Source organism: Eubalaena glacialis, chromosome 11, assembly GCF_028564815.1.
Source record: "Eubalaena glacialis isolate mEubGla1 chromosome 11, mEubGla1.1.hap2.+ XY, whole genome shotgun sequence".
In the NCBI taxonomy this organism is placed as follows: Eukaryota; Metazoa; Chordata; class Mammalia; order Artiodactyla; family Balaenidae; genus Eubalaena; species Eubalaena glacialis.
The window spans coordinates 77176600-77740316 of record NC_083726.1 but is presented as its reverse complement, the minus strand read 5'-3'; positions in this window follow the sequence as shown (position 1 = coordinate 77740316).

Genomic DNA, 563717 nt, shown 5'->3' with positions numbered 1-563717 from the left:
ACCTAAAGTGAAAGTCAAGGTGAGCCCAAGCCTCGAAGTAAGGCCCTGATTATCCTTGCAAAACGAGAGGCGTGCAGCAGCTCCATGAGGCCTTCATCGTTGTTCTGCTTTAGTTTCAAGGTAGTAAGCTTTTCAACACTCCTAGGGGCCTTGCTTCAGCACCCGTTTCAGTACCAGAACACTGCGTAGAACCAGGAAGCTCTGCTCCTGCGTGTATGCTGCGTGTCAACCTAGAAATTAGAGAGTGATGGCACAAGGCTAGTTTTCCCATTATGAAAGCTCCGTTGATGCGGCCCCGAAGCTACCTGAAAAGCACTGTTGTTACCGTGCTTTTACTTACAGCCGGCATGGCACATAGAAGAAAATGAGTTTTCTCGAAAGAAACCTTGTGCTTCCAGTTCCTAGTTGGAAGCTCACCCTGCTCTGCTCTATACCAAACATGAAAGTCAATGTGAGCACTAGCCTCGAAGTAAGGCCCTGATTATCCTGGCAAAACGGGAAGCATGCAGCAGCTCCATGAGGCCTTTATCGCTGTTCTGCTTTAGTTTCACGGTAGTAAGCTTTCCAAGACTCCTAGGGATTTTGCTTAAGCAACCGTTTCGGTACCAGAACACTGCGTAGAGACAGTAAGCTCTGGTCCTGCGTGTATGCTGCGTGTCAACCTAGAAATTGGAGACTGATGGCATAAGGCTTCTTTTCCCATTATGAAAGCTCCGTTCATGCGGCCTCGAAGCTACCTGAAAAGCATTGTTGTTGCCGGGGTTTTCCTCACTGCCGGCATGGTTCTGAGAAGAAAATGAGTTTTCTCCTACGAAACCTTGGGTTTCCAGTTCCTTGTTGGAAGCTCACCCTGCTCTGCTCTATACCTAAAGTGATAGTCAACGTGAGCCCAAGCTTCGAAGTAAGGCCCTGATTATCCTTGCAAAACGAGAGGCGTGCAGCAGCTCCATGAGGCCTTCATCGTTGTTCTGCTTTAGTGTCAAGGTAGTAAGTTTTCAACACTCCTAGGGGCCTTGCTTCAGCACCCGTTTCAGTACCAGAACACTGCGTAGAACCAGGAAGCTCTGCTCCTGCGTGTATGCTGCGTGTCAACCTAGAAATTAGAGACTGATGGCACAAGGCTAGTTTTCCCATTATGAAAGCTCCGTTGATGCGGCCCCGAAGCTACCTGAAAAGCACTGTTACCGTGCTTTTACTTACAGCCGGCATGGCTCATAGAAGAAAATGAGTTTTCTCGAAAGAAACCTTGTGCTTCCAGTTCCTAGTTGGAAGCTCACCCTGCTCTGCTCTATACCAAACGTGAAAGTCAATGTGAGCACTAGCCTCGAAGTAAGGCCCTGATTATCCTGGCAAAACGGGAGGCGTGCAGCAGCTCCATGAGGCCTTCATCGCTGTTCTGCTTTAGTTTCACGGTAGTAAGCTTTCCAAGACTCCAAGGGACTTTGCTTAAGCAACCGTTTCGGTACCAGAACACTGCGTAGAGACAGTAAGCTCTGGTCCTGCGTGTATGCTGCGTGTCAACCTAGAAATTGGAGACTGATGGCATAAGGCTTCTTTTCCCATTATGAAAGCTCCGTTCATGCGGCCTCGAAGCTACCTGAAAAGCATTGTTGTTGCCGGGGTTTTCCTCACTGCCGGCATGGTTCTGAGAAGAAAATGAGTTTTCTCCTAAGAAACCTTGGGTTTCCAGTTCCTTGTTGGAAGCTCACCCTGCTCTGCTCTATACCTAAAGTGAAAGTCAACGTGAGCCCAAGCCTCGAAGTAAGGCCCTGATTATCCTTGCAAAACGAGAGGTGTGCAGCAGCTCCATGAGGCCTTTATCGTTGTTCTGCTTTAGTTTCAAGGTAGTAAGCTTTTCAACACTCCTAGGGGCCTTGCTTCAGCACCCGTTTCAGTACCAGAACACTGCGTAGAACCAGGAAGCTCTTCTCCTGCGTGTATGCTGCGTGTCAACCTAGAAATTAGAGACTGATGGCACAAGGCTAGTTTTCCCATTATGAAAGCTCCGTTGATGCGGCCCCGAAGCTACCTGAAAAGCACTGTTGTTACCGTGCTTTTACTTACAGCCGGCATGGCTCATAGAAGAAAATGAGTTTTCTCGAAAGAAACCTTGTGCTTCCAGTTCCTAGTTGGAAGCTCACCCTGCTCTGCTCTATACCAAACGTGAAAGTCAATGTGAGCACTAGCCTCGAAGTAAGGCCCTGATTATGCTGGCAAAACGGGAGGCGTGCAGCAGCTCCATGAGGCCTTCATCGCTGTTCTGCTTTAGTTTCACGGTAGTAAGCTTTCCAAGACTCCTAGGGACTTTGCTTAAGCAACCGTTTCGGTACCAGAACACTGCGTAGAGACAGTAAGCTCTGGTCCTGCGTGTATGCTGCGTGTCAACCTAGAAATTGGAGACTGATGGCATAAGGCTTCTTTTCCCATTATGAAAGCTCCGTTCATGCGGCCTCGAAGCTACCTGAAAAGCATTGTTGTTGCCGGGGTTTTCCTCACTGCCGGCATGGTTCTGAGAAGAAAATGAGTTTTCTCCTACGAAACCTTGGGTTTCCAGTTCCTTGTTGGAAGCTCACCCTGCTCTGCTCTATACCTAAAGTGAAAGTCAACGTGAGCCCAAGCTTCGAAGTAAGGCCCTGATTATCCTTGCAAAACGAGAGGCGTGCAGCAGCTCCATGAGGCCTTCATCGTTGTTCTGCTTTAGTGTCAAGGTAGTAAGCTTTTCAACACTCCTAGGGGCCTTGCTTCAGCACCCGTTTCAGTACCAGAACACTGCGTAGAACCAGGAAGCTCTGCTCCTGCGTGTATGCTGCGTGTCAACCTAGAAATTAGAGACTGATGGCACAAGGCTAGTTTTCCCATTATGAAAGCTCCGTTGATGCGGCCCCGAAGCTACCTGAAAAGCACTGTTGTTACCGTGCTTTTACTTACAGCCGGCATGACTCATAGAAGAAAATGAGTTTTCTCGAAAGAAACCTTGTGCTTCCAGTTCCTAGTTGGAAGCTCACCCTGCTCTGCTATATACCAAACGTGAAAGTCAATGTGAGCACTAGCCTCGAAGTAAGGCCCTGATTATCCTGGCAAAAGGGGAGGCGTGCAACAGCTCCATGAGGCCTTCATCGCTGTTCTGCTTTAGTTTCACGGTAGTAAGCTTTTCAACACTCCTAGGGACTTTGCTTAAGCAACCGTTTCGGTACCAGAACACTGCGTAGAGACAGTAAGCTCTGGTCCTGCGTGTATGCTGCGTGTCAACCTAGAAATTGGAGACTGATGGCATAAGGCTTCTTTTCCCATTATGAAAGCTCCGTTCATGCGGCCTCGAAGCTACCTGAAAAGCATTGTTGTTGCCGGGGTTTTCCTCACTGCCGGCATGGTTCTGAGAAGAAAATGAGTTTTCTCCTAAGAAACCTTGGGTTTCCAGTTCCTTGTTGGAAGCTCACCCTGCTCTGCTCTCTATCTAAAGTGAAAGTCAACGTGAGCCCAAGCTTCGAAGTAAGGCCCTGATTATCCTTGCAAAACGAGAGGCGTGCAGCAGCTCCATGAGGCCTTCATCGTTGTTCTGCTTTAGTGTCAAGGTAGTAAGCTTTTCAACACTCCTAGGGGCCTTGCTTCAGCACCCGTTTCAGTACCAGAAGACTGCGTAGAACCAGGAAGCTCTGCTCCTGCGTGTATGCTGCGTGTCAAACTAGAAATTAGAGACTGATGGCACAAGGCTAGTTTTCCCATTATGAAAGCTCCGTTGATGCGGCCCCGAAGCTACCTGAAAAGCACTGTTGTTACCGTGCTTTTACTTACAGCCGGCATGGCTCATAGAAGAAAATGAGTTTTCTCGAAAGAAACCTTGTGCTTCCAGTTCCTAGTTGGAAGCTCACCCTGCTCTGCTCTATACCAAACGTGAAAGTCAATGTGAGCACTAGCCTCGAAGTAAGGCCCAGATTATCCTGGCAAAACGGGAGGCGTGCAGCAGCTCCATGAGGCCTTCATCGCTGTTCTGCTTTAGTTTCACGGTAGTAAGCTTTCCAACACTCCTAGGGACTTTGCTTAAGCAACCATTTCGGTACCAGAACACTGCGTAGAGACAGTAAGCTCTGGTCCTGCGTGTATGCTGCGTGTCAACCTAGAAATTGGAGACTGATGGCATAAGGCTTCTTTTCCCATTATGAAAGCTCTGTTCATGCGGCCTCGAAGCTACCTGAAAAGCATTGTTGTTGCCGGGGTTTTCCTCACTGCCGGCATGGTTCTGAGAAGAAAATGAGTTTTCTCCTACGAAACCTTGGGTTTCCAGTTCCTTGTTGGAAGCTCACCCTGCTCTGCTCTCTATCTAAAGTGAAAGTCAACGTGAGCCCAAGCTTCGAAGTAAGGCCCTGATTATCCTTGCAAAACGAGAGGCGTGCAGCAGCTCCATGAGGCCTTCATCGTTGTTCTGCTTTAGTGTCAAGGTATTAAGCTTTTCAACACTCCTAGGGGCCTTGCTTCAGCACCCGTTTCAGTAGCAGAACACTGCGTAGAACCAGGAAGCTCTGCTCATGCGTGTATGCTGCGTGTCAACCTAGAAATTAGAGACTGATGGCACAAGGCTAGTTTTCCCATTATGAAAGCTCCGTTGATGCGGCCCCGAAGCTACCTGAAAAGCACTGTTACCGTGCTTTTACTTACAGCCGGCATGGCTCATAGAAGAAAATGAGTTTTCTCGAAAGAAACCTTGTGCTTCCAGTTCCTAGTTGGAAGCTCACCCTGCTCTGCTCTATACCAAACGTGAAAGTCAATGTGAGCACTAGCCTCGAATAAGGCCCAGATTATCCTGGCAAAACGGGAGGCGTGCAGCAGCTCCATGAGGCCTTCATCGCTGTTCTGCTTTAGTTTCACGGTAGTAAGCTTTCCAACACTCCTAGGGATTTTGCTTAAGCAACCGTTTCGGTACCAGAACACTGCGTAGATACAGTAAGCTCTAGTCCTGCGTGTATGCTGCGTGTCAACCTAGAAATTGGAGACTGATGGCATAAGGCTTCTTTTCCCATTATGAAAGCTCCGTTCATGCGGCCTCGAAGCTACCTGAAAAGCATTGTTGTTGCCGGGGTTTTCCTCACTGCCGGCATGGTTCTGAGAAGAAAATGAGTTTTCTGCTACGAAACCTTGGGTTTTCAGTTCCTTGTTGGAAGCTCACCCTGCTCTGCTCTATACCTAAAGTGAAAGTCAACGTGAGCCCAAGCTTCGAAGTAAGGCCCTGATTATCCTTGCAAAACGAGAGGCGTGCAGCAGCTCCATGAGGCCTTCATCGTTGTTCTGCTTTAGTGTCAAGGTAGTAAGCTTTTCAACACTCCTAGGGGCCTTGCTTCAGCACCCGTTTCAGTACCAGAAGACTGCGTAGAACCAGGAAGCTCTGCTCCTGCGTGTATGCTGCGGGTCAACCTAGAAATTAGAGACTGATGGCACAAGGCTAGTTTTCCCATTATGAAAGCTCCGTTGATGCGGCCCCGAAGCTACCTGAAAAACACTGTTGTTACCGTGCTTTTACTTACAGCCGGCATGGTTCATAGAAGAAAATGAGTTTTCTCGAAAGAAACCTTGGGTTTCCAGTTCCTAGTTGGAAGCTCACCCTGCTCTGCTCTATACAAAACGTGAAAGTCAATGTGAGCACTAGCCTCGAAGTAAGGCCCTGATTATCCTGGCAAAACGGGAGGCGGGCAGCAGCTCCATGAGGCCTTTATCGCTGTTCTGCTTTAGTTTCACGGTAGTAAGCTTTCCAACACTCCTAGGGACTTTGCTTAAGCAACCGTTTCGGTACCAGAACACTGCGTAGAGACAGTAAGCTCTGGTCCTGCGTGTATGCTGCGTGTCAACCTAGAAATTGGAGACTGATGGCATAAGGCTTCTTTTCCATTATGAAAGCTCCGTTCATGCGGCCTCGAAGCTACCTGAAAAGCATTGTTGTTGCCGGGGTTTTCTTCACTGCCGGCATGGTTCTGAGAAGAAAATGAGTTTTCTCCTAAGAAACCTTGGGTTTCCAGTTCCTTGTTGGAAGCTCACCCTGCTCTGCTCTATACCAAACGTGAAAGTCAATGTGAGCACTAGCCTGGAAGTAAGGCCCAGATTATCCTGGCAAAACGGGAGGCGTGCAGCAGCTCCATGAGGCCTTCATCACTGTTCTGCTTTAGTTTCACGGTAGTAAGCTTTTCAACACTCTTAGGGACTTTGCTTAAGCAACCGTTTCGGTACCAGAACACTGCGTAGAGACAGTAAGCTCTGGTCCTGCGTGTATGCTGCGTGTCAACCTAGAAATTGGAGACTGATGGCATAAGGCTTCTTTTCCCATTATGAAAGCTCCGTTCATGCGGCCTCGAAGCTACCTGAAAAGCATTGTTGTTGCCGGGATTTTCCTCACTGCCGGCATGGTTCTGAGAAGAAAATGAGTTTTCTCCTAAGAAACCTTGGGTTTCCAGTTCCTTGTTGGAAGCTCACCCTGCTCTGCTCTCTATCTAAAGTGAAAGTCAACGTGAGCCCAAGCTTCGAAGTAAGGCCCTGATTATCCTTGCAAAACGAGAGGCATGCAGCAGCTCCATGAGGCCTTCATCGTTGTTCTGCTTTAGTGTCAAGGTAGTAAGCTTTTCAACACTCCTAGGGGCCTTGCTTCAGCACCCGTTTCAGTACCAGAACACTGCGTAGAACCAGGAAGCTCTGCTCCTGCGTGTATGCTGCGTGTCAACCTAGAAATTAGAGAGTGATGGCACAAGGCTTGTTTTCCCGTTTTGAAAGCTCCATTCATGCATCCTCGAAGCTACCTGAAAAGCATTGTTGTTACCGCGCTTTTACTTACAGCCGGCATGGCACATAGAAGAAAATGAGTTTTCTCGAAAGAAACCTTGTGCTTCCAGTTCCTAGTTGGAAGCTCACCCTGCTCTGCTCTATACCAAACATGAAAGTCAATGTGAGCACTAGCCTCGAAGTAAGGCCCTGATTATCCTGGCAAAACGGGAAGCATGCAGCAGCTCCATGAGGCCTTTATCGCTGTTCTGCTTTAGTTTCACGGTAGTAAGCTTTCCAACACTCCTAGGGATTTTGCTTAAGCAACCGTTTCGGTACCAGAACACTGCGTAGAGACAGTAAGCTCTGGTCCTGCGTGTATGCTGCGTGTCAACCTAGAAATTGGAGACTGATGGCATAAGGCTTCTTTTCCCATTATGAAAGCTCCGTTCATGCGGCCTCGAAGCTACCTGAAAAGCATTGTTGTTGCCGGGGTTTTCCTCACTGCCGGCATGGTTCTGAGAAGAAAATGAGTTTTCTGCTACGAAACCTTGGGTTTCCAGTTCCTTGTTGGAAGCTCACCCTGCTCTGCTCTATACCTAAAGTGAAAGTCAACGTGAGCCCAAGCTTCGAAGTAAGGCCCTGATTATCCTTGCAAAACGAGAGGCGTGCAGCAGCTCCATGAGGCCTTCATCGTTGTTCTGCTTTAGTGTCAAGGTAGTAAGCTTTTCAACACTCCTTGGGGCCTTGCTTCAGCACCCGTTTCAGTACCAGAAGACTGCGTAGAACCAGGAAGCTCTGCTCCTGCGTGTATGCTGCGTGTCAACCTAGAAATTAGAGACTGATGGCACAAGGCTAGTTTTCCCATTATGAAAGCTCCGTTGATGCGGCCCCGAAGCTACCTGAAAAACACTGTTGTTACCGTGCTTTTACTTACAGCCGGCATGGTTCATAGAAGAAAATGAGTTTTCTCGAAAGAAACCTTGTGCTTCCAGTTCCTAGTTGGAAGCTCACCCTGCTCTGCTCTATACAAAACGTGAAAGTCAATGTGAGCACTAGCCTCGAAGTAAGGCCCTGATTATCCTGGCAAAACGGGAGGCGTGCAGCAGCTCCATGAGGCCTTCATCGCTGTTCTGCTTTAGTTTCACGGTAGTAAGCTTTCCAAGACTCCTAGGGACTTTGCTTAAGCAACCGTTTCGGTACCAGAACAGTGCGTAGAGACAGTAAGCTCTGGTCTTGCGTGTATGCTGCGTGTCAACCTAGAAATTGGAGACTGATGGCATAAGGCTTCTTTTCCCATTATGAAAGCTCCGTTCATGCGGCCTCGAAGCTACCTGAAAAGCATTGTTGTTGCCGGGGTTTTCCTCACTGCCGGCATGGTTCTGAGAAGAAAATGAGTTTTCTCCTAAGAAACCTTGGGTTTCCAGTTCCTTGTTGGAAGCTCACCCTGCTCTGCTCTATACCTAAAGTGAAAGTCAACGTGAGCCCAAGCTTCGAAGTAAGGCCCTGATTATCCTTGCAAAACGAGAGGCGTGCAGCAGCTCCATGAGGCCTTCATCGTTGTTCTGCTTTAGTTTCAAGGTAGTAAGCTTTTCAACACTCCTAGGGGCCTTGCTTCAGCACCCGTTTCAGTACCAGAAGACTGCGTAGAACCAGGAAGCTCTGCTCCTGCGTGTATGCTGCGTGTCAACCTAGAAATTAGAGACTGATGGCACAAGGCTAGTTTTCCCATTATGAAAGCTCCGTTGATGCGGCCCCGAAGCTACCTGAAAAGCACTGTTGTTACCGTGCTTTTACTTACAGCCGGCATGGCTCATAGAAGAAAATGAGTTTTCTCGAAAGAAACCTTGTGCTTCCAGTTCCTAGTTGGAAGCTCACCCTGCTCTGCTCTATACCAAACGTGAAAGTCAATGTGAGCACTAGCCTCGAAGTAAGGCCCTGATTGTCCTGGCAAAACGGGAGGCGTGCAGCAGCTCCATGAGGCCTTCATCGCTGTTCTGCTTTAGTTTCACGGTAGTAAGCTTTCCAAGACTCCTAGGGACTTTGCTTAAGCAACCGTTTCGGTACCAGAACACTGCGTAGAGACAGTAAGCTCTGGTCCTGCGTGTATGCTGCGTGTCAACCTAGAAATTGGAGACTGATGGCATAAGGCTTCTTTTCCCATTATGAAAGCTCCGTTCATGCGGCCTCGAAGCTACCTGAAAAGCATTGTTGTTGCCGGGGTTTTCCTCACTGCCGGCATGGTTCTGAGAAGAAAATGAGTTTTCTGCTATGAAACCTTGGGTTTTCAGTTCCTTGTTGGAAGCTCACCCTGCTCTGCTCTATACCTAAAGTGAAAGTCAACGTGAGCCCAAGCTTCGAAGTAAGGCCCTGATTATCCTTGCAAAACGAGAGGCGTGCAGCAGCTCCATGAGGCCTTCATCGTTGTTCTGCTTTAGTGTCAAGGTAGTAAGCTTTTCAACACTCCTAGGGGCCTTGCTTCAGCACCCGTTTCAGTACCAGAAGACTGCGTAGAACCAGGAAGCTCTGCTCCTGCGTGTATGCTGCGTGTCAAGCTAGAAATTAGAGACTGATGGCACAAGGCTAGTTTTCCCATTATGAAAGCTCCGTTGATGCGGCCCCGAAGCTACCTGAAAAACACTGTTGTTACCGTGCTTTTACTTACAGCCGGCATGGTTCATAGAAGAAAATGAGTTTTCTCGAAAGAAACCTTGGGTTTCCAGTTCCTAGTTGGAAGCTCACCCTGCTCTGCTCTATACAAAACGTGAAAGTCAATGTGAGCACTAGCCTCGAAGTAAGGCCCTGATTATCCTGGCAAAACGGGAGGCGTGCAGCAGCTCCATGAGGCCTTCATCGCTGTTCTGCTTTAGTTTCACGGTAGTAAGCTTTCCAACACTCCTAGGGACTTTGCTTAAGCAACCGTTTCGGTACCAGAACACTGCGTAGAGACAGTAAGCTCTGGTCCTGCGTGTATGCTGCGTGTCAACCTAGAAATTGGAGACTGATGGCATAAGGCTTCTTTTCCCATTATGAAAGCTCCGTTCATGCGGCCTCGAAGCTACCTGAAAAGCATTGTTGTTGCCGGGGTTTTCCTCACTGCCGGCATGGTTCCGAGAAGAAAATGAGTTTTCTCCTAAGAAACCTTGGGTTTCCAGTTCCTTGTTGGAACCTCACCCTGCTCTGCTCTCTATCTAAAGTGAAAGTCAACGTGAGCCCAAGCTTCGAAGTAAGGCCCTGATTATCCTTGCAAAACGAGAGGCATGCAGCAGCTCCATGAGGCCTTCATCGTTGTTCTGCTTTAGTGTCAAGGTAGTAAGCTTTTCAACACTCCTAGGGGCCTTGCTTCAGCACCCGTTTCAGTACCAGAACACTGCGTAGAACCAGGAAGCTCTGCTCCTGCGTGTATGCTGCGTGTCAACCTAGAAATTAGAGAGTGATGGCACAAGGCTTGTTTTCCTGTTTTGAAAGCTCCATTCATGCATCCTCGAAGCTACCTGAAAAGCATTGTTGTTACCTCGCTTTTACTTACAGCCGGCATGGCACATAGAAGAAAATGAGTTTTCTCGAAAGAAACCTTGTGCTTCCAGTTCCTAGTTGGAAGCTCACCCTGCTCTGCTCTATACCAAACATGAAAGTCAATGTGAGAACTAGCCTCGAAGTAAGGCCCTGATTATCCTGGCAAAACGGGAAGCATGCAGCAGCTCCATGAGGCCTTTATCGCTGTTCTGCTTTAGTTTCACGGTAGTAAGCTTTCCAACACTCCTAGGGATTTTGCTTAAGCAACCGTTTCGGTACCAGAACACTGCGTAGAGACAGTAAGCTCTGGTCCTGCGTGTATGCTGCGTGTCAACCTAGAAATTGGAGACTGATGGCATAAGGCTTCTTTTCCCATTATGAAAGCTCCGTTCATGCGGCCTCGAAGCTACCTGAAAAGCATTGTTGTTGCCGGGGTTTTCCTCACTGCCGGCATGGTTCTGAGAAGAAAATGAGTTTTCTGCTACGAAACCTTGGGTTTCCAGTTCCTTGTTGGAAGCTCACCCTGCTCTGCTCTATACCTAAAGTGAAAGTCAACGTGAGCCCAAGCTTCGAAGTAAGGCCCTGATTATCCTTGCAAAACGAGAGGCGTGCAGCAGCTCCATGAGGCCTTCATCGTTGTTCTGCTTTAGTGTCAAGGTAGTAAGCTTTTCAACACTCCTTGGGGCCTTGCTTCAGCACCCGTTTCAGTACCAGAAGACTGCGTAGAACCAGGAAGCTCTGCTCCTGCGTGTATGCTGCGTGTCAACCTAGAAATTAGAGAGTGATGGCACAAGGCTAGTTTTCCCATTATGAAAGCTCCGTTGATGCGGCCCCGAAGCTACCTGAAAAGCACTGTTACCGTGCTTTTACTTACAGCCGGCATGGCTCATAGAAGAAAATGAGTTTTCTCGAAAGAAACCTTGTGCTTCCAGTTCCTAGTTGGAAGCTCACCCTGCTCTGCTCTATACCAAACGTGAAAGTCAATGTGAGCACTAGCCTCGAAGTAAGGCCCTGATTATCCTGGCAAAACGGGAGGCGTGCAGCAGCTCCATGAGGCCTTCATCGCTGTTCTGCTTTAGTTTCATGGTAGTAAGCTTTCCAACACTCCTAGGGACTTTGCTTAAGCAACCGTTTCGGTACCAGAACACTGTGTAGAGACAGTAAGCTCTGGTCCTGCGTGTATGCTGCGTGTCAACCTAAAATTGGAGACTGATGGCATAAGGCTTCTTTTCCCATTATGAAAGCTCCGTTCATGCGGCCTCGAAGCTACCTGAAAAGCATTGTTGTTGCCGGGGTTTTCCTCACTGCCGGCATGGTTCTGAGAAGAAAATGAGTTTTCTCCTAAGAAACCTTGGGTTTCCAGTTCCTTGTTGGAAGCTCACCCTGCTCTGCTCTATACCTAAAGTGAAAGTCAACGTGAGCCGAAGCCTCGAAGTAAGGCCCTGATTATCCTTGCAAAACGAGAGGTGTGCAGCAGCTCCATGAGGCCTTTATCGTTGTTCTGCTTTAGTGTCAAGGTAGTAAGCTTTTCAACACTCCTAGGGGCCTTGCTTCAGCACCCGTTTCAGTACCAGAACACTGCGTAGAACCAGGAAGCTCTGCTCCTGCGTGTATGCTGCGTGTCAACCTAGAAATTAGAGACTGATGGCACAAGGCTAGTTTTCCCATTATGAAAGCTCCGTTGATGCGGCCCCGAAGCTACCTGAAAAGCACTGTTGTTACCGTGCTTTTACTTACAGCCGGCATGGTCATAGAAGAAAATGAGTTTTCTCGAAAGAAACCTTGTGCTTCCAGTTCCTAGTTGGAAGCTCACCCTGCTCTGCTCTATACCAAACGTGAAAGTCAATGTGAGCACTAGCCTCGAAGTAAGGCCCTGATTATCCTGGCAAAACGGGAAGCATGCAGCAGCTCCATGAGGCCTTTATCGCTGTTCTGCTTTAGTTTCACGGTAGTAAGCTTTCCAACACTTCTAGGGATTTTGCTTAAGCAACCGTTTCGGTACCAGAACACTGCGTAGAGACAGTAAGCTCTGCTCCTGCGTGTATGCTGCGTGTCAACGTAGAAATTGGAGATTGATGGCATAAGGCTTCTTTTCCATTATGAAAGCTCCGTTCATGCGGCCTCGAAGCTACCTGAAAAGCATTGTTGTTGCCGGGGTTTTCCTCACTGCCGGCATGGTTCTGAGAAGAAAATGAGTTTTCTCCTAAGGAACCTTGGGTTTCCAGTTCCTTGTTGGAAGCTCACCCTGCTCTGCTCTATACCTAAAGTGAAAGTCAACGTGAGCCCAAGCTTCGAAGTAAGGCCCTGATTATCCTTGCAAAACGAGAGGCGTGCAGCAGCTCCATGAGGCCTTCATCGTTGTTCTGCTTTAGTGTCAAGGTAGTAAGCTTTTCAACACTCCTAGGGGCCTTGCTTCAGCACCCGTTTCAGTACCAGAAGACTGCGTAGAACCAGGAAGCTCTGCTCCTGCGTGTATGCTGCGTGTCAACCTAGAAATTAGAGACTGATGGCACAAGCCTAGTTTTCCCATTATGAAAGCTCCGTTGATGCGGCCCCGAAGCTACCTGAAAAGCACTGTTGTTACCGTGCTTTTACTTACAGCCGGCATGGCTCATAGAAGAAAATGAGTTTTCTCGAAAGAAACCTTGTGCTTCCAGTTCCTAGTTGGAAGCTCACCCTGCTCTGCTCTATACCAAACGTGAAAGTCAATGTGAGCACTAGCCTCGAAGTAAAGCCCTGATTATCCTGGCAAAACGGGAGGCGTGCAGCAGGTCCATGAGGCCTTCATCGCTGTTCTGCTTTAGTTTCACGGTAGTAAGCTTTCCAAGACTCCTAGGGACTTTGCTTAAGCAACCGTTTTGGTACCAGAACACTGCGTAGAGACAGTAAGCTCTGGTCCTGCGTGTATGCTGCGTGTCAACGTAGAAATTGGAGACTGATGGCATAAGGCTTCTTTTCCATTATGAAAGCTCCGTTCATGCGGCCTCGAAGCTACCTGAAAAGCATTGTTGTTGCCGGGGTTTTCCTCACTGCCGGCATGGTTCTGAGAAGAAAATGAGTTTTCTCCTAAGAAACCTTGGGTTTCCAGTTCCTTGTTGGAAGCTCACCCTGCTCTGCTCTATACCTAAAGTGAAAGTCAACGTGAGCCCAAGCTTCGATGTAAGGCCCTGATTATCCTTGCAAAACGAGAGGCGTGCAGCAGCTCCATGAGGCCTTCATCGTTGTTCTGTTTTAGTTTCAAGGTAGTACGATTTTCAACACTCCTAGGGGCCTTGCTTCAGCACCCGTTTCAGTACCAGAACACTGCGTAGAACCAGGAAGCTCTGCTCCTGCGTGTATGCTGCGTGCCAACCTAGAAATTAGAGACTGATGGCACAAGGCTAGTTTTCCCATTATGAAAGCTCCGTTGATGCGGCCCCGAAGCTACCTGAAAAGCACTGTTGTTACCGTGCTTTTACTTACAGCCAGCATGACTCATAGAAGAAAATGAGTTTTCTCGAAAGAAACCTTGTGCTTCCAGTTCCTAGTTGGAAGCTCACCCTGCTCTGCTCTATACCAAACGTGAACGTCAATGTGAGCACTAGCCTCGAAGTAAGGCCCTGATTATCCTGGCAAAACGGGAGGCGTGCAGCAGCTCCATGACGCCTTCATCGCTGTTCTGCTTTAGTTTCACGGTAGTAAGCTTTCCAAGACTCCTAGGGACTTTGCTTAAGCAACCGTTTCGGTACCAGAACACTGCGTAGAGACAGTAAGCTCTGGTCCTGCGTGTATGCTGCGTGTCAACCTAGAAATAGGAGACTGATGGCATAAGGCTTCTTTTCCCATTATGAAAGCTCCGTTCATGCGGCCTCGAAGCTACCTGAAAAGCATTGTTGTTGCCGGGGTTTTCCTCACTGCCGGCATGGTTCTGAGAAGAAAATGAGTTTTCTCCTACGAAACCTTGGGTTTCCAGTTCCTTGTTGGAAGCTCACCCTGCTCTGCTCTATACCTAAAGTGAAAGTCAACGTGAGCCCAAGCTTCGAAGTAAGGCCCTGATTATCCTTGCAAAACGAGAGGCGTGCAGCAGCTCCATGAGGCCTTCATCGTTGTTCTGCATTAGTTTCAAGGTAGCAAGCTTTTCAACACTCCTAGGGGCCTTGCTTCAGCAACCGTTTCAGTACCAGAACACTGCGTAGAACCAGGAAGCTCTGCTCCTGCGTGTATGCTGCGTGTCAACCTAGAAATTAGAGACTGATGGCACAAGGCTAGTTTTCCCATTATGAAAGCTCCGTTGATGCGGCCCCGAAGCTACCTGAAAAGCACTGTTACCGTGCTTTTACTTACAGCCGGCATGGCTCATAGAAGAAAATGAGTTTTCTCGAAAGAAACCTTGTGCTTCCAGTTCCTAGTTGGAAGCTCACCCTGCTCTGCTCTATACCAAACGTGAAAGTCAATGTGAGCACTAGCCTCGAAGTAAGGCCCTGATTATCCTGGCAAAACGGGAGGCGTGCAGCAGCTCCATGAGGCCTTCATCGCTGTTCTGCTTTAGTTTCATGGTAGTAAGCTTTCCAACACTCCTAGGGACTTTGCTTAAGCAACCGTTTCGGTACCAGAACACTGCGTAGAGACAGTAAGCTCTGGTCCTGCGTGTATGCTGCGTGTCAACCTAAAATTGGAGACTGATGGCATAAGGCTTCTTTTCCATTATGAAAGCTCCGTTCATGCGGCCTCGAAGCTACCTGAAAAGCATTGTTGTTGCCGGGGTTTTCCTCACTGCCGGCATGGTTCTGAGAAGAAAATGAGTTTTCTCCTAAGAAACCTTGGGTTTCCAGTTCCTTCTTGGAAGCTCACCCTGCTCTGCTCTATACCTAAAGTGAAAGTCAACGTGAGCCCAAGCCTCGAAGTAAGGCCCTGATTATCCTTGCAAAACGAGAGGTGTGCAGCAGCTCCATGAGGCCTTTATCGTTGTTCTGCTTTAGTGTCAAGGTAGTAAGCTTTTCAACACTCCTAGGGGCCTTGCTTCAGCACCCGTTTCAGTACCAGAACACTGCGTAGAACCAGGAAGCTCTGCTCCTGCGTGTATGCTGCGTGTCAACCTAGAAATTAGAGACTGATGGCACAAGGCTAGTTTTCCCATTATGAAAGCTCCGTTGATGCGGCCCCGAAGCTACCTGAAAAGCACTGTTGTTACCGTGCTTTTACTTACAGCCGGCATGGTCATAGAAGAAAATGAGTTTTCTCGAAAGAAACCTTGTGCTTCCAGTTCCTAGTTGGAAGCTCACCCTGCTCTGCTCTATACCAAACGTGAAAGTCAATGTGAGCACTAGCCTCGAAGTAAGGCCCTGATTATCCTGGCAAAACGGGAAGCATGCAGCAGCTCCATGAGGCCTTTATCGCTGTTCTGCTTTAGTTTCACGGTAGTAAGCTTTCCAACACTTCTAGGGATTTTGCTTAAGCAGCCGTTTCGGTACCAGAACACTGCGTAGAGACAGTAAGCTCTGCTCCTGCGTGTATGCTGCGTGTCAACGTAGAAATTGGAGATTGATGGCATAAGGCTTCTTTTCCATTATGAAAGCTCCGTTCATGCGGCCTCGAAGCTACCTGAAAAGCATTGTTGTTGCCGGGGTTTTCCTCACTGCCGGCATGGTTCTGAGAAGAAAATGAGTTTTCTCCTAAGGAACCTTGGGTTTCCAGTTCCTTGTTGGAAGCTCACCCTGCTCTGCTCTATACCTAAAGTGAAAGTCAACGTGAGCCCAAGCTTTGAAGTAAGGCCCTGATTATCCTTGCAAAACGAGAGGCGTGCAGCAGCTCCATGAGGCCTTCATCGTTGTTCTGCTTTAGTGTCAAGGTAGTAAGCTTTTCAACACTCCTAGGGGCCTTGCTTCAGCACCCGTTTCAGTACCAGAAGACTGCGTAGAACCAGGAAGCTCTGCTCCTGCGTGTATGCTGCGTGTCAACCTAGAAATTAGAGACTGATGGCACAAGCCTAGTTTTCCCATTATGAAAGCTCCGTTGATGCGGCCCCGAAGCTACCTGAAAAGCACTGTTGTTACCGTGCTTTTACTTACAGCCGGCATGGCTCATAGAAGAAAATGAGTTTTCTCGAAAGAAACCTTGTGCTTCCAGTTCCTAGTTGGAAGCTCACCCTGCTCTGCTCTATACCAAACGTGAAAGTCAATGTGAGCACTAGCCTCGAAGTAAAGCCCTGATTATCCTGGCAAAACGGGAGGCGTGCAGCAGGTCCATGAGGCCTTCATCGCTGTTCTGCTTTAGTTTCACGGTAGTAAGCTTTCCAAGACTCCTAGGGACTTTGCTTAAGCAACCGTTTTGGTACCAGAACACTGCGTAGAGACAGTAAGCTCTGGTCCTGCGTGTATGCTGCGTGTCAACGTAGAAATTGGAGACTGATGGCATAAGGCTTCTTTTCCATTATGAAAGCTCCGTTCATGCGGCCTCGAAGCTACCTGAAAAGCATTGTTGTTGCCGGGGTTTTCCTCACTGCCGGCATGGTTCTGAGAAGAAAATGAGTTTTCTCCTAAGGAACCTTGGGTTTCCAGTTCCTTGTTGGAAGCTCACCCTGCTCTGCTCTATACCTAAAGTGAAAGTCAACGTGAGCCCAAGCTTTGAAGTAAGGCCCTGATTATCCTTGCAAAACGAGAGGCGTGCAGCAGCTCCATGAGGCCTTCATCGTTGTTCTGCTTTAGTGTCAAGGTAGTAAGCTTTTCAACACTCCTAGGGGCCTTGCTTCAGCACCCGTTTCAGTACCAGAAGACTGCGTAGAACCAGGAAGCTCTGCTCCTGCGTGTATGCTGCGTGTCAACCTAGAAATTAGAGACTGATGGCACAAGCCTAGTTTTCCCATTATGAAAGCTCCGTTGATGCGGCCCCGAAGCTACCTGAAAAGCACTGTTGTTACCGTGCTTTTACTTACAGCCGGCATGGCTCATAGAAGAAAATGAGTTTTCTCGAAAGAAACCTTGTGCTTCCAGTTCCTAGTTGGAAGCTCACCCTGCTCTGCTCTATACCAAACGTGAAAGTCAATGTGAGCACTAGCCTCGAAGTAAAGCCCTGATTATCCTGGCAAAACGGGAGGCGTGCAGCAGGTCCATGAGGCCTTCATCGCTGTTCTGCTTTAGTTTCACGGTAGTAAGCTTTCCAAGACTCCTAGGGACTTTGCTTAAGCAACCGTTTTGGTACCAGAACACTGCGTAGAGACAGTAAGCTCTGGTCCTGCGTGTATGCTGCGTGTCAACGTAGAAATTGGAGACTGATGGCATAAGGCTTCTTTTCCATTATGAAAGCTCCGTTCATGCGGCCTCGAAGCTACCTGAAAAGCATTGTTGTTGCCGGGGTTTTCCTCACTGCCGGCATGGTTCTGAGAAGAAAATGAGTTTTCTCCTAAGAAACCTTGGGTTTCCAGTTCCTTGTTGGAAGCTCACCCTGCTCTGCTCTATACCTAAAGTGAAAGTCAACGTGAGCCCAAGCTTCGATGTAAGGCCCTGATTATCCTTGCAAAACGAGAGGCGTGCAGCAGCTCCATGAGGCCTTCATCGTTGTTCTGTTTTAGTTTCAAGGTAGTACGATTTTCAACACTCCTAGGGGCCTTGCTTCAGCACCCGTTTCAGTACCAGAACACTGCGTAGAACCAGGAAGCTCTGCTCCTGCGTGTATGCTGCGTGCCAACCTAGAAATTAGAGACTGATGGCACAAGGCTAGTTTTCCCATTATGAAAGCTCCGTTGATGCGGCCCCGAAGCTACCTGAAAAGCACTGTTGTTACCGTGCTTTTACTTACAGCCAGCATGACTCATAGAAGAAAATGAGTTTTCTCGAAAGAAACCTTGTGCTTCCAGTTCCTAGTTGGAAGCTCACCCTGCTCTGCTCTATACCAAACGTGAACGTCAATGTGAGCACTAGCCTCGAAGTAAGGCCCTGATTATCCTGGCAAAACGGGAGGCGTGCAGCAGCTCCATGACGCCTTCATCGCTGTTCTGCTTTAGTTTCACGGTAGTAAGCTTTCCAAGACTCCTAGGGACTTTGCTTAAGCAACCGTTTCGGTACCAGAACACTGCGTAGAGACAGTAAGCTCTGGTCCTGCGTGTATGCTGCGTGTCAACCTAGAAATAGGAGACTGATGGCATAAGGCTTCTTTTCCCATTATGAAAGCTCCGTTCATGCGGCCTCGAAGCTACCTGAAAAGCATTGTTGTTGCCGGGGTTTTCCTCACTGCCGGCATGGTTCTGAGAAGAAAATGAGTTTTCTCCTACGAAACCTTGGGTTTCCAGTTCCTTGTTGGAAGCTCACCCTGCTCTGCTCTATACCTAAAGTGAAAGTCAACGTGAGCCCAAGCTTCGAAGTAAGGCCCTGATTATCCTTGCAAAACGAGAGGCGTGCAGCAGCTCCATGAGGCCTTCATCGTTGTTCTGCATTAGTTTCAAGGTAGCAAGCTTTTCAACACTCCTAGGGGCCTTGCTTCAGCAACCGTTTCAGTACCAGAACACTGCGTAGAACCAGGAAGCTCTGCTCCTGCGTGTATGCTGCGTGTCAACCTAGAAATTAGAGACTGATGGCACAAGGCTAGTTTTCCCATTATGAAAGCTCCGTTGATGCGGCCCCGAAGCTACCTGAAAAGCACTGTTACCGTGCTTTTACTTACAGCCGGCATGGCTCATAGAAGAAAATGAGTTTTCTCGAAAGAAACCTTGTGCTTCCAGTTCCTAGTTGGAAGCTCACCCTGCTCTGCTCTATACCAAACGTGAAAGTCAATGTGAGCACTAGCCTCGAAGTAAGGCCCTGATTATCCTGGCAAAACGGGAGGCGTGCAGCAGCTCCATGAGGCCTTCATCGCTGTTCTGCTTTAGTTTCATGGTAGTAAGCTTTCCAACACTCCTAGGGACTTTGCTTAAGCAACCGTTTCGGTACCAGAACACTGCGTAGAGACAGTAAGCTCTGGTCCTGCGTGTATGCTGCGTGTCAACCTAAAATTGGAGACTGATGGCATAAGGCTTCTTTTCCATTATGAAAGCTCCGTTCATGCGGCCTCGAAGCTACCTGAAAAGCATTGTTGTTGCCGGGGTTTTCCTCACTGCCGGCATGGTTCTGAGAAGAAAATGAGTTTTCTCCTAAGAAACCTTGGGTTTCCAGTTCCTTCTTGGAAGCTCACCCTGCTCTGCTCTATACCTAAAGTGAAAGTCAACGTGAGCCCAAGCCTCGAAGTAAGGCCCTGATTATCCTTGCAAAACGAGAGGTGTGCAGCAGCTCCATGAGGCCTTTATCGTTGTTCTGCTTTAGTGTCAAGGTAGTAAGCTTTTCAACACTCCTAGGGGCCTTGCTTCAGCACCCGTTTCAGTACCAGAACACTGCGTAGAACCAGGAAGCTCTGCTCCTGCGTGTATGCTGCGTGTCAACCTAGAAATTAGAGACTGATGGCACAAGGCTAGTTTTCCCATTATGAAAGCTCCGTTGATGCGGCCCCGAAGCTACCTGAAAAGCACTGTTGTTACCGTGCTTTTACTTACAGCCGGCATGGTCATAGAAGAAAATGAGTTTTCTCGAAAGAAACCTTGTGCTTCCAGTTCCTAGTTGGAAGCTCACCCTGCTCTGCTCTATACCAAACGTGAAAGTCAATGTGAGCACTAGCCTCGAAGTAAGGCCCTGATTATCCTGGCAAAACGGGAAGCATGCAGCAGCTCCATGAGGCCTTTATCGCTGTTCTGCTTTAGTTTCACGGTAGTAAGCTTTCCAACACTTCTAGGGATTTTGCTTAAGCAGCCGTTTCGGTACCAGAACACTGCGTAGAGACAGTAAGCTCTGCTCCTGCGTGTATGCTGCGTGTCAACGTAGAAATTGGAGATTGATGGCATAAGGCTTCTTTTCCATTATGAAAGCTCCGTTCATGCGGCCTCGAAGCTACCTGAAAAGCATTGTTGTTGCCGGGGTTTTCCTCACTGCCGGCATGGTTCTGAGAAGAAAATGAGTTTTCTCCTAAGGAACCTTGGGTTTCCAGTTCCTTGTTGGAAGCTCACCCTGCTCTGCTCTATACCTAAAGTGAAAGTCAACGTGAGCCCAAGCTTTGAAGTAAGGCCCTGATTATCCTTGCAAAACGAGAGGCGTGCAGCAGCTCCATGAGTCCTTCATCGTTGTTCTGCTTTAGTGTCAAGGTAGTAAGCTTTTCAACACTCCTAGGGGCCTTGCTTCAGCACCCGTTTCAGTACCAGAAGACTGCGTAGAACCAGGAAGCTCTGCTCCTGCGTGTATGCTGCGTGTCAACCTAGAAATTAGAGACTGATGGCACAAGCCTAGTTTTCCCATTATGAAAGCTCCGTTGATGCGGCCCCGAAGCTACCTGAAAAGCACTGTTGTTACCGTGCTTTTACTTACAGCCGGCATGGCTCATAGAAGAAAATGAGTTTTCTCGAAAGAAACCTTGTGCTTCCAGTTCCTAGTTGGAAGCTCACCCTGCTCTGCTCTATACCAAACGTGAAAGTCAATGTGAGCACTAGCCTCGAAGTAAAGCCCTGATTATCCTGGCAAAACGGGAGGCGTGCAGCAGGTCCATGAGGCCTTCATCGCTGTTCTGCTTTACTTTCACGGTAGTAAGCTTTCCGAGACTCCTAGGGACTTTGCTTAAGCAACCGTTTTGGTACCAGAACACTGCGTAGAGACAGTAAGCTCTGGTCCTGCGTGTATGCTGCGTGTCAACGTAGAAATTGGAGACTGATGGCATAAGGCTTCTTTTCCATTATGAAAGCTCCGTTCATGCGGCCTCGAAGCTACCTGAAAAGCATTGTTGTTGCCGGGGTTTTCCTCACTGCCGGCATGGTTCTGAGAAGAAAATGAGTTTTCTCCTAAGAAACCTTGGGTTTCCAGTTCCTTGTTGGAAGCTCACCCTGCTCTGCTCTATACCTAAAGTGAAAGTCAACGTGAGCCCAAGCTTCGATGTAAGGCCCTGATTATCCTTGCAAAACGAGAGGCGTGCAGCAGCTCCATGAGGCCTTCATCGTTGTTCTGCTTTAGTTTCAAGGTAGTACGATTTTCAACACTCCTAGGGGCCTTGCTTCAGCACCCGTTTCAGTACCAGAACACTGCGTAGAACCAGGAAGCTCTGCTCCTGCGTGTATGCTGCGTGCCAACCTAGAAATTAGAGACTGATGGCACAAGGCTAGTTTTCCCATTATGAAAGCTCCGTTGATGCGGCCCCGAAGCTACCTGAAAAGCACTGTTGTTACCGTGCTTTTACTTACAGCCAGCATGACTCATAGAAGAAAATGAGTTTTCACGAAAGAAACCTTGTGCTTCCAGTTCCTAGTTGGAAGCTCACCCTGCTCTGCTCTATACCAAACGTGAAAGTCAATGTGAGCACTAGCCTCGAAGTAAGGCCCTGATTATCCTGGCAAAACGGGAGGCGTGCAGCAGCTCCATGAGGCCTTCATCGCTGTTCTGCTTTAGTTTCACGGTAGTAAGCTTTCCAAGACTCCTAGGGACTTTGCTTAAGCAACCGTTTCGGTACCAGAACACTGCGTAGAGACAGTAAGCTCTGGTCCTCCGTGTATGCTGCGTGTCAACCTAGAAATAGGAGACTGATGGCATAAGGCTTCTTTTCCCATTATGAAAGCTCCGTTCATGCGGCCTCGAAGCTACCTGAAAAGCATTGTTGTTGCCGGGGTTTTCCTCACTGCCGGCATGGTTCTGAGAAGAAAATGAGTTTTCTCCTACGAAACCTTGGGTTTCCAGTTCCTTGTTGGAAGCTCACCCTGCTCTGCTCTATACCTAAAGTGAAAGTCAACGTGAGCCCAAGCTTCGAAGTAAGGCCCTGATTATCCTTGCAAAACGAGAGGCGTGCAGCAGCTCCATGAGGCCTTCATCGTTGTTCTGCATTAGTTTCAAGGTAGCAAGCTTTTCAACACTCCTAGGGGCCTTGCTTCAGCAACCGTTTCAGTACCAGAACACTGCGTAGAACCAGGAAGCTCTGCTCCTGCGTGTATGCTGCGTGTCAACCTAGAAATTAGAGACTGATGGCACAAGGCTAGTTTTCCCATTATGAAAGCTCCGTTGATGCGGCCCCGAAGCTACCTGAAAAGCACTGTTACCGTGCTTTTACTTACAGCCGGCATGGCTCATAGAAGAAAATGAGTTTTCTCGAAAGAAACCTTGTGCTTCCAGTTCCTAGTTGGAAGCTCACCCTGCTCTGCTCTATACCAAACGTGAAAGTCAATGTGAGCACTAGCCTCGAAGTAAGGCCCTGATTATCCTGGCAAAACGGGAGGCGTGCAGCAGCTCCATGAGGCCTTCATCGCTGTTCTGCTTTAGTTTCATGGTAGTAAGCTTTCCAACACTCCTAGGGACTTTGCTTAAGCAACCGTTTCGGTACCAGAACACTGCGTAGAGACAGTAAGCTCTGGTCCTGCGTGTATGCTGCGTGTCAACCTAAAATTGGAGACTGATGGCATAAGGCTTCTTTTCCATTATGAAAGCTCCGTTCATGCGGCCTCGAAGCTACCTGAAAAGCATTGTTGTTGCCGGGGTTTTCCTCACTGCCGGCATGGTTCTGAGAAGAAAATGAGTTTTCTCCTAAGAAACCTTGGGTTTCCAGTTCCTTCTTGGAAGCTCACCCTGCTCTGCTCTATACCTAAAGTGAAAGTCAACGTGAGCCCAAGCCTCGAAGTAAGGCCCTGATTATCCTTGCAAAACGAGAGGTGTGCAGCAGCTCCATGAGGCCTTTATCGTTGTTCTGCTTTAGTGTCAAGGTAGTAAGCTTTTCAACACTCCTAGGGGCCTTGCTTCAGCACCCGTTTCAGTACCAGAACACTGCGTAGAACCAGGAAGCTCTGCTCCTGCGTGTATGCTGCGTGTCAACCTAGAAATTAGAGACTGATGGCACAAGGCTAGTTTTCCCATTATGAAAGCTCCGTTGATGCGGCCCCGAAGCTACCTGAAAAGCACTGTTGTTACCGTGCTTTTACTTACAGCCGGCATGGTCATAGAAGAAAATGAGTTTTCTCGAAAGAAACCTTGTGCTTCCAGTTCCTAGTTGGAAGCTCACCCTGCTCTGCTCTATACCAAACGTGAAAGTCAATGTGAGCACTAGCCTCGAAGTAAGGCCCTGATTATCCTGGCAAAACGGGAAGCATGCAGCAGCTCCATGAGGCCTTTATCGCTGTTCTGCTTTAGTTTCACGGTAGTAACCTTCCAACACTTCTAGGGATTTTGCTTAAGCAACCGTTTCGGTACCAGAACACTGCGTAGAGACAGTAAGCTCTGCTCCTGCGTGTATGCTGCGTGTCAACGTAGAAATTGGAGATTGATGGCATAAGGCTTCTTTTCCATTATGAAAGCTCCGTTCATGCGGCCTCGAAGCTACCTGAAAAGCATTGTTGTTGCCGGGGTTTTCCTCACTGCCGGCATGGTTCTGAGAAGAAAATGAGTTTTCTCCTAAGGAACCTTGGGTTTCCAGTTCCTTGTTGGAAGCTCACCCTGCTCTGCTCTATACCTAAAGTGAAAGTCAACGTGAGCCCAAGCTTTGAAGTAAGGCCCTGATTATCCTTGCAAAACGAGAGGCGTGCAGCAGCTCCATGAGGCCTTCATCGTTGTTCTGCTTTAGTGTCAAGGTAGTAAGCTTTTCAACACTCCTAGGGGCCTTGCTTCAGCACCCGTTTCAGTACCAGAAGACTGCGTAGAACCACGAAGCTCTGCTCCTGCGTGTATGCTGCGTGTCAACCTAGAAATTAGAGACTGATGGCACAAGCCTAGTTTTCCCATTATGAAAGCTCCGTTGATGCGGCCCCGAAGCTACCTGAAAAGCACTGTTGTTACCGTGCTTTTACTTACAGCCGGCATGGCTCATAGAAGAAAATGAGTTTTCTCGAAAGAAACCTTGTGCTTCCAGTTCCTAGTTGGAAGCTCACCCTGCTCTGCTCTATACCAAACGTGAAAGTCAATGTGAGCACTAGCCTCGAAGTAAAGCCCTGATTATCCTGGCAAAACGGGAGGCGTGCAGCAGGTCCATGAGGCCTTCATCGCTGTTCTGCTTTAGTTTCACGGTAGTAAGCTTTCCAAGACTCCTAGGGACTTTGTTTAAGCAACCGTTTTGGTACCAGAACACTGCGTAGAGACAGTAAGCTCTGGTCCTGCGTGTATGCTGCGTGTCAACGTAGAAATTGGAGACTGATGGCATAAGGCTTCTTTTCCATTATGAAAGCTCCGTTCATGCGGCCTCGAAGCTACCTGAAAAGCATTGTTGTTGCCGGGGTTTTCCTCACTGCCGGCATGGTTCTGAGAAGAAAATGAGTTTTCTCCTAAGAAACCTTGGGTTTCCAGTTCCTTGTTGGAAGCTCACCCTGCTCTGCTCTATACCTAAAGTGAAAGTCAACGTGAGCCCAAGCTTCGATGTAAGGCCCTGATTATCCTTGCAAAACGAGAGGCGTGCAGCAGCTCCATGAGGCCTTCATCGTTGTTCTGCTTTAGTTTCAAGGTAGTACGATTTTCAACACTCCTAGCGGCCTTGCTTCAGCACCCGTTTCAGTACCAGAACACTGCGTAGAACCAGGAAGCTCTGCTCCTGCGTGTATGCTGCGTGCCAACCTAGAAATTAGAGACTGATGGCACAAGGCTAGTTTTCCCATTATGAAAGCTCCGTTGATGCGGCCCCGAAGCTACCTGAAAAGCACTGTTGTTACCGTGCTTTTACTTACAGCCAGCATGACTCATAGAAGAAAATGAGTTTTCACGAAAGAAACCTTGTGCTTCCAGTTCCTAGTTGGAAGCTCACCCTGCTCTGCTCTATACCAAACGTGAAAGTCAATGTGAGCACTAGCCTCGAAGTAAGGCCCTGATTATCCTGGCAAAACGGGAGGCGTGCAGCAGCTCCATGAGGCCTTCATCGTTGTTCTGCATTAGTTTCAAGGTAGCAAGCTTTTCAACACTCCTAGGGGCCTTGCTTCAGCAACCGTTTCAGTACCAGAACACTGCGTAGAACCAGGAAGCTCTGCTCCTGCGTGTATGCTGCGTGTCAACCTAGAAATTAGAGACTGATGGCACAAGGCTAGTTTTCCCATTATGAAAGCTCCGTTGATGCGGCCCCGAAGCTACCTGAAAAGCACTGTTACCGTGCTTTTACTTACAGCCGGCATGGCTCATAGAAGAAAATGAGTTTTCTCGAAAGAAACCTTGTGCTTCCAGTTCCTAGTTGGAAGCTCACCCTGCTCTGCTCTATACCAAACGTGAAAGTCAATGTGAGCACTAGCCTCGAAGTAAGGCCCTGATTATCCTGGCAAAACGGGAGGCGTGCAGCAGCTCCATGAGGCCTTCATCGCTGTTCTGCTTTAGTTTCATGGTAGTAAGCTTTCCAACACTCCTAGGGACTTTGCTTAAGCAACCGTTTCGGTACCAGAACACTGCGTAGAGACAGTAAGCTCTGGTCCTGCGTGTATGCTGCGTGTCAACCTAAAATTGGAGACTGATGGCATAAGGCTTCTTTTCCATTATGAAAGCTCCGTTCATGCGGCCTCGAAGCTACCTGAAAAGCATTGTTGTTGCCGGGGTTTTCCTCACTGCCGGCATGGTTCTGAGAAGAAAATGAGTTTTCTCCTAAGAAACCTTGGGTTTCCAGTTCCTTCTTGGAAGCTCACCCTGCTCTGCTCTATACCTAAAGTGAAAGTCAACGTGAGCCCAAGCCTCGAAGTAAGGCCCTGATTATCCTTGCAAAACGAGAGGTGTGCAGCAGCTCCATGAGGCCTTTATCGTTGTTCTGCTTTAGTGTCAAGGTAGTAAGCTTTTCAACACTCCTAGGGGCCTTGCTTCAGCACCCGTTTCAGTACCAGAACACTGCGTAGAACCAGGAAGCTCTGCTCCTGCGTGTATGCTGCGTGTCAACCTAGAAATTAGAGACTGATGGCACAAGGCTAGTTTTCCCATTATGAAAGCTCCGTTGATGCGGCCCCGAAGCTACCTGAAAAGCACTGTTGTTACCGTGCTTTTACTTACAGCCGGCATGGTCATAGAAGAAAATGAGTTTTCTCGAAAGAAACCTTGTGCTTCCAGTTCCTAGTTGGAAGCTCACCCTGCTCTGCTCTATACCAAACGTGAAAGTCAATGTGAGCACTAGCCTCGAAGTAAGGCCCTGATTATCCTGGCAAAACGGGAAGCATGCAGCAGCTCCATGAGGCCTTTATCGCTGTTCTGCTTTAGTTTCACGGTAGTAACCTTCCAACACTTCTAGGGATTTTGCTTAAGCAACCGTTTCGGTACCAGAACACTGCGTAGAGACAGTAAGCTCTGCTCCTGCGTGTATGCTGCGTGTCAACGTAGAAATTGGAGATTGATGGCATAAGGCTTCTTTTCCATTATGAAAGCTCCGTTCATGCGGCCTCGAAGCTACCTGAAAAGCATTGTTGTTGCCGGGGTTTTCCTCACTGCCGGCATGGTTCTGAGAAGAAAATGAGTTTTCTCCTAAGGAACCTTGGGTTTCCAGTTCCTTGTTGGAAGCTCACCCTGCTCTGCTCTATACCTAAAGTGAAAGTCAACGTGAGCCCAAGCTTTGAAGTAAGGCCCTGATTATCCTTGCAAAACGAGAGGCGTGCAGCAGCTCCATGAGGCCTTCATCGTTGTTCTGCTTTAGTGTCAAGGTAGTAAGCTTTTCAACACTCCTAGGGGCCTTGCTTCAGCACCCGTTTCAGTACCAGAAGACTGCGTAGAACCATGAAGCTCTGCTCCTGCGTGTATGCTGCGTGTCAACCTAGAAATTAGAGACTGATGGCACAAGCCTAGTTTTCCCATTATGAAAGCTCCGTTGATGCGGCCCCGAAGCTACCTGAAAAGCACTGTTGTTACCGTGCTTTTACTTACAGCCGGCATGGCTCATAGAAGAAAATGAGTTTTCTCGAAAGAAACCTTGTGCTTCCAGTTCCTAGTTGGAAGCTCACCCTGCTCTGCTCTATACCAAACGTGAAAGTCAATGTGAGCACTAGCCTCGAAGTAAAGCCCTGATTATCCTGGCAAAACGGGAGGCGTGCAGCAGGTCCATGAGGCCTTCATCGCTGTTCTGCTTTAGTTTCACGGTAGTAAGCTTTCCAAGACTCCTAGGGACTTTGCTTAAGCAACCGTTTTGGTACCAGAACACTGCGTAGAGACAGTAAGCTCTGGTCCTGCGTGTATGCTGCGTGTCAACGTAGAAATTGGAGACTGATGGCATAAGGCTTCTTTTCCATTATGAAAGCTCCGTTCATGCGGCCTCGAAGCTACCTGAAAAGCATTGTTGTTGCCGGGGTTTTCCTCACTGCCGGCATGGTTCTGAGAAGAAAATGAGTTTTCTCCTAAGAAACCTTGGGTTTCCAGTTCCTTGTTGGAAGCTCACCCTGCTCTGCTCTATACCTAAAGTGAAAGTCAACGTGAGCCCAAGCTTCGATGTAAGGCCCTGATTATCCTTGCAAAACGAGAGGCGTGCAGCAGCTCCATGAGGCCTTCATCGTTGTTCTGCTTTAGTTTCAAGGTAGTACGATTTTCAACACTCCTAGGGGCCTTGCTTCAGCACCCGTTTCAGTACCAGAACACTGCGTAGAACCAGGAAGCTCTGCTCCTGCGTGTATGCTGCGTGCCAACCTAGAAATTAGAGACTGATGGCACAAGGCTAGTTTTCCCATTATGAAAGCTCCGTTGATGCGGCCCCGAAGCTACCTGAAAAGCACTGTTGTTACCGTGCTTTTACTTACAGCCAGCATGACTCATAGAAGAAAATGAGTTTTCACGAAAGAAACCTTGTGCTTCCAGTTCCTAGTTGGAAGCTCACCCTGCTCTGCTCTATACCAAACGTGAAAGTCAATGTGAGCACTAGCCTCGAAGTAAGGCCCTGATTATCCTGGCAAAACGGGAGGCGTGCAGCAGCTCCATGAGGCCTTCATCGCTGTTCTGCTTTAGTTTCACGGTAGTAAGCTTTCCAACACTCCTAGGGACTTTGCTTAAGCAACCGTTTCGGTACCAGAACACTGCGTAGAGACAGTAAGCTCTGGTCCTGCGTGTATGCTGCGTGTCAACCTAAAATTGGAGACTGATGGCATAAGGCTTCTTTTCCCATTATGAAAGCTCCGTTCATGCGGCCTCGAAGCTACCTGAAAAGCATTGTTGTTGCCGGGGTTTTCCTCACTGCCGGCATGGTTCTGAGAAGAAAATGAGTTTTCTCCTAAGAAACCTTGGGTTTCCAGTTCCTTCTTGGAAGCTCACCCTGCTCTGCTCTATACCTAAAGTGAAAGTCAACGTGAGCCCAAGCCTCGAAGTAAGGCCCTGGTTATCCTTGCAAAACGAGAGGTGTGCAGCAGCTCCATGAGGCCTTTATCGTTGTTCTGCTTTAGTGTCAAGGTAGTAAGCTTTTCAACACTCCTAGGGGCCTTGCTTCAGCACCCGTTTCAGTACCAGAACACTGCGTAGAACCAGGAAGCTCTGCTCCTGCGTGTATGCTGCGTGTCAACCTAGAAATTAGAGACTGATGGCACAAGGCTAGTTTTCCCATTATGAAAGCTCCGTTGATGCGGCCCCGAAGCTACCTGAAAAGCACTGTTGTTACCGTGCTTTTACTTACAGCCGGCATGGTCATAGAAGAAAATGAGTTTTCTCGAAAGAAACCTTGTGCTTCCAGTTCCTAGTTGGAAGCTCACCCTGCTCTGCTCTATACCAAACGTGAAAGTCAATGTGAGCACTAGCCTCGAAGTAAAGCCCTGATTATCCTGGCAAAACGGGAGGCGTGCAGCAGCTCCATGAGGCCTTCATCGCTGTTCTGCTTTAGTTTCACGGTAGTAAGCTTTCCAAGACTCCTAGGGACTTTGCTTAAGCAACCGTTTCGGTACCAGAACACTGCGTAGAGACAGTAAGCTCTGGTCCTGCGTGTATGCTGCGTGTCAACCTAGAAATTGGAGACTGATGGCATAAGGCTTCTTTTCCATTATGAAAGCTCCGTTCATGCGGCCTCGAAGCTACCTGAAAAGCATTGTTGTTGCCGGGGTTTTCCTCACTGCCGGCATGGTTCTGAGAAGAAAATGAGTTTTCTCCTAAGGAACCTTGGGTTTCCAGTTCCTTCTTGGAAGCTCACCCTGCTCTGCTCTATACCTAAAGTGAAAGTCAACGTGAGCCCAAGCCTCGAAGTAAGGCCCTGATTATCCTTGCAAAACAAGAGGTGTGCAGCAGCTCCATGAGGCCTTTATCGTTGTTCTGCTTTAGTGTCAAGGTAGTAAGCTTTTCAACACTCCTAGGGGCCTTGCTTCAGCACCCGTTTCAGTACCAGAACACTGCGTACAACCAGGAAGCTCTGCTCCTGCGTGTATGCTGCGTGTCAACCTAGAAATTAGAGACTGATGGCACAAGGCTAGTTTTCCCATTATGAAAGCTCCGTTGATGCGGCCCCGAAGCTACCTGAAAAGCACTGTTGTTACCGTGCTTTTACTTACAGCCGGCATGGTCATAGAAGAAAATGAGTTTTCTCGAAAGAAACCTTGTGCTTCCAGTTCCTAGTTGGAAGCTCACCCTGCTCTGCTCTATACCAAACGTGAAAGTCAATGTGAGCACTAGCCTCGAAGTAAGGCCCTGATTATGCTGGCAAAACGGGAGGCGTGCAGCAGCTCCATGAGGCCTTCATCGCTGTTCTGCTTTAGTTTCACGGTAGTAAGCTTTCCAAGACTCCTAGGGACTTTGCTTAAGCAACCGTTTTGGTACCAGAACACTGCGTAGAGACAGTAAGCTCTGGTCCTGCGTGTATGCTGCGTGTCAACGTAGAAATTGGAGACTGATGGCATAAGGCTTCTTTTCCATTATGAAAGCTCCGTTCATGCGGCCTCGAAGCTACCTGAAAAGCATTGTTGTTGCCGGGGTTTTCCTCACTGCCGGCATGGTTCTGAGAAGAAAATGAGTTTTCTCCTACGAAACCTTGGGTTTCCAGTTCCTTGTTGGAAGCTCACCCTGCTCTGCTCTATACCTAAAGTGAAAGTCAACGTGAGCCCAAGCTTCGATGTAAGGCCCTGATTATCCTTGCAAAACGAGAGGCGTGCAGCAGCTCCATGAGGCCTTCATCGTTGTTCTGCTTTAGTTTCAAGGTAGTAAGATTTTCAACACTCCTAGGGGCCTTGCTTCAGCACCCGTTTCAGTACCAGAACACTGCGTAGAACCAGGAAGCTCTGCTCCTGCGTGTATGCTGCGTGCCAACCTAGAAATTAGAGACTGATGGCACAAGGCTAGTTTTCCCATTATGAAAGCTCCGTTGATGCGGCCCCGAAGCTACCTGAAAAGCACTGTTGTTACCGTGCTTTTACTTACAGCCGGCATGGCTCATAGAAGAAAATGAGTTTTCTCGAAAGAAACCTTGTGCTTCCAGTTCCTAGTTGGAAGCTCACCCTGCTCTGCTCTATACCAAACGTGAAAGTCAATGTGAGCACTAGCCTCGAAGTAAGGCCCTGATTATCCTGGCAAAACGGGAGGCGTGCAGCAGCTCCATGAGGCCTTCATCGCTGTTCTGCTTTAGTTTCACGGTAGTAAGCTTTCCAACACTCCTAGGGACTTTGCTTAAGCAACCGTTTCGGTACCAGAACACTGCGTAGAGACAGTAAGCTCTGGTCCTGCGTGTATGCTGCGTGTCAACCTAAAATTGGAGACTGATGGCATAAGGCTTCTTTTCCCATTATGAAAGCTCCGTTCATGCGGCCTCGAAGCTACCTGAAAAGCATTGTTGTTGCCGGGGTTTTCCTCACTGCCGGCATGGTTCTGAGAAGAAAATGAGTTTTCTCCTAAGAAACCTTGGGTTTCCAGTTCCTTCTTGGAAGCTCACCCTGCTCTGCTCTATACCTAAAGTGAAAGTCAACGTGAGCCCAAGCCTCGAAGTAAGGCCCTGGTTATCCTTGCAAAACGAGAGGTGTGCAGCAGCTCCATGAGGCCTTTATCGTTGTTCTGCTTTAGTGTCAAGGTAGTAAGCTTTTCAACACTCCTAGGGGCCTTGCTTCAGCACCCGTTTCAGTACCAGAACACTGCGTAGAACCAGGAAGCTCTGCTCCTGCGTGTATGCTGCGTGTCAACCTAGAAATTAGAGACTGATGGCACAAGGCTAGTTTTCCCATTATGAAAGCTCCGTTGATGCGGCCCCGAAGCTACCTGAAAAGCACTGTTGTTACCGTGCTTTTACTTACAGCCGGCATGGTCATAGAAGAAAATGAGTTTTCTCGAAAGAAACCTTGTGCTTCCAGTTCCTAGTTGGAAGCTCACCCTGCTCTGCTCTATACCAAACGTGAAAGTCAATGTGAGCACTAGCCTCGAAGTAAAGCCCTGATTATCCTGGCAAAACGGGAGGCGTGCAGCAGCTCCATGAGGCCTTCATCGCTGTTCTGCTTTAGTTTCACGGTAGTAAGCTTTCCAAGACTCCTAGGGACTTTGCTTAAGCAACCGTTTCGGTACCAGAACACTGCGTAGAGACAGTAAGCTCTGGTCCTGCGTGTATGCTGCGTGTCAACCTAGAAATTGGAGACTGATGGCATAAGGCTTCTTTTCCATTATGAAAGCTCCGTTCATGCGGCCTCGAAGCTACCTGAAAAGCATTGTTGTTGCCGGGGTTTTCCTCACTGCCGGCATGGTTCTGAGAAGAAAATGAGTTTTCTCCTAAGGAACCTTGGGTTTCCAGTTCCTTGTTGGAAGCTCACCCTGCTCTGCTCTATACCTAAAGTGAAAGTCAACGTGAGCCCAAGCCTCGAAGTAAGGCCCTGATTATCCTTGCAAAACGAGAGGTGTGCAGCAGCTCCATGAGGCCTTTATCGTTGTTCTGCTTTAGTGTCAAGGTAGTAAGCTTTTCAACACTCCTAGGGGCCTTGCTTCAGCACCCGTTTCAGTACCAGAACACTGCGTACAACCAGGAAGCTCTGCTCCTGCGTGTATGCTGCGTGTCAACCTAGAAATTAGAGACTGATGGCACAAGGCTAGTTTTCCCATTATGAAAGCTCCGTTGATGCGGCCCCGAAGCTACCTGAAAAGCACTGTTGTTACCGTGCTTTTACTTACAGCCGGCATGGTCATAGAAGAAAATGAGTTTTCTCGAAAGAAACCTTGTGCTTCCAGTTCCTAGTTGGAAGCTCACCCTGCTCTGCTCTATACCAAACGTGAAAGTCAATGTGAGCACTAGCCTCGAAGTAAGGCCCTGATTATGCTGGCAAAACGGGAGGCGTGCAGCAGCTCCATGAGGCCTTCATCGCTGTTCTGCTTTAGTTTCACGGTAGTAAGCTTTCCAAGACTCCTAGGGACTTTGCTTAAGCAACCGTTTCGGTACCAGAACACTGCGTAGAGACAGTAAGCTCTGGTCCTGCGTGTATGCTGCGTGTCAACCTAGAAATTGGAGACTGATGGCATAAGGCTTCTTTTCCATTATGAAAGCTCCGTTCATGCGGCCTCGAAGCTACCTGAAAAGCATTGTTGTTGCCGGGGTTTTCCTCACTGCCGGCATGGTTCTGAGAAGAAAATGAGTTTTCTCCTAAGGAACCTTGGGTTTCCAGTTCCTTCTTGGAAGCTCACCCTGCTCTGCTCTATACCTAAAGTGAAAGTCAACGTGAGCCCAAGCCTCGAAGTAAGGCCCTGATTATCCTTGCAAAACGAGAGGTGTGCAGCAGCTCCATGAGGCCTTTATCGTTGTTCTGCTTTAGTGTCAAGGTAGTAAGCTTTTCAACACTCCTAGGGGCCTTGCTTCAGCACCCGTTTCAGTACCAGAACACTGCGTACAACCAGGAAGCTCTGCTCCTGCGTGTATGCTGCGTGTCAACCTAGAAATTAGAGACTGATGGCACAAGGCTAGTTTTCCCATTATGAAAGCTCCGTTGATGCGGCCCCGAAGCTACCTGAAAAGCACTGTTGTTACCGTGCTTTTACTTACAGCCGGCATGGTCATAGAAGAAAATGAGTTTTCTCGAAAGAAACCTTGTGCTTCCAGTTCCTAGTTGGAAGCTCACCCTGCTCTGCTCTATACCAAACGTGAAAGTCAATGTGAGCACTAGCCTCGAAGTAAGGCCCTGATTATGCTGGCAAAACGGGAGGCGTGCAGCAGCTCCATGAGGCCTTCATCGCTGTTCTGCTTTAGTTTCACGGTAGTAAGCTTTCCAAGACTCCTAGGGACTTTGCTTAAGCAACCGTTTTGGTACCAGAACACTGCGTAGAGACAGTAAGCTCTGGTCCTGCGTGTATGCTGCGTGTCAACGTAGAAATTGGAGACTGATGGCATAAGGCTTCTTTTCCATTATGAAAGCTCCGTTCATGCGGCCTCGAAGCTACCTGAAAAGCATTGTTGTTGCCGGGGTTTTCCTCACTGCCGGCATGGTTCTGAGAAGAAAATGAGTTTTCTCCTACGAAACCTTGGGTTTCCAGTTCCTTGTTGGAAGCTCACCCTGCTCTGCTCTATACCTAAAGTGAAAGTCAACGTGAGCCCAAGCTTCGATGTAAGGCCCTGATTATCCTTGCAAAACGAGAGGCGTGCAGCAGCTCCATGAGGCCTTCATCGTTGTTCTGCTTTAGTTTCAAGGTAGTAAGATTTTCAACACTCCTAGGGGCCTTGCTTCAGCACCCGTTTCAGTACCAGAACACTGCGTAGAACCAGGAAGCTCTGCTCCTGCGTGTATGCTGCGTGCCAACCTAGAAATTAGAGACTGATGGCACAAGGCTAGTTTTCCCATTATGAAAGCTCCGTTGATGCGGCCCCGAAGCTACCTGAAAAGCACTGTTGTTACCGTGCTTTTACTTACAGCCGGCATGGCTCATAGAAGAAAATGAGTTTTCTCGAAAGAAACCTTGTGCTTCCAGTTCCTAGTTGGAAGCTCACCCTGCTCTGCTCTATACAAAACGTGAAAGTCAATGTGAGCACTAGCCTCGAAGTAAAGCCCTGATTATCCTGGCAAAACGGGAGGCGTGCAGCAGCTCCATGAGGCCTTCATCGCTGTTCTGCTTTAGTTTCACGGTAGTAAGCTTTCCAAGACTCCTAGGGACTATGCTTAAGCAACCGTTTTGGTACCAGAACACTGCGTAGAGACAGTAAGCTCTGGTCCTGCGTGTATGCTGCGTGTCAACGTAGAAATTGGAGACTGATGGCATAAGGCTTCTTTTCCATTATGAAAGCTCCGTTCATGCGGCCTCGAAGCTACCTGAAAAGCATTGTTGTTGCCGGGGTTTTCCTCACTGCCGGCATGGTTCTGAGAAGAAAATGAGTTTTCTCCTACGAAACCTTGGGTTTCCAGTTCCTTGTTGGAAGCTCACCCTGCTCTGCTCTATACCTAAAGTGAAAGTCAACGTGAGCCCAAGCTTCGATGTAAGGCCCTGATTATCCTTGCAAAACGAGAGGCGTGCAGCAGCTACATGAGGCCTTCATCGTTGTTCTGCTGTAGTTTCAAGGTAGTAAGATTTTCAACACTCCAAGGGGCCTTGCTTCAGCACCCGTTTCAGTACCAGAACACTGCGTAGAACCAGGAAGCTCTGCTCCTGCGTGTATGCTGCGTGCCAACCTAGAAATTAGAGACTGATGGCACAAGGCTAGTTTTCCCATTATGAAAGCTCCGTTGATGCGGCCCCGAAGCTACCTGAAAAGCACTGTTGTTACCGTGCTTTTACTTACAGCCAGCATGACTCATAGAAGAAAATGAGTTTTCTCGAAAGAAACCTTGTGCTTCCAGTTCCTAGTTGGAAGCTCACCCTGCTCTGCTCTATACCAAACGTGAAAGTCAATGTGAGCACTAGCCTCGAAGTAAGGCCCTGATTATCCTGGCAAAACGGGAGGCGTGCAGCAGCTCCATGAGGCCTTCATCGCTGTTCTGCTTTAGTTTCATGGTAGTAAGCTTTCCAACACTCCTAGGGACTTTGCTTAAGCAACCGTTTCGGTACCAGAACACTGCGTAGAGACAGTAAGCTCTGGTCCTGCGTGTATGCTGCGTGTCAACCTAAAATTGGAGACTGATGGCATAAGGCTTCTTTTCCCATTATGAAAGCTCCGTTCATGCGGCCTCGAAGCTACCTGAAAAGCATTGTTGTTGCCGGGGTTTTCCTCACTGCCGGCATGGTTCTGAGAAGAAAATGAGTTTTCTCCTAAGGAACCTTGGGTTTCCAGTTCCTTCTTGGAAGCTCACCCTGCTCTGCTCTATACCTAAAGTGAAAGTCAACGTGAGCCCAAGCCTCGAAGTAAGGCCCTGATTATCCTTGCAAAACGAGAGGTGTGCAGCAGCTCCATGAGGCCTTTATCGTTGTTCTGCTTTAGTGTCAAGGTAGTAAGCTTTTCAACACTCCTAGGGGCCTTGCTTCAGCACCCGTTTCAGTACCAGAACACTGCGTAGAACCAGGAAGCTCTGCTCCTGCGTGTATGCTGCGTGTCAACCTAGAAATTAGAGACTGATGGCACAAGGCTAGTTTTCCCATTATGAAAGCTCCGTTGCTGCGGCCCCGAAGCTACCTGAAAAGCACTGTTGTTACCGTGCTTTTACTTACAGCCGGCATGGTCATAGAAGAAAATGAGTTTTCTCGAAAGAAACCTTGTGCTTCCAGTTCCTAGTTGGAAGCTCACCCTGCTCTGCTCTATACCAAACGTGAAAGTCAATGTGAGCACTAGCCTCGAAGTAAAGCCCTGATTATCCTGGCAAAACGGGAGGCGTGCAGCAGCTCCATGAGGCCTTCATCGCTGTTCTGCTTTAGTTTCACGGTAGTAAGCTTTCCAACACTCCTAGGGACTTTGCTTAAGCAACCGTTTTGGTACCAGAACACTGCGTAGAGACAGTAAGCTCTGGTCCTGCGTGTATGCTGCGTGTCAACGTAGAAATTGGAGACTGATGGCATAAGGCTTCTTTTCCATTATGAAAGCTCCGTTCATGCGGCCTCGAAGCTACCTGAAAAGCATTGTTGTTGCCGGGGTTTTCCTCACTGCCGGCATGGTTCTGAGAAGAAAATGAGTTTTCTCCTACGAAACCTTGGGTTTCCAGTTCCTTCTTGGAAGCTCACCCTGCTCTGCTCTATACCTAAAGTGAAAGTCAACGTGAGCGCAAGCCTCGAAGTAAGGCCCTGATTATCCTTGCAAAACGAGAGGTGTGCAGCAGCTCCATGAGGCCTTTATCGTTGTTCTGCTTTAGTGTCAAGGTAGTAAGCTTTTCAACACTCCTAGGGGCCTTGCTTCAGCAACCGTTTCAGTACCAGAACACTGCGTAGAACCAGGAAGCTCTGCTCCTGCGTGTATGCTGCGTGTCAACCTAGAAATTAGAGACTGATGGCACAAGGCTAGTTTTCCCATTATGAAAGCTCCGTTGATGCGGCCCCGAAGCTACCTGAAAAGCACTGTTGTTACCGTGCTTTTACTTACAGCCGGCATGGTCATAGAAGAAAATGAGTTTTCTCGAAAGAAACCTTGTGCTTCCAGTTCCTAGTTGGAAGCTCACCCTGCTCTGCTCTATACCAAACGTGAAAGTCAATGTGAGCACTGGCCTCGAAGTAAGGCCCTGATTATCCTGGCAAAACGGGAAGCATGCAGCAGCTCCATGAGGCCTTTATCGCTGTTCTGCTTTATTTTCACGGTAGTAAGCTTTCCAACACTTCTAGGGATTTTGCTTAAGCAACCGTTTCGGTACCAGATCACTGCGTAGAGACAGTAAGCTCTGGTCCTGCGTGTATGCTGCGTGTCAACGTAGAAATTGGAGACTGATGGCATAAGGCTTCTTTTCCATTATGAAAGCTCCGTTCATGCGGCCTCGAAGCTACCTGAAAAGCATTGTTGTTGCCGGGGTTTTCCTCACTGCCGGCATGGTTCTGAGAAGAAAATGAGTTTTCTCCTAAGGAACCTTGGGTTTCCAGTTCCTTGTTGGAAGCTCACCCTGCTCTGCTCTATACCTAAAGTGAAAGTCAACGTGAGCCCAAGCTTCGAAGTAAGGCCCTGATTATCCTTGCAAAACGAGAGGCGTGCAGCAGCTCCATGAGGCCTTCATCGTTGTTCTGCTTTAGTGTCAAGGTAGTAAGCTTTTCAACACTCCTAGGGGCCTTGCTTCAGCACCCGTTTCAGTACCAGAAGACTGCGTAGAACCAGGAAGCTCTGCTCCTGCGTGTATGCTGCGTGTCAACCTAGAAATTAGAGACTGATGGCACAAGCCTAGTTTTCCCATTATGAAAGCTCCGTTGATGCGGCCCTGAAGCTACCTGAAAAGCACTGTTGTTACCGTGCTTTTACTTACAGCCGGCATGGCTCATAGAAGAAAATGAGTTTTCTCGAAAGAAACCTTGTGCTTCCAGTTCCTAGTTGGAAGCTCACCCTGCTCTGCTCTATACCAAACGTGAAAGTCAATGTGAGCACTAGCCTCGAAGTAAAGCCCTGATTATCCTGGCAAAACGGGAGGCGTGCAGCAGCTCCATGAGGCCTTCATCGCTGTTCTGCTTTAGTTTCACGGTAGTAAGCTTTCCAAGACTCCTAGGGACTTTGCTTAAGCAACCGTTTTGGTACCAGAACACTGCGTAGAGACAGTAAGCTCTGGTCCTGCGTGTATGCTGCGTGTCAACCTAGAAATTGGAGACTGATGGCATAAGGCTTCTTTTCCATTATGAAAGCTCCGTTCATGCAGCCTCGAAGCTACCTGAAAAGCATTGTTGTTGCCGGGGTTTTCCTCACTGCCGGCATGGTTCTGAGAAGAAAATGAGTTTTCTCCTAAGAAACCTTGGGTTTCCAGTTCCTTGTTGGAAGCTCACCCTGCTCTGCTCTATACCTAAAGTGAAAGTCAACGTGAGCCCAAGCTTCGAAGTAAGGCCCTGATTATCCTTGCAAAACGAGAGGCGTGCAGCAGCTCCATGAGGCCTTCATCGTTGTTCTGCTTTAGTTTCAAGGTAGTAAGATTTTCAACACTCCTAGGGGCCTTGCTTCAGCACCCGTTTCAGTACCAGAACACTGCGTAGAACCAGGAAGCTCTGCTCCTGCGTGTATGCTGCGTGCCAACCTAGAAATTAGAGACTGATGGCACAAGGCTAGTTTTCCCATTATGAAAGCTCCGTTGATGCGGCCCCGAAGCTACCTGAAAAGCACTGTTGTTACCGTGCTTTTACTTACAGCCAGCATGACTCATAGAAGAAAATGAGTTTTCTCGAAAGAAACCTTGTGCTTCCAGTTCCTAGTTGGAAGCTCACCCTGCTCTGCTCTATACCAAACGTGAAAGTCAATGTGAGCACTAGCCTCGAAGTAAGGCCCTGATTATCCTGGCAAAACGGGAGGCGTGCAGCAGCTCCATGAGGCCTTCATCGCTGTTCTGCTTTAGTTTCATGGTAGTAAGCTTTCCAACACTCCTAGGGACTTTGCTTAAGCAACCGTTTCGGTACCAGAACACTGCGTAGAGACAGTAAGCTCTGGTCCTGCGTGTATGCTGCGTGTCAACCTAAAATTGGAGACTGATGGCATAAGGCTTCTTTTCCCATTATGAAAGCTCCGTTCATGCGGCCTCGAAGCTACCTGAAAAGCATTGTTGTTGCCGGGGTTTTCCTCACTGCCGGCATGGTTCTGAGAAGAAAATGAGTTTTCTCCTAAGAAACCTTGGGTTTCCAGTTCCTTCTTGGAAGCTCACCCTGCTCTGCTCTATACCTAAAGTGAAAGTCAACGTGAGCCCAAGCCTCGAAGTAAGGCCCTGATTATCCTTGCAAAACGAGAGGTGTGCAGCAGCTCCATGAGGCCTTTATCGTTGTTCTGCTTTAGTGTCAAGGTAGTAAGCTTTTCAACACTCCTAGGGGCCTTGCTTCAGCACCCGTTTCAGTACCAGAACACTGCGTAGAACCAGGAAGCTCTGCTCCTGCGTGTATGCTGCGTGTCAACCTAGAAATTAGAGACTGATGGCACAAGGCTAGTTTTCCCATTATGAAAGCTCCGTTGATGCGGCCCCGAAGCTACCTGAAAAGCACTGTTGTTACCGTGCTTTTACTTACAGCCGGCATGGTCATAGAAGAAAATGAGTTTTCTCGAAAGAAACCTTGTGCTTCCCGTTCCTAGTTGGAAGCTCACCCTGCTCTGCTCTATACCAAACGTGAAAGTCAATGTGAGCACTAGCCTCGAAGTAAGGCCCTGATTATCCTGGCAAAACGGGAAGCATGCAGCAGCTCCATGAGTCCTTTATCGCTGTTCTGCTTTAGTTTCACGGTAGTAAGCTTTCCAACACTCCTAGGGATTTTGCTTAAGCAACCGTTTCGGTACCAGAACACTGCGTAGAGACAGTAAGCTCTGGTCCTGCGTGTATGCTGCGTGTCAACCTAAAATTGGAGACTGATGGCATAAGGCTTCTTTTCCCATTATGAAAGCTCCGTTCATGCGGCCTCGAAGCTACCTGAAAAGCATTGTTGTTGCCGGGGTTTTCCTCACTGCCGGCATGGTTCTGAGAAGAAAATGAGTTTTCTCCTAAGAAACCTTGGGTTTCCAGTTCCTTCTTGGAAGCTCACCCTGCTCTGCTCTATACCTAAAGTGAAAGTCAACGTGAGCCCAAGCCTCGAAGTAAGGCCCTGATTATCCTTGCAAAACGAGAGGTGTGCAGCAGCTCCATGAGGCCTTTATCGTTGTTCTGCTTTAGTGTCAAGGTAGTAAGCTTTTCAACACTCCTAGGGGCCTTGCTTCAGCACCCGTTTCAGTACCAGAACACTGCGTAGAACCAGGAAGCTCTGCTCCTGCGTGTATGCTGCGTGTCAACCTAGAAATTAGAGACTGATGGCACAAGGCTAGTTTTCCCTTTATGAAAGCTCCGTTGATGCGGCCCCGAAGCTACCTGAAAAGCACTGTTGTTACCGTGCTTTTACTTACAGCCGGCATGGTCATAGAAGAAAATGAGTTTTCTCGAAAGAAACCTTGTGCTTCCCGTTCCTAGTTGGAAGCTCACCCTGCTCTGCTCTATACCAAACGTGAAAGTCAATGTGAGCACTAGCCTCGAAGTAAGGCCCTGATTATCCTGGCAAAACGGGAAGCATGCAGCAGCTCCATGAGTCCTTTATCGCTGTTCTGCTTTAGTTTCACGGTAGTAAGCTTTCCAACACTCCTAGGGATTTTGCTTAAGCAACCGTTTCGGTACCAGAACACTGCGTAGAGACAGTAAGCTCTGGTCCTGCGTGTATGCTGCGTGTCAACGTAGAAATTGGAGATTGATGGCATAAGGCTTCTTTTCCATTATGAAAGCTCCGTTCATGCGGCCTCGAAGCTACCTGAAAAGCATTGTTGTTGCCGGGGTTTTCCTCACTGCCGGCATGGTTCTGAGAAGAAAATGAGTTTTCTCCTAAGGAACCTTGGGTTTCCAGTTCCTTGTTGGAAGCTCACCCTGCTCTGCTCTATACCTAAAGTGAAAGTCAACGTGAGCCCAAGCTTCGAAGTAAGGCCCTGATTATCCTTGCAAAACGAGAGACGTGCAGCAGCTCCATGAGGCCTTCATCGTTGTTCTGCTTTAGTGTCAAGGTAGTAAGCTTTTCAACACTCCTAGGGGCCTTGCTTCAGCACCCGTTTCAGTACCAGAACACTGCGTAGAACCAGGAAGCTCTGCTCCTGCGTGTATGCTGCGTGTCAACCTAGAAATTAGAGACTGATGGCACAAGCCTAGTTTTCCCATTATGAAAGCTCCGTTGATGCGGCCCCGAAGCTACCTGAAAAGCACTGTTGTTACCGTGCTTTTACTTACAGCCGGCATGGCTCATAGAAGAAAATGAGTTTTCTCGAAAGAAACCTTGTGCTTCCAGTTCCTAGTTGGACGCTCACCCTGCTCTGCTCTATACCAAACGTGAAAGTCAATGTGAGCACTAGCCTCGAAGTAAAGCCCTGATTATCCTGGCAAAACGGGAGGCGTGCAGCAGCTCCATGAGGCCTTCATCGCTGTTCTGCTTTAGTTTCACGGTAGTAAGCTTTCCAAGACTCCTAGGGACTTTGCTTAAGCAACCGTTTTGGTACCAGAACACTGCGTAGAGACAGTAAGCTCTGGTCCTGCGTGTATGCTGCGTGTCAACGTAGAAATTGGAGACTGATGGCATAAGGCTTCTTTTCCATTATGAAAGCTCCGTTCATGCGGCCTCGAAGCTACCTGAAAAGCATTGTTGTTGCCGGGGTTTTCCTCACTGCCGGCATGGTTCTGAGAAGAAAATGAGTTTTCTCCTAAGAAACCTTGGGTTTCCAGTTCCTTGTTGGAAGCTCACCCTGCTCTGCTCTATACCTAAAGTGAAAGTCAACGTGAGCCCAAGCTTCGAAGTAAGGCCCTGATTATCCTTGCAAAACGAGAGGCGTGCAGCAGCTCCATGAGGCCTTCATCGTTGTTCTGCTTTAGTTTCAAGGTAGTAAGATTTTCAACACTCCTAGGGGCCTTGCTTCAGCACCCGTTTCAGTACCAGAACACTGCGTAGAACCAGGAAGCTCTGCTCCTGCGTGTATGCTGCGTGCCAACCTAGAAATTAGAGACTGATGGCACAAGGCTAGTTTTCCCATTATGAAAGCTCCGTTGATGCGGCCCCGAAGCTACCTGAAAAGCACTGTTGTTACCGTGCTTTTACTTACAGCCAGCATGACTCATAGAAGAAAATGAGTTTTCTCGAAAGAAACCTTGTGCTTCCAGTTCCTAGTTGGAAGCTCACCCTGCTCTGCTCTATACCAAACGTGAAAGTCAATGTGAGCACTAGCCTCGAAGTAAGGCCCTGATTATCCTGGCAAAACGGGAGGCGTGCAGCAGCTCCATGAGGCCTTCATCGCTGTTCTGCTTTAGTTTCATGGTAGTAAGCTTTCCAACACTCCTAGGGACTTTGCTTAAGCAACCATTTCGGTACCAGAACACTGCGTAGAGACAGTAAGCTCTGGTCCTGCGTGTATGCTGCGTGTCAACCTAAAATTGGAGACTGATGGCATAAGGCTTCTTTTCCATTATGAAAGCTCCGTTCATGCGGCCTCGAATCTACCTGAAAAGCGTTGTTGTTGCCGGGGTTTTCCTCACTGCCGGCATGGTTCTGAGAAGAAAATGAGTTTTCTCCTAAGAAACCTTGGGTTTCCAGTTCCTTCTTGGAAGCTCACCCTGCTCTGCTCTATACCTAAAGTGAAAGTCAACGTGAGCCCAAGCCTCGAAGTAAGGCCCTGATTATCCTTGCAAAACGAGAGGCGTGCAGCAGCTCCATGAGGCCTTTATCGTTGTTCTGCTTTAGTGTCAAGGTAGTAAGCTTTTCAACACTCCTAGGGGCCTTGCTTCAGCACCCGTTTCAGTACCAGAAGACTGCGTAGAACCAGGAAGCTCTGCTCCTGCGTGTATGCTGCGTGTCAACCTAGAAATTAGAGACTGATGGCACAAGCCTAGTTTTCCCATTATGAAAGCTCCGTTGATGCGGCCCCGAAGCTACCTGAAAAGCACTGTTGTTACCGTGCTTTTACTTACAGCCGGCATGGCTCATAGAAGAAAATGAGTTTTCTCGAAAGAAACCTTGTGCTTCCAGTTCCTAGTTGGAAGCTCACCCTGCTCTGCTCTATACCAAACGTGAAAGTCAATGTGAGCACTAGCCTCGAAGTAAAGCCCTGATTATCCTGGCAAAACGGGAGGCGTGCAGCAGCTCCATGAGACCTTCATCGCTGTTCTGCTTTACTTTCACGGTAGTAAGCTTTCCAAGACTCCTAGGGACTTTGCTTAAGCAACCGTTTTGGTACCAGAACACTGCGTAGAGACAGTAAGCTCTGGTCCTGCGTGTATGCTGCGTGTCAACGTAGAAATTGGAGACTGATGGCATAAGGCTTCTTTTCCATTATGAAAGCTCCGTTCATGCGGCCTCGAAGCTACCTGAAAAGCATTGTTGTTGCCGGGGTTTTCCTCACTGCCGGCATGGTTCTGAGAAGAAAATGAGTTTTCTCCTAAGAAACCTTGGGTTTCCAGTTCCTTGTTGGAAGCTCACCCTGCTCTGCTCTATACCTAAAGTGAAAGTCAACGTGAGCCCAAGCTTCGAAGTAAGGCCCTGATTATCCTTGCAAAACGAGAGGCGTGCAGCAGCTCCATGAGGCCTTCATCGTTGTTCTGCTTTAGTGTCAAGGTAGTAAGCTTTTCAACACTCCTAGGGGCCTTGCTTCAGCACCCGTTTCAGTACCAGAACACTGCGTAGAACCAGGAAGCTCTGCTCCTGCGTGTATGTTGCGTGTCAACCTAGAAATTAGAGACTGATGGCACAAGGCTAGTTTTCCCATGATGAAAGCTCCGTTGATGCGGCCCCGAAGCTACCTGAAAAGCATTGTTACCGTGCTTTTACTTACAGCCGGCATGGCTCATAGAAGAAAATGAGTTTTCTCGAAAGAAACCTTGTGCTTCCAGTTCCTAGTTGAAAGCTCACCCTGCTCTGCTCTATACCAAACGTGAACGTCAATGTGAGCTCTAGCCTCGAAGTAAGGCCCTGATTATCCTGGCAAAACGGGAGGCGTGCAGCAGCTCCATGAGGCCTTCATCGCTGTTCTGCTTTAGTTTCACGGTAGTAAGCTTTCCAAGACTCCTAGGGACTTTGCTTAAGCAACCGTTTCGGTACCAGAACACTGCGTAGAGACAGTAAGCTCTGGTCCTGCGTGTATGCTGCGTGTCAACCTAGAAATTGGAGACTGATGGCATAAGGCTTCTTTTCCCATTATGAAAGCTCCGTTCATGCGGCCTCGAAGCTACCTGAAAAGCATTGTTGTTGCCGGGGTTTTCCTCACTGCCGGCATGGTTCTGAGAAGAAAATGAGTTTTCTCCTACGAAACCTTGGGTTTCCAGTTCCTTGTTGGAAGCTCACCCTGCTCTGCTCTATACCTAAAGTGAAAGTCAACGTGAGCCCAAGCTTCGAAGTAAGGCCCTGATTATCCTTGCAAAACGAGAGGCGTGCAGCAGCTCCATGAGGCCTTCATCGTTGTTCTGCATTAGTTTCAAGGTAGTAAGCTTTTCAACACTCCTAGGGGCCTTGCTTCAGCAACAGTTTCAGTACTAGAACACTGCGTAGAACCAGGAAGCTCTGCTCCTGCGTGTATGCTGCGTGTCAACCTAGAAATTAGAGACTGATGGCACAAGGCTAGTTTTCCCATTATGAAAGCTCCGTTGATGCGGCCCCGAAGCTACCTGAAAAACACTGTTGTTACCGTGCTTTTACTTACAGCCGGCATGGCTCATAGAAGAAAATGAGTTTTCTCGAAAGAAACCTTGTGCTTCCAGTTCGTAGTTGAAAGCTCACCCTGCTCTGCTCTATACCAAACGTGAAAGTCAATGTGAGCACTAGCCTCGAAGTAAGGCCCTGATTATCCTGGCAAAAGGGGAGGCGTGCAGCAGCTCCATGAGGCCTTCATCGCTGTTCTGCTTTAGTTTCACGGTAGTAAGCTTTCCAAGACTCCTAGGGACTTTGCTTAAGCAACCGTTTCGGTACCAGAACACTGCGTAGAGACAGTAAGCTCTGGTCCTGCGTGTATGCTGCGTGTCAACCTAGAAATTGGAGACTGATGGCATAAGGCTTCTTTTCCCATTATGAAAGCTCCGTTCATGCGGCCTCGAAGCTACCTGAAAAGCATTGTTGTTGCCGGGGTTTTCCTCACTGCCGGCATGGTTCTGAGAAGAAAATGAGTTTTCTCCTACGAAACCTTGGGTTTCCAGTTCCTTGTTGGAAGCTCACCCTGCTCTGCTCTATACCTAAAGTGAAAGTCAACGTGAGCCCAAGCTTCGAAGTAAGGCCCTGATTATCCTTGCAAAACGAGAGGCGTGCAGCAGCTCCATGAGGCCTTCATCGTTGTTCTGCTTTAGTGTCAAGGTAGTAAGCTTTTCAACACTCCTAGGGGCCTTGCTTCAGCACCCGTTTCAGTACCAGAACACTGCGTAGAACCAGGAAGCTCTGCTCCTGCGTGTATGCTGCGTGTCAACCTAGAAATTAGAGACTGATGGCACAAGCCTAATTTTCCCATTATGAAAGCTCCGTTCATGTGGCCCCGAAGCTACCTGAAAAGCACTGTTGTTATCGTGCTTTTACTTACAGCCCGCATGGCTCATAGAAGAAAATGAGTTTTCTCGAAAGAAACCTTGTGCTTCCAGTTCCTAGTTGGAAGCTCACCCTGCTCTGCTCTATACCAAACGTGAAAGTCAACGTGAGCACTAGCCTCGAAGTAAAGCCCTGATTATCCTGGCAAAACGGGAGGCGTGCAGCAGCTCCATGAGGCCTTCATCGCTGTTCTGCTTTAGTTTCACGGTAGTAAGCTTTCCAAGACTCCTAGGGACTTTGCTTAAGCAACCGTTTCGGTACCAGAACACTGCGTAGAGACAGTAAGCTCTGGTCCTGCGTGTATGCTGCGTGTCAACCTAGAAATTGGAGACTGATGGCATAAGGCTTCTTTTCCCATTATGAAAGCTCCGTTCATGCGGCCTCGAAGCTACCTGAAAAGCATTGTTGTTGCCGGGGTTTTCCTCACTGCCGGCATGGTTCTGAGAAGAAAATGAGTTTTCTCCTACGAAACCTTGGGTTTCCAGTTCCTTGTTGGAAGCTCACCCTGCTCTGCTCTATACCTAAAGTGAAAGTCAACGTGAGCCCAAGCTTCGAAGTAAGGCCCTGATTATCCTTGCAAAACGAGAGGCGTGCAGCAGCTCCATGAGGCCTTCATCGTTGTTCTGCTTTAGTGTCAAGGTAGTAAGCTTTTCAACACTCCTAGGGGCCTTGCTTCAGCACCCGTTTCAGTACCAGAACACTGCGTAGAATCAGGAAGCTCTGCTCCTGCGTGTATGCTGCGTGTCAACCTAGAAATTAGAGACTGATGGCACAAGGCTAGTTTTCCCATTATGAAAGCTCCGTTGATGCGGCCCCGAAGCTACCTGAAAAGCACTGTTGTTACCGTGCTTTTACTTACAGCCGGCATGGCTCATAGAAGAAAATGAGTTTTCTCGAAAGAAACCTTCTGCTTCCAGTTCCTAGTTGGAAGCTCACCCTGCTCTGCTCTATACCAAACGTGAAAGTCAATGTGAGCACTAACCTCGAAGTAAGTCCCTGATTATCCTGGCAAAAGGGGAGGCGTGCAGCAGCTCCATGAGGCCTTCATCGCTGTTCTGCTTTAGTTTCACGGTAGTAAGCTTTCCAAGACTCCTAGGGACTTTGCTTAATCAACCGTTTCGGTACCAGAACACTGCGTAGAGACAGTAAGCTCTGGTCCTGCGTGTATGCTGCGTGTCAACCTAGAAATTGGAGACTGATGGCATAAGGCTTCTTTTCCCATTATGAAAGCTCCGTTCATGCGGCCTCGAAGCTACCTGAAAAGCATTGTTGTTGCCGGGGTTTTCCTCACTGCCGGCATGGTTCTGAGAAGAAAATGAGTTTTCTCCTAAGAAACCTTGGGTTTCCAGTTCCTTGTTGGAAGCTCACCCTGCTCTGCTCTATACCTAAAGTGAAAGTCAACGTGAGCCCAAGCTTCGAAGTAAGGCCCTGATTATCCTTGCAAAACGAGAGGCGTGCAGCAGCTCCATGAGGCCTTTATCGTTGTTCTGCTTTAGTGTCAAGGTAGTAAGCTTTTCAACACTCCTAGGGGCCTTGCTTCAGCACCCGTTTCAGTACCAGAACACTGCATAGAACCAGGAAGCTCTGCTCCTGCGTGTATGCTGCGTGTCAACCTAGAAATTAGAGACTGATGGCACAAGGCTAGTTTTCCCATTATGAAAGCTCCGTTGATGCGGCCCCGAAGCTACCTGAAAAGCACTGTTGTTACCGTGCTTTTACTTACAGCCGGCATGGCTCATAGAAGAAAATGAGTTTTCTCGAAAGAAACCTTGTGCTTCCAGTTCCTAGTTGGAAGCTCACCCTGCTCTGCTCTATACCAAACGTGAAAGTCAATGTGAGCACTAGCCTCGAAGTAAGGCCCTGATTATGCTGGCAAAACGGGAGGCGTGCAACAGCTCCATGAGGCCTTCATCGCTGTTCTGCTTTAGTTTCACGGTAGTAAGCTTTCCAAGACTCCTAGGGACTTTGCTTAAGCAATCGTTTCGGTACCAGAACACTGCGTAGAGACAGTAAGCTCTGGTCCTGCGTGTATGCTGCGTGTCAACCTAGAAATTGGAGACTGATGGCATAAGGCTTCTTTTCCCATTATGAAAGCTCCGTTCATGCGGCCTCGAAGCTACCTGAAAAGCATTGTTGTTGCCGGGGTTTTCCTCACTGCCGGCATGGTTCTGAGAAGAAAATGAGTTTTCTCCTAAGAAACCTTGGGTTTCCAGTTCCTTGTTGGAAGCTCACCCTGCTCTGCTCTATACCTAAAGTGAAAGTCAACGTGAGCCCAAGCTTCGAAGTAAGGCCCTGATTATCCTTGCAAAACGAGAGGCGTGCAGCAGCTCCATGAGGCCTTCATCGTTGTTCTGTATTAGTTTCAAGGTAGTAAGCTTTTCAACACTCCTAGGGGCCTTGCTTCAGCACCCGTTTCAGTACCAGAACACTGCGTAGAACCAAGAAGCTCTGCTCCTGCGTGTATGCTGCGTGTCAACCTAGAAATTAGAGACTGATGGCACAAGGCTAGTTTTCCCATTATGAAAGCTCCGTTGATGCGGCCCCGAAGCTACCTGAAAAGCACTGTTATCGTGCTTTTACTTACAGCCGGCATGGCTCATAGAAGAAAATGAGTTTTCTCGAAAGAAACCTTGTGCTTCCAGTTCCTAGTTGAAAGCTCACCCTGCTCTGCTCTATACCAAACGTGAAAGTCAATGTGAGCACTAGCCTCGAAGTAAGGCCCTGATTATCCTGGCAAAAGGGGAGGCGTGCAGCAGCTCCATGAGGCCTTCATCGCTGTTCTGCTTTAGTTTCACGGTAGTAAGCTTTCCAAGACTCCTAGGGACTTTGCTTAAGCAACCGTTTCGGTACCAGAACACTGCGTAGAGACAGTAAGCTCTGGTCCTGCGTGTATGCTGCGTGTCAACGTAGAAATTGGAGACTGATGGCATAAGGCTTCTTTTCCATTATGAAAGCTCCGTTCATGCGGCCTCGAAGCTACCTGAAAAGCATTGTTGTTGCCGGGGTTTTCCTCACTGCCGGCATGGTTCTGAGAAGAAAATGAGTTTTCTCCTAAGAAACCTTGGGTTTCCAGTTCCTTGTTGGAAGCTCACCCTGCTCTGCTCTATACCTAAAGTGAAAGTCAACGTGAGCCCAAGCTTCGAAGTAAGGCCCTGATTATCCTTGCAAAACGAGAGGCGTGCAGCAGCTCCATGAGGCCTTCATCGTTGTTCTGCTTTAGTGTCAAGGTAGTAAGCTTTTCAACACTCCTAGGGGCCTTGCTTCAGCACCCGTTTCAGTACCAGAACACTGCGTAGAACCAGGAAGCTCTGCTCCTGCGTGTATGCTGCGTGTCAACCTAGAAATTAGAGACTGATGGCACAAGCCTAATTTTCCCATTATGAAAGCTCCGTTCATGTGGCCCCGAAGCTACCTGAAAAGCACTGTTGTTATCGTGCTTTTACTTACAGCCCGCATGGCTCATAGAAGAAAATGAGTTTTCTCGAAAGAAACCTTGTGCTTCCAGTTCCTAGTTGGAAGCTCACCCTGCTCTGCTCTATACCAAACGTGAAAGTCAACGTGAGCACTAGCCTCGAAGTAAAGCCCTGATTATCCTGGCAAAACGGGAGGCGTGCAGCAGCTCCATGAGGCCTTCATCGCTGTTCTGCTTTAGTTTCACGGTAGTAAGCTTTCCAAGACTCCTAGGGACTTTGCTTAAGCAACCGTTTCGGTACCAGAACACTGCGTAGAGACAGTAAGCTCTGGTCCTGCGTGTATGCTGCGTGTCAACCTAGAAATTGGAGACTGATGGCATAAGGCTTCTTTTCCCATTATGAAAGCTCCGTTCATGCGGCCTCGAAGCTACCTGAAAAGCATTGTTGTTGCCGGGGTTTTCCTCACTGCCGGCATGGTTCTGAGAAGAAAATGAGTTTTCTCCTACGAAACCTTGGGTTTCCAGTTCCTTGTTGGAAGCTCACCCTGCTCTGCTCTATACCTAAAGTGAAAGTCAACGTGAGCCCAAGCTTCGAAGTAAGGCCCTGATTATCCTTGCAAAACGAGAGGCGTGCAGCAGCTCCATGAGGCCTTCATCGTTGTTCTGCTTTAGTGTCAAGGTAGTAAGCTTTTCAACACTCCTAGGGGCCTTGCTTCAGCACCCGTTTCAGTACCAGAACACTGCGTAGAATCAGGAAGCTCTGCTCCTGCGTGTATGCTGCGTGTCAACCTAGAAATTAGAGACTGATGGCACAAGGCTAGTTTTCCCATTATGAAAGCTCCGTTGATGCGGCCCCGAAGCTACCTGAAAAGCACTGTTGTTACCGTGCTTTTACTTACAGCCGGCATGGCTCATAGAAGAAAATGAGTTTTCTCGAAAGAAACCTTGTGCTTCCAGTTCCTAGTTGGAAGCTCACCCTGCTCTGCTCTATACCAAACGTGAAAGTCAATGTGAGCACTAACCTCGAAGTAAGTCCCTGATTATCCTGGCAAAAGGGGAGGCGTGCAGCAGCTCCATGAGGCCTTCATCGCTGTTCTGCTTTAGTTTCACGGTAGTAAGCTTTCCAAGACTCCTAGGGACTTTGCTTAATCAACCGTTTCGGTACCAGAACACTGCGTAGAGACAGTAAGCTCTGGTCCTGCGTGTATGCTGCGTGTCAACCTAGAAATTGGAGACTGATGGCATAAGGCTTCTTTTCCCATTATGAAAGCTCCGTTCATGCGGCCTCGAAGCTACCTGAAAAGCATTGTTGTTGCCGGGGTTTTCCTCACTGCCGGCATGGTTCTGAGAAGAAAATGAGTTTTCTCCTAAGAAACCTTGGGTTTCCAGTTCCTTGTTGGAAGCTCACCCTGCTCTGCTCTATACCTAAAGTGAAAGTCAACGTGAGCCCAAGCTTCGAAGTAAGGCCCTGATTATCCTTGCAAAACGAGAGGCGTGCAGCAGCTCCATGAGGCCTTTATCGTTGTTCTGCTTTAGTGTCAAGGTAGTAAGCTTTTCAACACTCCTAGGGGCCTTGCTTCAGCACCCGTTTCAGTACCAGAACACTGCATAGAACCAGGAAGCTCTGCTCCTGCGTGTATGCTGCGTGTCAACCTAGAAATTAGAGACTGATGGCACAAGGCTAGTTTTCCCATTATGAAAGCTCCGTTGATGCGGCCCCGAAGCTACCTGAAAAGCACTGTTGTTACCGTGCTTTTACTTACAGCCGGCATGGCTCATAGAAGAAAATGAGTTTTCTCGAAAGAAACCTTGTGCTTCCAGTTCCTAGTTGGAAGCTCACCCTGCTCTGCTCTATACCAAACGTGAAAGTCAATGTGAGCACTAGCCTCGAAGTAAGGCCCTGATTATGCTGGCAAAACGGGAGGCGTGCAGCAGCTCCATGAGGCCTTCATCGCTGTTCTGCTTTAGTTTCACGGTAGTAAGCTTTCCAAGACTCCTAGGGACTTTGCTTAAGCAATCGTTTCGGTACCAGAACACTGCGTAGAGACAGTAAGCTCTGGTCCTGCGTGTATGCTGCGTGTCAACCTAGAAATTGGAGACTGATGGCATAAGGCTTCTTTTCCCATTATGATAGCTCCGTTCATGCGGCCTCGAAGCTACCTGAAAAGCATTGTTGTTGCCGGGGTTTTCCTCACTGCCGGCATGGTTCTGAGAAGAAAATGAGTTTTCTCCTAAGAAACCTTGGGTTTCCAGTTCCTTGTTGGAAGCTCACCCTGCTCTGCTCTATACCTAAAGTGAAAGTCAACGTGAGCCCAAGCTTCGAAGTAAGGCCCTGATTATCCTTGCAAAACGAGAGGCGTGCAGCAGCTCCATGAGGCCTTCATCGTTGTTCTGCTTTAGTTTCAAGGTAGTAAGTTTTTCAACACTCCTAGGGGCCTTGCTTCAGCACCCGTTTCAGTACCAGAACACTGCGTAGAACCAGGAAGCTCTGCTCCTGCGTGTATGCTGCGTGTCAACCTAGAAATTAGAGACTGATGGCACAAGCCTAGTTTTCCCATTATGAAAGCTCCGTTGATGCGGCCCCGAAGTTACCTGAAAAACACTGTTGTTACCGTGCTTTTACTTACAGCCGGCATGGCTCATAGAAGAAAATGAGTTTTCTCGAAAGAAACCTTGTGCTTCCAGTTCCTAGTTGGAAGCTCACCCTGCTCTGCTCTATACCAAACGTGAAAGTCAACGTGAGCACTAGCCTCGAAGTAAGGCCCTGATTATCCTGGCAAAACGGGAGGCGTGCAGCAGCTCCATGAGGCCTTCATCGCTGTTCTGCTTTAGTTTCACGGTAGTAAGCTTTCCAAGACTCCTAGGGACTTTGCTTAAGCAACCATTTCGGTACCAGAACACTGCGTAGAGACAGTAAGCTCTGGTCCTGCGTGTATGCTGCGTGTCAACCTAGAAATTGGAGACTGATGGCATAAGGCTTCTTTTCCATTATGAAAGCTCCGTTCATGCGGCCTCGAAGCTACCTGAAAAGCATTGTTGTTGCCGGGGTTTTCCTCACTGCCGGCATGATTCTGAGAAGAAAATGAGTTTTCTTCTAAGAAACCTTGGGTTTCCAGTTCCTTGTTGGAAGCTCACCCTGCTCTGCTCTATACCTAAAGTGAAAGTCAACGTGAGCCCAAGCTTCGAAGTAAGGCCCTGATTATCCTTGCAAAACGAGAGGCGTGCAGCAGCTCCATGAGGCCTTCATCGTTGTTCTGCTTTAGTGTCAAGGTAGTAAGCTTTTCAACACTCCTAGGGGCCTTGCTTCAGCACCCGTTTCAGTACCAGAAGACTGCGTAGAACCAGGAAGCTCTGCTCCTGCGTGTATGCTGTGTGTCAACCTAGAAATTAAAGACTGATGGCACAAGCCTAGTTTTCCCATTATGAAAGCTCCGTTGATGCGGCCCCGAAGCTACCTGAAAAACACTGTTGTTACCGTGCTTTTACTTACAGCCGGCATGGTTCACAGAAGAAAATGAGTTTTCTCGAAAGAAACCTTGTGCTTCCAGTTCCTAGTTGGAAGCTCACCCTGCTCTGCTCTATACCAAACGTGAAAGTCAACGTGAGCACTAGCCTCGAAGTAAGGCCCTGATTATCCTGGCAAAACGGGAGGCGTGCAGCAGCTCCATGAGGCCTTCATCGCTGTTCTGCTTTAGTTTCACGGTAGTAAGCTTTCCAAGACTCCTAGGGACTTTGCTTAAGCAACCATTTCGGTACCAGAACACTGCGTAGAGACAGTAAGCTCTGGTCCTGCGTGTATGCTGCGTGTCAACCTAGAAATTGGAGACTGATGGCATAAGGCTTCTTTTCCATTATGAAAGCTCCGTTCATGCGGCCTCGAAGCTACCTGAAAAGCATTGTTGTTGCCGGGGTTTTCCTCACTGCCGTCATGGTTCTGAGAAGAAAATGAGTTTTCTCCTAAGAAACCTTGGGTTTCCAGTTCCATGTTGGAAGCTCACCCTGCTCTGCTCTATACCTAAAGTGAAAGTCAACGTGAGCCCAAGCTTCGAAGTAAGGCCCTGATTATCCTTGCAAAACGAAAGGCGTGCAGCAGCTCCATGAGGCCTTCATCGTTGTTCTGCTTTAGTTTCAAGGTAGTAAGCTTTTCAACACTCCTAGGGGCCTTGCTTCAGCACCCGTTTCAGTACCAGAACACTGCGTAGAACCAGGAAGCTCTGCTCCTGCGTGTATGCTGCGTGTCAACCTAGAAATTAGAGACTGATGATGGCACAAGGCTAGTTTTCCCATTATGAAAGCTCCGTTGATGCGGCCCAGAAGCTACCTGAAAAGCACTGTTACCGTGCTTTTACTTACAGCCGGCATGGCTCATAGAAGAAAATGAGTTTTCTCGAAAGAAACCTTGTGCTTCCAGTTCCTAGTTAAAATCTCACCCTGCTCTGCTCTATACCAAACGTGAACGTCAACGTGAGCACTAGCCTCGAAGTAAGGCCCTGATTATCCTGGCAAAACGGGAGGCGTGCAGCAGCTCCATGAGGCCTTCATCGCTGTTCTGCTTTAGTTTCACGGTAGTATGCTTTCCAAGACTCCTAGGGACTTTGCTTAAGCAACCGTTTCGGTACCAGAACACTGCGTAGAGACAGTAAGCTCTGGTCCTGCGTGTATGCTGCGTGTCAACCTAGAAATTGGAGACTGATGGCATAAGGCTTCTTTTCCCATTATGAAAGCTCTGTTCATGCGGCCTCGAAGCTACCTGAAAAGCATTGTTGTTGCCGGGGTTTTCCTCACTGCCGGCATGGTTCTGAGAAGAAAATGAGTTTTCTCCTACGAAACCTTGGGTTTCCAGTTCCTTGTTGGAAGCTCACCCTGCTCTGCTCTATACCTAAAGTGAAAGTCAACGTGAGCCCAAGCTTCGAAGTAAGGCCCTGATTATCCTTGCAAAACGAGAGGCGTGCAGCAGCTCCATGAGGCCTTCATCGTTGTTCTGCTTTAGTGTCCAGGTAGTAAGCTTTTCAACACTCCTAGGGGCCTTGCTTCAGCACCCGTTTCAGTACCAGAACACTGCGTAGAACCAGGAAGCTCTGCTCCTGCGTGTATGCTGCGTGTCAACCTAGAAATTAGAGACTGATGGCACAAGGCTAGTTTTCCCATTATGAAAGCTCCGTTGATGCGGCCCCGAAGCTACCTGAAAAGCACTGTTGTTACCGTGCTTTTACTTACAGCCAGCATGACTCATAGAAGAAAATGTGTTTTCTCGAAAGAAACCTTGTGGTTCCAGTTCCTAGTTGGAAGCTCACCCTGCTCTGCTATATACCAAACGTGAAAGTCAATGTGAGCACTAGCCTCGAAGTAAGGCCCTGATTATCCTGGCAAAACGGGAGGCGTGCAGCAGCTCCATGAGGCCTTCATCGCTGTTCTGCTTTAGTTTCACGGTAGTAAGCTTTCCAACACTCCTAGGGACTTTGCTTAAGCAACCGTTTCGGTACCAGAACACTGCGTAGAGACAGTAAGCTCTGGTCCTGCGTGTATGCTGCGTGTCAACCTAGAAATTGGAGACTGATGGCATAAGGCTTCTTTTCCCATTATGAAAGCTCCGTTCATGCGGCCTCGAAGCTACCTGAAAAGCATTGTTGTTGCCGGGGTTTTCCTCACTGCCGGCATGGTTCTGAGAAGAAAATGAGTTTTCTCCTACGAAACCTTGGTTTTCCAGTTCCTTGTTGGAAGCTCACCCTGCTCTGCTCTATACCTAAAGTGAAAGTCAACGTGAGCCCAAGCTTCGAAGTAAGGCCCTGATTATCCTTGCAAAACGAGAGGCGTGCAGCAGCTCCATGAGGCCTTCATCGTTGTTCTGCTTTAGTGTCAAGGTAGTAAGCTTTTCAACACTCCTAGGGGCCTTGCTTCAGCACCCGTTTCAGTACCAGAACACTGCGTACAATCAGGAAGCTCTGCTCCTGCGTGTATGCTGCGTGTCACCCTAGAAATTAGAGACTGATGGCACAAGGCTAGTTTTCCCATTATGAAAGCTCCGTTGATGCGGCCCCGAAGCTACCTGAAAAGCACTGTTGTTACCGTGCTTTTACTTACAGCCGGCATGGCTCATAGAAGAAAATGAGTTTTCTCGAAAGAAACCTTGTGCTTCCAGTTCCTAGTTGGAAGCTCACCCTGCTCTGCTCTATACCAAACGTGAAAGTCAATGTGAGCACTAACCTCGAAGTAAGTCCCTGATTATCCTGGCAAAAGGGGAGGCGTGCAGCAGCTCCATGAGGCCTTCATCGCTGTTCTGCTTTAGTTTCACGGTAGTAAGCTTTCCAAGACTCCTAGGGACTTTGCTTAATCAACCGTTTCGGTACCAGAACACTGCGTAGAGACAGTAAGCTCTGGTCCTGCGTGTATGCTGCGTGTCAACCTAGAAATTGGAGACTGATGGCATAAGGCTTCTTTTCCCATTATGAAAGCTCCGTTCATGCGGCCTCGAAGCTACCTGAAAAGCATTGTTGTTGCCGGGGTTTTCCTCACTGCCGGCATGGTTCTGAGAAGAAAATGAGTTTTCTCCTAAGAAACCTTGGGTTTCCAGTTCCTTGTTGGAAGCTCACCCTGCTCTGCTCTATACCTAAAGTGAAAGTCAACGTGAGCCCAAGCTTCGAAGTAAGGCCCTGATTATCCTTGCAAAACGAGAGGCGTGCAGCAGCTCCATGAGGCCTTTATCGTTGTTCTGCTTTAGTGTCAAGGTAGTAAGCTTTTCAACACTCCTAGGGGCCTTGCTTCAGCACCCGTTTCAGTACCAGAACACTGCATAGAACCAGGAAGCTCTGCTCCTGCGTGTATGCTGCGTGTCAACCTAGAAATTAGAGACTGATGGCACAAGGCTAGTTTTCCCATTATGAAAGCTCCGTTGATGCGGCCCCGAAGCTACCTGAAAAGCACTGTTGTTACCGTGCTTTTACTTACAGCCGGCATGGCTCATAGAAGAAAATGAGTTTTCTCGAAAGAAACCTTGTGCTTCCAGTTCCTAGTTGGAAGCTCACCCTGCTCTGCTCTATACCAAACGTGAAAGTCAATGTGAGCACTAGCCTCGAAGTAAGGCCCTGATTATCCTGGCAAAACAGGAGGCGTGCAGCAGCTCCATGAGGCCTTCATCGCTGTTCTGCTTTAGTTTCACGGTAGTAAGCTTTCCAACACTCCTAGGGACTTTGCTTAAGCAACCGTTTCGGTACCAGAACACTGCGTAGAGACAGTAAGCTCTGGTCCTGCGTGTATGCTGCGTGTCAACCTAGAAATTGGAGACTGATGGCATAAGGCTTCTTTTCCCATTATGAAAGCTCCGTTCATGCGGCCTCGAAGCTACCTGAAAAGCATTGTTGTTGCCGGGGTTTTCCTCACTGCCGGCATGGTTCTGAGAATAAAATGAGTTTTCTCCTACGAAACCTTGGGTTTCCAGTTCCTTGTTGGAAGCTCACCCTGCTCTGCTCTATACCTAAAGTGAAAGTCAACGTGAGCCCAAGCTTCGAAGTAAGGCCCTGATTATCCTTGCAAAACGAGAGGCGTGCAGCAGCTCCATGAGGCCTTCATCGTTGTTCTGCTTTAGTGTCAAGGTAGTAAGCTTTTCAACACTCCTAGGGGCCTTGCTTCAGCACCCGTTTCAGTACCAGAACACTGCGTACAATCAGGAAGCTCTGCTCCTGCGTGTATGCTGCGTGTCAACCTAGAAATTAGAGACTGATGGCACAAGGCTAGTTTTCCCATTATGAAAGCTCCGTTGATGCGGCCCCGAAGCTACCTGAAAAGCACTGTTGTTACCGTGCTTTTACTTACAGCCGGCATGGCTCATAGAAGAAAATGAGTTTTCTCGAAAGAAACCTTCTGCTTCCAGTTCCTAGTTGGAAGCTCACCCTGCTCTGCTCTATACCAAACGTGAAAGTCAATGTGAGCACTAACCTCGAAGTAAGGCCCTGATTATCCTGGCAAAAGGGGAGGCGTGCAGCAGCTCCATGAGGCCTTCATCGCTGTTCTGCTTTAGTTTCACGGTAGTAAGCTTTCTAAGACTCCTAGGGACTTTGCTTAAGCAACCGTTTCGGTACCAGAACACTGCGTAGAGACAGTAAGCTCTGGTCCTGCGTGTATGCTGCGTGTCAACCTAGAAATTGGAGACTGATGGCATAAGGCTTCTTTTCCCATTATGAAAGCTCCGTTCATGCGGCCTCGAAGCTACCTGAAAAGCATTGTTGTTGCCGGGGTTTTCCTCACTGCCGGCATGGTTCTGAGAAGAAAATGAGTTTTCTCCTAAGAAACCTTGGGTTTCCAGTTCCTTGTTGGAAGCTCACCCTGCTCTGCTCTATACCTAAAGTGAAAGTCAACGTGAGCCCAAGCTTCGAAGTAAGGCCCTGATTATCCTTGCAAAACGAGAGGCGTGCAGCAGCTCCATGAGGCCTTCATCGCTGTTCTGCTTTAGTTTCACGGTAGTAAGCTTTCCAAGACTCCTAGGGACTTTGCTTAAGCAATCGTTTCGGTACCAGAACACTGCGTAGAGACAGTAAGCTCTGGTCCTGCGTGTATGCTGCGTGTCAACCTAGAAATTGGAGACTGATGGCATAAGGCTTCTTTTCCCATTATGATAGCTCCGTTCATGCGGCCTCGAAGCTACCTGAAAAGCATTGTTGTTGCCGGGGTTTTCCTCACTGCCGGCATGGTTCTGAGAAGAAAATGAGTTTTCTCCTAAGAAACCTTGGGTTTCCAGTTCCTTGTTGGAAGCTCACCCTGCTCTGCTCTATACCTAAAGTGAAAGTCAACGTGAGCCCAAGCCTCGAAGTAAGGCCCTGATTATCCTTGCAAAACGAGAGGCGTGCAGCAGCTCCATGAGGCCTTTATCGTTGTTCTGCTTTAGTTTCAAGGTAGTAAGCTTTTCAACACTCCTAGGGGCCTTGCTTCAGCACCCGTTTCAGTAACAGAACACTGCGTAGAACCAAGAAGCTCTGCTCCTGCGTGTATGCTGCGTGTCAACCTAGAAATTAGAGACTGATGGCACAAGGCTAGTTTTCCCATTATGAAAGCTCCGTTGATGCGGCCCCGAAGCTACCTGAAAAGCACTGTTGTTACCGTGCTTTTACTTACAGCCGGCATGGCTCATAGAAGAAAATGAGTTTTCTCGAAAGAAACCTTCTGCTTCCAGTTCCTAGTTGGAAGCTCACCCTGCTCTGCTCTATACCAAACGTGAAAGTCAATGTGAGCACTAACCTCGAAGTAAGGCCCTGATTATCCTGGCAAAAGGGGAGGCGTGCAGCAGCTCCATGAGGCCTTCATCGCTGTTCTGCTTTAGTTTCACGGTAGTAAGCTTTCTAAGACTCCTAGGGACTTTGCTTAAGCAACCGTTTCGGTACCAGAACACTGCGTAGAGACAGTAAGCTCTGGTCCTGCGTGTATGCTGCGTGTCAACCTAGAAATTGGAGACTGATGGCATAAGGCTTCTTTTCCCATTATGAAAGCTCCGTTCATGCGGCCTCGAAGCTACCTGAAAAGCATTGTTGTTGCCGGGGTTTTCCTCACTGCCGGCATGGTTCTGAGAAGAAAATGAGTTTTCTCCTAAGAAACCTTGGGTTTCCAGTTCCTTGTTGGAAGCTCACCCTGCTCTGCTCTATACCTAAAGTGAAAGTCAACGTGAGCCCAAGCTTCGAAGTAAGGCCCTGATTATCCTTGCAAAACGAGAGGCGTGCAGCAGCTCCATGAGGCCTTCATCGTTGTTCTGCTTTAGTGTCAAGGTAGTAAGCTTTTCAACACTCCTAGGGGCCTTGCTTCAGCACCCGTTTCAGTACCAGAACACTGCATAGAACCAGGAAGCTCTGCTCCTGCGTGTATGCTGCGTGTCAACCTAGAAATTAGAGACTGATGGCACAAGGCTAGTTTTCCCATTATGAAAGCTCCGTTGATGCGGCCCCGAAGCTACCTGAAAAGCACTGTTGTTACCGTGCTTTTACTTACAGCCGGCATGGCTCATAGAAGAAAATGAGTTTTCTCGAAAGAAACCTTGTGCTTCCAGTTCCTAGTTGGAAGCTCACCCTGCTCTGCTCTATACCAAACGTGAAAGTCAATGTGAGCACTAGCCTCGAAGTAAGGCCCTGATTATCCTGGCAAAACGGGAGGCGTGCAGCAGCTCCATGAGGCCTTCATCGCTGTTCTGCTTTAGTTTCACGGTAGTAAGCTTTCCAAGACTCCTAGGGACTTTGCTTAAGCAATCGTTTCGGTACCAGAACACTGCGTAGAGACAGTAAGCTCTGGTCCTGCGTGTATGCTGCGTGTCAACCTAGAAATTGGAGACTGATGGCATAAGGCTTCTTTTCCCATTATGATAGCTCCGTTCATGCGGCCTCGAAGCTACCTGAAAAGCATTGTTGTTGCCGGGGTTTTCCTCACTGCCGGCATGGTTCTGAGAAGAAAATGAGTTTTCTCCTAAGAAACCTTGGGTTTCCAGTTCCTTGTTGGAAGCTCACCCTGCTCTGCTCTATACCTAAAGTGAAAGTCAACGTGAGCCCAAGCCTCGAAGTAAGGCCCTGATTATCCTTGCAAAACGAGAGGCGTGCAGCAGCTCCATGAGGCCTTTATCGTTGTTCTGCTTTAGTTTCAAGGTAGTAAGCTTTTCAACACTCCTAGGGGCCTTGCTTCAGCACCCGTTTCAGTAACAGAACACTGCGTAGAACCAAGAAGCTCTGCTCCTGCGTGTATGCTGCGTGTCAACCTAGAAATTAGAGACTGATGGCACAAGGCTAGTTTTCCCATTATGAAAGCTCCGTTGATGCGGCCCCGAAGCTACCTGAAAAGCACTGTTGTTACCGTGCTTTTACTTACAGCCGGCATGGCTCATAGAAGAAAATGAGTTTTCTCGAAAGAAACCTTCTGCTTCCAGTTCCTAGTTGGAAGCTCACCCTGCTCTGCTCTATACCAAACGTGAAAGTCAATGTGAGCACTAACCTCGAAGTAAGGCCCTGATTATCCTGGCAAAAGGGGAGGCGTGCAGCAGCTCCATGAGGCCTTCATCGCTGTTCTGCTTTAGTTTCACGGTAGTAAGCTTTCTAAGACTCCTAGGGACTTTGCTTAAGCAACCGTTTCGGTACCAGAACACTGCGTAGAGACAGTAAGCTCTGGTCCTGCGTGTATGCTGCGTGTCAACCTAGAAATTGGAGACTGATGGCATAAGGCTTCTTTTCCCATTATGAAAGCTCCGTTCATGCGGCCTCGAAGCTACCTGAAAAGCATTGTTGTTGCCGGGGTTTTCCTCACTGCCGGCATGGTTCTGAGAAGAAAATGAGTTTTCTCCTAAGAAACCTTGGGTTTCCAGTTCCTTGTTGGAAGCTCACCCTGCTCTGCTCTATACCTAAAGTGAAAGTCAACGTGAGCCCAAGCTTCGAAGTAAGGCCCTGATTATCCTTGCAAAACGAGAGGCGTGCAGCAGCTCCATGAGGCCTTCATCGTTGTTCTGCTTTAGTGTCAAGGTAGTAAGCTTTTCAACACTCCTAGGGGCCTTGCTTCAGCACCCGTTTCAGTACCAGAACACTGCATAGAACCAGGAAGCTCTGCTCCTGCGTGTATGCTGCGTGTCAACCTAGAAATTAGAGACTGATGGCACAAGGCTAGTTTTCCCATTATGAAAGCTCCGTTGATGCGGCCCCGAAGCTACCTGAAAAGCACTGTTGTTACCGTGCTTTTACTTACAGCCGGCATGGCTCATAGAAGAAAATGAGTTTTCTCGAAAGAAACCTTGTGCTTCCAGTTCCTAGTTGGAAGCTCACCCTGCTCTGCTCTATACCAAACGTGAAAGTCAATGTGAGCACTAGCCTCGAAGTAAGGCCCTGATTATGCTGGCAAAACGGGAGGCGTGCAGCAGCTCCATGAGGCCTTCATCGCTGTTCTGCTTTAGTTTCACGGTAGTAAGCTTTCCAAGACTCCTAGGGACTTTGCTTAAGCAATCGTTTCGGTACCAGAACACTGCGTAGAGACAGTAAGCTCTGGTCCTGCGTGTATGCTGCGTGTCAACCTAGAAATTGGAGACTGATGGCATAAGGCTTCTTTTCCCATTATGATAGCTCCGTTCATGCGGCCTCGAAGCTACCTGAAAAGCATTGTTGTTGCCGGGGTTTTCCTCACTGCCGGCATGGTTCTGAGAAGAAAATGAGTTTTCTCCTAAGAAACCTTGGGTTTCCAGTTCCTTGTTGGAAGCTCACCCTGCTCTGCTCTATACCTAAAGTGAAAGTCAACGTGAGCCCAAGCCTCGAAGTAAGGCCCTGATTATCCTTGCAAAACGAGAGGCGTGCAGCAGCTCCATGAGGCCTTTATCGTTGTTCTGCTTTAGTTTCAAGGTAGTAAGCTTTTCAACACTCCTAGGGGCCTTGCTTCAGCACCCGTTTCAGTAACAGAACACTGCGTAGAACCAAGAAGCTCTGCTCCTGCGTGTATGCTGCGTGTCAACCTAGAAATTAGAGACTGATGGCACAAGGCTAGTTTTCCCATTATGAAAGCTCCGTTGATGCGGCCCCAAAGCTACCTGAAAAGCACTGTTGTTACCGTGCTTTTACTTACAGCCGGCATGGCTCATAGAAGAAAATGAGTTTTCTCGAAAGAAACCTTGTGCTTCCAGTTCCTAGTTGGAAGCTCACCCTGCTCTGCTCTATACCAAACATGAAAGTCAATGTGAGCACTAGCCTCGAAGTAAGGCCCTGATTATCCTGGCAAAACGGGAAGCATGCAGCAGCTCCATGAGGCCTTTATCGCTGTTCTGCTTTAGTTTCACGGTAGTAAGCTTTCCAACACTCCTAGGGATTTTGCTTAAGCAACCGTTTCGGTACCAGAACACTGCGTAGAGACAGTAAGCTCTGGTCCTGCGTGTATGCTGCGTGTCAACGTAGAAATTGGAGACTGATGGCATAAGGCTTCTTTTCCATTATGAAAGCTCCGTTCATGCGGCCTCGAAGCTACCTGAAAAGCATTGTTGTTGTCGGGGTTTTCCTCACTGCCGGCATGGTTCTGAGAAGAAAATGAGTTTTCTCCTAAGAAACCTTGGGTTTCCAGTTCCTTGTTGGAAGCTCACCCTGCTCTGCTCTATACCTAAAGTGAAAGTCAACGTGAGCCCAAGCTTCGAAGTAAGGCCCTGATTATCCTTGCAAAACGAGAGGCGTGCAGCAGCTCCATGAGGCCTTCATCGTTGTTCTGCTTTAGTGTCAAGGTAGTAAGCTTTTCAACACTCCTAGGGGCCTTGCTTCAGCACCCGTTTCAGTACCAGAACACTGCATAGAACCAGGAAGCTCTGCTCCTGCGTGTATGCTGCGTGTCAACCTAGAAATTAGAGACTGATGGCACAAGGCTAGTTTTCCCATTATGAAAGCTCCGTTGATGCGGCCCCGAAGCTACCTGAAAAGCACTGTTGTTACCGTGCTTTTACTTACAGCCGGCATGGCTCATAGAAGAAAATGAGTTTTCTCGAAAGAAACCTTGTGCTTCCAGTTCCTAGTTGGAAGCTCACCCTGCTCTGCTCTATACCAAACGTGAAAGTCAATGTGAGCACTAGCCTCGAAGTAAGGCCCTGATTATCCTGGCAAAACGGGAGGCGTGCAGCAGCTCCATGAGGCCTTCATCGCTGTTCTGCTTTAGTTTCACGGTAGTAAGCTTTCCAAGACTCCTAGGGACTTTGCTTAAGCAATCGTTTCGGTACCAGAACACTGCGTAGAGACAGTAAGCTCTGGTCCTGCGTGTATGCTGCGTGTCAACCTAGAAATTGGAGACTGATGGCATAAGGCTTCTTTTCCCATTATGATAGCTCCGTTCATGCGGCCTCGAAGCTACCTGAAAAGCATTGTTGTTGCCGGGGTTTTCCTCACTGCCGGCATGGTTCTGAGAAGAAAATGAGTTTTCTCCTAAGAAACCTTGGGTTTCCAGTTCCTTGTTGGAAGCTCACCCTGCTCTGCTCTATACCTAAAGTGAAAGTCAACGTGAGCCCAAGCCTCGAAGTAAGGCCCTGATTATCCTTGCAAAACGAGAGGCGTGCAGCAGCTCCATGAGGCCTTTATCGTTGTTCTGCTTTAGTTTCAAGGTAGTAAGCTTTTCAACACTCCTAGGGGCCTTGCTTCAGCACCCGTTTCAGTAACAGAACACTGCGTAGAACCAAGAAGCTCTGCTCCTGCGTGTATGCTGCGTGTCAACCTAGAAATTAGAGACTGATGGCAGAAGCCTAGTTTTCCCATTATGAAAGCTCCGTTGATGCGGCCCCAAAGCTACCTGAAAAGCACTGTTGTTACCGTGCTTTTACTTACAGCCGGCATGGCTCATAGAAGAAAATGAGTTTTCTCGAAAGAAACCTTGTGCTTCCAGTTCCTAGTTGGAAGCTCACCCTGCTCTGCTCTATACCAAACATGAAAGTCAATGTGAGCACTAGCCTCGAAGTAAGGCCCTGATTATCCTGGCAAAACGGGAAGCATGCAGCAGCTCCATGAGGCCTTTATCGCTGTTCTGCTTTAGTTTCACGGTAGTAAGCTTTCCAACACTCCTAGGGATTTTGCTTAAGCAACCGTTTCGGTACCAGAACACTGCGTAGAGACAGTAAGCTCTGGTCCTGCGTGTATGCTGCGTGTCAACGTAGAAATTGGAGACTGATGGCATAAGGCTTCTTTTCCATTATGAAAGCTCCGTTCATGCGGCCTCGAAGCTACCTGAAAAGCATTGTTGTTGTCGGGGTTTTCCTCACTGCCGGCATGGTTCTGAGAAGAAAATGAGTTTTCTCCTAAGAAACCTTGGGTTTCCAGTTCCTTGTTGGAAGCTCACCCTGCTCTGCTCTATACCTAAAGTGAAAGTCAACGTGAGCCCAAGCTTCGAAGTAAGGCCCTGATTATCCTTGCAAAACGAGAGGCGTGCAGCAGTTCCATGAGGCCTTCATCGTTGTTCTGCTTTAGTGTCAAGGTAGTAAGCTTTTCAACACTCCTAGGGGCCTTGCTTCAGCACCCGTTTCAGTACCAGAAGACTGCGTAGAACCAGGAAGCTCTGCTCCTGCGTGTATGCTGCGTGTCAACCTAGAAATTAGAGACTGATGGCACAAGGCTAGATTTCCCATTATGAAAGCTCCGTTGATGCGGCCCCGAAGCTACCTGAAAAGCACTGTTGTTACCGTGCTTTTACTTACAGCCGGCATGGCTCTTAGAAGAAAATGAGTTTTCTCGAAAGAAACCTTGTGCTTCCAATTCCTAGTTGGAAGCTCACCCTGCTCTGCTCTATACCAAACGTGAAAGTCAATGTGAGCACTAGCCTCGAAGTAAGGCCCTGATTATCCTGGCAAAACGGGAGGCGTGCAGCAGCTCCATGAGGCCTTCATCACTGTTCTGCTTTAGTTTCACGGTAGTAAGCTTTCCAAGACTCCTAGGGACTTTGCTTAAGCAACCGTTTCGGTACCAGAACACTGCGTAGAGACAGTAAGCTCTGGTCCTGCGTGTATGCTGCGTGTCAACCTAGAAATTGGAGACTGATGGCATAAGGCTTCTTTTCCCATTATGAAAGCTCCGTTCATGCGGCCTCGAAGCTACCTGAAAAGCATTGTTATTGCCGGGGCTTTCCTCACTGCCGGCATGGTTCTGAGAAGAAAATGAGTTTTCTCCTAAGAAACCTTGGGTTTCCAGTTCCTTGTTGGAAGCTCACCCTGCTCTGCTCTATACCTAAAGTGAAAGTCAACGTGAGCCCAAGCTTCGAAGTAAGGCCCTGATTATCCTTGCAAAACGAGAGGCGTGCAGCAGCTCCATGAGGCCTTCATCGTTGTTCTGCTTTAGTTTCAAGGTAGTAAGCTTTTCAACACTCCTAGGGGCCTTGCTTCAGCACCCGTTTCAGTACCAGAACACTGCGTAGAACCAGGAAGCTCTGCTCCTGCGTGTATGCTGCGTGTCAACCTAGAAATTAGAGACTGATGGCACAAGGCTAGTTTTCCCATTATGAAAGCTCCGTTGATGCGGCCCCGAAGTTACCTGAAAAACACTGTTGTTACCGTGCTTTTACTTACAGCCGGCATGGCTCATAGAAGAAAATGAGTTTTCTCGAAAGAAACCTTGTGCTTCCAGTTCCTAGTTGGAAGCTCACCCTGCTCTGCTCTATACCAAACGTGAAAGTCAACGTGAGCACTAGCCTCGAAGTAAGGCCCTGATTATCCTGGCAAAACGGGAGGCGTGCAGCAGCTCCATGAGGCCTTCATCGCTGTTCTGCTTTAGTTTCACGGTAGTAAGCTTTCCAAGACTCCTAGGGACTTTGCTTAAGCAACCATTTCGGTACCAGAACACTGCGTAGAGACAGTAAGCTCTGGTCCTGCGTGTATGCTGCGTGTCAACCTAGAAATTGGAGACTGATGGCATAAGGCTTCTTTTCCATTATGAAAGCTCCGTTCATGCGGCCTCGAAGCTACCTGAAAAGCATTGTTGTTGCCGGGGTTTTCCTCACTGCCGTCATGGTTCTGAGAAGAAAATGAGTTTTCTCCTAAGAAACCTTGGGTTTCCAGTTCCTTGTTGGAAGCTCACCCTGCTCTGCTCTATACCTAAAGTGAAAGTCAACGTGAGCCCAAGCTTCGAAGTAAGGCCCTGATTATCCTTGCAAAACGAAAGGCGTGCAGCAGCTCCATGAGGCCTTCATCGTTGTTCTGCTTTAGTTTCAAGGTAGTAAGCTTTTCAACACTCCTAGGGGCCTTGCTTCAGCACCCGTTTCAGTACCAGAACACTGCGTAGAACCAGGAAGCTCTGCTCCTGCGTGTATGCTGCGTGTCAACCTAGAAATTAGAGACTGATGATGGCACAAGGCTAGTTTTCCCATTATGAAAGCTCCGTTGATGCGGCCCCGAAGCTACCTGAAAAGCACTGTTACCGTGCTTTTACTTACAGCCGGCATGGCTCATAGAAGAAAATGAGTTTTCTCGAAAGAAACCTTGTGCTTCCAGTTCCTAGTTGAAATCTCACCCTGCTCTGCTCTATACCAAACGTGAACGTCAACGTGAGCACTAGCCTCGAAGTAAGGCCCTGATTATCCTGGCAAAACGGGAGGCGTGCAGCAGCTCCATGAGGCCTTCATCGCTGTTCTGCTTTAGTTTCACGGTAGTATGCTTTCCAAGACTCCTAGGGACTTTGCTTAAGCAACCGTTTCGGTACCAGAACACTGCGTAGAGACAGTAAGCTCTGGTCCTGCGTGTATGCTGCGTGTCAACCTAGAAATTGGAGACTGATGGCATAAGGCTTCTTTTCCCATTATGAAAGCTCTGTTCATGCGGCCTCGAAGCTACCTGAAAAGCATTGTTGTTGCCGGGGTTTTCCTCACTGCCGGCATGGTTCTGAGAAGAAAATGAGTTTTCTCCTACGAAACCTTGGGTTTCCAGTTCCTTGTTGGAAGCTCACCCTGCTCTGCTCTATACCTAAAGTGAAAGTCAACGTGAGCCCAAGCTTCGAAGTAAGGCCCTGATTATCCTTGCAAAACGAGAGGCGTGCAGCAGCTCCATGAGGCCTTCATCGTTGTTCTGCTTTAGTGTCCAGGTAGTAAGCTTTTCAACACTCCTAGGGGCCTTGCTTCAGCACCCGTTTCAGTACCAGAACACTGCGTAGAACCAGGAAGCTCTGCTCCTGCGTGTATGCTGCGTGTCAACCTAGAAATTAGAGACTGATGGCACAAGGCTAGTTTTCCCATTATGAAAGCTCCGTTGATGCGGCCCCGAAGCTACCTGAAAAGCACTGTTGTTACCGTGCTTTTACTTACAGCCAGCATGACTCATAGAAGAAAATGTGTTTTCTCGAAAGAAACCTTGTGGTTCCAGTTCCTAGTTGGAAGCTCACCCTGCTCTGCTATATACCAAACGTGAAAGTCAATGTGAGCACTAGCCTCGAAGTAAGGCCCTGATTATCCTGGCAAAACGGGAGGCGTGCAGCAGCTCCATGAGGCCTTCATCGCTGTTCTGCTTTAGTTTCACGGTAGTAAGCTTTCCAACACTCCTAGGGACTTTGCTTAAGCAACCGTTTCGGTACCAGAACACTGCGTAGAGACAGTAAGCTCTGGTCCTGCGTGTATGCTGCGTGTCAACCTAGAAATTGGAGACTGATGGCATAAGGCTTCTTTTCCCATTATGAAATCTCCGTTCATGCGGCCTCGAAGCTACCTGAAAAGCATTGTTGTTGCCGGGGTTTTCCTCACTGCCGGCATGGTTCTGAGAAGAAAATGAGTTTTCTCCTACGAAACCTTGGTTTTCCAGTTCCTTGTTGGAAGCTCACCCTGCTCTGCTCTATACCTAAAGTGAAAGTCAACGTGAGCCCAAGCTTCGAAGTAAGGCCCTGATTATCCTTGCAAAACGAGAGGCGTGCAGCAGCTCCATGAGGCCTTCATCGTTGTTCTGCTTTAGTGTCAAGGTAGTAAGCTTTTCAACACTCCTAGGGGCCTTGCTTCAGCACCCGTTTCAGTACCAGAACACTGCGTACAATCAGGAAGCTCTGCTCCTGCGTGTATGCTGCGTGTCAACCTAGAAATTAGAGACTGATGGCACAAGGCTAGTTTTCCCATTATGAAAGCTCCGTTGATGCGGCCCCGAAGCTACCTGAAAAGCACTGTTGTTACCGTGCTTTTACTTACAGCCGGCATGGCTCATAGAAGAAAATGAGTTTTCTCGAAAGAAACCTTCTGCTTCCAGTTCCTAGTTGGAAGCTCACCCTGCTCTGCTCTATACCAAACGTGAAAGTCAATGTGAGCACTAACCTCGAAGTAAGGCCCTGATTATCCTGGCAAAAGGGGAGGCGTGCAGCAGCTCCATGAGGCCTTCATCGCTGTTCTGCTTTAGTTTCACGGTAGTAAGCTTTCCAAGACTCCTAGGGACTTTGCTTAAGCAACCGTTTCGGTACCAGAACACTGCGTAGAGACAGTAAGCTCTGGTCCTGCGTGTATGCTGCGTGTCAACCTAGAAATTGGAGACTGATGGCATAAGGCTTCTTTTCCCATTATGAAAGCTCCGTTCATGCGGCCTCGAAGCTACCTGAAAAGCATTGTTGTTGCCGGGGTTTTCCTCACTGCCGGCATGGTTCTGAGAAGAAAATGAGTTTTCTCCTAAGAAACCTTGGGTTTCCAGTTCCTTGTTGGAAGCTCACCCTGCTCTGCTCTATACCTAAAGTGAAAGTCAACGTGAGCCCAAGCTTCGAAGTAAGGCCCTGATTATCCTTGCAAAACGAGAGGCGTGCAGCAGCTCCATGAGGCCTTTATCGTTGTTCTGCTTTAGTGTCAAGGTAGTAAGCTTTTCAACACTCCTAGGGGCCTTGCTTCAGCACCCGTTTCAGTACCAGAACACTGCATAGAACCAGGAAGCTCTGCTCCTGCGTGTATGCTGCGTGTCAACCTAGAAATTAGAGACTGATGGCACAAGGCTAGTTTTCCCATTATGAAAGCTCCGTTGATGCGGCCCCGAAGCTACCTGAAAAGCACTGTTGTTACCGTGCTTTTACTTACAGCCGGCATGGCTCATAGAAGAAAATGAGTTTTCTCGAAAGAAACCTTGTGCTTCCAGTTCCTAGTTGGAAGCTCACCCTGCTCTGCTCTATACCAAACGTGAAAGTCAATGTGAGCACTAGCCTCGAAGTAAGGCCCTGATTATCCTGGCAAAACGGGAGGCGTGCAGCAGCTCCATGAGGCCTTCATCGCTGTTCTGCTTTAGTTTCACGGTAGTAAGCTTTCCAACACTCCTAGGGACTTTGCTTAAGCAACCGTTTCGGTACCAGAACACTGCGTAGAGACAGTAAGCTCTGGTCCTGCGTGTATGCTGCGTGTCAACCTAGAAATTGGAGACTGATGGCATAAGGCTTCTTTTCCCATTATGAAAGCTCCGTTCATGCGGCCTCGAAGCTACCTGAAAAGCATTGTTGTTGCCGGGGTTTTCCTCACTGCCGGCATGGTTCTGAGAATAAAATGAGTTTTCTCCTACGAAACCTTGGGTTTCCAGTTCCTTGTTGGAAGCTCACCCTGCTCTGCTCTATACCTAAAGTGAAAGTCAACGTGAGCCCAAGCTTCGAAGTAAGGCCCTGATTATCCTTGCAAAACGAGAGGCGTGCAGCAGCTCCATGAGGCCTTCATCGTTGTTCTGCTTTAGTGTCAAGGTAGTAAGCTTTTCAACACTCCTAGGGGCCTTGCTTCAGCACCCGTTTCAGTACCAGAACACTGCGTACAATCAGGAAGCTCTGCTCCTGCGTGTATGCTGCGTGTCAACCTAGAAATTAGAGACTGATGGCACAAGGCTAGTTTTCCCATTATGAAAGCTCCGTTGATGCGGCCCCGAAGCTACCTGAAAAGCACTGTTGTTACCGTGCTTTTACTTACAGCCGGCATGGCTCATAGAAGAAAATGAGTTTTCTCGAAAGAAACCTTCTGCTTCCAGTTCCTAGTTGGAAGCTCACCCTGCTCTGCTCTATACCAAACGTGAAAGTCAATGTGAGCACTAACCTCGAAGTAAGGCCCTGATTATCCTGGCAAAAGGGGAGGCGTGCAGCAGCTCCATGAGGCCTTCATCGCTGTTCTGCTTTAGTTTCACGGTAGTAAGCTTTCTAAGACTCCTAGGGACTTTGCTTAAGCAACCGTTTCGGTACCAGAACACTGCGTAGAGACAGTAAGCTCTGGTCCTGCGTGTATGCTGCGTGTCAACCTAGAAATTGGAGACTGATGGCATAAGGCTTCTTTTCCCATTATGAAAGCTCCGTTCATGCGGCCTCGAAGCTACCTGAAAAGCATTGTTGTTGCCGGGGTTTTCCTCACTGCCGGCATGGTTCTGAGAAGAAAATGAGTTTTCTCCTAAGAAACCTTGGGTTTCCAGTTCCTTGTTGGAAGCTCACCCTGCTCTGCTCTATACCTAAAGTGAAAGTCAACGTGAGCCCAAGCTTCGAAGTAAGGCCCTGATTATCCTTGCAAAACGAGAGGCGTGCAGCAGCTCCATGAGGCCTTCATCGCTGTTCTGCTTTAGTTTCACGGTAGTAAGCTTTCCAAGACTCCTAGGGACTTTGCTTAAGCAATCGTTTCGGTACCAGAACACTGCGTAGAGACAGTAAGCTCTGGTCCTGCGTGTATGCTGCGTGTCAACCTAGAAATTGGAGACTGATGGCATAAGGCTTCTTTTCCCATTATGATAGCTCCGTTCATGCGGCCTCGAAGCTACCTGAAAAGCATTGTTGTTGCCGGGGTTTTCCTCACTGCCGGCATGGTTCTGAGAAGAAAATGAGTTTTCTCCTAAGAAACCTTGGGTTTCCAGTTCCTTCTTGGAAGCTCACCCTGCTCTGCTCTATACCTAAAGTGAAAGTCAACGTGAGCCCAAGCCTCGAAGTAAGGCCCTGATTATCCTTGCAAAACGAGAGGCGTGCAGCAGCTCCATGAGGCCTTTATCGTTGTTCTGCTTTAGTTTCAAGGTAGTAAGCTTTTCAACACTCCTAGGGGCCTTGCTTCAGCACCCGTTTCAGTAACAGAACACTGCGTAGAACCAAGAAGCTCTGCTCCTGCGTGTATGCTGCGTGTCAACCTAGAAATTAGAGACTGATGGCACAAGGCTAGTTTTCCCATTATGAAAGCTCCGTTGATGCGGCCCCGAAGCTACCTGAAAAGCACTGTTGTTACCGTGCTTTTACTTACAGCCGGCATGGCTCATAGAAGAAAATGAGTTTTCTCGAAAGAAACCTTCTGCTTCCAGTTCCTAGTTGGAAGCTCACCCTGCTCTGCTCTATACCAAACGTGAAAGTCAATGTGAGCACTAACCTCGAAGTAAGGCCCTGATTATCCTGGCAAAAGGGGAGGCGTGCAGCAGCTCCATGAGGCCTTCATCGCTGTTCTGCTTTAGTTTCACGGTAGTAAGCTTTCTAAGACTCCTAGGGACTTTGCTTAAGCAACCGTTTCGGTACCAGAACACTGCGTAGAGACAGTAAGCTCTGGTCCTGCGTGTATGCTGCGTGTCAACCTAGAAATTGGAGACTGATGGCATAAGGCTTCTTTTCCCATTATGAAAGCTCCGTTCATGCGGCCTCGAAGCTACCTGAAAAGCATTGTTGTTGCCGGGGTTTTCCTCACTGCCGGCATGGTTCTGAGAAGAAAATGAGTTTTCTCCTAAGAAACCTTGGGTTTCCAGTTCCTTGTTGGAAGCTCACCCTGCTCTGCTCTATACCTAAAGTGAAAGTCAACGTGAGCCCAAGCTTCGAAGTAAGGCCCTGATTATCCTTGCAAAACGAGAGGCGTGCAGCAGCTCCATGAGGCCTTCATCGTTGTTCTGCTTTAGTGTCAAGGTAGTAAGCTTTTCAACACTCCTAGGGGCCTTGCTTCAGCACCCGTTTCAGTACCAGAACACTGCATAGAACCAGGAAGCTCTGCTCCTGCGTGTATGCTGCGTGTCAACCTAGAAATTAGAGACTGATGGCACAAGGCTAGTTTTCCCATTATGAAAGCTCCGTTGATGCGGCCCCGAAGCTACCTGAAAAGCACTGTTGTTACCGTGCTTTTACTTACAGCCGGCATGGCTCATAGAAGAAAATGAGTTTTCTCGAAAGAAACCTTGTGCTTCCAGTTCCTAGTTGGAAGCTCACCCTGCTCTGCTCTATACCAAACGTGAAAGTCAATGTGAGCACTAGCCTCGAAGTAAGGCCCTGATTATCCTGGCAAAATGGGAGGCGTGCAGCAGCTCCATGAGGCCTTCATCGCTGTTCTGCTTTAGTTTCACGGTAGTAAGCTTTCCAAGACTCCTAGGGACTTTGCTTAAGCAATCGTTTCGGTACCAGAACACTGCGTAGAGACAGTAAGCTCTGGTCCTGCGTGTATGCTGCGTGTCAACCTAGAAATTGGAGACTGATGGCATAAGGCTTCTTTTCCCATTATGATAGCTCCGTTCATGCGGCCTCGAAGCTACCTGAAAAGCATTGTTGTTGCCGGGGTTTTCCTCACTGCCGGCATGGTTCTGAGAAGAAAATGAGTTTTCTCCTAAGAAACCTTGGGTTTCCAGTTCCTTGTTGGAAGCTCACCCTGCTCTGCTCTATACCTAAAGTGAAAGTCAACGTGAGCCCAAGCCTCGAAGTAAGGCCCTGATTATCCTTGCAAAACGAGAGGCGTGCAGCAGCTCCATGAGGCCTTTATCGTTGTTCTGCTTTAGTTTCAAGGTAGTAAGCTTTTCAACACTCCTAGGGGCCTTGCTTCAGCACCCGTTTCAGTAACAGAACACTGCGTAGAACCAAGAAGCTCTGCTCCTGCGTGTATGCTGCGTGTCAACCTAGAAATTAGAGACTGATGGCACAAGGCTAGTTTTCCCATTATGAAAGCTCCGTTGATGCGGCCCCAAAGCTACCTGAAAAGCACTGTTGTTACCGTGCTTTTACTTACAGCCGGCATGGCTCATAGAAGAAAATGAGTTTTCTCGAAAGAAACCTTGTGCTTCCAGTTCCTAGTTGGAAGCTCACCCTGCTCTGCTCTATACCAAACGTGAAAGTCAATGTGAGCACTAGCCTCGAAGTAAGGCCCTGATTATCCTGGCAAAACGGGAAGCATGCAGCAGCTCCATGAGGCCTTTATCGCTGTTCTGCTTTAGTTTCACGGTAGTAAGCTTTCCAACACTCCTAGGGATTTTGCTTAAGCAACCGTTTCGGTACCAGAACACTGCGTAGAGACAGTAAGCTCTGGTCCTGCGTGTATGCTGCGTGTCAACGTAGAAATTGGAGACTGATGGCATAAGGCTTCTTTTCCATTATGAAAGCTCCGTTCATGCGGCCTCGAAGCTACCTGAAAAGCATTGTTGTTGTCGGGGTTTTCCTCACTGCCGGCATGGTTCTGAGAAGAAAATGAGTTTTCTCCTAAGAAACCTTGGGTTTCCAGTTCCTTGTTGGAAGCTCACCCTGCTCTGCTCTATACCTAAAGTGAAAGTCAACGTGAGCCCAAGCTTCGAAGTAAGGCCCTGATTATCCTTGCAAAACGAGAGGCGTGCAGCAGTTCCATGAGGCCTTCATCGTTGTTCTGCTTTAGTGTCAAGGTAGTAAGCTTTTCAACACTCCTAGGGGCCTTGCTTCAGCACCCGTTTCAGTACCAGAAGACTGCGTAGAACCAGGAAGCTCTGCTCCTGCGTGTATGCTGCGTGTCAACCTAGAAATTAGAGACTGATGGCACAAGGCTAGATTTCCCATTATGAAAGCTCCGTTGATGCGGCCCCGAAGCTACCTGAAAAGCACTGTTGTTACCGTGCTTTTACTTACAGCCGGCATGGCTCTTAGAAGAAAATGAGTTTTCTCGAAAGAAACCTTGTGCTTCCAATTCCTAGTTGGAAGCTCACCCTGCTCTGCTCTATACCAAACGTGAAAGTCAATGTGAGCACTAGCCTCGAAGTAAGGCCCTGATTATCCTGGCAAAACGGGAGGCGTGCAGCAGCTCCATGAGGCCTTCATCACTGTTCTGCTTTAGTTTCACGGTAGTAAGCTTTCCAAGACTCCTAGGGACTTTGCTTAAGCAACCGTTTCGGTACCAGAACACTGCGTAGAGACAGTAAGCTCTGGTCCTGCGTGTATGCTGCGTGTCAACCTAGAAATTGGAGACTGATGGCATAAGGCTTCTTTTCCCATTATGAAAGCTCCGTTCATGCGGCCTCGAAGCTACCTGAAAAGCATTGTTATTGCCAGGGCTTTCCTCACTGCCGGCATGGTTCTGAGAAGAAAATGAGTTTTCTCCTAAGAAACCTTGGGTTTCCAGTTCCTTGTTGGAAGCTCACCCTGCTCTGCTCTATACCTAAAGTGAAAGTCAACGTGAGCCCAAGCTTCGAAGTAAGGCCCTGATTATCCTTGCAAAACGAGAGGCGTGCAGCAGCTCCATGAGGCCTTCATCGTTGTTCTGCTTTAGTTTCAAGGTAGTAAGCTTTTCAACACTCCTAGGGGCCTTGCTTCAGCACCCGTTTCAGTACCAGAACACTGCGTAGAACCAGGAAGCTCTGCTCCTGCGTGTATGCTGCGTGTCAACCTAGAAATTAGAGACTGATGGCACAAGGCTAGTTTTCCCATTATGAAAGCTCCGTTGATGCGGCCCCGAAGTTACCTGAAAAACACTGTTGTTACCGTGCTTTTACTTACAGCCGGCATGGCTCATAGAAGAAAATGAGTTTTCTCGAAAGAAACCTTGTGCTTCCAGTTCCTAGTTGGAAGCTCACCCTGCTCTGCTCTATACCAAACGTGAAAGTCAACGTGAGCACTAGCCTCGAAGTAAGGCCCTGATTATCCTGGCAAAACGGGAGGCGTGCAGCAGCTCCATGAGGCCTTCATCGCTGTTCTGCTTTAGTTTCACGGTAGTAAGCTTTCCAAGACTCCTAGGGACTTTGCTTAAGCAACCATTTCGGTACCAGAACACTGCGTAGAGACAGTAAGCTCTGGTCCTGCGTGTATGCTGCGTGTCAACCTAGAAATTGGAGACTGATGGCATAAGGCTTCTTTTCCATTATGAAAGCTCCGTTCATGCGGCCTCGAAGCTACCTGAAAAGCATTGTTGTTGCCGGGGTTTTCCTCACTGCCGTCATGGTTCTGAGAAGAAAATGAGTTTTCTCCTAAGAAACCTTGGGTTTCCAGTTCCTTGTTGGAAGCTCACCCTGCTCTGCTGAATACCTAAAGTGAAAGTCAACGTGAGCCCAAGCTTCGAAGTAAGGCCCTGATTATCCTTGCAAAACGAAAGGCGTGCAGCAGCTCCATGAGGCCTTCATCGTTGTTCTGCTTTAGTTTCAAGGTAGTAAGCTTTTCAACACTCCTAGGGGCCTTGCTTCAGCACCCGTTTCAGTACCAGAACACTGCGTAGAACCAGGAAGCTCTGCTCCTGCGTGTATGCTGCGTGTCAACCTAGAAATTAGAGACTGATGATGGCACAAGGCTAGTTTTCCCATTATGAAAGCTCCGTTGATGCGGCCCCGAAGCTACCTGAAAAGCACTGTTACCGTGCTTTTACTTACAGCCGGCATGGCTCATAGAAGAAAATGAGTTTTCTCGAAAGAAACCTTGTGCTTCCAGTTCCTAGTTGAAATCTCACCCTGCTCTGCTCTATACCAAACGTGAACGTCAACGTGAGCACTAGCCTCGAAGTAAGGCCCTGATTATCCTGGCAAAACGGGAGGCGTGCAGCAGCTCCATGAGGCCTTCATCGCTGTTCTGCTTTAGTTTCACGGTAGTATGCTTTCCAAGACTCCTAGGGACTTTGCTTAAGCAACCGTTTCGGTACCAGAACACTGCGTAGAGACAGTAAGCTCTGGTCCTGCGTGTATGCTGCGTGTCAACCTAGAAATTGGAGACTGATGGCATAAGGCTTCTTTTCCCATTATGAAAGCTCTGTTCATGCGGCCTCGAAGCTACCTGAAAAGCATTGTTGTTGCCGGGGTTTTCCTCACTGCCGGCATGGTTCTGAGAAGAAAATGAGTTTTCTCCTACGAAACCTTGGGTTTCCAGTTCCTTGTTGGAAGCTCACCCTGCTCTGCTCTATACCTAAAGTGAAAGTCAACGTGAGCCCAAGCTTCGAAGTAAGGCCCTGATTATCCTTGCAAAACGAGAGGCGTGCAGCAGCTCCATGAGGCCTTCATCGTTGTTCTGCTTTAGTGTCCAGGTAGTAAGCTTTTCAACACTCCTAGGGGCCTTGCTTCAGCACCCGTTTCAGTACCAGAACACTGCGTAGAACCAGGAAGCTCTGCTCCTGCGTGTATGCTGCGTGTCAACCTAGAAATTAGAGACTGATGGCACAAGGCTAGTTTTCCCATTATGAAAGCTCCGTTGATGCGGCCCCGAAGCTACCTGAAAAGCACTGTTGTTACCGTGCTTTTACTTACAGCCAGCATGACTCATAGAAGAAAATGTGTTTTCTCGAAAGAAACCTTGTGGTTCCAGTTCCTAGTTGGAAGCTCACCCTGCTCTGCTATATACCAAACGTGAAAGTCAATGTGAGCACTAGCCTCGAAGTAAGGCCCTGATTATCCTGGCAAAACGGGAGGCGTGCAGCAGCTCCATGAGGCCTTCATCGCTGTTCTGCTTTAGTTTCACGGTAGTAAGCTTTCCAACACTCCTAGGGACTTTGCTTAAGCAACCGTTTCGGTACCAGAACACTGCGTAGAGACAGTAAGCTCTGGTCCTGCGTGTATGCTGCGTGTCAACCTAGAAATTGGAGACTGATGGCATAAGGCTTCTTTTCCCATTATGAAATCTCCGTTCATGCGGCCTCGAAGCTACCTGAAAAGCATTGTTGTTGCCGGGGTTTTCCTCACTGCCGGCATGGTTCTGAGAAGAAAATGAGTTTTCTCCTACGAAACCTTGGTTTTCCAGTTCCTTGTTGGAAGCTCACCCTGCTCTGCTCTATACCTAAAGTGAAAGTCAACGTGAGCCCAAGCTTCGAAGTAAGGCCCTGATTATCCTTGCAAAACGAGAGGCGTGCAGCAGCTCCATGAGGCCTTCATCGTTGTTCTGCTTTAGTGTCAAGGTAGTAAGCTTTTCAACACTCCTAGGGGCCTTGCTTCAGCACCCGTTTCAGTACCAGAACACTGCGTACAATCAGGAAGCTCTGCTCCTGCGTGTATGCTGCGTGTCAACCTAGAAATTAGAGACTGATGGCACAAGGCTAGTTTTCCCATTATGAAAGCTCCGTTGATGCGGCCCCGAAGCTACCTGAAAAGCACTGTTGTTACCGTGCTTTTACTTACAGCCGGCATGGCTCATAGAAGAAAATGAGTTTTCTCGAAAGAAACCTTCTGCTTCCAGTTCCTAGTTGGAAGCTCACCCTGCTCTGCTCTATACCAAACGTGAAAGTCAATGTGAGCACTAACCTCGAAGTAAGGCCCTGATTATCCTGGCAAAAGGGGAGGCGTGCAGCAGCTCCATGAGGCCTTCATCGCTGTTCTGCTTTAGTTTCACGGTAGTAAGCTTTCCAAGACTCCTAGGGACTTTGCTTAAGCAACCGTTTCGGTACCAGAACACTGCGTAGAGACAGTAAGCTCTGGTCCTGCGTGTATGCTGCGTGTCAACCTAGAAATTGGAGACTGATGGCATAAGGCTTCTTTTCCCATTATGAAAGCTCCGTTCATGCGGCCTCGAAGCTACCTGAAAAGCATTGTTGTTGCCGGGGTTTTCCTCACTGCCGGCATGGTTCTGAGAAGAAAATGAGTTTTCTCCTAAGAAACCTTGGGTTTCCAGTTCCTTGTTGGAAGCTCACCCTGCTCTGCTCTATACCTAAAGTGAAAGTCAACGTGAGCCCAAGCTTCGAAGTAAGGCCCTGATTATCCTTGCAAAACGAGAGGCGTGCAGCAGCTCCATGAGGCCTTTATCGTTGTTCTGCTTTAGTGTCAAGGTAGTAAGCTTTTCAACACTCCTAGGGGCCTTGCTTCAGCACCCGTTTCAGTACCAGAACACTGCATAGAACCAGGAAGCTCTGCTCCTGCGTGTATGCTGCGTGTCAACCTAGAAATTAGAGACTGATGGCACAAGGCTAGTTTTCCCATTATGAAAGCTCCGTTGATGCGGCCCCGAAGCTACCTGAAAAGCACTGTTGTTACCGTGCTTTTACTTACAGCCGGCATGGCTCATAGAAGAAAATGAGTTTTCTCGAAAGAAACCTTGTGCTTCCAGTTCCTAGTTGGAAGCTCACCCTGCTCTGCTCTATACCAAACGTGAAAGTCAATGTGAGCACTAGCCTCGAAGTAAGGCCCTGATTATCCTGGCAAAACGGGAGGCGTGCAGCAGCTCCATGAGGCCTTCATCGCTGTTCTGCTTTAGTTTCACGGTAGTAAGCTTTCCAACACTCCTAGGGACTTTGCTTAAGCAACCGTTTCGGTACCAGAACACTGCGTAGAGACAGTAAGCTCTGGTCCTGCGTGTATGCTGCGTGTCAACCTAGAAATTGGAGACTGATGGCATAAGGCTTCTTTTCCCATTATGAAAGCTCCGTTCATGCGGCCTCGAAGCTACCTGAAAAGCATTGTTGTTGCCGGGGTTTTCCTCACTGCCGGCATGGTTCTGAGAATAAAATGAGTTTTCTCCTACGAAACCTTGGGTTTCCAGTTCCTTGTTGGAAGCTCACCCTGCTCTGCTCTATACCTAAAGTGAAAGTCAACGTGAGCCCAAGCTTCGAAGTAAGGCCCTGATTATCCTTGCAAAACGAGAGGCGTGCAGCAGCTCCATGAGGCCTTCATCGTTGTTCTGCTTTAGTGTCAAGGTAGTAAGCTTTTCAACACTCCTAGGGGCCTTGCTTCAGCACCCGTTTCAGTACCAGAACACTGCGTACAATCAGGAAGCTCTGCTCCTGCGTGTATGCTGCGTGTCAACCTAGAAATTAGAGACTGATGGCACAAGGCTAGTTTTCCCATTATGAAAGCTCCGTTGATGCGGCCCCGAAGCTACCTGAAAAGCACTGTTGTTACCGTGCTTTTACTTACAGCCGGCATGGCTCATAGAAGAAAATGAGTTTTCTCGAAAGAAACCTTCTGCTTCCAGTTCCTAGTTGGAAGCTCACCCTGCTCTGCTCTATACCAAACGTGAAAGTCAATGTGAGCACTAACCTCGAAGTAAGGCCCTGATTATCCTGGCAAAAGGGGAGGCGTGCAGCAGCTCCATGAGGCCTTCATCGCTGTTCTGCTTTAGTTTCACGGTAGTAAGCTTTCTAAGACTCCTAGGGACTTTGCTTAAGCAACCGTTTCGGTACCAGAACACTGCGTAGAGACAGTAAGCTCTGGTCCTGCGTGTATGCTGCGTGTCAACCTAGAAATTGGAGACTGATGGCATAAGGCTTCTTTTCCCATTATGAAAGCTCCGTTCATGCGGCCTCGAAGCTACCTGAAAAGCATTGTTGTTGCCGGGGTTTTCCTCACTGCCGGCATGGTTCTGAGAAGAAAATGAGTTTTCTCCTAAGAAACCTTGGGTTTCCAGTTCCTTGTTGGAAGCTCACCCTGCTCTGCTCTATACCTAAAGTGAAAGTCAACGTGAGCCCAAGCTTCGAAGTAAGGCCCTGATTATCCTTGCAAAACGAGAGGCGTGCAGCAGCTCCATGAGGCCTTCATCGCTGTTCTGCTTTAGTTTCACGGTAGTAAGCTTTCCAAGACTCCTAGGGACTTTGCTTAAGCAATCGTTTCGGTACCAGAACACTGCGTAGAGACAGTAAGCTCTGGTCCTGCGTGTATGCTGCGTGTCAACCTAGAAATTGGAGACTGATGGCATAAGGCTTCTTTTCCCATTATGATAGCTCCGTTCATGCGGCCTCGAAGCTACCTGAAAAGCATTGTTGTTGCCGGGGTTTTCCTCACTGCCGGCATGGTTCTGAGAAGAAAATGAGTTTTCTCCTAAGAAACCTTGGGTTTCCAGTTCCTTCTTGGAAGCTCACCCTGCTCTGCTCTATACCTAAAGTGAAAGTCAACGTGAGCCCAAGCCTCGAAGTAAGGCCCTGATTATCCTTGCAAAACGAGAGGCGTGCAGCAGCTCCATGAGGCCTTTATCATTGTTCTGCTTTAGTTTCAAGGTAGTAAGCTTTTCAACACTCCTAGGGGCCTTGCTTCAGCACCCGTTTCAGTAACAGAACACTGCGTAGAACCAAGAAGCTCTGCTCCTGCGTGTATGCTGCGTGTCAACCTAGAAATTAGAGACTGATGGCACAAGGCTAGTTTTCCCATTATGAAAGCTCCGTTGATGCGGCCCCGAAGCTACCTGAAAAGCACTGTTGTTACCGTGCTTTTACTTACAGCCGGCATGGCTCATAGAAGAAAATGAGTTTTCTCGAAAGAAACCTTGTGCTTCCAGTTCCTAGTTGGAAGCTCACCCTGCTCTGCTCTATACCAAACGTGAAAGTCAATGTGAGCACTAACCTCGAAGTAAGGCCCTGATTATCCTGGCAAAAGGGGAGGCGTGCAGCAGCTCCATGAGGCCTTCATCGCTGTTCTGCTTTAGTTTCACGGTAGTAAGCTTTCTAAGACTCCTAGGGACTTTGCTTAAGCAACCGTTTCGGTACCAGAACACTGCGTAGAGACAGTAAGCTCTGGTCCTGCGTGTATGCTGCGTGTCAACCTAGAAATTGGAGACTGATGGCATAAGGCTTCTTTTCCCATTATGAAAGCTCCGTTCATGCGGCCTCGAAGCTACCTGAAAAGCATTGTTGTTGCCGGGGTTTTCCTCACTGCCGGCATGGTTCTGAGAAGAAAATGAGTTTTCTCCTAAGAAACCTTGGGTTTCCAGTTCCTTGTTGGAAGCTCACCCTGCTCTGCTCTATACCTAAAGTGAAAGTCAACGTGAGCCCAAGCTTCGAAGTAAGGCCCTGATTATCCTTGCAAAACGAGAGGCGTGCAGCAGCTCCATGAGGCCTTTATCGTTGTTCTGCTTTAGTGTCAAGGTAGTAAGCTTTTCAACACTCCTAGGGGCCTTGCTTCAGCACCCGTTTCAGTACCATAACACTGCATAGAACCAGGAAGCTCTGCTCCTGCGTGTATGCTGCGTGTCAACCTAGAAATTAGAGACTGATGGCACAAGGCTAGTTTTCCCATTATGAAAGCTCCGTTGATGCGGCCCCGAAGCTACCTGAAAAGCACTGTTGTTACCGTGCTTTTACTTACAGCCGGCATGGCTCATAGAAGAAAATGAGTTTTCTCGAAAGAAACCTTGTGCTTCCAGTTCCTAGTTGGAAGCTCACCCTGCTCTGCTCTATACCAAACGTGAAAGTCAATGTGAGCACTAGCCTCGAAGTAAGGCCCTGATTATCCTGGCAAAACGGGAGGCGTGCAGCAGCTCCATGAGGCCTTCATCGCTGTTCTGCTTTAGTTTCACGGTAGTAAGCTTTCCAAGACTCCTAGGGACTTTGCTTAAGCAACCGTTTCGGTACCAGAACACTGCGTAGAGACAGTAAGCTCTGGTCCTGCGTGTATGCTGCGTGTCAACCTAGAAATTGGAGACTGATGGCATAAGGCTTCTTTTCCATTATGAAAGCTCCGTTCATGCGGCCTCGAAGCTACCTGAAAAGCATTGTTGTTGCCGGGGTTTTCCTCACTGCCGTCATGGTTCTGAGAAGAAAATGAGTTTTCTCCTAAGAAACCTTGGGTTTCCAGTTCCTTGTTGGAAGCTCACCCTGCTCTGCTCTATACCTAAAGTGAAAGTCAACGTGAGCCCAAGCTTCGAAGTAAGGCCCTGATTATCCTTGCAAAACGAAAGGCGTGCAGCAGCTCCATGAGGCCTTCATCGTTGTTCTGCTTTAGTTTCAAGGTAGTAAGCTTTTCAACACTCCTAGGGGCCTTGCTTCAGCACCCGTTTCAGTACCAGAACACTGCGTAGAACCAGGAAGCTCTGCTCCTGCGTGTATGCTGCGTGTCAACCTAGAAATTAGAGACTGATGATGGCACAAGGCTAGTTTTCCCATTATGAAAGCTCCGTTGATGCGGCCCCGAAGCTACCTGAAAAGCACTGTTACCGTGCTTTTACTTACAGCCGGCATGGCTCATAGAAGAAAATGAGTTTTCTCGAAAGAAACCTTGTGCTTCCAGTTCCTAGTTGAAATCTCACCCTGCTCTGCTCTATACCAAACGTGAACGTCAACGTGAGCACTAGCCTCGAAGTAAGGCCCTGATTATCCTGGCAAAACGGGAGGCGTGCAGCAGCTCCATGAGGCCTTCATCGCTGTTCTGCTTTAGTTTCACGGTAGTATGCTTTCCAAGACTCCTAGGGACTTTGCTTAAGCAACCGTTTCGGTACCAGAACACTGCGTAGAGACAGTAAGCTCTGGTCCTGCGTGTATGCTGCGTGTCAACCTAGAAATTGGAGACTGATGGCATAAGGCTTCTTTTCCCATTATGAAAGCTCTGTTCATGCGGCCTCGAAGCTACCTGAAAAGCATTGTTGTTGCCGGGGTTTTCCTCACTGCCGGCATGGTTCTGAGAAGAAAATGAGTTTTCTCCTACGAAACCTTGGGTTTCCAGTTCCTTGTTGGAAGCTCACCCTGCTCTGCTCTATACCTAAAGTGAAAGTCAACGTGAGCCCAAGCTTCGAAGTAAGGCCCTGATTATCCTTGCAAAACGAGAGGCGTGCAGCAGCTCCATGAGGCCTTCATCGTTGTTCTGCTTTAGTGTCCAGGTAGTAAGCTTTTCAACACTCCTAGGGGCCTTGCTTCAGCACCCGTTTCAGTACCAGAACACTGCGTAGAACCAGGAAGCTCTGCTCCTGCGTGTATGCTGCGTGTCAACCTAGAAATTAGAGACTGATGGCACAAGGCTAGTTTTCCCATTATGAAAGCTCCGTTGATGCGGCCCCGAAGCTACCTGAAAAGCACTGTTGTTACCGTGCTTTTACTTACAGCCAGCATGACTCATAGAAGAAAATGTGTTTTCTCGAAAGAAACCTTGTGGTTCCAGTTCCTAGTTGGAAGCTCACCCTGCTCTGCTCTATACCAAACGTGAAAGTCAATGTGAGCACTAGCCTCGAAGTAAGGCCCTGATTATCCTGGCAAAACGGGAGGCGTGCAGCAGCTCCATGAGGCCTTCATCGCTGTTCTGCTTTAGTTTCACGGTAGTAAGCTTTCTAAGACTCCTAGGGACTTTGCTTAAGCAACCGTTTCGGTACCAGAACACTGCGTAGAGACAGTAAGCTCTGGTCCTGCGTGTATGCTGCGTGTCAACCTAGAAATTGGAGACTGATGGCATAAGGCTTCTTTTCCCATTATGAAAGCTCCGTTCATGCGGCCTCGAAGCTACCTGAAAAGCATTGTTGTTGCCGGGGTTTTCCTCACTGCCGGCATGGTTCTGAGAAGAAAATGAGTTTTCTCCTAAGAAACCTTGGGTTTCCAGTTCCTTGTTGGAAGCTCACCCTGCTCTGCTCTATACCTAAAGTGAAAGTCAACGTGAGCCCAAGCTTCGAAGTAAGGCCCTGATTATCCTTGCAAAACGAGAGGCGTGCAGCAGCTCCATGAGGCCTTTATCGTTGTTCTGCTTTAGTGTCAAGGTAGTAAGCTTTTCAACACTCCTAGGGGCCTTGCTTCAGCACCCGTTTCAGTACCAGAACACTGCATAGAACCAGGAAGCTCTGCTCCTGCGTGTATGCTGCGTGTCAACCTAGAAATTAGAGACTGATGGCACAAGGCTAGTTTTCCCATTATGAAAGCTCCGTTGATGCGGCCCCGAAGCTACCTGAAAAGCACTGTTGTTACCGTGCTTTTACTTACAGCCGGCATGGCTCATAGAAGAAAATGAGTTTTCTCGAAAGAAACCTTGTGCTTCCAGTTCCTAGTTGGAAGCTCACCCTGCTCTGCTCTATACCAAACGTGAAAGTCAATGTGAGCACTAGCCTCGAAGTAAGGCCCTGATTATCCTGGCAAAACGGGAGGCGTGCAGCAGCTCCATGAGGCCTTCATCGCTGTTCTGCTTTAGTTTCACGGTAGTAAGCTTTCCAAGACTCCTAGGGACTTTGCTTAAGCAACCGTTTCGGTACCAGAACACTGCGTAGAGACAGTAAGCTCTGGTCCTGCGTGTATGCTGCGTGTCAACCTAGAAATTGGAGACTGATGGCATAAGGCTTCTTTTCCATTATGAAAGCTCCGTTCATGCGGCCTCGAAGCTACCTGAAAAGCATTGTTGTTGCCGGGGTTTTCCTCACTGCCGTCATGGTTCTGAGAAGAAAATGAGTTTTCTCCTAAGAAACCTTGGGTTTCCAGTTCCTTGTTGGAAGCTCACCCTGCTCTGCTCTATACCTAAAGTGAAAGTCAACGTGAGCCCAAGCTTCGAAGTAAGGCCCTGATTATCCTTGCAAAACGAAAGGCGTGCAGCAGCTCCATGAGGCCTTCATCGTTGTTCTGCTTTAGTTTCAAGGTAGTAAGCTTTTCAACACTCCTAGGGGCCTTGCTTCAGCACCCGTTTCAGTACCAGAACACTGCGTAGAACCAGGAAGCTCTGCTCCTGCGTGTATGCTGCGTGTCAACCTAGAAATTAGAGACTGATGATGGCACAAGGCTAGTTTTCCCATTATGAAAGCTCCGTTGATGCGGCCCCGAAGCTACCTGAAAAGCACTGTTACCGTGCTTTTACTTACAGCCGGCATGGCTCATAGAAGAAAATGAGTTTTCTCGAAAGAAACCTTGTGCTTCCAGTTCCTAGTTGAAATCTCACCCTGCTCTGCTCTATACCAAACGTGAACGTCAACGTGAGCACTAGCCTCGAAGTAAGGCCCTGATTATCCTGGCAAAACGGGAGGCGTGCAGCAGCTCCATGAGGCCTTCATCGCTGTTCTGCTTTAGTTTCACGGTAGTATGCTTTCCAAGACTCCTAGGGACTTTGCTTAAGCAACCGTTTCGGTACCAGAACACTGCGTAGAGACAGTAAGCTCTGGTCCTGCGTGTATGCTGCGTGTCAACCTAGAAATTGGAGACTGATGGCATAAGGCTTCTTTTCCCATTATGAAAGCTCTGTTCATGCGGCCTCGAAGCTACCTGAAAAGCATTGTTGTTGCCGGGGTTTTCCTCACTGCCGGCATGGTTCTGAGAAGAAAATGAGTTTTCTCCTACGAAACCTTGGGTTTCCAGTTCCTTGTTGGAAGCTCACCCTGCTCTGCTCTATACCTAAAGTGAAAGTCAACGTGAGCCCAAGCTTCGAAGTAAGGCCCTGATTATCCTTGCAAAACGAGAGGCGTGCAGCAGCTCCATGAGGCCTTCATCGTTGTTCTGCTTTAGTGTCCAGGTAGTAAGCTTTTCAACACTCCTAGGGGCCTTGCTTCAGCACCCGTTTCAGTACCAGAACACTGCGTAGAACCAGGAAGCTCTGCTCCTGCGTGTATGCTGCGTGTCAACCTAGAAATTAGAGACTGATGGCACAAGGCTAGTTTTCCCATTATGAAAGCTCCGTTGATGCGGCCCCGAAGCTACCTGAAAAGCACTGTTGTTACCGTGCTTTTACTTACAGCCAGCATGACTCATAGAAGAAAATGTGTTTTCTCGAAAGAAACCTTGTGGTTCCAGTTCCTAGTTGGAAGCTCACCCTGCTCTGCTATATACCAAACGTGAAAGTCAATGTGAGCACTAGCCTCGAAGTAAGGCCCTGATTATCCTGGCAAAACGGGAGGCGTGCAGCAGCTCCATGAGGCCTTCATCGCTGTTCTGCTTTAGTTTCACGGTAGTAAGCTTTCCAACACTCCTAGGGACTTTGCTTAAGCAACCGTTTCGGTACCAGAACACTGCGTAGAGACAGTAAGCTCTGGTCCTGCGTGTATGCTGCGTGTCAACCTAGAAATTGGAGACTGATGGCATAAGGCTTCTTTTCCCATTATGAAATCTCCGTTCATGCGGCCTCGAAGCTACCTGAAAAGCATTGTTGTTGCCGGGGTTTTCCTCACTGCCGGCATGGTTCTGAGAAGAAAATGAGTTTTCTCCTACGAAACCTTGGTTTTCCAGTTCCTTGTTGGAAGCTCACCCTGCTCTGCTCTATACCTAAAGTGAAAGTCAACGTGAGCCCAAGCTTCGAAGTAAGGCCCTGATTATCCTTGCAAAACGAGAGGCGTGCAGCAGCTCCATGAGGCCTTCATCGTTGTTCTGCTTTAGTGTCAAGGTAGTAAGCTTTTCAACACTCCTAGGGGCCTTGCTTCAGCACCCGTTTCAGTACCAGAACACTGCGTACAATCAGGAAGCTCTGCTCCTGCGTGTATGCTGCGTGTCAACCTAGAAATTAGAGACTGATGGCACAAGGCTAGTTTTCCCATTATGAAAGCTCCGTTGATGCGGCCCCGAAGCTACCTGAAAAGCACTGTTGTTACCGTGCTTTTACTTACAGCCGGCATGGCTCATAGAAGAAAATGAGTTTTCTCGAAAGAAACCTTCTGCTTCCAGTTCCTAGTTGGAAGCTCACCCTGCTCTGCTCTATACCAAACGTGAAAGTCAATGTGAGCACTAACCTCGAAGTAAGGCCCTGATTATCCTGGCAAAAGGGGAGGCGTGCAGCAGCTCCATGAGGCCTTCATCGCTGTTCTGCTTTAGTTTCACGGTAGTAAGCTTTCCAAGACTCCTAGGGACTTTGCTTAAGCAACCGTTTCGGTACCAGAACACTGCGTAGAGACAGTAAGCTCTGGTCCTGCGTGTATGCTGCGTGTCAACCTAGAAATTGGAGACTGATGGCATAAGGCTTCTTTTCCCATTATGAAAGCTCCGTTCATGCGGCCTCGAAGCTACCTGAAAAGCATTGTTGTTGCCGGGGTTTTCCTCACTGCCGGCATGGTTCTGAGAAGAAAATGAGTTTTCTCCTAAGAAACCTTGGGTTTCCAGTTCCTTGTTGGAAGCTCACCCTGCTCTGCTCTATACCTAAAGTGAAAGTCAACGTGAGCCCAAGCTTCGAAGTAAGGCCCTGATTATCCTTGCAAAACGAGAGGCGTGCAGCAGCTCCATGAGGCCTTTATCGTTGTTCTGCTTTAGTGTCAAGGTAGTAAGCTTTTCAACACTCCTAGGGGCCTTGCTTCAGCACCCGTTTCAGTACCAGAACACTGCATAGAACCAGGAAGCTCTGCTCCTGCGTGTATGCTGCGTGTCAACCTAGAAATTAGAGACTGATGGCACAAGGCTAGTTTTCCCATTATGAAAGCTCCGTTGATGCGGCCCCGAAGCTACCTGAAAAGCACTGTTGTTACCGTGCTTTTACTTACAGCCGGCATGGCTCATAGAAGAAAATGAGTTTTCTCGAAAGAAACCTTGTGCTTCCAGTTCCTAGTTGGAAGCTCACCCTGCTCTGCTCTATACCAAACGTGAAAGTCAATGTGAGCACTAGCCTCGAAGTAAGGCCCTGATTATCCTGGCAAAACGGGAGGCGTGCAGCAGCTCCATGAGGCCTTCATCGCTGTTCTGCTTTAGTTTCACGGTAGTAAGCTTTCCAAGACTCCTAGGGACTTTGCTTAAGCAACCGTTTCGGTACCAGAACACTGCGTAGAGACAGTAAGCTCTGGTCCTGCGTGTATGCTGCGTGTCAACCTAGAAATTGGAGACTGATGGCATAAGGCTTCTTTTCCCATTATGAAAGCTCCGTTCATGCGGCCTCGAAGCTACCTGAAAAGCATTGTTGTTGCCGGGGTTTTCCTCACTGCCGGCATGGTTCTGAGAATAAAATGAGTTTTCTCCTACGAAACCTTGGGTTTCCAGTTCCTTGTTGGAAGCTCACCCTGCTCTGCTCTATACCTAAAGTGAAAGTCAACGTGAGCCCAAGCTTCGAAGTAAGGCCCTGATTATCCTTGCAAAACGAGAGGCGTGCAGCAGCTCCATGAGGCCTTCATCGTTGTTCTGCTTTAGTGTCAAGGTAGTAAGCTTTTCAACACTCCTAGGGGCCTTGCTTCAGCACCCGTTTCAGTACCAGAACACTGCGTACAATCAGGAAGCTCTGCTCCTGCGTGTATGCTGCGTGTCAACCTAGAAATTAGAGACTGATGGCACAAGGCTAGTTTTCCCATTATGAAAGCTCCGTTGATGCGGCCCCGAAGCTACCTGAAAAGCACTGTTGTTACCGTGCTTTTACTTACAGCCGGCATGGCTCATAGAAGAAAATGAGTTTTCTCGAAAGAAACCTTCTGCTTCCAGTTCCTAGTTGGAAGCTCACCCTGCTCTGCTCTATACCAAACGTGAAAGTCAATGTGAGCACTAACCTCGAAGTAAGGCCCTGATTATCCTGGCAAAAGGGGAGGCGTGCAGCAGCTCCATGAGGCCTTCATCGCTGTTCTGCTTTAGTTTCACGGTAGTAAGCTTTCTAAGACTCCTAGGGACTTTGCTTAAGCAACCGTTTCGGTACCAGAACACTGCGTAGAGACAGTAAGCTCTGGTCCTGCGTGTATGCTGCGTGTCAACCTAGAAATTGGAGACTGATGGCATAAGGCTTCTTTTCCCATTATGAAAGCTCCGTTCATGCGGCCTCGAAGCTACCTGAAAAGCATTGTTGTTGCCGGGGTTTTCCTCACTGCCGGCATGGTTCTGAGAAGAAAATGAGTTTTCTCCTAAGAAACCTTGGGTTTCCAGTTCCTTGTTGGAAGCTCACCCTGCTCTGCTCTATACCTAAAGTGAAAGTCAACGTGAGCCCAAGCTTCGAAGTAAGGCCCTGATTATCCTTGCAAAACGAGAGGCGTGCAGCAGCTCCATGAGGCCTTCATCGCTGTTCTGCTTTAGTTTCACGGTAGTAAGCTTTCCAAGTCTCCTAGGGACTTTGCTTAAGCAATCGTTTCGGTACCAGAACACTGCGTAGAGACAGTAAGCTCTGGTCCTGCGTGTATGCTGCGTGTCAACCTAGAAATTGGAGACTGATGGCATAAGGCTTCTTTTCCCATTATGATAGCTCCGTTCATGCGGCCTCGAAGCTACCTGAAAAGCATTGTTGTTGCCGGGGTTTTCCTCACTGCCGGCATGGTTCTGAGAAGAAAATGAGTTTTCTCCTAAGAAACCTTGGGTTTCCAGTTCCTTCTTGGAAGCTCACCCTGCTCTGCTCTATACCTAAAGTGAAAGTCAACGTGAGCCCAAGCCTCGAAGTAAGGCCCTGATTATCCTTGCAAAACGAGAGGCGTGCAGCAGCTCCATGAGGCCTTTATCATTGTTCTGCTTTAGTTTCAAGGTAGTAAGCTTTTCAACACTCCTAGGGGCCTTGCTTCAGCACCCGTTTCAGTAACAGAACACTGCGTAGAACCAAGAAGCTCTGCTCCTGCGTGTATGCTGCGTGTCAACCTAGAAATTAGAGACTGATGGCACAAGGCTAGTTTTCCCATTATGAAAGCTCCGTTGATGCGGCCCCGAAGCTACCTGAAAAGCACTGTTGTTACCGTGCTTTTACTTACAGCCGGCATGGCTCATAGAAGAAAATGAGTTTTCTCGAAAGAAACCTTGTGCTTCCAGTTCCTAGTTGGAAGCTCACCCTGCTCTGCTCTATACCAAACGTGAAAGTCAATGTGAGCACTAACCTCGAAGTAAGGCCCTGATTATCCTGGCAAAAGGGGAGGCGTGCAGCAGCTCCATGAGGCCTTCATCGCTGTTCTGCTTTAGTTTCACGGTAGTAAGCTTTCTAAGACTCCTAGGGACTTTGCTTAAGCAACCGTTTCGGTACCAGAACACTGCGTAGAGACAGTAAGCTCTGGTCCTGCGTGTATGCTGCGTGTCAACCTAGAAATTGGAGACTGATGGCATAAGGCTTCTTTTCCCATTATGAAAGCTCCGTTCATGCGGCCTCGAAGCTACCTGAAAAGCATTGTTGTTGCCGGGGTTTTCCTCACTGCCGGCATGGTTCTGAGAAGAAAATGAGTTTTCTCCTAAGAAACCTTGGGTTTCCAGTTCCTTGTTGGAAGCTCACCCTGCTCTGCTCTATACCTAAAGTGAAAGTCAACGTGAGCCCAAGCTTCGAAGTAAGGCCCTGATTATCCTTGCAAAACGAGAGGCGTGCAGCAGCTCCATGAGGCCTTCATCGTTGTTCTGCTTTAGTGTCAAGGTAGTAAGCTTTTCAACACTCCTAGGGGCCTTGCTTCAGCACCCGTTTCAGTACCAGAACACTGCATAGAACCAGGAAGCTCTGCTCCTGCGTGTATGCTGCGTGTCAACCTAGAAATTAGAGACTGATGGCACAAGGCTAGTTTTCCCATTATGAAAGCTCCGTTGATGCGGCCCCGAAGCTACCTGAAAAGCACTGTTGTTACCGTGCTTTTACTTACAGCCGGCATGGCTCATAGAAGAAAATGAGTTTTCTCGAAAGAAACCTTGTGCTTCCAGTTCCTAGTTGGAAGCTCACCCTGCTCTGCTCTATACCAAACGTGAAAGTCAATGTGAGCACTAGCCTCGAAGTAAGGCCCTGATTATCCTGGCAAAACGGGAGGCGTGCAGCAGCTCCATGAGGCCTTCATCGCTGTTCTGCTTTAGTTTCACGGTAGTAAGCTTTCCAAGACTCCTAGGGACTTTGCTTAAGCAATCGTTTCAGTACCAGAACACTGCGTAGAGACAGTAAGCTCTGGTCCTGCGTGTATGCTGCGTGTCAACCTAGAAATTGGAGACTGATGGCATAAGGCTTCTTTTCCCATTATGATAGCTCCGTTCATGCGGCCTCGAAGCTACCTGAAAAGCATTGTTGTTGCCGGGGTTTTCCTCACTGCCGGCATGGTTCTGAGAAGAAAATGAGTTTTCTCCTAAGAAACCTTGGGTTTCCAGTTCCTTCTTGGAAGCTCACCCTGCTCTGCTCTATACCTAAAGTGAAAGTCAACGTGAGCCCAAGCCTCGAAGTAAGGCCCTGATTATCCTTGCAAAACGAGAGGCGTGCAGCAGCTCCATGAGGCCTTTATCGTTGTTCTGCTTTAGTTTCAAGGTAGCAAGCTTTTCAACACTCCTAGGGGCCTTGCTTCAGCACCCGTTTCAGTAACAGAACACTGCGTAGAACCAAGAAGCTCTGCTCCTGCGTGTATGCTGCGTGTCAACCTAGAAATTAGAGACTGATGGCACAAGGCTAGTTTTCCCATTATGAAAGCTCCGTTGATGCGGCCCCAAAGCTACCTGAAAAGCACTGTTGTTACCGTGCTTTTACTTACAGCCGGCATGGCTCATAGAAGAAAATGAGTTTTCTCGAAAGAAACCTTCTGCTTCCAGTTCCTAGTTGGAAGCTCACCCTGCTCTGCTCTATACCAAACGTGAAAGTCAATGTAAGCACTAACCTCGAAGTAAGGCCCTGATTATCCTGGCAAAAGGGGAGGCGTGCAGCAGCTCCATGAGGCCTTCATCGCTGTTCTGCTTTAGTTTTACGGTAGTAAGCTTTCTAAGACTCCTAGGGACTTTGCTTAAGCAACCGTTTCGGTACCAGAACACTGCGTAGAGACAGTAAGCTCTGGTCCTGCGTGTATGCTGCGTGTCAACCTAGAAATTGGAGACTGATGGCATAAGGCTTCTTTTCCCATTATGAAAGCTCCGTTCATGCGGCCTCGAAGCTACCTGAAAAGCATTGTTGTTGCCGGGGTTTTCCTCACTGCCGGCATGGTTCTGAGAAGAAAATGAGTTTTCTCCTAAGAAACCTTGGGTTTCCAGTTCCTTGTTGGAAGCTCACCCTGCTCTGCTCTATACCTAAAGTGAAAGTCAACGTGAGCCCAAGCTTCGAAGTAAGGCCCTGATTATCCTTGCAAAACGAGAGGCGTGCAGCAGCTCCATGAGGCCTTCATCGCTGTTCTGCTTTAGTTTCACGGTAGTAAGCTTTCCAAGACTCCTAGGGACTTTGCTTAAGCAATCGTTTCGGTACCAGAACACTGCGTAGAGACAGTAAGCTCTGGTCCTGCGTGTATGCTGCGTGTCAACCTAGAAATTGGAGACTGATGGCATAAGGCTTCTTTTCCCATTATGATAGCTCCGTTCATGCGGCCTCGAAGCTACCTGAAAAGCATTGTTGTTGCCGGGGTTTTCCTCACTGCCGGCATGGTTCTGAGAAGAAAATGAGTTTTCTCCTAAGAAACCTTGGGTTTCCAGTTCCTTCTTGGAAGCTCACCCTGCTCTGCTCTATACCTAAAGTGAAAGTCAACGTGAGCCCAAGCCTCGAAGTAAGGCCCTGATTATCCTTGCAAAACGAGAGGCGTGCAGCAGCTCCATGAGGCCTTTATCGTTGTTCTGCTTTAGTTTCAAGGTAGTAAGCTTTTCAACACTCCTAGGGGCCTTGCTTCAGCACCCGTTTCAGTAACAGAACACTGCGTAGAACCAAGAAGCTCTGCTCCTGCGTGTATGCTGCGTGTCAACCTAGAAATTAGAGACTGATGGCACAAGGCTAGTTTTCCCATTATGAAAGCTCCGTTGATGCGGCCCCGAAGCTACCTGAAAAGCACTGTTGTTACCGTGCTTTTACTTACAGCCGGCATGGCTCATAGAAGAAAATGAGTTTTCTCGAAAGAAACCTTCTGCTTCCAGTTCCTAGTTGGAAGCTCACCCTGCTCTGCTCTATACCAAACGTGAAAGTCAATGTGAGCACTAACCTCGAAGTAAGGCCCTGATTATCCTGGCAAAAGGGGAGGCGTGCAGCAGCTCCATGAGGCCTTCATCGCTGTTCTGCTTTAGTTTCACGGTAGTAAGCTTTCTAAGACTCCTAGGGACTTTGCTTAAGCAACCGTTTCGGTACCAGAACACTGCGTAGAGACAGTAAGCTCTGGTCCTGCGTGTATGCTGCGTGTCAACCTAGAAATTGGAGACTGATGGCATAAGGCTTCTTTTCCATTATGAAAGCTCCGTTCATGCGGCCTCGAAGCTACCTGAAAAGCATTGTTGTTGCCAGGGTTTTCCTCACTGCCGGCATGGTTCTGAGAAGAAAATGAGTTTTCTCCTAAGAAACCTTGGGTTTCCAGTTCCTTGTTGGAAGCTCACCCTGCTCTGCTCTATACCTAAAGTGAAAGTCAACGTGAGCCCAAGCTTCGAAGTAAGGCCCTGATTATCCTTGCAAAACGAGAGGCGTGCAGCAGCTCCATGAGGCCTTTATCGTTGTTCTGCTTTAGTGTCAAGGTAGTAAGCTTTTCAACACTCCTAGGGGCCTTGCTTCAGCACCCGTTTCAGTACCAGAACACTGCATAGAACCAGGAAGCTCTGCTCCTGCGTGTATGCTGCGTGTCAACCTAGAAATTAGAGACTGATGGCACAAGGCTAGTTTTCCCATTATGAAAGCTCCGTTGATGCGGCCCCGAAGCTACCTGAAAAGCACTGTTGTTACCGTGCTTTTACTTACAGCCGGCATGGCTCATAGAAGAAAATGAGTTTTCTCGAAAGAAACCTTGTGCTTCCAGTTCCTAGTTGGAAGCTCACCCTGCTCTGCTCTATACCAAACGTGAAAGTCAATGTGAGCACTAGCCTCGAAGTAAGGCCCTGATTATCCTGGCAAAACGGGAGGCGTGCAGCAGCTCCATGAGGCCTTCATCGCTGTTCTGCTTTAGTTTCACGGTAGTAAGCTTTCCAAGACTCCTAGGGACTTTGCTTAAGCAATCGTTTCGGTACCAGAACACTGCGTAGAGACAGTAAGCTCTGGTCCTGCGTGTATGCTGCGTGTCAACCTAGAAATTGGAGACTGATGGCATAAGGCTTCTTTTCCCATTATGATAGCTCCGTTCATGCGGCCTCGAAGCTACCTGAAAAGCATTGTTGTTGCCGGGGTTTTCCTCACTGCCGGCATGGTTCTGAGAAGAAAATGAGTTTTCTCCTAAGAAACCTTGGGTTTCCAGTTCCTTGTTGGAAGCTCACCCTGCTCTGCTCTATACCTAAAGTGAAAGTCAACGTGAGCCCAAGCCTCGAAGTAAGGCCCTGATTATCCTTGCAAAACGAGAGGCGTGCAGCAGCTCCATGAGGCCTTTATCGTTGTTCTGCTTTAGTTTCAAGGTAGTAAGCTTTTCAACACTCCTAGGGGCCTTGCTTCAGCACCCGTTTCAGTAACAGAACACTGCGTAGAACCAAGAAGCTCTGCTCCTGCGTGTATGCTGCGTGTCAACCTAGAAATTAGAGACTGATGGCACAAGGCTAGTTTTCCCATTATGAAAGCTCCGTTGATGCGGCCCCAAAGCTACCTGAAAAGCACTGTTGTTACCGTGCTTTTACTTACAGCCGGCATGGCTCATAGAAGAAAATGAGTTTTCTCGAAAGAAACCTTGTGCTTCCAGTTCCTAGTTGGAAGCTCACCCTGCTCTGCTCTATACCAAACATGAAAGTCAATGTGAGCACTAGCCTCGAAGTAAGGCCCTGATTATCCTGGCAAAACGGGAAGCATGCAGCAGCTCCATGAGGCCTTTATCGCTGTTCTGCTTTAGTTTCACGGTAGTAAGCTTTCCAACACTCCTAGGGATTTTGCTTAAGCAACCGTTTCGGTACCAGAACACTGCGTAGAGACAGTAAGCTCTGGTCCTGCGTGTATGCTGCGTGTCAACCTAGAAATTGGAGACTGATGGCATAAGGCTTCTTTTCCCATTATGAAAGCTCCGTTCATGCGGCCTCGAAGCTACCTGAAAAGCATTGTTATTGCCGGGGCTTTCCTCACTGCCGGCATGGTTCTGAGAAGAAAATGAGTTTTCTCCTAAGAAACCTTGGGTTTCCAGTTCCTTGTTGGAAGCTCACCCTGCTCTGCTCTATACCTAAAGTGAAAGTCAACGTGAGCCCAAGCTTCGAAGTAAGGCCCTGATTATCCTTGCAAAACGAGAGGCGTGCAGCAGCTCCATGAGGCCTTCATCGTTGTTCTGCTTTAGTTTCAAGGTAGTAAGCTTTTCAACACTCCTAGGGGCCTTGCTTCAGCACCCGTTTCAGTACCAGAACACTGCGTAGAACCAGGAAGCTCTGCTCCTGCGTGTATGCTGCGTGTCAACCTAGAAATTAGAGACTGATGGCACAAGGCTAGTTTTCCCATTATGAAAGCTCCGTTGATGCGGCCCCGAAGTTACCTGAAAAACACTGTTGTTACCGTGCTTTTACTTACAGCCGGCATGGCTCATAGAAGAAAATGAGTTTTCTCGAAAGAAACCTTGTGCTTCCAGTTCCTAGTTGGAAGCTCACCCTGCTCTGCTCTATACCAAACGTGAAAGTCAACGTGAGCACTAGCCTCGAAGTAAGGCCCTGATTATCCTGGCAAAACGGGAGGCGTGCAGCAGCTCCATGAGGCCTTCATCGCTGTTCTGCTTTAGTTTCACGGTAGTAAGCTTTCCAAGACTCCTAGGGACTTTGCTTAAGCAACCATTTCGGTACCAGAACACTGCGTAGAGACAGTAAGCTCTGGTCCTGCGTGTATGCTGCGTGTCAACCTAGAAATTGGAGACTGATGGCATAAGGCTTCTTTTCCATTATGAAAGCTCCGTTCATGCGGCCTCGAAGCTACCTGAAAAGCATTGTTGTTGCCGGGGTTTCCTCACTGCCGGCATGATTCTGAGAAGAAAATGAGTTTTCTTCTAAGAAACCTTGGGTTTCCAGTTCCTTGTTGGAAGCTCACCCTGCTCTGCTCTATACCTAAAGTGAAAGTCAACGTGAGCCCAAGCTTCGAAGTAAGGCCCTGATTATCCTTGCAAAACGAGAGGCGTGCAGCAGCTCCATGAGGCCTTCATCGTTGTTCTGCTTTAGTGTCAAGGTAGTAAGCTTTTCAACACTCCTAGGGGCCTTGCTTCAGCACCCGTTTCAGTACCAGAAGACTGCGTAGAACCAGGAAGCTCTGCTCCTGCGTGTATGCTGCGTGTCAACCTAGAAATTAGAGACTGATGGCACAAGGCTAGTTTTCCCATTATGAAAGCTCCGTTGATGCGGCCCCGAAGCTACCTGAAAAGCACTGTTACCGTGCTTTTACTTACAGCCGGCATGGCTCATAGAAGAAAATGAGTTTTCTCGAAAGAAACCTTGTGCTTCCAGTTCCTAGTTGAAATCTCACCCTGCTCTGCTCTATACCAAACGTGAACGTCAACGTGAGCACTAGCCTCGAAGTAAGGCCCTGATTATCCTGGCAAAAGGGGAGGCGTGCAGCAGCTCCATGAGGCCTTCATCGCTGTTCTGCTTTAGTTTCACGGTAGTAAGCTTTCCAAGACTCCTAGGGACTTTGCTTAAGCAACCGTTTCGGTACCAGAACACTGCGTAGAGACAGTAAGCTCTGGTCCTGCGTGTATGCTGCGTGTCAACCTAGAAATTGGAGACTGATGGCATAAGGCTTCTTTTCCCATTATGAAAGCTCCGTTCATGCGGCCTCGAAGCTACCTGAAAAGCATTGTTGTTGCCGGGGTTTTCCTCACTGCCGGCATGGTTCTGAGAAGAAAATGAGTTTTCTCCTAAGAAACCTTGGGTTTCCAGTTCCTTCTTGGAAGCTCACCCTGCTCTGCTCTATACCTAAAGTGAAAGTCAACGTGAGCCCAAGCCTCGAAGTAAGGCCCTGATTATCCTTGCAAAACGAGAGGCGTGCAGCAGCTCCATGAGGCCTTTATCGTTGTTCTGCTTTAGTTTCAAGGTAGTAAGCTTTTCAACACTCCTAGTGGCCTTGCTTCAGCACCCGTTTCAGTAACAGAACACTGCGTAGAACCAAGAAGCTCTGCTCCTGCGTGTATGCTGCGTGTCAACCTAGAAATTAGAGACTGATGGCACAAGGCTAGTTTTCCCATTATGAAAGCTCCGTTGATGCGGCCCCGAAGCTACCTGAAAAGCACTGTTGTTACCGTGCTTTTACTTACAGCCGGCATGGCTCATAGAAGAAAATGAGTTTTCTCGAAAGAAACCTTGTGCTTCCAGTTCCTAGTTGGAAGCTCACCCTGCTCTGCTCTATACCAAACATGAAAGTCAATGTGAGCACTAGCCTCGAAGTAAGGCCCTGATTATCCTGGCAAAACGGGAAGCATGCAGCAGCTCCATGAGGCCTTTATCGCTGTTCTGCTTTAGTTTCACGGTAGTAAGCTTTCCAACACTCCTAGGGATTTTGCTTAAGCAACCGTTTCGGTACCAGAACACTGCGTAGAGACAGTAAGCTCTGGTCCTGCGTGTATGCTGCGTGTCAACGTAGAAATTGGAGACTGATGGCATAAGGCTTCGTTTCCATTATGAAAGCTCCGTTCATGCGGCCTCGAAGCTACCTGAAAAGCATTGTTGTTGTCGGGGTTTTCCTCACTGCCGGCATGGTTCTGAGAAGAAAATGAGTTTTCTCCTAAGAAACCTTGGGTTTCCAGTTCCTTGTTGGAAGCTCACCCTGCTCTGCTCTATACCTAAAGTGAAAGTCAACGTGAGCCCAAGCTTCGAAGTAAGGCCCTGATTATCCTTGCAAAACGAGAGGCGTGCAGCAGTTCCATGAGGCCTTCATCGTTGTTCTGCTTTAGTGTCAAGGTAGTAAGCTTTTCAACACTCCTAGGGGCCTTGCTTCAGCACCCGTTTCAGTACCAGAAGACTGCGTAGAACCAGGAAGCTCTGCTCCTGCGTGTATGCTGCGTGTCAACCTAGAAATTAGAGACTGATGGCACAAGGCTAGTTTTCCCATTATGAAAGCTCCGTTGATGCGGCCCCGAAGCTACCTGAAAAGCACTGTTGTTACCGTGCTTTTACTTACAGCCGGCATGGCTCTTAGAAGAAAATGAGTTTTCTCGAAAGAAACCTTGTGCTTCCAATTCCTAGTTGGAAGCTCACCCTGCTCTGCTCTATACCAAACGTGAAAGTCAATGTGAGCACTAGCCTCGAAGTAAGGCCCTGATTATCCTGGCAAAACGGGAGGCGTGCAGCAGCTCCATGAGGCCTTCATCACTGTTCTGCTTTAGTTTCACGGTAGTAAGCTTTCCAAGACTCCTAGGGACTTTGCTTAAGCAACCGTTTCGGTACCAGAACACTGCGTAGAGACAGTAAGCTCTGGTCCTGCGTGTATGCTGCGTGTCAACCTAGAAATTGGAGACTGATGGCATAAGGCTTCTTTTCCCATTATGAAAGCTCCGTTCATGCGGCCTCGAAGCTACCTGAAAAGCATTGTTATTGCCGGGGCTTTCCTCACTGCCGGCATGGTTCTGAGAAGAAAATGAGTTTTCTCCTAAGAAACCTTGGGTTTCCAGTTCCTTGTTGGAAGCTCACCCTGCTCTGCTCTATACCTAAAGTGAAAGTCAACGTGAGCCCAAGCTTCGAAGTAAGGCCCTGATTATCCTTGCAAAACGAGAGGCGTGCAGCAGCTCCATGAGGCCTTCATCGTTGTTCTGCTTTAGTTTCAAGGTAGTAAGCTTTTCAACACTCCTAGGGGCCTTGCTTCAGCACCCGTTTCAGTACCAGAAGACTGCGTAGAACCAGGAAGCTCTGCTCCTGCGTGTATGCTGCGTGTCAACCTAGAAATTAGAGACTGATGGCACAAGGCTAGTTTTCCCATTATGAAAGCTCCGTTGATGCGGCCCCGAAGTTACCTGAAAAACACTGTTGTTACCGTGCTTTTACTTACAGCCGGCATGGCTCATAGAAGAAAATGAGTTTTCTCGAAAGAAACCTTGTGCTTCCAGTCCCTAGTTGGAAGCTCACCCTGCTCTGCTCTATACCAAACGTGAAAGTCAACGTGAGCACTAGCCTCGAAGTAAGGCCCTGATTATCCTGGCAAAACGGGAGGCGTGCAGCAGCTCCATGAGGCCTTCATCGCTGTTCTGCTTTAGTTTCACGGTAGTAAGCTTTCCAAGACTCCTAGGGACTTTGCTTAAGCAACCATTTCGGTACCAGAACACTGCGTAGAGACAGTAAGCTCTGGTCCTGCGTGTATGCTGCGTGTCAACCTAGAAATTGGAGACTGATGGCATAAGGCTTCTTTTCCATTATGAAAGCTCCGTTCATGCGGCCTCGAAGCTACCTGAAAAGCATTGTTGTTGCCGGGGTTTTCCTCACTGCCGGCATGATTCTGAGAAGAAAATGAGTTTTCTTCTAAGAAACCTTGGGTTTCCAGTTCCTTGTTGGAAGCTCACCCTGCTCTGCTCTATACCTAAAGTGAAAGTCAACGTGAGCCCAAGCTTCGAAGTAAGGCCCTGATTATCCTTGCAAAACGAGAGGCGTGCAGCAGCTCCATGAGGCCTTCATCGTTGTTCTGCTTTAGTGTCAAGGTAGTAAGCTTTTCAACACTCCTAGGGGCCTTGCTTCAGCACCCGTTTCAGTACCAGAAGACTGCGTAGAACCAGGAAGCTCTGCTCCTGCGTGTATGCTGCGTGTCAACCTAGAAATTAGAGACTGATGGCACAAGGCTAGTTTTCCCATTATGAAAGCTCCGTTGATGCGGCCCCGAAGCTACCTGAAAAACACTGTTGTTACCGTGCTTTTACTTACAGCCGGCATGGTTCACAGAAGAAAATGAGTTTTCTCGAAAGAAACCTTGTGCTTCCAGTTCCTAGTTGGAAGCTCACCCTGCTCTGCTCTATACCAAACGTGAAAGTCAATGTGAGCACTAGCCTGGAAGTAAGGCCCTGATTATCCTGGCAAAACGGGAGGCGTGCAGCAGCTCCATGAGGCCTTCATCGCTGTTCTGCTTTAGTTTCACGGTAGTAAGCTTTCCAACACTCCTAGGGACTTTGCTTAAGCAACCGTTTCGGTACCAGAACACTGCGTAGAGACAGTAAGCTCTGGTCCTGCGTGTATGCTGCGTGTCAACGTAGAAATTGGAGATTGATGGCATAAGGCTTCTTTTCCATTATGAAAGCTCCGTTCATGCGGCCTCGAAGCTACCTGAAAAGCATTGTTGTTGCCGGGGTTTTCCACACTGCCGTCATGGTTCTGAGAAGAAAATGAGTTTTCTCCTAAGAAACCTTGGGATTCCAGTTCCTTGTTGGAAGCTCACCCTGCTCTGCTCTATACCTAAAGTGAAAGTCAACGTGAGCCCAAGCTTCGAAGTAAGGCCCTGATTATCCTTGCAAAACGAGAGGCGTGCAGCAGCTCCATGAGGCCTTCATCGTTGTTCTGCTTTAGTTTCAAGGTAGTAAGCTTTTCAACACTCCTAGGGGCCTTGCTTCAGCACCCGTTTCAGTACCAGAACACTGCGTAGAACCAGGAAGCTCTGCTCCTGCGTGTATGCTGCGTGTCAACCTAGAAATTAGAGACTGATGGCACAAGGCTAGTTTTCCCATTATGAAAGCTCCGTTGATGCGGCCCCGAAGCTACCTGAAAAGCACTGTTACCGTGCTTTTACTTACAGCCGGCATGGCTCATAGAAGAAAATGAGTTTTCTCGAAAGAAACCTTGTGCTTCCAGTTCCTAGTTGAAATCTCACCCTGCTCTGCTCTATACCAAACGTGAACGTCAACGTGAGCACTAGCCTCGAAGTAAGGCCCTGATTATCCTGGCAAAACGGGAGGCGTGCAGCAGCTCCATGAGGCCTTCATCGCTGTTCTGCTTTAGTTTCACGGTAGTATGCTTTCCAAGACTCCTAGGGACTTTGCTTAAGCAACCGTTTCGGTACCAGAACACTGCGTAGAGACAGTAAGCTCTGGTCCTGCGTGTATGCTGCGTGTCAACCTAGAAATTGGAGACTGATGGCATAAGGCTTCTTTTCCCATTATGAAAGCTCTGTTCATGCGGCCTCGAAGCTACCTGAAAAGCATTGTTGTTGCCGGGGTTTTCCTCACTGCCGGCATGGTTCTGAGAAGAAAATGAGTTTTCTCCTACGAAACCTTGGGTTTCCAGTTCCTTGTTGGAAGCTCACCCTGCTCTGCTCTATACCTAAAGTGAAAGTCAACGTGAGCCCAAGCTTCGAAGTAAGGCCCTGATTATCCTTGCAAAACGAGAGGCGTGCAGCAGCTCCATGAGGCCTTCATCGTTGTTCTGCTTTAGTGTCAAGGTAGTAAGCTTTTCAACACTCCTAGGGGCCTTGCTTCAGCACCCGTTTCAGTACCAGAACACTGCGTAGAACCAGGAAGCTCTGCTCCTGCGTGTATGCTGCGTGTCAACCTAGAAATTAGAGACTGATGGCACAAGGCTAGTTTTCCCATTATGAAAGCTCCGTTGATGCGGCCCCGAAGCTACCTGAAAAGCACTGTTGTTACCGTGCTTTTACTTACAGCCAGCATGACTCATAGAAGAAAATGAGTTTTCTCGAAAGAAACCTTGTGGTTCCAGTTCCTAGTTGGAAGCTCACCCTGCTCTGCTATATACCAAACGTGAAAGTCAATGTGAGCACTAGCCTCGAAGTAAGGCCCTGATTATCCTGGCAAAACGGGAGGCGTGCAGCAGCTCCATGAGGCCTTCATCGCTGTTCTGCTTTAGTTTCACGGTAGTAAGCTTTCCAACACTCCTAGGGACTTTGCTTAAGCAACCGTTTCGGTACCAGAACACTGCGTAGAGACAGTAAGCTCTGGTCCTGCGTGTATGCTGCGTGTCAACCTAGAAATTGGAGACTGATGGCATAAGGCTTCTTTTCCCATTATGAAAGCTCCGTTCATGCGGCCTCGAAGCTACCTGAAAAGCATTGTTGTTGCCGGGGTTTTCCTCACTGCCGGCATGGTTCTGAGAATAAAATGAGTTTTCTCCTACGAAACCTTGGGTTTCCAGTTCCTTGTTGGAAGCTCACCCTGCTCTGCTCTATACCTAAAGTGAAAGTCAACGTGAGCCCAAGCTTCGAAGTAAGGCCCTGATTATCCTTGCAAAACGAGAGGCGTGCAGCACCTCCATGAGGCCTTCATCGTTGTTCTGCTGTAGTTTCAAGGTAGTAAGCTTTTCAACACTCCTAGGGGCCTTGCTTCAGCACCCGTTTCAGTACCAGAACACTGCGTAGAACCAGGAAGCTCTGCTCCTGCGTGTATGCTGCGTGTCAACCTAGAAATTAGAGACTGATGGCACAAGGCTAGTTTTCCCATTATGAAAGCTCCGTTGATGCGGCCTCGAAGCTACCTGAAAAGCACTGTTGTTACCGTGCTTTTACTTACAGCCGGCATGGCTCATAGAAGAAAATGAGTTTTCTCGAAAGAAACCTTGTGCTTCCAGTTCCTAGTTGGAAGCTCACCCTGCTCTGCTCTATACCAAACGTGAAAGTCAATGTGAGCACTAGCCTCGAAGTAAGGCCCAGATTATCCTGGCAAAACGGGAGGCGTGCAGCAGCTCCATGAGGCCTTCATCGCTGTTCTGCTTTAGTTTCACGGTAGTAAGCTTTCCAAGACTCCTAGGGACTTTGCTTAAGCAACCGTTTCGGTATCAGAACACTGCCTAGAGACAGTAAGCTCTGGTCCTGCGTGTATGCTGCGTGTCAACCTAGAAATTGGAGACTGATGGCATAAGGCTTCTTTTCCCATTATGATAGCTCCGTTCATGCGGCCTCGAAGCTACCTGAAAAGCATTGTTGTTGCCGGGGTTTTCCTCACTGCCGGCATGGTTCTGAGAAGAAAATGAGTTTTCTCCTAAGAAACCTTGTGTTTCCAGTTCCTTGTTGGAAGCTCACCCTGCTCTGCTCTATACCTAAAGTGAAAGTCAACGTGAGCCCAAGCTTCGAAGTAAGGCCCTGATTATCCTTGCAAAACGAGAGGCGTGCAGCAGCTCCATGAGGCCTTCATCGTTGTTCTGCTTTAGTGTCAAGGTAGTAAGCTTTTCAACACTCCTAGGGGCCTTGCTTCAGCACCCGTTTCAGTACCAGAAGACTGCGTAGAACCAGGAAGCTCTGCTCCTGCGTGTATGCTGCGTGTCAACCTAGAAATTAGAGACTGATGGCACAAGGCTAGTTTTCCCATTATGAAAGCTCCGTTGATGCGGCCCCGAAGCTACCTGAAAAGCACTGTTGTTACCGTGGTTTTACTTACAGCCAGCATGACTCATAGAAGAAAATGAGTTTTCTCGAAAGAAACCTTGTGGTTCCAGTTCCTAGTTGGAAGCTCACCCTGCTCTGCTATATACCAAACGTGAAAGTCAATGTGAGCACTAGCCTCGAAGTAAGGCCCTGATTATCCTGGCAAAACGGGAGGCGTGCAGCAGCTCCATGAGGCCTTCATCGCTGTTCTGCTTTAGTTTCACGGTAGTAAGCTTTCCAACACTCCTAGGGACTTTGCTTAAGCAACCGTTTCGGTACCAGAACACTGCGTAGAGACAGTAAGCTCTGGTCCTGCGTGTATGCTGCGTGTCAACCTAGAAATTGGAGACTGATGGCATAAGGCTTCTTTTCCCATTATGAAAGCTCCGTTCATGCGGCCTCGAAGCTACCTGAAAAGAATTGTTGTTGCCGGGGTTTTCCTCACTGCCGGCATGGTTCTGAGAATAAAATGAGTTTTCTCCTACGAAACCTTGGGTTTCCAGTTCCTTGTTGGAAGCTCACCCTGCTCTGCTCTATACCTAAAGTGAAAGTCAACGTGAGCCCAAGCTTCGAAGTAAGGCCCTGATTATCCTTGCAAAACGAGAGGCGTGCAGCAGCTCCATGAGGCCTTCATCGTTGTTCTGCTGTAGTTTCAAGGTAGTAAGCTTTTCAACACTCCTAGGGGCCTTGCTTCAGCACCCGTTTCAGTACCAGAACACTGCGTAGAACCAGGAAGCTCTGCTCCTGCGTGTATGCTGCGTGTCAACCTAGAAATTAGAGACTGATGGCACAAGGCTAGTTTTCCCATTATGAAAGCTCCGTTGATGCGGCCCCGAAGCTACCTGAAAAGCACTGTTGTTACCGTGCTTTTACTTACAGCCGGCATGGCTCATAGAAGAAAATGAGTTTTCTCGAAAGAAACCTTGTGCTTCCAGTTCCTAGTTGGAAGCTCACCCTGCTCTGCTCTATACCAAACGTGAAAGTCAATGTGAGCACTAGCCTCGAAGTAAGGCCCAGATTATCCTGGCAAAACGGGAGGCGTGCAGCAGCTCCATGAGGCCTTCATCGCTGTTCTGCTTTAGTTTCACGGTAGTATGCTTTCCAAGACTCCTAGGGACTTTGCTTAAGCAACCGTTTCGGTACCAGAACACTGCGTAGAGACAGTAAGCTCTGGTCCTGCGTGTATGCTGCGTGTCAACGTAGAAATTGGAGACTGATGGCATAAGGCTTCTTTTCCATTATGAAAGCTCCGTTCATGCGGCCTCGAAGCTACCTGAAAAGCATTGTTGTTGCCGGGGTTTTCCTCACTGCCGGCATGGTTCTGAGAAGAAAATGAGTTTTCTCCTACGAAACCTTGGGTTTCCAGTTCCTTGTTGGAAGCTCACCCTGCTCTGCTCTATACCTAAAGTGAAAGTCAACGTGAGCCCAAGCTTTGAAGTAAGGCCCTGATTATCCTTGCAAAACGAGAGGCATGCAGCAGCTCCATGAGGCCTTCATCGTTGTTCTGCTTTAGTGTCAAGGTAGTAAGCTTTTCAACACTCCTAGGGGCCTTGCTTCAGCACCCGTTTCAGTACCAGAACACTGCGTAGAACCAGGAAGCTCTGCTCCTGCGTGTATGCTGCGTGTCAACCTAGAAATTAGAGACTGATGGCACAAGGCTAGTTTTCCCATTATGAAAGCTCCGTTGATGCGGCCCCGAAGCTACCTGAAAAGAACTGTTGTTACCGTGCTTTTACTTACAGCCGGCATGGCTCATAGAAGAAAATGAGTTTTCTCGAAAGAAACCTTGTGCTTCCAGTTCCTAGTTGGAAGCTCACCCTGCTCTGCTATATACCAAACGTGAAAGTCAATGTGAGCACTAGCCTCGAATTAAGGCCCTGATTATCCTGGCAAAACGGGAGGCGTGCAGCAGCTCCATGAGGCCTTCATCGCTGTTCTGCTTTAGTTTCACGGTAGTAAGCTTTCCAAGACTCCTAGGGACTTTGCTTAAGCAACCGTTTCGGTACCAGAACACTGCGTAGAGACAGTAAGCTCTGGTCCTGCGTGTATGTTGCCTCTCAACCTAGAAATTGGAGACTGATGTCATAAGGCTTCTTCTCCCATTATGAAAGCTCCGTTCATGCGGCCTCGAAGCTACCTGAAAAGCATTGTTGTTGCCGGGGTTTTCCTCACTGCCGGCATGGTTCTGAGAAGAAAATGAGTTTTCTCCTAAGAAACCTTGGGTTTCCAGTTCCTTGTTGGAAGCTCACCCTGCTCTGCTCTATACCTAAAGTGAAAGTCAACGTGAGCCCAAGCCTCAAAGTAAGGCCCTGATTATCCTTGCAAAACGAGAGGTGTGCAGCAGCTCCATGAGTCCTTTATCGTTGTTCTGCTTTAGTTTCAAGGTAGTAAGCTTTTCAACACTCCTAGGGGCCTTGCTTCAGCACCCGTTTCAGTACCAGAACACTGCGTAGAACCAGGAAGCTCTGCTCCTGCGTGTATGCTGCGTGTCAACCTAGAAATTAGAGACTGATGGCACAAGGCTAGTTTTCCCATTATGAAAGCTCCGTTGATGCGGCCCCGAAGCTACCTGAAAAGCACTGTTGTTACCGTGCTTTTACTTACAGCCGGCATGGCTCATAGAAGAAAATGAGTTTTCTCGAAAGAAACCTTGTGCTTCCAGTTCCTAGTTGGAAGCTCACCCTGCTCTGCTCTATACCAAACGTGAAAGTCAATGTGAGCACTAGCCTCGAAGTAAGGCCCTGATTATCCTGGCAAAAGGGGAGGCGTGCAGCAGCTTCATGAGGCCTTCATCGCTGTTCTGCTTTAGTTTCACGGTAGTAAGCTTTCCAAGACTCCTAGGGACTTTGCTTAAGCAACCGTTTCGGTACCAGAACACTGCGTAGAGACAGTAAGCTCTGGTCCTGCGTGTATGCAGCGTGTCAACCTAGAAATTGGAGACTGATGGCATAAGGCTTCTTTTCCCATTATGAAAGCTCCGTTCATGCGGCCTCGAAGCTACCTGAAAAGCATTGTTGTTGCCGGGGTTTTCCTCACTGCCGGCATGGTTCTGAGAAGAAAATGAGTTTTCTCCTAAGAAACCTTGGGTTTCCAGTTCCTTGTTGGAAGCTCACCCTGCTCTGCTCTATACCTAAAGTGAAAATCAACGTGAGCCCAAGCTTCAAAGTAAGGCCCTGATTATCCTTGCAAAACGAGAGGCGTGCAGCAGCTCCATGAGGCCTTCATCGTTGTTCTGCTTTAGTGTCAAGGTAGTAAGCTTTTCAACACTCCTAGGGGCCTTGCTTCAGCACCCGTTTCAGTACCAGAACACTGCGTAGAACCAGGAAGCTCTGCTCCTGCGTGTATGCTGCGTGTCAACCTAGAAATTAGAGACTGATGGCACAAGGCTAGTTTTCCCATTATGAAAGCTCCGTTGATGCGGCCCCGAAGCTACCTGAAAAGCACTGTTGTTACCGTGCTTTTACTTACAGCCGGCATGGCTCATAGAAGAAAATGAGTTTTCTCGAAAGAAACCTTCTGCTTCCAGTTCCTAGTTGGAAGCTCACCCTGCTCTGCTCTATACCAAACGTGAAAGTCAATGTGAGCACTAGCCTCGAAGTAAGGCCCTGATTATCCTGGCAAAAGGGGAGGCGTGCAGCAGCTCCATGAGGCCTTCATCGCTGTTCTGCTTTAGTTTCACGGTAGTAAGCTTTCCAAGACTCCTAGGGACTTTGCTTAAGCAACCGTTTCGGTACCAGAACACTGCGTAGAGACAGTAAGCTCTGGTCCTGCGTGTATGCTGCCTGTCAACCTAGAAATTGGAGACTGATGGCATAAGGCTTCTTTTCCATTATGAAAGCTCCGTTCATGCGGCCTCGAAGCTACCTGAAAAGCATTGTTGTTGCCGGGGTTTTCCTCACTGCCGGCATGGTTCTGAGAAGAAAATGAGTTTTCTCCTAAGAAACCTTGGGTTTCCAGTTCCTTGTTGGAAGCTCACCCTGCTCTGCTCTATACCTAAAGTGAAAGTCAACGTGAGCCCAAGCTTCGAAGTAAGGCCCTGATTATCCTGGCAAAACGAGAGGCGTGCAGCAGCTCCATGAGGCCTTCATCGTTGTTCTGCTTTAGTGTCAAGGTAGTAAGCTTTTCAACACTCCTAGGGGCCTTGCTTCAGCACCCGTTTCAGTACCAGAAAACTGCGTAGAACCAGGAAGCTCTGCTCCTGCGTGTATGCTGCGTGTCAACCTAGAAATTAGAGACTGATGGCACAAGGCTAGTTTTCCCATTATGAAAGCTCCGTTGATGCGGCCCCGAAGCTACCTGAAAAGCACTGTTGTTACCGTGCTTTTACTTACAGCCAGCATGACTCATAGAAGAAACTGAGTTTTCTCGAAAGAAACCTTGTGCTTCCAGTTCCTAGTTGGAAGCTCACCCTGCTCTGCTATATACCAAACGTGAAAGTCAATGTGAGCACTAGCCTCGAAGTAAGGCCCTGATTATCCTGGCAAAACGGGAGGCGTGCAGCAGCTCCATGAGGCCTTCATCGCTGTTCTGCTTTAGTTTCACGGTAGTAAGCTTTCCAACACTCCTAGGGACTTTGCTTAAGCAACCGTTTCGGTACCAGAACACTGCGTAGAGACAGTAAGCTCTGGTCCTGCGTGTATGCTGCGTGTCAACCTAGAAATTGGAGACTGATGGCATAAGGCTTCTTTTCCCATTATGAAAGCTCCGTTCATGCGGCCTCGAAGCTACCTGAAAAGCATTGTTGTTGCCGGGGTTTTCCTCACTGCCGGCATGGTTCTGAGAAGAAAATGAGTTTTCTCCTACGAAACCTTGGTTTACCAGTTCCTTGTTGGAAGCTCACCCTGCTCTGCTCTATACCTAAAGTGAAAGTCAACGTGAGCCCAAGCTTCGAAGTAAGGCCCTGATTATCCTTGCAAAACGAGAGGCGTGCAGCAGCTCCATGAGGCCTTCATCGTTGTTCTGCTTTAGTGTCAAGGTAGTAAGCTTTTCAACACTCCTAGGGGCCTTGCTTCAGCACCCGTTTCAGTACCAGAACACTGCGTAGAACCAGGAAGCTCTGCTCCTGCGTGTATGCTGCGTGTCAACCTAGAAATTAGAGACTGATGGCACAAGGCTAGTTTTCCCATTATGAAAGCTCCGTTGATGCGGCCCCGAAGCTACCTGAAAAGCACTGTTGTTACCGTGCTTTTATTTTCAGCCGGCATGGCTCATAGAAGAAAATGAGTTTTCTCGAAAGAAACCTTCTGCTTCCAGTTCCTAGTTGGAAGCTCACCCTGCTCTGCTCTATACCAAACGTGAAAGTCAATGTGAGCACTAGCCTCGAAGTAAGGCCCTGATTATCCTGGCAAAAGGGGAGGCGTGCAGCAGCTCCATGAGGCCTTCATCGCTGTTCTGCTTTAGTTTCACGGTAGTAAGCTTTCCAAGACTCCTAGGGACTTTGCTTAAGCAACCGTTTCGGTACCAGAACACTGCGTAGAGACAGTAAGCTCTGGTCCTGCGTGTATGCTGCGTGTCAACCTAGAAATTGGAGACTGATGGCATAAGGCTTCTTTTCCATTATGAAAGCTCCGTTCATGCGGCCTCGAAGCTACCTGAAAAGCATTGTTGTTGCCGGGGTTTTCCTCACTGCCGGCATGGTTCTGAGAAGAAAATGAGTTTTCTCCTAAGAAACCTTGGGTTTCCAGTTCCTTGTTGGAAGCTCACCCTGCTCTGCTCTATACCTAAAGTGAAAGTCAACGTGAGCCCAAGCTTCGAAGTAAGGCCCTGATTATCCTTGCAAAACGAGAGGCGTGCAGCAGCTCCATGAGGCCTTCATCGTTGTTCTGCTTTAGTTTCAAGGTAGTAAGCTTTTCAACACTCCTAGGGGCCTTGCTTCAGCACCCGTTTCAGTACCAGAACACTGCGTAGAACCAGGAAGCTCTGCTCCTGCGTGTATGCTGCGTGTCAACCTAGAAATTAGAGACTGATGGCACAAGGCTAGTTTTCCCATTATGAAAGCTCCGTTGATGCGGCCCCGAAGCTACCTGAAAAGCACTGTTGTTACCGTGCTTTTACTTACAGCCAGCATGACTCATAGAAGAAAATGAGTTTTCTCGAAAGAAACCTTGTGCTTCCAGTTCCTAGTTGGAATCTCTCCCTGCTCTGCTATATACCAAACGTGAAAGTCAATGTGAGCACTAGCCTCGAAGTAAGGCCCTGATTATCCTGGCAAAACGGGAGGCGTGCAGCAGCTCCATGAGGCCTTCATCGCTGTTCTGCTTTAGTTTCACGGTCGTAAGCTTTCCAAGACTCCTAGGGACTTTGCTTAAGCAACCGTTTCGGTACCAGAACACTGCGTAGAGACAGTAAGCTCTGGTCCTGCGTGTATGCTGCGTGTCAACCTAGAAATTGGAGACTGATGGCATAAGGCTTCTTTTCCCATTATGAAAGCTCCGTTCATGCGGCCTCGAAGCTACCTGAAAAGCATTGTTGTTGCCGGGGTTTTCCTCACTGCCGGCATGGTTCTGAGAAGAAAATGAGTTTTCTCCTAAGAAACCTTGGGTTTCCAGTTCCTTGTTGGAAGCTCACCCTGCTCTGCTCTATACCTAAAGTGAAAGTCAACGTGAGCCCAAGCCTCAAAGTAAGGCCCTGATTATCCTTGCAAAACGAGAGGTGTGCAGCAGCTCCATGAGTCCTTTATCGTTGTTCTGCTTTAGTTTCAAGGTAGTAAGCTTTTCAACACTCCTAGGGGCCTTGCTTCAGCACCCGTTTCAGTACCAGAACACTGCGTAGAACCAGGAAGCTCTGCTCCTGCGTGTATGCTGCGTGTCAACCTAGAAATTAGAGACTGATGGCACAAGGCTAGTTTTCCCATTATGAAAGCTCCGTTGATGCGGCCCCGAAGCTACCTGAAAAGCACTGTTGTTACCGTGCTTTTACTTACAGCCGGCATGGCTCATAGAAGAAAATGAGTTTTCTCGAAAGAAACCTTGTGCTTCCAGTTCCTAGTTGGAAGCTCACCCTGCTCTGCTCTATACCAAACGTGAAAGTCAATGTGAGCACTAGCCTCGAAGTAAGGCCCTGATTATCCTGGCAAAAGGGTAGGCGTGCAGCAGCTTCATGAGGCCTTCATCGCTGTTCTGCTTTAGTTTCACGGTAGTAAGCTTTCCAAGACTCCTAGGGACTTTGCTTAAGCAACCGTTTCGGTACCAGAACACTGCGTAGAGACAGTAAGCTCTGGTCCTGCGTGTATGCTGCGTGTCAACCTAGAAATTGGAGACTGATGGCATAAGGCTTCTTTTCCCATTATGAAAGCTCCGTTCATGCGGCCTCGAAGCTACCTGAAAAGCATTGTTGTTGCCGGGGTTTTCCTCACTGCCGGCATGGTTCTGAGAAGAAAATGAGTTTTCTCCTAAGAAACCTTGGGTTTCCAGTTCCTTGTTGGAAGCTCACCCTGCTCTGCTCTATACCTAAAGTGAAAATCAACGTGAGCCCAAGCTTCGAAGTAAGGCCCTGATTATCCTTGCAAAACGAGAGGCGTGCAGCAGCTCCATGAGGCCTTCATCGTTGTTCTGCTTTAGTGTCAAGGTAGTAAGCTTTTCAACACTCCTAGGGGCCTTGCTTCAGCACCCGTTTCAGTACCAGAACACTGCGTACAACCAGGAAGCTCTGCTCCTGCGTGTATGCTGCGTGTCAACGTAGAAATTGGAGACTGATGGCATAAGGCTTCTTTTCCATTATGAAAGCTCCGTTCATGCGGCCTCGAAGCTACCTGAAAAGCATTGTTGTTGCCGGGGTTTTCCTCACTGCCGGCATGGTGCTGAGAAGAAAATGAGTTTTCTCCTAAGAAACCTTGGGTTTCCAGTTCCTTCTGGGAAGCTCACCCTGCTCTGCTCTATACCTAAAGTGAAAGTCAACGTGAGCCCAAGCCTCGAAGTAAGGCCCTGATTATCCTTGCAAAACGAGATGTGTGCAGCAGCTCCATGAGTCCTTTATCGTTGTTCTGCTTTAGTTTCAAGGTAGTAATCTTTTCAACACTCCTAGGGGCCTTGCTTCAGCCCCCGTTTCAGTACCAGAACACTGCGTAGAACCAGGAAGCTCTGCTCCTGCGTGTATGCTGCGTGTCAACCTAGAAATTAGAGACTGATGGCACAAGGCTAGTTTTCCCATTATGAAAGCTCCGTTGATGCGGCCCCGAAGCTACCTGAAAAGCACTGTTGTTACCGTGCTTTTACTTACAGCCGGCATGGCTCATAGAAGAAAATGAGTTTTCTCGAAAGAAACCTTGTGGTTCCAGTTCCTATTTGGAAGCTCACCCTGCTCTGCTCTATACCAAACGTGAAAGTCAATGTGAGCACTAGCCTCGAAGTAAGGCCCTGATTATCCTGGCAAAACGGGAGGCGTGCAGCAGCTCCATGAGGCCTTCATCGCTGTTCTGCTTTAGTTTCACGGTAGTAAGCTTTCCAAGACTCCTAGGGACTTTGCTTAAGCAACCGTTTCGGTACCAGAACACTGCGTAGAGACAGTAAGCTCTGGTCCTGCGTGTATGCTGCGTGTCAACCTAGAAATTGGAGACTGATGGCATAAGGCTTCTTTTCCCATTATGAAAGCTCCGTTCATGCGGCCTCGAAGCTACCTGAAAAGCATTGTTGTTGCCGGGGTTTTCCTCACTGCCGGCATGGTTCTGAGAAGAAAATGAGTTTTCTCCTAAGAAACCTTGGGTTTCCAGTTCCTTGTTGGAAGCTCACCCTGCTCTGCTCTATACCTAAAGTGAAAGTCAACGTGAGCCCAAGCTTCGAAGTAAGGCCCTGATTATCCTTGCAAAACGAGAGGCGTGCAGCAGCTCCATGAGGCCTTCATCGTTGTTCTGCTTTAGTGTCAAGGTAGTAAGCTTTTCAACACTCCTAGGGGCCTTGCTTCAGCACCCGTTTCAGTACCAGAACACTGCGTAGAACCAGGAAGCTCTGCTCCTGCGTGTATGCTGCGTGTCAACCTAGAAATTAGAGACTGATGGCACAAGGCTAGTTTTCCCATTATGAAAGCTCCGTTGATGCGGCCCCGAAGCTACCTGAAAAGCACTGTTGTTACCGTGCTTTTACTTACAGCCAGCATGACTCATAGAAGAAAATGAGTTTTCTCGAAAGAAACCTTGTGCTTCCAGTTCCTAGTTGGAAGCTCACCCTGCTCTGCTATATACCAAACGTGAAAGTCAATGTGAGCACGAGCCTCGAAGTAAGGCCCTGATTATCCTGGCAAAACGGGAGGCGTGCAGCAGCTCCATGAGGCCTTCATCGCTGTTCTGCTTTAGTTTCACGGTAGTAAGCTTTCCAAGACTCCTAGGGACTTTGCTTAAGCAACCGTTTCGGTACCAGAACACTGCGTAGAGACAGTAAGCTCTGGTCCTGCGTGTATGTTGCCTGTCAACCTAGAAATTGGAGACTGATGGCATAAGGCTTCTTCTCCCATTATGAAAGCTCCGTTCATGCGGCCTCGAAGCTACCTGAAAAGCATTGTTGTTGCCGGGGTTTTCCTCACTGCCGGCATGGTTCTGAGAAGAAAATGAGTTTTCTCCTAAGAAACCTTGGGTTTCCAGTTCCTTGTTGGAAGCTCACCCTGCTCTGCTCTATACCTAAAGTGAAAGTCAACGTGAGCCCAAGACTCAAAGTAAGGCCCTGATTATCCTTGCAAAACGAGAGGTGTGCAGCAGCTCCATGAGTCCTTTATCGTTGTTCTGCTTTAGTTTCAAGGTAGTAAGCTTTTCAACACTCCTAGGGGCCTTGCTTCAGCACCCGTTTCAGTACCAGAACACTGCGTAGAACCAGGAAGCTCTGCTCCTGCGTGTATGCTGCGTGTCAACCTAGAAATTAGAGACTGATGGCACAAGGCTAGTTTTCCCATTATGAAAGCTCCGTTGATGCGGCCCCGAAGCTACCTGAAAAGCACTGTTGTTACCGTGCTTTTACTTACAGCCGGCATGGCTCATAGAAGAAAATGAGTTTTCTCGAAAGAAACCTTGTGCTTCCAGTTCCTAGTTGGAAGCTCACCCTGCTCTGCTCTATACCAAACGTGAAAGTCAATGTGAGCACTAGCCTCGAAGTAAGGCCCTGATTATCCTGGCAAAACGGGAGGCGTGCAGCAGCTCCATGAGGCCTTCATCGCTGTTCTGCTTTAGTTTCACGGTAGTAAGCTTTCCAAGACTCCTAGGGACTTTGCTTAAGCAACCGTTTCGGTACCAGAACACTGCGTAGAGACAGTAAGCTCTGGTCCTGCGTGTATGCTGCGTGTCAACCTAGAAATTGGAGACTGATGGCATAAGGCTTCTTTTCCCATTATGAAAGCTCCGTTCATGCGGCCTCGAAGCTACCTGAAAAGCATTGTTGTTGCCGGGGTTTTCCTCACTGCCGGCATGGTTCTGAGAAGAAAATGAGTTTTCTCCTAAGAAACCTTGGGTTTCCAGTTCCTTGTTGGAAGCTCACCCTGCTCTGCTCTATACCTAAAGTGAAAGTCAACGTGAGCCCAAGCTTCGAAGTAAGGCCCTGATTATCCTTGCAAAACGAGAGGCGTGCAGCAGCTCCATGAGGCCTTCATCGTTGTTCTGCTTTAGTGTCAAGGTAGTAAGCTTTTCAACACTCCTAGGGGCCTTGCTTCAGCACCCGTTTCAGTACCAGAACACTGCGTAGAACCAGGAAGCTCTGCTCCTGCGTGTATGCTGCGTGTCAACCTAGAAATTAGAGACTGATGGCACAAGGCTAGTTTTCCCATTATGAAAGCTCCGTTGATGCGGCCCCGAAGCTACCTGAAAAGCACTGTTGTTACCGTGCTTTTACTTACAGCCAGCATGACTCATAGAAGAAAATGAGTTTTCTCGAAAGAAACCTTGTGCTTCCAGTTCCTAGTTGGAAGCTCACCCTGCTCTGCTATATACCAAACGTGAAAGTCAATGTGAGCACTAGCCTCGAAGTAAGGCCCTGATTATCCTGGCAAAACGGGAGGCGTGCAGCAGCTCCATGAGGCCTTCATCGCTGTTCTGCTTTAGTTTCACGGTAGTAAGCTTTCCAACACTCCTAGGGACTTTGCTTAAGCAACCGTTTCGGTACCAGAACACTGCGTAGAGACAGTAAGCTCTGGTCCTGCGTGTATGTTGCCTGTCAACCTAGAAATTGGAGACTGATGGCATAAGGCTTCTTCTCCCATTATGAAAGCTCCGTTCATGCGGCCTCGAAGCTACCTGAACAGCATTGTTGTTGCCGGGGTTTTCCTCACTGCCGGCATGGTTCTGAGAAGAAAATGAGTTTTCTCCTAAGAAACCTTGGGTTTCCAGTTCCTTGTTGGAAGCTCACCCTGCTCTGCTCTATACCTAATGTGAAAGTCAACGTGAGCCCAAGCCTCAAAGTAAGGCCCTGATTATCCTTGCAAAACGAGAGGTGTGCAGCAGCTCCATGAGTCCTTTATCGTTGTTCTGCTTTAGTTTCAAGGTAGTAAGCTTTTCAACACTCCTAGGGGCCTTGCTTCAGCACCCGTTTCAGTACCAGAACACTGCGTAGAACCAGGAAGCTCTGCTCCTGCGTGTATGCTGCGTGTCAACCTAGAAATTAGAGACTGATGGCACAAGGCTAGTTTTCCCATTATGAAAGCTCCGTTGATGCGGCCCCGAAGCTACCTGAAAAGCACTGTTGTTACCGTGCTTTTACTTACAGCCAGCATGACTCATAGAAGAAAAGGAGTTTTCTCGAAAGAAACCTTGTGCTTCCAGTTCCTAGTTGGAAGCTCACCCTGCTCTGCTATATACCAAACGTGAAAGTCAATGTGAGCACTAGCCTCGAAGTAAGGCCCTGATTATCCTGGCAAAACGGGAGGCGTGCAGCAGCTCCATGAGGCCTTCATCGCTGTTCTGCTTTAGTTTCACGGTAGTAAGCTTTCCAACACTCCTAGGGACTTTGCTTAAGCAACCGTTTCGGTACCAGAACACTGCGTAGAGACAGTAAGCTCTGGTCCTGCGTGTATGTTGCCTGTCAACCTAGAAATTGGAGACTGATGGCATAAGGCTTCTTCTCCCATTATGAAAGCTCCGTTCATGCGGCCTCGAAGCTACCTGAACAGCATTGTTGTTGCCGGGGTTTTCCTCACTGCCGGCATGGTTCTGAGAAGAAAATGAGTTTTCTCCTAAGAAACCTTGGGTTTCCAGTTCCTTGTTGGAAGCTCACCCTGCTCTGCTCTATACCTAAAGTGAAAGTCAACGTGAGCCCAAGCCTCAAAGTAAGGCCCTGATTATCCTTGCAAAACGAGAGGTGTGCAGCAGCTCCATGAGTCCTTTATCGTTGTTCTGCTTTAGTTTCAAGGTAGTAAGCTTTTCAACACTCCTAGGGGCCTTGCTTCAGCACCCGTTTCAGTACCAGAACACTGCGTAGAACCAGGAAGCTCTGCTCCTGCGTGTATGCTGCGTGTCAACCTAGAAATTAGAGACTGATGGCACAAGGCTAGTTTTCCCATTATGAAAGCTCCGTTGATGCGGCCCCGAAGCTACCTGAAAAGCACTGTTGTTACCGTGCTTTTACTTACAGCCGGCATGGCTCATAGAAGAAAATGAGTTTTCTCGAAAGAAACCTTGTGCTTCCAGTTCCTAGTTGGAAGCTCACCCTGCTCTGCTCTATACCAAACGTGAAAGTCAATGTGAGCACTAGCCTCGAAGTAAGGCCCTGATTATCCTGGCAAAAGGGGAGGCGTGCAGCAGCTTCATGAGGCCTTCATCGCTGTTCTGCTTTAGTTTCACGGGAGTAAGCTTTCCAAGACTCCTAGGGACTTTGCTTAAGCAACCGTTTCGGTACCAGAACACTGCGTAGAGACAGTAAGCTCTGGTCCTGCGTGTATGCTGCGTGTCAACCTAGAAATTGGAGACTGATGGCATAAGGCTTCTTTTCCCATTATGAAAGCTCCGTTCATGCGGCCTCGAAGCTACCTGAAAAGCATTGTTGTTGCCGGGGTTTTCCTCACTGCCGGCATGGTTCTGAGAAGAAAATGAGTTTTCTCCTAAGAAACCTTGGGTTTCCAGTTCCTTGTTGGAAGCTCACCCTGCTCTGCTCTATACCTAAAGTGAAAATCAACGTGAGCCCAAGCTTCGAAGTAAGGCCCTGATTATCCTTGCAAAACGAGAGGCGTGCAGCAGCTCCATGAGGCCTTCATCGTTGTTCTGCTTTAGTGTCAAGGTAGTAAGCTTTTCAACACTCCTAGGGGCCTTGCTTCAGCACCCGTTTCAGTACCAGAACACTGCGTAGAACCAGGAAGCTCTGCTCCTGCGTGTATGCTGCGTGTCAACCTAGAAATTAGAGACTGATGGCACAAGGCTAGTTTTCCCATTATGAAAGCTCCGTTGATGCGGCCCCGAAGCTACCTGAAAAGCACTGTTGTTACCGTGCTTTTACTTACAGCCAGCATGACTCATAGAAGAAAATGAGTTTTCTCGAAAGAAACCTTGTGCTTCCAGTTCCTAGTTGGAAGCTCACCCTGCTCTGCTATATACCAAACGTGAAAGTCAATGTGAGCACTAGCCTCGAAGTAAGGCCCTGATTATCCTGGCAAAACGGGAGGCGTGCAGCAGCTCCATGAGGCCTTCATCGCTGTTCTGCTTTAGTTTCACGGTAGTAAGCTTTCCAAGACTCCTAGGGACTTTGCTTAAGCAACCGTTTCGGTACCAGAACACTGCGTAGAGACAGTAAGCTCTGGTCCTGCGTGTATGCTGCGTGTCAACCTAGAAATTGGAGACTGATGGCATAAGGCTTCTTTTCCCATTATGAAAGCTCCGTTCATGCGGCCTCGAAGCTACCTGAAAAGCATTGTTGTTGCCGGGGTTTTCCTCACTGCCGGCATGGTTCTGAGAAGAAAATGAGTTTTCTCCTAAGAAACCTTGGGTTTCCAGTTCCTTGTTGGAAGCTCACCCTGCTATGCTCTGCTCTATACCTAAAGTGAAAGTCAACGTGAGCCCAAGCTTCGAAGTAAGGCCCTGATTATCCTTGCAAAACGAGAGGCGTGCAGCAGCTCCATGAGGCCTTCATCGTTGTTCTGCTTTAGTGTCAAGGTAGTAAGCTTTTCAACACTCCTAGGGGCCTTGCTTCAGCACCCGTTTCAGTACCAGAACACTGCGTAGAACCAGGAAGCTCTGCTCCTGCGTGTATGCTGCGTGTCAACCTAGAAATTAGAGACTGATGGCACAAGGCTAGTTTTCCCATTATGAAAGCTCCGTTGATGCGGCCCCGAAGCTACCTGAAAAGCACTGTTGTTACCGTGCTTTTATTTTCAGCCGGCATGGCTCATAGAAGAAAATGAGTTTTCTCGAAAGAAACCTTCTGCTTCCAGTTCCTAGTTGGAAGCTCACCCTGCTCTGCTCTATACCAAACGTGAAAGTCAATGTGAGCACTAGCCTCGAAGTAAGGCCCTGATTATCCTGGCAAAAGGGGAGGCGTGCAGCAGCTCCATGAGGCCTTCATAGCTGTTCTGCTTTAGTTTCACGGTAGTAAGCTTTCCAAGACTCCTAGGGACTTTGCTTAAGCAACCGTTTCGGTACCAGAACACTGCGTAGAGACAGTAAGCTCTGGTCCTGCGTGTATGCTGCGTGTCAACCTAGAAATTGGAGACTGATGGCATAAGGCTTCTTTTCCATTATGAAAGCTCCGTTCATGCGGCCTCGAAGCTACCTGAAAAGCATTGTTGTTGCCGGGGTTTTCCTCACTGCCGGCATGGTTCTGAGAAGAAAATGAGTTTTCTCCTAAGAAACCTTGGGTTTCCAGTTCCTTGTTGGAAGCTCACCCTGCTCTGCTCTATACCTAAAGTGAAAGTCAACGTGAGCCCAAGCTTCGAAGTAAGGCCCTGATTATCCTTGCAAAACGAGAGGCGTGCAGCAGCTCCATGAGGCCTTCATCGTTGTTCTGCTTTAGTTTCAAGGTAGTAAGCTTTTCAACACTCCTAGGGGCCTTGCTTCAGCACCCGTTTCAGTACCAGAACACTGCGTAGAACCAGGAAGCTCTGCTCCTGCGTGTATGCTGCGTGTCAACCTAGAAATTAGAGACTGATGGCACAAGGCTAGTTTTCCCATTATGAAAGCTCCGTTGATGCGGCCCCGAAGCTACCTGAAAAGCACTGTTGTTACCGTGCTTTTACTTACAGCCAGCATGACTCATAGAAGAAAATGAGTTTTCTCGAAAGAAACCTTGTGCTTCCAGTTCCTAGTTGGAAGCTCACCCTGCTCTGCTCTATACCAAACGTGAAAGTCAATGTGAGCACTAGCCTCGAAGTAAGGCCCTGATTATCCTGGCAAAACGGGAGGCGTGCAGCAGCTCCATGAGGCCTTCATCGCTGTTCTGCTTTAGTTTCACGGTAGTAAGCTTTCCAACACTCCTAGGGACTTTGCTTAAGCAACCGTTTCGGTACCAGAACACTGCGTAGAGACAGTAAGCTCTGGTCCTGCGTGTATGCTGCCTGTCAACCTAGAAATTGGAGACTGATGGCATAAGGCTTCTTTTCCCATTATGAAAGCTCCGTTCATGCGGCCTCGAAGCTACCTGAAAAGCATTGTTGTTGCCGGGGTTTTCCTCACTGCCGGCATGGTTCTGAGAAGAAAATGAGTTTTCTCCTAAGAAACCTTGGGTTTCCAGTTCCTTGTTGGAAGCTCACCCTGCTCTGCTCTATACCTAAAGTGAAAGTCAACGTGAGCCCAAGCCTCAAAGTAAGGCCCTGATTATCCTTGCAAAACGAGAGGTGTGCAGCAGCTCCATGAGTCCTTTATCGTTGTTCTGCTTTAGTTTCAAGGTAGTAAGCTTTTCAACACTCCTAGGGGCCTTGCTTCAGCACCCGTTTCAGTACCAGAACACTGCGTAGAACCAGGAAGCTCTGCTCCTGCGTGTATGCTGCGTGTCAACCTAGAAATTAGAGACTGATGGCACAAGGCTAGTTTTCCCATTATGAAAGCTCCGTTGATGCGGCCCCGAAGCTACCTGAAAAGCACTGTTGTTACCGTGCTTTTACTTACAGCCGGCATGGCTCATAGAAGAAAATGAGTTTTCTCGAAAGAAACCTTCTGCTTCCAGTTCCTAGTTGGAAGCTCACCCTGCTCTGCTCTATACCAAACGTGAAAGACAATGTGAGCACTAGCCTCGAAGTAAGGCCCTGATTATCCTGGCAAAAGGGGAGGCGTGCAGCAGCTTCATGAGGCCTTCATCGCTGTTCTGCTTTAGTTTCACGGTAGTAAGCTTTCCAAGACTCCTAGGGACTTTGCTTAAGCAACCGTTTCGGTACCAGAACACTGCGTAGAGACAGAAAGCTCTGCTCCTGCGTGTATGCTGCGTGTCAACGTAGAAATTGGAGACTGATGGCATAAGGCTTCTTTTCCATTATGAAAGCTCCGTTCATGCGGCTTCGAAGCTACCTGAAAAGCATTGTTGTTGCCGGGGTTTTCCTCACTGCCGGCATGGTTCTGAGAAGAAAATGAGTTTTCTCCTAAGAAACCTTGGGTTTCCAGTTCCTTCTTGGAAGCTCACCCTGCTCTGCTCTATACCTAAAGTGAAAGTCAACGTGAGCCCAAGCCTCGAAGTAAGGCCCTGATTATCCTTGCAAAACGAGAGGTGTGCAGCAGCTCCATGAGTCCTTTATCGTTGTTCTGCTTTAGTTTCAAGGTAGTAATCTTTTCAACACTCCTAGGGGCCTTGCTTCAGCACCCGTTTCAGTACCAGAACACTGCGTAGAACCAGGAAGCTCTGCTCCTGCGTGTATGCTGCGTGTCAACCTAGAAATTAGAGACTGATGGCACAAGGCTAGTTTTCCCATTATGAAAGCTCCGTTGATGCGGCCCCGAAGCTACCTGAAAAGCACTGTTGTTACCGTGCTTTTACTTACAGCCGGCATGGCTCATAGAAGAAAATGAGTTTTCTCGAAAGAAACCTTGTGCTTCCAGTTCCTAGTTGGAAGCTCACCCTGCTCTGCTCTATACCAAACGTGAAAGTCAATGTGAGCACTAGCCTCGAAGTAAGGCCCTGATTATCCTGGCAAAAGGGGAGGCGTGCAGCAGCTCCATGAGGCCTTCATCGCTGTTCTGCTTTAGTTTCACGGTAGTAAGCTTTCCAAGACTCCTAGGGACTTTGCTTAAGCAACCGTTTCGGTACCAGAACACTGCGTAGAGACAGTAAGCTCTGGTCCTGCGTGTATGCTGCGTGTCAACCTAGAAATTGGAGACTGATGGCATAAGGCTTCTTTTCCCATTATGAAAGCTCCGTTCATGCGGCCTCGAAGCTACCTGAAAAGCATTGTTGTTGCCGGGGTTTTCCTCACTGCCGGCATGGTTCTGAGAAGAAAATGAGTTTTCTCCTAAGAAACCTTGGGTTTCCAGTTCCTTGTTGGAAGCTCACCCTGCTCTGCTCTATACCTAAAGTGAAAGTCAACGTGAGCCCAAGCTTCGAAGTAAGGCCCTGATTATCCTTGCAAAACGAGAGACGTGCAGCAGCTCCATGAGGCCTTCATCGTTGTTCTGCTTTAGTGTCAAGGTAGTAAGCTTTTCAACACTCCTAGGGGCCTTGCTTCAGCACCCGTTTCAGTACCAGAACACTGCGTAGAACCAGGAAGCTCTGCTCCTGCGTGTATGCTGCGTGTCAACCTAGAAATTAGAGACTGATGGCACAAGGCTAGTTTTCCCATTATGAAAGCTCCGTTGATGCGGCCCCGAAGCTACCTGAAAAGCACTGTTGTTACCGTGCTTTTACTTACAGCCGGCATGGCTCATAGAAGAAAATGAGTTTTCTCGAAAGAAACCTTGTGCTTCCAGTTCCTAGTTGGAAGCTCACCCTGCTCTGCTCTATACCAAACGTGAAAGTCAATGTGAGCACTAGCCTCGAAGTAAGGCCCTGATTATCCTGGCAAAAGGGGAGGCGTGCAGCAGCTCCATGAGGCCTTCATCGCTGTTCTGCTTTAGTTTCACGGTAGTAAGCTTTCCAAGACTCCTAGGGACTTTGCTTAAGCAACCATTTCGGTACCAGAACACTGCGTAGAGACAGTAAGCTCTGGTCCTGCGTGTATGCTGCGTGTCAACCTAGAAATTGGAGACTGATGGCATAAGGCTTCTTTTCCCATTATGAAAGCTCCGTTCATGCGGCCTCGAAGCTACCTGAAAAGCATTGTTGTTGCCGGGGTTTTCCTCACTGCCGGCATGGTTCTGAGAAGAAAATGAGTTTTCTCCTAAGAAACCTTGGGTTTCCAGTTCCTTGTTGGAAGCTCACCCTGCTCTGCTCTATACCTAAAGTGAAAGTCAACGTGAGCCCAAGCTTCGAAGTAAGGCCCTGATTATCCTTGCAAAACGAGAGACGTGCAGCAGCTCCATGAGGCCTTCATCGTTGTTCTGCTTTAGTGTCAAGGTAGTAAGCTTTTCAACACTCCTAGGGGCCTTGCTTCAGCACCCGTTTCAGTACCAGAACACTGCGTAGAACCAGGAAGCTCTGCTCCTGCGTGTATGCTGCGTGTCAACCTAGAAATTAGAGACTGATGGCACAAGGCTAGTTTTCCCATTATGAAAGCTCCGTTGATGCGGCCCCGAAGCTACCTGAAAAGCACTGTTGTTACCGTGCTTTTACTTACAGCCGGCATGGCTCATAGAAGAAAATGAGTTTTCTCGAAAGAAACCTTGTGCTTCCAGTTCCTAGTTGGAAGCTCACCCTGCTCTGCTCTATACCAAACGTGAAAGTCAATGTGAGCACTAGCCTCGAAGTAAGGCCCTGATTATCCTGGCAAAAGGGGAGGCGTGCAGCAGCTCCATGAGGCCTTCATCGCTGTTCTGCTTTAGTTTCACGGTAGTAAGCTTTCCAAGACTCCTAGGGACTTTGCTTAAGCAACCGTTTCGGTACCAGAACACTGCGTAGAGACAGTAAGCTCTGGTCCTGCGTGTATGCTGCGTGTCAACCTAGAAATTGGAGACTGATGGCATAAGGCTTCTTTTCCCATTATGAAAGCTCCGTTCATGCGGCCTCGAAGCTACCTGAAAAGCATTGTTGTTGCCGGGGTTTTCCTCACTGCCGGCATGGTTCTGAGAAGAAAATGAGTTTTCTCCTAAGAAACCTTGGGTTTCCAGTTCCTTGTTGGAAGCTCACCCTGCTCTGCTCTATACCTAAAGTGAAAGTCAACGTGAGCCCAAGCTTCGAAGTAAGGCCCTGATTATCCTTGCAAAACGAGAGACGTGCAGCAGCTCCATGAGGCCTTCATCGTTGTTCTGCTTTAGTGTCAAGGTAGTAAGCTTTTCAACACTCCTAGGGGCCTTGCTTCAGCACCCGTTTCAGTACCAGAACACTGCGTAGAACCAGGAAGCTCTGCTCTTGCGTGTATGCTGCGTGTCAACCTAGAAATTAGAGACTGATGGCACAAGGCTAGTTTTCCCATTATGAAAGCTCCGTTGATGCGGCCCCGAAGCTACCTGAAAAGCACTGTTGTTACCGTGCTTTTACTTACAGCCAGCATGACTCATAGAAGAAAATGAGTTTTCTCGAAAGAAACCTTGTGCTTCCAGTTCCTAGTTGGAAGCTCACCCTGCTCTGCTATATACCAAACGTGAAAGTCAATGTGAGCACTAGCCTCGAAGTAAGGCCCTGATTATCCTGGCAAAACGGGAGGCGTGCAGCAGCTCCATGAGGCCTTCATCGCTGTTCTGCTTTAGTTTCACGGTAGTAAGCTTTCCAAGACTCCTAGGGACTTTGCTTAAGCAACCGTTTCGGTACCAGAACACTGCGTAGAGACAGTAAGCTCTGGTCCTGCGTGTATGCTGCGTGTCAACGTAGAAATTGGAGACTGATGGCATAAGGCTTCTTTTCCATTATGAAAGCTCCGTTCATGCGGCCTCGAAGCTACCTGAAAAGCATTGTTGTTGCCGGGGTTTTCCTCACTGCCGGCATGGTTCTGAGAAGAAAATGAGTTTTCTCCTAAGAAACCTTGGGTTTCCAGTTCCTTGTTGGAAGCTCACCCTGCTCTGCTCTATACCTAAAGTGAAAGTCAACGTGAGCCCAAGCTTCGAAGTAAGGCCCTGATTATCCTTGCAAAACGAGAGGCGTGCAGCAGCTCCATGAGGCCTTCATCGTTGTTCTGCTTTAGTTTCAAGGTAGTAAGATTTTCAACACTCCTAGGGGCCTTGCTTCAACACCCGTTTCAGTACCAGAACACTGCGTAGAACCAGGAAGCTCTGCTCCTGCGTGTATGCTGCGTGTCAACCTAGAAATTAGAGACTGATGGCACAAGGCTAGTTTTCCCATTATGAAAGCTCCGTTGATGCGGCCCCGAAGCTACCTGAAAAGCACTGTTGTTACCGTGCTTTTACTTACAGCCAGCATGACTCATAGAAGAAAATGAGTTTTCTCGAAAGAAACCTTGTGCTTCCAGTTCCTAGTTGGAAGCTCACCCTGCTCTGCTCTATACCAAACGTGAAAGTCAATGTGAGCACTAGCCTCGAAGTAAGGCCCTGATTATCCTGGCAAAAGGGGAGGCGTGCAGCAGCTCCATGAGGCCTTCATCGCTGTTCTGCTTTAGTTTCACGGTAGTAAGCTTTCCAAGACTCCTAGGGACTTTGCTTAAGCAACCGTTTCGGTACCAGAACACTGCGTAGAGACAGTAAGCTCTGGTCCTGCGTGTATGCTGCGTGTCAACGTAGAAATTGGAGACTGATGGCATAAGGCTTCTTTTCCATTATGAAAGCTCCGTTCATGCGGCCTCGAAGCTACCTGAAAAGCATTGTTGTTGCTGGGGTTTTCCTCACTGCCGGCATGGTTCTGAGAAGAAAATGAGTTTTCTCCTAAGAAACCTTGGGTTTCCAGTTCCTTGTTGGAAGCTCACCCTGCTCTGCTCTATACCTAAAGTGAAAGTCAACGTGAGCCCAAGCTTCGAAGTAAGGCCCTGATTATCCTTGCAAAACGAGAGACGTGCAGCAGCTCCATGAGGCCTTCATCGTTGTTCTGCTTTAGTGTCAAGGTAGTAAGCTTTTCAACACTCCTAGGGGCCTTGCTTCAGCACCCGTTTCAGTACCAGAACACTGCGTAGAACCAGGAAGCTCTGCTCCTGCGTGTATGCTGCGTGTCAACCTAGAAATTAGAGACTGATGGCACAAGGCTAGTTTTCCCATTATGAAAGCTCCGTTGATGCGGCCCCGAAGCTACCTGAAAAGCACTGTTGTTACCGTGCTTTTACTTACAGCAGGCATGGCTCATAGAAGAAAATGAGTTTTCTCGAAAGAAACCTTGTGCTTCCAGTTCCTAGTTGGAAGCTCACCCTGCTCTGCTCTATACCAAACGTGAAAGTCAATGTGAGCACTAGCCTCGAAGTAAGGCCCTGATTACCCTGGCAAAAGGGGAGGCGTGCAGCAGCTCCATGAGGCCTTCATCGCTGTTCTGCTTTAGTTTCACGGTAGTAAGCTTTCCAAGACTCCTAGGGACTTTGCTTAAGCAACCGTTTCGGTACCAGAACACTGCGTAGAGACAGTAAGCTCTGGTCCTGCGTGTATGCTGCGTGTCAACCTAGAAATTGGAGACTGATGGCATAAGGCTTCTTTTCCCATTATGAAAGCTCCGTTCATGCGGCCTCGAAGCTACCTGAAAAGCATTGTTGTTGCCGGGGTTTTCCTCACTGCCGGCATGGTTCTGAGAAGAAAATGAGTTTTCTCCTAAGAAACCTTGGGTTTCCAGTTCCTTGTTGGAAGCTCACCCTGCTCTGCTCTATACCTAAAGTGAAAGTCAACGTGAGCCCAAGCTTCGAAGTAAGGCCCTGATTATCCTTGCAAAACGAGAGACGTGCAGCAGCTCCATGAGGCCTTCATCGTTGTTCTGCTTTAGTGTCAAGGTAGTAAGCTTTTCAACACTCCTAGGGGCCTTGCTTCAGCACCCGTTTCAGTACCAGAACACTGCGTAGAACCAGGAAGCTCTGCTCTTGCGTGTATGCTGCGTGTCAACCTAGAAATTAGAGACTGATGGCACAAGGCTAGTTTTCCCATTATGAAAGCTCCGTTGATGCGGCCCCGAAGCTACCTGAAAAGCACTGTTGTTACCGTGCTTTTACTTACAGCCAGCATGACTCATAGAAGAAAATGAGTTTTCTCGAAAGAAACCTTGTGCTTCCAGTTCCTAGTTGGAAGCTCACCCTGCTCTGCTATATACCAAACGTGAAAGTCAATGTGAGCACTAGCCTCGAAGTAAGGCCCTGATTATCCTGGCAAAACGGGAGGCGTGCAGCAGCTCCATGAGGCCTTCATCGCTGTTCTGCTTTAGTTTCACGGTAGTAAGCTTTCCAAGACTCCTAGGGACTTTGCTTAAGCAACCGTTTCGGTACCAGAACACTGCGTAGAGACAGTAAGCTCTGGTCCTGCGTGTATGCTGCGTGTCAACGTAGAAATTGGAGACTGATGGCATAAGGCTTCTTTTCCATTATGAAAGCTCCGTTCATGCGGCCTCGAAGCTACCTGAAAAGCATTGTTGTTGCCGGGGTTTTCCTCACTGCCGGCATGGTTCTGAGAAGAAAATGAGTTTTCTCCTAAGAAACCTTGGGTTTCCAGTTCCTTGTTGGAAGCTCACCCTGCTCTGCTCTATACCTAAAGTGAAAGTCAACGTGAGCCCAAGCTTCGAAGTAAGGCCCTGATTATCCTTGCAAAACGAGAGGCGTGCAGCAGCTCCATGAGGCCTTCATCGTTGTTCTGCTTTAGTTTCAAGGTAGTAAGATTTTCAACACTCCTAGGGGCCTTGCTTCAACACCCGTTTCAGTACCAGAACACTGCGTAGAACCAGGAAGCTCTGCTCCTGCGTGTATGCTGCGTGTCAACCTAGAAATTAGAGACTGATGGCACAAGGCTAGTTTTCCCATTATGAAAGCTCCGTTGATGCGGCCCCGAAGCTACCTGAAAAGCACTGTTGTTACCGTGCTTTTACTTACAGCCAGCATGACTCATAGAAGAAAATGAGTTTTCTCGAAAGAAACCTTGTGCTTCCAGTTCCTAGTTGGAAGCTCACCCTGCTCTGCTCTATACCAAACGTGAAAGTCAATGTGAGCACTAGCCTCGAAGTAAGGCCCTGATTATCCTGGCAAAAGGGGAGGCGTGCAGCAGCTCCATGAGGCCTTCATCGCTGTTCTGCTTTAGTTTCACGGTAGTAAGCTTTCCAAGACTCCTAGGGACTTTGCTTAAGCAACCGTTTCGGTACCAGAACACTGCGTAGAGACAGTAAGCTCTGGTCCTGCGTGTATGCTGCGTGTCAACGTAGAAATTGGAGACTGATGGCATAAGGCTTCTTTTCCATTATGAAAGCTCCGTTCATGCGGCCTCGAAGCTACCTGAAAAGCATTGTTGTTGCTGGGGTTTTCCTCACTGCCGGCATGGTTCTGAGAAGAAAATGAGTTTTCTCCTAAGAAACCTTGGGTTTCCAGTTCCTTGTTGGAAGCTCACCCTGCTCTGCTCTATACCTAAAGTGAAAGTCAACGTGAGCCCAAGCTTCGAAGTAAGGCCCTGATTATCCTTGCAAAACGAGAGACGTGCAGCAGCTCCATGAGGCCTTCATCGTTGTTCTGCTTTAGTGTCAAGGTAGTAAGCTTTTCAACACTCCTAGGGGCCTTGCTTCAGCACCCGTTTCAGTACCAGAACACTGCGTAGAACCAGGAAGCTCTGCTCCTGCGTGTATGCTGCGTGTCAACCTAGAAATTAGAGACTGATGGCACAAGGCTAGTTTTCCCATTATGAAAGCTCCGTTGATGCGGCCCCGAAGCTACCTGAAAAGCACTGTTGTTACCGTGCTTTTACTTACAGCAGGCATGGCTCATAGAAGAAAATGAGTTTTCTCGAAAGAAACCTTGTGCTTCCAGTTCCTAGTTGGAAGCTCACCCTGCTCTGCTCTATACCAAACGTGAAAGTCAATGTGAGCACTAGCCTCGAAGTAAGGCCCTGATTACCCTGGCAAAAGGGGAGGCGTGCAGCAGCTCCATGAGGCCTTCATCGCTGTTCTGCTTTAGTTTCACGGTAGTAAGCTTTCCAAGACTCCTAGGGACTTTGCTTAAGCAACCGTTTCGGTACCAGAACACTGCGTAGAGACAGTAAGCTCTGGTCCTGCGTGTATGCTGCGTGTCAACCTAGAAATTGGAGACTGATGGCATAAGGCTTCTTTTCCCATTATGAAAGCTCCGTTCATGCGGCCTCGAAGCTACCTGAAAAGCATTGTTGTTGCCGGGGTTTTCCTCACTGCCGGCATGGTTCTGAGAAGAAAATGAGTTTTCTCCTAAGAAACCTTGGGTTTCCAGTTCCTTGTTGGAAGCTCACCCTGCTCTGCTCTATACCTAAAGTGAAAGTCAACGTGAGCCCAAGCTTCGAAGTAAGGCCCTGATTATCCTTGCAAAACGAGAGACGTGCAGCAGCTCCATGAGGCCTTCATCGTTGTTCTGCTTTAGTGTCAAGGTAGTAAGCTTTTCAACACTCCTAGGGGCCTTGCTTCAGCACCCGTTTCAGTACCAGAACACTGCGTAGAACCAGGAAGCTCTGCTCCTGCGTGTATGCTGCGTGTCAACCTAGAAATTAGAGACTGATGGCACAAGGCTAGTTTTCCCATTATGAAAGCTCCGTTGATGCGGCCCCGAAGCTACCTGAAAAGCACTGTTGTTACCGTGCTTTTATTTTCAGCCGGCATGGCTCATAGAAGAAAATGAGTTTTCTCGAAAGAAACCTTGTGCTTCCAGTTCCTAGTTGGAAGCTCACCCTGCTCTGCTCTATACCAAACGTGAAAGTCAATGTGAGCACTAGCCTCGAAGTAAGGCCCTGATTATCCTGGCAAAAGGGGAGGCGTGCAGCAGCTCCATGAGGCCTTCATCGCTGTTCTGCTTTAGTTTCACGGTAGTAAGCTTTCCAAGACTCCTAGGGACTTTGCTTAAGCAACCGTTTCGGTACCAGAACACTGCGTAGAGACAGTAAGCTCTGGTCCTGCGTGTATGCTGCGTGTCAACCTAGAAATTGGAGACTGATGGCATAAGGCTTCTTTTCCATTATGAAAGCTCCGTTCATGCGGCCTCGAAGCTACCTGAAAAGCATTGTTGTTGCCGGGGTTTTCCTCACTGCCGGCATGGTTCTGAGAAGAAAATGAGTTTTCTCCTAAGAAACCTTGGGTTTCCAGTTCCTTGTTGGAAGCTCACCATGCTCTGCTCTATACCTAAAGTGAAAGTCAACGTGAGCCCAAACTTCGAAGTAAGGCCCTGATTATCCTTGCAAAACGAGAGGCGTGCAGCAGCTCCATGAAGCCTTCATCGTTGTTCTGCTTTAGTTTCAAGGTAGTAAGCTTTTCAACACTCCTAGGGGCCTTGCTTCAGCACCCGTTTCAGTACCAGAACACTGCGTAGAACCAGGAAGCTCTGCTCCTGCGTGTATGCTGCGTGTCAACCTAGAAATTAGAGACTGATGGCACAAGGCTAGTTTTCCCATTATGAAAGCTCCGTTGATGCGGCCCCGAAGCTACCTGAAAAGCACTGTTGTTACCGTGCTTTTACTTACAGCCAGCATGACTCATAGAAGAAAATGAGTTTTCTCGAAAGAAACCTTGTGCTTCCAGTTCCTAGTTGGAAGCTCACCCTGCTCTGCTATATACCAAACGTGAAAGTCAATGTGAGCACTAGCCTCGAAGTAAGGCCCTGATTATCCTGGCAAAACGGGAGGCGTGCAGCAGCTCCATGAGGCCTTCATCGCTGTTCTGCTTTAGTTTCACGGTAGTAAGCTTTCCAAGACTCTTAGGGACTTTGCTTAAGCAACCGTTTCGGTACCAGAACACTGCGTAGAGACAGTAAGCTCTGGTCCTGCGTGTATGCTGCCTGTCAACCTAGAAATTGGAGACTGATGGCATAAGGCTTCTTTTCCCATTATGAAAGCTCCGTTCATGCGGCCTCGAAGCTACCTGAAAAGCATTGTTGTTGCCGGGGTTTTCCTCACTGCCGGCATGGTTCTGAGAAGAAAATGAGTTTTCTCCTAAGGAACCTTGGGTTTCCAGTTCCTTGTTGGAAGCTCACCCTGCTCTGCTCTATACCTAAAGTGAAAGTCAACGTGAGCCCAAGCTTCGAAGTAAGGCCCTGATTATCCTTGCAAAACGAGAGGCGTGCAGCAGCTCCATGAGGCCTTCATCGTTGTTCTGCTTTAGTGTCAAGGTAGTAAGCTTTTCAACACTCCTAGGGGCCTTGCTTCAGCACCCGTTTCAGTACCAGAAGACTGCGTAGAACCAGGAAGCTCTGCTCCTGCGTGTATGCTGCGTGTCAACCTAGAAATTAGAGACTGATGGCAGAAGCCTAGTTTTCCCATTATGAAAGCTCCGTTGATGCGGCCCCGAAGCTACCTGAAAAGCACTGTTGTTACCGTGCTTTTACTTACAGCCGGCATGGCTCATAGAAGAAAATGAGTTTTCTCGAAAGAAACCTTGTGCTTCCAGTTCCTAGTTGGAAGCTCACCCTGCTCTGCTCTATACCAAACGTGAAAGTCAATGTGAGCACTAGCCTCGAAGTAAGGCCCTGATTATCCTGGCAAAAGGGGAGGCGTGCAGCAGCTCCATGAGGCCTTCATCGCTGTTCTGCTTTAGTTTCACGGTAGTAAGCTTTCCAAGACTCCTAGGGACTTTGCTTAAGCAACCGTTTCGGTACCAGAACACTGCGTAGAGACAGTAAGCTCTGGTCCTGCGTGTATGCTGCCTGTCAACCTAGAAATTGGAGACTGATGGCATAAGGCTTCTTTTCCCATTATGAAAGCTCCGTTCATGCGGCCTCGAAGCTACCTGAAAAGCATTGTTGTTGCCGGGGTTTTCCTCACTGCCGGCATGGTTCTGAGAAGAAAATGAGTTTTCTCCTAAGGAACCTTGGGTTTCCAGTTCCTTGTTGGAAGCTCACCCTGCTCTGCTCTATACCTAAAGTGAAAGTCAACGTGAGCCCAAGCTTCGAAGTAAGGCCCTGATTATCCTTGCAAAACGAGAGGCGTGCAGCAGCTCCATGAGGCCTTCATCGTTGTTCTGCTTTAGTGTCAAGGTAGTAAGCTTTTCAACACTCCTAGGGGCCTTGCTTCAGCACCCGTTTCAGTACCAGAAGACTGCGTAGAACCAGGAAGCTCTGCTCCTGCGTGTATGCTGCGTGTCAACCTAGAAATTAGAGACTGATGGCAGAAGCCTAGTTTTCCCATTATGAAAGCTCCGTTGATGCGGCCCCGAAGCTACCTGAAAAGCACTGTTGTTACCGTGCTTTTACTTACAGCCGGCATGGCTCATAGAAGAAAATGAGTTTTCTCGAAAGAAACCTTGTGCTTCCAGTTCCTAGTTGGAAGCTCACCCTGCTCTGCTCTATACCAAACGTGAAAGTCAATGTGAGCACTAGCCTCGAAGTAAAGCCCTGATTATCCTGGCAAAACGGGAGGCGTGCAGCAGCTCCATGAGGCCTTCATCGCTGTTCTGCTTTAGTTTCACGGTAGTAAGCTTTCCAAGACTCCTAGGGACTTTGCTTAAGCAACCGTTTTGGTACCAGAACACTGCGTAGAGACAGTAAGCTCTGGTCCTGCGTGTATGCTGCGTGTCAACCTAGAAATTGGAGACTGATGGCATAAGGCTTCTTTTCCCATTATGAAAGCTCCGTTCATGCGGCCTCGAAGCTACCTGAAAAGCATTGTTGTTGCCGGGGTTTTCCTCACTGCCGGCATGGTTCTGAGAAGAAAATGAGTTTTCTCCTACGAAACCTTGGGTTTCCAGTTCCTTGTTGGAAGCTCACCCTGCTCTGCTCTATACCTAAAGTGAAAGTCAACGTGAGCCCAAGCTTCGAAGTAAGGCCCTGATTATCCTTGCAAAACGAGAGGCGTGCAGCAGCTCCATGAGGCCTTCATCGTTGTTCTGCTTTAGTTTCAAGGTAGTAAGTTTTTAAACACTCCTTGGGGCCTTGCTTCAGCACCCGTTTCAGTACCAGAACACTGCGTAGAACCAGGAAGCTCTGCTCCTGCGTGTATGCTGCGTGTCAACCTAGAAATTAGAGACTGATGGCACAAGGCTAGTTTTCCCATTATGAAAGCTCCGTTGATGCGGCCCAGAAGCTACCTGAAAAGCACTGTTACCGTGCTTTTACTTACAGCCTGCATGGCTTTTGGAAGAAAATGAGTTTTCTCGAAAGAAACCTTGTGCTTCCAGTTCCTAGTTGAAAGCTCACCCTGCTCTGCTCTATACCAAACGTGAACGTCAATGTGAGCACTAGCCTCGAAGTAAGGCCCTGATTATCCTGGCAAAACGGGAGGCGTGCAGCAGCTCCATGAGGCCTTCATCGCTGTTCTGCTTTAGTTTCACGGTAGCAAGCTTTCCAAGACTCCTAGGGACTTTGCTTAAGCAACCGTTTCGGTACCAGAACACTGCGTAGAGACAGTAAGCTCTGGTCCTTCGTGTATGCTGCGTGTCAACCTAGAAATTGGAGACTGATGGCATAAGGCTTCTTTTCCCATTATGAAAGCTCCGTTCATGCGGCCTCGAAGCTACCTGAAAAGCATTGTTGTTGCCGGGGTTTTCCTCACTGCCGGCATGGTTCTGAGAAGAAAATGAGTTTTCTCCTAAGAAACCTTGGGTTTCCAGTTCCTTGTTGGAAGCTCACCCTGCTCTGCTCTATACCTAAAGTGAAAGTCAACGTGAGCCCAAGCCTCGAAGTAAGGCCCTGATTATCCTTGCAAAACGAGAGGTGTGCAGCAGCTCCATGAGGCCTTTATCGTTGTTCTGCTTTAGTGTCAAGGTAGTAAGCTTTTCAACACTCCTAGGGGCCTTGCTTCAGCACCCGTTTCAGTACCAGAACACTGCGTAGAACCAGGAAGCTCTGCTCCTGCGTGTATGCTGCGTGTCAACCTAGAAATTAGAGACTGATGGCACAAGGCTAGTTTTCCCATTATGAAAGCTCCGTTGATGCGGCCCCGAAGCTACCTGAAAAGCACTGTTGTTACCGTGCTTTTACTTACAGCCGGCATGGTCATAGAAAAAAATGAGTTTTCTCGAAAGAAACCTTGTGCTTCCAGTTCCTAGTTGGAAGCTCACCCTGCTCTGCTCTATACCAAACGTGAAAGTCAATGTGAGCACTAGCCTCGAAGTAAGGCCCTGATTATCCTGGCAAAACGGGAAGCATGCAGCAGCTCCATGAGGCCTTTATCGCTGTTCTGCTTTAGTTTCACGGTAGTAAGCTTTCCAAGACTCCTAGGGACTTTGCTTAAGCAACCGTTTTGGTACCAGAACACTGCGTAGAGACAGTAAGCTCTGGTCCTGCGTGTATGCTGCGTGTCAACGTAGAAATTGGAGACTGATGGCATAAGGCTTCTTTTCCATTATGAAAGCTCCGTTCATGCGGCCTCGAAGCTACCTGAAAAGCATTGTTGTTGCCGGGGTTTTCCTCACTGCCGGCATGGTTCTGAGAAGAAAATGAGTTTTCTCCTAAGAAACCTTGGGTTTCCAGTTCCTTGTTGGAAGCTCACCCTGCTCTGCTCTATACCTAAAGTGAAAGTCAACGTGAGCCCAAGCTTCGAAGTAAGGCCCTGATTATCCTTGCAAAACAAGAGGCGTGCAGCAGCTCCATGAGGCCTTCATCGTTGTTCTGCTTTAGTGTCAAGGTAGTAAGCTTTTCAACACTCCTAGGGGCCTTGCTTCAGCACCCGTTTCAGTACCAGAACACTGCGTAGAACCAGGAAGCTCTGCTCCTGCGTGTATGCTGCGTGCCAACCTAGAAATTAGAGACTGATGGCACAAGGCTAGTTTTCCCATTATGAAAGCTCCGTTGATGCGGCCCCGAAGCTACCTGAAAAGCACTGTTGTTACCGTGCTTTTACTTACAGCCAGCATGACTCATAGAAGAAAAGGAGTTTTCTCGAAAGAAACCTTGTGCTTCCAGTTCCTAGTTGGAAGCTCACCCTGCTCTGCTCTATACCAAACGTGAAAGTCAATGTGAGCACTAGCCTCGAAGTAAGGCCCTGATTATCCTGGCAAAACGGGAGGCGTGCAGCAGCTCCATGAGGCCTTCATCGCTGTTCTGCTTTAGTTTCATGGTAGTAAGCTTTCCAACACTCCTAGGGACTTTGCTTAAGCAACCGTTTCGGTACCAGAACACTGCGTAGAGACAGTAAGCTCTGGTCCTGCGTTTATGCTGCGTGTCAACCTAAAATTGGAGACTGATGGCATAAGGCTTCTTTTCCCATTATGAAAGCTCCGTTCATGCGGCCTCGAAGCTACCTGAAAAGCATTGTTGTTGCCGGGGTTTTCCTCACTGCCGGCATGGTTCTGAGAAGAAAATGAGTTTTCTGCTACGAAACCTTGGGTTTCCAGTTCCTTGTTGGAAGCTCACCCTGCTCTGCTTTATACCTAAAGTGAAAGTCAACGTGAGCCCAAGCCTCGAAGTAAGGCCCTGATTATCCTTGCAAAACGAGAGGTGTGCAGCAGCTCCATGAGGCCTTTATCGTTGTTCTGCTTTAGTGTCAAGGTAGTAAGCTTTTCAACACTCCTAGGGGCCTTGCTTCAGCACCCGTTTCAGTACCAGAACACTGCGTAGAACCAGGAAGCTCTGCTCCTGCGTGTATGCTGCGTGTCAACCTAGAAATTAGAGACTGATGGCACAAGGCTAGTTTTCCCATTATGAAAGCTCCGTTGATGCGGCCCCGAAGCTACCTGAAAAGCACTGTTGTTACCGTGCTTTTACTTACAGCCGGCATGGTCATAGAAGAAAATGAGTTTTCTCGAAAGAAACCTTGTGCTTCCCGTTCCTAGTTGGAGGCTCACCCTGCTCTGCTCTATACCAAACGTGAAAGTCAATGTGAGCACTAGCCTCGAAGTAAGGCCCTGATTATCCTGGCAAAACGGGAAGCATGCAGCAGCTCCATGAGGCCTTTATCGCTGTTCTGCTTTAGTTTCACGGTAGTAAGCTTTCCAACACTCCTAGGGATTTTGCTTAAGCAACCGTTTCGGTACCAGAACACTGCGTAGAGACAGTAAGCTCTGGTCCTGCGTGTATGCTGCGTGTCAACGTAGAAATTGGAGATTGATGGCATAAGGCTTCTTTTCCATTATGAAAGCTCCGTTCATGCGGCCTCGAAGCTACCTGAAAAGCATTGTTGTTGCCGGGGTTTTCCTCACTGCCGGCATGGTTCTGAGAAGAAAATGAGTTTTCTCCTAAGGAACCTTGGGTTTCCAGTTCCTTGTTGGAAGCTCACCCTGCTCTGCTCTATACCTAAAGTGAAAGTCAACGTGAGCCCAAGCTTCGAAGTAAGGCCCTGATTATCCTTGCAAAACGAGAGGCGTGCAGCAGCTCCATGAGGCCTTCATCGTTGTTCTGCTTTAGTGTCAAGGTAGTAAGCTTTTCAACACTCCTAGGGGCCTTGCTTCAGCACCCGTTTCAGTACCAGAACACTGCGTAGAACCAGGAAGCTCTGCTCCTGCGTGTATGCTGCGTGTCAACCTAGAAATTAGAGACTGATGGCACAAGCCTAGTTTTCCCATTATGAAAGCTCCGTTGATGCGGCCCCGAAGCTACCTGAAAAGCACTGTTGTTACCGTGCTTTTACTTACAGCCGGCATGGCTCATAGAAGAAAATGAGTTTTCTCGAAAGAAACCTTGTGCTTCCAGTTCCTAGTTGGAAGCTCACCCTGCTCTGCTCTATACCAAACGTGAAAGTCAATGTGAGCACTAGCCTCGAAGTAAAGCCCTGATTATCCTGGCAAAACGGGAGGCGTGCAGCAGCTCCATGAGTCCTTCATCGCTGTTCTGCTTTAGTTTCATGGTAGTAAGCTTTCCAACACTCCTAGGGACTTTGCTTAAGCAACCGTTTCGGTACCAGAACACTGCGTAGAGACAGTAAGCTCTGGTCCTGCGTGTATGCTGCGTATCAACCTAAAATTGGAGACTGATGGCATAAGGCTTCTTTTCCATTATGAAAGCTCCGTTCATGCGGCCTCGAAGCTACCTGAAAAGCATTGTTGTTGCCGGGGTTTTCCTCACTGCCGGCATGGTTCTGAGAAGAAAATGAGTTTTCTCCTAAGAAACCTTGGGTTTCCAGTTCCTTCTTGGAAGCTCACCCTGCTCTGCTCTATACCTAAAGTGAAAGTCAACGTGAGCCCAAACCTCGAAGTAAGGCCCTGATTATCCTTGCAAAACGAGAGGTGTGCAGCAGCTCCATGAGGCCTTTATCGTTGTTCTGCTTTAGTGTCAAGGTAGTAAGCTTTTCAACACTCCTAGGGGCCTTGCTTCAGCACCCGTTTCAGTACCAGAACACTGCGTAGAACCAGGAAGCTCTGCTCCTGCGTGTATGCTGCGTGTCAACCTAGAAATTAGAGACTGATGGCACAAGGCTAGTTTTCCCATTATGAAAGCTCCGTTGATGCGGCCCCGAAGCTACCTGAAAAGCACTGTTGTTACCGTGCTTTTACTTACAGCCGGCATGGTCATAGAAGAAAATGAGTTTTCTCGAAAGAAACCTTGTGCTTCCAGTTCCTAGTTGGAAGCTCACCCTGCTCTGCTCTATACCAAACGTGAAAGTCAATGTGAGCACTAGCCTCGAAGTAAGGCCCTGATTATCCTGGCAAAAGGGGAGGCGTGCAGCAGCTCCATGAGGCCTTCATCGCTGTTCTGCTTTAGTTTCACGGTAGTAAGCTTTCCAAGACTCCTAGGGACTTTGCTTAAGCAACCGTTTCGGTACCAGAACACTGCGTAGAGACAGTAAGCTCTGGTCCTGCGTGTATGCTGCGTGTCAACCTAGAAATTGGAGACTGATGGCATAAGGCTTCTTTTCCCATTATGAAAGCTCCGTTCATGCGGCCTCGAAGCTACCTGAAAAGCATTGTTGTTGCCGGGGTTTTCCTCACTGCCGGCATGGTTCTGAGAAGAAAATGAGTTTTCTCCTACGAAACCTTGGGTTTCCAGTTCCTTGTTGGAAGCTCACCCTGCTCTGCTCTATACCTAAAGTGAAAGTCAACGTGAGCCCAAGCTTCGAAGTAAGGCCCTGATTATCCTTGCAAAACGAGAGGCGTGCAGCAGCTCCATGAGGCCTTCATCGTTGTTCTGCTTTAGTTTCAAGGTAGTAAGTTTTTAAACACTCCTTGGGGCCTTGCTTCAGCACCCGTTTCAGTACCAGAACACTGCGTAGAACCAGGAAGCTCTGCTCCTGCGTGTATGCTGCGTGTCAACCTAGAAATTAGAGACTGATGGCACAAGGCTAGTTTTCCCATTATGAAAGCTCCGTTGATGCGGCCCAGAAGCTACCTGAAAAGCACTGTTACCGTGCTTTTACTTACAGCCTGCATGGCTCATGGAAGAAAATGAGTTTTCTCGAAAGAAACCTTGTGCTTCCAGTTCCTAGTTGAAAGCTCACCCTGCTCTGCTCTATACCAAACGTGAACGTCAATGTGAGCACTAGCCTCGAAGTAAGGCCCTGATTATCCTGGCAAAACGGGAGGCGTGCAGCAGCTCCATGAGGCCTTCATCGCTGTTCTGCTTTAGTTTCACGGTAGCAAGCTTTCCAAGACTCCTAGGGACTTTGCTTAAGCAACCGTTTCGGTACCAGAACACTGCGTAGAGACAGTAAGCTCTGGTCCTTCGTGTATGCTGCGTGTCAACCTAGAAATTGGAGACTGATGGCATAAGGCTTCTTTTCCCATTATGAAAGCTCCGTTCATGCGGCCTCGAAGCTACCTGAAAAGCATTGTTGTTGCCGGGGTTTTCCTCACTGCCGGCATGGTTCTGAGAAGAAAATGAGTTTTCTCCTACGAAAACTTGGGTTTCCAGTTCCTTGTTGGAAGCTCACCCTGCTCTGCTCTATACCTAAAGTGAAAGTCAACGTGAGCCCAAGCTTCGAAGTAAGGCCCTGATTATCCTTGCAAAACGAGAGGCGTGCAGCAGCTCCATGAGGCCTTCATCGTTGTTCTGTATTAGTTTCAAGGTAGTAAGCTTTTCAACACTCCTAGGGGCCTTGCTTCAGCACCCGTTTCAGTACCAGAACACTGCGTAGAACCAAGAAGCTCTGCTCCTGCGTGTATGCTGCGTGTCAACCTAGAAATTAGAGACTGATGGCACAAGGCTAGTTTTCCCATTATGAAAGCTCCGTTGATGCGGCCCCGAAGCTACCTGAAAAGCACTGTTACCGTGCTTTTACTTACAGCCGGCATGGCTCATAGAAGAAAATGAGTTTTCTCGAAAGAAACCTTGTGCTTCCAGTTCCTAGTTGAAAGCTCACCCTGCTCTGCTCTATACCAAACGTGAAAGTCAATGTGAGCACTAGCCTCGAAGTAAGGCCCTGATTATCCTGGCAAAAGTGGAGGCGTGCAGCAGCTCCATGAGGCCTTCATCGCTGTTCTGCTTTAGTTTCACGGTAGTAAGCTTTCCAAGACTCCTAGGGACTTTGCTTAAGCAACCGTTTCGGTACCAGAACACTGCGTAGAGACAGTAAGCTCTGGTCCTGCGTGTATGCTGCGTGTCAACGTAGAAATTGGAGACTGATGGCATAAGGCTTCTTTTCCATTATGAAAGCTCCGTTCATGCGGCCTCGAAGCTACCTGAAAAGCATTGTTGTTGCCGGGGTTTTCCTCACTGCCGGCATGGTTCTGAGAAGAAAATGAGTTTTCTCCTACGAAACCTTGGGTTTCCAGTTCCTTGTTGGAAGCTCACCCTGCTCTGCTCTATACCTAAAGTGAAAGTCAACGTGAGCCCAAGCTTCGAAGTAAGGCCCTGATTATCCTTGCAAAACGAGAGGCGTGCAGCATCTCCATGAGGCCTTCATCGTTGTTCTGCTTTAGTGTCAAGGTAGTAAGCTTTTGAACACTCCTAGGGGCCTTGCTTCAGCACCCGTTTCAGTACCAGAACACTGCGTAGAACCAGGAAGCTCTGCTCCTGCGTGTATGCTGCGTGTCAACCTAGAAATTAGAGACTGATGGCACAAGCCTAATTTTCCCATTATGAAAGCTCCGTTCATGTGGCCCCGAAGCTACCTGAAAAGCACTGTTGTTATCGTGCTTTTACTTACAGCCCGCATGGCTCATAGAAGAAAATGAGTTTTCTCGACAGAAACCTTGTGCTTCCAGTTCCTAGTTGGAAGCTCACCCTGCTCTGCTCTATACCAAACGTGAAAGTCAACGTGAGCACTAGCCTCGAAGTAAAGCCCTGATTATCCTGGCAAAACGGGAGGCGTGCAGCAGCTCCATGAGGCCTTCATCGCTGTTCTGCTTTAGTTTCACGGTAGTAAGCTTTCCAAGACTCCTAGGGACTTTGCTTAAGCAACCGTTTCGGTACCAGAACACTGCGTAGAGACAGTAAGCTCTGGTCCTGCGTGTATGCTGCGTGTCAACCTAGAAATTGGAGACTGATGGCATAAGGCTTCTTTTCCCATTATGAAAGCTCCGTTCATGCGGCCTCGAAGCTACCTGAAAAGCATTGTTGTTGCCGGGGTTTTCCTCACTGCCGGCATGGTTCTGAGAAGAAAATGAGTTTTCTCCTACGAAACCTTGGGTTTCCAGTTCCTTGTTGGAAGCTCACCCTGCTCTGCTCTATACCTAAAGTGAAAGTCAACGTGAGCCCAAGCTTCGAAGTAAGGCCCTGATTATCCTTGCAAAACGAGAGGCGTGCAGCAGCTCCATGAGGCCTTCATCGTTGTTCTGCATTAGTTTCAAGGTAGTAAGCTTTTCAACACTCCTAGGGGCCTTGCTTCAGCAACAGTTTCAGTACCAGAACACTGCGTAGAACCAGGAAGCTCTGCTCCTGCGTGTATGCTGCGTGTCAACCTAGAAATTAGAGACTGATGGCACAAGGCTAGTTTTCCCATTATGAAAGCTCCGTTGATGCGGCCCCGAAGCTACCTGAAAAACACTGTTGTTACCGTGCTTTTACTTACAGCTGGCATGGCTCATAGAAGAAAATGAGTTTTCTCGAAAGAAACCTTGTGCTTCCAGTTCGTAGTTGAAAGCTCACCCTGCTCTGCTCTATACCAAACGTGAAAGTCAATGTGAGCACTAGCCTCGAAGTAAGGCCCTGATTATCCTGGCAAAAGGGGAGGCGTGCAGCAGCTCCATGAGGCCTTCATCGCTGTTCTGCTTTAGTTTCACGGTAGTAAGCTTTCCAAGACTCCTAGGGACTTTGCTTAAGCAACCGTTTCGGTACCAGAACACTGCGTAGAGACAGTAAGCTCTGGTCCTGCGTGTATGCTGCGTGTCAACCTAGAAATTGGAGACTGATGGCATAAGGCTTCTTTTCCCATTATGAAAGCTCCGTTCATGCGGCCTCGAAGCTACCTGAAAAGCATTGTTGTTGCCGGGGTTTTCCTCACTGCCGGCATGGTTCTGAGAAGAAAATGAGTTTTCTCCTACGAAACCTTGGGTTTCCAGTTCCTTGTTGGAAGCTCACCCTGCTCTGCTCTATACCTAAAGTGAAAGTCAACGTGAGCCCAAGCTTCGAAGTAAGGCCCTGATTATCCTTGCAAAACGAGAGGCGTGCAGCAGCTCCATGAGGCCTTCATCGTTGTTCTGCTTTAGTTTCAAGGTAGTAAGTTTTTCAACACTCCTAGGGGCCTTGCTTCAGCACCCGTTTCAGTACCAGAACACTGCGTAGAACCAGGAAGCTCTGCTCCTGCGTGTATGCTGCGTGTCAACCTAGAAATTAGAGACTGATGGCACAAGGCTAGTTTTCCCATTATGAAAGCTCCGTTGATGCGGCCCAGAAGCTACCTGAAAAGCACTGTTACCGTGCTTTTACTTACAGCCTGCATGGCTCATGGAAGAAAATGAGTTTTCTCGAAAGAAACCTTGTGCTTCCAGTTCCTAGTTGAAAGCTCACCCTGCTCTGCTCTATACCAAACGTGAACGTCAATGTGAGCACTAGCCTCGAAGTAAGGCCCTGATTATCCTGGCAAAAGTGGAGGCGTGCAGCAGCTCCATGAGGCCTTCATCGCTGTTCTGCTTTAGTTTCACGGTAGCAAGCTTTCCAAGACTCCTAGGGACTTTGCTTAAGCAACCGTTTCGGTACCAGAACACTGCGTAGAGACAGTAAGCTCTGGTCCTTCGTGTATGCTGCGTGTCAACCTAGAAATTGGAGACTGATGGCATAAGGCTTCTTTTCCCATTATGAAAGCTCCGTTCATGCGGCCTCGAAGCTACCTGAAAAGCATTGTTGTTGCCGGGGTTTTCCTCACTGCCGGCATGGTTCTGAGAAGAAAATGAGTTTTCTCCTAAGAAACCTTGGGTTTCCAGTTCCTTGTTGGAAGCTCACCCTGCTCTGCTCTATACCTAAAGTGAAAGTCAACGTGAGCCCAAGCTTCGAAGTAAGGCCCTGATTATCCTTGCAAAACGAGAGGCGTGCAGCAGCTCCATGAGGCCTTCATCGTTGTTCTGCTTTAGTTTCAAGGTAGTAAGCTTTTCAACACTCCTAGGGGCCTTGCTTCAGCACCCGTTTCAGTACCAGAACAATGCGTAGAACCAAGAAGCTCTGCTCCTGCGTGTATGCTGCGTGTCAACCTAGAAATTAGAGACTGATGGCACAAGGCTAGTTTTCCCATTATGAAAGCTCCGTTGATGCGGCCCCGAAGCTACCTGAAAAGCACTGTTACCGTGCTTTTACTTACAGCCGGCATGGCTCATAGAAGAAAATGAGTTTTCTCGAAAGAAACCTTGTGCTTCCAGTTCCTAGTTGAAAGCTCACCCTGCTCTGCTCTATACCAAACGTGAAAGTCAATGTGAGCACTAGCCTCGAAATAAGGCCCTGATTATCCTGGCAAAAGTGGAGGCGTGCAGCAGCTCCATGAGGCCTTCATCGCTGTTCTGCTTTAGTTTCACGGTAGTAAGCTTTCCAAGACTCCTAGGGACTTTGCTTAAGCAACCGTTTCGGTACCAGAACACTGCGTAGAGACAGTAAGCTCTGGTCCTGCGTGTATGCTGCGTGTCAACGTAGAAATTGGAGACTGATGGCATAAGGCTTCTTTTCCATTATGAAAGCTCCGTTCATGCGGCCTCGAAGCTACCTGAAAAGCATTGTTGTTGCCGGGGTTTTCCTCACTGCCGGCATGGTTCTGAGAAGAAAATGAGTTTTCTCCTACGAAACCTTGGGTTTCCAGTTCCTTGTTGGAAGCTCACCCTGCTCTGCTCTATACCTAAGGTGAAAGTCAACGTGAGCCCAAGCTTCGAAGTAAGGCCCTGATTATCCTTGCAAAACGAGAGGCGTGCAGCATCTCCATGAGGCCTTCATCGTTGTTCTGCTTTAGTGTCAAGGTAGTAAGCTTTTGAACACTCCTAGGGGCCTTGCTTCAGCACCCGTTTCAGTACCAGAAGACTGCGTAGAACCAGGAAGCTCTGCTCCTGCGTGTATGCTGCGTGTCAACCTAGAAATTAGAGACTGATGGCACAAGGCTAGTTTTCCCATTATGAAAGCTCCGTTGATGCGGCCCCGAAGCTACCTGAAAAGCACTGTTACCGTGCTTTTACTTACAGCCGGCATGGCTCATAGAAGAAAATGAGTTTTCTCGAAAGAAACCTTGTGCTTCCAGTTCCTAGTTGAAATCTCACCCTGCTCTGCTCTATACCAAACGTGAACGTCAACGTGAGCACTAGCCTCGAAGTAAGGCCCTGATTATCCTGGCAAAACGGGAGGCGTGCAGCAGCTCCATGAGGCCTTCATCGCTGTTCTGCTTTAGTTTCACGGTAGTATGCTTTCCAAGACTCCTAGGGACTTTGCTTAAGCAACCGTTTCGGTACCAGAACACTGCGTAGAGACAGTAAGCTCTGGTCCTGCGTGTATGCTGTGTGTCAACCTAGAAATTGGAGACTGATGGCATAAGGCTTCTTTTCCCATTATGAAAGCTCTGTTCATGCGGCCTCGAAGCTACCTGAAAAGCATTGTTGTTGCCGGGGTTTTCCTCACTGCCGGCATGGTTCTGAGAAGAAAATGAGTTTTCTCCTACGAAAACTTGGGTTTCCAGTTCCTTGTTGGAAGCTCACCCTGCTCTGCTCTATACCTAAAGTGAAAGTCAACGTGAGCCCAAGCTTCGAAGTAAGGCCCTGATTATCCTTGCAAAACGAGAGGCGTGCAGCAGCTCCATGAGGCCTTCATCGTTGTTCTGCTTTAGTGTCAAGGTAGTAAGCTTTTCAACACTCCTAGGGGCCTTGCTTCAGCACCCGTTTCAGTACCAGAACACTGCGTAGAACCAGGAAGCTCTGCTCCTGCGTGTATGCTGCGTGTCAACCTAGAAATTAGAGACTGATGGCACAAGGCTAGTTTTCCCATTATGAAAGCTCCGTTGATGCGGCCCCGAAGCTACCTGAAAAGCACTGTTGTTACCGTGCTTTTACTTACAGCCAGCATGACTCATAGAAGAAAATGAGTTTTCTCGAAAGAAACCTTGTGGTTCCAGTTCCTAGTTGGAAGCTCACCCTGCTCTGCTATATACCAAACGTGAAAGTCAATGTGAGCACTAGCCTCGAAGTAAGGCCCTGATTATCCTGGCAAAACGGGAGGCGTGCAGCAGCTCCATGAGGCCTTCATCGCTGTTCTGCTTTAGTTTCACGGTAGTAAGCTTTCCAACACTCCTAGGGACTTTGCTTAAGCAACCGTTTCGGTACCAGAACACTGCGTAGAGACAGTAAGCTCTGGTCCTGCGTGTATGCTGCGTGTCAACCTAGAAATTGGAGACTGATGGCATAAGGCTTCTTTTCCCATTATGAAAGCTCCGTTCATGCGGCCTCGAAGCTACCTGAAAAGCATTGTTGTTGCCGGGGTTTTCCTCACTGCCGGCATGGTTCTGAGAAGAAAATGAGTTTTCTCCTAAGAAACCTTGGGTTTCCAGTTCCTTGTTGGAAGCTCACCCTGCTCTGCTCTATACCTAAAGTGAAAGTCAACGTGAGCCCAAGCTTCGAAGTAAGGCCCTGATTATCCTTGCAAAACGAGAGGCGTGCAGCAGCTCCATGAGGCCTTCATCGTTGTTCTGCTTTAGTGTCAAGGTAGTAAGCTTTTCAACACTCCTAGGGGCCTTGCTTCAGCACCCGTTTCAGTACCAGAAGACTGCGTATAACCAGGAAGCTCTGCTCCTGCGTGTATGCTGCGTGTCAACCTAGAAATTAGAGACTGATGGCACAAGGCTAGTTTTCCCATTATGAAAGCTCCGTTGATGCGGCCCCGAAGCTACCTGAAAAGCACTGTTGTTACCGTGCTTTTACTTACAGCCGGCATGGCTTATAGAAGAAAATGAGTTTTCTCGAAAGAAACCTTGTGCTTCCAGTTCCTAGTTGGAAGCTCACCCTGCTCTGCTCTATACCAAACGTGAAACTCAATGTGAGCACTAGCCTCGAAGTAAGGCCCAGATTATCCTGGCAAAACGGGAGGCGTGCAGCAGCTCCATGAGGCCTTCATCGCTGTTCTGCTTTAGTTTCACGGTAGTAAGCTTTCCAAGACTCCTAGGGACTTTGCTTAAGCAACCGTTTCGGTATCAGAACACTGCCTAGAGACAGTAAGCTCTGGTCCTGCGTGTATGCTGCGTGTCAACCTAGAAATTGGAGACTGATGGCATAAGGCTTCTTTTCCCATTATGATAGCTCCGTTCATGCGGCCTCGAAGCTACCTGAAAAGCATTGTTGTTGCCGGGGTTTTCCTCACTGCCGGCATGGTTCTGAGAAGAAAATGAGTTTTCTCCTAAGAAACCTTGGGTTTCCAGTTCCTTGTTGGAAGCTCACCCTGCTCTGCTCTATACCTAAAGTGAAAGTCAACGTGAGCCCAAGCTTCGAAGTAAGGCCCTGATTATCCTTGCAAAACGAGAGGCGTGCAGCAGCTCCATGAGGCCTTCATCGTTGTTCTGCTTTAGTGTCAAGGTAGTAAGCATTTCAACACTCCTAGGGGCCTTGCTTCAGCACCCGTTTCAGTACCAGAACACTGCGTAGAACCAGGAAGCTCTGCTCCTGCGTGTATGCTGCGTGTCAACCTAGAAATTAGAGACTGATGGCACAAGGCTAGTTTTCCCATTATGAAAGCTCCGTTGATGCGGCCCCGAAGCTACCTGAAAAGCACTGTTGTTACCGTGCTTTTACTTACAGCCAGCATGACTCATAGAAGAAAATGAGTTTTCTCGAAAGAAACCTTGTGGTTCCAGTTCCTAGTTGGAAGCTCACCCTGCTCTGCTCTATACCAAACGTGAAAGTCAATGTGAGCACTAGCCTCGAAGTAAGGCCCTGATTATCCTGGCAAAACGGGAGGCGTGCAGCAGCTCCATGAGGCCTTCATCGCTGTTCTGCTTTAGTTTCACGGTAGTAAGCTTTCCAACACTCCTAGGGACTTTGCTTAAGCAACCGTTTCGGTACCAGAACACTGCGTAGAGACAGTAAGCTCTGGTCCTGCGTGTATGCTGCGTGTCAACGTAGAAATTGGAGACTGATGGCATAAGGCTTCTTTTCCATTATGAAAGCTCCGTTCATGCGGCCTCGAAGCTACCTGAAAAGCATTGTTGTTGCCGGGTTTTCCTCACTGCCGGCATGGTTCTGAGAATAAAATGAGTTTTCTCCTACGAAACCTTGGGTTTCCAGTTCCTTGTTGGAAGCTCACCCTGCTCTGCTCTATACCTAAAGTGAAAGTCAACGTGAGCCCAAGCTTCGAAGTAAGGCCCTGATTATCCTTGCAAAACGAGAGGCGTGCAGCAGCTCCATGAGGCCTTCATCGTTTTTCTGCTTTAGTGTCAAGGTAGTAAGCTTTTCAACACTCCTAGGGGCCTTGCTTCAGCACCCGTTTCAGTACCAGAAGACTGCGTAGAACCAGGAAGCTCTGCTCCTGCGTGTATGCTGCGTGTCAACCTAGAAATTAGAGACTGATGGCACAAGCCTAGTTTTCCCATTATGAAAGCTCCGTTGATGCGGCCCCGAAGCTACCTGAAAAGCACTGTTGTTACCGTGCTTTTACTTACAGCCGGCATGGCTCATAGAAGAAAATGAGTTTTCTCGAAAGAAACCTTGTGCTTCCAGTTCCTAGTTGGAAGCTCACCCTGCTCTGCTCTATACCAAACGTGAAAGTCAATGTGAGCACTAGCCTCGAAGTAAGGCCCTGATTATCCTGGCAAAACGGGAGGCGTGTAGCAGCTCCATGAGGCCTTCATCGCTGTTCTGCTTTAGTTTCACGGTAGTAAGCTTTCCAAGACTCCTAGGGACTTTGCTTAAGCAACCGTTTCGGTACCAGAACACTGCGTAGAGACAGTAAGCTCTGGTGCTGCGTGTATGCTGCGTGTCAACCTAGAAATTGGAGACTGATGGCATAAGGCTTCTTTTCCCATTTTGAAAGCTCCGTTCATGCGGCCTCGAAACTACCTGAAAAGCATTGTTATTGCCGGGTTTTCCTCACTGCCGGCATGGTTCTGAGAAGAAAATGAGTTTTCTCCTACGAAACCTTGGGTTTCCAGTTCCTTGTTGGAAGCTCACCCTGCTCTGCTCTATACCTAAAGTGAAAGTCAACGTGAGCCCAAGCTTCGAAGTAAGGCCCTGATTATCCTTGCAAAACGAGAGGCGTGCAGCAGATCCATGAGGCCTTCATCGTTGTTCTGCTTTAGTGTCAAGGTAGTAAGCTTTTCAACACTCCTAGGGGCCTTGCTTCAGCACCCGTTTCAGTACCAGAACACTGCGTAGAACCAGGAAGCTCTGCTCCTGCGTGTATGCTGCGTGTCAACCTAGAAATTAGAGACTGATGGCACAAGGCTAGTTTTCCCATTATGAAAGCTCCGTTGATGCGGCCCCGAAGCTACCTGAAAAGCACTGTTGTTACCGTGCTTTTACTTACAGCCAGCATGACTCATAGAAGAAAATGAGTTTTCTCGAAAGAAACCTTGTGCTTCCAGTTCCTAGTTGGAAGCTCACCCTGCTCTGCTATATACCAAACGTGAAAGTCAATGTGAGCACTAGCCTCGAAGTAAGGCCCTGATTATCCTGGCAAAAGGGGAGGCGTGCAGCAGCTCCATGAGGCCTTCATCGCTGTTCTGCTTTAGTTTCACGGTAGTAAGCTTTCCAAGACTCCTAGGGACTTTGCTTAAGCAACCGTTTCGGTACCAGAACACTGCGTAGAGACAGTAAGCTCTGGTCCTGCGTGTATGCTGCCTGTCAACCTAGAAATTGGAGACTGATGGCATAAGGCTTCTTTTCCCATTATGAAAGCTCCGTTCATGCGGCCTCGAAGCTACCTGAAAAGCATTGTTGTTGCCGGGGTTTTCCTCACTGCCGGCATGGTTCTGAGAAGAAAATGAGTTTTCTCCTAAGAAACCTTGGGTTTCCAGTTCCTTGTTGGAAGCTCACCCTGCTCTGCTCTATACCTAAAGTGAAAGTCAACGTGAGCCCAAGCTTCGAAGTAAGGCCCTGATTATCCTTGCAAAACGAGAGGCGTGCAGCAGCTCCATGAGGCCTTCATCGTTGTTCTGCTTTAGTTTCAAGGTAGTAAGCTTTTCAACACTCCTAGGGGCCTTGCTTCAGCACCCGTTTCAGTACCAGAACACTGCGTAGAACCAGGAAGCTCTGCTCCTGCGTGTATGCTGCGTGTCAACCTAGAAATTAGAGACTGATGGCACAAGGCTAGTTTTCCCATTATGAAAGCTCCGTTGATGCGGCCCCGAAGCTACCTGAAAAGCACTGTTGTTACCGTGCTTTTACTTACAGCCAGCATGACTCATAGAAGAAAATGAGTTTTCTCGAAAGAAACCTTGTGCTTCCAGTTCCTAGTTGGAAGCTCACCCTGCTCTGCTATATACCAAACGTGAAAGTCAATGTGAGCACTAGCCTCGAAGTAAGGCCCTGATTATCCTGGCAAAACGGGAGGCGTGCAGCAGCTCCATGAGGCCTTCATCGCTGTTCTGCTTTAGTTTCACGGTAGTAAGCTTTCCAACACTCCTAGGGACTTTGCTTAAGCAACCGTTTCGGTACCAGAACACTGCGTAGAGACAGTAAGCTCTGGTCCTGCGTGTATGCTGCGTGTCAACCTAGAAATTAGAGACTGATGGCATAAGGCTTCTTTTCCCATTATGAAAGCTCCGTTCATGCGGCCTCGAAGCTACCTGAAAAGCATTGTTGTTGCCGGGGTTTTCCTCACTGCCGGCATGGTTCTGAGAAGAAAATGAGTTTTCTCCTAAGAAACCTTGGGTTTCCAGTTCCTTGTTGGAAGCTCACTCTGCTCTGCTCTATACCTAAAGTGAAAGTCAACGTGAGCCCAAGCTTCGAAGTAAGGCCCTGATTATCCTTGCAAAACGAGAGACGTGCAGCAGCTCCATGAGGCCTTCATCGTTGTTCTGCTTTAGTGTCAAGGTAGTAAGCTTTTCAACACTCCTAGGGGCCTTGCTTCAGCACCCGTTTCAGTACCAGAACACTGCGTAGAACCAGGAAGCTCTGCTCCTGCGTGTATGCTGCGTGTCAACCTAGAAATTAGAGACTGATGGCACAAGGCTAGTTTTCCCATTATGAAAGCTCCGTTGATGCGGCCCCGAACCTACCTGAAAAGCACTGTTGTTACCGTGCTTTTACTTACAGCCGGCATGGCTCATAGAAGAAAATGAGTTTTCTAGAAAGAAACCTTCTGCTTCCAGTTCCTAGTTGGAAGCTCACCCTGCTCTGCTCTATACCAAACGTGAAAGTCAATGTGAGCACTAGCCTCGAAGTAAGGCCCTGATTATCCTGGCAAAAGGGGAGGCGTGCAGCAGCTCCATGAGGCCTTCATCGCTGTTCTGCTTTAGTTTCACGGTAGTAAGCTTTCCAAGACTCCTAGGGACTTTGCTTAAGCAACCGTTTCGGTACCAGAACACTGCGTAGAGACAGTAAGCTCTGGTCCTGCGTGTATGCTGCGTGTCAACCTAGAAATTGGAGACTGATGGCATAAGGCTTCTTTTCCCATTATGAAAGCTCCGTTCATGCGGCCTCGAAGCTACCTGAAAAGCATTGTTGTTGCCGGGGTTTTCCTCACTGCCGGCATGGTTCTGAGAAGAAAATGAGTTTTCTCCTACGAAACCTTGGGTTTCCAGTTCCTTGTTGGAAGCTCACCCTGCTCTGCTCTATACCTAAAGTGAAAGTCAACGTGAGCCCAAGCTTCGAAGTAAGGCCCTGATTATCCTTGCAAAACGAGAGGCGTGCAGCAGCTCCATGAGGCCTTCATCGTTGTTCTGCTTTAGTTTCAAGGTAGTAAGTTTTTCAACACTCCTAGGGGCCTTGCTTCAGCACCCGTTTCAGTACCAGAAGACTGCGTAGAACCAGGAAGCTCTGCTCCTGCGTGTATGCTGCGTGTCAACCTAGAAATTAGAGACTGATGGCACAAGGCTAGTTTTCCCATTATGAAAGCTCCGTTGATGCGGCCCCGAAGCTACCTGAAAAGCACTGTTACCGTGCTTTTACTTACAGCCGGCATGGCTCATAGAAGAAAATGAGTTTTCTCGAAAGAAACCTTGTGCTTCCAGTTCCTAGTTGAAATCTCACCCTGCTCTGCTCTATACCAAACGTGAACGTCAACGTGAGCACTAGCCTCGAAGTAAGGCCCTGATTATCCTGGCAAAACGGGAGGCGTGCAGCAGCTCCATGAGGCCTTCATCGCTGTTCTGCTTTAGTTTCACGGTAGTATGCTTTCCAAGACTCCTAGGGACTTTGCTTAAGCAACCGTTTCGGTACCAGAACACTGCGTAGAGACAGTAAGCTCTGGTCCTGCGTGTATGCTGTGTGTCAACCTAGAAATTGGAGACTGATGGCATAAGGCTTCTTTTCCCATTATGAAAGCTCTGTTCATGCGGCCTCGAAGCTACCTGAAAAGCATTGTTGTTGCCGGGGTTTTCCTCACTGCCGGCATGGTTCTGAGAAGAAAATGAGTTTTCTCCTACGAAACCTTGGGTTTCCAGTTCCTTGTTGGAAGCTCACCCTGCTCTGCTCTATACCTAAAGTGAAAGTCAACGTGAGCCCAAGCTTCGAAGTAAGGCCCTGATTATCCTTGCAAAACGAGAGGCGTGCAGCAGCTCCATGAGGCCTTCATCGTTGTTCTGCTTTAGTGTCAAGGTAGTAAGCTTTTCAACACTCCTAGGGGCCTTGCTTCAGCACCCGTTTCAGTACCAGAACACTGCGTAGAACCAGGAAGCTCTGCTCCTGCGTGTATGCTGCGTGGCAACCTAGAAATTAGAGACTGATGGCACAAGGCTAGTTTTCCCATTATGAAAGCTCCGTTGATGCGGCCCCGAAGCTACCTGAAAAGCACTGTTGTTACCGTGCTTTTACTTACAGCCAGCATGACTCATAGAAGAAAATGAGTTTTCTCGAAAGAAACCTTGTGGTTCCAGTTCCTAGTTGGAAGCTCACCCTGCTCTGCTATATACCAAACGTGAAAGTCAATGTGAGCACTAGCCTCGAAGTAAGGCCCTGATTATCCTGGCAAAACGGGAGGCGTGCAGCAGCTCCATGAGGCCTTCATCGCTGTTCTGCTTTAGTTTCACGGTAGTAAGCTTTCCAACACTCCTAGGGACTTTGCTTAAGCAACCGTTTCGGTACCAGAACACTGCGTAGAGACAGTAAGCTCTGGTCCTGCGTGTATGCTGCGTGTCAACCTAGAAATTGGAGACTGATGGCATAAGGCTTCTTTTCCCATTATGAAAGCTCCGTTCATGCGGCCTCGAAGCTACCTGAAAAGCATTGTTGTTGCCGGGGTTTTCCTCACTGCCGGCATGGTTCTGAGAAGAAAATGAGTTTTCTCCTAAGAAACCTTGGGTTTCCAGTTCCTTGTTGGAAGCTCACCCTGCTCTGCTCTATACCTAAAGTGAAAGTCAACGTGAGCCCAAGCTTCGAAGTAAGGCCCTGATTATCCTTGCAAAACGAGAGGCGTGCAGCAGCTCCATGAGGCCTTCATCGTTGTTCTGCTTTAGTGTCAAGGTAGTAAGCTTTTCAACACTCCTAGGGGCCTTGCTTCAGCACCCGTTTCAGTACCAGAAGACTGCGTATAACCAGGAAGCTCTGCTCCTGCGTGTATGCTGCGTGTCAACCTAGAAATTAGAGACTGATGGCACAAGGCTAGTTTTCCCATTATGAAAGCTCCGTTGATGCGGCCCCGAAGCTACCTGAAAAGCACTGTTGTTACCGTGCTTTTACTTACAGCCGGCATGGCTTATAGAAGAAAATGAGTTTTCTCGAAAGAAACCTTGTGCTTCCAGTTCCTAGTTGGAAGCTCACCCTGCTCTGCTCTATACCAAACGTGAAACTCAATGTGAGCACTAGCCTCGAAGTAAGGCCCAGATTATCCTGGCAAAACGGGAGGCGTGCAGCAGCTCCATGAGGCCTTCATCGCTGTTCTGCTTTAGTTTCACGGTAGTAAGCTTTCCAAGACTCCTAGGGACTTTGCTTAAGCAACCGTTTCGGTATCAGAACACTGCCTAGAGACAGTAAGCTCTGGTCCTGCGTGTATGCTGCGTGTCAACCTAGAAATTGGAGACTGATGGCATAAGGCTTCTTTTCCCATTATGATAGCTCCGTTCATGCGGCCTCGAAGCTACCTGAAAAGCATTGTTGTTGCCGGGGTTTTCCTCACTGCCGGCATGGTTCTGAGAAGAAAATGAGTTTTCTCCTAAGAAACCTTGGGTTTCCAGTTCCTTGTTGGAAGCTCACCCTGCTCTGCTCTATACCTAAAGTGAAAGTCAACGTGAGCCCAAGCTTCGAAGTAAGGCCCTGATTATCCTTGCAAAACGAGAGGCGTGCAGCAGCTCCATGAGGCCTTCATCGTTGTTCTGCTTTAGTGTCAAGGTAGTAAGCTTTTCAACACTCCTAGGGGCCTTGCTTCAGCACCCGTTTCAGTACCAGAACACTGCGTAGAACCAGGAAGCTCTGCTCCTGCGTGTATGCTGCGTGTCAACCTAGAAATTAGAGACTGATGGCACAAGGCTAGTTTTCCCATTATGAAAGCTCCGTTGATGCGGCCCCGAAGCTACCTGAAAAGCACTGTTGTTACCGTGCTTTTACTTACAGCCAGCATGACTCATAGAAGAAAATGAGTTTTCTCGAAAGAAACCTTGTGGTTCCAGTTCCTAGTTGGAAGCTCACCCTGCTCTGCTCTATACCAAACGTGAAAGTCAATGTGAGCACTAGCCTCGAAGTAAGGCCCTGATTATCCTGGCAAAACGGGAGGCGTGCAGCAGCTCCATGAGGCCTTCATCGCTGTTCTGCTTTAGTTTCACGGTAGTAAGCTTTCCAACACTCCTAGGGACTTTGCTTAAGCAACCGTTTCGGTACCAGAACACTGCGTAGAGACAGTAAGCTCTGGTCCTGCGTGTATGCTGCGTGTCAACGTAGAAATTGGAGACTGATGGCATAAGGCTTCTTTTCCATTATGAAAGCTCCGTTCATGCGGCCTCGAAGCTACCTGAAAAGCATTGTTGTTGCCGGGTTTTCCTCACTGCCGGCATGGTTCTGAGAATAAAATGAGTTTTCTCCTACGAAACCTTGGGTTTCCAGTTCCTTGTTGGAAGCTCACCCTGCTCTGCTCTATACCTAAAGTGAAAGTCAACGTGAGCCCAAGCTTCGAAGTAAGGCCCTGATTATCCTTGCAAAACGAGAGGCGTGCAGCAGCTCCATGAGGCCTTCATCGTTGTTCTGCTTTAGTGTCAAGGTAGTAAGCTTTTCAACACTCCTAGGGGCCTTGCTTCAGCACCCGTTTCAGTACCAGAAGACTGCGTAGAACCAGGAAGCTCTGCTCCTGCGTGTATGCTGCGTGTCAACCTAGAAATTAGAGACTGATGGCACAAGCCTAGTTTTCCCATTATGAAAGCTCCGTTGATGCGGCCCCGAAGCTACCTGAAAAGCACTGTTGTTACCGTGCTTTTACTTACAGCCGGCATGGCTCATAGAAGAAAATGAGTTTTCTCGAAAGAAACCTTGTGCTTCCAGTTCCTAGTTGGAAGCTCACCCTGCTCTGCTCTATACCAAACGTGAAAGTCAATGTGAGCACTAGCCTCGAAGTAAGGCCCTGATTATCCTGGCAAAACGGGAGGCGTGTAGCAGCTCCATGAGGCCTTCATCGCTGTTCTGCTTTAGTTTCACGGTAGTAAGCTTTCCAAGACTCCTAGGGACTTTGCTTAAGCAACCGTTTCGGTACCAGAACACTGCGTAGAGACAGTAAGCTCTGGTGCTGCGTGTATGCTGCGTGTCAACCTAGAAATTGGAGACTGATGGCATAAGGCTTCTTTTCCCATTTTGAAAGCTCCGTTCATGCGGCCTCGAAACTACCTGAAAAGCATTGTTATTGCCGGGTTTTCCTCACTGCCGGCATGGTTCTGAGAAGAAAATGAGTTTTCTCCTACGAAACCTTGGGTTTCCAGTTCCTTGTTGGAAGCTCACCCTGCTCTGCTCTATACCTAAAGTGAAAGTCAACGTGAGCCCAAGCTTCGAAGTAAGGCCCTGATTATCCTTGCAAAACGAGAGGCGTGCAGCAGATCCATGAGGCCTTCATCGTTGTTCTGCTTTAGTGTCAAGGTAGTAAGCTTTTCAACACTCCTAGGGGCCTTGCTTCAGCACCCGTTTCAGTACCAGAACACTGCGTAGAACCAGGAAGCTCTGCTCCTGCGTGTATGCTGCGTGTCAACCTAGAAATTAGAGACTGATGGCACAAGGCTAGTTTTCCCATTATGAAAGCTCCGTTGATGCGGCCCCGAAGCTACCTGAAAAGCACTGTTGTTACCGTGCTTTTACTTACAGCCAGCATGACTCATAGAAGAAAATGAGTTTTCTCGAAAGAAACCTTGTGCTTCCAGTTCCTAGTTGGAAGCTCACCCTGCTCTGCTATATACCAAACGTGAAAGTCAATGTGAGCACTAGCCTCGAAGTAAGGCCCTGATTATCCTGGCAAAAGGGGAGGCGTGCAGCAGCTCCATGAGGCCTTCATCGCTGTTCTGCTTTAGTTTCACGGTAGTAAGCTTTCCAAGACTCCTAGGGACTTTGCTTAAGCAACCGTTTCGGTACCAGAACACTGCGTAGAGACAGTAAGCTCTGGTCCTGCGTGTATGCTGCCTGTCAACCTAGAAATTGGAGACTGATGGCATAAGGCTTCTTTTCCCATTATGAAAGCTCCGTTCATGCGGCCTCGAAGCTACCTGAAAAGCATTGTTGTTGCCGGGGTTTTCCTCACTGCCGGCATGGTTCTGAGAAGAAAATGAGTTTTCTCCTAAGAAACCTTGGGTTTCCAGTTCCTTGTTGGAAGCTCACCCTGCTCTGCTCTATACCTAAAGTGAAAGTCAACGTGAGCCCAAGCTTCGAAGTAAGGCCCTGATTATCCTTGCAAAACGAGAGGCGTGCAGCAGCTCCATGAGGCCTTCATCGTTGTTCTGCTTTAGTTTCAAGGTAGTAAGCTTTTCAACACTCCTAGGGGCCTTGCTTCAGCACCCGTTTCAGTACCAGAACACTGCGTAGAACCAGTAAGCTCTGCTCCTGCGTGTATGCTGCGTGTCAACCTAGAAATTAGAGACTGATGGCACAAGGCTAGTTTTCCCATTATGAAAGCTCCGTTGATGCGGCCCCGAAGCTACCTGAAAAGCACTGTTGTTACCGTGCTTTTACTTACAGCCAGCATGACTCATAGAAGAAAATGAGTTTTCTCGAAAGAAACCTTGTGCTTCCAGTTCCTAGTTGGAAGCTCACCCTGCTCTGCTATATACCAAACGTGAAAGTCAATGTGAGCACTAGCCTCGAAGTAAGGCCCTGATTATCCTGGCAAAACGGGAGGCGTGCAGCAGCTCCATGAGGCCTTCATCGCTGTTCTGCTTTAGTTTCACGGTAGTAAGCTTTCCAACACTCCTAGGGACTTTGCTTAAGCAACCGTTTCGGTACCAGAACACTGCGTAGAGACAGTAAGCTCTGGTCCTGCGTGTATGCTGCGTGTCAACCTAGAAATTAGAGACTGATGGCATAAGGCTTCTTTTCCCATTATGAAAGCTCCGTTCATGCGGCCTCGAAGCTACCTGAAAAGCATTGTTGTTGCCGGGGTTTTCCTCACTGCCGGCATGGTTCTGAGAAGAAAATGAGTTTTCTCCTAAGAAACCTTGGGTTTCCAGTTCCTTGTTGGAAGCTCACTCTGCTCTGCTCTATACCTAAAGTGAAAGTCAACGTGAGCCCAAGCTTCGAAGTAAGGCCCTGATTATCCTTGCAAAACGAGAGACGTGCAGCAGCTCCATGAGGCCTTCATCGTTGTTCTGCTTTAGTGTCAAGGTAGTAAGCTTTTCAACACTCCTAGGGGCCTTGCTTCAGCACCCGTTTCAGTACCAGAACACTGCGTAGAACCAGGAAGCTCTGCTCCTGCGTGTATGCTGCGTGTCAACCTAGAAATTAGAGACTGATGGCACAAGGCTAGTTTTCCCATTATGAAAGCTCCGTTGATGCGGCCCCGAACCTACCTGAAAAGCACTGTTGTTACCGTGCTTTTACTTACAGCCGGCATGGCTCATAGAAGAAAATGAGTTTTCTAGAAAGAAACCTTCTGCTTCCAGTTCCTAGTTGGAAGCTCACCCTGCTCTGCTCTATACCAAACGTGAAAGTCAATGTGAGCACTAGCCTCGAAGTAAGGCCCTGATTATCCTGGCAAAAGGGGAGGCGTGCAGCAGCTCCATGAGGCCTTCATCGCTGTTCTGCTTTAGTTTCACGGTAGTAAGCTTTCCAAGACTCCTAGGGACTTTGCTTAAGCAACCGTTTCGGTACCAGAACACTGCGTAGAGACAGTAAGCTCTGGTCCTGCGTGTATGCTGCGTGTCAACGTAGAAATTGGAGACTGATGGCATAAGGCTTCTTTTCCATTATGAAAGCTCCGTTCATGCGGCCTCGAAGCTACCTGAAAAGCATTGTTGTTGCCGGGGTTTTCCTCACTGCCGGCATGGTTCTGAGAAGAAAATGAGTTTTCTCCTAAGAAACCTTGGGTTTCCAGTTCCTTCTTGGAAGCTCACCCTGCTCTGCTCTATACCTAAAGTGAAAGTCAACGTGAGCCCAAGCCTCGAAGTAAGGCCCTGATTATCCTTGCAAAACGAGAGGTGTGCAGCAGCTCCATGAGTCCTTTATCGTTGTTCTGCTTTAGTTTCAAGGTAGTAATCTTTTCAACACTCCTAGGGGCCTTGCTTCAGCACCCGTTTCAGTACCAGAACACTGCGTAGAACCAGGAAGCTCTGCTACTGCGTGTATGCTGCGTGTCAACCTAGAAATTAGAGACTGATGGCACAAGGCTAGTTTTCCCATTATGAAAGCTCCGTTGATGCGGCCCCGAAGCTACCTGAAAAGCACTGTTGTTACCGTGCTTTTATTTACAGCCGGCATGGCTCATAGAAGAAAATGAGTTTTCTCGAAAGAAACCTTGTGCTTCCAGTTCCTAGTTGGAAGCTCACCCTGCTCTGCTCTATACCAAACGTGAAAGTCAATGTGAGCACTAGCCTCGAAGTAAGGCCCTGATTATCCTGGCAAAAGGGGAGGCGTGCAGCAGCTCCATGAGGCCTTCATCGCTGTTCTGCTTTAGTTTCACGGTAGTAAGCTTTCCAAGACTCCTAGGGACTTTGCTTAAGCAACCGTTTCGGTACCAGAACACTGCGTAGAGACAGTAAGCTCTGGTCCTGCGTGTATGCTGCGTGTCAACCTAGAAATTGGAGACTGATGGCATAAGGCTTCTTTTCCCATTATGAAAGCTCCGTTCATGCGGCCTCGAAGCTACCTGAAAAGCATTGTTGTTGCCGGGGTTTTCCTCACTGCCGGCATGGTTCTGAGAAGAAAATGAGTTTTCTCCTAAGAAACCTTGGGTTTCCAGTTCCTTGTTGGAAGCTCACCCTGCTCTGCTCTATACCTAAAGTGAAAGTCAACGTGAGCCCAAGCTTCGAAGTAAGGCCCTGATTATCCTTGCAAAACGAGAGACGTGCAGCAGCTCCATGAGGCCTTCATCGTTGTTCTGCTTTAGTGTCAAGGTAGTAAGCTTTTCAACACTCCTAGGGGCCTTGCTTCAGCACCCGTTTCAGTACCAGAACACTGCGTAGAACCAGGAAGCTCTGCTCCTGCGTGTATGCTGCGTGTCAACCTAGAAATTAGAGACTGATGGCACAAGGCTAGTTTTCCCATTATGAAAGCTCCGTTGATGCGGCCCCGAACCTACCTGAAAAGCACTGTTGTTACCGTGCTTTTACTTACAGCCGGCATGGCTCATAGAAGAAAATGAGTTTTCTAGAAAGAAACCTTCTGCTTCCAGTTCCTAGTTGGAAGCTCACCCTGCTCTGCTCTATACCAAACGTGAAAGTCAATGTGAGCACTAGCCTCGAAGTAAGGCCCTGATTATCCTGGCAAAAGGGGAGGCGTGCAGCAGCTCCATGAGGCCTTCATCGCTGTTCTGCTTTAGTTTCACGGTAGTAAGCTTTCCAAGACTCCTAGGGACTTTGCTTAAGCAACCGTTTCGGTACCAGAACACTGCGTAGAGACAGTAAGCTCTGGTCCTGCGTGTATGCTGCGTGTCAACGTAGAAATTGGAGACTGATGGCATAAGGCTTCTTTTCCATTATGAAAGCTCCGTTCATGCGGCCTCGAAGCTACCTGAAAAGCATTGTTGTTGCCGGGGTTTTCCTCACTGCCGGCATGGTTCTGAGAAGAAAATGAGTTTTCTCCTAAGAAACCTTGGGTTTCCAGTTCCTTCTTGGAAGCTCACCCTGCTCTGCTCTATACCTAAAGTGAAAGTCAACGTGAGCCCAAGCCTCGAAGTAAGGCCCTGATTATCCTTGCAAAACGAGAGGTGTGCAGCAGCTCCATGAGTCCTTTATCGTTGTTCTGCTTTAGTTTCAAGGTAGTAATCTTTTCAACACTCCTAGGGGCCTTGCTTCAGCACCCGTTTCAGTACCAGAACACTGCGTAGAACCAGGAAGCTCTGCTACTGCGTGTATGCTGCGTGTCAACCTAGAAATTAGAGACTGATGGCACAAGGCTAGTTTTCCCATTATGAAAGCTCCGTTGATGCGGCCCCGAAGCTACCTGAAAAGCACTGTTGTTACCGTGCTTTTATTTACAGCCGGCATGGCTCATAGAAGAAAATGAGTTTTCTCGAAAGAAACCTTGTGCTTCCAGTTCCTAGTTGGAAGCTCACCCTGCTCTGCTCTATACCAAACGTGAAAGTCAATGTGAGCACTAGCCTCGAAGTAAGGCCCTGATTATCCTGGCAAAAGGGGAGGCGTGCAGCAGCTCCATGAGGCCTTCATCGCTGTTCTGCTTTAGTTTCACGGTAGTAAGCTTTCCAAGACTCCTAGGGACTTTGCTTAAGCAACCGTTTCGGTACCAGAACACTGCGTAGAGACAGTAAGCTCTGGTCCTGCGTGTATGCTGCGTGTCAACCTAGAAATTGGAGACTGATGGCATAAGGCTTCTTTTCCCATTATGAAAGCTCCGTTCATGCGGCCTCGAAGCTACCTGAAAAGCATTGTTGTTGCCGGGGTTTTCCTCACTGCCGGCATGGTTCTGAGAAGAAAATGAGTTTTCTCCTAAGAAACCTTGGGTTTCCAGTTCCTTGTTGGAAGCTCACCCTGCTCTGCTCTATACCTAAAGTGAAAGTCAACGTGAGCCCAAGCTTCGAAGTAAGGCCCTGATTATCCTTGCAAAACGAGAGACGTGCAGCAGCTCCATGAGGCCTTCATCGTTGTTCTGCTTTAGTGTCAAGGTAGTAAGCTTTTCAACACTCCTAGGGGCCTTGCTTCAGCACCCGTTTCAGTACCAGAACACTGCGTAGAACCAGGAAGCTCTGCTCCTGCGTGTATGCTGCGTGTCAACCTAGAAATTAGAGACTGATGGCACAAGGCTAGTTTTCCCATTATGAAAGCTCCGTTGATGCGGCCCCGAAGCTACCTGAAAAGCACTGTTGTTACCGTGCTTTTACTTACAGCCAGCATGGCTCATAGAAGAAAATGAGTTTTCTCGAAAGAAACCTTCTGCTTCCATTTCCTAGTTGGAAGCTCACCCTGCTCTGCTCTATACCAAACGTGAAAGTCAATGTGAGCACTAGCCTCGAAGTAAGGCCCTGATTATCCTGGCAAAAGGGGAGGCGTGCAGCAGCTTCATGAGGCCTTCATCGCTGTTCTGCTTTAGTTTCACGGTAGTAAGCTTTCCAAGACTCCTAGGGACTTTGCTTAAGCAACCGTTTCGGTACCAGAACACTGCGTAGAGACAGTAAGCTCTGGTCCTGCGTGTATGCTGCGTGTCAACCTAGAAATTGGAGACTGATGGCATAAGGCTTCTTTTCCCATTATGAAAGCTCCGTTCATGCGGCCTCGAAGCTACCTGAAAAGCATTGTTGTTGCCGGGGTTTTCCTCACTGCCGGCATGGTTCTGAGAAGAAAATGAGTTTTCTCCTAAGAAACCTTGGGTTTCCAGTTCCTTGTTGGAAGCTCACCCTGCTCTGCTCTATACCTAAAGTGAAAGTCAACGTGAGCCCAAGCTTCGAAGTAAGGCCCTGATTATCCTTGCAAAACGAGAGGCGTGCAGCAGCTCCATGAGGCCTTCATCGTTGTTCTGCTTTAGTGTCAAGGTAGTAAGCTTTTCAACACTCCTAGGGGCCTTGCTTCAGCACCCGTTTCAGTACCAGAACACTGCGTAGAACCAGGAAGCTCTGCTCCTGCGTGTATGCTGCGTGTCAACCTAGAAATTAGAGACTGATGGCACAAGGCTAGTTTTCCCATTATGAAAGCTCCGTTGATGCGGCCCCGAAGCTACCTGAAAAGCACTGTTGTTACCGTGCTTTTACTTACAGCCAGCATGACTCATAGAAGAAAATGAGTTTTCTCGAAAGAAACCTTGTGCTTCCAGTTCCTAGTTGGAAGCTCACCCTGCTCTGCTCTATACCAAACGTGAAAGTCAATGTGAGCACTAGCCTCGAAGTAAGGCCCTGATTATGCTGGCAAAACGGGAGGCGTGCAGCAGCTCCATGAGGCCTTCATCGCTGTTCTGCTTTAGTTTCACGGTAGTAAGCTTTCCAAGACTCCTAGGGACTTTGCTTAAGCAACCGTTTCGGTACCAGAACACTGCGTAGAGACAGTAAGCTCTGGTCCTGCGTGTATGCTGCGTGTCAACCTAGAAATTGGAGACTGATGGCATAAGGCTTCTTTTCCCATTATGAAAGCTCCGTTCATGCGGCCTCGAAGCTACCTGAAAAGCATTGTTGTTGCCGGGGTTTTCCTCACTGCCGGCATGGTTCTGAGAAGAAAATGAGTTTTCTCCTAAGAAACCTTGGGTTTCCAGTTCCTTGTTGGAAGCTCACCCTGCTCTGCTCTATACCTAAAGTGAAAGTCAACGTGAGCCCAAGCTTCGAAGTAAGGCCCTGATTATCCTTGCAAAACGAGAGACGTGCAGCAGCTCCATGAGGCCTTCATCGTTGTTCTGCTTTAGTGTCAAGGTAGTAAGCTTTTCAACACTCCTAGGGGCGTTGCTTCAGCACCCGTTTCAGTACCAGAACACTGCGTAGAACCAGGAAGCTCTGCTCCTGCGTGTATGCTGCGTGTCAACCTAGAAATTAGAGACTGATGGCACAAGGCTAGTTTTCCCATTATGAAAGCTCCGTTGATGCGGCCCCGAAGCTACCTGAAAAGCACTGTTGTTACCGTGCTTTTACTTACAGCCGGCATGGCTCATAGAAGAAAATGAGTTTTCTCGAAAGAAACCTTCTGCTTCCATTTCCTAGTTGGAAGCTCACCCTGCTCTGCTCTATACCAAACGTGAAAGTCAATGTGAGCACTAGCCTCGAAGTAAGGCCCTGATTATCCTGGCAAAAGGGGAGGCGTGCAGCAGCTTCATGAGGCCTTCATCGCTGTTCTGCTTTAGTTTCACGGTAGTAAGCTTTCCAAGACTCCTAGGGACTTTGCTTAAGCAACCGTTTCGGTACCAGAACACTGCGTAGAGACAGTAAGCTCTGGTCCTGCGTGTATGCTGCGTGTCAACCTAGAAATTGGAGACTGATGGCATAAGGCTTCTTTTCCCATTATGAAAGCTCCGTTCATGCGGCCTCGAAGCTACCTGAAAAGCATTGTTGTTGCCGGGGTTTTCCTCACTGCCGGCATGGTTCTGAGAAGAAAATGAGTTTTCTCCTAAGAAACCTTGGGTTTCCAGTTCCTTGTTGGAAGCTCACCCTGCTCTGCTCTATACCTAAAGTGAAAGTCAACGTGAGCCCAAGCCTCAAAGTAAGGCCCTGATTATCCTTGCAAAACGAGAGGTGTGCAGCAGCTCCATGAGTCCTTTATCGTTGTTCTGCTTTAGTTTCAAGGTAGTAAGCTTTTCAACACTCCTAGGGGCCTTGCTTCAGCACCCGTTTCAGTACCAGAACACTGCGTAGAACCAGGAAGCTCTGCTCCTGCGTGTATGCTGCGTGTCAACCTAGAAATTAGAGACTGATGGCACAAGGCTAGTTTTCCCATTATGAAAGCTCCGTTGATGCGGCCCCGAAGCTACCTGAAAAGCACTGTTGTTACCGTGCTTTTACTTACAGCCGGCATGGCTCATAGAAGAAAATGAGTTTTCTCGAAAGAAACCTTCTGCTTTCAGTTCCTAGTTGGAAGCTCACCCTGCTCTGCTCTATACCAAACGTGAAAGTCAATGTGAGCACTAGCCTCGAAGTAAGGCCCTGATTATGCTGGCAAAACGGGAGGCGTGCAGCAGCTCCATGAGGCCTTCATCGCTGTTCTGCTTTAGTTTCACGGTAGTAAGCTTTCCAAGACTCCTAGGGACTTTGCTTAAGCAACCGTTTCGGTACCAGAACACTGCGTAGAGACAGTAAGCTCTGGTCCTGCGTGTATGCTGCGTGTCAACGTAGAAATTGGAGACTGATGGCATAAGGCTTCTTTTCCATTATGAAAGCTCCGTTCATGCGGCCTCGAAGCTACCTGAAAAGCATTGTTGTTGCCGGGGTTTTCCTCACTGCCGGCATGGTGCTGAGAAGAAAATGAGTTTTCTCCTAAGAAACCTTGGGTTTCCAGTTCCTTCTTGGAAGCTCACCCTGCTCTGCTCTATACCTAAAGTGAAAGTCAACGTGAGCCCAAGCCTCGAAGTAAGGCCCTGATTATCCTTGCAAAACGAGAGGTGTGCAGCAGCTCCATGAGTCCTTTATCGTTGTTCTGCTTTAGTTTCAAGGTAGTAATCTTTTCAACACTCCTAGGGGCCTTGCTTCAGCACCCGTTTCAGTACCAGAACACTGCGTAGAACCAGGAAGCTCTGCTCCTGCGTGTATGCTGCGTGTCAACCTAGAAATTAGAGACTGATGGCACAAGGCTAGTTTTCCCATTATGAAAGCTCCGTTGATGCGGCCCCGAAGCTACCTGAAAAGCACTGTTGTTACCGTGCTTTTATTTACAGCCGGCATGGCTCATAGAAGAAAATGAGTTTTCTCGAAAGAAACCTTGTGCTTCCAGTTCCTAGTTGGAAGCTCACCCTGCTCTGCTCTATACCAAACGTGAAAGTCAATGTGAGCACTAGCCTCGAAGTAAGGCCCTGATTATCCTGGCAAAACGGGAGGCGTGCAGCAGCTCCATGAGGCCTTCATCGCTGTTCTGCTTTAGTTTCACGGTAGTAAGCTTTCCAAGACTCCTAGGGACTTTGCTTAAGCAACCGTTTCGGTACCAGAACACTGCGTAGAGACAGTAAGCTCTGGTCCTGCGTGTATGCTGCGTGTCAACCTAGAAATTGGAGACTGATGGCATAAGGCTTCTTTTCCCATTATGAAAGCTCCGTTCATGCGGCCTCGAAGCTACCTGAAAAGCATTGTTGTTGCCGGGGTTTTCCTCACTGCCGGCATGGTTCTGAGAAGAAAATGAGTTTTCTCCTAAGAAACCTTGGGTTTCCAGTTCCTTGTTGGAAGCTCACCCTGCTCTGCTCTATACCTAAAGTGAAAGTCAACGTGAGCCCAAGCTTCGAAGTAAGGCCCTGATTATCCTTGCAAAACGAGAGACGTGCAGCAGCTCCATGAGGCCTTCATCGTTGTTCTGCTTTAGTGTCAAGGTAGTAAGCTTTTCAACACTCCTAGGGGCCTTGCTTCAGCACCCGTTTCAGTACCAGAACACTGCGTAGAACCAGGAAGCTCTGCTCCTGCGTGTATGCTGCGTGTCAACCTAGAAATTAGAGACTGATGGCACAAGGCTAGTTTTCCCATTATGAAAGCTCCGTTGATGCGGCCCCGAAGCTACCTGAAAAGCACTGTTGTTACCGTGCTTTTACTTACAGCCGGCATGGCTCATAGAAGAAAATGAGTTTTCTCGAAAGAAACCTTGTGCTTCCAGTTCCTAGTTGGAAGCTCACCCTGCTCTGCTCTATACCAAACGTGAAAGTCAATGTGAGCACTAGCCTCGAAGTAAGGCCCTGATTATGCTGGCAAAACGGGAGGCGTGCAGCAGCTCCATGAGGCCTTCATCGCTGTTCTGCTTTAGTTTCACGGTAGTAAGCTTTCCAAGACTCCTAGGGACTTTGCTTAAGCAACCGTTTCGGTACCAGAACACTGCGTAGAGACAGTAAGCTCTGGTCCTGCGTGTATGCTGCGTGTCAACGTAGAAATTGGAGACTGATGGCATAAGGCTTCTTTTCCATTATGAAAGCTCCGTTCATGCGGCCTCGAAGCTACCTGAAAAGCATTGTTGTTGCCGGGGTTTTCCTCACTGCCGGCATGGTTCTGAGAAGAAAATGAGTTTTCTCCTAAGAAACCTTGGGTTTCCAGTTCCTTGTTGGAAGCTCACCCTGCTCTGCTCTATACCTAAAGTGAAAGTCAACGTGAGCCCAAGCCTCAAAGTAAGGCCCTGATTATCCTTGCAAAACGAGAGGTGTGCAGCAGCTCCATGAGTCCTTTATCGTTGTTCTGCTTTAGTTTCAAGGTAGTAAGCTTTTCAACACTCCTAGGGGCCTTGCTTCAGCACCCGTTTCAGTACCAGAACACTGCGTAGAACCAGGAAGCTCTGCTCCTGCGTGTATGCTGCGTGTCAACCTAGAAATTAGAGACTGATGGCACAAGGCTAGTTTTCCCATTATGAAAGCTCCGTTGATGCGGCCCCGAAGCTACCTGAAAAGCACTGTTGTTACCGTGCTTTTACTTACAGCCGGCATGGCTCATAGAAGAAAATGAGTTTTCTCGAAAGAAACCTTCTGCTTTCAGTTCCTAGTTGGAAGCTCACCCTGCTCTGCTCTATACCAAACGTGAAAGTCAATGTGAGCACTAGCCTCGAAGTAAGGCCCTGATTATGCTGGCAAAACGGGAGGCGTGCAGCAGCTCCATGAGGCCTTCATCGCTGTTCTGCTTTAGTTTCACGGTAGTAAGCTTTCCAAGACTCCTAGGGACTTTGCTTAAGCAACCGTTTCGGTACCAGAACACTGCGTAGAGACAGTAAGCTCTGGTCCTGCGTGTATGCTGCGTGTCAACGTAGAAATTGGAGACTGATGGCATAAGGCTTCTTTTCCATTATGAAAGCTCCGTTCATGCGGCCTCGAAGCTACCTGAAAAGCATTGTTGTTGCCGGGGTTTTCCTCACTGCCGGCATGGTGCTGAGAAGAAAATGAGTTTTCTCCTAAGAAACCTTGGGTTTCCAGTTCCTTCTTGGAAGCTCACCCTGCTCTGCTCTATACCTAAAGTGAAAGTCAACGTGAGCCCAAGCCTCGAAGTAAGGCCCTGATTATCCTTGCAAAACGAGAGGTGTGCAGCAGCTCCATGAGTCCTTTATCGTTGTTCTGCTTTAGTTTCAAGGTAGTAATCTTTTCAACACTCCTAGGGGCCTTGCTTCAGCACCCGTTTCAGTACCAGAACACTGCGTAGAACCAGGAAGCTCTGCTCCTGCGTGTATGCTGCGTGTCAACCTAGAAATTAGAGACTGATGGCACAAGGCTAGTTTTCCCATTATGAAAGCTCCGTTGATGCGGCCCCGAAGCTACCTGAAAAGCACTGTTGTTACCGTGCTTTTATTTACAGCCGGCATGGCTCATAGAAGAAAATGAGTTTTCTCGAAAGAAACCTTGTGCTTCCAGTTCCTAGTTGGAAGCTCACCCTGCTCTGCTCTATACCAAACGTGAAAGTCAATGTGAGCACTAGCCTCGAAGTAAGGCCCTGATTATCCTGGCAAAACGGGAGGCGTGCAGCAGCTCCATGAGGCCTTCATCGCTGTTCTGCTTTAGTTTCACGGTAGTAAGCTTTCCAAGACTCCTAGGGACTTTGCTTAAGCAACCGTTTCGGTACCAGAACACTGCGTAGAGACAGTAAGCTCTGGTCCTGCGTGTATGCTGCGTGTCAACCTAGAAATTGGAGACTGATGGCATAAGGCTTCTTTTCCCATTATGAAAGCTCCGTTCATGCGGCCTCGAAGCTACCTGAAAAGCATTGTTGTTGCCGGGGTTTTCCTCACTGCCGGCATGGTTCTGAGAAGAAAATGAGTTTTCTCCTAAGAAACCTTGGGTTTCCAGTTCCTTGTTGGAAGCTCACCCTGCTCTGCTCTATACCTAAAGTGAAAGTCAACGTGAGCCCAAGCTTCGAAGTAAGGCCCTGATTATCCTTGCAAAACGAGAGACGTGCAGCAGCTCCATGAGGCCTTCATCGTTGTTCTGCTTTAGTGTCAAGGTAGTAAGCTTTTCAACACTCCTAGGGGCCTTGCTTCAGCACCCGTTTCAGTACCAGAACACTGCGTAGAACCAGGAAGCTCTGCTCCTGCGTGTATGCTGCGTGTCAACCTAGAAATTAGAGACTGATGGCACAAGGCTAGTTTTCCCATTATGAAAGCTCCGTTGATGCGGCCCCGAAGCTACCTGAAAAGCACTGTTGTTACCGTGCTTTTACTTACAGCAAGCATGACTCATAGAAGAAAATGAGTTTTCTCGAAAGAAACCTTGTGCTTCCAGTTCCTAGTTGGAAGCTCACCCTGCTCTGCTATATACCAAACGTGAAAGTCAATGTGAGCACTAGCCTCGAAGTAAGGCCCTGATTATCCTGGCAAAACGGGAGGCGTGCAGCAGCTCCATGAGGCCTTCATCGCTGTTCTGCTTTAGTTTCACGGTAGTAAGCTTTCCAAGACTCCTAGGGACTTTGCTTAAGCAACCGTTTCGGTACCAGAACACTGCGTAGAGACAGTAAGCTCTGGTCCTGCGTGTATGCTGCGTGTCAACCTAGAAATTGGAGACTGATGGCATAAGGCTTCTTTTCCCATTATGAAAGCTCCGTTCATGCGGCCTCGAAGCTACCTGAAAAGCATTGTTGTTGCCGGGGTTTTCCTCACTGCCGGCATGGTTCTGAGAAGAAAATGAGTTTTCTCCTAAGAAACCTTGGGTTTCCAGTTCCTTGTTGGAAGCTCACCCTGCTCTGCTCTATACCTAAAGTGAAAGTCAACGTGAGCCCAAGCTTCGAAGTAAGGCCCTGATTATCCTTGCAAAACGAGAGACGTGCAGCAGCTCCATGAGGCCTTCATCGTTGTTCTGCTTTAGTGTCAAGGTAGTAAGCTTTTCAACACTCCTAGGGGCCTTGCTTCAGCACCCGTTTCAGTACCAGAACACTGCGTAGAACCAGGAAGCTCTGCTCCTGCGTGTATGCTGCGTGTCAACCTAGAAATTAGAGACTGATGGCACAAGGCTAGTTTTCCCATTATGAAAGCTCCGTTGATGCGGCCCCGAAGCTACCTGAAAAGCACTGTTGTTACCGTGCTTTTATTTTCAGCCGGCATGGCTCATAGAAGAAAATGAGTTTTCTCGAAAGAAACCTTGTGCTTCCAGTTCCTAGTTGGAAGCTCACCCTGCTCTGCTCTATACCAAACGTGAAAGTCAATGTGAGCACTAGCCTCGAAGTAAGGCCCTGATTATCCTGGCAAAAGGGGAGGCGTGCAGCAGCTCCATGAGGCCTTCATCGCTGTTCTGCTTTAGTTTCACGGTAGTAAGCTTTCCAAGACTCCTAGGGACTTTGCTTAAGCAACCGTTTCGGTACCAGAACACTGCGTAGAGACAGTAAGCTCTGGTCCTGCGTGTATGCTGCGTGTCAACGTAGAAATTGGAGACTGATGGCATAAGGCTTCTTTTCCATTATGAAAGCTGCGTTCATGCGGCCTCGAAGCTACCTGAAAAACATTGTTGTTGCCGGGGTTTTCCTCACTGCCGGCATGGTTCTGAGAAGAAAATGAGTTTTCTCCTAAGAAACCTTGGGTTTCCAGTTCCTTGTTGGAAGCTCACCCTGCTCTGCTCTATACCTAAAGTGAAAGTCAACGTGAGCCCAAGCTTCGAAGTAAGGCCCTGATTATCCTTGCAAAACGAGAGGCGTGCAGCAGCTCCATGAGGCCTTCATCGTTGTTCTGCTTTAGTGTCAAGGTAGTAAGCTTTTCAACACTCCTAGGGGCCTTGCTTCAGCACCCGTTTCAGTACCAGAACACTGCGTAGAACCAGGAAGCTCTGCTCCTGCGTGTATGCTGCGTGTCAACCTAGAAATTAGAGACTGATGGCACAAGGCTAGTTTTCCCATTATGAAAGCTCCGTTGATCCGGCCCCGAAGCTACCTGAAAAGCACTGTTGTTACCGTGCTTTTACTTACAGCAGGCATGGCTCATAGAAGAAAATGAGTTTTCTCGAAAGAAACCTTGTGCTTCCAGTTCCTAGTTGGAAGCTCACCCTGCTCTGCTGTATACCAAACGTGAAAGTCAATGTGAGCACTAGCCTCGAAGTAAGGCCCTGATTATCCTGGCAAAAGGGGAGGCGTGCAGCAGCTCCATGAGGCCTTCATCGCTGTTCTGCTTTAGTTTCACGGTAGTAAGCTTTCCAAGACTCCTAGGGACTTTGCTTAAGCAACCGTTTCGGTACCAGAACACTGCGTAGAGACAGTAAGCTCTGGTCCTGCGTGTATGCTGCGTGTCAACCTAGAAATTGGAGACTGATGGCATAAGGCTTCTTTTCCCATTATGAAAGCTCCGTTCATGCGGCCTCGAAGCTACCTGAAAAGCATTGTTGTTGCCGGGGTTTTCCTCACTGCCGGCATGGTTCTGAGAAGAAAATGAGTTTTCTCCTAAGAAACCTTGGGTTTCCAGTTCCTTGTTGGAAGCTCACCCTGCTCTGCTCTATACCTAAAGTGAAAGTCAACGTGAGCCCAAGCTTCGAAGTAAGGCCCTGATTATCCTTGCAAAACGAGAGACGTGCAGCAGCTCCATGAGGCCTTCATCGTTGTTCTGCTTTAGTGTCAAGGTAGTAAGCTTTTCAACACTCCTAGGGGCCTTGCTTCAGCACCCGTTTCAGTACCAGAACACTGCGTAGAACCAGGAAGCTCTGCTCCTGCGTGTATGCTGCGTGTCAACCTAGAAATTAGAGACTGATGGCACAAGGCTAGTTTTCCCATTATGAAAGCTCCGTTGATGCGGCCCCGAAGCTACCTGAAAAGCACTGTTGTTACCGTGCTTTTACTTACAGCCAGCATGACTCATAGAAGAAAATGAGTTTTCTCGAAAGAAACCTTGTGCTTCCAGTTCCTAGTTGGAAGCTCACCCTGCTCTGCTATATACCAAACGTGAAAGTCAATGTGAGCACTAGCCTCGAAGTAAGGCCCTGATTATCCTGGCAAAACGGGAGGCGTGCAGCAGCTCCATGAGGCCTTCATCGCTGTTCTGCTTTAGTTTCACGGTAGTAAGCTTTCCAAGACTCCTAGGGACTTTGCTTAAGCAACCGTTTCGGTACCAGAACACTGCGTAGAGACAGTAAGCTCTGGTCCTGCGTGTATGCTGCGTGTCAACCTAGAAATTGGAGACTGATGGCATAAGGCTTCTTTTCCATTATGAAAGCTCCGTTCATGCGGCCTCGAAGCTACCTGAAAAGCATTGTTGTTGCCGGGGTTTTCCTCACTGCCGGCATGGTTCTGAGAAGAAAATGAGTTTTCTCCTAAGAAACCTTGGGTTTCCAGTTCCTTCTTGGAAGCTCACCCTGCTCTGCTCTATACCTAAAGTGAAAGTCAACGTGAGCCCAAGCCTCGAAGTAAGGCCCTGATTATCCTTGCAAAACGAGAGGTGTGCAGCAGCTCCATGAGTCCTTTATCGTTGTTCTGCTTTAGTTTCAAGGTAGTAAGCTTTTCAACACTCCTAGGGGCCTTGCTTCAGCACCCGTTTCAGTACCAGAACACTGCGTAGAACCAGGAAGCTCTGCTCCTGCGTGTATGCTGCTTGTCAACCTAGAAATTAGAGACTGATGGCACAAGGCTAGTTTTCCCATTATGAAAGCTCCGTTGATGCGGCCCCGAAGCTACCTGAAAAGCACTGTTGTTACCGTGCTTTTACTTACAGCCGGCATGGCTCATAGAAGAAAATGAGTTTTCTCGAAAGAAACCTTGTGCTTCCAGGTCCTAGTTGGAAGCTCACCCTGCTCTGCTCTATACCAAACGTGAAAGTCAATGTGAGCACTAGCCTCGAAGTAAGGCCCTGATTATCCTGGCAAAAGGGGAGGCGTGCAGCAGCTCCATGAGGCCTTCATCGCTGTTCTGCTTTAGTTTCACGGTAGTAAGCTTTCCAAGACTCCTAGGGACTTTGCTTAAGCAACCGTTTCGGTACCAGAACACTGCATAGAGACAGTAAGCTCTGGTCCTGCGTGTATGCTGCGTGTCAACCTAGAAATTGGAGACTGATGGCATAAGGCTTCTTTTCCCATTATGAAAGCTCCGTTCATGCGGCCTCGAAGCTACCTGAAAAGCATTGTTGTTGCCGGGGTTTTCCTCACTGCCGGCATGGTTCTGAGAAGAAAATGAGTTTTCTCCTAAGAAACCTTGGGTTTCCAGTTCCTTCTTGGAAGCTCACCCTGCTCTGCTCTATACCTAAAGTGAAAGTCAACGTGAGCTCAAGCTTCGAAGTAAGGCCCTGATTATCCTTGCAAAACGAGAGACGTACAGCAGCTCCATGAGGCCTTCATCGTTGTTCTGCTTTAGTGTCAAGGTAGTAAGCTTTTCAACACTCCTAGGGGCCTTGCTTCAGCACCCGTTTCAGTACCAGAACACTGCGTAGAACCAGGAAGCTCTGCTCCTGCGTGTATGCTGCGTGTCAACCTAGAAATTAGAGACTGATGGCACAAGGCTAGTTTTCCCATTATGAAAGCTCCGTTGATGCGGCCCCGAAGCTACCTGAAAAGCACTGTTGTTACCGTGCTTTTACTTACAGCCGGCATGGCTCATAGAAGAAAATGAGTTTTCTCGAAAGAAACCTTCTGCTTCCAGTTCCTAGTTGGAAGCTCACCCTGCTCTGCTCTATACCAAACGTGAAAGTCAATGTGAGCACTAGCCTCGAAGTAAGGCCCTGATTATCCTGGCAAAAGGGGAGGCGTGCAGCAGCTCCATGAGGCCTTCATCGCTGTTCTGCTTTAGTTTCACGGTAGTAAGCTTTCCAAGACTCCTAGGGACTTTGCTTAAGCAACCGTTTCGGTACCAGAACACTGCGTAGAGACAGTAAGCTCTGGTCCTGCGTGTATGCTGCGTGTCAACGTAGAAATTGGAGACTGATGGCATAAGGCTTCTTTTCCATTATGAAAGCTCCGTTCATGCGGCCTCGAAGCTACCTGAAAAGCATTGTTGTTGCCGGGGTTTTCCTCACTGCCGGCATGGTTCTGAGAAGAAAATGAGTTTTCTCCTAAGAAACCTTGGGTTTCCAGTTCCTTCTTGGAAGCTCACCCTGCTCTGCTCTATACCTAAAGTGAAAGTCAACGTGAGCCCAAGCCTCGAAGTAAGGCCCTGATTATCCTTGCAAAACGAGAGGTGTGCAGCAGCTCCATGAGTCCTTTATCGTTGTTCTGCTTTAGTTTCAAGGTAGTAAGCTTTTCAACACTCCTAGGGGCCTTGCTTCAGCACCCGTTTCAGTACCAGAACACTGCGTAGAACCAGGAAGCTCTGCTCCTGCGTGTATGCTGCTTGTCAACCTAGAAATTAGAGACTGATGGCACAAGGCTAGTTTTCCCATTATGAAAGCTCCGTTGATGCGGCCCCGAAGCTACCTGAAAAGCACTGTTGTTACCGTGCTTTTACTTACAGCCGGCATGGCTCATAGAAGAAAATGAGTTTTCTCGAAAGAAACCTTCTGCTTCCAGTTCCTAGTTGGAAGCTCACCCTGCTCTGCTCTATACCAAACGTGAAAGTCAATGTGAGCACTAGCCTCGAAGTAAGGCCCTGATTATCCTGGCAAAAGGGGAGGCGTGCAGCAGCTCCATGAGGCCTTCATCGCTGTTCTGCTTTAGTTTCACGGTAGTAAGCTTTCCAAGACTCCTAGGGACTTTGCTTAAGCAACCGTTTCGGTACCAGAACACTGCGTAGAGACAGTAAGCTCTGGTCCTGCGTGTATGCTGCGTGTCAACCTAGAAATTGGAGACTGATGGCATAAGGCTTCTTTTCCCATTATGAAAGCTCCGTTCATGCGGCCTCGAAGCTACCTGAAAAGCATTGTTGTTGCCGGGGTTTTCCTCACTGCCGGCATGGTTCTGAGAAGAAAATGAGTTTTCTCCTAAGAAACCTTGGGTTTCCAGTTCCTTCTTGGAAGCTCACCCTGCTCTGCTCTATACCTAAAGTGAAAGTCAACGTGAGCCCAAGCTTCGAAGTAAGGCCCTAATTATCCTTGCAAAACGAGAGACGTGCAGCAGCTCCATGAGGCCTTCATCGTTGTTCTGCTTTAGTGTCAAGGTAGTAAGCTTTTCAACACTCCTAGGGGCCTTGCTTCAGCACCCGTTTCAGTACCAGAACACTGCGTAGAACCAGGAAGCTCTGCTCCTGCGTGTATGCTGCGTGTCAACCTAGAAATTAGAGACTGATGGCACAAGGCTATTTTTCCCATTATGAAAGCTCCGTTGATGCGGCCCCGAAGCTACCTGAAAAGCACTGTTGTTACCGTGCTTTTACTTACAGCCGGCATGGCTCATAGAAGAAAATGAGTTTTCTCGAAAGAAACCTTGTGCTTCCAGTTCCTAGTTGGAAGCTCACCCTGCTCTGCTATATACCAAACGTGAAAGTCAATGTGAGCACTAGCCTCGAAGTAAGGCCCTGATTATCCTGGCAAAACGGGAGGCGTGCAGCAGCTCCATGAGGCCTTCATCGCTGTTCTGCTTTAGTTTCACGGTAGTAAGCTTTCCAAGACTCCTAGGGACTTTGCTTAAGCAACCGTTTCGGTACCAGAACACTGCGTAGAGACAGTAAGCTCTGGTCCTGCGTGTATGCTGCGTGTCAACCTAGAAATTGGAGACTGATGGCATAAGGCTTCTTTTCCCATTATGAAAGCTCCGTTCATGCGGCCTCGAAGCTACCTGAAAAGCATTGTTGTTGCCGGGGTTTTCCTCACTGCCGGCATGGTTCTGAGAAGAAAATGAGTTTTCTCCTAAGAAACCTTGGGTTTCCAGTTCCTTCTTGGAAGCTCACCCTGCTCTGCTCTATACCTAAAGTGAAAGTCAACGTGAGCCCAAGCCTCGAAGTAAGGCCCTGATTATCCTTGCAAAACGAGAGGTGTGCAGCAGCTCCATGAGTCCTTTATCGTTGTTCTGCTTTAGTTTCAAGGTAGTAAGCTTTTCAACACTCCTAGGGGCCTTGCTTCAGCACCCGTTTCAGTACCAGAACACTGCGTAGAACCAGGAAGCTCTGCTCCTGCGTGTATGCTGCGTGTCAACCTAGAAATTAGAGACTGATGGCACAAGGCTAGTTTTCCCATTATGAAAGCTCCGTTGATGCGGCCCCGAAGCTACCTGAAAAGCACTGTTGTTACCGTGCTTTTACTTACAGCCGGCATGGCTCATAGAAGAAAATGAGTTTTCTCGAAAGAAACCTTCTGCTTCCAGTTCCTAGTTGGAAGCTCACCCTGCTCTGCTCTATACCAAACGTGAAAGTCAATGTGAGCACTAGCCTCGAAGTAAGGCCCTGATTATCCTGGCAAAAGGGGAGGCGTGCAGCAGCTCCATGAGGCCTTCATCGCTGTTCTGCTTTAGTTTCACGGTAGTAAGCTTTCCAAGACTCCTAGGGACTTTGCTTAAGCAACCGTTTCGGTACCAGAACACTGCGTAGAGACAGTAAGCTCTGGTCCTGCGTGTATGCTGCGTGTCAACCTAGAAATTGGAGACTGATGGCATAAGGCTTCTTTTCCCATTATGAAAGCTCCGTTCATGCGGCCTCGAAGCTACCTGAAAAGCATTGTTGTTGCCGGGGTTTTCCTCACTGCCGGCATGGTTCTGAGAAGAAAATGAGTTTTCTCCTAAGAAACCTTGGGTTTCCAGTTCCTTCTTGGAAGCTCACCCTGCTCTGCTCTATACCTAAAGTGAAAGTCAACGTGAGCCCAAGCTTCGAAGTAAGGCCCTGATTATCCTTGCAAAACGAGAGACGTGCAGCAGCTCCATGAGGCCTTCATCGTTGTTCTGCTTTAGTGTCAAGGTAGTAAGCTTTTCAACACTCCTAGGGGCCTTGCTTCAGCACCCGTTTCAGTACCAGAACACTGCGTAGAACCAGGAAGCTCTGCTCCTGCGTGTATGCTGCGTGTCAACCTAGAAATTAGAGACTGATGGCACAAGGCTATTTTTCCCATTATGAAAGCTCCGTTGATGCGGCCCCGAAGCTACCTGAAAAGCACTGTTGTTACCGTGCTTTTACTTACAGCCGGCATGGCTCATAGAAGAAAATGAGTTTTCTCGAAAGAAACCTTGTGCTTCCAGTTCCTAGTTGGAAGCTCACCCTGCTCTGCTATATACCAAACGTGAAAGTCAATGTGAGCACTAGCCTCGAAGTAAGGCCCTGATTATCCTGGCAAAAGGGGAGGCGTGCAGCAGCTCCATGAGGCCTTCATCGCTGTTCTGCTTTAGTTTCACGGTAGTAAGCTTTCCAAGAATCCTAGGGACTTTGCTTAAGCAACCGTTTCGGTACCAGAACACTGCGTAGAGACAGTAAGCTCTGGTCCTGCGTGTATGCTGCGTGTCAACCTAGAAATTGGAGACTGATGGCATAAGGCTTCTTTTCCCATTATGAAAGCTCCGTTCATGCGGCCTCGAAGCTACCTGAAAAGCATTGTTGTTGCCGGGGTTTTCCTCACTGCCGGCATGGTTCTGAGAAGAAAATGAGTTTTCTCCTAAGAAACCTTGGGTTTCCAGTTCCTTCTTGGAAGCTCACCCTGCTCTGCTCTATACCTAAAGTGAAAGTCAACGTGAGCCCAAGCCTCGAAGTAAGGCCCTGATTATCCTTGCAAAACGAGAGGTGTGCAGCAGCTCCATGAGTCCTTTATAGTTGTTCTGCTTTAGTTTCAAGGTAGTAAGCTTTTCAACACTCCTAGGGGCCTTGCTTCAGCACCCGTTTCAGTACCAGAACACTGCGTAGAACCAGGAAGCTCTGCTCCTGCGTGTATGCTGCGTGTCAACCTAGAAATTAGAGACTGATGGCACAAGGCTAGTTTTCCCATTATGAAAGCTCCGTTGATGCGGCCCCGAAGCTACCTGAAAAGCACTGTTGTTACCGTGCTTTTACTTACAGCCGGCATGGCTCATAGAAGAAAATGAGTTTTCTCGAAAGAAACCTTGTGCTTCCAGTTCCTAGTTGGAAGCTCACCCTGCTCTGCTCTATACCAAACGTGAAAGTCAATGTGAGCACTAGCCTCGAAGTAAGGCCCTGATTATCCTGGCAAAAGGGGAGGCGTGCAGCAGCTCCATGAGGCCTTCATCGCTGTTCTGCTTTAGTTTCACGGTAGTAAGCTTTCCAAGACTCCTAGGGACTTTGCTTAAGCAACCGTTTCGATACCAGAACACTGCGTAGAGACAGTAAGCTCTGGTCCTGCGTGTATGCTGCGTGTCAACCTAGAAATTGGAGACTGATGGCATAAGGCTTCTTTTCCCATTATGAAAGCTCCGTTCATGCGGCCTCGAAGCTACCTGAAAAGCATTGTTGTTGCCGGGGTTTTCCTCACTGCCGGCATGGTTCTGAGAAGAAAATGAGTTTTCTCCTAAGAAACCTTGGGTTTCCAGTTCCTTCTTGGAAGCTCACCCTGCTCTGCTCTATACCTAAAGTGAAAGTCAACGTGAGCCCAAGCTTCGAAGTAAGGCCCTGATTATCCTTGCAAAACGAGAGGCGTGCAGCAGCTCCATGAGGCCTTCATCGTTGTTCTGCTTTAGTTTCAAGGTAGTAAGCTTTTCAACACTCCTAGGGGCCTTGCTTCAGCACCCGTTTCAGTACCAGAACACTGCGTAGAACCAGGAAGCTCTGCTCCTGCGTGTATGCTGCTTGTCAACCTAGAAATTAGAGACTGATGGCACAAGGCTAGTTTTCCCATTATGAAAGCTCCGTTGATGCGGCCCCGAAGCTACCTGAAAAGCACTGTTGTTACCGTGCTTTTACTTACAGCCGGCATGGCTCATAGAAGAAAATGAGTTTTCTCGAAAGAAACCTTGTGCTTCCAGTTCCTAGTTGGAAGCTCACCCTGCTCTGCTATATACCAAACGTGAAAGTCAATGTGAGCACTAGCCTCGAAGTAAGGCCCTGATTATCCTGGCAAAACGGGAGGCGTGCAGCAGCTCCATGAGGCCTTCATCGCTGTTCTGCTTTAGTTTCACGGTAGTAAGCTTTCCAAGACTCCTAGGGACTTTGCTTAAGCAACCGTTTCGGTACCAGAACACTGCGTAGAGACAGTAAGCTCTGGTCCTGCGTGTATGCTGCGTGTCAACCTAGAAATTGGAGACTGATGGCATAAGGCTTCTTTTCCCATTATGAAAGCTCCGTTCATGCGGCCTCGAAGCTACCTGAAAAGCATTGTTGTTGCCGGGGTTTTCCTCACTGCCGGCATGGTTCTGAGAAGAAAATGAGTTTTCTCCTAAGAAACCTTGGGTTTCCAGTTCCTTCTTGGAAGCTCACCCTGCTCTGCTCTATACCTAAAGTGAAAGTCAACGTGAGCCCAAGCCTCGAAGTAAGGCCCTGATTATCCTTGCAAAACGAGAGGTGTGCAGCAGCTCCATGAGTCCTTTATCGTTGTTCTGCTTTAGTTTCAAGGTAGTAAGCTTTTCAACACTCCTAGGGGCCTTGCTTCAGCACCCGTTTCAGTACCAGAACACTGCGTAGAACCAGGAAGCTCTGCTCCTGCGTGTATGCTGCGTGTCAACCTAGAAATTAGAGACTGATGGCACAAGGCTAGTTTTCCCATTATGAAAGCTCCGTTGATGCGGCCCCGAAGCTACCTGAAAAGCACTGTTGTTACCGTGCTTTTACTTACAGCCGGCATGGCTCATAGAAGAAAATGAGTTTTCTCGAAAGAAACCTTGTGCTTCCAGTTCCTAGTTGGAAGCTCACCCTGCTCTGCTCTATACCAAACGTGAAAGTCAATGTGAGCACTAGCCTCGAAGTAAGGCCCTGATTATCCTGGCAAAAGGGGAGGCGTGCAGCAGCTCCATGAGGCCTTCATCGCTGTTCTGCTTTAGTTTCACGGTAGTAAGCTTTCCAAGACTCCTAGGGACTTTGCTTAAGCAACCGTTTCGATACCAGAACACTGCGTAGAGACAGTAAGCTCTGGTCCTGCGTGTATGCTGCGTGTCAACCTAGAAATTGGAGACTGATGGCATAAGGCTTCTTTTCCCATTATGAAAGCTCCGTTCATGCGGCCTCGAAGCTACCTGAAAAGCATTGTTGTTGCCGGGGTTTTCCTCACTGCCGGCATGGTTCTGAGAAGAAAATGAGTTTTCTCCTAAGAAACCTTGGGTTTCCAGTTCCTTCTTGGAAGCTCACCCTGCTCTGCTCTATACCTAAAGTGAAAGTCAACGTGAGCCCAAGCCTCGAAGTAAGGCCCTGATTATCCTTGCAAAACGAGAGGTGTGCAGCAGCTCCATGAGTCCTTTATAGTTGTTCTGCTTTAGTTTCAAGGTAGTAAGCTTTTCAACACTCCTAGGGGCCTTGCTTCAGCACCCGTTTCAGTACCAGAACACTGCGTAGAACCAGGAAGCTCTGCTCCTGCGTGTATGCTGCGTGTCAACCTAGAAATTAGAGACTGATGGCACAAGGCTAGTTTTCCCATTATGAAAGCTCCGTTGATGCGGCCCCGAAGCTACCTGAAAAGCACTGTTGTTACCGTGCTTTTACTTACAGCCGGCATGGCTCATAGAAGAAAATGAGTTTTCTCGAAAGAAACCTTGTGCTTCCAGTTCCTAGTTGGAAGCTCACCCTGCTCTGCTCTATACCAAACGTGAAAGTCAATGTGAGCACTAGCCTCGAAGTAAGGCCCTGATTATCCTGGCAAAAGGGGAGGCGTGCAGCAGCTCCATGAGGCCTTCATCGCTGTTCTGCTTTAGTTTCACGGTAGTAAGCTTTCCAAGACTCCTAGGGACTTTGCTTAAGCAACCGTTTCGATACCAGAACACTGCGTAGAGACAGTAAGCTCTGGTCCTGCGTGTATGCTGCGTGTCAACCTAGAAATTGGAGACTGATGGCATAAGGCTTCTTTTCCCATTATGAAAGCTCCGTTCATGCGGCCTCGAAGCTACCTGAAAAGCATTGTTGTTGCCGGGGTTTTCCTCACTGCCGGCATGGTTCTGAGAAGAAAATGAGTTTTCTCCTAAGAAACCTTGGGTTTCCAGTTCCTTCTTGGAAGCTCACCCTGCTCTGCTCTATACCTAAAGTGAAAGTCAACGTGAGCCCAAGCTTCGAAGTAAGGCCCTGATTATCCTTGCAAAACGAGAGGCGTGCAGCAGCTCCATGAGGCCTTCATCGTTGTTCTGCTTTAGTTTCAAGGTAGTAAGCTTTTCAACACTCCTAGGGGCCTTGCTTCAGCACCCGTTTCAGTACCAGAACACTGCGTAGAACCAGGAAGCTCTGCTCCTGCGTGTATGCTGCTTGTCAACCTAGAAATTAGAGACTGATGGCACAAGGCTAGTTTTCCCATTATGAAAGCTCCGTTGATGCGGCCCCGAAGCTACCTGAAAAGCACTGTTGTTACCGTGCTTTTACTTACAGCCGGCATGGCTCATAGAAGAAAATGAGTTTTCTCGAAAGAAACCTTGTGCTTCCAGTTCCTAGTTGGAAGCTCACCCTGCTCTGCTATATACCAAACGTGAAAGTCAATGTGAGCACTAGCCTCGAAGTAAGGCCCTGATTATCCTGGCAAAACGGGAGGCGTGCAGCAGCTCCATGAGGCCTTCATCGCTGTTCTGCTTTAGTTTCACGGTAGTAAGCTTTCCAAGACTCCTAGGGACTTTGCTTAAGCAACCGTTTCGGTACCAGAACACTGCGTAGAGACAGTAAGCTCTGGTCCTGCGTGTATGCTGCGTGTCAACCTAGAAATTGGAGACTGATGGCATAAGGCTTCTTTTCCCATTATGAAAGCTCCGTTCATGCGGCCTCGAAGCTACCTGAAAAGCATTGTTGTTGCCGGGGTTTTCCTCACTGCCGGCATGGTTCTGAGAAGAAAATGAGTTTTCTCCTAAGAAACCTTGGGTTTCCAGTTCCTTCTTGGAAGCTCACCCTGCTCTGCTCTATACCTAAAGTGAAAGTCAACGTGAGCCCAAGCCTCGAAGTAAGGCCCTGATTATCCTTGCAAAACGAGAGGTGTGCAGCAGCTCCATGAGTCCTTTATCGTTGTTCTGCTTTAGTTTCAAGGTAGTAAGCTTTTCAACACTCCTAGGGGCCTTGCTTCAGCACCCGTTTCAGTACCAGAACACTGCGTAGAACCAGGAAGCTCTGCTCCTGCGTGTATGCTGCGTGTCAACCTAGAAATTAGAGACTGATGGCACAAGGCTAGTTTTCCCATTATGAAAGCTCCGTTGATGCGGCCCCGAAGCTACCTGAAAAGCACTGTTGTTACCGTGCTTTTACTTACAGCCGGCATGGCTCATAGAAGAAAATGAGTTTTCTCGAAAGAAACCTTGTGCTTCCAGTTCCTAGTTGGAAGCTCACCCTGCTCTGCTCTATACCAAACGTGAAAGTCAATGTGAGCACTAGCCTCGAAGTAAGGCCCTGATTATCCTGGCAAAAGGGGAGGCGTGCAGCAGCTCCATGAGGCCTTCATCGCTGTTCTGCTTTAGTTTCACGGTAGTAAGCTTTCCAAGACTCCTAGGGACTTTGCTTAAGCAACCGTTTCGATACCAGAACACTGCGTAGAGACAGTAAGCTCTGGTCCTGCGTGTATGCTGCGTGTCAACCTAGAAATTGGAGACTGATGGCATAAGGCTTCTTTTCCCATTATGAAAGCTCCGTTCATGCGGCCTCGAAGCTACCTGAAAAGCATTGTTGTTGCCGGGGTTTTCCTCACTGCCGGCATGGTTCTGAGAAGAAAATGAGTTTTCTCCTAAGAAACCTTGGGTTTCCAGTTCCTTGTTGGAAGCTCACCCTGCTCTGCTCTATACCTAAAGTGAAAGTCAACGTGAGCCCAAGCTTCGAAGTAAGGCCCTGATTATCCTTGCAAAACGAGAGGCGTGCAGCAGCTCCATGAGGCCTTCATCGTTGTTCTGCTTTAGTTTCAAGGTAGTAAGCTTTTCAACACTCCTAGGGGCCTTGCTTCAGCACCCGTTTCAGTACCAGAACACTGCGTAGAACCAGGAAGCTCTGCTCCTGCGTGTATGCTGCTTGTCAACCTAGAAATTAGAGACTGATGGCACAAGGCTAGTTTTCCCATTATGAAAGCTCCGTTGATGCGGCCCCGAAGCTACCTGAAAAGCACTGTTGTTACCGTGCTTTTACTTACAGCCGGCATGGCTCATAGAAGAAAATGAGTTTTCTCGAAAGAAACCTTGTGCTTCCAGTTCCTAGTTGGAAGCTCACCCTGCTCTGCTCTATACCAAACGTGAAAGTCAATGTGAGCACTAGCCTCGAAGTAAGGCCCTGATTATCCTGGCAAAACGGGAGGCGTGCAGCAGCTCCATGAGGCCTTCATCGCTGTTCTGCTTTAGTTTCACGGTAGTAAGCTTTCCAAGACTCCTAGGGACTTTGCTTAAGCAACCGTTTCGGTACCAGAACACTGCGTAGAGACAGTAAGCTCTGGTCCTGCGTGTATGCTGCGTGTCAACCTAGAAATTGGAGACTGATGGCATAAGGCTTCTTTTCCCATTATGAAAGCTCCGTTCATGCGGCCTCGAAGCTACCTGAAAAGCATTGTTGTTGCCGGGGTTTTCCTCACTGCCGGCATGGTTCTGAGAAGAAAATGAGTTTTCTCCTAAGAAACCTTGGGTTTCCAGTTCCTTCTTGGAAGCTCACCCTGCTCTGCTCTATACCTAAAGTGAAAGTCAACGTGAGCCCAAGCTTCGAAGTAAGGCCCTGATTATCCTTGCAAAACGAGAGGTGTGCAGCAGCTCCATGAGTCCTTTATCGTTGTTCTGCTTTAGTTTCAAGGTAGTAAGCTTTTCAACACTCCTAGGGGCCTTGCTTCAGCACCCGTTTCAGTACCAGAACACTGCGTAGAACCAGGAAGCTCTGCTCCTGCGTGTATGCTGCGTGTCAACCTAGAAATTAGAGACTGATGGCACAAGGCTAGTTTTCCCATTATGAAAGCTCCGTTGATGCGGCCCCGAAGCTACCTGAAAAGCACTGTTGTTACCGTGCTTTTACTTACAGCCGGCATGGCTCATAGAAGAAAATGAGTTTTCTCGAAAGAAACCTTGTGCTTCCAGTTCCTAGTTGGAAGCTCACCCTGCTCTGCTCTATACCAAACGTGAAAGTCAATGTGAGCACTAGCCTCGAAGTAAGGCCCTGATTATCCTGGCAAAAGGGGAGGCGTGCAGCAGCTCCATGAGGCCTTCATCGCTGTTCTGCTTTAGTTTCACGGTAGTAAGCTTTCCAAGACTCCTAGGGACTTTGCTTAAGCAACCGTTTCGATACCAGAACACTGCGTAGAGAGAGTAAGCTCTGGTCCTGCGTGTATGCTGCGTGTCAACCTAGAAATTGGAGACTGATGGCATAAGGCTTCTTTTCCCATTATGAAAGCTCCGTTCATGCGGCCTCGAAGCTACCTGAAAAGCATTGTTGTTGCCGGGGTTTTCCTCACTGCCGGCATGGTTCTGAGAAGAAAATGAGTTTTCTCCTAAGAAACCTTGGGTTTCCAGTTCCTTGTTGGAAGCTCACCCTGCTCTGCTCTATACCTAAAGTGAAAGTCAACGTGAGCCCAAGCTTCGAAGTAAGGCCCTGATTATCCTTGCAAAACGAGAGGCGTGCAGCAGCTCCATGAGGCCTTCATCGTTGTTCTGCTTTAGTTTCAAGGTAGTAAGCTTTTCAACACTCCTAGGGGCCTTGCTTCAGCACCCGTTTCAGTACCAGAACACTGCGTAGAACCAGGAAGCTCTGCTCCTGCGTGTATGCTGCGTGTCAACCTAGAAATTAGAGACTGATGGCACAAGGCTAGTTTTCCCATTATGAAAGCTCCGTTGATGCGGCCCCGAAGCTACCTGAAAAGCACTGTTGTTACCGTGCTTTTACTTACAGCCAGCATGACTCATAGAAGAAAATGAGTTTTCTCGAAAGAAACCTTGTGCTTCCAGTTCCTAGTTGGAAGCTCACCCTGCTCTGCTATATACCAAACGTGAAAGTCAATGTGAGCACTAGCCTCGAAGTAAGGCCCTGATTATCCTGGCAAAAGGGGAGGCGTGCAGCAGCTCCATGAGGCCTTCATCGCTGTTCTGCTTTAGTTTCACGGTAGTAAGCTTTCCAACACTCCTAGGGACTTTGCTTAAGCAACCGTTTCGGTACCAGAACACTGCGTAGAGACAGTAAGCTCTGGTCCTGCGTGTATGCTGCGTGTCAACCTAGAAATTGGAGACTGATGGCATAAGGCTTCTTTTCCCATTATGAAAGCTCCGTTCATGCGGCCTCGAAGCTCCCTGAAAAGCATTGTTGTTGCCGGGGTTTTCCTCACTGCCGGCATGGTTCTGAGAAGAAAATGAGTTTTCTCCTAAGAAACCTTGGGTTTCCAGTTCCTTGTTGGAAGCTCACCCTGCTCTGCTCTATACCTAAAGTGAAAGTCAACGTGAGCCCAAGCCTCGAAGTAAGGCCCTGATTATCCTTGCAAAACGAGAGGTGTGCAGCAGCTCCATGAGTCCTTTATCGTTGTTCTGCTTTAGTGTCAAGGTAGTAAGCTTTTCAACACTCCTAGGGGCCTTGCTTCAGCACCCGTTTCAGTACCAGAACACTGCGTAGAACCAGGAAGCTCTGCTCCTGCGTGTATGCTGCGTGTCAACCTAGAAATTAGAGACTGATGGCACAAGGCTAGTTTTCCCATTATGAAAGCTCCGTTGATGCGGCCCCGAAGCTACCTGAAAAGCACTGTTGTTACCGTGCTTTTACTTACAGCCGGCATGGCTCATAGAAGAAAATGAGTTTTCTCGAAAGAAACCTTCTGCTTCCAGTTCCTAGTTGGAAGCTCACCCTGCTCTGCTCTATACCAAACGTGAAAGTCAATGTGAGCACTAGCCTCGAAGTAAGGCCCTGATTATCCTGGCAAAAGGGGAGGCGTGCAGCAGCTCCATGAGGCCTTCATCGCTGTTCTGCTTTAGTTTCACGGTAGTAAGCTTTCCAAGACTCCTAGGGACTTTGCTTAAGCAACCGTTTCGGTACCAGAACACTGCGTAGAGACAGTAAGCTCTGGTCCTGCGTGTATGCTGCGTGTCAACCTAGAAATTGGAGACTGATGGCATAAGGCTTCTTTTCCCATTATGAAAGCTCCGTTCATGCGGCCTCGAAGCTACCTGAAAAGCATTGTTGTTGCCGGGGTTTTCCTCACTGCCGGCATGGTTCTGAGAAGAAAATGAGTTTTCTCCTAAGAAACCTTGGGTTTCCAGTTCCTTGTTGGAAGCTCACCCTGCTCTGCTCTATACCTAAAGTGAAAGTCAACGTGAGCCCAAGCTTCGAAGTAAGGCCCTGATTATCCTTGCAAAACGAGAGGCGTGCAGCAGCTCCATGAGGCCTTCATAGTTGTTCTGCTTTAGTTTCAAGGTAGTAAGCTTTTCAACACTCCTAGGGGCCTTGCTTCAGCACCCGTTTCAGTACCAGAACACTGCGTAGAACCAGGAAGCTCTGCTCCTGCGTGTATGCTGCTTGTCAACCTAGAAATTAGAGACTGATGGCACAAGGCTAGTTTTCCCATTATGAAAGCTCCGTTGATGCGGCCCCGAAGCTACCTGAAAAGCACTGTTGTTACCGTGCTTTTACTTACAGCCGGCATGGCTCATAGAAGAAAATGAGTTTTCTCGAAAGAAACCTTCTGCTTCCAGTTCCTAGTTGGAAGCTCACCCTGCTCTGCTCTATACCAAACGTGAAAGTCAATGTGAGCACTAGCCTCGAAGTAAGGCCCTGATTATCCTGGCAAAAGGGGAGGCGTGCAGCAGCTCCATGAGGCCTTCATCGCTGTTCTGCTTTAGTTTCACGGTAGTAAGCTTTCCAAGACTCCTAGGGACTTTGCTTAAGCAACCGTTTCGGTACCAGAACACTGCGTAGAGACAGTAAGCTCTGGTCCTGCGTGTATGCTGCGTGTCAACCTAGAAATTGGAGACTGATGGCATAAGGCTTCTTTTCCCATTATGAAAGCTCCGTTCATGCGGCCTCGAAGCTACCTGAAAAGCATTGTTGTTGCCGGGGTTTTCCTCACTGCCGGCATGGTTCTGAGAAGAAAATGAGTTTTCTCCTAAGAAACCTTGGGTTTCCAGTTCCTTCTTGGAAGCTCACCCTGCTCTGCTCTATACCTAAAGTGAAAGTCAACGTGAGCCCAAGCTTCGAAGTAAGGCCCTGATTATCCTTGCAAAACGAGAGACGTGCAGCAGCTCCATGAGGCCTTCATCGTTGTTCTGCTTTAGTGTCAAGGTAGTAAGCTTTTCAACACTCCTAGGGGCCTTGCTTCAGCACCCGTTTCAGTACCAGAACACTGCGTAGAACCAGGAAGCTCTGCTCCTGCGTGTATGCTGCGTGTCAACCTAGAAATTAGAGACTGATGGCACAAGGCTATTTTTCCCATTATGAAAGCTCCGTTGATGCGGCCCCGAAGCTACCTGAAAAGCACTGTTGTTACCGTGCTTTTACTTACAGCCGGCATGGCTCATAGAAGAAAATGAGTTTTCTCGAAAGAAACCTTGTGCTTCCAGTTCCTAGTTGGAAGCTCACCCTGCTCTGCTATATACCAAACGTGAAAGTCAATGTGAGCACTAGCCTCGAAGTAAGGCCCTGATTATCCTGGCAAAACGGGAGGCGTGCAGCAGCTCCATGAGGCCTTCATCGCTGTTCTGCTTTAGTTTCACGGTAGTAAGCTTTCCAAGACTCCTAGGGACTTTGCTTAAGCAACCGTTTCGGTACCAGAACACTGCGTAGAGACAGTAAGCTCTGGTCCTGCGTGTATGCTGCGTGTCAACCTAGAAATTGGAGACTGATGGCATAAGGCTTCTTTTCCCATTATGAAAGCTCCGTTCATGCGGCCTCGAAGCTACCTGAAAAGCATTGTTGTTGCCGGGGTTTTCCTCACTGCCGGCATGGTTCTGAGAAGAAAATGAGTTTTCTCCTAAGAAACCTTGGGTTTCCAGTTCCTTCTTGGAAGCTCACCCTGCTCTGCTCTATACCTAAAGTGAAAGTCAACGTGAGCCCAAGCCTCGAAGTAAGGCCCTGATTATCCTTGCAAAACGAGAGGTGTGCAGCAGCTCCATGAGTCCTTTATCGTTGTTCTGCTTTAGTTTCAAGGTAGTAAGCTTTTCAACACTCCTAGGGGCCTTGCTTCAGCACCCGTTTCAGTACCAGAACACTGCGTAGAACCAGGAAGCTCTGCTCCTGCGTGTATGCTGCGTGTCAACCTAGAAATTAGAGACTGATGGCACAAGGCTAGTTTTCCCATTATGAAAGCTCCGTTGATGCGGCCCCGAAGCTACCTGAAAAGCACTGTTGTTACCGTGCTTTTACTTACAGCCGGCATGGCTCATAGAAGAAAATGAGTTTTCTCGAAAGAAACCTTGTGCTTCCAGTTCCTAGTTGGAAGCTCACCCTGCTCTGCTCTATACCAAACGTGAAAGTCAATGTGAGCACTAGCCTCGAAGTAAGGCCCTGATTATCCTGGCAAAAGGGGAGGCGTGCAGCAGCTCCATGAGGCCTTCATCGCTGTTCTGCTTTAGTTTCACGGTAGTAAGCTTTCCAAGACTCCTAGGGACTTTGCTTAAGCAACCGTTTCGATACCAGAACACTGCGTAGAGACAGTAAGCTCTGGTCCTGCGTGTATGCTGCGTGTCAACCTAGAAATTGGAGACTGATGGCATAAGGCTTCTTTTCCCATTATGAAAGCTCCGTTCATGCGGCCTCGAAGCTACCTGAAAAGCATTGTTGTTGCCGGGGTTTTCCTCACTGCCGGCATGGTTCTGAGAAGAAAATGAGTTTTCTCCTAAGAAACCTTGGGTTTCCAGTTCCTTGTTGGAAGCTCACCCTGCTCTGCTCTATACCTAAAGTGAAAGTCAATGTGAGCCCAAGCTTCGAAGTAAGGCCCTGATTATCCTTGCAAAACGAGAGGCGTGCAGCAGCTCCATGAGGCCTTCATCGTTGTTCTGCTTTAGTTTCAAGGTAGTAAGCTTTTCAACACTCCTAGGGGCCTTGCTTCAGCACCCGTTTCAGTACCAGAACACTGCGTAGAACCAGGAAGCTCTGCTCCTGCGTGTATGCTGCGTGTCAACCTAGAAATTAGAGACTGATGGCACAAGGCTAGTTTTCCCATTATGAAAGCTCCGTTGATGCGGCCCCGAAGCTACCTGAAAAGCACTGTTGTTACCGTGCTTTTACTTACAGCCAGCATGACTCATAGAAGAAAATGAGTTTTCTCGAAAGAAACCTTCTGCTTCCAGTTCCTAGTTGGAAGCTCACCCTGCTCTGCTATATACCAAACGTGAAAGTCAATGTGAGCACTAGCCTCGAAGTAAGGCCCTGATTATCCTGGCAAAAGGGGAGGCGTGCAGCAGCTCCATGAGGCCTTCATCGCTGTTCTGCTTTAGTTTCACGGTAGTAAGCTTTCCAACACTCCTAGGGACTTTGCTTAAGCAACCGTTTCGGTACCAGAACACTGCGTAGAGACAGTAAGCTCTGGTCCTGCGTGTATGCTGCGTGTCAACCTAGAAATTGGAGACTGATGGCATAAGGCTTCTTTTCCCATTATGAAAGCTCCGTTCATGCGGCCTCGAAGCTCCCTGAAAAGCATTGTTGTTGCCGGGGTTTTCCTCACTGCCGGCATGGTTCTGAGAAGAAAATGAGTTTTCTCCTAAGAAACCTTGGGTTTCCAGTTCCTTGTTGGAAGCTCACCCTGCTCTGCTCTATACCTAAAGTGAAAGTCAACGTGAGCCCAAGCTTCGAAGTAAGGCCCTGATTATCCTTGCAAAACGAGAGACGTGCAGCAGCTCCATGAGGCCTTCATCGTTGTTCTGCTTTAGTGTCAAGGTAGTAAGCTTTTCAACACTCCTAGGGGCCTTGCTTCAGCACCCGTTTCAGTACCAGAACACTGCGTAGAACCAGGAAGCTCTGCTCCTGCGTGTATGCTGCGTGTCAACCTAGAAATTAGAGACTGATGGCACAAGGCTAGTTTTCCCATTATGAAAGCTCCGTTGATGCGGCCCCGAAGCTACCTGAAAAGCACTGTTGTTACCGTGCTTTTACTTACAGCCGGCATGGCTCATAGAAGAAAATGAGTTTTCTCGAAAGAAACCTTCTGCTTCCAGTTCCTAGTTGGAAGCTCACCCTGCTCTGCTCTATACCAAACGTGAAAGTCAATGTGAGCACTAGCCTCGAAGTAAGGCCCTGATTATCCTGGCAAAAGGGGAGGCGTGCAGCAGCTCCATGAGGCCTTCATCGCTGTTCTGCTTTAGTTTCACGGTAGTAAGCTTTCCAAGACTCCTAGGGACTTTGCTTAAGCAACCGTTTCGGTACCAGAACACTGCGTAGAGACAGTAAGCTCTGGTCCTGCGTGTATGCTGCGTGTCAACGTAGAAATTGGAGACTGATGGCATAAGGCTTCTTTTCCATTATGAAAGCTCCGTTCATGCGGCCTCGAAGCTACCTGAAAAGTATTGTTGTTGCCGGGGTTTTCCTCACTGCCGGCATGGTTCTGAGAAGAAAATGAGTTTTCTCCTAAGAAACCTTGGGTTTCCAGTTCCTTCTTGGAAGCTCACCCTGCTCTGCTCTATACCTAAAGTGAAAGTCAACGTGAGCCCAAGCCTCGAAGTAAGGCCCTGATTATCCTTGCAAAACGAGAGGTGTGCAGCAGCTCCATGAGTCCTTTATCGTTGTTCTGCTTTAGTTTCAAGGTAGTAATCTTTTCAACACTCCTAGGGGCCTTGCTTCAGCACCCGTTTCAGTACCAGAACACTGCGTAGAACCAGGAAGCTCTGCTACTGCGTGTATGCTGCGTGTCAACCTAGAAATTAGAGACTGATGGCACAAGGCTAGTTTTCCCATTATGAAAGCTCCGTTGATGCGGCCCCGAAGCTACCTGAAAAGCACTGTTGTTACCGTGCTTTTACTTACAGCCGGCATGGCTCATAGAAGAAAATGAGTTTTCTCGAAAGAAACCTTGTGCTTCCAGTTCCTAGTTGGAAGCTCACCCTGCTCTGCTCTATACCAAACGTGAAAGTCAATGTGAGCACTAGCCTCGAAGTAAGGCCCTGATTATCCTGGCAAAAGGGGAGGCGTGCAGCAGCTCCATGAGGCCTTCATCGCTGTTCTGCTTTAGTTTCACGGTAGTAAGCTTTCCAAGACTCCTAGGGACTTTGCTTAAGCAACCGTTTCGGTACCAGAACACTGCGTAGAGACAGTAAGCTCTGGTCCTGCGTGTATGCTGCGTGTCAACCTAGAAATTGGAGACTGATGGCATAAGGCTTCTTTTCCCATTATGAAAGCTCCGTTCATGCGGCCTCGAAGCTACCTGAAAAGCATTGTTGTTGCCGGGGTTTTCCTCACTGCCGGCATGGTTCTGAGAAGAAAATGAGTTTTCTCCTAAGAAACCTTGGGTTTCCAGTTCCTTGTTGGAAGCTCACCCTGCTCTGCTCTATACCTAAAGTGAAAGTCAACGTGAGCCCAAGCTTCGAAGTAAGGCCCTGATTATCCTTGCAAAACGAGAGACGTGCAGCAGCTCCATGAGGCCTTCATCGTTGTTCTGCTTTAGTGTCAAGGTAGTAAGCTTTTCAACACTCCTAGGGTCGTTGCTTCAGCACCCGTTTCAGTACCAGAACACTGCGTAGAACCAGGAAGCTCTGCTCCTGCGTGTATGCTGCGTGTCAACCTAGAAATTAGAGACTGATGGCACAAGGCTAGTTTTCCCATTATGAAAGCTCCGTTGATGCGGCCCCGAAGCTACCTGAAAAGCACAGTTGTTACCGTGCTTTTACTTACAGCCGGCATGGCTCATAGAAGAAAATGAGTTTTCTCGAAAGAAACCTTGTGCTTCCAGTTCCTAGTTGGAAGCTCACCCTGCTCTGCTCTATACCAAACGTGAAAGTCAATGTGAGCACTAGCCTCGAAGTAAGGCCCTGATTATCCTGGCAAAAGGGGAGGCGTGCAGCAGCTCCATGAGGCCTTCATCGCTGTTCTGCTTTAGTTTCACGGTAGTAAGCTTTCCAAGACTCCTAGGGACTTTGCTTAAGCAACCGTTTCGGTACCAGAACACTGCGTAGAGACAGTAAGCTCTGGTCCTGCGTGTATGCTGCGTGTCAACCTAGAAATTGGAGACTGATGGCATAAGGCTTCTTTTCCCATTATGAAAGCTCCGTTCATGCGGCCTCGAAGCTACCTGAAAAGCATTGTTGTTGCCGGGGTTTTCCTCACTGCCGGCATGGTTCTGAGAAGAAAATGAGTTTTCTCCTAAGAAACCTTGGGTTTCCAGTTCCTTGTTGGAAGCTCACCCTGCTCTGCTCTATACCTAAAGTGAAAGTCAACGTGAGCCCAAGCTTCGAAGTAAGGCCCTGATTATCCTTGCAAAACGAGAGGCGTGCAGCAGCTCCATGAGGCCTTCATCATTGTTCTGCTTTAGTGTCAAGGTAGTAAGCTTTTCAACACTCCTAGGGGCCTTGCTTCAGCACCCGTTTCAGTACCAGAACACTGCGTAGAACCAGGAAGCTCTGCTCCTGCGTGTATGCTGCGTGTCAACCTAGAAATTAGAGACTGATGGCACAAGCCTAGTTTTCCCATTATGAAAGCTCCGTTGATGCGGCCACGAAGCTACCTGAAAAGCACTGTTGTTACCGTGCTTTTACTTACAGCCGGCATGGCTCATAGAAGAAAATGAGTTTTCTCGAAAGAAACCTTGTGCTTCCAGTTCCTAGTTGGAAGCTCACCCTGCTCTGCTCTATACCAAACGTGAAAGTCAATGTGAGCACTAGCCTCGAAGTAAGGCCCTGATTATGCTGGCAAAACGGGAGGCGTGCAGCAGCTCCATGAGGCCTTCATCGCTGTTCTGCTTTAGTTTCACGGTAGTAAGCTTTCCAAGACTCCTAGGGACTTTGCTTAAGCAACCCTTTCGGTACCAGAACACTGCGTAGAGACAGTAAGCTCTGGTCCTGCGTGTATGCTGCGTGTCAACCTAGAAATTGGAGACTGATGGCATAAGGCTTCTTTTCCCATTATGAAAGCTCCGTTCATGCGGCCTCGAAGCTACCTGAAAAGCATTGTTGTTGCCGGGGTTTTCCTCACTGCCGGCATGGTTCTGAGAAGAAAATGAGTTTTCTCCTAAGAAACCTTGGGTTTCCAGTTCCTTGTTGGAAGCTCACCCTGCTCTGCTCTATACCTAAAGTGAAAGTCAACGTGAGCCCAAGCTTCGAAGTAAGGCCCTGATTATCCTTGCAAAACGAGAGGCGTGCAGCAGCTCCATGAGGCCTTCATCATTGTTCTGCTTTAGTGTCAAGGTAGTAAGCTTTTCAACACTCCTAGGGGCCTTGCTTCAGCACCCGTTTCAGTACCAGAACACTGCGTAGAACCAGGAAGCTCTGCTCCTGCGTGTATGCTGCGTGTCAACCTAGAAATTAGAGACTGATGGCACAAGCCTAGTTTTCCCATTATGAAAGCTCCGTTGATGCGGCCCCGAAGCTACCTGAAAAGCACTGTTGTTACCGTGCTTTTACTTACAGCCGGCATGGCTCATAGAAGAAAATGAGTTTTCTCGAAAGAAACCTTGTGCTTCCAGTTCCTAGTTGGAAGCTCACCCTGCTCTGCTCTATACCAAACGTGAAAGTCAATGTGAGCACTAGCCTCGAAGTAAGGCCCTGATTATGCTGGCAAAACGGGAGGCGTGCAGCAGCTCCATGAGGCCTTCATCGCTGTTCTGCTTTAGTTTCACGGTAGTAAGCTTTCCAAGACTCCTAGGGACTTTGCTTAAGCAACCCTTTCGGTACCAGAACACTGCGTAGAGACAGTAAGCTCTAGTCCTGCGTGTATGCTGCGTGTCAACCTAGAAATTGGAGACTGATGGCATAAGGCTTCTTTTCCCATTATGAAAGCTCCGTTCATGCGGCCTCGAAGCTACCTGAAAAGCATTGTTGTTGCCGGGGTTTTCCTCACTGCCGGCATGGTTCTGAGAAGAAAATGAGTTTTCTCCTAAGAAACCTTGGGTTTCCAGTTCCTTGTTGGAAGCTCACCCTGCTCTGCTCTATACCTAAAGTGAAAGTCAACGTGAGCCCAAGCTTCGAAGTAAGGCCCTGATTATCCTTGCAAAACGAGAGACGTGCAGCAGCTCCATGAGGCCTTCATCGTTGTTCTGCTTTAGTGTCAAGGTAGTAAGCTTTTCAACACTCCTAGGGGCCTTGCTTCAGCACCCGTTTCAGTACCAGAACACTGCGTAGAACCAGGAAGCTCTGCTCTTGCGTGTATGCTGCGTGTCAACCTAGAAATTAGAGACTGATGGCACAAGGCTAGTTTTCCCATTATGAAAGCTCCGTTGATGCGGCCCCGAAGCTACCTGAAAAGCACTGTTGTTACCGTGCTTTTACTTACAGCCAGCATGACTCATAGAAGAAAATGAGTTTTCTCGAAAGAAACCTTGTGCTTCCAGTTCCTAGTTGGAAGCTCACCCTGCTCTGCTCTATACCAAACGTGAAAGTCAATGTGAGCACTAGCCTCGAAGTAAGGCCCTGATTATCCTGGCAAAACGGGAGGCGTGCAGCAGCTCCATGAGGCCTTCATCGCTGTTCTGCTTTAGTTTCACGGTAGTAAGCTTTCCAAGACTCCTAGGGACTTTGCTTAAGCAACCGTTTCGGTACCAGAACACTGCGTAGAGACAGTAAGCTCTGGTCCTGCGTGTATGCTGCGTGTCAACGTAGAAATTGGAGACTGATGGCATAAGGCTTCTTTTCCATTATGAAAGCTCCGTTCATGCGGCCTCGAAGCTACCTGAAAAGCATTGTTGTTGCCGGGGTTTTCCTCACTGCCGGCATGGTTCTGAGAAGAAAATGAGTTTTCTCCTAAGAAACCTTGGGTTTCCAGTTCCTTGTTGGAAGCTCACCCTGCTCTGCTCTATACCTAAAGTGAAAGTCAACGTGAGCCCAAGCTTCGAAGTAAGGCCCTGATTATCCTTGCAAAACGAGAGACGTGCAGCAGCTCCATGAGGCCTTCATCGTTGTTCTGCTTTAGTGTCAAGGTAGTAAGCTTTTCAACACTCCTAGGGGCCTTGCTTCAGCACCCGTTTCAGTACCAGAACACTGCGTAGAACCAGGAAGCTCTGCTCCTGCGTGTATGCTGCGTGTCAACCTAGAAATTAGAGACTGATGGCACAAGGCTAGTTTTCCCATTATGAAAGCTCCGTTGATGCGGCCCCGAAGCTACCTGAAAAGCACTGTTGTTACCGTGCTTTTACTTACAGCCAGCATGACTCATAGAAGAAAATGAGTTTTCTCGAAAGAAACCTTGTGCTTCCAGTTCCTAGTTGGAAGCTCACCCTTCTCTGCTATATACCAAACGTGAAAGTCAATGTGAGCACTAGCCTCGAAGTAAGGCCCTGATTATCCTGGCAAAACGGGAGGCGTGCAGCAGCTCCATGAGGCCTTCATCGCTGTTCTGCTTTAGTTTCACGGTAGTAAGCTTTCCAAGACTCCTAGGGACTTTGCTTAAGCAACCGTTTCGGTACCAGAACACTGCGTAGAGACAGTAAGCTCTGGTCCTGCGTGTATGCTGCGTGTCAACCTAGAAATTGGAGACTGATGGCATAAGGCTTCTTTTCCATTATGAAAGCTCCGTTCATGCGGCCTCGAAGCTACCTGAAAAGCATTGTTGTTGCCGGGGCTTTCCTCACTGCCGGCATGGTTCTGAGAAGAAAATGAGTTTTCTCCTAAGAAACCTTGGGTTTCCAGTTCCTTGTTGGAAGCTCACCCTGCTCTGCTCTATACCTAAAGTGAAAGTCAACGTGAGCCCAAGCTTCGAAGTAAGGCCCTGATTATCCTTGCAAAACGAGAGGCGTGCAGCAGCTCCATGAGGCCTTCATCGTTGTTCTGCTTTAGTGTCAAGGTAGTAAGCTTTTCAACACTCCTAGGGGCCTTGCTTCAGCACCCGTTTCAGTACCAGAACACTGCGTAGAACCAGGAAGCTCTGCTCCTGCGTGTATGCTGCGTGTCAACCTAGAAATTAGAGACTGATGGCACAAGGCTAGTTTTCCCATTATGAAAGCTCCGTTGATGCGGCCCCGAAGCTACCTGAAAAGCACTGTTGTTACCGTGCTTTTATTTTCAGCCGGCATGGCTCATAGAAGAAAATGAGTTTTCTCGAAAGAAACCTTCTGCTTCCAGTTCCTAGTTGGAAGCTCACCCTGCTCTGCTCTATACCAAACGTGAAAGTCAATGTGAGCACTAGCCTCGAAGTAAGGCCCTGATTATCCTGGCAAAAGGGGAGGCGTGCAGCAGCTCCATGAGGCCTTCATCGCTGTTCTGCTTTAGTTTCACGGTAGTAAGCTTTCCAAGACTCCTAGGGACTTTGCTTAAGCAACCGTTTCGGTACCAGAACACTGCGTAGAGACAGTAAGCTCTGGTCCTGCGTGTATGCTGCGTGTCAACCTAGAAATTGGAGACTGATGGCATAAGGCTTCTTTTCCATTATGAAAGCTCCGTTCATGCGGCCTCGAAGCTACCTGAAAAGCATTGTTGTTGCCGGGGTTTTCCTCACTGCCGGCATGGTTCTGAGAAGAAAATGAGTTTTCTCCTAAGAAACCTTGGGTTTCCAGTTCCTTGTTGGAAGCTCACCCTGCTCTGCTCTATACCTAAAGTGAAAGTCAACGTGAGCCCAAGCTTCGAAGTAAGGCCCTGATTATCCTTGCAAAACGAGAGGCGTGCAGCAGCTCCATGAGGCCTTCATCATTGTTCTGCTTTAGTGTCAAGGTAGTAAGCTTTTCAACACTCCTAGGGGCCTTGCTTCAGCACCCGTTTCAGTACCAGAACACTGCGTAGAACCAGGAAGCTCTGCTCCTGCGTGTATGCTGCGTGTCAACCTAGAAATTAGAGACTGATGGCACAAGCCTAGTTTTCCCATTATGAAAGCTCCGTTGATGCGGCCCCGAAGCTACCTGAAAAGCACTGTTGTTACCGTGCTTTTACTTACAGCCGGCATGGCTCATAGAAGAAAATGAGTTTTCTCGAAAGAAACCTTGTGCTTCCAGTTCCTAGTTGGAAGCTCACCCTGCTCTGCTCTATACCAAACGTGAAAGTCAATGTGAGCACTAGCCTCGAAGTAAGGCCCTGATTATGCTGGCAAAACGGGAGGCGTGCAGCAGCTCCATGAGGCCTTCATCGCTGTTCTGCTTTAGTTTCACGGTAGTAAGCTTTCCAAGACTCCTAGGGACTTTGCTTAAGCAACCCTTTCGGTACCAGAACACTGCGTAGAGACAGTAAGCTCTGGTCCTGCGTGTATGCTGCGTGTCAACCTAGAAATTGGAGACTGATGGCATAAGGCTTCTTTTCCCATTATGAAAGCTCCGTTCATGCGGCCTCGAAGCTACCTGAAAAGCATTGTTGTTGCCGGGGTTTTCCTCACTGCCGGCATGGTTCTGAGAAGAAAATGAGTTTTCTCCTAAGAAACCTTGGGTTTCCAGTTCCTTGTTGGAAGCTCACCCTGCTCTGCTCTATACCTAAAGTGAAAGTCAACGTGAGCCCAAGCTTCGAAGTAAGGCCCTGATTATCCTTGCAAAACGAGAGGCGTGCAGCAGCTCCATGAGGCCTTCATCATTGTTCTGCTTTAGTGTCAAGGTAGTAAGCTTTTCAACACTCCTAGGGGCCTTGCTTCAGCACCCGTTTCAGTACCAGAACACTGCGTAGAACCAGGAAGCTCTGCTCCTGCGTGTATGCTGCGTGTCAACCTAGAAATTAGAGACTGATGGCACAAGCCTAGTTTTCCCATTATGAAAGCTCCGTTGATGCGGCCCCGAAGCTACCTGAAAAGCACTGTTGTTACCGTGCTTTTACTTACAGCCGGCATGGCTCATAGAAGAAAATGAGTTTTCTCGAAAGAAACCTTGTGCTTCCAGTTCCTAGTTGGAAGCTCACCCTGCTCTGCTCTATACCAAACGTGAAAGTCAATGTGAGCACTAGCCTCGAAGTAAGGCCCTGATTATGCTGGCAAAACGGGAGGCGTGCAGCAGCTCCATGAGGCCTTCATCGCTGTTCTGCTTTAGTTTCACGGTAGTAAGCTTTCCAAGACTCCTAGGGACTTTGCTTAAGCAACCCTTTCGGTACCAGAACACTGCGTAGAGACAGTAAGCTCTAGTCCTGCGTGTATGCTGCGTGTCAACCTAGAAATTGGAGACTGATGGCATAAGGCTTCTTTTCCCATTATGAAAGCTCCGTTCATGCGGCCTCGAAGCTACCTGAAAAGCATTGTTGTTGCCGGGGTTTTCCTCACTGCCGGCATGGTTCTGAGAAGAAAATGAGTTTTCTCCTAAGAAACCTTGGGTTTCCAGTTCCTTGTTGGAAGCTCACCCTGCTCTGCTCTATACCTAAAGTGAAAGTCAACGTGAGCCCAAGCTTCGAAGTAAGGCCCTGATTATCCTTGCAAAACGAGAGACGTGCAGCAGCTCCATGAGGCCTTCATCGTTGTTCTGCTTTAGTGTCAAGGTAGTAAGCTTTTCAACACTCCTAGGGGCCTTGCTTCAGCACCCGTTTCAGTACCAGAACACTGCGTAGAACCAGGAAGCTCTGCTCTTGCGTGTATGCTGCGTGTCAACCTAGAAATTAGAGACTGATGGCACAAGGCTAGTTTTCCCATTATGAAAGCTCCGTTGATGCGGCCCCGAAGCTACCTGAAAAGCACTGTTGTTACCGTGCTTTTACTTACAGCCAGCATGACTCATAGAAGAAAATGAGTTTTCTCGAAAGAAACCTTGTGCTTCCAGTTCCTAGTTGGAAGCTCACCCTGCTCTGCTCTATACCAAACGTGAAAGTCAATGTGAGCACTAGCCTCGAAGTAAGGCCCTGATTATCCTGGCAAAACGGGAGGCGTGCAGCAGCTCCATGAGGCCTTCATCGCTGTTCTGCTTTAGTTTCACGGTAGTAAGCTTTCCAAGACTCCTAGGGACTTTGCTTAAGCAACCGTTTCGGTACCAGAACACTGCGTAGAGACAGTAAGCTCTGGTCCTGCGTGTATGCTGCGTGTCAACGTAGAAATTGGAGACTGATGGCATAAGGCTTCTTTTCCATTATGAAAGCTCCGTTCATGCGGCCTCGAAGCTACCTGAAAAGCATTGTTGTTGCCGGGGTTTTCCTCACTGCCGGCATGGTTCTGAGAAGAAAATGAGTTTTCTCCTAAGAAACCTTGGGTTTCCAGTTCCTTGTTGGAAGCTCACCCTGCTCTGCTCTATACCTAAAGTGAAAGTCAACGTGAGCCCAAGCTTCGAAGTAAGGCCCTGATTATCCTTGCAAAACGAGAGACGTGCAGCAGCTCCATGAGGCCTTCATCGTTGTTCTGCTTTAGTGTCAAGGTAGTAAGCTTTTCAACACTCCTAGGGGCCTTGCTTCAGCACCCGTTTCAGTACCAGAACACTGCGTAGAACCAGGAAGCTCTGCTCCTGCGTGTATGCTGCGTGTCAACCTAGAAATTAGAGACTGATGGCACAAGGCTAGTTTTCCCATTATGAAAGCTCCGTTGATGCGGCCCCGAAGCTACCTGAAAAGCACTGTTGTTACCGTGCTTTTACTTACAGCCAGCATGACTCATAGAAGAAAATGAGTTTTCTCGAAAGAAACCTTGTGCTTCCAGTTCCTAGTTGGAAGCTCACCCTTCTCTGCTATATACCAAACGTGAAAGTCAATGTGAGCACTAGCCTCGAAGTAAGGCCCTGATTATCCTGGCAAAACGGGAGGCGTGCAGCAGCTCCATGAGGCCTTCATCGCTGTTCTGCTTTAGTTTCACGGTAGTAAGCTTTCCAAGACTCCTAGGGACTTTGCTTAAGCAACCGTTTCGGTACCAGAACACTGCGTAGAGACAGTAAGCTCTGGTCCTGCGTGTATGCTGCGTGTCAACCTAGAAATTGGAGACTGATGGCATAAGGCTTCTTTTCCATTATGAAAGCTCCGTTCATGCGGCCTCGAAGCTACCTGAAAAGCATTGTTGTTGCCGGGGCTTTCCTCACTGCCGGCATGGTTCTGAGAAGAAAATGAGTTTTCTCCTAAGAAACCTTGGGTTTCCAGTTCCTTGTTGGAAGCTCACCCTGCTCTGCTCTATACCTAAAGTGAAAGTCAACGTGAGCCCAAGCTTCGAAGTAAGGCCCTGATTATCCTTGCAAAACGAGAGGCGTGCAGCAGCTCCATGAGGCCTTCATCGTTGTTCTGCTTTAGTGTCAAGGTAGTAAGCTTTTCAACACTCCTAGGGGCCTTGCTTCAGCACCCGTTTCAGTACCAGAACACTGCGTAGAACCAGGAAGCTCTGCTCCTGCGTGTATGCTGCGTGTCAACCTAGAAATTAGAGACTGATGGCACAAGGCTAGTTTTCCCATTATGAAAGCTCCGTTGATGCGGCCCCGAAGCTACCTGAAAAGCACTGTTGTTACCGTGCTTTTATTTTCAGCCGGCATGGCTCATAGAAGAAAATGAGTTTTCTCGAAAGAAACCTTCTGCTTCCAGTTCCTAGTTGGAAGCTCACCCTGCTCTGCTCTATACCAAACGTGAAAGTCAATGTGAGCACTAGCCTCGAAGTAAGGCCCTGATTATCCTGGCAAAAGGGGAGGCGTGCAGCAGCTCCATGAGGCCTTCATCGCTGTTCTGCTTTAGTTTCACGGTAGTAAGCTTTCCAAGACTCCTAGGGACTTTGCTTAAGCAACCGTTTCGGTACCAGAACACTGCGTAGAGACAGTAAGCTCTGGTCCTGCGTGTATGCTGCGTGTCAACCTAGAAATTGGAGACTGATGGCATAAGGCTTCTTTTCCATTATGAAAGCTCCGTTCATGCGGCCTCGAAGCTACCTGAAAAGCATTGTTGTTGCCGGGGTTTTCCTCACTGCCGGCATGGTTCTGAGAAGAAAATGAGTTTTCTCCTAAGAAACCTTGGGTTTCCAGTTCCTTGTTGGAAGCTCACCCTGCTCTGCTCTATACCTAAAGTGAAAGTCAACGTGAGCCCAAGCTTCGAAGTAAGGCCCTGATTATCCTTGCAAAACGAGAGGCGTGCAGCAGCTCCATGAAGCCTTCATCGTTGTTCTGCTTTAGTTTCAAGGTAGTAAGCTTTTCAACACTCCTAGGGGCCTTGCTTCAGCACCCGTTTCAGTACCAGAACACTGCGTAGAACCAGGAAGCTCTGCTCCTGCGTGTATGCTGCGTGTCAACCTAGAAATTAGAGACTGATGGCACAAGGCTAGTTTTCCCATTATGAAAGCTCCGTTGATGCGGCCCCGAAGCTACCTGAAAAGCACTGTTGTTACCGTGCTTTTACTTACAGCCAGCATGACTCATAGAAGAAAATGAGTTTTCTCGAAAGAAACCTTGTGCTTCCAGTTCCTAGTTGGAAGCTCACCCTGCTCTGCTATATACCAAACGTGAAAGTCAATGTGAGCACTAGCCTCGAAGTAAGGCCCTGATTATCCTGGCAAAACGGGAGGCGTGCAGCAGCTCCATGAGGCCTTCATCGCTGTTCTGCTTTAGTTTCACGGTAGTAAGCTTTCCAAGACTCCTAGGGACTTTGCTTAAGCAACCGTTTCGGTACCAGAACACTGCGTAGAGACAGTAAGCTCTGGTCCTGCGTGTATGCTGCGTGTCAACCTAGAAATTGGAGACTGATGGCATAAGGCTTCTTTTCCCATTATGAAAGCTCCGTTCATGCGGCCTCGAAGCTACCTGAAAAGCATTGTTGTTGCCGGGGTTTTCCTCACTGCCGGCATGGTTCTGAGAAGAAAATGAGTTTTCTCCTAAGAAACCTTGGGTTTCCAGTTCCTTGTTGGAAGCTCACCCTGCTCTGCTCTATACCTAAAGTGAAAGTCAACGTGAGCCCAAGCTTCGAAGTAAGGCCCTGATTATCCTTGCAAAACGAGAGGCGTGCAGCAGCTCCATAAGGCCTTCATCGTTGTTCTGCTTTAGTGTCAAGGTAGTAAGCTTTCAACACTCCTAGGGGCCTTGCTTCAGCACCCGTTTCAGTACCAGAACACTGCGTAGAACCAGGAAGCTCTGCTCCTGCGTGTATGCTGCGTGTCAACCTAGAAATTAGAGACTGATGGCACAAGGCTAGTTTTCCCATTATGAAAGCTCCGTTGATGCGGCCCCGAAGCTACCTGAAAAGCACTGTTGTTACCGTGCTTTTACTTACAGCCGGCATGGCTCATAGAAGAAAATGAGTTTTCTCGAAAGAAACCTTCTGCTTCCAGTTCCTAGTTGGAAGCTCACCCTGCTCTGCTCTATACCAAACGTGAAAGTCAATGTGAGCACTAGCCTCGAAGTAAGGCCCTGATTATCCTGGCAAAAGGGGAGGCGTGCAGCAGCTTCATGAGGCCTTCATCGCTGTTCTGCTTTAGTTTCACGGTAGTAAGCTTTCCAAGACTCCTAGGGACTTTGCTTAAGCAACCGTTTCGGTACCAGAACACTGCGTAGAGACAGTAAGCTCTGGTCCTGCGTGTATGCTGCGTGTCAACCTAGAAATTGGAGACTGATGGCATAAGGCTTCTTTTCCCATTATGAAAGCTCCGTTCATGCGGCCTCGAAGCTACCTGAAAAGCATTGTTGTTGCCGGGGTTTTCCTCACTGCCGGCATGGTTCTGAGAAGAAAATGAGTTTTCTCCTAAGAAACCTTGGGTTTCCAGTTCCTTGTTGGAAGCTCACCCTGCTCTGCTCTATACCTAAAGTGAAAGTCAACGTGAGCCCAAGCCTCGAAGTAAGGCCCTGATTATCCTTGCAAAACGAGAGGTGTGCAGCAGCTCCATGAGTCCTTTATCGTTGTGCTGCTTTAGTTTCAAGGTAGTAATCTTTTCAACACTCCTAGGGGCCTTGCTTCAGCACCCGTTTCAGTACCAGAACACTGCGTAGAACCAGGAAGCTCTGCTCCTGCGTGTATGCTGCGTGTCAACCTAGAAATTAGAGACTGATGGCACAAGGCTAGTTTTCCCATTATGAAAGCTCCGTTGATGCGGCCCCGAAGCTACCTGAAAAGCACTGTTGTTACCGTGCTTTTACTTACAGCCGGCATGGCTCATAGAAGAAAATGAGTTTTCTCGAAAGAAACCTTGTGCTTCCAGTTCCTAGTTGGAAGCTCACCCTGCTCTGCTCTATACCAAACGTGAAAGTCAATGTGAGCACTAGCCTCGAAGTAAGGCCCTGATTATCCTGGCAAAAGGGGAGGCGTGCAGCAGCTCCATGAGGCCTTCATCACTGTTCTGCTTTAGTTTCACGGTAGTAAGCTTTCCAAGACTCCTAGGGACTTTGCTTAAGCAACCGTTTCGGTACCAGAACACTGCGTAGAGACAGTAAGCTCTGGTCCTGTGTGTATGCTGCGTGTGAACCTAGAAATTGGAGACTGATGGCATAAGGCTTCTTTTCCCATTATGAAAGCTCCGTTCATGCGGCCTCGAAGCTACCTGAAAAGCATTGTTGTTGCCGGGGTTTTCCTCACTGCCGGCATGGTTCTGAGAAGAAAATGAGTTTTCTCCTAAGAAACCTTGGGTTTCCAGTTCCTTCTTGGAAGCTCACCCTGCTCTGCTCTATACCTAAAGTGAAAGTCAACGTGAGCCCAAGCCTCGAAGTAAGGCCCTGATTATCCTTGCAAAACGAGAGGTGTGCAGCAGCTCCATGAGTCCTTTATCGTTGTTCTGCTTTAGTGTCAAGGTAGTAATCTTTTCAACACTCCTAGGGGCCTTGCTTCAGCACCCGTTTCAGTACCAGAACACTGCGTAGAACCAGGAAGCTCTGCTCCTGCGTGTATGCTGCGTGTCAACCTAGAAATTAGAGACTGATGGCACAAGGCTAGTTTTCCCATTATGAAAGCTCCGTTGATGCGGCCCCGAAGCTACCTGAAAAGCACTGTTGTTACCGTGCTTTTACTTACAGCCGGCATGGCTCATAGAAGAAAATGAGTTTTCTCGAAAGAAACCTTGTGCTTCCAGTTCCTAGTTGGAAGCTCACCCTGCTCTGCTCTATACCAAACGTGAAAGTCAATGTGAGCACTAGCCTCGAAGTAAGGCGCTGATTATCCTGGCAAAAGGGGAGGCGTGCAGCAGCTCCATGAGGCCTTCATCGCTGTTCTGCTTTAGTTTCACGGTAGTAAGCTTTCCAAGACTCCTAGGGACTTTGCTTAAGCAACCGTTTCGGTACCAGAACACTGCGTAGAGACAGTAAGCTCTGGTCCTGCGTGTATGCTGCGTGTCAACCTAGAAATTGGAGACTGATGGCATAAGGCTTCTTTTCCCATTATGAAAGCTCCGTTCATGCGGCCTCGATGCTACCTGAAAAGCATTGTTGTTGCCGGGGTTTTCCTCACTGCCGGCATGGTTCTGAGAAGAAAATGAGTTTTCTCCTAAGAAACCTTGGGTTTCCAGTTCCTTCTTGGAAGCTCACCCTGCTCTGCTCTATACCTAAAGTGAAAGTCAACGTGAGCCCAAGCCTCGAAGTAAGGCCCTGATTATCCTTGCAAAACGAGAGGTGTGCAGCAGCTCCATGAGTCCTTTATCGTTGTTCTGCTTTAGTTTCAAGGTAGTAATCTTTTCAACACTCCTAGGGGCCTTGCTCCAGCACCCGTTTCAGTACCAGAACACTGCGTAGAACCAGGAAGCTCTGCTCCTGCGTGTATGCTGCTTGTCAACCTAGAAATTAGAGACTGATGGCACAAGGCTAGTTTTCCCATTATGAAAGCTCCGTTGATGCGGCCCCGAAGCTACCTGAAAAGCACTGTTGTTACCGTGCTTTTACTTACAGCCGGCATGGCTCATAGAAGAAAATGAGTTTTCTCGAAAGAAACCTTCTGCTTCCAGTTCCTAGTTGGAAGCTCACCCTGCTCTGCTCTATACCAAACGTGAAAGTCAATGTGAGCACTAGCCTCGAAGTAAGGCCCTGATTATCCTGGCAAAAGGGGAGGCGTGCAGCAGCTCCATGAGGCCTTCATCGCTGTTCTGCTTTAGTGTCAAGGTAGTAAGCTTTTCAACACTCCTAGGGGCCTTGCTTCAGCACCCGTTTCAGTACCAGAACACTGCGTAGAACCAGGAAGCTCTGCTCCTGCGTGTATGCTGCGTGTCAACCTAGAAATTAGAGACTGATGGCACAAGGCTAGTTTTCCCATTATGAAAGCTCCGTTGATGCGGCCCCGAAGCTACCTGAAAAGCACTGTTGTTACCGTGCTTTTACTTACAGCCGGCATGGCTCATAGAAGAAAATGAGTTTTCTCGAAAGAAACCTTGTGCTTCCAGTTCCTAGTTGGAAGCTCACCCTGCTCTGCTATATACCAAACGTGAAAGTCAATGTGAGCACTAGCCTCGAAGTAAGGCCCTGATTATCCTGGCAAAACGGGAGGCGTGCAGCAGCTCCATGAGGCCTTCATCGCTGTTCTGCTTTAGTTTCACGGTAGTAAGCTTTCCAAGACTCCTAGGGACTTTGCTTAAGCAACCGTTTCGGTACCAGAACACTGCGTAGAGACAGTAAGCTCTGGTCCTGCGTGTATGCTGCGTGTCAACCTAGAAATTGGAGACTGATGGCATAAGGCTTCTTTTCCCATTATGAAAGCTCCGTTCATGCGGCCTCGAAGCTACCTGAAAAGCATTGTTGTTGCCGGGGTTTCCTCACTGCCGGCATGGTTCTGAGAAGAAAATGAGTTTTCTCCTAAGAAACCTTGGGTTTCCAGTTCCTTCTTGGAAGCTCACCCTGCTCTGCTCTATACCTAAAGTGAAAGTCAACGTGAGCCCAAGCCTCGAAGTAAGGCCCTGATTATCCTTGCAAAACGAGAGGTGTGCAGCAGCTCCATGAGTCCTTTATCGTTGTTCTGCTTTAGTTTCAAGGTAGTAAGCTTTTCAACACTCCTAGGGGCGTTGCTTCAGCACCCGTTTCAGTACCAGAACACTGCGTAGAACCAGGAAGCTCTGCTCCTGCGTGGATGCTGCGTGTCAACCTAGAAATTAGAGACTGATGGCACAAGGCTAGTTTTCCCATTATGAAAGCTCCGTTGATGCGGCCCCGAAGCTACCTGAAAAGCACTGTTGTTACCGTGCTTTTACTTACAGCCGGCATGGCTCATAGAAGAAAATGAGTTTTCTCGAAAGAAACCTTGTGCTTCCAGTTCCTAGTTGGAAGCTCACCCTGCTCTGCTCTATACCAAACGTGAAAGTCAATGTGAGCACTAGCCTCGAAGTAAGGCCCTGATTATCCTGGCAAAAGGGGAGGCGTGCAGCAGCTCCATGAGGCCTTCATCGCTGTTCTGCTTTAGTTTCACGGTAGTAAGCTTTCCAAGACTCCTAGGGACTTTGCTTAAGCAACCGTTTCGATACCAGAACACTGCGTAGAGACAGTAAGCTCTGGTCCTGCGTGTATGCTGCGTGTCAACCTAGAAATTGGAGACTGATGGCATAAGGCTTCTTTTCCCATTATGAAAGCTCCGTTCATGCGGCCTCGAAGCTACCTGAAAAGCATTGTTGTTGCCGGGGTTTTCCTCACTGCCGGCATGGTTCTGAGAAGAAAATGAGTTTTCTCCTAAGAAACCTTGGGTTTCCAGTTCCTTGTTGGAAGCTCACCCTGCTCTGCTCTATACCTAAAGTGAAAGTCAACGTGAGCCCAAGCTTCGAAGTAAGGCCCTGATTATCCTTGCAAAACGAGAGACGTGCAGCAGCTCCATGAGGCCTTCATCGTTGTTCTGCTTTAGTGTCAAGGTAGTAAGCTTTTCAACACTCCTAGGGGCCTTGCTTCAGCACCCGTTTCAGTACCAGAACACTGCGTAGAACCAGGAAGCTCTGCTCCTGCGTGTATGCTGCGTGTCAACCTAGAAATTAGAGACTGATGGCACAAGGCTAGTTTTCCCATTATGAAAGCTCCGTTGATGCGGCCCCGAAGCTACCTGAAAAGCACTGTTGTTACCGTGCTTTTACTTACATCCAGCAAGACTCATAGAAGAAAATAAGTTTTCTCGAAAGAAACCTTGTGCTTCCAGTTCCTAGTTGGAAGCTCACCCTGCTCTGCTATATACCAAACGTGAAAGTCAATGTGAGCACTAGCCTCGAAGTAAGGCCCTGATTATCCTGGCAAAAGGGGAGGCGTGCAGCAGCTCCATGAGGCCTTCATCGCTGTTCTGCTTTAGTTTCACGGTAGTAAGCTTTCCAACACTCCTAGGGACTTTGCTTAAGCAACCGTTTCGGTAGCAGAACACTGCGTAGAGACAGTAAGCTCTGGTCCTGCGTGTATGCTGCGTGTCAACCTAGAAATTGGAGACTGATGGCATAAGGCTTCTTTTCCCATTATGAAAGCTCCGTTCATGCGGCCTCGAAGCTACCTGAAAAGCATTGTTGTTGCCGGGGTTTTCCTCACTGCTGGCATGGTTCTGAGAAGAAAATGAGTTTTCTCCTAAGAAACCTTGGGTTTCCAGTTCCTTCTTGGAAGCTCACCCTGCTCTGCTCTATACCTAAAGTGAAAGTCAACGTGAGCCCAAGCTTCGAAGTAAGGCCCTGATTATCCTTGCAAAACGAGAGGTGTGCAGCAGCTCCATGAGTCCTTTATCGTTGTTCTGCTTTAGTGTCAAGGTAGTAAGCTTTTCAACACTCCTAGGGGCCTTGCTTCAGCACCCGTTTCAGTACCAGAACACTGCGTAGAACCAGGAAGCTCTGCTCCTGCGTGTATGCTGCGTGTCAACCTAGAAATTAGAGACTGATGGCACAAGGCTAGTTTTCCCATTATGAAAGCTCCGTTGATGCGGCCCCGAAGCTACCTGAAAAGCACTGTTGTTACCGTGCTTTTACTTACAGCCAGCATGGCTCATAGAAGAAAATGAGTTTTCTCGAAAGAAACCTTGTGCTTCCAGTTCCTAGTTGGAAGCTCACCCTGCTCTGCTCTATACCAAACGTGAAAGTCAATGTGAGCACTAGCCTCGAAGTAAGGCCCTGATTATCCTGGCAAAAGGGGAGGCGTGCAGCAGCTCCATGAGGCCTTCATCGCTGTTCTGCTTTAGTTTCACGGTAGTAAGCTTTCCAAGACTCCTAGGGACTTTGCTTAAGCAACCGTTTCGGTACCAGAACACTGCGTAGAGACAGTAAGCTCTGGTCCTGCGTGTATGCTGCGTGTCAACCTAGAAATTGGAGACTGATGGCATAAGGCTTCTTTTCCCATTATGAAAGCTCCGTTCATGCGGCCTCGAAGCTACCTGAAAAGCATTGTTGTTGCCGGGGTTTTCCTCACTGCCGGCATGGTTCTGAGAAGAAAATGAGTTTTCTCCTAAGAAACCTTGGGTTTCCAGTTCCTTGTTGGAAGCTCACCCTGCTCTGCTCTATACCTAAAGTGAAAGTCAACGTGAGCCCAAGCTTCGAAGTAAGGCCCTGATTATCCTTGCAAAACGAGAGGCGTGCAGCAGCTCCATGAGGCCTTCATCGTTGTTCTGCTTTAGTTTCAAGGTAGTAAGCTTTTCAACACTCCTAGGGGCCTTGCTTCAGCACCCGTTTCAGTACCAGAACACTGCGTAGAACCAGGAAGCTCTGCTCCTGCGTGTATGCTGCGTGTCAACCTAGAAATTAGAGACTGATGGCACAAGGCTAGTTTTCCCATTATGAAAGCTCCGTTGATGCGGCCCCGAAGCTACCTGAAAAGCACTGTTGTTACCGTGCTTTTACTTACAGCCGGCATGGCTCATAGAAGAAAATGAGTTTTCTCGAAAGAAACCTTGTGCTTCCAGTTCCTAGTTGGAAGCTCACCCTGCTCTGCTCTATACCAAACGTGAAAGTCAATGTGAGCACTAGCCTCGAAGTAAGGCCCTGATTATCCTGGCAAAAGGGGAGGCGTGCAGCAGCTCCATGAGGCCTTCATCGCTGTTCTGCTTTAGTTTCACGGTAGTAAGCTTTCCAACACTCCTAGGGACTTTGCTTAAGCAACCATTTCGGTACCAGAACACTGCGTAGAGACAGTAAGCTCTGGTCCTGCGTGTATGCTGCGTGTCAACGTAGAAATTGGAGACTGATGGCATAAGGCTTCTTTTCCATTATGAAAGCTCCGTTCATGCGGCCTCGAAGCTACCTGAAAAGCATTGTTGTTGCCGGGGTTTTCCTCACTGCCGGCATGGTTCTGAGAAGAAAATGAGTTTTCTCCTAAGAAACCTTGGGTTTCCAGTTCCTTGTTGGAAGCTCACCCTGCTCTGCTCTATACCTAAAGTGAAAGTCAACGTGAGCCCAAGCTTCGAAGTAAGGCCCTGATTATCCTTGCAAAACGAGAGGCGTGCAACAGCTCCATGAGGCCTTCATCGTTGTTCTGCTTTAGTGTCAAGGTAGTAAGCTTTTCAACACTCCTAGGGGCCTTGCTTCAGCACCCGTTTCAGTACCAGAACACTGCGTAGAACCAGGAAGCTCTGCTCCTGCGTGTATGCTGCGTGTCAACCTAGAAATTAGAGACTGATGGCACAAGGCTAGTTTTCCCATTATGAAAGCTCCGTTGATGCGGCCCCGAAGCTACCTGAAAAGCACTGTTGTTACCGTGCTTTTACTTACAGCCGGCATGGCTCATAGAAGAAAATGAGTTTTCTCGAAAGAAACCTTGTGCTTCCAGTTCCTAGTTGGAAGCTCACCCTGCTCTGCTCTATACCAAACGTGAAAGTCAATGTGAGCACTAGCCTCGAAGTAAGGCCCTGATTATCCTGGCAAAAGGGGAGGCGTGCAGCAGCTCCATGAGGCCTTCATCGCTGTTCTGCTTTAGTTTCACGGTAGTAAGCTTTCCAAGACTCCTAGGGACTTTGCTTAAGCAACCGTTTCGGTACCAGAACACTGCGTAGAGACAGTAAGCTCTGGTCCTGCGTGTATGCTGCGTGTCAACCTAGAAATTGGAGACTGATGGCATAAGGCTTCTTTTCCCATTATGAAAGCTCCGTTCATGCCGCCTCGAAGCTACCTGAAAAGCATTGTTGTTGCCGGGGTTTTCCTCACTGCCGGCATGGTTCTGAGAAGAAAATGAGTTTTCTCCTAAGAAACCTTGGGTTTCCAGTTCCTTGTTGGAAGCTCACCCTGCTCTGTTCTATACCTAAAGTGAAAGTCAACGTGAGCCCAAGCTTCGAAGTAAGGCCCTGATTATCCTTGCAAAACGAGAGGCGTGCAGCAGCTCCATGAGGCCTTCATCGTTGTTCTGCTTTAGTGTCAAGGTAGTAAGCTTTTCAACACTCCTAGGGGCCTTGCTTCAGCACCCGTTTCAGTACCAGAACACTGCGTAGAACCAGGAAGCTCTGTTCCTGCGTGTATGCTGCGTGTCAACCTAGAAATTAGAGACTGATGGCACAAGGCTAGTTTTCCCATTATGAAAGCTCCGTTGATGCGGCCCCGAAGCTACCTGAAAAGCACTGTTGTTACCGTGCTTTTACTTACAGCCAGCATGACTCATAGAAGAAAATGAGTTTTCTCGAAAGAAACCTTGTGCTTCCAGTTCCTAGTTGGAAGCTCACCCTGCTCTGCTCTATACCAAACGTGAAAGTCAATGTGAGCACTAGCCTAGAAGTAAGGCCCTGATTATCCTGGCAAAAGGGGAGGCGTGCAGCAGCTCCATGAGGCCTTCATCGCTGTTCTGCTTTAGTTTCACGGTAGTAAGCTTTCCAAGACTCCTAGGGACTTTGCTTAAGCAACCGTTTCGGTACCAGAACACTGCGTAGAGACAGTAAGCTCTGGTCCTGCGTGTATGCTGCGTGTCAACCTAGAAATTGGAGACTGATGGCATAAGGCTTCTTTTCCCATTATGAAAGCTCCGTTCATGCGGCCTCGAAGCTACCTGAAAAGCATTGTTGTTGCCGGGGTTTTCCTCACTGCCGGCATGGTTCTGAGAAGAAAATGAGTTTTCTCCTAAGAAACCTTGGGTTTCCAGTTCCTTGTTGGAAGCTCACCCTGCTCTGCTCTATACCTAAAGTGAAAGTCAACGTGAGCCCAAGCTTCGAAGTAAGGCCCTGATTATCCTTGCAAAACGAGAGGCGTGCAGCAGCTCCATGAGGCCTTCATCGTTGTTCTGCTTTAGTTTCAAGGTAGTAAGCTTTTCAACACTCCTAGGGGCCTTGCTTCAGCACCCGTTTCAGTACCAGAACACTGCGTAGAACCAGGAAGCTCTGCTCCTGCGTGTATGCTGCGTGTCAACCTAGAAATTAGAGACTGATGGCACAAGGCTAGTTTTCCCATTATGAAAGCTCCGTTGATGCGGCCCCGAAGCTACCTGAAAAGCACTGTTGTTACCGTGCTTTTACTTACAGCCGGCATGGCTCATAGAAGAAAATGAGTTTTCTCGAAAGAAACCTTGTGCTTCCAGTTCCTAGTTGGAAGCTCACCCTGCTCTGCTCTATACCAAACGTGAAAGTCAATGTGAGCACTAGCCTCGAAGTAAGGCCCTGATTATCCTGGCAAAAGGGGAGGCGTGCAGCAGCTCCATGAGGCCTTCATCGCTGTTCTGCTTTAGTTTCACGGTAGTAAGCTTTCCAACACTCCTAGGGACTTTGCTTAAGCAACCATTTCGGTACCAGAACACTGCGTAGAGACAGTAAGCTCTGGTCCTGCGTGTATGCTGCGTGTCAACGTAGAAATTGGAGACTGATGGCATAAGGCTTCTTTTCCATTATGAAAGCTCCGTTCATGCGGCCTCGAAGCTACCTGAAAAGCATTGTTGTTGCCGGGGTTTTCCTCACTGCCGGCATGGTTCTGAGAAGAAAATGAGTTTTCTCCTAAGAAACCTTGGGTTTCCAGTTCCTTGTTGGAAGCTCACCCTGCTCTGCTCTATACCTAAAGTGAAAGTCAACGTGAGCCCAAGCTTCGAAGTAAGGCCCTGATTATCCTTGCAAAACGAGAGGCGTGCAACAGCTCCATGAGGCCTTCATCGTTGTTCTGCTTTAGTGTCAAGGTAGTAAGCTTTTCAACACTCCTAGGGGCCTTGCTTCAGCACCCGTTTCAGTACCAGAACACTGCGTAGAACCAGGAAGCTCTGCTCCTGCGTGTATGCTGCGTGTCAACCTAGAAATTAGAGACTGATGGCACAAGGCTAGTTTTCCCATTATGAAAGCTCCGTTGATGCGGCCCCGAAGCTACCTGAAAAGCACTGTTGTTACCGTGCTTTTACTTACAGCTGGCATGGCTCATAGAAGAAAATGAGTTTTCTCGAAAGAAACCTTGTGCTTCCAGTTCCTAGTTGGAAGCTCACCCTGCTCTGCTCTATACCAAACGTGAAAGTCAATGTGAGCACTAGCCTCGAAGTAAGGCCCTGATTATCCTGGCAAAAGGGGAGGCGTGCAGCAGCTCCATGAGGCCTTCATCGCGGTTCTGCTTTAGTTTCACGGTAGTAAGCTTTCCAAGACTCCTAGGGACTTTGCTTAAGCAACCGTTTCGGTACCAGAACACTGCGTAGAGACAGTAAGCTCTGGTCCTGCGTGTATGCTGCGTGTCAACCTAGAAATTGGAGACTGATGGCATAAGGCTTCTTTTCCCATTATGAAAGCTCCGTTCATGCCGCCTCGAAGCTACCTGAAAAGCATTGTTGTTGCCGGGGTTTTCCTCACTGCCGGCATGGTTCTGAGAAGAAAATGAGTTTTCTCCTAAGAAACCTTGGGTTTCCAGTTCCTTGTTGGAAGCTCACCCTGCTCTGTTCTATACCTAAAGTGAAAGTCAACGTGAGCCCAAGCTTCGAAGTAAGGCCCTGATTATCCTTGCAAAACGAGAGGCGTGCAGCAGCTCCATGAGGCCTTCATCGTTGTTCTGCTTTAGTGTCAAGGTAGTAAGCTTTTCAACACTCCTAGGGGCCTTGCTTCAGCACCCGTTTCAGTACCAGAAGACTGCGTAGAACCAGGAAGCTCTGCTCCTGCGTGTATGCTGCGTGTCAACCTAGAAATTAGAGACTGATGGCACAAGGCTAGTTTTCCCATTATGAAAGCTCCGTTGATGCGGCCCCGAAGCTACCTGAAAAGCACTGTTGTTACCGTGCTTTTACTTACAGCCAGCATGACTCATAGAAGAAAATGAGTTTTCTCGAAAGAAACCTTGTGCTTCCAGTTCCTAGTTGGAAGCTCACCCTGCTCTGCTCTATACCAAACGTGAAAGTCAATGTGAGCACTAGCCTCGAAGTAAGGCCCTGATTATCCTGGCAAAAGGGGAGGCGTGCAGCAGCTCCATGAGGCCTTCATCGCTGTTCTGCTTTAGTTTCACGGTAGTAAGCTTTCCAAGACTCCTAGGGACTTTGCTTAAGCAACCGTTTCGGTACCAGAACACTGCGTAGAGACAGTAAGCTCTGGTCCTGCGTGTATGCTGCGTGTCAACCTAGAAATTGGAGACTGATGGCATAAGGCTTCTTTTCCCATTATGAAAGCTCCGTTCATGCGGCCTCGAAGCTACCTGAAAAGCATTGTTGTTGCCGGGGTTTTCCTCACTGCCGGCATGGTTCTGAGAAGAAAATGAGTTTTCTCCTAAGAAACCTTGGGTTTCCAGTTCCTTGTTGGAAGCTCACCCTGCTCTGCTCTATACCTAAAGTGAAAGTCAACGTGAGCCCAAGCTTCGAAGTAAGGCCCTGATTATCCTTGCAAAACGAGAGGCGTGCAGCAGCTCCATGAGGCCTTCATCGTTGTTCTGCTTTAGTTTCAAGGTAGTAAGCTTTTCAACACTCCTAGGGGCCTTGCTTCAGCACCCGTTTCAGTACCAGAACACTGCGTAAAACCAGGAAGCTCTGCTCCTGCGTGTATGCTGCGTGTCAACCTAGAAATTAGAGACTGATGGCACAAGGCTAGTTTTCCCATTATGAAAGCTCCGTTGATGCGGCCCCGAAGCTACCTGAAAAGCACTGTTGTTACCGTGCTTTTACTTACAGCCGGCATGGCTCATAGAAGAAAATGAGTTTTCTCGAAAGAAACCTTGTGCTTCCAGTTCCTAGTTGGAAGCTCACCCTGCTCTGCTCTATACCAAACGTGAAAGTCAATGTGAGCACTAGCCTCGAAGTAAGGCCCTGATTATCCTGGCAAAAGCGGAGGCGTGCAGCAGCTCCATGAGGCCTTCATCGCTGTTCTGCTTTAGTTTCACGGTAGTAAGCTTTCCAAGACTCCTAGGGACTTTGCTTAAGCAACCGTTTCGGTACCAGAACACTGCGTAGAGACAGTAAGCTCTGGTCCTGCGTGTATGCTGCGTGTCAACCTAGAAATTGGAGACTGATGGCATAAGGCTTCTTTTCCCATTATGAAAGCTCCGTTCATGCGGCCTCGAAGTTACCTGAAAAGCATTGTTGTTGCCGGGGTTTTCCTCACTGCCGGCATGGTTCTGAAAAGAAAATGAGTTTTCTCCTACAAAACCTTGGGTTTCCAGTTCCTTGTTGGAAGCTCACCCTGCTCTGCTCTATACCTAAAGTGAAAGTCAAGGTGAGCCCAAGCTTCGAAGTAAGGCCCTGATTATCCTTGCAAAACGAGAGGCGTGCAGCAGCTCTATGAGGCCTTCATCGTTGTTCTGCTTTAGTTTCAAGGTAGTAAGCTTTTCAACACTCCTAGGGGCCTTGCTTCAGCACCCGTTTCAGTACCAGAACACTGCGTAGAACCAGGAAGCTCTGCTCCTGCGTGTATGCTGCGTGTCAACCTAGAAATTAGAGACTGATGGCACAAGGCTAGTTTTCCCATTATGAAAGCTCCGTTGATGCGGCCCCGAAGCTACCTGAAAAGCACTGTTGTTACCGTGCTTTTACTTACAGCCGGCATGGCTCATAGAAGAAAATGAGTTTTCTCGAAAGAAACCTTGTGCTTCCAGTTCCTAGTTGGAAGCTCACCCTGCTCTGCTCTATACCAAACGTGAAAGTCAATGTGAGCACTAGCCTCGAAGTAAGGCCCTGATTATCCTGGCAAAAGGGGAGGCGTGCAGCAGCTCCATGAGGCCTTCATCGCTGTTCTGCTTTAGTTTCACGGTAGTAAGCTTTCCAACACTCCTAGGGACTTTGCTTAAGCAACCATTTCGGTACCAGAACACTGCGTAGAGACAGTAAGCTCTGGTCCTGCGTGTATGCTGCGTGTCAACGTAGAAATTGGAGACTGATGGCATAAGGCTTCTTTTCCATTATGAAAGCTCCGTTCATGCGGCCTCGAAGCTACCTGAAAAGCATTGTTGTTGCCGGGGTTTTCCTCACTGCCGGCATGGTTCTGAGAAGAAAATGAGTTTTCTCCTAAGAAACCTTGGGTTTCCAGTTCCTTGTTGGAAGCTCACCCTGCTCTGCTCTATACCTAAAGTGAAAGTCAACGTGAGCCCAAGCTTCGAAGTAAGGCCCTGATTATCCTTGCAAAACGAGAGGCGTGCAACAGCTTCATGAGGCCTTCATCGTTGTTCTGCTTTAGTGTCAAGGTAGTAAGCTTTTCAACACTCCTAGGGGCCTTGCTTCAGCACCCGTTTCAGTACCAGAACACTGCGTAGAACCAGGAAGCTCTGCTCCTGCGTGTATGCTGCGTGTCAACCTAGAAATTAGAGACTGATGGCACAAGGCTAGTTTTCCCATTATGAAAGCTCCGTTGATGCGGCCCCGAAGCTACCTGAAAAGCACTGTTGTTACCGTGCTTTTACTTACAGCCGGCATGGCTCATAGAAGAAAATGAGTTTTCTCGAAAGAAACCTTGTGCTTCCAGTTCCTAGTTGGAAGCTCACCCTGCTCTGCTCTATACCAAACGTGAAAGTCAATGTGAGCTCTAGCCTCGAAGTAAGGCCCTGATTATCCTGGCAAAAGGGGAGGCGTGCAGCAGCTCCATGAGGCCTTCATCGCTGTTCTGCTTTAGTTTCACGGTAGTAAGCTTTCCAAGACTCCTAGGGACTTTGCTTAAGCAACCGTTTCGGTACCAGAATACTGCGTAGAGACAGTAAGCTCTGGTCCTGCGTGTATGCTGCGTGTCAACCTAGAAATTGGAGACTGATGGCATAAGGCTTCTTTTCCCATTATGAAAGCTCCGTTCATGCCGCCTCGAAGCTACCTGAAAAGCATTGTTGTTGCCGGGGCTTTCCTCACTGCCGGCATGGTTCTGAGAAGAAAATGAGTTTTCTCCTAAGAAACCTTGGGTTTCCAGTTCCTTGTTGGAAGCTCACCCTGCTCTGTTCTATACCTAAAGTGAAAGTCAACGTGAGCCCAAGCTTCGAAGTAAGGCCCTGATTATCCTTGCAAAACGAGAGGCGTGCAGCAGCTCCATGAGGCCTTCATCGTTGTTCTGCTTTAGTGTCAAGGTAGTAAGCTTTTCAACACTCCTAGGGGCCTTGCTTCAGCACCCGTTTCAGTACCAGAACACTGCGTAGAACCAGGAAGCTCTGCTCCTGCGTGTATGCTGCGTGTCAACCTAGAAATTAGAGACTGATGGCACAAGGCTAGTTTTCCCATTATGAAAGCTCCGTTGATGCGGCCCCGAAGCTACCTGAAAAGCACTGTTGTTACCGTGCTTTTACTTACAGCCGGCATGGCTCATAGAAGAAAATGAGTTTTCTCGAAAGAAACCTTGTGCTTCCAGTTCCTAGTTGGAAGCTCACCCTGCTCTGCTCTATACCAAACGTGAAAGTCAATGTGAGCACTAGCCTCGAAGTAAGGCCCTGATTATCCTGGCAAAAGGGGAGGCGTGCAGCAGCTCCATGAGGCCTTCATCGCTGTTCTGCTTTAGTTTCACGGTAGTAAGCTTTCCAAGACTCCTAGGGACTTTGCTTAAGCAACCGTTTCGGTACCAGAACACTGCGTAGAGACAGTAAGCTCTGGTCCTGCGTGTATGCTGCGTGTCAACCTAGAAATTGGAGACTGATGGCATAAGGCTTCTTTTCCCATTATGAAAGCTCCGTTCATGCGGCCTCGAAGCTACCTGAAAAGCATTGTTGTTGCCGGGGTTTTCCTCACTGCCGGCATGGTTCTGAGAAGAAAATGAGTTTTCTCCTAAGAAAACTTGGGTTTCCAGTTCCTTGTTGGAAGCTCACCCTGCTCTGCTCTATACCTAAAGTGAAAGTCAACGTGAGCCCAAGCTTCGAAGTAAGGCCCTGATTATCCTTGCAAAACGAGAGGCGTGCAGCAGCTCCATGAGGCCTTCATCGTTGTTCTGCTTTAGTTTCAAGGTAGTAAGCTTTTCAACACTCCTAGGGGCCTTGCTTCAGCACCCGTTTCAGTACCAGAAGACTGCGTAGAACCAGGAAGCTCTGCTCCTGCGTGTATGCTGCGTGTCAACCTAGAAATTAGAGACTGATGGCACAAGGCTAGTTTTCCCATTATGAAAGCTCCGTTGATGCGGCCCCGAAGCTACCTGAAAAACACTGTTGTTACCGTGCTTTTACTTACAGCCGGCATGGTTCACAGAAGAAAATGAGTTTTCTCGAAAGAAACCTTGTGCTTCCAGTTCCTAGTTGGAAGCTCACCCTGCTCTGCTCTATACCAAACGTGAAAGTCAACGTGAGCACTAGCCTCGAAGTAAGGCCCTGATTATCCTGGCAAAAGGGGAGGCGTGCAGCAGCTCCATGAGGCCTTCATCGCTGTTCTGCTTTAGTTTCACGGTAGTAAGCTTTCCAAGACTCCTAGGGACTTTGCTTAAGCAACCGTTTCGGTACCAGAACACTGCGTAGAGACAGTAAGCTCTGGTCCTGCGTGTATGCTGCGTGTCAACCTAGAAATTGGAGACTGATGGCATAAGGCTTCTTTTCCATTATGAAAGCTCCGTTCATGCGGCATCGAAGCTACCTGAAAAGCATTGTTGTTGCCGGGGTTTTCCTCACTGCCGGCATGGTTCTGAGAAGAAAATGAGTTTTCTCCTAAGAAACCTTGGGTTTCCAGTTCCTTGTTGGAAGCTCACCCTGCTCTGCTCTATACCTAAAGTGAAAGTCAACGTGAGCCCAAGCTTCGAAGTAAGGCCCTGATTATCCTTGCAAAACGAGAGGCGTGCAGCAGCTCCATGAGGCCTTCATCGTTGTTCTGCTTTAGTGTCAAGGTAGTAAGCTTTTCAACACTCCTAGGGGCCTTGCTTCAGCACCCGTTTCAGTACCAGAACACTGCGTAGAACCAGGAAGCTCTGCTCCTGCGTGTATGCTGCGTGTCAACCTAGAAATTAGAGACTGATGGCACAAGGCTAGTTTTCCCATTATGAAAGCTCCGTTGATGCGGCCCCGAAGCTACCTGAAAAGCACTGTTGTTACCGTGCTTTTACTTACAGCCGGCATGGTTCATAGAAGAAAATGAGTTTTCTCGAAAGAAACCTTGTGCTTCCAGTTCCTAGTTGGAAGCTCACCCTGCTCTGCTCTATACCAAACGTGAAAGTCAATATGAGCACTAGCCTCGAAGTAAGGCCCTGATTTTCCTGGCAAAAGGGGAGGCGTGCAGCAGCTCCATGAGGCCTTCATCGCTGTTCTGCTTCAGTTTCACGGTAGTAAGCTTTCCAAGACTCCTAGGGACTTTGCTTAAGCAACCGTTTCGGTACCAGAACACTGCGTAGAGACAGTAAGCTCTGGTCCTGCGTGTATGCTGCGTGTCAACCTAGAAATTGGAGACTGATGGCATAAGGCTTCTTTTCCATTATGAAAGCTCCGTTCATGCGGCCTCGAAGCTACCTGAAAAGCATTGTTGTTGCCGTGGCTTTCCTCACTGCCGGCATGGTTCTGAAAAGAAAATGAGTTTTCTCCTAAGAAACCTTGGGTTTCCAGTTCCTTGTTGGAAGCTCACCCTGCTCTGCTCTATACCTAAAGTGAAAGTCAACGTGAGCCCAAGCTTCGAAGTAAGGCCCTGATTATCCTTGCAAAACGAAAGGCGTGCAGCAGCTCCATGAGGCCTTCATCGTTGTTCTGCTTTAGTTTCAAGGTAGTAAGCTTTTCAACACTCCTAGGGGCCTTGCTTCAGCACCCGTTTCAGTACCAGAACACTGCGTAGAACCAGGAAGCTCTGCTCCTGCGTGTATGCTGCGTGTCAACCTAGAAATTAGAGACTGATGGCACAAGGCTAGTTTTCCCATTATGAAAGCTCCGTTGATGCGGCCCCGAAGCTACCTGAAAAGCACTGTTGTTACCGTGCTTTTACTTACAGCCGGCATGGCTCATAGAAGAAAATGAGTTTTCTCGAAAGAAACCTTGTGCTTCCAGTTCCTAGTTGGAAGCTCACCCTGCACTGCTCTATACCAAACGTGAAAGTCAATGTGAGCACTAGCCTCGAAGTAAGGACCAGATTATCCTGACAAAACGGGAGGCGTGCAGCAGCTCCATGAGGCCTTCATCGCTGTTCTGCTTTAGTTTCACGGTAGTAAGCTTTTCAACACTCCTAGGGACTTTGCTTAAGCAACCGTTTCGGAACCAGAACACTGCGTAGAGACAGTAAGCTCTGGTCCTGCGTGTATGCTGCGTGTCAACCTAGAAATTGGAGACTGATGGCATAAGGCTTCTTTTCCCATTATGAAAGCTCCGTTCATGCGGCCTCGAAGCTACCTGAAAAGCATTGTTGTTGCCGGGGTTTTCCTCACTGCCGGCATGGTTCTGAGAAGAAAATGAGTTTTCTCCTAAGAAACCTTGGGTTTCCAGTTCCTTGTTGGAAGCTCACCCTGCTCTGTTCTATACCTAAAGTAAAAGTCAACGTAAGCCCAAGCTTCGAAGTAAGGCCCTGATTATCCTTGCAAAACGAGAGGCGTGCAGCAGCTCCATGAGGCCTTCATCGTTGTTTTGCTTTAGTGTCAAGGTTGTAAGCTTTTCAACACTCCTAGGGGCCTTGCTTCAGCACCCGTTTCAGTACCAGAACACTGCGTAGAACCAGGAAGCTCTGCTCCTGCGTGTATGCTGCGTGTCAACCTAGAAATTAGAGACTGATGGCACAAGGCTAGTTTTCCCATTATGAAAGCTCCGTTGATGCGGCCCCGAAGCTACCTGAAAAGCACTGTTGTTACCGTGCTTTTACTTACAGCCGGCATGACTCATAGAAGAAAATGAGTTTTCTCGAAAGAAACCTTGTGCTTCCAGTTCCTAGTTGGAAGCTCACCCTGCTCTGCTCTATACCAAACGTGAAAGTCAATGTGAGCACTAGCCTCGAAGTAAGGCCCTGATTATCCTGGCAAAAGGGGAGGCGTGCAGCAGCTCCATGAGGCCTTCATCGCTGTTCTGCTTTAGTTTCACGGTAGTAAGCTTTCCAAGACTCCTAGGGACTTTGCTTAAGCAACCGTTTCGGTACCAGAACACTGCGTAGAGACAGTAAGCTCTGGTCCTGCGTGTATGCTGCGTGTCAACCTAGAAATTGGAGACTGATGGCATAAGGCTTCTTTTCCCATTATGAAAGCTCCGTTCATGCGGCCTCGAAGCTACCTGAAAAGCATTGTTGTTGCCGGGGTTTTCCTCACTGCCGGCATGGTTCTGAGAAGAAAATGAGTTTTCTCCTAAGAAAACTTGGGTTTCCAGTTCCTTGTTGGAAGCTCACCCTGCTCTGCTCTATACCTAAAGTGAAAGTCAACGTGAGCCCAAGCTTCGAAGTAAGGCCCTGATTATCCTTGCAAAACGAGAGGCGTGCAGCAGCTCCATGAGGCCTTCATCGTTGTTCTGCTTTAGTTTCAAGGTAGTAAGCTTTTCAACACTCCTAGGGGCCTTGCTTCAGCACCCGTTTCAGTACCAGAACACTGCGTAGAACCAGGAAGCTCTGCTCCTGCGTGTATGCTGCGTGTCAACCTAGAAATTAGAGACTGATGGCACAAGGCTAGTTTTCCCATTATGAAAGCTCCGTTGATGCGGCCCCGAAGCTACCTGAAAAGCACTGTTGTTACCGTGCTTTTACTTACAGCCGGCATGGCTCATAGAAGAAAATGAGTTTTCTCGAAAGAAACCTTGTGCTTCCAGTTCCTAGTTGGAAGCTCACCCTGCTCTGCTCTATACCAAACGTGAAAGTCAATGTGAGCACTAGCCTCGAAGTAAGGCCCTGATTATCCTGGCAAAAGGGGAGGCGTGCAGCAGCTCCATGAGGCCTTCATCGCTGTTCTGCTTTAGTTTCACGGTAGTAAGCTTTCCAAGACTCCTAGGGACTTTGCTTAAGCAACCGTTTCGGTACCAGAACACTGCGTAGAGACAGTAAGCTCTGGTCCTGCGTGTATGCTGCGTGTCAACCTAGAAATTGGAGACTGATGGCATAAGGCTTCTTTTCCCATTATGAAAGCTCCGTTCATGCGGCCTCGAAGCTACCTGAAAAGCATTGTTGTTGCCGGGGTTTTCCTCACTGCCGGCATGGTTCTGAGAAGAAAATGAGTTTTCTCCTAAGAAACCTTGGGTTTCCAGTTCCTTGTTGGAAGCTCACCCTGCTCTGTTCTATACCTAAAGTGAAAGTCAACGTGAGCCCAAGCTTCGAAGTAAGGCCCTGATTATCCTTGCAAAACGAGAGGCGTGCAGCAGCTCCATGAGGCCTTCATCGTTGTTCTGCTTTAGTGTCAAGGTAGTAAGCTTTTCAACACTCCTAGGGGCCTTGCTTCAGCACCCGTTTCAGTACCAGAAGACTGCGTAGAACCAGGAAGCTCTGCTCCTGCGTGTATGCTGCGTGTCAACCTAGAAATTAGAGACTGATGGCACAAGGCTAGTTTTCCCATTATGAAAGCTCCGTTGATGCGGCCCCGAAGCTACCTGAAAAGCACTGTTGTTACCGTGCTTTTACTTACAGCCAGCATGACTCATAGAAGAAAATGAGTTTTCTCAAAAGAAACCTTGTGCTTCCAGTTCCTAGTTGGAAGCTCACCCTGCTCTGCTCTATACCAAACGTGAAAGTCAATGTGAGCACTAGCCTCGAAGTAAGGCCCTGATTATCCTGGCAAAAGGGGAGGCGTGCAGCAGCTCCATGAGGCCTTCATCGCTGTTCTGCTTTAGTTTCACGGTAGTAAGCTTTCCAACACTCCTAGGGACTTTGCTTAAGCAACCGTTTCGGTACCAGAACACTGCGTAGAGACAGTAAGCTCTGGTCCTGCGTGTATGCTGCGTGTCAACCTAGAAATTGGAGACTGATGGCATAAGGCTTCTTTTCCCATTATGAAAGCTCCGTTCATGCGGCCTCGAAGCTACCTGAAAAGCATTGTTATTGCCAGGGTTTTCCTCACTGCCGGCATGGTTCTGAAAAGAAAATGAGTTTTCTCCTACAAAACCTTGGGTTTCCAGTTCCTTGTTGGAAGCTCACCCTGCTATGCTCTATACCTAAAGTGAAAGTCAACGTGAGCCCAAGCTTCGAAGTAAGGCCCTGATTATCCTTGCAAAACGAGAGGCGTGCAGCAGTTCCATGAGGCCTTCATCGTTGTTCTGCTTTAGTTTCAAGGTAGTAAGCTTTTCAACACTCCTAGGGGCCTTGCTTCAGCACCCGTTTCAGTACCAGAACACTGCGTAGAACCAGGAAGCTCTGCTCCTGCGTGTATGCTGCGTGTCAACCTAGAAATTAGAGACTGATGGCACAAGGCTAGTTTTCCCATTATGAAAGCTCCGTTGATGCGGCCCCGAAGCTACCTGAAAAACACTGTTGTTACCGTGCTTTTACTTACAGCCGGCATGGTTCACAGAAGAAAATGAGTTTTCTCGAAAGAAACCTTGTGCTTCCAGTTCCTAGTTGGAAGCTCACCCTGCTCTGCTCTATACCAAACGTGAAAGTCAACGTGAGCACTAGCCTCGAAGTAAGGCCCTGATTATCCTGGCAAAAGGGGAGGCGTGCAGCAGCTCCATGAGGCCTTCATCGCTGTTCTGCTTTAGTTTCACGGTAGTAAGCTTTCCAAGACTCCTAGGGACTTTGCTTAAGCAACCGTTTCGGTACCAGAACACTGCGTAGAGACAGTAAGCTCTGGTCCTGCGTGTATGCTGCGTGTCAACCTAGAAATTGGAGACTGATGGCATAAGGCTTCTTTTCCATTATGAAAGCTCCGATCATGCGGCATCGAAGCTACCTGAAAAGCATTGTTGTTGCCGGGGTTTTCCTCACTGCCGGCATGGTTCTGAGAAGAAAATGAGTTTTCTCCTAAGAAACCTTGGGTTTCCAGTTCCTTGTTGGAAGCTCACCCTGCTCTGCTCTATACCTAAAGTGAAAGTCAACGTGAGCCCAAGCTTCGAAGTAAGGCCCTGATTATCCTTGCAAAACGAGAGGTGTGCAGCAGCTCCATGAGGCCTTCATCGTTGTTCTGCTTTAGTGTCAAGGTAGTAAGCTTTTCAACACTCCTAGGGGCCTTGCTTCAGCACCCGTTTCAGTACCAGAACACTGCGTAGAACCAGGAAGCTCTGCTCCTGCGTGTATGCTGCGTGTCAACCTAGAAATTAGAGACTGATGGCACAAGGCTAGTTTTCCCATTATGAAAGCTCCGTTGATGCTGCCCCGAAGCTACCTGAAAAGCACTGTTGTTACCGTGCTTTTACTTACAGCCGGCATGGTTCATAGAAGAAAATGAGTTTTCTCGAAAGAAACCTTGTGCTTCCAGTTCCTAGTTGGAAGCTCACCCTGCTCTGCTCTATACCAAACGTGAAAGTCAATATGAGCACTAGCCTCGAAGTAAGGCCCTGATTATCCTGGCAAAAGGGGAGGCGTGCAGCAGCTCCATGAGGCCTTCATCGCTGTTCTGCTTCAGTTTCACGGTAGTAAGCTTTCCAACACTCCTAGGGACTTTGCTTAAGCAACCGTTTCGGTACCAGAACACTGCGTAGAGACAGTAAGCTCTGGTCCTGCGTGTATGCTGCGTGTCAACCTAGAAATTGGAGACTGATGGCATAAGGCTTCTTTTCCATTATGAAAGCTCCGTTCATGCGGCCTCGAAGCTACCTGAAAAGCATTGTTGTTGCCGTGGCTTTCCTCACTCCCGGCATGGTTCTGAAAAGAAAATGAGTTTTCTCCTAAGAAACCTTGGGTTTCCAGTTCCTTGTTGGAAGCTCACCCTGCTCTGCTCTATACCTAAAGTGAAAGTCAACGTGAGCCCAAGCTTCGAAGTAAGGCCCTGATTATCCTTGCAAAACGAAAGGCGTGCAGCAGCTCCATGAGGCCTTCATCGTTGTTCTGCTTTAGTTTCAAGGTAGTAAGCTTTTCAACACTCCTAGGGGCCTTGCTTCAGCACCCGTTTCAGTACCAGAACACTGCGTAGAACCAGGAAGCTCTGCTCCTGCGTGTATGCTGCGTGTCAACCTAGAAATTAGAGACTGATGGCACAAGGCTAGTTTTCCCATTATGAAAGCTCCGTTGATGCGGCCCCGAAGCTACCTGAAAAGCACTGTTGTTACCGTGCTTTTACTTACAGCCGGCATGGCTCATAGAAGAAAATGAGTTTTCTCGAAAGAAACCTTGTGCTTCCAGTTCCTAGTTGGAAGCTCACCCTGCACTGCTCTATACCAAACGTGAAAGTCAATGTGAGCACTAGCCTCGAAGTAAGGCCCAGATTATCCTGACAAAACGGGAGGCGTGCAGCAGCTCCATGAGGCCTTCATCGCTGTTCTGCTTTAGTTTCACGGTAGTAAGCTTTTCAACACTCCTAGGGACTTTGCTTAAGCAACCGTTTCGGTACCAGAACACTGCGTAGAGACAGTAAGCTCTGGTCCTGCGTGTATGCTGCGTGTCAACCTAGAAATTGGAGACTGATGGCATAAGGCTTCTTTTCCCATTATGAAAGCTCCGTTCATGCGGCCTCGAAGCTACCTGAAAAGCATTGTTGTTGCCGGGGTTTTCCTCACTGCCGGCATGGTTCTGAGAAGAAAATGAGTTTTCTCCTAAGAAACCTTGGGTTTCCAGTTCCTTGTTGGAAGCTCACCCTGCTCTGTTCTATACCTAAAGTGAAAGTCAACGTGAGCCCAAGCTTCGAAGTAAGGCCCTGATTATCCTTGCAAAACGAGAGGCGTGCAGCAGCTCCATGAGGCCTTCATCGTTGTTCTGCTTTAGTGTCAAGGTAGTAAGCTTTTCAACACTCCTAGGGGCCTTGCTTCAGCACCCGTTTCAGTACCAGAACACTGCGTAGAACCAGGAAGCTCTGCTCCTGCGTGTATGCTGCGTGTCAACCTAGAAATTAGAGACTGATGGCACAAGGCTAGTTTTCCCATTATGAAAGCTCCGTTGATGCGGCCCCGAAGCTACCTGAAAAGCACTGTTGTTACCGTGCTTTTACTTACAGCCGGCATGGTTCATAGAAGAAAATGAGTTTTCTCGAAAGAAACCTTGTGCTTCCAGTTCCTAGTTGGAAGCTCACCCTGCTCTGCTCTATACCAAACGTGAAAGTCAATATGAGCACTAGCCTCGAAGTAAGGCCCTGATTATCCTGGCAAAAGGGGAGGCGTGCAGCAGCTCCATGAGGCCTTCATCGCTGTTCTGCTTCAGTTTCACGGTAGTAAGCTTTCCAACACTCCTAGGGACTTTGCTTAAGCAACCGTTTCGGTACCAGAACACTGCGTAGAGATAGTAAGCTCTGGTCCTGCGTGTATGCTGCGTGTCAACCTAGAAATTGGAGACTGATGGCATAAGGCTTCTTTTACATTATGAAAGCTCCGTTCATGCGGCCTCGAAGCTACCTGAAAAGCATTGTTGTTGCCGTGGCTTTCCTCACTCCCGGCATGGTTCTGAAAAGAAAATGAGTTTTCTCCTAAGAAACCTTGGGTTTCCAGTTCCTTGTTGGAAGCTCACCCTGCTCTGCTCTATACCTAAAGTGAAAGTCAACGTGAGCCCAAGCTTCGAAGTAAGGCTCTGATTATCCTTGCAAAACGAAAGGCGTGCAGCAGCTCCATGAGGCCTTGATCTTTGTTCTGCTTTAGTTTCAAGGTAGTAAGCTTTTCAACACTCCTAGGGGCCTTGCTTCAGCACCCGTTTCAGTACCAGAACACTGCGTAGAACCAGGAAGCTCTGCTCCTGCGTGTATGCTGCGTGTCAACCTAGAAATTAGAGACTGATGGCACAAGGCTAGTTTTCCCATTATGAAAGCTCCGTTGATGCGGCCCCGAAGCTACCTGAAAAGCACTGTTGTTACCGTGCTTTTACTTACAGCCGGCATGGCTCATAGAAGAAAATGAGTTTTCTCGAAAGAAACCTTGTGCTTCCAGTTCCTAGTTGGAAGCTCACCCTGCACTGCTCTATACCAAACGTGAAAGTCAGTGTGAGCACTAGCCTCGAAGTAAGGCCCAGATTATCCTGACAAAACGGGAGGCGTGCAGCAGCTCCATGAGGCCTTCATCGCTGTTCTGCTTTAGTTTCACGGTAGTAAGCTTTTCAACACTCCTAGGGACTTTGCTTAAGCAACCGTTTCGGAACCAGAACACTGCGTAGAGACAGTAAGCTCTGGTCCTGCGTGTATGCTGCGTGTCAACCTAGAAATTGGAGACTGATGGCATAAGGCTTCTTTTCCCATTATGAAAGCTCCGTTCATGCGGCCTCGAAGCTACCTGAAAAGCATTGTTGTTGCCGGGGTTTTCCTCACTGCCGGCATGGTTCTGAGAAGAAAATGAGTTTTCTCCTAAGAAACCTTGGGTTTCCAGTTCCTTGTTGGAAGCTCACCCTGCTCTGTTCTATACCTAAAGTGAAAGTCAACGTGAGCCCAAGCTTCGAAGTAAGGCCCTGATTATCCTTGCAAAACGAGAGGCGTGCAGCAGCTCCATGAGGCCTTCATCGTTGTTCTGCTTTAGTGTCAAGGTTGTAAGCTTTTCAACACTCCTAGGGGCCTTGCTTCAGCACCCGTTTCAGTACCAGAACACTGCGTAGAACCAGGAAGCTCTGCTCCTGCGTGTATGCTGCGTGTCAACCTAGAAATTAGAGACTGATGGCACAAGGCTAGTTTTCCCATTATGAAAGCTCCGTTGATGCGGCCCCGAAGCTACCTGAAAAGCACTGTTGTTACCGTGCTTTTACTTACAGCCGGCATGACTCATAGAAGAAAATGAGTTTTCTCGAAAGAAACCTTGTGCTTCCAGTTCCTAGTTGGAAGCTCACCCTGCTCTGCTCTATACCAAACGTGAAAGTCAATGTGAGCACTAGCCTCGAAGTAAGGCCCTGATTATCCTGGCAAAAGGGGAGGCGTGCAGCAGCTCCATGAGGCCTTCATCGCTGTTCTGCTTTAGTTTCACGGTAGTAAGCTTTCCAAGACTCCTAGGGACTTTGCTTAAGCAACCGTTTCGGTACCAGAACACTGCGTAGAGACAGTAAGCTCTGGTCCTGCGTGTATGCTGCGTGTCAACCTAGAAATTGGAGACTGATGGCATAAGGCTTCTTTTCCCATTATGAAAGCTCCGTTCATGCGGCCTCGAAGCTACCTGAAAAGCATTGTTGTTGCCGGGGTTTTCCTCACTGCCGGCATGGTTCTGAGAAGAAAATGAGTTTTCTCCTAAGAAAACTTGGGTTTCCAGTTCCTTGTTGGAAGCTCACCCTGCTCTGCTCTATACCTAAAGTGAAAGTCAACGTGAGCCCAAGCTTCGAAGTAAGGCCCTGATTATCCTTGCAAAACGAGAGGCGTGCAGCAGCTCCATGAGGCCTTCATCGTTGTTCTGCTTTAGTTTCAAGGTAGTAAGCTTTTCAACACTCCTAGGGGCCTTGCTTCAGCACCCGTTTCAGTACCAGAACACTGCGTAGAACCAGGAAGCTCTGCTCCTGCGTGTATGCTGCGTGTCAACCTAGAAATTAGAGACTGATAGCACAAGGCTAGTTTTCCCATTATGAAAGCTCCGTTGATGCGGCCCCGAAGCTACCTGAAAAGCACTGTTGTTACCGTGCTTTTACTTACAGCCGGCATGGCTCATAGAAGAAAATGAGTTTTCTCGAAAGAAACCTTGTGCTTCCAGTTCCTAGTTGGAAGCTCACCCTGCTCTGCTCTATACCAAACGTGAAAGTCAATGTGAGCACTAGCCTCGAAGTAAGGCCCTGATTATCCTGGCAAAAGGGGAGGCGTGCAGCAGCTCCATGAGGCCTTCATCGCTGTTCTGCTTTAGTTTCACGGTAGTAAGCTTTCCAAGACTCCTAGGGACTTTGCTTAAGCAACCGTTTCGGTACCAGAACACTGCGTAGAGACAGTAAGCTCTGGTCCTGCGTGTATGCTGCGTGTCAACCTAGAAATTGGAGACTGATGGCATAAGGCTTCTTTTCCCATTATGAAAGCTCCGTTCATGCGGCCTCGAAGCTACCTGAAAAGCATTGTTGTTGCCGGGGTTTTCCTCACTGCCGGCATGGTTCTGAGAAGAAAATGAGTTTTCTCCTAAGAAACCTTGGGTTTCCAGTTCCTTGTTGGAAGCTCACCCTGCTCTGTTCTATACCTAAAGTGAAAGTCAACGTGAGCCCAAGCTTCGAAGTAAGGCCCTGATTATCCTTGCAAAACGAGAGGCGTGCAGCAGCTCCATGAGGCCTTCATCGTTGTTCTGCTTTAGTGTCAAGGTAGTAAGCTTTTCAACACTCCTAGGGGCCTTGCTTCAGCACCCGTTTCAGTACCAGAAGACTGCGTAGAACCAGGAAGCTCTGCTCCTGCGTGTATGCTGCGTGTCAACCTAGAAATTAGAGACTGATGGCACAAGGCTAGTTTTCCCATTATGAAAGCTCCGTTGATGCGGCCCCGAAGCTACCTGAAAAGCACTGTTGTTACCGTGCTTTTACTTACAGCCAGCATGACTCATAGAAGAAAATGAGTTTTCTCGAAAGAAACCTTGTGCTTCCAGTTCCTAGTTGGAAGCTCACCCTGCTCTGCTCTATACCAAACGTGAAAGTCAATGTGAGCACTAGCCTCGAAGTAAGGCCCTGATTATCCTGGCAAAAGGGGAGGCGTGCAGCAGCTCCATGAGGCCTTCATCGCTGTTCTGCTTTAGTTTCACGGTAGTAAGCTTTCCAAGACTCCTAGGGACTTTGCTTAAGCAACCGTTTCGGTACCAGAACACTGCGTAGAGACAGTAAGCTCTGGTCCTGCGTGTATGCTGCGTGTCAACCTAGAAATTGGAGACTGATGGCATAAGGCTTCTTTTCCCATTATGAAAGCTCCGTTCATGCGGCCTCGAAGCTACCTGAAAAGCATTGTTATTGCCAGGGTTTTCCTCACTGCCGGCATGGTTCTGAGAAGAAAATGAGTTTTCTCCTAAGAAACCTTGGGTTTCCAGTTCCTTGTTGGAAGCTCACCCTGCTCTGCTCTATACCTAAAGTGAAAGTCAACGTGAGCCCAAGCTTCGAAGTAAGGCCCTGATTATCCTTGCAAAACGAAAGGCGTGCAGCAGCTCCATGAGGCCTTCATCGTTGTTCTGCTTTAGTTTCAAGGTACTAAGCTTTTCAACACTCCTAGGGGCCTTGCTTCAGCACCCGTTTCTGTACCAGAACACTGCGTAGAACCAGGAAGCTCTGCTCCTGCGTGTATGCTGCGTGTCAACCTAGAAATTAGAGACTGATGGCACAAGGCTAGTTTTCCCATTATGAAAGCTCCGTTGATGCGGCCCCGAAGCTACCTGAAAAGCACTGTTGTTACCGTGCTTTTACTTACAGCCGGCATGGCTCATAGAAGAAAATGAGTTTTCTCGAAAGAAACCTTGTGCTTCCAGTTCCTAGTTGGAAGCTCACCCTGCACTGCTCTATACCAAACGTGAAAGTCAATGTGAGCACTAGCCTCGAGGTAAGGCCCAGATTATCCTGACAAAACTGGAGGCGTGCAGCAGCTCCATGAGGCCTTCATCTCTGTTCTGTTTTAGTTTCACGGTAGTAAGCTTTTCAACACTCCTAGGGACTTTGCTTAAGCAACCGTTTCGGAACCAGAACACTGCGTAGAGACAGTAAGCTCTGGTCCTGCGTGTATGCTGCGTGTCAACCTAGAAATTGGAGACTGATGGCATAAGGCTTCTTTTCCCATTATGAAAGCTCCGTTCATGCGGCCTCGAAGCTACCTGAAAAGCATTGTTGTTGCCGGGGTTTTCCTCACTGCCGGCATGGTTCTGAGAAGAAAATGAGTTTTCTCCTAAGAAACCTTGGGTTTCCAGTTCCTTGTTGGAAGCTCACCCTGCTCTGCTCTATACCTAAAGTGAAAGTCAACGTGAGCCGAAGCTTCGAAGTAAGGCCCTGATTATCCTTGCAAAACGAGAGGTGTGCAGCAGCTCCATGAGGCCTTTATCGTTGTTCTGCTTTAGTGTCAAGGTAGTAAGCTTTTCAACACTCCTAGGGGCCTTGCTTCAGCACCCGTTTCAGTACCAGAACACTGCGTAGAACCAGGAAGCTCTGCTCCTGCGTGTATGCTGCGTGTCAACCTAGAAATTAGAGACTGATGGCACAAGGCTAGTTTTCCCATTATGAAAGCTCCGTTGATGCGGCCCCGAAGCTACCTGAAAAGCACTGTTGTTACCGTGCTTTTACTTACAGCCGGCATGGCTCATAGAAGAAAATGAGTTTTCTCGAAAGAAACCTTGTGCTTCCAGTTCCTAGTTGGAAGCTCACCCTGCTCTGCTCTATACCAAACGTGAAAGTCAATGTGAGCACTAGCCTCGAAGTAAGGCCCTGATTATCCTGGCAAAAGGGGAGGCGTGCAGCAGCTCCATGAGGCCTTCATCGCTGTTCTGCTTTAGTTTCACGGTAGTAAGCTTTCCAAGACTCCTAGGGACTTTGCTTAAGCAACCGTTTCGGTACCAGAACACTGCGTAGAGACAGTAAGCTCTGGTCCTGCGTGTATGCTGCGTGTCAACCTAGAAATTTGAGACTGATCGCATAAGGCTTCTTTTCCCACTATGAAAGCTCCGTTCATGCGGCCTCGAAGCTACCTGAAAAGCATTGTTGTTGCCGGGGTTTTCCTCACTGCCGGCATGGTTCTGAGAAGAAAATGAGTTTTCTCCTAAGAAACCTTTGGTTTCCAGTTCCTTGTTGGAAGCTCACCCTGCTCTGCTCTATACCTAAAGTGAAAGTCAACGTGAGCCCAAGCTTCGAAGTAAGGCCCTGATTATCCTTGCAAAACGAGAGGCGTGCAGCAGCTCCATGAGGCCTTCATCGTTGTTCTGCTTTAGTGTCAAGGTAGTAAGCTTTTCAACACTCCTAGGGGCCTTGCTTCAGCACCCGTTTCAGTACCAGAAGACTGCGTAGAACCAGGAAGCTCTGCTCCTGCGTGTATGCTGCGTGTCAACCTAGAAATTAGAGACTGATGGCACAAGCCTAGTTTTCCCATTATGAAAGGTCCGTTGATGCGGCCCCGAAGCTACCTGAAAAACACTGTTGTTACCGTGCTTTTACTTAGAGCCGGCATGGTTCATAGAAGAAAATGAGTTTTCTCGAAAGAAACCTTGTGCTTCCAGTTCCTAGTTGGAAGCTCACCCTGCTCTGCTCTATACCAAACGTGAAAGTCAATGTGAGCACTAGCCTCGAAGTAAGGCCCTGATTATGCTGGCAAAACGGGAGGCGTGCAGCAGCTCCATGAGGCCTTCATCGCTGTTCTGCTTTAGTTTCACGGTAGTAAGCTTTCCAAGACTCCTAGGGACTTTGCTTAAGCAACCGTTTCGGTACCAGAACACTGCGTAGAGACAGTAAGCTCTGGTCCTGCGTGTATGCTGCGTGTCAACCTAGAAATTGGAGACTGATGGCATAAGGCTTCTTTTCCCATTATGAAAGCTCCGTTCATGCGGCCTCGAAGCTACCTGAAAAGCATTGTTGTTGCCGGGGTTTTCCTCACTGCCGGCATGGTTCTGAGAAGAAAATGAGTTTTCTCCTAAGAAACCTTGGGTTTCCAGTTCCTTGTTGGAAGCTCACCCTGCTCTGCTCTATACCTAAAGTGAAAGTCAACGTGAGCCCAAGCTTCGAAGTAAGGCCCTGATTATCCTTGCAAAACGAGAGGCGTGCAGCAGCTCCATGAGGCCTTCATCGTTGTTCTGCTTTAGTGTCAAGGTAGTAAGCTTTTCAACACTCCTAGGGGCCTTGCTTCAGCACCCGTTTCAGTACCAGAACACTGCGTAGAACCAGGAAGCTCTGCTCCTGCGTGTATGCTGCGTGTCAACCTAGAAATTAGAGACTGATGGCACAAGGCTAGTTTTCCCATTATGAAAGCTCCGTTGATGCGGCCCCGAAGCTACCTGAAAAGCACTGTTGTTACCGTGCTTTTACTTACAGCCGGCATGGCTCATAGAAGAAAATGAGTTTTCTCGAAAGAAACCTTGTGCTTCCAGTTCCTAGTTGGAAGCTCACCCTGCTCTGCTCTATACCAAACGTGAAAGTCAATGTGAGCACTAGCCTCGAAGTAAGGCCCTGATTATCCTGGCAAAAGGGGAGGCGTGCAGCAGCTCCATGAGGCCTTCATCGCTGTTCTGCTTTAGTTTCACGGTAGTAAGCTTTCCAAGACTCCTAGGGACTTTGCTTAAGCAACCGTTTCGGTACCAGAACACTGCGTAGAGACAGTAAGCTCTGGTCCTGCGTGTATGCTGCGTGTCAACCTAGAAATTGGAGACGGATGGCATAAGGCTTCTTTTCCATTATGAAAGCTCCGTTCATGCGGCATCGAAGCTACCTGAAAAGCATTGTTGTTGCCGGGGTTTTCCTCACTGCCAGCATGGTTCTGAGAAGAAAATGAGTTTTCTCCTAAGAAACCTTGGGTTTCCAGTTCCTTGTTGGAAGCTCACCCTGCTCTGCTCTATACCTAAAGTGAAAGTCAACGTGAGCCCAAGCTTCGAAGTAAGGCCCTGATTATCCTTGCAAAACGAGAGGCGTGCAGCAGCTCCATGAGGCCTTCATCGTTGTTCTGCTTTAGTGTCAAGGTAGTAAGCTTTTCAACACTCCTAGGGGCCTTGCTTCAGCACCCGTTTCAGTACCAGAACACTGCGTAGAACCAGGAAGCTCTGCTCCTGCGTGTATGCTGCGTGTCAACCTAGAAATTAGAGACTGATGGCACAAGGCTAGTTTTCCCATTATGAAAGCTCCGTTGATGCGGCCCCGAAGCTACCTGAAAAGCACTGTTGTTACCGTGCTTTTACTTACAGCCGGCATGGTTCATAGAAGAAAATGAGTTTTCTCGAAAGAAACCTTGTGCTTCCAGTTCCTAGTTGGAAGCTCACCCTGCTCTGCTCTATACCAAACGTGAAAGTCAATATGAGCACTAGCCTCGAAGTAAGGCCCTGATTATCCTGGCAAAACGGGAGGCGTGCAGCAGCTCCATGAGGCCTTCATCGCTGTTCTGCTTCAGTTTCACGGTAGTAAGCTTTCCAACACTCCTAGGGACTTTGCTTAAGCAACCGTTTCGGTACCAGAACACTGCGTAGAGACAGTAAGCTCTGGTCCTGCGTGTATGCTGCGTGTCAACCTAGAAATTGGAGACTGATGGCATAAGGCTTCTTTTCCATTATGAAAGCTCCGTTCATGCGGCATCGAAGCTACCTGAAAAGCATTGTTGTTGCCGGGGTTTTCCTCACTGCCGGCATGGTTCTGAGAAGAAAATGAGTTTTCTCCTAAGAAACCTTGGGTTTCCAGTTCCTTGTTGGAAGCTCACCCTGCTCTGCTCTATACCTAAAGTGAAAGTCAACGTGAGCCCAAGCTTCGAAGTAAGGCCCTGATTATCCTTGCAAAACGAGAGGCGTGCAGCAGCTCCATGAGGCCTTCATCGTTGTTCTGCTTTAGTGTCAAGGTAGTAAGCTTTTCAACACTCCTAGGGGCCTTGCTTCAGCACCCGTTTCAGTACCAGAACACTGCGTAGAACCAGGAAGCTCTGCTCCTGCGTGTATGCTGCGTGTCAACCTAGAAATTAGAGACTGATGGCACAAGGCTAGTTTTCCCATTATGAAAGCTCCGTTGATGCGGCCCCGAAGCTACCTGAAAAGCACTGTTGTTACCGTGCTGTTACTTACAGCCGGCATGGCTCATAGAAGAAAATGAGTTTTCTCGAAAGAAACCTTGTGCTTCCAGTTCCTAGTAGGAAGCTCACCCTGCACTGCTCTATACCAAACGTGAAAGTCAATGTGAGCACTAGCCTCGAAGTAAGGCCCAGATTATCCTGGCAAAACGGGAGGCGTGCAGCAGCTCCATGAGGCCTTCATCACTGTTCTACTTTAGTTTCACGGTAGTAAGTTTTCCAAGACTCCTAGGGACTTTGCTTAAGCAACCGTTTCAGTACCAGAACACTGCGTAGAGACAGTAAGCTCTGGTCCTGCGTGTATGCTGCGTGTCAACCTAGAAATTGGAGACTGATGGCATAAGGCTTCTTTTCCATTATGAAAGCTCCGTTCATGCGGCCTCGAAGCTACCTGAAAAGCATTGTTGTTGCCAGGGCTTTCCTCACTGCCGGCATGGTTCTGAGAAGAAAATGAGTTTTCTCCTAAGAAACCTTGGGTTTCGAGTTCCTTGTTGGAAGCTCACCCTGCTCTGCTCTATACCTAAAGTGAAAGTCAACGTGAGCCCAATCTTCGAAGTAAGGCCCTGATTATCCTTGCAAAACGAGAGGCGTGCAGCCGTTCCATGAGGCCTTCATCGTTGTTCTGCTTTAGTGTCAAGGTAGTAAGCTTTTCAACACTCCTAGGGGCCTTGCTTCAGCACCCGTTTCAGTACCAGAAGACTGCGTAGAACCAGGAAGCTCTGCTCCTGCGTGTATGCTGCGTGTCAACCTAGAAATTAGAGACTGATGGCACAAGGCTAGTTTTCCCATTATGAAAGGTCCGTTGATGCGGCCCCGAAGCTACCTGAAAAACACTGTTGTTACCGTGCTTTTACTTAGAGCCGGCATGGTTCATAAAAGAAAATGAGTTTTCTCGAAAGAAACCTTGTGCTTCCAGTTCCTAGTTGGAAGCTCACCCTGCTCTGCTCTATACCAAACGTGAAAGTCAATGTGAGCACTAGCCTCGAAGTAAGGCCCTGATTATGCTGGCAAAACGGGAGGCGTGCAGCAGCTCCATGAGGCCTTCATCGCTGTTCTGCTTTAGTTTCACGGTTGTAAGCTTTCCAACACTCCTAGGGACTTTGCTTAAGCAACCGTTTCGGTACCAGAACACTGCGTAGAGACAGTAAGCTCTGGTCCTGCGTGTATGCTGCGTGTCAACGTAGAAATTGGAGACTGATGGCATAAGGCTTCTTTTCCCATTATGAAAGCTCCGTTCATGCGGCCTCGAAGCTACCTGAAAAGCATTGTTGTTGCCGGGGTTTTCCTCACTGCCGGCATGGTTCTGAGAAGAAAATGAGTTTTCTCCTAAGAAACCTTGGGTTTCCAGTTCCTTGTTGGAAGCTCACCCTGCTCTGCTCTATACCTAAAGTGAAAGTCAACGTGAGCCCAAGCTTCGAAGTAAGGCCCTGATTATCCTTGCAAAACAAGAGGCGTGCAGCAGCTCCATGAGGCCTTCATCGTTGTTCTGCTTTAGTGTCAAGGTAGTAAGCTTTTCAACACTCCTAGGGGCCTTGCTGCAGCACCCGTTTCAGTACCAGAACACTGCGTAGAACCAGGAAGCTCTGCTCCTGCGTGTATGCTGCGTGTCAACCTAGAAATTAGAGACTGATGGCACAAGGCTAGTTTTCCCATTATGAAAGCTCCGTTGATGCGGCCCCGAAGCTACCTGAAAAGCACTGTTGTTACCGTGCTTTTACTTACAGCCGGCATGGTTCATAGAAGAAAATGAGTTTTCTCGAAAGAAACCTTGTGCTTCCAGTTCCTAGTTGGAAGCTCACCCTGCTCTGCTCTATACCAAACGTGAAAGTCAATGTGAGCACTAGCCTCGAAGTAAGGCCCTGATTATCCTGGCAAAACGGGAGGCGTGCAGCAGCTCCATGAGGCCTTCATCGCTGTTCTGCTTCAGTTTCACGGTAGTAAGCTTTCCAAGACTCCTAGGGACTTTGCTTAAGCAACCGTTTCGGTACCAGAACACTGCGTAGAGACAGTAAGCTCTGGTCCTGCGTGTATGCTGCGTGTCAACCTAGAAATTAGAGGCTGATGGCATAAGGCTTCTTTTCCATTATGAAAGCTCCGTTCATGCGGCCTCGAAGCTACCTGAAAAGCATTGTTGTTGCCGGGGCTTTCCTCACTGCCGGCATGGTTCTGAGAAGAAAATGAGTTTTCTCCTAAGAAACCTTGGGTTTCCAGTTCCTTGTTGGAAGCTCACCCTGCTCTGCTCTATACCTAAAGTGAAAGTCAACGTGAGCCCAAGCTTCGAAGTAAGGCCCTGATTATCCTTGCAAAACGAGAGGCGTGCAGCAGCTCCATGAGGCCTTCATCGTTGTTCTGCTTTAGTTTCAAGGTAGTAAGCTTTTCAACACTCCTAGGGGCCTTGCTTCAGCACCCGTTTCAGTACCAGAACACTGCGTAGAACCAGGAAGCTCTGCTCCTGCGTGTATGCTGCGTGTCAACCTAGAAATTAGAGACTGATGGCACAAGGCTAGTTTTCCCATTATGAAAGCTCCGTTGATGCGGCCCCGAAGCTACCTGAAAAGCACTGTTGTTACCGTGCTTTTACTTACAGCCGGCATGGCTCATAGAAGAAAATGAGTTTTCTCGAAAGAAACCTTGTGCTTCCAGTTCCTAGTTGGAAGCTCACCCTGCACTGCTCTATACCAAACGTGAAAGTCAATGTGAGCACTAGCCTCGAAGTAAGGCCCAGATTATCCTGACAAAACGGGAGGCGTGCAGCAGCTCCATGAGGCCTTCATCACTGTTCTGCTTTAGTTTCACGGTAGTAAGCTTTTCAAAACTCCTAGGGACTTTGCTTAAGCAACCGTTTCGGTACCAGAACACTGCGTAGAGACAGTAAGCTCTGGTCCTGCGTGTATGCTGCGTGTCAACGTAGAAATTGGAGACTGATGGCATAAGGCTTCTTTTCCCATTATGAAAGCTCCGTTCATGCGGCCTCGAAGCTACCTGAAAAGCATTGTTGTTGCCGGGGTTTTCCTCACTGCCGGCATGGTTCTGAGAAGAAAATGAGTTTTCTCCTAAGAAACCTTGGGTTTCCAGTTCCTTGTTGGAAGCTCACCCTGCTCTGCTCTATACCTAAAGTGAAAGTCAACGTGAGCCCAAGCTTCGAAGTAAGGCCCTGATTATCCTTGCAAAACGAGAGGCGTGCAGCCGTTCCATGAGGCCTTCATCGTTGTTCTGCTTTAGTGTCAAGGTAGTAAGCTTTTCAACACTCCTAGGGGCCTTGCTTCAGCACCCGTTTCAGTACCAGAAGACTGCGTAGAACCAGGAAGCTCTGCTCCTGCGTGTATGCTGCGTGTCAACCTAGAAATTAGAGACTGATGGCACAAGGCTAGTTTTCCCATTATGAAAGGTCCGTTGATGCGGCCCCGAAGCTACCTGAAAAACACTGTTGTTACCGTGCTTTTACTTAGAGCCGGCATGGTTCATAGAAGAAAATGAGTTTTCTCGAAAGAAACCTTGTGCTTCCAGTTCCTAGTTGGAAGCTCACCCTGCTCTGCTCTATACCAAACGTGAAAGTCAATGTGAGCACTAGCCTCGAAGTAAGGCCCTGATTATGCTGGCAAAACGGGAGGCGTGCAGCAGCTCCATGAGGACTTCATCGCTGTTCTGCTTTAGTTTCACGGTTGTAAGCTTTCCAACACTCCTAGGGACTTTGCTTAAGCAACCGTTTTGGTACCAGAACACTGCGTAGAGACAGTAAGCTCTGGTCCTGCGTGTATGCTGCGTGTCAACTTAGAAAATGGAGACTGATGGCATAAGGCTTCTTTTCCCATTATGAAAGCTCCGTTCATGCGGCCTCGAAGCTACCTGAAAAGCATTGTTGTTGCCGGGGTTTTCCTCACTGCCGGCATGGTTCTGAGAAGAAAATGAGTTTTCTCCTAAGAAACCTTGGGTTTCCAGTTCCTTGTTGGAAGCTCACCCTGCTCTGCTCTATACCTAAAGTGAAAGTCAACGTGAGCCCAAGCTTCGAAGTAAGGCCCTGATTATCCTTGCAAAACAAGAGGCGTGCAGCAGCTCCATGAGGCCTTCATCGTTGTTCTGCTTTAGTGTCAAGGTAGTAAGCTTTTCAACACTCCTAGGGGCCTTGCTTCAGCACCCGTTTCAGTACCAGAACACTGCGTAGAACCAGGAAGCTCTGCTCCTGCGTGTATGCTGCGTGTCAACCTAGAAATTAGAGACTGATGGCACAAGGCTAGTTTTCCCATTATGAAAGCTCCGTTGATGCGGCCCCGAAGCTACCTGAAAAGCACTGTTGTTACCGTGCTTTTACTTACAGCCGGCATGGTTCATAGAAGAAAATGAGTTTTCTCGAAAGAAACCTTGTGCTTCCAGTTCCTAGTTGGAAGCTCACCCTGCTCTGCTCTATACCAAACGTGAAAGTCAATGTGAGCACTAGCCTCGAAGTAAGGCCCTGATTATCCTGGCAAAACGGGAGGCGTGCAGCAGCTCCATGAGGCCTTCATCGCTGTTCTGCTTCAGTTTCACGGTAGTAAGCTTTCCAAGACTCCTAGGGACTTTGCTTAAGCAACCGTTTCGGTACCAGAACACTGCGTAGAGACAGTAAGCTCTGGTCCTGCGTGTATGCTGCGTGTCAACCTAGAAATTGGAGACTGATGGCATAAGGCTTCTTTTCCATTATGAAAGCTCCGTTCATGCGGCCTCGAAGCTACCTGAAAAGCATTGTTGTTGCCGGGGCTTTCCTCACTGCCGGCATGGTTCTGAGAAGAAAATGAGTTTTCTCCTAAGAAACCTTGGGTTTCCAGTTCCTTGTTGGAAGCTCACCCTGCTCTGCTCTATACCTAAAGTGAAAGTCAACGTGAGCCCAAGCTTCGAAGTAAGGCCCTGATTATCCTTGCAAAACGAGAGGCGTGCAGCAGCTCCATGAGGCCTTCATCGTTGTTCTGCTTTAGTTTCAAGGTAGTAAGCTTTTCAACACTCCTAGGGGCCTTGCTTCAGCACCCGTTTCAGTACCAGAACACTGCGTAGAACCAGGAAGCTCTGCTCCTGCGTGTATGCTGCGTGTCAACCTAGAAATTAGAGACTGATGGCACAAGGCTAGTTTTCCCATTATGAAAGCTCCGTTGATGCGGCCGCGAAGCTACCTGAAAAGCACTGTTGTTACCGTGCTTTTACTTACAGCCGGCATGGTTCATAGAAGAAAATGAGTTTTCTCGAAAGAAACCTTGTGCTTCCAGTTCCTAGTTGGAAGCTCACCCTGCTCTGCTCTATACCAAACGTGAAAGTCAATATGAGCACTAGCCTCGAAGTAAGGCCCTGATTATCCTGGCAAAACGGGAGGCGAGCAGCTCCATGAGGCCTTCATCGCTGTTCTGCTTCAGTTTCACGGTAGTAAGCTTTCCAACACTCCTAGGGACTTTGCTTAAGCAACCGTTTCGGTACCAGAACACTGCGTAGAGACAGTAAGCTCTGGTCCTGCGTGTATGCTGCGTGTCAACCTAGAAATTGGAGACTGATGGCATAAGGCTTCTTTTCCATTATGAAAGCTCCGTTCATGCGGCCTCGAAGCTACCTGAAAAGCATTGTTGTTGCCAGGGCTTTCCTCACTGCCGGCATGGTTCTGAGAAGAAAATGAGTTTTCTCCTAAGAAACCTTGGGTTTCCAGTTCCTTGTTGGAAGCTCACCCTGCTCTGCGCTATACCTAAAGTGAAAGTCAACGTGAGCCCAAGCTTCGAAGTAAGGCCCTGATTATCCTTGCAAAACGAGAGGCGTGCAGCAGCTCCATGAGGCCTTCATCGTTGTTCTGCTTTAGTTTCAAGGTAGTAAGCTTTTCAACACTCCTAGGGGCCTTGCTTCAGCACCCGTTTCAGTACCAGAACACTGCGTAGAACCAGGAAGCTCTGCTCCTGCGTGTATGCTGCGTGTCAACCTAGAAATTAGAGACTGATGGCACAAGGCTAGTTTTCCCATTATGAAAGCTCCGTTGATGCGGCCCCGAAGCTACCTGAAAAGCACTGTTGTTACCGTGCTTTTACTTACAGCCGGCATGGCTCATAGAAGAAAATGAGTTTTCTCGAAAGAAACCTTGTGCTTCCAGTTCCTAGTTGGAAGCTCACCCTGCACTGCTCTATACCAAACGTGAAAGTCAATGTGAGCACTAGCCTCGAAGTAAGGCCCAGATTATCCTGACAAAACGGGAGGCGTGCAGCAGCTCCATGAGGCCTTCATCACTGTTCTGCTTTAGTTTCACGGTAGTAAGCTTTTCAACACTCCTAGGGACTTTGCTTAAGCAACCGTTTCGGTACCAGAACACTGCGTAGAGACAGTAAGCTCTGGTCCTGCGTGTATGCTGCGTGTCAACCTAGAAATTGGAGACTGATGGCAAAAGGCTTCTTTTCCCATTATGAAAGCTCCGTTCATGCGGCCTCGAAGCTACCTGAAAAGCATTGTTGTTGCCGGGGTTTTCCTCACTGCCGGCATGGTTCTGAGAAGAAAATGAGTTTTCTCCTAAGAAACCTTGGGTTTCCAGTTCCTTGTTGGAAGCTCACCCTGCTCTGCTCTATACCTAAAGTGAAAGTCAACGTGAGCCGAAGCCTCGAAGTAAGGCCCTGATTATCCTTGCAAAACGAGAGGCGTGCAGCAGCTCCATGAGGCCTTCATCATTGTTCTGCTTTAGTGTCAAGGTAGTAAGCTTTTCAACACTCCTAGGGGCCTTGCTTAAGCAACCGTTTCGGTACCAGAACACTGCGTAGAGACAGTAAGCTCTGGTCTTGCGTGTATGCTGCGTGTCAACCTAGAAATTGGAGACTGATGGCATAAGGCTTCTTTTCCCATTATGAAAGCTCCGTTCATGCTGCCTCGAAGCTACCTGAAAAGCATTGTTGTTGCCGGGGTTTTCCTCACTGCCGGCATGGTTCTGAGAAGAAAATGAGTTTTCTCCTAAGAAACCTTGGGTTTCCAGTTCCTTGTTGGAAGCTCACCCTGCTCTGCTCTATACCTAAAGTGAAAGTCAACGTGAGCCCAAGCTTCGAAGTAAGGCCCTGATTATCCTTGCAAAACGAGAGGCGTGCAGCAGCTCCATGAGGCCTTCATCGTTGTTCTGCTTTAGTGTCAAGGTAGTAAGCTTTTCAACACTCCTAGGGGCCTTGCTTCAGCACCCGTTTCAGTACCAGAACACTGCGTAGAACCAGGAAGCTCTGCTCCTGCGTGTATGCTGCGTGTCAACCTAGAAATTAGAGACTGATGGCACAAGGCTAGTTTTCCCATTATGAAAGCTCCGTTGATGCGGCCCCGAAGCTACCTGAAAAGCACTGTTGTTACCGTGCTTTTACTTACAGCCGGCATGGCTCATAGAAGAAAATGAGTTTTCTCGAAAGAAACCTTGTGCTTCCAGTTCCTAGTTGGAAGCTCACCCTGCTCTGCTCTATACCAAACGTGAAAGTCAATGTGAGCACTAGCCTCGAAGTAAGGCCCAGATTATCCTGGCAAAACGGGAGGCGTGCAGCAGCTCCATGAGGCCTTCATCACTGTTCTGCTTTAGTTTCACGTTAGTAAGTTTTCCAAGACTCCTAGGGACTTTGCTTAAGCAACCGTTTCGGTACCAGAACACTGCGTAGAGACAGTAAGCTCTGGTCCTGCGTGTATGCTGCGTGTCAACCTAGAAATTGGAGACTGATGGCATAAGGCTTCTTTTCCCATTATGAAAGCTCCGTTCATGCTGCCTCGAAGCTACCTGAAAAGCATTGTTGTTGCCGGGGCTTTCCTCACTGCCGGCATGGTTCTGAGAAGAAAATGAGTTTTCTCCTAAGAAACCTTGGGTTTCCAGTTCCTTGTTGGAAGCTCACCCTGCTCTGCTCTATACCTAAAGTGAAAGTCAACGTGAGCCCAAGCTTCGAAGTAAGGCCCTGATTATCCTTGCAAAACGAGAGGCGTGCAGCAGCTCCATGAGGCCTTCATCGTTGTTCTGCTTCAGTGTCAAGGTAGTAAGCTTTTCAACACTCCTAGGGGCCTTGCTTCAGCACCCGTTTCAGTACCAGAACACTGCGTAGAACCAGGAAGCTCTGCTCCTGCGTGTATGCTGCGTGTCAACCTAGAAATTAGAGACTGATGGCACAAGGCTAGTTTTCCCATTATGAAAGGTCCGTTGATGCGGCCCCGAAGCTACCTGAAAAACACTGTTGTTACCGTGCTTTTACTTACAGCCGGCATGGCTCATAGAAGAAAATGAGTTTTCTCGAAAGAAACCTTGTGCTTCCAGTTCCTAGTTGGAAGCTCACCCTGCTCTGCTCTATACCAAACGTGAAAGTCAATGTGAGCACTAGCCTCGAAGTAAGGCCCAGATTATCCTGGCAAAACGGGAGGCGTGCAGCAGCTCCATGAGGCCTTCATCGCTGTTCTGCTTTAGTTTCACGTTAGTAAGTTTTCCAAGACTCCTAGGGACTTTGCTTAAGCAACCGTTTCGGTACCAGAACACTGCGTAGAGACAGTAAGCTCTGGTCCTGCGTGTATGCTGCGTGTCAACCTAGAAATTGGAGACTGATGGCATAAGGCTTCTTTTCCCATTATGAAAGCTCCGTTCATGCTGCCTCGAAGCTACCTGAAAAGCATTGTTGTTGCCGGGGCTTTCCTCACTGCCGGCATGGTTCTGAGAAGAAAATGAGTTTTCTCCTAAGAAACCTTGGGTTTCCAGTTCCTTGTTGGAAGCTCACCCTGCTCTGCTCTATACCTAAAGTGAAAGTCAACGTGAGCCCAAGCTTCGAAGTAAGGCCCTGATTATCCTTGCAAAACGAGAGGCGTGCAGCAGCTCCATGAGGCCTTCATCGTTGTTCTGCTTTAGTGTCAAGGTAGTAAGCTTTTCAACACTCCTAGGGGCCTTGCTTCAGCACCCGTTTCAGTACCAGAACACTGCGTAGAACCAGGAAGCTCTGCTCCTGCGTGTATGCTGCGTGTCAACCTAGAAATTAGAGACTGATGGCACAAGGCTAGTTTTCCCATTATGAAAGCTCCGTTGATGCGGCCCCGAAGCTACCTGAAAAACACTGTTGTTACCGTGCTTTTACTTAGAGCCGGCATGGTTCATAGAAGAAAATGAGTTTTCTCGAAAGAAACCTTGTGCTTCCAGTTCCTAGTTGGAAGCTCACCCTGCTCTGCTCTATACCAAACGTGAAAGTCAATGTGAGCACTAGCCTCGAAGTAAGGCCCTGATTATCCTGGCAAAACGGGAGGCGTGCAGCAGCTCCATGAGGCCTTCATCGCTGTTCTGCTTTAGTTTCACGGTTGTAAGCTTTCCAACACTCCTAGGGACTTTGCTTAAGCAACCGTTTCGGTACCAGAACACTGCGTAGAGACAGTAAGCTCTGGTCCTGCGTGTATGCTGCGTGTCAACGTAGAAATTGGAGACTGATGGCATAAGGCTTCTTTTCCATTATGAAAGCTCCGTTCATGCGGCCTCGAAGCTACCTGAAAAGCATTGTTGTTGCCGGGGTTTTCCTCACTGCCGGCATGGTTCTGAGAAGAAAATGAGTTTTCTCCTAAGAAACCTTGGGTTTCCAGTTCCTTGTTGGAAGCTCACCCTGCTCTGCTCTATACCTAAAGTGAAAGTCAACGTGAGCCCAAGCTTCGAAGTAAGGCCCTGATTATCCTTGCAAAACAAGAGGCGTGCAGCAGCTCCATGAGGCCTTCATCGTTGTTCTGCTTTAGTGTCAAGGTAGTAAGCTTTTCAACACTCCTAGGGGCCTTGCTTCAGCACCCGTTTCATTACCAGAACACTGCGTAGAACCAGGAAGCTCTGCTCCTGCGTGTATGCTGCGTGTCAACCTAGAAATTAGAGACTGATGGCACAAGGCTAGTTTTCCCATTATGAAAGCTCCGTTGATGCGGCCCCGAAGCTACCTGAAAAGCACTGTTGTTACCGTGCTTTTACTTACAGCCGGCATGGCTCATAGAAGAAAATGAGTTTTCTCGAAAGAAACCTTGTGCTTCCAGTTCCTAGTTGGAAGCTCACCCTGCTCTGCTCTATACCAAACGTGAAAATCAATGTGAGCACTAGCCTCGAAGTAAGGCCCAGATTATCCTGGCAAAACGGGAGGCGTGCAGCAGCTCCATGAGGCCTTCATCACTGTTCTGCTTTAGTTTCACGGTAGTAAGTTTTCCAAGACTCCTAGGGACTTTGCTTAAGCAACCGTTTCGGTACCAGAACACTGCGTAGAGACAGTAAGCTCTGGTTCTGCGTGTATGCTGCGTGTCAACCTAGAAATTGGAGACTGATGGCATAAGGCTTCTTTTCCCATTATGAAAGCTCCGTTCATGCGGCCTCGAAGCTACCTGAAAAGCATTGTTATTGCCGGGGTTTTCCTCACTGCCGGCATGGTTCTGAAAAGAAAATGAGTTTTCTCCTACAAAACCTTGGGTTTCCAGTTCCTTGTTGGAAGCTCACCCTGCTCTGCTCTATACCTAAAGTGAAAGTCAACGTGAGCCCAAGCTTCGAAGTAAGGCCCTGATTATCCTTGCAAAACGAGAGGCGTGCAGCAGCTCCATGAGGCCTTCATCGTTGTTCTGCTTTAGTTTCAAGGTAGTAAGCTTTTCAACACTCCTAGGGGCCTTGCTTCAGCACCCGTTTCAGTACCAGAACACTGCGTAGAACCAGGAAGCTCTGCTCCTGCGTGTATGCTGCGTGTCAACCTAGAAATTAGAGACTAATGGCACAAGGCTAGTTTTCCCATTATGAAAGCTCCGTTGATGCGGCCGCGAAGCTACCTGAAAAGCACTGTTGTTACCGTGCTTTTACTTACAGCCGGCATGGTTCATAGAAGAAAATGAGTTTTCTCGAAAGAAACCTTGTGCTTCCAGTTCCTAGTTGGAAGCTCACCCTGCTCTGCTCTATACCAAACGTGAAAGTCAATATGAGCACTAGCCTCGAAGTAAGGCCCTGATTATCCTGGCAAAACGGGAGGCGTGCAGCAGCTCCATGAGGCCTTCATCGCTGTTCTGCTTCAGTTTCACGGTAGTAAGCTTTCCAACACTCCTAGGGACTTTGCTTAAGCAACCGTTTCGGTACCAGAACACTGCGTAGAGACAGTAAGCTCTGGTCCTGCGTGTATGCTGCGTGTCAACCTAGAAATTGGAGACTGATGGCATAAGGCTTCTTTTCCATTATGAAAGCTCCGTTCATGCGGCCTCGAAGCTACCTGAAAAGCATTGTTGTTGCCAGGGCTTTCCTCACTGCCGGCATGGTTCTGAGAAGAAAATGAGTTTTCTCCTAAGAAACCTTGGGTTTCCAGTTCCTTGTTGGAAGCTCACCCTGCTCTGCTCTATACCTAAAGTGAAAGTCAACGTGAGCCGAAGCCTCGAAGTAAGGCCCTGATTATCCTTGCAAAACGAGAGGCGTGCAGCAGCTCCATGAGGCCTTCATCATTGTTCTGCTTTAGTGTCAAGGTAGTAAGCTTTTCAACACTCCTAGGGGCCTTGCTTAAGCAACCGTTTCGGTACCAGAACACTGCGTAGAGACAGTAAGCTCTGGTCCTGCGTGTATGCTGCGTGTCAACCTAGAAATTGGAGACTGATGGCATAAGGCTTCTTTTCCCATTATGAAAGCTCCGTTCATGCGGCCTCGAAGCTACCTGAAAAGCATTGTTGTTGCCGGGGTTTTCCTCACTGCCGGCATGGTTCTGAGAAGAAAATGAGTTTTCTCCTAAGAAACCTTGGGTTTCCAGTTCCTTGTTGGAAGCTCACCCTGCTCTGCTCTATACCTAAAGTGAAAGTCAACGTGAGCCCAAGCTTCGAAGTAAGGCCCTGATTATCCTTGCAAAACGAGAGGCGTGCAGCAGCTCCATGAGGCCTTCATCGTTGTTCTGCTTTAGTATCAAGGTAGTAAGCTTTTCAACACTCCTAGGGGCCTTGCTTCAGCACCCGTTTCAGTACCAGAACACTGCGTAGAACCAGGAAGCTCTGCTCCTGCGTGTATGCTGCGTGTCAACCTAGAAATTAGAGACTGATGGCACAAGGCTAGTTTTCCCATTATGAAAGCTCCGTTGATGCGGCCCCGAAGCTACCTGAAAAGCACTGTTGTTACCGTGCTTTTACTTACAGCCGGCATGGCTCATAGAAGAAAATGAGTTTTCTCGAAAGAAACCTTGTGCTTCCAGTTCCTAGTTGGAAGCTCACCCTGCTCTGCTCTATACCAAACGTGAAAGTCAATGTGAGCACTAGCCTCGAAGTAAGGCCCAGATTATCCTGGCAAAACGGGAGGCGTGCAGCAGCTCCATGAGGCCTTCATCACTGTTCTGCTTTAGTTTCACGTTAGTAAGTTTTCCAAGACTCCTAGGGACTTTGCTTAAGCAACCGTTTCGGTACCAGAACACTGCGTAGAGACAGTAAGCTCTGGTCCTGCGTGTATGCTGCGTGTCAACCTAGAAATTGGAGACTGATGGCATAAGGCTTCTTTTCCCATTATGAAAGCTCCGTTCATGCTGCCTCGAAGCTACCTGAAAAGCATTGTTGTTGCCGGGGCTTTCCTCATTGCCGGCATGGTTCTGAGAAGAAAATGAGTTTTCTCCTAAGAAACCTTGGGTTTCCAGTTCCTTGTTGGAAGCTCACCCTGCTCTGCTCTATACCTAAAGTGAAAGTCAACGTGAGCCCAAGCTTCGAAGTAAGGCCCTGATTATCCTTGCAAAACGAGAGGCGTGCAGCAGCTCCATGAGGCCTTCATCGTTGTTCTGCTTCAGTGTCAAGGTAGTAAGCTTTTCAACACTCCTAGGGGCCTTGCTTCAGCACCCGTTTCAGAACCAGAACACTGCGTAGAACCAGGAAGCTCTGCTCCTGCGTGTATGCTGCGTGTCAACCTAGAAATTAGAGACTGATGGCACAAGGCTAGTTTTCCCATTATGAAAGGTCCGTTGATGCGGCCCCGAAGCTACCTGAAAAACACTGTTGTTACCGTGCTTTTACTTAGAGCCGGCATGGTTCATAGAAGAAAATGAGTTTTCTCGAAAGAAACCTTGTGCTTCCAGTTCCTAGTTGGAAGCTCATCCTGCTCTGCTCTATACCAAACGTGAAAGTCAATGTGAGCACTAGCCTCGAAGTAAGGCCCTGATTATCCTGGCAAAACGGGAGGCGTGCAGCAGCTCCATGAGGCCTTCATCGCTGTTCTGCTTCAGTTTCACGGTAGTAAGCTTTCCAAGACTCCTAGGGACTTTGCTTAAGCAACCGTTTCGGTACCAGAACACTGCGTAGAGACAGTAAGCTCTGCTCCTGCGTGTATGCTGCGTGTCAACCTAGAAATTAGAGACTGATGGCACAAGGCTAGTTTTCCCATTATGAAAGCTCCGTTGATGCGGCCCCGAAGCTACCTGAAAAGCACTGTTGTTACCGTGCTTTTACTTACAGCCGGCATGGCTCATAGAAGAAAATGAGTTTTCTCGAAAGAAACCTTGTGCTTCCAGTTCCTAGTTGGAAGCTCACCCTGCTCTGCTCTATACCAAACGTGAAAGTCAATGTGAGCACTAGCCTCGAAGTAAGGCCCAGATTATCCTGGCAAAACGGGAGGCGTGCAGCAGCTCCATGAGGCCTTCATCGCTGTTCTGCTTTAGTTTCACGTTAGTAAGTTTTCCAAGACTCCTAGGGACTTTGCTTAAGCAACCGTTTCGGTACCAGAACACTGCGTAGAGACAGTAAGCTCTGGTCCTGCGTGTATGCTGCGTGTCAACCTAGAAATTGGAGACTGATGGCATAAGGCTTCTTTTCCCATTATGAAAGCTCCGTTCATGCTGCCTCGAAGCTACCTGAAAAGCATTGTTGTTGCCGGGGCTTTCCTCACTGCCGGCATGGTTCTGAGAAGAAAATGAGTTTTCTCCTAAGAAACCTTGGGTTTCCAGTTCCTTGTTGGAAGCTCACCCTGCTCTGCTCTATACCTAAAGTGAAAGTCAACGTGAGCCCAAGCTTCGAAGTAAGGCCCTGATTATCCTTGCAAAACGAGAGGCGTGCAGCAGCTCCATGAGGCCTTCATCGTTGTTCTGCTTTAGTGTCAAGGTAGTAAGCTTTTCAACACTCCTAGGGGCCTTGCTTCAGCACCCGTTTCAGTACCAGAACACTGCGTAGAACCAGGAAGCTCTGCTCCTGCGTGTATGCTGCGTGTCAACCTAGAAATTAGAGACTGATGGCACAAGGCTAGTTTTCCCATTATGAAAGGTCCGTTGATGCGGCCCCGAAGCCACCTGAAAAACACTGTTGTTACCGTGCTTTTACTTAGAGCCGGCATGGTTCATAGAAGAAAATGAGTTTTCTCGAAAGAAACCTTGTGCTTCCAGTTCCTAGTTGGAAGCTCACCCTGCTCTGCTCTATACCAAACGTGAAAGTCAATGTGAGCACTAGCCTCGAAGTAAGGCCCTGATTATCCTGGCAAAACGGGAGGCGTGCAGCAGCTCCATGAGGCCTTCATCGCTGTTCTGCTTCAGTTTCACGGTAGTAAGCTTTCCAACACTCCTAGGGACTTTGCTTAAGCAACCGTTTCGGTACCAGAACACTGCGTAGAGACAGTAAGCTCTGGTCCTGCGTGTATGCTGCGTGTCAACGTAGAAATTGGAGACTGATGGCATAAGGCTTCTTTTCCATTATGAAAGCTCCGTTCATGCGGCCTCGAAGCTACCTGAAAAGCATTGTTGTTGCCGGGGCTTTCGTCACTGCCGGCATGGTTCTGAGAAGAAAATGAGTTTTCTCCTAAGAAACCTTGGGTTTCCAGTTCCTTGTTGGAAGCTCACCCTGCTCTGCTCTATACCTAAAGTGAAAGTCAACGTGAGCCCAAGCTTCGAAGTAAGGCCCTGATTATCCTTGCAAAACGAGAGGCGTGCAGCAGCTCCATGAGGCCTTCATCGTTGTTCTGCTTTAGTTTCAAGGTAGTAAGCTTTTCAACACTCCTAGGGGCCTTGCTTCAGCACCCGTTTCAGTACCAGAACACTGCGTAGAACCAGGAAGCTCTGCTCCTGCGTGTATGCTGCGTGTCAACCTAGAAATTAGAGACTGATGGCACAAGTCTAGTTTTCCCATTATGAAAGCTCCGTTGATGCGGCCCCGAAGCTACCTGAAAAGCACTGTTGTTACCGTGCTTTTACTTACAGCCTGCATGCCTCATAGAAGAAAATGAGTTTTCTCGAAAGAAACCTTGTGCTTCCAGTTCCTAGTTGGAAGCTCACCCTGCACTGCTCTATACCAAACGTGAAAGTCAATGTGAGCACTAGCCTCGAAGTAAGGCCCAGATTATCCTGACAAACCGGGAGGCGTGCAGCAGCTCCATGAGGCCTTCATCACTGTTCTGCTTTAGTTTCACGGTAGTAAGCTTTTCAACACTCCTAGGGACTTTGCTTAAGCAACCGTTTCGGTACCAGAACACTGCGTAGAGACAGTAAGCTCTGGTCCTGCGTGTATGCTGCGTGTCAACCTAGAAATTGGAGACTGATGGCATAAGGCTTCTTTTCCCATTATGAAAGCTCCGTTCATGCGGCCTCGAAGCTACCTGAAAAGCATTGTTGTTGCCGGGGTTTTCCTCACTGCCGGCATGGTTTTGAGAAGAAAATGAGTTTTCTCCTAAGAAACCTTGGGTTTCCAGTTCCTTGTTGGAAGCTCACCCTGCTCTGCTCTATACCTAAAGTGAAAGTCAACGTGAGCCCAAGCTTCGAAGTAAGGCCCTGATTATCCTTGCAAAACGAGAGGTGTGCAGCAGCTCCATGAGGCCTTTATCGTTGTTCTGCTTTAGTGTCAAGGTAGTAAGCTTTTCAACACTCCTAGGGGCCTTGCTTCAGCACCCGTTTCAGTACCAGAACACTGCGTAGAACCAGGAAGCTCTGCTCCTGCGTGTATGCTGCGTGTCAACCTAGAAATTAGAGACTGATGGCACAAGGCTAGTTTTCCCATTATGAAAGCTCCGTTGATGCGGCCCCGAAGCTACCTGAAAAGCACTGTTGTTACCGTGCTTTTACTTACAGCCGGCATGGCTCATAGAAGAAAATGAGTTTTCTCGAAAGAAACCTTGTGCTTCCAGTTCCTAGTTGGAAGCTCACCCTGCTCTGCTCTATACCAAACGTGAAAGTCAATGTGAGCACTAGCCTCGAAGTAAGGCCCTGATTATGCTGGCAAAACGGGAGGCGTGCAGCAGCTCCATGAGGCCTTCATCGCTGTTCTGCTTTAGTTTCACGGTAGTAAGCTTTCCAAGACTCCTAGGGACTTTGCTTAAGCAACCGTTTCGGTACCAGAACACTGCGTAGAGACAGTAAGCTCTGGTCCTGCGTGTATGCTGCGTGTCAACCTAGAAATTGGAGACTGATGGCATAAGGCTTCTTTTCCCATTATGAAAGCTCCATTCATGCGGCCTCGAAGCTACCTGAAAAGCATTGTTGTTGCCGGGGTTTTCCTCACTGCCGGCATGGTTCTGAGAAGAAAATGAGTTTTCTCCTACGAAACCTTGGGTTTCCAGTTCCTTGTTGGAAGCTCACCCTGCTCTGCTCTATACCTAAAGTGAAAGTCAACGTGAGCCCAAGCTTCGAAGTAAGGCCCTGATTATCCTTGCAAAACGAGAGGCGTGCAGCAGCTCCATGAGGCCTTCATCATTGTTCTGCTTTAGTGTCAAGGTAGTAAGCTTTTCAACACTCCTAGGGGCCTTGCTTCAGCACCCGTTTCAGTACCAGAACACTGCGTAGAACCAGGAAGCTCTGCTCCTGCGTGTATGCTGCGTGTCAACCTAGAAATTAGAGACTGATGGCACAGGCTAGTTTTCCCATTATGAAAGCTCCGTTGATGCGGCCCCGAAGCTACCTGAAAAGCACTGTTGTTACCGTGCTTTTACTTACAGCCGGCATGGCTCATAGAAGAAAGTGAGTTTTCTCGAAAGAAACCTTGTGCTTCCAGTTCCTAGTTGGAAGCTCACCCTGCTCTGCTCTATACCAAACGTGAAAGTCATTGTGAGCACTAGCCTCGAAGTAAGGCCCTGATTATGCTGGCAAAACGGGAGGCGTGCAGCAGCTCCATGAGGCCTTCATCGCTGTTCTGCTTTAGTTTCACGGTAGTAAGCTTTCCAAGACTCCTAGGGACTTTGCTTAAGCAACCGTTTCGGTACCAGAATACTGCGTAGAGACAGTAAGCTCTGGTCCTGCGTGTATGCTGCGTGTCAACCTAGAAATTGGAGACTGATGGCATAAGGCTTCTTTTCCCATTATGAAAGCTCCGTTCATGCGGCCTCGAAGCTACCTGAAAAGCATTGTTGTTGCCGGGGTTTTCCTCACTGCCGGCATGGTTCTGAGAAGAAAATGAGTTTTCTCCTACGAAACCTTGGGTTTCCAGTTCCTTGTTGGAAGCTCACCCTGCTCTGCTCTATACCTAAAGTGAAAGTCAACGTGAGCCCAAGCTTCGAAGTAAGGCCCTGATTATCCTTGCAAAACGAGAGGCGTGCAGCAGCTCCATGAGGCCTTCATCGTTGTTCTGCCTTAGTGTCAAGGTAGTAAGCTTTTCAACACTCCTAGGGGCGTTGCTTCAGCACCCGTTTCAGTACCAGAACACTGCGTAGAACCAGGAAGCTCTGCTCCTGCGTGTATGCTGCGTGTCAACCTAGAAATGACAGACTGATGGCACAGGCTAGTTTTCCCATTATGAAAGCTCCGTTGATGCGGCCCCGAAGCTACCTGAAAAGCACTGTTGTTACCGTGCTTTTACTTACAGCCGGCATGGCTCATAGAAGAAAATGAGTTTTCTCGAAAGAAACCTTGTGCTTCCAGTTCCTAGTTGGAAGCTCACCCTGCTCTGCTCTATACCAAACGTGAAAGTCAATGTGAGCACTAGCCTCGAAGTAAGGCCCTGATTATCCTGGCAAAACGGGAGGCGTGCAGCAGCTCCATGAGGCCTTCATCACTGTTCTGCTTTAGTTTCACGGTAGTAAGCTTTCCAAGACTCCTAGGGACTTTGCTTAAGCAACCGTTTCGGTACCAGAACACTGCGTAGAGACAGTAAGCTCTGGTCCTGCGTGTATGCTGCGTGTCAACCTAGAAATTGGAGACTGATGGCATAAGGCTTCTTTTCCCATTATGAAAGCTCCGTTCATGCTGCCTCGAAGCTACCTGAAAAGCATTGTTGTTGCCGGGGCTTTCCTCACTGCCGGCATGGTTCTGAGAAGAAAATGAGTTTTCTCCTAAGAAACCTTGGGTTTCCAGTTCCTTGTTGGAAGCTCACCCTGCTCTGCTCTATACCTAAAGTGAAAGTCAACGTGAGCCCAAGCTTCGAAGTAAGGCCCTGATTATCCTTGCAAAACGAGAGGCGTGCAGCAGCTCCATGAGGCCTTCATCGTTGTTCTGCTTTAGTTTCAAGGTAGTAAGCTTTTCAACACTCCTAGGGGCCTTGCTTCAGCACCCGTTTCAGTAGCAGAACACTGCGTAGAACCAGGAAGCTCTGCTCCTGCGTGTATGCTGCGTGTCAACCTAGAAATTAGAGACTGATGGCACAAGGCTAGTTTTCCCATTATGAAAGCTCCGTTGATGCGGCCCCGAAGCTACCTGAAAAGCACTGTTGTTACCGTGCTTTTACTTACAGCCGGCATGGCTCATAGAAGAAAATGAGTTTTCTCGAAAGAAACCTTGTGCTTCCAGTTCCTAGTTGGAAGCTCACCCTGCACTGCTCTATACCAAACGTGAAAGTCAATGTGAGCACTAGCCTCGAAGTAAGGCCCAGATTATCCTGACAAAACGGGAGGCGTGCAGCAGCTCCATGAGGCCTTCATCACTGTTCTGCTTTAGTTTCACGGTAGTAAGCTTTTCAACACTCCTAGGGACTTTGCTTAAGCAACCGTTTCGGTACCAGAACACTGCGTAGAGACAGTAAGCTCTGGTCCTGCGTGTATGCTGCGTGTCAACCTAGAAATTGGAGACTGATGGCATAAGGCTTCTTTTCCCATTATGAAAGCTCCGTTCATGCGGCCTCGAAGCTACCTGAAAAGCATTGTTGTTGCCGGGGTTTTCCTCACTGCCGGCATGGTTCTGAGAAGAAAATGAGTTTTCTCCTAAGAAACCTTGGGTTTCCAGTTCCTTGTTGGAAGCTCACCCTGCTCTGCTCTATACCTAAAGTGAAAGTCAACGTGAGCCGAAGCCTCGAAGTAAGGCCCTGATTATCCTTGCAAAACGAGAGGTGTGCAGCAGCTCCAGGAGGCCTTTATCGTTGTTCTGCTTTAGTGTCAAGGTAGTAAGCTTTTCAACACTCCTAGGGGCCTTGCTTCAGCACCCGTTTCAGTACCAGAACACTGCGTAGAACCAGGAAGCTCTGCTCCTGCATGTATGCTGCGTGTCAACCTAGAAATTAGAGACTGATGGCACAAGGCTAGTTTTCCCATTATGAAAGCTCCGTTGATGCGGCCCCGAAGCTACCTGAAAAGCACTGTTGTTACCGTGCTTTTACTTACAGCCGGCATGGCTCATAGAAGAAAATGAGTTTTCTCGAAAGAAACCTTGTGCTTCCAGTTCCTAGTGGGAAGCTCACCCTGCTCTGCTCTATACCAAACGTGAAAGTCAATGTGAGCACTAGCCTCGATGTAAGGCCCTGATTATCCTGGCAAAACGGGAGGCATGCAGCAGCTCCATGAGGCCTTCATCACTGTTCTGCTTTAGTTTCACGGTAGTAAGTTTTCCAAGACTCCTAGGGACTTTGCTTAAGCAACCGCTTCAGTACCAGAACACTGCGTAGAGACAGTAAGCTCTGGTCCTTCGTGTATGCTGCGTGTCAACCTAGAAATTGGAGACTGATGGCATAAGGCTTCTTTTCCATTATGAAAGCTCCGTTCATGCGGCCTCGAAGCTACCTGAAAAGCATTGTTGTTGCCGGGGTTTTCCTCACTGCCGGCATGGTTCTGAGAAGAAAATGAGTTTTCTCCTAAGAAACCTTGGGTTTCCAGTTCCTTGTTGGAAGCTCACCCTGCTCTGCTCTATACCTAAAGTGAAAGTCAACGTGAGCCCAAGCTTCGAAGTAAGGCCCTGATTATCCTTGCAAAACGAGAGGCGTGCAGCCGTTCCATGAGGCCTTCATCGTTGTTCTGCTTTAGTGTCAAGGTAGTAAGCTTTTCAACACTCCTAGGGGCCTTGCTTCAGCACCCGTTTCAGTACCAGAAGACTGCGTAGAACCAGGAAGCTCTGCTCCTGCGTGTATGCTGCGTGTCAACCTAGAAATTAGAGACTGATGGCACAAGGCTAGTTTTCCCATTATGAAAGGTCCGTTGATGCGGCCCCGAAGCTACCTGAAAAACACTGTTGTTACCGTGCTTTTACTTAGAGCCGGCATGGTTCATAGAAGAAAATGAGTTTTCTCGAAAGAAACCTTGTGCTTCCAGTTCCTAGTTGGAAGCTCACCCTGCTCTGCTCTATACCAAACGTGAAAGTCAATGTGAGCACTAGCCTCGAAGTAAGGCCCTGATTATGCTGGCAAAACGGGAGGCGTGCAGCAGCTCCATGAGGCCTTCATCGCTGTTCTGCTTTAGTTTCACGGTTGTAAGCTTTCCAACACTCCTAGGGACTTTGCTTAAGCAACCGTTTCGGTACCAGAACACTGCGTAGAGACAGTAAGCTCTGGTTCTGCGTGTATGCTGCGTGTCAACCTAGAAATTGGAGACTGATGGCATAAGGCTTCTTTTCCCATTATGAAAGCTCCGTTCATGCGGCCTCGAAGCTACCTGAAAAGCATTGTTATTGCCGGGGTTTTCCTCACTGCCGGCATGGTTCTGAGAAGAAAATGAGTTTTCTCCTAAGAAACCTTGGGTTTCCAGTTCCTTGTTGGAAGCTCACCCTGCTCTGCTCTATACCTAAAGTGAAAGTCAACGTGAGCCCAAGCTTCGAAGTAAGGCCCTGATTATCCTTGCAAAACAAGAGGCGTGCAGCAGCTCCATGAGGCCTTCATCGTTGTTCTGCTTTAGTGTCAAGGTAGTAAGCTTTTCAACACTCCTAGGGGCCTTGCTTCAGCACCCGTTTCAGTACCAGAACACTGCGTAGAACCAGGAAGCTCTGCTCCTGCGTGTATGCTGCGTGTCAACCTAGAAATTAGAGACTGATGGCACAAGGCTAGTTTTCCCATTATGAAAGCTCCGTTGATGCGGCCGCGAAGCTACCTGAAAAGCACTGTTGTTACCGTGCTTTTACTTACAGCCGGCATGGTTCATAGAAGAAAATGAGTTTTCTCGAAAGAAACCTTGTGCTTCCAGTTCCTAGTTGGAAGCTCACCCTGCTCTGCTCTATACCAAACGTGAAAGTCAATATGAGCACTAGCCTCGAAGTAAGGCCCTGATTATCCTGGCAAAACGGGAGGCGTGCAGCAGCTCCATGAGGCCTTCATCGCTGTTCTGCTTCAGTTTCACGGTAGTAAGCTTTCCAACACTCCTAGGGACTTTGCTTAAGCAACCGTTTCGGTACCAGAACACTGCGTAGAGACAGTAAGCTCTGGTCCTGCGTGTATACTGCGTGTCAACCTAGAAATTGGAGACTGATGGCATAAGGCTTCTTTTCCATTATGAAAGCTCCGTTCATGCGGCCTCGAAGCTACCTGAAAAGCATTGTTGTTGCCAGGGCTTTCCTCACTGCCGGCATGGTTCTGAGAAGGAAATGAGTTTTCTCCTAAGAAACCTTGGGTTTCCAGTTCCTTGTTGGAAGCTCACCCTGCTCTGCGCTATACCTAAAGTGAAAGTCAACGTGAGCCCAAGCTTCGAAGTAAGGCCCTGATTATCCTTGCAAAACGAGAGGCGTGCAGCAGCTCCATGAGGCCTTCATCGTTGTTCTGCTTTAGTTTCAAGGTAGTAAGCTTTTCAACACTCCTAGGGGCCTTGCTTCAGCACCCGTTTCAGTACCAGAACACTGCGTAGAACCAGGAAGCTCTGCTCCTGCGTGTATGCTGCGTGTCAACCTAGAAATTAGAGACTGATGGCACAAGGCTAGTTTTCCCATTATGAAAGGTCCGTTGATGCGGCCCCGAAGCTACCTGAAAAACACTGTTGTTACCGTGCTTTTACTTAGAGCCGGCATGGTTCATAGAAGAAAATGAGTTTTCTCGAAAGAAACCTTGTGCTTCCAGTTCCTAGTTGGAAGCTCATCCTGCTCTGCTCTATACCAAACGTGAAAGTCAATGTGAGCACTAGCCTCGAAGTAAGGCCCTGATTATCCTGGCAAAACGGGAGGCGTGCAGCAGCTCCATGAGGCCTTCATCGCTGTTCTGCTTCAGTTTCACGGTAGTAAGCTTTCCAACACTCCTAGGGACTTTGCTTAAGCAACCGTTTCGGTACCAGAACACTGCGTAGAGACAGTAAGCTCTGCTCCTGCGTGTATGCTGTGTGTCAACCTAGAAATTAGAGACTGATGGCACAAGGCTAGTTTTCCCATTATGAAAGCTCCGTTGATGCGGCCCCGAAGCTACCTGAAAAGCACTGTTGTTACCGTGCTTTTACTTACAGCCGGCATGGCTCATAGAAGAAAATGAGTTTTCTCGAAAGAAACCTTGTGCTTCCAGTTCCTAGTTGGAAGCTCACCCTGCTCTGCTCTATACCAAACGTGAATGTCAATGTGAGCACTAGCCTCGAAGTAAGGCCCAGATTATCCTGGCAAAACGGGAGGCGTGCAGCAGCTCCATGAGGCCTTCATCGCTGTTCTGCTTTAGTTTCACGTTAGTAAGTTTTCCAAGTCTCCTAGGGACTTTGCTTAAGCAACCGTTTCGGTACCAGAACACTGCGTAGAGACAGTAAGCTCTGGTCCTGCGTGTATGCTGCGTGTCAACCTAGAAATTGGAGACTGATGGCATAAGGCTTCTTTTCCCATTATGAAAGCTCCGTTCATGCTGCCTCGAAGCTACCTGAAAAGCATTGTTGTTGCCGGGGCTTTCCTCACTGCCGGCATGGTTCTGAGAAGAAAATGAGTTTTCTCCTAAGAAACCTTGGGTTTCCAGTTCCTTGTTGGAAGCTCACCCTGCTCTGCTCTATACCTAAAGTGAAAGTCAACGTGAGCCCAAGCTTCGAAGTAAGGCCCTGATTATCCTTGCAAAACGAGAGGCGTGCAGCAGCTCCATGAGGCCTTCATCGTTGTTCTGCTTCAGTGTCAAGGTAGTAAGCTTTTCAACACTCCTAGGGGCCTTGCTTCAGCACCCGTTTCAGTACCAGAACACTGCGTAGAACCAGGAAGCTCTGCTCCTGCGTGTATGCTGCGTGTCAACCTAGAAATTAGAGACTGATGGCACAAGGCTAGTTTTCCCATTATGAAAGGTCCGTTGATGCGGCCCCGAAGCTACCTGAAAAACACTGTTGTTACCGTGCTTTTACTTAGAGCCGGCATGGTTCATAGAAGAAAATGAGTTTTCTCGAAAGAAACCTTGTGCTTCCAGTTCCTAGTTGGAAGCTCATCCTGCTCTGCTCTATACCAAACGTGAAAGTCAATGTGAGCACTAGCCTCGAAGTAAGGCCCTGATTATCCTGGCAAAACGGGAGGCGTGCAGCAGCTCCATGAGGCCTTCATCGCTGTTCTGCTTCAGTTTCACGGTAGTAAGCTTTCCAACACTCCTAGGGACTTTGCTTAAGCAACCGTTTCGGTACCAGAACACTGCGTAGAGACAGTAAGCTCTGCTCCTGCGTGTATGCTGTGTGTCAACCTAGAAATTAGAGACTGATGGCACAAGGCTAGTTTTCCCATTATGAAAGCTCCGTTGATGCGGCCCCGAAGCTACCTGAAAAGCACTGTTGTTACCGTGCTTTTACTTACAGCCGGCATGGCTCATAGAAGAAAATGAGTTTTCTCGAAAGAAACCTTGTGCTTCCAGTTCCTAGTTGGAAGCTCACCCTGCTCTGCTCTATACCAAACGTGAAAGTCAATGTGAGCACTAGCCTCGAAGTAAGGCCCAGATTATCCTGGCAAAACGGGAGGCGTGCAGCAGCTCCATGAGGCCTTCATCGCTGTTCTGCTTTAGTTTCACGTTAGTAAGTTTTCCAAGACTCCTAGGGACTTTGCTTAAGCAACCGTTTCGGTACCAGAACACTGCGTAGAGACAGTAAGCTCTGGTCCTGCGTGTATGCTGCGTGTCAACCTAGAAATTGGAGACTGATGGCATAAGGCTTCTTTTCCCATTATGAAAGCTCCGTTCATGCTGCCTCGAAGCTACCTGAAAAGCATTGTTGTTGCCGGGGCTTTCCTCACTGCCGGCATGGTTCTGAGAAGAAAATGAGTTTTCTCCTAAGAAACCTTGGGTTTCCAGTTCTTTGTTGGAAGCTCACCCTGCTCTGCTCTATACCTAAAGTGAAAGTCAACGTGAGCCCAAGCTTCGAAGTAAGGCCCTGATTATCCTTGCAAAACGAGAGGCGTGCAGCAGCTCCATGAGGCCTTCATCGTTGTTCTGCTTTAGTGTCAAGGTAGTAAGCTTTTCAACACTCCTAGGGGCCTTGCTTCAGCACCCGTTTCAGTACCAGAACACTGCGTAGAACCAGGAAGCTCTGCTCCTGCGTGTATGCTGCGTGTCAACCTAGAAATTAGAGACTGATGGCACAAGGCTAGTTTTCCCATTATGAAAGGTCCGTTGATGCGGCCCCGAAGCTACCTGAAAAACACTGTTGTTACCGTGCTTTTACTTAGAGCCGGCATGGTTCATAGAAGAAAATGAGTTTTCTCGAAAGAAACCTTGTGCTTCCAGTTCCTAGTTGGAAGCTCACCCTGCTCTGCTCTATACCAAACGTGAAAGTCAATGTGAGCACTAGCCTCGAAGTAAGGCCCTGATTATCCTGGCAAAACGGGAGGCGTGCAGCAGCTCCATGAGGCCTTCATCGCTGTTCTGCTTCAGTTTCACGGTAGTAAGCTTTCCAACACTCCTAGGGACTTTGCTTAAGCAACCGTTTCGGTACCAGAACACTGCGTAGAGACAGTAAGCTCTGGTCCTGCGTGTATGCTGCGTGTCAACGTAGAAATTGGAGACTGATGGCATAAGGCTTCTTTTCCATTATGAAAGCTCCGTTCATGCGGCCTCGAAGCTACCTGAAAAGCATTGTTGTTGCCGGGGCTTTCGTCACTGCCGGCATGGTTCTGAGAAGAAAATGAGTTTTCTCCTAAGAAACCTTGGGTTTCCAGTTCCTTGTTGGAAGCTCACCCTGCTCTGCTCTATACCTAAAGTGAAAGTCAACGTGAGCCCAAGCTTCGAAGTAAGGCCCTGATTATCCTTGCAAAACGAGAGGCGTGCAGCAGCTCCATGAGGCCTTCATCGTTGTTCTGCTTTAGTTTCAAGGTAGTAAGCTTTTCAACACTCCTAGGGGCCTTGCTTCAGCACCCGTTTCAGTACCAGAACACTGCGTAGAACCAGGAAGCTCTGCTCCTGCGTGTATGCTGCGTGTCAACCTAGAAATTAGAGACTGATGGCACAAGTCTAGTATTCCCATTATGAAAGCTCCGTTGATGCGGCCCCGAAGCTACCTGAAAAGCACTGTTGTTACCGTGCTTTTACTTACAGCCTGCATGCCTCATAGAAGAAAATGAGTTTTCTCGAAAGAAACCTTGTGCTTCCAGTTCCTAGTTGGAAGCTCACCCTGCACTGCTCTATACCAAACGTGAAAGTCAATGTGAGCACTAGCCTCGAAGTAAGGCCCAGATTATCCTGACAAACCGGGAGGCGTGCAGCAGCTCCATGAGGCCTTCATCACTGTTCTGCTTTAGTTTCACGGTAGTAAGCTTTTCAACACTCCTAGGGACTTTGCTTAAGCAACCGTTTCGGTACCAGAACACTGCGTAGAGACAGTAAGCTCTGGTCCTGCGTGTATGCTGCGTGTCAACCTAGAAATTGGAGACTGATGGCATAAGGCTTCTTTTCCCATTATGAAAGCTCCGTTCATGCGGCCTCGAAGCTACCTGAAAAGCATTGTTGTTGCCGGGGTTTTCCTCACTGCCGGCATGGTTCTGAGAAGAAAATGAGTTTTCTCCTAAGAAACCTTGGGTTTCCAGTTCCTTGTTGGAAGCTCACCCTGCTCTGCTCTATACCTAAAGTGAAAGTCAACGTGAGCCCAAGCTTCGAAGTAAGGCCCTGATTATCCTTGCAAAACGAGAGGTGTGCAGCAGCTCCATGAGGCCTTTATCGTTGTTCTGCTTTAGTGTCAAGGTAGTAAGCTTTTCAACACTCCTAGGGGCCTTGCTTCAGCACCCGTTTCAGTACCAGAACACTGCGTAGAACCAGGAAGCTCTGCTCCTGCGTGTATGCTGCGTGTCAACCTAGAAATTAGAGACTGATGGCACAAGGCTAGTTTTCCCATTATGAAAGCTCCGTTGATGCGGCCCCGAAGCTACCTGAAAAGCACTGTTGTTACCGTGCTTTTACTTACAGCCGGCATGGCTCATAGAAGAAAATGAGTTTTCTCGAAAGAAACCTTGTGCTTCCAGTTCCTAGTTGGAAGCTCACCCTGCTCTGCTCTATACCAAACGTGAAAGTCAATGTGAGCACTAGCCTCGAAGTAAGGCCCTGATTATGCTGGCAAAACGGGAGGCGTGCAGCAGCTCCATGAGGCCTTCATCGCTGTTCTGCTTTAGTTTCACGGTAGTAAGCTTTCCAAGACTCCTAGGGACTTTGCTTAAGCAACCGTTTCGGTACCAGAACACTGCGTAGAGACAGTAAGCTCTGGTCCTGCGTGTATGCTGCGTGTCAACCTAGAAATTGGAGACTGATGGCATAAGGCTTCTTTTCCCATTATGAAAGCTCCGTTCATGCGGCCTCGAAGCTACCTGAAAAGCATTGTTGTTGCCGGGGTTTTCCTCACTGCCGGCATGGTTCTGAGAAGAAAATGAGTTTTCTCCTACGAAACCTTGGGTTTCCAGTTCCTTGTTGGAAGCTCACCCTGCTCTGCTCTATACCTAAAGTGAAAGTCAACGTGAGCCCAAGCTTCGAAGTAAGGCCCTGATTATCCTTGCAAAACGAGAGGCGTGCAGCAGCTCCATGAGGCCTTCATCATTGTTCTGCTTTAGTGTCAAGGTAGTAAGCTTTTCAACACTCCTAGGGGCCTTGCTTCAGCACCCGTTTCAGTACCAGAACACTGCGTAGAACCAGGAAGCTCTGCTCCTGCGTGTATGCTGCGTGTCAACCTAGAAATTAGAGACTGATGGCACAGGCTAGTTTTCCCATTATGAAAGCTCCGTTGATGCGGCCCCGAAGCTACCTGAAAAGCACTGTTGTTACCGTGCTTTTACTTACAGCCGGCATGGCTCATAGAAGAAAGTGAGTTTTCTCGAAAGAAACCTTGTGCTTCCAGTTCCTAGTTGGAAGCTCACCCTGCTCTGCTCTATACCAAACGTGAAAGTCATTGTGAGCACTAGCCTCGAAGTAAGGCCCTGATTATGCTGGCAAAACGGGAGGCGTGCAGCAGCTCCATGAGGCCTTCATCGCTGTTCTGCTTTAGTTTCACGGTAGTAAGCTTTCCAAGACTCCTAGGGACTTTGCTTAAGCAACCGTTTCGGTACCAGAATACTGCGTAGAGACAGTAAGCTCTGGTCCTGCGTGTATGCTGCGTGTCAACCTAGAAATTGGAGACTGATGGCATAAGGCTTCTTTTCCCATTATGAAAGCTCCGTTCATGCGGCCTCGAAGCTACCTGAAAAGCATTGTTGTTGCCGGGGTTTTCCTCACTGCCGGCATGGTTCTGAGAAGAAAATGAGTTTTCTCCTACGAAACCTTGGGTTTCCAGTTCCTTGTTGGAAGCTCACCCTGCTCTGCTCTATACCTAAAGTGAAAGTCAACGTGAGCCCAAGCTTCGAAGTAAGGCCCTGATTATCCTTGCAAAACGAGAGGCGTGCAGCAGCTCCATGAGGCCTTCATCGTTGTTCTGCCTTAGTGTCAAGGTAGTAAGCTTTTCAACACTCCTAGGGGCGTTGCTTCAGCACCCGTTTCAGTACCAGAACACTGCGTAGAACCAGGAAGCTCTGCTCCTGCGTGTATGCTGCGTGTCAACCTAGAAATGACAGACTGATGGCACAGGCTAGTTTTCCCATTATGAAAGCTCCGTTGATGCGGCCCCGAAGCTACCTGAAAAGCACTGTTGTTACCGTGCTTTTACTTACAGCCGGCATGGCTCATAGAAGAAAATGAGTTTTCTCGAAAGAAACCTTGTGCTTCCAGTTCCTAGTTGGAAGCTCACCCTGCTCTGCTCTATACCAAACGTGAAAGTCAATGTGAGCACTAGCCTCGAAGTAAGGCCCAGATTATCCTGGCAAAACGGGAGGCGTGCAGCAGCTCCATGAGGCCTTCATCACTGTTCTGCTTTAGTTTCACGGTAGTAAGCTTTCCAAGACTCCTAGGGACTTTGCTTAAGCAACCGTTTCGGTACCAGAACACTGCGTAGAGACAGTAAGCTCTGGTCCTGCGTGTATGCTGCGTGTCAACCTAGAAATTGGAGACTGATGGCATAAGGCTTCTTTTCCCATTATGAAAGCTCCGTTCATGCTGCCTCGAAGCTACCTGAAAAGCATTGTTGTTCCCGGGGCTTTCCTCACTGCCGGCATGGTTCTGAGAAGAAAATGAGTTTTCTCCTAAGAAACCTTGGGTTTCCAGTTCCTTGTTGGAAGCTCACCCTGCTCTGCTCTATACCTAAAGTGAAAGTCAACGTGAGCCCAAGCTTCGAAGTAAGGCCCTGATTATCCTTGCAAAACGAGAGGCGTGCAGCAGCTCCATGAGGCCTTCATCGTTGTTCTGCTTTAGTGTCAAGGTAGTAAGCTTTTCAACACTCCTAGGGGCCTTGCTTCAGCACCCGTTTCAGTACCAGAAGACTGCGTAGAACCAGGAAGCTCTGCTCCTGCGTGTATGCTGCGTGTCAACCTAGAAATTAGAGACTGATGGCACAAGGCTAGTTTTCCCATTATGAAAGGTCCGTTGATGCGGCCCCGAAGCTACCTGAAAAACACTGTTGTTACCGTGCTTTTACTTAGAGCCGGCATGGTTCATAGAAGAAAATGAATTTTCTCGAAAGAAACCTTGTGCTTCCAGTTCCTAGTTGGAAGCTCACCCTGCTCTGCTCTATACCAAACGTGAAAGTCAATGTGAGCACTAGCCTCGAAGTAAGGCCCTGATTATCCTGGCAAAACGGGAGGCGTGCAGCAGCTCCATGAGGCCTTCATCGCTGTTCTGCTTCAGTTTCACGGTAGTAAGCTTTCCAAGACTCCTAGGGACTTTGCTTAAGCAACCGTTTCGGTACCAGAACACTGCGTAGAGACAGTAAGCTCTGGTCCTGCGTGTATGCTGCGTGTCAACGTAGAAATTGGAGACTGATGGCATAAGGCTTCTTTTCCATTATGAAAGCTCCGTTCATGCGGCCTCGAAGCTACCTGAAAAGCATTGTTGTTGCCGGGGCTTTCCTCACTGCCGGCATGGTTCTGAGAAGAAAATGAGTTTTCTCCTAAGAAACCTTGGGTTTCCAGTTCCTTGTTGGAAGCTCACCCTGCTCTGCTCTATACCTAAAGTGAAAGTCAACGTGAGCCGAAGCCTCGAAGTAAGGCCCTGATTATCCTTGCAAAACGAGAGGTGTGCAGCAGCTCCAGGAGGCCTTTATCGTTGTTCTGCTTTAGTGTCAAGGTAGTAAGCTTTTCAACACTCCTAGGGGCCTTGCTTCAGCACCCGTTTCAGTACCAGAACACTGCGTAGAACCAGGAAGCTCTGCTCCTGCGTGTATGCTGCGTGTCAACCTAGAAATTAGAGACTGATGGCACAAGTCTAGTTTTCCCATTATGAAAGCTCCGTTGATGCGGCCCCGAAGCTACCTGAAAAGCACTGTTGTTACCGTGCTTTTACTTACAGCCTGCATGCCTCATAGAAGAAAATGAGTTTTCTCGAAAGAAACCTTGTGCTTCCAGTTCTTAGATGGAAGCTCACCCTGCACTGCTCTATACCAAACGTGAAAGTCAATGTGAGCACTAGCCTCGAAGTAAGGCACAGATTATCCTGACAAACCGGGAGGCGTGCAGCAGCTCCATGAGGCCTTCATCACTGTTCTGCTTTAGTTTCACGGTAGTAAGCTTTTCAACACTCCTAGGGACTTTGCTTAAGCAACCGTTTCGGTACCAGAACACTGCGTAGAGACAGTAAGCTCTGGTCCTGCGTGTATGCTGCGTGTCAACCTAGAAATTGGAGACTGATGGCATAAGGCTTCTTTTCCCATTATGAAAGCTCCGTTCATGCTGCCTCGAAGCTACCTGAAAAGCATTGTTGTTGCCGGGGCTTTCCTCACTGCCGGCATGGTTCTGAGAAGAAAATGAGTTTTCTCCTAAGAAACCTTGGGTTTCCAGTTCCTTGTTGGAAGCTCACCCTGCTCTGCTCTATACCTAAAGTGAAAGTCAACGTGAGCCCAAGCTTCGAAGTAAGGCCCTGATTATCCTTGCAAAACGAGAGGCGTGCAGCAGCTCCATGAGGCCTTCATCGTTGTTCTGCTTTAGTGTCAAGGTAGTAAGCTTTTCAACACTCCTAGGGGCGTTGCTTCAGCACCCGTTTCAGTACCAGAACACTGCGTAGAACCAGGAAGCTCTGCTCCTGCGTGTATGCTGCGTGTCAACCTAGAAATTAGAGACTGATGGCACAAGGCTAGTTTTCCCATTATGAAAGGTCCGTTGATGCGGCCCCGAAGCTACCTGAAAAACACTGTTGTTACCGTGCTTTTACTTAGAGCCGGCATGGTTCATAGAAGAAAATGAGTTTTCTCGAAAGAAACCTTGTGCTTCCAGTTCCTAGTTGGAAGCTCACCCTGCTCTGCTCTATACCAAACGTGAAAGTCAATGTGAGCACTAGCCTCGAAGTAAGGCCCTGATTATCCTGGCAAAACGGGAGGCGTGCAGCAGCTCCATGAGGCCTTCATCGCTGTTCTGCTTCAGTTTCACGGTAGTAAGCTTTCCAAGACTCCTAGGGACTTTGCTTAAGCAACCGTTTCGGTACCAGAACACTGCGTAGAGACAGTAAGCTCTGGTCCTGCGTGTATGCTGCGTGTCAACGTAGAAATTGGAGACTGATGGCATAAGGCTTCTTTTCCATTATGAAAGCTCCGTTCATGCGGCCTCGAAGCTACCTGAAAAGCATTGTTGTTGCCGGGGCTTTCCTCACTGCCGGCATGGTTCTGAGAAGAAAATGAGTTTTCTCCTAAGAAACCTTGGGTTTCCAGTTCCTTGTTGGAAGCTCACCCTGCTCTGCTCTATACCTAAAGTGAAAGTCAACGTGAGCCGAAGCCTCGAAGTAAGGCCCTGATTATCCTTGCAAAACGAGAGGTGTGCAGCAGCTCCAGGAGGCCTTTATCGTTGTTCTGCTTTAGTGTCAAGGTAGTAAGCTTATCAACACTCCTAGGGGCCTTGCTTCAGCACCCGTTTCAGTACCAGAACACTGCGTAGAACCAGGAAGCTCTGCTCCTGCGTGTATGCTGCGTGTCAACCTAGAAATTAGAGACTGATGGCACAAGTCTAGTTTTCCCATTATGAAAGCTCCGTTGATGCGGCCCCGAAGCTACCTGAAAAGCACTGTTGTTACCGTGCTTTTACTTACAGCCTGCATGCCTCATAGAAGAAAATGAGTTTTCTCGAAAGAAACCTTGTGCTTCCAGTTCCTAGTTGGAAGCTCACCCTGCACTGCTCTATACCAAACGTGAAAGTCAATGTGAGCACTAGCCTCGAAGTAAGGCCCAGATTATCCTGACAAACCGGGAGGCGTGCAGCAGCTCCATGAGGCCTTCATCACTGTTCTGCTTTAGTTTCACGGTAGTAAGCTTTTCAACACTCCTAGGGACTTTGCTTAAGCAACCGTTTCGGTACCAGAACACTGCGTAGAGACAGTAAGCTCTGGTCCTGCGTGTATGCTGCGTGTCAACCTAGAAATTGGAGACTGATGGCATAAGGCTTCTTTTCCCATTATGAAAGCTCCGTTCATGCTGCCTCGAAGCTACCTGAAAAGCATTGTTGTTGCCGGGGCTTTCCTCACTGCCGGCATGGTTCTGAGAAGAAAATGAGTTTTCTCCTAAGAAACCTTGGGTTTCCAGTTCCTTGTTGGAAGCTCACCCTGCTCTGCTCTATACCTAAAGTGAAAGTCAACGTGAGCCCAAGCTTCGAAGTAAGGCCCTGATTATCCTTGCAAAACGAGAGGCGTGCAGCAGCTCCATGAGGCCTTCATCGTTGTTCTGCTTTAGTGTCAAGGTAGTAAGCTTTTCAACACTCCTAGGGGCCTTGCTTCAGCACCCGTTTCAGTACCAGAACACTGCGTAGAACCAGGAAGCTCTGCTCCTGCGTGTATGCTACGTGTCAACCTAGAAATTAGAGACTGATGGCACAAGGCTAGTTTTCCCATTATGAAAGGTCCGTTGATGCGGCCCCGAAGCTACCTGAAAAACACTGTTGTTACCGTGCTTTTACTTAGAGCCGGCATGGTTAATAGAAGAAAATGAGTTTTCTCGAAAGAAACCTTGTGCTTCCAGTTCCTAGTTGGAAGCTCACCCTGCTCTGCTCTATACCAAACGTGAAAGTCAATGTGAGCACTAGCCTCGAAGTAAGGCCCTGATTATCCTGGCAAAACGGGAGGCGTGCAGCAGCTCCATGAGGCCTTCATCGCTGTTCTGCTTCAGTTTCACGGTAGTAAGCTTTCCAACACTCCTAGGGACTTTGCTTAAGCAACCGTTTCGGTACCAGAACACTGCGTAGAGACAGTAAGCTCTGGTCCTGCGTGTATGCTGCGTGTCAACCTAGAAATTGGAGACTGATGGCATAAGGCTTCTTTTCCCATTATGAAAGCTCCGTTCATACGGCCTCGAAGCTACCTGAAAAGCATTGTTGTTGCCGGGGTTTTCCTCACTGCCGGCATGGTTCTGAGAAGAAAATGAGTTTTCTCCTAAGAAACCTTGGGTTTCCAGTTCCTTGTTGGAAGCTCACCCTGCTCTGCTCTATACCTAAAGTGAAAGTCAACGTGAGCCGAAGCCTCGAAGTAAGGCCCTGATTATCCTTGCAAAACGAGAGGCGTGCAGCAGCTCCATGAGGCCTTCATCATTGTTCTGCTTTAGTGTCAAGGTAGTAAGCTTTTCAACACTCCTAGTGGCCTTGCTTAAGCAACCGTTTCGGTACCAGAACACTGCGTAGAGACAGTAAGCTCTGGTCCTGCGTGTATGCTGCGTGTCAACCTAGAAATTGGAGACTGATGGCATAAGGCTTCTTTTCCCATTATGAAAGCTCCGTTCATGCTGCCTCGAAGCTACCTGAAAAGAATTGTTGTTGCCGGGGTTTTCCTCACTGCCGGCATGGTTCTGAGAAGAAAATGAGTTTTCTCCTAAGAAACCTTGGGTTTCCAGTTCCTTGTTGGAAGCTCACCCTGCTCTGCTCTATACCTAAAGTGAAAGTCAACGTGAGCCCAAGCTTCGAAGTAAGGCCCTGATTATCCTTGCAAAACGAGAGGCGTGCAGCAGCTCCATGAGGCCTTCATCGTTGTTCTGCTTTAGTGTCAAGGTAGTAAGCTTTTCAACACTCCTAGGGGCCTTGCTTCAGCACCCGTTTCAGTACCAGAACACTGCGTAGAACCAGGAAGCTCTGCTCCTGCGTGTATGCTGCGTGTCAACCTAGAAATTAGAGACTGATGGCACAAGGCTAGTTTTCCCATTATGAAAGCTCCGTTGATGCGGCCCCGAAGCTACCTGAAAAGCACTGTTGTTACCGTGCTTTTACTTACAGCCGGCATGGCTCATAGAAGAAAATGAGTTTTCTCGAAAGAAACCTTGTGCTTCCAGTTCCTAGTTGGAAGCTCACCCTGCTCTGCTCTATACCAAACGTGAATGTCAATGTGAGCACTAGCCTCGAAGTAAGGCCCTGATTATCCTGGCAAAACGGGAGGCGTGCAGCAGCTCCATGAGGCCTTCATCGCTGTTCTGCTTTAGTTTCACGTTAGTAAGTTTTCCAAGTCTCCTAGGGACTTTGCTTAAGCAACCGTTTCGGTACCAGAACACTGCGTAGAGACAGTAAGCTCTGGTCCTGCGTGTATGCTGCGTGTCAACCTAGAAATTGGAGACTGATGGCATAAGGCTTCTTTTCCCATTATGAAAGCTCCGTTCATGCTGCCTCGAAGCTACCTGAAAAGCATTGTTGTTGCCGGGGCTTTCCTCACTGCCGGCATGGTTCTGAGAAGAAAATGAGTTTTCTCCTAAGAAACCTTGGGTTTCCAGTTCCTTGTTGGAAGCTCACCCTGCTCTGCTCTATACCTAAAGTGAAAGTCAACGTGAGCCCAAGCTTCGAAGTAAGGCCCTGATTATCCTTGCAAAACGAGAGGCGTGCAGCAGCTCCATGAGGCCTTCATCGTTGTTCTGCTTCAGTGTCAAGGTAGTAAGCTTTTCAACACTCCTAGGGGCCTTGCTTCAGCACCCGTTTCAGTACCAGAACACTGCGTAGAACCAGGAAGCTCTGCTCCTGCGTGTATGCTGCGTGTCAACCTAGAAATTAGAGACTGATGGCACAAGGCTAGTTTTCCCATTATGAAAGGTCCGTTGATGCGGCCCCGAAGCTACCTGAAAAACACTGTTGTTACCGTGCTTTTACTTAGAGCCGGCATGGTTCATAGAAGAAAATGAGTTTTCTCGAAAGAAACCTTGTGCTTCCAGTTCCTAGTTGGAAGCTCATCCTGCTCTGCTCTATACCAAACGTGAAAGTCAATGTGAGCACTAGCCTCGAAGTAAGGCCCTGATTATCCTGGCAAAACGGGAGGCGTGCAGCAGCTCCATGAGGCCTTCATCGCTGTTCTGCTTCAGTTTCACGGTAGTAAGCTTTCCAACACTCCTAGGGACTTTGCTTAAGCAACCGTTTCGGTACCAGAACACTGCGTAGAGACAGTAAGCTCTGCTCCTGCGTGTATGCTGTGTGTCAACCTAGAAATTAGAGACTGATGGCACAAGGCTAGTTTTCCCATTATGAAAGCTCCGTTGATGCGGCCCCGAAGCTACCTGAAAAGCACTGTTGTTACCGTGCTTTTACTTACAGCCGGCATGGCTCATAGAAGAAAATGAGTTTTCTCGAAAGAAACCTTGTGCTTCCAGTTCCTAGTTGGAAGCTCACCCTGCTCTGCTCTATACCAAACGTGAAAGTCAATGTGAGCACTAGCCTCGAAGTAAGGCCCAGATTATCCTGGCAAAACGGGAGGCGTGCAGCAGCTCCATGAGGCCTTCATCGCTGTTCTGCTTTAGTTTCACGTTAGTAAGTTTTCCAAGACTCCTAGGGACTTTGCTTAAGCAACCGTTTCGGTACCAGAACACTGCGTAGAGACAGTAAGCTCTGGTCCTGCGTGTATGCTGCGTGTCAACCTAGAAATTGGAGACTGATGGCATAAGGCTTCTTTTCCCATTATGAAAGCTCCGTTCATGCTGCCTCGAAGCTACCTGAAAAGCATTGTTGTTGCCGGGGCTTTCCTCACTGCCGGCATGGTTCTGAGAAGAAAATGAGTTTTCTCCTAAGAAACCTTGGGTTTCCAGTTCTTTGTTGGAAGCTCACCCTGCTCTGCTCTATACCTAAAGTGAAAGTCAACGTGAGCCCAAGCTTCGAAGTAAGGCCCTGATTATCCTTGCAAAACGAGAGGCGTGCAGCAGCTCCATGAGGCCTTCATCGTTGTTCTGCTTTAGTGTCAAGGTAGTAAGCTTTTCAACACTCCTAGGGGCCTTGCTTCAGCACCCGTTTCAGTACCAGAACACTGCGTAGAACCAGGAAGCTCTGCTCCTGCGTGTATGCTGCGTGTCAACCTAGAAATTAGAGACTGATGGCACAAGGCTAGTTTTCCCATTATGAAAGGTCCGTTGATGCGGCCCCGAAGCTACCTGAAAAACACTGTTGTTACCGTGCTTTTACTTAGAGCCGGCATGGTTCATAGAAGAAAATGAGTTTTCTCGAAAGAAACCTTGTGCTTCCAGTTCCTAGTTGGAAGCTCACCCTGCTCTGCTCTATACCAAACGTGAAAGTCAATGTGAGCACTAGCCTCGAAGTAAGGCCCTGATTATCCTGGCAAAACGGGAGGCGTGCAGCAGCTCCATGAGGCCTTCATCGCTGTTCTGCTTCAGTTTCACGGTAGTAAGCTTTCCAACACTCCTAGGGACTTTGCTTAAGCAACCGTTTCGGTACCAGAACACTGCGTAGAGACAGTAAGCTCTGGTCCTGCGTGTATGCTGCGTGTCAACGTAGAAATTGGAGACTGATGGCATAAGGCTTCTTTTCCATTATGAAAGCTCCGTTCATGCGGCCTCGAAGCTACCTGAAAAGCATTGTTGTTGCCGGGGCTTTCGTCACTGCCGGCATGGTTCTGAGAAGAAAATGAGTTTTCTCCTAAGAAACCTTGGGTTTCCAGTTCCTTGTTGGAAGCTCACCCTGCTCTGCTCTATACCTAAAGTGAAAGTCAACGTGAGCCCAAGCTTCGAAGTAAGGCCCTGATTATCCTTGCAAAACGAGAGGCGTGCAGCAGCTCCATGAGGCCTTCATCGTTGTTCTGCTTTAGTTTCAAGGTAGTAAGCTTTTCAACACTCCTAGGGGCCTTGCTTCAGCACCCGTTTCAGTACCAGAACACTGCGTAGAACCAGGAAGCTCTGCTCCTGCGTGTATGCTGCGTGTCAACCTAGAAATTAGAGACTGATGGCACAAGTCTAGTTTTCCCATTATGAAAGCTCCGTTGATGCGGCCCCGAAGCTACCTGAAAAGCACTGTTGTTACCGTGCTTTTACTTACAGCCTGCATGCCTCATAGAAGAAAATGAGTTTTCTCGAAAGAAACCTTGTGCTTCCAGTTCCTAGTTGGAAGCTCACCCTGCACTGCTCTATACCAAACGTGAAAGTCAATGTGAGCACTAGCCTCGAAGTAAGGCCCAGATTATCCTGACAAACCGGGAGGCGTGCAGCAGCTCCATGAGGCCTTCATCACTGTTCTGCTTTAGTTTCACGGTAGTAAGCTTTTCAACACTCCTAGGGACTTTGCTTAAGCAACCGTTTCGGTACCAGAACACTGCGTAGAGACAGTAAGCTCTGGTCCTGCGTGTATGCTGCGTGTCAACCTAGAAATTGGAGACTGATGGCATAAGGCTTCTTTTCCCATTATGAAAGCTCCGTTCATGCGGCCTCGAAGCTACCTGAAAAGCATTGTTGTTGCCGGGGTTTTCCTCACTGCCGGCATGGTTCTGAGAAGAAAATGAGTTTTCTCCTAAGAAACCTTGGGTTTCCAGTTCCTTGTTGGAAGCTCACCCTGCTCTGCTCTATACCTAAAGTGAAAGTCAACGTGAGCCCAAGCTTCGAAGTAAGGCCCTGATTATCCTTGCAAAACGAGAGGTGTGCAGCAGCTCCATGAGGCCTTTATCGTTGTTCTGCTTTAGTGTCAAGGTAGTAAGCTTTTCAACACTCCTAGGGGCCTTGCTTCAGCACCCGTTTCAGTACCAGAACACTGCGTAGAACCAGGAAGCTCTGCTCCTGCGTGTATGCTGCGTGTCAACCTAGAAATTAGAGACTGATGGCACAAGGCTAGTTTTCCCATTATGAAAGCTCCGTTGATGCGGCCCCGAAGCTACCTGAAAAGCACTGTTGTTACCGTGCTTTTACTTACAGCCGGCATGGCTCATAGAAGAAAATGAGTTTTCTCGAAAGAAACCTTGTGCTTCCAGTTCCTAGTTGGAAGCTCACCCTGCTCTGCTCTATACCAAACGTGAAAGTCAATGTGAGCACTAGCCTCGAAGTAAGGCCCTGATTATGCTGGCAAAACGGGAGGCGTGCAGCAGCTCCATGAGGCCTTCATCGCTGTTCTGCTTTAGTTTCACGGTAGTAAGCTTTCCAAGACTCCTAGGGACTTTGCTTAAGCAACCGTTTCGGTACCAGAACACTGCGTAGAGACAGTAAGCTCTGGTCCTGCGTGTATGCTGCGTGTCAACCTAGAAATTGGAGACTGATGGCATAAGGCTTCTTTTCCCATTATGAAAGCTCCGTTCATGCGGCCTCGAAGCTACCTGAAAAGCATTGTTGTTGCCGGGGTTTTCCTCACTGCCGGCATGGTTCTGAGAAGAAAATGAGTTTTCTCCTACGAAACCTTGGGTTTCCAGTTCCTTGTTGGAAGCTCACCCTGCTCTGCTCTATACCTAAAGTGAAAGTCAACGTGAGCCCAAGCTTCGAAGTAAGGCCCTGATTATCCTTGCAAAACGAGAGGCGTGCAGCAGCTCCATGAGGCCTTCATCATTGTTCTGCTTTAGTGTCAAGGTAGTAAGCTTTTCAACACTCCTAGGGGCCTTGCTTCAGCACCCGTTTCAGTACCAGAACACTGCGTAGAACCAGGAAGCTCTGCTCCTGCGTGTATGCTGCGTGTCAACCTAGAAATTAGAGACTGATGGCACAGGCTAGTTTTCCCATTATGAAAGCTCCGTTGATGCGGCCCCGAAGCTACCTGAAAAGCACTGTTGTTACCGTGCTTTTACTTACAGCCGGCATGGCTCATAGAAGAAAGTGAGTTTTCTCGAAAGAAACCTTGTGCTTCCAGTTCCTAGTTGGAAGCTCACCCTGCTCTGCTCTATACCAAACGTGAAAGTCATTGTGAGCACTAGCCTCGAAGTAAGGCCCTGATTATGCTGGCAAAACGGGAGGCGTGCAGCAGCTCCATGAGGCCTTCATCGCTGTTCTGCTTTAGTTTCACGGTAGTAAGCTTTCCAAGACTCCTAGGGACTTTGCTTAAGCAACCGTTTCGGTACCAGAATACTGCGTAGAGACAGTAAGCTCTGGTCCTGCGTGTATGCTGCGTGTCAACCTAGAAATTGGAGACTGATGGCATAAGGCTTCTTTTCCCATTATGAAAGCTCCGTTCATGCGGCCTCGAAGCTACCTGAAAAGCATTGTTGTTGCCGGGGTTTTCCTCACTGCCGGCATGGTTCTGAGAAGAAAATGAGTTTTCTCCTACGAAACCTTGGGTTTCCAGTTCCTTGTTGGAAGCTCACCCTGCTCTGCTCTATACCTAAAGTGAAAGTCAACGTGAGCCCAAGCTTCGAAGTAAGGCCCTGATTATCCTTGCAAAACGAGAGGCGTGCAGCAGCTCCATGAGGCCTTCATCGTTGTTCTGCCTTAGTGTCAAGGTAGTAAGCTTTTCAACACTCCTAGGGGCGTTGCTTCAGCACCCGTTTCAGTACCAGAACACTGCGTAGAACCAGGAAGCTCTGCTCCTGCGTGTATGCTGCGTGTCAACCTAGAAATGACAGACTGATGGCACAGGCTAGTTTTCCCATTATGAAAGCTCCGTTGATGCGGCCCCGAAGCTACCTGAAAAGCACTGTTGTTACCGTGCTTTTACTTACAGCCGGCATGGCTCATAGAAGAAAATGAGTTTTCTCGAAAGAAACCTTGTGCTTCCAGTTCCTAGTTGGAAGCTCACCCTGCTCTGCTCTATACCAAACGTGAAAGTCAATGTGAGCACTAGCCTCGAAGTAAGGCCCAGATTATCCTGGCAAAACGGGAGGCGTGCAGCAGCTCCATGAGGCCTTCATCACTGTTCTGCTTTAGTTTCACGGTAGTAAGCTTTCCAAGACTCCTAGGGACTTTGCTTAAGCAACCGTTTCGGTACCAGAACACTGCGTAGAGACAGTAAGCTCTGGTCCTGCGTGTATGCTGCGTGTCAACCTAGAAATTGGAGACTGATGGCATAAGGCTTCTTTTCCCATTATGAAAGCTCCGTTCATGCTGCCTCGAAGCTACCTGAAAAGCATTGTTGTTCCCGGGGCTTTCCTCACTGCCGGCATGGTTCTGAGAAGAAAATGAGTTTTCTCCTAAGAAACCTTGGGTTTCCAGTTCCTTGTTGGAAGCTCACCCTGCTCTGCTCTATACCTAAAGTGAAAGTCAACGTGAGCCCAAGCTTCGAAGTAAGGCCCTGATTATCCTTGCAAAACGAGAGGCGTGCAGCAGCTCCATGAGGCCTTCATCGTTGTTCTGCTTTAGTGTCAAGGTAGTAAGCTTTTCAACACTCCTAGGGGCCTTGCTTCAGCACCCGTTTCAGTACCAGAAGACTGCGTAGAACCAGGAAGCTCTGCTCCTGCGTGTATGCTGCGTGTCAACCTAGAAATTAGAGACTGATGGCACAAGGCTAGTTTTCCCATTATGAAAGGTCCGTTGATGCGGCCCCGAAGCTACCTGAAAAACACTGTTGTTACCGTGCTTTTACTTAGAGCCGGCATGGTTCATAGAAGAAAATGAGTTTTCTCGAAAGAAACCTTGTGCTTCCAGTTCCTAGTTGGAAGCTCACCCTGCTCTGCTCTATACCAAACGTGAAAGTCAATGTGAGCACTAGCCTCGAAGTAAGGCCCTGATTATCCTGGCAAAACGGGAGGCGTGCAGCAGCTCCATGAGGCCTTCATCGCTGTTCTGCTTCAGTTTCACGGTAGTAAGCTTTCCAAGACTCCTAGGGACTTTGCTTAAGCAACCGTTTCGGTACCAGAACACTGCGTAGAGACAGTAAGCTCTGGTCCTGCGTGTATGCTGCGTGTCAACGTAGAAATTGGAGACTGATGGCATAAGGCTTCTTTTCCATTATGAAAGCTCCGTTCATGCGGCCTCGAAGCTACCTGAAAAGCATTGTTGTTGCCGGGGCTTTCCTCACTGCCGGCATGGTTCTGAGAAGAAAATGAGTTTTCTCCTAAGAAACCTTGGGTTTCCAGTTCCTTGTTGGAAGCTCACCCTGCTCTGCTCTATACCTAAAGTGAAAGTCAACGTGAGCCGAAGCCTCGAAGTAAGGCCCTGATTATCCTTGCAAAACGAGAGGTGTGCAGCAGCTCCAGGAGGCCTTTATCGTTGTTCTGCTTTAGTGTCAAGGTAGTAAGCTTTTCAACACTCCTAGGGGCCTTGCTTCAGCACCCGTTTCAGTACCAGAACACTGCGTAGAACCAGGAAGCTCTGCTCCTGCGTGTATGCTGCGTGTCAACCTAGAAATTAGAGACTGATGGCACAAGTCTAGTTTTCCCATTATGAAAGCTCCGTTGATGCGGCCCCGAAGCTACCTGAAAAGCACTGTTGTTACCGTGCTTTTACTTACAGCCTGCATGCCTCATAGAAGAAAATGAGTTTTCTCGAAAGAAACCTTGTGCTTCCAGTTCTTAGTTGGAAGCTCACCCTGCACTGCTCTATACCAAACGTGAAAGTCAATGTGAGCACTAGCCTCGAAGTAAGGCCCAGATTATCCTGACAAACCGGGAGGCGTGCAGCAGCTCCATGAGGCCTTCATCACTGTTCTGCTTTAGTTTCACGGTAGTAAGCTTTTCAACACTCCTAGGGACTTTGCTTAAGCAACCGTTTCGGTACCAGAACACTGCGTAGAGACAGTAAGCTCTGGTCCTGCGTGTATGCTGCGTGTCAACCTAGAAATTGGAGACTGATGGCATAAGGCTTCTTTTCCCATTATGAAAGCTCCGTTCATGCTGCCTCGAAGCTACCTGAAAAGCATTGTTGTTGCCGGGGCTTTCCTCACTGCCGGCATGGTTCTGAGAAGAAAATGAGTTTTCTCCTAAGAAACCTTGGGTTTCCAGTTCCTTGTTGGAAGCTCACCCTGCTCTGCTCTATACCTAAAGTGAAAGTCAACGTGAGCCCAAGCTTCGAAGTAAGGCCCTGATTATCCTTGCAAAACGAGAGGCGTGCAGCAGCTCCATGAGGCCTTCATCGTTGTTCTGCTTTAGTGTCAAGGTAGTAAGCTTTTCAACACTCCTAGGGGCCTTGCTTCAGCACCCGTTTCAGTACCAGAACACTGCGTAGAACCAGGAAGCTCTGCTCCTGCGTGTATGCTGCGTGTCAACCTAGAAATTAGAGACTGATGGCACAAGGCTAGTTTTCCCATTATGAAAGGTCCGTTGATGCGGCCCCGAAGCTACCTGAAAAACACTGTTGTTACCGTGCTTTTACTTAGAGCCGGCATGGTTCATAGAAGAAAATGAGTTTTCTCGAAAGAAACCTTGTGCTTCCAGTTCCTAGTTGGAAGCTCACCCTGCTCTGCTCTATACCAAACGTGAAAGTCAATGTGAGCACTAGCCTCGAAGTAAGGCCCTGATTATCCTGGCAAAACGGGAGGCGTGCAGCAGCTCCATGAGGCCTTCATCGCTGTTCTGCTTCAGTTTCACGGTAGTAAGCTTTCCAAGACTCCTAGGGACTTTGCTTAAGCAACCGTTTCGGTACCAGAACACTGCGTAGAGACAGTAAGCTCTGGTCCTGCGTGTATGCTGCGTGTCAACGTAGAAATTGGAGACTGATGGCATAAGGCTTCTTTTCCATTATGAAAGCTCCGTTCATGCGGCCTCGAAGCTACCTGAAAAGCATTGTTGTTGCCGGGGCTTTCCTCACTGCCGGCATGGTTCTGAGAAGAAAATGAGTTTTCTCCTAAGAAACCTTGGGTTTCCAGTTCCTTGTTGGAAGCTCACCCTGCTCTGCTCTATACCTAAAGTGAAAGTCAACGTGAGCCGAAGCCTCGAAGTAAGGCCCTGATTATCCTTGCAAAACGAGAGGTGTGCAGCAGCTCCAGGAGGCCTTTATCGTTGTTCTGCTTTAGTGTCAAGGTAGTAAGCTTATCAACACTCCTAGGGGCCTTGCTTCAGCACCCGTTTCAGTACCAGAACACTGCGTAGAACCAGGAAGCTCTGCTCCTGCGTGTATGCTGCGTGTCAACCTAGAAATTAGAGACTGATGGCACAAGTCTAGTTTTCCCATTATGAAAGCTCCGTTGATGCGGCCCCGAAGCTACCTGAAAAGCACTGTTGTTACCGTGCTTTTACTTACAGCCTGCATGCCTCATAGAAGAAAATGAGTTTTCTCGAAAGAAACCTTGTGCTTCCAGTTCCTAGTTGGAAGCTCACCCTGCACTGCTCTATACCAAACGTGAAAGTCAATGTGAGCACTAGCCTCGAAGTAAGGCCCAGATTATCCTGACAAACCGGGAGGCGTGCAGCAGCTCCATGAGGCCTTCATCACTATTCTGCTTTAGTTTCACGGTAGTAAGCTTTTCAACACTCCTAGGGACTTTGCTTAAGCAACCGTTTCGGTACCAGAACACTGCGTAGAGACAGTAAGCTCTGGTCCTGCGTGTATGCTGCGTGTCAACCTAGAAATTGGAGACTGATGGCATAAGGCTTCTTTTCCCATTATGAAAGCTCCGTTCATGCTGCCTCGAAGCTACCTGAAAAGCATTGTTGTTGCCGGGGCTTTCCTCACTGCCGGCATGGTTCTGAGAAGAAAATGAGTTTTCTCCTAAGAAACCTTGGGTTTCCAGTTCCTTGTTGGAAGCTCACCCTGCTCTGCTCTATACCTAAAGTGAAAGTCAACGTGAGCCCAAGCTTCGAAGTAAGGCCCTGATTATCCTTGCAAAACGAGAGGCGTGCAGCAGCTCCATGAGGCCTTCATCGTTGTTCTGCTTTAGTGTCAAGGTAGTAAGCTTTTCAACACTCCTAGGGGCCTTGCTTCAGCACCCGTTTCAGTACCAGAACACTGCGTAGAACCAGGAAGCTCTGCTCCTGCGTGTATGCTACGTGTCAACCTAGAAATTAGAGACTGATGGCACAAGGCTAGTTTTCCCATTATGAAAGGTCCGTTGATGCGGCCCCGAAGCTACCTGAAAAACACTGTTGTTACCGTGCTTTTACTTAGAGCCGGCATGGTTAATAGAAGAAAATGAGTTTTCTCGAAAGAAACCTTGTGCTTCCAGTTCCTAGTTGGAAGCTCACCCTGCTCTGCTCTATACCAAACGTGAAAGTCAATGTGAGCACTAGCCTCGAAGTAAGGCCCTGATTATCCTGGCAAAACGGGAGGCGTGCAGCAGCTCCATGAGGCCTTCATCGCTGTTCTGCTTCAGTTTCACGGTAGTAAGCTTTCCAACACTCCTAGGGACTTTGCTTAAGCAACCGTTTCGGTACCAGAACACTGCGTAGAGACAGTAAGCTCTGGTCCTGCGTGTATGCTGCGTGTCAACGTAGAAATTGGAGACTGATGGCATAAGGCTTCTTTTCCATTATGAAAGCTCCGTTCATGCGGCCTCGAAGCTACCTGAAAAGCATTGTTGTTGCCGGGGCTTTCCTCACTGCCGGCATGGTTCTGAGAAGAAAATGAGTTTTCTCCTAAGAAACCTTGGGTTTCCAGTTCCTTGTTGGAAGCTCACCCTGCTCTGCTCTATACCTAAAGTGAAAGTCAACGTGAGCCCAAGCTTCGAAGTAAGGCCCTGATTATCCTTGCAAAACGAGAGGCGTGCAGCAGCTCCATGAGGCCTTCATCATTGTTCTGCTTTAGTGTCAAGGTAGTAAGCTATTCAACACTCCTAGGGGCCTTGCTTCAGCACCCGTTTCAGTACCAGAACACTGCGTAGAACCAGGAAGCTCTGCTCCTGCGTGTATGCTGCGTGTCAACCTAGAAATTAGAGACTGATGGCACAAGGCTAGTTTTCCCATTATGAAAGGTCCGTTGATGCGGCCCCGAAGCTACCTGAAAAACACTGTTGTTACCGTGCTTTTACTTAGAGCCGGCATGGTTCATAGAAGAAAATGAGTTTTCTCGAAAGAAACCTTGTGCTTCCAGTTCCTAGTTGGAAGCTCATCCTGCTCTGCTCTATACCAAACGTGAAAGTCAATGTGAGCACTAGCCTCGAAGTAAGGCCCTGATTATCCTGGCAAAACGGGAGGCGTGCAGCAGCTCCATGAGGCCTTCATCGCTGTTCTGCTTCAGTTTCACGGTAGTAAGCTTTCCAACACTCCTAGGGACTTTGCTTAAGCAACCGTTTCGGTACCAGAACACTGCGTAGAGACAGTAAGCTCTGCTCCTGCGTGTATGCTGCGTGTCAACCTAGAAATTAGAGACTGATGGCACAAGGCTAGTTTTCCCATTATGAAAGCTCCGTTGATGCGGCCCCGAAGCTACCTGAAAAGCACTGTTGTTACCGTGCTTTAACTTACAGCCGGCATGGCTCATAGAAGAAAATGAGTTTTCTCGAAAGAAACCTTGTGCTTCCAGTTCCTAGTTGGAAGCTCACCCTGCTCTGCTCTATACCAAACGTGAAAGTCAATGTGAGCACTAGCCTCGAAGTAAGGCCCAGATTATCCTGGCAAAACGGGAGGCGTGCAGCAGCTCCATGAGGCCTTCATCGCTGTTCTGCTTTAGTTTCACGTTAGTAAGTTTTCCAAGACTCCTAGGGACTTTGCTTAAGCAACCGTTTCGGTACCAGAACACTGCGTAGAGACAGTAAGCTCTGGTCCTGCGTGTATGCTGCGTGTCAACCTAGAAATTGGAGACTGATGGCATAAGGCTTCTTTTCCCATTATGAAAGCTCCGTTCATGCTGCCTCGAAGCTACCTGAAAAGCATTGTTGTTGCCGGGGCTTTCCTCACTGCCGGCATGGTTCTGAGAAGAAAATGAGTTTTCTCCTAAGAAACCTTGGGTTTCCAGTTCCTTGTTGGAAGCTCACCCTGCTCTGCTCTATACCTAAAGTGAAAGTCAACGTGAGCCCAAGCTTCGAAGTAAGGCCCTGATTATCCTTGCAAAACGAGAGGCGTGCAGCAGCTCCATGAGGCCTTCATCGTTGTTCTGCTTTAGTGTCAAGGTAGTAAGCTTTTCAACACTCCTAGGGGCCTTGCTTCAGCACCCGTTTCAGTACCAGAACACTGCGTAGAACCAGGAAGCTCTGCTCCTGCGTGTATGCTGCGTGTCAACCTAGAAATTAGAGACTGATGGCACAAGGCTAGTTTTCCCATTATGAAAGGTCCGTTGATGCGGCCCCGAAGCTACCTGAAAAACACTGTTGTTACCGTGCTTTTACTTAGAGCCGGCATGGTTCATAGAAGAAAATGAGTTTTCTCGAAAGAAACCTTGTGCTTCCAGTTCCTAGTTGGAAGCTCACCCTGCTCTGCTCTATACCAAACGTGAAAGTCAATGTGAGCACTAGCCTCGAAGTAAGGCCCTGATTATCCTGGCAAAACGGGAGGCGTGCAGCAGCTCCATGAGGCCTTCATCGCTGTTCTGCTTCAGTTTCACGGTAGTAAGCTTTCCAACACTCCTAGGGACTTTGCTTAAGCAACCGTTTCGGTACCAGAACACTGCGTAGAGACAGTAAGCTCTGGTCCTGCGTGTATGCTGCGTGTCAACGTAGAAATTGGAGACTGATGGCATAAGGCTTCTTTTCCATTATGAAAGCTCCGTTCATGCGGCCTCGAAGCTACCTGAAAAGCATTGTTGTTGCCGGGGCTTTCGTCACTGCCGGCATGGTTCTGAGAAGAAAATGAGTTTTCTCCTAAGAAACCTTGGGTTTCCAGTTCCTTGTTGGAAGCTCACCCTGCTCTGCTCTATACCTAAAGTGAAAGTCAACGTGAGCCCAAGCTTCGAAGTAAGGCCCTGATTATCCTTGCAAAACGAGAGGCGTGCAGCAGCTCCATGAGGCCTTCATCGTTGTTCTGCTTTAGTTTCAAGGTAGTAAGCTTTTCAACACTCCTAGGGGCCTTGCTTCAGCACCCGTTTCAGTACCAGAACACTGCGTAGAACCAGGAAGCTCTGCTCCTGCGTGTATGCTGCGTGTCAACCTAGAAATTAGAGACTGATGGCACAAGTCTAGTTTTCCCATTATGAAAGCTCCGTTGATGCGGCCCCGAAGCTACCTGAAAAGCACTGTTGTTACCGTGCTTTTACTTACAGCCTGCATGCCTCATAGAAGAAAATGAGTTTTCTCGAAAGAAACCTTGTGCTTCCAGTTCCTAGTTGGAAGCTCACCCTGCACTGCTCTATACCAAACGTGAAAGTCAATGTGAGCACTAGCCTCGAAGTAAGGCCCAGATTATCCTGACAAACCGGGAGGCGTGCAGCAGCTCCATGAGGCCTTCATCACTGTTCTGCTTTAGTTTCACGGTAGTAAGCTTTTCAACACTCCTAGGGACTTTGCTTAAGCAACCGTTTCGGTACCAGAACACTGCGTAGAGACAGTAAGCTCTGGTCCTGCGTATATGCTGCGTGTCAACCTAGAAATTGGAGACTGATGGCATAAGGCTTCTTTTCCCATTATGAAAGCTCCGTTCATGCGGCCTCGAAGCTACCTGAAAAGCATTGTTGTTGCCGGGGTTTTCCTCACTGCCGGCATGGTTCTGAGAAGAAAATGAGTTTTCTCCTACGAAACCTTGGGTTTCCAGTTCCTTGTTGGAAGCTCACCCTGCTCTGCTCTATACCTAAAGTGAAAGTCAACGTGAGCCCAAGCTTCGAAGTAAGGCCCTGATTATCCTTGCAAAACGAGAGGTGTGCAGCAGCTCCATGAGGCCTTTATCGTTGTTCTGCTTTAGTGTCAATGTAGTAAGCTTTTCAACACTCCTAGGGGCCTTGCTTCAGCACCCGTTTCAGTACCAGAACACTGCGTAGAACCAGGAAGCTCTGCTCCTGCGTGTATGCTGCGTGTCAACCTAGAAATTAGAGACTGATGGCACAAGGCTAGTTTTCCCATTATGAAAGCTCCGTTGATGCGGCCCCGAAGCTACCTGAAAAGCACTGTTGTTACCGTGCTTTTACTTACAGCCGGCATGGAACATAGAAGAAAATGAGTTTTCTCGAAAGAAACCTTGTGCTTCCAGTTCCTAGTTGGAAGCTCACCCTGCTCTGCTCTATACCAAACGTGAAAGTCAATGTGAGCACTAGCCTCGAAGTAAGGCCCTGATTATGCTGGCAAAACGGGAGGCGTGCAGCAGCTCCATGAGGCCTTCATCGCTGTTCTGCTTTAGTTTCACGGTAGTAAGCTTTCCAAGACTCCTAGGGACTTTGCTTAAGCAACCGTTTCGGTACCAGAACACTGCGTAGAGACAGTAAGCTCTGATCCTGCGTGTATGCTGCGTGTCAACCTAGAAATTGGAGACTGATGGCATAAGGCTTCTTTTCCCATTATGAAAGCTCCGTTCATGCGGCCTCGAAGCTACCTGAAAAGCATTGTTGTTGCCGGGGTTTTCCTCACTGCCGGCATGGTTCTGAGAAGAAAATGAGTTTTCTCCTACGAAACCTTGGGTTTCCAGTTCCTTGTTGGAAGCTCACCCTGCTCTGCTCTATACCTAAAGTGAAAGTCAACGTGAGCCCAAGCTTCGAAGTAAGGCCCTGATTATCCTTGCAAAACGAGAGGCGTGCAGCAGCTCCATGAGGCCTTCATCATTGTTCTGCTTTAGTGTCAAGGTAGTAAGCTTTTCAACACTCCTAGGGGCCTTGCTTCAGCACCCGTTTCAGTACCAGAACACTGCGTAGAACCAGGAAGCTCTGCTCCTGCGTGTATGCTGCGTGTCAACCTAGAAATTAGAGACTGATGGCACAGGCTAGTTTTCCCATTATGAAAGCTCCGTTGATGCGGCCCCGAAGCTACCTGAAAAGCACTGTTGTTACCGTGCTTTTACTTACAGCCGGCATGGCTCATAGAAGAAAGTGAGTTTTCTCGAAAGAAACCTTGTGCTTCCAGTTCCTAGTTGGAAGCTCACCCTGCTCTGCTCTATACCAAACGTGAAAGTCATTGTGAGCACTAGCCTCGAAGTAAGGCCCAGATTATCCTGGCAAAACGGGAGGCGTGCAGCAGCTCCATGAGGCCTTCATCACTGTTCTGCTTTAGTTTCACGGTAGTAAGCTTTCCAAGACTCCTAGGGACTTTGCTTAAGCAACCGTTTCGGTACCAGAACACTGCGTAGAGACAGTAAGCTCTGGTCCTGCGTGTATGCTGCGTGTCAACCTAGAAATTGGAGACTGATGGCATAAGGCTTCTTTTCCCATTATGAAAGCTCCGTTCATGCTGCCTCGAAGCTACCTGAAAAGCATTGTTGTTGCCGGGGCTTTCCTCACTGCCGGCATGGTTCTGAGAAGAAAATGAGTTTTCTCCTAAGAAACCTTGGGTTTCCAGTTCCTTGTTGGAAGCTCACCCTGCTCTGCTCTATACCTAAAGTGAAAGTCAACGTGAGCCCAAGCTTCGAAGTAAGGCCCTGATTATCCTTGCAAAACGAGAGGCGTGCAGCAGCTCCATGAGGCCTTCATCGTTGTTCTGCTTTAGTGTCAAGGTAGTAAGCTTTTCAACACTCCTAGGGGCCTTGCTTCAGCACCCGTTTCAGTACCAGAAGACTGCGTAGAACCAGGAAGCTCTGCTCCTGCGTGTATGCTGCGTGTCAACCTAGAAATTAGAGACTGATGGCACAAGGCTAGTTTTCCCATTATGAAAGGTCCGTTGATGCGGCCCCGAAGCTACCTGAAAAACACTGTTGTTACCGTGCTTTTACTTAGAGCCGGCATGGTTCATAGAAGAAAATGAGTTTTCTCGAAAGAAACCTTGTGCTTCCAGTTCCTAGTTGGAAGCTCACCCTGCTCTGCTCTATACCAAACGTGAAAGTCAATGTGAGCACTAGCCTCGAAGTAAGGCCCTGATTATCCTGGCAAAACGGGAGGCGTGCAGCAGCTCCATGAGGCCTTCATCGCTGTTCTGCTTCAGTTTCACGGTAGTAAGCTTTCCAACACTCCTAGGGACTTTGCTTAAGCAACCGTTTCGGTACCAGAACACTGCGTAGAGACAGTAAGCTCTGGTCCTGCGTGTATGCTGCGTGTCAACGTAGAAATTGGAGACTGATGGCATAAGGCTTCTTTTCCATTATGAAAGCTCCGTTCATGCGGCCTCGAAGCTACCTGAAAAGCATTGTTGTTGCCGGGGCTTTCCTCACTGCCGGCATGGTTCTGAGAAGAAAATGAGTTTTCTCCTAAGAAACCTTGGGTTTCCAGTTCCTTGTTGGAAGCTCACCCTGCTCTGCTCTATACCTAAAGTGAAAGTCAACGTGAGCCGAAGCCTCGAAGTAAGGCCCTGATTATCCTTGCAAAACGAGAGTTGTGCAGCAGCTCCAGGAGGCCTTTATCGTTGTTCTGCTTTAGTGTCAAGGTAGTAAGCTTTTCAACACTCCTAGGGGCCTTGCTTCAGCACCCGTTTCAGTACCAGAACACTGCGTAGAACCAGGAAGCTCTGCTCCTGCGTGTATGCTGCGTGTCAACCTAGAAATTAGAGACTGATGGCACAAGTCTAGTTTTCCCATTATGAAAGCTCCGTTGATGCGGCCCCGAAGCTACCTGAAAAGCACTGTTGTTACCGTGCTTTTACTTACAGCCTGCATGCCTCATAGAAGAAAATGAGTTTTCTCGAAAGAAACCTTGTGCTTCCAGTTCCTAGTTGGAAGCTCACCCTGCACTGCTCTATACCAAACGTGAAAGTCAATGTGAGCACTAGCCTCGAAGTAAGGCCCAGATTATCCTGACAAACCGGGAGGCGTGCAGCAGCTCCATGAGGCCTTCATCACTGTTCTGCTTTAGTTTCACGGTAGTAAGCTTGTCAACACTCCTAGGGACTTTGCTTAAGCAACCGTTTCGGTACCAGAACACTGCGTAGAGACAGTAAGCTCTGGTCCTGCGTGTATGCTGCGTGTCAACCTAGAAATTGGAGACTGATGGCATAAGGCTTCTTTTCCCATTATGAAAGCTCCGTTCATGCTGCCTCGAAGCTACCTGAAAAGCCTTGTTGTTGCCGGGGCTTTCCTCACTGCCGGCATGGTTCTGAGAAGAAAATGAGTTTTCTCCTAAGAAACCTTGGGTTTCCAGTTCCTTGTTGGAAGCTCACCCTGCTCTGCTCTATACCTAAAGTGAAAGTCAACGTGAGCCCAAGCTTCGAAGTAAGGCCCTGATTATCCTTGCAAAACGAGAGGCGTGCAGCAGCTCCATGAGGCCTTCATCGTTGTTCTGCTTTAGTGTCAAGGTAGTAAGCTTTTCAACACTCCTAGGGGCCTTGCTTCAGCACCCGTTTCAGTACCAGAACACTGCGTAGAACCAGGAAGCTCTGCTCCTGCGTGTATGCTGCGTGTCAACCTAGAAATTAGAGACTGATGGCACAAGGCTAGTTTTCCCATTATGAAAGGTCCGTTGATGCGGCCCCGAAGCTACCTGAAAAGCACTGTTGTTACCGTGATTTTACTTACAGCCGGCATGGCTCATAGAAGAAAATGAGTTTTCTCGAAAGAAACCTTGTGCTTCCAGTTCCTAGTTGGAAGCTCACCCTGCTCTGCTCTATACCAAACGTGAAAGTCAATGTGAGCACTAGCCTCGAAGTAAGGCCCTGATTATGCTGGCAAAACGGGAGGCGTGCAGCAGCTCCATGAGGCCTTCATCGCTGTTCTGCTTTAGTTTCACGGTAGTAAGCTTTCCAAGACTCCTAGGGACTTTGCTTAAGCAACCGTTTCGGTACCAGAACACTGGGTAGAGACAGTAAGCTCTGGTCCTGCGTGTATGCTGCGTGTCAACCTAGAAATTGGAGACTGATGGCATAAGGCTTCTTTTCCCATTATGAAAGCTCCATTCATGCGGCCTCGAAGCTACCTGAAAAGCATTGTTGTTGCCGGGGTTTTCCTCACTGCCGGCATGGTTCTGAGAAGAAAATGAGTTTTCTCCTACGAAACCTTGGGTTTCCAGTTCCTTGTTGGAAACTCACCCTGCTCTGCTCTATACCTAAAGTGAAAGTCAACGTGAGCCCAAGCTTCGAAGTAAGGCCCTGATTATCCTTGCAAAACGAGAGGCGTGCAGCAGCTCCATGAGGCCTTCATCATTGTTCTGCTTTAGTGTCAAGGTAGTAAGCTTTTCAACACTCCTAGGGGCCTTGCTTCAGCACCCGTTTCAGTACCAGAACACTGCGTAGAACCAGGAAGCTCTGCTCCTGCGTGTATGCTGCGTGTCAACCTAGAAATTAGAGACTGATGGCACAGGCTAGTTTTCCCATTATGAAAGCTCCGTTGATGCGGCCCCGAAGCTACCTGAAAAGCACTGTTGTTACCGTGCTTTTACTTACAGCCGGCATGGCTCATAGAAGAAAGTGAGTTTTCTCGAAAGAAACCTTGTGCTTCCAGTTCCTAGTTGGAAGCTCACCCTGCTCTGCTCTATACCAAACGTGAAAGTCAATGTGAGCACTAGCCTCGAAGTAAGGCCCTGATTATGCTGGCAAAACGGGAGGCGTGCAGCAGCTCCATGAGGCCTTCATCGCTGTTCTGCTTTAGTTTCACGGTAGTAAGCTTTCCAAGACTCCTAGGGACTTTGCTTAAGCAACCGTTTCGGTACCAGAACACTGCGTAGAGACAGTAAGCTCTGGTCCTGCGTGTATGCTGCGTGTCAACCTAGAAATTGGAGACTGATGGCATAAGGCTTCTTTTCCCATTATGAAAGCTCCGTTCATGCGGCCTCGAAGCTACCTGAAAAGTATTGTTGTTGCCGGGGTTTTCCTCACTGCCGGCATGGTTCTGAGAAGAAAATGAGTTTTCTCCTACGAAACCTTGGGTTTCCACTTCCTTGTTGGAAGCTCACCCTGCTCTGCTCTATACCTAAAGTGAAAGTCAACGTGAGCCCAAGCTTCGAAGTAAGGCCCTGATTATCCTTGCAAAACGAGAGGCGTGCAGCAGCTCCATGAGGCCTTCATCGTTGTTCTGCTTTAGTGTCAAGGTAGTAAGCTTTTCAACACTCCTAGGGGCGTTGCTTCAGCACCCGTTTCAGTACCAGAACACTGCGTAGAACCAGGAAGCTCTGCTCCTGCGTGTATGCTGCGTGTCAACCTAGAAATGACAGACTGATGGCACAGGCTAGTTTTCCCATTATGAAAGCTCCGTTGATGCGGCCCCGAAGCTACCTGAAAAGCACTGTTGTTACCGTGCTTTTACTTACAGCCGGCATGGCTCATAGAAGAAAATGAGTTTTCTCGAAAGAAACCTTGTGCTTCCAGTTCCTAGTTGGAAGCTCACCCTGCTCTGCTCTATACCAAACGTGAAAGTCAATGTGAGCACTAGCCTCGAAGTAAGGCCCAGATTATCCTGGCAAAACGGGAGGCGTGCAGCAGCTCCATGAGGCCTTCATCACTGTTCTGCTTTAGTTTCACGGTAGTAAGCTTTCCAAGACTCCTAGGGACTTTGCTTAAGCAACCGTTTCGGTACCAGAACACTGCGTAGAGACAGTAAGCTCTGGTCCTGCGTGTATGCTGCGTGTCAACGTAGAAATTGGAGACTGATGGCATAAGGCTTCTTTTCCATTATGAAAGCTCCGTTCATGCGGCCTCGAAGCTACCTGAAAAGCATTGTTGTTGCCGGGGCTTTCCTCACTGCCGGCATGGTTCTGAGAAGAAAATGAGTTTTCTCCTAAGAAACCTTGGGTTTCCAGTTCCTTGTTGGAAACTCACCCTGCTCTGCTCTATACCTAAAGTGAAAGTCAACGTGAGCCCAAGCTTCGAAGTAAGGCCCTGATTATCCTTGCAAAACGAGAGGCGTGCAGCAGCTCCATGAGGCCTTCATCGTTGTTCTGCTTTAGTGTCAAGGTAGTAAGCTTTTCAACACTCCTAGGGGCCTTGCTTCAGCACCCGTTTCAGTACCAGAACACTGCATAGAACCAGGAAGCTCTGCTCCTGCGTGTATGCTGCGTGTCAACCTAGAAATTAGAGACTGATGGCACAAGTCTAGTTTTCCCATTATGAAAGCTCCGTTGATGCGGCCCCGAAGCTACCTGAAAAGCACTGTTGTTACCGTGCTTTTACTTACAGCCTGCATGCCTCATAGAAGAAAATGAGTTTTCTCGAAAGAAACCTTGTGCTTCCAGTTCCTAGTTGGAAGCTCACCCTGCACTGCTCTATACCAAACGTGAAAGTCAATGTGAGCACTAGCCTCGAAGTAAGGCCCTGATTATGCTGGCAAAACGGGAGGCGTGCAGCAGCTCCATGAGGCCTTCATCGCTGTTCTGCTTTAGTTTCACGGTAGTAAGCTTTCCAAGACTCCTAGGGACTTTGCTTAAGCAACCGTTTCGGTACCAGAACACTGGGTAGAGACAGTAAGCTCTGGTCCTGCGTGTATGCTGCGTGTCAACCTAGAAATTGGAGACTGATGGCATAAGGCTTCTTTTCCCATTATGAAAGCTCCATTCATGCGGCCTCGAAGCTACCTGAAAAGCATTGTTGTTGCCGGGGTTTTCCTCACTGCCGGCATGGTTCTGAGAAGAAAATGAGTTTTCTCCTACGAAACCTTGGGTTTCCAGTTCCTTGTTGGAAACTCACCCTGCTCTGCTCTATACCTAAAGTGAAAGTCAACGTGAGCCCAAGCTTCGAAGTAAGGCCCTGATTATCCTTGCAAAACGAGAGGCGTGCAGCAGCTCCATGAGGCCTTCATCATTGTTCTGCTTTAGTGTCAAGGTAGTAAGCTTTTCAACACTCCTAGGGGCCTTGCTTCAGCACCCGTTTCAGTACCAGAACACTGCGTAGAACCAGGAAGCTCTGCTCCTGCGTGTATGCTGCGTGTCAACCTAGAAATTAGAGACTGATGGCACAGGCTAGTTTTCCCATTATGAAAGCTCCGTTGATGCGGCCCCGAAGCTACCTGAAAAGCACTGTTGTTACCGTGCTTTTACTTACAGCCGGCATGGCTCATAGAAGAAAGTGAGTTTTCTCGAAAGAAACCTTGTGCTTCCAGTTCCTAGTTGGAAGCTCACCCTGCTCTGCTCTATACCAAACGTGAAAGTCAATGTGAGCACTAGCCTCGAAGTAAGGCCCTGATTATGCTGGCAAAACGGGAGGCGTGCAGCAGCTCCATGAGGCCTTCATCGCTGTTCTGCTTTAGTTTCACGGTAGTAAGCTTTCCAAGACTCCTAGGGACTTTGCTTAAGCAACCGTTTCGGTACCAGAACACTGCGTAGAGACAGTAAGCTCTGGTCCTGCGTGTATGCTGCGTGTCAACCTAGAAATTGGAGACTGATGGCATAAGGCTTCTTTTCCCATTATGAAAGCTCCGTTCATGCGGCCTCGAAGCTACCTGAAAAGTATTGTTGTTGCCGGGGTTTTCCTCACTGCCGGCATGGTTCTGAGAAGAAAATGAGTTTTCTCCTACGAAACCTTGGGTTTCCACTTCCTTGTTGGAAGCTCACCCTGCTCTGCTCTATACCTAAAGTGAAAGTCAACGTGAGCCCAAGCTTCGAAGTAAGGCCCTGATTATCCTTGCAAAACGAGAGGCGTGCAGCAGCTCCATGAGGCCTTCATCGTTGTTCTGCTTTAGTGTCAAGGTAGTAAGCTTTTCAACACTCCTAGGGGCGTTGCTTCAGCACCCGTTTCAGTACCAGAACACTGCGTAGAACCAGGAAGCTCTGCTCCTGCGTGTATGCTGCGTGTCAACCTAGAAATGACAGACTGATGGCACAGGCTAGTTTTCCCATTATGAAAGCTCCGTTGATGCGGCCCCGAAGCTACCTGAAAAGCACTGTTGTTACCGTGCTTTTACTTACAGCCGGCATGGCTCATAGAAGAAAATGAGTTTTCTCGAAAGAAACCTTGTGCTTCCAGTTCCTAGTTGGAAGCTCACCCTGCTCTGCTCTATACCAAACGTGAAAGTCAATGTGAGCACTAGCCTCGAAGTAAGGCCCAGATTATCCTGGCAAAACGGGAGGCGTGCAGCAGCTCCATGAGGCCTTCATCACTGTTCTGCTTTAGTTTCACGGTAGTAAGCTTTCCAAGACTCCTAGGGACTTTGCTTAAGCAACCGTTTCGGTACCAGAACACTGCGTAGAGACAGTAAGCTCTGGTCCTGCGTGTATGCTGCGTGTCAACGTAGAAATTGGAGACTGATGGCATAAGGCTTCTTTTCCATTATGAAAGCTCCGTTCATGCGGCCTCGAAGCTACCTGAAAAGCATTGTTGTTGCCGGGGCTTTCCTCACTGCCGGCATGGTTCTGAGAAGAAAATGAGTTTTCTCCTAAGAAACCTTGGGTTTCCAGTTCCTTGTTGGAAACTCACCCTGCTCTGCTCTATACCTAAAGTGAAAGTCAACGTGAGCCCAAGCTTCGAAGTAAGGCCCTGATTATCCTTGCAAAACGAGAGGCGTGCAGCAGCTCCATGAGGCCTTCATCGTTGTTCTGCTTTAGTGTCAAGGTAGTAAGCTTTTCAACACTCCTAGGGGCCTTGCTTCAGCACCCGTTTCAGTACCAGAACACTGCATAGAACCAGGAAGCTCTGCTCCTGCGTGTATGCTGCGTGTCAACCTAGAAATTAGAGACTGATGGCACAAGTCTAGTTTTCCCATTATGAAAGCTCCGTTGATGCGGCCCCGAAGCTACCTGAAAAGCACTGTTGTTACCGTGCTTTTACTTACAGCCTGCATGCCTCATAGAAGAAAATGAGTTTTCTCGAAAGAAACCTTGTGCTTCCAGTTCCTAGTTGGAAGCTCACCCTGCACTGCTCTATACCAAACGTGAAAGTCAATGTGAGCACTAGCCTCGAAGTAAGGCCCAGATTATCCTGACAAACCGGGAGGCGTGCAGCAGCTCCATGAGGCCTTCATCACTGTTCTGCTTTAGTTTCACGGTAGTAAGCTTTCCAAGACTCCTAGGGACTTTGCTTAAGCAACCGTTTCGGTACCAGAACACTGCGTAGAGACAGTAAGCTCTGGTCCTGCGTGTATGCTGCGTGTCAACGTAGAAATTGGAGACTGATGGCATAAGGCTTCTTTTCCATTATGAAAGCTCCGTTCATGCGGCCTCGAAGCTACCTGAAAATCATTGTTGTTGCCGGGGTTTTCCTCACTGCCGGCATGGTTCTGAGAAGAAAATGAGTTTTCTCCTACGAAACCTTGGGTTTCCAGTTCCTTGTTGGAAGCTCACCCTGCTCTGCTCTATACCTAAAGTGAAAGTCAACGTGAGCCCAAACTTCGAAGTAAGGCCCTGATTATCCTTGCAAAACGAGAGGCGTGCAGCAGCTCCATGAGGCCTTCATCGTTGTTCTGCTTTAGTGTCAAGGTAGTAAGCTTTTCAACACTCCTAGGGGCCTTGCTTCAGCACCCGTTTCAGTACCAGAACACTGCGTAGAACCAGGAAGCTCTGCTCCTGCGTGTATGCTGCGTGTCAACCTAGAAATTAGAGACTGATGGCACAAGTCTAGTTTTCCCATTATGAAAGCTCCGTTGATGCGGCCCCGAAGCTACCTGAAAAGCACTGTTGTTACCGTGCTTTTACTTACAGCCTGCATGCCTCATAGAAAAAAATGAGTTTTCTCGAAAGAAACCTTGTGCTTCCAGTTCCTAGTTGGAAGCTCACCCTGCACTGCTCTATACCAAACGTGAAAGTCAATGTGAGCACTAGCCTCGAAGTAAGGCCCAGATTATCCTGGCAAAACGAGAGGCGTGCAGCAGCTCCATGAGACCTTCATCATTGTTCTGCTTTAGTGTCAAGGTAGTAAGCTTTTCAACACTCCTAGGGGCCTTGCTTCAGCACCCGTTTCAGTACCAGAACACTGCGTAGAACCAGGAAGCTCTGCTCCTGCGTGTATGCTGCGTGTCAACCTAGAAATTAGAGACTGATGGCACAGGCTAGTTTTCCCATTATGAAAGCTCCGTTGATGCGGCCCCGAAGCTACCTGAAAAGCACTGTTGTTACCGTGCTTTTACTTACAGCCGGCATGGCTCATAGAAGAAAATGAGTTTTCTCGAAAGAAACCTTGTGCTTCCAGTTCCTAGTTGGAAGCTCACCCTGCTCTGCTCTATACCAAACGTGAAAATCAATGTGAGCACTAGCCTCGAAGTAAGGCCCAGATTATCCTGGCAAAACGGGAGGCGTGCAGCAGCTCCATGAGGCCTTCATCACTGTTCTGCTTTAGTTTCACGGTAGTAAGCTTTCCAAGACTCCTAGGGACTTTGCTTAAGCAACCGTTTCGGTACCAGAACACTGCGTAGAGACAGTAAGCTCTGGTCCTGCGTGTATGCTGCGTGTCAACCTAGAAATTGGAGACTGATGGCATAAGGCTTCTTTTCCCATTATGAAAGCTCCGTTCATGCGGCCTCGAAGCTACCTGAAAAGCATTGTTGTTGCCGGGGTTTTCCTCACTGCCGGCATGGTTCTGAGAAGAAAATGAGTTTTCTCCTACGAAACCTTGGGTTTCCAGTTCCTTGTTGGAAGCTCACCCTGCTCTGCTCTATACCTAAAGTGAAAGTCAACGTGAGCCCAAGCTTCGAAGTAAGGCCCTGATTATCCTTGCAAAACGAGAGGCGTGCAGCAGCTCCATGAGGCCTTCATCATTGTTCTGCTTTAGTGTCAAGGTAGTAAGCTTTTCAACACTCCTAGGGGCGTTGCTTCAGCACCCGTTTCAGTACCAGAACACTGCGTAGAACCAGGAAGCTCTGCTCCTGCGTGTATGCTGCGTGTCAACCTAGAAATGACAGACTGATGGCACAGGCTAGTTTTCCCATTATGAAAGCTCCGTTGATGCGGCCCCGAAGCTACCTGAAAAGCACTGTTGTTACCGTGCTTTTACTTACAGCCGGCATGGCTCATAGAAGAAAATGAGTTTTCTCGAAAGAAACCTTGTGCTTCCAGTTCCTAGTTGGAAGCTCACCCTGCTCTGCTCTATACCAAACGTGAAAGTCAATGTGAGCACTAGCCTCGAAGTAAGGCCCAGATTATCCTGGCAAAACGGGAGGCGTGCAGCAGCTCCATGAGGCCTTCATCACTGTTCTGCTTTAGTTTCACGGTAGTAAGCTTTCCAAGACTCCTAGGGACTTTGCTTAAGCAACCGTTTCGGTACCAGAACACTGCGTAGAGACAGTAAGCTCTGGTCCTGCGTGTATGCTGCGTGTCAACCTAGAAATTGGAGACTGATGGCATAAGGCTTCTTTTCCCATTATGAAAGCTCCGTTCATGCTGCCTCGAAGCTACCTGAAAAGCATTGTTGTTGCCGGGGCTTTCCTCACTGCCGGCATGGTTCTGAGAAGAAAATGAGTTTTCTCCTAAGAAACCTTGGGTTTCCAGTTCCTTGTTGGAAGCTCACCCTGCTCTGCTCTATACCTAAAGTGAAAGTCAACGTGAGCCCAAGCTTCGAAGTAAGGCCCTGATTATCCTTGCAAAACGAGAGGCGTGCAGCAGCTCCATGAGGCCTTCATCGTTGTTCTGCTTTAGTGTCAAGGTAGTAAGCTTTTCAACACTCCTAGGGGCCTTGCTTCAGCACCCGTTTCAGTACCAGAAGACTGCGTAGAACCAGGAAGCTCTGCTCCTGCGTGTATGCTGCGTGTCAACCTAGAAATTAGAGATTGATGGCACAAGGCTAGTTTTCCCATTATGAAAGGTCCGTTGATGCGGCCCCGAAGCTACCTGAAAAACACTGTTGTTACCGTGCTTTTACTTAGAGCCGGCATGGTTCATAGAAGAAAATGAGTTTTCTCGAAAGAAACCTTGTGCTTCCAGTTCCTAGTTGGAAGCTCACCCTGCTCTGCTCTATACCAAACGTGAAAGTCAATGTGAGCACTAGCCTCGAAGTAAGGCCCTGATTATCCTGGCAAAACTGGAGGCGTGCAGCAGCTCCATGAGGCCTTCATCGCTGTTCTGCTTCAGTTTCACGGTAGTAAGCTTTCCAACACTCCTAGGGACTTTGCTTAAGCAACCGTTTCGGTACCAGAACACTGCGTAGAGACAGTAAGCTCTGGTCCTGCGTGTATGCTGCGTGTCAACGTAGAAATTGGAGACTGATGGCATAAGGCTTCTTTTCCATTATGAAAGCTCCGTTCATGCGGCCTCGAAGCTACCTGAAAAGCATTGTTGTTGCCGGGGCTTTCCTCACTGCCGGCATGGTTCTGAGAAGAAAATGAGTTTTCTCCTAAGAAACCTTGGGTTTCCAGTTCCTTGTTGGAAGCTCACCCTGCTCTGCTCTATACCTAAAGTGAAAGTCAACGTGAGCCGAAGCCTCGAAGTAAGGCCCTGATTATCCTTGCAAAACGAGAGGTGTGCAGCAGCTCCATGAGGCCTTTATCGTTGTTCTGCTTTAGTGTCAAGGTAGTAAGCTTTTCAACACTCCTAGGGGCCTTGCTTCAGCACCCGTTTCAGTACCAGAACACTGCGTAGAACCAGGAAGCTCTGCTCCTGCGTGTATGCTGCGTGTCAACCTAGAAATTAGAGACTGATGGCACAAGGCTAGTTTTCCCATTATGAAAGCTCCGTTGATGCGGCCCAGAAGCTACCTGAAAAGCACTGTTGTTACCGTGCTTTTACTTACAGCCGGCATGGCTCATAGAAGAAAATGAGTTTTCTCGAAAGAAACCTTGTGCTTCCAGTTCCTAGTTGGAAGCTCACCCTGCTCTGCTCTATACCAAACGTGAAAGTCAATGTGAGCACTAGCCTCGAAGTAAGGCCCTGATTATGCTGGCAAAACGGGAGGCGTGCAGCAGCTCCATGAGGCCTTCATCGCTGTTCTGCTTTAGTTTCACGGTAGTAAGCTTTCCAAGACTCCTAGGGACTTTGCTTAAGCAACCGTTTCGGTACCAGAACACTGCGTAGAGACAGTAAGCTCTGGTCCTGCGTGTATGCTGCGTGTCAACCTAGAAATTGGAGACTGATGGCATAAGGCTTCTTTTCACATTATGAAAGCTCCGTTCATGCGGCCTCGAAGCTACCTGAAAAGCATTGTTGTTGCCGGGGTTTTCCTCACTGCCGGCATGGTTCTGAGAAGAAAATGAGTTTTCTCCTAAGAAAACTTGGGTTTCCAGTTCCTTGTTGGAAACTCACCCTGCTCTGCTCTATACCTAAAGTGAAAGTCAACGTGAGCCCAAGCTTCGAAGTAAGGCCCTGATTATCCTTGCAAAACGAGAGGCGTGCAGCAGCTCCATGAGGCCTTCATCGTTGTTCTGCTTTAGTGTCAAGGTAGTAAGCTTTTCAACACTCCTAGGGGCGTTGCTTCAGCACCCGTTTCAGTACCAGAACAGTGCGTAGAACCAGGAAGCTCTGCTCCTGCGTGTATGCTGCGTGTCAACCTAGAAATGACAGACTGATGGCACAGGCTAGTTTTCCCATTATGAAAGCTCCGTTGATGCGGCCCCGAAGCTACCTGAAAAGCACTGTTGTTACCGTGCTTTTACTTACAGCCGGCATGGTTCATAGAAGAAAATGAGTTTTCTCGAAAGAAACCTTGTGCTTCCAGTTCCTAGTTGGAAGCTCACCCTGCTCTGCTCTATACCAAACGTGAAAGTCAATGTGACCACTAGCCTCGAAGTAAGGCCCTGATTATCCTGGCAAAACGGGAGGCGTGCAGCAGCTCCATGAGGCCTTCATCGCTGTTCTGCTTCAGTTTCACGGTAGTAAGCTTTCCAACACTCCTAGGGACTTTGCTTAAGCAACCGTTTCGGTACCAGAACACTGCGTAGAGACAGTAAGCTCTGGTCCTGCGTGTATGCTGCGTGTCAACGTAGAAATTGGAGACTGATGGCATAAGGCTTCTTTTCCATTATGAAAGCTCCGTTCATGCGGCCTCGAAGCTACCTGAAAAGCATTGTTGTTGCCGGGGCTTTCCTCACTGCCGGCATGGTTCTGAGAAGAAAATGAGTTTTCTCCTAAGAAACCTTGGGTTTCCAGTTCCTTGTTGGAAGCTCACCCTGCTCTGCTCTATACCTAAAGTGAAAGTCAACGTGAGCCCAAGCTTCGAAGTAAGGCCCTGATTATCCTTGCAAAACGAGAGGCGTGCAGCAGCTCCATGAGGCCTTCATCGTTGTTCTGCTTTAGTGTCAAGGTAGTAAGCTTTTCAACACTCCTAGGGGCCTTGCTTCAGCACCCGTTTCAGTACCAGAACACTGCGTAGAACCAGGAAGCTCTGCTCCTGCGTGTATGCTGCGTGTCAACCTAGAAATTAGAGACTGATGGCACAAGTCTAGTTTTCCCATTATGAAAGCTCCGTTGATGCGGCCCCGAAGCTACCTGAAAAGCACTGTTGTTACCGTGCTTTTACTTACAGCCTGCATGCCTCATAGAAGAAAATGAGTTTTCTCGAAAGAAACCTTGTGCTTCCAGTTCCTAGTTGGAAGCTCACCCTGCACTGCTCTATACCAAACGTGAAAGTCAATGTGAGCACTAGCCTCGAAGTAAGGCCCAGATTATCCTGACAAACCGGGAGGCGTGCAGCAGCTCCATGAGGCCTTTATCACTGTTCTGCTTTAGTTTCACGGTAGTAAGCTTTTCCACACTCCTAGGGACTTTGCTTAAGCAACCGTTTCGGTACCAGAACACTGCGTAGAGACAGTAAGCTCTGGTCCTGCGTGTATGCTGCGTGTCAACCTAGAAATTCGAGACTGATGGCATAAGGCTTCTTTTCCCATTATGAAAGCTCCGTTCATGCGGCCTCGAAGCTACCTGAAAAGCATTGTTGTTGCCGGGGTTTTCCTCACTGCCGGCATGGTTCTGAGAAGAAAATGAGTTTTCTCCTAAGAAACCTTGGGTTTCCAGTTCCTTGTTGGAAGCTCACCCTGCTCTGCTCTATACCTAAAGTGAAAGTCAACGTGAGCCGAAGCCTCGAAGTAAGGCCCTGATTATCCTTGCAAAACGAGAGGTGTGCAGCAGCTCCATGAGGCCTTTATCGTTGTTCTGCTTTAGTGTCAAGGTAGTAAGCTTTTCAACACTCCTAGGGGCCTTGCTTCAGCACCCGTTTCAGTACCAGAACACTGCGTAGAACCAGGAAGCTCTGCTCCTGCGTGTATGCTGCGTGTCAACCTAGAAATTAGAGACTGATGGCACAAGGCTAGTTTTCCCATTATGAAAGCTCCGTTGATGCGGCCCCGAAGCTACCTGAAAAGCACTGTTGTTACCGTGCTTTTACTTACAGCCGGCATGGCTCATAGAAGAAAATGAGTTTTCTCGAAAGAAACCTTGTGCTTCCAGTTCCTAGTTGGAAGCTCACCCTGCTCTGCTCTATACCAAACGTGAAAGTCAATGTGAGCACTAGCCTCGAAGTAAGGCCCTGATTATGCTGGCAAAACGGGAGGCGTGCAGCAGCTCCATGAGGCCTTCATCGCTGTTCTGCTTTAGTTTCACGGTAGTAAGCTTTCCAAGACTCCTAGGGACTTTGCTTAAGCAACCGTTTCGGTACCAGAACACTGCGTAGAGACAGTAAGCTCTCGTCCTGCGTGTATGCTGCGTGTCAACCTAGATATTGGAGACAGATGGCATAAGGCTTCTTTTCCCATTATGAAAGCTCCGTTCATGCGGCCTCGAAGCTACCTGAAAAGCATTGTTGTTGCCGGGGTTTTCCTCACTGCCGGCATGGTTCTGAGAAGAAAATGAGTTTTCTCCTACGAAACCTTGGGTTTCCAGTTTCTTGTTGGAAACTCACCCTGCTCTGCTCTATACCTAAAGTGAAAGTCAACGTGAGCCCAAGCTTCGAAGTAAGGCCCTGATTATCCTTGCAAAACGAGAGGCGTGCAGCAGCTCCATGAGGCCTTCATCATTGTTCTGCTTTAGTGTCAAGGTAGTAAGCTTTTCAACACTCCTAGGGGCCTTGCTTCAGCACCCGTTTCTGTACCAGAACACTGCGTAGAACCAGGAAGCTCTGCTCCTGCGTGTATGCTGCCTGTCAACCTAGAAATTAGAGACTGATGGCACAGGCTAGTTTTCCCATTATGAAAGCTCCGTTGATGCGGCCCCGAAGCTACCTGAAAAGCACTGTTGTTACCGTGCTTTTACTTACAGCCGGCATGGCTCATAGAAGAAAGTGAGTTTTCTCGAAAGAAACCTTGTGCTTCCAGTTCCTAGTTGGAAGCTCACCCTGCTCTGCTCTATACCAAACGTGAAAGTCAATGTGAGCACTAGCCTCGAAGTAAGGCCCTGATTATCCTGGCAAAACGGGAGGCGTGCAGCAGCTCCATGAGGCCTTCATCGCTGTTCTGCTTTAGTTTCACGGTAGTAAGCTTTCCAAGACTCCTAGGGACTTTGCTTAAGCAACCGTTTCGGTACCAGAACACTGCGTAGAGACAGTAAGCTCTGGTCCTGCGTGTATGCTGCGTGTCAACCTAGAAATTGGAGACTGATGGCATAAGGCTTCTTTTCCCATTATGAAAGCTCCGTTCATGCGGCCTCGAAGCTACCTGAAAAGCATTGTTGTTGCCGGGGTTTTCCTCACTGCCGGCATGGTTCTGAGAAGAAAATGAGTTTTCTCCTACGAAACCTTGGGTTTCCAGTTCCTTGTTGGAAGCTCACCCTGCTCTGCTCTATACCTAAAGTGAAAGTCAACGTGAGCCCAAGCTTCGAAGTAAGGCCCTGATTATCCTTGCAAAACGAGAGGCGTGCAGCAGCTCCATGAGGCCTTCATCGTTGTTCTGCTTTAGTGTCAAGGTAGTAAGCTTTTCAACACTCCTAGGGGCGTTGCTTCAGCACCCGTTTCAGTACCAGAACACTGCGTAGAACCAGGAAGCTCTGCTCCTGCGTGTATGCTGCGTGTCAACCTAGAAATTAGAGACTGATGGCACAGGCTAGTTTTCCCATTATGAAAGCTCCGTTGATGCGGCCCCGAAGCTACCTGAAAAGCACTGTTGTTACCGTGCTTTTACTTACAGCCGGCATGGCTCATAGAAGAAAATGAGTTTTCTCGAAAGAAACCTTGTGCTTCCAGTTCCTAGTTGGAAGCTCACCCTGCTCTGCTCTATACCAAACGTGAAAGTCAATGTGAGCACTAGCCTCGAAGTAAGGCCCAGATTATCCTGGCAAAACGGGAGGCGTGCAGCAGCTCCATGAGGCCTTCATCACTGTTCTGCTTTAGTTTCACGGTAGTAAGCTTTCCAAGACTCCTAGGGACTTTGCTTAAGCAACCGTTTCGGTACCAGAACACTGCGTAGAGACAGTAAGCTCTGGTCCTGCGTGTATGCTGCGTGTCAACCTAGAAATTGGAGACTGATGGCATAAGGCTTCTTTTCCCATTATGAAAGCTCCGTTCATGCTGCCTCGAAGCTACCTGAAAAGCATTGTTGTTGCCGGGGCTTTCCTCACTGCCGGCATGGTTCTGAGAAGAAAATGAGTTTTCTCCTAAGAAACCTTGGGTTTCCAGTTCCTTGTTGGAAGCTCACCCTGCTCTGCTCTATACCTAAAGTGAAAGTCAACGTGAGCCCAAGCTTCGAAGTAAGGCCCTGATTATCCTTGCAAAACGAGAGGCGTGCAGCAGCTCCATGAGGCCTTCATCGTTGTTCTGCTTTAGTGTCAAGGTAGTAAGCTTTTCAACACTCCTAGGGGCCTTGCTTCAGCACCCGTTTCAGTACCAGAACACTGCGTAGAACCAGGAAGCTCTGCTCCTGCGTGTATGCTGCGTGTCAACCTAGAAATTAGAGACTGATGGCACAAGGCTAGTTTTCCCATTATGAAAGGTCCGTTGATGCGGCCCCGAAGCTACCTGAAAAACACTGTTGTTACCGTGCTTTTACTTAGAGCCGGCATGGTTCATAGAAGAAAATGAGTTTTCTCGAAAGAAACCTTGTGCTTCCAGTTCCTAGTTGGAAGCTCACCCTGCTCTGCTCTATACCAAACGTGAAAGTCAATGTGAGCACTAGCCTCGAAGTAAGGCCCAGATTATCCTGACAAACCGGGAGGCGTGCAGCAGCTCCATGAGGCCTTCATCACTGTTCTGCTTTAGTTTCACGGTAGTAAGCTTTTCAACACTCCTAGGGACTTTGCTTAAGCAACCGTTTCGGTACCAGAACACTGCGTAGAGACAGTAAGCTCTGGTCCTGCGTGTATGCTGCGTGTCAACCTAGAAATTGGAGACTGATGGCATAAGGCTTCTTTTCCCATTATGAAAGCTCCGTTCATGCGGCCTCGAAGCTACCTGAAAAGCATTGTTGTTGCCGGGGTTTTCCTCACTGCCGGCATGGTTCTGAGAAGAAAATGAGTTTTCTCCTACGAAACCTTGGGTTTCCAGTTCCTTGTTGGAAGCTCACCCTGCTCTGCTCTATACCTAAAGTGAAAGTCAACGTGAGCCCAAGCTTCGAAGTAAGGCCCTGATTCTCCTTGCAAAACGAGAGGCGTGCAGCAGCTCCATGAGGCCTTCATCGTTGTTCTGCTTTAGTGTCAAGGTAGTAAGCTTTTCAACACTCCTAGGGGCCTTGCTTCAGCACCCGTTTCAGTACCAGAACACTGCGTAGAACCAGGAAGCTCTGCTCCTGCGTGTATGCTGCGTGTCAACCTAGAAATTAGAGACTGATGGCACAAGGCTAGTTTTCCCATTATGAAAGCTCCGTTGATGCGGCCCCGAAGCTACCTGAAAAGCACTGTTGTTACCGTGCTTTTACTTACAGCCGGCATGGCTCATAGAAGAAAATGAGTTTTCTCGAAAGAAACCTTGTGCTTCCAGTTCCTAGTTGGAAGCTCACCCTGCTCTGCTCTATACCAAACGTGAAAGTCAATGTGAGCACTAGCCTCGAAGTAAGGCCCTGATTATGCTGGCAAAACGGGAGGCGTGCAGCAGCTCCATGAGGCCTTCATCGCTGTTCTGCTTTAGTTTCACGGTAGTAAGCTTTCCAAGACTCCTAGGGACTTTGCTTAAGCAACCGTTTCGGTACCAGAACACTGCGTAGAGACAGTAAGCTCTGGTCCTGCGTGTATGCTGCGTGTCAACGTAGAAATTGGAGACTGATGGCATAAGGCTTCTTTTCCCATTATGAAAGCTCCGTTCATGCTGCCTCGAAGCTACCTGAAAAGCATTGTTGTTGCCGGGGCTTTCCTCACTGCCGGCATGGTTCTGAGAAGAAAATGAGTTTTCTCCTAAGAAACCTTGGGTTTCCAGTTCCTTGTTGGAAGCTCACCCTGCTCTGCTCTATACCTAAAGTGAAAGTCAACGTGAGCCCAAGCTTCGAAGTAAGGCCCTGATTATCCTTGCAAAACGAGAGGCGTGCAGCAGCTCCATGAGGCCTTCATCGTTGTTCTGCTTTAGTGTCAAGGTAGTAAGCTTTTCAACACTCCTTGGGGCCTTGCTTCAGCACCCGTTTCAGTACCAGAAGACTGCGTAGAACCAGGAAGCTCTGCTCCTGCGTATATGCTGCGTGTCAACCTAGAAATTAGAGACTGATGGCACAAGGCTAGTTTTCCCATTATGAAAGGTCCGTTGATGCGGCCCCGAAGCTACCTGAAAAACACTGTTGTTACCGTGCTTTTACTTAGAGCCGGCATGGTTCATAGAAGAAAATGAGTTTTCTCGAAAGAAACCTTGTGCTTCCAGTTCCTAGTTGGAAGCTCACCCTGCTCTGCTCTATACCAAACGTGAAAGTCAATGTGAGCACTAGCCTCGAAGTAAGGCCCTGATTATCCTGGCAAAACGGGAGGCGTGCAGCAGTTCCATGAGGCCTTCATCGCTGTTCTGCTTCAGTTTCACGGTAGAAAGCTTTCCAACACTCCTAGGGACTTTGCTTAAGCAACCGTTTCGGTACCAGAACACTGCGTAGAGACAGTAAGCTCTGGTCCTGCGTGTATGCTGCGTGTCAACCTAGAAATTAGAGACTGATGGCACAAGGCTAGTTTTCCCATTATGAAAGCTCCGTTGATGCGGCCCCGAAGCTACTTGAAAAGCACTGTTGTTACCGTGCTTTTACTTACAGCCTGCATGCCTCATAGAAGAAAATGAGTTTTCTTGAAAGAAACCTTCTGCTTCCAGTTCCTAGTTGGAAGCTCACCCTGCACTGCTCTATACCAAACGTGAAAGTCAATGTGAGCACTAGCCTCGAAGTAAGGCCCAGATTATCCTGACAAACCGGGAGGCGTGCAGCAGCTCCATGAGGCCTTCATCACTGTTCTGCTTTAGTTTCACGGTAGTAAGCTTTTCAACACTCCTAGGGACTTTGCTTAAGCAACCGTTTCGGTACCAGAACACTGCGTAGAGACAGTAAGCTCTGGTCCTGCGTGTATGCTGCGTGTCAACCTAGAAATTGGAGACTGATGGCATAAGGCTTCTTTTCCCATTATGAAAGCTCCGTTCATGCGGCCTCGAAGCTACCTGAAAAGCATTGTTGTTGCCGGGGTTTTCCTCACTGCCGGCATGGTTCTGAGAAGAAAATGAGTTTTCTCCTAAGAAACCTTGGGTTTCCAGTTCCTTGTTGGAAGCTCACCCTGCTCTGCTCTATACCTAAAGTGAAAGTCAACGTGAGCCCAAGCTTCGAAGTAAGGCCCTGATTATCCTTGCAAAACGAGAGGTGTGCAGCAGCTCCATGAGGCCTTTATCGTTGTTCTGCTTTAGTGTCAAGGTAGTAAGCTTTTCAACACTCCTAGGGGCCTTGCTTCAGCACCCGTTTCAGTACCAGAACACTGCGTAGAACCAGGAAGCTCTGCTCCTGCGTGTATGCTGCGTGTCAACCTAGAAATTAGAGACTGATGGCACAAGGCTAGTTTTCCCATTATGAAAGCTCCGTTGATGCGGCCCCGAAGCTACCTGAAAAGCACTGTTGTTACCGTGCTTTTACTTACAGCCGGCATGGCTCATAGAAGAAAATGAGTTTTCTCGAAAGAAACCTTGTGCTTCCAGTTCCTAGTTGGAAGCTCACCCTGCTCTGCTCTATACCAAACGTGAAAGTCAATGTGAGCACTAGCCTCGAAGTAAGGCCCTGATTATGCTGGCAAAACGGGAGGCGTGCAGCAGCTCCATGAGGCCTTCATCGCTGTTCTGCTTTAGTTTCACGGTAGTAAGCTTTCCAAGACTCCTAGGGACTTTGCTTAAGCAACCGTTTCGGTACCAGAACACTGCGTAGAGACAGTAAGCTCTGGTCCTGCGTGTATGCTGCGTGTCAACCTAGAAATTGGAGACTGATGGCATAAGGCTTCTTTTCCCATTATGAAAGCTCCGTTCATGCGGCCTCGAAGCTACCTGAAAAGCATTGTTGTTGCCGGGGTTTTCCTCACTGCCGGCATGGTTCTGAGAAGAAAATGAGTTTTCTCCTACGAAACCTTGGGTTTCCAGTTCCTTGTTGGAAACTCACCCTGCTCTGCTCTATACCTAAAGTGAAAGTCAACGTGAGCCCAAGCTTCGAAGTAAGGCCCTGATTATCCTTGCAAAACGAGAGGCGTGCAGCAGCTCCATGAGGCCTTCATCATTGTTCTGCTTTAGTGTCAAGGTAGTAAGCTTTTCAACACTCCTAGGGGCGTTGCTTCAGCACCCGTTTCAGTACCAGAACACTGCGTAGAACCAGGAAGCTCTGCTCCTGCGTGTATGCTGCGTGTCAACCTAGAAATTAGAGACTGATGGCACAGGCTAGTTTTCCCATTATGAAAGGTCCGTTGATGCGGCCCCGAAGCTACCTGAAAAGCACTGTTGTTACCGTGCTTTTACTTACAGCCGGCATGGCTCATAGAAGAAAGTGAGTTTTCTCGAAAGAAACCTTGTGCTTCCAGTTCCTAGTTGGAAGCTCACCCTGCTCTGCTCTATACCAAACGTGAAAGTCAATGTGAGCACTAGCCTCGAAGTAAGGCCCTGATTATGCTGGCAAAACGGGAGGCGTGCAGCAGCTCCATGAGGCCTTCATCGCTGTTCTGCTTTAGTTTCACGGTAGTAAGCTTTCCAAGACTCCTAGGGACTTTGCTTAAGCAACCGTTTCGGTACCAGAAAACTGCGTAGAGACAGTAAGCTCTGGTCCTGCGTGTATGCTGCGTGTCAACCTAGAAATTGGAGACTGATGGCATAAGGCTTCTTTTCCCATTATGAAAGCTCCGTTCATGCGGCCTCGAAGCTACCTGAAAAGCATTGTTGTTGCCGGGGTTTTCCTCACTGCCGGCATGGTTCTGAGAAGAAAATGAGTTTTCTCCTAAGAAACCTTGGGTTTCCAGTTCCTTGTTGGAAGCTCACCCTGCTCTGCTCTATACCTAAAGTGAAAGTCAACGTGAGCCCAAGCTTCGAAGTAAGGCCCTGATTATCCTTGCAAAACGAGAGGCGTGCAGCAGCTCCATGAGGCCTTCATCGTTGTTCTGCTTTAGTGTCAAGGTAGTAAGCTTTTCAACACTCCTAGGGGCCTTGCTTCAGCACCCGTTTCAGTACCAGAACACTGCGTAGAACCAGGAAGCTCTGCTCCTGCGTGTATGCTGCGTGTCAACCTAGAAATTAGAGACTGATGGCACAAGGCTAGTTTTCCCATTATGAAAGGTCCGTTGATGCGGCCCCGAAGCTACCTGAAAAACACTGTTGTTACCGTGCTTTTACTTAGAGCCGGCATGGTTCATAGAAGAAAATGAGTTTTCTCGAAAGAAACCTTGTGCTTCCAGTTCCTAGTTGGAAGCTCACCCTGCTCTGCTCTATACCAAACGTGAAAGTCAATGTGAGCACTAGCCTCGAAGTAAGGCCCTGATTATCCTGGCAAAACGGGAGGCGTGCAGCAGCTCCATGAGGCCTTCATCGCTGTTCTGCTTCAGTTTCACGGTAGTAAGCTTTCCAACACTCCTAGGGACTTTGCTTAAGCAACCGTTTCGGTACCAGAACACTGCGTAGAGACAGTAAGCTCTGGTCCTGCGTGTATGCTGCGTGTCAACCTAGAAATTAGAGACTGATGGCACAAGGCTAGTTTTCCCATTATGAAAGCTCCGTTGATGCGGCCCCGAAGCTACCTGAAAAGCACTGTTGTTACCGTGCTTTTACTTACAGCCTGCATGCCTCATAGAAGAAAATGAGTTTTCTCGAAAGAAACCTTGTGCTTCCAGTTCCTAGTTGGAAGCTCACCCTGCACTGCTCTATACCAAACGTGAAAGTCAATGTGAGCACTAGCCTCGAAGTAAGGCCCAGATTATCCTGACAAACCGGGAGGCGTGCAGCAGCTCCATGAGGCCTTCATCACTGTTCTGCTTTAGTTTCACGGTAGTAAGCTTTCCAAGACTCCTAGGGACTTTGCTTAAGCAACCGTTTCGGTACCAGAACACTGCTGTAGAGACAGTAAGTTCTGTCCTGCGTGTATGCTGCGTGTCAACCTAGAAATTGGAGACTGATGGCATAAGGCTTCTTTTCCCATTATGAAAGCTCCGATCATGCGGCCTCGAAGCTACCTGAAAAGCATTGTTGTTGCCGGGGTTTTCCTCACTGCCGGCATGGTTCTGAGAAGAAAATGAGTTTTCTCCTAAGAAACCTTGGGTTTCCAGTTCCTTGTTGGAAAGCTCACCCTGCTCTGCTCTATACCTAAAGTGAAAGTCAACGTGAGCCGAAGCCTCGAAATAAGGCCCTAATTTATCCTTGCAAAACGAGAGGTGTGCAGCAGCTCCATGAGGCCTTTATCGTTGTTCTGCTTTAGTGTCAAGGTAGTAAGCTTTTCAACACTCCTAGGGGCCTTGCTTCAGCACCCGTTTCAGTACCAGAACACTGCGTATAACCAGGAAGCTCTGCTCCTGCGTGTATGCTGCGTGTCAACCTTAGAAATTAGAGACTGATGGCACAGGCAGTTTTTCCCATTATGAAAGCTCCGTTGATGCGGCCCCGAAGCTACTGAAAAGCACTGTTGTTACCGTGCTTTTACTTACAGCCGGCATGGCTCATAGAAGAAAGTGAGTTTTCTCGAAAGAAACCTTGTGCTTCCAGTTCCTAGTTGGAAGCTCACCCTGCACTGCTCTATACCAAACGTGAAAGTCAATGTGAGCACTAGCCTCGAAGTAAGGCCCTGATTATGCTGGCAAAACGGGGAGGCGTTGCAACAGCTCCATGAGGCCTTCATCGCTGTTCTGCTTTAGTTTCACGGTAGTAAGCTTTCCAAGACTCCTAGGGACTTTGCTTAAGCAACCGTTCGGTACCAGAACACTGCGTAGAGACAGTAAGCTCTGGTCCTGCGTGTATGCTGCGTGTCAACCTAGAAATTGGAGACTGATGGCATAAGGCTTCTTTTCCCATTATGAAAGCTCCGTTCATGCGGCCTCGAAGCTACCTGAAAAGCATTGTTGTTGCCGGGGTTTTCCTCACTGCCGGCATGGTTCTGAGAAGAAAATGAGTTTTCTCCTACGAAACCTTGGGTTTCCAGTTCCTTGTTGGAAGCTCACCCTGCTCTGCTCTATACCTAAAGTGAAAGTCAACGTGAGCCCAAGCTTCGAAGTAAGGCCCTGATTATCCTTGCAAAACGAGAGGCGTGCAGCAGCTCCATGAGGCCTTCATCGTTGTTCTGCTTAGTGTCAAGGTAGTAAGCTTTTCAACACTCCTAGGGGCGTTGCTTCAGCACACGTTTCAGTACCAGAACACTGCGTAGAACCAGAAGCTCTGCTCCTGCGTGTATGCTGCGTGTCAACCTAGAAATGACAGACTGATGGCACAGGCTAGTTTTCCCATTATGAAAGCTCCGTTGATGCGGCCCCGAAGCTACCTGAAAAGCACTGTTGTTACCGTGCTTTTACTTACAGCCGGCATGGCTCATAGAAGAAAATGAGTTTTCTCGAAAGAAACCTTGTGCTTCCAGTTCCTAGTTGGAAGCTCACCCTGCTCTGCTCTATACCAAACGTGAAGTCAATGTGAGCACTAGCCCTCGAAGTAAGGCCCAGATTATCCTGGCAAAACGGGAGGCGTTGCAGCAGCTCCATGAGGCCTTCATCGCTGTTCTGCTTTAGTTTCACGGTAGTAAGCTTTCCCAGACTCCTAGGGACTTTGCATAAGCAACCGTTTCGGTACCAGAACACTGCGTAGAGACAGTAAGCTCTGGTCCTGGCGTGTATGCTGCGTGTCAACCTAGAAATTGGAGACTGATGGCATAAGCTTTCTTTTCCCATTATGAAAGCTCCGTTCATGCTGCCTCGAAGCTACCTGAAAAGCATTGTTGTTGCCGGGGCTTTCCTCACTGCCGGCATGGTTCTGAGAAGAAAATGAGTTTTCTCCTAAGAAACCTTGGGTTTCCAGTTCCTTGTTGGAAGCTCACCCTGCTCTGCTCTATACCTAAAGTGAAAGTCAACGTGAGCCCAAGCTTCGAAGTAAGGCCCCTGATTATCCTTGCAAAACGAGAGGCGTGCAGCAGCTCCATGAGGCCTTCATCGTTGTTCTGCTTTAGTGTCAAGGTAGTAAGCTTTTCAACACTCCTAGGGGCCTTGCTTCAGCACCCGTTTCAGTACCAGAACACTGCGTAGAACCAGGAAGCTCTGCTCCTGCGTGTATGCTGCGTGTCAAACCTAGAAATTAGAGACTGATGGCACAAGGCTAGTTTTCCCATTATGAAAGGTCCGTTGATGCGGCCCGAAGCTACCTGAAAAACACTGTTGTTACCGTGCTTTTACTTAGAGCCGGCATGGTTCATAGAAGAAAATGAGTTTTCTCGAAAGAAACTTGTGCTTCCAGTTCCTAGTTGGAAGCTCACCCTGCTCTGCTCTATACCAACGTGAAAGTCAATGTGAGCACTAGCCTCGAAGTAAGGCCCTGATTATCCTGGCAAAACGGGAGGCGTGCAGCAGCTCCATGAGGCCTTCATCGCTGTTCTGCTTCAGTTTCACGGTAGTAAGCTTTCCAACACTCCTAGGGACTTTGCTTAAGCAACCGTTTCGGTACCAGAACACTGCGTAGAGACAGTAAGCTCTGGTCCTGCGTGTATGCTGCGTGTCAACGTAGAAATTGGAGACTGATGGCATAAGGCTTCTTTTCCATTATGAAAGCTCCGTTCATGCGGCCTCGAAGCTACCTGAAAAGCATTGTTGTTGCCGGGGCTTTCCTCACTGCCGGCATGGTTCTGAGAAGAAAATGAGTTTTCTCCTAAGAAACCTTGGGTTTCCAGTTCCTTGTTGGAAGCTCACCCTGCTCTGCTCTATACCTAAAGTGAAAGTCAACGTGAGCCAAGCTTCGAAGTAAGGCCCTGATTATCCTTGCAAAACGAGAGGCGTGCAGCAGCTCCATGAGGCCTTCATCGTTGTTCTGCTTTTTAGTGTCAAGGTAGTAAGCTTTTCAACACTCCTAGGGCCTTGCTTCAGCACCCGTTTCAGTACCAGAACACTGCGTAGAACCAGGAAGCTCTGCTCCTGCGTGTATGCTGCGTGTCAACCTAGAAATTAGAGACTGATGGCACAAGTCTAGTTTTCCCATTATGAAAGCTCCGTTGATGCGGCCCCGAAGCTACCTGAAAAGCACTGTTGTTACGTGCTTTTACTTACAGCCCTGCATGCCTCATAGAAGAAAATGAGTTTTCTCGAAAGAAACCTTGTGCTTCCAGTTCCTAGTTGGAAGCTCACCCTGCACTGCTCTATACCAAACGTGAAAGTCAATGTGAGCACTAGCCTCGAAGTAAGGCCCAGATTATCCTGACAAACCGGGAGGCGTGCAGCAGCTCCATGAGGCCTTCATCACTGTTCTGCTTTAGTTTCACGGTAGTAAGCTTTTCAACACTCCTAGGGACTTTGCTTAAGCAACCGTTTCGGTACCAGAACACTGCGTAGAGACAGGTAAGCTCTGGTCCTGCGTGTATGCTGCGTGTCAACCTAGAAATTGGAGACTGATGGCATAAGGCTTCTTTTCCCATTATGAAAGCTCCGTTCATGCTGCCTCGAAGCTACCTGAAAAGCATTGTTGTTGCCGGGGTTTTCCTCACTGCCGGCATGGTTCTGAGAAGAAAATGAGTTTTCTCCTAAGAAACCTTGGGTTTCCAGTTCCTTGTTGGAAGCTCACCCTGCTCTGCTCTATACCTAAAGTGAAAGTCAACGTGAGCCGAAGCCTCGAAGTAAGGCCCTGATTATCCTTGCAAACGAGAGGTGTGCAGCAGCTCCATGAGGCCTTATCGTTGTTCTGCTTTAGTGTCAAGGTAGTAAGCTTTTCAACACTCCTAGGGGCCTTGCTTCAGCACCCGTTTCAGTACCAGAACACTGCGTAGAACCAGGAAGCTCTGCTCCTGCGTGTATGCTGCGTGTCAACCTAGAAATTAGAGACTGATGGCACAAGGCTAGTTTTCCCATTATGAAAGCTCCGTTGATGCCGGCCCCGAAGCTACCTGAAAAGCACTGTTGTTACCGTGCTTTTACTTACAGCCGGCATGGCTCATAGAAGAAAATGAGTTTTCTCGAAAGAAACCTTGTGCTTCCAGTTCCTAGTTGGAAGCTCACCCTGCTCTGCTCTATACCAAACGTGAAAGTCAATGTGAGCACTAGCCTCGAAGTAAGGCCCAGATTATCCTGACAAACCGGGAGGCGTGCAGCAGCTCCATGAGGCCTTCATCACTGTTCTGCTTTAGTTTCACGGTAGTAAGCTTTTCAACACTCCTAGGGACTTTGCTTAAGCAACCGTTTCGGTACCAGAACACTGCGTAGAGACAGTAAGCTCTGGTCCTGCGTGTATGCTGCGTGTCAACCTAGAAATTGGAGACTGATGGCATAAGGCTTCTTTTCCCATTATGAAAGCTCCGTTCATGCGGCCTCGAAGCTACCTGAAAAGCATTGTTGTTGCCGGGGTTTTCCTCACTGCCGGCATGGTTCTGAGAAGAAAATGAGTTTTCTCCTACGAAACCTTGGGTTTCCAGTTCCTTGTTGGAAACTCACCCTGCTCTGCTCTATACCTAAAGTGAAAGTCAACGTGAGCCCAAGCTTCGAAGTAAGGCCCTGATTATCCTTGCAAAACGAGAGGCGTGCAGCATCTCCATGAGGCCTTCATCATTGTTCTGCTTTAGTGTCAAGGTAGTAAGCTTTTCAACACTCCTAGGGGCCTTGCTTCAGCACCCGTTTCAGTACCAGAACACTGCGTAGAACCAGGAAGCTCTGCTCCTGCGTGTATGCTGCGTGTCAACCTAGAAATTAGAGACTGATGACACAGGCTAGTTTTCCCATTATGAAAGCTCCGTTGATGCGGCCCCGAAGCTACCTGAAAAGCACTGTTGTTACCGTGCTTTTACTTACAGCCGGCATGGCTCATAGAAGAAAGTGAGTTTTCTCGAAAGAAACCTTGTGCTTCCAGTTCCTAGTTGGAAGCTCACCCTGCTCTGCTCTATACCAAACGTGAAAGTCAATGTGAGCACTAGCCTCGAAGTAAGGCCCTGATTATGCTGGCAAAACGGGAGGCGTGCAGCAGCTCCATGAGGCCTTCATCGCTGTTCTGCTTTAGTTTCACGGTAGTAAGCTTTCCAAGACTCCTAGGGACTTTGCTTAAGCAACCGTTTCGGTACCAGAACACTGCGTAGAGACAGTAAGCTCTGGTCCTGCGTGTATGCTGCGTGTCAACCTAGAAATTGGAGACTGATGGCATAAGGCTTCTTTTCCCATTATGAAAGCTCCGTTCATGCTGCCTCGAAGCTACCTGAAAAGCATTGTTGTTGCCGGGGTTTTCCTCACTGCCGGCATGGTTCTGAGAAGAAAATGAGTTTTCTCCTACGAAACCTTGGGTTTCCAGTTCCTTGTTGGAAACTCACCCTGCTCTGCTCTATACCTAAAGTGAAAGTCAACGTGAGCCCAAGCTTCGAAGTAAGGCCCTGATTATCCTTGCAAAACGAGAGGCGTGCAGCAGCTCCATGAGGCCTTCATCATTGTTCTGCTTTAGTGTCAAGGTAGTAAGCTTTTCAACACTCCTAGGGGCCTTGCTTCAGCACCCGTTTCAGTACCAGAACACTGCGTAGAACCAGGAAGCTCTGCTTCTGCGTGTATGCTGCGTGTCAACCTAGAAATTAGAGACTGATGGCACAGGCTAGTTTTCCCATTATGAAAGCTCCGTTGATGCGGCCCCGAAGCTACCTGAAAAGCACTGTTGTTACCGTGCTTTTACTTACAGCCGGCATGGCTCATAGAAGAAAGTGAGTTTTCTCGAAAGAAACCTTGTGCTTCCAGTTCCTAGTTGGAAGCTCACCCTGCTCTGCTCTATACCAAACGTGAAAGTCAATGTGAGCACTAGCCTCGAAGTAAGGCCCTGATTATCCTGGCAAAACGGGAGGCGTGCAGCAGCTCCATGAGGCCTTCATCACTGTTCTGCTTTAGTTTCACGGTAGTAAGCTTTCCAAGACTCCTAGGGACTTTGCTTAAGCAACCGTTTCGGTACCAGAACACTGCGTAGAGACAGTAAGCTCTGGTCCTGCGTGTATGCTGCGTGTCAACCTAGAAATTGGAGACTGATGGCATAAGGCTTCTTTTCCCATTATGAAAGCTCCGTTCATGCTGCCTCGAAGCTACCTGAAAAGCATTGTTGTTGCCGGGGCTTTCCTCACTGGCGGCATGGTTCTGAGAAGAAAATGAGTTTTCTTCTAAGAAACCTTGGGTTTCCAGTTCCTTGTTGGAAGCTCACCCTGCTCTGCTCTATACCTAAAGTGAAAGTCAACGTGAGCCCAAGCTTCGAAGTAAGGCCCTGATTATCTTTGCAAAACGAGAGGCGTGCAGCAGCTCCATGAGGCCTTCATCGTTGTTCTGCTTTAGTGTCAAGGTAGTAAACTTTTCAACACTCCTAGGGGCCTTGCTTCAGCACCCGTTTCAGTACCAGAAGACTGCGTAGAACCAGGAAGCTCTGCTCCTGCGTGTATGCTGCGTGTCAACCTAGAAATTAGAGACTGATGGCACAAGGCTAGTTTTCCCATTATGAAAGGTCCGTTGATGCGGCCCCGAAGCTACCTGAAAAACACTGTTGTTACCGTGCTTTTACTTAGAGCCGGCATGGTTCATAGAAGAAAATGAGTTTTCTCGAAAGAAACCTTGTGCTTCCAGTTCCTAGTTGGAAGCTCACCCTGCTCTGCTCTATACCAAACGTGAAAGTCAATGTGAGCACTAGCCTCGAAGTAAGGCCCTGATTATCCTGGCAAAACGGGAGGCGTGCAGCAGCTCCATGAGGCCTTCATCGCTGTTCTGCTTCAGTTTCACGGTAGTAAGCTTTCCAACACTCCTAGGGACTTTGCTTAAGCAACCGTTTCGGTACCAGAACACTGCGTAGAGACAGTAAGCTCTGGTCCTGCGTGTATGCTGCGTGTCAACGTAGAAATTGGAGACTGATGGCATAAGGCTTCTTTTCCATTATGAAAGCTCCGTTCATGCGGCCTCGAAGCTACCTGAAAAGCATTGTTGTTGCCGGGGCTTTCCTCACTGCCGGCATGGTTCTGAGAAGAAAATGAGTTTTCTCCTAAGAAACCTTGGGTTTCCAGTTCCTTGTTGGAAGCTCACCCTGCTCTGCTCTATACCTAAAGTGAAAGTCAACGTGAGCCCAAGCTTCGAAGTAAGGCCCTGATTATCCTTGCAAAACGAGAGGCGTGCAGCAGCTCCATGAGGCCTTCATCGTTGTTCTGCTTTAGTGTCAAGGTAGTAAGCTTTTCAACACTCCTAGGGGCCTTGCTTCAGCACCCGTTTCAGTACCAGAACACTGCGTAGAACCAGGAAGCTCTGCTCCTGCGTGTATGCTGCGTGTCAACCTAGAAATTTGAGACTGATGGCACAAGTCTAGTTTTCCCATTATGAAAGCTCCGTTGATGCGGTCCCGAAGCTACCTGAAAAGCACTGTTGTTACCGTGCTTTTACTTACAGCCTGCATTCCTCATAGAAGAAAATGAGTTTTCTCGAAAGAAACCTTGTGCTTCCAGTTCCTAGTTGGAAGCTCACCCTGCACTGCTCTATACCAAACGTGAAAGTCAATGTGAGCACTAGCCTCGAAGTAAGGCCCAGATTATCCTGACAAACCGGGAGGCGTGCAGCAGCTCCATGAGGCCTTCATCACTGTTCTGCTTTAGTTTCACGGTAGTAAGCTTTTCAACACTCCTAGGGACTTTGCTTAAGCAACCGTTTCGGTACCAGAACACTGCGTAGAGACAGTAAGCTCTGGTCCTGCGTGTATGCTGCGTGTCAACCTAGAAATTGGAGACTGATGGCATAAGGCTTCTTTTCCCATTATGAAAGCTCCGTTCATGCGGCCTCGAAGCTACCTGAAAAGCATTGTTGTTGCCGGGGTTTTCCTCACTGCCGGCATGGTTCTGAGAAGAAAATGAGTTTTCTCCTACGAAACCTTGGGTTTCCAGTTCCTTGTTGGAAGCTCACCCTGCTCTGCTCTATACCTAAAGTGAAAGTCAACGTGAGCCGAAGCCTCGAAGTAAGGCCCTGATTATCCTTGCAAAACGAGAGGTGTGCAGCAGCTCCATGAGGCCTTTATCGTTGTTCTGCTTTAGTGTCAAGGTAGTAAGCTTTTCAACACTCCTAGGGGCCTTGCTTCAGCACCCGTTTCAGTACCAGAACACTGCGTAGAACCAGGAAGCTCTGCTCCTGCGTGTATGCTGCGTGTCAACCTAGAAATTAGAGACTGATGGCACAAGGCTAGTTTTCCCATTATGAAAGCTCCGTTGATGCGGCCCCGAAGCTACCTGAAAAGCACTGTTGTTACCGTGCTTTTACTTACAGCCGGCATGGCTCATAGAAGAAAATGAGTTTTCTCGAAAGAAACCTTGTGCTTCCAGTTCCTAGTTGGAAGCTCACCCTGCTCTGCTCTATACCAAACGTGAAAGTCAATGTGAGCACTAGCCTCGAAGTAAGGCCCTGATTATGCTGGCAAAACGGAAGGCGTGCAGCAGCTCCATGAGGCCTTCATCGCTGTTCTGCTTTAGTTTCACGGTAGTAAGCTTTCCAAGACTCCTAGGGACTTTGCTTAAGCAACCGTTTCGGTAGCAGAACACTGCGTAGAGACAGTAAGCTCTGGTCCTGCGTGTATGCTGCGTGTCAACCTAGAAATTGGAGACTGATGGCATAAGGCTTCTTTTCCCATTATGAAAGCTCCGTTCATGCGGCCTCGAAGCTACCTGAAAAGCATTGTTGTTGCCGGGGTTTTCCTCACTGCCGGCATGGTTCTGAGAAGAAAATGAGTTTTCTCCTACGAAACCTTGGGTTTCCAGTTCCTTGTTGGAAACTCACCCTGCTCTGCTCTATACCTAAAGTGAAAGTCAACGTGAGCCCAAGCTTCGAAGTAAGGCCCTGATTATCCTTGCAAAACGAGAGGCGTGCAGCAGCTCCATGAGGCCTTCATCGTTGTTCTGCTTTAGTGTCAAGGTAGTAAGCTTTTCAACACTCCTAGGGGCCTTGCTTCAGCACCCGTTTCAGTACCAGAACACTGCGTAGAACCAGGAAGCTCTGCTCCTGCGTGTATGCTGCGTGTCAACCTAGAAATTAGAGACTGATGGCACAGGCTAGTTTTCCCGTTATGAAAGCTCCGTTGATGCGGCCCCGAAGCTACCTGAAAAGCACTGTTGTTACCGTGCTTTTACTTACAGCCGGCATGGCTCATAGAAGAAAGTGAGTTTTCTCGAAAGAAACCTTGTGCTTCCAGTTCCTAGTTGGAAGCTCACCCTGCTCTGCTCTATACCAAACATGAAAGTCAATGTGAGCACTAGCCTCGAAGTAAGGCCCTGATTATGCTGGCAAAACGGGAGGCGTGCAGCAGCTCCATGAGGCCTTCATCGCTGTTCTGCTTTAGTTTCACGGTAGTAAGCTTTCCAAGACTCCTAGGCACTTTGCTTAAGCAACCGTTTCGGTACCAGAACACTGCGTAGAGACAGTAAGCTCTGGTCCTGCGTGTATGCTGCGTGTCAACCTAGAAATTGGAGACTGATGGCATAAGGCTTCTTTTCCCATTATGAAAGCTCCGTTCATGCGGCCTCGAAGCTACCTGAAAAGCATTGTTGTTGCCGGGGTTTTCCTCACTGCCGGCATGGTTCTGAGAAGAAAATGAGTTTTCTCCTACGAAACCTTGGGTTTCCAGTTCCTTGTTGGAAGCTCACCCTGCTCTGCTCTATACCTAAAGTGAAAGTCAACGTGAGCCCAAGCTTCGAAGTAAGGCCCTGATTATCCTTGCAAAACGAGAGGCGTGCAGCAGCTCCATGAGGCCTTCATCGTTGTTCTGCTTTAGTGTCAAGGTAGTAAGCTTTTCAACACTCCTAGGGGCGTTGCTTCAGCACCCGTTTCAGTACCAGAACACTGCGTAGAACCAGGAAGCTCTGCTCCTGCGTGTATGCTGCGTGTCAACCTAGAAATGACAGACTGATGGCACAGGCTAGTTTTCCCATTATGAAAGCTCCGTTGATGCGGCCCCGAAGCTACCTGAAAAGCACTGTTGTTACCGTGCTTTTACTTACAGCCGGCATGGCTCATAGAAGAAAATGAGTTTTCTCGAAAGAAACCTTGTGCTTCCAGTTCCTAGTTGGAAGCTCACCCTGCTCTGCTCTATACCAAACGTGAAAGTCAATGTGAGCACTAGCCTCGAAGTAAGGCCCAGATTATCCTGGCAAAACGGGAGGCGTGCAGCAGCTCCATGAGGCCTTCATCACTGTTCTGCTTTAGTTTCACGGTAGTAAGCTTTCCAAGACTCCTAGGGACTTTGCTTAAGCAACCGTTTCGGTACCAGAACACTGCGTAGAGACAGTAAGCTCTGGTCCTGCGTGTATGCTGCGTGTCAACCTAGAAATTGGAGACTGATGGCATAAGGCTTCTTTTCCCATTATGAAAGCTCCGTTCATGCTGCCTCGAAGCTACCTGAAAAGCATTGTTGTTGCCGGGGCTTTCCTCACTGCCGGCATGGTTCTGAGAAGAAAATGAGTTTTCTCCTAAGAAACCTTGGGTTTCCAGTTCCTTGTTGGAAGCTCACCCTGCTCTGCTCTATACCTAAAGTGAAAGTCAACGTGAGCCCAAGCTTCGAAGTAAGGCCCTGATTATCCTTGCAAAACGAGAGGCGTGCAGCAGCTCCATGAGGCCTTCATCGTTGTTCTGCTTTAGTGTCAAGGTAGTAAGCTTTTCAACACTCCTAGGGGCCTTGCTTCAGCACCCGTTTCAGTACCAGAAGACTGCGTAGAACCAGGAAGCTCTGCTCCTGAGTGTATGCTGCGTGTCAACCTAGAAATTAGAGACTGATGGCACAAGGCTAGTTTTCCCATTATGAAAGGTCCGTTGATGCGGCCCCGAAGCTACCTGAAAAACACTGTTGTTACCGTGCTTTTACTTAGAGCCGGCATGGTTCATAGAAGAAAATGAGTTTTCTCGAAAGAAACCTTGTGCTTCCAGTTCCTAGTTGGAAGCTCACCCTGCTCTGCTCTATACCAAACGTGAAAGTCAATGTGAGCACTAGCCTCGAAGTAAGGCCCTGATTATCCTGGCAAAACGGGAGGCGTGCAGCAGCTCCATGAGGCCTTCATCGCTGTTCTGCTTCAGTTTCACGGTAGTAAGCTTTCCAACACTCCTAGGGACTTTGCTTAAGCAACCGTTTCGGTACCAGAACACTGCGTAGAGACAGTAAGCTCTGGTCCTGCGTGTATGCTGCGTGTCAACGTAGAAATTGGAGACTGATGGCATAAGGCTTCTTTTCCATTATGAAAGCTCCGTTCATGCGGCCTCGAAGCTACCTGAAAAGCATTGTTGTTGCCGGGGCTTTCCTCACTGCCGGCATGGTTCTGAGAAGAAAATGAGTTTTCTCCTAAGAAACCTTGGGTTTCCAGTTCCTTGTTGGAAGCTCACCCTGCTCTGCTCTATACCTAAAGTGAAAGTCAACGTGAGCCCAAGCTTCGAAGTAAGGCCCTGATTATCCTTGCAAAACGAGAGGCGTGCAGCAGCTCCATGAGGCCTTCATCGTTGTTCTGCTTTAGTGTCAAGGTAGTAAGCTTTTCAACACTCCTAGGGGCCTTGCTTCAGCACCCGTTTCAGTACCAGAACACTGCGTAGAACCAGGAAGCTCTGCTCCTGCGTGTATGCTGCGTGTCAACCTAGAAATTAGAGACTGATGGCACAATTCTAGTTTTCCCATTATGAAAGCTCCGTTGATGCGGCCCCGAAGCTACCTGAAAAGCACTGTTGTTACCGTGCTTTTACTTACAGCCTGCATGCCTCATAGAAGAAAATGAGTTTTCTCGAAAGAAACCTTGTGCTTCCAGTTCCTAGTTGGAAGCTCACCCTGCACTGCTCTATACCAAACGTGAAAGTCAATGTGAGCACTAGCCTCGAAGTAAGGCCCAGATTATCCTGACAAACCGGGAGGCGTGCAGCAGCTCCATGAGGCCTTCATCACTGTTCTGCTTTAGTTTCACGGTAGTAAGCTTTCCAAGACTCCTAGGGACTTTGCTTAAGCAACCGTTTCGGTACCAGAACACTGCGTAGAGACAGTAAGCTCTGGTCCTGCGTGTATGCTGCGTGTCAACGTAGAAATTGGAGACTGATGGCATAAGGCTTCTTTTCCATTATGAAAGCTCCGTTCATGCGGCCTCGAAGCTACCTGAAAATCATTGTTGTTGCCGGGGTTTTCCTCACTGCCGGCATGGTTCTGAGAAGAAAATGAGTTTTCTCCTACGAAACCTTGGGTTTCCAGTTCCTTGTTGGAAGCTCACCCTGCTCTGCTCTATACCTAAAGTGAAAGTCAACGTGAGCCGAAGCCTCGAAGTAAGGCCCTGATTATCCTTGCAAAACGAGAGGTGTGCAGCAGCTCCATGAGGCCTTTATCGTTGTTCTGCTTTAGTGTCAAGGTAGTAAGCTTTTCAACACTCCTAGGGGCCTTGCTTCAGCACCCGTTTCAGTACCAGAACACTGCGTAGAACCAGGAAGCTCTGCTCCTGCGTGTATGCTGCGTGTCAACCTAGAAATTAGAGACTGATGGCACAAGGCTAGTTTTCCCATTATGAAAGCTCCGTTGATGCGGCCCCGAAGCTACCTGAAAAGCACTGTTGTTACCGTGCTTTTACTTACAGCCGGCATGGCTCATAGAAGAAAATGAGTTTTCTCGAAAGAAACCTTGTGCTTCCAGTTCCTAGTTGGAAGCTCACCCTGCTCTGCTCTATACCAAACGTGAAAGTCAATGTGAGCACTAGCCTCGAAGTAAGGCCCTGATTATGCTGGCAAAACGGGAGGCGTGCAGCAGCTCCATGAGGCCTTCATCGCTGTTCTGCTTTAGTTTCACGGTAGTAAGCTTTCCAAGACTCCTAGGGACTTTGCTTAAGCAACCGTTTCGGTACCAGAACACTGCGTAGAGACAGTAAGCTCTGGTCCTGCGTGTATGCTGCGTGTCAACCTAGAAATTGGAGACTGATGGCATAAGGCTTCTTTTCCCATTATGAAAGCTCCGTTCATGCGGCCTCGAAGCTACCTGAAAAGCATTGTTGTTGCCGGGGTTTTCCTCACTGCCGGCATGGTTCTGAGAAGAAAATGAGTTTTCTCCTACGAAACCTTGGGTTTCCAGTTCCTTGTTGGAAACTCACCCTGCTCTGCTCTATACCTAAAGTGAAAGTCAACGTGAGCCCAAGCTTCGAAGTAAGGCCCTGATTATCCTTGCAAAACGAGAGGCGTGCAGCAGCTCCATGAGGCCTTCATCATTGTTCTGCTTTAGTGTCAAGGTAGTAAGCTTTTCAACACTCCTAGGGGCCTTGCTTCAGCACCCGTTTCAGTACCAGAACACTGCGTAGAACCAGGAAGCTCTGCTCCTGCGTGTATGCTGCGTGTCAACCTAGAAATTAGAGACTGATGGCACAGGCTAGTTTTCCCATTATGAAAGCTCCGTTGATGCGGCCCCGAAGCTACCTGAAAAGCACTGTTGTTACCGTGCTTTTACTTACAGCCGGCATGGCTCATAGAAGAAAGTGAGTTTTCTCGAAAGAAACCTTGTGCTTCCAGTTCCTAGTTGGAAGCTCACCCTGCTCTGCTCTATACCAAACGTGAAAGTCAATGTGAGCACTAGCCTCGAAGTAAGGCCCTGATTATGCTGGCAAAACGGGAGGCGTGCAGCAGCTCCATGAGGCCTTCATCGCTGTTCTGCTTTAGTTTCACGGTAGTAAGCTTTCCAAGACTCCTAGGGACTTTGCTTAAGCAACCGTTTCGGTACCAGAACACTGCGTAGAGACAGTAAGCTCTGGTCCTGCGTGTATGCTGCGTGTCAACCTAGAAATTGGAGACTGATGGCATAAGGCTTCTTTTCCCATTATGAAAGCTCCGTTCATGCGGCCTCGAAGCTACCTGAAAAGCATTGTTGTTGCCGGGGTTTTCCTCACTGCCGGCATGGTTCTGAGAAGAAAATGAGTTTTCTCCTACGAAACCTTGGGTTTCCAGTTCCTTGTTGGAAGCTCACCCTGCTCTGCTCTATACCTAAAGTGAAAGTCAACGTGAGCCCAAGCTTCGAAGTAAGGCCCTGATTATCCTTGCAAAACGAGAGGCGTGCAGCAGCTCCATGAGGCCTTCATCGTTGTTCTGCTTTAGTGTCAAGGTAGTAAGCTTTTCAACACTCCTAGGGGCGTTGCTTCAGCACCCGTTTCAGTACCAGAACACTGCGTAGAACCAGGAAGCTCTGCTCCTGCGTGTATGCTGCGTGTCAACCTAGAAATGACAGACTGATGGCACAGGCTATTTTTCCCATTATGAAAGCTCCGTTGATGCGGCCCCGAAGCTACCTGAAAAGCACTGTTGTTACCGTGCGTTTACTTACAGCCGGCATGGCTCATAGAAGAAAATGAGTTTTCTCGAAAGAAACCTTGTGCTTCCAGTTCCTAGTTGGAAGCTCACCCTGCTCTGCTCTATACCAAACGTGAAAGTCAATGTGAGCACTAGCCTCGAAGTAAGGCCCAGATTATCCTGGCAAAACGGGAGGCGTGCAGCAGCTCCATGAGGCCTTCATCGCTGTTCTGCTTCAGTTTCACGGTAGTAAGCTTTCCAACACTCCTAGGGACTTTGCTTAAGCAACCGTTTCGGTACCAGAACACTGCGTAGAGACACTAAGCTCTGGTCCTGCGTGTATGCTGCGTGTCAACGTAGAAATTGGAGACTGATGGCATAAGGCTTCTTTTCCATTATGAAAGCTCCGTTCATGCGGCCTCGAAGCTACCTGAAAAGCATTGTTGTTGCCGGGGCTTTCCTCACTGCCGGCATGGTTCTGAGAAGAAAATGAGTTTTCTCCTAAGAAACCTTGGGTTTCCAGTTCCTTGTTGGAAGCTCACCCTGCTCTGCTCTATACCTAAAGTGAAAGTCAACGTGAGCCCAAGCTTCGAAGTAAGGCCCTGATTATCCTTGCAAAACGAGAGGCGTGCAGCAGCTCCATGAGGCCTTCATCGTTGTTCTGCTTTAGTGTCAAGGTAGTAAGCTTTTCAACACTCCTAGGGGCCTTGCTTCAGCACCCGTTTCAGTACCAGAACACTGCGTAGAACCAGGAAGCTCTGCTCCTGCGTGTATGCTGCGTGTCAACCTAGAAATTAGAGACTGATGGCACAAGTCTAGTTTTCCCATTATGAAAGCTCCGTTGATGCGGCCCCGAAGCTACCTGAAAAGCACTGTTGTTACCGTGCTTTTACTTACAGCCTGCATGCCTCATAGAAGAAAATGAGTTTTCTCGAAAGAAACCTTGTGCTTCCAGTTCCTAGTTGGAAGCTCACCCTGCACTGCTCTATACCAAACGTGAAAGTCAATGTGAGCACTAGCCTCGAAGTAAGGCCCAGATTATCCTGACAAACCGGGAGGCGTGCAGCAGCTCCATGAGGCCTTCATCACTGTTCTGCTTTAGTTTCACGGTAGTAAGCTTTTCAACACTCCTAGGGACTTTGCTTAAGCAACCGTTTCGGTACCAGAACACTGCGTAGAGACAGTAAGCTCTGGTCCTGCGTGTATGCTGCGTGTCAACCTAGAAATTGGAGACTGATGGCATAAGGCTTGTTTTCCCATTATGAAAGCTCCGTTCATGCGGCCTCGAAGCTACCTGAAAAGCATTGTTGTTGCCGGGGTTTTCCTCACTGCCGGCATGGTTCTGAGAAGAAAATGAGTTTTCTCCTAAGAAACCTTGGGTTTCCAGTTCCTTGTTGGAAGCTCACCCTGCTCTGCTCTATACCTAAAGTGAAAGTCAACGTGAGCCGAAGCCTCGAAGTAAGGCCCTGATTATCCTTGCAAAACGAGAGGTGTGCAGCAGCTCCATGAGGCCTTTATCGTTGTTCTGCTTTAGTGTCAAGGTAGTAAGCTTTTCAACACTCCTAGGGGCCTTGCTTCAGCACCCGTTTCAGTACCAGAACACTGCGTAGAACCAGGAAGCTCTGCTCCTGCGTGTATGCTGCGTGTCAACCTAGAAATTAGAGACTGATGGCACAAGGCTAGTTTTCCCATTATGAAAGCTCCGTTGATGCGGCCCCGAAGCTACCTGAAAAGCACTGTTGTTACCGTGCTTTTACTTACAGCCGGCATGGCTCATAGAAGAAAATGAGTTTTCTCGAAAGAAACCTTGTGCTTCCAGTTCCTAGTTGGAAGCTCACCCTGCTCTGCTCTATACCAAACGTGAAAGTCAATGTGAGCACTAGCCTCGAAGTAAGGCCCTGATTATGCTGGCAAAACGGGAGGCGTGCAGCAGCTCCATGAGGCCTTCATCGCTGTTCTGCTTTAGTTTCACGGTAGTAAGCTTTCCAAGACTCCTAGGGACTTTGCTTAAGCAACCGTTTCGGTACCAGAACACTGCGTAGAGACAGTAAGCTCTGGTCCTGCGTGTATGCTGCGTGTCAACCTAGAAATTGGAGACTGATGGCATAAGGCTTCTTTTCCCATTATGAAAGCTCCGTTCATGCGGCCTCGAAGCTACCTGAAAAGCATTGTTGTTGCCGGGGTTTTCCTCACTGCCGGCATGGTTCTGAGAAGAAAATGAGTTTTCTCCTACGAAACCTTGGGTTTCCAGTTCCTTGTTGGAAACTCACCCTGCTCTGCTCTATACCTAAAGTGAAAGTCAACGTGAGCCCAAGCTTCGAAGTAAGGCCCTGATTATCCTTGCAAAACGAGAGGCGTGCAGCAGCTCCATGAGGCCTTCATCATTGTTCTGCTTTAGTGTCAAGGTAGTAAGCTTTTCAACACTCCTAGGGGCCTTGCTTCAGCACCCGTTTCAGTACCAGAACACTGCGTAGAACCAGGAAGCTCTGCTCCTGCGTGTATGCTGCGTGTCAACCTAGAAATTAGAGACTGATGGCACAGGCTAGTTTTCCCATTATGAAAGCTCCGTTGATGCGGCCCCGAAGCTACCTGAAAAGCACTGTTGTTACCGTGCTTTTACTTACAGCCGGCATGGCTCATAGAAGAAAGTGAGTTTTCTCGAAAGAAACCTTGTGCTTCCAGTTCCTAGTTGGAAGCTCACCCTGCTCTGCTCTATACCAAACGTGAAAGTCAATGTGAGCACTAGCCTCGAAGTAAGGCCCTGATTATGCTGGCAAAACGGGAGGCGTGCAGCAGCTCCATGAGGCCTTCATCGCTGTTCTGCTTTAGTTTCACGGTAGTAAGCTTTCCAAGACTCCTAGGGACTTTGCTTAAGCAACCGTTTCGGTACCAGAACACTGCGTAGAGACAGTAAGCTCTGGTCCTGCGTGTATGCTGCGTGTCAACCTAGAAATTGGAGACTGATGGCATAAGGCTTCTTTTCCCATTATGAAAGCTCCGTTCATGCGGCCTCGAAGCTACCTGAAAAGCATTGTTGTTGCCGGGGTTTTCCTCACTGCCGGCATGGTTCTGAGAAGAAAATGAGTTTTCTCCTACGAAACCTTGGGTTTCCAGTTCCTTGTTGGAAGCTCACCCTGCTCTGCTCTATACCTAAAGTGAAAGTCAACGTGAGCCCAAGCTTCGAAGTAAGGCCCTGATTATCCTTGCAAAACGAGAGGCGTGCAGCAGCTCCATGAGGCCTTCATCGTTGTTCTGCTTTAGTGTCAAGGTAGTAAGCTTTTCAACACTCCTAGGGGCGTTGCTTCAGCACCCGTTTCAGTACCAGAACACTGCGTAGAACCAGGAAGCTCTGCTCCTGCGTGTATGCTGCGTGTCAACCTAGAAATGACAGACTGATGGCACAGGCTATTTTTCCCATTATGAAAGCTCCGTTGATGCGGCCCCGAAGCTACCTGAAAAGCACTGTTGTTACCGTGCGTTTACTTACAGCCGGCATGGCTCATAGAAGAAAATGAGTTTTCTCGAAAGAAACCTTGTGCTTCCAGTTCCTAGTTGGAAGCTCACCCTGCTCTGCTCTATACCAAACGTGAAAGTCAATGTGAGCACTAGCCTCGAAGTAAGGCCCAGATTATCCTGGCAAAACGGGAGGCGTGCAGCAGCTCCATGAGGCCTTCATCGCTGTTCTGCTTCAGTTTCACGGTAGTAAGCTTTCCAACACTCCTAGGGACTTTGCTTAAGCAACCGTTTCGGTACCAGAACACTGCGTAGAGACACTAAGCTCTGGTCCTGCGTGTATGCTGCGTGTCAACGTAGAAATTGGAGACTGATGGCATAAGGCTTCTTTTCCATTATGAAAGCTCCGTTCATGCGGCCTCGAAGCTACCTGAAAAGCATTGTTGTTGCCGGGGCTTTCCTCACTGCCGGCATGGTTCTGAGAAGAAAATGAGTTTTCTCCTAAGAAACCTTGGGTTTCCAGTTCCTTGTTGGAAGCTCACCCTGCTCTGCTCTATACCTAAAGTGAAAGTCAACGTGAGCCCAAGCTTCGAAGTAAGGCCCTGATTATCCTTGCAAAACGAGAGGCGTGCAGCAGCTCCATGAGGCCTTCATCGTTGTTCTGCTTTAGTGTCAAGGTAGTAAGCTTTTCAACACTCCTAGGGGCCTTGCTTCAGCACCCGTTTCAGTACCAGAACACTGCGTAGAACCAGGAAGCTCTGCTCCTGCGTGTATGCTGCGTGTCAACCTAGAAATTAGAGACTGATGGCACAAGTCTAGTTTTCCCATTATGAAAGCTCCGTTGATGCGGCCCCGAAGCTACCTGAAAAGCACTGTTGTTACCGTGCTTTTACTTACAGCCTGCATGCCTCATAGAAGAAAATGAGTTTTCTCGAAAGAAACCTTGTGCTTCCAGTTCCTAGTTGGAAGCTCACCCTGCACTGCTCTATACCAAACGTGAAAGTCAATGTGAGCACTAGCCTCGAAGTAAGGCCCAGATTATCCTGACAAACCGGGAGGCGTGCAGCAGCTCCATGAGGCCTTCATCACTGTTCTGCTTTAGTTTCACGGTAGTAAGCTTTTCAACACTCCTAGGGACTTTGCTTAAGCAACCGTTTCGGTACCAGAACACTGCGTAGAGACAGTAAGCTCTGGTCCTGCGTGTATGCTGCGTGTCAACCTAGAAATTGGAGACTGATGGCATAAGGCTTGTTTTCCCATTATGAAAGCTCCGTTCATGCGGCCTCGAAGCTACCTGAAAAGCATTGTTGTTGCCGGGGTTTTCCTCACTGCCGGCATGGTTCTGAGAAGAAAATGAGTTTTCTCCTAAGAAACCTTGGGTTTCCAGTTCCTTGTTGGAAGCTCACCCTGCTCTGCTCTATACCTAAAGTGAAAGTCAACGTGAGCCGAAGCCTCGAAGTAAGGCCCTGATTATCCTTGCAAAACGAGAGGTGTGCAGCAGCTCCATGAGGCCTTTATCGTTGTTCTGCTTTAGTGTCAAGGTCGTAAGCTTTTCAACACTCCTAGGGGCCTTGCTTCAGCACCCGTTTCAGTACCAGAACACTGCGTAGAACCAGGAAGCTCTGCTCCTGCGTGTATGCTGCGTGTCAACCTAGAAATTAGAGACTGATGGCACAAGGCTAGTTTTCCCATTATGAAAGCTCCGTTGATGCGGCCCCGAAGCTACCTGAAAAGCACTGTTGTTACCGTGCTTTTACTTACAGCCGGCATGGCTCATAGAAGAAAATGAGTTTTCTCGAAAGAAACCTTGTGCTTCCAGTTCCTAGTTGGAAGCTCACCCTGCTCTGCTCTATACCAAACGTGAAAGTCAATGTGAGCACTAGCCTCGAAGTAAGGCCCTGATTATGCTGGCAAAACGGGAGGCGTGCAGCAGCTCCATGAGGCCTTCATCGCTGTTCTGCTTTAGTTTCACGGTAGTAAGCTTTCCAAGACTCCTAGGGACTTTGCTTAAGCAACCGTTTCGGTACCAGAACACTGCGTAGAGACAGTAAGCTCTGGTCCTGCGTGTATGCTGCGTGTCAACCTAGAAATTGGAGACTGATGGCATAAGGCTTCTTTTCCCATTATGAAAGCTCCGTTCATGCGGCCTCGAAGCTACCTGAAAAGCATTGTTGTTGCCGGGGTTTTCCTCACTGCCGGCTTGGTTCTGAGAAGAAAATGAGTTTTCTCCTACGAAACCTTGGGTTTCCAGTTCCTTGTTGGAAGCTCACCCTGCTCTGCTCTATACCTAAAGTGAAAGTCAACGTGAGCCCAAGCTTCGAAGTAAGGCCCTGATTATCCTTGCAAAACGAGAGGCGTGCAGCAGCTCCATGAGGCCTTCATCGTTGTTCTGCTTTAGTGTCAAGGTAGTAAGCTTTTCAACACTCCTAGGGGCGTTGCTTCAGCACCCGTTTCAGTACCAGAACACTGCGTAGAACCAGGAAGCTCTGCTCCTGCGTGTATGCTGCGTGTCAACCTAGAAATGACAGACTGATGGCACAGGCTAGTTTTCCCATTATGAAAGCTCCGTTGATGCGGCCCCGAAGCTACCTGAAAAGCACTGTTGTTACCGTGCTTTTACTTACAGCCGGCATGGCTCATAGAAGAAAATGAGTTTTCTCGAAAGAAACCTTGTGCTTCCAGTTCCTAGTTGGAAGCTCACCCTGCTCTGCTCTATACCAAACGTGAAAGTCAATGTGAGCACTAGCCTCGAAGTAAGGCCCAGATTATCCTGGCAAAACGGGAGGCGTGCAGCAGCTCCATGAGGCCTTCATCACTGTTCTGCTTTAGTTTCACGGTAGTAAGCTTTCCAAGACTCCTAGGGACTTTGCTTAAGCAACCGTTTCGGTACCAGAACACTGCGTAGAGACAGTAAGCTCTGGTCCTGCGTGTATGCTGCGTGTCAACCTAGAAATTGGAGACTGATGGCATAAGGCTTCTTTTCCCATTATGAAAGCTCCGTTCATGCTGCCTCGAAGCTACCTGAAAAGCATTGTTGTTGCCGGGGCTTTCCTCACTGCCGGCATGGTTCTGAGAAGAAAATGAGTTTTCTCCTAAGAAACCTTGGGTTTCCAGTTCCTTGTTGGAAGCTCACCCTGCTCTGCTCTATACCTAAAGTGAAAGTCAACGTGAGCCCAAGCTTCGAAGTAAGGCCCTGATTATCCTTGCAAAACGAGAGGCGTGCAGCAGCTCCATGAGGCCTTCATCGTTGTTCTGCTTTAGTGTCAAGGTAGTAAGCTTTTCAACACTCCTAGGGGCCTTGCTTCAGCACCCGTTTCAGTACCAGAAGACTGCGTAGAACCAGGAAGCTCTGCTCCTGCGTGTATGCTGCGTGTCAACCTAGAAATTAGAGACTGATGGCACAAGGCTAGTTTTCCCATTATGAAAGGTCCGTTGATGCGGCCCCGAAGCTACCTGAAAAACACTGTTGTTACCGTGCTTTTACTTAGAGCCGGCATGGTTCATAGAAGAAAATGAGTTTTCTCGAAAGAAACCTTGTGCTTCCAGTTCCTAGTTGGAAGCTCACCCTGCTCTGCTCTATACCAAACGTGAAAGTCAATGTGAGCACTAGCCTCGAAGTAAGGCCCGGATTATCCTGGCAAAACGGGAGGCGTGCAGCAGCTCCATGAGGCCTTCATCGCTGTTCTGCTTCAGTTTCACGGTAGTAAGCTTTCCAAGACTCCTAGGGACTTTGCTTAAGCAACCGTTTCGGTACCAGAACACTGCGTAGAGACAGTAAGCTCTGGTCCTGCGTGTATGCTGCGTGTCAACGTAGAAATTGGAGACTGATGGCATAAGGCTTCTTTTCCCATTATGAAAGCTCCGTTCATGCGGCCTCGAAGCTACCTGAAAAGCATTGTTGTTGCCGGGGCTTTCCTCACTGCCGGCATGGTTCTGAGAAGAAAATGAGTTTTCTCCTAAGAAACCTTGGGTTTCCAGTTCCTTGTTGGAAGCTCACCCTGCTCTGCTCTATACCTAAAGTGAAAGTCAACGTGAGCCCAAGCTTCGAAGTAAGGCCCTGATTATCCTTGCAAAACGAGAGGCGTGCAGCAGCTCCATGAGGCCTTCATCGTTGTTCTGCTTTAGTGTCAAGGTAGTAAGCTTTTCAACACTCCTAGGGGCCTTGCTTCAGCACCCGTTTCAGTACCAGAACACTGCGTAGAACCAGGAAGCTCTGCTCCTGCGTGTATGCTGCGTGTCAACCTAGAAATTAGAGACTGATGGCACAAGTCTAGTTTTCCCATTATGAAAGCTCCGTTGATGCGGCCCCGAAGCTACCTGAAAAGCACTGTTGTTACCGTGCTTTTACTTACAGCCTGCATGCCTCATAGAAGAAAATGAGTTTTCTCGAAAGAAACCTTGTGCTTCCAGTTCCTAGTTGGAAGCTCACCCTGCACTGCTCTATACCAAACGTGAAAGTCAATGTGAGCACTAGCCTCGAAGTAAGGCCCAGATTATCCTGACAAACCGGGAGGCGTGCAACAGCTCCATGAGGCCTTCATCACTGTTCTGCTTTAGTTTCACGGTAGTAAGCTTTTCAACACTCCTAGGGCCTTTGCTTAAGCAACCGTTTCGGTACCAGAACACTGCGTAGAGACAGTAAGCTCTGGTCCTGCGTGTATGCTGCGTGTCAACCTAGAAATTGGAGACTGATGGCATAAGGCTTCTTTTCCCATTATGAAAGCTCCGTTCATGCGGCCTCTAAGCTACCTGAAAAGCATTGTTGTTGCCGGGGTTTTCCTCACTGCCGGCATGGTTCTGAGAAGAAAATGAGTTTTCTCCTACGAAACCTTGGGTTTCCAGTTCCTTGTTGGAAGCTCACCCTGCTCTGCTCTATACCTAAAGTGAAAGTCAACGTGAGCCCAAGCTTCGAAGTAAGGCCCTAATTATCCTTGCAAAACGAGAGGCGTGCAGCAGCTCCATGAGGCCTTCATCGTTGTTCTGATTTAGTGTCAAGGTAGTAAGCTTTTCAACACTCCTAGGGGCCTTGCTTCAGCACCCGTTTCAGTACCAGAAGACTGCGTAGAACCAGGAAGCTCTGCTCCTGCGTGTATGCTGCGTGTCAACCTAGAAATTAGAGACTGATGGCACAAGGCTAGTTTTCCCATTATGAAAGGTCCGTTGATGCGGCCCCGAAGCTACCTGAAAAACACTGTTGTTACCGTGCTTTTACTTAGAGCCGGCATGGTTCATAGAAGAAAATGAGTTTTCTCGAAAGAAACCTTGTGCTTCCAGTTCCTAGTTGGAAGCTCACCCTGCTCTGCTCTATACCAAACGTGAAAGTCAATGTGAGCACTAGCCTCGAAGTAAGGCCCGGATTATCCTGGCAAAACGGGAGGCGTGCAGCAGCTCCATGAGGCCTTCATCGCTGTTCTGCTTCAGTTTCACGGTAGTAAGCTTTCCAAGACTCCTAGGGACTTTGCTTAAGCAACCGTTTCGGTACCAGAACACTGCGTAGAGACAGTAAGCTCTGGTCCTGCGTGTATGCTGCGTGTCAACGTAGAAATTGGAGACTGATGGCATAAGGCTTCTTTTCCCATTATGAAAGCTCCGTTCATGCGGCCTCGAAGCTACCTGAAAAGCATTGTTGTTGCCGGGGCTTTCCTCACTGCCGGCATGGTTCTGAGAAGAAAATGAGTTTTCTCCTAAGAAACCTTGGGTTTCCAGTTCCTTGTTGGAAGCTCACCCTGCTCTGCTCTATACCTAAAGTGAAAGTCAACGTGAGCCCAAGCTTCGAAGTAAGGCCCTGATTATCCTTGCAAAACGAGAGGCGTGCAGCAGCTCCATGAGGCCTTCATCGTTGTTCTGCTTTAGTGTCAAGGTAGTAAGCTTTTCAACACTCCTAGGGGCCTTGCTTCAGCACCCGTTTCAGTACCAGAACACTGCGTAGAACCAGGAAGCTCTGCTCCTGCGTGTATGCTGCGTGTCAACCTAGAAATTAGAGACTGATGGCACAAGTCTAGTTTTCCCATTATGAAAGCTCCGTTGATGCGGCCCCGAAGCTACCTGAAAAGCACTGTTGTTACCGTGCTTTTACTTACAGCCTGCATGCCTCATAGAAGAAAATGAGTTTTCTCGAAAGAAACCTTGTGCTTCCAGTTCCTAGTTGGAAGCTCACCCTGCACTGCTCTATACCAAACGTGAAAGTCAATGTGAGCACTAGCCTCGAAGTAAGGCCCAGATTATCCTGACAAACCGGGAGGCGTGCAGCAGCTCCATGAGGCCTTCATCACTGTTCTGCTTTAGTTTCACGGTAGTAAGCTTTTCAACACTCCTAGGGACTTTGCTTAAGCAACCGTTTCGGTACCAGAACACTGCGTAGAGACAGTAAGCTCTGGTCCTGCGTGTATGCTGCGTGTCAACCTAGAAATTGGAGACTGATGGCATAAGGCTTCTTTTCCCATTATGAAAGCTCCGTTCATGCGGCCTCTAAGCTACCTGAAAAGCATTGTTGTTGCCGGGGTTTTCCTCACTGCCGGCATGGTTCTGAGAAGAAAATGAGTTTTCTCCTACGAAACCTTGGGTTTCCAGTTCCTTGTTGGAAGCTCACCCTGCTCTGCTCTATACCTATAGTGAAAGTCAACGTGAGCCCAAGCTTCGAAGTAAGGCCCTGATTATCCTTGCAAAACGAGAGGCGTGCAGCAGCTCCATGAGGCCTTCATCATTGTTCTGCTTTAGTGTCAAGGTAGTAAGCTTTTCAACACTCCTAGGGGACTTGCTTCAGCACCCGTTTCAGTACCAGAACACTGCGTAGAACCAGGAAGCTCTGCTCCTGCGTGTATGCTGCGTGTCAACCTAGAAATTAGAGACTGATGGCACAGGCTAGTTTTCCCATTATGAAAGCTCCGTTGATGCGGCCCCGAAGCTACCTGAAAAGCACTGTTGTTACCGTGCTTTTACTTACAGCCGGCATGGCTCATAGAAGAAAGTGAGTTTTCTCGAAAGAAACCTTGTGCTTCCAGTTCCTAGTTGGAAGCTCACCCTGCTCTGCTCTATACCAAACGTGAAAGTCAATGTGAGCACTAGCCTCGAAGTAAGGCCCTGATTATGCTGGCAAAACGGGAGGCGTGCAGCAGCTCCATGAGGCCTTCATCGCTGTTCTGCTTTAGTTTCACGGTAGTAAGCTTTCCAAGACTCCTAGGGACTTTGCTTAAGCAACCGTTTCGGTACCAGAACACTGCGTAGAGACAGTAAGCTCTGGTCCTGCGTGTATGCTGCGTGTCAACCTAGAAATTGGAGACTGATGGCATAAGGCTTCTTTTCCCATTATGAAAGCTCCGTTCATGCGGCCTCGAAGCTACCTGAAAAGCATTGTTGTTGCCGGGGTTTTCCTCACTGCCGGCATGGTTCTGAGAAGAAAATGAGTTTTCTCCTACGAAACCTTGGGTTTCCAGTTCCTTGTTGGAAGCTCACCCTGCTCTGCTCTATACCTAAAGTGAAAGTCAACGTGAGCCCAAGCTTCGAAGTAAGGCCCTGATTATCCTTGCAAAACGAGAGGCGTGCAGCAGCTCCATGAGGCCTTCATCGTTGTTCTGCTTTAGTGTCAAGGTAGTAAGCTTTTCAACACTCCTAGGGGCGTTGCTTCAGCACCCGTTTCAGTACCAGAACACTGCGTAGAACCAGGAAGCTCTGCTCCTGCGTGTATGCTGCGTGTCAACCTAGAAATGACAGACTGATGGCACAGGCTAGTTTTCCCATTATGAAAGCTCCGTTGATGCGGCCCCGAAGCTACCTGAAAAGCACTGTTGTTACCGTGCTTTTACTTACAGCCGGCATGGCTCATAGAAGAAAATGAGTTTTCTCGAAAGAAACCTTGTGCTTCCAGTTCCTAGTTGGAAGCTCACCCTGCTCTGCTCTATACCAAACGTGAAAGTCAATGTGAGCACTAGCCTCGAAGTAAGGCCCAGATTATCCTGGCAAAACGGGAGGCGTGCAGCAGCTCCATGAGGCCTTCATCACTGTTCTGCTTTAGTTTCACGGTAGTAAGCTTTCCAAGACTCCTAGGGACTTTGCTTAAGCAACCGTTTCGGTACCAGAACACTGCGTAGAGACAGTAAGCTCTGGTCCTGCGTGTATGCTGCGTGTCAACCTAGAAATTGGAGACTGATGGCATAAGGCTTCTTTTCCCATTATGAAAGCTCCGTTCATGCGGCCTCGAAGCTACCTGAAAAGCATTGTTGTTGCCGGGGCTTTCCTCACTGCGGGCATGGTTCTGAGAAGAAAATGAGTTTTCTCCTAAGAAACCTTGGGTTTCCAGTTCCTTGTTGGAAGCTCACCCTGCTCTGCTCTATACCTAAAGTGAAAGTCAACGTGAGCCCAAGCTTCGAAGTAAGGCCCTGATTATCCTTGCAAAACGAGAGGCGTGCAGCAGCTCCATGAGGCCTTCATCGTTGTTCTGCTTTAGTGTCAAGGTAGTAAGCTTTTCAACACTCCTAGGGGCCTTGCTTCAGCACCCGTTTCAGTACCAGAACACTGCGTAGAACCAGGAAGCTCTGCTCCTGCGTGTATGCTGCGTGTCAACCTAGAAATTAGAGACTGATGGCACAAGTCTAGTTTTCCCATTATGAAAGCTCCGTTGATGCGGCCCCGAAGCTACCTGAAAAGCACTGTTGTTACCGTGCTTTTACTTACAGCCTGCATGCCTCATAGAAGAAAATGAGTTTTCTCGAAAGAAACCTTGTGCTTCCAGTTCCTAGTTGGAAGCTCACCCTGCACTGCTCTATACCAAACTTGAAAGTCAATGTGAGCACTAGCCTCGAAGTAAGGCCCAGATTATCCTGACAAACCGGGAGGCGTGCAGCAGCTCCATGAGGCCTTCATCACTCTTCTGCTTTAGTTTCACGGTAGTAAGCTTTTCAACACTCCTAGGGACTTTGTTTAAGCAACCGTTTCGGTACCAGAACACTGCGTAGAGACAGTAAGCTCTGGTCCTGCGTGTATGCTGCGTGTCAACCTAGAAATTGGAGACTGATGGCATAAGGCTTCTTTTCCCATTATGAAAGCTCCGTTCATGCGGCCTCGAAGCTACCTGAAAAGCATTGTTGTTGCCGGGGTTTTCCTCACTGCCGGCATGGTTCTGAGAAGAAAATGAGTTTTCTCCTACGAAACCTTGGGTTTCCAGTTCCTTGTTGGAAGCTCACCCTGCTCTGCTCTATACCTAAAGTGAAAGTCAACGTGAGCAGAAGCCTCGAAGTAAGGCCCTGATTATCCTTGCAAAACGAGAGGTGTGCAGCAGCTCCATGAGGCCTTTATCGTTGTTCTGCTTTAGTGTCAAGGTAGTAAGCTTTTCAACACTCCTAGGGGCCTTGCTTCAGCACCCGTTTCAGTACCAGAACACTGCGTAGAACCAGGAAGCTCTGCTCCTGCGTGTATGCTGCGTGTCAACCTAGAAATTAGAGACTGATGGCACAAGGCTAGTTTTCCCATTATGAAAGCTCCGTTGATGCGGCCCCGAAGCTACCTGAAAAGCACTGTTGTTACCGTGCTTTTACTTACAGCCGGCATGGCTCATAGAAGAAAATGAGTTTTCTCGAAAGAAACCTTGTGCTTCCAGTTCCTAGTTGGAAGCTCACCCTGCTCTGCTCTATACCAAACGTGAAAGTCAATGTGAGCACTAGCCTCGAAGTAAGGCCCTGATTATGCTGGCAAAACGGGAGGCGTGCAGCAGCTCCATGAGGCCTTCATCGCTGTTCTGCTTTAGTTTCACAGTAGTAAGCTTTCCAAGACTCCTAGGGACTTTGCTTAAGCAACCGTTTCGGTACCAGAACACTGCGTAGAGACAGTAAGCTCTGGTCCTGCGTGTATGCTGCGTGTCAACCTAGAAATTGGAGACTGATGGCATAAGGCTTCTTTTCCCATTATGAAAGCTCCGTTCATGCGGCCTCGAAGCTACCTGAAAAGCATTGTTGTTGCCGGGGTTTTCCTCACTGCCGGCATGGTTCTGAGAAGAAAATGAGTTTTCTCCTAAGAAACCTTGGGTTTCCAGTTCCTTGTTGGAAACTCACCCTGCTCTGCTCTATACCTAAAGTGAAAGTCAACGTGAGCCCAAGCTTCGAAGTAAGGCCCTGATTATCCTTGCAAAACGAGAGGCGTGCAGCAGCTCCATGAGGCCTTCATCATTGTTCTGCTTTAGTGTCAAGGTAGTAAGCTTTTCAACACTCCTAGGGGCCTTGCTTCAGCACCCGTTTCAGTACCAGAACACTGCGTAGAACCAGGAAGCTCTGCTCCTGCGTGTATGCTGCGTGTCAACCTAGAAATTAGAGACTGATGGCACAGGCTAGTTTTCCCATTATGAAAGGTCCGTTGATGCGGCCCCGAAGCTACCTGAAAAGCACTGTTGTTACCGTGCTTTTACTTACAGCCGGCATGGCTCATAGAAGAAAGTGAGTTTTCTCGAAAGAAACCTTGTGCTTCCAGTTCCTAGTTGGAAGCTCACCCTGCTCTGCTCTATACCAAACGTGAAAGTCAATGTGAGCACTAGCCTCGAAGTAAGGCCCTGATTATGCTGGCAAAACGGGAGGCGTGCAGCAGCTCCATGAGGCCTTCATCGCTGTTCTGCTTTAGTTTCACAGTAGTAAGCTTTCCAAGACTCCTAGGGACTTTGCTTAAGCAACCGTTTCGGTACCAGAACACTGCGTAGAGACAGTAAGCTCTGGTCCTGCGTGTATGCTGCGTGTCAACCTAGAAATTGGAGACTGATGGCATAAGGCTTCTTTTCCCATTATGAAAGCTCCGTTCATGCGGCCTCGAAGCTACCTGAAAAGCATTGTTGTTGCCGGGGTTTTCCTCACTGCCGGCATGGTTCTGAGAAGAAAATGAGTTTTCTCCTACGAAACCTTGGGTTTCCAGTTCCTTGTTGGAAGCTCACCCTGCTCTGCTCTATACCTAAAGTGAAAGTCAACGTGAGCCCAAGCTTCGAAGTAAGGCCCTGATTATCCTTGCAAAACGAGAGGCGTGCAGCAGCTCCATGAGGCCTTCATCGTTGTTCTGCTTTAGTGTCAAGGTAGTAAGCTTTTCAACACTCCTAGGGGCGTTGCTTCAGCACCCGTTTCAGTACCAGAACACTGCGTAGAACCAGGAAGCTCTGCTCCTGCGTGTATGCTGCGTGTCAACCTAGAAATGACAGACTGATGGCACAGGCTAGTTTTCCCATTATGAAAGCTCCGTTGATGCGGCCCCGAAGCTACCTGAAAAGCACTGTTGTTACCGTGCTTTTACTTACAGCCGGCATGGCTCATAGAAGAAAATGAGTTTTCTCGAAAGAAACCTTGTGCTTCCAGTTCCTAGTTGGAAGCTCACCCTGCTCTGCTCTATACCAAACGTGAAAGTCAATGTGAGCACTAGCCTCGAAGTAAGGCCCAGATTATCCTGGCAAAACGGGAGGCGTGCAGCAGCTCCATGAGGCCTTCATCACTGTTCTGCTTTAGTTTCACGGTAGTAAGCTTTCCAAGACTCCTAGGGACTTTGCTTAAGCAACCGTTTCGGTACCAGAACACTGCGTAGAGACAGTAAGCTCTGGTCCTGCGTGTATGCTGCGTGTCAACCTAGAAATTGGAGACTGATGGCATAAGGCTTCTTTTCCCATTATGAAAGCTCTGTTCATGCTGCCTCGAAGCTACCTGAAAAGCATTGTTGTTGCCGGGGCTTTCCTCACTGCCGGCATGGTTCTGAGAAGAAAATGAGTTTTCTCCTAAGAAACCTTGGGTTTCCAGTTCCTTGTTGGAAGCTCACCCTGCTCTGCTCTATACCTAAAGTGAAAGTCAACGTGAGCCCAAGCTTCGAAGTAAGGCCCTGATTATCCTTGCAAAACGAGAGGCGTGCAGCAGCTCCATGAGGCCTTCATCTTTGTTCTGCTTTAGTGTCAAGGTAGTAAGCTTTTCAACACTCCTAGGGGCCTTGCTTCAGCACCCGTTTCAGTACCAGAACACTGCGTAGAACCAGGAAGCTCTGCTCCTGCGTGTATGCTGCGTGTCAAGCTAGAAATTAGAGACTGATGGCACAAGGCTAGTTTTCCCATTATGAAAGGTCCGTTGATGCGGCCCCGAAGCTACCTGAAAAACACTGTTGTTACCGTGCTTTTACTTACAGCCGGCATGGTTCATAGAAGAAAATGAGTTTTCTCGAAAGAAACCTTGTGCTTCCAGTTCCTAGTTGGAAGCTCACCCTGCTCTGCTCTATACCAAACGTGAAAGTCAATGTGAGCACTAGCCTCGAAGTAAGGCCCTGATTATCCTGGCAAAACGGGAGGCGTGCAGCAGCTCCATGAGGCCTTCATCGCTGTTCTGCTTCAGTTTCACGGTAGTAAGCTTTCCAACACTCCTAGGGACTTTGCTTAAGCAACCATTTCGGTACCAGAACACTGCGTAGAGACAGTAAGCTCTGGTCCTGCGTGTATGCTGCGTGTCAACGTAGAAATTGGAGACTGATGGCATAAGGCTTCTTTTCCATTATGAAAGCTCCGTTCATGCGGCCTCGAAGCTACCTGAAAAGCATTGTTGTTGCCGGGGCTTTCCTCACTGTCGGCATGGTTCTGAGAAGAAAATGAGTTTTCTCCTAAGAAACCTTGGGTTTCCAGTTCCTTGTTGGAAGCTCACCCTGCTCTGCTCTATACCTAAAGTGAAAGTCAACGTGAGCCCAAGCTTCGAAGTAAGGCCCTGATTATCCTTGCAAAACGAGAGGCGTGCAGCAGCTCCATGAGGCCTTCATCGTTGTTCTGCTTTAGTGTCAAGGTAGTAAGCTTTTCAACACTCCTAGGGGCCTTGCTTCAGCACCCGTTTCAGTACCAGAACACTGCGTAGAACCAGGAAGCTCTGCTCCTGCGTGTATGCTGCGTGTCAACCTAGAAATTAGAGACTGATGGCACAAGTCTAGTTTTCCCATTATGAAAGCTCCGTTGATGCGGCCCCGAAGCTACCTGAAAGGCACTGTTGTTACCGTGCTTTTACTTACAGCCTGCATGCCTCATAGAAGAAAATGAGTTTTCTCGAAAGAAACCTTGTGCTTCCAGTTCCTAGTTGGAAGCTCACCCTGCACTGCTCTATACCAAACGTGAAAGTCAATGTGAGCACTAGCCTCGAAGTAAGGCCCAGATTATCCTGACAAACCGGGAGGCGTGCAGCAGCTCCATGAGGCCTTCATCACTGTTCTGCTTTAGTTTCACGGTAGTAAGCTTTCCAAGACTCCTAGGGACTTTGCTTAAGCAACCGTTTCGGTACCAGAACACTGCGTAGAGACAGTAAGCTCTGGTCCTGCGTGTATGCTGCGTGTCAACCTAGAAATTGGAGACTGATGGCATAAGGCTTCTTTTCCCATTATGAAAGCTCCGTTCATGCGGCCTCGAAGCTACCTGAAAAGCATTGTTGTTGCCGGGGTTTTCCTCACTGCCGGCATGGTTCTGAGAAGAAAATGAGTTTTCTCCTAAGAAACCTTGGGTTTCCAGTTCCTTGTTGGAAGCTCACCCTGCTCTGCTCTATACCTAAAGTGAAAGTCAACGTGAGCCGAAGCCTCGAAGTAAGGCCCTGATTGTCCTTGCAAAACGAGAGGTGTGCAGCAGCTCCATGAGGCCTTTATCGTTGTTCTGCTTTAGTGTCAAGGTAGTAAGCTTTTCAACACTCCTAGGGGCCTTGCTTCAGCACCCGTTTCAGTACCAGAACACTGCGTAGAACCAGGAAGCTCTGCTCCTGCGTGTATGCTGCGTGTCAACCTAGAAATTAGACACTGATGGCACAAGGCTAGTTTTCCCATTATGAAAGCTCCGTTGATGCGGCCCCGAAGCTACCTGAAAAGCACTGTTGTTACCGTGCTTTTACTTACAGCCGGCATGGCTCATAGAAGAAAATGAGTTTTCTCGAAAGAAACCTTGTGCTTCCAGTTCCTAGTTGGAAGCTCACCCTGCTCTGCTCTATACCAAACGTGAAAGTCAATGTGAGCACTAGCCTCGAAGTAAGGCCCTGATTATGCTGGCAAAACGGGAGGCGTGCAGCAGCTCCATGAGGCCTTCATCGCTGTTCTGCTTTAGTTTCACGGTAGTAAGCTTTCCAAGACTCCTAGGGACATTGCTTAAGCAACCGTTTCGGTACCAGAACACTGCGTAGAGACAGTAAGCTCTGGTCCTGCGTGTATGCTGCGTGTCAACCTAGAAATTGGAGACTGATGGCATAAGGCTTCTTTTCCCATTATGAAAGCTCCGTTCATGCGTCCTCGAAGCTACCTGAAAAGCATTGTTGTTGCCGGGGTTTTCCTCACTGCCGGCATGGTTCTGAGAAGAAAATGAGTTTTCTCCTACGAAACCTTGGGTTTCCAGTTCCTTGTTGGAAACTCACCCTGCTCTGCTCTATACCTAAAGTGAAAGTCAACGTGAGCCCAAGCTTCGAAGTAAGGCCCTGATTATCCTTGCAAAACGAGAGGCGTGCAGCAGCTCCATGAGGCCTTCATCATTGTTCTGCTTTAGTGTCAAGGTAGTAAGCTTTTCAACACTCCTAGGGGCCTTGCTTCAGCACCCGTTTCAGTACCAGAACACTGCGTAGAACTAGGAAGCTCTGCTCCTGCGTGTATGCTGCGTGTCAACCTAGAAATTAGAGACTGATGGCACAGGCTAGTTTTCCCATTATAAAAGCTCCGTTGATGCGGCCCCGAAGCTACCTGAAAAGCACTGTTGTTACCGTGCTTTTACTTACAGCCGGCATGGCTCATAGAAGAAAGTGAGTTTTCTCGAAAGAAACCTTGTGCTTCCAGTTCCTAGTTGGAAGCTCACCCTGCTCTGCTCTATACCAAACGTGAAAGTCAATGTGAGCACTAGCCTCGAAGTAAGGCCCTGATTATCCTGGCAAAACGGGAGGCGTGCAGCAGCTCCATGAGGCCTTCATCGCTGTTCTGCTTTAGTTTCACGGTAGTAAGCTTTCCAAGACTCCTAGGGACTTTGCTTAAGCAACCGTTTCGGTACCAGAACACTGCGTAGAGACAGTAAGCTCTGGTCCTGCGTGTATGCTGCGTGTCAACCTAGAAATTGGAGACTGATCGCATAAGGCTTCTTTTCCCATTATGAAAGCTCCGTTCATGCGGCCTCGAAGCTACCTGAAAAGCATTGTTGTTGCCGGGGTTTTCCTCACTGCCGGCATGGTTCTGAGAAGAAAATGAGTTTTCTCCTACGAAACCTTGGGTTTCCAGTTCCTTGTTGGAAGCTCACCCTGCTCTGCTCTATACCTAAAGTGAAAGTCAACGTGAGCCCAAGCTTCGAAGTAAGGCCCTGATTATCCTTGCAAAACGAGAGGCGTGCAGCAGCTCCATGAGGCCTTCATCATTGTTCTGCTTTAGTGTCAAGGTAGTAAGCTTTTCAACACTCCTAGGGGCCTTGCTTCAGCACCCGTTTCAGTACCAGAACACTGCGTAGAACCAGGAAGCTCTGCTCCTGCGTGTATGCTGCGTGTCAACCTAGAAATTAGAGACTGATGGCACAGGCTAGTTTTCCCATTATGAAAGCTCCGTTGATGCGGCCCCGAAGCTACTTGAAAAGCACTGTTGTTACCGTGCTTTTACTTACAGCCGGCATGGCTCATAGAGGAAAGTGAGTTTTCTCGAAAGAAACCTTGTGCTTCCAGTTCCTAGTTGGAAGCTCACCCTGCTCTGCTCTATACCAAACGTGAAAGTCAACGTGAGCACTAGCCTCGAAGTAAGGCCCTGATTATGCTGGCAAAACGGGAGGCGTGCAGCAGCTCCATGAGGCCTTCATCGCTGTTCTGCTTTAGTTTCACGGTAGTAAGCTTTCCAAGACTCCTAGGGACTTTGCTTAAGCAACCGTTTCGGTACCAGAACACTGCGTAGAGACAGTAAGCTCTGGTCCTGCGTGTATGCTGCGTGTCAACCTAGAAATTGGAGACTGATGGCATAAGGCTTCTTTTCCCATTATGAAAGCTCCGTTCATGCGGCCTCGAAGCTACCTGAAAAGCATTGTTGTTGCCGGGGCTTTCCTCACTGCCGGCATGGTTCTGAGAAGAAAATGAGTTTTCTCCTACGAAACCTTGGGTTTCCAGTTCCTTGTTGGAAGCTCACCCTGCTGTGCTCTATACCTAAAGTGAAAGTCAACGTGAGCCCAAGCTTCGAAGTAAGGCCCTGATTATCCTTGCAAAACGAGAGGCGTGCAGCAGCTCCATGAGGCCTTCATCGTTGTTCTGCTTTAGTGTCAAGGTAGTAAGCTTTTCAACACTCCTAGGGGCGTTGCTTCAGCACCCGTTTCAGTACCAGAACACTGCGTAGAACCAGGAAGCTCTGCTCCTGCGTGTATGCTGCGTGTCAACCTAGAAATGACAGACTGATGGCACAGGCTAGTTTTCCCATTATGAAAGCTCCGTTGATGCGGCCCCGAAGCTACCTGAAAAGCACTGTTGTTACCGTGCTTTTACTTACAGCCGGCATGGCTCATAGAAGAAAATGAGTTTTCTCGAAAGAAACCTTGTGCTTCCAGTTCCTAGTTGGAAGCTCACCCTGCTCTGCTCTATACCAAACGTGAAAGTCAATGTGAGCACTAGCCTCGAAGTAAGGCCCAGATTATCCTGGCAAAACGGGAGGCGTGCAGCAGCTCCATGAGGCCTTCATCACTGTTCTGCTTTAGTTTCACGGTAGTAAGCTTTCCAAGACTCCTAGGGACTTTGCTTAAGCAACCGTTTCGGTACCAGAACACTGCGTAGAGACAGTAAGCTCTGGTCCTGCGTGTATGCTGCGTGTCAACCTAGAAATTGGAGACTGATGGCATAAGGCTTCTTTTCCCATTATGAAAGCTCCGTTCATGCTGCCTCGAAGCTACCTGAAAAGCATTGTTGTTGCCGGGGCTTTCCTCACTGCCGGCATGGTTCTGAGAAGAAAATGAGTTTTCTCCTAAGAAACCTTGGGTTTCCAGTTCCTTGTTGGAAGCTCACCCTGCTCTGCTCTATACCTAAAGTGAAAGTCAACGTGAGCCCAAGCTTCGAAGTAAGGCCCTGATTATCCTTGCAAAACGAGAGGCGTGCAGCAGCTCCATGAGGCCTTCATCGTTGTTCTGCTTTAGTGTCAAGGTAGTAAGCTTTTCAACACTCCTAGGGGCCTTGCTTCAGCACCCGTTTCAGTACCAGAAGACTGCGTAGAACCAGGAAGCTCTGCTCCTGCGTGTATGCTGCGTCTCAACCTAGAAATTAGAGACTGATGGCACAAGGCTAGTTTTCCCATTATGAAAGGTCCGTTGATGCGGCCCCGAAGCTACCTGAAAAACACTGTTGTTACCGTGCTTTTACTTAGAGCCGGCATGGTTCATAGAAGAAAATGAGTTTTCTCGAAAGAAACCTTGTGCTTCCAGTTCCTAGTTGGAAGCTCACCCTGCTCTGCTCTATACCAAACGTGAAAGTCAATGTGTGCACTAGCCTCGAAGTAAAGCCCTGATTATCCTGGCAAAACGGGAGGCGTGCAGCAGCTCCATGAGGCCTTCATCGCTGTTCTGCTTCAGTTTCACGGTAGTAAGCTTTCCAACACTCCTAGGGACTTTGCTTAAGCAACCGTTTCGGTACCAGAACACTGCGTAGAGACAGTAAGCTCTGGTCCTGCGTGTATGCTGCGTGTCAACGTAGAAATTAGAGACTGATGGCATAAGGCTTCTTTTCCATTATGAAAGCTCCGTTCATGCGGCCTCGAAGCTACCTGAAAAGCATTGTTGTTGCCGGGGCTTTCCTCACTGCCGGCATGGTTCTGAGAAGAAAATGAGTTTTCTCCTAAGAAACCTTGGGTTTCCAGTTCCTTGTTGGAAGCTCACCCTGCTCTGCTCTATACCTAAAGTGAAAGTCAACGTGAGCCCAAGCTTCGAAGTAAGGCCCTGATTATCCTTGCAAAACGAGAGGCGTGCAGCAGCTCCATGAGGCCTTCATCGTTGTTCTGCTTTAGTGTTAAGGTAGTAAGCTTTTCAACACTCCTAGGGGCCTTGCTTCAGCACCCGTTTCAGTACCAGAACACTGCGTAGAACCAGGAAGCTCTGCTCCTGCGTGTATGCTGCGTGTCAACCTAGAAATTAGAGACTGATGGCACAAGTCTAGTTTTCCCATTATGAAAGCTCCGTTGATGCGGCCCCGAAGCTACCTGAAAAGCACTGTTGTTACCGTGCTTTTACTTACAGCCTGCATGCCTCATAGAAGAAAATGAGTTTTCTCGAAAGAAACATTGTGCTTCCAGTTCCTAGTTGGAAGCTCACCCTGCACTGCTCTATACCAAACGTGAAAGTCAATGTGAGCACTAGCCTCGAAGTAAGGCCCAGATTATCCTGACAAACCGGGAGGCGTTCAGCAGCTCCATGAGGCCTTCATCACTGTTCTGCTTTAGTTTCACGGTAGTAAGCTTTTCAACACTCCTAGGGACTTTGCTTAAGCAACCGTTTCGGTACCAGAACACTGCGTAGAGACAGTAAGCTCTGGTCCTGCGTGTATGCTGCGTGTCAACGTAGAAATTGGAGACTGATGGCATAAGGCTTCTTTTCCATTATGAAAGCTCCGTTCATGCGGCCTCGAAGCTACCTGAAAAGCATTGTTGTTGCCGGGGCTTTCCTCACTGTCGGCATGGTTCTGAGAAGAAAATGAGTTTTCTCCTAAGAAACCTTGGGTTTCCAGTTCCTTGTTGGAAGCTCACCCTGCTCTGCTCTATACCTAAAGTGAAAGTCAACGTGAGCCCAAGCTTCGAAGTAAGGCCCTGATTATCCTTGCAAAACGAGAGGCGTGCAGCAGCTCCATGAGGCCTTCATCGTTGTTCTGCTTTAGTGTCAAGGTAGAAAGCTTTTCAACACTCCTAGGGGCCTTGCTTCAGCACCCGTTTCAGTACCAGAACACTGCGTAGAACCAGGAAGCTCTGCTCCTGCGTGTATGCTGCGTGTCAAGCTAGAAATTAGAGACTGATGGCACAAGTCTAGTTTTCCCATTATGAAAGCTCCGTTGATGCGGCCCCGAAGCTACCTGAAAAGCACTGTTGTTACCGTGCTTTTACTTACAGCCTGCATGCCTCATAGAAGAAAATGAGTTTTCTCGAAAGAAACCTTGTGCTTCCAGTTCCTAGTTGGAAGCTCACCCTGCACTGCTCTATACCAAACGTGAAAGTCAATGTGAGCACTAGCCTCGAAGTAAGGCCCAGATTATCCTGACAAACCGGGAGGCGTGCAGCAGCTCCATGAGGCCTTTATCACTGTTCTGCTTTACTTTCACGGTAGTAAGCTTTTCAACACTCCTAGGGACTTTGCTTAAGCAACCGTTTCGGTACCAGAACACTGCGTAGAACCAGGAAGCTCTGCTCCTGCGTGTATGCTGCGTGTCAACCTAGAAATTAGAGACTGATGACACAAGGCTTGTTTTCCCATTTTGAAAGCTCCATTCATGCGGCCTCGAAGCTACCTGAAAAGCACTGTTGTTACACTGCTTTTACTTACAGCCGGCATGGCTCATAGAAGAAAATGAGTTTTCTCGAAAGAAACCTTGTGCTTCCAGTTCCTAGTTGGAAGCTCACCCTGTTCTGCTCTATACCAAACGTGAAAGTCAATGTGAGCACTAGCCTCGAAGTAAGGCCCTGATTATCCTGGCAAAACGGGAGGCGTGCAGCAGCTCCATGAGGCCTTCATCGCTGTTCTGCTTTAGTTTCACGGTAGTAAGCTTTCCAAGACTCCTAGGGACTTTGCTTAAGCAACCGTTTCGGTACCAGAACACTGCGTAGAGACAGTAAGCTCTGGTCCTGCGTGTATGCTGCGTGTCAACCTAGAAATTGGAGACTGATGGCATAAGGCTTCTTTTCCCATTATGAAAGCTCCGTTCATGTGGCCTCGAAGCTACCTGAAAAGCATTGTTGTTGCCGGGGTTTTCCTCACTGCCGGCATGGTTCTGAGAAGAAGATGAGTTTTCTCCTAAGAAACCTTGGGTTTCCAGTTCCTTGTTGGAAGCTCACCCTGCTCTGCGCTATACCTAAAGTGAAAGTCAACGTGAGCCCAAGCCTCGAAGTAAGGCCTTGATTATCCTTTCAAAACGAGAGGCGTGCAGCAGCTCCATGAGGCCTTCATCGTTGTTCTGCTTTAGTTTCAAGGTAGTAAGCTTCTCAACACTCCTAGGGGCCTTGCTTCAGCACCCGTTTCAGTACCAGAACACTGCGTAGAACCAGGAAGCTCTGCTCCTGCGTGTATGCTGCGTGTCAACCTAGAAATTAGAGACTGATGGCACAAAGCTAGTTTTCCCATTATGAAAGCTCCGTTGATGCGGCCCCGAAGCTACCTGAAAAGCACTGTTGTTACCGTGCTTTTACTTACAGCCGGCATGGTTCATAGAAGAAAGTGAGTTTTCTCGAAAGAAACCTTGTGCTTCCAGTTCCTAGTTGGAAGCTCACCCTGCTCTGCTCTATACCAAACGTGAAAGTCAATGTGAGCGCTAGCCTCGAAGTAAGGCCCTGATTAGGCTGGCAAAACGGGAGGCGTGCAGCAGCTCCATGAGGCCTTCATCGCTGTTCTGCTTTAGTTTCACGGTAGTAAGCTTTCCAAGACTCCTAGGGACTTTGCTTAAGCAACCGTTTCGGTACCAGAACACTGCGTAGAGACAGTAAGCTCTGGTCCTGCGTGTATGCTGCGTGTCAACCTAGAAATTGGAGACTGATGGCATAAGGCTTCTTTTCCCATTATGAAAGCTCCGTTCATGCGGCCTCGAAGCTACCTGAAAAGCATTGTTGTTGCCGGGGTTTTCCTCACTGCCGGCATGGTTCTGAGAAGAAAATGAGTTTTCTCCTAAGAAACCTTGGGTTTCCAGTTCCTTGTTGGAAGCTCACCCAGCTCTGCTCTATACCTAAAGTGAAAGTCAACGTGAGCCCAAGCTTCGAAGTAAGGCCCTGATTATCCTTGCATAACGAGAGGCGTGCAGCAGCTCCATGAGGCCTTCATCGTTGTTCTGCTTTAGTGTCAAGGTAGTAAGCTTTTCAACACTCCTAGGGGCCTTGCTTCAGCACCCGTTTCAGTACCAGATCAGTGCGTAGAACCAGGAAGCTCTGCTCCTGCGTGTATGCTGCGTGTCAACCTAGAAATTAGAGACTGATGGCACAAGGCTAGTTTTCCCATTATGAAAGCTCCGTTGATGCGGCCCCGAAGCTACCTGAAAAGCACTGTTGTTACCGTGCTTGTACTTACAGCCGGCATGGCTCATAGAAGAAAATGAGTTTTCTCGAAAGAAACCTTGTGCTTCCAGTTCCTAGTTGGAAGCTCACCCTGCTCTGCTCTATACCAAACGTGAAAGTCAATGTGAGCACTAGCCTCGAAGTAAGGCCCTGATTATGCTGGCAAAACGGGAGGCGTGCAGCAGCTCCATGAGGCCTTCATCGCTGTTCTGCTTTAGTTTCACGGTAGTAAGCTTTCCAAGACTCCTAGGGACTTTGCTTAAGCAACCGTTTCGGTACCAGAACACTGCGTAGAGACAGTAAGCTCTGGTCCTGCGTGTATGCTGCGTGTCAACCTAGAAATTGGAGACTGATGGCATAAGGCTTCTTTTCCCATTATGAAAGCTCCGTTCATGCGGCCTCGAAGCTACCTGAAAAGCATTGTTGTTGCCGGGGTTTTCCTCACTGCCGTCATGGTTCTGAGAAGAAAATGAGATTTCTCCTAAGAAACCTTGGGTTTCCAGTTCCTTGTTGGAAGCTCACCCTGCTCTGCGCTATACCTAAAGTGAAAGTCAACGTGAGCCCAAGCTTCGAAGTAAGGCCCTGATTATCCTTGCAAAACGAGAGGCGTGCAGCAGCTCCATGAGGCCTTCATCGTTGTTCTGCTTTAGTGTCAAGGTAGTAAGCTTTTCAACACTCCTAGGGGCCTTGCTTCAGCACCCGTTTCAGTACCAGAACACTGCGTAGAACCAGGAAGCTCTGCTCCTGCGTGTATGCTGCGTGTCAACCTAGAAATTAGAGACTGATGGCACAAGGCTTGTTTTCCCGTTTTGAAAGCTCCATTCATGCGGCCTCGAAGCTACCTGAAAAGCACTGTTGTTACCGTGCTTTTACTTACAGCCGGCATGGGACATAGAAGAAAATGAGTTTTCTCGAAAGAAACCTTGTGCTTCCAGTTCCTAGTTGGAAGCTCACCCTGCTCTGCTCTATAACAAACGTGAAAGTCAATGTGAGCACTAGCCTCGAAGTAAGGCCCTGATTATGCTGGCAAAACGGGAGGCGTGTAGCAGCTCCATGAGGCCTTCATCGCTGTTCTGCTTTAGTTTCACGGTAGTAAGCTTTCCAAGACTCCTAGGGACTTTGCTTAAGCAACCGTTTCAGTACCAGAACACTGTGTAGAGACAGTAAGCTCTGGTCCTGCGTGTATGCTGCGTGTTAACCTAGAAATTGGAGACTGATGGCATAAGGCTTCTTTTCCCATTATGAAAGCTCCGTTCATGCGGCCTCGAAGCTACCTGAAAAACATTGTTGTTGCCGGGGTTTTCCTCACTGCCGGCATGGTTCTGAGAAGAAAATGAGTTTTCTCCTAAGAAACCTTGGGTTTCCAGTTCCTTGTTGGAAGCTCACCCTGCTCTGCTCTATACCTAAAGTGAAAGTCAACGTGAGCCCAAGCTTCGAATTAAGGCCCTGATTATCCTTGCAATATGAGAGGCGTGCAGCAGGTCCATGAGGCCTTCATCGTTGTTCTGCTTTAGTTTCAAGGTAGTAAGCTTTTCAACACTCCTAGGGGCCTTGCTTCAGCACCGGTTTCAGTACCAGAACACTGCGTAGAACCAGGAAGCTCTGCTCCTGCGTGTATGCTGCGTGTCAACCTAGAAATTAGAGACTGATGACACAAGGCTTGTTTTCCCATTTTGAAAGCTCCATTCATGCGGCCTCGAAGCTACCTGAAAAGCACTGTTGTTACACTGCTTTTACTTACAGCCGGCATGGCTCATAGAAGAAAATGAGTTTTCTCGAAAGAAACCTTGTGCTTCCAGTTCCTAGTTGGAAGCTCACCCTGCTCTGCTCTATACCAAACGTGAAAGTCAATGTGAGCACTAGCCTCGAAGTATGGCCCTGATTATCCTGGCAAAACGGGAGGCGTGCAGCAGCTCCATGAGGCCTTCATCGCTGTTCTGCTTTAGTTTCACGGTAGTAAGCTTTCCAAGACTCCTAGGGACTTTGCTTAAGCAACCGTTTCGGTACCAGAACACTGCGTAGAGACAGTAAGCTCTGGTCCTGCGTGTATGCTGCGTGTCAACCTAGAAATTGGAGACTGATGGCATAAGGCTTCTTTTCCCATTATGAAAGCTCCGTTCATGCGGCCTCGAAGCTACCTGAAAAGCATTGTTGTTGCCGGGGTTTTCCTCACTGCCGGCATGGTTCTGAGAAGAAAATGAGTTTTCTCCTAAGAAACCTTGGGTTTCCAGTTCCTTGTTGGAAGCTCACCCAGCTCTGCTCTATACCTAAAGTGAAAGTCAACGTGAGCCCAAGCTTCGAAGTAAGGCCCTGATTATCCTTGCATAACGAGAGGCGTGCAGCAGCTCCATGAGGCCTTCATCGTTGTTCTGCTTTAGTGTCAAGGTAGTAAGCTTTTCAACACTCCTAGGGGCCTTGCTTCAGCACCCGTTTCAGTACCAGAACAGTGCGTAGAACCAGGAAGCTCTGCTCCTGCGTGTATGCTGCGTGTCAACCTAGAAATTAGAGACTGATGGCACAAGGCTAGTTTTCCCATTATGAAAGCTCCGTTGATGCGGCCCCGAAGCTACCTGAAAAGCACTGTTGTTACCGTGCTTTTACTTACAGCCGGCATGGCTCATAGAAGAAAATGAGTTTTCTCGAAAGAAACCTTGTGCTTCCAGTTCCTAGTTGGAAGCTCACCCTGCTCTGCTCTATACCAAACGTGAAAGTCAATGTGAGCACTAGCCTCGAAGTAAGGCCCTGATTATCCTGGCAAAACGGGAGGCGTGCAGCAGCTCCATGAGGCCTTCATCGCTGTTCTGCTTTAGTTTCACGGTAGTAAGCTTTCCAAGACTCCTAGGGACCTTGCTTAAGCAACCGTTTCGGTACCAGAACACTGCGTAGAGACAGTAAGCTCTGGTCCTGCGTGTATGCTGCGTGTCAACCTAGAAATTGGAGACTGATGGCATAAGGCTTCTTTTCCCATTATGAAAGCTCCGTTCATGCGGCCTCGAAGCTACCTGAAAAGCATTGTTGTTGCCGGGGTTTTCCTCACTGCCGGCATGGTTCTGAGAAGAAGATGAGTTTTCTCCTAAGAAACCTTGGGTTTCCAGTTCCTTCTTGGAAGCTCACCCTGCTCTGCTCTATACCTAAAGTGAAAGTCAACGTGAGCCCAAGCTTCGAAGTAAGGCCCTGATTATCCTTTCAAAACGAGAGGCGTGCAGCAGCTCCATGAGGCCTTCATCGTTGTTCTGCTTTAGTTTCAAGGTAGTAAGCTTTTCAACACTCTTAGGGGCCTTGCTTCAGCACCGGTTTCAGTACCAGAACACTGCGTAGAACCAGGAAGCTCTGCTCCTGCGTGTATGCTGCGTGTCAACCTAGAAATTAGAGACTGATGGCACAAAGCTAGTTTTCCCATTATGAAAGCTCCGTTGATGCGGCCCCGAACTACCTTAAAAGCACTGTTTTTACCGTGCTTTTACTTACAGCCGGCATGCCACATAGAAGAAAATGAGTTTTCTCGAAAGGAACCTTGTGCTTCCAGTTCCTAGTTGGAAGCTCACCCTGCTCTGCTCTATACCAAACGTGAAAGTCAATGTGAGCACTAGCCTCGAAGTAAGGCCCGGATTATCCTGGCAAAACGGGAGGCGTGCAGCAGCTCCATGAGGCCTTCATCGCTGTTCTGCTTTAGTTTCACGGTAGTAAGCTTTCCAAGACTCCTAGGGACTTTGCTTAAGCAACCGTTTCGGTACCAGAACACTGCGTAGAGACAGTAAGCTCTGGTCCTGCGTGTATGCTGCGTGTCAACCTAGAAATTGGAGACTGATGGCATAAGGCTTCTTTTCCCATTATGAAAGCTCCGTTCATGCGGCCTCGAAGCTACCTGAAAAGCATTGTTGTTGCCGGGGTTTTCCTCACTGCCGGCATGGTTCTGAGAAGAAAATGAGTTTTCTCCTAAGAAACCTTGGGTTTCCAGTTCCTTGTTGGAAGCTCACCCAGCTCTGCGCTATACCTAAAGTGAAAGTCAACGTGAGCCCAAGCTTCGAACTAAGGCCCTGATTATCCTTGCATAACGAGAGGCGTGCAGCAGCTCCATGAGGCCTTCATCGTTGTTCTGCTTTAGTGTCAAGGTAGTAAGCTTTTCAACACTCCTAGGGGCCTTGCTTCAGCACCCGTTTCAGTACCAGAACACTGCGTAGAACCAGGAAGCTCTGCTCCTGCGTGTATGCTGCGTGTCAACCTAGAAATTAGAGACTGATGGCACAAGGCTAGTTTTCCCATTATGAAAGCTCCGTTGATGCGGCACCGAAGCTACCTGAAAAGCACTGTTGTTACCGTGCTTTTACTTACAGCCGGCATGGCTCATAGAAGAAAATGAGTTTTCTCGAAAGAAACCTTGTGCTTCCAGTTCCTAGTTGGAAGCTCACCCTGCTCTGCTCTATACCAAACGTGAAAGTCAATGTGAGCACTAGCCTCGAAGTAAGGCCCTGATTATGCTGGCAAAACGGGAGGCGTGCAGCAGCTCCATGAGGCCTTCATCGCTGTTCTGCTTTAGTTTCACGGTAGTAAGCTTTCCAAGACTCCTAGGGACTTTGCTTAAGCAACCGTTTCGGTACCAGAACACTGCGTAGAGACAGTAAGCTCTGGTCCTGCGTGTATGCTGCGTGTCAACCTAGAAATTGGAGACTGATGGCATAAGGCTTCTTTTCCCATTATGAAAGCTCCGTTCATGCGGCCTCGAAGCTACCTGAAAAGCATTGTTGTTGCCGGGGTTTTCCTCACTGCCTTCATGGTTCTGAGAAGAAGATGAGTTTTCTCCTAAGAAACTTTGGGTTTCCAGTTCCTTGTGGGAAGTTCACCCTGCTCTGCTCTATACCTAAAGTGAAAGTCAACGTGAGCCCAAGCTTCGAAGTAAGGCCCTGATTATCCTTGCAAAACGAGAGGCGTGCAGCAGCTCCATGAGGCCTTCATCGTTGTTCTGCTTTAGTGTCAAGGTAGTAAGCTTTTCAACACTCCTAGGGGCCTTGCTTCAGCACCCGTTTCAATACCAGAACACTGCGTAGAACCAGGAAGCTCTGCTCCTGCGTGTATGCTGCGTGTCAACCTAGAAATTAGAGACTGATGGCACAAGGCTTGTTTTCCCGTTTTGAAAGCTCCATTCATGCGGGCTCGAAGCTACGTGAAAAGCACTGTTGTTACCGTGCTTTTACTTACAGCCGGCATGGGACATAGAAGAAAATGAGTTTTCTCGAAAGAAACCTTGTGCTTCCAGTTCCTAGTTGGAAGCTCACCCTGCTCTGCTCTATACCAAACGTGAAAGTCAATGTGAGCACTAGCCTCGAAGTAAGGCCCTGATTATGCTGGCAAAACGGGAGGCGTGCAGCAGCTCCATGAGGCCTTCATCGCTGTTCTGCTTTAGTTTCACGGTAGTAAGCTTTCCAAGACTCCTAGGGACTTTGCTTAAGCAACCGTTTCGGTACCAGAACACTGCGTAGAGACAGTAAGCTCTGGTCCTGCGTGTATGCTGCGTGTTAACCTAGAAATTGGAGACTGATGGCATAAGGCTTCTTTTCCCATTATGAAAGCTCCGTTCATGCGGCCTCGAAGCTACCTGAAAAACATTGTTGTTGCCGGGGTTTTCCTCACTGCCGGCATGGTTCTGAGAAGAAAATGAGTTTTCTCCTAAGAAACCTTGGGTTTCCAGTTCCTTGTTGGAAGCTCACCCTGCTCTGCGCTATACCTAAAGTGAAAGTCAACGTGAGCCCAAGCTTCAAATTAAGGCCCTGATTATCCTTGCAATACGAGAGCCGTGCAGCAGCTCCATGAGTCCTTCATCATTGTTCTGCTTTAGTTTCAAGGTAGTAAGCTTTTCAACACTCCTAGGGGCCTTGCTTCAGCACCCGTTTCAGTAGCAGAACACTGCGTAGAACCAGGAAGCTCTGCTCCTGCGTGTATGCTGCGTGTCAACCTAGAAATTAGAGACTGATGGCACAAGGCTAGTTTTCCCATTATGAAAGGTCCGTTGATGCGGCCCCGAAGCTACCTGAAAAGCACAGTTGTTACCGTGCTTTTACTTACAGCCGGCATGCCACATAGAAGAAAATGAGTTTTCTCGAAAGAAACCTTGTGCTTCCAGTTCCTAGTTGGAAGCTCACCCTGCTCTGCTCTATACCAAACGTGAAAGTCAATGTGAGCACTAGCCTCGAAGTAAGGCCCGGATTATCCTGGCAAAACGGGAGGCGTGCAGCAGCTCCATGTGGCCTTCATCGCTGTTCTGCTTTAGTTTCACGGTAGTAAGCTTTCCAAGACTCCTAGGGACTTTGCTTAAGCAACCGTTTCGGTACCAGAACACTGCGTAGAGACAGTAAGCTCTGGTCCTGCGTGTATGCTGCGTGTCAACCTAGAAATTGGAGACTGATGGCATAAGGCTTCTTTTCCCATTATGAAAGCTCCGTTCATGCCGCCTCGAAGCTACCTGAAAAGCATTGTTGTTGCCGGGGTTTTCCTCACTGCCGGCATGGTTCTGAGAAGAAAATGAGTTTTCTCCTAAGAAACCTTGGGTTTCCAGTTCCTTGTTGGAAGCTCACCCTGCTCTGCTCTATACCTAAAGTGAAAGTCAACGTGAGCCCAAGCTTCGAAATAAGGCCCTGATTCTCCTTGCAAAACGAGAGGCGTGCAGCAGCTCCATGAGGCCTTCATCGTTGTTCTGCTTTAGTTTCAAGGTAGTAAGCTTTTCAACACTCCTAGGGGCCTTGCTTCAGCACCCGTTTCAGTACCAGAACACTGCGTAGAACCAGGAAGCTCTGCTCCTGCGTGTATGCTGCGTGTCAACCTAGAAATTAGAGACTGATGACACAAGGCTTGTTTTCCCATTTTGAAAGCTCCATTCATGCGGCCTCGAAGCTACCTGAAAAGCACTGTTGTTACACTGCTTTTACTTACAGCCGGCATGGCTCATAGAAGAAAATGAGTTTTCTCGAAAGAAACCTTGTGCTTCCAGTTCCTAGTTGGAAGCTCACCCTGCTCTGCTCTATACCAAACGTGAAAGTCAATGTGAGCACTAGCCTCGAAGTAAGGCCCTGATTATCCTGGCAAAACGGGAGGCGTGCAGAAGCTCCATGAGGCCTTCATCGCTGTTCTGCTTTAGTTTCACGGTAGTAAGCTTTCCAAGACTCCTAGGGACTTTGCTTAAGCAACCGTTTCGGTACCAGAACACTGCGTAGAGACAGTAAGCTCTGGTCCTGCGTGTATGCTGCGTGTCAACCTAGAAATTGGAGACTGATGGCATAAGGCTTCTTTTCCCATTATGAAAGCTCCGTTCATGCGGCCTCGAAGCTACCTGAAAAGCATTGTTGTTGCCGGGGTTTTCCTCACTGCCGGCATGGTTCTGAGAAGAAGATGAGTTTTCTCCTAAGAAACCTTGGGTTTCCAGTTCCTTGTTGGAAGCTCACCCTGCTCTGCGCTATACCTAAAGTGAAAGTCAACGTGAGCCCAAGCCTCGAAGTAAGGCCCTGATTATCCTTTCAAAACGAGAGGCGTGCAGCAGCTCCATGAGGCCTTCATCGTTGTTCTGCTTTAGTATCAAGGTAGTAAGCTTTTCAACACTCCTAGGGGCCTTGCTTCAGCACCCGTTTCAGTACCAGAACACTGCGTAGAACCAGGAATCTCTGCTCCTGCGTGTATGCTGCGTGTCAACCTAGAAATTAGAGACTGATGGCACAAGGCTAGTTTTCCCATTATGAAAGCTCCGTTGATGCGGCCCCGAAGCTACCTGCAAAGCACTGTTGTTACCGTGCTTTTACTTACAGCCGGCATGCCACATAGAAGAAAATGAGTTTTCTCGAAAGAAACCTTGTGCTTCCAGTTCCTAGTTGGAAGCTCACCCTGCTCTGCTCTATACCAAACGTGAAAGTCAATGTGAGCACTAGCCTCGAAGTAAGGCCCGGATTATCCTGGCAAAACGGGAGGCGTGCAGCAGCTCCATGAGGCCTTCATCGCTGTTCTGCTTTAGTTTCACGGTAGTAAGCTTTCCAAGACTCCTAGGGACCTTGCTTAAGCAACCGTTTCGGTACCAGAACACTGCGTAGAGACAGTAAGCTCTGGTCCTGCGTGTATGCTGCGTGTCAACCTAGAAATTGGAGACTGATGGCATAAGGCTTCTTTTCCCATTATGAAAGCTCCGTTCATGCCGCCTCGAAGCTACCTGAAAAGCATTGTTGTTGCCGGGGTTTTCCTCACTGCCGGCATGGTTCTGAGAAGAAAATGAGTTTTCTCCTAAGAAACCTTGGGTTTCCAGTTCCTTGTTGGAAGCTCACCCTGCTCTGCTCTATACCTAAAGTGAAAGTCAACGTGAGCCCAAGCTTCGAAGTAAGGCCCTGATTATCCTTGCAAAACGAGAGGCGTGCAGCAGCTCCATGAGGCCTTCATCGTTGTTCTGCTTTAGTGTCAAGGTAGTAAGCTTTTCAACACTCCTAGGGGCCTTGCTTCAGCACCCGTTTCAATACCAGAACACTGCGTAGAACCAGGAAGCTCTGCTCCTGCGTGTATGCTGCGTGTCAACCTAGAAATTAGAGACTGATGGCACAAGGCTTGTTTTCCCGTTTTGAAAGCTCCATTCATGCGGGCTCGAAGCTACGTGAAAAGCACTGTTGTTACCGTGCTTTTACTTACAGCCGGCATGGGACATAGAAGAAAATGAGTTTTCTCGAAAGAAACCTTGTGCTTCCAGTTCCTAGTTGGAAGCTCACCCTGCTCTGCTCTATACCAAACGTGAAAGTCAATGTGAGCACTAGCCTCGAAGTAAGGCCCTGATTATGCTGGCAAAACGGGAGGCGTGCAGCAGCTCCATGAGGCCTTCATCGCTGTTCTGCTTTAGTTTCACGGTAGTAAGCTTTCCAAGACTCCTAGGGACTTTGCTTAAGCAACCGTTTCGGTACCAGAACACTGCGTAGAGACAGTAAGCTCTGGTCCTGCGTGTATGCTGCGTGTTAACCTAGAAATTGGAGACTGATGGCATAAGGCTTCTTTTCCCATTATGAAAGCTCCGTTCATGCGGCCTCGAAGCTACCTGAAAAACATTGTTGTTGCCGGGGTTTTCCTCACTGCCGGCATGGTTCTGAGAAGAAAATGAGTTTTCTCCTAAGAAACCTTGGGTTTCCAGTTCCTTGTTGGAAGCTCACCCTGCTCTGCGCTATACCTAAAGTGAAAGTCAACGTGAGCCCAAGCTTCAAATTAAGGCCCTGATTATCCTTGCAATACGAGAGGCGTGCAGCAGCTCCATGAGTCCTTCATCATTGTTCTGCTTTAGTTTCAAGGTAGTAAGCTTTTCAACACTCCTAGGGGCCTTGCTTCAGCACCCGTTTCAGTAGCAGAACACTGCGTAGAACCAGGAAGCTCTGCTCCTGCGTGTATGCTGCGTGTCAACCTAGAAATTAGAGACTGATGGCACAAGGCTAGTTTTCCCATTATGAAAGGTCCGTTGATGCGGCCCCGAAGCTACCTGAAAAGCACAGTTGTTACCGTGCTTTTACTTACAGCCGGCATGCCACATAGAAGAAAATGAGTTTTCTCGAAAGAAACCTTGTGCTTCCAGTTCCTAGTTGGAAGCTCACCCTGCTCTGCTCTATACCAAACGTGAAAGTCAATGTGAGGACTAGCCTCGAAGTAAGGCCCGGATTATCCTGGCAAAACGGGAGGCGTGCAGCAGCTCCATGAGGCCTTCATCGCTGTTCTGCTTTAGTTTCACGGTAGTAAGCTTTCCAAGACTCCTAGGGACTTTGCTTAAGCAACCGTTTCGGTACCAGAACACTGCGTAGAGACAGTAAGCTCTGGTCCTGCGTGTATGCTGCGTGTCAACCTAGAAATTGGAGACTGATGGCATAAGGCTTCTTTTCCCATTATGAAAGCTCCGTTCATGCCGCCTCGAAGCTACCTGAAAAGCATTGTTGTTGCCGGGGTTTTCCTCACTGCCGGCATGGTTCTGAGAAGAAAATGAGTTTTCTCCTAAGAAACCTTGGGTTTCCAGTTCCTTGTTGGAAGCTCACCCTGCTCTGCTCTATACCTAAAGTGAAAGTCAACGTGAGCCCAAGCTTCGAAATAAGGCCCTGATTCTCCTTGCAAAACGAGAGGCGTGCAGCAGCTCCATGAGGCCTTCATCGTTGTTCTGCTTTAGTTTCAAGGTAGTAAGCTTTTCAACACTCCTAGGGGCCTTGCTTCAGCACCCGTTTCAGTACCAGAACACTGCGTAGAACCAGGAAGCTCTGCTCCTGCGTGTATGCTGCGTGTCAACCTAGAAATTAGAGACTGATGACACAAGGCTTGTTTTCCCATTTTGAAAGCTCCATTCATGCGGCCTCGAAGCTACCTGAAAAGCACTGTTGTTACACTGCTTTTACTTACAGCCGGCATGGCTCATAGAAGAAAATGAGTTTTCTCGAAAGAAACCTTGTGCTTCCAGTTCCTAGTTGGAAGCTCACCCTGCTCTGCTCTATACCAAACGTGAAAGTCAATGTGAGCACTAGCCTCGAAGTAAGGCCCTGATTATCCTGGCAAAACGGGAGGCGTGCAGCAGCTCCATGAGGCCTTCATCGCTGTTCTGCTTTAGTTTCACGGTAGTAAGCTTTCCAAGACTCCTAGGGACCTTGCTTAAGCAACCGTTTCGGTACCAGAACACTGCGTAGAGACAGTAAGCTCTGGTCCTGCGTGTATGCTGCGTGTCAACCTAGAAATTGGAGACTGATGGCATAAGGCTTCTTTTCCCATTATGAAAGCTCCGTTCATGCGGCCTCGAAGCTACCTGAAAAGCATTGTTGTTGCCGGGGTTTTCCTCACTGCCGGCATGGTTCTGAGAAGAAGATGAGTTTTCTCCTAAGAAACCTTGGGTTTCCAGTTCCTTGTTGGAAGCTCACCCTGCTCTGCGCTATACCTAAAGTGAAAGTCAACGTGAGCCCAAGCCTCGAAGTAAGGCCCTGATTATCCTTTCAAAACGAGAGGCGTGCAGCAGCTCCATGAGGCCTTCATCGTTGTTCTGCTTTAGTATCAAGGTAGTAAGCTTTTCAACACTCCTAGGGGCCTTGCTTCAGCACCCGTTTCAGTACCAGAACACTGCGTAGAACCAGGAATCTCTGCTCCTGCGTGTATGCTGCGTGTCAACCTAGAAATTAGAGACTGATGGCACAAGGCTAGTTTTCCCATTATGAAAGCTCCGTTGATGCGGCCCCGAAGCTACCTGCAAAGCACTGTTGTTACCGTGCTTTTACTTACAGCCGGCATGCCACATAGAAGAAAATGAGTTTTCTCGAAAGAAACCTTGTGCTTCCAGTTCCTAGTTGGAAGCTCACCCTGCTCTGCTCTATACCAAACGTGAAAGTCAATGTGAGCACTAGCCTCGAAGTAAGGCCCGGATTATCCTGGCAAAACGGGAGGCGTGCAGCAGCTCCATGAGGCCTTCATCGCTGTTCTGCTTTAGTTTCACGGTAGTAAGCTTTCCAAGACTCCTAGGGACCTTGCTTAAGCAACCGTTTCGGTACCAGAACACTGCGTAGAGACAGTAAGCTCTGGTCCTGCGTGTATGCTGCGTGTCAACCTAGAAATTGGAGACTGATGGCATAAGGCTTCTTTTCCCATTATGAAAGCTCCGTTCATGCGGCCTCGAAGCTACCTGAAAAGCATTGTTGTTGCCGGGGTTTTCCTCACTGCCGGCATGGTTCTGAGAAGAAAATGAGTTTTCTCCTAAGAAACCTTGGGTTTCCAGTTCCTTGTTGGAAGCTCACCCTGCTCTGCTCTATACCTAAAGTGAAAGTCAACGTGAGCCCAAGCTTCGAAATAAGGCCCTGATTCTCCTTGCAAAACGAGAGGCGTGCAGCAGCTCCATGAGGCCTTCATCGTTGTTCTGCTTTAGTTTCAAGGTAGTAAGCTTTTCAACACTCCTAGGGGCCTTGCTTCAGCACCCGTTTCAGTACCAGAACACTGCGTAGAACCAGGAAGCTCTGCTCCTGCGTGTATGCTGCGTGTCAACCTAGAAATTAGAGACTGATGACACAAGGCTTGTTTTCCCATTTTGAAAGCTCCATTCATGCGGCCTCGAAGCTACCTGAAAAGCACTGTTGTTACACTGCTTTTACTTACAGCCGGCATGGCTCATAGAAGAAAATGAGTTTTCTCGAAAGAAACCTTGTGCTTCCAGTTCCTAGTTGGAAGCTCACCCTGCTCTGCTCTATACCAAACGTGAAAGTCAATGTGAGCACTAGCCTCGAAGTAAGGCCCTGATTATCCTGGCAAAACGGGAGGCGTGCAGCAGCTCCATGAGGCCTTCATCGCTGTTCTGCTTTAGTTTCACGGTAGTAAGCTTTCCAAGACTCCTAGGGACCTTGCTTAAGCAACCGTTTCGGTACCAGAACACTGCGTAGAGACAGTAAGCTCTGGTCCTGCGTGTATGCTGCGTGTCAACCTAGAAATTGGAGACTGATGGCATAAGGCTTCTTTTCCCATTATGAAAGCTCCGTTCATGCGGCCTCGAAGCTACCTGAAAAGCATTGTTGTTGCCGGGGTTTTCCTCACTGCCGGCATGGTTCTGAGAAGAAGATGAGTTTTCTCCTAAGAAACCTTGGGTTTCCAGTTCCTTGTTGGAAGCTCACCCTGCTCTGCGCTATACCTAAAGTGAAAGTCAACGTGAGCCCAAGCCTCGAAGTAAGGCCCTGATTATCCTTTCAAAACGAGAGGCGTGCAGCAGCTCCATGAGGCCTTCATCGTTGTTCTGCTTTAGTATCAAGGTAGTAAGCTTTTCAACACTCCTAGGGGCCTTGCTTCAGCACCCGTTTCAATACCAGAACACTGCGTAGAACCAGGAAGCTCTGCTCCTGCGTGTATGCTGCGTGTCAACCTAGAAATTAGAGACTGATGGCACAAGGCTTGTTTTCCCGTTTTGAAAGCTCCATTCATGCGGGCTCGAAGCTACGTGAAAAGCACTGTTGTTACCGTGCTTTTACTTACAGCCGGCATGGGACATAGAAGAAAATGAGTTTTCTCGAAAGAAACCTTGTGCTTCCAGTTCCTAGTTGGAAGCTCACCCTGCTCTGCTCTATACCAAACGTGAAAGTCAATGTGAGCACTAGCCTCGAAGTAAGGCCCTGATTATGCTGGCAAAACGGGAGGCGTGCAGCAGCTCCATGAGGCCTTCATCGCTGTTCTGCTTTAGTTTCACGGTAGTAAGCTTTCCAAGACTCCTAGGGACTTTGCTTAAGCAACCGTTTCGGTACCAGAACACTGCGTAGAGACAGTAAGCTCTGGTCCTGCGTGTATGCTGCGTGTTAACCTAGAAATTGGAGACTGATGGCATAAGGCTTCTTTTCCCATTATGAAAGCTCCGTTCATGCGGCCTCGAAGCTACCTGAAAAACATTGTTGTTGCCGGGGTTTTCCTCACTGCCGGCATGGTTCTGAGAAGAAAATGAGTTTTCTCCTAAGAAACCTTGGGTTTCCAGTTCCTTGTTGGAAGCTCACCCTGCTCTGCGCTATACCTAAAGTGAAAGTCAACGTGAGCCCAAGCTTCAAATTAAGGCCCTGATTATCCTTGCAATACGAGAGGCGTGCAGCAGCTCCATGAGTCCTTCATCATTGTTCTGCTTTAGTTTCAAGGTAGTAAGCTTTTCAACACTCCTAGGGGCCTTGCTTCAGCACCCGTTTCAGTAGCAGAACACTGCGTAGAACCAGGAAGCTCTGCTCCTGCGTGTATGCTGCGTGTCAACCTAGAAATTAGAGACTGATGGCACAAGGCTAGTTTTCCCATTATGAAAGGTCCGTTGATGCGGCCCCGAAGCTACCTGAAAAGCACAGTTGTTACCGTGCTTTTACTTACAGCCGGCATGCCACATAGAAGAAAATGAGTTTTCTCGAAAGAAACCTTGTGCTTCCAGTTCCTAGTTGGAAGCTCACCCTGCTCTGCTCTATACCAAACGTGAAAGTCAATGTGAGCACTAGCCTCGAAGTAAGGCCCGGATTATCCTGGCAAAACGGGAGGCGTGCAGCAGCTCCATGAGGCCTTCATCGCTGTTCTGCTTTAGTTTCACGGTAGTAAGCTTTCCAAGACTCCTAGGGACTTTGCTTAAGCAACCGTTTCGGTACCAGAACACTGCGTAGAGACAGTAAGCTCTGGTCCTGCGTGTATGCTGCGTGTCAACCTAGAAATTGGAGACTGATGGCATAAGGCTTCTTTTCCCATTATGAAAGCTCCGTTCATGCCGCCTCGAAGCTACCTGAAAAGCATTGTTGTTGCCGGGGTTTTCCTCACTGCCGGCATGGTTCTGAGAAGAAAATGAGTTTTCTCCTAAGAAACCTTGGGTTTCCAGTTCCTTGTTGGAAGCTCACCCTGCTCTGCTCTATACCTAAAGTGAAAGTCAACGTGAGCCCAAGCTTCGAAATAAGGCCCTGATTCTCCTTGCAAAACGAGAGGCGTGCAGCAGCTCCATGAGGCCTTCATCGTTGTTCTGCTTTAGTTTCAAGGTAGTAAGCTTTTCAACACTCCTAGGGGCCTTGCTTCAGCACCCGTTTCAGTACCAGAACACTGCGTAGAACCAGGAAGCTCTGCTCCTGCGTGTATGCTGCGTGTCAACCTAGAAATTAGAGACTGATGACACAAGGCTTGTTTTCCCATTTTGAAAGCTCCATTCATGCGGCCTCGAAGCTACCTGAAAAGCACTGTTGTTACACTGCTTTTACTTACAGCCGGCATGGCTCATAGAAGAAAATGAGTTTTCTCGAAAGAAACCTTGTGCTTCCAGTTCCTAGTTGGAAGCTCACCCTGCTCTGCTCTATACCAAACGTGAAAGTCAATGTGAGCACTAGCCTCGAAGTAAGGCCCTGATTATCCTGGCAAAACGGGAGGCGTGCAGCAGCTCCATGAGGCCTTCATCGCTGTTCTGCTTTAGTTTCACGGTAGTAAGCTTTCCAAGACTCCTAGGGACCTTGCTTAAGCAACCGTTTCGGTACCAGAACACTGCGTAGAGACAGTAAGCTCTGGTCCTGCGTGTATGCTGCGTGTCAACCTAGAAATTGGAGACTGATGGCATAAGGCTTCTTTTCCCATTATGAAAGCTCCGTTCATGCGGCCTCGAAGCTACCTGAAAAGCATTGTTGTTGCCGGGGTTTTCCTCACTGCCGGCATGGTTCTGAGAAGAAGATGAGTTTTCTCCTAAGAAACCTTGGGTTTCCAGTTCCTTGTTGGAAGCTCACCCTGCTCTGCGCTATACCTAAAGTGAAAGTCAACGTGAGCCCAAGCCTCGAAGTAAGGCCCTGATTATCCTTTCAAAACGAGAGGCGTGCAGCAGCTCCATGAGGCCTTCATCGTTGTTCTGCTTTAGTATCAAGGTAGTAAGCTTTTCAACACTCCTAGGGGCCTTGCTTCAGCACCCGTTTCAGTACCAGAACACTGCGTAGAACCAGGAATCTCTGCTCCTGCGTGTATGCTGCGTGTCAACCTAGAAATTAGAGACTGATGGCACAAGGCTAGTTTTCCCATTATGAAAGCTCCGTTGATGCGGCCCCGAAGCTACCTGCAAAGCACTGTTGTTACCGTGCTTTTACTTACAGCCGGCATGCCACATAGAAGAAAATGAGTTTTCTCGAAAGAAACCTTGTGCTTCCAGTTCCTAGTTGGAAGCTCACCCTGCTCTGCTCTATACCAAACGTGAAAGTCAATGTGAGCACTAGCCTCGAAGTAAGGCCCGGATTATCCTGGCAAAACGGGAGGCGTGCAGCAGCTCCATGAGGCCTTCATCGCTGTTCTGCTTTAGTTTCACGGTAGTAAGCTTTCCAAGACTCCTAGGGACCTTGCTTAAGCAACCGTTTCGGTACCAGAACACTGCGTAGAGACAGTAAGCTCTGGTCCTGCGTGTATGCTGCGTGTCAACCTAGAAATTGGAGACTGATGGCATAAGGCTTCTTTTCCCATTATGAAAGCTCCGTTCATGCGGCCTCGAAGCTACCTGAAAAGCATTGTTGTTGCCGGGGTTTTCCTCACTGCCGGCATGGTTCTGAGAAGAAAATGAGTTTTCTCCTAAGAAACCTTGGGTTTCCAGTTCCTTGTTGGAAGCTCACCCTGCTCTGCTCTATACCTAAAGTGAAAGTCAACGTGAGCCCAAGCTTCGAAATAAGGCCCTGATTCTCCTTGCAAAACGAGAGGCGTGCAGCAGCTCCATGAGGCCTTCATCGTTGTTCTGCTTTAGTTTCAAGGTAGTAAGCTTTTCAACACTCCTAGGGGCCTTGCTTCAGCACCCGTTTCAGTACCAGAACACTGCGTAGAACCAGGAAGCTCTGCTCCTGCGTGTATGCTGCGTGTCAACCTAGAAATTAGAGACTGATGACACAAGGCTTGTTTTCCCATTTTGAAAGCTCCATTCATGCGGCCTCGAAGCTACCTGAAAAGCACTGTTGTTACACTGCTTTTACTTACAGCCGGCATGGCTCATAGAAGAAAATGAGTTTTCTCGAAAGAAACCTTGTGCTTCCAGTTCCTAGTTGGAAGCTCACCCTGCTCTGCTCTATACCAAACGTGAAAGTCAATGTGAGCACTAGCCTCGAAGTAAGGCCCTGATTATCCTGGCAAAACGGGAGGCGTGCAGCAGCTCCATGAGGCCTTCATCGCTGTTCTGCTTTAGTTTCACGGTAGTAAGCTTTCCAAGACTCCTAGGGACCTTGCTTAAGCAACCGTTTCGGTACCAGAACACTGCGTAGAGACAGTAAGCTCTGGTCCTGCGTGTATGCTGCGTGTCAACCTAGAAATTGGAGACTGATGGCATAAGGCTTCTTTTCCCATTATGAAAGCTCCGTTCATGCGGCCTCGAAGCTACCTGAAAAGCATTGTTGTTGCCGGGGTTTTCCTCACTGCCGGCATGGTTCTGAGAAGAAGATGAGTTTTCTCCTAAGAAACCTTGGGTTTCCAGTTCCTTGTTGGAAGCTCACCCTGCTCTGCGCTATACCTAAAGTGAAAGTCAACGTGAGCCCAAGCCTCGAAGTAAGGCCCTGATTATCCTTTCAAAACGAGAGGCGTGCAGCAGCTCCATGAGGCCTTCATCGTTGTTCTGCTTTAGTATCAAGGTAGTAAGCTTTTCAACACTCCTAGGGGCCTTGCTTCAGCACCCGTTTCAGTACCAGAACACTGCGTAGAACCAGGAATCTCTGCTCCTGCGTGTATGCTGCGTGTCAACCTAGAAATTAGAGACTGATGGCACAAAGCCAGTTTTCCCATTATGAAAGCTCCGTTGATGCGGCCCCGAACTACCTGAAAAGCACTGTTTTTACCGTGCTTTTACTTACAGCCGGCATGGTTCATAGAAGAAAGTGAGTTTTCTCGAAAGAAACCTTGTGCTTCCAGTTCCTAGTTGGAAGCTCACCCTGCTCTGCTCTATACCAAACGTGAAAGTCAATGTGAGCACTAGCCTCGAAGTAAGGCCCTGATTATCCTGGCAAAACGGGAGGCGTGCAGCAGCTCCATGAGGCCTTCATCGCTGTTCTGCTTTAGTTTCACGGTAGTAAGCTTTCCAAGACTCCTAGGGACTTTACTTAAGCAACCGTTTCGGTACCAGAACACTGCGTAGAGACAGTAAGCTCTGGTCCGGCGTGTATGCTGCGTGTCAACCTAGAAATTGGAGACTGATGGCATAAGGCTTCTTTTCCCATTATGAAAGCTCCGTTAATGCGGCCTCGAAGCTACCTGAAAAGCATTGTTGTTGCCGGGGTTTTCCTCACTGCCGGCATGGTTCTGAGAAGAAAATGAGTTTTCTCCTAAGAAACCTTGGGTTTCCAGTTCCTTGTTGGAAGCTCACCCTGCTCTGCGCTATACCTAAAGTGAAAGTCAACGTGAGCCCAAGCTTCGAAGTAAGGCCCTGATTATCCTTGCAAAACGAGAGGCGTGCAACAGCTCCATGAGGCCTTCATCGTTGTTCTGCTTTAGTTTCAAGGTAGTAAGCTTTTCAACACTCCTAGGGGCCTTGCTTCAGCACCCGTTTCAGTACCAGAACACTGCGTAGAACCAGGAAGCTCTGCTCCTGCGTGTATGCTGCGTGTCAACCTAGAAATTAGAGACTGATGGCACAAGGCTAGTTTTCCCATTATGAAAGGTCCGTTGATGCGGCCCCGAAGCTACCTGAAAAGCACTGTTGTTACACTGCTTTTACTTACAGCCAGCATGGCTCATAGAAGAAAATGAGTTTTCTCGAAAGAAACCTTGTGCTTCCAGTTCCTAGTTGGAAGCTCACCCTGCTCTGCTCTATACCAAAAGTGAAACTCAACGTGAGCAGTAGCCTCGAAGTACAGCCCTGCTTATCCTTGCAAAACGGGAGGCGTGCAGCAACTCCATGAGGCCTTCAAGGCTGTTCTGCTTTAGTTTAACGGTAGTAAGCTCTCCAAGACTCTTAGGGACCATGCTTCAGGACCCGTTTCGGTACCAGAACACTGCATAGAGCCAGGAAGCTCTGTTCCTGCATTTATGCTGCTTGTCAGCCTAGAAATTGGAGACTGATGGCATAAGGCTTGTTTTCCCATTATGAAAGCTCCGTTCATGCGGCCTCGAAGCTACCTGAAAAGCATTGTTGTTGCCGGGGTTTTCCTCACTGCCTGCATGGTTCTGAGAAGAAAATGAGTTTTCTCCTACGAAACCTTGGGTTTCCAGTTCCTTGTTGGAAGCTCACCCTGCTCTGCGCTATACCTACAGTGAAAGTCAACGTGAGCCCAAGCTTCGAAGTAAGGCCCTGATTATCCTTGCAAAACGAGAGGCGTGCAACAGCTCCATGAGGCCTTCATCGTTGTTCTGCTTTAGTTTCAAGGTAATAAGCTTTTCAACACTCCTAGGGGCCTTGCTTCAGCACCCGTTTCAGTACTAGAACACTGCGTAGAACCAGGAAGCTCTGCTCCTGCGTGTATGCTGCGTGTCAACCTAGAAATTAGAGACTGATGGCACAAGGCTAGTTTTCCCATTATGAAAGCTCCGTTGATGCGGCCCCGAACTACCTGAAAAGCACTGTTTTTACCGTGCTTTTACTTACAGCCGGCATGGTTCATAGAAGAAAGTGAGTTTTCTCGAAAGAAACCTTGTGCTTCCAGTTCCTAGTTGGAAGCTCACCCTGCTCTGCTCTATACCAAACGTGAAAGTCAATGTGAGCACTAGCCTCGAAGTAAGGCCCTGATTATGCTGGCAAAACGGGAGGCGTGCAGCAGCTCCATGAGTCCTTCATCGCTGTTCTGCTTTAGTTTCACGGTAGTAAGCTTTCCAAGACTCCTAGGGACTTTACTTAAGCAACCGTTTCGGTACCAGAACACTGCGTAGAGACAGTAAGCTCTGGTCCTGCGTGTATGCTGCGTGTCAACCTAGAAATTGGAGACTGATGGCATAAGGCTTCTTTTCCCATTATGAAAGCTCCGTTAATGCGGCCTCGAAGCTACCTGAAAAGCATTGTTGTTGCCGGGGTTTTCCTCACTGCCGGCATGGTTCTGAGAAGAAAGTGAGTTTTCTCCTAAGAAACCTTGGGTTTCCAGTTCCTTTTTGGAAGCTCACCCTGCTCTGCGCTATACCTAAAGTGAAAGTCAACGTGAGCCCAAGCTTCGAAGTAAGACCCTGATTATCCTTGCAAAACGAGAGGCGTGCAACAGCTCCATGAGGCCTTCATCGTTGTTCTGCTTTAGTTTCAAGGTAGTAAGCTTTTCAACACTCCTAGGGGCCTTGCTTCAGCACCCGTTTCAGTACCAGAACACTGCGTAGAACCAGGAAGCTCTGCTCCTGCGTGTATGCTGCGTGTCAACCTAGAAATTAGAGACTGATGGCACAAGGCTAGTTTTCCCATTATGAAAGCTCCGTTGATGTGGCCCCGAAGCTACCTGAAAAGCACAGTTGTTACCGTGCTTTTACTTACAGCCGGCATGCCACATAGAAGAAAATGAGTTTTCTCGAAAGAAACCTTGTGCTTCCAGTTCCTAGTTGGAAGCTCACCCTGCTCTGCTCTATACCAAAAGTGAAACTCAACGTGAGCAGTAGCCTCGAAGTACAGCCCTGCTTATCCTTGCAAAACGGGAGGCGTGCAGCAACTCCATGAGGCCTTCAAGGCTGTTCTGCTTTAGTTTAACGGTAGTAAGCTCTCCCAGACTCTTAGGGACCATGCTTCAGGACCCGTTTCGGTACCAGAACACTGCATAGAGCCAGGAAGCTCTGTTCCTGCATTTATGCTGCTTGTCAGCCTAGAAATTGGAGACTGATGGCATAAGGCTTGTTTTCCCATTATGAAAGCTCCGTTCATGCGGCCTCGAAGCTACCTGAAAAGCATTGTTGTTGCCGGGGTTTTCCTCACTGCCGGCATGGTTCTGAGAAGAAAATGAGTTTTCTCCTAAGAAACCTTGGGTTTCCAGTTCCTTGTTGGAAGCTCACCCTGCTCTGCTCTATACCTAAAGTGAAAGTCAACGTGAACCCTAGCCTCGAAGTAAGGCTCTGATTTGCCTTGCCAATGGGGAGGAGTGCAGCAGCTCCATGAGGCCTTCATCACTGTTCTGCCTTAGTTTCACGGTAGTAAGCCTTTCAAAACTCCTAGGGTCCTTGCTTCAGCACCCGTTTCCGTACCAGAATACTGAGTAGAGCAAGGAAGCTCTGGTCCTGTTAAGCAACTTCCAGCCCCGTAGGCCTTTTTGGAACACCCCAGTGTTGGCTAGAGAGAACCAACACACTGCACTCTTCCTTGGGAGAGCCAGATTACCTTAGCTCCACACAGGATTCACGAACACACTTCTAGCCTGTCCTCCATGCAATGGGTGGAACCTCATTCCCCTAGCTGAACTCTATTGAGAAAAACACTCTGCTTCTAATCCCTTTTCACATTTCACACTTAGAGTCACGCATCCGCAAGGAGGTGGTCGGCTTGCATTCCAAGTACAATTTAAGCACAGTTCTTCGTGTAACACTGCAGGTCCTTTGAAGATGCAAAGGCCCCTCAGTCTCGCTCGCGCATCCTTTGTTTTGGAACTTCGCTGCACGCGGAAAACCGCATGTAGAAAAAAGTTGATTCAGGGAAAGCCCCAGTGGGTATCGTGAATCTCTTTTGACTTGTGAGCATCAACATGTACTTATGCTGCGTGTCAACCTAAAAATGGAAGACTGATGGCACAAAGCTTGTTTTCCCGTTTTGAAAGCTCCATTCATGCGGCCTCGAAGCTACCTGAAAAGCACTGTTGTTACCGTGCTTTTACTTACAGCCGGCATGGCACATAGAAGAAAATGAGTTTTCTCGAAAGAAACCTTGTGCTTCCAGTTCCTAGTGGGAAGCTCACCCTGCTCTGCTCTATACCAAACGTGAAAGTCAATGTGAGCACTAGCCTCGAAGTAAGGCCCGGATTATCCTGGCAAAACGAGAGGCGTGCAGCAGCTCCATGAGGCCTTCATCGTTGTTATGCTTTAGTTTCAAGGTAGTAAGCTTTTCAACACTCCTAGGGGCCTTGCTTCAGCACCCGTTTCAGTACCAGAACACTGCGTAGAACCAGGAAGCTCTGCTCCTGCGTGTATGCTGCGTGTCAACCTAGAAATTAGAGACTGATGGCACAAGGTTTGTTTTCCCTTTTTGAAAGCTCCATTCATGCGGCCTCGAAGCTACCTGAAAAGCACTGTTGTTACATTGCTTTTACTTACAGCCGGCATGGCACATAGAAGAAAATGAGTTTTCTCGAAAGAAACCTTGTGCTTCCAGTTCCTAGTTGGAAGCTCACCCTGCTCTGCTCTATACCAAACGTGAAAGTCAATGTGAGCACTAGCCTCGAAGTAAGGCCCTGATTATGCTGGCAAAACGGGAGGCGTGCAGCAGCTCCATGAGGCCTTCATCGCTGTTCTGCTTTAGTTTCACGGTAGTAAGCTTTCCAAGACTCCTAGGGACTTTACTTAAGCAACCGTTTCGGTACCAGAACACTGCGTAGAGACAGTAAGCTCTGGTCCTGCGTGTATGCTGCGTGTCAACCTAGAAATTGGAGACTGATGGCATAAGGCTTCTTTTCCCATTATGAAAGCTCCGGTCATGCGGCCTCGAAGCTACCTGAAAAGCATTGTTGTTGCCGGGGTTTTCCTCACTGCCGGCATGGTTCTGAGAAGAAAATGAGTTTTCTCCTAAGAAACCTTGGGTTTCCAGTTCCTTGTTGGAAGCTTACCCTGCTCTGCGCTATACCTAAAGTGAAAGTCAACGTGAGCCCAAGCTTCGAAGTAAGGCCCTAATTATCCTTGCAAAACGAGAGGCGTGCAACAGCTCCATGAGGCCTTCATCGTTGTTCTGCTTTAGTTTCAAGGTAGTAAGCTTTTCAACACTCCTAGGGGCCTTGCTTCAGCACCCGTTTCAGTACGAGAACACTGCGTAGAACCAGGAAGCTCTGCACCTGCGTGTATGCTGCGTGTCAACCTAGAAATTAGAGACTGATGGCACAAGGCTAGTTTTCCCATTATGAAAGCTCCGTTGATGCGGCCCCGAAGCTACCTGAAAAGCACTGTTGTTACCGTGCTTTTACTTACAGCCGGCATGGTTCATAGAAAAAAATGAGTTTTCTCGAAAGAAACCTTGTGCTTCCAGTTCCTAGTTGGAAGCTCACCCTGCTCTGCTCTATACCAAACGTGAAAGTCAATGTGAGCACTAGCCTCGAAGTAAGGCCCTGATTATCCTGGCAAAACGGGAGGCGTGCAGCAGCTCCATGAGGCCTTCATCGCTGTTCTGCTTTAGTTTCACGGTAGTAAGCTTTCCAAGACTCCTAGGGACTTTGCTTAAGCAACCGTTTCGGTACCAGAACACTGCGTAGAGACAGTAAGCTCTGGTCCTGCGTGTATGCTGCGTGTCAACCTAGAAATTGGAGACTGATGGCATAAGGCTTCTTTTCCCATTATGAAAGCTCCGTTCATGCGGCCTCGAAGCTACCTGAAAAGCATTGTTGTTGCCGGGGTTTTCCTCACTGCCGGCATGGTTCTGAGAAGAAAATGAGTTTTCTCCTAAGAAACCTTGGGTTTCCAGTTCCTTGTGGGAAGCTCACCCTGCTCTTCTCTATACCTAAAGTGAAAGTCAACGTGAGCCCAAGCTTCGAAGTAAGGCCCTGATTATCCTTGCAAAACGAGAGGCGTGCAGCAGCTCCATGAGGCCTTCATCGTTGTTCTGCTTTAGTGTCAGGTAGTAAGCTTTTCAACACTCCTAGGGGCCTTGCTTCAGCACCCGTTTCAGTACCAGAACACTGCGTAGAACCAGGAAGCTCTGCTCCTGCGTGTATGCTGCGTGTCAACCTAGAAATTAGAGACTGATGGCACAAGGCTTGTTTTCCCGTTTTGAAAGCTCCATTCATGCGGCCTCGAAGCTACCTGAAAAGCACTGTTGTTACCGTGCTTTTACTTACAGCCGGCATGTCTCATAGAAGAAAATGAGTTTTCTCGAAAGAAACCTTGTGCTTCCAGTTCCTAGTTGGAAGCTCACCCTGCTCTGCTCTATACCAAAAGTGAAACTCAACGTGAGCAGTAGCCTCGAAGTACAGCCCTGCTTATCCTTGCAAAACGGGAGGCGTGCAGCAACTCCATGAGGCCTTCAAGGCTGTTCTGCTTTAGTTTAACGGTAGTAAGCTCTCCCAGACTCTTAGGGACCATGCTTCAGGACCCGTTTCGGTACCAGAACACTGCATAGAGCCAGGAAGCTCTGCTCCTGCGTGTATTCTGCGTGTCAACCTAGAAATTAGAGACTGATGACACAAGGCTTGTTTTCCCATTTTGAAAGCTCCGTTCATGCGGCCTCGAAGCTACCTGAAAAGCATTGTTGTTGCCGGGGTTTTCCTCACTGCCGGCATGGTTCTGAGAAGAAAATGAGTTTTCTCCTAAGAAACCTTGGGTTTCCAGTTCCTTGTTGGAAGCTCACCCTGCTCTGCTCTATACCTAAAGTGAAAGTCAACGTGAACCCTAGCCTCGAAGTAAGGCTCTGATTTGCCTTGCCAATGGGGAGGAGTGCAGCAGCTCCATGAGGCCTTCATCACTGTTCTGCCTTAGTTTCACGGTAGTAAGCCTTTCAAAACTCCTAGGGTCCTTGCTTCAGCACCCGTTTCCGTACCAGAATACTGAGTAGAGCAAGGAAGCTCTGGTCCTGTTAAGCAACTTCCAGCCCCGTAGGCCTTTTTGGAACACCCCAGTGTTGGCTAGAGAGAACCAACACACTGCACTCTTCCTTGGGAGAGCCAGATTACCTCAGCTCCACACAGGATTCACGAACACACTTCTACACTGTTCTCCATGCAATGGGTGGAACCTCATTCCCCTAGCTGAACTCTATTGAGAAAAACACTCTGCTTCTAATCCCTTTTCACATTTCACACTTAGAGTCACGCATCCGCAAGGAGGTGGTCGGCTTGCATTCCAAGTACAATTTAAGCACAGTTCTTGGTGTAACACTGCAGGTCCTTTGAAGATGCAAAGGCCCCTCAGTCTCGCTCGCGCATCCTTTGTTTTGGAACTTCGCTGCACGCGGAAAACCGCATGTAGAAAAAAGTTGATTCAGGGAAAGCCCCAGTGGGTATCGTGAATCTCTTTTGACTTGTGAGCATCAACATGTACTTATGCTGCGTGTCAACCTAAAAATGGAAGACTGATGGCACAAAGCTTGTTTTCCCGTTTTGAAAGCTCCATTCATGCGGCCTCGAAGCTACCTGAAAAGCACTGTTGTTACCGTGCTTTTACTTACAGCCGGCATGGCACATAGAAGAAAATGAGTTTTCTCGAAAGAAACCTTGTGCTTCTAGTTCCTAGTTGGAAGCTCACCCTGCTCTGCTCTATACCAAACGTGAAAGTCAATGTGAGCACTAGCCTCGAAGTAAGCCCGGATTATCCTGGCAAAACGAGAGGCGTGCAGCAGCTCCATGAGGCCTTCATCGTTGTTCTGCTTTAGTTTCAAGGTAGTAAGCTTTTCAACACTCCTAGGGGCCTTGCTTCAGCACCCGTTTCAGTACCAGAACACTGCGTAGAACCAGGAAGCTCTGCTCCTGCGTGTATGCTGCGTGTCAACCTAGAAATTAGAGACTGATGGCACAAGTTTTGTTTTCCCTTTTTGAAAGCTCCATTCATGCGGCCTCGAAGCTACCTGAAAAGCACTGTTGTTACATTGCTTTTACTTACAGCCGGCATGGCACATAGAAGAAAATGAGTTTTCTCAAAGAAACCTTGTGCTTCCAGTTCCTAGTTGGAAGCTCACCCTGCTCTGCTCTATACCAAACGTGAAAGTCAATGTGAGCACTAGCCTCGAAGTAAGGCCCTGATTATGCTGGGAAAACGGGAGGCGTGCAGCAGCTCCATGAGGCCTTCATCGCTGTTCTGCTTTAGTTTCACGGTAGTAAGCTTTCCAAGACTCCTAGGGACTTTACTTAAGCAACCGTTTCGGTACCAGAACACTGCGTAGAGACAGTAAGCTCTGGTCCTGCGTGTATGCTGCGTGTCAACCTAGAAATTGGAGACTGATGGCATAAGGCTTCTTTTCCCATTATGAAAGCTCCGGTCATGCGGCCTCGAAGCTACCTGAAAAGCATTGTTGTTGCCGGGGTTTTCCTCACTGCCGGCATGGTTCTGAGAAGAAAATGAGTTTTCTCCTAAGAAACCTTGGGTTTCCAGTTCCTTGTTGGAAGCTCACCCTGCTCTGCGCTATACCTAAAGTGAAAGTCAACGTGAGCCCAAGCTTCGAAGTAAGGCCCTGATTATCCTTGCAAAACGAGAGGCGTGCAACAGCTCCATGAGGCCTTCATCGTTGTTCTGCTTTAGTTTCAAGGTAGTAAGCTTTTCAACACTCCTAGGGGCCTTGCTTCAGCACCCGTTTCAGTACCAGAACACTGCGTAGAACCAGGAAGCTCTGCACCTGCGTGTATGCTGCGTGTCAACCTAGAAATTAGAGACTGATGGCACAAAGCTAGTTTTCCCATTATGAAAGCTCCGTTGATGCCGCCCCGAACTACCTGAAAAGCACTGTTGTTACCGTGCTTTTGCTTACAGCCGGCATGGTTCATAGAAGAAAGTGAGTTTTCTCGAAAGAAACCTTGTGCTTCCAGTTCCTAGTTGGAAGCTCACCCTGCTCTGCTCTATACCAAAAGTGAAACTCAACGTGAGCAGTAGCCTCTAAGTACAGCCCTGCTTATCCTTGCAAAACGGGAGGCGTGCAGCAACTCCATGAGGCCTTCAAGGCTGTTCTGCTTTAGTTTAACGGTAGTAAGCTCTCCAAGACTCTTAGGGACCATGCTTCAGGACCCGTTTCGGTACCAGAACACTGCATAGAGCCAGGAAGCTCTGTTCCTGCATTTATGCTGCTTGTCAGCCTAGAAATTGGAGACTGATGGCATAAGGCTTGTTTTCCCATTATGAAAGCTCCGTTCATGCGGCCTCGAAGCTACCTGAAAAGCATTGTTGTTGCCGGGGTTTTCCTCACTGCCGGCATGGTTCTGAGAAGAAAATGAGTTTTCTCCTAAGAAACCTTGGGTTTCCAGTTCCTTGTTGGAAGCTCACCCTGCTCTGCTCTATACCTAAAGTGAAAGTCAACGTGAACCCTAGCCTCGAAGTAAGGCTCTGATTTGCCTTGCCAATGGGGAGGAGTGCAGCAGCTCCATGAGGCCTTCATCACTGTTCTGCCTTAGTTTCACGGTAGTAAGCCTTTCAAAACTCCTAGGGTCCTTGCTTCAGCACCCGTTTCCGTACCAGAATACAGAGTAGAGCAAGGAAGCTCTGGTCCTGTTAAGCAACTTCCAGCCCCGTAGGCCTTTTTGGAACACCCCAGTGTTGGCTAGAGAGAACCAACACACTGCACTCTTCCTTGGGAGAGCCAGATTACCTCAGCTCCACACAGGATTCACGAACACACTTCTACACTGTCCTCCATGCAATGGGTGGAACCTCATTCCCCTAGCTGAACTCTATTGAGAAAAACACTCTGCTTCTAATCCCTTTTCACATTTCACACTTAGAGTCACGCATCCGCAAGGAGGTGGTCGGCTTGCATTCCAAGTACAATTTAAGCACAGTTCTTGGTGTAACACTGCAGGTCCTTTGAAGATGCAAAGGCCCCTCAGTCTCGCTCGCGCATCCTTTGTTTTGGAACTTCGCTGCACGCGGAAAACCGCATGTAGAAAAAAGTTGATTCAGGGAAAGCCCCAGTGGGTATCGTGAATCTCTTTTGACTTGTGAGCATCAACATGTACTTATGCTGCGTGTCAACCTAAAAATGGAAGACTGATGGCACAAAGCTTGTTTTCCCGTTTTGAAAGCTCCATTCATGCGGCCTCGAAGCTATCTGAAAAGCACTGTTGTTACCGTGCTTTTACTTACAGCCGGCATGGCACATAGAAGAAAATGAGTTTTCTCAAAAGAAACCTTGTGCTTCCAGTTCCTAGTTGGAAGCTCACCCTGCTCTGCTCTATACCAAACGTGAAAGTCAATGTGAGCACTAGCCTCGAAGTAAGGCCCGGATTATCCTGGCAAAACGGAAGGCGTGCAGCAGCTCCATGAGGCCTTCATCGCTGTTCTGCTTTATTTTCACGGTAGTAAGCTTTCCAAGACTCCTAGGGACTTTGCTTAAGCAACCGTTTCGGTACCAGAACACTGCGTAGAGACAGTAAGCTCTGGTCCTGCGTGTATGCTGCGTGTCAACCTAGAAATTGGAGACTGATGGCATAAGGCTTCTTTTCCCATTATGAAAGCTCCGTTCATGCGGCCTCGAAGCTACCTGAAAAGCATTGTTGTTGCCGGGGTTTTCCTCACTGCCGGCATGGTTCTGAGAAGAAAATGAGTTTTCTCCTAAGAAACCTTGTGTTTCCAGTTCCTTGTTGGAAGCTCACCCTGCTCTGCTCTATACCAAACGTGAAAGTCAATGTGAGCACTAGCCTCGAAGTAAGGCCCTGATTATCCTTGCAAAACGAGAGGCGTGCAGCAGCTCCATGAGGCCTTCATCGTTGTTCTGCTTTAGTTTAACGGTAGTAAGCTCTCCAAGACTCTTAGGGACCATACTTCAGGACCCGTTTCCGTACCAGAACACTGCATAGAGCCAGGAAGCTCTGTTCCTGCATTTATGCTGCTTGTCAGCCTAGAAATTGGAGACTGATGGCATAAGGCTTGTTTTCCCATTATGAAAGCTCCGTTCATGCGGCCTCGAAGCTACCTGAAAAGCATTGTTGTTGCCGGGGTTTTCCTCACTGCCGGCATGGTTCTGAGAAGAAAATGAGTTTTCTCCTAAGAAACCTTGGGTTTCCAGTTCCTTGTTGGAAGCTCACCCTGCTCTGCTCTATACCTAAAGTGAAAGTCAACGTGAACCCTAGCCTCGGAGTAAGGCTCTGATTTGCCTTGCCAATGGGGAGGAGTGCAGCAGCTCCATGAGGCCTTCATCACTGTTCTGCCTTAGTTTCACGGTAGTAAGCCTTTCAAAACTCCTAGGGTCCTTGCTTCAGCACCCGTTTCCGTACCAGAATACTGAGTAGAGCAAGGAAGCTCTGGTCCTGTTAAGCAACTTCCAGCCCCGTAGGCCTTTTTGGAACACCCCAGTGTTGGCTAGAGAGAACCAACACACTGCACTCTTCCTTGGGAGAGCCAGATTACCTCAGCTCCACACAGGATTCACGAACACACTTCTAGACTGTCCTCCATGCAATGGGTGGAACCTCATTCCCCTAGCTGAACTCTATTGAGAAAAACACTCTGCTTCTAATCCCTTTTCACATTTCACACTTAGAGTCACGCATCCGCAAGGAGGTGGTCGGCTTGCATTCCAAGTACAATTTAAGCACAGTTCTTGGTGTAACACTGCAGGTCCTTTGAAGATGCAAAGGCCCCTCAGTCTCGCTCGCGCATCCTTTGTTTTGGAACTTCGCTGCACGCGGAAAACCGCATGTAGAAAAAAGTTGATTCAGGGAAAGCCCCAGTGGGTATCGTGAATCTCTTTTGACTTGTGAGCATCAACATGTACTTATGCTGCGTGTCAACCTAAAAATGGAAGACTGATGGCACAAAGCTTCTTTTCCCGTTTTGAAAGCTCCATTCATGCGGCCTCGAAGCTACCTGAAAAGCACAGTTGTTACCGTGCTTTTACTTACAACCGGCATGGCACATAGAAGAAAATGAGTTTTCTCGAAAGAAACCTTGTGCTTCCAGTTCCTAGTTGGAAGCTCACCCTGCTCTGCTCTATACGAAACGTGAAAGTCAATGTGAGCCCAAGCTTCGAAGTAAGGCCCTGATTATCCTTGCAAAACGAGAGGCGTGCAGCAGCTCCATGAGGCCTTCATCGCGGTTCTGCTTTAGTTTCACGGTAGTAAGCTTTCCAAGACTCCTAGGGACTTTGCTTAAGCAACCGTTTCGGTAGCAGAACACTGCGTAGAGACAGTAAGCTCTGGTCCTGCGTGTATGCTGCGTGTCAACCTAGAAATTGGAGACTGATGGCATAAGGCTTCTTTTCCCATTATGAAAGCTCCGTTCATGTGGCCTCGAAGCTACCTGAAAAGCATTGTTGTTGCCGGGGTTTTCCTCACTGCCGGCACGGTTCTGAGAAGAAAATGAGTTTTCTCCTAAGAAACCTTGGGTTTCCAGTTCCTTGTTGGAAGCTCACCCTGCTCTGCTCTATACCTAAAGTGAAAGTCAACGTGAGCCCAAGCTTCGAAGTAAGGCCCTGATTATCCTTGCAAAACAAGAGGCGTGCAGCAGCTCCATGAGGCCTTCATCGTTGTTTTGCTTTAGTTTCAAGGTAGTAAGCTTTTCAACACTCCTAGGGGCCTTGCTTCAGCACCCGTTTCAGTACCAGAACACTGCGTAGAGACAGTAAGCTCTGGTCCTGCGTGTATGCTGCGTGTCAACGTAGAAATTGGAGACTGATGGCATAAGGCTTCTTTTCCATTATCAAAGCTCCGTTCATGCGGCCTCGAAGCTACCTGAAAAGCATTGTTGTTGCCGGGGTTTTCCTCACTGCCGGCATGGTTCTGAGAAGAAAATGAGTTTTCTCCTACGAAACCTTGGGTTTCCAGTTCCTTGTTGGAAGCTCACCCTGCTCTGCTCTATACCTAAAGTGAAAGTCAACGTGAGCCCAAGCTTCGAAGTAAGGCCCTGATTCTCCTTGCAAAATGAGAGGCGTGCAGCAGCTCCATGAGGCCTTCATCGTTGTTCTGCTTTAGTTTCAAGGTAGTAAGCTTTTCAACATTCCTAGGGGCCTTGCTTCAGCACCCGTTTCAGTAGCAGAACACTGCGTAGAACCAGGAAGCTCTGCTCCTGCGTGTATGCTGCGTGTCAACCTAGAAATTAGAGACTGATGGCACAAGGTTTGTTTTCCCGTTTTGAAAGCTCCATTCATGCGGCCTCGAAGCTACCTGAAAAGCACTGTTGTTACCGTGGTTTTACTTACAGCCGGCATGTCTCATAGAAGAAAATGAGTTTTCTCGAAAGAAACCTTGTGCTTCCAGTTCCTAGTTGGAAGCTCACCCTGCTCTGCTCTATACCAAAAGTGAAACTCAACGTGAGCAGTAGCCTCGAAGTACAGCCCTGCTTATCCTTGCAAAACGGGAGGCGTGCAGCAACTCCATGAGGCCTTCAAGGCTGTTCTGCTTTAGTTTAACGGTAGTAAGCTCTCCAAGACTCTTAGGGACCATGCTTCAGGACCCGTTTCGGTACAAGAACACTGCATAGAGCCAGGAAGCTCTGTTCCTGCATTTATGCTGCTTGTCAGCCTAGAAATTGGAGACAGATGGCATAAGGCTTGTTTTCCCATTATGAAAGCTCCGTTCATGCGGCCTCGAAGCTACCTGAAAAGCATTGTTGTTGCCGGGGTTTTCCTCACTGCCGGCATGGTTCTGAGAAGAAAATGAGTTTTCTCCTAAGAAACCTTGGGTTTCCAGTTCCTTGTTGGAAGCTCACCCTGCTCTGCTCTATACCTAAAATGAAAGTCAACGTGAGCCCAAGCTTCGAAGTAAGGCCCTGATTATCCTTGCAAAACGAGAGGCGTGCAGCAGCTCCATGAGGCCTTCATCGTTGTTCTGCTTTAGTTTCAAGGTAGTAAGCTTTTCAACACTCCTAGGGGCCTTGCTTCAGCACGCGTTTCTGTACCAGAACACTGCGTAGAACCAGGAAGCTCTGCTCCTGCGTGTATGCTGCGTGTCAACCTAGAAATTAGAGACTGATGGCACAAGGCTAGTTTTCCCATTATGAAAGCTCCGTTGATGCGGCCCCGAAGCTACCTGAAAAGCACTGTTGTTACCGTGCTTTTACTTACAGCCGGCATGGTTCATAGAAGAAAGTGAGTTTTTCTCGAAAGAAACCTTGTGCTTCCAGTTCCTAGTTGGAAGCTCACCCTGCTCTGCTCTATGCCAAACGTGAAAGTCAATGTGAGCACTAGCCTCGAAGTAAGGCCCTGATTATGCTGGCAAAACGGGAGGCGTGCAGCAGCTCCATGAGGCCTTCATCGCTGTTCTGCTTTAGTTTCACGGTAGTAAGATTTCCAAGACTCCTAGGGACTTTACTTAAGCAACCGTTTCGGTACCAGAACACTGCGTAGAGACAGTAAGCTCTGGTCCTGCGTGTATGCTGCGTGTCAACCTAGAAATTGGAGACTAATGGCATAAGGCTTCTTTTCCCATTATGAAAGCTCCGTTCATGCGGCCTCGAAGCTACCTGAAAAGCATTGTTGTTGCCGGGGTTTTCCTCACTGCCGGCATGGTTCTGAGAAGAAAATGAGTTTTCTCCTAAGAAACCTTGGGTTTCCAGTTCCTTGTTGGAAGCTCACCCTGCTCTGCGCTATACCTAAAGTGAAAGTCAACGTGAGCCCAAGCTTCGAAGTAAGGCCCTGATTATCCTTGCAAAACGAGAGGCGTGCAACAGCTCCATGAGGCCTTCATCATTGTTCTGCTTTAGTTTCAAGGTAGTAAGCTTTTCAACACTCCGAGGGGCCTTGCTTCAGCACCCGTTTCAGTACCAGAACACTGCGTAGAACCAGGAAGCTCTGCTCCTGCGTGTATGCTGCGTGTCAACCTAGAAATTAGAGACTGATGGCACAAGGCTAGTTTTCCCATTAAGAAAGCTCCGTTGATGCGGCCCCGAAGCTAACTGAAAAGCACTGTTGTTACCGTGCTTTTACTTACAGCCGGCATGGTTCATAGAAGAAAGTGAGTTTTCTCGAAAGAAACCTTGTGCTTCCAGTTCCTAGTTGGAAGCTCACCCTGCTCTGCTCTATACCAAACGTGAAAGTCAATGTGAGCACTAGCCTCGAAGTAAGGCCCTGATTATCCTTGCAAAACGAGAGGCGTGCAGCAGCTCCATGAGGCCTTCATCGTTGTTCTGCTTTAGTTTAACGGTAGTAAGCTCTCCAAGACTCTTAGGGACCATACTTCAGGACCCGTTTCCGTACCAGAACACTGCATAGAGCCAGGAAGCTCTGTTCCTGCATTTATGCTGCTTGTCAGCCTAGAAATTGGAGACTGATGGCATAAGGCTTGTTTTCCCATTATGAAAGCTCCGTTCATGCGGCCTCGAAGCTACCTGAAAAGCATTGTTGTTGCCGGGGTTTTCCTCACTGCCGGCATGGTTCTGAGAAGAAAATGAGTTTTCTCCTAAGAAACCTTGGGTTTCCAGTTCCTTGTTGGAAGCTCACCCTGCTCTGCTCTATACCTAAAGTGAAAGTCAACGTGAACCCTAGCCTCGAAGTAAGGCTCTGATTTGCCTTGCCAATGGGGAGGTGTGCAGCAGCTCCATGAGGACTTCATCACTGTTCTGCTTTAGTTTCACGGTAGTAAGCCTTTCAAAACTCCTAGGGTCCTTGCTTCAGCACCCGTTTCCGTACCAGAATACTGAGTAGAGCCAGGAAGCTCTGGTCCTGTTAAGCAACTTCCAGCCCCGTAGGCCTTTTTGGAACACCCCAGTGTTGGCTAGAGAGAACCAACACACTGCACTCTTCCTTGGGAGAGCCAGATTACCTCAGCTCCACACAGGATTCCCGAACACACTTCTAGACTGTCCTCCATGCAATGGGTGGAACCTCATTCCCCTAGCTGAACTCTATTGAGAAAAACACTCTGCTTCTAATCCCTTTTCACATTTCACACTTAGAGTCACGCATCCGCAAGGAGGTGGTCGGCTTGCATTCCAAGTACAATTTAAGCACAGTTCTTGGTGTAACACTGCAGGTCCTTTGAAGATGCAAAGGCCCCTCAGTCTCGCTCGCGCATCCTTTGTTTTGGAACTTCGCTGCACGCGGAAAACCGCATGTAGAAAAAAGTTGATTCAGGGAAAGCCCCAGTGGGTATCGTGAATCTCTTTTGACTTGTGAGCATCAACATGTACTTATGCTGCGTGTCAACCTAAAAATGGAAGACTGATGGCACAAAGCTTGTTTTCCCGTTTTGAAAGCTCCATTCATGCGGCCTCGAAGCTACCTGAAAAGCACAGTTGTTACCGTGCTTTTACTTACAGCCGGCATGGCACATAGAAGAAAATGAGTTTTCTCGAAAGAAACCTTGTGCTTCCAGTTCCTAGTTGGAAGCTCACCCTGCTCTGCTCTATACCAAACGTGAAAGTCAATGTGAGCACTAGCCTCGAAGTAAGGCCCGGATTATGCTGGCAAAACGGGAGGCGTGCAGCAGCTCCATGAGGCCTTCATCGCTGTTCTGCTTTAGTTTCACGGTAGTAAGCTTTCCAAGACTCCTAGGGACTTTGCTTAAGCAACCGTTTCGGTACCAGAACACTGCGTAGAGACAGTAAGCTCTGGTCCTGCGTGTATGCTGCGTGTCAACCTAGAAATTGGAGACTGATGGCATAAGGCTTCTTTTCCCATTATGAAAGCTCCGTTCATGCGGCCTCGAAGCTACCTGAAAAGCATTGTTGTTGCCGGGGTTTTCCTCACTGCCGGCATGGTTCTGAGAAGAAAATGAGTTTTCTCCTAAGAAACCTTGTGTTTCCAGTTCCTTGTTGGAAGCTCACCCTGCTCTGCTCTATACCTAAAGTGAAAGTCAACGTGAGCCCAAGCTTCGAAGTAAGGCCCTGATTATCCTTGCAAAACGAGAGGCGTGCAGCAGCTCCATGAGGCCTTCATCGTTGCTCTGCTTTAGTTTCAAGGTAGTAAGCTTTTCAACACTCCTAGGGGCCTTGCTTCAGCACCCGTTTCAGTAGCAGAACACTGCGTAGAACCAGGAAGCTCTGCTCCTGCGTGTATGCTGCGTGTCAACCTAGAAATTAGAGACTGATGGCACAAGGTTTGTTTTCCCGTTTTGAAAGCTCCATTCATGCGGCCTCGAAGCTACCTGAAAAGCACTGTTGTTACCGTGGTTTTACTTACAGCCGGCATGTCTCATAGAAGAAAATGAGTTTTCTCGAAAGAAACCTTGTGCTTCCAGTTCCTAGTTGGAAGCTCACCCTGCTCTGCTCTATACCAAAAGTGAAACTCAACGTGAGCAGTAGCCTCGAAGTACAGCCCTGCTTATCCTTGCAAAACGGGAGGCGTGCAGCAACTCCATGAGGCCTTCAAGGCTGTTCTGCTTTAGTTTAACGGTAGTAAGCTCTCCAAGACTCTTAGGGACCATGCTTCAGGACCCGTTTCGGTACCAGAACACTGCATAGAGCCAGGAAGCTCTGTTCCTGCATTTATGCTGCTTGTCAGCCTAGAAATTGGAGACTGATGGCATAAGGCTTGTTTTCCCATTATGAAAGCTCCGTTCATGCGGCCTCGAAGCTACCTGAAAAGCATTGTTGTTGCCGGGGTTTTCCTCACTGCCGGCATGGTTCTGAGAAGAAAATGAGTTTTCTCCTAAGAAACCTTGGGTTTCCAGTTCCTTGTTGGAAGCTCACCCTGCTCTGCTCTATACCTAAAATGAAAGTCAACGTGAGCCCAAGCTTCGAAGTAAGGCCCTGATTATCCTTGCAAAACGAGAGGCGTGCAGCAGCTCCATGAGGCCTTCATCGTTGTTCTGCTTTAGTTTCAAGGTAGTAAGCTTTTCAACACTCCTAGGGGCCTTGCTTCAGCACGCGTTTCAGTACCAGAACACTGCGTAGAACCAGGAAGCTCTGCTCCTGCGTGTATGCTGCGTGTCAACCTAGAAATTAGAGACTGATGGCACAAGGCTAGTTTTCCCATTATGAAAGCTCCGTTGATGCGGCCCCGAAGCTACCTGAAAAGCACTGTTGTTACCGTGCTTTTACTTACAGCCGGCATGGTTCATAGAAGAAAGTGAGTTTTTCTCGAAAGAAACCTTGTGCTTCCAGTTCCTAGTTGGAAGCTCACCCTGCTCTGCTCTATGCCAAACGTGAAAGTCAATGTGAGCACTAGCCTCGAAGTAAGGCCCTGATTATGCTGGCAAAACGGGAGGCGTGCAGCAGCTCCATGAGGCCTTCATCGCTGTTCTGCTTTAGTTTCACGGTAGTAAGATTTCCAAGACTCCTAGGGACTTTACTTAAGCAACCGTTTCGGTACCAGAACACTGCGTAGAGACAGTAAGCTCTGGTCCTGCGTGTATGCTGCGTGTCAACCTAGAAATTGGAGACTAATGGCATAAGGCTTCTTTTCCCATTATGAAAGCTCCGTTCATGCGGCCTCGAAGCTACCTGAAAAGCATTGTTGTTGCCGGGGTTTTCCTCACTGCCGGCATGGTTCTGAGAAGAAAATGAGTTTTCTCCTAAGAAACCTTGGGTTTCCAGTTCCTTGTTGGAAGCTCACCCTGCTCTGCGCTATACCTAAAGTGAAAGTCAACGTGAGCCCAAGCTTCGAAGTAAGGCCCTGATTATCCTTGCAAAACGAGAGGCGTGCAACAGCTCCATGAGGCCTTCATCATTGTTCTGCTTTAGTTTCAAGGTAGTAAGCTTTTCAACACTCCGAGGGGCCTTGCTTCAGCACCCGTTTCAGTACCAGAACACTGCGTAGAACCAGGAAGCTCTGCTCCTGCGTGTATGCTGCGTGTCAACCTAGAAATTAGAGACTGATGGCACAAGGCTAGTTTTCCCATTAAGAAAGCTCCGTTGATGCGGCCCCGAAGCTAACTGAAAAGCACTGTTGTTACCGTGCTTTTACTTACAGCCGGCATGGTTCATAGAAGAAAGTGAGTTTTCTCGAAAGAAACCTTGTGCTTCCAGTTCCTAGTTGGAAGCTCACCCTGCTCTGCTCTATACCAAACGTGAAAGTCAATGTGAGCACTAGCCTCGAAGTAAGGCCCTGATTATCCTTGCAAAACGAGAGGCGTGCAGCAGCTCCATGAGGCCTTCATCGTTGTTCTGCTTTAGTTTAACGGTAGTAAGCTCTCCAAGACTCTTAGGGACCATACTTCAGGACCCGTTTCCGTACCAGAACACTGCATAGAGCCAGGAAGCTCTGTTCCTGCATTTATGCTGCTTGTCAGCCTAGAAATTGGAGACTGATGGCATAAGGCTTGTTTTCCCATTATGAAAGCTCCGTTCATGCGGCCTCGAAGCTACCTGAAAAGCATTGTTGTTGCCGGGGTTTTCCTCACTGCCGGCATGGTTCTGAGAAGAAAATGAGTTTTCTCCTAAGAAACCTTGGGTTTCCAGTTCCTTGTTGGAAGCTCACCCTGCTCTGCTCTATACCTAAAGTGAAAGTCAACGTGAACCCTAGCCTCGAAGTAAGGCTCTGATTTGCCTTGCCAATGGGGAGGTGTGCAGCAGCTCCATGAGGACTTCATCACTGTTCTGCTTTAGTTTCACGGTAGTAAGCCTTTCAAAACTCCTAGGGTCCTTGCTTCAGCACCCGTTTCCGTACCAGAATACTGAGTAGAGCAAGGAAGCTCTGGTCCTGTTAAGCAACTTCCAGCCCCGTAGGCCTTTTTGGAACACCCCAGTGTTGGCTAGAGAGAACCAACACACTGCACTCTTCCTTGGGAGAGCCAGATTACCTCAGCTCCACACAGGATTCCCAAACACACTTCTAGACTGTCCTCCATGCAATGGGTGGAACCTCATTCCCCTAGCTGAACTCTATTGAGAAAAACACTCTGCTTCTAATCCCTTTTCACATTTCACACTTAGAGTCACGCATCCGCAAGGAGGTGGTCGGCTTGCATTCCAAGTACAATTTAAGCACAGTTCTTGGTGTAACACTGCAGGTCCTTTGAAGATGCAAAGGCCCCTCAGTCTCGCTCGCGCATCCTTTGTTTTGGAACTTCGCTGCACGCGGAAAACCGCATGTAGAAAAAAGTTGATTCAGGGAAAGCCCCAGTGGGTATCGTGAATCTCTTTTGACTTGTGAGCATCAACATGTACTTATGCTGCGTGTCAACCTAAAAATGGAAGACTGATGGCACAAAGCTTGTTTTCCCGTTTTGAAAGCTCCATTCATGCGGCCTCGAAGCTACCTGAAAAGCACAGTTGTTACCGTGCTTTTACTTACAGCCGGCATGGCACATAGAAGAAAATGAGTTTTCTCGAAAGAAACCTTGTGCTTCCAGTTCCTAGTTGGAAGCTCACCCTGCTCTGCTCTATACCAAACGTGAAAGTCAATGTGAGCACTAGCCTCGAAGTAAGGCCCGGATTATGCTGGCAAAACGGGAGGCGTGCAGCAGCTCCATGAGGCCTTCATCGCTGTTCTGCTTTAGTTTCACGGTAGTAAGCTTTCCAAGACTCCTAGGGACTTTGCTTAAGCAACCGTTTCGGTACCAGAACACTGCGTAGAGACAGTAAGCTCTGGTCCTGCGTGTATGCTGCGTGTCAACCTAGAAATTGGAGACTGATGGCATAAGGCTTCTTTTCCCATTATGAAAGCTCCGTTCATGCGGCCTCGAAGCTACCTGAAAAGCATTGTTGTTGCCGGGGTTTTCCTCACTGCCGGCATGGTTCTGAGAAGAAAATGAGTTTTCTCCTAAGAAACCTTGTGTTTCCAGTTCCTTGTTGGAAGCTCACCCTGCTCTGCTCTATACCTAAAGTGAAAGTCAACGTGAGCCCAAGCTTCGAAGTAAGGCCCTGATTATCCTTGCAAAACGAGAGGCGTGCAGCAGCTCCATGAGGCCTTCATCGTTGCTCTGCTTTAGTTTCAAGGTAGTAAGCTTTTCAACACTCCTAGGGGCCTTGCTTCAGCACCCGTTTCAGTAGCAGAACACTGCGTAGAACCAGGAAGCTCTGCTCCTGCGTGTATGCTGCGTGTCAACCTAGAAATTAGAGACTGATGGCACAAGGTTTGTTTTCCCGTTTTGAAAGCTCCATTCATGCGGCCTCGAAGCTACCTGAAAAGCACTGTTGTTACCGTGGTTTTACTTACAGCCGGCATGTCTCATAGAAGAAAATGAGTTTTCTCGAAAGAAACCTTGTGCTTCCAGTTCCTAGTTGGAAGCTCACCCTGCTCTGCTCTATACCAAAAGTGAAACTCAACGTGAGCAGTAGCCTCGAAGTACAGCCCTGCTTATCCTTGCAAAACGGGAGGCGTGCAGCAACTCCATGAGGCCTTCAAGGCTGTTCTGCTTTAGTTTAACGGTAGTAAGCTCTCCAAGACTCTTAGGGACCATGCTTCAGGACCCGTTTCGGTACCAGAACACTGCATAGAGCCAGGAAGCTCTGTTCCTGCATTTATGCTGCTTGTCAGCCTAGAAATTGGAGACTGATGGCATAAGGCTTGTTTTCCCATTATGAAAGCTCCGTTCATGCGGCCTCGAAGCTACCTGAAAAGCATTGTTGTTGCCGGGGTTTTCCTCACTGCCGGCATGGTTCTGAGAAGAAAATGAGTTTTCTCCTAAGAAACCTTGGGTTTCCAGTTCCTTGTTGGAAGCTCACCCTGCTCTGCTCTATACCTAAAATGAAAGTCAACGTGAGCCCAAGCTTCGAAGTAAGGCCCTGATTATCCTTGCAAAACGAGAGGCGTGCAGCAGCTCCATGAGGCCTTCATCGTTGTTCTGCTTTAGTTTCAAGGTAGTAAGCTTTTCAACACTCCTAGGGGCCTTGCTTCAGCACGCGTTTCAGTACCAGAACACTGCGTAGAACCAGGAAGCTCTGCTCCTGCGTGTATGCTGCGTGTCAACCTAGAAATTAGAGACTGATGGCACAAGGCTAGTTTTCCCATTATGAAAGCTCCGTTGATGCGGCCCCGAAGCTACCTGAAAAGCACTGTTGTTACCGTGCTTTTACTTACAGCCGGCATGGTTCATAGAAGAAAGTGAGTTTTTCTCGAAAGAAACCTTGTGCTTCCAGTTCCTAGTTGGAAGCTCACCCTGCTCTGCTCTATGCCAAACGTGAAAGTCAATGTGAGCACTAGCCTCGAAGTAAGGCCCTGATTATGCTGGCAAAACGGGAGGCGTGCAGCAGCTCCATGAGGCCTTCATCGCTGTTCTGCTTTAGTTTCACGGTAGTAAGCTTTCCAAGACTCCTAGGGACTTTACTTAAGCAACCGTTTCGGTACCAGAACACTGCGTAGAGACAGTAAGCTCTGGTCCTGCGTGTATGCTGCGTGTCAACCTAGAAATTGGAGACTAATGGCATAAGGCTTCTTTTCCCATTATGAAAGCTCCGTTCATGCGGCCTCGAAGCTACCTGAAAAGCATTGTTGTTGCCGGGGTTTTCCTCACTGCCGGCATGGTTCTGAGAAGAAAATGAGTTTTCTCCTAAGAAACCTTGGGTTTCCAGTTCCTTGTTGGAAGCTCACCCTGCTCTGCGCTATACCTAAAGTGAAAGTCAACGTGAGCCCAAGCTTCGAAGTAAGGCCCTGATTATCCTTGCAAAACGAGAGGCGTGCAACAGCTCCATGAGGCCTTCATCATTGTTCTGCTTTAGTTTCAAGGTAGTAAGCTTTTCAACACTCCGAGGGGCCTTGCTTCAGCACCCGTTTCAGTACCAGAACACTGCGTAGAACCAGGAAGCTCTGCTCCTGCGTGTATGCTGCGTGTCAACCTAGAAATTAGAGACTGATGGCACAAGGCTAGTTTTCCCATTAAGAAAGCTCCGTTGATGCGGCCCCGAAGCTAACTGAAAAGCACTGTTGTTACCGTGCTTTTACTTACAGCCGGCATGGTTCATAGAAGAAAGTGAGTTTTCTCGAAAGAAACCTTGTGCTTCCAGTTCCTAGTTGGAAGCTCACCCTGCTCTGCTCTATACCAAACGTGAAAGTCAATGTGAGCACTAGCCTCGAAGTAAGGCCCTGATTATCCTTGCAAAACGAGAGGCGTGCAGCAGCTCCATGAGGCCTTCATCGTTGTTCTGCTTTAGTTTAACGGTAGTAAGCTCTCCAAGACTCTTAGGGACCATACTTCAGGACCCGTTTCCGTACCAGAACACTGCATAGAGCCAGGAAGCTCTGTTCCTGCATTTATGCTGCTTGTCAGCCTAGAAATTGGAGACTGATGGCATAAGGCTTGTTTTCCCATTATGAAAGCTCCGTTCATGCGGCCTCGAAGCTACCTGAAAAGCATTGTTGTTGCCGGGGTTTTCCTCACTGCCGGCATGGTTCTGAGAAGAAAATGAGTTTTCTCCTAAGAAACCTTGGGTTTCCAGTTCCTTGTTGGAAGCTCACCCTGCTCTGCTCTATACCTAAAGTGAAAGTCAACGTGAACCCTAGCCTCGAAGTAAGGCTCTGATTTGCCTTGCCAATGGGGAGGTGTGCAGCAGCTCCATGAGGACTTCATCACTGTTCTGCTTTAGTTTCACGGTAGTAGGCCTTTCAAAACTCCTAGGGTCCTTGCTTCAGCACCCGTTTCCGTACCAGAATACTGAGTAGAGCAAGGAAGCTCTGGTCCTGTTAAGCAACTTCCAGCCCCGTAGGCCTTTTTGGAACACCCCAGTGTTGGCTAGAGAGAACCAACACACTGCACTCTTCCTTGGGAGAGCCAGATTACCTCAGCTCCACACAGGATTCCCGAACACACTTCTAGACTGTCCTCCATGCAATGGGTGGAACCTCATTCCCCTAGCTGAACTCTATTGAGAAAAACACTCTGCTTCTAATCCCTTTTCACATTTCACACTTAGAGTCACGCATCCGCAAGGAGGTGGTCGGCTTGCATTCCAAGTACAATTTAAGCACAGTTCTTGGTGTAACACTGCAGGTCCTTTGAAGATGCAAAGGCCCGTCAGTCTCGCTCGCGCATCCTTTGTTTTGGAACTTCGCTGCACGCGGAAAACCGCATGTAGAAAAAAGTTGATTCAGGGAAAGCCCCAGTGGGTATCGTGAATCTCTTTTGACTTGTGAGCATCAACATGTACTTATGCTGCGTGTCAACCTAAAAATGGAAGACTGATGGCACAAAGCTTGTTTTCCCGTTTTGAAAGCTCCATTCATGCGGCCTCGAAGCTACCTGAAAAGCACTGTTGTTACCGTGCTTTTACTTACAGCCGGCATGGCACATAGAAGAAAATGAGTTTTCTCGAAAGAAACCTTGTGCTTCCAGTTCCTAGTTGGAAGCTCACCCTGCTCTGCTCTATACCAAACGTGAAAGTCAATGTGAGCACTAGCCTCGAAGTAAGGCCCGGATTATGCTGGCAAAACGGGAGGCGTGCAGCAGCTCCATGAGGCCTTCATCGCTGTTCTGCTTTAGTTTCACGGTAGTAAGCTTTCCAAGACTCCTAGGGACTTTGCTTAAGCAACCGTTTCGGTACCAGAACACTGCGTAGAGACAGTAAGCTCTGGTCCTGCGTGTATGCTGCGTGTCAACCTAGAAATTGGAGACTGATGGCATAAGGCTTCTTTTCCCATTATGAAAGCTCCGTTCATGCGGCCTCGAAGCTACCTGAAAAGCATTGTTGTTGCCGGGGTTTTCCTCACTGCCGGCATGGTTCTGAGAAGAAAATGAGTTTTCTCCTAAGAAACCTTGTGTTTCCAGTTCCTTGTTGGAAGCTCACCCTGCTCTGCTCTATACCTAAAGTGAAAGTCAATGTGAGCCCAAGCTTCGAAGTAAGGCCCTGATTCTCCTTGCAAAACGAGAGGCGTGCAGCAGCTCCATGAGGCCTTCATCGTTGTTCTGCTTTAGTTTCAAGGTAGTAAGCTTTTCAACACTCCTAGGGGCCTTGCTTCAGCACCCGTTTCAGTACCAGAACACTGCGTAGAACCAGGAAGCTCTGCTCCTGCGTGTATGCTGCGTGTCAACCTAGAAATTAGAGACTGATGGCACAAGGCTTGTTTTCCCGTTTTGAAAGCTCCATTCATGCGGCCTCGAAGCTACCTGAAAAGCACTGTTGTTACCGTGCTTTTACTTACAGCCGGCATGGCACATAGAAGAAAATGAGTTTTCTCGAAAGAAACCTTGTGCTTCCAGTTCCTAGTTGGAAGCTCACCCTGCTCTGCTCTATACCAAAAGTGAAACTCAACGTGAGCAGTAGCCTCGAAGTACAGCCCTGCTTATCCTTGCAAAACGGGAGGCGTGCAGCAACTCCATGAGGCCTTCAAGGCTGTTCTGCTTTAGTTTAACGGTAGTAAGCTCTCCCAGACTCTTAGGGACCATGCTTCAGGACCCGTTTCGGTACCAGAACACTGCATAGAGCCAGGAAGCTCTGTTCCTGCATTTATGCTGCTTGTCAGCCTAGAAATTGGAGACTGATGGCATAAGGCTTGTTTTCCCATTATGAAAGCTCCGTTCATGCGGCCTCGAAGCTACCTGAAAAGCATTGTTGTTGCCGGGGTTTTCCTCACTGCCGGCATGGTTCTGAGAAGAAAATGAGTTTTCTCCTAAGAAACCTTGGGTTTCCAGTTCCTTGTTGGAAGCTCACCCTGCTCTGCTCTATACCTAAAGTGAAAGTCAACGTGAGCCCAAGCTTCGAAGTAAGGCCATGATTATCCTTGCAAAACGAGAGGCGTGCAGCAGCTCCATGAGGCCTTCATCGTTGTTCTGCTTTAGTTTCAAGGTAGTAAGCTTTTCAACACTCCTAGGGGCCTTGCTTCAGCACGCGTTTCAGTACCAGAACACTGCGTAGAACCAGGAAGCTCTGCTCCTGCGTGTATGCTGCGTGTCAACCTAGAAATTAGAGACTGATGGCACAAGGCTAGTTTTCCCATTATGAAAGCTCCGTTGATGCGGCCCCGAAGCTACCTGAAAAGCACTGTTGTTACCGTGCTTTTACTTACAGCCGGCATGGCTCATAGAAGAAAATGAGTTTTCTCGAAAGAAACCTTGTGCTTCCAGTTCCTAGTTGGAAGCTCACCCTGCTCTGCTCTATACCAAAAGTGAAACTCAACGTGAGCAGTAGCCTCGAAGTAAGGCTCTGATTTGCCTTGCCAATGGGGAGGTGTGCAGCAGCTCCATGAGGACTTCATCACTGTTCTGCTTTAGTTTCACGGTAGTAAGCCTTTCAAAACTCCTAGGGTCCTTGCTTCAGCACCCGTTTCCGTACCAGAATACTGAGTAGAGCAAGGAAGCTCTGGTCCTGTTAAGCAACTTCCAGCCCCGTAGGCCTTTTTGGAACACCCCAGTGTTGGCTAGAGAGAACCAACACACTGCACTCTTCCTTGGGAGAGCCAGATTACCTCAGCTCCACACAGGATTCCCGAACACACTTCTAGACTGTCCTCCATGCAATGGGTGGAACCTCATTCCCCTAGCTGAACTCTATTGAGAAAAACACTCTGCTTCTAATCCCTTTTCACATTTCACACTTAGAGTCACGCATCCGCAAGGAGGTGGTCGGCTTGCATTCCAAGTACAATTTAAGCACAGTTCTTGGTGTAACACTGCAGGTCCTTTGAAGATGCAAAGGCCCCTCAGTCTCGCTCGCGCATCCTTTGTTTTGGAACTTCGCTGCACGCGGAAAACCGCATGTAGAAAAAAGTTGATTCAGGGAAAGCCCCAGTGGGTATCGTGAATCTCTTTTGACTTGTGAGCATCAACATGTACTTATGCTGCGTGTCAACCTAAAAATGGAAGACTGATGGCACAAAGCTTGTTTTCCCGTTTTGAAAGCTCCATTCATGCGGCCTCGAAGCTACCTGAAAAGCACTGTTGTTACCGTGCTTTTACTTACAGCCGGCATGGCACATAGAAGAAAATGAGTTTTCTCGAAAGAAACCTTGTGCTTCCAGTTCCTGGTTGGAAGCTCACCCTGCTCTGCTCTATACCAAACGTGAAAGTCAATGTGAGCACTAGCCTCGAAGTAAGGCCCGGATTATCCTGGCAAAATGGGAGGCGTGCAGCAGCTCCATGAGGCCTTCATCGCTGTTCTGCTTTAGTTTCACGGTAGTAAGCTTTCCAAGACTCCTAGGGACTTTGCTTAAGCAACCGTTTCGGTACCAGAACACTGCGTAGAGACAGTAAGCTCTGGTCCTGCGTGTATGCTGCGTGTCAACCTAGAAATTGGAGACTGATGGCATAAGGCTTCTTTTCCCATTATGAAAGCTCCGTTCATGCGGCCTCGAAGCTACCTGAAAAGCATTGTTGTTGCCGGGGTTTTCCTCACTGCCGGCATGGTTCTGAGGAGAAAATGAGTTTTCTCCTAAGAAACCTTGTGTTTCCAGTTCCTTGTTGGAAGCTCACCCTGCTCTGCTCTAAACCTAAAGTGAAAGTCAATGTGAGCCCAAGCTTCGAAGTAAGGCCCTGATTCTCCTTGCAAAACGAGAGGCGTGCAGCAGCTCCATGAGGCCTTCATCGTTGCTCTGCTTTAGTTTCAAGGTAGTAAGCTTTTCAACACTCCTAGGGGCCTTGCTTCAGCACCCGTTTCAGTACCAGAACACTGCGTAGAACCAGGAAGCTCTGCTCCTGCGTGTATGCTGCGTGTCAACCTAGAAATTAGAGACTGATGGCACAAGGCTTGTTTTCCCGTTTTGAAAGCTCCATTCATGCGGCCTCGAAGCTACCTGAAAAGCACTGCTGTTACAGTGCTTTTACTTACAGCCGGCATGTCTCATAGAAGAAAATGAGTTTTCTCGAAAGAAACCTTGTGCTTCCAGTTCCTAGTTGGAAGCTCACCCTGCTCTGCTCTATACCAAAAGTGAAACTCAACGTGAGCAGTAGCCTCGAAGTACAGCCCTGCTTATCCTTGCAAAACGGGAGGCGTGCAGCAACTCCATGAGGCCTTCAAGGCTGTTCTGCTTTAGTTTAACGGTAGTAAGCTCTCCAAGACTCTTAGGGACCATGCTTCAGGACCCGTTTCGGTACCAGAACACTGCATAGAGCCAGGAAGCTCTGTTCCTGCATTTATGCTGCTTGTCAGCCTAGAAATTGGAGACTGATGGCATAAGGCTTGTTTTCCCATTATGAAAGCTCCGTTCATGCGGCCTCGAAGCTACCTGAAAAGCATTGTTGTTGCCGGGGTTTTCCTCACTGCCGGCATGGTTCTGAGAAGAAAATGAGTTTTCTCCTAAGAAACCTTGTGTTTCCAGTTCCTTGTTGGAAGCTCACCCTGCTCTGCTCTATACCTAAAGTGAAAGTCAATGTGAGCCCAAGCTTCGAAGTAAGGCCCTGATTCTCCTTGCAAAACGAGAGGCGTGCAGCAGCTCCATGAGGCCTTCATCGTTGTTCTGCTTTAGTTTCAAGGTAGTAAGCTTTTCAACACTCCTAGGGGCCTTGCTTCAGCACCCGTTTCAGTACCAGAACACTGCGTAGAACCAGGAAGCTCTGCTCCTGCGTGTATGCTGCGTGTCAACCTAGAAATTAGAGACTGATGGCACAAGGCTTGTTTTCCCGTTTTGAAAGCTCCATTCATGCGGCCTCGAAGCTACCTGAAAAGCACTGTTGTTACCGTGCTTTTACTTACAGCCGGCATGGCACATAGAAGAAAATGAGTTTTCTCGAAAGAAACCTTGTGCTTCCAGTTCCTAGTTGGAAGCTCACCCTGCTCTGCTCTATACCAAAAGTGAAACTCAACGTGAGCAGTAGCCTCTAAGTACAGCCCTGCTTATCCTTCCAAAACGGGAGGCGTGCAGCAACTCCATGAGGCCTTCAAGGCTGTTCTGCTTTAGTTTAACGGTAGTAAGCTCTCCAAGACTCTTAGGGACCATGCTTCAGGACCCGTTTCGGTACCAGAACACTGCATAGAGCCAGGAAGCTCTGTTCCTGCATTTATGCTGCTTGTCAGCCTAGAAATTGGAGACTGATGGCATAAGGCTTGTTTTCCCATTATGAAAGCTCCGTTCATGCGGCCTCGAAGCTACCTGAAAAGCATTGTTGTTGCCGGGGTTTTCCTCACTGCCGGCATGGTTCTGAGAAGAAAATGAGTTTTCTCCTAAGAAACCTTGGGTTTCCAGTTCCTTGTTGGAAGCTCACCCTGCTCTGCTCTATACCTAAAGTGAAAGTCAACGTGAGCCGAAGCCTCGAAGTAAGGCCCTGATTGTCCTTGCAAAACGAGAGGTGTGCAGCAGCTCCATGAGGCCTTTATCGTTGTTCTGCTTTAGTGTCAAGGTAGTAAGCTTTTCAACACTCCTAGGGGCCTTGCTTCAGCACCCGTTTCAGTACCAGAACACTGCGTAGAACCAGGAAGCTCTGCTCCTGCGTGTATGCTGCGTGTCAACCTAGAAATTAGACACTGATGGCACAAGGCTAGTTTTCCCATTATGAAAGCTCCGTTGATGCGGCCCCGAAGCTACCTGAAAAGCACTGTTGTTACCGTGCTGTTACTTACAGCCGGCATGGCTCATAGAAGAAAATGAGTTTTCTCGAAAGAAACCTTGTGCTTCCAGTTCCTAGTTGGAAGCTCACCCTGCTCTGCTCTATACCAAAAGTGAAACTCAACGTGAGCAGTAGCCTCGAAGTACAGCCCTGCTTATCCTTGCAAAACGGGAGGCGTGCAGCAACTCCATGAGGCCTTCAGGGCTGTTCTGCTTTAGTTTAACGGTAGTAAGCTCTCCAAGACTCTTAGGGACCATACTTCAGGACCCGTTTCGGTACCAGAACACTGCATAGAGCCAGGAAGCTCTGTTCCTGCATTTATGCTGCTTGTCAGCCTAGAAATTGGAGACTGATGGCATAAGGCTTGTTTTCCCATTATGAAAGCTCCGTTCATGCGGCCTCGAAGCTACCTGAAAAGCATTGTTGTTGCCGGGGTTTTCCTCACTGCCGGCATGGTTCTGAGAAGAAAATGAGTTTTCTCCTAAGAAACCTTGGGTTTCCAGTTCCTTGTTGGAAGCTCACCCTGCTCTGCTCTATACCTAAAGTGAAAGTCAACGTGAACCCTAGCCTCGAAGTAAGGCTCTGATTTGCCTTGCCAATGGGGAGGAGTGCAGCAGCTCCATGAGGCCTTCATCACTGTTCTGCCTTAGTTTCACGGTAGTAAGCCTTTCAAAACTCCTAGGGTCCTTGCTTCAGCACCCGTTTCCGTACCAGAATATTGAGTAGAGCAAGGAAGCTCTGGTCCTGTTAAGCAACTTCCAGCCCCGTAGGCCTTTTTGGAACACCCCAGTGTTGGCTAGAGAGAACCAACACACTGCACTCTTCCTTGGGAGAGCCAGATTACCTCAGCTCCACACAGGATTCCCGAACACACTTCTAGACTGTCCTCCATGCAATGGGTGGAACCTCATTCCCCTAGCTGAACTCTATTGAGAAAAACACTCTGCTTCTAATCCCTTTTCACATTTCACACTTAGAGTCACGCATCCGCAAGGAGGTGGTCGGCTTGCATTCCAAGTACAATTTAAGCACAGTTCTTGGTGTAACACTGCAGGTCCTTTGAAGATGCAAAGGCCCCTCAGTCTCGCTCGCGCATCCTTTGTTTTGGAACTTCGCTGCAAGCGGAAAACCGCATGTAGAAAAAAGTTGATTCAGGGAAAGCCCCAGTGGGTATCGTGAATCTCTTTTGACTTGTGAGCATCAACATGTACTTATGCTGCGTGTCAACCTAAAAATGGAAGACTGATGGCACAAAGCTTGTTTTCCCGTTTTGAAAGCTCCATTCATGCGGCCTCGAAGCTACCTGAAAAGCACTGTTGTTACCGTGCTTTTACTTACAGCCGGCATGGCACATAGAAGAAAATGAGTTTTCTCGAAAGAAACCTTGTGCTTCCAGTTCCTGGTTGGAAGCTCACCCTGCTCTGCTCTATACCAAACGTGAAAGTCAATGTGAGCACTAGCCTCGAAGTAAGGCCCGGATTATCCTGGCAAAATGGGAGGCGTGCAGCAGCTCCATGAGGCCTTCATCGCTGTTCTGCTTTAGTTTCACGGTAGTAAGCTTTCCAAGACTCCTAGGGACTTTGCTTAAGCAACCGTTTCGGTACCAGAACACTGCGTAGAGACAGTAAGCTCTGGTCCTGCGTGTATGCTGCGTGTCAACCTAGAAATTGGAGACTGATGGCATAAGGCTTCTTTTCCCATTATGAAAGCTCCGTTCATGCGGCCTCGAAGCTACCTGAAAAGCATTGTTGTTGCCGGGGTTTTCCTCACTGCCGGCATGGTTCTGAGAAGAAAATGAGTTTTCTCCTAAGAAACCTTGGGTTTCCAGTTCCTTGTTGGAAGCTCACCCTGCTCTGCTCTATACCTAAAGTGAAAGTCAACGTGAGCCCAAGCTTCGAAGTAAGGCCCTGATTCTCCTTGCAAAACGAGAGGCGTGCAGCAGCTCCATGAGGCCTTCATCGTTGTTCTGCTTTAGTTTCAAGGTAGTAAGCTTTTCAACACTCCTAGGGGCCTTGCCTCAGCACCCGTTTCAGTACCAGAACACTGCGTAGAACCAGGAAGCTCTGCTCCTGCGTGTATGCTGCGTGTCAACCTAGAAATTAGAGACTGATGGCACAAGGCTTGTTTTCCCGTTTTGAAAGCTCCATTCATGCGGCCTCGAAGCTACCTGAAAAGCACTGCTGTTACAGTGCTTTTACTTACAGCCGGCATGTCTCATAGAAGAAAATGAGTTTTCTCGAAAGAAACCTTGTGCTTCCAGTTCCTAGTTGGAAGCTCACCCTGCTCTGCTCTATACCAAAAGTGAAACTCAACGTGAGCAGTAGCCTCGAAGTACAGCCCTGCTTATCCTTGCAAAACGGGAGGCGTGCAGCAACTCCATGAGGCCTTCAAGGCTGTTCTGCTTTAGTTTAACGGTAGTAAGCTCTCCAAGACTCTTAGGGACCATGCTTCAGGACCCGTTTCGGTACCAGAACACTGCGTAGAGACAGTAAGCTCTGGTCCTGCGTGTATGCTGCCTGTCAACCTAGAAATTGGAGACTGATGGCATAAGGCTTCTTTTCCCATTATGAAAGCTCCGTTCATGCGGCCTCGAAGCTACCTGAAAAGCATTGTTGTTGCCGGGGTTTTCCTCACTGCCGGCATGGTTCTGAGAAGAAAATGAGTTTTCTCCTAAGAAACCATGGGTTTCCAGTTCCTTGTTGGAAGCTCACCCTGCTCTGCTCTATACCTAAAGTGAAAGTCAACGTGAGCCCAAGCTTCGAAGTAAGGCCCTGATTATCCTTGCAAAACGAGAGGCGTGCAACAGCTCCATGAGGCCTTCATCATTGTTCTGCTTTAGTTTCAAGGTAGTAAGCTTTTCAACACTCCGAGGGGCCTTGCTTCAGCACCCGTTTCAGTACCAGAACACTGCGTAGAACCAGGAAGCTCTGCTCCTGCGTGTATGCTGCGTGTCAACCTAGAAATTAGAGACTGATGGCACAAGGCTAGTTTTCCCATTAAGAAAGCTCCATTGATGCGGCCCCGAAGCTAACTGAAAAGCACTGTTGTTACCGTGCTTTTACTTACAGCCGGCATGGTTCATAGAAGAAAGTGAGTTTTCTCGAAAAAAACCTTGTGCTTCCAGTTCCTAGTTGGAAGCTCACCCTGCTCTGCTCTATACCAAACGTGAAAGTCAATGTGAGCACTAGCCTCGAAGTAAGGCCCTGATTATTCTTGCAAAACGAGAGGCGTGCAGCAGCTCCACGAGGCCTTCATCGTTGTTCTGCTTTAGTTTAACGGTAGTAAGCTCTCCAAGACTCTTAGGGACCATACTTCAGGACCCGTTTCCGTACCAGAACACTGCATAGAGCCAGGAAGCTCTGTTCCTGCATTTATGCTGCTTGTCAGCCTAGAAATTGGAGACTGATGGCATAAGGCTTGTTTTCCCATTATGAAAGCTCCGTTCATGCGGCCTCGAAGCTACCTGAAAAGCATTGTTGTTGCCGGGGTTTTCCTCACTGCCGGCATGGTTCTGAGAAGAAAATGAGTTTTCTCCTAAGAAACCTTGGGTTTCCAGTTCCTTGTTGGAAGCTCACCCTGCTCTGCTCTATACCTAAAGTGAAAGTCAACGTGAACCCTAGCCTCGAAGTAAGGCTCTGATTTGCCTTGCCAATGGGGAGGAGTGCAGCAGCTCCATGAGGCCTTCATCACTGTTCTGCCTTAGTTTCACGGTAGTAAGCCTTTCAAAACTCCTAGGGTCCTTGCTTCAGCACCCGTTTCCGTACCAGAATACTGAGTAGAGCAAGGAAGCTCTGGTCCTGTTAAGCAACTTCCAGCCCCGTAGGCCTTTTTGGAACACCCCAGTGTTGGCTAGAGAGAACCAACACACTGCACTCTTCCTTGGGAGAGCCAGATTACCTTAGCTCCACACAGGATTCACGAACACACTTCTAGCCTGTCCTCCATGCAATGGGTGGAACCTCATTCCCCTAGCTGAACTCTATTGAGAAAAACGCTCTGCTTCTAATCCCTTTTCACATTTCACACTTAGAGTCACGCATCCGCAAGGAGGTGGTCGGCTTGCATTCCAAGTACAATTTAAGCACAGTTCTTGGTGTAACACTGCAGGTCCTTTGAAGATGCAAAGGCCCCTCAGTCTCGCTCGCGCATCCTTTGTTTTGGAACTTCGCTGCACGCGGAAAACCGCATGTAGAAAAAAGTTGATTCAGGGAAAGCCCCAGTGGGTATCGTGAATCTCTTTTGACTTGTGAGCATCAACATGTACTTATGCTGCGTGTCAACCTAAAAATGGAAGACTGATGGCACAAAGCTTGTTTTCCCGTTTTGAAAGCTCCATTCATGCGGCCTCGAAGCTACCTGAAAAGCACTGTTGTTACCGTGCTTTTACTTACAGCCGGCATGGCACATAGAAGAAAATGAGTTTTCTCGAAAGAAACCTTGTGCTTCCAGTTCCTAGTTGGAAGCTCACCCTGCTCTGCTCTATACCAAACGTGAAAGTCAATGTGAGCACTAGCCTCGAAGTAAGGCCCGGATGATCCTGGCAAAACGGGTGGCGTGCAGCAGCTCCATGAGGCCTTCATCGCTGTTCTGCTTTAGTTTCACGGTAGTAAGCTTTCCAAGACTCCTAGGGACTTTGCTTAAGCAACCGTTTCGGTACCAGAACACTGCGTAGAGACAGTAAGCTCTGGTCCTGCGTGTATGCTGCGTGTCAACCTAGAAATTGGAGACTGATGGCATAAGGCTTCTTTTCCCATTATGAAAGCTCCGTTCATGCGGCCTCGAAGCTACCTGAAAAGCATTGTTGTTGCCGGGGTTTTCCTCACTGCCGGCATGGTTCTGAGAAGAAAATGAGTTTTCTCCTAAGAAACCTTGTGTTTCCAATTCCTTGTTGGAAGCTCACCCTGCTCTGCTCTATACCTAAAGTGAAAGTCAACGTGAGCCCAAGCTTCGAAGTAAGGCCCTGATTCTCCTTGCAAAACGAGAGGCGTGCAGCAGCTCCATGAGGCCTTCATCGTTGTTCTGCTTTAGTTTCAAGGTAGTAAGCTTTTCAACACTCCTAGGGGCCTTGCCTCAGCACCCGTTTCAGTACCAGAACACTGCGTAGAACCAGGAAGCTCTGCTCCTGCGTGTATGCTGCGTGTCAACCTAGAAATTAGAGACTGATGGCACAAGGCTTGTTTTCCCATTATGAAAGCTCCATTCATGCGGCCTCGAAGCTACCTGAAAAGCACTGCTGTTACAGTGCTTTTACTTACAGCCGGCATGTCTCATAGAAGAAAATGAGTTTTCTCGAAAGAAACCTTGTGCTTCCAGTTCCTAGTTGGAAGCTCACCCTGCTCTGCTCTATACCAAAAGTGAAACTCAACGTGAGCAGTAGCCTCGAAGTACAGCCCTGCTTATCCTTGCAAAACGGGAGGCGTGCAGCAACTCCATGAGGCCTTCAAGGCTGTTCTGCTTTAGTTTAACGGTAGTAAGCTCTCCAAGACTCTTAGGGACCATGCTTCAGGACCCGTTTCGGTACCAGAACACTGCATAGAGCCAGGAATCTCTGTTCCTGCATTTATGCTGCTTGTCAGCCTAGAAATTGGAGACTGATGGCATAAGGCTTGTTTTCCCATTATGAAAGCTCCGTTCATGCGGCCTCGAAGCTACCTGAAAAGCATTGTTGTTGCCGGGGTTTTCCTCACTGCCGGCATGGTTCTGAGAAGAAAATGAGTTTTCTCCTAAGAAACATTGGGTTTCCAGTTCCTTGTTGGAAGCTCACCCTGCTCTGCTCTATACCTAAAGTGAAAGTCAACGTGAACCCTAGCCTCGAAGTTAGGCCCGGATTATCCTGGCAAAACGGGAGGCGTGCAGCAGCTCCATGAGGCCTTCATCGCTGTTCTGCTTTAGTTTCACGGTAGTAAGCTTTCCAAGACTCCTAGGGACTTTGCTTAAGCAACCGTTTCGGTACCAGAACACTGCGTAGAGACAGTAAGCTCTGGTCCTGCGTGTATGCTGCGTGTCAACCTAGAAATTGGAGACTGATGGCATAAGGCTTCTTTTCCCATTATGAAAGCTCCGTTCATGCGGCCTCGAAGCTACCTGAAAAGCATTGTTGTTGCCGGGGTTTTCCTCACTGCCGGCATGGTTCTGAGAAGAAAATGAGTTTTCTCCTAAGAAACCTTGTGTTTCCAGTTCCTTGTTGGAAGCTCACCCTGCTCTGCTCTATACCTAAAGTGAAAGTCAACGTGAGCCCAAGCTTCGAAGTAAGGCCCTGATTCTCCTTGCAAAACGAGAGGCGTGCAGCAGCTCCATGAGGCCTTCATCGTTGTTCTGCTTTAGTTTCAAGGTAGTAAGCTTTTCAACACTCCTAGGGGCCTTGCCTCAGCACCCGTTTCAGTACCAGAACACTGCGTAGAACCAGGAAGCTCTGCTCCTGCGTGTATGCTGCGTGTCAACCTAGAAATTAGAGACTGATGGCACAAGGCTTGTTTTCCCATTATGAAAGCTCCATTCATGCGGCCTCGAAGCTACCTGAAAAGCACTGCTGTTACAGTGCTTTTACTTACAGCCGGCATGTCTCATAGAAGAAAATGAGTTTTCTCGAAAGAAACCTTGTGCTTCCAGTTCCTAGTTGGAAGCTCACCCTGCTCTGCTCTATACCAAAAGTGAAACTCAACGTGAGCAGTAGCCTCGAAGTACAGCCCTGCTTATCCTTGCAAAACGGGAGGCGTGCAGCAACTCCATGAGGCCTTCAAGGCTGTTCTGCTTTAGTTTAACGGTAGTAAGCTCTCCAAGACTCTTAGGGACCATGCTTCAGGACCCGTTTCGGTACCAGAACACTGCATAGAGCCAGGAAGCTCTGTTCCTGCATTTATGCTGCTTGTCAGCCTAGAAATTGGAGACTGATGGCATAAGGCTTGTTTTCCCATTATGAAAGCTCCGTTCATGCGGCCTCGAAGCTACCTGAAAAGCATTGTTGTTGCCGGGGTTTTCCTCACTGCCGGCATGGTTCTGAGAAGAAAATGAGTTTTCTCCTAAGAAACATTGGGTTTCCAGTTCCTTGTTGGAAGCTCACCCTGCTCTGCTCTATACCTAAAGTGAAAGTCAACGTGAACCCTAGCCTCGAAGTTAGGCCCGGATTATCCTTGCAAAACGAGAGGCGTGCAGCAGCTCCATGAGGCCTTCATCGTTGTTCTGCTTTAGTTTCAAGGTAGTAAGCTTTTCAACACTCCTAGGGGCCTTGCTTCAGCACGCGTTTCAGTACCAGAACACTGCGTAGAACCAGGAAGCTCTGGTCCTGCGTGTATGCTGCGTGTCAACCTAGAAATTAGAGACTGATGGCACAAGGCTAGTTTTCCCATTATGAAAGCTCCGTTGATGCGGCCCCGAAGCTACCTGAAAAGCACTGTTGTTACCGTGCTTTTACTTACAGCCGGCATGGTTCATAGAAGAAAGTGAGTTTTTCTCGAAAGAAACCTTGTGCTTCAGGTTCCTAGTTGGAAGCTCACCCTGCTCTGCTCTATGCCAAACGTGAAAGTCAATGTGAGCACTAGACTCGAAGTAAGGCCCGGATTATGCTGGCAAAACGGGAGGCGTGCAGCAGCTCCATGAGGCCTTCATCGCTGTTCTGCTTTAGTTTCACGGTAGTAAGCTTTCCAAGACTCCTAGGGACTTTACTTAAGCAACCGTTTCGGTACCAGAACACTGCGTAGAGACAGTAAGCTCTGGTCCTGCGTGTATGCTGCGTGTCAACCTAGAAATTGGAGACTAATGGCATAAGGCTTCTTTTCCCATTATGAAAGCTCCGTTCATGCGGCCTCGAAGCTACCTGAAAAGCATTGTTGTTGCCGGGGTTTTCCTCACTGCCGGCATTGTTCTGAGAAGAAAATGAGTTTTCTCCTAAGAAACCTTGGGTTTCCAGTTCCTTGTTGGAAGCTCACCCTGCTCTGCGCTATACCTAAAGTGAAAGTCAACGTGAGCCCAAGCTTCGAAGTAAGGCCCTGATTATCCTTGCAAAACGAGAGGCGTGCAACAGCTCCATGAGGCCTTCATCGTTGTTCTGCTTTAGTTTCAAGGTAGTAAGCTTTTCAACACTCCGAGGGGCCTTGCTTCAGCACCCGTTTCAGTACCAGAACACTGCGTAGAACCAGGAAGCTCTGCTCCTGCGTGTATGCTGCGTGTCAACCTAGAAATTAGAGACTGATGGCACAAGGCTAGTTTTCCCATTAAGAAAGCTCCGTTGATGCGGCCCCGAAGCTAACTGAAAAGCACTGTTGTTACCGTGCTTTTACTTACAGCCGGCATGGTTCATAGAAGAAAGTGAGTTTTCTCGAAAGAAACCTTGTGCTTCCAGTTCCTAGTTGGAAGCTCACCCTGCTCTGCTCTATACCAAACGTGAAAGTCAATGTGAGCACTAGCCTCGAAGTAAGGCCCTGATTATCCTTGCAAAACGAGAGGCGTGCAGCAGCTCCATGAGGCCTTCATCGTTGTTCTGCTTTAGTTTAACGGTAGTAAGCTCTCCAAGACTCTTAGGGACCATACTTCAGGACCCGTTTCCGTACCAGAACACTGCATAGAGCCAGGAAGCTCTGTTCCTGCATTTATGCTGCTTGTCAGCCTAGAAATTGGAGACTGATGGCATAAGGCTTGTTTTCCCATTATGAAAGCTCCGTTCATGCGGCCTCGAAGCTACCTGAAAAGCATTGTTGTTGCCGGGGTTTTCCTCACTGCCGGCATGGTTCTGAGAAGAAAATGAGTTTTCTCCTAAGAAACCTTGGGTTTCCAGTTCCTTGTTGGAAGCTCACCCTGCTCTGCTCTATACCTAAAGTGAAAGTCAACGTGAACCCTAGCCTCGAAGTAAGGCTCTGATTTGCCTTGCCAATGGGGAGGTGTGCAGCAGCTCCATGAGGACTTCATCACTGTTCTGCTTTAGTTTCACGGTAGTAAGCCTTTCAAAACTCCTAGGGTCCTTGCTTCAGCACCCGTTTCCGTACCAGAATACTGAGTAGAGCAAGGAAGCTCTGGTCCTGTTAAGCAACTTCCAGCCCCGTAGGCCTTTTTGGAACACCCCAGTGTTGGCTAGAGAGAACCAACACACTGCACTCTTCCTTGGGAGAGCCAGATTACCTCAGCTCCACACAGGATTCCCGAACACACTTCTAGACTGTCCTCCATGCAATGGGTGGAACCTCATTCCCCTAGCTGAACTCTATTGAGAAAAACACTCTGCTTCTAATCCCTTTTCACATTTCACACTTAGAGTCACGCATCCGCAAGGAGGTGGTCGGCTTGCATTCCAAGTACAATTTAAGCACAGTTCTTGGTGTAACACTGCAGGTCCTTTGAAGATGCAAAGGCCCCTCAGTCTCGCTCGCGCATCCTTTGTTTTGGAACTTCGCTGCACGCGGAAAACCGCATGTAGAAAAAAGTTGATTCAGGGAAAGCCCCAGTGGGTATCGTGAATCTCTTTTGACTTGTGAGCATCAACATGTACTTATGCTGCGTGTCAACCTAAAAATGGAAGACTGATGGCACAAAGCTTGTTTTCCCGTTTTGAAAGCTCCATTCATGCGGCCTCGAAGCTACCTGAAAAGCACTGTTGTTACCGTGCTTTTACTTACAGCCGGCATGGCACATAGAAGAAAATGAGTTTTCTCGAAAGAAACCTTGTGCTTCCAGTTCCTAGTTGGAAGCTCACCCTGCTCTGCTCTATACCAAACGTGAAAGTCAATGTGAGCACTAGCCTCGAAGTAAGGCCCGGATGATCCTGGCAAAACGGGTGGCGTGCAGCAGCTCCATGAGGCCTTCATCGCTGTTCTGCTTTAGTTTCACGGTAGTAAGCTTTCCAAGACTCCTAGGGACTTTGCTTAAGCAACCGTTTCGGTAGCAGAACACTGCGTAGAGACAGTAAGCTCTGGTCCTGCGTGTATGCTGCGTGTCAACCTAGAAATTGGAGACTGATGGCATAAGGCTTCTTTTCCCATTATGAAAGCTCCGTTCATGCGGCCTCGAAGCTACCTGAAAAGCATTGTTGTTGCCGGGGTTTTCCTCACTGCCGGCATGGTTCTGAGAAGAAAATGAGTTTTCTCCTAAGAAACCTTGTGTTTCCAATTCCTTGTTGGAAGCTCACCCTGCTCTGCTCTATACCTAAAGTGAAAGTCAACGTGAGCCCAAGCTTCGAAGTAAGGCCCTGATTCTCCTTGCAAAACGAGAGGCGTGCAGCAGCTCCATGAGGCCTTCATCGTTGTTCTGCTTTAGTTTCAAGGTAGTAAGCTTTTCAACACTCCTAGGGGCCTTGCCTCAGCACCCGTTTCAGTACCAGAACACTGCGTAGAACCAGGAAGCTCTGCTCCTGCGTGTATGCTGCGTGTCAACCTAGAAATTAGAGACTGATGGCACAAGGCTTGTTTTCCCATTATGAAAGCTCCATTCATGCGGCCTCGAAGCTACCTGAAAAGCACTGCTGTTACAGTGCTTTTACTTACAGCCGGCATGTCTCATAGAAGAAAATGAGTTTTCTCAAAAGAAACCTTGTGCTTCCAGTTCCTAGTTGGAAGCTCACCCTGCTCTGCTCTATACCAAAAGTGAAACTCAACGTGAGCAGTAGCCTCGAAGTACAGCCCTGCTTATCCTTGCAAAACGGGAGGCGTGCAGCAACTCCATGAGGCCTTCAAGGCTGTTCTGCTTTAGTTTAACGGTAGTAAGCTCTCCAAGACTCTTAGGGACCATGCTTCAGGACCCGTTTCGGTACCAGAACACTGCATAGAGCCAGGAAGCTCTGTTCCTGCATTTATGCTGCTTGTCAGCCTAGAAATTGGAGACTGATGGCATAAGGCTTGTTTTCCCATTATGAAAGCTCCGTTCATGCGGCCTCGAAGCTACCTGAAAAGCATTGTTGTTGCCGGGGTTTTCCTCACTGCCGGCATGGTTCTGAGAAGAAAATGAGTTTTCTCCTAAGAAACATTGGGTTTCCAGTTCCTTGTTGGAAGCTCACCCTGCTCTGCTCTATACCTAAAGTGAAAGTCAACGTGAACCCTAGCCTCGAAGTTAGGCCCGGATTATCCTGGCAAAACGGGAGGCGTGCAGCAGCTCCATGAGGCCTTCATCGCTGTTCTGCTTTAGTTTCACGGTAGTAAGCTTTCCAAGACTCCTAGGGACTTTGCTTAAGCAACCGTTTCGGTACCAGAACACTGCGTAGAGACAGTAAGCTCTGGTCCTGCGTGTATGCTGCGTGTCAACCTAGAAATTGGAGACTGATGGCATAAGGCTTCTTTTCCCATTATGAAAGCTCCGTTCATGCGGCCTCGAAGCTACCTGAAAAGCATTGTTGTTGCCGGGGTTTTCCTCACTGCCGGCATGGTTCTGAGAAGAAAATGAGTTTTCTCCTAAGAAACCTTGTGTTTCCAGTTCCTTGTTGGAAGCTCACCCTGCTCTGCTCTATACCTAAAGTGAAAGTCAACGTGAGCCCAAGCTTCGAAGTAAGGCCCTGATTCTCCTTGCAAAACGAGAGGCGTGCAGCAGCTCCATGAGGCCTTCATCGTTGTTCTGCTTTAGTTTCAAGGTAGTAAGCTTTTCAACACTCCTAGGGGCCTTGCCTCAGCACCCGTTTCAGTACCAGAACACTGCGTAGAACCAGGAAGCTCTGCTCCTGCGTGTATGCTGCGTGTCAACCTAGAAATTAGAGACTGATGGCACAAGGCTTGTTTTCCCATTATGAAAGCTCCATTCATGCGGCCTCGAAGCTACCTGAAAAGCACTGCTGTTACAGTGCTTTTACTTACAGCCGGCATGTCTCATAGAAGAAAATGAGTTTTCTCGAAAGAAACCTTGTGCTTCCAGTTCCTAGTTGGAAGCTCACCCTGCTCTGCTCTATACCAAAAGTGAAACTCAACGTGAGCAGTAGCCTCGAAGTACAGCCCTGCTTATCCTTGCAAAACGGGAGGCGTGCAGCAACTCCATGAGGCCTTCAAGGCTGTTCTGCTTTAGTTTAACGGTAGTAAGCTCTCCAAGACTCTTAGGGACCATGCTTCAGGACCCGTTTCGGTACCAGAACACTGCATAGAGCCAGGAAGCTCTGTTCCTGCATTTATGCTGCTTGTCAGCCTAGAAATTGGAGACTGATGGCATAAGGCTTGTTTTCCCATTATGAAAGCTCCGTTCATGCGGCCTCGAAGCTACCTGAAAAGCATTGTTGTTGCCGGGGTTTTCCTCACTGCCGGCATGGTTCTGAGAAGAAAATGAGTTTTCTCCTAAGAAACATTGGGTTTCCAGTTCCTTGTTGGAAGCTCACCCTGCTCTGCTCTATACCTAAAGTGAAAGTCAACGTGAACCCTAGCCTCGAAGTTAGGCCCGGATTATCCTTGCAAAACGAGAGGCGTGCAGCAGCTCCATGAGGCCTTCATCGTTGTTCTGCTTTAGTTTCAAGGTAGTAAGCTTTTCAACACTCCTAGGGGCCTTGCTTCAGCACGCGTTTCAGTACCAGAACACTGCGTAGAACCAGGAAGCTCTGGTCCTGCGTGTATGCTGCGTGTCAACCTAGAAATTAGAGACTGATGGCACAAGGCTAGTTTTCCCATTATGAAAGCTCCGTTGATGCGGCCCCGAAGCTACCTGAAAAGCACTGTTGTTACCGTGCTTTTACTTACAGCCGGCATGGTTCATAGAAGAAAGTGAGTTTTTCTCGAAAGAAACCTTGTGCTTCAGGTTCCTAGTTGGAAGCTCACCCTGCTCTGCTCTATGCCAAACGTGAAAGTCAATGTGAGCACTAGACTCGAAGTAAGGCCCTGATTATGCTGGCAAAACGGGAGGCGTGCAGCAGCTCCATGAGGCCTTCATCGCTGTTCTGCTTTAGTTTCACGGTAGTAAGCTTTCCAAGACTCCTAGGGACTTTACTTAAGCAACCGTTTCGGTACCAGAACACTGCGTAGAGACAGTAAGCTCTGGTCCTGCGTGTATGCTGCGTGTCAACCTAGAAATTGGAGACTAATGGCATAAGGCTTCTTTTCCCATTATGAAAGCTCCGTTCATGCGGCCTCGAAGCTACCTGAAAAGCATTGTTGTTGCCGGGGTTTTCCTCACTGCCGGCATTGTTCTGAGAAGAAAATGAGTTTTCTCCTAAGAAACCTTGGGTTTCCAGTTCCTTGTTGGAAGCTCACCCTGCTCTGCGCTATACCTAAAGTGAAAGTCAACGTGAGCCCAAGCTTCGAAGTAAGGCCCTGATTATCCTTGCAAAACGAGAGGCGTGCAACAGCTCCATGAGGCCTTCATCGTTGTTCTGCTTTAGTTTCAAGGTAGTAAGCTTTTCAACACTCCGAGGGGCCTTGCTTCAGCACCCGTTTCAGTACCAGAACACTGCGTAGAACCAGGAAGCTCTGCTCCTGCGTGTATGCTGCGTGTCAACCTAGAAATTAGAGACTGATGGCACAAGGCTAGTTTTCCCATTAAGAAAGCTCCGTTGATGCGGCCCCGAAGCTAACTGAAAAGCACTGTTGTTACCGTGCTTTTACTTACAGCCGGCATGGTTCATAGAAGAAAGTGAGTTTTCTCGAAAGAAACCTTGTGCTTCCAGTTCCTAGTTGGAAGCTCACCCTGCTCTGCTCTATACCAAACGTGAAAGTCAATGTGAGCACTAGCCTCGAAGTAAGGCCCTGATTATCCTTGCAAAACGAGAGGCGTGCAGCAGCTCCATGAGGCCTTCATCGTTGTTCTGCTTTAGTTTAACGGTAGTAAGCTCTCCAAGACTCTTAGGGACCATACTTCAGGACCCGTTTCCGTACCAGAACACTGCATAGAGCCAGGAAGCTCTGTTCCTGCATTTATGCTGCTTGTCAGCCTAGAAATTGGAGACTGATGGCATAAGGCTTGTTTTCCCATTATGAAAGCTCCGTTCATGCGGCCTCGAAGCTACCTGAAAAGCATTGTTGTTGCCGGGGTTTTCCTCACTGCCGGCATGGTTCTGAGAAGAAAATGAGTTTTCTCCTAAGAAACCTTGGGTTTCCAGTTCCTTGTTGGAAGCTCACCCTGCTCTGCTCTATACCTAAAGTGAAAGTCAACGTGAACCCTAGCCTCGAAGTAAGGCTCTGATTTGCCTTGCCAATGGGGAGGTGTGCAGCAGCTCCATGAGGACTTCATCACTGTTCTGCTTTAGTTTCACGGTAGTAAGCCTTTCAAAACTCCTAGGGTCCTTGCTTCAGCACCCGTTTCCGTACCAGAATACTGAGTAGAGCAAGGAAGCTCTGGTCCTGTTAAGCAACTTCCAGCCCCGTAGGCCTTTTTGGAACACCCCAGTGTTGGCTAGAGAGAACCAACACACTGCACTCTTCCTTGGGAGAGCCAGATTACCTCAGCTCCACACAGGATTCCCGAACACACTTCTAGACTGTCCTCCATGCAATGGGTGGAACCTCATTCCCCTAGCTGAACTCTATTGAGAAAAACACTCTGCTTCTAATCCCTTTTCACATTTCACACTTAGAGTCACGCATCCGCAAGGAGGTGGTCGGCTTGCATTCCAAGTACAATTTAAGCACAGTTCTTGGTGTAACACTGCAGGTCCTTTGAAGATGCAAAGGCCCCTCAGTCTCGCTCGCGCATCCTTTGTTTTGGAACTTCGCTGCACGCGGAAAACCGCATGTAGAAAAAAGTTGATTCAGGGAAAGCCCCAGTGGGTATCGTGAATCTCTTTTGACTTGTGAGCATCAACATGTACTTATGCTGCGTGTCAACCTAAAAATGGAAGACTGATGGCACAAAGCTTGTTTTCCCGTTTTGAAAGCTCCATTCATGCGGCCTCGAAGCTACCTGAAAAGCACTGTTGTTACCGTGCTTTTACTTACAGCCGGCATGGCACATAGAAGAAAATGAGTTTTCTCGAAAGAAACCTTGTGCTTCCAGTTCCTAGTTGGAAGCTCACCCTGCTCTGCTCTATACCAAACGTGAAAGTCAATGTGAGCACTAGCCTCGAAGTAAGGCCCGGATTATGCTGGCAAAACGGGAGGCGTGCAGCAGCTCCATGAGGCCTTCATCGCTGTTCTGCTTTAGTTTCACGGTAGTAAGCTTTCCAAGACTCCTAGGGACTTTGCTTAAGCAACCGTTTCGGTACCAGAACACTGCGTAGAGACAGTAAGCTCTGGTCCTGCGTGTATGCTGCGTGTCAACCTAGAAATTGGAGACTGATGGCATAAGGCTTCTTTCCCATTATGAAAGCTCCGTTCATGCGGCCTCGAAGCTACCTGAAAAGCATTGTTGTTGCCGGGGTTTTCCTCACTGCCGGCATGGTTCTGAGAAGAAAATGAGTTTTCTCCTAAGAAACCTTGTGTTTCCAGTTCCTTGTTGGAAGCTCACCCTGCTCTGCTCTATACCTAAAGTGAAAGTCAACGTGAGCCCAAGCTTCGAAGTAAGGCCCTGATTCTCCTTGCAAAACGGGAGGCGTGCAGCAGCTCCATGAGGCCTTCATCGCTGTTCTGCTTTAGTTTCACGGTAGTAAGCTTTCCAAGACTCCTAGGGACTTTGCTTAAGCAACCGTTTCGGTACCAGAACACTGCGTAGAGACAGTAAGCTCTGGTCCTGCGTGTATGCTGCGTGTCAACCTAGAAATTGGAGACTGATGGCATAAGGCTTCTTTTCCCATTATGAAAGCTCCGTTCATGCGGCCTCGAAGCTACCTGAAAAGCATTGTTGTTGCCGGGGTTTTCCTCACTGCCGGCATGGTTCTGAGAAGAAAATGAGTTTTCTCCTAAGAAACCTTGGGTTTCCAGTTCCTTGTTGGAAGCTCACCCTGCTCTGCTCTATACCTAAAGTGAAAGTCAACGTGAGCCCAAGCTTCGAAGTAAGGCCCTGATTCTCCTTGCAAAACGAGAGGCGTGCAGCAGCTCCATGAGGCCTTCATCGTTGTTCTGCTTTAGTTTCAAGGTAGTAAGCTTTTCAACACTCCTAGGGGCCTTGCCTCAGCACCCGTTTCAGTACCAGAACACTGCGTAGAACCAGGAAGCTCTGCTCCTGCGTGTATGCTGCGTGTCAACCTAGAAATTAGAGACTGATGGCACAAGGCTTGTTTTCCCGTTTTGAAAGCTCCATTCATGCGGCCTCGAAGCTACCTGAAAAGCACTGCTGTTACAGTGCTTTTACTTACAGCCGGCATGTCTCATAGAAGAAAATGAGTTTTCTCGAAAGAAACCTTGTGCTTCCAGTTCCTAGTTGGAAGCTCACCCTGCTCTGCTCTATACCAAAAGTGAAACTCAACGTGAGCAGTAGCCTCGAAGTACAGCCCTGCTTATCCTTGCAAAACGGGAGGCGTGCAGCAACTCCATGAGGCCTTCAAGGCTGTTCTGCTTTAGTTTAACGGTAGTAAGCTCTCCAAGACTCTTAGGGACCATGCTTCAGGACCCGTTTCAGTACCAGAACACTGCGTAGAGACAGTAAGCTCTGGTCCTGCGTGTATGCTGCCTGTCAACCTAGAAATTGGAGACTGATGGCATAAGGCTTCTTTTCCCATTATGAAAGCTCCGTTCATGCGGCCTCGAAGCTACCTGAAAAGCATTGTTGTTGCCGGGGTTTTCCTCACTGCCGGCATGGTTCTGAGAAGAAAATGAGTTTTCTCCTAAGAAACCTTGGGTTTCCAGTTCCTTGTTGGAAGCTCACCCTGCTCTGCTCTATACCTAAAGTGAAAGTCAACGTGAGCCCAAGCTTCGAAGTAAGGCCCTGATTCTCCTTGCAAAACGAGAGGCGTGCAGCAGCTCCATGAGGCCTTCATCGTTGTTCTGCTTTAGTTTCAAGGTAGTAAGCTTTTCAACACTCCTAGGGGCCTTGCCTCAGCACCCGTTTCAGTACCAGAACACTGCGTAGAACCAGGAAGCTCTGCTCCTGCGTGTATGCTGCGTGTCAACCTAGAAATTAGAGACTGATGGCACAAGGCTTGTTTTCCCGTTTTGAAAGCTCCATTCATGCGGCCTCGAAGCTACCTGAAAAGCACTGCTGTTACAGTGCTTTTACTTACAGCCGGCATGTCTCATAGAAGAAAATGAGTTTTCTCGAAAGAAACCTTGTGCTTCCAGTTCCTAGTTGGAAGCTCACCCTGCTCTGCTCTATACCAAAAGTGAAACTCAACGTGAGCAGTAGCCTCGAAGTACAGCCCTGCTTATCCTTGCAAAACGGGAGGCGTGCAGCAACTCCATGAGGCCTTCAAGGCTGTTCTGCTTTAGTTTAACGGTAGTAAGCTCTCCAAGACTCTTAGGGACCATGCTTCAGGACCCGTTTCGGTACCAGAACACTGCGTAGAGACAGTAAGCTCTGGTCCTGCGTGTATGCTGCCTGTCAACCTAGAAATTGGAGACTGATGGCATAAGGCTTCTTTTCCCATTATGAAAGCTCCGTTCATGCGGCCTCGAAGCTACCTGAAAAGCATTGTTGTTGCCGGGGTTTTCCTCACTGCCGGCATGGTTCTGAGAAGAAAATGAGTTTTCTCCTAAGAAACCATGGGTTTCCAGTTCCTTGTTGGAAGCTCACCCTGCTCTGCGCTATACCTAAAGTGAAAGTCAACGTGAGCCCAAGCTTCGAAGTAAGGCCCTGATTATCCTTGCAAAACGAGAGGCGTGCAACAGCTCCATGAGGCCTTCATCATTGTTCTGCTTTAGTTTCAAGGTAGTAAGCTTTTCAACACTCCGAGGGGCCTTGCTTCAGCACCCGTTTCAGTACCAGAACACTGCGTAGAACCAGGAAGCTCTGCTCCTGCGTGTATGCTGCGTGTCAACCTAGAAATTAGAGACTGATGGCACAAGGCTAGTTTTCCCATTAAGAAAGCTCCATTGATGCGGCCCCGAAGCTAACTGAAAAGCACTGTTGTTACCGTGCTTTTACTTACAGCCGGCATGGTTCATAGAAGAAAGTGAGTTTTCTCGAAAGAAACCTTGTGCTTCCAGTTCCTAGTTGGAAGCTCACCCTGCTCTGCTCTATACCAAACGTGAAAGTCAATGTGAGCACTAGCCTCGAAGTAAGGCCCTGATTATTCTTGCAAAACGAGAGGCGTGCAGCAGCTCCACGAGGCCTTCATCGTTGTTCTGCTTTAGTTTAACGGTAGTAAGCTCTCCAAGACTCTTAGGGACCATACTTCAGGACCCGTTTCCGTACCAGAACACTGCATAGAGCCAGGAAGCTCTGTTCCTGCATTTATGCTGCTTGTCAGCCTAGAAATTGGAGACTGATGGCATAAGGCTTGTTTTCCCATTATGAAAGCTCCGTTCATGCGGCCTCGAAGCTACCTGAAAAGCATTGTTGTTGCCGGGGTTTTCCTCACTGCCGGCATGGTTCTGAGAAGAAAATGAGTTTTCTCCTAAGAAACCTTGGGTTTCCAGTTCCTTGTTGGAAGCTCACCCTGCTCTGCTCTATACCTAAAGTGAAAGTCAACGTGAACCCTAGCCTCGAAGTAAGGCTCTGATTTGCCTTGCCAATGGGGAGGAGTGCAGCAGCTCCATGAGGCCTTCATCACTGTTCTGCCTTAGTTTCACGGTAGTAAGCCTTTCAAAACTCCTAGGGTCCTTGCTTCAGCACCCGTTTCCGTACCAGAATACTGAGTAGAGCAAGGAAGCTCTGGTCCTGTTAAGCAACTTCCAGCCCCGTAGGCCTTTTTGGAACACCCCAGTGTTGGCTAGAGAGAACCAACACACTGCACTCTTCCTTGGGAGAGCCAGATTACCTTAGCTCCACACAGGATTCACGAACACACTTCTAGCCTGTCCTCCATGCAATGGGTGGAACCTCATTCCCCTAGCTGAACTCTATTGAGAAAAACACTCTGCTTCTAATCCCTTTTCACATTTCACACTTAGAGTCACGCATCCGCAAGGAGGTGGTCGGCTTGCATTCCAAGTACAATTTAAGCACAGTTCTTGGTGTAACACTGCAGGTCCTTTGAAGATGCAAAGGCCCCTCAGTCTCGCTCACGCATCCTTTGTTTTGGAACTTCGCTGCACGCGGAAAACCGCATGTAGAAAAAAGTTGATTCAGGGAAAGCCCCAGTGGGTATCGTGAATCTCTTTTGACTTGTGAGCATCAACATGTACTTATGCTGCGTGTCAACCTAAAAATGGAAGACTGATGGCACAAAGCTTGTTTTCCCGTTTTGAAAGCTCCATTCATGCGGCCTCGAAGCTACCTGAAAAGCACTGTTGTTACCGTGCTTTTACTTACAGCCGGCATGGCACATAGAAGAAAATGAGTTTTCTCGAAAGAAACCTTGTGCTTCCAGTTCCTAGTTGGAAGCTCACCCTGCTCTGCTCTATACCAAACGTGAAAGTCAATGTGAGCACTAGCCTCGAACTAAGGCCCGGATGATCCTGGCAAAACGGGTGGCGTGCAGCAGCTCCATGAGGCCTTCATCGCTGTTCTGCTTTAGTTTCACGGTAGTAAGCTTTCCAAGACTCCTAGGGACTTTGCTTAAGCAACCGTTTCGGTAGCAGAACACTGCGTAGAGACAGTAAGCTCTGGTCCTGCGTGTATGCTGCGTGTCAACCTAGAAATTGGAGACTGATGGCATAAGGCTTCTTTTCCCATTATGAAAGCTCCGTTCATGCGGCCTCGAAGCTACGTGAAAAGCATTGTTGTTGCCGGGGTTTTCCTCACTGCCGGCATGGTTCTGAGAAGAAAATGAGTTTTCTCCTAAGAAACCTTGTGTTTCCAATTCCTTGTTGGAAGCTCACCCTGCTCTGCTCTATACCTAAAGTGAAAGTCAACGTGAGCCCAAGCTTCGAAGTAAGGCCCTGATTCTCCTTGCAAAACGAGAGGCGTGCAGCAGCTCCATGAGGCCTTCATCGTTGTTCTGCTTTAGTTTCAAGGTAGTAAGCTTTTCAACACTCCTAGGGGCCTTGCCTCAGCACCCGTTTCAGTACCAGAACACTGCGTAGAACCAGGAAGCTCTGCTCCTGCGTGTATGCTGCGTGTCAACCTAGAAATTAGAGACTGATGGCACAAGGCTTGTTTTCCCATTATGAAAGCTCCATTCATGCGGCCTCGAAGCTACCTGAAAAGCACTGCTGTTACAGTGCTTTTACTTACAGCCGGCATGTCTCATAGAAGAAAATGAGTTTTCTCGAAAGAAACCTTGTGCTTCCAGTTCCTAGTTGGAAGCTCACCCTGCTCTGCTCTATACCAAAAGTGAAACTCAACGTGAGCAGTAGTCTCGAAGTACAGCCCTGCTTATCCTTGCAAAACGGGAGGCGTGCAGCAACTCCATGAGGCCTTCAAGGCTGTTCTGCTTTAGTTTAACGGTAGTAAGCTCTCCAAGACTCTTAGGGACCATGCTTCAGGACCCGTTTCGGTACCAGAACACTGCATAGAGCCAGGAAGCTCTGTTCCTGCATTTATGCTGCTTGTCAGCCTAGAAATTGGAGACTGATGGCATAAGGCTTGTTTTCCCATTATGAAAGCTCCGTTCATGCGGCCTCGAAGCTACCTGAAAAGCATTGTTGTTGCCGGGGTTTTCCTCACTGCCGGCATGGTTCTGAGAAGAAAATGAGTTTTCTCCTAAGAAACATTGGGTTTCCAGTTCCTTGTTGGAAGCTCACCCTGCTCTGCTCTATACCTAAAGTGAAAGTCAACGTGAACCCTAGCCTCGAAGTTAGGCCCGGATTATCCTGGCAAAACGGGAGGCGTGCAGCAGCTCCATGAGGCCTTCATCGCTGTTCTGCTTTAGTTTCACGGTAGTAAGCTTTCCAAGACTCCTAGGGACTTTGCTTAAGCAACCGTTTCGGTACCAGAACACTGCGTAGAGACAGTAAGCTCTGGTCCTGCGTGTATGCTGCGTGTCAACCTAGAAATTGGAGACTGATGGCATAAGGCTTCTTTTCCCATTATGAAAGCTCCGTTCATGCGGCCTCGAAGCTACCTGAAAAGCATTGTTGTTGCCGGGGTTTTCCTCACTGCCGGCATGGTTCTGAGAAGAAAATGAGTTTTCTCCTAAGAAACCTTGTGTTTCCAGTTCCTTGTTGGAAGCTCACCCTGCTCTGCTCTATACCTAAAGTGAAAGTCAACGTGAGCCCAAGCTTCGAAGTAAGGCCCTGATTCTCCTTGCAAAACGAGAGGCGTGCAGCAGCTCCATGAGGCCTTCATCGTTGTTCTGCTTTAGTTTCAAGGTAGTAAGCTTTTCAACACTCCTAGGGGCCTTGCCTCAGCACCCGTTTCAGTACCAGAACACTGCGTAGAACCAGGAAGCTCTGCTCCTGCGTGTATGCTGCGTGTCAACCTAGAAATTAGAGACTGATGGCACAAGGCTTGTTTTCCCATTATGAAAGCTCCATTCATGCGGCCTCGAAGCTACCTGAAAAGCACTGCTGTTACAGTGCTTTTACTTACAGCCGGCATGTCTCATAGAAGAAAATGAGTTTTCTCGAAAGAAACCTTGTGCTTCCAGTTCCTAGTTGGAAGCTCACCCTGCTCTGCTCTATACCAAAAGTGAAACTCAACGTGAGCAGTAGCCTCGAAGTACAGCCCTGCTTATCCTTGCAAAACGGGAGGCGTGCAGCAACTCCATGAGGCCTTCAAGGCTGTTCTGCTTTAGTTTAACGGTAGTAAGCTCTCCAAGACTCTTAGGGACCATGCTTCAGGACCCGTTTCGGTACCAGAACACTGCATAGAGCCAGGAAGCTCTGTTCCTGCATTTATGCTGCTTGTCAGCCTAGAAATTGGAGACTGATGGCATAAGGCTTGTTTTCCCATTATGAAAGCTCCGTTCATGCGGCCTCGAAGCTACCTGAAAAGCATTGTTGTTGCCGGGGTTTTCCTCACTGCCGGCATGGTTCTGAGAAGAAAATGAGTTTTCTCCTAAGAAACATTGGGTTTCCAGTTCCTTGTTGGAAGCTCACCCTGCTCTGCTCTATACCTAAAGTGAAAGTCAACGTGAACCCTAGCCTCGAAGTTAGGCCCGGATTATCCTTGCAAAACGAGAGGCGTGCAGCAGCTCCATGAGGCCTTCATCGTTGTTCTGCTTTAGTTTCAAGGTAGTAAGCTTTTCAACACTCCTAGGGGCCTTGCTTCAGCACGCGTTTCAGTACCAGAACACTGCGTAGAACCAGGAAGCTCTGGTCCTGCGTGTATGCTGCGTGTCAACCTAGAAATTAGAGACTGATGGCACAAGGCTAGTTTTCCCATTATGAAAGCTCCGTTGATGCGGCCCCGAAGCTACCTGAAAAGCACTGTTGTTACCGTGCTTTTACTTACAGCCGGCATGGTTCATAGAAGAAAGTGAGTTTTTCTCGAAAGAAACCTTGTGCTTCAGGTTCCTAGTTGGAAGCTCACCCTGCTCTGCTCTATGCCAAACGTGAAAGTCAATGTGAGCACTAGACTCGAAGTAAGGCCCTGATTATGCTGGCAAAACGGGAGGCGTGCAGCAGCTCCATGAGGCCTTCATCGCTGTTCTGCTTTAGTTTCACGGTAGTAAGCTTTCCAAGACTCCTAGGGACTTTACTTAAGCAACCGTTTCGGTACCAGAACACTGCGTAGAGACAGTAAGCTCTGGTCCTGCGTGTATGCTGCGTGTCAACCTAGAAATTGGAGACTAATGGCATAAGGCTTCTTTTCCCATTATGAAAGCTCCGTTCATGCGGCCTCGAAGCTACCTGAAAAGCATTGTTGTTGCCGGGGTTTTCCTCACTGCCGGCATTGTTCTGAGAAGAAAATGAGTTTTCTCCTAAGAAACCTTGGGTTTCCAGTTCCTTGTTGGAAGCTCACCCTGCTCTGCGCTATACCTAAAGTGAAAGTCAACGTGAGCCCAAGCTTCGAAGTAAGGCCCTGATTATCCTTGCAAAACGAGAGGCGTGCAACAGCTCCATGAGGCCTTCATCGTTGTTCTGCTTTAGTTTCAAGGTAGTAAGCTTTTCAACACTCCGAGGGGCCTTGCTTCAGCACCCGTTTCAGTACCAGAACACTGCGTAGAACCAGGAAGCTCTGCTCCTGCGTGTATGCTGCGTGTCAACCTAGAAATTAGAGACTGATGGCACAAGGCTAGTTTTCCCATTAAGAAAGCTCCGTTGATGCGGCCCCGAAGCTAACTGAAAAGCACTGTTGTTACCGTGCTTTTACTTACAGCCGGCATGGTTCATAGAAGAAAGTGAGTTTTCTCGAAAGAAACCTTGTGCTTCCAGTTCCTAGTTGGAAGCTCACCCTGCTCTGCTCTATACCAAACGTGAAAGTCAATGTGAGCACTAGCCTCGAAGTAAGGCCCTGATTATCCTTGCAAAACGAGAGGCGTGCAGCAGCTCCATGAGGCCTTCATCGTTGTTCTGCTTTAGTTTAACGGTAGTAAGCTCTCCAAGACTCTTAGGGACCATACTTCAGGACCCGTTTCCGTACCAGAACACTGCATAGAGCCAGGAAGCTCTGTTCCTGCATTTATGCTGCTTGTCAGCCTAGAAATTGGAGACTGATGGCATAAGGCTTGTTTTCCCATTATGAAAGCTCCGTTCATGCGGCCTCGAAGCTACCTGAAAAGCATTGTTGTTGCCGGGGTTTTCCTCACTGCCGGCATGGTTCTGAGAAGAAAATGAGTTTTCTCCTAAGAAACCTTGGGTTTCCAGTTCCTTGTTGGAAGCTCACCCTGCTCTGCTCTATACCTAAAGTGAAAGTCAACGTGAACCCTAGCCTCGAAGTAAGGCTCTGATTTGCCTTGCCAATGGGGAGGTGTGCAGCAGCTCCATGAGGACTTCATCACTGTTCTGCTTTAGTTTCACGGTAGTAAGCCTTTCAAAACTCCTAGGGTCCTTGCTTCAGCACCCGTTTCCGTACCAGAATACTGAGTAGAGCAAGGAAGCTCTGGTCCTGTTAAGCAACTTCCAGCCCCGTAGGCCTTTTTGGAACACCCCAGTGTTGGCTAGAGAGAACCAACACACTGCACTCTTCCTTGGGAGAGCCAGATTACCTCAGCTCCACACAGGATTCCCGAACACACTTCTAGACTGTCCTCCATGCAATGGGTGGAACCTCATTCCCCTAGCTGAACTCTATTGAGAAAAACACTCTGCTTCTAATCCCTTTTCACATTTCACACTTAGAGTCACGCATCCGCAAGGAGGTGGTCGGCTTGCATTCCAAGTACAATTTAAGCACAGTTCTTGGTGTAACACTGCAGGTCCTTTGAAGATGCAAAGGCCCCTCAGTCTCGCTCGCGCATCCTTTGTTTTGGAACTTCGCTGCACGCGGAAAACCGCATGTAGAAAAAAGTTGATTCAGGGAAAGCCCCAGTGGGTATCGTGAATCTCTTTTGACTTGTGAGCATCAACATGTACTTATGCTGCGTGTCAACCTAAAAATGGAAGACTGATGGCACAAAGCTTGTTTTCCCGTTTTGAAAGCTCCATTCATGCGGCCTCGAAGCTACCTGAAAAGCACTGTTGTTACCGTGCTTTTACTTACAGCCGGCATGGCACATAGAAGAAAATGAGTTTTCTCGAAAGAAACCTTGTGCTTCCAGTTCCTAGTTGGAAGCTCACCCTGCTCTGCTCTATACCAAACGTGAAAGTCAATGTGAGCACTAGCCTCGAAGTAAGGCCCGGATTATGCTGGCAAAACGGGAGGCGTGCAGCAGCTCCATGAGGCCTTCATCGCTGTTCTGCTTTAGTTTCACGGTAGTAAGCTTTCCAAGACTCCTAGGGACTTTGCTTAAGCAACCGTTTCGGTACCAGAACACTGCGTAGAGACAGTAAGCTCTGGTCCTGCGTGTATGCTGCGTGTCAACCTAGAAATTGGAGACTGATGGCATAAGGCTTCTTTCCCATTATGAAAGCTCCGTTCATGCGGCCTCGAAGCTACCTGAAAAGCATTGTTGTTGCCGGGGTTTTCCTCACTGCCGGCATGGTTCTGAGAAGAAAATGAGTTTTCTCCTAAGAAACCTTGTGTTTCCAGTTCCTTGTTGGAAGCTCACCCTGCTCTGCTCTATACCTAAAGTGAAAGTCAATGTGAGCCCAAGCTTCGAAGTAAGGCCCTGATTCTCCTTGCAAAACGAGAGGCGTGCAGCAGCTCCATGAGGCCTTCATCATTGTTCTGCTTTAGTTTCAAGGTAGTAAGCTTTTCAACACTCCTAGGGGCCTTGCTTCAGCACCCGTTTCAGTACCAGAACACTGCGTAGAACCAGGAAGCTCTGCTCCTGCGTGTATGCTGCGTGTCAACCTAGAAATTAGAGACTGATGGCACAAGGCTTGTTTTCCCGTTTTGAAAGCTCCATTCATGCGGCCTCGAAGCTACCTGAAAAGCACTGTTGTTACCGTGCTTTTACTTACAGCCGGCATGGCACATAGAAGAAAATGAGTTTTCTCGAAAGAAACCTTGTGCTTCCAGTTCCTAGTTGGAAGCTCACCCTGCTCTGCTCTATACCAAAAGTGAAACTCAACGTGAGCAGTAGCCTCGAAGTACAGCCCTGCTTATCCTTGCAAAACGGGAGGCGTGCAGCAACTCCATGAGGCCTTCAAGGCTGTTCTGCTTTAGTTTAACGGTAGTAAGCTCTCCCAGACTCTTAGGGACCATGCTTCAGGACCCGTTTCAGTACCAGAACACTGCATAGAGCCAGGAAGCTCTGTTCCTGCATTTATGCTGCTTGTCAGCCTAGTAATTGGAGACTGATGGCATAAGGCTTGTTTTCCCATTATGAAAGCTCCGTTCATGCGGCCTCGAAGCTACCTGAAAAGCATTGTTGTTGCCGGGGTTTTCCTCACTGCCGGCATGGTTCTGAGAAGAAAATGAGTTTTCTCCTAAGAAACCTTGGGTTTCCAGTTCCTTGTTGGAAGCTCACCCTGCTCTGCTCTATACCTAAAGTGAAAGTCAACGTGAGCCCAAGCTTCGAAGTAAGGCCATGATTATCCTTGCAAAACGAGAGGCGTGCAGCAGCTCCATGAGGCCTTCATCGTTGTTCTGCATTAGTTTCAAGGTAGTAAGCTTTTCAACACTCCTAGGGGCCTTGCTTCAGCACGCGTTTCAGTACCAGAACACTGCGTAGAACCAGGAAGCTCTGCTCCTGCGTGTATGCTGCGTGTCAACCTAGAAATTAGAGACTGATGGCACAAGGCTAGTTTTCCCATTATGAAAGCTCCGTTGATGCGGCCCCGAAGCTACCTGAAAAGCACTGTTGTTACCGTGCTTTTACTTACAGCCGGCATGGCTCATAGAAGAAAATGAGTTTTCTCGAAAGAAACCTTGTGCTTCCAGTTCCTAGTTGGAAGCTCACCCTGCTCTGCTCTATACCAAAAGTGAAACTCAACGTGAGCAGTAGCCTCGAAGTACAGCCCTGCTTATCCTTGCAAAACGGGAGGCGTGCAGCAACTCCATGAGGCCTTCAGGGCTGTTCTGCTTTAGTTTAACGGTAGTAAGCTCTCCAAGACTCTTAGGGACCATACTTCAGGACCCGTTTCGGTACCAGAACACTGCATAGAGCCAGGAAGCTCTGTTCCTGCATTTATGCTGCTTGTCAGCCTAGAAATTGGAGACTGATGGCATAAGGCTTGTTTTCCCATTATGAAAGCTCCGTTCATGCGGCCTCGAAGCTACCTGAAAAGCATTGTTGTTGCCGGGGTTTTCCTCACTGCTGGCATGGTTCTGAGAAGAAAATGAGTTTTCTCCTAAGAAACCTTGGGTTTCCAGTTCCTTGTTGGAAGCTCACCCTGCTCTGCTCTATACCTAAAGTGAAAGTCAACGTGAACCCTAGCCTCGAAGTAAGGCTCTGATTTGCCTTGCCAATGGAGAGGTGTGCAGCAGCTCCATGAGGACTTCATCACTGTTCTGCTTTAGTTTCACGGTAGTAAGCCTTTCAAAACTCCTAGGGTCCTTGCTTCAGCACCCGTTTCCGTACCAGAATACTGAGTAGAGCAAGGAAGCTCTGGTCCTGTTAAGCAACTTCCAGCCCCGTAGGCCTTTTTGGAACACTCCAGTGTTGGCTAGAGAGAACCAACACACTGCACTCTTCCTTGGGAGAGCCAGATTACCTCAGCTCCACACAGGATTCCCGAACACACTTCTAGACTGTCCTCCATGCAATGGGTGGAACCTCATTCCCCTAGCTGAACTCTATTGAGAAAAACACTCTGCTTCTAATCCCTTTTCACATTTCACACTTAGAGTCACGCATCCGCAAGGAGGTGGTCGGCTTGCATTCCACGTACAATTTAAGCACAGTTCTTGGTGTAACACTGCAGGTCCTTTGAAGATGCAAAGGCCCCTCAGTCTCGCTCGCGCATCCTTTGTTTTGGAACTTCGCTGCACGCGGAAAACCGCATGTAGAAAAAAGTTGATTCAGGGAAAGCCCCAGTGGGTATCGTGAATCTCTTTTGACTTGTGAGCATCAACATGTACATATGCTGCGTGTCAACCTAAAAATGGAAGACTGATGGCACAAAGCTTGTTTTCCCGTTTTGAAAGCTCCATTCATGCGGCCTCGAAGCTACCTGAAAAGCACTGTTGTTACCGTGCTTTTACTTACAGCCGGCATGGCACATAGAAGAAAATGAGTTTTCTCGAAAGAAACCTTGTGCTTCCAGTTCCTGGTTGGAAGCTCACCCTGCTCTGCTCTATACCAAACGTGAAAGTCAATGTGAGCACTAGCCTCGAAGTAAGGCCCGGATTATGCTGGCAAAACGGGAGGCGTGCAGCAGCTCCATGAGGCCTTCATCGCTGTTCTGCTTTAGTTTCACGGTAGTAAGCTTTCCAAGACTCCTAGGGACTTTGCTTAAGCAACCGTTTCGGTACCAGAACACTGCGTAGAGACAGTAAGCTCTGGTCCTGCGTGTATGCTGCGTGTCAACCTAGAAATTGGAGACTGATGGCATAAGGCTTCTTTTCCCATTATGAAAGCTCCGTTCATGCGGCCTCGAAGCTACCTGAAAAGCATTGTTGTTGCCGGGGTTTTCCTCACTGCCGGCATGGTTCTGAGAAGAAAATGAGTTTTCTCCTAAGAAACCTTGGGTTTCCAGTTCCTTGTTGGAAGCTCACCCTGCTCTGCTCTATACCTAAAGTGAAAGTCAATGTGAGCCCAAGCTTCGAAGTAAGGCCCTGATTCTCCTTGCAAAACGAGAGGCGTGCAGCAGCTCCATGAGGCCTTCATCGTTGTTCTGCTTTAGTTTCAAGGTAGTAAGCTTTTCAACACTCCTAGGGGCCTTGCTTCAGCACCCGTTTCAGTACCAGAACACTGCGTAGAACCAGGAAGCTCTGCTCCTGCGTGTATGCTGCGTGTCAACCTAGAAATTAGAGACTGATGGCACAAGGCTTGTTTTCCCGTTTTGAAAGCTCCATTCATGCGGCCTCGAAGCTACCTGAAAACCACTGTTGTTACCGTGCTTTTACTTACAGCCGGCATGGCACATAGAAGAAAATGAGTTTTCTCGAAAGAAACCTTGTGCTTCCAGTTCCTAGTTGGAAGCTCACCCTGCTCTGCTCTATACCAAAAGTGAAACTCAACGTGAGCAGTAGCCTCGAAGTACAGCCCTGCTTATCCTTGCAAAACGGGAGGCGTGCAGCAACTCCATGAGGCCTTCAGGGCTGTTCTGCTTTAGTTTAACGGTAGTAAGCTCTCCCAGACTCTTAGGGACCATGCTTCAGGACCCGTTTCGGTACCAGAACACTGCATAGAGCCAGGAAGCTCTGTTCCTGCATTTATGCTGCTTGTCAGCCTAGAAATTGGAGACTGATGGCATAAGGCTTGTTTTCCCATTATGAAAGCTCCGTTCATGCGGCCTCGAAGCTACCTGAAAAGCATTGTTGTTGCCGGGGTTTTCCTCACTGCCGGCATGGTTCTGAGAAGAAAATGAGTTTTCTCCTAAGAAACCTTGGGTTTCCAGTTCCTTGTTGGAAGCTCACCCTGCTCTGCTCTATACCTAAAGTGAAAGTCAACGTGAGCCCAAGCTTCGAAGTAAGGCCATGATTATCCTTGCAAAACGAGAGGCGTGCAGCAGTTCCATGAGGCCTTCATCGTTGTTCTGCATTAGTTTCAAGGTAGTAAGCTTTTCAACACTCCTAGGGGCCTTGCTTCAGCACGCGTTTCAGTACCAGAACACTGCGTAGAACCAGGAAGCTCTGCTCCTGCGTGTATGCTGCGTGTCAACCTAGAAATTAGAGACTGATGGCACAAGGCTAGTTTTCCCATTATGAAAGCTCCGTTGATGCGGCCCCGAAGCTACCTGAAAAGCACTGTTGTTACCGTGCTTTTACTTACAGCCGGCATGGCTCATAGAAGAAAATGAGTTTTCTCGAAAGAAACCTTGTGCTTCCAGTTCCTAGTTGGAAGCTCACCCTGCTCTGCTCTATACCAAAAGTGAAACTCAACGTGAGCAGTAGCCTCGAAGTACAGCCCTGCTTATCCTTGCAAAACGGGAGGCGTGCAGCAACTCCATGAGGCCTTCAGGGCTGTTCTGCTTTAGTTTAACGGTAGTAAGCTCTCCAAGACTCTTAGGGACCATACTTCAGGACCCGTTTCGGTACCAGAACACTGCATAGAGCCAGGAAGCTCTGTTCCTGCATTTATGCTGCTTGTCAGCCTAGAAATTGGAGACTGATGGCATAAGGCTTGTTTTCCCGTTTTGAAAGCTCCATTCATGCGGCCTCGAAGCTACCTGAAAAGCATTGTTGTTGCCGGGGTTTTCCTCACTGCCGGCATGGTTCTGAGAAGAAAATGAGTTTTCTCCTAAGAAACCTTGGGTTTCCAGTTCCTTGTTGGAAGCTCACCCTGCTCTGCGCTATACCTAAAGTGAAAGTCAATGTGAGCCCAAGCTTCGAAGTAAGGCCCTGATTATCCTTGCAAAACGGGAGGCGTGCAGCAGCTCCATGAGGCCTTCATCGCTGTTCTGCTTTAGTTTCACGGCAGTAAGCTTTCCAAGACTCCTAGGGACTTTGCTTAAGCAACCGTTTCGGTACCAGAACACTGCGTAGAGACAGTAAGCTCTGGTCCTGCGTGTATGCTGCGTGTCAACCTAGAAATTGGAGACTGATGGCATAAGGCTTCTTTTCCCATTATGAAAGCTCCGTTCATGCGGCCTCGAAGCTACCTGAAAAGCATTGTTGTTGCCGGGGTTTTCCTCACTGCCGGCATGGTTCTGAGAAGAAAATGAGTTTTCTCCTAAGAAACCTTGGGTTTCCAGTTCCTTGTTGGAAGCTCACCCTGCTCTGCTCTATACCTAAAGTGAAAGTCAACGTGAACCCTAGCCTCGAAGTAAGGCTCTGATTTGCCTTGCCAATGGGGAGGTGTGCAGCAGCTCCATGAGGACTTCATCACTGTTCTGCTTTAGTTTCACGGTAGTAAGCCTTTCAAAACTCCTAGGGTCCTTGCTTCAGCACCCGTTTCCGTACCAGAATACTGAGTAGAGCAAGGAAGCTCTGGTCCTGTTAAGCAACTTCCAGCCCCGTAGGCCTTTTTGGAACACCCCAGTGTTGGCTAGAGAGAACCAACACACTGCACTCTTCCTTGGGAGAGCCAGATTACCTTAGCTCCACACAGGATTCACGAACACACTTCTAGACTGTCCTCCATGCAATGGGTGGAACCTCATTCCCCTAGCTGAACTCTATTGAGAAAAACACTCTGCTTCTAATCCCTTTTCACATTTCACACTTAGAGTCACGCATCCACAAGGAGGTGGTCGGCTTGCATTCCAAGTACAATTTAAGCACAGTTCTTGGTGTAACACTGCAGGTCCTTTGAAGATGCAAAGGCCCCTCAGTCTCGCTCGCGCATCCTTTGTTTTGGAACTTCGCTGCACGCGGAAAACCGCATGTAGAAAAAAGTTGATTCAGGGAAAGCCCCAGTGGGTATCGTGAATCTCTTTTGACTTGTGAGCATCAACATGTACTTATGCTGCGTGTCAACCTAAAAATGGAAGACTGATGGCACAAAGCTTGTTTTCCCGTTTTGAAAGCTCCATTCATGCGGCCTCGAAGCTACCTGAAAAGCACTGTTGTTACCGTGCTTTTACTTACAGCCGGCATGGCACATAGAAGAAAATGAGTTTTCTCGAAAGAAACCTTGTGCTTCCAGTTCCTAGTTGGAAGCTCACCCTGCTCTGCTCTATACCAAACGTGAAAGTCAATGTGAGCACTAGCCTCGAAGTAAGGCCCTGATTATGCTAGCAAAACGGGAGGTGTGCAGCAGCTCCATGAGGCCTTCATCGTTGTTCTGCTTTAGTTTCAAGGTAGTAAGCTTTTCAACACTCCTAGGGGCCTTGCTTCAGCACCCGTTTCAGTACCAGAACACTGCGTAGAACCAGGAAGCTCTGCTCCTGCGTGTATGCTGCGTGTCAACCTAGAAATTAGAGACTGATGGCACAAGGCTTGTTTTCCCGTTTTGAAAGCTCCATTCATGCGGCCTCGAAGCTACCTGAAAAGCACTGTTGTTACCGTGCTTTTACTTACAGCCGGCATGTCTCATAGAAGAAAATGAGTTTTCTCGAAAGAAACCTTGTGCTTCCAGTTCCTAGTTGGAAGCTCACCCTGCTCTACTCTATACCAAAAGTGAAACTCAACGTGAGCAGTAGCCTCGAAGTACAGCCCTGCTTATCCTTGCAAAACGGGAGGCGTGCAGCAACTCCATGAGGCCTTCAAGGCTGTTCTGCTTTAGTTTAACGGTAGTAAGCTCTCCAAGACTCTTAGGGACCATGCTTCAGGACCCGTTCCTGTACCAGAACACTGCATAGAGCCAGGAAGCTCTGTTCCTGCATTTATGCTGCTTGTCAGCCTAGAAATTGGAGACTGATGGCATAAGGCTTGTTTTCCCATTATGAAAGCTCCGTTCATGCGGCCTCGAAGCTACCTGAAAAGCATTGTTGTTGCCGGGGTTTTCCTCACTGCCGGCATGGTTCTGAGAAGAAAATGAGTTTTCTCCTAAGAAACCTTGGGTTTCCAGTTCCTTGTTGGAAGCTCACCCTGCTCTGCTCTATACCTAAAGTGAAAGTCAACGTGAACCCTAGCCTCGAAGTAAGGCTCTGATTTGCCTTGCCAATGGGGAGGAGTGCAGCAGCTCCATGAGGCCTTCATCACTGTTCTGCCTTAGTTTCACGGTAGTAAGCCTTTCAAAACTCCTAGGGTCCTTGCTTCAGCACCCGTTTCCGTACCAGAATACTGAGTAGAGCAAGGAAGCTCTGGTCCTGTTAAGCAACTTCCAGCCCCGTAGGCCTTTTTGGAACACCCCAGTGTTGGCTAGAGAGAACCAACACACTGCACTCTTCCTTGGGAGAGCCAGATTACCTCAGCTCCACACAGGATTCACGAACACACTTCTAGCCTGTCCTCCATGCAATGGGTGGAACCTCATTCCCCTAGCTGAACTCTATTGAGAAAAACACTCTGCTTCTAATCCCTTTTCACATTTCACACTTAGAGTCACGCATCCACAAGGAGGTGGTCGGCTTGCATTCCAAGTACAATTTAAGCACAGTTCTTGGTGTAACACTGCAGGTCCTTTGAAGATGCAAAGGCCCCTCAGTCTCGCTCGCGCATCCTTTGTTTTGGAACTTCGCTGCACGCGGAAAACCGCATGTAGAAAAAAGTTGATTCAGGGAAAGCCCCAGTGGGTATCGTGAATCTCTTTTGACTTGTGAGCATCAACATGTACTTATGCTGCGTGTCAACCTAAAAATGGAAGACTGATGGCACAAAGCTTGTTTTCCCGTTTTGAAAGCTCCATTCATGCGGCCTCGAAGCTACCTGAAAAGCACTGTTGTTACCGTGCTTTTACTTACAGCCGGCATGGCACATAGAAGAAAATGAGTTTTCTCGAAAGAAACCTTGTGCTTCCAGTTCCTAGTTGGAAGCTCACCCTGCTCTGCTCTATACCAAACGTGAAAGTCAATGTGAGCACTAGCCTCGAAGTAAGGCCCGGATTATCCTGGCAAAACGGGAGGCGTGCAGCAGCTCCATGAGGCCTTCATCGCTGTTCTGCTTTAGTTTCACGGTAGTAAGCTTTCCAAGACTCCTAGGGACTTTGCTTAAGCAACCGTTTCGGTACCAGAACACTGCGTAGAGACAGTAAGCTCTGGTCCTGCATGTATGCTGCGTGTCAACCTAGAAATTGGAGACTGATGGCATAAGGCTTCTTTTCCCATTATGAAAGCTCCGTTCATGCGGCCTCGAAGCTACCTGAAAAGCATTGTTGTTGCCGGGGTTTTCCTCACTGCCGGCATGGTTCTGAGAAGAAAATGAGTTTTCTCCTAAGAAACCTTGTGTTTCCAGTTCCTTGTTGGAAGCTCACCCTGCTCTGCTCTATACCTAAAGTGAAAGTCCAACGTGATCCCAAGCTTCGAAGTAAGGCCCTGATTCTCCTTGCAAAACGAGAGGCGTGCAGCAGCTCCAAGAGGCCTTCATCGTTGTTCTGCTTTAGTTTCAAGGTAGTAAGCTTTTCAACACTCCTAGGGGCCTTGCTTCAGCACCCGTTTCAGTAGCAGAACACTGCGTAGAACCAGGAAGCTCTGCTCCTGCGTGTATGCTGCGTGTCAACCTAGAAATTAGAGACTGATGGCACAAGGCTTGTTTTCCCATTTTGAAAGCTCCATTCATGCGGCGTCGAAGCTACCTGAAAAGCACTGTTGTTACTGTGCTTTTACTTACAGCCGGCATGGTTCATAGAAGAAAATGAGTTTTCTCGAAAAAACCTTCTGCTTCCAGTTCCTAGTTGGAAGCTCACCCTGCTCTGCTCTATACCAAACGTGAAAGTCAATGTGAGCACTAGCCTCGAAGTAAGGCCCTGATTATGCTAGCAAAACGGGAGGTGTGCAGCAGCTCCATGAGGCCTTCATCGTTGTTCTGCTAATTTTCAAGGTAGTAAGCTTTTCAACACTCCTAGGGGCCTTGCTTCAGCACCCGTTTCAGTACCAGAACACTGCGTAGAACCAGGAAGCTCTGCTCCTGCGTGTATGCTGCGTGTCAACCTAGAAATTAGAGACTGATGGCACAAGGCTTGTTTTCCCGTTTTGAAAGCTCCATTCATGCGGCCTCGAAGCTACCTGAAAAGCACTGTTGTTACCGTGCTTTTACTTACAGCCGGCATGTCTCATAGAAGAAAATGAGTTTTCTCGAAAGAAACCTTGTGCTTCCAGTTCCTAGTTGGAAGCTCACCCTGCTCTACTCTATACCAAAAGTGAAACTCAACGTGAGCAGTAGCCTCGAAGTACAGCCCTGCTTATCCTTGCAAAACGGGAGGCGTGCAGCAACTCCATGAGGCCTTCAAGGCTGTTCTGCTTTAGTTTAACGGTAGTAAGCTCTCCAAGACTCTTAGGGACCATGCTTCAGGACCCGTTCCTGTACCAGAACACTGCATAGAGCCAGGAAGCTCTGTTCCTGCATTTATGCTGCTTGTCAGCCTAGAAATTGGAGACTGATGGCATAAGGCTTGTTTTCCCATTATGAAAGCTCCGTTCATGCGGCCTCGAAGCTACCTGAAAAGCATTGTTGTTGCCGGGGTTTTCCTCACTGCCGGCATGGTTCTGAGAAGAAAATGAGTTTTCTCCTAAGAAACCTTGGGTTTCCAGTTCCTTGTTGGAAGCTCACCCTGCTCTGCTCTATACCTAAAGTGAAAGTCAACGTGAACCCTAGCCTCGAAGTAAGGCTCTGATTTGCCTTGCCAATGGGGAGGAGTGCAGCAGCTCCATGAGGCCTTCATCACTGTTCTGCCTTAGTTTCACGGTAGTAAGCCTTTCAAAACTCCTAGGGTCCTTGCTTCAGCACCCGTTTCCGTACCAGAATACTGAGTAGAGCAAGGAAGCTCTGGTCCTGTTAAGCAACTTCCAGCCCCGTAGGCCTTTTTGGAACACCCCAGTGTTGGCTAGAGAGAACCAACACACTGCACTCTTCCTTGGGAGAGCCAGATTACCTCAGCTCCACACAGGATTCACGAACACACTTCTAGCCTGTCCTCCATGCAATGGGTGGAACCTCATTCCCCTAGCTGAACTCTATTGAGAAAAACACTCTGCTTCTAATCCCTTTTCACATTTCACACTTAGAGTCACGCATCCACAAGGAGGTGGTCGGCTTGCATTCCAAGTACAATTTAAGCACAGTTCTTGGTGTAACACTGCAGGTCCTTTGAAGATGCAAAGGCCCCTCAGTCTCGCTCGCGCATCCTTTGTTTTGGAACTTCGCTGCACGCGGAAAACCGCATGTAGAAAAAAGTTGATTCAGGGAAAGCCCCAGTGGGTATCGTGAATCTCTTTTGACTTGTGAGCATCAACATGTACTTATGCTGCGTGTCAACCTAAAAATGGAAGACTGATGGCACAAAGCTTGTTTTCCCGTTTTGAAAGCTCCATTCATGCGGCCTCGAAGCTACCTGAAAAGCACTGTTGTTACCGTGCTTTTACTTACAGCCGGCATGGCACATAGAAGAAAATGAGTTTTCTCGAAAGAAACCTTGTGCTTCCAGTTCCTAGTTGGAAGCTCACCCTGCTCTGCTCTATACCAAACGTGAAAGTCAATGTGAGCACTAGCCTCGAAGTAAGGCCCGGATTATCCTGGCAAAACGGGAGGCGTGCAGCAGCTCCATGAGGCCTTCATCGCTGTTCTGCTTTAGTTTCACGGTAGTAAGCTTTCCAAGACTCCTAGGGACTTTGCTTAAGCAACCGTTTCGGTACCAGAACACTGCGTAGAGACAGTAAGCTCTGGTCCTGCATGTATGCTGCGTGTCAACCTAGAAATTGGAGACTGATGGCATAAGGCTTCTTTTCCCATTATGAAAGCTCCGTTCATGCGGCCTCGAAGCTACCTGAAAAGCATTGTTGTTGCCGGGGTTTTCCTCACTGCCGGCATGGTTCTGAGAAGAAAATGAGTTTTCTCCTAAGAAACCTTGTGTTTCCAGTTCCTTGTTGGAAGCTCACCCTGCTCTGCTCTATACCTAAAGTGAAAGTCAACGTGATCCCAAGCTTCGAAGTAAGGCCCTGATTCTCCTTGCAAAACGAGAGGCGTGCAGCAGCTCCAAGAGGCCTTCATCGTTGTTCTGCTTTAGTTTCAAGGTAGTAAGCTTTTCAACACTCCTAGGGGCCTTGCTTCAGCACCCGTTTCAGTAGCAGAACACTGCGTAGAACCAGGAAGCTCTGCTCCTGCGTGTATGCTGCGTGTCAACCTAGAAATTAGAGACTGATGGCACAAGGCTTGTTTTCCCATTTTGAAAGCTCCATTCATGCGGCGTCGAAGCTACCTGAAAAGCACTGTTGTTACTGTGCTTTTACTTACAGCCGGCATGGTTCATAGAAGAAAATGAGTTTTCTCGAAAAAACCTTCTGCTTCCAGTTCCTAGTTGGAAGCTCACCCTGCTCTGCTCTATACCAAACGTGAAAGTCAATGTGAGCACTAGCCTCGAAGTAAGGCCCTGATTATGCTAGCAAAACGGGAGGTGTGCAGCAGCTCCATGAGGCCTTCATCGTTGTTCTGCTAATTTTCAAGGTAGTAAGCTTTTCAACACTCCTAGGGGCCTTGCTTCAGCACCCGTTTCAGTACCAGAACACTGCGTAGAACCAGGAAGCTCTGCTCCTGCGTGTATGCTGCGTGTCAACCTAGAAATTAGAGACTGATGGCACAAGGCTTGTTTTCCCGTTTTGAAAGCTCCATTCATGCGGCCTCGAAGCTACCTGAAAAGCACTGTTGTTACCGTGCTTTTACTTACAGCCGGCATGTCTCATAGAAGAAAATGAGTTTTCTCGAAAGAAACCTTGTGCTTCCAGTTCCTAGTTGGAAGCTCACCCTGCTCTACTCTATACCAAAAGTGAAACTCAACGTGAGCAGTAGCCTCGAAGTACAGCCCTGCTTATCCTTGCAAAACGGGAGGCGTGCAGCAACTCCATGAGGCCTTCAAGGCTGTTCTGCTTTAGTTTAACGGTAGTAAGCTCTCCAAGACTCTTAGGGACCATGCTTCAGGACCCGTTCCTGTACCAGAACACTGCATAGAGCCAGGAAGCTCTGTTCCTGCATTTATGCTGCTTGTCAGCCTAGAAATTGGAGACTGATGGCATAAGGCTTGTTTTCCCATTATGAAAGCTCCGTTCATGCGGCCTCGAAGCTACCTGAAAAGCATTGTTGTTGCCGGGGTTTTCCTCACTGCCGGCATGGTTCTGAGAAGAAAATGAGTTTTCTCCTAAGAAACCTTGGGTTTCCAGTTCCTTGTTGGAAGCTCACCCTGCTCTGCTCTATACCTAAAGTGAAAGTCAACGTGAACCCTAGCCTCGAAGTAAGGCTCTGATTTGCCTTGCCAATGGGGAGGAGTGCAGCAGCTCCATGAGGCCTTCATCACTGTTCTGCCTTAGTTTCACGGTAGTAAGCCTTTCAAAACTCCTAGGGTCCTTGCTTCAGCACCCGTTTCCGTACCAGAATACTGAGTAGAGCAAGGAAGCTCTGGTCCTGTTAAGCAACTTCCAGCCCCGTAGGCCTTTTTGGAACACCCCAGTGTTGGCTAGAGAGAACCAACACACTGCACTCTTCCTTGGGAGAGCCAGATTACCTCAGCTCCACACAGGATTCACGAACACACTTCTAGCCTGTCCTCCATGCAATGGGTGGAACCTCATTCCCCTAGCTGAACTCTATTGAGAAAAACACTCTGCTTCTAATCCCTTTTCACATTTCACACTTAGAGTCACGCATCCACAAGGAGGTGGTCGGCTTGCATTCCAAGTACAATTTAAGCACAGTTCTTGGTGTAACACTGCAGGTCCTTTGAAGATGCAAAGGCCCCTCAGTCTCGCTCGCGCATCCTTTGTTTTGGAACTTCGCTGCACGCGGAAAACCGCATGTAGAAAAAAGTTGATTCAGGGAAAGCCCCAGTGGGTATCGTGAATCTCTTTTGACTTGTGAGCATCAACATGTACTTATGCTGCGTGTCAACCTAAAAATGGAAGACTGATGGCACAAAGCTTGTTTTCCCGTTTTGAAAGCTCCATTCATGCGGCCTCGAAGCTACCTGAAAAGCACTGTTGTTACCGTGCTTTTACTTACAGCCGGCATGGCACATAGAAGAAAATGAGTTTTCTCGAAAGAAACCTTGTGCTTCCAGTTCCTAGTTGGAAGCTCACCCTGCTCTGCTCTATACCAAACGTGAAAGTCAATGTGAGCACTAGCCTCGAAGTAAGGCCCGGATTATCCTGGCAAAACGGGAGGCGTGCAGCAGCTCCATGAGGCCTTCATCGCTGTTCTGCTTTAGTTTCACGGTAGTAAGCTTTCCAAGACTCCTAGGGACTTTGCTTAAGCAACCGTTTCGGTACCAGAACACTGCGTAGAGACAGTAAGCTCTGGTCCTGCATGTATGCTGCGTGTCAACCTAGAAATTGGAGACTGATGGCATAAGGCTTCTTTTCCCATTATGAAAGCTCCGTTCATGCGGCCTCGAAGCTACCTGAAAAGCATTGTTGTTGCCGGGGTTTTCCTCACTGCCGGCATGGTTCTGAGAAGAAAATGAGTTTTCTCCTAAGAAACCTTGTGTTTCCAGTTCCTTGTTGGAAGCTCACCCTGCTCTGCTCTATACCTAAAGTGAAAGTCAACGTGATCCCAAGCTTCGAAGTAAGGCCCTGATTCTCCTTGCAAAACGAGAGGCGTGCAGCAGCTCCAAGAGGCCTTCATCGTTGTTCTGCTTTAGTTTCAAGGTAGTAAGCTTTTCAACACTCCTAGGGGCCTTGCTTCAGCACCCGTTTCAGTACCAGAACACTGCGTAGAACCAGGAAGCTCTGCTCCTGCGTGTATGCTGCGTGTCAACCTAGAAATTAGAGACTGATGGCACAAGGCTTGTTTTCCCATTTTGAAAGCTCCATTCATGCGGCGTCGAAGCTACCTGAAAAGCACTGTTGTTACTGTGCTTTTACTTACAGCCGGCATGGTTCATAGAAGAAAATGAGTTTTCTCGAAAAAACCTTGTGCTTCCAGTTCCTAGTTGGAAGCTCACCCTGCTCTGCTCTATACCAAACGTGAAAGTCAATGTGAGCACTAGCCTCGAAGTAAGGCCCTGATTATGCTAGCAAAACGGGAGGTGTGCAGCAGCTCCATGAGGCCTTCATCGTTGTTCTGCTTTAGTTTCAAGGTAGTAAGCTTTTCAACACTCCTAGGGGCCTTGCTTCAGCACCCGTTTCAGTACCAGAACACTGCGTAGAACCAGGAAGCTCTGCTCCTGCGTGTATGCTGCGTGTCAACCTAGAAATTAGAGACTGATGGCACAAGGCTTGTTTTCCCGTTTTGAAAGCTCCATTCATGCGGCCTCGAAGCTACCTGAAAAGCACTGTTGTTACCGTGCTTTTACTTACAGCCGGCATGTCTCATAGAAGAAAATGAGTTTTCTCGAAAGAAACCTTGTGCTTCCAGTTCCTAGTTGGAAGCTCACCCTGCTCTACTCTATACCAAAAGTGAAACTCAACGTGAGCAGTAGCCTCGAAGTACAGCCCTGCTTATCCTTGCAAAACGGGAGGCGTGCAGCAACTCCATGAGGCCTTCAAGGCTGTTCTGCTTTAGTTTAACGGTAGTAAGCTCTCCAAGACTCTTAGGGACCATGCTTCAGGACCCGTTCCTGTACCAGAACACTGCATAGAGCCAGGAAGCTCTGTTCCTGCATTTATGCTGCTTGTCAGCCTAGAAATTGGAGACTGATGGCATAAGGCTTGTTTTCCCATTATGAAAGCTCCGTTCATGCGGCCTCGAAGCTACCTGAAAAGCATTGTTGTTGCCGGGGTTTTCCTCACTGCCGGCATGGTTCTGAGAAGAAAATGAGTTTTCTCCTAAGAAACCTTGGGTTTCCAGTTCCTTGTTGGAAGCTCACCCTGCTCTGCTCTATACCTAAAGTGAAAGTCAACGTGAACCCTAGCCTCGAAGTAAGGCTCTGATTTGCCTTGCCAATGGGGAGGAGTGCAGCAGCTCCATGAGGCCTTCATCACTGTTCTGCCTTAGTTTCACGGTAGTAAGCCTTTCAAAACTCCTAGGGTCCTTGCTTCAGCACCCGTTTCCGTACCAGAATACTGAGTAGAGCAAGGAAGCTCTGGTCCTGTTAAGCAACTTCCAGCCCCGTAGGCCTTTTTGGAACACCCCAGTGTTGGCTAGAGAGAACCAACACACTGCACTCTTCCTTGGGAGAGCCAGATTACCTTAGCTCCACACAGGATTCACGAACACACTTCTAGCCTGTCCTCCATGCAATGGGTGGAACCTCATTCCCCTAGCTGAACTCTATTGAGAAAAACACTCTGCTTCTAATCCCTTTTCACATTTCACACTTAGAGTCACGCATCCGCAAGGAGGTGGTCGGCTTGCATTCCAAGTACAATTTAAGCACAGTTCTTGGTGTAACACTGCAGGTCCTTTGAAGATGCAAAGGCCCCTCAGTCTCGCTCACGCATCCTTTGTTTTGGAACTTCGCTGCACGCGGAAAACCGCATGTAGAAAAAAGTTGATTCAGGGAAAGCCCCAGTGGGTATCGTGAATCTCTTTTGACTTGTGAGCATCAACATGTACTTATGCTGCGTGTCAACCTAAAAATGGAAGACTGATGGCACAAAGCTTGTTTTCCCGTTTTGAAAGCTCCATTCATGCGGCCTCGAAGCTACCTGAAAAGCACTGTTGTTACCGTGCTTTTACTTACAGCCGGCATGGCACATAGAAGAAAATGAGTTTTCTCGAAAGAAACCTTGTGCTTCCAGTTCCTAGTTGGAAGCTCACCCTGCTCTGCTCTATACCAAACGTGAAAGTCAATGTGAGCACTAGCCTCGAAGTAAGGCCCGGATTATCCTGGCAAAACGGGAGGCGTGCAGCAGCTCCATGAGGCCTTCATCGCTGTTCTGCTTTAGTTTCACGGTAGTAAGCTTTCCAAGACTCCTAGGGACTTTGCTTAAGCAACCGTTTCGGTACCAGAACACTGCGTAGAGACAGTAAGCTCTGGTCCTGCGTGTATGCTGCGTGTCAACCTAGAAATTGGAGACTGATGGCATAAGGCTTCTTTTCCCATTATGAAAGCTCCATTCATGCGGCCTCGAAGCTACCTGAAAAGCATTGTTGTTGCCGGGGTTTTCCTCACTGCCGGCATGGTTCTGAGAAGAAAATGAGTTTTCTCCTAAGAAACCTTGTGTTTCCAGTTCCTTGTTGGAAGCTCACCCTGCTCTGCTCTATACCTAAAGTGAAAGTCAACGTGAGCCCAAGCTTCGAAGTAAGGCCCTGATTCTCCTTGCAAAACGAGAGGCGTGCAACAGCTCCATGAGGCCTTCATCGTTGTTCTGCTTTAGTTTCAAGGTAGTAAGCTTTTCAACACTCCTAGGGGCCTTGCTTCAGCACCCGTTTCAGTACCAGAACACTGCGTAGAACCAGGAAGCTCTGCTCCTGCGTGTATGCTGCGTGTCAACCTAGAAATTAGAGACTGATGGCACAAGGCTTGTTTTCCCGTTTTGAAAGCTCCATTCATGCGGCCTCGAAGCTACCTGAAAAGCACTGTTGTTACCGTGCTTTTACTTACAGCCGGCATGTCTCATAGAAGAAAATGAGTTTTCTCGAAAGAAACCTTGTGCTTCCAGTTCCTAGTTGGAAGCTCACCCTGCTCTGCTCTATACCAAAAGTGAAACTCAACGTGAGCAGTAGCCTCGAAGTACAGCCCTGCTTATCCTTGCAAAACGGGAGGCGTGCAGCAACTCCATGAGGCCTTCAAGGCTGTTCTGCTTTAGTTTAACGGTAGTAAGCTCTCCAAGACTCTTAGGGACCATGCTTCAGGACCCGTTCCTGTACCAGAACACTGCATAGGGCCAGGAAGCTCTGTTCCTGCATTTATGCTGCTTGTCAGCCTAGAAATTGGAGACTGATGGCATAAGTCTTCTTTTCCCATTATGAAAGCTCCGTTCATGCGGCCTCGAAGCTACCTGAAAAGCATTGTTGTTGCCGGGGTTTTCCTCACTGCCGGCATGGTTCTGAGAAGAAAATGAGTTTTCTCCTAAGAAACCTTGGGTTTCCAGTTCCTTGTTGGAAGCTCACCCTGCTCTGCTCTATACCTAAAGTGAAAGTCAACGTGAACCCTAGCCTCGAAGTAAGGCTCTGATTTGCCTTGCCAATGGGGAGGAGTGCAGCAGCTCCATGAGGCCTTCATCACTGTTCTGCCTTAGTTTCACGGTAGTAAGCCTTTCAAAACTCCTAGGGTCCTTGCTTCAGCACCCGTTTCCGTACCAGAATACTGAGTAGAGCAAGGAAGCTCTGGTCCTGTTAAGCAACTTCCAGCCCCGTAGGCCTTTTTGGAACACCCCAGTGTTGGCTAGAGAGAACCAACACACTGCACTCTTCCTTGGGAGAGCCAGATTACCTTAGCTCCACACAGGATTCACGAACACACTTCTAGCCTGTCCTCCATGCAATGGGTGGAACCTCATTCCCCTAGCTGAACTCTATTGAGAAAAACACTCTGCTTCTAATCCCTTTTCACATTTCACACTTAGAGTCACGCATCCGCAAGGAGGTGGTCGGCTTGCATTCCAAGTACAATTTAAGCACAGTTCTTGGTGTAACACTGCAGGTCCTTTGAAGATGCAAAGGCCCCTCAGTCTCGCTCACGCATCCTTTGTTTTGGAACTTCGCTGCACGCGGAAAACCGCATGTAGAAAAAAGTTGATTCAGGGAAAGCCCCAGTGGGTATCGTGAATCTCTTTTGACTTGTGAGCATCAACATGTACTTATGCTGCGTGTCAACCTAAAAATGGAAGACTGATGGCACAAAGCTTGTTTTCCCGTTTTGAAAGCTCCATTCATGCGGCCTCGAAGCTACCTGAAAAGCACTGTTGTTACCGTGCTTTTACTTACAGCCGGCATGGCACATAGAAGAAAATGAGTTTTCTCGAAAGAAACCTTGTGCTTCCAGTTCCTAGTTGGAAGCTCACCCTGCTCTGCTCTATACCAAACGTGAAAGTCAATGTGAGCACTAGCCTCGAAGTAAGGCCCGGATTATCCTGGCAAAACGGGAGGCGTGCAGCAGCTCCATGAGGCCTTCATCGCTGTTCTGCTTTAGTTTCACGGTAGTAAGCTTTCCAAGACTCCTAGGGACTTTGCTTAAGCAACCGTTTCGGTACCAGAACACTGCGTAGAGACAGTAAGCTCTGGTCCTGCGTGTATGCTGCGTGTCAACCTAGAAATTGGAGACTGATGGCATAAGGCTTCTTTTCCCATTATGAAAGCTCCGTTCATGCGGCCTCGAAGCTACCTGAAAAGCATTGTTGTTGCCGGGGTTTTCCTCACTGCCGGCATGGTTCTGAGAAGAAAATGAGTTTTCTCCTAAGAAACCTTGTGTTTCCAGTTCCTTGTTGGAAGCTCACCCTGCTCTGCTCTATACCTAAAGTGAAAGTCAACGTGAGCCCAAGCTTCGAAGTAAGGCCCTGATTCTCCTTGCAAAACGAGAGGCGTGCAACAGCTCCATGAGGCCTTCATCGTTGTTCTGCTTTAGTTTCAAGGTAGTAAGCTTTTCAACACTCCTAGGGGCCTTGCTTCAGCACCCGTTTCAGTACCAGAACACTGCGTAGAACCAGGAAGCTCTGCTCCTGCGTGTATGCTGCGTGTCAACCTAGAAATTAGAGACTGATGGCACAAGGCTTGTTTTCCCGTTTTGAAAGCTCCATTCATGCGGCCTCGAAGCTACCTGAAAAGCACTGTTGTTACTGTGCTTTTACTTACAGCCGGCATGGTTCATAGAAGAAAATGAGTTTTCTCGAAAGAAACCTTGTGCTTCCAGTTCCTAGTTGGAAGCTCACCCTGCTCTGCTCTATACCAAACGTGAAAGTCAATGTGAGCACTAGCCTCGAAGTAAGGCCCTGATTATGCTAGCAAAACGGGAGGCGTGCAGCAGCTCCATGAGGCCTTCATCGTTGTTCTGCTTTAGTTTCAAGGTAGTAAGCTTTTCAACACTCCTAGGGGCCTTGCTTCAGCACCCGTTTCAGTACCAGAACACTGCGTAGAACCAGGAAGCTCTGCTCCTGCGTGTATGCTGCGTGTCAACCTAGAAATTAGAGACTGATGGCACAAGGCTTGTTTTCCCGTTTTGAAAGCTCCATTCATGCGGCTTCGAAGCTACCTGAAAAGCACTGTTGCTACCGTGCTTTTACTTACAGCCGGCATGTCTCATAGAAGAAAATGAGTTTTCTCGAAAGAAACCTTGTGCTTCCAGTTCCTAGTTGGAAGCTCACCCTGCTCTGCTCTATACCAAAAGTGAAACTCAACGTGAGCAGTAGCCTCGAAGTACAGCCCTGCTTATCCTTCCAAAACGGGAGGCGTGCAGCAACTCCATGAGGCCTTCAAGGCTGTTCTGCTTTAGTTTAACGGTAGTAAGCTCTCCAAGACTCTTAGGGACCATGCTTCAGGACCCGTTCCTGTACCAGAACACTGCATAGAGCCAGGAAGCTCTGTTCCTGCGTGTATGCTGCGTGTCAACCTAGAAATTGGAGACTGATGGCATAAGGCTTGTTTTCCCATTATGAAAGCTCCGTTCATGCGGCCTCGAAGCTACCTGAAAAGCATTGTTGTTGCCGGGGTTTTCCTCACTGCCGGCATGGTTCTGAGAAGAAAATGAGTTTTCTCCTAAGAAACCTTGGGTTTCCAGTTCCTTGTTGGAAGCTCACCCTGCTCTGCTCTATACCTAAAGTGAAAGTCAACGTGAACCCTAGCCTCGAAGTAAGGCTCTGATTTGCCTTGCCAATGGGGAGGAGTGCAGCAGCTCCATGAGGCCTTCATCACTGTTCTGCCTTAGTTTCACGGTAGTAAGCCTTTCAAAACTCCTAGGGTCCTTGCTTCAGCACCCGTTTCCGTACCAGAATACTGAGTAGAGCAAGGAAGCTCTGGTCCTGTTAAGCAACTTCCAGCCCCGTAGGCCTTTTTGGAACACCCCAGTGTTGGCTAGAGAGAACCAACACACTGCACTCTTCCTTGGGAGAGCCAGATTACCTTAGCTCCACACAGGATTCACGAACACACTTCTAGCCTGTCCTCCATGCAATGGGTGGAACCTCATTCCCCTAGCTGAACTCTATTGAGAAAAACACTCTGCTTCTAATCCCTTTTCACATTTCACACTTAGAGTCACGCATCCGCAAGGAGGTGGTCGGCTTGCATTCCAAGTACAATTTAAGCACAGTTCTTGGTGTAACACTGCAGGTCCTTTGAAGATGCAAAGGCCCCTCAGTCTCGCTCACGCATCCTTTGTTTTGGAACTTCGCTGCACGCGGAAAACCGCATGTAGAAAAAAGTTGATTCAGGGAAAGCCCCAGTGGGTATCGTGAATCTCTTTTGACTTGTGAGCATCAACATGTACTTATGCTGCGTGTCAACCTAAAAATGGAAGACTGATGGCACAAAGCTTGTTTTCCCGTTTTGAAAGCTCCATTCATGCGGCCTCGAAGCTACCTGAAAAGCACTGTTGTTACCGTGCTTTTACTTACAGCCGGCATGGCACATAGAAGAAAATGAGTTTTCTCGAAAGAAACCTTGTGCTTCCAGTTCCTAGTTGGAAGCTCACCCTGCTCTGCTCTATACCAAACGTGAAAGTCAATGTGAGCACTAGCCTCGAAGTAAGGCCCGGATTATCCTGGCAAAACGGGAGGCGTGCAGCAGCTCCATGAGGCCTTCATCGCTGTTCTGCTTTAGTTTCACGGTAGTAAGCTTTCCAAGACTCCTAGGGACTTTGCTTAAGCAACCGTTTCGGTACCAGAACACTGCGTAGAGACAGTAAGCTCTGGTCCTGCGTGTATGCTGCGTGTCAACCTAGAAATTGGAGACTGATGGCATAAGGCTTCTTTTCCCATTATGAAAGCTCCATTCATGCGGCCTCGAAGCTACCTGAAAAGCATTGTTGTTGCCGGGATTTTCCTCACTGCCGGCATGGTTCTGAGAAGAAAATGAGTTTTCTCCTAAGAAACCTTGTGTTTCCAGTTCCTTGTTGGAAGCTCACCCTGCTCTGCTCTATACCTAAAGTGAAAGTCAACGTGAGCCCAAGCTTCGAAGTAAGGCCCTGATTCTCCTTGCAAAACGAGAGGCGTGCAACAGCTCCATGAGGCCTTCATCGTTGTTCTGCTTTAGTTTCAAGGTAGTAAGCTTTTCAACACTCCTAGGGGCCTTGCTTCAGCACCCGTTTCAGTACCAGAACACTGCGTAGAACCAGGAAGCTCTGCTCCTGCGTGTATGCTGCGTGTCAACCTAGAAATTAGAGACTGATGGCACAAGGCTTGTTTTCCCGTTTTGAAAGCTCCATTCATGCGGCCTCGAAGCTACCTGAAAAGCACTGTTGTTACCGTGCTTTTACTTACAGCCGGCATGTCTCATAGAAGAAAATGAGTTTTCTCGAAAGAAACCTTGTGCTTCCAGTTCCTAGTTGGAAGCTCACCCTGCTCTGCTCTATACCAAAAGTGAAACTCAACGTGAGCAGTAGCCTCGAAGTACAGCCCTGCTTATCCTTGCAAAACGGGAGGCGTGCAGCAACTCCATGAGGCCTTCAAGGCTGTTCTGCTTTAGTTTAACGGTAGTAAGCTCTCCAAGACTCTTAGGGACCATGCTTCAGGACCCGTTCCTGTACCAGAACACTGCATAGGGCCAGGAAGCTCTGTTCCTGCATTTATGCTGCTTGTCAGCCTAGAAATTGGAGACTGATGGCATAAGTCTTCTTTTCCCATTATGAAAGCTCCGTTCATGCGGCCTCGAAGCTACCTGAAAAGCATTGTTGTTGCCGGGGTTTTCCTCACTGCCGGCATGGTTCTGAGAAGAAAATGAGTTTTCTCCTAAGAAACCTTGGGTTTCCAGTTCCTTGTTGGAAGCTCACCCTGCTCTGCTCTATACCTAAAGTGAAAGTCAACGTGAACCCTAGCCTCGAAGTAAGGCTCTGATTTGCCTTGCCAATGGGGAGGAGTGCAGCAGCTCCATGAGGCCTTCATCACTGTTCTGCCTTAGTTTCACGGTAGTAAGCCTTTCAAAACTCCTAGGGTCCTTGCTTCAGCACCCGTTTCCGTACCAGAATACTGAGTAGAGCAAGGAAGCTCTGGTCCTGTTAAGCAACTTCCAGCCCCGTAGGCCTTTTTGGAACACCCCAGTGTTGGCTAGAGAGAACCAACACACTGCACTCTTCCTTGGGAGAGCCAGATTACCTCAGCTCCACACAGGATTCACGAACACACTTCTAGCCTGTCCTCCATGCAATGGGTGGAACCTCATTCCCCTAGCTGAACTCTATTGAGAAAAACACTCTGCTTCTAATCCCTTTTCACATTTCACACTTAGAGTCACGCATCCGCAAGGAGGTGGTCGGCTTGCATTCCAAGTACAATTTAAGCACAGTTCTTGGTGTAACACTGCAGGTCCTTTGAAGATGCAAAGGCCCCTCAGTCTCGCTCACGCATCCTTTGTTTTGGAACTTCGCTGCACGCGGAAAACCGCATGTAGAAAAAAGTTGATTCAGGGAAAGCCCCAGTGGGTATCGTGAATCTCTTTTGACTTGTGAGCATCAACATGTACTTATGCTGCGTGTCAACCTAAAAATGGAAGACTGATGGCACAAAGCTTGTTTTCCCGTTTTGAAAGCTCCATTCATGCGGCCTCGAAGCTACCTGAAAAGCACTGTTGTTACCGTGCTTTTACTTACAGCCGGCATGGCACATAGAAGAAAATGAGTTTTCTCGAAAGAAACCTTGTGCTTCCAGTTCCTAGTTGGAAGCTCACCCTGCTCTGCTCTATACCAAACGTGAAAGTCAATGTGAGCACTAGCCTCGAAGTAAGGCCCTGATTATGCTAGCAAAACGGGAGGCGTGCAGCAGCTCCATGAGGCCTTCTTCGTTGTTCTGCTTTAGTTTCAAGGTAGTAAGCTTTTCAACACTCCTAGGGGCCTTGCTTCAGCACCCGTTTCCGTACCAGAACACTGCGTAGAACCAGGAAGCTCTGCTCCTGCGTGTATGCTGCGTGTCAACCTAGAAATTAGAGACTGATGGCACAAGGCTTGTTTTCCCGTTTTGAAAGCTCCATTCATGCGGCCTCGAAGCTACCTGAAAAGCACTGTTGTTACCGTGCTTTTACTTACAGCCGGCATGTCTCATAGAAGAAAATGAGTTTTCTCGAAAGAAACCTTGTGCTTCCAGTTCCTAGTTGGAAGCTCACCCTGCTCTGCTCTATACCAAAAGTGAAACTCAACGTGAGCAGTAGCCTCGAAGTACAGCCCTGCTTATCCTTGCAAAACGGGAGGCGTGCAGCAACTCCATGAGGCCTTCAAGGTTGTTCTGCTTTAGTTTAACGGTAGTAAGCTCTCCAAGACTCTTAGGGACCATGCTTCAGGACCCGTTCCTGTACCAGAACACTGCATAGAGCCAGGAAGCTCTGTTCCTGCATTTATGCTGCTTGTCAGCCTAGAAATTGGAGACTGATGGCATAAGGCTTGTTTTCCCATTATGAAAGCTCCGTTCATGCGGCCTCGAAGCTACCTGAAAAGCATTGTTGTTGCCGGGGTTTTCCTCACTGCCGGCATGGTTCTGAGAAGAAAATGAGTTTTCTCCTAAGAAACCTTGGGTTTCCAGTTCCTTGTTGGAAGCTCACCCTGCTCTGCTCTATACCTAAAGTGAAAGTCAACGTGAACCCTAGCCTCGAAGTAAGGCTCTGATTTGCCTTGCCAATAGGGAGGAGTGCAGCAGCTCCATGAGGCCTTCATCACTGTTCTTCCTTAGTTTCACGGTAGTAAGCCTTTCAAAACTCCTAGGGTCTTTGCTTCAGCACCCGTTTCCGTACCAGAATACTGAGTAGAGCAAGGAAGCTCTGGTCCTGTTAAGCAACTTCCAGCCCCGTAGGCCTTTTTGGAACACCCCAGTGTTGGCTAGAGAGAACCAACACACTGCACTCTTCCTTGGGAGAGCCAGATTACCTCAGCTCCACACAGGATTCACGAACACATTTCTAGACTGTCCACCATGCATTGAGTGGAACCTCATTCCCCTAGCTGAACTCTATTGAGAAAAACACTCTGCTTCTAATCCCTTTTCACATTTCACACTTAGAGTCACGCATCCGCAAGGAGGTGGTCGGCTTGCATTCCAAGTACAATTTAAGCACAGTTCTTGGTGTAACACTGCAGGTCCTTTGAAGATGCAAAGGCCCCTCAGTCTCGCTCGCGCATCCTTTGTTTTGGAACTTCCTGCACGCGGAAAACCGCATGTAGAAAAAAGTTGATTCAGGGAAAGCCCCAGTGGGTATCGTGAATCTCTTTTCACTTGTGAGCATCAACATGTACTTATGCTGCGTGTCAACCTAAAAATGGAAGACTGATGGCACAAAGCTTATTTTCCCGTTTTGAAAGCTCCATTCATGCGGCCTCGAAGCTACCTGAAAAACACTGTTGTTACCGTGCTTTTACTTACAGCCGGCATGGCACATAGAAGAAAATGAGTTTTCTCGAAAGAAACCTTGTGCTTCCAGTTCCTAGTTGGAAGCTCACCCTGCTCTGCTCTATACCAAACGTGAAAGTCAATGTGAGCACTAGCCTCGAAGTAAGGCCCGGATTATCCTGGCAAAACGGGAGGCGTGCAGCAGCTCCATGAGGCCTTCATCGCTGTTCTGCTTTAGTTTCACGGTAGTAAGCTTTCCAAGACTCCTAGGGACTTTGCTTAAGCAACCGTTTCGGTACCAGAACACTGCGTAGAGACAGTAAGCTCTGGTCCTGCGTGTATGCTGCGTGTCAACCTAGAAATTGGAGACTGATGGCATAAGGCTTCTTTTCCCATTATGAAAGCTCCGTTCATGCGGCCTCGAAGCTACCTGAAAAGCATTGTTGTTGCCGGGGTTTTCCTCACTGCCGGCATGGTTCTGAGAAGAAAATGAGTTTTCTCCTAAGAAACCTTGTGTTTCCAGTTCCTTGTTGGAAGCTCACCCTGCTCTGCTCTATACCTAAAGTGAAAGTCAACGTGAGCCCAAGCTTCGAAGTAAGGCCCTGATTCTCCTTGCAAAATGAGAGGCGTGCAACAGCTCCATGAGGCCTTCATCGTTGTTCTGCTTTAGTTTCAAGGTAGTAAGCTTTTCAACACTCCGAGGGGCCTTGCTTCAGCACCCGTTTCAGTACCAGAACACTGCGTAGAACCAGGAAGCTCTGCTCCTGCGTGTATGCTGCGTGTCAACCTAGAAATTAGAGACTGATGGCACAAGGCTTGTTTTCCCGTTTTGAAAGCTCCATTCATGCGGCCTCGAAGCTACCTGAAAAGCACTGTTGTTACCGTGCTTTTACTTACAGCCGGCATGGCACATAGAAGAAAATGAGTTTTCTCGAAAGAAACCTTGTGCTTCCAGTTCCTAGTTGGAAGCTCACCCTGCTCTGCTCTATACTAAACGTGAAAGTCAATGTGAGCACTAGCCTCGAAGTAAGGCCCGGATTATCCTGGCAAAACGGGAGGCGTGCAGCAGCTCCATGAGGCCTTCATCGCTGTTCTGCTTTAGTTTCACGGTAGTAAGCTTTCCAAGACTCCTAGGGACTTTGCTTAAGCAACCGTTTCGGTACCAGAACACTGCGTAGAGACAGTAAGCTCTGGTCCTGCGTGTATGCTGCGTGTCAACCTAGAAATTGGAGACTGATGGCATAAGGCTTCTTTTCCCATTATGAAAGCTCCGTTCATGCGGCCTCGAAGCTACCTGAAAAGCATTGTTGTTGCCGGGGTTTTCCTCACTGCCGGCATGGTTCTGAGAAGAAAATGAGTTTTCTCCTAAGAAACCTTGTGTTTCCAGTTCCTTGTTGGAAGCTCACCCTGCTCTGCTCTATACCTAAAGTGAAAGTCAACGTGAGCCCAAGCTTCGAAGTAAGGCCCTGATTCTCCTTGCAAAACGAGAGGCGTGCAGCAGCTCCATGAGGCCTTCATCGTTGTTCTGCTTTAGTTTCAAGGTAGTAAGCTTTTCAACACTCCTAGGGGCCTTGCTTCAGCACCCGTTTCAGTAGCAGAACACTGCGTAGAACCAGGAAGCTCTGCTCCTGCGTGTATGCTGCGTGTCAACCTAGAAATTAGAGACTGATGGCACAAGGCTTGTTTTCCCATTTTGAAAGCTCCATTCATGCGGCGTCGAAGCTACCTGAAAAGCACTGTTGTTACAGTGCTTTTACTTACAGCCGGCATGGTTCATAGAAGAAAATGAGTTTTCTCGAAAGAAACCTTGTGCTTCCAGTTCCTAGTTGGAAGCTCACCCTGCTCTGCTCTATACCAAACGTGAAAGTCAATGTGAGCACTAGCCTCGAAGTAAGGCCCTGATTATGCTAGCAAAACGGGAGGCGTGCAGCAGCTCCATGAGGCCTTCATCGTTGTTCTGCTTTAGTTTCAAGGTAGTAAGCTTTTCAACACTCCTAGGGGCCTTGCTTCAGCACCCGTTTCAGTACCAGAACACTGCGTAGAACCAGGAAGCTCTGCTCCTGCGTGTATGCTGCGTGTCAACCTAGAAATTAGAGACTGATGGCACAAGGTTTGTTTTCCCTTTTTGAAAGCTCCATTCATGCGGCCTCGAAGCTACCTGAAAAGCACTGTTGTTACATTGCTTTTACTTACAGCCGGCATGGCACATAGAAGAAAATGAGTTTTCTCCTAAGAAACCTTGGGTTTCCAGTTCCTTGTTGGAAGCTCACCCTGCTCTGCTCTATACCTAAAGTGAAAGTCAACGTGAACCCTAGCCTCGAAGTAGGGCTCTGATTTGCCTTGCCAATGGGGAGGAGTGCAGCAGCTCCATGAGGCCTTCAACCCTGTTCTTCCTTAGTTTCACGGTAGTAAGCCTTTCAAAACTCCTAGGGTCTTTGCTTCAGCACCCGTTTCCGTACCAGAATACTGAGTAGAGCAAGGAAGCTCTGGTCCTGTTAAGCAACTTCCAGCCCCGTAGGCCTTTTTGGAACACCCCAGTGTTGGCTAGAGAGAACCAACACACTGCACTCTTCCTTGGGAGAGCCAGATTACCTCAGCTCCACACAGGATTCACGAACACATTTCTAGACTGTCCACCATGCAATGAGTGGAACCTCATTCCCCTAGCTGAACTCTATTGAGAAAAACACTCTGCTTCTAATCCCTTTTCACATTTCACACTTAGAGTCACGCATCCGCAAGGAGGTGGTCGGCTTGCATTCCAAGTACAATTTAAGCACAGTTCTTGGTGTAACACTGCAGGTCCTTTGAAGATGCAAAGGCCCCTCAGTCTCGCTCGCGCATCCTTTGTTTTGGAACTTCGCTGCACGCGGAAAACCGCATGTAGAAAAAAGTTGATTCAGGGAAAGCCCCAGTGGGTATCGTGAATCTCTTCTGACTTGTGAGCATCAACATGTACTTATGCTGCGTGTCAACCTAAAAATGGAAGACTGATGGCACAAAGCTTGTTTTCCCGTTTTGAAAGCTCCATTCATGCGGCCTCGAAGCTACCTGAAAAGCACTGTTGTTACCGTGCTTTTACTTACAGCCGGCATGGCACATAGAAGAAAATGAGTTTTCTCGAAAGAAACCTTGTGCTTCCAGTTCCTAGTTGGAAGCTCACCCTGCTCTGCTCTATACCAAACGTGAAAGTCAATGTGAGCACTAGCCTCGAAGTAAGGCCCGGATTATCCTGGCAAAACGGGAGGCGTGCAGCAGCTCCATGAGGCCTTCATCGCTGTTCTGCTTTAGTTTCACGGTAGTAAGCTTTCCAAGACTCCTAGGGACTTTGCTTAAGCAACCGTTTCGGTAGCAGAACACTGCATAGAGACAGTAAGCTCTGGTCCTGCGTGTATGCTGCGTGTCAACCTAGAAATTGGAGACTGATGGCATAAGGCTTCTTTTCCCATTATGAAAGCTCCGTTCATGTGGCCTCGAAGCTACTTGAAAAGCATTGTTGTTGCCGGGGTTTTCCTCACTGCCGGCACGGTTCTGAGAAGAAAATGAGTTTTCTCCTAAGAAACCTTGGGTTTCCAGTTCCTTGTTGGAAGCTCACCCTGCTCTGCTCTATACCTAAAGTGAAAGTCAACGTGAGCCCAAGCTTCGAAGTAAGGCCCTGATTATCCTTGCAAAACAAGAGGCGTGCAGCAGCTCCATGAGGCCTTCATCGTTGTTTTGCTTTAGTTTCAAGGTAGTAAGCTTTTCAACACTCCTAGGGGACTTGCTTCAGTACCCGTTTCAGTACCAGAACACTGCGTAGAACCAGGAAGCTCTGCTCCTGCGTGTATGCTGCGTGTCAACCTAGAAATTACAGACTGAAGGCACAAAGCTAGTTTTCCCATTATGAAAGCTCCGTTGATGCGGCCCCTAAGCTACCTGAAAAGCACTGTTGTTACCGTGCTTTCACTTACAGCCGGCATGGTTTATAGAAGAAAATGAGTTTTCTCGAAAGAAACCTTGTGCTTCCAGTTCCTAGTTGGAAGCTCACCCTGCTCTGCTCTATACCTAAAGTGAAAGTCAACGTGAGCCCAAGCTTCGAAGTAAGGCCCTGATTATCCTTGCAAAACGAGAGGCGTGCAGCAGCTCCATGAGGCCTTCATCGTTGTTCTGCTTTGGTTTCAAGGTAGTAAGCTTTTCAACACTCCTAGGGACCTTGCTTCAGCACCCGTTTCAGTACCAGAACACTGCGTAGAACCAGGAAGCTCTGCTCCTGCGTGTATGCTGCGTGTCAACCTAGAAATTAGAGACTGATGGCACAAGGCTTGTTTTCCCATTATGAAAGCTCCGTTTATGCGGCCCCGAAGCTACCTGAAAAGCACTGTTGTTACCGTGCTTTTACTTACAGCCAGCATGGCTCATAGAAGAAAATGAGTTTTCTCGAAAGAAACCTTGTGCTTCCAGTTCCTAGTTGGAAGCTCACCCTGCTCTGCTCTATACCAAAAGTGAAACTCAACGTGAGCAGTAGCCTCTAAGTACAGCCCTGCTTATCCTTCCAAAACGGGAGGCGTGCAGCAACTCCATGAGGCCTTCAAGGCTGTTCTGCTTTAGTTTAACGGTAGTAAGCTCTCCAAGACTCTTAGGGACCATGCTTCAGGACCCGTTTCGGTACCAGAACACTGCATAGAGCCAGGAAGCTCTGTTCCTGCATTTATGCTGCTTGTCAGCCTAGAAATTGGAGACTGATGGCATAAGGCTTGTTTTCCCATTATGAAAGCTCCGTTCATGCGGCCTCGAAGCTACCTGAAAAGGATTGTTGTTGCCGGGGTTTTCCTCACTGCCGGCATGGTTCTGAGAAGAAAATGAGTTTTCTCCTAAGAAACCTTGGGTTTCCAGTTCCTTGTTGGAAGCTCACCCTACTCTGCTCTATACCTAAAGTGAAAGTCAACGTGAACCCTAGCCTCGAAGTAAGGCTCTGATTTGCCTTGCAAATGGGGAGGAGTGCAGCAGCTCCATGAGGCCTTCATCACTGTTCTGCCTTAGTTTCACGGTAGTAAGCCTTTCAAAACTCCTAGGGTCCTTGCTTCAGCACCCGTTTCCGTACCAGAATACTGAGTAGAGCAAGGAAGCTCTGGTCCTGTTAAGCAACTTCCAGCCCCGTAGGCCTTTTTGGAACACCCCAGTGTTGGCTAGAGAGAACCAACACACTGCACTCTTCCTTGGGAGAGCCAGATTACCTCAGCTCCACACAGGATTCACGAACACACTTCTAGCCTGTCCTCCATGCAATGGGTGGAACCTCATTCCCCTAGCTGAACTCTATTGAGAAAAACACTCTGCTTCTAATCCCTTTTCACATTTCACACTTAGAGTCACGCATCCACAAGGAGGTGGTCGGCTTGCATTCCAAGTACAATTTAAGCACAGTTCTTGGTGTAACACTGCAGGTCCTTTGAAGATGCAAAGGCCCCTCAGTCTCGCTAGCGCATCCTTTGTTTTGGAACTTCGCTGCACGCGGAAAACCGCATGTAGAAAAAAGTTGATTCAGGGAAAGCCCCAGTGGGTATCGTGAATCTCTTCTGACTTGTGAGCATCAACATGTACTTATGCTGCGTGTCAACCTAAAAATGGAAGACTGATGGCACAAAGCTTGTTTTCCCGTTTTGAAAGCTCCATTCATGCGGCCTCGAAGCTACCTGAAAAGCACTGTTGTTACCGTGCTTTTACTTACAGCCGGCATGGTTCATAGAAGAAAATGAGTTTTCTCGAAAGAAACCTTGTGCTTCCAGTTCCTAGTTGGAAGCTCACCCTGCTCTGCTCTATACCAAACGTGAAAGTCAATGTGAGCACTAGCCTCGAAGTAAGGCCCGGATTATCCTGGCAAAACGGGAGGCGTGCAGCACCTCATGAGGCCTTCATCGCTGTTCTGCTTTAGTTTCACGGTAGTAAGCTTTCCAAGACTCCTAGGGACTTTGCTTAAGCAACCGTTTCGGTAGCAGAACACTGCATAGAGACAGTAAGCTCTGCTCCTGCGTGTATGCTGCGTGTCAACCTAGAAATTGGAGACTGATGGCATAAGGCTTCTTTTCCCATTATGAAAGCTCCGTTTATGTGGCCTCGAAGCTACCTGAAAAGCATTGTTGTTGCCGGGGTTTTCCTCACTGCCGGCACGGTTCTGAGAAGAAAATGAGTTTTCTCCTAAGAAACCTTGGGTTTCCAGTTCCTTGTTGGAAGCTCACCCTGCTCTGCTCTATACCTAAAGTGAAAGTCAACGTGAGCCCAAGCTTCGAAGTAAGGCCCTGATTATCCTTGCAAAATAAGAGGCGTGCAGCAGCTCCATGAGGCCTTCATCGTTGTTTTGCTTTAGTTTCAAGGTAGTAAGCTTTTCAACAATCCTAGGGGCCTTGCTTCAGCACCCGTTTCAGTACCAGAACACTGCGTAGAACCAGGAAGCTCTGCTCCTGCGTGTATGCTGCGTGTCAACCTAGAAATTACAGACTGAAGGCACAAGGCTAGTTTTCCTATTATGAAAGCTCCGTTGATGCGGCCCCTAAGCTACCTGAAAAGCACTGTTGTTACCGTGCTTTCACTTACAGCCGGCATGGTTTATAGAAGAAAATGAGTTTTCTCGAAAGAAACCTTGTGCTTCCAGTTCCTAGTTGGAAGCTCACCCTGCTCTGCTCTATACCTAAAGTGAAAGTCAACGTGAGCCCAAGCTTCGAAGTAAGGCCCTGATTATCCTTGCAAAACGAGAGGCGTGCAGCAGCTCCATGAGGCCTTCATCGTTGTTCTGCTTTGGTTTCAAGGTAGTAAGCTTTTCAAGACTCCTAGGGACCTTGCTTCAGCACCCGTTTCAGTACCAGAACACTGCGTAGAACCAGGAAGCTCTGCTCCTGCGTGTATGCTGCGTGTCAACCTAGAAATTAGAGACTGATGGCACAAGGCTTGTTTTCCCATTATGAAAGCTCCGTTTATGCGGCCCCGAAGCTACCTGAAAAGCACTGTTGTTACCGTGCTTTTACTTACAGCCAGCATGGCTCATAGAAGAAAATGAGTTTTCTCGAAAGAAACCTTGTGCTTCCAGTTCCTAGTTGGAAGCTCACCCTGCTCTGCTCTATACCAAAAGTGAAACTCAACGTGAGCAGTAGCCTCTAAGTACAGCCCTGCTTATCCTTCCAAAACGGGAGGCGTGCAGCAACTCCATGAGGCCTTCAAGGCTGTTCTGCTTTAGTTTAACGGTAGTAAGCTCTCCAAGACTCTTAGGGACCATGCTTCAGGACCCGTTTCGGTACCAGAACACTGCATAGAGCCAGGAAGCTCTGTTCCTGCATTTATGCTGCTTGTCAGCCTAGAAATTGGAGACTGATGGCATAAGGCTTGTTTTCCCATTATGAAAGCTCCGTTCATGCGGCCTCGAAGCTACCTGAAAAGGATTGTTGTTGCCAGGGTTTTCCTCACTGCCGGCATGGTTCTGAGAAGAAAATGAGTTTTCTCCTAAGAAACCTTGGGTTTCCAGTTCCTTGTTGGAAGCTCACCCTGCTCTGCTCTATACCTAAAGTGAAAGTCAACGTGAACCCTAGCCTCGAAGTAAGGCTCTGATTTGCCTTGCCAATGGGGAGGAGTGCAGCAGCTCCATGAGGCCTTCATCACTGTTCTGCCTTAGTTTCACGGTAGTAAGCCTTTCAAAACTCCTAGGGTCCTTGCTTCAGCACCCGTTTCCGTACCAGAATACTGAGTAGAGCAAGGAAGCTCTGGTCCTGTTAAGCAACTTCCAGCCCCGTAGGCCTTTTTGGAACACCCCAGTGTTGGCTAGAGAGAACCAACACACTGCACTCTTCCTTGGGAGAGCCAGATTACCTCAGCTCCACACAGGATTCACGAACACACTTCTAGCCTGTCCTCCATGCAATGGGTGGAACCTCATTCCCCTAGCTGAACTCTATTGAGAAAAACACTCTGCTTCTAATCCCTTTTCACATTTCACACTTAGAGTCACGCATCCACAAGGAGGTGGTCGGCTTGCATTCCAAGTACAATTTAAGCACAGTTCTTGGTGTAACACTGCAGGTCCTTTGAAGATGCAAAGGCCCCTCAGTCTCGCTAGCGCATCCTTTGTTTTGGAACTTCGCTGCACGCGGAAAACCGCATGTAGAAAAAAGTTGATTCAGGGAAAGCCCCAGTGGGTATCGTGAATCTCTTCTGACTTGTGAGCATCAACATGTACTTATGCTGCGTGTCAACCTAAAAATGGAAGACTGATGGCACAAAGCTTGTTTTCCCGTTTTGAAAGCTCCATTCATGCGGCCTCGAAGCTACCTGAAAAGCACTGTTGTTACCGTGCTTTTACTTACAGCCGGCATGGTTCATAGAAGAAAATGAGTTTTCTCGAAAGAAACCTTGTGCTTCCAGTTCCTAGTTGGAAGCTCACCCTGCTCTGCTCTATACCAAACGTGAAAGTCAATGTGAGCACTAGCCTCGAAGTAAGGCCCGGATTATCCTGGCAAAACGGGAGGCGTGCAGCACCTCATGAGGCCTTCATCGCTGTTCTGCTTTAGTTTCACGGTAGTAAGCTTTCCAAGACTCCTAGGGACTTTGCTTAAGCAACCGTTTCGGTAGCAGAACACTGCATAGAGACAGTAAGCTCTGCTCCTGCGTGTATGCTGCGTGTCAACCTAGAAATTGGAGACTGATGGCATAAGGCTTCTTTTCCCATTATGAAAGCTCCGTTCATGTGGCCTCGAAGCTACCTGAAAAGCATTGTTGTTGCCGGGGTTTTCCTCACTGCCGGCACGGTTCTGAGAAGAAAATGAGTTTTCTCCTAAGAAACCTTGGGTTTCCAGTTCCTTGTTGGAAGCTCACCCTGCTCTGCTCTATACCTAAAGTGAAAGTCAACGTGAGCCCAAGCTTCGAAGTAAGGCCCTGATTATCCTTGCAAAATAAGAGGCGTGCAGCAGCTCCATGAGGCCTTCATCGTTGTTTTGCTTTAGTTTCAAGGTAGTAAGCTTTTCAACACTCCTAGGGGCCTTGCTTCAGCACCCGTTTCAGTACCAGAACACTGCGTAGAACCAGGAAGCTCTGCTCCTGCGTGTATGCTGCGTGTCAACCTAGAAATTACAGACTGAAGGCACAAGGCTAGTTTTCCTATTATGAAAGCTCCGTTGATGCGGCCCCTAAGCTACCTGAAAAGCACTGTTGTTACCGTGCTTTCACTTACAGCCGGCATGGTTTATAGAAGAAAATGAGTTTTCTCGAAAGAAACCTTGTGCTTCCAGTTCCTAGTTGGAAGCTCACCCTGCTCTGCTCTATACCTAAAGTGAAAGTCAACGTGAGCCCAAGCTTCGAAGTAAGGCCCTGATTATCCTTGCAAAACGAGAGGCGTGCAGCAGCTCCATGAGGCCTTCATCGTTGTTCTGCTTTGGTTTCAAGGTAGTAAGCTTTTCAACACTCCTAGGGACCTTGCTTCAGCACCCGTTTCAGTACCAGAACACTGCGTAGAACCAGGAAGCTCTGCTCCTGCGTGTATGCTGCGTGTCAACCTAGAAATTAGAGACTGATGGCACAAGGCTTGTTTTCCCATTATGAAAGCTCCGTTTATGCGGCCCCGAAGCTACCTGAAAAGCACTGTTGTTACCGTGCTTTTACTTACAGCCAGCATGGCTCATAGAAGAAAATGAGTTTTCTCGAAAGAAACCTTGTGCTTCCAGTTCCTAGTTGGAAGTTCACCCTGCTCTGCTCTATACCAAAAGTGAAACTCAACGTGAGCAGTAGCCTCTAAGTACAGCCCTGCTTATCCTTCCAAAACGGGAGGCGTGCAGCAACTCCATGAGGCCTTCAAGGCTGTTCTGCTTTAGTTTAACGGTAGTAAGCTCTCCAAGACTCTTAGGGACCATGCTTCAGGACCCGTTTCGGTACCAGAACACTGCATAGAGCCAGGAAGCTCTGTTCCTGCATTTATGCTGCTTGTCAGCCTAGAAATTGGAGACTGATGGCATAAGGCTTGTTTTCCCATTATGAAAGCTCCGTTCATGCGGCCTCGAAGCTACCTGAAAAGGATTGTTGTTGCCGGGGTTTTCCTCACTGCCGGCATGGTTCTGAGAAGAAAATGAGTTTTCTCCTAAGAAACCTTGGGTTTCCAGTTCCTTGTTGGAAGCTCACCCTGCTCTGCTCTATACCTAAAGTGAAAGTCAACGTGAACCCTAGCCTCGAAGTAAGGCTCTGATTTGCCTTGCCAATGGGGAGGAGTGCAGCAGCTCCATGAGGCCTTCATCACTGTTCTGCCTTAGTTTCACGGTAGTAAGCCTTTCAAAACTCCTAGGGTCCTTGCTTCAGCACCCGTTTCCGTACCAGAATACTGAGTAGAGCAAGGAAGCTCTGGTCCTGTTAAGCAACTTCCAGCCCCGTAGGCCTTTTTGGAACACCCCAGTGTTGGCTAGAGAGAACCAACACACTGCACTCTTCCTTGGGAGAGCCAGATTACCTCAGCTCCACACAGGATTCACGAACACATTTCTAGACTGTCCACCATGCAATGGGTGGAACCTCATTCCCCTAGCTGAACTCTATTGAGAAAAACACTCTGCTTCTAATCCCTTTTCACATTTCACACTTAGAGTCACGCATCCGCAAGGAGGTGGTCGGCATGCATTCCAAGTACAATTTAAGCACAGTTCTTGGTGTAACACTGCAGGTCCTTTGAAGATGCAAAGGCCCCTCAGTCTCGCTCGCGCATCCTTTGTTTTGGAACTTCGCTGCACGCGGCAAACCGCATGTAGAAAAAAGTTGATTCAGGGAAAGCCCCAGTGGGTATCGTGAATCTCTTTTGACTTGTGAGCATCAACATGTACTTATGCTGCGTGTCAACCTAAAAATGGAAGACTGATGGCACAAAGCTTGTTTTCTCGTTTTGAAAGCTCCATTCATGCGGCCTCGAAGCTACCTGAAAAGCACTGTTGTTACCGTGCTTTTACTTACAGCCGGCATGGCACATAGAAGAAAATGAGTTTTCTCGAAAGACACCTTGTGCTTCCAGTTCCTAGTTGGAAGCTCACCCTGCTCTGCTCTATACCAAACGTGAAAGTCAATGTGAGCACTAGCCTCGAAGTAAGGCCCTGATTATGCTGGCAAAACGGGAGGCGTGCAGCAGCTCCATGAGGCCTTCATCGCTGTTCTGCTTTAGTTTCACGGTAGTAAGCTTTCCAAGACTCCTAGGGACTTTGCTTAAGCAACCGTTTCGGTACCAGAACACTGCGTAGAGACAGTAAGCTCTGGTCCTGCGTGTATGCTGCGTGTCAAGCTAGAAATTGGAGACTGATGGCATAAGGCTTCTTTTCCCATTATGAAAGCTCCGTTCATGCGGCCTCGAAGCTACCTGAAAAGCATTGTTGTTGCCGGGGTTTTCCTCACTGCCGGCATGCTTCTGAGAAGAAAATGAGTTTTCTCCTAAGAAACCTTGGGTTTCCAGTTCCTTGTTGGAAGCTCACCCTGCTCTGCTCTATACCTAAAGTGAAAGTCAACGTGAGCCCAAGCTTCGAAGTAAGGCTCTGATTATCCTTGCAAAACAAGAGGCGTGCAGCAGCTCCATGAGGCCTTCATCGTTGTTTTGCTTTAGTTTCAAGGTAGTAAGCTTTTCAACACTCCTAGGGGACTTGTTTCAGCACGCGTTTCTGTACCAGAACACTGCGTAGAACCGGGAAGCTTTGCTCCTGCGTGTATGCTGCGTGTCAACCTAGAAATTAGAGACTGATGGCACAAGGCTAGTTTTCCCATTATGAAAGCTCCGTTGATGCGGCCCCTAAGCTACCTGAAAAGCACTGTTGTTACCGTGCTTTCACTTACAGCCGGCATGGTTCATAGAAGAAAATGAGTTTTCTCGAAAGAAACCTTGTGCTTCCAGTTCCTAGTTGGAAGCTCACCCTGCTCTGCTCTATACCTAAAGTGAAAGTCAACGTGAGCCCAAGCTTCGAAGTAAGGCCCTGATTATCCTTGCAAAACGAGAGGCGTGCAGCAGCTCCATGAGGCCTTCATCGTTGTTCTGCTTTGGTTTCAAGGTAGTAAGCTTTTCAACACTCCTAGGGGACTTGTTTCAGCACGCGTTTCTGTACCAGAACACTGCGTAGAACCGGGAAGCTTTGCTCCTGCGTGTATGCTGCGTGTCAACCTAGAAATTAGAGACTGTTGGCACAAGGCTTGTTTTCCCATTATGAAAGCTCCGTTGATGCGGCCCCGAAGCTACCTGAAAAGCACTGTTGTTACCGTGCTTTTACTTACAGGCGGCATGGCTCATAGAAGAAAATGAGTTTTCTCGAAAGAAACCTTGTGCTTCCAGTTCCTAGTTGGAAGCTCACCCTGCTCTGCTCTATACCAAAAGTGAAACTCAACGTGAGCAGTAGCCTCTAAGTACAGCCCTGCTTATCCTTCCAAAACGGGAGGCGTGCAGCAACTCCATGAGGCCTTCAAGGCTGTTCTGCTTTAGTTTAACGGTAGTAAGCTCTCCAAGACTCTTAGGGACCATGCTTCAGGACTCGTTTCGGTACCAGAACACTGCATAGAGCCAGGAAGCTCTGTTCCTGCATTTATGCTGCTTGTCAGCCTAGAAATTGGAGACTGATGGCATAAGGCTTGTTTTCCCATTATGAAAGCTCCGTTCATGCGGCCTCGAAGCTACCTGAAAAGCATTGTTGTTGCCGGGGTTTTCCTCACTGCCGGCATGGTTCTGAGAAGAAAATGAGTTTTCTCCTAAGAAACCTTGGGTTTCCAGTTCCTTGTTGGAAGCTCACCCTGCTCTGCTCTATACCTAAAGTGAAAGTCAACGTGAACCCTAGCCTCGAAGTAAGGCCCTGATTATCCTTGCAAAACGAGAGGCGTGCAGCAGCTCCATGAGGCCTTCATCGTTGTTCTGCTTTAGTTTCGAGGTAGTAAGCTTTTCAACACTCCTAGGGGCCTTGCTTCAGCACCCGTTTCAGTACCAGAACACTGCGTAGAACCAGGAAGCTCTGCTCCTGCGTGTATGCTGCGTGTCAACCTAGAAATTAGAGACTGATGGCACAAGGCTAGTTTTCCCATTATGAAAGCTCCGTTGATGCGGCCCCGAAGCTACCTGAAAAGCACTGTTGTTACCGTGCTTTTACTTACAGCCGGCATGTCTCATAGAAGAAAGTGAGTTTTCTCGAAAGAAACCTTGTGCTTCCAGTTCCTAGTTGGAAGCTCACCCTGCTCTGCTCTATACCAAACGTGAAAGTCAATGTGAACACTAGCCTCGAAGTAAGGCCCTGATTATCCTGGCAAAACGGGAGGCGGGCAGCAGCTCCATGAGGCCTTCATCGCTGTTCTGCTTTAGTTTCACGGTAGTAAGCTTTCCAAGACTCCTAGGGACTTTGCTTAAGCAACCGTTTCGGTACCAGAACACTGCGTAGAGACAGTAAGCTCTGGTCCTGCGTGTATGCTGCGTGTCAACCTAGAAATTGGAGACTGATGGCATAAGGCTTCTTTTCCCATTATGAAAGCTCCTTTCATGCGGCCTCGAAGCTACCTGAAAAGCATTGTTGTTGCCGGGGTTTTCCTCACTGCCGGCATGGTTCTGAGAAGAAAATGAGTTTTCTCCTAAGAAACCTTGGGTTTCCAGTTCCTTGTTGGAAGCTCACCCTGCTCTGCTCTATACCTAAAGTGAAAGTCAACGTGAACCCTAGCCTCGAAGTAAGGCTCTGATTTGCCTTGCCAATGGGGAGGAGTGCAGCAGCTCCATGAGGCCTTCATCACTGTTCTGCCTTAGTTTCACGGTAGTAAGCCTTTCAAAACTCCTAGGGTCCTTGCTTCAGCACCCGTTTCCGTACCAGAATACTGAGTAGAGCAAGGAAGCTCTGGTCCTGTTAAGCAACTTCCAGCCCCGTAGGCCTTTTTGGAACACCCCAGTGTTGGCTAGAGAGAACCAACACACTGCACTCTTCCTTGGGAGAGCCAGATTACCTCAGCTCCACACAGGATTCCCGAACACACTTCTACACTGTCCTCCATGCAATGGGTGGAACCTCATTCCCCTAGCTGAACTCTATTGAGAAAAACACTCTGCTTCTAATCCCTTTTCACATTTCACACTTAGAGTCACGCATCCGCAAGGAGGTGGTCGGCTTGCATTCCAAGTACAATTTAAGCACAGTTCTTGGTGTAACACTGCAGGTCCTTTGAAGATGCAAAGGCCCCTCAGTCTCGCTCGCGCATCCTTTGTTTTGGAACTTCGCTGCACGCGGAAAACCGCATGTAGAAAAAAGTTGATTCAGGGAAAGCCCCAGTGGGTATCGTGAATCTCTTTTGACTTGTGAGCATCAACATGTACTTATGCTGCGTGTCAACCTAAAAATGGAAGACTGATGGCACAAAGCTTGTTTTCCCGTTTTGAAAGCTCCATTCATGCTGCCTCGAAGCTACCTGAAAAGCACTGTTGTTACCGTGCTTTTACTTACAGCCGGCATGGTTCATAGAAGAAAATGAGTTTTCTCGAAAGACACCTTGTGCTTCCAGTTCCTAGTTGGAAGCTCACCCTGCTCTGCTCTATACCAAACGTGAAAGTCAATGTGAGCACTAGCCTCGAAGTAAGGCCCTGATTATCCTGGCAAAACGGGAGGCGTGTAGCAGATCCATGAGGCCTTCATCGCTGTTCTGCTTTAGTTTCACGGTAGTAAGCTTTCCAACATTCCTAGGGACTTTGCTTAAGCAACCGTTTCGGTACCAGAACACTGCGTAGAAACAGTAAGCTCTGGTCCTGCGTGTGTGCTGTGTGTCAACCTAGAAATTGGAGACTGATGGCATAAGGCTTCTTTTCCCATTATGAAAGCTCCGTTCTTGCGGCCTCGAAGCTACCTGAAAAGCATTGTTGTTGCCGGGGTTTTCCTCACTGCCGGCATGGTTCTGAGAAGAAAATGAGTTTTCTCCTAAGAAACCTTGGGTTTCCAGTTCCTTGTTGAAGCTCACCCTGCTCTGCTCTATACCTAAAGTGAAAGTCAACGTGAGCCCAAGCTTCGAAGTAAGGCCCTGATTATCCTTGCAAAACGAGAGGCGTGCAGCAGCTTCATGAGGCCTTCATCGTTGTTCTGCTTTGGTTTCAAGGTAGTAAGCTTTTCAACACTCCTAGGGACCTTGCTTCAACACCCGTTTCAGTACCAGAACACTGCGTAGAACCAGGAAGCTCTGCTCCTGCGTGTATGCTGCGTGTCAACCTAGAAATTAGAGACTGATGGCACAAGGCTTGTTTTCCCATTATGAAAGCTCCGTTGATGCGGCCCCGAAGCTACCTGAAAAGCACTGTTGTTACCGTGCTTTTACTTACAGCCGGCATGTCTCATAGAAGAAAATGAGTTTTCTCGAAAGAAACCTTGTGCTTCCAGTTCCTAGTTGGAAGCTCACCCTGCTCTGCTCTATACCAAACGTGAAATTCAATGTGAGCACTAGCCTCGAAGTAAGGCCCTGATTATCCTGGCAAAACGGGAGGCGTGCAGCAGCTCCATGAGGCCTTCATCGCTGTTCTGCTTTAATTTCAAGGTAATAAGCTTTTCAACACTCCTAGGGACCTTGCTTCAGCACCCGTTTCGGTACCAGAACACTGCGTAGAGACAGTAAGCTCTGGTCCTGCGTGTATGCTGCGTGTCAACCTAGAAATTGGAGATTGATGGCATAAGGCTTCTTTTCCCATTATGAAAGCTCCGTTCATGCGGCCTCGAAGCTACCTGAAAAGCATTGTTGTTGCCGGGGTTTTCCTCACTGCCGGCATGCTTCTGAGAAGAAAATGAGTTTTCTCCTAAGAAACCTTGGGTTTCCAGTTCCTTGTTGGAAGCTCACCCTGCTCTGCTCTATACCTAAAGTGAAAGTCAACGTGAGCCCAAGCTTCGAAGTAAGGCCCTGATTATCCTTGCAAAAGGAGAGGCGTGCAGCAGCTCCATGAGGCCTTCATTGTTATTCTGCTTTAGTTTCAAGGTAGTAAGCTTTTCAACACTCCTAGGGGCCTTGCTTCAGCACCCGTTTCAGTACCAGAACACTGCGTAGAACCAGGAAGCTCTGCTCCTGCGTGTATGCTGCGTGTCAACGTAGAAATTAGAGACTGATGGCACAAGGCTTCTTTTCCCATTATGAAAGCTCCGTTGATGCGGCCCCGAAGCTACCTGAAAAGCACTGTTGTTACCGTGCTTTTACTTACAGCCGGCATGGCTCATAGAAGAAAATGAGTTTTCTCGAAAGAAACCTTGTGCTTCCAGTTCCTAGTTGGAAGCTCACCCTGCTCTGCTCTATACCAAACGTGAAATTCAATGTGAGCACTAGCCTCAAAGTAAGGCATTGATTATCCTGGCAAATCGGGAGGCGTGCAGCAGCTCCATGAGGCCTTCATCGCTGTTCTGCTTTAATTTCAAGGTAATAAGCTTTTCAACACTCCTAGGGACCTTGCTTCAGCACCCGTTTCGGTACCAGAACACTGCGTAGAGACAGTAAGCTCTGGTCCTGCGTGTATGCTGCGTGTCAACCTAGAAATTGGAGATTGATGGCATAAGGCTTCTTTTCCCATTATGAAAGCTCCGTTCATGCGGCCTCGAAGCTACCTGAAAAGCATTGTTGTTGCCGGGGTTTTCCTCACTGCCGGCATGCTTCTGAGAAGAAAATGAGTTTTCTCCTAAGAAACCTTGGGTTTCCAGTTCCTTGTTGGAAGCTCACCCTGCTCTGCTCTATACCTAAAGTGAAAGTCAACGTGAGCCCAAGCTTGGAAGTAAGGCCCTGATTATCCTTGCAAAACGAGAGGCGTGCAGCAGCTCCATGAGGCCTTCATTGTTATTCTGCTTTAGTTTCAAGGTAGTAAGCTTTTCAACACTCCTAGGGGCCTTGCTTCAGCACCCGTTTCAGTACCAGAACACTGCGTAGAACCAGGAAGCTCTGCTCCTGCGTGTATGCTGCGTGTCAACCTAGAAATTAGAGACTGATGGCACAAGGCTTGTTTTCCCATTATGAAAGCTCCGTTGATGCGGCCCCGAAGCTACCTGAAAAGCACTGTTGTTACCGTGCTTTTACTTACAGCCGGCATGGCTCATAGAAGAAAATGAGTTTTCTCGAAAGAAACCTTGTGCTTCCAGTTCCTAGTTGGAAGCTCACCCTGCTCTGCTCTATACCAAAAGTGAAACTCAACGTGAGCAGTAGCCTCTAAGTACAGCCCTGCTTATCCTTCCAAAACGGGAGGCGTGCAGCAACTCCATGAGGCCTTCAAGGCTGTTCTGCTTTAGTTTAACGGTAGTAAGCTCTCCAAGACTCTTAGGGACCATGCTTCAGGACCCGTTTCGGTACCAGAACACTGCATAGAGCCAGGAAGCTCTGTTCCTGCATTTATGCTGCTTGTCAGCCTAGAAATTGGAGACTGATGGCATAAGGCTTGTTTTCCCATTATGAAAGCTCCGTTCATGCGGCCTCGAAGCTACCTGAAAAGCATTGTTGTTGCCGGGGTTTTCCTCACTGCCGGCATGGTTCTGAGAAGAAAATGAGTTTTCTCCTAAGAAACCTTGGGTTTCCAGTTCCTTGTTGGAAGCTCACCCTGCTCTGCTCTATACCTAAAGTGAAAGTCAACGTGAACCCTAGCCTCGAAGTAAGGCTCTGATTTGCCTTGCCAATGGGGAGGAGTGCAGCAGCTCCATGAGGCCTTCATCACTGTTCTGCCTTAGTTTCACGGTAGTAAGCCTTTCAAAACTCCTAGGGTCCTTGCTTCAGCACCCGTTTCCGTACCAGAATACTGAGTAGAGCAAGGAAGCTCTGGTCCTGTTAAGCAACTTCCAGCCCCGTAGGCCTTTTTGGAACACCCCAGTGTTGGCTAGAGAGAACCAACACACTGCACTCTTCCTTGGGAGAGCCAGATTACCTCAGCTCCACACAGGATTCCCGAACACACTTCTACACTGTCCTCCATGCAATGGGTGGAACCTCATTCCCCTAGCTGAACTCTATTGAGAAAAACACTCTGCTTCTAATCCCTTTTCACATTTCACACTTAGAGTCACGCATCCGCAAGGAGGTGGTCGGCTTGCATTCCAAGTACAATTTAAGCACAGTTCTTGGTGTAACACTGCAGGTCCTTTGAAGATGCAAAGGCCCCTCAGTCTCGCTCGCGCATCCTTTGTTTTGGAACTTCGCTGCACGCGGAAAACCGCATGTAGAAAAAAGTTGATTCAGGGAAAGCCCCAGTGGGTATCGTGAATCTCTTTTGACTTGTGAGCATCAACATGTACTTATGCTGCGTGTCAACCTAAAAATGGAAGACTGATGGCACAAAGCTTGTTTTCCCGTTTTGAAAGCTCCATTCACGCGGCCTCGAAGCTACCTGAAAAGCACTGTTGTTACCGTGCTTTTACTTACAGCCGGCATGGCACATAGAAGAAAATGAGTTTTCTCGAAAGAAACCTTGTGCTTCCAGTTCCTAGTTGGAAGCTCACCCTGCTCTGCTCTATACCAAACGTGAAAGTCAATGTGAGCACTAGCCTCGAAGTAAGGCCCTGATTATGCTGGCAAAACGGGAGGCGTGCAGCAGCTCCATGAGGCCTTCATCGCTGTTCTGCTTTAGTTTCACGGTAGTAAGCTTTCCAAGACTCCTAGGGACTTTGCTTAAGCAACCGTTTCGGTACCAGAACACTGCGTAGAGACAGTAAGCTCTGGTCCTGCGTGTATGCTGCGTGTCAAGCTAGAAATTGGAGACTGATGGCATAAGGCTTCTTTTCCCATTATGAAAGCCCCGTTCATGCGGCCTTGAAGCTACCTGAAAAGCATTGTTGTTGCCGGGGTTTTCCTCACTGCCGGCATGGATCTGAGAAGAAAATGAGTTTTCTCCTAAGAAACCTTGGGTTTCCAGTTCCTTGTTGGAAGCTCACCCTGCTCTGCTCTATACCTAAAGTGAAAGTCAACGTGAGCCCAAGCTTCGAAGTAAGGCCCTGATTCTCCTTGCAAAACGAGAGGCGTGCAGCAGCTCCATGAGGCCTTCATCATTGTTCTGCTTTAGTTTCAAGGTATTAAGCTTTTCAACACTCCTAGGGGCCTTGCTTCAGCACCCGTTTCAGTACCAGAACACTGCGTAGAACCAGGAAGCTCTGCTCCTGCGTGTATGCTGCTTGTCAACCTAGAAATTAGAGACTGATGGCACAAGGCTTGTTTTCCCGTTTTGTAAGCTCCATTCATGCGGCCTCGAAGCTACCTGAAAAGCACTGTTGTTACCGTGCTTTTACTTACAGCCGGCATGGCACATAGAAGAAAATGAGTTTTCTCGAAAGAAACCTTGTGCTTCCAGTTCCTAGTTGGAAGCTCACCCCGCTCTGCTCTATACCAAACGTGAAAGTCAATGTGAGCACTAGCCTCGAAGTAAGGCCCTGATTATCCTGGCAAAACGGGAGGCGTGTAGCAGCTCCATGAGGCCTTCATCGCTGTTCTGCTTTAGTTTCACGGTAGTAAGCTTTCCAACATTCCTAGGGACTTTGCTTAAGCAACCGTTTCGGTACCAGAACACTGCGTAGAAATAGTAAGCTCTGGTCCTGCGTGTGTGCTGTGTGTCAACCTAGAAATTGGAGACTAATGGCATAAGGCTTCTTTTCCCATTATGAAAGCTCCGTTCATGCGGCCTCGAAGCTACCTGAAAAGCATTGTTGTTGCCAGGGTTTTCCTCATTGCCGGCATGCTTCTGAGAAGAAAATGAGTTTTCTCCTAAGAAACCTTGGGTTTCCAGTTCCTTGTTGAAGCTCACCCTGCTCTGCTCTATACCTAAAGTGAAAGTCAACGTGAGCCCAAGCTTCGAAGTAAGGCCCTGATTATCCTTGCAAAACGAGAGGCGTGCAGCAGCTCCATGAGGCCTTCATCGTTGTTCTGCTTTGGTTTCAAGGTAGTAAGCTTTTCAACACTCCTAGGGACCTTGCTTCAACACCCGTTTCAGTACCAGAACACTGCGTAGAACCAGGAAGCTCTGCTCCTGCGTGTATGCTGCGTGTCAACCTAGAAATTAGAGACTGATGGCACAAGGCTTGTTTTCCCATTATGAAAGCTCCGTTGATGCGGCCCCGAAGCTACCTGAAAAGCACTGTTGTTACCGTGCTTTTACTTACAGCCGGCATGTCTCATAGAAGAAAATGAGTTTTCTCGAAAGAAACCTTGTGCTTCCAGTTCCTAGTTGGAAGCTCACCCTGCTCAGCTCTATACCAAACGTGAAAGTCAATGTGAGCACTAGCCTCGAAGTAAGGCCCTGATTATCCTGGCAAAACGGGAGGCGTGCAGCAGCTCCATGAGGCCTTCATCGTTGTTCTGCTTTAGTTTCAAGGTAGTAAGCTTTTCAACACTCCTAGGGGCCTTGCTTCAGCACCCGTTTCAGTACCAGAACACTGCGTAGAACCAGGAAGCTCTGCTCCTGCGTGTATGCTGCGTGTCAACCTAGAAATTAGAGACTGATGGCACAAGGCTTGTTTTCCCATTATGAAAGCTCCGTTGATGCGGCCCCGAAGCTACCTGAAAAGCACTGTTGTTACCGTGCTTTTACTTACAGGCGGCATGGCTCATAGAAGAAAATGAGTTTTCTCGAAAGAAACCTTGTGCTTCCAGTTCCTAGTTGGAAGCTCACCCTGCTCTGCTCTATACCAAAAGTGAAACTCAACGTGAGCAGTAGCCTCTAAGTACAGCCCTGCTTATCCTTCCAAAACGGGAGGCGTGCAGCAACTCCATGAGGCCTTCAAGGCTGTTCTGCTTTAGTTTAACGGTAGTAAGCTCTCCAAGACTCTTAGGGACCATGCTTCAGGACCCGTTTCGGTACCAGAACACTGCATAGAGCCAGGAAGCTCTGTTCCTGCATTTATGCTGCTTGTCAGCCTAGAAATTGGAGACTGATGGCATAAGGCTTCTTTTCCCATTATGAAAGCTCCGTTCATGCGGCCTCGAAGCTACCTGAAAAACATTGTTGTTGCCGGGGTTTTCCTCACTGCTGGCATGGTTCTGAGAAGAAAATGAGTTTTCTCCTAAGAAACCTTGGGTTTCCAGTTCCTTGTTGGAAGCTCACCCTGCTCTGCTCTATACCTAAAGTGAAAGTCAACGTGAACCCTAGCCTCGAAGTAAGGCTCTGATTTGCCTTGCCAATGGGGAGGAGTGCAGCAGCTCCATGAGGCCTTCATCACTGTTCTGCCTTAGTTTCACGGTAGTAAGCCTTTCAAAACTCCTAGGGTCCTTGCTTCAGCACCCGTTTCCGTACCAGAATACTGAGTAGAGCAAGGAAGCTCTGGTCCTGTTAAGCAACTTCCAGCCCCGTAGGCCTTTTTGGAACACCCCAGTGTTGGCTAGAGAGAACCAACACACTGCACTCTTCCTTGGGAGAGCCAGATTACCTCAGCTCCACACAGGATTCCCGAACACACTTCTAGACTGTCCTCCATGCAATGGGTGGAACCTCATTCCCCTAGCTGAACTCTATTGAGAAAAACACTCTGCTTCTAATCCCTTTTCACATTTCACACTTAGAGTCACGCATCCGCAAGGAGGTGGTCGGCTTGCATTCCAAGTACAATTTAAGCACAGTTCTTGGTGTAACACTGCAGGTCCTTTGAAGATGCAAAGGCCCCTCAGTCTCGCTCGCGCATCCTTTGTTTTGGAACTTCGCTGCACGCGGAAAACCGCATGTAGAAAAAAGTTGATTCAGGGAAAGCCCCAGTGGGTATCGTGAATCTCTTTTGACTTGTGAGCATCAAAATGTACTTATGCTGCGTGTCAACCTAAAAATGGAAGACTGATGGCACAAAGCTTGTTTTCCCGTTTTGAAAGCTCCATTCATGCGGCCTCGAAGCTACCTGAAAAGCACTGTTGTTACCGTGCTTTTACTTACAGCCAGCATGGCACATAGAAGAAAATGAGTTTTCTCGAAAGAAACCTTGTGCTTCCAGTTCCTAGTTGGAAGCTCACCCTGCTCTGCTCTATACCAAACGTGAAAGTCAATGTGAGCACTAGCCTCGAAGTAAGGCCCTGATTATGCTGGCAAAACGGGAGGCGTGCAGCAGCTCCATGAGGCCTTCATCGCTGTTCTGCTTTAGTTTCACGGTAGTAAGCTTTCCAAGACTCCTAGGGACTTTGCTTAAGCAACCGTTTCGGTACCAGAACACTGCGTAGAAACAGTAAGCTCTGGTCCTGCGTGTATGCTGCGTGTCAAGCTAGAAATTGGAGACTGATGGCATAAGGCTTCTTTTCCCATTATGAAAGCTCCGTTCATGCGGCCTTGAAGCTACCTGAAAAGCATTGTTGTTGCCGGGGTTTTCCTCACTGCCGGCATGGATCTGAGAAGAAAATGAGTTTTCTCCTAAGAAACCTTGGGTTTCCAGTTCCTTGTTGGAAGACCAGCCTGCTCTGCTCTATACCTAAAGTGAAAGTCAACGTGAGCCCAAGCTTCGAAGTAAGGCCCTGATTATCCTTGCAAAACGAGAGGCGTGCAGCAGCTCCATGAGGCCTTCATCGTTGTTCTGCTTTAGTGTCAAGGTAGTAAGCTTTTCAACACTCCTAGGGGCCTTGCTTCAGCACCCGTTTCAGTACCAGAACACTGCGTAGAACCAGGAAGCTCTGCTCCTGCGTGTATGCTGCTTCTCAACCTAGAAATTAGAGACTGATGGCACAAGGCTTGTTTTCCCGTTTTGAAAGCTCCATTCATGCGGCCTCGAAGCTACCTGAAAAGCACTGTTGTTACCGTGCTTTTACTTACAGCCGGCATGGCACATAGAAGAAAATGAGTTTTCTCGAAAGAAACCTTGTGCTTCCAGTTCCTAGATGGAAGCTCACCCTGCTCTGCTCTATACCAAACGTGAAAGTCAATGTGAGCACTAGCCTCGAAGTAAGGCCCTGATTATCCTGGCAAAACGGGAGGCGTGCAGCAGCTCCATGAGGCCTTCATCGTTGTTCTGCTTTACTTTCAAGGTAATAAGCTTTCCAACATTCCTAGGGACTTTGCTTAAGCAACCGTTTCGGTACCAGAACACTGCGTAGAAATAGTAAGCTCTGGTCCTGCGTGTGTGCTGTGTGTCAACCTAGAAATTGGAGACTAATGGCATAAGGCTTGTTTTCCCATTATGAAAGCTCCGTTGATGCGGCCCCGAAGCTACCTGAAAAGCACTGTTGTTACCGTGCTTTTACTTACAGCCGGCATGCTTCTGAGAAGAAAATGAGTTTTCTCCTAAGAAACCTTGGGTTTCCAGTTCCTAGTTGGAAGCTCACCCTGCTCTGCTCTATACCAAAAGTGAAACTCAACGTGAGCAGTAGCCTCTAAGTACAGCCCTGCTTATCCTTCCAAAACGGGAGGCGTGCAGCAACTCCATGAGGCCTTCAAGGCTGTTCTGCTTTAGTTTAACGGTAGTAAGCTCTCCAAGACTCTTAGGGACCATGCTTCAGGACCCGTTTCGGTACCAGAACACTGCATAGAGCCAGGAAGCTCTGTTCCTGCATTTATGCTGCTTGTCAGCCTAGAAATTGGAGACTGATGGCATAAGGCTTCTTTTCCCATTATGAAAGCTCCGTTCATGCGGCCTCGAAGCTACCTGAAAAGCATTGTTGTTGCCGGGGTTTTCCTCACTGCCGGCATGGATCTGAGAAGAAAATGAGTTTTCTCCTAAGAAACCTTGGGTTTCCAGTTCCTTGTTGGAAGACCAGCCTGCTCTGCTCTATACCTAAAGTGAAAGTCAACGTGAGCCCAAGCTTCGAAGTAAGGCCCTGATTATCCTTGCAAAACGAGAGGCGTGCAGCAGCTCCATGAGGCCTTCATCGTTGTTCTGCTTTAGTGTCAAGGTAGTAAGCTTTTCAACACTCCTAGGGGCCTTGCTTCAGCACCCGTTTCAGTACCAGAACACTGCGTAGAACCAGGAAGCTCTGCTCCTGCGTGTATGCTGCTTCTCAACCTAGAAATTAGAGACTGATGGCACAAGGCTTGTTTTCCCGTTTTGAAAGCTCCATTCATGCGGCCTCGAAGCTACCTGAAAAGCACTGTTGTTACCGTGCTTTTACTTACAGCCGGCATGGCACATAGAAGAAAATGAGTTTTCTCGAAAGAAACCTTGTGCTTCCAGTTCCTAGATGGAAGCTCACCCTGCTCTGCTCTATACCAAACGTGAAAGTCAATGTGAGCACTAGCCTCGAAGTAAGGCCCTGATTATCCTGGCAAAACGGGAGGCGTGCAGCAGCTCCATGAGGCCTTCATCGTTGTTCTGCTTTACTTTCAAGGTAATAAGCTTTCCAACATTCCTAGGGACTTTGCTTAAGCAACCGTTTCGGTACCAGAACACTGCGTAGAAATAGTAAGCTCTGGTCCTGCGTGTGTGCTGTGTGTCAACCTAGAAATTGGAGACTAATGGCATAAGGCTTGTTTTCCCATTATGAAAGCTCCGTTGATGCAGCCCCGAAGCTACCTGAAAAGCACTGTTGTTACCGTGCTTTTACTTACAGCCGGCATGCTTCTGAGAAGAAAATGAGTTTTCTCCTAAGAAACCTTGGGTTTCCAGTTCCTAGTTGGAAGCTCACCCTGCTCTGCTCTATACCAAAAGTGAAACTCAACGTGAGCAGTAGCCTCTAAGTACAGCCCTGCTTATCCTTCCAAAACGGGAGGCGTGCAGCAACTCCATGAGGCCTTCAAGGCTGTTCTGCTTTAGTTTAACGGTAGTAAGCTCTCCAAGACTCTTAGGGACCATGCTTCAGGACCCGTTTCGGTACCAGAACACTGCATAGAGCCAGGAAGCTCTGTTCCTGCATTTATGCTGCTTGTCAGCCTAGAAATTGGAGACTGATGGCATAAGGCTTCTTTTCCCATTATGAAAGCTCCGTTCATGCGGCCTCGAAGCTACCTGAAAAGCATTGTTGTTGCCGGGGTTTTCCTCACTGCCGGCATGGTTCTGAGAAGAAAATGAGTTTTCTCCTAAGAAACCTTGGGTTTCCAGTTCCTTGTTGGAAGCTCACCCTGCTCTGCTCTATACCTAAAGTGAAAGTCAACGTGAACCCTAGCCTCGAAGTAAGGCTCTGATTTGCCTTGCCAATGGGGAGGAGTGCAGCAGCTCCATGAGGCCTTCATCACTGTTCTGCCTTAGTTTCACGGTAGTAAGCCTTTCAAAACTCCTAGGGTCCTTGCTTCAGCACCCGTTTCCGTACCAGAATACTGAGTAGAGCAAGGAAGCTCTGGTCCTGTTAAGCAACTTCCAGCCCCGTAGGCCTTTTTGGAACACCCCAGTGTTGGCTAGAGAGAACCAACACACTGCACTCTTCCTTGGGAGAGCCAGATTACCTTAGCTCCACACAGGATTCCCGAACACACTTCTAGACTGTCCTCCATGCAATGGGTGGAACCTCATTCCCCTAGCTGAACTCTATTGAGAAAAACACTCTGCTTCTAATCCCTTTTCACATTTCACACTTAGAGTCACGCATCCGCAAGGAGGTGGTCGGCTTGCATTCCAAGTACAATTTAAGCACAGTTCTTGGTGTAACACTGCAGGTCCTTTGAAGATGCAAAGGCCCCTCAGTCTCGCTCGCGCATCCTTTGTTTTGGAACTTTGCTGCACGCGGAAAACCGCATGTAGAAAAAAGTTGATTCAGGGAAAGCCCCAGTGGGTATCGTGAATCTCTTTTGACTTGTGAGCATCAACATGTACTTATGCTGCGTGTCAACCTAAAAATGGAAGACTGATGGCACAAAGCTTGTTTTCCCGTTTTGAAAGCTCCATTCATGCGGCCTCGAAGCTACCTGAAAAGCACTGTTGTTACCGTGCTTTTACTTACAGCCAGCATGGCACATAGAAGAAAATGAGTTTTCTCGAAAGAAACCTTGTGCTTCCAGTTCCTAGTTGGAAGCTCACCCTGCTCTGCTCTATACCAAACGTGAAAGTCAATGTGAGCACTAGCCTCGAAGTAAGGCCCTGATTATCCTGGCAAAACGGGAGGCGTGCAGCAGCTCCATGAGGCCTTCATCGCTGTTCTGCTTTAGTTTCAAGGTAGTAAGCTTTTCAACACTCCTAGGGGCCTTGCTTCAGCACCCGTTTCAGTACCAGAACACTGCGTAGAACCAGGAAGCTCTGCTCCTGCGTGTATGCTGCTTGTCAACCTAGAAATTAGAGACTGCTGGCACAAGGCTTGTTTTCCCGTTTTGTAAGCTCCATTCATGCGGCCTCGAAGCTACCTGAAAAGCACTGTTGTTACCGTGCTTTTACTTACAGCCGGCATGGCACATAGAAGAAAATGAGTTTTCTCGAAAGAAACCTTGTGCTTCCAGTTCCTAGTTGGAAGCTCACCCTGCTCTGCTCTATACCAAACGTGAAAGTCAATGTGAGCACTAGCCTCGAAGTAAGGCCCTGATTATCCTGGCAAAACGGGAGGTGTGCAGCAGCTCCATGAGGCCTTCAAGGCTGTTCTGCTTTAGTTTCACGGTAGTAAGCTTTCCAACATTCCTAGGGACTTTGCTTAAGCAACCGTTTCGGTACCAGAACACTGCGTAGAAATAGTAAGCTCTGGTCCTGCGTGTGTGCTGTGTGTCAACCTAGAAATTGGAGACTAATGGCATAAGGCTTCTTTTCCCATTATGAAAGCTCCGTTCATGCGGCCTCGAAGCTACCTGAAAAGCATTGTTGTTGCCGGGGTTTTCCTCACTGCCGGCATGCTTCTGAGAAGAAAATGAGTTTTCTCCTAAGAAACCTTGGGTTTCCAGTTCCTTGTTGAAGCTCACCCTGCTCTGCTCTATACCTAAAGTGAAAGTCAACGTGAGCCCAAGCTTCGAAGTAAGGCCCTGATTATCCTTGCAAAACGAGAGGCGTGCAGCAGCTCCATGAGGCCTTCATCGTTGTTCTGCTTTGGTTTCAAGGTAGTAAGCTTTTCAACACTCCTAGGGACCTTGCTTCAACACCCGTTTCAGTACCAGAACACTGCATAGAACCAGGAAGCTCTGCTCCTGCGTGTATGCTGCGTGTCAACCTAGAAATTAGAGACTGATGGCACAAGGCTTGTTTTCCCATTATGAAAGCTCCGTTGATGCGGCCCCGAAGCTACCTGAAAAGCACTGTTGTTACCGTGCTTTTACTTACAGCCGGCATGTCTCATAGAAGAAAATGAGTTTTCTCGAAAGAAACCTTGTGCTTCCAGTTCCTAGTTGGAAGCTCACCCTGCTCTGCTCTATACCAAACGTGAAAGTCAATGTGAGCACTAGCCTCGAAGTAAGGCCCTGATTATCCTGGCAAAACGGGAGGCGTGCAGCAGCTCCATGAGGCCTTCATCGTTGTTCTGCTTTAGTTTCAAGGTAGTAAGCTTTTCAACACTCCTAGGGGCCTTGCTTCAGCACCCGTTTCAGTACCAGAACACTGCGTAGAACCAGGAAGCTCTGCTCCTGCGTGTATGCTGCGTGTCAACCTAGAAATTAGAGACTGATGGCACAAGGCTTGTTTTCCCATTATGAAAGCTCCGTTGATGCGGCCCCGAAGCTACCTGAAAAGCACTGTTGTTACCGTGCTTTTACTTACAGCCGGCATGGCTCATAGAAGAAAATGAGTTTTCTCGAAAGAAACCTTGTGCTTCCAGTTCCTAGTTGGAAGCTCACCCTGCTCTGCTCTATACCAAAAGTGAAACTCAACGTGAGCAGTAGCCTCTAAGTACAGCCCTGCTTATCCTTCCAAAACGGGAGGCGTGCAGCAACTCCATGAGGCCTTCAAGGCTGTTCTGCTTTAGTTTAACGGTAGTAAGCTCTCCAAGACTCTTAGGGACCATGCTTCAGGACCCGTTTCGGTACCAGAACACTGCATAGAGCCAGGAAGCTCTGTTCCTGCATTTATGCTGCTTGTCAGCCTAGAAATTGGAGACTGATGGCATAAGGCTTCTTTTCCCATTATGAAAGCTCCGTTCATGCGGCCTCGAAGCTACCTGAAAAGCATTGTTGTTGCCGGGGTTTTCCTCACTGCCGGCATGGTTCTGAGAAGAAAATGAGTTTTCTCCTAAGAAACCTTGGGTTTCCAGTTCCTTGTTGGAAGCTCACCCTGCTCTGCTCTATACCTAAAGTGAAAGTCAACGTGAACCCTAGCCTCGAAGTAAGGCTCTGATTTGCCTTGCCAATGGGGAGGAGTGCAGCAGCTCCATGAGGCCTTCATCACTGTTCTGCCTTAGTTTCACGGTAGTAAGCCTTTCAAAACTCCTAGGGTCCTTGCTTCAGCACCCGTTTCCGTACCAGAATACTGAGTAGAGCAAGGAAGCTCTGGTCCTGTTAAGCAACTTCCAGCCCCGTAGGCCTTTTTGGAACACCCCAGTGTTGGCTAGAGAGAACCAACACACTGCACTCTTCCTTGGGAGAGCCAGATTACCTTAGCTCCACACAGGATTCCCGAACACACTTCTAGACTGTCCTCCATGCAATGGGTGGAACCTCATTCCCCTAGCTGAACTCTATTGAGAAAAACACTCTGCTTCTAATCCCTTTTCACATTTCACACTTAGAGTCACGCATCCGCAAGGAGGTGGTCGGCTTGCATTCCAAGTACAATTTAAGCACAGTTCTTGGTGTAACACTGCAGGTCCTTTGAAGATGCAAAGGCCCCTCAGTCTCGCTCGCGCATCCTTTGTTTTGGAACTTTGCTGCACGCGGAAAACCGCATGTAGAAAAAAGTTGATTCAGGGAAAGCCCCAGTGGGTATCGTGAATCTCTTTTGACTTGTGAGCATCAACATGTACTTATGCTGCGTGTCAACCTAAAAATGGAAGACTGATGGCACAAAGCTTGTTTTCCCGTTTTGAAAGCTCCATTCATGCGGCCTCGAAGCTACCTGAAAAGCACTGTTGTTACCGTGCTTTTACTTACAGCCAGCATGGCACATAGAAGAAAATGAGTTTTCTCGAAAGAAACCTTGTGCTTCCAGTTCCTAGTTGGAAGCTCACCCTGCTCTGCTCTATACCAAACGTGAAAGTCAATGTGAGCACTAGCCTCGAAGTAAGGCCCTGATTATCCTGGCAAAACGGGAGGCGTGCAGCAGCTCCATGAGGCCTTCATCGCTGTTCTGCTTTAGTTTCACGGTAGTAAGCTTTCCAAGACTCCTAGGGACTTTGCTTAAGCAACCGTTTCGGTACCAGAACACTGCGTAGAGACAGTAAGCTCTGGTCCTGCGTGTATGCTGCGTGTCAAGCTAGAAATTGGAGACTGATGGCATAAGGCTTCTTTTCCCATTATGAAAGCTCCGTTCATGCGGCCTCGAAGCTACCTGAAAAACATTGTTGTTGCCGGGGTTTTCCTCACTGCCGGCATGGTTCTGAGAAGAAAATGAGTTTTCTCCTAAGAAACCTTGGGTTTCCAGTTCCTTGTTGGAAGCTCACCCTGCTCTGCTCTATACCTAAAGTGAAAGTCAACGTGAACCCTAGCCTCGAAGTAAGGCTCTGATTTGCCTTGCCAATGGGGAGGAGTGCAGCAGCTCCATGAGGCCTTCATCACTGTTCTGCCTTAGTTTCACGGTAGTAAGCCTTTCAAAACTCCTAGGGTCCTTGCTTCAGCACCCGTTTCCGTACCAGAATACTGAGTAGAGCAAGGAAGCTCTGGTCCTGTTAAGCAACTTCCAGCCCCGTAGGCCTTTTTGGAACACCCCAGTGTTGGCTAGAGAGAACCAACACACTGCACTCTTCCTTGGGAGAGCCAGATTACCTCAGCTCCACACAGGATTCCCGAACACACTTCTAGACTGTCCTCCATGCAATGGGTGGAACCTCATTCCCCTAGCTGAACTCTATTGAGAAAAACACTCTGCTTCTAATCCCTTTTCACATTTCACACTTAGAGTCACGCATCCGCAAGGAGGTGGTCGGCTTGCATTCCAAGTACAATTTAAGCACAGTTCTTGGTGTAACACTGCAGGTCCTTTGAAGATGCAAAGGCCCCTCAGTCTCGCTCGCGCATCCTTTGTTTTGGAACTTCGCTGCACGCGGAAAACCGCATGTAGAAAAAAGTTGATTCAGGGAAAGCCCCAGTGGGTATCGTGAATCTCTTTTGACTTGTGAGCATCAAAATGTACTTATGCTGCGTGTCAACCTAAAAATGGAAGACTGATGGCACAAAGCTTGTTTTCCCGTTTTGAAAGCTCCATTCATGCGGCCTCGAAGCTACCTGAAAAGCACTGTTGTTACCGTGCTTTTACTTACAGCCAGCATGGCACATAGAAGAAAATGAGTTTTCTCGAAAGAAACCTTGTGCTTCCAGTTCCTAGTTGGAAGCTCACCCTGCTCTGCTCTATACCAAACGTGAAAGTCAATGTGAGCACTAGCCTCGAAGTAAGGCCCTGATTATGCTGGCAAAACGGGAGGCGTGCAGCAGCTCCCTGAGGCCTTCATCGCTGTTCTGCTTTAGTTTCACGGTAGTAAGCTTTCCAAGACTCCTAGGGACTTTGCTTAAGCAACCGTTTCGGTACCAGAACACTGCGTAGAAACAGTAAGCTCTGGTCCTGCGTGTATGCTGCGTGTTAAGCTAGAAATTGGAGACTGATGGCATAAGGCTTCTTTTCCCATTATGAAAGCTCCGTTCATGCGGCCTCGAAGCTACCTGAAAAGCATTGTTGTTGCCGGGGTTTTCCTCACTGCCGGCATGGATCTGAGAAGAAAATGAGTTTTCTCCTAAGAAACCTTGGGTTTCCAGTTCCTTGTTGGAAGACCAGCCTGCTCTGCTCTATACCTAAAGTGAAAGTCAACGTGAGCCCAAGCTTCGAAGTAAGGCCCTGATTATCCTTGCAAAACGAGAGGCGTGCAGCAGCTCCATGAGGCCTTCATCGTTGTTCTGCTTTAGTGTCAAGGTAGTAAGCTTTTCAACACTCCTAGGGGCCTTGCTTCAGCACCCGTTTCAGTACCAGAACACTGCGTAGAACCAGGAAGCTCTGCTCCTGCGTGTATGCTGCTTGTCAACCTAGAAATTAGAGACTGATGGCACAAGGCTTGTTTTCCCGTTTTGAAAGCTCCATTCATGCGGCCTCGAAGCTACCTGAAAAGCACTGTTGTTACCGTGCTTTTACTTACAGCCGGCATGGCACATAGAAGAAAATGAGTTTTCTCGAAAGAAACCTTGTGCTTCCAGTTCCTAGATGGAAGCTCACCCTGCTCTGCTCTATACCAAACGTGAAAGTCAATGTGAGCACTAGCCTCGAAGTAAGGCCCTGATTATCCTGGCAAAACGGGAGGCGTGCAGCAGCTCCATGAGGCCTTCATCGTTGTTCTGCTTTACTTTCAAGGTAATAAGCTTTTCAACACTCCTAGGGACCTTGCTTCAGCACCCGTTTCGGTACCAGAACACTGCGTAGAGACAGTAAGCTCTGGTCCTGCGTGTATGCTGCGTGTCAACCTAGAAATTGGAGACTGATGGCATAAGGCTTCTTTTCCCATTATGAAAGCTCCGTTCATGCGGCCTCGAAGCTACCTGAAAAGCATTGTTGTTGCCGGGGTTTTCCTCACTGCCGGCATGGATCTGAGAAGAAAATGAGTTTTCTCCTAAGAAACCTTGGGTTTCCAGTTCCTTGTTGGAAGCTCACCCTGCTCTGCTCTATACCTAAAGTGAAAGTCAACGTGAGCCCAAGCTTCGAAGTAAGGCCCTGATTCTCCTTGCAAAACGAGAGGCGTGCAGCAGCTCCATGAGGCCTTCATCATTGTTCTGCTTTAGTTTCAAGGTAGTAAACTTTTCAACACTCCTAGGGGCCTTGCTTCAGCACCCGTTTCAGTACCAGAACACTGCGTAGAACCAGGAAGCTCTGCTCCTGCGTGTATGCTGCTTCTCAACCTAGAAATTAGAGACTGCTGGCACAAGGCTTGTTTTCCCGTTTTGTAAGCTCCATTCATGCGGCCTCGAAGCTACCTGAAAAGCACTGTTGTTACCGTGCTTTTACTTACAGCCGGCATGGCACATAGAAGAAAATGAGTTTTCTCGAAAGAAACCTTGTGCTTCCAGTTCCTAGTTGGAAGCTCACCCCGCTCTGCTCTATACCAAACGTGAAAGTCAATGTGAGCACTAGCCTCGAAGTAAGGCCCTGATTATCCTGGCAAAACGGGAGGCGTGTAGCAGCTCCATGAGGCCTTCAAGGCTGTTCTGCTTTAGTTTCACGGTAGTAAGCTTTCCAACATTCCTAGGGACTTTGCTTAAGCAACCGTTTCGGTACCAGAACACTGAGTAGAAATAGTAAGCTCTGGTCCTGCGTGTGTGCTGTGTGTCAACCTAGAAATTGGAGACTAATGGCATAAGGCTTCTTTTCCCATTATGAAAGCTCCGTTCATGCGGCCTCGAAGCTACCTGAAAAGCATTGTTGTTGCCAGGGTTTTCCTCACTGCCGGCATGCTTCTGAGAAGAAAATGAGTTTTCTCCTAAGAAACCTTGGGTTTCCAGTTCCTTGTTGAAGCTCACCCTGCTCTGCTCTATACCTAAAGTGAAAGTCAACGTGAGCCCAAGCTTCGAAGTAAGGCCCTGATTATCCTTGCAAAACGAGAGGCGTGCAGCAGCTCCATGAGGCCTTCATCGTTGTTCTGCTTTGGTTTCAAGGTAGTAAGCTTTTCAACACTCCTAGGGACCTTGCTTCAACACCCGTTTCAGTACCAGAACACTGCGTAGAACCAGGAAGCTCTGCTCCTGCGTGTATGCTGCGTGTCAACCTAGAAATTAGAGACTGATGGCACAAGGCTTGTTTTCCCATTATGAAAGCTCCGTTGATGCGGCCCCGAAGCTACCTGAAAAGCACTGTTGTTACCGTGCTTTTACTTACAGCCGGCATGTCTCATAGAAGAAAATGAGTTTTCTCGAAAGAAACCTTGTGCTTCCAGTTCCTAGTTGGAAGCTCACCCTGCTCTGCTCTATACCAAACGTGAAAGTCAATGTGAGCACTAGCCTCGAAGTAAGGCCCTGATTATCCTGGCAAAACGGGAGGCGTGCAGCAGCTCCATGAGGCCTTCATCGTTGTTCTGCTTTAGTTTCAAGGTAGTAAGCTTTTCAACACTCCTAGGGGCCTTGCTTCAGCACCCGTTTCAGTACCAGAACACTGCGTAGAACCAGGAAGCTCTGCTCCTGCGTGTATGCTGCGTGTCAACCTAGAAATTAGAGACTGATGGCACAAGGCTTGTTTTCCCATTATGAAAGCTCCGTTGATGCGGCCCCGAAGCTACCTGAAAAGCACTGTTGTTACCGTGCTTTTACTTACAGCTGGCATGGCTCATAGAAGAAAATGAGTTTTCTCGAAAGAAACCTTGTGCTTCCAGTTCCTAGTTGGAAGCTCACCCTGCTCTGCTCTATACCAAAAGTGAAACTCAACGTGAGCAGTAGCCTCGAAGTACAGCCCTGCTTATCCTTCCAAAACGGGAGGCGTGCAGCAACTCCATGAGGCCTTCAAGGCTGTTCTGCTTTAGTTTAACGGTAGTAAGCTCTCCAAGACTCTTAGGGACCATGCTTCAGGACCCGTTTCGGTACCAGAACACTGCATAGAGCCAGGAAGCTCTGTTCCTGCATTTATGCTGCTTGTCAGCCTAGAAATTGGAGACTGATGGCATAAGGCTTCTTTTCCCATTATGAAAGCTCCGTTCATGCGGCCTCGAAGCTACCTGAAAAGCATTGTTGTTGCCGGGGTTTTCCTCACTGCCGGCATGGTTCTGAGAAGAAAATGAGTTTTCTCCTAAGAAACCTTGGGTTTCCAGTTCCTTGTTGGAAGCTCACCCTGCTCTGCTCTATACCTAAAGTGAAAGTCAACGTGAACCCTAGCCTCGAAGTAAGGCTCTGATTTGCCTTGCCAATGGGGAGGAGTGCAGCAGCTCCATGAGGCCTTCATCACTGTTCTGCCTTAGTTTCACGGTAGTAATCCTTTCAAAACTCCTAGGGTCCTTGCTTCAGCACCCGTTTCCGTACCAGAATACTGAGTAGAGCAAGGAAGCTCTGGTCCTGTTAAGCAACTTCCAGCCCCGTATGCCTTTTTGGAACACCGCAGTGTTGGCTAGAGAGAACCAACACACTGCACTCTTCCTTGGGAGAGCCAGATTACCTCAGCTCCACACAGGATTCCCGAACACACTTCTACACTGTCCTCCATGCAATGGGTGGAACCTCATTCCCCTAGCTGAACTCTATTGAGAAAAACACTCTGCTTCTAATCCCTTTTCACATTTCACACTTAGAGTCACGCATCCGCAAGGAGGTGGTCGGCTTGCATTCCAAGTACAATTTAAGCACAGTTCTTGGTGTAACACTGCAGGTCCTTTGAAGATGCAAAGACCCCTCAGTCTCGCTCGCGCATCCTTTGTTTTGGAACTTTGCTGCACGCGGAAAACCGCATGTAGAAAAAAGTTGATTCAGGGAAAGCCCCAGTGGGTATCGTGAATCTCTTTTGACTTGTGAGCATCAACATGTACTTATGCTGCGTGTCAACCTAAAAATGGAAGACTGATGGCACAAAGCTTGTTTTCCCGTTTTGAAAGCTCCATTCATGCGGCCTCGAAGCTACCTGAAAAGCACTGTTGTTACCGTGCTTTTACTTACAGCCAGCATGGCACATAGAAGAAAATGAGTTTTCTCGAAAGAAACCTTGTGCTTCCAGTTCCTAGTTGGAAGCTCACCCTGCTCTGCTCTATACCAAACGTGAAAGTCAATGTGAGCACTAGCCTCGAAGTAAGGCCCTGATTATCCTGGCAAAACGGGAGGCGTGCAGCAGCTCCATGAGGCCTTCATCGCTGTTCTGCTTTAGTTTCAAGGTAGTAAGCTTTTCAACACTCCTAGGGGCCTTGCTTCAGCACCCGTTTCAGTACCAGAACACTGCGTAGAACCAGGAAGCTCTGCTCCTGCGTGTATGCTGCTTGTCAACCTAGAAATTAGAGACTGCTGGCACAAGGCTTGTTTTCCCGTTTTGTAAGCTCCATTCATGCGGCCTCGAAGCTACCTGAAAAGCACTGTTGTTACCGTGCTTTTACTTACAGCCGGCATGGCACATAGAAGAAAATGAGTTTTCTCGAAAGAAACCTTGTGCTTCCAGTTCCTAGTTGGAAGCTCACCCCGCTCTGCTCTATACCAAACGTGAAAGTCAATGTGAGCACTAGCCTCGAAGTAAGGCCCTGATTATCCTGGCAAAACGGGAGGCGTGTAGCAGCTCCATGAGGCCTTCAAGGCTATTCTGCTTTAGTTTCACGGTAGTAAGCTTTCCAACATTCCTAGGGACTTTGCTTAAGCAACCGTTTCGGTACCAGAACACTGCGTAGAAATAGTAAGCTCTGGTCCTGCGTGTGTGCTGTGTGTCAACCTAGAAATTGGAGACTAATGGCATAAGGCTTCTTTTCCCATTATGAAAGCTCCGTTCATGCGGCCTCGAAGCTACCTGAAAAGCATTGTTGTTGCCAGGGTTTTCCTCACTGCCGGCATGCTTCTGAGAAGAAAATGAGTTTTCTCCTAAGAAACCTTCGGTTTCCAGTTCCTTGTTGAAGCTCACCCTGCTCTGCTCTATACCTAAAGTGAAAGTCAACGTGAGCCCAAGCTTCGAAGTAAGGCCCTGATTATCCTTGCAAAACGAGAGGCGTGCAGCAGCTCCATGAGGCCTTCATCGTTGTTCTGCTTTGGTTTCAAGGTAGTAAGCTTTTCAACACTCCTAGGGACCTTGCTTCAACACCCGTTTCAGTACCAGAACACTGCGTAGAACCAGGAAGCTCTGCTCCTGCGTGTATGCTGCGTGTCAACCTAGAAATTAGAGACTGATGGCACAAGGCTTGTTTTCCCATTATGAAAGCTCCGTTGATGCGGCCCCGAAGCTACCTGAAAAGCACTGTTGTTACCGTGCTTTTACTTACAGCCGGCATGTCTCATAGAAGAAAATGAGTTTTCTCGAAAGAAACATTGTGCTTCCAGTTCCTAGTTGGAAGCTCACCCTGCTCTGCTCTATACCAAACGTGAAAGTCAATGTGAGCACTAGCCTCGAAGTAAGGCCCTGATTATCCTGGCAAAACGGGAGGCGTGCAGCAGCTCCATGAGGCCTTCATCGTTGTTCTGCTTTAGTTTCAAGGTAGTAAGCTTTTCAACACTCCTAGGGGCCTTGCTTCAGCACCCGTTTCAGTACCAGAACACTGCGTAGAACCAGGAAGCTCTGCTCCTGCGTGTATGCTGCGTGTCAACCTAGAAATTAGAGACTGATGGCACAAGGCTTGTTTTCCCATTATGAAAGCTCCGTTGATGCGGCCCCGAAGCTACCTGAAAAGCACTGTTGTTACCGTGCTTTTACTTACAGCCGGCATGGCTCATAGAAGAAAATGAGTTTTCTCGAAAGAAACCTTGTGCTTCCAGTTCCTAGTTGGAAGCTCACCCTGCTCTGCTCTATACCAAAAGTGAAACTCAACGTGAGCAGTAGCCTCTAAGTACAGCCCTGCTTATCCTTCCAAAACGGGAGGCGTGCAGCAACTCCATGAGGCCTTCAAGGCTGTTCTGCTTTAGTTTAACGGTAGTAAGCTCTCCAAGACTCTTAGGGACCATGCTTCAGGACCCGTTTCGGTACCAGAACACTGCATAGAGCCAGGAAGCTCTGTTCCTGCATTTATGCTGCTTGTCAGCCTAGAAATTGGAGACTGATGGCATAAGGCTTGTTTTCCCATTATGAAAGCTCCGTTCATGCGGCCTCGAAGCTACCTGAAAAGCATTGTTGTTGCCGGGGTTTTCCTCACTGCCGGCATGGTTCTGAGAAGAAAATGAGTTTTCTCCTAAGAAACCTTGGGTTTCCAGTTCCTTGTTGGAAGCTCACCCTGCTCTGCTCTATACCTAAAGTGAAAGTCAACGTGAACCCTAGCCTCGAAGTAAGGCTCTGATTTGCCTTGCCAATGGGGAGGAGTGCAGCAGCTCCATGAGGCCTTCATCACTGTTCTGCCTTAGTTTCACGGTAGTAAGCCTTTCAAAACTCCTAGGGTCCTTGCTTCAGCACCCGTTTCCGTACCAGAATACTGAGTAGAGCAAGGAAGCTCTGGTCCTGTTAAGCAACTTCCAGCCCCGTAGGCCTTTTTGGAACACCCCAGTGTTGGCTAGAGAGAACCAACACACTGCACTCTTCCTTGGGAGAGCCAGATTACCTCAGCTCCACACAGGATTCCCGAACACACTTCTAGACTGTCCTCCATGCAATGGGTGGAACCTCATTCCCCTAGCTGAACTCTATTGAGAAAAACACTCTGCTTCTAATCCCTTTTCACATTTCACACTTAGAGTCACGCATCCGCAAGGAGGTGGTCGGCTTGCATTCCAAGTACAATTTAAGCACAGTTCTTGGTGTAACACTGCAGGTCCTTTGAAGATGCAAAGGCCCCTCAGTCTCGCTCGCGCATCCTTTGTTTTGGAACTTTGCTGCACGCGGAAAACCGCATGTAGAAAAAAGTTGATTCAGGGAAAGCCCCAGTGGGTATCGTGAATCTCTTTTGACTTGTGAGCATCAACATGTACTTATGCTGCGTGTCAACCTAAAAATGGAAGACTGATGGCACAAAGCTTGTTTTCCCGTTTTGAAAGCTCCATTCATGCGGCCTCGAAGCTACCTGAAAAGCACTGTTGTTACCGTGCTTTTACTTACAGCCAGCATGGCACATAGAAGAAAATGAGTTTTCTCGAAAGAAACCTTGTGCTTCCAGTTCCTAGTTGGAAGCTCACCCTGCTCTGCTCTATACCAAACGTGAAAGTCAATGTGAGCACTAGCCTCGAAGTAAGGCCCTGATTATCCTGGCAAAACGGGAGGCGTGCAGCAGCTCCATGAGGCCTTCATCGCTGTTCTGCTTTAGTTTCACGGTAGTAAGCTTTCCAAGACTCCTAGGGACTTTGCTTAAGCAACCGTTTCGGTACCAGAACACTGCGTAGAGACAGTAAGCTCTGGTCCTGCGTGTATGCTGCGTGTCAAGCTAGAAATTGGAGACTGATGGCATAAGGCTTCTTTTCCCATTATGAAAGCTCCGTTCATGCGGCCTTGAAGCTACCTGAAAAGCATTGTTGTTGCCGGGGTTTTCCTCACTGCCGGCAAGGATCTGAGAAGAAAATGAGTTTTCTCCTAAGAAACCTTGGGTTTCCAGTTCCTTGTTGGAAGACCAGCCTGCTCTGCTCTATACCTAAAGTGAAAGTCAACGTGAGCCCAAGCTTCGAAGTAAGGCCCTGATTATCGTTGCAAAACGAGAGGCGTGCAGCAGCTCCATGAGGCCTTCATCGTTGTTCTGCTTTAGTGTCAAGGTAGTAAGCTTTTCAACACTCCTAGGGGCCTTGCTTCAGCACCCGTTTCAGTACCAGAACACTGCGTAGAACCAGGAAGCTCTGCTCCTGCGTGTATGCTGCTTGTCAACCTAGAAATTAGAGACTGATGGCACAAGGCTTGTTTTCCCGTTTTGAAAGCTCCATTCATGCGGCCTCGAAGCTACCTGAAAAGCACTGTTGTTACCGTGCTTTTACTTACAGCCGGCATGGCACATAGAAGAAAATGAGTTTTCTCGAAAGAAACCTTGTGCTTCCAGTTCCTAGATGGAAGCTCACCCTGCTCTGCTCTATACCAAACGTGAAAGTCAATGTGAGCACTAGCCTCGAAGTAAGGCCCTGATTATCCTGGCAAAACGGGAGGCGTGCAGCAGCTCCATGAGGCCTTCATCGTTGTTCTGCTTTAGTTTCAAGGTAATAAGCTTTTCAACACTCCTAGGGACCTTGCTTCAGCACCCGTTTCGGTACCAGAACACTGCGTAGAGACAGTAAGCTCTGGTCCTGCGTGTATGCTGCGTGTCAACCTAGAAATTGGAGACTGATGGCATAAGGCTTCTTTTCCCATTATGAAAGCTCCGTTCATGCGGCCTCGAAGCTACCTGAAAAGCATTGTTGTTGCCGGGGTTTTCCTCACTGCCGGCATGCTTCTGAGAAGAAAATGAGTTTTCTCCTAAGAAACCTTGGGTTTCCAGTTCCTTGTTGGAAGCTCACCCTGCTCTGCTCTATACCTAAAGTGAAAGTCAACGTGAGCCCAAGCTTCGAAGTAAGGCCCTGATTATCCTTGCAAAACGAGAGGCGTGCAGCAGCTCCATGAGGCCTTCATTGTTATTCTGCTTTAGTTTCAAGGTAGTAAGCTTTTCAACACTCCTAGGGGCCTTGCTTCAGCACCCGTTTCAGTACCAGAACACTGCGTAGAACCAGGAAGCTCTGCTCCTGCGTGTATGCTGCGTGTCAACCTAGAAATTAGAGACTGATGGCACAAGGCTTGTTTTCCCATTATGAAAGCTCCGTTGATGCGGCCCCGAAGCTACCTGAAAAGCACTGTTGTTACCGTGCTTTTACTTACAGGCGGCATGGCTCATAGAAGAAAATGAGTTTTCTCGAAAGAAACCTTGTGCTTCCAGTTCCTAGTTGGAAGCTCACCCTGCTCTGCTCTATACCAAAAGTGAAACTCAACGTGAGCAGTAGCCTCTAAGTACAGCCCTGCTTATCCTTCCAAAACGGGAGGCGTGCAGCAACTCCATGAGGCCTTCAAGGCTGTTCTGCTTTAGTTTAACGGTAGTAAGCTCTCCAAGACTCTTAGGGACCATGCTTCAGGACCCGTTTCGGTACCAGAACACTGCATAGAGCCAGGAAGCTCTGTTCCTGCATTTATGCTGCTTGTCAGCCTAGAAATTGGAGACTGATGGCATAAGGCTTGTTTTCCCATTATGAAAGCTCCGTTCATGCGGCCTCGAAGCTACCTGAAAAGCATTGTTGTTGCCGGGGTTTTCCTCACTGCCGGCATGGTTCTGAGAAGAAAATGAGTTTTCTCCTAAGAAACCTTGGGTTTCCAGTTCCTTGTTGGAAGCTCACCCTGCTCTGCTCTATACCTAAAGTGAAAGTCAACGTGAACCCTAGCCTCGAAGTAAGGCTCTGATTTGCCTTGCCAATGGGGAGGAGTGCAGCAGCTCCATGAGGCCTTCATCACTGTTCTGCCTTAGTTTCACGGTAGTAAGCCTTTCAAAACTCCTAGGGTCCTTGCTTCAGCACCCGTTTCCGTACCAGAATACTGAGTAGAGCAAGGAAGCTCTGGTCCTGTTAAGCAACTTCCAGCCCCGTAGGCCTTTTTGGAACACCCCAGTGTTGGCTAGAGAGAACCAACACACTGCACTCTTCCTTGGGAGAGCCAGATTACCTCAGCTCCACACAGGATTCCCGAACACACTTCTAGACTGTCCTCCATGCAATGGGTGGAACCTCATTCCCCTAGCTGAACTCTATTGAGAAAAACACTCTGCTTCTAATCCCTTTTCACATTTCACACTTAGAGTCACGCATCCGCAAGGAGGTGGTCGGCTTGCATTCCAAGTACAATTTAAGCACAGTTCTTGGTGTAACACTGCAGGTCCTTTGAAGATGCAAAGGCCCCTCAGTCTCGCTCGCGCATCCTTTGTTTTGGAACTTTGCTGCACGCGGAAAACCGCATGTAGAAAAAAGTTGATTCAGGGAAAGCCCCAGTGGGTATCGTGAATCTCTTTTGACTTGTGAGCATCAACATGTACTTATGCTGCGTGTCAACCTAAAAATGGAAGACTGATGGCACAAAGCTTGTTTTCCCGTTTTGAAAGCTCCATTCATGCGGCCTCGAAGCTACCTGAAAAGCACTGTTGTTACCGTGCTTTTACTTACAGCCAGCATGGCACATAGAAGAAAATGAGTTTTCTCGAAAGAAACCTTGTGCTTCCAGTTCCTAGTTGGAAGCTCACCCTGCTCTGCTCTATACCAAACGTGAAAGTCAATGTGAGCACTAGCCTCGAAGTAAGGCCCTGATTATCCTGGCAAAACGGGAGGCGTGCAGCAGCTCCATGAGGCCTTCATCGCTGTTCTGCTTTAGTTTCACGGTAGTAAGCTTTCCAAGACTCCTAGGGACTTTGCTTAAGCAACCGTTTCGGTACCAGAACACTGCGTAGAGACAGTAAGCTCTGGTCCTGCGTGTATGCTGCGTGTCAAGCTAGAAATTGGAGACTGATGGCATAAGGCTTCTTTTCCCATTATGAAAGCTCCGTTCATGCGGCCTTGAAGCTACCTGAAAAGCATTGTTGTTGCCGGGGTTTTCCTCACTGCCGGCAAGGATCTGAGAAGAAAATGAGTTTTCTCCTAAGAAACCTTGGGTTTCCAGTTCCTTGTTGGAAGACCAGCCTGCTCTGCTCTATACCTAAAGTGAAAGTCAACGTGAGCCCAAGCTTCGAAGTAAGGCCCTGATTATCGTTGCAAAACGAGAGGCGTGCAGCAGCTCCATGAGGCCTTCATCGTTGTTCTGCTTTAGTGTCAAGGTAGTAAGCTTTTCAACACTCCTAGGGGCCTTGCTTCAGCACCCGTTTCAGTACCAGAACACTGCGTAGAACCAGGAAGCTCTGCTCCTGCGTGTATGCTGCTTGTCAACCTAGAAATTAGAGACTGATGGCACAAGGCTTGTTTTCCCGTTTTGAAAGCTCCATTCATGCGGCCTCGAAGCTACCTGAAAAGCACTGTTGTTACCGTGCTTTTACTTACAGCCGGCATGGCACATAGAAGAAAATGAGTTTTCTCGAAAGAAACCTTGTGCTTCCAGTTCCTAGATGGAAGCTCACCCTGCTCTGCTCTATACCAAACGTGAAAGTCAATGTGAGCACTAGCCTCGAAGTAAGGCCCTGATTATCCTGGCAAAACGGGAGGCGTGCAGCAGCTCCATGAGGCCTTCATCGTTGTTCTGCTTTAGTTTCAAGGTAATAAGCTTTTCAACACTCCTAGGGACCTTGCTTCAGCACCCGTTTCGGTACCAGAACACTGCGTAGAGACAGTAAGCTCTGGTCCTGCGTGTATGCTGCGTGTCAACCTAGAAATTGGAGACTGATGGCATAAGGCTTCTTTTCCCATTATGAAAGCTCCGTTCATGCGGCCTCGAAGCTACCTGAAAAGCATTGTTGTTGCCGGGGTTTTCCTCACTGCCGGCATGCTTCTGAGAAGAAAATGAGTTTTCTCCTAAGAAACCTTGGGTTTCCAGTTCCTTGTTGGAAGCTCACCCTGCTCTGCTCTATACCTAAAGTGAAAGTCAACGTGAGCCCAAGCTTCGAAGTAAGGCCCTGATTATCCTTGCAAAACGAGAGGCGTGCAGCAGCTCCATGAGGCCTTCATTGTTATTCTGCTTTAGTTTCAAGGTAGTAAGCTTTTCAACACTCCTAGGGGCCTTGCTTCAGCACCCGTTTCAGTACCAGAACACTGCGTAGAACCAGGAAGCTCTGCTCCTGCGTGTATGCTGCGTGTCAACCTAGAAATTAGAGACTGATGGCACAAGGCTTGTTTTCCCATTATGAAAGCTCCGTTGATGCGGCCCCGAAGCTACCTGAAAAGCACTGTTGTTACCGTGCTTTTACTTACAGGCGGCATGGCTCATAGAAGAAAATGAGTTTTCTCGAAAGAAACCTTGTGCTTCCAGTTCCTAGTTGGAAGCTCACCCTGCTCTGCTCTATACCAAAAGTGAAACTCAACGTGAGCAGTAGCCTCTAAGTACAGCCCTGCTTATCCTTCCAAAACGGGAGGCGTGCAGCAACTCCATGAGGCCTTCAAGGCTGTTCTGCTTTAGTTTAACGGTAGTAAGCTCTCCAAGACTCTTAGGGACCATGCTTCAGGACCCGTTTCGGTACCAGAACACTGCATAGAGCCAGGAAGCTCTGTTGCTCTGTTCCTGCATTTATGCTGCTTGTCAGCCTAGAAATTGGAGACTGATGGCATAAGGCTTGTTTTCCCATTATGAAAGCTCCGTTCATGCGGCCTCGAAGCTACCTGAAAAGCATTGTTGTTGCCGGGGTTTTCCTCACTGCCGGCATGGTTCTGAGAAGAAAATGAGTTTTCTCCTAAGAAACCTTGGGTTTCCAGTTCCTTGTTGGAAGCTCACCCTGCTCTGCTCTATACCTAAAGTGAAAGTCAACGTGAACCCTAGCCTCGAAGTAAGGCTCTGATTTGCCTTGCCAATGGGGAGGAGTGCAGCAGCTCCATGAGGCCTTCATCACTGTTCTGCCTTAGTTTCACGGTAGTAAGCCTTTCAAAACTCCTAGGGTCCTTGCTTCAGCACCCGTTTCCGTACCAGAATACTGAGTAGAGCAAGGAAGCTCTGGTCCTGTTAAGCAACTTCCAGCCCCGTAGGCCTTTTTGGAACACCCCAGTGTTGGCTAGAGAGAACCAACACACTGCACTCTTCCTTGGGAGAGCCAGATTACCTCAGCTCCACACAGGATTCCCGAACACACTTCTAGACTGTCCTCCATGCAATGGGTGGAACCTCATTCCCCTAGCTGAACTCTATTGAGAAAAACACTCTGCTTCTAATCCCTTTTCACATTTCACACTTAGAGTCACGCATCCGCAAGGAGGTGGTCGGCTTGCATTCCAAGTACAATTTAAGCACAGTTCTTGGTGTAACACTGCAGGTCCTTTGAAGATGCAAAGGCCCCTCAGTCTCGCTCGCGCATCCTTTGTTTTGGAACTTTGCTGCACGCGGAAAACCGCATGTAGAAAAAAGTTGATTCAGGGAAAGCCCCAGTGGGTATCGTGAATCTCTTTTGACTTGTGAGCATCAACATGTACTTATGCTGCGTGTCAACCTAAAAATGGAAGACTGATGGCACAAAGCTTGTTTTCCCGTTTTGAAAGCTCCATTCATGCGGCTTCGAAGCTACCTGAAAAGCACTGTTGTTACCGTGCTTTTACTTACAGCCAGCATGGCACATAGAAGAAAATGAGTTTTCTCGAAAGAAACCTTGTGCTTCCAGTTCCTAGTTGGAAGCTCACCCTGCTCTGCTCTATACCAAACGTGAAAGTCAATGTGAGCACTAGCCTCGAAGTAAGGCCCTGATTATCCTGGCAAAACGGGAGGCGTGCAGCAGCTCCATGAGGCCTTCATCGCTGTTCTGCTTTAGTTTCATGGTAGTAAGCTTTCCAAGACTCCTAGGGACTTTGCTTAAGCAACCGTTTCGGTAGCAGAACACTGCGTAGAGACAGTAAGCTCTGGTCCTGCGTGTATGCTGCGTGTCAACCTAGAATTGGAGACTGATGGCATAAGGCTTCTTTTCCATTATGAAAGCTCCGTTCATGCGGCCTTGAAGCTACCTGAAAAGCATTGTTGTTGCCGGGGTTTTCCTCACTGCCGGCATGGATCTGAGAAGAAAATGAGTTTTCTCCTAAGAAACCTTGGGTTTCCAGTTCCTTGTTGGAAGACCAGCCTGCTCTGCTCTATACCTAAAGTGAAAGTCAACGTGAGCCCAAGCTTCGAAGTAAGGCCTGATTATCCTTGCAAAACGAGAGGCGTGCAGCAGCTCCATGAGCCTTCATCGTTGTTCTGCTTTAGTGTCAAGGTAGTAAGCTTTTCAACACTCCTAGGGCCTTGCTTCAGCACCCGTTTCAGTACCAGAACACTGCGTAGAACCAGGAAGCTCTGCTCCTGCGTGTATGCTGCGTGTCAACCTAGAAATTAGAGACTGATGCACAAGGCTTGTTTTCCCGTTTTGAAAGCTCCATTCATGCGGCCTCGAAGCTACCTGAAAGCACTGTTGTTACCGTGCTTTTACTTACAGCCGGCATGGCACATAGAAGAAAATGAGTTTTCTCGAAAGAAACCTTGTGCTTCCAGTTCCTAGATGGAAGCTCACCCTGCTCTGCTCTATACCAAACGTGAAAGTCAATGTGAGCACTAGCCTCGAAGTAAGGCCCTGATTATCCTGGCAAAACGGGAGGCGTGTAGCAGATCCATGAGGCCTTCATCGCTGTTCTGCTTTAGTTTCACGGTAGTAAGCTTTCCAACATTCCTAGGACTTTGCTTAAGCAACCGTTTCGGTACCAGAACACTGCGTAGAAACAGTAAGCTCTAGTCCTGCGTGTGTGCTGTGTGTCAACCTAGAAATTGAAGACTGATGGCATAAGGCTTCTTTCCCATTATGAAAGCTCCGTTCATGCGGCCTCGAAGCTACCTGAAAAGCATTGTTGTTGCCAGGGTTTTCCTCACTGCCGGCATGGTTGTGAGAAGAAAATGAGTTTTCTCCTAAGAAACCTTGGGTTTCCAGTTCCTTGTTGAAGCTCACCCTGCTCTGCTCTATACCTAAGTGAAAGTCAACTTGAGCCCAAGCTTCGAAGTAAGGCCCTGATTATCCTTGCAAAACGAGAGGCGTGCAGCAGCTCCATGAGGCCTTCATCGTTGTTCTGCTTTAGTGTCAAGGTAGTAAGCTTTTCAACACTCCTAGGGACCTTGCTTCAACACCAGTTTCAGTACCAGAACACTGCGTAGAACCAGGAAGCTCTGCTCCTGCGTGTATGCTGCGTGTCAACCTAGAAATTAGAGACTGATGGCACCAAGGCTTGTTTTCCCATTATGAAAGCTCCGTTGATGCGGCCCCGAAGCTACCTGAAAAGCACTGTTGTTACCGTGCTTTTACTTACAGCCGGCATGTCTCATAGCAGAAAATGAGTTTTCTCGAAAGAAACCTTGTGCTTCCAGTTCCTAGTTGGAAGCTCACCCTGCTCTGCTCTATACCAAACGTGAAAGTCAATGTGAGCACTAGCCTCGAAGTAAGGCCCTGATTATCCTGGCAAAACGGGAGGCGTGCAGCAGCTCCATGAGGCCTTCATCGCTGTTCTGCTTTAGTTTCAAGGTAATAAGCTTTTCAACACTCCTAGGGACCTTGCTTCAGCAACCGTTTCGGTACCAGAACACTGCTTAGAGACAGTAAGCTCTGGTCCTGCATGTACGCTGCGTGTCAACCTAGAAATTGGAGACTGATGGCATAAGGCTTCTTTTCCCATTATGAAAGCTCCGTTCATGCGGCCTCGAAGCTACCTGAAAAGCATTGTTGTTGCCGGGGTTTTCCTCACTGCCGGCATGCTTCTGAGAAGAAATGAGTTTTCTCCTAAGAAACCTTGGTTTCCAGTTCCTTTTGGAAGCTCACCCTGCTCTGCTCTATACCTAAAGTGAAACTCAACGTGAGCCCAAGCTTCGAAGTAAGGCCCTGATTCTCCTTGCAAAACGAGAGGCGTGCAGCAGCTCCATGAGGCCTTCATCGTTGTTCTGCTTTAGTTTCAAGGTAGTAAGCTTTTCAACACTCCTAGGGGCCTTGCTTCAGCACCCGTTTCAGTACCAGAACACTGCGTAGAACCAGGAAGCTCTGCTCCTGCGTGTATGCTGCGTGTCAACCTAGAAATTAGAGACTGATGGCACAAGGCTTGTTTTCCATTATGAAAGCTCCGTTGATGCGGCCCCGAAGCTACCTGAAAAGCACTGTTGTTACCGTGCTTTTACTTACAGGCGGCATGGCTCATAGAAGAAAATGAGTTTTCTCGAAAGAAACCTTGTGCTTCCAGTTCCTAGTTGGAAGCTCACCCTGCTCTGCTCTATACCAAAAGTGAAACTCAACGTGAGCAGTAGCCTCTAAGTACAGCCCTGCTTATCCTTCCAAAACGGGAGCGTGCAGCAACTCCATGAGGCCTTCAAGGCTGTTCTGCTTTAGTTTAACGGTAGTAAGCTCTCCAAGACTCTTAGGGACCATGCTTCAGGACCCGTTTCGGTACCAGAACACTGCATAGAGCCAGGAAGCTCTGTTCCTGCATTTATGCTGCTTGTCAGCCTAGAAATTGGAGACTGATGGCATAAGGCTTGTTTTCCCATTATGAAAGCTCCGTTCATGCGGCCTCGAAGCTACCTGAAAAGCATTGTTGTTGCCGGGGTTTTCCTCACTGCCGGCATGGTTCTGAGAAGAAAATGAGTTTTCTCCTAAGAAACCTTGGGTTTCCAGTTCCTTGTTGAAGCTCACCCTGCTCTGCTCTATACCTAAAGTGAAAGTCAACGTGAACCCTAGCCTCGAAGTAAGGCTCTGATTTGCCTTGCCAATGGGGAGGAGTGCAGCAGCTCCATGAGGCCTTCATCACTGTTCTGCCTTAGTTTCACGGTAGTAAGCCTTTCAAAACTCCTAGGGTCCTTGCTTCAGCACCCGTTCCGTACCAGATACTGAGTAGAGCAAGGAAGCTCTGGTCCTGTTAAGCAACTTCCAGCCCCGTAGGCCTTTTTGGAACACCCCAGTGTTGGCTAGAGAGAACCAACACACTGCACTCTTCCTTGGGAGAGCCAGATTACCTCAGCTCCACACAGGATTCCCGAACACACTTCTAGACTGTCCTCCATGCAATGGGTGGAACCTCATTCCCCTAGCTGAACTCTATTGAGAAAAACACTCTGCTTCTAATCCCTTTTCACATTTCACACTTAGAGTCACGCATCCGCAAGGAGGTGTAGTCGGTCGGCTTGCATTCCAAGTACAATTTAAGCACAGTTCTTGGTGTAACACTGCAGGTCCTTTGAAGATGCAAAGGCCCCTCAGTCTCGCTCGCGCATCCTTTGTTTTGGAACTTTGCTGCACGCGGAAAACCGCATGTAGAAAAAGTTGATTCAGGGAAAGCCCCAGTGGGTATCGTGAATCTCTTTTGACTTGTGAGCATCAACATGTACTTATGCTGCGTGTCAACCTAAAAATGGAAGACTGATGGCACAAAGCTTGTTTTCCCGTTTTGAAAGCTCCATTCATGCGGCTTCGAAGCTACCTGAAAAGCACTGTTGTTACCGTGCTTTTACTTACAGCCAGCATGGCACATAGAAGAAAATGAGTTTTCTCGAAAGAAACCTTGTGCTTCCAGTTCCTAGTTGGAAGCTCACCCTGCTCTGCTCTATACCAAACGTGAAAGTCAATGTGAGCACTAGCCTCGAAGTAAGGCCCTGATTATCCTGGCAAAACGGGAGGCGTGCAGCAGCTCCATGAGGCCTTCATCGCTGTTCTGCTTTAGTTTCATGGTAGTAAGCTTTCCAAGACTCCTAGGGACTTTGCTTAAGCAACCGTTTCGGTAGCAGAACACTGCGTAGAGACAGTAAGCTCTGGTCCTGCGTGTATGCTGCGTGTCAACCTAGAAATTGGAGACTGATGGCATAAGGCTTCTTTTCCCATTATGAAAGCTCCGTTCATGCGGCCTTGAAGCTACCTGAAAAGCATTGTTGTTGCCGGGGTTTTCCTCACTGCCGGCATGGATCTGAGAAGAAAATGAGTTTTCTCCTAAGAAACCTTGGGTTTCCAGTTCCTTGTTGGAAGACCAGCCTGCTCTGCTCTATACCTAAAGTGAAAGTCAACGTGAGCCCAAGCTTCGAAGTAAGGCCCTGATTATCCTTGCAAAACGAGAGGCGTGCAGCAGCTCCATGAGGCCTTCATCGTTGTTCTGCTTTAGTGTCAAGGTAGTAAGCTTTTCAACACTCCTAGGGGCCTTGCTTCAGCACCCGTTTCAGTACCAGAACACTGCGTAGAACCAGGAAGCTCTGCTCCTGCGTGTATGCTGCGTGTCAACCTAGAAATTAGAGACTGATGGCACAAGGCTTGTTTTCCCGTTTTGAAAGCTCCATTCATGCGGCCTCGAAGCTACCTGAAAAGCACTGTTGTTACCGTGCTTTTACTTACAGCCGATGATGCACATAGAAGAAAATGAGTTTTCTCGAAAGAAACCTTGTGCTTCCAGTTCCTAGATGGAAGCTCACCCTGCTCTGCTCTATACCAAACGTGAAAGTCAATGTGAGCACTAGCCTCGAAGTAAGCCCTGATTATCCTGGCAAAACGGGAGGCGTGTAGCAGATCCATGAGGCCTTCATCGCTGTTCTGCTTTAGTTTCACGGTAGTAAGCTTTCCAACATTCCTAGGGACTTTGCTTAAGCAACCGTTTCGGTACCAGAACACTGCGTAGAAACAGTAAGCTCTAGTCCTGCGTGTGTGCTGTGTGTCAACCTAGAAATTGAAGACTGATGGCATAAGGCTTCTTTTCCCATTATGAAAGCTCCGTTCATGCGGCCTCGAAGCTACCTGAAAAGCATTGTTGTTGCCAGGGTTTTCCTCACTGCCGGCATGGTTGTGAGAAGAAAATGAGTTTTCTCCTAAGAAACCTTGGGTTTCCAGTTCCTTGTTGAAGCTCACCCTGCTCTGCTCTATACCTAAAGTGAAAGTCAACTTGAGCCCAAGCTTCGAAGTAAGGCCCTGATTATCCTTGCAAAACGAGAGGCGTGCAGCAGCTCCATGAGGCCTTCATCGTTGTTCTGCTTTAGTGTCAAGGTAGTAAGCTTTTCAACACTCCTAGGGACCTTGGCTTCAACACCAGTTTCAGTACCAGAACACTGCGTAGAACCAGGAAGCTCTGCTCCTGCGTGTATGCTGCGTGTCAACCTAGAAATTAGAGACTGATGGCACAAGGCTTGTTTTCCCATTATGAAAGCTCCGTTGATGCGGCCCCGAAGCTACCTGAAAAGCACTGTTGTTACCGTGCTTTTACTTACAGCCGGCATGTCTCATAGCAGAAAATGAGTTTTCTCGAAAGAAACCTTGTGCTTCCAGTTCCTAGTTGGAAGCTCACCCTGCTCTGCTCTATACCAAACGTGAAAGTCAATGTGAGCACTAGCCTCGAAGTAAGGCCCTGATTATCCTGGCAAAACGGGAGGCGTGCAGCAGCTCCATGAGGCCTTCATCGCTGTTCTGCTTTAGTTTCAAGGTAATAAGCTTTTCAACACTCCTAGGGACCTTGCTTCAGCAACCGTTTCGGTACCAGAACACTGCTTAGAGACAGTAAGCTCTGGTCCTGCATGTACGCTGCGTGTCAACCTAGAAATTGGAGACTGATGGCATAAGGCTTCTTTTCCCATTATGAAAGCTCCGTTCATGCGGCCTCGAAGCTACCTGAAAAGCATTGTTGTTGCCGGGGTTTTCCTCACTGCCGGCATGCTTCTGAGAAGAAAATGAGTTTTCTCCTAAGAAACCTTGGGTTTCCAGTTCCTTTTGGAAGCTCACCCTGCTCTGCTCTATACCTAAAGTGAAACTCAACGTGAGCCCAAGCTTCGAAGTAAGGCCCTGATTCTCCTTGCAAAACGAGAGGCGTGCAGCAGCTCCATGAGACCTTCATCGTTGTTCTGCTTTAGTTTCAAGGTAGTAAGCTTTTCAACACTCCTAGGGGCCTTGCTTCAGCACCCGTTTCAGTACCAGAACACTGCGTAGAACCAGAAGCTCTGCTCCTGCGTGTATGCTGCGTGTCAACCTAGAAATTAGAGACTGATGGCACAAGGCTTGTTTTCCCATTATGAAAGCTCCGTTGATGCGGCCCCGAAGCTACCTGAAAAGCACTGTTGTTACCGTGCTTTTACTTACAGCCGGCATGTCTCATAGAAGAAAATGAGTTTTCTCGAAAGAAACCTTGTGCTTCCAGTTCCTAGTTGGAAGCTCACCCTGCTCTGCTCTATACCAAAAGTGAAACTCAACGTGAGCAGTAGCCTCTAAGTACAGCCCTGCTTCTCCTTCCAAAACGGAAGGCGTGCAGCAACTCTATGAGGCCTTCAAGGCTGTTCTGCTTTAGTTTAACGGTAGTAAGCTCTCCAAGACTCTTAGGGACCATGCTTCAGGACCCGTTTCGGTACCAGAACACTGCATAGAGCCAGGAAGCTCTGTTCCTGCATTTATGCTGCTTGTCAGCCTTGAAATTGGAGACTGATGGCATAAGGCTTGTTTTCCCATTATGAAAGCTCCGTTCATGCGGCCTCGAAGCTACCTGAAAAGCATTGTTGTTGCCGGGGTTTTCCTCACTGCCGGCATGGTTCTGAGAAGAAAATGAGTTTTCTCCTAAGAAACCTTGGGTTTCCAGTTCCTTGTTGGAAGCTCACCCTGCTCTGCTCTATACCTAAAGTGAAAGTCAACGTGAACCCTAGCCTCGAAGTAAGGCTCTGATTTGCCTTGCCAATGGGGAGGAGTGCAGCAGCTCCATGAGGCCTTCATCACTGTTCTTCCTTAGTTTCACGGTAGTAAGCCTTCAAAACTCCTAGGGTCCTTGCTTCAGCACCCGTTTCCGTACCAGAATACTGAGTAGAGCAAGGAAGCTCTGGTCCTGTTAAGCAACGTCCAGCCCGTAGGCCTTTTTGGAACACCCCAGTGTTGGCTAGAGAGAACCAACACACTGCACTCTTCCTTGGGAGAGCCAGATTACCTCAGCTCCACACAGGATTCCCGAACACACTTCTAGACTGTCCTCCATGCAATGGGTGGAACCTCATTCCCCTAGCTGAACTCTATTGAGAAAAACACTCTGCTTCTAATCCCTTTTCACATTTCACACTTAGAGTCACGCATCCGCAAGGAGGTGGTCGGCTTGCATTCCAAGTACAATTTAAGCACAGTTCTTGGTGTAACACTGCAGGTCCTTTGAAGATGCAAAGGCCCCTCAGTCTCGCTCGCGCATCCTTTGTTTTGGAACTTCGCTGCACGCGGAAAACCGCATGTAGAAAAAAGTTGATTCAGGGAAAGCCCCAGTGGGTATCGTGAATCTCTTTTGACTTGTGAGCATCAACATGTACTTATGCTGCGTGTCAACCTAAAAATGGAAGACTGATGGCACAAAGCTTGTTTTCCCGTTTTGAAAGCTCCATTCATGCGGCCTCGAAGCTACCTGAAAAGCACTGTTGTTACCGTGCTTTTACTTACAGCCAGCATGGCACATAGAAGAAAATGAGTTTTCTCGAAAGAAACCTTGTGCTTCCAGTTCCTAGTTGGAAGCTCACCCTGCTCTGCTCTATACCAAACGTGAAAGTCAATGTGAGCACTAGCCTCGAAGTAAGGCCCTGATTATCCTGGCAAAACGGGAGGCGTGCAGCAGCTCCATGAGGCCTTCATCGCTGTTCTGCTTTAGTTTCACGGTAGTAAGCTTTCCAAGACTCCTAGGGACTTTGCTTAAGCAACCGTTTCGGTACCAGAACACTGCGTAGAGACAGTAAGCTCTGGTCCTGCGTGTATGCTGCGTGTCAACCTAGAAATTGGAGACTGATGGCATAAGGCTTCTTTTCCCATTATGAAAGCTCCGTTCATGCGGCCTCGAAGCTACCTGAAAAGCATTGTTGTTGCCGGGGTTTTCCTCACTGCCGGCATGGATCTGAGAAGAAAATGAGTTTTCTCCTAAGAAACCTTGGGTTTCCAGTTCCTTGTTAGAAGCTCACCCTGCTCTGCTCTATACCTAAAGTGAAAGTCAACGTGAGCCCAAGCTTCGAAGTAAGGCCCTGATTCTCCTTGCAAAACGAGAGGCGTGCAGCAGCTCCATGAGGCCTTCATCGTTGTTCTGCTTTAGTGTCAAGGTAGTAAGCTTTTCAACACTCCTAGGGGCCTTGCTTCAGCACCCGTTTCAGTACCAGAACACTGCGTAGAACCAGGAAGCTCTGCTCCTGCGTGTATGCTGCTTGTCAACCTAGAAATTAGAGACTGATGGCACAAGGCTTGTTTTCCCGTTTTGAAAGCTCCATTCATGCGGCCTCGAAGCTACCTGAAAAGCACTGTTGTTACCGTGCTTTTACTTACAGCCGGCATGGCACATAGAAGAAAATGAGTTTTCTCGAAAGAAACCTTGTGCTTCCAGTTCCTAGATGGAAGCTCACCCTGCTCTGCTCTATACCAAACGTGAAAGTCAATGTGAGCACTAGCCTCGAAGTAAGGCCCTGATTATCCTGGCAAAACGGGAGGCGTGCAGCAGCTCCATGAGGCCTTCATCGTTGTTCTGCTTTAGTTTCAAGGTAATAAGCTTTTCAACACTCCTAGGGACCTTGCTTCAGCACCCGTTTCGGTACCAGAACACTGCGTAGAGACAGTAAGCTCTGGTCCTGCGTGTATGCTGCGTGTCAACCTAGAAATTGGAGACTGATGGCATAAGGCTTCTTTTCCCATTATGAAAGCTCCGTTCATGCGGCCTCGAAGCTACCTGAAAAGCATTGTTGTTGCCGGGGTTTTCCTCACTGCCGGCATGCTTCTGAGAAGAAAATGAGTTTTCTCCTAAGAAACCTTGGGTTTCCAGTTCCTTGTTGGAAGCTCACCCTGCTCTGCTCTATACCTAAAGTGAAAGTCAACGTGAGCCCAAGCTTCGAAGTAAGGCCCTGATTATCCTTGCAAAACGAGAGGCGTGCAGCAGCTCCATGAGGCCTTCATTGTTATTCTGCTTTAGTTTCAAGGTAGTAAGCTTTTCAACACTCCTAGGGGCCTTGCTTCAGCACCCGTTTCAGTACCAGAACACTGCGTAGAACCAGGAAGCTCTGCTCCTGCGTGTATGCTGCGTGTCAACCTAGAAATTAGAGACTGATGGCACAAGGCTTGTTTTCCCATTATGAAAGCTCCGTTGATGCGGCCCCGAAGCTACCTGAAAAGCACTGTTGTTACCGTGCTTTTACTTACAGGCGGCATGGCTCATAGAAGAAAATGAGTTTTCTCGAAAGAAACCTTGTGCTTCCAGTTCCTAGTTGGAAGCTCACCCTGCTCTGCTCTATACCAAAAGTGAAACTCAACGTGAGCAGTAGCCTCTAAGTACAGCCCTGCTTATCCTTCCAAAACGGGAGGCGTGCAGCAACTCCATGAGGCCTTCAAGGCTGTTCTGCTTTAGTTTAACGGTAGTAAGCTCTCCAAGACTCTTAGGGACCATGCTTCAGGACCCGTTTCGGTACCAGAACACTGCATAGAGCCAGGAAGCTCTGTTCCTGCATTTATGCTGCTTGTCAGCCTAGAAATTGGAGACTGATGGCATAAGGCTTGTTTTCCCATTATGAAAGCTCCGTTCATGCGGCCTCGAAGCTACCTGAAAAGCATTGTTGTTGCCGGGGTTTTCCTCACTGCCGGCATGGTTCTGAGAAGAAAATGAGTTTTCTCCTAAGAAACCTTGGGTTTCCAGTTCCTTGTTGGAAGCTCACCCTGCTCTGCTCTATACCTAAAGTGAAAGTCAACGTGAACCCTAGCCTCGAAGTAAGGCTCTGATTTGCCTTGCCAATGGGGAGGAGTGCAGCAGCTCCATGAGGCCTTCATCACTGTTCTGCCTTAGTTTCACGGTAGTAAGCCTTTCAAAACTCCTAGGGTCCTTGCTTCAGCACCCGTTTCCGTACCAGAATACTGAGTAGAGCAAGGAAGCTCTGGTCCTGTTAAGCAACTTCCAGCCCCGTAGGCCTTTTTGGAACACCCCAGTGTTGGCTAGAGAGAACCAACACACTGCACTCTTCCTTGGGAGAGCCAGATTACCTCAGCTCCACACAGGATTCCCGAACACACTTCTAGACTGTCCTCCATGCAATGGGTGGAACCTCATTCCCCTAGCTGAACTCTATTGAGAAAAACACTCTGCTTCTAATCCCTTTTCACATTTCACACTTAGAGTCACGCATCCGCAAGGAGGTGGTCGGCTTGCATTCCAAGTACAATTTAAGCACAGTTCTTGGTGTAACACTGCAGGTCCTTTGAAGATGCAAAGGCCCCTCAGTCTCGCTCGCGCATCCTTTGTTTTGGAACTTTGCTGCACGCGGAAAACCGCATGTAGAAAAAAGTTGATTCAGGGAAAGCCCCAGTGGGTATCGTGAATCTCTTTTGACTTGTGAGCATCAACATGTACTTATGCTGCGTGTCAACCTAAAAATGGAAGACTGATGGCACAAAGCTTGTTTTCCCGTTTTGAAAGCTCCATTCATGCGGCTTCGAAGCTACCTGAAAAGCACTGTTGTTACCGTGCTTTTACTTACAGCCAGCATGGCACATAGAAGAAAATGAGTTTTCTCGAAAGAAACCTTGTGCTTCCAGTTCCTAGTTGGAAGCTCACCCTGCTCTGCTCTATACCAAACGTGAAAGTCAATGTGAGCACTAGCCTCGAAGTAAGGCCCTGATTATCCTGGCAAAACGGGAGGCGTGCAGCAGCTCCATGAGGCCTTCATCGCTGTTCTGCTTTAGTTTCATGGTAGTAAGCTTTCCAAGACTCCTAGGGACTTTGCTTAAGCAACCGTTTCGGTAGCAGAACACTGCGTAGAGACAGTAAGCTCTGGTCCTGCGTGTATGCTGCGTGTCAACCTAGAAATTGGAGACTGATGGCATAAGGCTTCTTTTCCCATTATGAAAGCTCCGTTCATGCGGCCTTGAAGCTACCTGAAAAGCATTGTTGTTGCCGGGGTTTTCCTCACTGCCGGCATGGATCTGAGAAGAAAATGAGTTTTCTCCTAAGAAACCTTGGGTTTCCAGTTCCTTGTTGGAAGACCAGCCTGCTCTGCTCTATACCTAAAGTGAAAGTCAACGTGAGCCCAAGCTTCGAAGTAAGGCCCTGATTATCCTTGCAAAACGAGAGGCGTGCAGCAGCTCCATGAGGCCTTCATCGTTGTTCTGCTTTAGTGTCAAGGTAGTAAGCTTTTCAACACTCCTAGGGGCCTTGCTTCAGCACCCGTTTCAGTACCAGAACACTGCGTAGAACCAGGAAGCTCTGCTCCTGCGTGTATGCTGCGTGTCAACCTAGAAATTAGAGACTGATGGCACAAGGCTTGTTTTCCCGTTTTGAAAGCTCCATTCATGCGGCCTCGAAGCTACCTGAAAAGCACTGTTGTTACCGTGCTTTTACTTACAGCCGGCATGGCACATAGAAGAAAATGAGTTTTCTCGAAAGAAACCTTGTGCTTCCAGTTCCTAGATGGAAGCTCACCCTGCTCTGCTCTATACCAAACGTGAAAGTCAATGTGAGCACTAGCCTCGAAGTAAGGCCCTGATTATCCTGGCAAAACGGGAGGCGTGTAGCAGATCCATGAGGCCTTCATCGCTGTTCTGCTTTAGTTTCACGGTAGTAAGCTTTCCAACATTCCTAGGGACTTTGCTTAAGCAACCGTTTCGGTACCAGAACACTGCGTAGAAACAGTAAGCTCTAGTCCTGCGTGTGTGCTGTGTGTCAACCTAGAAATTGAAGACTGATGGCATAAGGCTTCTTTTCCCATTATGAAAGCTCCGTTCATGCGGCCTCGAAGCTACCTGAAAAGCATTGTTGTTGCCAGGGTTTTCCTCACTGCCGGCATGGTTGTGAGAAGAAAATGAGTTTTCTCCTAAGAAACCTTGGGTTTCCAGTTCCTTGTTGAAGCTCACCCTGCTCTGCTCTATACCTAAAGTGAAAGTCAACTTGAGCCCAAGCTTCGAAGTAAGGCCCTGATTATCCTTGCAAAACGAGAGGCGTGCAGCAGCTCCATGAGGCCTTCATCGTTGTTCTGCTTTAGTGTCAAGGTAGTAAGCTTTTCAACACTTCTAGGGACCTTGCTTCAACACCAGTTTCAGTACCAGAACACTGCGTAGAACCAGGAAGCTCTGCTCCTGCGTGTATGCTGCGTGTCAACCTAGAAATTAGAGACTGATGGCACAAGGCTTGTTTTCCCATTATGAAAGCTCCGTTGATGCGGCCCCGAAGCTACCTGAAAAGCACTGTTGTTACCGTGCTTTTACTTACAGCCGGCATGTCTCATAGCAGAAAATGAGTTTTCTCGAAAGAAACCTTGTGCTTCCAGTTCCTAGTTGGAAGCTCACCCTGCTCTGCTCTATACCAAACGTGAAAGTCAATGTGAGCACTAGCCTCGAAGTAAGGCCCTGATTATCCTGGCAAAACGGGAGGCGTGCAGCAGCTCCATGAGGCCTTCATCGCTGTTCTGCTTTAGTTTCAAGGTAATAAGCTTTTCAACACTCCTAGGGACCTTGCTTCAGCAACCGTTTCGGTACCAGAACACTGCTTAGAGACAGTAAGCTCTGGTCCTGCATGTACGCTGCGTGTCAACCTAGAAATTGGAGACTGATGGCATAAGGCTTCTTTTCCCATTATGAAAGCTCCGTTCATGCGGCCTCGAAGCTACCTGAAAAGCATTGTTGTTGCCGGGGTTTTCCTCACTGCCGGCATGCTTCTGAGAAGAAAATGAGTTTTCTCCTAAGAAACCTTGGGTTTCCAGTTCCTTTTGGAAGCTCACCCTGCTCTGCTCTATACCTAAAGTGAAACTCAACGTGAGCCCAAGCTTCGAAGTAAGGCCCTGATTCTCCTTGCAAAACGAGAGGCGTGCAGCAGCTCCATGAGGCCTTCATCGTTGTTCTGCTTTAGTTTCAAGGTAGTAAGCTTTTCAACACTCCTAGGGGCCTTGCTTCAGCACCCGTTTCAGTACCAGAACACTGCGTAGAACCAGGAAGCTCTGCTCCTGCGTGTATGCTGCGTGTCAACCTAGAAATTAGAGACTGATGGCACAAGGCTTGTTTTCCCGTTTTGAAAGCTCCATTCATGCGGCCTCGAAGCTACCTGAAAAGCACTGTTGTTACCGTGCTTTTACTTACAGCCGGCATGGCACATAGAAGAAAATGAGTTTTCTCGAAAGAAACCTTGTGCTTCCAGTTCCTAGATGGAAGCTCACCCTGCTCTGCTCTATACCAAACGTGAAAGTCAATGTGAGCACTAGCCTCGAAGTAAGGCCCTGATTATCCTGGCAAAACGGGAGGCGTGTAGCAGATCCATGAGGCCTTCATCGCTGTTCTGCTTTAGTTTCACGGTAGTAAGCTTTCCAACATTCCTAGGGACTTTGCTTAAGCAACCGTTTCGGTACCAGAACACTGCGTAGAAACAGTAAGCTCTAGTCCTGCGTGTGTGCTGTGTGTCAACCTAGAAATTGAAGATTGATGGCATAAGGCTTCTTTTCCCATTATGAAAGCTCCGTTCATGCGGCCTCGAAGCTACCTGAAAAGCATTGTTGTTGCCAGGGTTTTCCTCACTGCCGGCATGGTTGTGAGAAGAAAATGAGTTTTCTCCTAAGAAACCTTGGGTTTCCAGTTCCTTGTTGAAGCTCACCCTGCTCTGCTCTATACCTAAAGTGAAAGTCAACTTGAGCCCAAGCTTCGAAGTAAGGCCCTGATTATCCTTGCAAAACGAGAGGCGTGCAGCAGCTCCATGAGGCCTTCATCGTTGTTCTGCTTTAGTGTCAAGGTAGTAAGCTTTTCAACACTCCTAGGGACCTTGCTTCAACACCAGTTTCAGTACCAGAACACTGCGTAGAACCAGGAAGCTCTGCTCCTGCGTGTATGCTGCGTGTCAACCTAGAAATTAGAGACTGATGGCACAAGGCTTGTTTTCCCATTATGAAAGCTCCGTTGATGCGGCCCCGAAGCTACCTGAAAAGCACTGTTGTTACCGTGCTTTTACTTACAGCCGGCATGTCTCATAGCAGAAAATGAGTTTTCTCGAAAGAAACCTTGTGCTTCCAGTTCCTAGTTGGAAGCTCACCCTGCTCTGCTCTATACCAAACGTGAAAGTCAATGTGAGCACTAGCCTCGAAGTAAGGCCCTGATTATCCTGGCAAAACGGGAGGCGTGCAGCAGCTCCATGAGGCCTTCATCGCTGTTCTGCTTTAGTTTCAAGGTAATAAGCTTTTCAACACTCCTAGGGACCTTGCTTCAGCAACCGTTTCGGTACCAGAACACTGCTTAGAGACAGTAAGCTCTGGTCCTGCATGTACGCTGCGTGTCAACCTAGAAATTGGAGACTGATGGCATAAGGCTTCTTTTCCCATTATGAAAGCTCCGTTCATGCGGCCTCGAAGCTACCTGAAAAGCATTGTTGTTGCCGGGGTTTTCCTCACTGCCGGCATGCTTCTGAGAAGAAAATGAGTTTTCTCCTAAGAAACCTTGGGTTTCCAGTTCCTTTTGGAAGCTCACCCTGCTCTGCTCTATACCTAAAGTGAAACTCAACGTGAGCCCAAGCTTCGAAGTAAGGCCCTGATTCTCCTTGCAAAACGAGAGGCGTGCAGCAGCTCCATGAGGCCTTCATCGTTGTTCTGCTTTAGTTTCAAGGTAGTAAGCTTTTCAACACTCCTAGGGGCCTTGCTTCAGCACCCGTTTCAGTACCAGAACACTGCGTAGAACCAGGAAGCTCTGCTCCTGCGTGTATGCTGCGTGTCAACCTAGAAATTAGAGACTGATGGCACAAGGCTTGTTTTCCCATTATGAAAGCTCCGTTGATGCGACCCCGAAGCTACCTGAAAAGCACTGCTGTTACCGTGCTTTTACTTACAGCCGTCATGGCTCATAGAAGAAAATGAGTTTTCTCGAAAGAAACCTTGTGCTTCCAGTTCCTAGTTGGAAGCTCACCCTGCTCTGCTCTATACCAAAAGTGAAACTCAACGTGAGCAGTAGCCTCTAAGTACAGCCCTGCTTCTCCTTCCAAAACGGAAGGCGTGCAGCAACTCTATGAGGCCTTCAAGGCTGTTCTGCTTTAGTTTAACGGTAGTAAGCTCTCCAAGACTCTTAGGGACCATGCTTCAGGACCCGTTTCGGTACCAGAACACTGCATAGAGCCAGGAAGCTCTGTTCCTGCATTTATGCTGCTTGTCAGCCTTGAAATTGGAGACTGATGGCATAAGGCTTGTTTTCCCATTATGAAAGCTCCGTTCATGCGGCCTCGAAGCTACCTGAAAAGCATTGTTGTTGCCGGGGTTTTCCTCACTGCCGGCATGGTTCTGAGAAGAAAATGAGTTTTCTCCTAAGAAACCTTGGGTTTCCAGTTCCTTGTTGGAAGCTCACCCTGCTCTGCTCTATACCTAAAGTGAAAGTCAACGTGAACCCTAGCCTCGAAGTAAGGCTCTGATTTGCCTTGCCAATGGGGAGGAGTGCAGCAGCTCCATGAGGCCTTCATCACTGTTCTTCCTTAGTTTCACGGTAGTAAGCCTTTCAAAACTCCTAGGGTCCTTGCTTCAGCACCCGTTTCCGTACCAGAATACTGAGTAGAGCAAGGAAGCTCTGGTCCTGTTAAGCAACGTCCAGCCCCGTAGGCCTTTTTGGAACACCCCAGTGTTGGCTAGAGAGAACCAACACACTGCACTCTTCCTTGGGAGAGCCAGATTACCTCAGCTCCACACAGGATTCCCGAACACACTTCTAGACTGTCCTCCATGCAATGGGTGGAACCTCATTCCCCTAGCTGAACTCTATTGAGAAAAACACTCTGCTTCTAATCCCTTTTCACATTTCACACTTAGAGTCACGCTTCCGCAAGGAGGTGGTCGGCTTGCATTCCAAGTACAATTTAAGCACAGTTCTTGGTGTAACACTGCAGGTCCTTTGAAGATGCAAAGGCCCCTCAGTCTCGCTCGCGCATCCTTTGTTTTGGAACTTCGCTGCACGCGGAAAACCGCATGTAGAAAAAAGTTGATTCAGGGAAAGCCCCAGTGGGTATCGTGAATCTCTTTTGACTTGTGAGCATCAACATGTACTTATGCTGCGTGTCAACCTAAAAATGGAAGACTGATGGCACAAAGCTTGTTTCCCGTTTTGAAAGCTCCATTCATGCGGCCTCGAAGCTACCTGAAAAGCACTGTTGTTACCGTGCTTTTACTTACAGCCAGCATGGCACATAGAAGAAAATGAGTTTTCTCGAAAGAAACCTTGTGCTTCCAGTTCCTAGTTGGAAGCTCACCCTGCTCTGCTCTATACCAAACGTGAAAGTCAATGTGAGCACTAGCCTCGAAGTAAGGCCCTGATTATCCTGGCAAAACGGGAGGCGTGCAGCAGCTCCATGAGGCCTTCATCGCTGTTCTGCTTTAGTTTCACGGTAGTAAGCTTTCCAAGACTCCTAGGGACTTTGCTTAAGCAACCGTTTCGGTACCAGAACACTGCGTAGAGACAGTAAGCTCTGGTCCTGCGTGTATGCTGCGTGTCAACCTAGAAATTGGAGACTGATGGCATAAGGCTTCTTTTCCCATTATGAAAGCTCCGTTCATGCGGCCTCGAAGCTACCTGAAAAGCATTGTTGTTGCCGGGGTTTTCCTCACTGCCGGCATGGATCTGAGAAGAAAATGAGTTTTCTCCTAAGAAACCTTGGGTTTCCAGTTCCTTGTTAGAAGCTCACCCTGCTCTGCTCTATACCTAAAGTGAAAGTCAACGTGAGCCCAAGCTTCGAAGTAAGGCCCTGATTCTCCTTGCAAAACGAGAGGCGTGCAGCAGCTCCATGAGGCCTTCATCGTTGTTCTGCTTTAGTTTCAAGGTAGTAAGCTTTTCAACACTCCTAGGGGCCTTGCTTCAGCACCCGTTTCAGTACCAGAACACTGCGTAGAACCAGGAAGCTCTGCTCCTGCGTGTATGCTGCTTGTCAACCTAGAAATTAGAGACTGATGGCACAAGGCTTGTTTTCCCGTTTTGAAAGCTCCATTCATGCGGCCTCGAAGCTACCTGAAAAGCACTGTTGTTACCGTGCTTTTACTTACAGCCGGCATGGCACATAGAAGAAAATGAGTTTTCTCGAAAGAAACCTTGTGCTTCCAGTTCCTAGTTGGAAGCTCACCCTGCTCTGCTCTATACCAAAAGTGAAACTCAACGTGAGCAGTAGCCTCCAAGTACAGCCCTGCTTATCCTTCCAAAACGGGAGGCGTGCAGCAACTCCATGAGGCCTTCAAGGCTGTTCTGCTTTAGTTTAACGGTAGTAAGCTCTCCAAGACTCTTAGGGACCATGCTTCAGGACCCGTTTCGGTACCAGAACACTGCATAGAGCCAGGAAGCTCTGTTCCTGCATTTATGCTGCTTGTCAGCCTAGAAATTGGAGACTGATGGCATAAGGCTTGTTTTCCCATTATGAAAGCTCCGTTCATGCGGCCTCGAAGCTACCTGAAAAGCATTGTTGTTGCCGGGGTTTTCCTCACTGCCGGCATGGTTCTGAGAAGAAAATGAGTTTTCTCCTAAGAAACCTTGGGTTTCCAGTTCCTTGTTGGAAGCTCACCCTGCTCTGCTCTATACCTAAAGTGAAAGTCAACGTGAACCCTAGCCTCGAAGTAAGGCTCTGATTTGCCTTGCCAATGGGGAGGAGTGCAGCAGCTCCATGAGGCCTTCATCACTGTTCTGCCTTAGTTTCACGGTAGTAAGCCTTTCAAAACTCCTAGGGTCCTTGCTTCAGCACCCGTTTCCGTACCAGAATACTGAGTAGAGCAAGGAAGCTCTGGTCCTGTTAAGCAACTTCCAGCCCCGTAGGCCTTTTTGGAACACCCCAGTGTTGGCTAGAGAGAACCAACACACTGCACTCTTCCTTGGGAGAGCCAGATTACCTCAGCTCCACACAGGATTCCCGAACACACTTCTACACTGTCCTCCATGCAATGGGTGGAACCTCATTCCCCTAGCTGAACTCTATTGAGAAAAACACTCTGCTTCTAATCCCTTTTCACATTTCACACTTAGAGTCACGCATCCGCAAGGAGGTGGTCGGCTTGCATTCCAAGTACAATTTAAGCACAGTTCTTGGTGTAACACTGCAGGTCCTTTGAAGATGCAAAGGCCCCTCAGTCTCGCTCGCGCATCCTTTGTTTTGGAACTTCGCTGCACGCGGAAAACCGCATGTAGAAAAAAGTTGATTCAGGGAAAGCCCCAGTGGGTATCGTGAATCTCTTTTGACTTGTGAGCATCAACATGTACTTATGCTGCGTGTCAACCTAAAAATGGAAGACTGATGGCACAAAGCTTGTTTTCCCGTTTTGAAAGCTCCATTCACGCGGCCTCGAAGCTACCTGAAAAGCACTGTTGTTACCGTGCTTTTACTTACAGCCGGCATGGCACATAGAAGAAAATGAGTTTTCTCGAAAGAAACCTTGTGCTTCCAGTTCCTAGTTGGAAGCTCACCCTGCTCTGCTCTATACCAAACGTGAAAGTCAATGTGAGCACTAGCCTCGAAGTAAGGCCCTGATTATGCTGGCAAAACGGGAGGCGTGCAGCAGCTCCATGAGGCCTTCATCGCTGTTCTGCTTTAGTTTCACGGTAGTAAGCTTTCCAACATTCCTAGGGACTTTGCTTAAGCAACCGTTTCGGTACCAGAACACTGCGTAGAAACAGTAAGCTCTAGTCCTGCGTGTGTGCTGTGTGTCAACCTAGAAATTGAAGACTGATGGCATAAGGCTTCTTTTCCCATTATGAAAGCTCCGTTCATGCGGCCTCGAAGCTACCTGAAAAGCATTGTTGTTGCCAGGGTTTTCCTCACTGCCGGCATGGTTGTGAGAAGAAAATGAGTTTTCTCCTAAGAAACCTTGGGTTTCCAGTTCCTTGTTGAAGCTCACCCTGCTCTGCTCTATACCTAAAGTGAAAGTCAACTTGAGCCCAAGCTTCGAAGTAAGGCCCTGATTATCCTTGCAAAACGAGAGGCGTGCAGCAGCTCCATGAGGCCTTCATCGTTGTTCTGCTTTAGTGTCAAGGTAGTAAGCTTTTCAACACTCCTAGGGACCTTGCTTCAACACCAGTTTCAGTACCAGAACACTGCGTAGAACCAGGAAGCTCTGCTCCTGCGTGTATGCTGCGTGTCAACCTAGAAATTAGAGACTGATGGCACAAGGCTTGTTTTCCCATTATGAAAGCTCCGTTGATGCGGCCCCGAAGCTACCTGAAAAGCACTGTTGTTACCGTGCTTTTACTTACAGCCGGCATGTCTCATAGCAGAAAATGAGTTTTCTCGAAAGAAACCTTGTGCTTCCAGTTCCTAGTTGGAAGCTCACCCTGCTCTGCTCTATACCAAACGTGAAAGTCAATGTGAGCACTAGCCTCGAAGTAAGGCCCTGATTATCCTGGCAAAACGGGAGGCGTGCAGCAGCTCCATGAGGCCTTCATCGCTGTTCTGCTTTAGTTTCAAGGTAATAAGCTTTTCAACACTCCTAGGGACCTTGCTTCAGCAACCGTTTCGGTACCAGAACACTGCTTAGAGACAGTAAGCTCTGGTCCTGCATGTACGCTGCGTGTCAACCTAGAAATTGGAGACTGATGGCATAAGGCTTCTTTTCCCATTATGAAAGCTCCGTTCATGCGGCCTCGAAGCTACCTGAAAAGCATTGTTGTTGCCGGGGTTTTCCTCACTGCCGGCATGGTTCTGAGAAGAAAATGAGTTTTCTCCTAAGAAACCTTGGGTTTCCAGTTCCTTTTGGAAGCTCACCCTGCTCTGCTCTATACCTAAAGTGAAACTCAACGTGAGCCCAAGCTTCGAAGTAAGGCCCTGATTCTCCTTGCAAAACGAGAGGCGTGCAGCAGCTCCATGAGGCCTTCATCGTTGTTCTGCTTTAGTTTCAAGGTAGTAAGCTTTTCAACACTCCTAGGGGCCTTGCTTCAGCACCCGTTTCAGTACCAGAACACTGCGTAGAACCAGGAAGCTCTGCTCCTGCGTGTATGCTGCGTGTCAACCTAGAAATTAGAGACTGATGGCACAAGGCTTGTTTTCCCATTATGAAAGCTCCGTTGATGCGACCCCGAAGCTACCTGAAAAGCACTGCTGTTACCGTGCTTTTACTTACAGCCGTCATGGCTCATAGAAGAAAATGAGTTTTCTCGAAAGAAACCTTGTGCTTCCAGTTCCTAGTTGGAAGCTCACCCTGCTCTGCTCTATACCAAAAGTGAAACTCAACGTGAGCAGTAGCCTCTAAGTACAGCCCTGCTTCTCCTTCCAAAACGGAAGGCGTGCAGCAACTCTATGAGGCCTTCAAGGCTGTTCTGCTTTAGTTTAACGGTAGTAAGCTCTCCAAGACTCTTAGGGACCATGCTTCAGGACCCGTTTCGGTACCAGAACACTGCATAGAGCCAGGAAGCTCTGTTCCTGCATTTATGCTGCTTGTCAGCCTTGAAATTGGAGACTGATGGCATAAGGCTTGTTTCCCATTATGAAAGCTCCGTTCATGCGGCCTCGAAGCTACCTGAAAAGCATTGTTGTTGCCGGGGTTTTCCTCACTGCCGGCATGGTTCTGAGAAGAAAATGAGTTTTCTCCTAAGAAACCTTGGGTTTCCAGTTCCTTGTTGGAAGCTCACCCTGCTCTGCTCTATACCTAAAGTGAAAGTCAACGTGAACCCTAGCCTCGAAGTAAGGCTCTGATTTGCCTTGCCAATGGGGAGGAGTGCAGCAGCTCCATGAGGCCTTCATCACTGTTCTGCCTTAGTTTCACGGTAGTAAGCCTTTCAAAACTCCTAGGGTCCTTGCTTCAGCACCCGTTTCCGTACCAGAATACTGAGTAGAGCAAGGAAGCTCTGGTCCTGTTAAGCAACGTCCAGCCCCGTAGGCCTTTTTGGAACACCCCAGTGTTGGCTAGAGAGAACCAACACACTGCACTCTTCCTTGGGAGAGCCAGATTACCTCAGCTCCACACAGGATTCCCGAACACACTTCTACACTGTCCTCCATGCAATGGGTGGAACCTCATTCCCCTAGCTGAACTCTATTGAGAAAAACACTCTGCTTCTAATCCCTTTTCACATTTCACACTTAGAGTCACGCATCCGCAAGGAGGTGGTCGGCTTGCATTCCAAGTACAATTTAAGCACAGTTCTTGGTGTAACACTGCAGGTCCTTTGAAGATGCAAAGGCCCCTCAGTCTCGCTCGCGCATCCTTTGTTTTGGAACTTCGCTGCACGCGGAAAACCGCATGTAGAAAAAAGTTGATTCAGGGAAAGCCCCAGTGGGTATCGTGAATCTCTTTTGACTTGTGAGCATCAACATGTACTTATGCTGCGTGTCAACCTAAAAATGGAAGACTGATGGCACAAAGCTTGTTTTCCCGTTTTGAAAGCTCCATTCATGCGGCCTCGAAGCTACCTGAAAAGCACTGTTGTTACCGTGCTTTTACTTACAGCCAGCATGGCACATAGAAGAAAATGAGTTTTCTCGAAAGAAACCTTGTGCTTCCAGTTCCTAGTTGGAAGCTCACCCTGCTCTGCTCTATACCAAACGTGAAAGTCAATGTGAGCACTAGCCTCGAAGTAAGGCCCTGATTATCCTGGCAAAACGGGAGGCGTGCAGCAGCTCCATGAGGCCTTCATCGCTGTTCTGCTTTAGTTTCACGGTAGTAAGCTTTCCAAGACTCCTAGGGACTTTGCTTAAGCAACCGTTTCGGTACCAGAACACTGCGTAGAGACAGTAAGCTCTGGTCCTGCGTGTATGCTGCGTGTCAACCTAGAAATTGGAGACTGATGGCATAAGGCTTCTTTTCCCATTATGAAAGCTCCGTTCATGCGGCCTCGAAGCTACCTGAAAAGCATTGTTGTTGCCGGGGTTTTCCTCACTGCCGGCATGGATCTGAGAAGAAAATGAGTTTTCTCCTAAGAAACCTTGGGTTTCCAGTTCCTTGTTAGAAGCTCACCCTGCTCTGCTCTATACCTAAAGTGAAAGTCAACGTGAGCCCAAGCTTCGAAGTAAGGCCCTGATTCTCCTTGCAAAACGAGAGGCGTGCAGCAGCTCCATGAGGCCTTCATCGTTGTTCTGCTTTAGTTTCAAGGTAGTAAGCTTTTCAACACTCCTAGGGGCCTTGCTTCAGCACCCGTTTCAGTACCAGAACACTGCGTAGAACCAGGAAGCTCTGCTCCTGCGTGTATGCTGCTTGTCAACCTAGAAATTAGAGACTGATGGCACAAGGCTTGTTTTCCCGTTTTGAAAGCTCCATTCATGCGGCCTCGAAGCTACCTGAAAAGCACTGTTGTTACCGTGCTTTTACTTACAGCCGGCATGGCACATAGAAGAAAATGAGTTTTCTCGAAAGAAACCTTGTGCTTCCAGTTCCTAGTTGGAAGCTCACCCTGCTCTGCTCTATACCAAAAGTGAAACTCAACGTGAGCAGTAGCCTCCAAGTACAGCCCTGTTTATCCTTCCAAAACGGGAGGCGTGCAGCAACTCCATGAGGCCTTCAAGGCTGTTCTGCTTTAGTTTAACGGTAGTAAGCTCTCCAAGACTCTTAGGGACCATGCTTCAGGACCCGTTTCGGTACCAGAACACTGCATAGAGCCAGGAAGCTCTGTTCCTGCATTTATGCTGCTTGTCAGCCTAGAAATTGGAGACTGATGGCATAAGGCTTGTTTTCCCATTATGAAAGCTCCGTTCATGCGGCCTCGAAGCTACCTGAAAAGCATTGTTGTTGCCGGGGTTTTCCTCACTGCCGGCATGGTTCTGAGAAGAAAATGAGTTTTCTCCTATGAAACCTTGGGTTTCCAGTTCCTTGTTGGAAGCTCACCCTGCTCTGCTCTATACCTAAAGTGAAAGTCAACGTGAACCCTAGCCTCGAAGTAAGGCTCTGATTTGCCTTGCCAATGGGGAGGAGTGCAGCAGCTCCATGAGGCCTTCATCACTGTTCTGCCTTAGTTTCACGGTAGTAAGCCTTTCAAAACTCCTAGGGTCCTTGCTTCAGCACCCGTTTCCGTACCAGAATACTGAGTAGAGCAAGGAAGCTCTGGTCCTGTTAAGCAACTTCCAGCCCCGTAGGCCTTTTTGGAACACCCCAGTGTTGGCTAGAGAGAACCAACACACTGCACTCTTCCTTGGGAGAGCCAGATTACCTCAGCTCCACACAGGATTCCCGAACACACTTCTACACTGTCCTCCATGCAATGGGTGGAACCTCATTCCCCTAGCTGAACTCTATTGAGAAAAACACTCTGCTTCTAATCCCTTTTCACATTTCACACTTAGAGTCACGCATCCGCAAGGAGGTGGTCGGCTTGCATTCCAAGTACAATTTAAGCACAGTTCTTGGTGTAACACTGCAGGTCCTTTGAAGATGCAAAGGCCCCTCAGTCTCGCTCGCGCATCCTTTGTTTTGGAACTTCGCTGCACGCGGAAAACCGCATGTAGAAAAAAGTTGATTCAGGGAAAGCCCCAGTGGGTATCGTGAATCTCTTTTGACTTGTGAGCATCAACATGTACTTATGCTGCGTGTCAACCTAAAAATGGAAGACTGATGGCACAAAGCTTGTTTTCCCGTTTTGAAAGCTCCATTCACGCGGCCTCGAAGCTACCTGAAAAGCACTGTTGTTACCGTGCTTTTACTTACAGCCGGCATGGCACATAGAAGAAAATGAGTTTTCTCGAAAGAAACCTTGTGCTTCCAGTTCCTAGTTGGAAGCTCACCCTGCTCTGCTCTATACCAAACGTGAAAGTCAATGTGAGCACTAGCCTCGAAGTAAGGCCCTGATTATGCTGGCAAAACGGGAGGCGTGCAGCAGCTCCATGAGGCCTTCATCGCTGTTCTGCTTTAGTTTCACGGTAGTAAGCTTTCCAAGACTCCTAGGGACTTTGCTTAAGCAACCGTTTCGGTACAAGAACACTGCGTAGAGACAGTAAGCTCTGGTCCTGCGTGTATGCTGCGTGTCAACCTAGAAATTGGAGACTGATGGCATAAGGCTTCTTTTCCCATTATGAAAGCTCCGTTCATGCGGCCTCGAAGCTACCTGAAAAGCATTGTTGTTGCCGGGGTTTTCCTCACTGCCGGCATGGTTCTGAGAAGAAAATGAGTTTTCTCCTAAGAAACCTTGGGTTTCCAGTTCCTTGTGGGAAGCTCACCCTGCTCTTCTCTATACCTAAAGTTAAAGTCAACGTGAGCCCAAGCTTCGAAGTAAGGCCCTGATTATCCTTGCAAAACGAGAGGCGTGCAGCAGCTCCATGAGGACTTCATCGTTGTTCTGCTTTAGTGTCAAGGTAGTAAGCTTTTCAACACTCCTAGGGGCCTTGCTTCAGCACCCGTTTCAGTACCAGAACACTGCGTAGAACCAGGAAGCTCTGCTCCTGCGTGTATGCTGCGTGTCAACCTAGAAATTAGAGACTGATGGCACAAGGCTTGTTTTCCCGTTTTGAAAGCTCCATTCATGCGGCCTCGAAGCTACCTGAAAAGCACTGTTGTTACCGTGCTTTTACTTACAGCCGGCATGTCTCATAGAAGAAAATGAGTTTTCTCGAAAGAAACCTTGTGCTTCCAGTTCCTAGTTGGAAGCTCACCCTGCTCTGCTCTATACCAAAAGTGAAACTCAACGTGAGCAGTAGCCTCGAAGTACAGCCCTGCTTATCCTTGCAAAACGGGAGGCGTGCAGCAACTCCATGAGGCCTTCAAGGCTGTTCTGCTTTAGTTTAACGGTAGTAAGCTCTCCCAGACTCTTAGGGACCATGCTTCAGGACCCGTTTCGGTACCAGAACACTGCATAGAGCCAGGAAGCTCTGTTCCTGCATTTATGCTGCTTGTCAGCCTAGAAATTGGAGACTGATGGCATAAGGCTTGTTTTCCCATTATGAAAGCTCCGTTCATGCGGCCTCGAAGCTACCTGAAAAGCATTGTTGTTGCCGGGGTTTTCCTCACTGCCAGCATGGTTCTGAGAAGAAAATGAGTTTTCTCCTAAGAAACCTTGGGTTTCCAGTTCCTTGTTGGAAGCTCACCCTGCTCTGCTCTATACCTAAAGTGAAAGTCAACGTGAGCCCAAGCTTCGAAGTAAGGCCCTGATTATCCTTGCAAAACGAGAGGCGTGCAACAGCTCCATGAGGCCTTCATCGTTGTTCTGCTTTAGTTTCAAGGTAGTAAGCTTTTCAACACTCCTAGGGGCCTTGCTTCAGCACCCGTTTCAGTACCAGAACACTGCGTAGAACCAGGAAGCTCTGCTCCTGCGTGTATGCTGCGTGTCAACCTAGAAATTAGAGACTGATGGCACAAGGCTAGTTTTCCCATTATGAAAGGTCCGTTGATGCGGCCCCGAAGCTACCTGAAAAGCACAGTTGTTACCGTGCTTTTACTTACAGCCGGCATGCCACATAGAAGAAAATGAGTTTTCTCGAAAGAAACCTTGTGCTTCCAGTTCCTAGTTGGAAGCTCACCCTGCTCTGCTCTATACCACACGTGAAAGTCAATGTGAGCACTAGCCTCGAAGTAAGGCCCGGATTATCCTGGCAAAACGGGAGGCGTGCAGCAGCTCCATGAGGCCTTCATCGCTGTTCTGCTTTAGTTTCACGGTAGTAAGCTTTCCAAGACTCCTAGGGACTTTGCTTAAGCAACCGTTTCGGTACCAGAACACTGCGTAGAGACAGTAAGCTCTGGTCCTGCGTGTATGCTGCGTGTCAACCTAGAAATTGGAGACTGATGGCATAAGGCTTCTTTTCCCATTATGAAAGCTCCGTTCATGCGGCCTCGAAGCTACCTGAAAAGCATTGTTGTTGCCGGGGTTTTCCTCACTGCCGGCATGGTTCTGAGAAGAAAATGAGTTTTCTCCTAAGAAACCTTGGGTTTCCAGTTCCTTGTTGGAAGCTCACCCTGCTCTGCTCTATACCTAAAGTGAAAGTCAACGTGAGCCCAAGCTTCGAAGTAAGGCCCTGATTCTCCTTGCAAAACGAGAGGCGTGCAGGAGCTCCATGAGGCCTTCATCGTTGTTCTTCTTTAGTTTCAAGGTAGTAAGCTTTTCAACACTCCTAGGGGCCTTGCCTCAGCACCCGTTTCAGTACCAGAACACTGCGTAGAACCAGGAAGCTCTGCTCCTGCGTGTATGCTGCGTGTCAACCTAGAAATTAGAGACTGATGGCACAAGGCTTGTTTTCCCATTATGAAAGCTCCATTCATGCGGCCTCGAAGCTACCTGAAAAGCACTGCTGTTACAGTGCTTTTACTTACAGCCGGCATGTCTCATAGAAGAAAATGAGTTTTCTCGAAAGAAACCTTGTGCTTCCAGTTCCTAGTTGGAAGCTCACCCTGCTCTGCTCTATACCAAAAGTGAAACTCAACGTGAGCAGTAGCCTCGAAGTACAACCCTGCTTATCCTTGCAAAACGGGAGGCGTGCAGCAACTCCATGAGGCCTTCAAGGCTGTTCTGCTTTAGTTTAACGGTAGTAAGCTCTCCAAGACTCTTAGGGACCATGCTTCAGGACCCGTTTCGGTACCAGAACACTGCATAGAGCCAGGAAGCTCTGTTCCTGCATTTATGCTGCTTGTCAGCCTAGAAATTGGAGACTGATGGCATAAGGCTTGTTTTCCCATTATGAAAGCTCCGTTCATGCGGCCTCGAAGCTACCTGAAAAGCATTGTTGTTGCCGGGGTTTTCCTCACTGCCGGCATGGTTCTGAGAAGAAAATGAGTTTTCTCCTAAGAAACATTGGGTTTCCAGTTCCTTGTTGGAAGCTCACCCTGCTCTGCTCTATACCTAAAGTGAAAGTCAACGTGAACCCTAGCCTCGAAGTTAGGCCCGGATTATCCTGGCAAAACGGGAGGCGTGCAGCAGCTCCATGAGGCCTTCATCGCTGTTCTGCTTTAGTTTCACGGTAGTAAGCTTTCCAAGACTCCTAGGGACTTTTCTTAAGCAACCGTTTCGGTACCAGAACACTGCGTAGAGACAGTAAGCTCTGGTCCTGCGTGTATGCTGCGTGTCAACCTAGAAATTGGAGACTGATGGCATAAGGCTTCTTTTCCCATTATGAAAGCTCCGTTCATGCGGCCTCGAAGCTACCTGAAAAGCATTGTTGTTGCCGGGGTTTTCCTCACTGCCGGCATGGTTCTGAGAAGAAAATGAGTTTTCTCCTAAGAAACCTTGGGTTTCCAGTTCCTTGTTGGAAGCTCACCCTGCTCTGCTCTATACCTAAAGTGAAAGTCAACGTGAGCCCAAGCTTCGAAGTAAGGCCCTGATTGTCCTTGCAAAACGAGAGGCGTGCAGCAGCTCCATGAGGCCTTCATCGTTGCTCTGCTTTAGTTTCAAGGTAGTAAGCTTTTCAACACTCCTAGGGGCCTTGCTTCAGCACCCGTTTCAGTACCAGAACACTGCGTAGAACCAGGAAGCTCTGCTCCTGCGTGTATGCTGCGTGTCAACCTAGAAATTAGAGACTGATGGCACAAGGCTTGTTTTCCCGTTTTGAAAGCTCCATTCATGCGGCCTCGAAGCTACCTGAAAAGCACTGTTGTTACCGTGCTTTTACTTACAGCCGGCATGGCACATAGAAGAAAATGAGTTTTCTCGAAAGAAACCTTGTGCTTCCAGTTCCTAGTTGGAAGCTCACCCTGCTCTGCTCTATACCAAAAGTGAAACTCAACGTGAGCAGTAGCCTCGAAGTACAGCCCTGCTTATCCTTGCAAAACGGGAGGCGTGCAGCAACTCCATGAGGCCTTCAAGGCTGTTCTGCTTTAGTTTAACGGTAGTAAGCTCTCCCAGACTCTTAGGGACCATGCTTCAGGACCCGTTTCGGTACCAGAACACTGCATAGAGACAGGAAGCTCTGTTCCTGCATTTATGCTGCTTGTCAGCCTAGAAATTGGAGACTGATGGCATAAGGCTTGTTTTCCCATTATGAAAGCTCCGTTCATGCGGCCTCGAAGCTACCTGAAAAGCATTGTTGTTGCCGGGGTTTTCCTCACTGCCGGCATGGTTCTGAGAAGAAAATGAGTTTTCTCCTAAGAAACCTTGGGTTTCCAGTTCCTTGTTGGAAGCTCACCCTGCTCTGCTCTATACCTAAAGTGAAAGTCAACGTGAGCCCAAGCTTCGAAGTAAGGCCATGATTATCCTTGCAAAACGAGAGGCGTGCAGCAGCTCCATGAGGCCTTCATCGTTGTTCTGCATTAGTTTCAAGGTAGTAAGCTTTTCAACACTCCTAGGGGCCTTGCTTCAGCACGCGTTTCAGTACCAGAACACTGCGTAGAACCAGGAAGCTCTGCTCCTGCGTGTATGCTGCGTGTCAACCTAGAAATTAGAGACTGATGGCACAAGGCTTGTTTTCCCGTTTTGAAAGCTCCATTCATGCGGCCTCGAAGCTACCTGAAAAGCACTGTTGTTACCGTGCTTTTACTTACAGCCGGCATGGCACATAGAAGAAAATGAGTTTTCTCGAAAGAAACCTTGTGCTTCCAGTTCCTAGTTGGAAGCTCACCCTGCTCTGCTCTATACCAAACGTGAAAGTCAATGTGAGCACTAGCCTCGAAGTAAGGCCCTGATTATCCTGGCAAAACGGGAGGCGTGCAGCAGCTCCATGAGGCCTTCATCGCTGTTCTGCTTTAGTTTCAAGGTAATAAGCTTTTCAACACTCCTAGGGACCTTGCTTCAGCACCCGTTTCGGTACCAGAACACGGCGTAGAGACAGTAAGCTCTGGTCCTGCGTGTATGCTGCTTGTCAACCTAGAAATTGGAGACTGATGGCATAAGGCTTCTTTTCCCATTATGAAAGCTCCGTTCATGCGGCCTCGAAGCTACCTGAAAAGCATTGTTGTTGCCGGGGTTTTCCTCACTGCTGGCATGCTTCTGAGAAGAAAATGAGTTTTCTCCTAAGAAACCTTGGGTTTCCAGTTCCTTGTTGGAAGCTCACCCTGCTCTGCTCTATACCTAAAGTGAAAGTCAACGTGAGCCCAAGCTTCGAAGTAAGGCCCTGATTCTCCTTGCAAAACGAGAGGCGTGCAGCAGCTCCATGAGGCCTTCATTGTTGTTCTGCTTTAGTTTCAAGGTAGTAAGCTTTTCAACACTCCTAGGGGCCTTGCTTCAGCACCCGTTTCAGTACCAGAACACTGCGTAGAACCAGGAAGCTCTGCTCCTGCGTGTATGCTGCGTGTCAACCTAGAAATTAGAGACTGATGGCACAAGGCTTGTTTTCCCATTATGAAAGCTCCGTTGATGCGGCCCCGAAGCTACCTGAAAAGCACTGTTGTTACCGTGCTTTTACTTACAGCCGGCATGGCTCATAGAAGAAAATGAGTTTTCTCGAAAGAAACCTTGTGCTTCCAGTTCCTAGTTGGAAGCTCACCCTGCTCTGCTCTATACCAAAAGTGAAACTCAACGTGAGCAGTAGCCTCTAAGTACAGCCCTGCTTATCCTTCCAAAACGGGAGGCGTGCAGCAACTCCATGAGGCCTTCAAGGCTGTTCTGCTTTAGTTTAACGGTAGTAAGCTCTCCAAGACTCTTAGGGACCATGCTTCAGGACCCGTTTCGGTACCAGAACACTGCATAGAGCCAGGAAGCTCTGTTCCTGCATTTATGCTGCTTGTCAGCCTAGAAATTGGAGACTGATGGCATAAGGCTTGTTTTCCCATTATGAAAGCTCCGTTTATGCGGCCTCGAAGCTACCTGAAAAGCATTGTTGTTGCCGGGGTTTTCCTCACTGCCGGCATGGTTCTGAGAAGAAAATGAGTTTTCTCCTAAGAAACCTTGGGTTTCCAGTTCCTTGTTGGAAGCTCACCCTGCTCTGCTCTATACCTAAAGTGAAAATCAACGTGAACCCTAGCCTCGAAGTAAGGCTCTGATTTGCCTTGCCAATGGGGAGGAGTGCAGCAGCTCCATGAGGCCTTCATCACTGTTCTGCCTTAGTTTCACGGTAGTAAGCCTTTCAAAACTCCTAGGGTCCTTGCTTCAGCACCCGTTTCCGTACCAGAATACTGAGTAGAGCAAGGAAGCTCTGGTCCTGTTAAGCAACTTCCAGCCCCGTAGGCCTTTTTGGAACACCCCAGTGTTGGCTAGAGAGAACCAACACACTGCACTCTTCCTTGGGAGAGCCAGATTACCTCAGCTCCACACAGGATTCACGAACACACTTCTACACTGTCCTCCATGCAATGGGTGGAACCTCATTCCCCTAGCTGAACTCTATTGAGAAAAACACTCTGCTTCTAATCCCTTTTCACATTTCACACTTAGAGTCACGCATCCGCAAGGAGGTGGTCGGCTTGCATTCCAAGTACAATTTAAGCACAGTTCTTGGTGTAACACTGCAGGTCCTTTGAAGATGCAAAGGCCCCTCAGTCTCGCTCGCGCATCCTTTGTTTTGGAACTTCGCTGCACGCGGAAAACCGCATGTAGAAAAAAGTTGATTCAGGGAAAGCCCCAGTGGGTATCGTGAATCTCTTTTGACTTGTGAGCATCAACATGTACTTATGCTGCGTGTCAACCTAAAAATGGAAGACTGATGGCACAAAGCTTGTTTTCCCGTTTTGAAAGCTCCATTCATGCGGCCTCGAAGCTACCTGAAAAGCACTGTTGTTACCGTGCTTTTACTTACAGCCGGCATGGCACATAGAAGAAAATGAGTTTTCTCGAAAGAAACCTTGTGCTTCCAGTTCCTAGTTGGAAGCTCACCCGGCTCTGCTCTATACCAAACGTGAAAGTCAATGTGAGCACTAGCCTCGAAGTAAGGCCCTGATTATCCAGGCAAAACGGGAGGCGTGCAGCAGCTCCATGAGGCCTTCATCGCTGTTCTGCTTTAGTTTCACGGTAGTAAGCTTTCCAAGACTCCTAGGGACTTTGCTTAAGCAACCGTTTCGGTACCAGAACACTGCGTAGAGACAGTAAGCTCTGGTCCTGCGTGTATGCTGCGTGTCAACCTAGAAATTGGAGACTGATGGCATAAGGCTTCTTTTCCCATTATGAAAGCTCCGTTCATGCGGCCTTGAAGCTACCTGAAAAGCATTGTTGTTGCCGGGGTTTTCCTCACTGCCGGCATGGATCTGAGAAGAAAATGAGTTTTCTCCTAAGAAACCTTGGGTTTCCAGTTCCTTGTTGGAAGCTCACCCTGCTCTGCTCTATACCTAAAGTGAAAGTCAACGTGAGCCCAAGCTTCGAAGTAAGGCCCTGATTCTCCTTGCAAAACGAGAGGCGTGCAGCAGCTCCATGAGGCCTTCATCGTTGTTCTGCTTTAGTGTCAAGGTAGTAAGCTTTTCAACACTCCTAGGGGCCTTGCTTCAGCACCCTTTTCAGTACCAGAACACTGCGTAGAACCAGGAAGCTCTGCTCCTGCGTGTATGCTGCGTGTCAACCTAGAAATTAGAGACTGATGGCACAAGGCTAGTTTTCCCATTATGAAAGCTCCGTTGATGCGGCCCCGAAGCTACCTGAAAAGCACTGTTGTTACCGTGCTTTTACTTACAGCCGGCATGGTTCATAGAAGAAAATGAGTTTTCTCGAAAGAAACCTTGTGCTCTCAGTTCCTAGTTGGAAGCTCACCCTGCTCTACTCTATACCAAACGTGAAAGTCAATGTGAGCAGTAGCCTCTAAGTACACCCCTGCTTATCCTTGCAAAACTGGGGGCGTGCAGCAACTCCATAAGGCCTTCAAGACTGTTCTGCTTTAGTTTAACGGTAGTAAGCTCTCCAAGACTCTTAGGGACCATGCTTCAGGACCCGTTTCGGTACCAGAACACTGCATAGAGCCAGGAAGCTCTTTTCCTGCGTTTATGCTGCTTCTCAGCCTAGAAATTGGAGACTGATGGCATAAGGCTTGTTTTCCCATTATGAAAGCTCCGTTCATGCGGCCTCGAAGCTTCCTGAAAAGCATTGTTGTTGCCGGGGTTTTCCTCACTGCCGGCATGGTTCTGAGAAGAAAATGAGTTTTCTCCTAAGAAACCTTGGGTTTCCAGTTCCTTGTTGGAAGCTCACGCTGCTCTGCTCTATACCTAAAGTGAAAGTCAACGTGAACCCTAGCCTCGAAGTAAGAAAGAACTCAGCTACCGGGAAAAATTGGAGACATTTGGTCGCTCCGAAGTCACCTAAGCCTGACTCTGTCATCCAGTGCGAAAGGCGATGGCTCGCATGCAGAACTCGGGCGTCCTATGTGCCTTCATGGAAGGGCCCAGTGTGTCCCCAAAGCCCCCAGTACGTCAGTGAGAGAGTGCTGGTAAAGGCACCGTGGGCTCAAGTGGGTAAGTCGAACATGTCGGGAAAACGTGCTTTTGCCCTTTAGGAAAGGGACTTGGTTGCTGCACCAGCTGCCTGGAACACGCTTTGCCCACGTTCCTTCATCCCACAAAAGCCTCTATCAGGAACACTTAGTTCTCCCAAAAGAAACCAGGTGCTTGCCACTCATTCCTGTGGGCTCATCCCACTGCCATCTGTAGCTACAATACCATCAAAAGTGACCGCTTGTTTCGAAGGAAGGTGGACTTTTCCCCATCAGCAGAGACAGGGGTGCCTCCGTGTGCTGGAAAGCTAAGTCACAGGACTGCTTTAGCTTTCGCATGCCTCTCGTGGCCCCGAATTCTCGCGAGTGCCCTTCTTTGTGGTGGTACACTGTATCCCAAAAGCCTTGTGAGCACCATGAAGGGAAAAGCACCTCTGGGTACAAGCCTTTGTGTGCAGCTGCAAGAGCCAGGATCGGGTTACTCCTTTGGATGGCTAGCATTCTGCAGCTTTCATACAAGCTCAGGAAGTCGTTGGCAGGGAGGCTTTCTTTCCATGCGGGTCTGGCAGAGTGAGGCTACCTGAGCCACACTGCAGAAAACCAGCGGGCTTCCCTTCATTTGGGGAGCTCACGCCCGACGTCTCAGTAACGGAAGCAGAAACTTGGTTGCAGCTCCCACCCACAAGTAAGCAGAGATACACGCTGAGCATTGCTATGCCCTTGGAACCTCCAGAGACATCTAAGCCGACCGAGGGCATTCAGACGATCATGCAACGCACCACACGCAGAACACGCCACGGCCAAAAGGTTCATCGTGGAAGGGTGAAGTGTGTTCAAAGCGGCTGCTGAAGCTGCTCAGTAAAGAGAGGAAAAGGAGCAGTGTGGTCCACTAGGCAAACGGTAAGACTGCGAAAGGCTCTATGTCCCCATTTCCAATCTCGAGAGTGGAGGCCTCTGGGCTGCCTGAAAAAACACTCATCTTGCACATCTGGAAGTCACTCCTAGGAATGCCTCCGTGAAGAAAAGTGAGCTTGCACTTAAGAGGCCCTGAGGTGGCCATTGCATGTTAGGAGTTCATCCGACCACCACCCACCCGCCCCCAACACGAGTGGGAAGAGAACATGACCCCAAGCCTCAACTGAAGCCCCAGAGATTCCCCGTCAGCAAAGTTCGGTGTGAGCCGCCTCAGTAAACACTGAGTCGATCCTGTGCTGCACGTCCTATATGGTTTCTGCAGGCTGGAGACTGTCGCGCTGGATTTCATTTCCGAGAGCGGACGTGTGTCCCGTGAGTTCCTAGTGTGTCTTTTAAGTAACAAAGAGTGAAAGAGCAAGTAGGGACCCACTCTTTCTATGCAGAGGGAATGGAGAGGAAGGGTGTTCTTTCTTGGCGTAGCTCTTTTCCTACAGCTTTACCGCAGCCCAGGGGACACAGCTGTAGCCCGTCTTCCGTTCAGCACGGCTCTGCCTTTGTAAAGGCCAAGGAGTTGCACTGACACAGTCCCTGAGACTAAGATGCATCCTGGGTACTCATACCTGTTTAATCTCCACCAGGAAGGGAAGGCAGACGTTTGCCCAGCGTAAGAAAACGTACAGAAATACCGGTAACAATGGGAAGCACTGGGCGTTCCTAAGTCCCCTAGACCTGACTAGGTGATTCCAGGCGTAAGGCTCTGCACCGCCTGCAGTACCCAGGTGTCCAATGGGTCATCATGGAAGGGCCCAGTGTGTTCCCACAGTCTCCAGTGATCAGTCAGAGAGTGCCGGTAAAGGCGCTGTGGGGTCATGTTGGCAATTAGAGAAAATGTCGGGAAAAGCCGCTTTTCCCCTTTCAGAAAGTGACTTGGTTGCTGCTTCCAAGCTGCCTGAAAAGCACGCTGCCCATTCGGCTTCACTCCACAAATGCCTCTGTGAGGGACAGTGAGTTTTCCGGAACGAGACCAGGTGCCTGCCATTCTTGACCGCGAGCTCATCCCACAGCATTCAGTAGGTAAAGGGCCAAGAGTACGTAAACCTCTGGTCTCGAGGTGAGGTGCACTTCTTCCCAACTCCCAAATTGGGGGTGCAGCAGTGTCCTGGAAGCCTTAGTCAATGGACTGCTTTAGGTCTAGTGTGCCTCACATGGCTTAGGACCGTGCGTAGATCACGCCTTGCCTTGGAAGACGCTGTACACCAGAAGCCTGCTGAGCACCATCGAGGGAAAAAGAGCTCAGGGAACAGCCCTCTCTTTGCAGTTTGAAGAGCCAGGAGCGGCTTTCTACTTTGGATGGGTAGCGTTCCTCACCTTTCCTACAACCTCAGGAAGACGGGTCTAGGAGGGCTTCCTTTCAAGTGCGGATAGCTGAGCTGCACGGCCAAAAGCCACCGGGCTTCCAATCCATCCGCGAAGCTCAGGCCCGACATCTCCGTGGTGGAAGCGGAACCTTGGCTACGGGTCCCACACAAAAGTAAGCAGGGATATACCCTGAGCCAGGCTAGGCCGTGGAACATCCAACACACCAGGGCCTAAGGTGGGCGTCTAGAAGATTATGCAATGCGCCCCACTGAGAGCACGCGAGTCCAAAAGGGTCATCGTGGAAGGGTGAAGTGTGTTCTAAGCGTCTCCAGTCGCTGGTCAGAAAAGGGATGTAAAGGTGCACTGGGATCCACTAGGCACAAGGGAAGCCTGGGAAAGGCAGTACTACCCATTCCCAGGGTAGATAGTGGAGGCGCCCAGGCTGCTTGAAAAACACTCATGTTGCACGGCTTTTATTCCCTTCCAGGGGTGCCTCAGTGAAGAAGAGTGAGGTTTCCGGGAAGAAGCCTTGAGGACTCCGGTGCTTTCTGCGGGCTCCTCCCACGAGCCTCCCTACTTAGAGTGCGAAGAAAAGGTGAGCACAAGCCACAGGGGCAGCCCCAGAGGTGCTCATCAGCAAATGTGGTGTGCAGCCTGCTCAAGAAACACTGAGTCGATCGAGTGCTGCAACTAACTCCTGCATGCTTTTCACAGGCTCAAGTCAGTCGTGTATGAAATCATTTCCGAGAGAGAACGTCTGTCCTGTGACTCCCTTGTGTGGCTTGCAAGGAACAGAGCGGGAGCCAGACCCTCGGTATCCCCTCCTTCTATGCAGGTGGAAGGGCAATGAACTGGTTTCTTGCTGGCACAGCTTGCTTTCCACAGCTTTAAAACCGCCCCAGGGACGCAGTTGCAGCCAGTCGTGCGTTCACGTGGCACCCCTTTGTGACGCCACCTGTGTTGCACTGGAATAATGCCAGGCAACTAGGTACATCCTGGGTGTTCATACCTTTGGTGTCTCAACCGTGAAGGGAAGGGAGTCTTTCGGCCCAGCTGGAAGAAAGAACCCAGCTACCGGGAAGAATTGGAGACATTTGGACGCTCCGAAGTCACCTAAGCCTGACTCTGTCATCCAGTGGGAAAGGCGATGGCTCGCATGCAGAACGCGGGCGTCCAATGTGCCTTCATGGAAGGGCCCAGTGTGTCCCCAAAGCCCCCAGTACGTCAGTGAGAGAGTGCTGGTAAAGGCGCCGTGGGCTCAAGTGGGTAAGTCGAACATGTCGGGAAAACGTGCTTTTCCCCTTTAGGAAAGGGACTTGGTTGCTGCACCAGCTGCCTGGAAAACGCGTTGCCCACGTTCCTTCATCCCACAAAAGCCTCTATCAGGAACACTTAGTTCTCCCAAAAGAAACCAGGTGCTTGCCACTCATTCCTGTGGGCTCATCCCACTGCCATCTGCAGCTACAATACCATCAAAAGTGACCTCTTGTTTCGAAGGAAGGTGGACTTTTCCCCATCAGCAGGGACAGGGGTGCCTCCGTGTGCTGGAAAGCTAAGTCACAGGACTGCTTTAGCTTTCGCATGCCTCTCGTGGCCCCGAAGTCTCGCGGGTGCCCTTCTTTGTGGTGGTACACTGTATCCCAAAAGCCTTGTGAGCCCCATGAAGGGAAAAGCACCTCTGGGTACAAGCCTTTGTGGGCAGCTGCAAGAGCCAGGATCGGGTTACTCCTTTGGATGGCTAGCATTCTGCAGCTTTCATACAAGCTCAGGAAGTCGTTGGCAGGGAGGCTTTCTTTCCATGCGGGTCTGGCAGAGTGAGGCTACCTGAGCCACACTGCAGAAAACCAGCGGGCTTCCCTTCATTTGGGGAGCTCACGCCCGACGTCTCAGTAACGGAAGCAGAAACTTGGTTGCAGCTCCCACCCACAAGTAAGCAGAGATACACGCTGAGCATTGCTATGCCCTTGGAACCTCCAGAGACATCTAAGCCGACCGAGGGCATTCAGACGATCATGCAACGCACCACACGCAGAACACGCCACGGCCAAAAGGGTCATCGTGGAAGGGTGAAGTGTGTTCAAAGCGGCTGCTGAAGCTGCTCAGTAAAGAGAGGAAAAGGAGCAGTGTGGTCCACTAGGCCAACGGTAAGACTGCGAAAGGCTCTATGTCCCCATTTCCAATCTCGAGAGTGGAGGCCTCTGGGCTGCCTGAAAAAACATTCATCGTGCACATCTGGAAGTCACTCCTTGGAATGCCTCCGTGAAAAAAAGTGAGCTTGCTCGTCAGAGGCCCTGAGGCCGCCCTTGCATGCTAGGAGTTCGTCCCACCGCCCTCCCCCCCACCGCCCCCACCTCGAGTGGGAAGAGAACGTGACCCCAAGCCTCAACTGAAGCCCCAGAGATTCCCCGTCAGCAAAGTTCGGTGTGAGCCGCCTCAGTAAACACTGAGTCGATCCTGTGCTGCCAGTCCTATATGGTTTCTGCAGGCTGGAGACTGTCGCGCTGGATTTCATTTCCGAGAGCGGACGTGTGTCCCGTGAGTTCCTAGTGTGTCTTTTAAGTAACAAAGAGTGAAAGAGCAAGTAGGGACCCACTCTTTCTATGCAGAGGGAAGGGAGAGGAAGGGTGTTCTTTCTTGGCGTAGCTCTTTTCCTACAGCTTTACCGCAGCCCAGGGGACACAGCTGTAGCCCGTCTTCCGTTCAGCACGGCTCTGCCTTTGTAAAGGCCAAGGAGTTGCACTGACACAGTCCCTGAGACTAAGATGCATCCTGGGTACTCATACCTGTTTAATCTCCACCAGGAAAGGAAGGCAGACGTTTGCCCAGCGTAAGAAAACGTACAGAAATACCGGTAACAATGGGAAGCACTGGGCGTTCCTAAGTCCCCTAGACCTGACTAGGTGATTCCAGGCGTAAGGCTCTGCACCGCCTGCAGTACCCAGGTGTCCAATGGGTCATCATGGAAGGGCCCAGTGTGTTCCCACAGTCTCCAGTGATCAGTCAGAGAGTGCCGGTAAAGGCGCTGTGGGGTCATGTTGGCAATTAGAGAAAATGTCGGGAAAAGCCGCTTTTCCCCTTTCAGAAAGTGACTTGGTTGCTGCTTCCAAGCTGCCTGAAAAGCACGCTGCCCATTCGGCTTCACTCCACAAATGCCTCTGTGAGGGACAGTGAGTTTTCCGGAACGAGACCAGGTGCCTGCCATTCTTGACCGCGAGCTCATCCCACAGCATTCAGTAGGTAAAGGGCCAAGAGTACGTAAACCTCTGGTCTCGAGGTGAGGTGCACTTCTTCCCAACTCCCAAATTGGGGGTGCAGCAGTGTCCTGGAAGCCTTAGTCAATGGACTGCTTTAGGTCTAGTGTGCCTCACATGGCTTAGGACCGTGCGTAGATCACGCCTTGCCTTGGAAGACGCTGTACACCAGAAGCCTGCTGAGCACCATCGAGGGAAAAAGAGCTCAGGGAACAGCCCTCTCTTTGCAGTTTGAAGAGCCAGGAGCGGCTTTCTACTTTGGATGGGTAGCGTTCCTCACCTTTCCTACAACCTCAGGAAGACGGGTCTAGGAGGGCTTCCTTTCAAGTGCGGATAGCTGAGCTGCACGGCCAAAAGCCACCGGGCTTCCAATCCATCCGCGAAGCTCAGGCCCGACATCTCCGTGGTGGAAGCGGAACCTTGGCTACGGGTCCCACACAAAAGTAAGCAGGGATATACCCTGAGCCAGGCTAGGCCGTGGAACATCCAACACACCAGGGCCTAAGGTGGGCGTCTAGAAGATTATGCAATGCGCCCCACTGAGAGCACGCGAGTCCAAAAGGGTCATCGTGGAAGGGTGAAGTGTGTTCTAAGCGTCTCCAGTCGCTGGTCAGAAAAGGGATGTAAAGGTGCACTGGGATCCACTAGGCACAAGGGAAGCCTGGGAAAGGCAGTACTACCCATTCCCAAGGTAGATAGTGGAGGCGCCCAGGCTGCTTGGAAAACACTCATGTTGCACGGCTTTTATTCCCTTCCAGGGGTGCCTCAGTGAAGAAGAGTGAGGTTTCCGGGAAGAAGCCTTGAGGACTCCGGTGCTTTCTGCGGGCTCCTCCCACGAGCCTCCCTACTTAGAGTGCGAAGAAAAGGTGAGCACAAGCCACAGGGGCAGCCCCAGAGGTGCTCATCAGCAAATGTGGTGTGCAGCCTGCTCAAGAAACACTGAGTCGATCGAGTGCTGCGACTAACTCCTGCATGCTTTTCACAGGCTCAAGTCAGTCGTGTATGAAATCATTTCCGAGAGAGAACGTCTGTCCTGTGACTCCCTTGTGTGGCTTGCAAGGAACAGAGCGGGAGCCAGACCCTCGGTATCCCCTCCTTCTATGCAGGTGGAAGGGCAATGAACTGGTTTCTTGCTGGCACAGCTTGCTTTCCACAGCTTTAAAACCGCCCCAGGGACGCAGTTGCAGCCAGTCGTGCGTTCACGTGGCACCCCTTTGTGACGCCACCTGTGTTGCACTGGAATAATGCCAGGCAACTAGGTACATCCTGGGTGTTCATACCTTTGGTGTCTCAACCGTGAAGGGAAGGGAGTCTTTCGGCCCAGCTGGAAGAAAGAACCCAGCTACCGGGAAGAATTGGAGACATTTGGACGCTCCGAAGTCACCTAAGCCTGACTCTGTCATCCAGTGGGAAAGGCGATGGCTCGCATGCAGAACGCGGGCGTCCAATGTGCCTTCATGGAAGGGCCCAGTGTGTCCCCAAAGCCCCCAGTACGTCAGTGAGAGAGTGCTGGTAAAGGCGCCGTGGGCTCAAGTGGGTAAGTCGAACATGTCGGGAAAACGTGCTTTTCCCCTTTAGGAAAGGGACTTGGTTGCTGCACCAGCTGCCTGGAAAACGCGTTGCCCACGTTCCTTCATCCCACAAAAGCCTCTATCAGGAACACTTAGTTCTCCCAAAAGAAACCAGGTGCTTGCCACTCATTCCTGTGGGCTCATCCCACTGCCATCTGCAGCTACAATACCATCAAAAGTGACCTCTTGTTTCGAAGGAAGGTGGACTTTTCCCCATCACCAGAGACAGGGGTGCCTCCGTGTGCTGGAAAGCTAAGTCACAGGACTGCTTTAGCTTTCGCATGCCTCTCGTGGCCCCGAAGTCTCGCGGGTGCCCTTCTTTGTGGTGGTACACTGTATCCCAAAAGCCTTGTGAGCACCATGAAGGGAAAAGCACCTCTGGGTACAAGCCTTTGTGTGCAGCTGCAAGAGCCAGGATCGGGTTACTCCTTTGGATGGCTAGCATTCTGCAGCTTTCATACAAGCTCAGGAAGTCGTTGGCAGGGAGGCTTTCTTTCCATGCGGGTCTGGCAGAGTGAGGCTACCTGAGCCACACTGCAGAAAACCAGCGGGCTTCCCTTCATTTGGGGAGTTCACGCCCGACGTCTCAGTAACGGAAGCAGAAACTTGGTTGCAGCTCCCACCCACAAGTAAGCAGAGATACACGCTGAGCATTGCTATGCTCTTGGAACCTCCAGAGACATCTAAGCCGACCGAGGGCATTCAGACGATCATGCAACGCACCACACGCAGAACACGCCACGGCCAAAAGGGTCATCGTGGAAGGGTGAAGTGTGTTCAAAGCGGCTGCTGAAGCTGCTCAGTAAAGAGAGGAAAAGGAGCAGTGTGGTCCACTAGGCCAACGGTAAGACTGCGAAAGGCTCTATGTCCCCATTTCCAATCTCGAGAGTGGAGGCCTCTGGGCTGCCTGAAAAAACACTCATCTTGCACATCTGGAAGTCACTCCTAGGAATGCCTCCGTGAAGAAAAGTGAGCTTGCACTTAAGAGGCCCTGAGGTGGCCATTGCATGTTAGGAGTTCATCCGACCACCACCCACCCGCCCCCACCTCGAGTGGGAAGAGAACGTGACCCCAAGCCTCAACTGAAGCCCCAGAGATTCCCCGTCAGCAAAGTTCGGTGTGAGCCGCCTCAGTAAACACTGAGTCGATCCTGTGTTGCACGTCCTATATGGTTTCTGCAGGCTGGAGACTGTCGCGCTGGATTTCATTTCCGAGAGCGGACGTGTGTCCCGTGAGTTCCTAGTGTGTCTTTTAAGTAACAAAGAGTGAAAGAGCAAGTAGGGACCCACTCTTTCTATGCAGAGGGAAGGGAGAGGAAGGGTGTTCTTTCTTGGCGTAGCTCTTTTCCTACAGCTTTACCGCAGCCCAGGGGACACAGCTGTAGCCCGTCTTCCGTTCAGCACGGCTCTGCCTTTGTAAAGGCCAAGGAGTTGCACTGACACAGTCCCTGAGACTAAGATGCATCCTGGGTACTCATACCTGTTTAATCTCCACCAGGAAAGGAAGGCAGACGTTTGCCCAGCGTAAGAAAACGTACAGAAATACCGGTAACAATGGGAAGCATTGGGCGTTCCTAAGTCCCCTAGACCTGACTAGGTGATTCCAGGCGTAAGGCTCTGCACCGCCTGCAGTACCCAGGTGTCCAATGGGTCATCATGGAAGGGCCCAGTGTGTTCCCACAGTCTCCAGTGATCAGTCAGAGAGTGCCGGTAAAGGCGCTGTGGGGTCATGTTGGCAATTAGAGAAAATGTCGGGAAAAGCCGCTTTTCCCCTTTCAGAAAGTGACTTGGTTGCTGCTTCCAAGCTGCCTGAAAAGCACGCTGCCCATTCGGCTTCACTCCACAAATGCCTCTGTGAGGGACAGTGAGTTTTCCGGAACGAGACCAGGTGCCTGCCATTCTTGACCGCGAGCTCATCCCACAGCATTCAGTAGGTAAAGGGCCAAGAGTACGTAAACCTCTGGTCTCGAGGTGAGGTGCACTTCTTCCCAACTCCCAAATTGGGGGTGCAGCAGTGTCCTGGAAGCCTTAGTCAATGGACTGCTTTAGGTCTAGTGTGCCTCACATGGCTTAGGACCGTGCGTAGATCACGCCTTGCCTTGGAAGACGCTGTACACCAGAAGCCTGCTGAGCACCATCGAGGGAAAAAGAGCTCAGGGAACAGCCCTCTCTTTGCAGTTTGAAGAGCCAGGAGCGGCTTTCTACTTTGGATGGGTAGCGTTCCTCACCTTTCCTACAACCTCAGGAAGACGGGTCTAGGAGGGCTTCCTTTCAAGTGCGGATAGCTGAGCTGCACGGCCAAAAGCCACCGGGCTTCCAATCCATCCGCGAAGCTCAGGCCCGACATCTCCGTGGTGGAAGCGGAACCTTGGCTACGGGTCCCACACAAAAGTAAGCAGGGATATACCCTGAGCCAGGCTAGGCCGTGGAACATCCAACACACCAGGGCCTAAGGTGGGCGTCTAGAAGATTATGCAATGCGCCCCACTGAGAGCACGCGAGTCCAAAAGGGTCATCGTGGAAGGGTGAAGTGTGTTCTAAGCGTCTCCAGTCGCTGGTCAGAAAAGGGATGTAAAGGTGCACTGGGATCCACTAGGCACAAGGGAAGCCTGGGAAAGGCAGTACTACCCATTCCCAAGGTAGATAGTGGAGGCGCCCAGGCTGCTTGGAAAACACTCATGTTGCACGGCTTTTATTCCCTTCCAGGGGTGCCTCAGTGAAGAAGAGTGAGGTTTCCGGGAAGAAGCCTTGAGGACTCCGGTGCTTTCTGCGGGCTCCTCCCACGAGCCTCCCTACTTAGAGTGCGAAGAAAAGGTGAGCACAAGCCACAGGGGCAGCCCCAGAGGTGCTCATCAGCAAATGTGGTGTGCAGCCTGCTCAAGAGACACTGAGTCGATCGAGTGCTGCGACTAACTCCTGCATGCTTTTCACAGGCTCAAGTCAGTCGTGTATGAAATCATTTCCGAGAGAGAACGTCTGTCCTGTGACTCCCTTGTGTGGCTTGCAAGGAACAGAGCGGGAGCCAGACCCTCGGTATCCCCTCCTTCTATGCAGGTGGAAGGGCAATGAACTGGTTTCTTGCTGGCACAGCTTGCTTTCCACAGCTTTAAAACCGCCCCAGGGACGCAGTTGCAGCCAGTCGTGCGTTCACGTGGCACCCCTTTGTGACGCCACCTGTGTTGCACTGGAATAATGCCAGGCAACTAGGTACATCCTGGGTGTTCATACCTTTGGTGTCTCAACCGTGAAGGGAAGGGAGTCTTTCGGCCCAGCTGGAAGAAAGAACCCAGCTACCGGGAAGAATTGGAGACATTTGGACGCTCCGAAGTCACCTAAGCCTGACTCTGTCATCCAGTGGGAAAGGCGATGGCTCGCATGCAGAACGCGGGCGTCCAATGTGCCTTCATGGAAGGGCCCAGTGTGTCCCCAAAGCCCCCAGTACGTCAGTGAGAGAGTGCTGGTAAAGGCGCCGTGGGCTCAAGTGGGTAAGTCGAACATGTCGGGAAAACGTGCTTTTCCCCTTTAGGAAAGGGACTTGGTTGCTGCACCAGCTGCCTGGAAAACGCGTTGCCCACGTTCCTTCATCCCACAAAAGCCTCTATCAGGAACACTTAGTTCTCCCAAAAGAAACCAGGTGCTTGCCACTCATTCCTGTGGGCTCATCCCACTGCCATCTGCAGCTACAATACCATCAAAAGTGACCTCTTGTTTCGAAGGAAGGTGGACTTTTCCCCATCACCAGAGACAGGGGTGCCTCCGTGTGCTGGAAAGCTAAGTCACAGGACTGCTTTAGCTTTCGCATGCCTCTCGTGGCCCCGAAGTCTCGCGGGTGCCCTTCTTTGTGGTGGTACACTGTATCCCAAAAGCCTTGTGAGCACCATGAAGGGAAAAGCACCTCTGGGTACAAGCCTTTGTGTGCAGCTGCAAGAGCCAGGATCGGGTTACTCCTTTGGATGGCTAGCATTCTGCAGCTTTCATACAAGCTCAGGAAGTCGTTGGCAGGGAGGCTTTCTTTCCATGCGGGTCTGGCAGAGTGAGGCTACCTGAGCCACACTGCAGAAAACCAGCGGGCTTCCCTTCATTTGGGGAGTTCACGCCCGACGTCTCAGTAACGGAAGCAGAAACTTGGTTGCAGCTCCCACCCACAAGTAAGCAGAGATACACGCTGAGCATTGCTATGCTCTTGGAACCTCCAGAGACATCTAAGCCGACCGAGGGCATTCAGACGATCATGCAACGCACCACACGCAGAACACGCCACGGCCAAAAGGGTCATCGTGGAAGGGTGAAGTGTGTTCAAAGCGGCTGCTGAAGCTGCTCAGTAAAGAGAGGAAAAGGAGCAGTGTGGTCCACTAGGCCAACGGTAAGACTGCGAAAGGCTCTATGTCCCCATTTCCAATCTCGAGAGTGGAGGCCTCTGGGCTGCCTGAAAAAACACTCATCTTGCACATCTGGAAGTCACTCCTAGGAATGCCTCCGTGAAGAAAAGTGAGCTTGCACTTAAGAGGCCCTGAGGTGGCCATTGCATGTTAGGAGTTCATCCGACCACCACCCACCCGCCCCCACCTCGAGTGGGAAGAAAACGTGACCCCAAGCCTCAATTGAAGCCCCAGAGATTCCCCGTCAGCAAAGTTCGGTGTGAGCCGCCTCAGTAAACACTGAGTCGATCCTGTGTTGCACGTCCTATATGGTTTCTGCAGGCTGGAGACTGTCGCGCTGGATTTCATTTCCGAGAGCGGACGTGTGTCCCGTGAGTTCCTAGTGTGTCTTTTAAGTAACAAAGAGTGAAAGAGCAAGTAGGGACCCACTCTTTCTATGCAGAGGGAAGGGAGAGGAAGGGTGTTCTTTCTTGGCGTAGCTCTTTTCCTACAGCTTTACCGCAGCCCAGGGGACACAGCTGTAGCCCGTCTTCCGTTCAGCACGGCTCTGCCTTTGTAAAGGCCAAGGAGTTGCACTGACACAGTCCCTGAGACTAAGATGCATCCTGGGTACTCATACCTGTTTAATCTCCACCAGGAAAGGAAGGCAGACGTTTGCCCAGCGTAAGAAAACGTACAGAAATACCGGTAACAATGGGAAGCATTGGGCGTTCCTAAGTCCCCTAGACCTGACTAGGTGATTCCAGGCGTAAGGCTCTGCACCGCCTGCAGTACCCAGGTGTCCAATGGGTCATCATGGAAGGGCCCAGTGTGTTCCCACAGTCTCCAGTGATCAGTCAGAGAGTGCCGGTAAAGGCGCTGTGGGGTCATGTTGGCAATTAGAGAAAATGTCGGGAAAAGCCGCTTTTCCCCTTTCAGAAAGTGACTTGGTTGCTGCTTCCAAGCTGCCTGAAAAGCACGCTGCCCATTCGGCTTCACTCCACAAATGCCTCTGTGAGGGACAGTGAGTTTTCCGGAACGAGACCAGGTGCCTGCCATTCTTGACCGCGAGCTCATCCCACAGCATTCAGTAGGTAAAGGGCCAAGAGTACGTAAACCTCTGGTCTCGAGGTGAGGTGCACTTCTTCCCAACTCCCAAATTGGGGGTGCAGCAGTGTCCTGGAAGCCTTAGTCAATGGACTGCTTTAGGTCTAGTGTGCCTCACATGGCTTAGGACCGTGCGTAGATCACGCCTTGCCTTGGAAGACGCTGTACACCAGAAGCCTGCTGAGCACCATCGAGGGAAAAAGAGCTCAGGGAACAGCCCTCTCTTTGCAGTTTGAAGAGCCAGGAGCGGCTTTCTACTTTGGATGGGTAGTGTTCCTCACCTTTCCTACAACCTCAGGAAGACGGGTCTAGGAGGGCTTCCTTTCAAGTGCGGATAGCTGAGCTGCACGGCCAAAAGCCACCGGGCTTCCAATCCATCCGCGAAGCTCAGGCCCGACATCTCCGTGGTGGAAGCGGAACCTTGGCTACGGGTCCCACACAAAAGTAAGCAGGGATATACCCTGAGCCAGGCTAGGCCGTGGAACATCCAACACACCAGGGCCTAAGGTGGGCGTCTAGAAGATTATGCAATGCGCCCCACTGAGAGCACGCGAGTCCAAAAGGGTCATCGTGGAAGGGTGAAGTGTGTTCTAAGCGTCTCCAGTCGCTGGTCAGAAAAGGGATGTAAAGGTGCACTGGGATCCACTAGGCACAAGGGAAGCCTGGGAAAGGCAGTACTACCCATTCCCAAGGTAGATAGTGGCGGCGCCCAGGCTGCTTGGAAAACACTCATGTTGCACGGCTTTTATTCCCTTCCAGGGGTGCCTCAGTGAAGAAGAGTGAGGTTTCCGGGAAGAAGCCTTGAGGACTCCGGTGCTTTCTGCGGGCTCCTCCCACGAGCCTCCCTACTTAGAGTGCGAAGAAAAGGTGAGCACAAGCCACAGGGGCAGCCCCAGAGGTGCTCATCAGCAAATGTGGTGTGCAGCCTGCTCAAGAGACACTGAGTCGATCGAGTGCTGCGACTAACTCCTGCATGCTTTTCACAGGCTCAAGTCAGTCGTGTATGAAATCATTTCCGAGAGAGAACGTCTGTCCTGTGACTCCCTTGTGTGGCTTGCAAGGAACAGAGCGGGAGCCAGACCCTCGGTATCCCCTCCTTCTATGCAGGTGGAAGGGCAATGAACTGGTTTCTTGCTGGCACAGCTTGCTTTCCACAGCTTTAAAACCGCCCCAGGGACGCAGTTGCAGCCAGTCGTGCGTTCACGTGGCACCCCTTTGTGACGCCACCTGTGTTGCACTGGAATAATGCCAGGCAACTAGGTACATCCTGGGTGTTCATACCTTTGGTGTCTCAACCGTGAAGGGAAGGGAGTCTTTCGGCCCAGCTGGAAGAAAGAACCCAGCTACCGGGAAGAATTGGAGACATTTGGACGCTCCGAAGTCACCTAAGCCTGACTCTGTCATCCAGTGGGAAAGGCGATGGCTCGCATGCAGAACGCGGGCGTCCAATGTGCCTTCATGGAAGGGCCCAGTGTGTCCCCAAAGCCCCCAGTACGTCAGTGAGAGAGTGCTGGTAAAGGCGCCGTGGGCTCAAGTGGGTAAGTCGAACATGTCGGGAAAACGTGCTTTTCCCCTTTAGGAAAGGGACTTGGTTGCTGCACCAGCTGCCTGGAAAACGCGTTGCCCACGTTCCTTCATCCCACAAAAGCCTCTATCAGGAACACTTAGTTCTCCCAAAAGAAACCAGGTGCTTGCCACTCATTCCTGTGGGCTCATCCCACTGCCATCTGCAGCTACAATACCATCAAAAGTGACCTCTTGTTTCGAAGGAAGGTGGACTTTTCCCCATCACCAGAGACAGGGGTGCCTCCGTGTGCTGGAAAGCTAAGTCACAGGACTGCTTTAGCTTTCGCATGCCTCTCGTGGCCCCGAAGTCTCGCGGGTGCCCTTCTTTGTGGTGGTACACTGTATCCCAAAAGCCTTGTGAGCACCATGAAGGGAAAAGCACCTCTGGGTACAAGCCTTTGTGTGCAGCTGCAAGAGCCAGGATCGGGTTACTCCTTTGGATGGCTAGCATTCTGCAGCTTTCATACAAGCTCAGGAAGTCGTTGGCAGGGAGGCTTTCTTTCCATGCGGGTCTGGCAGAGTGAGGCTACCTGAGCCACACTGCAGAAAACCAGCGGGCTTCCCTTCATTTGGGGAGTTCACGCCCGACGTCTCAGTAACGGAAGCAGAAACTTGGTTGCAGCTCCCACCCACAAGTAAGCAGAGATACACGCTGAGCATTGCTATGCTCTTGGAACCTCCAGAGACATCTAAGCCGACCGAGGGCATTCAGACGATCATGCAACGCACCACACGCAGAACACGCCACGGCCAAAAGGGTCATCGTGGAAGGGTGAAGTGTGTTCAAAGCGGCTGCTGAAGCTGCTCAGTAAAGAGAGGAAAAGGAGCAGTGTGGTCCACTAGGCCAACGGTAAGACTGCGAAAGGCTCTATGTCCCCATTTCCAATCTCGAGAGTGGAGGCCTCTGGGCTGCCTGAAAAAACACTCATCTTGCACATCTGGAAGACACTCCTAGGAATGCCTCCGTGAAGAAAAGTGAGCTTGCACTTAAGAGGCCCTGAGGTGGCCATTGCATGTTAGGAGTTCATCCGACCACCACCCACCCGCCCCCACCTCGAGTGGGAAGAGAACGTGACCCCAAGCCTCAACTGAAGCCCCAGAGATTCCCCGTCAGCAAAGTTCGGTGTGAGCCGCCTCAGTAAACACTGAGTCGATCCTGTGTTGCACGTCCTATATGGTTTCTGCAGGCTGGAGACTGTCGCGCTGGATTTCATTTCCGAGAGCGGACGTGTGTCCCGTGAGTTCCTAGTGTGTCTTTTAAGTAACAAAGAGTGAAAGAGCAAGTAGGGACCCACTCTTTCTATGCAGAGGGAAGGGAGAGGAAGGGTGTTCTTTCTTGGCGTAGCTCTTTTCCTACAGCTTTACCGCAGCCCAGGGGACACAGCTGTAGCCCGTCTTCCGTTCAGCACGGCTCTGCCTTTGTAAAGGCCAAGGAGTTGCACTGACACAGTCCCTGAGACTAAGATGCATCCTGGGTACTCATACCTGTTTAATCTCCACCAGGAAAGGAAGGCAGACGTTTGCCCAGCGTAAGAAAACGTACAGAAATACCGGTAACAATGGGAAGCATTGGGCGTTCCTAAGTCCCCTAGACCTGACTAGGTGATTCCAGGCGTAAGGCTCTGCACCGCCTGCAGTACCCAGGTGTCCAATGGGTCATCATGGAAGGGCCCAGTGTGTTCCCACAGTCTCCAGTGATCAGTCAGAGAGTGCCGGTAAAGGCGCTGTGGGGTCATGTTGGCAATTAGAGAAAATGTCGGGAAAAGCCGCTTTTCCCCTTTCAGAAAGTGACTTGGTTGCTGCTTCCAAGCTGCCTGAAAAGCACGCTGCCCATTCGGCTTCACTCCACAAATGCCTCTGTGAGGGACAGTGAGTTTTCCGGAACGAGACCAGGTGCCTGCCATTCTTGACCGCGAGCTCATCCCACAGCATTCAGTAGGTAAAGGGCCAAGAGTACGTAAACCTCTGGTCTCGAGGTGAGGTGCACTTCTTCCCAACTCCCAAATTGGGGGTGCAGCAGTGTCCTGGAAGCCTTAGTCAATGGACTGCTTTAGGTCTAGTGTGCCTCACATGGCTTAGGACCGTGCGTAGATCACGCCTTGCCTTGGAAGACGCTGTACACCAGAAGCCTGCTGAGCACCATCGAGGGAAAAAGAGCTCAGGGAACAGCCCTCTCTTTGCAGTTTGAAGAGCCAGGAGCGGCTTTCTACTTTGGATGGGTAGCGTTCCTCACCTTTCCTACAACCTCAGGAAGACGGGTCTAGGAGGGCTTCCTTTCAAGTGCGGATAGCTGAGCTGCACGGCCAAAAGCCACCGGGCTTCCAATCCATCCGCGAAGCTCAGGCCCGACATCTCCGTGGTGGAAGCGGAACCTTGGCTACGGGTCCCACACAAAAGTAAGCAGGGATATACCCTGAGCCAGGCTAGGCCGTGGAACATCCAACACACCAGGGCCTAAGGTGGGCGTCTAGAAGATTATGCAATGCGCCCCACTGAGAGCACGCGAGTCCAAAAGGGTCATCGTGGAAGGGTGAAGTGTGTTCTAAGCGTCTCCAGTCGCTGGTCAGAAAAGGGATGTAAAGGTGCACTGGGATCCACTAGGCACAAGGGAAGCCTGGGAAAGGCAGTACTACCCATTCCCAAGGTAGATAGTGGCGGCGCCCAGGCTGCTTGGAAAACACTCATGTTGCACGGCTTTTATTCCCTTCCAGGGGTGCCTCAGTGAAGAAGAGTGAGGTTTCCGGGAAGAAGCCTTGAGGACTCCGGTGCTTTCTGCGGGCTCCTCCCACGAGCCTCCCTACTTAGAGTGCGAAGAAAAGGTGAGCACAAGCCACAGGGGCAGCCCCAGAGGTGCTCATCAGCAAATGTGGTGTGCAGCCTGCTCAAGAAACACTGAGTCGATCGAGTGCTGCGACTAACTCCTGCATGCTTTTCACAGGCTCAAGTCAGTCGTGTATGAAATCATTTCCGAGAGAGAACGTCTGTCCTGTGACTCCCTTGTGTGGCTTGCAAGGAACAGAGCGGGAGCCAGACCCTCGGTATCCCCTCCTTCTATGCAGGTGGAAGGGCAATGAACTGGTTTCTTGCTGGCACAGCTTGCTTTCCACAGCTTTAAAACCGCCCCAGGGACGCAGTTGCAGCCAGTCGTGCGTTCACGTGGCACCCCTTTGTGACGCCACCTGTGTTGCACTGGAATAATGCCAGGCAACTAGGTACATCCTGGGTGTTCATACCTTTGGTGTCTCAACCGTGAAGGGAAGGGAGTCTTTCGGCCCAGCTGGAAGAAAGAACCCAGCTACCGGGAAGAATTGGAGACATTTGGACGCTCCGAAGTCACCTAAGCCTGACTCTGTCATCCAGTGGGAAAGGCGATGGCTCGCATGCAGAACGCGGGCGTCCAATGTGCCTTCATGGAAGGGCCCAGTGTGTCCCCAAAGCCCCCAGTACGTCAGTGAGAGAGTGCTGGTAAAGGCGCCGTGGGCTCAAGTGGGTAAGTCGAACATGTCGGGAAAACGTGCTTTTCCCCTTTAGGAAAGGGACTTGGTTGCTGCACCAGCTGCCTGGAAAACGCGTTGCCCACGTTCCTTCATCCCACAAAAGCCTCTATCAGGAACACTTAGTTCTCCCAAAAGAAACCAGGTGCTTGCCACTCATTCCTGTGGGCTCATCCCACTGCCATCTGCAGCTACAATACCATCAAAAGTGACCTCTTGTTTCGAAGGAAGGTGGACTTTTCCCCATCACCAGAGACAGGGGTGCCTCCGTGTGCTGGAAAGCTAAGTCACAGGACTGCTTTAGCTCTCGCATGCCTCTCGTGGCCCCGAAGTCTCGCGGGTGCCCTTCTTTGTGGTGGTACACTGTATCCCAAAAGCCTTGTGAGCACCATGAAGGGAAAAGCACCTCTGGGTACAAGCCTTTGTGTGCAGCTGCAAGAGCCAGGATCGGGTTACTCCTTTGGATGGCTAGCATTCTGCAGCTTTCATACAAGCTCAGGAAGTCGTTGGCAGGGAGGCTTTCTTTCCATGCGGGTCTGGCAGAGTGAGGCTACCTGAGCCACACTGCAGAAAACCAGCGGGCTTCCCTTCATTTGGGGAGTTCACGCCCGACGTCTCAGTAACGGAAGCAGAAACTTGGTTGCAGCTCCCACCCACAAGTAAGCAGAGATACACGCTGAGCATTGCTATGCTCTTGGAACCTCCAGAGACATCTAAGCCGACCGAGGGCATTCAGACGATCATGCAACGCACCACACGCAGAACACGCCACGGCCAAAAGGGTCATCGTGGAAGGGTGAAGTGTGTTCAAAGCGGCTGCTGAAGCTGCTCAGTAAAGAGAGGAAAAGGAGCAGTGTGGTCCACTAGGCCAACGGTAAGACTGCGAAAGGCTCTATGTCCCCATTTCCAATCTCGAGAGTGGAGGCCTCTGGGCTGCCTGAAAAAACACTCATCTTGCACATCTGGAAGTCACTCCTAGGAATGCCTCCGTGAAGAAAAGTGAGCTTGCACTTAAGAGGCCCTGAGGTGGCCATTGCATGTTAGGAGTTCATCCGACCACCACCCACCCGCCCCCACCTCGAGTGGGAAGAGAACGTGACCCCAAGCCTCAACTGAAGCCCCAGAGATTCCCCGTCAGCAAAGTTCGGTGTGAGCCGCCTCAGTAAACACTGAGTCGATCCTGTGTTGCACGTCCTATATGGTTTCTGCAGGCTGGAGACTGTCGCGCTGGATTTCATTTCCGAGAGCGGACGTGTGTCCCGTGAGTTCCTAGTGTGTCTTTTAAGTAACAAAGAGTGAAAGAGCAAGTAGGGACCCACTCTTTCTATGCAGAGGGAAGGGAGAGGAAGGGTGTTCTTTCTTGGCGTAGCTCTTTTCCTACAGCTTTACCGCAGCCCAGGGGACACAGCTGTAGCCCGTCTTCCGTTCAGCACGGCTCTGCCTTTGTAAAGGCCAAGGAGTTGCACTGACACAGTCCCTGAGACTAAGATGCATCCTGGGTACTCATACCTGTTTAATCTCCACCAGGAAAGGAAGGCAGACGTTTGCCCAGCGTAAGAAAACGTACAGAAATACCGGTAACAATGGGAAGCATTGGGCGTTCCTAAGTCCCCTAGACCTGACTAGGTGATTCCAGGCGTAAGGCTCTGCACCGCCTGCAGTACCCAGGTGTCCAATGGGTCATCATGGAAGGGCCCAGTGTGTTCCCACAGTCTCCAGTGATCAGTCAGAGAGTGCCGGTAAAGGCGCTGTGGGGTCATGTTGGCAATTAGAGAAAATGTCGGGAAAAGCCGCTTTTCCCCTTTCAGAAAGTGACTTGGTTGCTGCTTCCAAGCTGCCTGAAAAGCACGCTGCCCATTCGGCTTCACTCCACAAATGCCTCTGTGAGGGACAGTGAGTTTTCCGGAACGAGACCAGGTGCCTGCCATTCTTGACCGCGAGCTCATCCCACAGCATTCAGTAGGTAAAGGGCCAAGAGTACGTAAACCTCTGGTCTCGAGGTGAGGTGCACTTCTTCCCAACTCCCAAATTGGGGGTGCAGCAGTGTCCTGGAAGCCTTAGTCAATGGACTGCTTTAGGTCTAGTGTGCCTCACATGGCTTAGGACCGTGCGTAGATCACGCCTTGCCTTGGAAGACGCTGTACACCAGAAGCCTGCTGAGCACCATCGAGGGAAAAAGAGCTCAGGGAACAGCCCTCTCTTTGCAGTTTGAAGAGCCAGGAGCGGCTTTCTACTTTGGATGGGTAGCGTTCCTCACCTTTCCTACAACCTCAGGAAGACGGGTCTAGGAGGGCTTCCTTTCAAGTGCGGATAGCTGAGCTGCACGGCCAAAAGCCACCGGGCTTCCAATCCATCCGCGAAGCTCAGGCCCGACATCTCCGTGGTGGAAGCGGAACCTTGGCTACGGGTCCCACACAAAAGTAAGCAGGGATATACCCTGAGCCAGGCTAGGCCGTGGAACATCCAACACACCAGGGCCTAAGGTGGGCGTCTAGAAGATTATGCAATGCGCCCCACTGAGAGCACGCGAGTCCAAAAGGGTCATCGTGGAAGGGTGAAGTGTGTTCTAAGCGTCTCCAGTCGCTGGTCAGAAAAGGGATGTAAAGGTGCACTGGGATCCACTAGGCACAAGGGAAGCCTGGGAAAGGCAGTACTACCCATTCCCAAGGTAGATAGTGGAGGCGCCCAGGCTGCTTGGAAAACACTCATGTTGCACGGCTTTTATTCCCTTCCAGGGGTGCCTCAGTGAAGAAGAGTGAGGTTTCCGGGAAGAAGCCTTGAGGACTCCGGTGCTTTCTGCGGGCTCCTCCCACGAGCCTCCCTACTTAGAGTGCGAAGAAAAGGTGAGCACAAGCCACAGGGGCAGCCCCAGAGGTGCTCATCAGCAAATGTGGTGTGCAGCCTGCTCAAGAAACACTGAGTCGATCGAGTGCTGCGACTAACTCCTGCATGCTTTTCACAGGCTCAAGTCAGTCGTGTATGAAATCATTTCCGAGAGAGAACGTCTGTCCTGTGACTCCCTTGTGTGGCTTGCAAGGAACAGAGCGGGAGCCAGACCCTCGGTATCCCCTCCTTCTATGCAGGTGGAAGGGCAATGAACTGGTTTCTTGCTGGCACAGCTTGCTTTCCACAGCTTTAAAACCGCCCCAGGGACGCAGTTGCAGCCAGTCGTGCGTTCACGTGGCACCCCTTTGTGACGCCACCTGTGTTGCACTGGAATAATGCCAGGCAACTAGGTACATCCTGGGTGTTCATACCTTTGGTGTCTCAACCGTGAAGGGAAGGGAGTCTTTCGGCCCAGCTGGAAGAAAGAACCCAGCTACCGGGAAGAATTGGAGACATTTGGACGCTCCGAAGTCACCTAAGCCTGACTCTGTCATCCAGTGGGAAAGGCGATGGCTCGCATGCAGAACGCGGGCGTCCAATGTGCCTTCATGGAAGGGCCCAGTGTGTCCCCAAAGCCCCCAGTACGTCAGTGAGAGAGTGCTGGTAAAGGCGCCGTGGGCTCAAGTGGGTAAGTCGAACATGTCGGGAAAACGTGCTTTTCCCCTTTAGGAAAGGGACTTGGTTGCTGCACCAGCTGCCTGGAAAACGCGTTGCCCACGTTCCTTCATCCCACAAAAGCCTCTATCAGGAACACTTAGTTCTCCCAAAAGAAACCAGGTGCTTGCCACTCATTCCTGTGGGCTCATCCCACTGCCATCTGCAGCTACAATACCATCAAAAGTGACCTCTTGTTTCGAAGGAAGGTGGACTTTTCCCCATCACCAGAGACAGGGGTGCCTCCGTGTGCTGGAAAGCTAAGTCACAGGACTGCTTTAGCTCTCGCATGCCTCTCGTGGCCCCGAAGCCTCGCGGGTGCCCTTCTTTGTGGTGGTACACTGTATCCCAAAAGCCTTGTGAGCACCATGAAGGGAAAAGCACCTCTGGGTACAAGCCTTTGTGTGCAGCTGCAAGAGCCAGGATCGGGTTACTCCTTTGGATGGCTAGCATTCTGCAGCTTTCATACAAGCTCAGGAAGTCGTTGGCAGGGAGGCTTTCTTTCCATGCGGGTCTGGCAGAGTGAGGCTACCTGAGCCACACTGCAGAAAACCAGCGGGCTTCCCTTCATTTGGGGAGTTCACGCCCGACGTCTCAGTAACGGAAGCAGAAACTTGGTTGCAGCTCCCACCCACAAGTAAGCAGAGATACACGCTGAGCATTGCTATGCTCTTGGAACCTCCAGAGACATCTAAGCCGACCGAGGGCATTCAGACGATCATGCAACGCACCACACGCAGAACACGCCACGGCCAAAAGGGTCATCGTGGAAGGGTGAAGTGTGTTCAAAGCGGCTGCTGAAGCTGCTCAGTAAAGAGAGGAAAAGGAGCAGTGTGGTCCACTAGGCCAACGGTAAGACTGCGAAAGGCTCTATGTCCCCATTTCCAATCTCGAGAGTGGAGGCCTCTGGGCTGCCTGAAAAAACACTCATCTTGCACATCTGGAAGTCACTCCTAGGAATGCCTCCGTGAAGAAAAGTGAGCTTGCACTTAAGAGGCCCTGAGGTGGCCATTGCATGTTAGGAGTTCATCCGACCACCACCCACCCGCCCCCACCTCGAGTGGGAAGAGAATGTGACCCCAAGCCTCAACTGAAGCCCCAGAGATTCCCCATCAGCAAAGTTCGGTGTGAGCCGCCTCAGTAAACACTGAGTCGATCCTGTGTTGCACGTCCTATATGGTTTCTGCAGGCTGGAGACTGTCGCGCTGGATTTCATTTCCGAGAGCGGACGTGTGTCCCGTGAGTTCCTAGTGTGTCTTTTAAGTAACAAAGAGTGAAAGAGCAAGTAGGGACCCACTCTTTCTATGCAGAGGGAAGGGAGAGGAAGGGTGTTCTTTCTTGGCGTAGCTCTTTTCCTACAGCTTTACCGCAGCCCAGGGGACACAGCTGTAGCCCGTCTTCCGTTCAGCACGGCTCTGCCTTTGTAAAGGCCAAGGAGTTGCACTGACACAGTCCCTGAGACTAAGATGCATCCTGGGTACTCATACCTGTTTAATCTCCACCAGGAAAGGAAGGCAGACGTTTGCCCAGCGTAAGAAAACGTACAGAAATACCGGTAACAATGGGAAGCATTGGGCGTTCCTAAGTCCCCTAGACCTGACTAGGTGATTCCAGGCGTAAGGCTCTGCACCGCCTGCAGTACCCAGGTGTCCAATGGGTCATCATGGAAGGGCCCAGTGTGTTCCCACAGTCTCCAGTGATCAGTCAGAGAGTGCCGGTAAAGGCGCTGTGGGGTCATGTTGGCAATTAGAGAAAATGTCGGGAAAAGCCGCTTTTCCCCTTTCAGAAAGTGACTTGGTTGCTGCTTCCAAGCTGCCTGAAAAGCACGCTGCCCATTCGGCTTCACTCCACAAATGCCTCTGTGAGGGACAGTGAGTTTTCCGGAACGAGACCAGGTGCCTGCCATTCTTGACCGCGAGCTCATCCCACAGCATTCAGTAGGTAAAGGGCCAAGAGTACGTAAACCTCTGGTCTCGAGGTGAGGTGCACTTCTTCCCAACTCCCAAATTGGGGGTGCAGCAGTGTCCTGGAAGCCTTAGTCAATGGACTGCTTTAGGTCTAGTGTGCCTCACATGGCTTAGGACCGTGCGTAGATCACGCCTTGCCTTGGAAGACGCTGTACACCAGAAGCCTGCTGAGCACCATCGAGGGAAAAAGAGCTCAGGGAACAGCCCTCTCTTTGCAGTTTGAAGAGCCAGGAGCGGCTTTCTACTTTGGATGGGTAGCGTTCCTCACCTTTCCTACAACCTCAGGAAGACGGGTCTAGGAGGGCTTCCTTTCAAGTGCGGATAGCTGAGCTGCACGGCCAAAAGCCACCGGGCTTCCAATCCATCCGCGAAGCTCAGGCCCGACATCTCCGTGGTGGAAGCGGAACCTTGGCTACGGGTCCCACACAAAAGTAAGCAGGGATATACCCTGAGCCAGGCTAGGCCGTGGAACATCCAACACACCAGGGCCTAAGGTGGGCGTCTAGAAGATTATGCAATGCGCCCCACTGAGAGCACGCGAGTCCAAAAGGGTCATCGTGGAAGGGTGAAGTGTGTTCTAAGCGTCTCCAGTCGCTGGTCAGAAAAGGGATGTAAAGGTGCACTGGGATCCACTAGGCACAAGGGAAGCCTGGGAAAGGCAGTACTACCCATTCCCAAGGTAGATAGTGGAGGCGCCCAGGCTGCTTGGAAAACACTCATGTTGCACGGCTTTTATTCCCTTCCAGGGGTGCCTCAGTGAAGAAGAGTGAGGTTTCCGGGAAGAAGCCTTGAGGACTCCGGTGCTTTCTGCGGGCTCCTCCCACGAGCCTCCCTACTTAGAGTGCGAAGAAAAGGTGAGCACAAGCCACAGGGGCAGCCCCAGAGGTGCTCATCAGCAAATGTGGTGTGCAGCCTGCTCAAGAGACACTGAGTCGATCGAGTGCTGCGACTAACTCCTGCATGCTTTTCACAGGCTCAAGTCAGTCGTGTATGAAATCATTTCCGAGAGAGAACGTCTGTCCTGTGACTCCCTTGTGTGGCTTGCAAGGAACAGAGCGGGAGCCAGACCCTCGGTATCCCCTCCTTCTATGCAGGTGGAAGGGCAATGAACTGGTTTCTTGCTGGCACAGCTTGCTTTCCACAGCTTTAAAACCGCCCCAGGGACGCAGTTGCAGCCAGTCGTGCGTTCACGTGGCACCCCTTTGTGACGCCACCTGTGTTGCACTGGAATAATGCCAGGCAACTAGGTACATCCTGGGTGTTCATACCTTTGGTGTCTCAACCGTGAAGGGAAGGGAGTCTTTCGGCCCAGCTGGAAGAAAGAACCCAGCTACCGGGAAGAATTGGAGACATTTGGACGCTCCGAAGTCACCTAAGCCTGACTCTGTCATCCAGTGGGAAAGGCGATGGCTCGCATGCAGAACGCGGGCGTCCAATGTGCCTTCATGGAAGGGCCCAGTGTGTCCCCAAAGCCCCCAGTACGTCAGTGAGAGAGTGCTGGTAAAGGCGCCGTGGGCTCAAGTGGGTAAGTCGAACATGTCGGGAAAACGTGCTTTTCCCCTTTAGGAAAGGGACTTGGTTGCTGCACCAGCTGCCTGGAAAACGCGTTGCCCACGTTCCTTCATCCCACAAAAGCCTCTATCAGGAACACTTAGTTCTCCCAAAAGAAACCAGGTGCTTGCCACTCATTCCTGTGGGCTCATCCCACTGCCATCTGCAGCTACAATACCATCAAAAGTGACCTCTTGTTTCGAAGGAAGGTGGACTTTTCCCCATCACCAGAGACAGGGGTGCCTCCGTGTGCTGGAAAGCTAAGTCACAGGACTGCTTTAGCTTTCGCATGCCTCTCGTGGCCCCGAAGTCTCGCGGGTGCCCTTCTTTGTGGTGGTACACTGTATCCCAAAAGCCTTGTGAGCACCATGAAGGGAAAAGCACCTCTGGGTACAAGCCTTTGTGTGCAGCTGCAAGAGCCAGGATCGGGTTACTCCTTTGGATGGCTAGCATTCTGCAGCTTTCATACAAGCTCAGGAAGTCGTTGGCAGGGAGGCTTTCTTTCCATGCGGGTCTGGCAGAGTGAGGCTACCTGAGCCACACTGCAGAAAACCAGCGGGCTTCCCTTCATTTGGGGAGTTCACGCCCGACGTCTCAGTAACGGAAGCAGAAACTTGGTTGCAGCTCCCACCCACAAGTAAGCAGAGATACACGCTGAGCATTGCTATGCTCTTGGAACCTCCAGAGACATCTAAGCCGACCGAGGGCATTCAGACGATCATGCAACGCACCACACGCAGAACACGCCACGGCCAAAAGGGTCATCGTGGAAGGGTGAAGTGTGTTCAAAGCGGCTGCTGAAGCTGCTCAGTAAAGAGAGGAAAAGGAGCAGTGTGGTCCACTAGGCCAACGGTAAGACTGCGAAAGGCTCTATGTCCCCATTTCCAATCTCGAGAGTGGAGGCCTCTGGGCTGCCTGAAAAAACACTCATCTTGCACATCTGGAAGTCACTCCTAGGAATGCCTCCGTGAAGAAAAGTGAGCTTGCACTTAAGAGGCCCTGAGGTGGCCATTGCATGTTAGGAGTTCATCCGACCACCACCCACCCGCCCCCACCTCGAGTGGGAAGAAAACGTGACCCCAAGCCTCAATTGAAGCCCCAGAGATTCCCCGTCAGCAAAGTTCGGTGTGAGCCGCCTCAGTAAACACTGAGTCGATCCTGTGTTGCACGTCCTATATGGTTTCTGCAGGCTGGAGACTGTCGCGCTGGATTTCATTTCCGAGAGCGGACGTGTGTCCCGTGAGTTCCTAGTGTGTCTTTTAAGTAACAAAGAGTGAAAGAGCAAGTAGGGACCCACTCTTTCTATGCAGAGGGAAGGGAGAGGAAGGGTGTTCTTTCTTGGCGTAGCTCTTTTCCTACAGCTTTACCGCAGCCCAGGGGACACAGCTGTAGCCCGTCTTCCGTTCAGCACGGCTCTGCCTTTGTAAAGGCCAAGGAGTTGCACTGACACAGTCCCTGAGACTAAGATGCATCCTGGGTACTCATACCTGTTTAATCTCCACCAGGAAAGGAAGGCAGACGTTTGCCCAGCGTAAGAAAACGTACAGAAATACCGGTAACAATGGGAAGCATTGGGCGTTCCTAAGTCCCCTAGACCTGACTAGGTGATTCCAGGCGTAAGGCTCTGCACCGCCTGCAGTACCCAGGTGTCCAATGGGTCATCATGGAAGGGCCCAGTGTGTTCCCACAGTCTCCAGTGATCAGTCAGAGAGTGCCGGTAAAGGCGCTGTGGGGTCATGTTGGCAATTAGAGAAAATGTCGGGAAAAGCCGCTTTTCCCCTTTCAGAAAGTGACTTGGTTGCTGCTTCCAAGCTGCCTGAAAAGCACGCTGCCCATTCGGCTTCACTCCACAAATGCCTCTGTGAGGGACAGTGAGTTTTCCGGAACGAGACCAGGTGCCTGCCATTCTTGACCGCGAGCTCATCCCACAGCATTCAGTAGGTAAAGGGCCAAGAGTACGTAAACCTCTGGTCTCGAGGTGAGGTGCACTTCTTCCCAACTCCCAAATTGGGGGTGCAGCAGTGTCCTGGAAGCCTTAGTCAATGGACTGCTTTAGGTCTAGTGTGCCTCACATGGCTTAGGACCGTGCGTAGATCACGCCTTGCCTTGGAAGACGCTGTACACCAGAAGCCTGCTGAGCACCATCGAGGGAAAAAGAGCTCAGGGAACAGCCCTCTCTTTGCAGTTTGAAGAGCCAGGAGCGGCTTTCTACTTTGGATGGGTAGCGTTCCTCACCTTTCCTACAACCTCAGGAAGACGGGTCTAGGAGGGCTTCCTTTCAAGTGCGGATAGCTGAGCTGCACGGCCAAAAGCCACCGGGCTTCCAATCCATCCGCGAAGCTCAGGCCCGACATCTCCGTGGTGGAAGCGGAACCTTGGCTACGGGTCCCACACAAAAGTAAGCAGGGATATACCCTGAGCCAGGCTAGGCCGTGGAACATCCAACACACCAGGGCCTAAGGTGGGCGTCTAGAAGATTATGCAATGCGCCCCACTGAGAGCACGCGAGTCCAAAAGGGTCATCGTGGAAGGGTGAAGTGTGTTCTAAGCGTCTCCAGTCGCTGGTCAGAAAAGGGATGTAAAGGTGCACTGGGATCCACTAGGCACAAGGGAAGCCTGGGAAAGGCAGTACTACCCATTCCCAAGGTAGATAGTGGCGGCGCCCAGGCTGCTTGGAAAACACTCATGTTGCACGGCTTTTATTCCCTTCCAGGGGTGCCTCAGTGAAGAAGAGTGAGGTTTCCGGGAAGAAGCCTTGAGGACTCCGGTGCTTTCTGCGGGCTCCTCCCACGAGCCTCCCTACTTAGAGTGCGAAGAAAAGGTGAGCACAAGCCACAGGGGCAGCCCCAGAGGTGCTCATCAGCAAATGTGGTGTGCAGCCTGCTCAAGAAACACTGAGTCGATCGAGTGCTGCGACTAACTCCGGCATGCTTTTCACAGGCTCAAGTCAGTCGTGTATGAAATCATTTCCGAGAGAGAACGTCTGTCCTGTGACTCCCTTGTGTGGCTTGCAAGGAACAGAGCGGGAGCCAGACCCTCGGTATCCCCTCCTTCTATGCAGGTGGAAGGGCAATGAACTGGTTTCTTGCTGGCACAGCTTGCTTTCCACAGCTTTAAAACCGCCCCAGGGACGCAGTTGCAGCCAGTCGTGCGTTCACGTGGCACCCCTTTGTGACGCCACCTGTGTTGCACTGGAATAATGCCAGGCAACTAGGTACATCCTGGGTGTTCATACCTTTGGTGTCTCAACCGTGAAGGGAAGGGAGTCTTTCGGCCCAGCTGGAAGAAAGAACCCAGCTACCGGGAAGAATTGGAGACATTTGGACGCTCCGAAGTCACCTAAGCCTGACTCTGTCATCCAGTGGGAAAGGCGATGGCTCGCATGCAGAACGCGGGCGTCCAATGTGCCTTCATGGAAGGGCCCAGTGTGTCCCCAAAGCCCCCAGTACGTCAGTGAGAGAGTGCTGGTAAAGGCGCCGTGGGCTCAAGTGGGTAAGTCGAACATGTCGGGAAAACGTGCTTTTCCCCTTTAGGAAAGGGACTTGGTTGCTGCACCAGCTGCCTGGAAAACGCGTTGCCCACGTTCCTTCATCCCACAAAAGCCTCTATCAGGAACACTTAGTTCTCCCAAAAGAAACCAGGTGCTTGCCACTCATTCCTGTGGGCTCATCCCACTGCCATCTGCAGCTACAATACCATCAAAAGTGACCTCTTGTTTCGAAGGAAGGTGGACTTTTCCCCATCACCAGAGACAGGGGTGCCTCCGTGTGCTGGAAAGCTAAGTCACAGGACTGCTTTAGCTTTCGCATGCCTCTCGTGGCCCCGAAGTCTCGCGGGTGCCCTTCTTTGTGGTGGTACACTGTATCCCAAAAGCCTTGTGAGCACCATGAAGGGAAAAGCACCTCTGGGTACAAGCCTTTGTGTGCAGCTGCAAGAGCCAGGATCGGGTTACTCCTTTGGATGGCTAGCATTCTGCAGCTTTCATACAAGCTCAGGAAGTCGTTGGCAGGGAGGCTTTCTTTCCATGCGGGTCTGGCAGAGTGAGGCTACCTGAGCCACACTGCAGAAAACCAGCGGGCTTCCCTTCATTTGGGGAGTTCACGCCCGACGTCTCAGTAACGGAAGCAGAAACTTGGTTGCAGCTCCCACCCACAAGTAAGCAGAGATACACGCTGAGCATTGCTATGCTCTTGGAACCTCCAGAGACATCTAAGCCGACCGAGGGCATTCAGACGATCATGCAACGCACCACACGCAGAACACGCCACGGCCAAAAGGGTCATCGTGGAAGGGTGAAGTGTGTTCAAAGCGGCTGCTGAAGCTGCTCAGTAAAGAGAGGAAAAGGAGCAGTGTGGTCCACTAGGCCAACGGTAAGACTGCGAAAGGCTCTATGTCCCCATTTCCAATCTCGAGAGTGGAGGCCTCTGGGCTGCCTGAAAAAACACTCATCTTGCACATCTGGAAGTCACTCCTAGGAATGCCTCCGTGAAGAAAAGTGAGCTTGCACTTAAGAGGCCCTGAGGTGGCCATTGCATGTTAGGAGTTCATCCGACCACCACCCACCCGCCCCCACCTCGAGTGGGAAGAGAACGTGACCCCAAGCCTCAACTGAAGCCCCAGAGATTCCCCGTCAGCAAAGTTCGGTGTGAGCCGCCTCAGTAAACACTGAGTCGATCCTGTGTTGCACGTCCTATATGGTTTCTGCAGGCTGGAGACTGTCGCGCTGGATTTCATTTCCGAGAGCGGACGTGTGTCCCGTGAGTTCTTAGTGTGTCTTTTAAGTAACAAAGAGTGAAAGAGCAAGTAGGGACCCACTCTTTCTATGCAGAGGGAAGGGAGAGGAAGGGTGTTCTTTCTTGGCGTAGCTCTTTTCCTACAGCTTTACCGCAGCCCAGGGGACACAGCTGTAGCCCGTCTTCCGTTCAGCACGGCTCTGCCTTTGTAAAGGCCAAGGAGTTGCACTGACACAGTCCCTGAGACTAAGATGCATCCTGGGTACTCATACCTGTTTAATCTCCACCAGGAAAGGAAGGCAGACGTTTGCCCAGCGTAAGAAAACGTACAGAAATACCGGTAACAATGGGAAGCATTGGGCGTTCCTAAGTCCCCTAGACCTGACTAGGTGATTCCAGGCGTAAGGCTCTGCACCGCCTGCAGTACCCAGGTGTCCAATGGGTCATCATGGAAGGGCCCAGTGTGTTCCCACAGTCTCCAGTGATCAGTCAGAGAGTGCCGGTAAAGGCGCTGTGGGGTCATGTTGGCAATTAGAGAAAATGTCGGGAAAAGCCGCTTTTCCCCTTTCAGAAAGTGACTTGGTTGCTGCTTCCAAGCTGCCTGAAAAGCACGCTGCCCATTCGGCTTCACTCCACAAATGCCTCTGTGAGGGACAGTGAGTTTTCCGGAACGAGACCAGGTGCCTGCCATTCTTGACCGCGAGCTCATCCCACAGCATTCAGTAGGTAAAGGGCCAAGAGTACGTAAACCTCTGGTCTCGAGGTGAGGTGCACTTCTTCCCAACTCCCAAATTGGGGGTGCAGCAGTGTCCTGGAAGCCTTAGTCAATGGACTGCTTTAGGTCTAGTGTGCCTCACATGGCTTAGGACCGTGCGTAGATCACGCCTTGCCTTGGAAGACGCTGTACACCAGAAGCCTGCTGAGCACCATCGAGGGAAAAAGAGCTCAGGGAACAGCCCTCTCTTTGCAGTTTGAAGAGCCAGGAGCGGCTTTCTACTTTGGATGGGTAGCGTTCCTCACCTTTCCTACAACCTCAGGAAGACGGGTCTAGGAGGGCTTCCTTTCAAGTGCGGATAGCTGAGCTGCACGGCCAAAAGCCACCGGGCTTCCAATCCATCCGCGAAGCTCAGGCCCGACATCTCCGTGGTGGAAGCGGAACCTTGGCTACGGGTCCCACACAAAAGTAAGCAGGGATATACCCTGAGCCAGGCTAGGCCGTGGAACATCCAACACACCAGGGCCTAAGGTGGGCGTCTAGAAGATTATGCAATGCGCCCCACTGAGAGCACGCGAGTCCAAAAGGGTCATCGTGGAAGGGTGAAGTGTGTTCTAAGCGTCTCCAGTCGCTGGTCAGAAAAGGGATGTAAAGGTGCACTGGGATCCACTAGGCACAAGGGAAGCCTGGGAAAGGCAGTACTACCCATTCCCAAGGTAGATAGTGGAGGCGCCCAGGCTGCTTGGAAAACACTCATGTTGCACGGCTTTTATTCCCTTCCAGGGGTGCCTCAGTGAAGAAGAGTGAGGTTTCCGGGAAGAAGCCTTGAGGACTCCGGTGCTTTCTGCGGGCTCCTCCCACGAGCCTCCCTACTTAGAGTGCGAAGAAAAGGTGAGCACAAGCCACAGGGGCAGCCCCAGAGGTGCTCATCAGCAAATGTGGTGTGCAGCCTGCTCAAGAAACACTGAGTCGATCGAGTGCTGCGACTAACTCCTGCATGCTTTTCACAGGCTCAAGTCAGTCGTGTATGAAATCATTTCCGAGAGAGAACGTCTGTCCTGTGACTCCCTTGTGTGGCTTGCAAGGAACAGAGCGGGAGCCAGACCCTCGGTATCCCCTCCTTCTATGCAGGTGGAAGGGCAATGAACTGGTTTCTTGCTGGCACAGCTTGCTTTCCACAGCTTTAAAACCGCCCCAGGGACGCAGTTGCAGCCAGTCGTGCGTTCACGTGGCACCCCTTTGTGACGCCACCTGTGTTGCACTGGAATAATGCCAGGCAACTAGGTACATCCTGGGTGTTCATACCTTTGGTGTCTCAACCGTGAAGGGAAGGGAGTCTTTCGGCCCAGCTGGAAGAAAGAACCCAGCTACCGGGAAGAATTGGAGACATTTGGACGCTCCGAAGTCACCTAAGCCTGACTCTGTCATCCAGTGGGAAAGGCGATGGCTCGCATGCAGAACGCGGGCGTCCAATGTGCCTTCATGGAAGGGCCCAGTGTGTCCCCAAAGCCCCCAGTACGTCAGTGAGAGAGTGCTGGTAAAGGCGCCGTGGGCTCAAGTGGGTAAGTCGAACATGTCGGGAAAACGTGCTTTTCCCCTTTAGGAAAGGGACTTGGTTGCTGCACCAGCTGCCTGGAAAACGCGTTGCCCACGTTCCTTCATCCCACAAAAGCCTCTATCAGGAACACTTAGTTCTCCCAAAAGAAACCAGGTGCTTGCCACTCATTCCTGTGGGCTCATCCCACTGCCATCTGCAGCTACAATACCATCAAAAGTGACCTCTTGTTTCGAAGGAAGGTGGACTTTTCCCCATCACCAGAGACAGGGGTGCCTCCGTGTGCTGGAAAGCTAAGTCACAGGACTGCTTTAGCTTTCGCATGCCTCTCGTGGCCCCGAAGTCTCGCGGGTGCCCTTCTTTGTGGTGGTACACTGTATCCCAAAAGCCTTGTGAGCACCATGAAGGGAAAAGCACCTCTGGGTACAAGCCTTTGTGTGCAGCTGCAAGAGCCAGGATCGGGTTACTCCTTTGGATGGCTAGCATTCTGCAGCTTTCATACAAGCTCAGGAAGTCGTTGGCAGGGAGGCTTTCTTTCCATGCGGGTCTGGCAGAGTGAGGCTACCTGAGCCACACTGCAGAAAACCAGCGGGCTTCCCTTCATTTGGGGAGTTCACGCCCGACGTCTCAGTAACGGAAGCAGAAACTTGGTTGCAGCTCCCACCCACAAGTAAGCAGAGATACACGCTGAGCATTGCTATGCTCTTGGAACCTCCAGAGACATCTAAGCCGACCGAGGGCATTCAGACGATCATGCAACGCACCACACGCAGAACACGCCACGGCCAAAAGGGTCATCGTGGAAGGGTGAAGTGTGTTCAAAGCGGCTGCTGAAGCTGCTCAGTAAAGAGAGGAAAAGGAGCAGTGTGGTCCACTAGGCCAACGGTAAGACTGCGAAAGGCTCTATGTCCCCATTTCCAATCTCGAGAGTGGAGGCCTCTGGGCTGCCTGAAAAAACACTCATCTTGCACATCTGGAAGTCACTCCTAGGAATGCCTCCGTGAAGAAAAGTGAGCTTGCACTTAAGAGGCCCTGAGGTGGCCATTGCATGTTAGGAGTTCATCCGACCACCACCCACCCGCCCCCACCTCGAGTGGGAAGAGAACGTGACCCCAAGCCTCAACTGAAGCCCCAGAGATTCCCCGTCAGCAAAGTTCGGTGTGAGCCGCCTCAGTAAACACTGAGTCGATCCTGTGTTGCACGTCCTATATGGTTTCTGCAGGCTGGAGACTGTCGCGCTGGATTTCATTTCCGAGAGCGGACGTGTGTCCCGTGAGTTCTTAGTGTGTCTTTTAAGTAACAAAGAGTGAAAGAGCAAGTAGGGACCCACTCTTTCTATGCAGAGGGAAGGGAGAGGAAGGGTGTTCTTTCTTGGCGTAGCTCTTTTCCTACAGCTTTACCGCAGCCCAGGGGACACAGCTGTAGCCCGTCTTCCGTTCAGCACGGCTCTGCCTTTGTAAAGGCCAAGGAGTTGCACTGACACAGTCCCTGAGACTAAGATGCATCCTGGGTACTCATACCTGTTTAATCTCCACCAGGAAAGGAAGGCAGACGTTTGCCCAGCGTAAGAAAACGTACAGAAATACCGGTAACAATGGGAAGCATTGGGCGTTCCTAAGTCCCCTAGACCTGACTAGGTGATTCCAGGCGTAAGGCTCTGCACCGCCTGCAGTACCCAGGTGTCCAATGGGTCATCATGGAAGGGCCCAGTGTGTTCCCACAGTCTCCAGTGATCAGTCAGAGAGTGCCGGTAAAGGCGCTGTGGGGTCATGTTGGCAATTAGAGAAAATGTCGGGAAAAGCCGCTTTTCCCCTTTCAGAAAGTGACTTGGTTGCTGCTTCCAAGCTGCCTGAAAAGCACGCTGCCCATTCGGCTTCACTCCACAAATGCCTCTGTGAGGGACAGTGAGTTTTCCGGAACGAGACCAGGTGCCTGCCATTCTTGACCGCGAGCTCATCCCACAGCATTCAGTAGGTAAAGGGCCAAGAGTACGTAAACCTCTGGTCTCGAGGTGAGGTGCACTTCTTCCCAACTCCCAAATTGGGGGTGCAGCAGTGTCCTGGAAGCCTTAGTCAATGGACTGCTTTAGGTCTAGTGTGCCTCACATGGCTTAGGACCGTGCGTAGATCACGCCTTGCCTTGGAAGACGCTGTACACCAGAAGCCTGCTGAGCACCATCGAGGGAAAAAGAGCTCAGGGAACAGCCCTCTCTTTGCAGTTTGAAGAGCCAGGAGCGGCTTTCTACTTTGGATGGGTAGCGTTCCTCACCTTTCCTACAACCTCAGGAAGACGGGTCTAGGAGGGCTTCCTTTCAAGTGCGGATAGCTGAGCTGCACGGCCAAAAGCCACCGGGCTTCCAATCCATCCGCGAAGCTCAGGCCCGACATCTCCGTGGTGGAAGCGGAACCTTGGCTACGGGTCCCACACAAAAGTAAGCAGGGATATACCCTGAGCCAGGCTAGGCCGTGGAACATCCAACACACCAGGGCCTAAGGTGGGCGTCTAGAAGATTATGCAATGCGCCCCACTGAGAGCACGCGAGTCCAAAAGGGTCATCGTGGAAGGGTGAAGTGTGTTCTAAGCGTCTCCAGTCGCTGGTCAGAAAAGGGATGTAAAGGTGCACTGGGATCCACTAGGCACAAGGGAAGCCTGGGAAAGGCAGTACTACCCATTCCCAAGGTAGATAGTGGAGGCGCCCAGGCTGCTTGGAAAACACTCATGTTGCACGGCTTTTATTCCCTTCCAGGGGTGCCTCAGTGAAGAAGAGTGAGGTTTCCGGGAAGAAGCCTTGAGGACTCCGGTGCTTTCTGCGGGCTCCTCCCACGAGCCTCCCTACTTAGAGTGCGAAGAAAAGGTGAGCACAAGCCACAGGGGCAGCCCCAGAGGTGCTCATCAGCAAATGTGGTGTGCAGCCTGCTCAAGAAACACTGAGTCGATCGAGTGCTGCGACTAACTCCTGCATGCTTTTCACAGGCTCAAGTCAGTCGTGTATGAAATCATTTCCGAGAGAGAACGTCTGTCCTGTGACTCCCTTGTGTGGCTTGCAAGGAACAGAGCGGGAGCCAGACCCTCGGTATCCCCTCCTTCTATGCAGGTGGAAGGGCAATGAACTGGTTTCTTGCTGGCACAGCTTGCTTTCCACAGCTTTAAAACCGCCCCAGGGACGCAGTTGCAGCCAGTCGTGCGTTCACGTGGCACCCCTTTGTGACGCCACCTGTGTTGCACTGGAATAATGCCAGGCAACTAGGTACATCCTGGGTGTTCATACCTTTGGTGTCTCAACCGTGAAGGGAAGGGAGTCTTTCGGCCCAGCTGGAAGAAAGAACCCAGCTACCGGGAAGAATTGGAGACATTTGGACGCTCCGAAGTCACCTAAGCCTGACTCTGTCATCCAGTGGGAAAGGCGATGGCTCGCATGCAGAACGCGGGCGTCCAATGTGCCTTCATGGAAGGGCCCAGTGTGTCCCCAAAGCCCCCAGTACGTCAGTGAGAGAGTGCTGGTAAAGGCGCCGTGGGCTCAAGTGGGTAAGTCGAACATGTCGGGAAAACGTGCTTTTCCCCTTTAGGAAAGGGACTTGGTTGCTGCACCAGCTGCCTGGAAAACGCGTTGCCCACGTTCCTTCATCCCACAAAAGCCTCTATCAGGAACACTTAGTTCTCCCAAAAGAAACCAGGTGCTTGCCACTCATTCCTGTGGGCTCATCCCACTGCCATCTGCAGCTACAATACCATCAAAAGTGACCTCTTGTTTCGAAGGAAGGTGGACTTTTCCCCATCACCAGAGACAGGGGTGCCTCCGTGTGCTGGAAAGCTAAGTCACAGGACTGCTTTAGCTCTCGCATGCCTCTCGTGGCCCCGAAGCCTCGCGGGTGCCCTTCTTTGTGGTGGTACACTGTATCCCAAAAGCCTTGTGAGCACCATGAAGGGAAAAGCACCTCTGGGTACAAGCCTTTGTGTGCAGCTGCAAGAGCCAGGATCGGGTTACTCCTTTGGATGGCTAGCATTCTGCAGCTTTCATACAAGCTCAGGAAGTCGTTGGCAGGGAGGCTTTCTTTCCATGCGGGTCTGGCAGAGTGAGGCTACCTGAGCCACACTGCAGAAAACCAGCGGGCTTCCCTTCATTTGGGGAGTTCACGCCCGACGTCTCAGTAACGGAAGCAGAAACTTGGTTGCAGCTCCCACCCACAAGTAAGCAGAGATACACGCTGAGCATTGCTATGCTCTTGGAACCTCCAGAGACATCTAAGCCGACCGAGGGCATTCAGACGATCATGCAACGCACCACACGCAGAACACGCCACGGCCAAAAGGGTCATCGTGGAAGGGTGAAGTGTGTTCAAAGCGGCTGCTGAAGCTGCTCAGTAAAGAGAGGAAAAGGAGCAGTGTGGTCCACTAGGCCAACGGTAAGACTGCGAAAGGCTCTATGTCCCCATTTCCAATCTCGAGAGTGGAGGCCTCTGGGCTGCCTGAAAAAACACTCATCTTGCACATCTGGAAGTCACTCCTAGGAATGCCTCCGTGAAGAAAAGTGAGCTTGCACTTAAGAGGCCCTGAGGTGGCCATTGCATGTTAGGAGTTCATCCGACCACCACCCACCCGCCCCCACCTCGAGTGGGAAGAGAACGTGACCCCAAGCCTCAACTGAAGCCCCAGAGATTCCCCATCAGCAAAGTTCGGTGTGAGCCGCCTCAGTAAACACTGAGTCGATCCTGTGTTGCACGTCCTATATGGTTTCTGCAGGCTGGAGACTGTCGCGCTGGATTTCATTTCCGAGAGCGGACGTGTGTCCCGTGAGTTCCTAGTGTGTCTTTTAAGTAACAAAGAGTGAAAGAGCAAGTAGGGACCCACTCTTTCTATGCAGAGGGAAGGGAGAGGAAGGGTGTTCTTTCTTGGCGTAGCTCTTTTCCTACAGCTTTACCGCAGCCCAGGGGACACAGCTGTAGCCCGTCTTCCGTTCAGCACGGCTCTGCCTTTGTAAAGGCCAAGGAGTTGCACTGACACAGTCCCTGAGACTAAGATGCATCCTGGGTACTCATACCTGTTTAATCTCCACCAGGAAAGGAAGGCAGACGTTTGCCCAGCGTAAGAAAACGTACAGAAATACCGGTAACAATGGGAAGCATTGGGCGTTCCTAAGTCCCCTAGACCTGACTAGGTGATTCCAGGCGTAAGGCTCTGCACCGCCTGCAGTACCCAGGTGTCCAATGGGTCATCATGGAAGGGCCCAGTGTGTTCCCACAGTCTCCAGTGATCAGTCAGAGAGTGCCGGTAAAGGCGCTGTGGGGTCATGTTGGCAATTAGAGAAAATGTCGGGAAAAGCCGCTTTTCCCCTTTCAGAAAGTGACTTGGTTGCTGCTTCCAAGCTGCCTGAAAAGCACGCTGCCCATTCGGCTTCACTCCACAAATGCCTCTGTGAGGGACAGTGAGTTTTCCGGAACGAGACCAGGTGCCTGCCATTCTTGACCGCGAGCTCATCCCACAGCATTCAGTAGGTAAAGGGCCAAGAGTACGTAAACCTCTGGTCTTGAGGTGAGGTGCACTTCTTCCCAACTCCCAAATTGGGGGTGCAGCAGTGTCCTGGAAGCCTTAGTCAATGGACTGCTTTAGGTCTAGTGTGCCTCACATGGCTTAGGGCCGTGCGTAGATCACGCCTTGCCTTGGAATACGCTGTACACCAGAAGCCTGCTGAGCACCATCGAGGGAAAAAGAGCTCAGGGAACAGCCCTCTCTTTGCAGTTTGAAGAGCCAGGAGCGGCTTTCTACTTTGGATGGGTAGCGTTCCTCACCTTTCCTACAACCTCAGGAAGACGGGTCTAGGAGGGCTTCCTTTCAAGTGCGGATAGCTGAGCTGCACGGCCAAAAGCCACCGGGCTTCCAATCCATCCGCGAAGCTCAGGCCCGACATCTCCGTGGTGGAAGCGGAACCTTGGCTACGGGTCCCACACAAAAGTAAGCAGGGATATACCCTGAGCCAGGCTAGGCCGTGGAACATCCAACACACCAGGGCCTAAGGTGGGCGTCTAGAAGATTATGCAATGCGCCCCACTGAGAGCACGCGAGTCCAAAAGGGTCATCGTGGAAGGGTGAAGTGTGTTCTAAGCGTCTCCAGTCGCTGGTCAGAAAAGGGATGTAAAGGTGCACTGGGATCCACTAGGCACAAGGGAAGCCTGGGAAAGGCAGTACTACCCATTCCCAAGGTAGATAGTGGAGGCGCCCAGGCTGCTTGGAAAACACTCATGTTGCACGGCTTTTATTCCCTTCCAGGGGTGCCTCAGTGAAGAAGAGTGAGGTTTCCGGGAAGAAGCCTTGAGGACTCCGGTGCTTTCTGCGGGCTCCTCCCACGAGCCTCCCTACTTAGAGTGCGAAGAAAAGGTGAGCACAAGCCACAGGGGCAGCCCCAGAGGTGCTCATCAGCAAATGTGGTGTGCAGCCTGCTCAAGAAACACTGAGTCGATCGAGTGCTGCGACTAACTCCTGCATGCTTTTCACAGGCTCAAGTCAGTCGTGTATGAAATCATTTCCGAGAGAGAACGTCTGTCCTGTGACTCCCTTGTGTGGCTTGCAAGGAACAGAGCGGGAGCCAGACCCTCGGTATCCCCTCCTTCTATGCAGGTGGAAGGGCAATGAACTGGTTTCTTGCTGGCACAGCTTGCTTTCCACAGCTTTAAAACCGCCCCAGGGACGCAGTTGCAGCCAGTCGTGCGTTCACGTGGCACCCCTTTGTGACGCCACCTGTGTTGCACTGGAATAATGCCAGGCAACTAGGTACATCCTGGGTGTTCATACCTTTGGTGTCTCAACCGTGAAGGGAAGGGAGTCTTTCGGCCCAGCTGGAAGAAAGAACCCAGCTACCGGGAAGAATTGGAGACATTTGGACGCTCCGAAGTCACCTAAGCCTGACTCTGTCATCCAGTGGGAAAGGCGATGGCTCGCATGCAGAACGCGGGCGTCCAATGTGCCTTCATGGAAGGGCCCAGTGTGTCCCCAAAGCCCCCAGTACGTCAGTGAGAGAGTGCTGGTAAAGGCGCCGTGGGCTCAAGTGGGTAAGTCGAACATGTCGGGAAAACGTGCTTTTCCCCTTTAGGAAAGGGACTTGGTTGCTGCACCAGCTGCCTGGAAAACGCGTTGCCCACGTTCCTTCATCCCACAAAAGCCTCTATCAGGAACACTTAGTTCTCCCAAAAGAAACCAGGTGCTTGCCACTCATTCCTGTGGGCTCATCCCACTGCCATCTGCAGCTACAATACCATCAAAAGTGACCTCTTGTTTCGAAGGAAGGTGGACTTTTCCCCATCACCAGAGACAGGGGTGCCTCCGTGTGCTGGAAAGCTAAGTCACAGGACTGCTTTAGCTCTCGCATGCCTCTCGTGGCCCCGAAGCCTCGCGGGTGCCCTTCTTTGTGGTGGTACACTGTATCCCAAAAGCCTTGTGAGCACCATGAAGGGAAAAGCACCTCTGGGTACAAGCCTTTGTGTGCAGCTGCAAGAGCCAGGATCGGGTTACTCCTTTGGATGGCTAGCATTCTGCAGCTTTCATACAAGCTCAGGAAGTCGTTGGCAGGGAGGCTTTCTTTCCATGCGGGTCTGGCAGAGTGAGGCTACCTGAGCCACACTGCAGAAAACCAGCGGGCTTCCCTTCATTTGGGGAGTTCACGCCCGACGTCTCAGTAACGGAAGCAGAAACTTGGTTGCAGCTCCCACCCACAAGTAAGCAGAGATACACGCTGAGCATTGCTATGCTCTTGGAACCTCCAGAGACATCTAAGCCGACCGAGGGCATTCAGACGATCATGCAACGCACCACACGCAGAACACGCCACGGCCAAAAGGGTCATCGTGGAAGGGTGAAGTGTGTTCAAAGCGGCTGCTGAAGCTGCTCAGTAAAGAGAGGAAAAGGAGCAGTGTGGTCCACTAGGCCAACGGTAAGACTGCGAAAGGCTCTATGTCCCCATTTCCAATCTCGAGAGTGGAGGCCTCTGGGCTGCCTGAAAAAACATTCATCGTGCACATCTGGAAGTCACTCCTTGGAATGCCTCCGTGAAAAAAAGTGAGCTTGCTCGTAAGAGGCCCTGAGGCCGCCCTTGCATGCTAGGAGTTCGTCCCACCCCCCCCCCCACCGCCCCCACCTAGAGTGGGAAGAGAACGTGACCCCAAGCCTCAACTGAAGCCCCAGAGATTCCCCGTCAGCAAAGTTCGGTGTGAGCCGCCTCAGTAAACACTGAGTCGATCCTGTGCTGCCAGTCCTATATGGTTTCTGCAGGCTGGAGACAGTCGCGCTGGATTTCATTTCCGAGAGCGGATGTGTGTCCCGTGAGTTCCTAGTGTGTCTTTTAAGTAACAAAGAGTGAAAGAGCAAGTAGGGACCCACTCTTTCTATGCAGAGGGAAGGGAGAGGAAGGGTGTTCTTTCTTGGCGTAGCTCTTTTCCTACAGCTTTACCGCAGCCCAGGGGACACAGCTGTAGCCCGTCTTCCGTTCAGCACGGCTCTGCCTTTGTAAAGGCCAAGGAGTTGCACTGACACAGTCCCTGAGACTAAGATGCATCCTGGGTACTCATACCTGTTTAATCTCCACCAGGAAAGGAAGGCAGACGTTTGCCCAGCGTAAGAAAACGTACAGAAATACCGGTAACAATGGGAAGCATTGGGCGTTCCTAAGTCCCCTAGACCTGACTAGGTGATTCCAGGCGTAAGGCTCTGCACCGCCTGCAGTACCCAGGTGTCCAATGGGTCATCATGGAAGGGCCCAGTGTGTTCCCACAGTCTCCAGTGATCAGTCAGAGAGTGCCGGTAAAGGCGCTGTGGGGTCATGTTGGCAATTAGAGAAAATGTCGGGAAAAGCCGCTTTTCCCCTTTCAGAAAGTGACTTGGTTGCTGCTTCCAAGCTGCCTGAAAAGCACGCTGCCCATTCGGCTTCACTCCACAAATGCCTCTGTGAGGGACAGTGAGTTTTCCGGAACGAGACCAGGTGCCTGCCATTCTTGACCGCGAGCTCATCCCACAGCATTCAGTAGGTAAAGGGCCAAGAGTACGTAAACCTCTGGTCTCGAGGTGAGGTGCACTTCTTCCCAACTCCCAAATTGGGGGTGCAGCAGTGTCCTGGAAGCCTTAGTCAATGGACTGCTTTAGGTCTAGTGTGCCTCACATGGCTTAGGGCCGTGCGTAGATCACGCCTTGCCTTGGAATACGCTGTACACCAGAAGCCTGCTGAGCACCATCGAGGGAAAAAGAGCTCAGGGAACAGCCCTCTCTTTGCAGTTTGAAGAGCCAGGAGCGGCTTTCTACTTTGGATGGGTAGCGTTCCTCACCTTTCCTACAACCTCAGGAAGACGGGTCTAGGAGGGCTTCCTTTCAAGTGCGGATAGCTGAGCTGCACGGCCAAAAGCCACCGGGCTTCCAATCCATCCGCGAAGCTCAGGCCCGACATCTCCGTGGTGGAAGCGGAACCTTGGCTACGGGTCCCACACAAAAGTAAGCAGGGATATACCCTGAGCCAGGCTAGGCCGTGGAACATCCAACACACCAGGGCCTAAGGTGGGCGTCTAGAAGATTATGCAATGCGCCCCACTGAGAGCACGCGAGTCCAAAAGGGTCACCGTGGAAGGGTGAAGTGTGTTCTAAGCGTCTCCAGTCGCTGGTCAGAAAAGGGATGTAAAGGTGCACTGGGATCCACTAGGCACAAGGGAAGCCTGGGAAAGGCAGTACTACCCATTCCCAAGGTAGATAGTGGAGGCGCCCAGGCTGCTTGGAAAACACTCATGTTGCACGGCTTTTATTCCCTTCCAGGGGTGCCTCAGTGAAGAAGAGTGAGGTTTCCGGGAAGAAGCCTTGAGGACTCCGGTGCTTTCTGCGGGCTCCTCCCACGAGCCTCCCTACTTAGAGTGCGAAGAAAAGGTGAGCACAAGCCACAGGGGCAGCCCCAGAGGTGCTCATCAGCAAATGTGGTGTGCAGCCTGCTCAAGAAACACTGAGTCGATCGAGTGCTGCGACTAACTCCTGCATGCTTTTCACAGGCTCAAGTCAGTCGTGTATGAAATCATTTCCGAGAGAGAACGTCTGTCCTGTGACTCCCTTGTGTGGCTTGCAAGGAACAGAGCGGGAGCCAGACCCTCGGTATCCCCTCCTTCTATGCAGGTGGAAGGGCAATGAACTGGTTTCTTGCTGGCACAGCTTGCTTTCCACAGCTTTAAAACCGCCCCAGGGACGCAGTTGCAGCCAGTCGTGCGTTCACGTGGCACCCCTTTGTGACGCCACCTGTGTTGCACTGGAATAATGCCAGGCAACTAGGTACATCCTGGGTGTTCATACCTTTGGTGTCTCAACCGTGAAGGGAAGGGAGTCTTTCGGCCCAGCTGGAAGAAAGAACCCAGCTACCGGGAAGAATTGGAGACATTTGGACGCTCCGAAGTCACCTAAGCCTGACTCTGTCATCCAGTGGGAAAGGCGATGGCTCGCATGCAGAACGCGGGCGTCCAATGTGCCTTCATGGAAGGGCCCAGTGTGTCCCCAAAGCCCCCAGTACGTCAGTGAGAGAGTGCTGGTAAAGGCGCCGTGGGCTCAAGTGGGTAAGTCGAACATGTCGGGAAAACGTGCTTTTCCCCTTTAGGAAAGGGACTTGGTTGCTGCACCAGCTGCCTGGAAAACGCTTTGCCCACGTTCCTTCATCCCACAAAAGCCTCTATCAGGAACACTTAGTTCTCCCAAAAGAAACCAGGTGCTTGCCACTCATTCCTGTGGGCTCATCCCACTGCCATCTGCAGCTACAATACCATCAAAAGTGACCTCTTGTTTCGAAGGAAGGTGGACTTTTCCCCATCACCAGAGACAGGGGTGCCTCCGTGTGCTGGAAAGCTAAGTCACAGGACTGCTTTAGCTCTCGCATGCCTCTCGTGGCCCCGAAGTCTCGCGGGTGCCCTTCTTTGTGGTGGTACACTGTATCCCAAAAGCCTTGTGAGCACCATGAAGGGAAAAGCACCTCTGGGTACAAGCCTTTGTGTGCAGCTGCAAGAGCCAGGATCGGGTTACTCCTTTGGATGGCTAGCATTCTGCAGCTTTCATACAAGCTCAGGAAGTCGTTGGCAGGGAGGCTTTCTTTCCATGCGGGTCTGGCAGAGTGAGGCTACCTGAGCCACACTGCAGAAAACCAGCGGGCTTCCCTTCATTTGGGGAGTTCACGCCCGACGTCTCAGTAACGGAAGCAGAAACTTGGTTGCAGCTCCCACCCACAAGTAAGCAGAGATACACGCTGAGCATTGCTATGCTCTTGGAACCTCCAGAGACATCTAAGCCGACCGAGGGCATTCAGACGATCATGCAACGCACCACACGCAGAACACGCCACGGCCAAAAGGGTCATCGTGGAAGGGTGAAGTGTGTTCAAAGCGGCTGCTGAAGCTGCTCAGTAAAGAGAGGAAAAGGAGCAGTGTGGTCCACTAGGCCAACGGTAAGACTGCGAAAGGCTCTATGTCCCCATTTCCAATCTCGAGAGTGGAGGCCTCTGGGCTGCCTGAAAAAACATTCATCGTGCACATCTGGAAGTCACTCCTTGGAATGCCTCCGTGAAAAAAAGTGAGCTTGCTCGTAAGAGGCCCTGAGGCCGCCCTTGCATGCTAGGAGTTCGTCCCACCCCCCCCCCCCACCGCCCCCACCTAGAGTGGGAAGAGAACGTGACCCCAAGCCTCAACTGAAGCCCCAGAGATTCCCCGTCAGCAAAGTTCGGTGTGAGCCGCCTCAGTAAACACTGAGTCGATCCTGTGCTGCCAGTCCTATATGGTTTCTGCAGGCTGGAGACAGTCGCGCTGGATTTCATTTCCGAGAGCGGATGTGTGTCCCGTGAGTTCCTAGTGTGTCTTTTAAGTAACAAAGAGTGAAAGAGCAAGTAGGGACCCACTCTTTCTATGCAGAGGGAAGGGAGAGGAAGGGTGTTCTTTCTTGGCGTAGCTCTTTTCCTACAGCTTTACCGCAGCCCAGGGGACACAGCTGTAGCCCGTCTTCCGTTCAGCACGGCTCTGCCTTTGTAAAGGCCAAGGAGTTGCACTGACACAGTCCCTGAGACTAAGATGCATCCTGGGTACTCATACCTGTTTAATCTCCACCAGGAAAGGAAGGCAGACGTTTGCCCAGCGTAAGAAAACGTACAGAAATACCGGTAACAATGGGAAGCATTGGGCGTTCCTAAGTCCCCTAGACCTGACTAGGTGATTCCAGGCGTAAGGCTCTGCACCGCCTGCAGTACCCAGGTGTCCAATGGGTCATCATGGAAGGGCCCAGTGTGTTCCCACAGTCTCCAGTGATCAGTCAGAGAGTGCCGGTAAAGGCGCTGTGGGGTCATGTTGGCAATTAGAGAAAATGTCGGGAAAAGCCGCTTTTCCCCTTTCAGAAAGTGACTTGGTTGCTGCTTCCAAGCTGCCTGAAAAGCACGCTGCCCATTCGGCTTCACTCCACAAATGCCTCTGTGAGGGACAGTGAGTTTTCCGGAACGAGACCAGGTGCCTGCCATTCTTGACCGCGAGCTCATCCCACAGCATTCAGTAGGTAAAGGGCCAAGAGTACGTAAACCTCTGGTCTCGAGGTGAGGTGCACTTCTTCCCAACTCCCAAATTGGGGGTGCAGCAGTGTCCTGGAAGCCTTAGTCAATGGACTGCTTTAGGTCTAGTGTGCCTCACATGGCTTAGGGCCGTGCGTAGATCACGCCTTGCCTTGGAATACGCTGTACACCAGAAGCCTGCTGAGCACCATCGAGGGAAAAAGAGCTCAGGGAACAGCCCTCTCTTTGCAGTTTGAAGAGCCAGGAGCGGCTTTCTACTTTGGATGGGTAGCGTTCCTCACCTTTCCTACAACCTCAGGAAGACGGGTCTAGGAGGGCTTCCTTTCAAGTGCGGATAGCTGAGCTGCACGGCCAAAAGCCACCGGGCTTCCAATCCATCCGCGAAGCTCAGGCCCGACATCTCCGTGGTGGAAGCGGAACCTTGGCTACGGGTCCCACACAAAAGTAAGCAGGGATATACCCTGAGCCAGGCTAGGCCGTGGAACATCCAACACACCAGGGCCTAAGGTGGGCGTCTAGAAGATTATGCAATGCGCCCCACTGAGAGCACGCGAGTCCAAAAGGGTCATCGTGGAAGGGTGAAGTGTGTTCTAAGCGTCTCCAGTCGCTGGTCAGAAAAGGGATGTAAAGGTGCACTGGGATCCACTAGGCACAAGGGAAGCCTGGGAAAGGCAGTACTACCCATTCCCAAGGTAGATAGTGGAGGCGCCCAGGCTGCTTGGAAAACACTCATGTTGCACGGCTTTTATTCCCTTCCAGGGGTGCCTCAGTGAAGAAGAGTGAGGTTTCCGGGAAGAAGCCTTGAGGACTCCGGTGCTTTCTGCGGGCTCCTCCCACGAGCCTCCCTACTTAGAGTGCGAAGAAAAGGTGAGCACAAGCCACAGGGGCAGCCCCAGAGGTGCTCATCAGCAAATGTGGTGTGCAGCCTGCTCAAGAAACACTGAGTCGATCGAGTGCTGCGACTAACTCCTGCATGCTTTTCACAGGCTCAAGTCAGTCGTGTATGAAATCATTTCCGAGAGAGAACGTCTGTCCTGTGACTCCCTTGTGTGGCTTGCAAGGAACAGAGCGGGAGCCAGACCCTCGGTATCCCCTCCTTCTATGCAGGTGGAAGGGCAATGAACTGGTTTCTTGCTGGCACAGCTTGCTTTCCACAGCTTTAAAACCGCCCCAGGGACGCAGTTGCAGCCAGTCGTGCGTTCACGTGGCACCCCTTTGTGACGCCACCTGTGTTGCACTGGAATAATGCCAGGCAACTAGGTACATCCTGGGTGTTCATACCTTTGGTGTCTCAACCGTGAAGGGAAGGGAGTCTTTCGGCCCAGCTGGAAGAAAGAACCCAGCTACCGGGAAGAATTGGAGACATTTGGACGCTCCGAAGTCACCTAAGCCTGACTCTGTCATCCAGTGGGAAAGGCGATGGCTCGCATGCAGAACGCGGGCGTCCAATGTGCCTTCATGGAAGGGCCCAGTGTGTCCCCAAAGCCCCCAGTACGTCAGTGAGAGAGTGCTGGTAAAGGCGCCGTGGGCTCAAGTGGGTAAGTCGAACATGTCGGGAAAACGTGCTTTTCCCCTTTAGGAAAGGGACTTGGTTGCTGCACCAGCTGCCTGGAAAACGCTTTGCCCACGTTCCTTCATCCCACAAAAGCCTCTATCAGGAACACTTAGTTCTCCCAAAAGAAACCAGGTGATTGCCACTCATTCCTGTGGGCTCATCCCACTGCCATCTGCAGCTACAATACCATCAAAAGTGACCTCTTGTTTCGAAGGAAGGTGGACTTTTCCCCATCACCAGAGACAGGGGTGCCTCCGTGTGCTGGAAAGCTAAGTCACAGGACTGCTTTAGCTCTCGCATGCCTCTCGTGGCCCCGAAGTCTCGCGGGTGCCCTTCTTTGTGGTGGTACACTGTATCCCAAAAGCCTTGTGAGCACCATGAAGGGAAAAGCACCTCTGGGTACAAGCCTTTGTGTGCAGCTGCAAGAGCCAGGATCGGGTTACTCCTTTGGATGGCTAGCATTCTGCAGCTTTCATACAAGCTCAGGAAGTCGTTGGCAGGGAGGCTTTCTTTCCATGCGGGTCTGGCAGAGTGAGGCTACCTGAGCCACACTGCAGAAAACCAGCGGGCTTCCCTTCATTTGGGGAGTTCACGCCCGACGTCTCAGTAACGGAAGCAGAAACTTGGTTGCAGCTCCCACCCACAAGTAAGCAGAGATACACGCTGAGCATTGCTATGCTCTTGGAACCTCCAGAGACATCTAAGCCGACCGAGGGCATTCAGACGATCATGCAACGCACCACACGCAGAACACGCCACGGCCAAAAGGGTCATCGTGGAAGGGTGAAGTGTGTTCAAAGCGGCTGCTGAAGCTGCTCAGTAAAGAGAGGAAAAGGAGCAGTGTGGTCCACTAGGCCAACGGTAAGACTGCGAAAGGCTCTATGTCCCCATTTCCAATCTCGAGAGTGGAGGCCTCTGGGCTGCCTGAAAAAACATTCATCGTGCACATCTGGAAGTCACTCCTTGGAATGCCTCCGTGAAAAAAAGTGAGCTTGCTCGTAAGAGGCCCTGAGGCCGCCCTTGCATGCTAGGAGTTCGTCCCACCCCCCCCCCCACCGCCCCCACCTCGAGTGGGAAGAGAACGTGACCCCAAGCCTCAACTGAAGCCCCAGAGATTCCCCGTCAGCAAAGTTCGGTGTGAGCCGCCTCAGTAAACACTGAGTCGATCCTGTGCTGCCAGTCCTATATGGTTTCTGCAGGCTGGAGACTGTCGCGCTGGATTTCATTTCCGAGAGCGGATGTGTGTCCCGTGAGTTCCTAGTGTGTCTTTTAAGTAACAAAGAGTGAAAGAGCAAGTAGGGACCCACTCTTTCTATGCAGAGGGAAGGGAGAGGAAGGGTGTTCTTTCTTGGCGTAGCTCTTTTCCTACAGCTTTACCGCAGCCCAGGGGACACAGCTGTAGCCCGTCTTCCGTTCAGCACGGCTCTGCCTTTGTAAAGGCCAAGGAGTTGCACTGACACAGTCCCTGAGACTAAGATGCATCCTGGGTACTCATACCTGTTTAATCTCCACCAGGAAAGGAAGGCAGACGTTTGCCCAGCGTAAGAAAACGTACAGAAATACCGGTAACAATGGGAAGCATTGGGCGTTCCTAAGTCCCCTAGACCTGACTAGGTGATTCCAGGCGTAAGGCTCTGCACCGCCTGCAGTACCCAGGTGTCCAATGGGTCATCATGGAAGGGCCCAGTGTGTTCCCACAGTCTCCAGTGATCAGTCAGAGAGTGCCGGTAAAGGCGCTGTGGGGTCATGTTGGCAATTAGAGAAAATGTCGGGAAAAGCCGCTTTTCCCCTTTCAGAAAGTGACTTGGTTGCTGCTTCCAAGCTGCCTGAAAAGCACGCTGCCCATTCGGCTTCACTCCACAAATGCCTCTGTGAGGGACAGTGAGTTTTCCGGAACGAGACCAGGTGCCTGCCATTCTTGACCGCGAGCTCATCCCACAGCATTCAGTAGGTAAAGGGCCAAGAGTACGTAAACCTCTGGTCTCGAGGTGAGGTGCACTTCTTCCCAACTCCCAAATTGGGGGTGCAGCAGTGTCCTGGAAGCCTTAGTCAATGGACTGCTTTAGGTCTAGTGTGCCTCACATGGCTTAGGGCCGTGCGTAGATCACGCCTTGCCTTGGAATACGCTGTACACCAGAAGCCTGCTGAGCACCATCGAGGGAAAAAGAGCTCAGGGAACAGCCCTCTCTTTGCAGTTTGAAGAGCCAGGAGCGGCTTTCTACTTTGGATGGGTAGCGTTCCTCACCTTTCCTACAACCTCAGGAAGACGGGTCTAGGAGGGCTTCCTTTCAAGTGCGGATAGCTGAGCTGCACGGCCAAAAGCCACCGGGCTTCCAATCCATCCGCGAAGCTCAGGCCCGACATCTCCGTGGTGGAAGCGGAACCTTGGCTACGGGTCCCACACAAAAGTAAGCAGGGATATACCCTGAGCCAGGCTAGGCCGTGGAACATCCAACACACCAGGGCCTAAGGTGGGCGTCTAGAAGATTATGCAATGCGCCCCACTGAGAGCACGCGAGTCCAAAAGGGTCATCGTGGAAGGGTGAAGTGTGTTCTAAGCGTCTCCAGTCGCTGGTCAGAAAAGGGATGTAAAGGTGCACTGGGATCCACTAGGCACAAGGGAAGCCTGGGAAAGGCAGTACTACCCATTCCCAAGGTAGATAGTGGAGGCGCCCAGGCTGCTTGGAAAACACTCATGTTGCACGGCTTTTATTCCCTTCCAGGGGTGCCTCAGTGAAGAAGAGTGAGGTTTCCGGGAAGAAGCCTTGAGGACTCCGGTGTTTTCTGCGGGCTCCTCCCACGAGCCTCCCTACTTAGAGTGCGAAGAAAAGGTGAGCACAAGCCACAGGGGCAGCCCCAGAGGTGATCATCAGCAAATGTGGTGTGCAGCCTGCTCAAGAAACACTGAGTCGATCGAGTGCTGCGACTAACTCCTGCATGCTTTTCACAGGCTCAAGTCAGTCGTGTATGAAATCATTTCCGAGAGAGAACGTCTGTCCTGTGACTCCCTTGTGTGGCTTGCAAGGAACAGAGCGGGAGCCAGACCCTCGGTATCCCCTCCTTCTATGCAGGTGGAAGGGCAATGAACTGGTTTCTTGCTGGCACAGCTTGCTTTCCACAGCTTTAAAACCGCCCCAGGGACGCAGTTGCAGCCAGTCGTGCGTTCACGTGGCACCCCTTTGTGACGCCACCTGTGTTGCACTGGAATAATGCCAGGCAACTAGGTACATCCTGGGTGTTCATACCTTTGGTGTCTCAACCGTGAAGGGAAGGGAGTCTTTCGGCCCAGCTGGAAGAAAGAACCCAGCTACCGGGAAGAATTGGAGACATTTGGACGCTCCGAAGTCACCTAAGCCTGACTCTGTCATCCAGTGGGAAAGGCGATGGCTCGCATGCAGAACGCGGGCGTCCAATGTGCCTTCATGGAAGGGCCCAGTGTGTCCCCAAAGCCCCCAGTACGTCAGTGAGAGAGTGCTGGTAAAGGCGCCGTGGGCTCAAGTGGGTAAGTCGAACATGTCGGGAAAACGTGCTTTTCCCCTTTAGGAAAGGGACTTGGTTGCTGCACCAGCTGCCTGGAAAACGCGTTGCCCACGTTCCTTCATCCCACAAAAGCCTCTATCAGGAACACTTAGTTCTCCCAAAAGAAACCAGGTGCTTGCCACTCATTCCTGTGGGCTCATCCCACTGCCATCTGCAGCTACAATACCATCAAAAGTGACCTCTTGTTTCGAAGGAAGGTGGACTTTTCCCCATCACCAGAGACAGGGGTGCCTCCGTGTGCTGGAAAGCTAAGTCACAGGACTGCTTTAGCTTTCGCATGCCTCTCGTGGCCCCGAAGTCTCGCGGGTGCCCTTCTTTGTGGTGGTACACTGTATCCCAAAAGCCTTGTGAGCACCATGAAGGGAAAAGCACCTCTGGGTACAAGCCTTTGTGTGCAGCTGCAAGAGCCAGGATCGGGTTACTCCTTTGGATGGCTAGCATTCTGCAGCTTTCATACAAGCTCAGGAAGTCGTTGGCAGGGAGGCTTTCTTTCCATGCGGGTCTGGCAGAGTGAGGCTACCTGAGCCACACTGCAGAAAACCAGCGGGCTTCCCTTCATTTGGGGAGTTCACGCCCGACGTCTCAGTAACGGAAGCAGAAACTTGGTTGCAGCTCCCACCCACAAGTAAGCAGAGATACACGCTGAGCATTGCTATGCTCTTGGAACCTCCAGAGACATCTAAGCCGACCGAGGGCATTCAGACGATCATGCAACGCACCACACGCAGAACACGCCACGGCCAAAAGGGTCATCGTGGAAGGGTGAAGTGTGTTCAAAGCGGCTGCTGAAGCTGCTCAGTAAAGAGAGGAAAAGGAGCAGTGTGGTCCACTAGGCCAACGGTAAGACTGCGAAAGGCTCTATGTCCCCATTTCCAATCTCGAGAGTGGAGGCCTCTGGGCTGCCTGAAAAAACATTCATCGTGCACATCTGGAAGTCACTCCTTGGAATGCCTCCGTGAAAAAAAGTGAGCTTGCTCGTAAGAGGCCCTGAGGCCGCCCTTGCATGCTAGGAGTTCGTCCCACCCCCCCCCCCCACCGCCCCCACCTAGAGTGGGAAGAGAACGTGACCCCAAGCCTCAACTGAAGCCCCAGAGATTCCCCGTCAGCAAAGTTCGGTGTGAGCCGCCTCAGTAAACACTGAGTCGATCCTGTGCTGCCAGTCCTATATGGTTTCTGCAGGCTGGAGACTGTCGCGCTGGATTTCATTTCCGAGAGCGGATGTGTGTCCCGTGAGTTCCTAGTGTGTCTTTTAAGTAACAAAGAGTGAAAGAGCAAGTAGGGACCCACTCTTTCTATGCAGAGGGAAGGGAGAGGAAGGGTGTTCTTTCTTGGCGTAGCTCTTTTCCTACAGCTTTACCGCAGCCCAGGGGACACAGCTGTAGCCCGTCTTCCGTTCAGCACGGCTCTGCCTTTGTAAAGGCCAAGGAGTTGCACTGACACAGTCCCTGAGACTAAGATGCATCCTGGGTACTCATACCTGTTTAATCTCCACCAGGAAAGGAAGGCAGACGTTTGCCCAGCGTAAGAAAACGTACAGAAATACCGGTAACAATGGGAAGCATTGGGCGTTCCTAAGTCCCCTAGACCTGACTAGGTGATTCCAGGCGTAAGGCTCTGCACCGCCTGCAGTACCCAGGTGTCCAATGGGTCATCATGGAAGGGCCCAGTGTGTTCCCACAGTCTCCAGTGATCAGTCAGAGAGTGCCGGTAAAGGCGCTGTGGGGTCATGTTGGCAATTAGAGAAAATGTCGGGAAAAGCCGCTTTTCCCCTTTCAGAAAGTGACTTGGTTGCTGCTTCCAAGCTGCCTGAAAAGCACGCTGCCCATTCGGCTTCACTCCACAAATGCCTCTGTGAGGGACAGTGAGTTTTCCGGAACGAGACCAGGTGCCTGCCATTCTTGACCGCGAGCTCATCCCACAGCATTCAGTAGGTAAAGGGCCAAGAGTACGTAAACCTCTGGTCTCGAGGTGAGGTGCACTTCTTCCCAACTCCCAAATTGGGGGTGCAGCAGTGTCCTGGAAGCCTTAGTCAATGGACTGCTTTAGGTCTAGTGTGCCTCACATGGCTTAGGGCCGTGCGTAGATCACGCCTTGCCTTGGAATACGCTGTACACCAGAAGCCTGCTGAGCACCATCGAGGGAAAAAGAGCTCAGGGAACAGCCCTCTCTTTGCAGTTTGAAGAGCCAGGAGCGGCTTTCTACTTTGGATGGGTAGCGTTCCTCACCTTTCCTACAACCTCAGGAAGACGGGTCTAGGAGGGCTTCCTTTCAAGTGCGGATAGCTGAGCTGCACGGCCAAAAGCCACCGGGCTTCCAATCCATCCGCGAAGCTCAGGCCCGACATCTCCGTGGTGGAAGCGGAACCTTGGCTACGGGTCCCACACAAAAGTAAGCAGGGATATACCCTGAGCCAGGCTAGGCCGTGGAACATCCAACACACCAGGGCCTAAGGTGGGCGTCTAGAAGATTATGCAATGCGCCCCACTGAGAGCACGCGAGTCCAAAAGGGTCATCGTGGAAGGGTGAAGTGTGTTCTAAGCGTCTCCAGTCGCTGGTCAGAAAAGGGATGTAAAGGTGCACTGGGATCCACTAGGCACAAGGGAAGCCTGGGAAAGGCAGTACTACCCATTCCCAAGGTAGATAGTGGAGGCGCCCAGGCTGCTTGGAAAACACTCATGTTGCACGGCTTTTATTCCCTTCCAGGGGTGCCTCAGTGAAGAAGAGTGAGGTTTCCGGGAAGAAGCCTTGAGGACTCCGGTGCTTTCTGCGGGCTCCTCCCACGAGCCTCCCTACTTAGAGTGCGAAGAAAAGGTGAGCACAAGCCACAGGGGCAGCCCCAGAGGTGCTCATCAGCAAATGTGGTGTGCAGCCTGCTCAAGAAACACTGAGTCGATCGAGTGCTGCGACTAACTCCTGCATGCTTTTCACAGGCTCAAGTCAGTCGTGTATGAAATCATTTCCGAGAGAGAACGTCTGTCCTGTGACTCCCTTGTGTGGCTTGCAAGGAACAGAGCGGGAGCCAGACCCTCGGTATCCCCTCCTTCTATGCAGGTGGAAGGGCAATGAACTGGTTTCTTGCTGGCACAGCTTGCTTTCCACAGCTTTAAAACCGCCCCAGGGACGCAGTTGCAGCCAGTCGTGCGTTCACGTGGCACCCCTTTGTGACGCCACCTGTGTTGCACTGGAATAATGCCAGGCAACTAGGTACATCCTGGGTGTTCATACCTTTGGTGTCTCAACCGTGAAGGGAAGGGAGTCTTTCGGCCCAGCTGGAAGAAAGAACCCAGCTACCGGGAAGAATTGGAGACATTTGGACGCTCCGAAGTCACCTAAGCCTGACTCTGTCATCCAGTGGGAAAGGCGATGGCTCGCATGCAGAACGCGGGCGTCCAATGTGCCTTCATGGAAGGGCCCAGTGTGTCCCCAAAGCCCCCAGTACGTCAGTGAGAGAGTGCTGGTAAAGGCGCCGTGGGCTCAAGTGGGTAAGTCGAACATGTCGGGAAAACGTGCTTTTCCCCTTTAGGAAAGGGACTTGGTTGCTGCACCAGCTGCCTGGAAAACGCGTTGCCCACGTTCCTTCATCCCACAAAAGCCTCTATCAGGAACACTTAGTTCTCCCAAAAGAAACCAGGTGCTTGCCACTCATTCCTGTGGGCTCATCCCACTGCCATCTGCAGCTACAATACCATCAAAAGTGACCTCTTGTTTCGAAGGAAGGTGGACTTTTCCCCATCACCAGAGACAGGGGTGCCTCCGTGTGCTGGAAAGCTAAGTCACAGGACTGCTTTAGCTTTCGCATGCCTCTCGTGGCCCCGAAGTCTCGCGGGTGCCCTTCTTTGTGGTGGTACACTGTATCCCAAAAGCCTTGTGAGCACCATGAAGGGAAAAGCACCTCTGGGTACAAGCCTTTGTGTGCAGCTGCAAGAGCCAGGATCGGGTTACTCCTTTGGATGGCTAGCATTCTGCAGCTTTCATACAAGCTCAGGAAGTCGTTGGCAGGGAGGCTTTCTTTCCATGCGGGTCTGGCAGAGTGAGGCTACCTGAGCCACACTGCAGAAAACCAGCGGGCTTCCCTTCATTTGGGGAGTTCACGCCCGACGTCTCAGTAACGGAAGCAGAAACTTGGTTGCAGCTCCCACCCACAAGTAAGCAGAGATACACGCTGAGCATTGCTATGCTCTTGGAACCTCCAGAGACATCTAAGCCGACCGAGGGCATTCAGACGATCATGCAACGCACCACACGCAGAACACGCCACGGCCAAAAGGGTCATCGTGGAAGGGTGAAGTGTGTTCAAAGCGGCTGCTGAAGCTGCTCACTAAAGAGAGGAAAAGGAGCAGTGTGGTCCACTAGGCCAACGGTAAGACTGCGAAAGGCTCTATGTCCCCATTTCCAATCTCGAGAGTGGAGGCCTCTGGGCTGCCTGAAAAAACATTCATCGTGCACATCTGGAAGTCACTCCTTGGAATGCCTCCGTGAAAAAAAGTGAGCTTGCTCGTAAGAGGCCCTGAGGCCGCCCTTGCATGCTAGGAGTTCGTCCCACCCCCCCCCCACCGCCCCCACCTAGAGTGGGAAGAGAACGTGACCCCAAGCCTCAACTGAAGCCCCAGAGATTCCCCGTCAGCAAAGTTCGGTGTGAGCCGCCTCAGTAAACACTGAGTCGATCCTGTGCTGCCAGTCCTATATGGTTTCTGCAGGCTGGAGACTGTCGCGCTGGATTTCATTTCCGAGAGCGGATGTGTGTCCCGTGAGTTCCTAGTGTGTCTTTTAAGTAACAAAGAGTGAAAGAGCAAGTAGGGACCCACTCTTTCTATGCAGAGGGAAGGGAGAGGAAGGGTGTTCTTTCTTGGCGTAGCTCTTTTCCTACAGCTTTACCGCAGCCCAGGGGACACAGCTGTAGCCCGTCTTCCGTTCAGCACGGCTCTGCCTTTGTAAAGGCCAAGGAGTTGCACTGACACAGTCCCTGAGACTAAGATGCATCCTGGGTACTCATACCTGTTTAATCTCCACCAGGAAAGGAAGGCAGACGTTTGCCCAGCGTAAGAAAACGTACAGAAATACCGGTAACAATGGGAAGCATTGGG